This window comes from Panthera onca, chromosome B1, assembly GCF_046562875.1.
Source record: "Panthera onca isolate mPanOnc1 chromosome B1, mPanOnc1 haplotype 2, whole genome shotgun sequence".
Taxonomy (NCBI): Eukaryota; Metazoa; Chordata; class Mammalia; order Carnivora; family Felidae; genus Panthera; species Panthera onca.
In genome coordinates, this window is record NC_138342.1 from 145,871,815 (window position 1) to 146,448,530 (window position 576,716).

A 576,716-nucleotide genomic window follows, 5' to 3' on the forward strand; every position below is an offset into this window, starting at 1 on the left:
AGATTTCAAGGTTAAAAGGAGCTACAGGTCAAATGTAGTTTTGAAATTCAGGTGGGTAAATTCCACCTGATATTCCCCGCTTAGACTACAAAGACTAGGAATAATCTTCCATGTTGCTCAGCCCTGCCATCTGAGCTCTCAGCTCCCACCTCTGCACTCTTGGTCCCACTTTGAGTCTTTTTTTTATTCGCCAGATGAGTAGTTTTACAAGCCTGCTTTCCACCTGTAGAATTTTCAGGATCTACAGCCTTCTTTCATTTTGTACACATCTGCCTTTCAGTACAAGCTGAAAGTGTTTCTGCTGATACAAAATTCTTTTTTTATTATTATTAATTTTTAGTCTTTATTGTTGAGAGAGAGAGAGAGAGAGAGAGAGAGCAAGCAGAGGAGCAACAGAGAGAGAAGGAAACACAGGATCCGAGGCAGGCTCCAGGCTCTGAGCTGTTAGCACAGAGCCCAATGTAGGGCTCGAACTCACCATCCATGAGTTCATGACCTGAGCCGAAGTCAGATGCTCTACCAACTGAGCCACCCAGGGGCCCCTGCTGATACAAAATTCTTAAGAACCCTGTGGATCTTGAGTAGATTCACAACACTGACAGAACTACATTCACAGATTTTTTTTGAGATAATGCCTTCTCTGAAATTGGTTTCTATTAAGATGACTGAGAGACAATGCTCTTAAGCTTCCAAGAGGTACTCTGGCTTCACGGAGAAGACCTAGGAAGCACATCCTTAATCTCTTGTGAGTTAGTGCTCTGTACCTTTGATCATAATTTTTGTTGTTGTTGTTGTTGTTGTTGTTATGCCATGCTTTCAGTAGCCATCTCTGAATTTTAGCATCCTTTGCCATCTAGATAGGATGAAAACTTCCTAAGCCAAGTCCTATACCCTTTTTCGCTCAATGATTTTTACCTAATTTGGTCTCTTTTTTCTGACATTTTACTATAAGCAGAAAGAAGAAGCCAGGAAACACCTTCAACACTTTGCTTGGAAATCTTCTCAGCTAAATACCCAAGTTCATTTCTCACGAGTTCTGTTTTTCACATCACTGTAAGACACAATTTTGCCAAATTTCGCTACTATGTTACATGGGCCTTTCTTCATCCAATTTCCAATAATATATACCTGGCCTTTTTGTCTGAACTGACACCAACAACATTCTTAACGTCCATATTTCTATTGTTTGCTCATGGTGATTTAGGCTCTTTCTCTAAAGCAATTTAGGATTTCTCTGTAAAGCTCCTCATTTCCTTCTGAATTCTCAGCAGTAGCATCTTTAACATCAATATTTCCATAAACAGTCTTTTCAAAGCATTGTAGCCTTTGCCACCATGCCCCTCAAAATTCTTTCAGCCTCTGTTCACTGCCTGATTTCAAATCACTCTCACATTTTTAGATATTTATTACGGTAGCACCCAACTTCCAGGTACTAAAATCTATACTAGGATTTTGGATTTTTTGGTTTTTGTTTGTTTGTTTGTTTGTTTTACGATGTAAAAGATTACCACAAAATTAGTGGCCCAAAACAACACTCATTTCATATCTCACAGTCATGCAGGTGAGAGATCTGAAATGGACTGGTCAGGGTGGGGGGCACCTAGGTGGCTCAGTAATTTCAGGTCTTGATTTCAGGGTTGTGAGTTCAAGCCCTGCATTAGGTTCCACACTGGACATGAAGCCTACTTAAAAAAAAAATGGACTAGTAGGTCTGCACATAGGGGCCCTTTTATTGCCTTTTTCAGCTTCTGGAAGTTGCCACATTCCTTAGCTTTTGGCTCTGAATTGAATTAGATAATCATCTGGCAAAAAAACACCTTACTATAATAGACTTGTATATAGAAATGCAAATAAATATATAATATCTACAATAAAATAAAACAAAATCTTTAAAAAGTAAAATTAAGATAATCATCTGGCTTTTCTTTTCTTTATTGCTTTAAATTTTTTTATGTTTATTTATTTTTGAGAGAGAGAGAGGGAGAGACAGCATGAACAGGGGAGGGGCAAAGAGAGAGGGAGACACAGAATTAGAAGCAGGCTCCAGGCTCTGAGCTGTCAGCACAGGGCCTGACGGCAGGGCTCAAACTCATGAACTGGGAGATCATAACCTGAGTAGACGTCAGATGCTTAACTGACTGAGCCACCCAGGTGCCCCCCCCTTTTTTTTGATTAAGATGGTTTATTATCATTTTTATATATTGCTGGATTTGATTTACAAAATAATATAAAAATAAAGTTTGTATTTCTATGGTGTCAGTTGTTACTTCTCTTTGATTTCTGATCCTGTTTATTTGAATTCTCTCTTTTTTCTTCATGAGGTCAGCTACATGTTTATCAATTTTATCTTTTCAAAGAAATAGCCTTTGGTTTCATTGATCTTTCCTATTGTTTGTCCATCTCTATTTCATTTATTCCCACTCTGATCTTTCTTATTTCCTACTTTCTGCTAACTTTGGGCTGTTTTTCTTTTCTAGTTGCTTTAAGTGTAAGATTAGATTGTTTATTTGAGATTTTTTTTGTTTCTTGACACAGGTCTGTATTGCTATAAACTTCCCTCATAGAACTGCTTTTGCTGCATCTCAAAGATTTTGGAGCATTGTGTTTTCATTTTTATTTGTCTCTGTGTATTTTTTATTTTCTCTTTGATTTCTTCATTGACCCATTGGTTGTTTAGGAGCATGTGGTTTTTGTGTTTTTTCCAGTTTTCTTCCTGTAGTTGGTTTCTAGTTTCATATTGTTGCGTTCATAAAAGATGCTTGAGATGATTTCAATCTTTTTAAATGTTCTGAGACTTATTTTGTGGCCTATTGCGATCTGTCCTGGAAAATGTTATATGTGTACTTGAAAATATGTGTATTCTACTGTTTTTGGATGGAATGTCTGAATATATTTAAGTCCATCTGGTCTAATGTATTATCCAAAGTCACTGTTTCCTTAGTGATTTTCTGTTGATGCCCTATTCATTGATATAAGTGAACTGTTAAAATCCCGTACTATCATTCTATTACTGTCAATTTTTCTCTTTATGTCTATTAATATTTATGTATGTAGGTGGCCCTATGTTGGTTGCATAGATATTTACAATTGTTGTATTCTCTTGTTGGATTGATCCCTTTATTATTATGTAATACCACTCTTTGTCTCTTGTTACCGTCTTTGTTTTATTCTTTTAAAGTTTTTATTTATTGGGGCGCCTGGGTGGCTTAGTCAGTTAAGCATCCAACTTTGGTTCAGGTCATGATCTCACAGTTCGTGGGTTCAAGACCCGCATTGGGCTCTGTGCTGACAGCTCAGAGCCTGGAGCCTGTTTCAGATTCCTGTGTCTCCCTCTCTCTCTGCCCCTCCCCTGCTCATGCTCTGTCTCTGTCTCAAAAATAAATAAACATTTAAAAAATTATTTTTAAGTTTTTATTTATTTATTTTAAGAGACAGAAAGAGAGAGAGAGCAAGCGGGAGAGGGGCAGAGAGAGTGAGAGAGAGAATCCCAAACAGGATCCACACTGTCAGCACAAAGTCCAACATGGGGCTCAATCTCATGAACTATGAGATCATGACCTGAGCCCAAATCAGGAGTTGGACATTTAACTGACTGAGCCACACAGTCTCTCCACAGTCTTTGTTTCAAAGTCTATTTTGCTTGATATAAGTATTGCTACCCTGGATTTTTTTCCACTTCCATTTGCTTGGAATATCTTTTTCCAATCTTTCACTCTCAATTTGTAGTTGTCTTTATAGTCTTTATAGTCTTTTGTAGGCAGCATATGGATGGGTCTTATTTTTCTTGATCCATTCAACCACTTTCTTTTGATTGGGGCATTTAGACCACTTACATTTGGAAATTATTGATAGTTATGTGTTTATTGCCATTTTGTTAATTGTTTTCTGGGGTTTGTTGTTGTGTTTTTTGTTTTTGTTTGTTTTTGTAGTTCTCTTCTGTTCCTTTCTTCTTCTCTTGCTCTCTTCCCTTGTGATTGGTGACACTCTTCAGTGCTTGGATTACTTTCTCTTTATTTTTTGTGTATCTATTATAGGTTTTGGGTTTGCATTTGCCATGAGGTTCATATATAAAATCCTAAATACAGTTTATATTAAGTTGATGGTTGCTTAAGTTTGAACACATTATAAAAGCACTACATTTTTACTCCTCCTTCATGTTTCATGTATATGTCATGTTTTACATTTTTTATTTTGTAAGTCCCTTAATTAGTCCCTTAATTTTTTTAGATATAATTGATTATACTACTTTTGTCTTTTAACTTTCATAATAATTTTATACGTTATCGATATACTATCTGTATTATATGTTTGCTTTTACTTGTGAAATTTTTTCCTTTCATATTTTTCTTTCTTGTAATATGACCTTTTCTTCTCTAAGAAGTCTTTTTAATATTTCTTGTTTAGTGGTGATAAACTTTTTAATCTTTTGTCTGGAAAACTCTTTGTCTCTCCTTCAATGCTGAAATATATCCTTGCTGGGTAGATATTTTTGATTGTATGGGTTTTTTTCCTTTTTGATACTCTGATTATATCCTGCCACTCTCTTCTGGCCTGCACAGTTGCTGCTGAAAAATTAGCTGACAGCCTTAATAAGCTTCCCTGGCACCTTATTGGTTGCTTTTCTCTTGATGCCTTTAGGATTTTCTCTTTCTCTTAATCTTTGACATTTTAATTGTTATGTCTCTTGGTGTAGACATTTTTTGGATCAACTTGTTTGGAACTATCTGTGCTTCCTGGACCTAGAGGTCTGTTTGCTTACCCAGGATAGGGAAATTTTCAGGTATTTCTTTAAATAAGTTGTCTGTAACTTTATTTCTCTCTTCTCCTCCTGGGACTCCCATAATGCAAATGTTAGTAATCTTGATGTTATCCTAGATCCCTTAACCTATCCTCATATTTTTTAAATTCTTTTTCTTTTTTTGTATTCACTTTGAGTGCTTTCTATTACCCTGTCTTCCAGATCATTTTTCTATTCTTCTGCATCGTTTATCCTGCTATTGATTTCCTCTAGTTGTATTTTTCATTTATGTTATTGTGTTCTTCAACTATGATTGGTTCTTTTTAAAATTCTCTTTGTTAAAGTTCTCACCGAGTTCATCTACTCTTCTTGTGAGTATGGTCAGTATCTTTATGGTTTACTCGAACTCTTTATTGTATAGATTGCTTGTGTTTCTTTCATTTAGTTCTTTTATTATTCTTTCATTTAGAGACTATTACTCTGTCTCATTTTATTTCATTTTCTGTGTTTGTTTTTTTGAGTTAGATAGAACTGCTATCTGTCCCAGTCTTGGAGACTAGGAAAGTTCCATGTGTTCCATTGCATGTGCCTAACAGCTTTGGTTGGCTTGCTGGAGCTGTGGCAGGCATGAGAGTCCCAGAAAGACAGGATATGGCAGGGAAAAAAGTGGTAGAAAAAAGAAACAATGGCCAAAAATTTCAGACTGGGTAGACTGACAATAGTATTGATCATGTGGTGCAATAGGAAGTCATACCACTGGTAAATGTATGAATTCATATGAACACTTTGGAATGCAATGTAAACATTACCTTGTAAGTGTGAGTCATTCTGGGAACTCAGTAACTCTATTCCTATGGAACAGGAATTCTTGATACATGTATGTATCAGGAGACATGCATAAGAGCACCATTGCTTGTAATAGAAGGAAAAACTGGAAATATTCCAAATATCCATTGATAGAAAACTGAAAAATAAAATTGATATATTACATTTGGATACTTTTTAGCAGGTAAAATGGATCAACTTCAACCACTTTCATCAACATGGATGAATCTCATGAATACAATGTTAAAATTTAAAAGTAAATTATAGGGTAATATTACAATATGACATTGTTTATATAACATTCAAAATAAGCAAAATTATACAATATATATTTTAGGTATTAGCATATAAGCAGCAAATCTGAAAGATGATAACACTCAGGAGGACGGTTATCTCTGGAGGAGAGATAGGCAATGTGAGGAGGGAAGGACAAAGTGGGTTTAATTATAATGACATAATTTGTTTCTGAAGCTGAGTATATAGGTGTTTATTTCATCTTTATGCTTTACAAATTATGTAAATTATATTTAGTCCATATTTTTGAGTTATTTCATAAATTTTTAAAAGTTGAAGAAGGAAGGAAGAAAAAGAAATTGAAGGAGGAAGGAGGAGAAAGAAGGCAATCACAAGAAAAGAGAGAAGAAAATTGGGACCAATCAAAACATGAAATTAGGTCAAGAGTTGATCAGAGGAAATATATGTACCCTAAAAATCCCAGAAAGTGCATATTGGATTTCCCACAGTGCTTGGAATGAGGATTCAACCCATTTTTATTTAAGTATGAAAAGACAGGATTTATTGAGTACCTGTATATCTAAGTCCTATTCTCAATGTTAGCCTTTAAAAAAGTTTTTTTAGGGGAGCCTGGGTGGCTCAGTCGGTTAAGCATCCGACTTCAGCTCAGGTCATGATGTCATGGCTTATGAGTTCAAGCCCCGCATCAGGCTCTGTGCTGACAGCTCGGAGCCTGGAGGCTGGAGACTGGAGGCTGGAGCCTGCTTCTGATTCTGTCTATCTCTCTGCTCCTCCCCTGTTCATGATCTGTCTCTCCCTCTCTCTCAGAAATAAACTTTAAAAAAAATTAAAAAAAATTTTTTAAATGTTTATTTGAGAGAGACAGACAGAGTGTGGGTGGGAAGGGGGACAGAAAGAGAGACCGACAGGGAGACACAGAATCTGAAACAGCCTCCAGGCTCTGAGCTGTCAGCACAGAGCCCGAGGGGTGCTGGAACTCGGGAATGGCAAGATCATGACCTAGGCCAAAGACGGATGCTTAACTGACTGAGCCACCCAGGTGCCCCTGTTTGCCTTTTTAAATATCAGTTCTACTTCAAAAATTATGTTACTGATTCCTATTAACTTATACATCCCTATTAATCTGTTTCTGATTTCACTTTAAAGACATGGTAATGATGAGAAGAGCAGAAACTTATCCTCTTGAAATACTGTGCCAGTGTGCAAATAAATAGATGATGATACCATTCTGTGTAAAACCATTTTGGATAGTACAGATCGGTAAAACACCAAATAGGAGAATTAACATCCATGAGAAGGTCCACATGTAACCTTAGAAAACAGGTTGTCCATCTCAGTTCTCTCCTGCCTGACATAAGTAAGAATGATAGGTAGGTTTATATTTACAGTTCACATCTCTTAAATGTGGAGTTCTACAAGTCTAATTTATTTGATATTGGTCTGGAGCCACAGATACCAGATATGTCCATATTAGCAAGAAAATGCAATTATTTATCTGAAAGTAATATTGGTAATGGTTGTGAAATTTGAATGTTTAAAGCCATCTGGAAAATGGAAGATGATCTCCCTTCTAAATGAAATAAACTATTCCATGAGGGTCCTGCATTCCTTTCAAATGAGAAAAAAAATTCTAGTGCTAATTGTGAGGCTTTGATAAATGAAAGACTGTGTTGCTTGCTCTGCCTCTGTACATATTCAAGTTTAGAATTTCTACAAGAAACCAAGTGCGAAAGCAAATTTACCTTGAAAGCTAAGATATTCCATAATCTTGCCTAGAGTCATGATTCAGCACACAAAATCAACATTTTTTTGTTAATTCCCTAAAATGATTTCTTTTGAATAATTTACAAAATTACTATAATTATCAGAAAAAGCAACCCCATTATGCTAGATTTCCTTTCTAATTACTGGGGACCCTGATTTAAGTATAATTAAATAATTATAACTGAGTGTTTTTGACCCATTAAATATACATTTCAAAATCTTGATAGAATATCAGACACAATTTTAAGAAACTGTGTTTTGCACTAAATTTATTTTTACCAGGGAAATATAATCTATAATTTTTTCTTCTGGAGATAGAATCGTACATTTTTAAAACTCAGCACTTAAAAGGTGCAGTAAATGCTTCAATGTGTATGTCTTACCGTGTAACACTAATTTCTAACAGAATGTTTTTTGAAAGACAGTATTCCTCATCGCTCCTGGCTGACGGTAATGTTTCTCTAACTCCTCAAAATCTTGGTTTTATACTTAGAAAACAAAAGTTCAAATGGGAACAAAGCAAAGGTCTTTAGTGAATTTAAACATTTTTTTAATTTTTTAATGTTTATTTTGAGACAGAGTGCGTGCGCGCGCACACACACACACACGCACACACACGTGTAAGTGGGGAAGGGGCAGAGAGAGGGAGAGAGAAAATCCCAAGCAGGCTTCACCCTGTCAGCCAGAGTCTGACACAGGGCTGTCTCATGAACTGTGAGATCATGACCCGAGGTGAAATCAAGAGCTGGATGCTTAACTGACTGAGCCACCCAGGCGCCCCTAAACAATTTTTTTTAAGAGAGAGAAATTTGTTTGCTAACATTTTCACTGAGCTATAGCTTATGAAACATTCCACAGTTATTTTCTCTTTTGATAAAATCATCCTGGGACTCATTTGGCAGTTGAGAACTCTGAATCCTAACCACTGGACCACCAGGGAGCATCTCAATTGGCACTTGAATAACAGAGTTAGGTCAACTGAGTTAATCAAGTGGCTGAAACAAGCCTGGGATTCAGGTCTTCTCACTACATGCCCAGCAAGAAAACATAATTAGCATATACAACCATTCATTTTCCATTTTGGTACATTATATTCCCAAGCATAAATATGTATACCCAAATCTGGTAGCCTGAACATGATTAATACTGTTGATTAAAGCAAGTTTTTAGTCCTAATTCTGTAATTTGCTTCTCTAGAGTCAGTTTATGTGATCATACACTTACATGTGACTGTCCCTGTAATCCTTTGAAAAAACCCAAGACCTAGGCTCACATTCAAGGCAGATTCCTATATATCTAACCACCAATATGACAATTTCACCTGGCTTTTTCAAATTTAATAAGCCAAAAATTGAACTTATGAGCTTGTTTATTTGGGTTTTTTTTTTTTTTTTGAAAACCTGCTTTTACTAAAAATGTCTTTGTGAATCTGCTTTATCTCTTCTCTACTCACCCCTCTCCCCCAACCCTGTAATCCAACTGTCCCTGGCCATTGCCTCTGCAAATTATGTATGGCCATGTTATATTCCATATAATATAGCATTTCCTCATCATAGTTGCTTAGACAGGGATGGATACTATATCTAGGGCCACAGGATAGTATTCAACATCTTATACTTCTAGGCTCAAGGCCAATCTGATTCTTCCTGAGACAGAGTGAGTAGCAGTTGTTTGTGGGAAATAAAACTGAAGATCATGTAAAATTAGTCTAAGACAGCCTTTTTAGGGCCTATGGATTACATTTGATGCCAGGGTCTCAGAAGCACCCAGATCCATCTAGGAAAGTTCTCAATGACATTGGAAGTGAGGTGCTACATATCAGGAGATGCCAAGAGACCACAAGAAGATCACTAGATAAGACTTCTGAGGCCAGATATCTCTGAAATTGGCATGTTTACTTTTCTTGTTTTTCTGACACAAGAATGTGACTTTATTGTTTTTCAAGGGAAATGGGTTGTTACAACAATAGTTAGGCCTATGGGCAGAGAGTATGTAACATTTTAATGAAATGGAATTATAAAAATACTGCAAAATGAGGTATTTTTAAACTAGTATAAAATAGGGTCAAAAGTCCTTTTCAGAGTAGAGTTTAGGATATTGCATTGCTTGCAGGAAGTCAATCAAGTTTCCCTACTATTTTGCAAACCAAACTTCTCTACAGGACTCTGGCAGGCCCATGGAAAATATATCTGGCAGGGACTATCGTCCTGGAAATGATAAGAAGTGTATAAAACTGCACTAATGTTGATAGGTACTGGCTTTTGTTAACACTCATGTAAACATCAGAATATTTATTTCAAGTTATCTTGAATTCTTTAGATATCTACTTATGTATACTAATTATCTAGGAGGATCATCTCAACAATCTTTATTGGTTAACAGTTTTTACCTTGTTTGGTTAATGGGATATACTTGGGTCCAAGACATTTTCTAAAGGTCTTATTATGACTCTCCCACTGTGAATGAATAATATTATAATATAAAATTGAGTAGAATTCTCTTTATAAAAAGCTTTCTTCCAAAAAGTGCAGAAAACATATCTGTAAAACCGTATCTAATGGTTTTGAAGGAAATATCTGTCATCACCTCCTAGGCCACTTGCTTAGAACAGTTGAGGCAAGCAGGAACTATCACTCCATCACCGGCTCTGTGTCTCCTAATTGTAACACCTCTCCCCTTTTATGATAATTTATTTTCTTATTTTTCTCTATGATTTTACCCTTTATGATTGCATCCTTAAGCCTGTTTAAAACTTTATTTTTTCAAGTTTTATTTATTTATTTTGAAAGAAAGAGAGAGAGAGCATGAGCCAGGGAGTGGCAAACAGAGGGAGAGAGAGAGAAAGAATCCCAAGCAGGCTCTGCACTGTCAGTGCAGAGCCCAATGTGGGGCTCGAACTCACGAACTGTGTGTGAGATCATGACCTGAGCCGAAATCAGTAGTCGGCCAACTGAGCCACCCAGGCACCCCTAAAACTTTAAAGAAATTAAATCCTATTGGGTACATTCTTTGTTACTTTGCTTAATTCACTCAAAGCTCTTGACATAAGATTCATTCACATTTTTTACTGTTGTGTAATATTGCTTCATATGAACACAGTATAATTGAGCCATCCATTTTAATGTTGATGGATATTTGGGCTGCTTCCAACTTGGGGCTCCTAAGAACAATGATGAAATGAACATCCTTGGGCATGAATCCCAGTAAAAGTGTGCACACATTTCTGTGGTTATATTACCTAGGACTGGAATACTGGTCATAAGATATGCGTATCCTCAACATTCTTCAAGATAATGTCAAATTGTTTTTCAAAATGATTGTACCAATTTACATTCCTATCACAACATATAAGAATTTATTTTCCCCCCCAATATTGCCAAGAATTGTATTTATCTAATTTTTGCTAATCTTATGGGTGATAGCTTTGCAATGTGGTTAATTTGCATTTCTTTGTTTACCATGAGATTGACCATCTTCATATCTCTATTGGCTATAAAGGAGCTTTTTATGTATTCTAAATACCAGTCAAAAATCATTATGGCTTGTTTTTTCACTTCCATTGTGGTATCTTTTGAAAAATGAAAATTCTCAATTTTGATATACTTGAATTTATCAATCTTTTCTTTATGATTAATGGTTTTGGACTTAAGAAATTCTGTACCCTGAGGTCCAGAAGATATTCACTTCTAAAAGCTTTAGTTTTAATCTAAATTAAGTCTAAATTAAATTAAATCTAAATTAAATTTAAATTCTATACCTAAAACTAAAGAAAAATTTTTTAATTAAAAAAATATAATCTTTATTTTTATTTGTTACATTAATTTTTACCTGGAATTGATCTTTGCATGGAGTCTAGTGTTTCCTTCCTTCCTTCCCTCTCACTTTTCCTCTTCTTTTCTTTCTTTTGTCTTTATAGATACTCCATTGTCCCAGCACCATTTAAGAGCCTGTACTTCTCCACAGTCCAGAAGTGCTACTTCTGAGCCATATCAAGTATCTGTATATAGATTGAATCTGTTACTGGGCTCTCTGCACTGTTCTATTGGTTGACTCATTTTCCTCTGCACTAATATCTCATATCTTTATCACTATAGTTTTATAATAATTCTTAATATCTGATACAGCAAACCCATCTACCCTTTTATTTCCAAAAGTGTCTTTGCTATATCTGGCCTTTTCTATTTTCATATAAATTTAAGAATGAGCTTAAGATTTAGATTGTGATTGCACTGAATCAATGTATCAATTTGGTAGAAACTGACATTTTTATAATGTTGAATCTTCTAATTCATGAATATGGTACTCCATTAACTTATGGTTTCTTTAATGGCTCAATAATATTTTACAATTTTCCTTTGTAGGTTTGAGCATATTTTGTTCCTTGATATTTTTGATGCTATTATAAATGGGACCATTCATTTTCTATGATCCGTGTTGATATACAAAAATACACTTGTTTATGCACTTGTGATGAGCACCAGGTATTGTATGGAAGTGTTGAATCACTATAAGGTACACCTGAAACTAATCTTACACTATATTTTGTTTGTTTGTTTGTTTGTTTGTTCGTTTGTTTTTAGGTAAGCTTCACACCCAGCATGAAGCCCAACACAGAGCTTGAACTCAAGACCCTGAGATCAAGATCTGAGCTGAGATCAAGAATCGGATCCTCCACCAACTGAGCCACCCAGGTGCTCCTACACTGTATTTTAAATAAGGAATTTGAATAAAAACTTTATATGTAATTTGTTCTTGTATCCAGGAAACTGACTAAAATAATGTATTTATTCTAAAAATATATTTGAGATGTTTTGGGTTTTCTGTGCATAAGATGATTTTATCTGTGAATAATAATGATTTTATTCCTTTCCAAACATAATTTTCTTATATTATTTCATCAAGACCTCCAGTACGATGTTGAGTAGAAATGAGAATAGTCTTCAGTGACAGTTTATATATTTGTTTAGGTCTTTTGAAATTTCTTTCAGCAACACTTTTTACTTTTCAGTGTATATTGTTGTTTCATATATCTTGTCAGACGTATCCTAAGTACTTCAAATAATTTATGCAATTTAAGTGGAAATTTAAAAAAATTCATTTCTGATTGTTGCTATAATGTAGGAATAGAGTTGATTTTTATATATTACCTTTTATCCTGCAACCTTTTTAAATTCATTTATTAATTCTAGGAACTATTCTGTATGTTCTGTCATGTTTTTTACATAGATAATCACGTTATCTTTTTTAAAAATTTTTTAACATTTATTTATTTTTGAGAGAGAGAGAGAGAGACAGAGTGCAAGCAGGGGAGGGGCAGAGAGAGAGAGGGAGACAAAGAATCTGAAGCAGGCTCCAGGCTCTGAGCTGTCAGCATGGAGCCTGACGTGGGGCTTGAACCCATGAACCACGAGATCATGACCTGAGCTGAAGTCAGACACAACCGGCTGAGCCACCCAGGCACCCTGATAATCATGTTATCTTAAATAAAGACAGTTTTAGTTCTTCCTTCCAAACGGGATGAGTTCTATTTTCTTTCCTTTCTTAATTGTACTAAGTAGAACCTCCAGTACAATGTCAAAAGGGAAGAAATATTGAAATTTTCATCAAATATGGTATTAGCTGTCGGGTTTTTCATAGATGTCTTTTATCAAGTTGAGAAAATTCCCTTGTATTCTTATTTGCTTAGAGTTTTTATTAGGAATTGGTGATGTATTTTCTCAAATGCTTTTTCTGTGATTATTCAATCATTTAATATTTCTTTTTAGATTTTTGCCTTTATATGTGAGGAGCTTTCTTACAGGCAGCATATAGTTGTTATTACTTTTTTATCCAATCTGACAATCTCTGCTTTTAAATGGGGTATTTAGCTAATTTACCTTTAATTTTTTTTTAGTTTATTTCTTTATTTTGAGAGACAGAGAGAGAGAGAACAAGCAGGGGAGGTGCAGAGAGAGAGGGAGAGAGAAAATCCCAAGCAGGCTCCCTGTGACAGGGCAGAGCCAAATACAGCGCTTGAACTCACAAATTGTGCAATCATGACCTGAACTGAAATCAAGAGTGAGATGCTTAACTGACTGAGTCACCCATGTGCCCCTTAGGTAATTTACATTTACTTTATTATTAGTATAGTTAGATTTAAAAATATCATCTTGTTATTAATTTTTATTTCTCTTATGTGTTCTTTGGTCCCTTTATTTCTTTTAAAAATTTTTTCTAACTTCTTGTGGATTGAGTGCTTTTATGATTCCATTTACTGGCTGAGCAGCTAGAAATTACTTTTGTTATTTTAGTGGCTTCTCTAGAGTTTATATGTATATATTTAAATGTTTATTTACTTATTTTGAGAGAGAGAAAGAGAAAGAACAGGGGAGGAGCAGAGAGAGAGGGAGAGAATCCCAAGCAGGCTCCATGCTGTCAGCAAAGAGACAGATGCATGGCTCCATCTCAGCACCCATGAAATCATGGCCTGAGCTGAAATCAAGAATCACTTAACCAACTGAGCCACCCTGGTGTCCCTAGAGTTTATATTACATACCATTAATTTATCATTGTCTACTTCAAGTGATATTCTCCCACTTGACATACAAGATGCTTACAGATCCTTATAATAGTTTACTTCCATTTTCCCCCTTCCAAACATTTGTGTTATTGTGGGGTTTTTTTTTTTTTGCAGTTTCGTTTTTATTTAAATTTCAGTTAGTTAACATGCAGTGTAATATTAGTTTCAGACTAGATTTGAGTGATTCATCACTTACAAAAACCTAGTGCTCATCATAAGTGTCCTCCCTAATACCCATTACCCATTTAACTCATTCCCTCACCCTCCTCCCTGCCATCAACCCTCAGTTTCTTCTCTATAGTTAAGAGTGTGTTTCATGGTTTGCCTCTTTCTTTTTTTCCCCTATGTTCATCTGTTAAATTTCTTAAATTATACATATGAGTAAAATCATAAGGTATTTGTCTTTCTCTGACTTATTTCACTTAGCATAATACTCTCTAGCTCCATGTTGTTGCAAATGGCAAGATTTCATTCTTTTTCATCACTAACCAATATCACATTATATAAATATACCTTCTCTTTGTTACCCATTCATCAGTTGATGAACATTTGGGCTCTTTCCATAATTTGGCTATTGTTGATAATGCTGCTTTGATAGCATCAGGGTGCATGTATACTTTTGAATCAGTATTTTTGTACCCTTTGGGTAAATACCTAGTAGTACAATTGCTGGATCATGGGGTTGTTTTATTTTTAACTTTCTAGGGAACCTCCATAATGCTTTCCAGAGTGGCTGCACCAATTTGCATTCCCATCACCAGTATATGAGTGTTCCCTTTCTCCACATCCTTGTCAACATCCATTGTTTCCTGTACTGTTAATTTTAGCCATTCTGAAAATTGTGAGGTGATATCTCATTATAATTATGATTTGAATTTCCCTGATGATGAGTGATGTTGAGCATCTTTTCATGTGTCAGTTAGCCATCTGAATGTCTTCTTTGGAAAAACATCTATTCATGTCTTCTGCCCATTTCTTAATTGGATTATTTTGGTTTTTTGGTGTTGAGTTGTATAAAGTCTTTTTTTAAATTTTTTAAAAATGTTTATTTATTTTTGAGAGAGAGATAGAGTGAGCAGAGGAGGGGCATAGAGAGAAGGACACACAGAATCTGAAGGAGGCTTTAGGCTCTGAGCTGTCAGCACAGATCCCTATGTGGGGCTCCAACTCACAAATCGTGAGATCATGACCTGAGCTGAAGTCATATGTTTAACTGACTGAGCCACCCAGGTGCCCCTTTCTTTTCTTTTTGATAAGTCTGACTAGGAGTTTACCAATTTTATTAATTTTTTCAAAGAAACATCTCCTAGTTTCATTGATCTGTTCTACTGCAGGGTTTTTTTCTGTATCATTTATTTCTGCCCTAATTGTTACTATTTCCCTTCTTCTGCTGGCTTTAGCTTCATTGGTTGTTCTTTTTCTAGCTCCTTTAGGTGTAAGGTCAGGTTGCATATTTGAGATTTTTCTTGCTTCTTGAGTAGGCCTGTATTGCTTTATACTTCCTATGTATGATTTCTTTTGCTGCATCCCAAGGGTTTTGGACTGTTGTATTTTCATTTTCATTTGTCTCCATGTATTTTTTATTGCTTCTTTAATTTCTTGGTTGACCCAATCATTCTTTAGAAGGATATTCTTTAACCTCTATGTATTTGTGGTTTTGCCAAATTTTTTCTTGTGGTCGACGTCAAGTTTCATAGTGTTATGATCTGAAAATATGCATGGTATGATCTCAGTCTTTTTGTACTGGTTGAGGGCTGATTTGTGACCCAGTATGTGATCTATTCTGGAGAATGTCACATGTGCAATTGAGAAGAATGTATACTCTACTGCTTTAGGATGAAACGTTCTGAATGTATCTGTTAAGTCCATCTGGTCCAGTGTGTCATTCAAAGCCATTGTTTCCTTGTTGATTTTCTGCTTAGATGATGTGTCCATTGTTGTAAGTGGGGTGTTAAGTCCTGTACGATTATTGTATTATTATCAATGGGTTCACGTTTGTGATTCATTGTTTTATGTATTTGGATGCTTTCAAGTTGGGGGCATAAATATTTATAATCGTTCAATTTTCTGGTTGGATAAACCCCTTTATTATGATATAGTGTCCTTCTTCATAACTTTTGTTACAATCTTTGGTTTTAAATCTAGTTTGTCTTGGGTTCCTGGGTGGTTCAGTCAGTTAAGCATCTGACTCTTGATTTCAGCTGTGATCCCAGGGTTGTGATCCCAGGGTCATGGAATTGAACTCTCTCTCCCCCTGCTCTTCTCCCCCACTGGCACATGCTCTCTTGCTCTCACACTCTCTCCTCTCTCTCTAAAAGCAAACAAAAATCAACCAGGCAGATTTTAAAAAATAAAATAAAATCTAGTTTGTCTGATATAAGTATTGCTACTCTGGCTTTCTTTTGATGTCCATTTGCATGAACCCCTCACGTTCAATGCAGGTGTCTTTAGGTCTAAAATGAGTCTCTTGTAGGGAACATATAGATGGGTCTTGATTTTTTAATCCATTCTGACACTTTATGTGTTTGATTGGAGCACTTAGTCCTTTTACATTCAGAGTACTTATTGATAGATATGAATTTAGTGCTATTTTGTTACTTGTCATTGTTTCTCGAGATTTTCTCCATTCCTTTCTAGGAATGTTGCATTTGTTGCTTTTGGTCTTTATCTCCGATTCAAAGAATACCCTTTAATATTTCTTGCAAGGCTGGTTTAGTGGTCACGAACTCCTTTAGTTGTTTTTTTTTTTCTGGAAAACTCTATGTCTATTCTAAATGATAGCCTTGCTGGATAGAGTATTCTTAGCTGCAGATTTTTGCCATTCAGCAAGTTGAATATATCTGACCCAGCAAATTTCTGTGGAGTGATTTGCTACTAACCTTATTGGTTTTCCCTTCTAAGTTAGGGACTTCTTTTGTCTTGCTTTTTAGGATTTTTTTCTTTATCTCCATATTTTGAAAATTTAACTACAATATGTCTTAGTGTTGGCCTGCTTTGTTTGGTTTTGATGGGAGTTCCCTGTGCTTCCTGGATTTGGATGACTGCTTCCTCCCAAATTAAGGAAGTTTTCAGCTATAATATTCTTGTAAACCTTCTGCCCTCTTTGCCCTCTCTTCTTCTTCTGGGACCCCTATGATAGGAATGTCATTATGCCTTATGGAATAACTGAGTTCCCTAAGTCTACTTTCATGATCTAAGATTTTTCCTTCCCTCTTTTGTTCAGCTTCATTATTTTCCATAATTTTATCTTCTGTATCACTTATTCATTCCTCTGCTTGTTCCATCCTTGTGGTCACTACACCCAGTTAGTTTCAAATCTTGATTATTGCATTTTTCATTTCAGCCTGATTTTTAGCTCTTTTATCTCTATGGTAAGGGACTCCCTCATGTCTTCTATGCTTTTCTCAAGCCCAGCTAGTATCCTTATGAGTTTTACTTTAAATTCTGGATCAGGCATATTACTTATATCTGTTTTGATGAGATGCCTGGTTGTGACGTTTTCTTATTCTTTCTTTTGGGATGAATACCTCTGTCGTGTCATTTTGTCTAGGTCTCTAACTTCTGTGTGTTAGGAAATCCAGTTATGTTTCCTGCTCCTGAGAGTAATAGCTTTATGCAGAAGAGGTCATATACTGTCCAGGGCTTAGTGCTTCAGGAAGTATCTCTGGCATATTCTGAGTGCATTCTGCTGCTGTGTTATGGCTGCTCTATCCTTCAGATTAGGCCTCTTCAGAGTTTCTCCTTGCCTGTAGTGGAGAGTGTTTGGACTTTGCCCAGAGTGTGGGGAGTTTCAACTAGGTGTGCTCTGGCATGCTTGTTAAGAGACTTGATACTATTTCCACTAGAGCTGAAGTGTTGCAGAATTCTGTGGCCAGAAGTGGCGTGTGCAGGATTTTATGCTGGTCTTCTTGGGGAGGGGCCCACTGCTCTGGTTCTCAGGCCTACTTGCCTGAGAAAAGCAGTACCAGCAAAGCACAGGGTGGTGGGACTTGGTGTAAGCAGTTTAGGTAGCCAGTGTTGGCACTGTGCTCTTTGGAGTTAGATTATGCTGAAGAGTAAGGGAGGAAAATGGTACCGGCCAGCTCCTTTGTGCCTAGAGAGGGGAGTTTGTATCTGCTGTCAGGGAAGCCCTCCCAGAAGAGCAAATCATTTCCCCTTGTGTGTCCTAGGTGATTTTCAGGTTGCTATTTTCTTTTTTTTTTTTTTTTTTTTTTTTTTTTTTTAACATTTATTTATTTTTTTGAGACAGAGAGAGACAGAGCATGAATGGGGGAGGGTCAGAGAGAGGGAGACACAGAATCCGAAACAGGCTCCAGGCTCTGAGCTGTCAGCACAGAGCCCGACGTGGGGCTTGAACTCACGGACCGCGAGATCATGACCTGAGCCGAAGTCGGCCGCTTAACCGACTGAGCCACCCAGGCGCCCCTCAGGTTGCTATTTTCACAGTCTGTGTCTGGGTTGCTTGCTTGGAGCTGTGCAGTGCACTTTAGGTTCTATCCCAGCTAGGTCAGCTGAGTTTTAAAACCCCAAACTTTAGGGACATGGTGTAGCAGGGACTGCACTGGTCTTCTGGGAAGGGTCTTGCTGCACTGGGATTGAGTCAGGTTTGACCTAGAAAGGCAGTTACACCAGAGTGCAGAAGTATGAGATTTGGGGCAAAGCACACTAAATGGCCAGTGTCTGGGTTAGCCATCCTCAGCAGGTGAATATGTGTCTATGCTGGAGGGGTAGAGGAGGGAAATTGTGCCTACTGGCTCCTTTGTGCCCAGAGAAACAATGCCACCTCTCTCAGATGTGCTCCAAGAAAAGGGAGCCATCTCTCCCAGTGTTTCGCAGGCGATCCACAGATCGCACTGTCTGCCTCTGGGTTACCTACTTGTCTTCTCTACAGGATCACTGCAGTGCCCTCTGGACTCCACACCTGCCATGCCACAAACCTTTAAAACCCTAGTCTTTGAGCCCCGAGGGTTACAAAACTAACAAAAATCAGCCCCTCTCATTTTGTCAGTGGATTTGGGGAAAGTGTTTTATTTGTGTGATCCCGTATGCATTCTTCTCTCTCTTGCCTCTCTCTATGACCAGAGCTCCCTCCCCTCCACAGCACTCATGATCCATTTCTTCCCCAAAATGTCTCTGCACTCCCTACCTTCCATGGTGTGATCTCTTCTCTCCCTCTAGTTGTGCAGTTTGTTCTGTCAGTGTTCAGATTTTCTTGGGTATTCAGAATGATTTGATATTTATCTAGCTGTGTTCAAGGGATGAGGCAAACCTAGGGTCCTCCTACTACACCACATCTTAACTACTCCCTGCTGTGTTATTTTTTTAATGTATTTTCCTTTTACATGTGTTACAAACACAACAGAACATTGCTATTATTTTTGTGTAAATAATGTCTTTTATATGTGTGTGTGTGTGTGTGTGTGTGTGTGTATATATATATATATATATATACACACACACACACATCACTATATATATATGTAGCAATGAATTTACCATATGTGGTGCTTTTTATTAATTTGTGCAGACCAATATTTCAATTTAGTATCCTTTTCCTTCTTCCTAATGGAATTCCTTTAACGCTTCTTTTAATATGTCTTCTAGTGATGAATTCTTTTAGCTTTTGTGTGTCTTAAATATTTTCATTTCACTTTTGCTTTGAGTATATTTTCATTACATAGAGAATCTTGGTTGATAGTTTGTTTTTTCAGTACTTCAAAAATGTTGCTTTACTATCTTCTTGCTAATTTATTTCCAATAAGAACTCCCCAGTTACCATTATCTTTGTTTCTTTAGGCTCTTTACAGCTTTTGGCTACTACAAATAAAGCTGCTATCAACATTTCCGTACAGGTTTTTGTAACAATCTAAGTTTTGGGGGCATATGGATGGCTCAGTTGGTGAAGTGGGCCACACTGGGCTCTACCCTGCTGGCATGGACCCTGCTTGGGACTCTCTCTCTCCCTCTCTCTCTCTGCCTTTTCCCCACTCATGTGCCCTATCTTTCTCAAAAAATAAACTTTTGAAAATGTAAGTTTTAATGGCTTTCTTGATAAATACATGAGATATTTGGGTAATAAGTTTTATAAGAATCTGACAAACTGTTTTCCAAAGTGTCTAACATTCTACATTCCCATCAACAATGTATGAGCAATCTAGTTTCTCTGAACCCTCATTAGTATTTGGTGTTCTTTTTTTAAATTTTGCTATTCTGAAAGGTGTGTAGGGATATCTCATTACGGTTTTAATTTGCATTTCCCTGATGGCTAAAGATTTTAAACACATTTTAATGTGCATATTTGCTATCTGTACATTCTCTCTGGTGAAATATCTGTTCAGGTTTTTCACAATTTCTAATTAGATTGACTTAATTTTTTTTAATGTTTATTTATTTTTGAGAAAGAGAGACACAGCATGAGTGGGGAAGGGGCAGAGAGAGAGGGAGACAGAATTTGAAGCATGCACCAGGCTCTGAGCTGTCAGCACAGAGCCTGATGTAGGTTTTGAACTCATGAACCCTGAGACCATGACCTAAGCCAGTCAGCCGCTTAACCGACTGAGCCACCCAGGCGCTTCACATTGACTTTTTTTTAATGTTTGTTTTGAGAGAGAGAGAGAGAACACCACACAGGAGTGAGAAGGGGCAGACAGAGAGGGAGACAGAGGATCCAAAGCAGGTTGCGTGCTGATGGCAGACAGCCCAATGCAGGGCTCAAACCCATGAGCCGTGAGATGATGATCTGAGCTGAAGTTGGATGCTTAACCCACTGAGCTACCCAGGTGTCCCCAGTTTGACTTTTATGTTGAGTTTGAGAGTTCTTTATATATTATAGGTATTAATCCATTGTTGGATATATGGTTTGTAAATATTTTCCCCAGTCCCTGTCTTTTCATCCACTTCACATGGTATTTACAAAGCAAGATCAGTTTCAAGTCATTACATTTTTCTTTTATGGATCATTCTTTTGGAGTCAAGGCTAAGAACTATTTGCTTACACCTAAATTCCAAAGATTTTCTTTTGTTTTGTTCTAAAAGTTCTATAGTTTCATATTTTACATTTAAGTCCACAGTCCGTTTAATTTTTTTTATAAGTTGTCAAATTTAGGTTAAGTTTCATTATTTTCCCCTATAGATTTCCATTTTCTCCAGCATTTGTTGAAAGGCTATCCTTCCCCTATTGAATTGCTGTTGCATCTTTGTCAAAAATCAGTTGGACATTTACATGTGGCTCCAATCCTGGCTTCTCTGTTCTGTTTCATTGATCTATGTGTCTATCCCTTCATCAATACTACATTGTCTTAATTACTGTAGCTATATAGTAAACCTTCACTTGGGTAGACTTAATCCTCCCACTTTATTCTTGTCAAGATTGTATTAGCTATTCTAGGGCTGTGCTTTTCTATATAAACTTTATAATGAGCTCATCTGTCTCCAAAAATCCTTAGAGAGATTTTGATAAAAATCTCATTAAGCCTATAGATCCACTTAAGGAAAAATGACATAATCACCATTATATCTTTAAATCCACAAGATCAGTATGATTCTCCATTTATCCAAGTTTTCTTTGATTTCTATCATACACATTTTATAATTTTCATTATAGAAATGTCAATCCTGTATGTGGTTTGGGAAGTATTTAATTCACATTGGAGTGATCATAAATGGAATTGTGCTTCTTCTACCTTTAGTTTCTGCAGGTTCACTGATCTATAGAAATGAGATTAATTTTTGTGTATTGATAGTGTATACTGCTTGTGTGCCAAACTCACTTATTAGTTACGGGAGTTTTGTTTCTGCATTTCTTCCTTTCCAATATTCATGCCTTTATTTTTTATTGTCTTATTCTAGTGGCTAGAATTTTCAGTTCTATGTTAAATAAGATTACTGAGAGCCTTATTCCAGATCTTAGAATAAAACCTGTAGTGGCTCACCATTAAGCATGATGTTAGTTGTAGGATTTTTGTAGATGTAGATTTTTGTAGGTGTAGGATTTTTTTTAGATTTTATCAAGATGAGGTAACTTGCTAAGAGGTTTTGTCATGAATGGGTAGTTTTCTTAGCCTGTTGACACTGATTTTTGAATTGTTGAACCAGCTTTGCATACCTGGAATAAATCCCATCTGGTCATGGTGTATAACTTTTTATACAGTGTTGGATTTGATATGCTAAAATCTTGTTAAGGATTTTTGCATCTAAGCTCATGAGACACATTGGTCTGTTGTTTTGTTTTCCTTTCTCCCTCCCTCCCTTCTTTTCAGTCTTTTTCTTTCTTCCTTTCCTCTCCAACTCTTTCCCACCCCACTGTTTGTCCGACTTTGGTGTCAGGGTAATATAGTCATAAAATAAGTTGGAAACCTATGTCTGTAAAAATTTTATGCTTTTTCACTAGTTCCAATTGAATTTTCCTTCAAACCCTTGAACATATGTGTAATAACTGCTTTAGAGCCCTTGTTTCCCAATTGCATTTATCTAAAAAAATTGTTTACTATGGCCTTTTAAGCATAAGTTGCATTTTTGTGTTTTTTAGCATGTCAAATATATTTTCAAAAATCAACTTTTTTAAATTTTTAAGTAGGCTCCATGCCCAATGCAGAGTCCAATGCAGAGCTTGAACTCATGACCCTGAAACCAAGACCTGAACTGAGATCAAGAGATGGACACTTAACTGACTGAGCCACCCAGGCACCCAACTTGGCAGAGGTTTATTTACATATAAGGGAATAAGCCCATATAAGAATATAGGATAATAAATTTTGACAAATGTAAACATTTGTGTAACCAAATTCACAACAAAAACGAACACACCCAATACCCCCAAAAGTTCTATTTTATCTCTTCTCATTTATTCCTTACCCTACTTAGTCCCATGCAACCATTGGTCTGCTTCCTATCACTGAAGATCAGTCTATTCTAATTTCAAATCAATGGAATCATACAGTATGTGCTGTTTTTATTCTTTTATGCAGCCCATTTTTGTGATTCAAATATACTGTATCCATAGCTTATTCACTTTCATTGCCAAGTAGTATTCCATTTTGTAGACATGTCACAGTTTATACATTTATTGACTGTTGATTGGTATCTGGGTTTTTTACAGTTATTGTTATGAATAAATTTGGTATGAACATTCACATACTTGGTTTTTCCAAACTGATTATATTTTATATACCCACAGCAGTGTATGAATTCTGCTGCATGACATTCTCAACAATCTAATTTTAATCATTTTAGAGCATAGAGTGGCATCACATTGTGGTTTTCATTTGTATTTCCCTAATGAATAATGGTAACATCTCTTCATGAGCTTGTCATCTATTTGTCTTCTTTGATTGTGTCCAACTGGATTGTCTGTCTTATTGTTGAGTTATATGTGTCCTTTATATATTATAGATAGGATATTTTCAATAGATGTGCTTGGCAAACATCTCTGTGGCTAGCCTTTTCGTTTTCTTTTAATTTTTTTTAATATGAAATTTATTGTCAAATTGGTTTCCATACAACACCCAGTGCTCATCCCAACAGATGCCCTGCTCAATACCCACCTTCCCCTCCCTCCCACCCCCCATCAACCCTCAGTTTGTTCTCAGATTTTAAGAGTCTCCTATGGTTTGGCTCCCTCCCTAACCTTTTTTTTTTTTTTCCTTCCCCTCCTCCATGGTCTTCTGTTAAGTTTCTCAGGATCCACATAAGAGTGAAAACATACAGTATCTGTCTTCCTCTATATGACTTATTTCACTTAGTGTAACACTCTCCAGTTCCATCCACGTTGCTACAAAAGGCCATATTTCATTCTTTCTCACTGCCACGTAGTATTCCATTGTGTATATAAACCACAATTTCTGCCTTTTCATTTTCTTAACAATGTCCTTTGAAAAGTAAAAGTTCATAATTTTAATGAAGTCAAATTTATTTTTTATTTTATAGTTAATATTTTAAAAGTCTGTTTAATGAACTTTTGCTAAACCCAAAGTAACTAAGGTTTCTGTTTTCCTCTCCTCAATAATATTGCATTTTTTGATCCATGAACATGTTATATTTGCCCACTTAGGCCATCTTTAATTTTTCTCAGCAATGTTTTGTAGTTTCAGTGCACAGATCTTGCACATTTTTTAGTCCAATTTATCCTAAGTACTTCATAATTTTTAATGCTATTAAAAATGGTATCTTAAAATTTTCTATTTCTGATTGTTCGTTAGTAAAAATAATTGATTTTTAACATTGACCCTTGTAGCTTGCAATCTTGCTTAACCTTTTAGTTCCTGTAGCATTTGTGTGGCTTTCTTAGGATTTTACAATCACATCATTTGTGAACAAAGGCAGTTTTTACTTCTTTCTTTTCAATCTGTAGACATGTTTTGACTGCATTACTGCAATGGCTAGAACCTCCAGCACAAAATAAAATAGAAGTGATGACAGCAGAAATACTTGCTCTTTTTCCATTTAGGGAGAAAATTTTGTTTTCACAAGTTTGTTTAAGATAACCTTGATCAGATTGAGGCATTTCCCTTTTATTTCTAGTTTGTTGAGAACTTTTATGACAAATGGATGTTGAATTTTCTCAAATATTTTTTCTGCATCTACTGAGGTGAACATATAATTATTCTTTTTTAGTGTGATAATAAAATGAGTTAACACTGAGTTTTCAATGTTAAACCAGTCTTGCATTTCTGGCATATACTCCTCTGGTTATGATGCATTGTCCTTTTTAGATATTGTTTGGTTTGACTTGATAAAAATTTTAAGAATTTTTTCACCCATGTTCTCGAGGTTTAGGAGTATGTAGTTTTCATGTAATTCCTTTCCTATTTTGTTTTGAGATAAGGTAATGCTGTGCTCTTAGAATAAGTGGGATGTTATTCTACTCTATTGCTACATTTTGCAACAGCTTGTGTAGAACAAGTACTATTTCTTCCAGAAATGTTAGGTAGAATTCACCAATAAAGCCACCTAGGCCCGAAGTTCTGTTTGTGGGAAAATTTCAAGCTAAAATTAAATTTTATCATTAGATATAGTGCTATTCAGATTTTCATCTCTGCTTTCGCCTCTCTAAATTCTCTCTCCTCAATTTAAGAATACTGGGTTTTGTATGGGTTTCCTGGCTCACATGTTATTTCTATGCAGTAAGTTTGGGCAATCACAGGGCTTACCTCATTGTTTCTCTTCTTTCATGGACCTTTGTTGTCTGTTGCCCGCTCTCTGAAAAGTACTGGTCATTGTATGTTACCCAGTGTTTGAGTTGTTAAAAGTTGGAAGGCAAATCTCCTCTACTTCTTCATGGCCAGTGTGGGAGTCAGAATTCATTTTTATTCATTCATGAAACATGTTTTTTGCTACATATATAATTCTGAATGATTATTATTTTCTCTGGCCAATGAAGATACTATCCCACTGTTCCATTACCTCTGTTGAAAAGACACTTGTTAAACTTTAACATTCCTTTGAAAGTAGTATGTTTTTAACTTCCAATTCTTTTAAGATTTTCTTTTTCTTTGATTTCTATAGTTTTACTCTGAAGACACTAAAATAATTTCTTTTACTTTACCTTGCTTGAAATTCACTGGGCTTCTTCAATCTGTGGATTGGTATCTTCCAATAGGTCAGAAAAATTCTCACCCTTTATCTCTCCAATTAACTTTAGCCCATTCTTCCTTTTTCTCTAGGACTCCAATCAAAGATATATCAGACATTCTCATTGAATCTTACCTTCTTCTGTATTTTCCACAATTTTTTTCTCTGTGCTATATCATGGAAAATTTATTTTTTATTTCTTCCAAATTTTTATTTAAATTCTAGTTAGTTAACATATAGTACAATATTGGTTTCAGGAGTCGAATTTAGTGATTCATCACTTACATATAACACTCAGTGCTCATCATGACAAATGCCCATTTTATCCCCATCAGCCATTCCCCCTCCCCACTACCTCTCCTCCCATAACCCTCAGTTTGTTCTCTATAGTTAAGAGTTTCTTATGGTTTGCTTCTCTTTTTCCCCCTTCCCAAATGTTCATCTGTTTTCTTTCCTAAATTCCACACAGGAGTGAAATCGCTTATCAAAGATAATTTCTTCCACTTCTTTCTCTTTTCTGCTATGCATAGTTAACTGCCAAACATGTCCACTGAGTTTTAAAACTTTGCTTACTGTATTTTTCATGTAACTCTATTTAGTTCTTCAAATCTGTACCACTTTTTAGCTTTTCTTTCCCTGCAGGTATTTTCCAGTTTGTTGATCATTTTTTAAACCCCGTAAGTAAGTAGAGTGGTTTTTTTGAGTAATCTCTACACTCAATGTGGGACTAGAACTCACAACCTGAGATCAAGAGCCACATGCTCCACCAACTGAGCCAGCCAGGCACCCCCCAAACCCCAGTGTTTTCCTTTTTTTTTTAAAGTAGGCTCCACACTCAATGTGGGGCTTGAATGCATGACCCTGAGATAAAAAATCATATGCTCTACTGATTGAGCCAGCAAGGTGAACCTCTTAAACCCAGTAAGTATAAAAACACATCTCTGATAATTTTTTTAAGTTTATATATTTTGAGGGGGCAGAGGGCAGAGCGAGAGGGAGAGAAAGAATCCCAAGCAGGCTCCATGCTGGACACAGGGCCTGACCTCACAACCATGAGATAGGACCTGAGCTAAAATCAAGAGCTGGACACCTAACTGACTGAGCCACGCAGACACCCCTGATAAATCCAAATCTAAAGTCTGTGCAAATTTTGTCCCTATCCCCCAACTTGTATTACCTTGTGTACTTTTTATCTTTGACTCTGTGTCCATGATTGCGCTTCAAAATTTACTTTTGGTGCTTTTCAAGACCCAAAATAAATGTCTTCCTTCAGAGAAGTATTGGGATGGCTTCTGCATGGTTCATGGGGGAACTTCCAGTTGGGAACCACCTCAAATTATATTTGAGTGTAAAGTTACCTGGCTCACTCAGATTCTGGTGCTTTAGGTACAAAATCAGTTTAAGTCCTGTTTGAGGTCACAACTTCCTAAAAATTTTTTTGTCCTTTTCTTTTTCTATAGTCCCTGAATTTGGGGCTGGGTTTAGTTCTAGTTCTCTGTTATCGTGAAGATGTAAACTTTTGGAGTCCACCTTAATGTAGGATTTCCTATAAGATTCTCCAACCTGAATGGGCACTTGTCTTTGCCTTTTACCTCCTTTGCTCCATGAGCCACTGTATCAAAGTGGGAGGTGTCAGACACTTTCAGGTCAAAACTGCCTGTTTCTCTCCATGTTCGCTCAGCTCTGGGTTAAGGTTTTCCACAAAAGTTTGGCCTTGCAATTCATCTTCTGTATTTTCAGATGTATATTAAAGACATGCACATGTAATCTTTCAAGATCCATCGGCAATGCAGTGATAAAAGGTAGAGTATTTTTTAACTTATGAGAAAAAAAACCCTTTATTTAGCAGTAAAAAATTTTCAGCAGGGAGGTTAATTATAATGGTGTGTGATATTCCTAAGAACAGGAAATCTCTGCCAAATTCTTAATGCATTAATGCTAAATATACTTTTCCTAATTGAATCTGTTCTTTTTCACTCTCCGGAGGAAATAAATTTTTAAAAGCCCAATGTGCTGCTAATAGCACAGTTTTAGGCCTGGAACTAATTTGACCCTGGCCTTTTATGCAAGTGACTTCATTCATGTTACAACTCAATGTCTTTGCCTGTTAAATGGAGATAATACTAAATTATCTTCATTGCTCTTTCTAGTTCTAAAATTTTTATGAATCTATAGATGCTTCCACATTTCACCTCAACACCTATAATAGACCTTATGAAACAATAATAGTCCTCTTCCCACTGGCACAATCCTTCCATAATAACAACCCAGAGCCACTTGCTACCAATTGACTGGAGATGGCACAAATCCTATTTGTCATCTCTGTTCTTATCTTCTGAAATATGGTTAGACAACATTTCTACTGTGTTATATCCTTAGTAGCTTTTCTAATAGTTCTAATAGGCAAAGAATTAGAAAACAACTCCCTAAAAGATCATTCTCATTTTTTGGGATTGTAGAAAATTCAAGTGTAGAATTCAAATTCTTCTTTGGAAAAAAAAAATAATGGAAATCATCAGGTAAACCAACACACAGAAGTATTCTCAGGTCATTATAAAAGCATTCTATTAAGTGCAAATAAGCATAAGACAACTGATAGTGTACTTCAGGTAGAGAATATAAATTTTAATAGTAATATCATAAAATAAACAAACATATAAAAATCAAGTATTTAGTTTTGGATGTTAGAAATAATATACATAATAAACTCAGCACAGTCCTGATAGTGCTGCAAGATAAGATTTTACTGTTCAAATTACAGATTATGCCAATCGGGCTGCTCTGTACTCTGGGTTTCAAAAATTATGCTTTTATTACTAAAAGCATTTGGACTTAAGACATCTCTAATGAAACCTGGCATATTGCAGTCGAAACTGTGTGACCATCATTTTAATGACCATAATGGAAATAAAATAGGCAAACATTTCCCCCCTTTGGAATATTAGTTACCCAAACTGTCACAGTATCAAAATAAAAATGATTCTTTTCTCCTTTTTCTGTACTGCCTTGGAAGCATATACACGAGAGGAAGTTAAAGCAAAAAGGGCAACTTTATGATATATGCTATGTCGATGTTAAAATTCACAGACTGATTTTTAGATATAATATTCCTGATTCTGGTCCTTAAAAAGAAACAAGTAATTAACCAACTTTTTTCAATATCAGGAAATAAAATTTTGCTATTTTTCCATAATCAAATTTTTCAATGATTTCTAAGACCATTTCTATAGCCTGTTCCACTGAACTAGTTCAGGAGACACACTGGTTGAAAAAGGACTGAGAATATAAACTTTAAGGCTAAAAATTCCATCTTTAAAATGTAAAAATTTAAATAGAGCCCTTGACAAGGTTATTATAATAACACCAAATTGCTGGCTATGAAAACATGTAGACAGAAAAAAAGGTCATGCTTAAATATTTAAATGAAAAACCAGAGGCAAGTCTTTCATAACTTAAGTAATTCTTTCAACCTAAACACACTTGCTGAAATTGAAAGTTACCTTACTGCACTGGTAAATCTTTTTCAAAACCATTAAGTCCAGTTCTGGATCAATGTCTCTTATGCTTTGGTTGGATAATTTAATAAATATTCTGTAAGAGGTAACTATAGAACTTAATGAACAAAATAAAATAGATAAAATACTAGAATCTTAATTGAAAAATGGCATGTTTCTCCATCTTTTTCATGCAGTCAGCATGCCCACCTTAAATCTGATATTTGTATAAAATTGCTATATTTCCCACTGCAGCTTGTTTTCCTGATAAGCCAAATGTAAATGCTTTCATACAGTTGAGGATTAAAGAATTTTCCAATAATTATTCATCATTATCTGTAGAAAAGAAAAAAAAACTAGTTCACTTCATTGCAAATCAAACAGTATAAATCTTCTTAGCAAAAAACTCATTCTTTTTCATGTTAAAAGAGCTTTAATGTTTAAATGTAGCTTTTATTTAATATCACTTCATATTATTTAATATCACATACTCAGTGTAAAATACGCAAACAATACAATGAAGAATAAAGTGGGAAATAAAAATCACCTATAAGACAGATAACCAATGTTAGTAATTCTATGTAAATTTTGTTATATTTCCTCCTTAAAGCACATAATGGATGGATGAATGGATAAGTAAGTGCTAAAGCAAGATTATAAAATGTTAATGGCAGAATTTAGGTGTTAGATATGTGGGTGATAAATGTAAACTTTCAACTTTTATATATGATGAAAATTTAAAATATGTTGAGAAGGAATAAATCATGGATATACTCCATGTCAGTTTCAGTGTGTGCATATTATTTTATTTTATGGATAAGGCATAATTAAATTAGCCATTTCTACTTATAAACACTTTGGTTGCTTCCAATTTTTCTTTATTCTAAAAAAACACTGTTGAATGAATTAAACAGACTGCTTGGTTTAATCCTACACAATAATCACTATGTTCCACACTCTAGCAAAGGTGATCTTTTGTTAAAATCCAAGCATCAACTCAAATCACTGCACTGCTTAAATCCCTTCACCAACTCCCCACCACCCCAGCATAGAACCCATGTTCCTTATGTGGATTGCAAAACCCTTCATGATATGACCTTTTAAATATTTCCAGCCTTATCTACTTTCATCACCCATCTTCTCCAATTGTCCATAGAATATATACTTCAGTAACACTGACTTGGTAATAGTTCCCCTAATAAATTTTGCATGGCTCTATGTGTAAGTACACATACTGATTTGGGGGTAAATTCCCATTCATATTTCAAAATCCAAATCTGATATCCTCTCCTCTAGGAGAACATTTATTCCAATGTTGCTGGATCATTACTTCAGGCAACACATGTTATTGCTTCCAATGGTATACTTATCACTCTGTACTATAACTTACTTTTTACCCTTTCAAAAGGTTTCAAATAGAAAATTACAGAGAGAAAATTAAGGAACACACATGTACATAATACCTAGAATTAATAAAATTTAATTTGGGGCCATATTGGTTTGGATTATTTATTAAGAAAAACAAATTACATACAGATAGAGAGTACCCTTTTCCAATCTTCTTGACCTTTCTTCTTGGCCAAGGTCATTATCAGTATCCCCAAAGTGATGTGTATCTTTTCCTCCCATGGTTTTTTACTTTTATTGCATATATGCACAGCTAAATAAAATTGCTTTTAAACATTATATAAATGGTACCCTTTCCTACGTATTTCATTCATCACATTTGTGGGGTTTACCCATACTGATAAAAACTTATTTCATTTGTTTTAACTGATATATAGAGCTTCATTACATCAACACAGCACAATATTCTAGCTAAAATGAATGTGGAAGAAAGGTATGTGTTTCCTTTTTAAGAAACTATATGCTCTGACTGCCAAGATTGATATTCTACATGAGGAGCTGGTGGCCTCTGCCCTTCTACGGCTGGCCACAGTTATACTCCCTTCCTTCTTACAGGAATTTTTTAGGAATACTATAAAATAGTTAACACATTTTACTAGTTCTATTAGACTTCTGACTCTGGATAGTACTTAGCTATGGCCTAAACAGCATTGATTTTACCAATAGTGGCAGATGTAGATGTTTACCAAACCTATACTCTAATAGTTTCAGGCAGCTGAAGACAGGCCATCTTTTGAGGACTCAGATCATTTCCGATGAAATAAAACAGAAATGTTTCAGACAATCTTCTTTTTAACTTATTTCTTAATGACACTGATACCACTTTTGGGTGAACTAGATATAATTTACCTATCCTCTCCCTTCATTAATCTCCCTCTCTCCTAAAACAGAAAATAAAAGTGTGTAAGCACCATATGCAGATGACACAATTTAATTACTATTTTCAAACTTTTTTTTAATGTTTATTTATTTTTGAGACAGAAAGACAGAGCTTGAGTGGGGGAGGGGCAGAGAGAGAGAGGGAGACACAGAATCTGAAGCAGGCTCCAGGCTCTGAGCTGTCAGCACAGAGCCTGACACGGGGCTCAAACACACGAACTGTGAGATCATGACCGGAGCCGAAGTCGGACGCTTAACTGACTGAGCCACCCAGGCGCCCCTAATTATTGTTTTCTAATGTGGCCTAAAAGAACAACTACATCGAGGGTCTAAGTATTTCCAATAAGAATGACTCTGAAATAGTTATTCTAAATCCATTTACTGCCTTTTAACTGTTTAATGATTAACAAAACAAAATAGCAAGTTAATTTATTCATATAGTTCCATATAATTTTATAACCAGCTTAGTGAGTTCATATATTAATAAGTTGTAATATTTTAGGGGCTTCAGTAAGATATTTTTAGAAAGGTTTCCAGGGTAGGCATCTGACTTTATCTGCTTTATACTTTTTCTAAGCTAAAGGAATTACTGACAGGCTTTATGATACAGAACTTCAGGGTCCTCATTCCCTTTTCAACTGTGTAATACAGAAATTCTGAAATTGTTTCTTTTTCTTTTTTTAGATTGAAGACTAACTGATACACAACACTGTATTAATAGCAAGTGTACGACATACTGATTTGGTATTTATATATGCTGCAAAATGGTCACCACAATAAGTCTAGTTACCATCTGTCACCATATAAAGATGCTATAGTATTATTAACTATATTCCCTATGCTGTACATTATATCCCTTGTCATCTTTAATAACCGGAAGACTGTCCCTCTTAATCTGTTCACTTATTCCATCCATCCTCGCATCTTCCCACTCCTCCGGCAACCATATGTTTGTTCTCTGTATCTATGAGTCTGTTTTTGCTAGGATTTGTTTCTTTTGTTTCTCAGATTCCACAGGTAAATAAAGTCATATGGTATTTGTCTTTCTCTGATTTATTTCATACAGCACAATATGCACCCGTGTTGTTGCAAATGGCAATAATTCACTCTTTCTATGGCTGAGCAGTATTCTACTGTGTACACCTGCCACATCTTCTTTATCCATTTATCTATGGACATTTACATTGCTTCCATATTTGGGCTCCTGTAAATATCACTGCAAAAACATATGAATGCATGTCTTATTAAATTAGCATTTTCCTTTTCTTTGGATAAATACCTGGAAATGGAATTGCTGGATTGTATGGTAGTTCAATTTTTAAAAAAATATTTTGAGGAATGTCCTGATTTCCATAATGGCTGAACCAATTTATTCACACCAACAGTGCATGAAAGTTCCCTTTTCACTACTTCCTTGTCAACACTTGGTATTTCCTATCTTTTTGATAACACCCATTCTGACAGGCATGAGGTGGTATCTTATTGTGGTTTTGATTTGTATTTTGCTGATGATTAGTGATGTGGAGCATCTTTATGGGTGCCTGTTGGCTATCTTTACATCTTCTTTGGAAAAGTGGCCGTACAGTTTCTCAGTCTTGTTTTAATCTATTTTTTTCCATACTGATTTTATGAAGAAAATATATAATTTAAAAAATATATAATTCTTTATATGTTTCAGATATTAATCCCTTATTGCATACATCCTTTGTGACTATCTTCTCCCATTCAGTAAGCTGCCTTTTCATTTTGTTGATTCATTTTGTTTTCTTCACTGTGCAAAAGCTTTTTAGTTTATGTGAAGCCACTTGTACATTTTTGCTTTTGTTGTCCTTGCCAGAGGAGACAGATCCAAAAACTACCTATGTTTTATTATTGCAGTTTTATGGTTTGAGGTATTATTTTGTCTTTAATCCATTTCTTAAAATTAAAAAAAAAAATTAATGCCCATGTGGGAGGGGCAGAGAGAGAGAGGGAGACACAGCATCCAAAGCAGTCTCTGCACTGACAGCAGAGAGCCTGATGTGGGGCTTGAACTCATGAACCGCAAGATCATTAATGACATAGCCAAAGTTGGGGCTTAACCAAATGAGCCACCCAGGTGCCCCAGTCTTTAATCCATTTTAAGTATATTTTTATATATGGTATAAGAAAGTGGTCCATTCTCATTCTTTTACATGTACCTGTCCAGCTTTCCCAATTTCACTTATTTTTAAAAATTTTTAAAAAATGTTTATTTATTTTTGAGAGAGAGAGGATACAAGCAGGGGAGGAGCAGAGAAAGAGAGGGAGACACAGAATCCGAAGCAGTCTCCAGGCTCTGAGCTGTAGTACAGAGCCTGTCATGGTGCTTGAACCAATGCATCGTGAGATCATGACCTGAGCTGAAGTCAGATGCTCAACTGACTGAACCACCCAGGTGCCCTACCCAATTTCACTTATTGAAGAGATGGTCTTTGCCCTGTTAATTTCTTGCCTCTTTTGTTGTATGTTAATTGAAGATACAAGCATATAAGCATGGGTTCATTTCTGGGCTCTCTATTCTGTTCCACTGATATTTGTGTCTGTTTTTGTGCGAGTTTTGGTTACTACTGCTCTGTAAAATAGTTTAACATCAGGCAGTTTGATATTTTCAGGTCTGTTCTTCCCCCCCCCCCCCCCCCCATTTGCAAGCAATATCTTTTATATCCCTTAACTTTCAGCCTGTGTGCATTTTAAGATCTGAAGTGAGTTTCTGGACTTTTTCCTCTTTTTATTTTGTTTATTTATTTATTGAGAGACAGAGCATGAACAGAGAAAGGGGAGAGAGAGAAAAATTCCAAGCAGGCTCTGCACTGCCCCAATATGAGGCTCAAACTCATGAACCTGTGAGATCATGACCTCAGCTGAAATCAAGAGCTGGATGCTTAATTGAATGAGCCACCCAGGCATCCCACTTTTTCTTCTTTTTATATACATACCTATATATACATAGCCTATATATACATTATATATACATAGCCTACCTATGCCTTCTGATTGGAGCATTTAGGCTACTTACACTTAAAGCAATTATACGTAAGTATATATTTATTGTCATTCTGTTGTTTTCTGGCTGTTTCTGTAGTTCTTCTCTGTTCCTTTTTCTCTTGCTCTCTTCTTCATGATTTGATAATTTTCTTTAGAGTTAAGTTTGGATGCCTTTCTCTTTATTTTTTTGTGCATGCACCATTGGTTTTTGGTTTGTGGTTACTGTGAGGTTCATATATAACAACTCATTTTTACTTCCCCCACGTCATGTTGAAGTTTTTGATGTCATATTTTATTTTACATCTTTTTCTTTACTATCTCATAAGTAATTATTGTAAATTTAGTTGAGTGTTTTTGTCTTTAACCCTCATATTAGCTTTATAAGTCACTGATTCACTACCTTTTCTATATGTTTGCCTCAACTATTAAGATTTTTTTCTTTTACATAATTTTTTATTCCTAGTTATGGCCCTTTTTTTCCTGTTTAAATAAAGCCCTTTAATATTTCTCTTTGTAAAGCTGATTTAGTAGTGATGAATCCTTGTAGTTTTTGTCTGGGAAACTGTATCACCCCTTCAATTCTGAATGCTAACCTTGGCAGGGAGACTATTCCTGTTTGTTTGTTTGTTTGTTTTTTACAACTCTTTTCTGGCCTTCGGAATTTCTGCTGAAAAATCAGCTGATAGTCTATAAGGGTTCCCTTACATGTAACTTTTTCTCTTGATGCTTTTAAGATTTTATCTTTAATTTTTGACATTTTAGTTATTATGTGTCTTGCCGTGGATCTCTCTGGGTTCATCTTGTTTGGGACTCTCTGTGCTTCCTAGATCTGGATGTGTCTCCTTCTCTAGGCTACGGGAAGTTTTCAGCTATTATTTCTTCAAATAAATTTTTGACCCTTTCTCTCTCTCTTCTCCTATTGAGTCACCTATAATGGCCAATGTTAGTACGCTTGATGTTATTGTAGAGGTTCCTTAAAGGATCCTACTTTTCTTATTTCGTTCTGTTGTTCAGTTTGGGTGATTTCTAATATCTGTTTACAGTTCATTGATCTATTCTTCTGCATCATCTAATCTATTTATTCTCTCTAGTGTGTTTAACATTTCTGTTAAAGTATTCTTCCTCTCTGATTGGTATTTTATTTTCTATCTCTGTTGAAATTCTCATTGTGTTCATCCATTCTCCTGAGTTTGGTCAGCATTTTCATGACCATTATGCTGTACTCTTTATCAGGTAGATTGCTTTTCTTCATTTTCTTTAGTTCTTTTTCTATGGTTTTGCCTTGTTCTTTTGTTGGCACATATCCCTCCAACTTCTCATTTTGCCTAACTCTCTGTATCTGTTTCTATGTATTAAGTGGATCAGATACATCTCTTGGTCTTGAAGTAGGGCCTATGTAGATGTCCTGTGGGGCCCAGAAGCATGATCTCACCCCCACCCCCGGCCACTAGAGCCAGGTGCTTCAGGGAGCACCTTTGAGGGCTGCATATGTCCTCCTGTTGTGGGATCTTCACTGCTGTGGATACACTGGTGGGTGGGGCTTGTCTCTGGTCCAGATGGCAGTGAAGCCCAGCCAAGAAACAGGGTTCTACAGAACTCTGAGTGGTGCATGGCCCCTGGCATTAGCTGTCCACAGGAAGGATTCCATAATGGCTCCTGCCAGTGCTGGCATTAGCATGGCAGAATAAGTAAAAATGGCTGCTGTGCGTGTCTGTTCCTGGAGAGAATCCAGCAATTGCTCTGAGATTAGTTAAGTATTCTCCTTCAATTGTGGTCTATGGGCTTTTTTATCTGGTGTGTTGTGTTGGTTTCCAGGTCTAATGAGTCTGCACTCAACACCTGTAAGACTGGGTTTTCCTTTCTGTATAGCTTTACGTTGATTTCCAAAGGCAGATGTTTTGGGGGCTTGCCTCTCTTATGCAGAATCTAAGGGCTGAGGTGCCTGATGTTGAGAATCACTCCTCATGAAAAAGTTCTTTACCTGTGAGATCCCTCCTGACCATGGAGTCCTGCAACTAGAGTGTGGGTTTTTTTCTGTAGTGAGACCCTATCTCTCCCTCTTCTATACATCTCAGTGCTGTCCCTTGTTGTGGAGGCTCCATTCTTCCACTTTCTAAGTCCCCTTCATCAGAGGGAATTATTTCAGAGTTGTGGATTTGTTGTGCCTGTGGGAGGAGGTGAGTTCAGGATCCTCATATGCTGCCACGTTGAACTCTCTCCCTGATAATCACTTCTTGAAAAGAGTATAAGCCTATCCTGATTTCTGGTGTTTTGCAGGAGAGACAGCCTTCTGTGTAGGCATATATCCTTTTGAAGCCACTCAATTATCCAACAGCAACAAAAAAAGTGTCAATTTTACCTTGTGGCTTAGTCCACAGTTATAGTTCTCCACTTAAGGAGCAATACAAATAGGGGTGCCTGAGTGGCTTAGTCGGTTGGGTTTCCGACACTTAATTTCAGCTCAGGTCATGATCCCATGGGATTGGGATTCTCTTTCTCCCTTTCCCTCTGCCCCTCTTGTGCACACACTGTCTCTCAAGATAAATACTAAAACAAACAAACAAACAAAAAAAAAAACAAAGAAAAATTTTCCAAATATTTATCAAGCAAAGTTGAACCCCAAGTACATTGTTGATTACCTAAAAAAAGCAGTACTGAAATAATACCTATAGAGAACTGACCAAAGGATAAACAGTCTGAATATAACTAGTTTGGTACTATTCACAGATTTGCATAAATGGAGTCATTCTCTGGCTTATACCATGTCCCACTAAGAGAAAGAGGCCCATGAAATCCAAACATTGTAAAAATTACTGAAGATAACTTTTAGTTTATTATAGTACTATTTTATAAAATAGGGTCCAAGATCTCAATAAAATCAGAAATCTTCAAGTTCCAGATGTTTAATTTTTATATGTTAATTTTGATAGCAAAAATATTATTTCACTATTTAGAGGAAAATCATATTTTACAGTAATAACTATCAACTGACACATATTTGAAAGACTAACACTTGAGTTTTTCACTGAGGTCTATGGACTTAGATTCTTGAAGAAATTTTCCCCTTTAAAGGAATTCACAAGTTATTAAACTTTGAGGAACACTACTGTTGTGCCTTTTTTTCAAGAATCATGGGAAAATTGTTACTTTAATACCAAAAATAGTTGTCCTCTGAGTGACATGTTTTGTCTCAAGAATACTGTGACTCATGTAATTAACTAGGTTTCCTGCTTTGTGAGAAAGATAAGCACCAAATTTATGACATAGTCTCCACTAAATGTGGAGAACCTCTGAACATTAAGTTTGTATTCTCACCTCATTCTTGGCTTAATATTCATTGCTTATGCTAATTTGCCTGATAGGCTTTCCCAAGCATTTTTTAAAATTAATTTTATCTTGTACTGTATATATTTTTAAGTGGAGTGTTAAATTTTTTGAGACAAGATAGAATACAAATAAAACTTAGGAAAATCTATATTGTTAAAAATTAAGCATGAACATTTTAAACATTCTTTAAATCCTCATATCATTTTAGCATATAAAAATATCTTTAAAATAACAGGATTAACAGTAACAGATATTCTAGAATGGAATTCTTATTCAGAATACTCAGAATCAGTTAACAAATTCACTTAAAATATTAGGCTCGTTACTTCCTGATGAGATACCTAAAAACCAAAGACCACAAATTATTTATCTTGATCACCCACTTCAGTCACTAAACTTGGTTTCAGAAACTTTAAACTTTTTACAAAAAAAAAAATGTGCCCAGAATAAAGATTCCTACAAAAAAGTCAAAAGAACCCAGTAGATAAGCTGTCAGTGAAATTCCAGAACTATCAAGATATTTTGTGTCATAGAGCATCTTCATTAGATAAGTCTATAATACCTCTACTTTGAAGAAACTATTATTTATTTGGCTATCTAAATTTGGACACCCTCCCCCCCCAAACACACACACTCAAGGAGGAGAAAAGAATCAACAGTAGATTAGCAGATGCAAAACCCAGTGGCAATCTGGAAGACAGGGTAATGGAAAGCACCCAGGCTAAATAGCAAAAAGAGAAAAGGATTTTTAAAAATGAGGACAGGTTAAGGGATCTCTTGGACAACATCAAGTGAATAAACATTCATATTGTAGGGGTCCAAGAAGAAGAAGACAAAGGGGTAGAGAATTTATTTGAGGACATAACAGCTGAAAAATTCCCTAACCTGGGGAAGGAAGTAGAGATCCAGGTCCAAGAAGCACAGGGAACTCCATGGAGGTCTACACCAGGACACATAATAATTAAAATGTCAAACGTTAAGGATGAAGAGAGAATATTAAAGGCAACAAGAGAGAAACAATAAGTTACCTATATGGGAAAACCAATAAGGCTACTAGCTAATTTATCAGCAGAAAATTTGCAAGCCAGAAGGGAGTAGCATAATATATTCAAAGTTCTGAATGGAAAAAAAAACCTATGAAAAAGAATACTCTACTTGGCAATATTATCGTTTATATTTGAAGGAAAGAGTTTCCCAGACAAACAAAAAATAAAGGAATTTATTACTACTAAACCAGCCTTACAAGAAATGTTAAGGGGAATTCATTAAGCTGAAAAGAAATAGCTATAATTAGACATAAGAAAATCATGAGGGAGAAAAAAATAAGTTTTTTAAGAATGTATTTGGGGGCTTTTGGGTTGGTTAAGCATCCGACTCTTGCTTTTGGCTCAGGTCATGACCTCATAGTTTATGAGATCAAGCCACATATTGACAGCACAGAGCCTGCTTGGGATTCTCTCTCTCACCTCTCTCTCTGCCTCTACTCTCACATGCACATTGTCTTTAAACAAACAAACAAACAAACAAACATTAAAAAAAAATACTGGCTCTGCTCCAATCGCTTTTTAAAAAATAGGTAGACTAGTATGTGGACCCTGAGTTTGTCTTGTCCCTGAACTGCAGCTAGATCAGCATCAAACCATTTCAGACACCCAGGAAATTGATCTGAGGATTAACACAACAATCTGCATCATTAGAGCCAGAGAACTTAGCAGGTATGCAGAGAGATGAACTGAGGGAGAGAAAAGCCACAGGGGTAGGGAGCTGTTTTGAGAGAGAGAGGACAGAGAGAGAAAGAGAAAGGGGGAGAGTGCAGCACATTGGGATTGTGCAGAAAAGCACTCCCCCCGAAAGTACCTGGAGAGAAAGAGTGAAAACACTTGCAGGGGACTACACAAGAAATCTGTTTCCCAAAACCATTGATGGGGAGAAAGGAGAGTTTTCAGTACCACCAGGATTCTATAAACGGTGGAGCAGAGTCTGAAGTTCCGGAGTTCAGTGTCTGGTGGTGTTCCAGTGAAGAAGCAGAGTGAATCCCTAGGAGCAGGCAGCAGGGTCTGAGGGATCCATGTGCCACATGGGGAGAAGCGGTTTCTCTGCTTGGAATGCATTTGGTAGAGGTCATATAGCTCCCTGCAGGCAAAAGTCCTGGCAGAATCCAGAGAGCTGCCATGTTCAGGGATACTGGAACAAAGATGCCAGAATGCAGCAAAATCTGGTACTGGCTATGTGCTGTGATTTACCATAAACTCTGAGCCTCTGCTGCTGCATGATCACATAAACGTTTTCTGGGACAAGCTGGCACCTGGCCATTACTCGGGGACAGCAAACCCTCCCCCAGAGAAACAGTGTGTGTCCAAGCCAAGGGGGTCTCTAAAGTGTTGGGTTTTAAAACACAGTCCCTCCTGAGATAAAACTCTAGAGGCACCACCTGGAAGGCAGCTTGGAGACATACAGGATAAAGGCAAGAAGCAGACAGAAGCCAGAGACAAAGAAGGGGTGCTTGACTGCATGTCAGTGAGAGAATATAATTACTGGGCCAGAAACTAGAGAGCCAGGTGAAGCCATGTTCACTTTCAGAGCAGGCCAACACGGATCAACACCAGTGAACTAAACAGTGCCACCAAGTAGAGAACAGAGCTGTTACACCAAGCCCCACCCACCTGCACCCCTGGAAGACCAGCACAAATCCCTTCCATCCGCTTAGTCATTGACTACAGTGTGCTACAAAGTTTCAGTTATAGGGGAAACTGAATGTAACTTCATTCAAGTTTCATTCTGTTTGCTGGTGTATTTGTTCATTTTCTTTGCTTCTGCTTTTGTTTGTGTTTTCTTCTTTTTCTCTTTGATACAAAAGAACAAATTTTTTTATTCTATTATATTTTATTTTATTCAATTTCATTATTTAAAAAATTTTTAAAAAATTTTAACGTTTATTTATTTTTGAGACAGAGAGAGACTGTGAGTGGGGAATCGGAAGAAAGAGAGGGAGGCACAGAATCGGAAGCAGGCTCCAGGCTCTGAGCTGTCAGCACAGAGGCTGACATGGGGCTCAAACTCACAAACCATGAGATCATGACCTGAGCCAAATTTGGACGCTTAACCAACTGAGCCACCCAGTTGCCCCTATTTAAACTTTTTTTAACTTTTTTTTTCCTTTCTCTTTTTTCTCTTTTATATCAAGCTTCTCCCAACAAGAAGACTGAAAAACACCTAGGATCTAGCTTCCTTTATCTGATATTTTTTGTTTTGTTTTTATGTTTTTAATTTAATTATTTTATTAATTTTTTTCTTCCCCCAAAATTACAAGATGGAGGAATTCACCCCAAAAGAAAGAATAGGAAGAAATGATGGCCAGGGATTTAATCAACACATTTATAAGTAGGATATCTGAACTAGAATTTAAACCATTATTAATCAGGGCCCCTGGGTGGCTCAGTCACAGTTAAGCATCTGACTATTGGTTTCAGCTCAGGTCATGATCTCATGGTTCGTGGGTTTGAGCTCCACACCAGGCTCCATGCTGTCAGTTAGGAGCCTGCTTGGGATTTGCTCTCTCTCCTTCTCTCTCGGGTCCTCCCCTGCTTGTACTTTCTCTCTCAAAATAAGTAAATAAACTTTAAAACCATGATTACAGGGGCGCCTGGGTGGCTCAGTCGGTTGAGCGGCCGACTTCGGCTCAGGTCATGATCTCGCGGTCCGTGAGTTCGAGCCCCGCGTCGGGCTCTGTGCTGACAGCTCAGAGCCTGGAGCCTGTTTCAGATTCTGTGTCTCCCTCTCTCTGACCTTCCCCCGTTCATGCTCTGTCTCTCTCTCTGTCTCAAAAATAAATAAACATTAAAAAAAATTTTTTTAAAAAAAACATGATTACTAGAATACTAGCTGGGGTTGAAAAAAGCATAGAAGACACCAGAGAATCCCTTTGTACAGAAATAAAAGAATCTAGTCAGGATGAAATTAAAAATGCTATAACTGAGATGCAATTGTGAATGCAGGCCGTGACAGCAAGGATAGATGAAGCAGAGCAGTGAATCAGTCAAATAGAAGATAAAATTATGGAAAATAATGTAGCACAAAAAAAGAGGGAAAGAAAGACAAAAGAGCATGATACAAGACTTAGAGGACTCAGCGACTTATTAAAGAGGAATAACGTTTATATCATAGGAGTCCCAGAAGATAAAGAGAGAGAAAAAGGCACAGAAGGTTTATGTGAACAAAGTATAGCTGAAAACTTTCCTAACCTAGGGAAGGACACAGACATCAAAATCCAAGAAGCACAGAGAACTACCATTAGATTCAACAAAACCAACTATCATCAAGGTATATTATAGTCAAATTCACAAAATACACAGACAAGGAAACAATTATGAAAGCAGCAAGGGGGAAAAAAAAAGTCCTTAACCTATAAGGGAAAACAGATCAGGTTTGCAGCAGATCTGTTCACAGAAACTTGGCAGGTCACAAAGAAGTGGCAGGACATATTCAACGTGATGAATTGGAAAAATATGCAGCCAAGAATGTTTTATCCAGCAAGACCATCATTCAGAATAAAAAGAGAGATAAAGAGTTTCCTAGACAAACAAAAACTAAAGGAATTCATGACCACTAAACCAGCCCTGCAAGAAATTTTAAGGGGGACTCTTCAAGTGAAGAAAACAAAACAAAACAAAACAAAACAAAACAAAACAGAAAAGACCCACAGCAACAAAGACTAGAAAGGACCAGAGAACATCACCAGAAATATCAACTCTACAGGAAACACAATGGCACTAAATTCCTATCTTTCAATAATCATTCTAAATGTAAGTGGACTAAATGCTCTAATCAAAAGACATATGTATGGATTAAAAAACAAGACCCACCTATATGCTGCCTACAAGAGACTCATTAAGACCAAAAGACACCTGAAGAATGAAAATAAGGGGATGGAGAACCATCGATCATGCTAATGAATGTCAAAAGAAAGCCAGAGGCACCTGGTGGCTTAGTCTTTGAGCGTCTGACTTTGGCTCAGTTCATGACCTTGCGGTTCCCGAGTTAGAGCTCCACATCGGGCTTGCTGCTGTGAGCCTGTCAGCACAGAGCCCACTTTCCTTTCTCTGTCTCTCTCTCTGCTCCACCCCCACTTGTGCTCTCCTCCCCAAAAAGAGAAAGCCAGAATAGCCATACTTATATCAGACAAATTAGACTTTAAAACAAAGACTGTAACAGGAGATGAAGGGAATTATATCATAATTAAGGGGTCTATCTACCAAGAAGACCTAACAATTATAAATATTTATGCCCCCATCTTGAAAGCACCCAAATATATAAAACAATTAATTACAAACATAAAGAAACTCATTCATAATAATACAATAATAGTAGGGGACTTTAACACCCCACTTACAACAATGGACAGATCTAAGCAGAAAATCAACAAGAAAACAATGGCTTTGAATAACACGCTGGACTGGATGGACTTAACAGATATAATCAGAACATTTCATCCTAAAGCAGCAGACTATACATCTGTCTTGAGTGCGCATGGGACATTCTCCAGAATAGATCGTAGTCTGGGTTACAAATCAGCTCTCAACATGTACAAAAAGATTAAGATCATACCATGCACATTTTCAGACCACAATGCTATGAAACATGAAATCAACCACAAGAAAAAAATTTGGAAAGACCACAAATACTTGGAGATTAAAAAACATCCTACTAAAGAATGAATGGGTGAACCAAGAAATTAAAGAGGAAATTTAAAAGTACATGGAAATGAAAACAAGACAGTCCAAAATCTCTGGGATCCAGCAAAGGTGGTCATAAGAGGGAAGTATATCCAGGCCTTCTTAGAGAAGGAAGAAAGCTCTCAAATATACAACCCAACCTTACAACTAAAGAAGCTGGGAAAAGAACATCAAATGAAGCCCAAAACCAGCAGAGAAAGGGAAATAATAAAGATTAGAGCAGAAATCGGTAGAAACAGTAGAAACAGATCAATAAGACCAGGAGCTAGTTCTTTGAAAGAATTAACAAAATGGATAAACGCATAGCCAACGTTATTTAAAAGGAAAGGACTGAAATACATAAAATCACAAATGAGAAAGGAGAGATGACAACCAACACTGCAGAAACACCAATAATAATAAGAGGATATTATGAGCAATTATATACTAACAAATTGGGCAATCTGGAAGAAATGGGCAAATTCCTAGAAACATATAAACTATCCAAAATGAAACAGGAGGAAATAGAAAATTTGAATAGACACAAAACCAGTAAAGAAATTGTATCAGTAATAAAAAAAATGTCCCAACAAGAGTCCAGGATCAGATGGCTTCCCAGGGGAATTCTACCAAACATTTAAAGAAGAGTTAATACCTGTTCTTTTGAAGATGTTAATTAAAAAAAAACCAAAAAACAAAAAACAAAAAACAGAAATGGAAGGAAAACTTCCAAACTCACTCTGTGAAGCCAGCATTACCTTGATTCCAAAACCAGATAAAGAATTCACTAAAAAGGAGAATTACAGACCAATTTACCTGATGAACATGGATGCAAAAATTCTCAACAAGATACTAGAAAATTGAATCCAACAATACACTAAAAGAATTATTCCCCACAATCAAGTGTGATTTTTTTTCTGGGCTGCAGGAGTGGTTCAATGTCTGCAAATCAATCAACATGATACATCACATTAATAAAAGAAAGGATAAGAACCAAGATCCTCTCAACAAATGCAGAAAAAGCATTTGATGAAATACAGCATTCTTTCTTGACAAAAGCCCTCAAGAAAATAGGGATACAAGGATCACACCTCAAGATGATAAAGGTCATATACAAAAGACCCACAGCTAATATCACCCTGAATGGGGAAAAACTGAGAGCTTTCCCCCTAAGGTCAGGAACACAACAGGGATGTGTACTTTTATTATTGTTGTTCAACACAGTACTGGAAGTCCAAGCCTCAACAATCAAACAACAAAAAGAAATAAAAGGCATCCAAATTGGCAAGGAAAAAGTCAAACTTTCGCTCTTCGCAAATGCAACGATACTGTATGTGGAAAACCTGAAAGACTCCACCAAAAACTGCTAGAACTGGTACATGAATTCAGCAAAGTTGCAGGATATACAATCATGTACAGAAATCTGTGTCATTTCTATACACCAATAATGAAGCAGCAGAAAGAGAAATCAATGAAGTGATCCCATTTACAATTGCACCCAAAACCATAAAACACCTAGAAATAAACCCAACCAAAGAGGCAAAAGATCTGTATGCTGAAAACTATAGAAAGCTTATTGAAGAAGATGCAAGGAAATGGAAAAACACTCCATGCTCATGGACTGAAAGAACAAATCCTGTTAAAATGTCCACAGTACCTTTGGGGCACCTGGGTCGCTCAGTTAAGCATCTGACTTCAGCTCAGGTCATGATCTCACGGTTTGTGAGTTTGAGCCCCGCCTCGGGCTCTGTGCTACAGCTCAGAGACTGGAGCCTGCTTAGGATTCTGTGCTTCCCCTTCTCTCTGCCCCTCCCCCGCTCATGCTCTGTCTCTTTCTCTCAAAAAAAAAAAAAAAAAAAAAAAAAAACTTTAACAAAAGTAAAAAGAAATGTCTACACTACCCAAAACAGTCTACAAATTCAATGCAATCCCTATCAAAATAACACCAGCATTCTTCACAGAGCTAGAACAAACAATTCTAGAATTCATATGGAACCAGAAAAGACCCAGAATAGCCAAAATAATCTTGAAAAAGCAAAGCAAAGCTGGAGGCATCACAATTCTGGATTTAAGCTGTATTACAAAGCTGTAATCAACAAGACAGACTGGTACTGAAACAAAAATAGACACAGACCAATGGAACAGAATAGAGAACCCAGAAATAAATCCACAAATGTATAGACAACTAACCTTTGACAAAGCAAGAAAGAACATTCAATAGGATATTCTTCAGCAAGTGGTGTTGGGAAAACTGGACAGCGACATGCACAAGAATGAACCTGGACCACTTTCTTACTCCATACACAAAAATAAATTCAAAAGGGATGAAAGACCTAAATGTAAGACAGGAAACCATCAAAATCCTAGAGGAGAACACAGGCAGCAACCTCTTTGACCTCAGCCACAGCAACTTCTTACTAGATGTGTCTCCTGAGGCAAGGGAAACAAAACAAAAACGAAGCACCAGGATCTCATGAAGACAAGAAGCTTCTGCACAGAGAAAGTAACTGTCAACAAAACTAAAAGGTAACCAATGGAATGGGAGAAGATATTTACAAATGACATATCAGACAGAAGGTTAGTATTCAAAATCTATAAAAAACTTATCAAACTGAATACCCAAAAAACAAATAATGCAATGAAAAAATGGGCAGAAGACAAGAACAGACACTTTTCCATGCCTCATAGACACATGAAAAGATGCTCAGCATCACTCATTATCAGGGTAATACATATTGAACATAACAGACACCACCTCACAGCTGTTGGAATGGTTAAAATTAACAGCTCAGGAAACAACAAATGTTGGCAAGGATGTAGAGAAAGGGAAACATTTTTGCATTGTTGGTGGGAATGCAAACTGTTGCAGCCACTCTGGAAAACAGTATGGAGTTTCCTCCAAAAGTTAAAATAGAGTTACCCTATGACCCATCAATTACACTACTAAGTATTTACCCAAAGGATACAAAAATACAGATTCAAAGGGGTACATGCACCGCAATGTTTATAGTAATATTATTAACACTAGCCATACTAAGGAAAGAACCCAGATGTCCATCAACTGAAGAATGGACAAAGAAGATATGGTATACATATACAATGGAATATTACTCAGCAATCCAAAAGAATGAAAAATCTTGCCATTTGCAACAACATGGAAGGAACTAGAATGTATTATGCTAAGTGGAGTCAGTCATAGAAAGAGAAATATCATATAATTTCACTCATATATGGAATTTAAGAAATACAACAGACGAACATATGGGAAAAGAAAGAAAAATAAGATAAAAACAGAGTGAGGGAAACCAAAATGCACTCTTAAATACAGAGAAGAAACTGACGGTTGCTGGAGGAATGTTGGGTTGGGGGACAGGCTAAATGGGTGATGGGCAAATGGAGGGCACTTATTGAGATGAGCACTGAGTGTGACATGTCAGTGATTAATCACTAAATTCTACTCCTAAAACCATTATTACACTATATGTTAACTAACTTGGATTTAAATAAAAATAAAAAATAAAAGATGTAGTACCTTAAAAAAATAAAAATAAAAGAATGTGTTTGAATTTAAATGATCATCAAATTAGTATAGACTGCTATACATTTAGATGTTATATATGATCCTCATATAACTACAAGCCCAAAACCTGTAACAGATTTACAAAAAATAAAGACAAAAAAAAAAGCCAAACATAATACTACAGAAACTCATCAATCACAAAGAAAGAGAGCAGGGGCACCTGGGTGGTTCAGTTGGTTAAGTGTCCAACTTTGGCTCAGGTCATGCTCACAGTTGGTGAGTTCCAGCCCCACATGGGGCTTGCTGCTATCAGCACAGAGCCTGCTTCAAATCCTCTGTCCCCATCTCTCTGCCCTCTCCTGCTCACATTCTCTCTCAAAAATAAACATTAAAAAAATAAAAATAAAATAAAAAACAAAGAGAGCAAGAGAAGAAGAAAGTAACAGAGAACTACAAAAATAATCAGAAAACAACAGAATGGCAATAAGTACGTATCTGTCAAATGATTACTTTAAATGGTCCAATCAAAGACATAAGGTGATGGAATGGATAAAAAACCAACGACCCATCTACATGCTGCTGACAAGAGATTCACTGCAGACCTAAAGACACATATAGACTAAAATTGAAGGGATGGAAAATCACTTACCAAGCAAATGGAAGTGGAAAAAAAAAAAAAAGGCCATGGTAGCAATACTTATATTAGACAAAACACACTTTAAAACAAAGACTGTTAACAAGAAACAAAAAGGGGATTACATAACGATAAAGGGATAAATCCAACAAGAGGCTATAACAATAGTAAACATCCATGCACCGAACACTGGAGCACCCTAAATACATAAAGCAAACATTAATGGAGAAATTAATGGTAATATAACAATGGTAAGAGACTTTAACACTCCACTTACATCAATAGCTAGATCACCCAGGCAGGAAACCAAAAGGAAAGAGCATCTTTGAAGGGCATTAAACCAGATGGACATAAAGATATATATAGAACATTTCATCCTAAAACAACAGAATACACATTCTTTTCAAATGCACATGGAACATTCTCCAGAATAGATTACATGTTTGGCCACAAAACAACCCTTAATAAATTTAAGAAAACTGAAATTATACCATGCATTTTTTCTGACCACAACAGTATGAAACTAGAAATAAATCAAAGATAAAAACTGGAAAAAAACCCAAACATGTGAAGGCTAATCACCATGATAGTAAAGAAACCAACGGGTTAAGGAAACAAAGAAACAAAAAAATACATGGAGACAAATGAAATGAAATGAAAATGAAAACACAATGGCCCAAAATCTCTGGGACACACAACCAAAGCAGTTCAAAGAAGAAAATAAACCAACAGAGGCCTACATCAAGAAACAAGAAAAAGCTTAAATAAACAATGTAACCTTGCCCCTAAAGGAATCAGAAAAAGAACAAATCCCAAGGTGAGCAGACAGAATGAAGATAATAAATTCAGAGCAGAAATAAATGACATGGAGACTAAAAAAACAATAGAAAAAAAATCAATAAAACCAAGAGCTGGTTCTTTGAAAAGATAAAGGAAATTGATCAACCCTTAACAAGACTCCTCAAGAAAAAAAAAGAGAAAAGACCCAAATTCATAAAATCAGGTATGAGAGAGAAGTAACCCATGACACCATAGAAACACAAAGGATTATAAGAAAGCTACAAAAAATTATATGCCAACAAATTGGACAACTAGAACAAATGGATACATTCCTAGAAACATACCATCTTCCAAAATTGAATAAGAAATAGAAAATCTGAAGACAGATCACTGTTAATAAACTGAATTGATAATCAAAAAAATAGAAGTCCAGAATTAGATGGAGTCACAGATGAATTCTACCAAACATTTAAAGAAGAATTAATACCTATTCTCCTCAAACTATTCCAAAAATAGAAGGAGGAAAGCTCCCAAGTACATTCTGCAAAGCCAGCATTACTCTGACACCAAAACCAGACAAACACACCACAAAAAGAGAAAAGTACAGGTCAATATCCCTGATGAACACAGATGCAAAAATCATCAATAAAATATTAACAAACTGCATTCATCAATACATTGAAAGGATCATTTACCACAATCAAGTGGGATTTATCCTGGGGATGTAAGGATGGTTTGATATTCACAAGTCAATCAGTGTGATATGCTACATTAACAAAACAAAGGATAAAAGTCATATGATCATCAATAGATGGAGAAAATCATTTGATAAAATTCAATACCCATTTAAGATAAAAACTCCTAACAAAGTAGGTTTAGATGGAATATACCTCAACATAATAAAGAACATATATTAAAAACCCATAGCTACTATCATACTCAATGGTGAAAAACTGAGAGCCTTCTAATATCAGGAACAAGACAAGTTATGTCCATTCTTGCCTCTACTATTCAACATAATACTCAAAGTCCTAGCCACAACAATCAGATGAGAAAAAGAAGTAACAGGCATCCAAACTGGTGAAGAAGTTAGACTGTCACTATTTGCAGATGACATGATAGTATACACGGAAAATACACCAAACAACTACTAGATGAAATAAATAATTCAGTAAAGTTTCAGGATACAAAATTAATACCCAGAAATCAGTAGCATTTCTATACACCAAAAATGAGGTAGTAGAAAGGGAATTTAAGAAAATAATTTTCATTTACAATTGCACCAAAAATAATAAAATATCTAGGAATAAACCAAAGAAGTGAAAACTATAAAACACCAATGAAATAAATTGAAGATGACACAAATGGAAAGATATTCCATGCTCATGGATTAGAAGAATTAATAATGCCAAAAGCTCTGTATTACCCAAAGCAATCTACATATTCAATGTAATCAATCCCTATCAAAATACCAACAGCATTTTCCGTAAAACTAGAATACTCAAATATGCAAACACAAAAGACCCCTTATAGCCAAAACAATCTTAAGAAAGAAAAGCAGAGCTGCAGGTATCATAATTCCAGATTTTAAGATATACTATAAAGTTGTAGTAATCAGAACAGTATGGTATTGGCACAAAAATAGACATAAAGATTAATAGAAGAATATAGAAAGTCTACAAATAAACCTATAATTATATGGTCAATTAATCTATGACAAAGGAGGCAAGAATATACAGTGGGAAAAAGACAGTTTCTTCAATAAATGGTGGAAAAATTAGAGAGCTACATATATGTAAATGAATGAAACTGGACCCATTCTAACATCATACACAAAAATAAATTCAAAATAGATTAAAGCCCTAACATGAGACCAGAAACCATAAAAATCCTTGAAGAGAACACCGAAAGGAATTACCCTGACATCAGCCACAGTAACATTTTTCTAGATGTGTCTCCTCAGGCAAGGGAAACAGAAGCAAAAATAAACTATTAGGACCACATCAAAATAACAAACTTTTGCATAGTAAACAACACAATCACCTAAACAAAAAGGCAACCTAATGAATAGAAGATATTTGCAAATGACATTTCTGTCATATGTTAACAACATATACGACCCCACATGAAAAAATCAAACAATCCAATTAAAAAATAGGCAAAGGACCTGAATGGACATTTTCTGAGGAAGACATACAGATGGCTGACAGGCACATGAAAAGATGCTCACCATCACTAGTCATCAGAGAAATGCAAATGAGAACCACAATGAGATATTACTTTACATACATCAGAATAGCTAGTATCAAAAAGAGAGGAAATAATAAGTGTTGGTGAGGGTATGGAGCAAAAGGAACCCTCATACATTGTTGGTGGAAAGTAAACTGGCATAGCTACTGTGGAAAACCATAATGGAGATTCCTCAAAAACTCACAAATAGAAATACCACACGATCCAGTAACTCCACTAATAGGTTTTATCCAAAGAAAAAGAATACACTAATTTGAAAATATATATGCACCCCTATGTTTATTGCAGTATTATTACCAATAGCCAAGATACGGAAGCAACCTAAGTGTCTTTTGACATATGAATAGATAAGGAAGATGTGTGTATGCACGAGTGCACACACATACACACACACTGGAATATCACATTGTCATAAAAAAGGATGAGATTGTACCCTCTGTGACAACATAGATGGACCTACAGGTATTCTGCTAAGTAAAATAAGTTAGACTGAGAAAAAGGAATACCATATGATTTCACTCATATGTAGAATCTAAAAAAAATGAATAAACAAAAAGCAGAAGCAGATTTATAAATATAGACAACTTATCATTGCCAGAGAAGGGGGTGGGGTTGGGAGGATAGGCAAAAGGGTTAACGAGGAGTGGGAAATACAGGCTTCCAGTCATTAAATGAATAAATCATAGGAAGAAGGCACAGTATAAGGAATACAATCAATGATATTGCAGTAGTGTTGCCTGGTGACCAACGGTAGCTATACTTGAGGTAAGCACAGCATAAAGTATAAACTTGTCAAATAGTTACGTTGTACACCTGAAACTAATATGACCATGTGTGTGAACTATACTCAAGTAAAAAAAAATTTGAAAAGAAAGGAGCTCCTTTAAGTTTCTATTGATAGATTTCATTGCACCACCATAAATAGGACGCATTGCTTTGTTTTTGCCTGTTTGTGATTATTAAGGGGGCTAAAGAAAATCATATTGAAGAATATATGCAGCACTATCTACTGGCTTATATTCAATCCATTACTTGTTGCTAATGGCCCTAACATTTTCTTGACAGTTATTATTTTGTTAAGAATACTAATGAAGACACAGTGGTTTCTGAAGCTATATGGTAAGAGTACTCACTGTACCTTAAGATTTGCTAGTTTTGATTTAATGATAACTATTATAATTTTTAAAAGATTTTTATTTAAAAAAATTTTTTTTAATGTTTATTTATTTTTGAGACAGAGAGAGATAGAGCATGGACGGGGGAGGGTCAGAGAGAGAGGGAGACACAGAATCGGAAGCAGGCTCCAGGCTCTGAGCTGTCAGCACAGAGCCCGATGTGGGGCTCTAAATCACAGACCGTGAGATCATGACCTGAGCTGAAGTCGGACGCTTAACTGACTGAGCCACCCTGGCGCCCCTAAAAGATTTTTATTTTTATTAACAAATTTAAAAAAACATTTTTTTTTTTGGCTGAGCTTTTTGGTCAATGTAAATAAGTTTATACCTTAAATAAGTGAAGCTGCTCCCAAAATAAAAAAAAAATTCTTGAATTTGATTTTAGGAAACTTGATTAATAAAAATATGAAATATTTTTATTAAAAGCCTGATTCTGAAATATCTGAGCTGAATATTGATGCTCTATTCCTATGAACACTAAATCCAGGTATTCACCCTCCCATGCCCAAACACATCTACAGTTTCAAAAAAGATCTTATTTGCAATCTCAGTACTCTCCAAGATATCCAGAATACTGCTGCTAGATTGAACTTTACAAAACATCTTCACTTTGTCAGTTTACAAATCTTCACTGATTTCCTCTATGTATTTTAAATATTTCATAGTATCTAATCACAAAGACTACTTTGGGTTTTTTTTAGTTTTTATTTAAATTTTAGTTAATATGCAGTGTAATATTAGTTTCAGATGTACAATATAGTGATTCAACACTTCCCTACAACAAAGACTATTTACAACAAGAAGCTTCTGATAGGGTGATTTCAACTCTAATACACATCAATTAGTTTTCACTCTGTTTTTTGACAAGTATGGCTCTACATTTCTTTCCATTTTTCACAATCCAAGCTTCCCTTCTCTAATTCCTACTGCACTGAAAAGTACTTTAGAATATGCATTTTTTACATATAGCCTTACACTTTCATATACTTAGGTTTCATCTCCCAAGGGAACTGTAAACAACATGTAAATAAAACACTATGCCGTTTAATGTCAATTAGTAATAAAGTGCTAGGTTACAAGAAGCACTTAATAAGTATTTTGAAAACAGTTCACAGTACATTAGAATAGTGATCATCTTTTTATAGCAATGGAAACTGAAATTTCAAAGAAATTACTTAATGTCACATTACTAGCTTGTCACAGAGTTAGGACTATACTACTGGTCTTGTTCCATGTCTAAATTGACTAAATTTAAGGGGCAACACCATTTTTAACTTTAATAATTTTCCATAAAATTCAAATATATTTTGTGTCATTCTGTAGGTAAATATTTTCCAAACAGAAAAATGGTTTACATATAAACCACTATAAATGAACTCCACTTACTGTGCATGGAAGAGATTACATTTGGTATTAGGAGAAACTGTACATACTGCTGAAGCATGTATGTCTAAAACTTTACTAAAGCATTCTGATTTCTAGAACTGACCAATAAGGAGTCTTTCTAAAAAATCTCATTCAAATGTTACTTACAAATTAAGTAAAAATATGGACCTAAAGGACTTAAGTCAATGAAAATATGGTAGAATCAGTAACAGTATATGACATGGTTAATTTTATAATTGCTCATAAGTACTGGATATGATTCCAATATAGATTTCACCAAAATGCATGTGATAAAAGCTCAGTAATTTACATCCTGTTTTTTGCACATTTACTTAAAATAGACTGAGGAAATCTTACCTTCTTGATAGGCTCCATCTGCCATGACTAAATGAAGAATCTTGGCATAAAGATGTTCATGTTCATTTCCTAAAATATTCTGAACTATTGTTGAACAAATCTCAATATTTTCATCTTCATCTTCATGAATAGCCTATACCAAATTTCCAAATATAAATTAATGCTTGAATATTAACTTTCTCTAATTGGAAACTTTATTATTTATGATAAATCTATTGACCTATAAATATCACTGACATTTCACTAGTAATCCAAAAAGAGCATATTTCAAAGTTAAATTTTTTCTTAAATAGGCTCCATGCCCAACATGGGGCTTGCACTCATGACCCTGAGGTCAAGAGTCAGATGCTCTATCAACTGAGCCAGCCAGGTGACCCAAAGTTAAATGTTTTAATTGACATTTTACTTACCTTTATCTTCTCATAAACCTCAAAGAATTTTTCAAAGCCTATTTCCTGCTCCAGGTGAAGTCTCAGTTCCTCTAAATGATTAAAGACGCTATCATATTCACATTCACTAGTAATCTCACCATCACTGTTATCTAAAATACAGAAATAAAAAGAAGATATTTTAAGACTAAAAAGAATGAATAAAATAATTCTTACCCTAACAGACTAAAATTCTTTTTCACAACTGAGTGAGGTCACTGAAACAGACTACTTGTACTTTCACTATAAAGATTTTATCATTATAATTATTGCCATTTATATAGGAAATCAGTGTATTTGTAAATCTGTCTTAACAAGAATGTTACTTTGGGTTGGGGCACCTGGGTGGCTCAGTCAGTCAGAGGTCCACTCTTGATCTCGACTCAGGTCATGATCTCACAGTTGGTACAATTGAGCCCTGCATCGAGCCTTGCACTGGGCTCTGTGCTGACAGCGTGGAGACTACTAGAGATTCCTTCTCTCCTTCTCTATCTGCCCCCTCCCCTGCTGGTGTGCACACATGGTCTCTCTCTCTCTCTCAAAAATAAATAAAAACAAACTTTAAAAAAAAAAAAAAGGAATGTTACTTTGGGAATCTTTTATAGACATAAACAGTAAACTAGAATAAAAGCATTCTAATTGAGTAAAAAATGAAAAAAGCATACCCATATGTTCTGTACTGAGGCAACCAACCCTAACTACTGTTTTTAAAAAGTTGATATTAAACATGGGCCAAAGCATGAAAAAGCACGCAGGAGGCAGATGACTTATGCTACATATCATAAAACTTTAGTAAAGCACTTAGAAAATACAAATGCTATCTATGTTTTATGTCATGTATATGTCCAAGACACTTGGAAATAGTCTAGTAAAAGACAAAATTACTGAAGAATTGTTCCTTTTCACATTAGCTCTTCTTCCCAAATAAACATAATATAGTTCTTGATTACACAGATTTTCTATGTATCTTGGGGGTAATGCTATCAACAAACAACAATTTAAAAAAAAAGTGTCAACGTTTTAAAAACTGTTTTTAGTATTAACATTGCTGGTTAACCACTGTATGTGGAAGCTTTTTGTAAAATATAAAGTGCTAGGAAAACTAGGCTATTATCTTTAGTACTAGAAAAATAAGGAAGATAAGAAAACAATGAAAATCCTTCAAAAGCATTTCTTCTCTTTTAAAATTTATTTATTTTGAGAGAGACAAGAGAGTGCAAGCTGGGAAGAGGCAGAGAGAGGGAGAGACAAAATCCCAAGCAGGCTCTGCACCGTAAGCACAGAGCCCAATGTGGGGCTCGAACTCACGAACCCATGAGATCATGACCTGAGCCTAGATCAAGAGTCACACACTTAACCAACTGAGCCACCCAGGCACCCTGCTTCAAAAGCATTTCTAAAATTTAACGGGAAAGAAATGGAACAAATGTATATGGACATTTGTGTGAGAAGAAAAGGCATGAATAAAGTCAGAGACACAAAAGCATACTTCAGTTTTATTCAAAGTTGGAAATGGTTCGTATCAGATAACAGAAAAATATATTCTACTTGAAATAATTGTATACAATGAAAAAAGAAAGGTCCATGATCATGACCACGTACCTGAATGCCATTCTTCATTTAGGGCACTTTCACTGCTGGGATTGTCATCCTCATCTGCTACATCTGTCCCATTTGCAGTCTGCTCTATGTCACTGTTTTTTAAGATGGATTCTTCCTCCTCACTGTATTCTTCTCCAGGTTGTTCCCTAAGTAACTGTTCCATAGAGGCCTGAAGCTCTTGTAAATCTGTGTCAGTTTCTTCAAATACACTAAAATTTTGAAAGATTAAAGTAAACGTTACCAAAATGTTACCTTATTTTGAAATTTTACTTCAATATACATGTGCTCCTTTCTACTTAAAAGTACTAATAGTGGAAAAAAAGAAATCTGAAAAAACCTACATAGGTAAAAGTAAATGAGGACTGATACAATTATAAAATACAGCACATGATACATATTCTGGAATACATATGCCCGAAGATGACTTGTGTGATCTTGAGTGCCGAAAGAGAATTATAAAACTATCAATGCTATTCACTGCTTAAATTTTGAAAGAATGTTTCAGTGTTTTAAAAGGCCAGACTAAAGAGATTTTTCACTTGCTTTCAAAAAAAAATACTTAATATTCAAATATTTTTCTTCTATGTAATTTTGAAAATTCAGCAGAATATTCACGTGGATGTATAATGGTAGTATCCTATATGAAAGGCTTTTCATATAAACATTCATTGGGCATTTGAACTTTTAGAAATGAAAATACTTATGGAATTTTACATTCAGGTTCACAGGATGATCTAGTGAATAAAAATAGTCACCAGAAATCTTATCTTTACATGTTTATCCTTGAAAACATTTCTAAAATACATAGCAAGTAAACTTTACCACATAATTAGAATATATTAACCATAATAATCTTTGCTAGATTATCTTATTTCCAAGGCATTGCTCAGGATATTAATTTTATTTTCATGGGATTAAAGATGCTGGAACTAATTAATTTAGGCCAATAATACCTTACATTTATATAGTACTTTAGTTTATTCTATTTAGTTTATTTATTCATTTTTATTCAATTACTAAAATTTTACCTACATATAACTCCCTTTAGAGACATGGAAACTGAATCAAAGTGTTTATATGTCTTGCACAAGGCTATACACTCAATTGCACAGTCAATAAATAGCACAGAAAGGATTGAAATCTCACCACTTCTATAATACCCCCAAAACATACTCAATGACTTTATTTCTCTTATGATTTGCCTCTTAGATATATGAGATCTTCTGAAAGAGGTTATGTACCCACGCTGAGGATTTCATCCACTAGAAAAGCTGATTTAAGTTTAGATTCCAATCAAATAAACAAGTATTTACTGAAGAGCTAAAATATAAATGGTATTATGCAAGATCTTAAATAAATTTTCCATTAATGGAAAAAGAAAATAATCTTTTAATGTAGAAATATCTTTAGTTTTTATTTATGTGTACAAACTTCTACACTTTGTAGCAGGTATAGAAAAGCATAGCACCTCATTAGAACGAGAAAGAGAGTATATCTAATCTTTTGGTTCATCCTACTATTAGCATTTAACTTAGTATTTAATTAAAAGACTAACATAGCATGCACATCCACTATGTACCATTGTAACAATGAGTAAACATTAATCTGTTGATTAAATCTTCTAGTGGCCAGCCTGGAGGAATTAGTGCCCTCCACAGATGGTATTAAAAGTCAGTGGGGCTGCTAAGTCTGCCATTATAAGAAAAGTATAAGACTAACATCTTTTTTGGAAGAAGCATTCAAAAATTTGTCTTATACATATTTTTAAATGTGGCCCTGAATTCACTTTTTAGATTTTCTTATTATATGATCCTTGAGTGAAGTTTGAATAACAACAAAAAGAAATGTTTTTTTCCCAAGGAAAACAGTAAGTGAAATTTCCTGGTATGCACTAACCTACTTTTAAAAATAGCTTAGTTCAGCACTCTCAACAATAGTCAAATTATGGAAACAGCCTAAATGTCCATCAACTGATGAATGGATAAAGAAATTGTGGTTTATATACACAATGGAGTACTACGTGGCAATGAGAAAGAATGAAATATGGCCCTTTGTAGCAACATGGATGGAACTGGAGAGTGTTACACTAAGTGAAATAATCCATACAGAGAAAGACAGATACCAGATGGTTTCACTCTTATGTGGATCCTGAGAAACTTAACAGAAACCCATGGGGGAGGGGAAGGGAAAAAAAAAAAAGAGGTTAGAGTGGAAGCGAGCCAAAGCATAAGAGACTCTTAAAAACTGAGAACTGAGGGTTGATGGGGGGTGGGAGGGTGGGTGATGGGTATTGAGGAGGGCACCTTTTGGGATGAGCACTGGGTGTTGTATGGAAACCAATTTGACAATAAACTTCATATATTTAAAATAAATAAATAAATAAATAAATAAATAAATAAATATCTTAAAAAATAAAAATAGCTTAGTTTTCAATTTTTTATTTTATTTTTTTAACTTGGTTTTCAAAATTTTAAATTAATATTAAAAGCTTCTAACTTAAATTTTAAAATTCTGTCATCAACTAGTAGTTAAAAGAACACAAGTCACAAACAAGCCATTGTGGCAGTCAGATTAAAACAATGGTGATTTTAGAGACACCTAGGTGGTTCAGTTGGTTGGGCAACCGACTCTTGGTTTCTGCTCAGGTCATGATATCATTCATGGTTTTTGAGATCAAGTCCTGCATCAAGCTCTGCGCTGACAGTGCAGAGTAACATAGGAGGGCTTACTTGTTGCAAAGAAGGTGGAAAAAGATTACTGTCTAAGGGGCTATCACTTCCCATAGTTCTCAGAAGTGTTGGTTAAATTTCTCTCGGATTCTAGATTCCCTGTGGATCATGAAGAAAGGAATTTTGGGAAAGCAATTAAATGTATGTGCACATACATATGCAAATAAAACAACTAGTCTACCTGCTAACTCTCCACTGCCATAGTTTTGCAATCATACATGGCAGGAGAGAGATATAGAGGCTTTCTGGTCTTTTCCCTGGTGAACTGTAGAATAGTACATATTTCACAATTTCCCACTTCAATCCCTGTATCATGTGGCATTAAACTGTTAAATAATCATCACCCTAATATTCATTCATTTAAGCAAAATTTATTACACATGTACCCCATGGCCAAGTCAAGGTCCTACATGTTCAGTAGTGAATAAGACAGAAAGCACACATAGAAATCATTTTCTTATATTCTTCAAAGTGAGAGTAAGTCATTATATTACTCAGAGGCAACTATACATGTCAAAACTTGCATGACTGTACTTTAAAAATGCTGTATAAAGGTAAAGAAGTAGTGAAAAAATCAGTTATAGATCATTTTTTAAAACTGCCTAGGTGAGTCACATCTCTAGAACTCCTATAAACTCAAAAATTCTGTTAGTGCTAGTATTTGTTAATGACATCATGCTCACATGTCTTCAGAATCAGAAGGTCCTTCTTTAATATGCTCATCTTCAATTTCATCTATTTCAAGATTGTCTTGACATACATCTCCTACAGTGGGAACATCCATCAGTGTTCTGAACAATTTTGAGAGATCTGGAAGTGAACATGTCCTCAACATCTAAAAAAGTTAACAGACTTCTTAGTAGGAGTGAGATCATTAGAAAATAAAAACGAGATAAAAAAAATTAGAAAGTTAGAGCTAATACTAATTTTTTATTTTTATATCATATATTTAGAGCTAGAAGCTCCAGAGGTGACTTGTCCAAGGTTAGAACCTAATTCTCTTGAATTTCAGCTCTGTATTTTTTGCAGTGAGGAAACTAAATTTTCAAGTTATGCCTGGGTTTCAACACACAAGGATTCACTTAAGTCATCGTTCAAAGGCAGGGAGAGGTGCTTACTTGGGGTATGCCCAGGGAATGGAATTAGAAATCTGTCAGAAATCAGGCAGTGCCAGAAACTGCTAATTTGCTCCTTCTCATTCAGGACCTATACTGTCACTCTTTTACTGTATCTCTGCTAACTCTTCCCCTCACACTTTCCTATGGCCAATCCTCCCCGTATATCTTTCCCAAATCCTGGACTGAGTTAGTCTGAAGCTTGGCAAAGCACCATCACACATAAATTGGTGGCCCTTTGTATCATTTATCCTAGGAGCTGTTGTCTGGGTCACATTGGTTAAACAAGGAACTTCATATTAGTGCAAAACAAACAAACAAACAAAAAACAAAACAAACAAAAACCTAATATGGCTTCCCTGAACAATGCACTGTAAATAGAGCCTTTCCTACAAGAAGGCAAGGCTAGAAAGACAGGTACTTGATGTTCATACTGAAAATCATGTGAGATCAGGTGAGAAGAAACTGACTTAAGAAAAAATGCACAGTTGAGGTATTTAAAATTTGAACTTGTTTGCATAAGACCAGAAATAACAGAAATAGCCTCTGGCCACTAACCTAACAGCAGTTAGAATATGATGGATAGACAGAGCAATGAAACAAATATCTAAATATATAAGTCTCAGAGTTGGGTTAATAACCCTAAAGGAGTCTGTGAGATTTGAAACATAACTCCTAAGGCCCTGGTAAGAATCTACACCAGATTGGAAGCTGTGAAGAAAACACAATGTTTAGCATATTAATGAAAATTTATATTCGTCGCCAATTTTATTGGTACAATCTGTTTTTGCGAATAAAAAAAGGATAGATTTCCATTACTTGAACATAATTTACATATTACAGCACTTGAAAAAAATGGTTATGAACTACAAGATGGTAAGATACGTTGCTTGTCAAAGCACTTAATAATGGTACTGAAAGTATTTCTTTTTCTGAATCTCTCACTGCCAGCAGAATTTATGCTTGACTTGTTTATTATTTTAATGGTTTGAACCCTGTATATTATAAACCAGCGGTATGCAAAATATGCATACAGTAACAGTTTCTCTAGATAGATACAGCATATATGCATTATATACCTAAATTCAAGGGACTCGACATAAAGATGCAGTATTTTTTAGGCTGAGATAAATTTTAACTCTGGTAAAATAGTCTCAATTCTAGTTTATTCCTTTCACTAGTTAAAATAATTTTCCTAATATGGGAGCCTGGGCGACTCAATTGTTTAAGCATCTGACTTCAGCTCAGGTCATGATCTCCTGGTTCACAGGTTTGAGCCCCGCATCCAGCATTGTGCTGAAAGTTAAGAGCCCAGGGGCGCCTGGGTGGCTCAGTCGGTTAAGCCTCCGACTTCAGCTCAGGTCACGCTCTCACGGTCCGTGAGTTCGAGACCCGTGTCAGGCTCTGGGCTGATGGCTCAGAGCCTGGAGCCTGCTTCCGATTCTGTGTCTCCCTCTCTCTGCCCCTCCCCCGTTCATGCTCTGTCTCTCTCTGTCTCAAAAATAAATAAACGTTAAAAAATTAAAAAAAAAAAAAAAAAAGAAAGAAAGTTCAGAGACTGAAGCCTGCTTCAGATTCTGTGTCTCCCTCTCTCTGCCCCTCCCCCGTTCACACTGTCTCTCTCTCTCTCTCTCTCTCAAAAATAAACATTAAAAAAATAATTTTCCTAACTTAATGTAACATAGTACAGTTAGAAATTTTAAGAGGTATGTAATTTCACAACTTTCCTCCTGGAATAGATCTATGTACCCTCAATCCAACAGCTTATCTATCCTATATTGAAAACCCTTTATGTTCACAGTCTTCTTTGACAGATTTTTTTAGATGTTTTTGTTTGTTGGTTAAGTTCTTTTTCTCAAAAATGAAGAGAACCACATAAGATAGTGAATAAATTAAGCAGTAAGTATACTAATAATAGAACTCCACATATAATTCTACTTAAAAGAATTCTGTCAACTCACAGTTTCATCTGTAGTATTTTTCAAATAAAATTATGAATTAGCAATACTCTGGTTATAGTACAGAATGGATTATAATGAACATATTTAACTTCTGCTTACTAAAATTAAACTGTAACACTGTTTCTTAAAAATAGCTTCTACAAATATATCCTCACTTCAACCCATAAACCAGGTGAAAAGTGGATCTAAAACATTAAAAAAATTATGAACATTTAGCAAAGGCAAAAATTATAGACATTATATAATAATTGATATTTTAGCAAATTAAAACAAGACATTTAAGACATATATGCTATTGGTGAATTACACATCAATATCCCCCCCCCCAACTCTCCATTTGCTATAATGAGTAAAGAAATTCTTAATATTTTTATAGAGATTAGTTTTCCACTCTACTCCGCAGATCAGAAAACTATTGGTGGAATACATCTGGTCTCTCTCCGCCCTGTATTTGCCATCCTCTAAAATGAGGGAGGTCTAAAGGGAAGGACAAGTAACTATTCTGTTTGGTAACCTAGACTGTGTTCTTATATAAGTGATAGCATGAGAAGATCACATCTTGAGATGATTTCATTTTGAACTATTACAAATTTACCTTACCTTATTTAATAAATCAAGTCACTCTATTACTACTACCTTATGAAAGCTACATAATTTACAGTGTTTGTTGTCAGAAATAATACAACCCAGATGATAATATAATTCTAGACCTACTAGAAATAGCTTTTCAAAATGAAAGTGTAACAAAAAGGTTTTTAAATAAACAAAAAGGAAAAAAAAGTCATCACCAACAGGGCTGCACAAGAATGTTAAAGGAAGTTCTTAAAAGGTGCAGAAGTGATAGATACCAGATAGAAACCTGAATTCTACACAAAGTAACGAAGAATGTCCGAAATGGTAAATATATAGACTCTCAATTTTTACTTTCTGTAAAAGATAATGTTTAAAGCAAAAATGATAAAAATTTATTGTGGTGTTTATAACATATGGACATAATATATATGACAACAATGCCAAAAGGACAGACAAGAGAGTGGAAATGGAAGTATATTGTTAAATATGTTAAATAAATACTGTGGTATATTAAATATGTTAAATATGTTAAATAAATATAGTGGTATATTAAAGAAAGATTGTAAAAAGCTAAAACTGTATGTTGAAAACTGAGAATTACATCTAAATATTTGAAAAGGTCTATCTTTAAAAGAAAACAGTAGAGATTAAATAAAATGCTAAAAATACTCAATCCAAAAGAAGGGAGAATTAAAGTAAATACAAGAAGAAAAAGTGATGAGACAAATAGAAAACAAATAGCAAAATGGTAGGTTTAAAATTAATCATATCAATAATATATAAAAAATTACATAACAAGTAAATTGTCTAATCACTTTGAATAAAAGAGATTGTCAGGCTGGTTAAAAAGACTTGACTAGATGATAGCTACAAAAAATCCACTTTACATATAAAATCAGTGTGATTAAAAGTAAAGGATGTAAAATATATATACCTCATAGACATTAATCATCAGAAAGCTGGAATGGCTGTATTAAAATTGGACAAAACAGATTTCAAAACAAAGTGATATGACCAAGAATAAAGAGAGTCATTTCATAACAATTAAAGAGGTCAATTTTTTAAGACTATATAAAGATTATTAACATGCATTAAATTGACTGGAAATTTTAACACTCCTTTCTCAGTAATTGATAAATAAGTAGAAAGACAATTAGCAAGGACACCACTATCAAACAAAAAGGGACACTTCATAACAATAAACCTATCAATTCAATATCCAGAAGTCAGCAATACTGAATTTTTATTCACTCAAGAGCAAAGTTTCAAAATACATGGAACAAAAATAGACACAAATGAAAAGACAATTATGCAAGTATAGTTTTTTCAATCTTTTCTCATCAAATGATACAACTAGACAAAATAGAAGATAAAGAAGACTTGAACAACACTAGCAACCGATTTGACTTAATTCTTGACATTTACAAAACATTCCACACAATGATAGAATACACATTCTTTTAAGGAGATCTGTTAGAGTAGAAGCCACCAGTAAAGGAGACTAAAGGGTGATTCATGAGCACCGAGGAAAATGTGATATAAAGCAAGCCAAGATATAAAAATGATTTTACAAATAAAGTGTATATCAACTCTGTTGGAAGAAAAAAATCAAGAAAGATGAGAAAAGGTACACGGAATTTGGCAATGTATTAGTAACTAATTTGACAAGAGCAGTTTTAATGGAGGAGTGGGATGAAAGTCATATTGGAACGTATTTGGAAGTGGAGACCGCAAAGATACAACATATTGAAGATGTTTGGTTGTAAAGGGAACAGAGAAAAGGGGTGGTAGCTGGAGAAGGACATGTTGTCAAGAGAAGAGAAGTTTGCTAATTACGATGGGACTTACAAGAACATGTATGTTGAGGAAATGATCTACTATAGAAAAGTTGATACAAGTGTGACCAAAGTAAAGGAGTTAATCCTTGAGGTGAGAGAGGTTAGGATTCAAAGTACAAGGAGAATTTCCTTTAATAATAATAAAAAAACCCCACAGGGTTGCCTGGGTAGCTCAGTCGGTTAAGCATCCAACTTGATCTTGGTTCAGGTCATAATCTCGTGATCATCAGACTGAACCCAGGGTCAGGCTCTTTGCTGAGTGTGGAGCCTGCTTGGGACTCTCTCTCTCTCTCTCTCTCTCTCTCTCTGTGTCTCTCTCTCTCTCTCTCTCCTCTCTCTCTCGCTCTGTCTCTCCCTGCCTTGTACACACTCGTGCACGCACTCTCTCTCCCTCTCAAAAATAAACATTAAAAAAAAGGTAAGTAGCACAATTAACATTTTTAAAAAAGACCTTTAACAAAAATCCTTGTTAAGAGCTCAAATTATTCCACTTAGTAGACAAATTATCTATATGTTTCAAAATAAATTTTACTTTTTCTCCACATTTCAAGGTGACCATTATGAACATCAAGTATTTACTATTTGGGCCCAGTGATGAACTTTCATGACCTCAAAGATTTAAGGAATAGGGAGGTATGGCCTTCTGTCCTTGCCTTAAATGGCTACAAACTGCTTTGGCTTTCTAGGGTTCTTTCTTGCCCTTCCTCTTACAGTCATTCCCCTACATGAAATCTATTTTGTTGTGCTTCCTTCCGAAGCAAGTACTTCTATAGAACTACTAAGGCTGAACTAAGGTCATGAAAGAAAATAAAAAATTAAAATGTATTATGCAAGGAATGTTAACATTTTTTCTTAAGTTTATTTCTTTATTTTGAGAGAGAGGCAGAGCATGTGAGTTGGGGAAAGGCAGAGAGATAAGGAAAGAGACAGAATCCCAAGCAGGTTCTGCACTGTCAGCATAGAGCCCGACATGGGGCTTGAAACTACGAACCATGAGATCATTACCTGAGCCAAAGTCAAGAGTCAGATGCTTAACTGACTGAGCACCCAAGCTCTCCAGGAATGTTAACTTTATACACAGAATAAATTATTAAAAATCTCTAGGCTAAAGACAATTAGCTACACACCTTTACTAGAAAGGAAAGTATACGAATTACATGATAATCCTTCTCTGTTCCACAAGTAGGCCTTATTCTCTAACTCTGAAGATCATAACATTTGTTTTCATAGTTTACATCTTTGAAAGTTTGAATGCTATTAGACAAGTAAGAGAATTTAGCAATCTCTACATTTAAAATAAGATTAAGATAACACTCCATAAAGTAAAAACATATCCAACTGGAAAACTAAATTGAAAATCAAAATGACATATTTAAAAAATAGCCAAGGATGAAAGAATTCAGGTAATTCATTCCTATACAGACCTAAACATATAAAAATGTCCAACATCAGTGGCAAACACAGAAACACAAATTTTAAAAATACCATCATCACTCATTCATTAAATACACAATTTTTAAGTGAATGATAACAGTTAGTGCTCTTTAGAGTACAGACTCTCATATACTATTGAGGTATTATTAGCTACTTTTTAATCTTTATTTTATTTGTGTGTGTGTGTGTGTGTGTGTGTGTGTGAGAGAGAGAGAGAGAGAGAGAGAGAGAGAGAGAGAGAGAGAGAGAAAGTGAGCGAGCACAAGCGGCAGAGGGGTAGAAAGAAGAAGACAGAGGATCCCATGCAGGCTCTGCACTGGCAGCAGAAAGCCCAATGTGGGGCTCAAACTCACGAACTGTGAGATCATGACCTGAGTCAAAGTCAGAGGCTTAACCAACTGAGCCACCCAGGCGACCCCATAATAAGCTATTTCTTAAAGGGGAAACAGGCAGTATACAACATAACCTTTTGAACTCTACTTACAGAAATTTACTTTATGAAAATAACTGTGGCTATTGTCAAAGATACACATGTAGGTAGTTAAGGCCCAGCAATAAAAATATATTAGTTTAAAAAATTATATATAGCATAGCAGCACAATGGAATTTATGGTCATTATAGATGATATGAGAGATTATTTGACAATATGGCAAAATGTTATTTTTTAAAAATGCTTATTTATTTATTTTGAGAAAGAGAAAGAGCACACATGAGTGGTGAAGGGACAGAGAGACAGGGAGAGGGAGAACCCCAACCAGGCTTTGCACTGTCAGTAAAGAGCCCAACATGGGGCTCAATCTCATGAACCTTGAGATCATGACCTGAGCCAAAATTAAGGGTTGGTCACTCAACAGACTGAGCAATTCAGGTGCCCATGACAAAATGCAATTTTTATAATAATATAGTTTTCAATAGTAACATTTGTAATAATTTTATAATTATTATTAAACAGAAAAGCGGGTTACAAAAAATATGCCTAATAATCCATTTTGGCAAAAAGTTTTATAAATGTAAAAATTACACATATAAAACGTAGTATAACAAAATATGTGACTCCTTTATATTTTAAAATGTTCTATAGAGATACTATTGTAATTTCAAAATAAGAAAAAGATAGCAAGTGAGAAAAGATAAGATGTTTGAAAATCTTCCGCCAGAAAGTGCATATGAATATCTTATCTATTAGTCTTTCTACATACAAATTAGGCAAATAGTACTTCTGTCCATTTAAGATATATTGCTTGGGATTCCTGGATGGCTTGGTCGGTTAAGTATCAACTCTTGATTATGGCTCAGGTCATGATCTCACTATCCAGCCCCACGTTGGGCTCTGGGCTGACAGCGTGGAGCCTGCTCAGGATTCTCTCTCTTCCTCTCTCTTCCCCTCCCCCATGTGTACACTTGCTCTCTCTCTCTCTCAAAATAAATAAACTTGAAAAAAGAAAGGATATATTACTTAAGTTTAGTCTCAGACTAAAAATGGAGGTAGGGTTGAGTAGTGAAGAGAGGAGATAATGTAAGAGGGTGTAAGAGAGATCTTCTGCTTAAATAAAAGTAGACCCTATAAAAAGAATCCTGAACAAGGAGCCAATGAAATAGGTTTTGTCCTAGTTGTACTCTCAATAGCAATTTCTTTTTAGAATCCCAGAAGAGAAGATGGAGGCTTTCTGTTGCGTGTGTGTGTGTAAGAGATTAAAACTCAACATTATGGTTTACCAAAGAAAATAAATAAGAAATGTTATTAAAATAGATATTTTCTATTTGAGGTGCATACTTGCCTTTGGGTTGTTTGCATCAAATAGACCAGTTGAAAGTCCAATCAGCAAGGAATTCTTGTTTTTATTTTTTGGTGGTGAATCAGAGCGAGATCGAAGTGGAAAGGATTCTTCTGGTGAACACAGAATTGATTGAATTTGAGAGACTACGTTGAAGTGTTTTGAAAGAACCACTCTTTGGAAAACTGGTTCTGGTTGCACAGATTTATCTACATCACATTTGGAGTGCTGAGAATCATCTATTTCAGTTCCTGTGGTATAAAGGAAAGATTTTGTGATAAGTCTATATAGTACTTAAATAGTTTTATGTGATATTGAAAAAGGCACAGTATTCAACATGGATTCTAGCAAAAACCTCCATGTCTATCAAGAAAACAAAACCAAAGTATTTATGTGATTATATTACCTTACAAATAATCTTTGGATATTAGGTTTTATTTTCAGAAAGCAGATTAATTGGCTATATACTTCCATTAAATGCAAAATATGTAGACACAAATGTAAGGAAATGTGAAAACACACTGTTTAGACACTCATATTTACCTCCAGTTTATCTTTGTTCCTATAGGTTAGATAGGAAAAATTCTATTTCTCATATTTTAATTAATACTATTAAAAACAAGACAATTTACTTAATGTTCTTAGTATACTGGCTTAATTTTAGCAAGCAGTTCTTTTTGTTTTGAACATTCAATAAAATAATCAGCCAAAAAGTTATTTATTTATTTATTTATTTATTTATTTATTTATTTATTTTTGAGACAGAGAGAGACAGAGCACGAGCAGTGGCAGGGCAGAGAAAGAGGGAGACACAAAATCCAAAGTAGACTCCAGGTTCTGAGCTGTCATCAGCACAGAGACTGATGTGGGGCTCGAACTCACGAGTGGTGAGATCATGACCTAAGTTGAAGTTGGATGCTTAACCAACTGAGCCATTCAGACTCCCCTTGGCCAAAAAGTTTTACTGCCCATGTTGCCAAACAATCCAGGTTTATTAATGAGAACCTAATGCTCTATGACTACTACATTTTTTTAAATGAATGAGGTAACTGACAAGAAATGCTGGCTATTAATATGTTGTCCAAATAAAAGATTCACATTAACAACCTTCCAGAAAGTATTTAGTCTAACACAACAAGGCTTACTTATATCAACTTCACTAAGGTGGTCCACATTCCTTGGGATTCCATCTTCAGTAACTTCATCTTGCTGAACAATGATCCTATCTTCCAACCTGCCCAGATGGATACATCAGTAAAAATACAATTTACTAGAAATAAAAGCACTCGTAAATTAAAAAAGAAAAAAGAGTACAAGTTCACCAGAATTCTATGATCCCTCTTCCAAATATTTTCCTCATGTGTGTACAGATATACATATTTTTCTCTCATAAGCACATTGTATTTTTTACCCTATTAAAACCTTCACCAATCACAGTCAGTCACAAAAGCCAGCCTCACCACTTCTTGTAACAGTGGTTCCCAAAATGTGGCCTCTAGACATTAGGAACACACAGAAACTTGTTCAAAATGCAATTTCTCAGGGCCTACACTGGACCTATAAATCAAACCTTTGGAGACAGGCCCACCAATTGATTTTTTTTATTTTTTATTTTTTTTTTATTTTTTTAATATATGAAATTTACTGTCAAATTGGTTTCCATACAACACCCAGTGCTCATCCCAAAAGGTGCCCTCCTCAATACCCATCACCCACCCTGCCCTCCCTCCCACCCCCCATCAACCCTCAATTTGTTGTCAGTTTTTAACAGTCTCTTATGCTTTGGCTCTCTCCCACTCTAACCTTTTTTTTTTTTTTTTTTTTTTTTTTTTTTCCTTCCCCTCCCCCATGGGTTTCTGTTATGTTTCTCAGGATCCACATAAGAGTGAAACCATATGGTATCTGTCTTTCTCTGTATGGCTTATTTCACTTAGCATCACACTCTCCAGTTCCATCCATGTTGCTACAAAAGGCCATATTTCATTTTTTCTCATTGCCACGTAGTATTCCATTGTGTATATAAACCACAATTTCTTTATCCATTCATCAGTTGATGGACATTTAGGCTCTTTCCATAATTTGGCTATTGTTGAGAGTGCCGCTATAAGCATTGGGGTACAGGTGCCCCTATGCATCAGTACTCCTGTATCCCTTGGATAAATTCCTAGCAGTGCTATTGCTGGGTCATAGGGTAGGTCTATTTTTAATTTTCTGAGGAACCTCCACACTGCTTTCCAGAGCGGCTGCACCAATTTGCATTCCCACCAACAGTGCAAGAGGGTTCCTGTTTCTCCACATCCTCTCCAGCATCTATAGTCTCCTGATTTCTTCATTTTGGCCACTCTGACTGGCGTGAGGTGATATCTGAGTGTGGTTTTGATTTGTATTTCCCTGATAAGGAGCGACGTTGAACATCTTTTCATGTGCCTGTTGGCCATCCGGATGTCTTCTTTAGAGAAGTGTCTATTCATGTTTTCTGCCCATTTCTTCACTGGGTTATTTGTTTTTCGGGTGTGGAGTTTGATGAGCTCTTTATAGATTTTGGATACTAGCCCTTTGTCCGATGTGTCATTTGCAAATATCTTTTCCCATTCCGTTGGTTGCCTTTTAGTTTTGTTGGTTGTTTCCTTTGCTGTGCAGAAGCTTTTTATCTTCATAAGGTCCCAGTAATTCACTTTTGCTTTTAATTCCCTTGCCTTTGGGGATGTGCCGAGTAAGAGATTGCTATGGCTGAGGTCAGAGAGGTCTTTTCCTGCTTTCTCCTCTAAGGTTTTGATGGTTTCCTGTCTCACATTCAGGTCCTTTATCCATTTTGCCACCAATTGATTTTAATGAATACCAAAATAATTCTAATACTTGCTAATGTCTGAGAACCACTACTTTAAGCAATCAAAATGCCCCTTAAGAGTGGAGAATATAAAACAATCATGCTATACTAATACTGTAAAATATCATGCAGCTGTTAAAAAAAATGAAACAGAAATCTATGTGAAATTCTATATAGAATGATAGTTAATGTATTATTAACTAAGCAAAGTAATCTGCAGATCAGTTAGTATTAAATGGTGTTAAGGTTCAAAAATGGTGTGTAGCACAGTACAAAAAAAATAGAATGATATGCACAGAAATGTTTTAGTTCTTGAAGAGAGTGAATTAATTAAGGGAAAAAAGGTAAAGAAGAACTAACAATTTTTATTTCAATAGAGCTGGGAATTAAATTCATGTATTTTTTTTAACAAAAATTTAAAGATTGGAATAATACAGTCCAAAGATTTGAAACAAATCCAGAAAAAGATGCTCGATATCACTAACCATCAGACAATGCAAATCAAAACCAAATAAGATATCATCTCATAACAAAGATAGATATTAGCTGCATCTATTATAATCCTTTTACAATATATACAAATTAAACCATCATGCTGTATGCATTAAACTTACAGTGATACAAGTCAATTATTTCTCAATAAAAATGGAAAAAAGGAATCATTTCAATAAATATGAACTGGTAACCACCTCCAAAAAAGATGTCATCTTATACCTGTTACAACGTCTATTATCAAAAAGAACTAAGTGTTGGTAAGGATGTGGAAGAAAAGGAATCCTTGTGCACTGTTGGTAAGGATGCAAATGGTGCAGCCACTATGAAAAAGAGTATGGAGATTCCTCAAAAAATTAAAACCAGAAATATAATACAATCCAGTAATTCCACTACTGAGTATCCAAAGAAAACAAAAACACTAATTCAAAAAGATCTATGCTTCCCTATGTTTATTGTAGCATTATTAATTAACAACAGCCAAGATTTGGAAGCAACCCAAGTGTCCTTTGACAGATGAATGTGTACACGCATGCACATACTGGAATATTACTTGGCCATAAAAAGGAGTGAAATCTTGCCACCTGCATAACACAGGTAGACATGGAGGGTATTTATGCTCAGTGAAATAAGTAAGACAGAGAAACACAAGTACCATATGATTTCACTTATATGTGAAACCAAAAAAAAAAAAAAAAAAAAAAACAAAAAAGAACACAGAAAGAAACATAAACCAGGAACAGACCTATAAATACAGAGAATAAACTGGTAGTTACCAGAGGGAAGGAAGGTGAGAAGATGGGAAAAAGGGATGAGGGTTAGTGGGAGGTCCAGCACTATTTACAACTGACAAAAGGCAGCAACAATCCTGGAAACGACCCACCATCATCTGCTGAATGCCCACCAATTGCTGAACGGATTAAAATATATGGTATATTCCACATAATGGATTTTCAGCCATAAAAAGGAATGAAGAAGTGTATATCCTACAAAATAAACTTTGAAAACATTATGTATGGTTAAGTGAAAGAAGCCAAATACAAAAAGCCACGTACTAAATGATTCCATATGAAATATCCAGAATAGGCAAATCCATAGACAGAAAGGAAATTAGCAGTTGACAAAGGCTGGGGGAAGGGGAAAATTGAAAGTGGCTGCTTAATGGGAGTCAGGGTTTCCTTTTGGGGAAATGAAAATGTTCTGGAACCACACAGTGGTAATGGCTACACAACACTGTGAATGTACTAAATACTACTGAATTATACACGTTAAAATGGCTAAAATGGTAATTTTATGTTATATGAATTTCACCTCAACCAAAAAAAAAGTAATATTCCTTTTAGAATTCCCCTAACTGCTCAAATCCTAGTTGACTTTACTGTTATCAGTTTGGTATATATCTTACCATATTTTTCCTTTAAATTTACATAAATATAATATAGTGTTAATATACAGAAATGCTTTTTTACCCAATATCATTTTATTTCATTAATTATTTGATATTTGGGGCATGTTTACATATTAATACATGAAGTAACATTTTACTATTTAAAGTGCTGTATACAATACATAATGCAGCATACAGAAACTATTTTTGGCAACTTCCTTATTGATTATTTAGACTCTTTCAGATTATTTGTCGACTTTCCTACAATAAACATTCTTGCATATGCCTCTTTGTACCCATGTGTGAGTAATCTTAGAGTAGATACCAAAAAATAAAAGATATATTTTATACAAAATGTACATTTTAAACTAACAAAACTGGGAAATGGATCTCCAAATTGGCTCTCCCAATTAATATTCATATTCATAATGTTTCAAAGCACCTAATTCCCAATCCCTCACCAATATTTGATGCTATTACTTCCCTTCCTCCTGGCTTCATATTATTTTATGAAGAAACTTTCACTGGATACACCTGAACTCTGGCCTGCCTTTTATTTACTTCTCTCCTTTGAGGGAGAACAAGTATCTGACATTCATACATCCATAGTTCTTCACTGAGTAAAGTTAGTCAGAACTTAGGAGTGTGATGTCTTTTTTTCCTCAGTAGTATTGACTCTCTATAATCCATAAAATACCATACAATTGTATTTACTAACCATATAATATGGTTTTCTCCTTTGATAACAACTATATTCATATTATTTTCCCATTTTTTTCTCTTGGACTTTTTTCTTATTAATTTACATGAATTCTTTATGAATTCTGGATATTAATTATTAGGTTGCCTCCCATTTTTTGACATTTAGGTCTTTAATAAATTTGATATTGTTGTGTTGAATGGTGTTAGAAACAAAACTAACATTTTTTTTTTCCAAATCGTGTTATTTTAAGTGCTGCATATGCTGTGTAGTATACAGAAACCCAGTATTTTTAACAATTTCCTTATTAATGATTATTTAGACTATTTCATATTATTTGCTATGATAAGCATTCTTGCATACATTCCTTTTTGCCCATCTTCAAATCCAGCTCATCTCCTGTTTTTATATATAAAGTTGTCTTGAAACAGCCACACTCATTTGTTTATGTATCATCTATGGCTGCTTTTGCAATACCTAGGCAGAGCTGAATAGCTGCATCACAGACCAAATTGTGTATCTGAGGCTAAAATATTTACTAACTGGTTCTTCTTCTTTTTTTTTTAATTTTTTATTTATTTTTGAGACAGAGAGAGACAGAGCATGAGCAGGGGAGGGGCAGACAGAGAGGGAGACACAGAATCCGAAGCAGGCTGCAGGCTCCAGGCTCTGAGTTGTTAGCACAGAGTCCGACGTGGGGCTCGAACTCACAAACGGAGATCATGACCTGAGTTGAAGTCGGATGCTTAACCGACTGAGCCACCCAGGCGCCCCCTAACAGGTTCTTATAGAAAAAGATCGACTGTCCCTGCTATAGATCATGACAAAGGAAGAAACTTCTAATTACTTTTTATGAAGGAAGCATAACAAGAATAACAAAATCTAACAAAGATTTCTCATAACAAAAGGAACTGCAGATGATTCTTTGCAAATATTAATATAAAAATCATAAAATACATAAGTGCATTAAATAATATGTCATGACCAAGAAGAGTTTACTTAAGGTATGCAGAATGGTTTATATTAATATATTAATATAATTAATTATACAGTTAACCCTTAAACAACATGGGGGATGGGGTACTGATTCCCCCATGCAATCAAAAATGTGCATATAAAATTTGACTTCCCCCCTGGGGCGCCTGGGTGGCTCAGTTGGTTAAGCGTCTGACTTCAGCTCAGGTCATGATCTCACAGCTCTTGAGTTCGAGCCCCGCGTTGGGCTCTGTGCTGACAGCTCAGAGCCTGGAGCCTGCTTCTGATTCTGTGATTCCCTCTCTATCTCTCTCTCTCGCTCTCTCTCTCCCCCTCCCCTGCTTATGCTCTCTCTCAGTCTCTCAAAAAATAAACGTTAAAAAATTTTTTTTTAAAATTTGACTTCCCCAAAACTGAATTATTAATAGACTACTGTTGACCACAGTGTTAATGATAACATAAACAGTTGATAAATACATATTTTACATGTATTATATGTCATATTTTTAAAATAATACCTAACTTTTAATTATTTTTTCAGTGTTTCAAGCTACACAGTTCACCTACAACTTCTTTCAAATTAGCATGAGTCTTCAAAAATTTTCCAATATATTTATTGAAAAAAATGTATATGAAGACCATGTATAAAAAGATCAATGCAGTTCAAAACAGTGTTGTTCAAAGGCTAACTGTACTAATAAATAAAGGAAAACATTTATATGAACGGTTCTATAGAAGCTGAAAAGTCATTCAATAAAATTCATTCCTGACTTTTTAAAAAATCAGTAAAATAGGGAGCCTGGGTGGCTCAGTCGGTTGAGCGTCCGACTTCAGGTCAGGTCATGATCTCACAGTCCGTGAGTTCGAGCCCCACATCAGGCTCTGTGCTGACAGCTCAGAGCCTGGAGCCTGCTTCTGATTCTGTGTCTCCCTCTCTCTCTGCCCCTCCCCTGCTCATGCTCTGTCTCTCTCTGTCTCAAAAATAAATAAAAACATTAAAAAAATTTTTTTAAATCAATAAAATATTGATACCTATCTCAGTTAAAAAGTATAGTTATGCCTAATGAGGATTCACAACAGAATCATCTTCACTAAAGTCAAGAAAACACACAGATACCCCCTATTTCCAATATTTAACATTGTATAAAAGATACAAAGACAATTACAGAAAAAAAAATAGTGTTAAAAAAATTGGAAAGACATAAAATCATCACTTTTTTCATATGATTATATATCTGAGAAAAGCAAAAGATTCAACTGAAAATCTATCATGAACAATAATGGGGTACAAAATCAATGTAAAGAAATCTACAACTTTCTGGTTACAAGATCTCATAGAAGAATAGGGACCATTTATAACACCAAACAAAAGATAATTTATCTAGTAACAAGCTTGCCAATAAAAGTGTAAAACCTAGATGAAGGAAACTATAAAAATACTCAAAACTTCTATCATGTTCTTCATGGACAGGAAGAAAACAACAGTTGATTTTCCCTACATTAATTTATGAATTTAACACCCCACTAAAATACCAAGTGGTATTTTTTCCTAGGGGAAAGTGGGTGAAATTTAGTAAATTCTAAATTCAAATGAAATATTACACAAGCAAGAATAGCCAAGAAAACCAAAAAAGAAAAACAATGGAAGGGAATTAGCCTTAAAGGATCTTAAAATATATTTTACATTTTAACTGAAATAGTGTGTACCAGCACACTGTATAAAGACCAATGGAGAAAAAATAAAGACAGATCAATGGAATAGGGGGAAAAAGCATAAGAACAGCTCAAATAATTAAGATAGTTTAGTACATATTAAAAGTGGCATTTTTAATCTGTGCAGGAAAGATGGACTTTTTAATAAATGGAATTGGACAACTGGGTAGCCATCTGGAAGAAAAACTAAATCCATACACCAGGATAAATTCCAAATAGATTAAAGATTTAAATGTAAAAAGTGCCCATGTAAAAGTACTAGAAAAAAAGATTGAAAAATTTCTTGAGAACCTTAGAAAGAACAAAGTATTTCTGAATGATTATTAAAATCCAGGTAAACATGACAACTAAAACAAACAAACAAACAAACAACAAACTTCTGCATGGCAAAAAAATATATACATAAATGGTCAACAGGGGGAAAAGTGTTGCAACTCATAATAACCACAGCAAATATTTCTGATATTTAATGAGTTCTTACTAGTTTATAAAAGACCAACAACCAAATGTTTAAAATGGGTTAAAGATATATACAGAGAACTCACGGAAAAGGAAATACACATGAAATTTAAACATTTGAAAAAATGTGCTCACTTTACCAATAATAAGAGATAAACCAAGATATTATTTCTTAACCTATTGGGTTGGCAAAAATAAAAAACTTTGATACTAAGTTTGGCAAGGCTAGGGGAAATGGGAAATGGGAGGTTTCATACATTCTTTCTGAGAATGTAAATTGGTACAAACCCTGGGAAAAACAATAAATGAATTACAAATGCAATTTATAAAAACACAATTGACCCAGCAATTATACTTCTATGTATCTATCCTACATGATATATACACACAAAATGACCTATGTAAAAGGTTATTCATTGCAACATCATTTGCAATATCAATTAGTGTAGAATAACAATTAATGTAGAAGACTTATTGAGTTGTGGTATATCCATACAAGGGAATACTAAGTAGCCATAAAATAAGAAAAAAAGATGAAGTTCTCTACGCATTAATATGAAAAAATGCCCAGGTTACTGACTAAAAGTAAAAAAGGTGAAAGTACTGTATCCATTATACTAGCAACTTTATTTAAAAGGGAGGGAGACTATACACTTTTGCTTTGTATAGATTAAAAATATCTGGAAGGAGGAGACAATGGGAATTTGCTGGATGAGGACAGAGTAGAAAAACAGACTTTTTTCTCTATAACTTTATATACTTGATTTCTGAACCACTTGAGTGTAATACTTTTCCAAAAATTAAATTATTTATAAGGTATTATAATAATAGGATACAAGGCAGTATTAGGTTATTACAGTATTTTAGATAAAGGTATTACAAAAGGGACCCACATTTTGAAATGTAAGGAAAAAGAGGTAACATACTCAGTTTCCTTTGTATCTTTTATCTCACTAATCCATACATCAATAATCGTGCATGGCAAGCTACCATTTTTGTTTGCTCCATCTGGCTCTTGTAGAACTTCTGTTTCCAAGCCATCAGGTTCTGAAAAGCAAAAACATAACAATAAACATGTCTCAAAGCAAAATCCATATATAGAAATTTGAATAAATTTTCTACAAATGATCACTACCTAATTTTAGGCTAACATACTAATTATAACAAAAAATTAAATATTTTATCTGTAGATCTTTAATCTTGTTAACTCCTGGTTGATATTTTCTTACAGTAAATACTAATGAGAAAAGTTACTGTCTTCATTTGTTGATTTCTCTTTTTCCTCTCCAATTCAGATTCTCAATGCTCTTGTTTAAGCCACCATCACCCTCTTTTTTCCTGGAATCCCGGTAATCTTTCATTCTCTATTTTTAAAGTTTCCAAATAGCTTGTCCTAAAAGATAATTGATACTGTGCCAATCCTTAAAGTTTTTATCCTTTATTCAAATGATTTTTTTTTTTTTTTTTTTTTTTTTTTGCTTACTTGTACGAGGTAAGCACTTGGGGAAAAAATCTTTTATTTTTCAGTGAATAATTATTTATTAGTACCTTAAGTCATACCAATATGACTTATTCTACAAACTAGATTTGTGATTGTATTGCCCTCAAAGTCTAAGGCTCTTTGTAGACAATGTTTGCCAACTTGCACTAAGCTGTATAGCCTCTATTATACGCCTAACAGGGTTTTGGTTGTTGTTTTTGTTTTTAATAAAAGGCATAAGGTACCTACTAACTATACTTCTATTAAGTAAAACTATTTAAGTTACTGTGGTGAGTTAAAGATGGTTACACATCTAGCAAGGTCTAACATTCCTCTCATCTAGAAGGGGCCTCTACCTCCCCTCCCCTTGAATTTGGTCTGGCACTGTGATTGTCTTAACCAATTGAGTATAGTTGAAATGTTGCTATGCCAGTTTCAGCTCTAGTCTTCAAGAAAACTGGCGGCTTCTGCACTGGACTCTGCAAGCCACCATGAAAGAAGTTTATTCTGGGAAGACCACATGGCAAGTTCCTGAGACTAAAATAAGGAGAGGGAACCACCTAAACAGGCCCAGGTGAGCTCTGCCAAGACACCATGCATGGGAATGACACCATCTTGCCCCTTCCTGCATAAGTCCAGCTGACAGGTGAATAGCATTGAGTGGTAATGATGCCACGTGGGAAAGAACTTTCCCAATTCCTAACCCACTAAAGCATGAGATAAAATTAGTTATTTTAAGCCATTAAGTCTGGGGAATAATTTGTTTTGCAGGAACAGATAACTGAAACAGAATTTCATATCTGACAATAGGGTGCTAACACAACAAAAGCTTAAAACATGTGCACTGGTTTTGGGACTTGGCAGCAGGCAGAAGTTAAAACTGCTTCAAGAGGAGACTGTTGATGAGAGACTGGACAGTGAAAAAAATTTCTGGATGCTAGAGAAAAGGAGATTCTTGTTATACAGTGGCAGAAAATTTGGTACTTATAATAACAATGATGATAGAAAATATACCAAAGAGATTTAATGATCTAGCTATGGTGCTATCTAAGCAGAATATTAAAAATGTCAACTAGCTTCTTTAGTAGCCTCTGATAAAGCTCAAGAAGACAGAGATTAATTGAAGAAAGAACTATTTAGTTTATGGCAACAATTTAGAAGAGAAAGCCTAAGTTAATTCCTTCCAGGCAACAGGAGCTTACGGGAAAACATGGCCTCAAAACAAATACTGAATTCAGGGCAGTAAAATGCGGTCTCAGGGCAAAGATGAAGTCAAGTGTATAGACATAAGACCTTCTGTTATGGCACAGAAAGATTTAAAGGCATGCTTCCCAGACTGTCTTTGTTAGACAAAAGGATTTTTAAGAATCTCAACAGCACTGTCTCATAGCTTCCTATGGACAACTTAAAGAAGAAAGGGGCCAAAGAAAAAGGAAAGAAGAAAAGAAAGGAAGGAAGAAGAAAATAAGGAAAGAAGGAGGAAAAAAAAAGAAGAGTGGTCAAATATAGTGAATGTCGATATCATTCATACAAAACCCACAAAATTACTAATTTTCAACTTGCAGAAACACCATCAGCTTGGATTGCAAAGGAAAGAAAGATAGTTTAGAAAAGCCCTTGAGGGCACCAACTTTGGTGCAAAGAAAGCAAGCTAAATTGCTATGCCTGGCTGCCTTTCAGAATTTCTATGGACCAATGATTGATATGTGTCCCCCATTTTCCTCGTTTGTGAAAGGTAGTCCCTATTTTTCTTTCAATACTGAATGTTAGATATATAGAAGGCAAGTAACTTCTCTTTTTTGCTTATAGGTCTTCAGATTAAGAGTAACTATACTCAAAGACTTATACCCAAGAAAACTCATCTCTATATAGGCCTGACTTGGATAACATCTTTAGGCTTTGAGCTCCCAACCTTTTTTTACAGTTTATTTCTTTATTTTGAGAAAAAGTGAGAGAGCATGGGGTGGGAGGAGAGAGAGAGAGAGAGAGAAAGAGAGAGAGAGAGAAAGAGAGAGAGAGAGAAAGAGAGAGAGAGAGAGAGAGAGAGAATCGCAAACAGGCTCTGCAGCATGGAGAATGACATCAGGCTCGATCTCACAAACTATGAGATCATGACCTGAGCCAAAATCCAGAGTTGGATGCTTAGTTGACTGAGCCACCCAGATGCCCCCTAGGCTTTAAGCCCTTTAAATAATAAGATGAGGCTTTAAGAAGGGGTGAGTGCATTGTGCATGTGAGGGAAAATGTAAACAATTTTTGGCTAGTGGCAGACTGTGGGATATTAACAGCTGCAAATTATTTAACACTCTTAATTTGGAGAGTGCTTCATCTCCGTGTGGCTTTAGGCTGGACTTGTGACTGCTCTGACCAATGAAGTGGCAGAAGTGATACTGTGCCAGTTGAGATTAGCTTTTAAAAGTTCAAACAGCTTTTGCCTAGGATCCGTGAGCCCTGGCCCACCATATAAAAAGTCAGACTACCTTGCTGGAAAGAGCATATGGAAAAGGTATGGAGACTACATGAAGAGCAGAGGGGGGGCAGTCTTAACACAGCCTTCCAGCCATATCTGCAAAGACACAGTGAAGCCATCTTGAACCCATCAGACCATGTTGCCGACTTAATACCACTAAGTGATACCAGAGATAAAAGTACATGAATTACAAAAATTAGGTTAGTCAAGCCTTGACTCAACTCCTAATACACAAAATAATGAGATATAATAAAATCATTGTTGTTTTAACACTAAGTTTTGGGGTGATTTATTATGCAGCATTTAAAAATCCAGACCAGTTATTAAACATAGAAAAACATGAACCTAATTTGGGATGAATCACCCAAACATATACACGTTTTGATGATTTGTTTATAAAGGCCTGTTTATATAGAAGAAATTAAGGTATTATTAAATTGAATACAGCTCATTTTGACCTATTAAAATACCATCCACATTTCCTTCTGGTTTCAGTGACGTCTGTGGAGATGCCTCATTAAACTCTGGACTGTTTGTTTCAACAGAAGAATCGACAGTAGCTGACGGATTCATTTCAAGTGAAATATATTTTACTTTTTCTTCTCCAGTAATTAAAGGTTTGTACTTCTCCATTTCAGGAGAAATCTCTGAAACAACAACAAAAAAGAAAAATCATGCTACATTCTCAAAATAACTTGAATTTTACCTGTAACAGCATTTACAGCAAAATTCAAAAATCTCATTCTTACAACAATTACTGAGTAAACGGTTATGTATAAAAATTGATAAATGATTAGGCATGTGATAGCTAAATTTCATTTTAATTATACCTAATGATGTTTAGGGTGAGTAACATATAGTTTACTTTCTTTCTCCTTTTGGTGAAACTAATATTTATGGGCCAAAATGTTGTATTTTAAATCATTAACGAATTGCTTTTATTTGTTTCTGGTAATTGCTAACTACTTCCAATTGCTCAGAAATTCCCCATACTTTTTTTTAAAACTTTTTTTAATGTTTTTATGTATTTTTGAGAAACAGTGCATAAGAGGGGGAGGAGCACAGAGAGAGGGAGATAAAGAATCTGAAGCAGGCTAAAGGCTCTGAGCTGTCAGCACAGAGCCAAATGTGGGGCTCGGACTTGTAAACCGCAAGATCATGACCTGAGCTGAAGTCGAATACTTAAATGACTGAGCCACACAGGCGCCCCACCCCCCCCCCATACTTTTAATTGATGCCAGGAGAGAATGGATTTACCTCAGAACAACTTATTGCAATTATCTATAAGACAAACAAGTCACTCTCATTCATTCCTTGAAGACGTTGCTTTCTAGCTCATAGTCAGGAGATCTCCCCAACACTAATTCTTTCTTAACTAATTTAGTTGATTGCTGGAGTTCCATCAATAATCCTTCCAATCTGGGCCTCTCAATTCCTCTCTAATGAGGAATTTTCAGTGTTAAATATTCTACCTTCTAACATCCTATTTTTCCATTTATCTCCTCAAAATTTTCAGTGTTAAATATTCCACCCTCTAACATCCTATTTTTCCATTTATCTCCCTCTACTACCCCAACTTTAAAAATGTTACCCAACCGTACCTACAATGCCCTGATACTATAGAAACATATAGAAATGTTTATATATATATATATGTATATGTGTGTATATATATATATATATATATATATATATATATTAGCATTTTAAGTTCTTTTTTTTTTTAATATGCAATTTATTGTCAAACTGGTTTCCATACAACACCCAGGGCTCATCCCAACAGATGCCCTCCTCAATACCTATCACTCACCCTCCTCTCCCTCCCACCACGCCCCCTCCCCCCATCAACCCTCAGTTTGTGCTCAGGTTTTAAGAGTCTCTTATGGTAAAACCCACTTTCTGACATATATCTTCAACTCATTTTACCCACATGGAGAAATCTCAACCCCTTATATATTCAATTTTCTGTGTATTATGTTTGCACATACATGGCTGAAATAAGTGGGGGGAAAAAGAGTCTGGCTTACTGTTCTCAATTTCAAATCATTATCACTAAAGTTAAGTGGACACTTTGCGTTGCTGGTAGTCCTACCATAACACCAGAATACCAGGAACTGTGCCTATTTCGGTTAACTTCCTTAGGAAAACAAGTTGTGTATGAGTGTATTTTAGTTATTTTACCTTGTATTTCTTCCTAGTCAATCAAGAACAAAACGATAGTGTTGCTCATGTTTTGAATATCTTCCCTATACCAATGCCTCATCAACAAACTGTGATAGAGGTCACATCTGTGTTTTTGCTCATTCAGCTACTGTTCTGCTATAAAATCATGTCTATTAAAATCAGGAACAAGGATGCCAGTTAGCACCATTATTAAAGATTGCTTTAGAATGCCTAATGAATGTAGTAAGAAGGAAAAGAAATAGAATATTGGATAAAAAACACTAGTTCTTATCAATGATGATATTACCCACACATTTGGAAGATCTAAAATGTCAAAGGAAATAACTTAATGTATTTAAAAAAATAATTCAGTGAGGTGTCTGCATATAAAATTTTACATTGATAGACACACAGAAAGAAAGAATCGCTTTATTTAAAATAGGGGCTCCTGGGTGGCTCAGTCGGTTAAGCATCTGACTTTGGCTCAGGTCATAATCTCATAGTTCATGGGTTTGAGTCCCCCTACCTCGGGCTCTGTGCTGACAGCTCAGAGCCTGGAGTCTGCTTTGGATTCTGTATCTCCCTCACTATTGGCCCCTCCCCAGTTCACACTCTGTCTCTGTCTCTCTCTCTCTCTCTCTCAAAAATAAATAAACATTTAAAAATTTTAAAAAGATAAATTAGAAATAAAAACTTAGAAAGGGAAATAGGAAAAATGTCATCCATAATAAAGACAAAAATACACACATTGCACAAGAATCAATTTACTGAAAAAGCTGTAAGAACTTAAATGAAGAAAACAAAATGTTACTGACAAACACAAAACAAGATGGTGCAAAGATTCAGACATACTTAAATTCTTGAATAGCATAAAAATAACATTCCAAAAATCAATATATAGATTTAATATGATTCTTTTTTTTAAATGTTTATTTATTTATTTTGAAAGGGAGCACAAGCAGGGGAGGGGCAGAGAGAGAGAGAGAGGGAGAGAGAATCCTAAGCAGGCTCCGTGCTGTCAGCACAGAGCCTGACATGGTGCTTGAACTCACGAACCATGAAGTCATGACCAGAGCCAAAACCAACAGTCAGAGGCTCAACTGACTGAGCCACCGAGGTGCCCCAAATTTAATTCTAATCAAAATACCCAATAAAATGAAATTCGTTTGAATAGTAACTATCAAAAAAATAATCCAGAAAAATGTTAGATTTCCAATTAAGATTAAATGTCATGCATGTGTGTGAGTGCCAAGGCATACTCACATGCATGTGTTGTCTATCTAAAGGATTTAAAAATTTGGAAACCTTTTGACCCATTAAAGAAAATTCAGATGATATAAAGAAAAAGACATATTTGCATGAAAATTAAAAAAGAAATCCTTATGGCCAAAAAAAGCATAAGTTAATTAGCAGCATGTGGGAAAAACCTGTGTTGATATACTAGATATAGATTATCTATCCCAGATAAAAATTCACACACAAAAAAAGGGCAATGCCATATAAAAAGGGCAAAGAATATAAATATAATTTATAAAGAAGCAAATCAAAATGGCCAGAAGAATATGACAAGGGAATTAACTACAATCAGAAAATTACAATGAAATCCATTTATAAGACTGGTAACAATAAAAAAAGTGATTAATACTGACAAAACCTGTTTAATATTTGACAATCAATCAACGGTGTTTTCCACGTTAATAAAGAAGAAAAATCATACAATCATCTCAATTGATTCAGAAAAAGAGTTTAAGTTTAATGCTCTTCATAAAACAAGACTAGAAGAGAATTCCTTAATCTTATAATGGATTTTTTTTTTTTTAATGTTTATTCATTTTTTGAGAGAGAGACAGAGAATGAGTGGGGGAAGAGCAGAGAGAGAGGGAGACACAGAGTCTGAAGCAGGCTCCAGGCTCTGAGCTGTCAGCACAGAGCCTGACGTGGGGCTCGAACTCACGAACCACAAGATCATGACCTCGCCAAAGTCAGACGCTCAACCAACTGAGCTACCCAGGCACCCCAATACAATGGATATTTAAATAAAAGACTTGAGCTAATATGATATATTTACCTCCTTGAGTCAAGAACATGGCACTTCTCTATTCAGCATTCTATTGGAAGTCTTAGCATAAGAAGTATAAGAATTGTAAAATATAAAATAACTGTTTTTTAAAATGTTTATTTACTTTTCAGAGAGAGAGACATGAGCAGGGGAGGGGCAGAGAGAGAGGGAGACACAGAATCTGAAGCAGACTCCCGGCTCCAAGCTGTCAGCACAGAGCCCAATGTGGGGCTCAAACTCAAGAGGTCATACAAGATCATGACCTGAGACCAAGTTGGGACACTTGACCGACTGATCCACCTAGGTGCCCCAAATAAAACATAATATTATGGGTTTACAAAAATAACAAGAGAATCTACCAATACATTATTAGAATTAATGAAGGAACTTAAGCAAAGTTGCTGAATATAAAGTCATATACAAAAGTAAATTATATTTCCGCTTTTATACATGAGCCACAGTTATAAAGTAAAATTTCAAAACAGATGAATAAAACAATGGCATCAAAAATTATATAATTTTTGGAATTATCTAACAAGATATATAAAATACCTCTATGGAGAAAACTATAACCTACTGTTGAGAGAAATAAAAGATTTAGATATATAGGAGGATATAAATAGTCATGGACTAGAAAAGTGAATATAGTAAAGATATCAATTTCCTCCAATGTGTATATTCAATATAATCCTAAAGAAACCAACATGATAAGCCTATGCATATGTTCAAGAAAACAGAGGAAGAGATGGGCCAAATAGCTAAATCTATGGGTATTTTCAACAGAGAACTGAAATCTATAAAAGAATATTAAATGGACATTCTAACATTGAAAAATGCAATATATGGGGCACTGGGTGGCTCAGTCGGTTAAACGTCTGACTTCAGCTCAGGTCATGCATGATTTTGTGGTTCGTGGCTTCAAGTCCCACACCGGCTCTGTGCTGACAGCTCAGAGCCCGGAGCCTGCTTCGGATTCTGTGTCTCTCTCTCTGCCCCTCCCCTGCTCAGGATTGGTCTCTCTCTCAATCTCTCAAAAATAAACAAACATTAAAAAATTTAAAAAAAGAAAGAAAAATGCAATATCTGATATTACAAACTCACTGGATTTACTGAGAAGACAGCAGAAGATTAGAGAACACAGAAGACAGATTTAGTGAAATGACAGATCAGTAGAAATACTGGCATAGCTTGTTTTACTGCACTTTGCAGATAACTGTATTTTCTTATAAACGGAAGGTTTATGGCAACCCTGCATGAGCAAGTCTGTCGGTGCCATTTTTCCAATAGCATGTGCTCACTTTGTGTCTTTGCTGCATTTTGGTAATGGCAATATTTCAAACTTTTTCATTATTATTATATTTGTTACAGTGATCTGTGATCAGTGATACCTCACTGAAAGCTCAGATGATAGCATTTTTTAGCAATAAAACACTTTTATTTTTATTTTTTTTTTTTTTTTAATTTTTTTTTTCAATGTTTTTTATTTATTTTTTTGGGACAGAGAGAGACAGAGCATGAATGGGGGAGGGGCAGAGAGAGAGGGAGACACAGAATCGGAAACAGGCTCCAGGCTCCGAGCCATCAGCCCAGAGCCTGACGCGGGGCTCGAACTCACGGACCGCGAGATCGTGACCTGGCTGAAGTCGGACTCTTAACCGACTGCGCCACCCAGGCGCCCCAGCAATAAAACACTTTTAAATTAAGGTATATACATTGCTTTTCTAGAATATGCTATTATGCACTTAATGGACCATAGTATAGTGTAAACATAATTTCTAGATGCATCAGGAAACCAAAAAACTCATCAGACTCGCTTTATTGTGTTATTTGCTTTTACTGTGGTTGTCTTGAATTGAACCCACGATATCTCAGAGGTATACCTGTATTCATACTAAAGCAAAAAGGAAGAAAATGTGTAAAATCAGAACAGAGCAATAACAAACATGATGAATTCAAAAGGTCTAATATTTGTGTAACTAAAGTCCAAAAAGGAAAAGAAAAAGAATTGGGAAGAAGCAATATAGAAAGATCTAATGCATACAGGCTCCCCCAAATTGAAATAACCCAAAGCATGTTAAAAACAAAGGACACTACATCTACACATATCATGGTAAAACTGTTGAAAATCAAAGACATAATATTTAAAAAGCTTGAAGAAAAACATAGGAACAAAAATAAGACACACAAATGACATATATTTATGGATGCCAAAAGAAAATATACTAACATCTTTAAAATGCAAAAAACAAAATAAAGCAAAAGCAATCCCCTTGCCCACCCTCCCCCTCCCCACAAAAAAACCAAAACCAACCAACGAAACAAAAAAAACCTTACCTACTTAGCATTTAGTATACACTGAAAATGATCCTTAAAGATAGAGGTGAAATAAAGATCTTTTCAGATAAACAAAAGCTGAGAGAATTTATACAGGGCATATCTGCACTACAGGAAATACTAAAGGCAGTTCAAAGGAAAAAGATATCAAATGGAAGTGTGTAACTTCAGGAAGGAATAAAGAACCCTGTAAAGAATAAAATATGGGTAAATGTAAATGAATATTGATTTCTTAGCATAATAATATTGCATTATGAGTTATATAAGATTATTAAAATATATGATGACAATAAGCAAAAGAGTTAGAAGGAATAAATAGAGTAATATTGTTAAAAGGCTCATACATGGTTTGAGAAACAATATAAATGCTAAATTAAGGTACATGTGAATTAGCATTACGGTAGAATTAAGGATAGAATTTGTCATCTAGGATCACAACAAAAGAGTAAATGAAAAATATATAATTAAAAACAGAAGAGAAAAATGAAATGCTTGGTTAGTCCAAAAAGGGGAATAAAAAATGAAATACAAGAATAAAGAAACAAAGTACAAATGAGACATATAAAAAACATTGTGAGACTGCTACACAGACTAAAAAGCAAACCATATCAGTAATTACATTACGCATGAATAAGTTAAACAATCAAGATTAAAAGACAAAGATGGGCAGCCTGGATTTGAGATACAAGACACAGAAAAACATAAGGAATCAGAGAAATTAGAAGAAGATACAGAAAAAACATAATGAGCAAACATTAACCAAAAAAATGCTGTAGCTATATAATGTGAGGTAGACTTTAAAAGAAGTAATGTTACTAGAGATAAAAAGAGAAGTCATAATAATAAAAATGGTCAATACAACAGAAGATGTATAAAAGAGTCAATGCAATCACCTAAACAATATAATGCAACAACCTAAACAATCACTGCAACAATTTAAATTGATATGCACTAAATAACAAGTAGCAAAAATGTATAGAATTAAAAGGAGAAAACAACAAATCCACAAATACACTTGGAGATTTTCACATTCTTCTCTAAGTAGCTGATACAACAACCAGATGAAAATAATCAGTAAAAATATAGAAGACTTTCATATAACAAACAACTTGACAAAGAACATACATACATACAACTATACTGAATAACTTTTCAAGTATATATGAAACATCAAAACAGATTGTCATTGGGTGATAAAGCAAGTCTCAAAAATTTCAAGATGAAAATTATGCACAGTATGATGTTCTGTAATCACAATACAATGAAACTAGAAAGCAATAACAAAAAGATAACTAGAAAGACTCCAAAATGTCAGCAAATTAAATGCAAAATATTTGCAAATAAACTAAATATTCAAAAGAAATTACAACACAAATTAAATCCATAATTGAAATCTTTTCAGAGATAACTCCACAGTCTTATGGCTTCATAGTTGAATTCTTCCAAATACTCAAGGAAAAAGTAATAATTTTTTACAAAGTTTTCCAGAAAACAGGGAAAAAGGGAATATTCCCCAACTTGTTTTGTAAGGTCAGAAAAAACCTTGATACCCAAACACTACAAGCACCTTACCAAAAAGGGAAAATCATAAGTGAGGATCTCTTATGAATTATTTTCCCTGGCAGTGGTTGTAGGAAGGAACAGTCAAATGGGAGAAAAAGTTTTACAGCAACATCATACATGGATCAAGTATTTAAAGACAAATGCAGAAATCTGGGAAGAGAGAAAAGAATGCTGTTTTGTTTTATTTCCCTGAATTCCTGCACAAAACAGAAAAAATCAGGATAGCAAAACCATATATCCATGAATAACATCTAAACCAAATCTAGGCGACAAGGTATCCTCACAAACCCCCAAGTACATATGAATGGGGACAAATCATTGACAGCCTCCAGAATCAGTAAAAGCATCTGTTCAAAAGAGGAAAACAGTAGGGCACTTAACAGGCCCCAAGTCAGAAGAACCCCCAAAAGAGACAGCAGGTATTTACAAGCAAGCATGATGGGTCAATTTAAGAAAAGCAGCTGAAATGGGAATAATTTTTACACATTTTAATTTGCAAGTAAATGGAAAGGGTCAATGGGAAGGTCAGAAAGGGTGGGAGAAGTCTGGGTCCTAAGAATTCTGAAAACTAACCAACTAAAGCTCCCTCCTAGAACAAAGCCTCAGACTCTGAAGAAATTGCTGGAAGGAGAATCCAAATTGATCTGTGCAGGTATAAGAGAAACAAAGGAAAGAGAAAAGTGGGGGAAAGGAACAAAGACAGAAGAGCTCAGAAACTGCAAGGCAACAATTTTATTTTAATTTTTTAAATTTATTTATTTATTCTGAGAGAGAGAGAGCATGCAGAAGGGGCAAAGGAAGGGAGAGAAAGAGAGAGAGAGAGAGAGAGAGAGAAAGAGAGAGAGAATCCCAAGCAGGCTCCAAACTGTAAGCACAGAGTCCAATGTGGGGCTCAAACTCATAAAATGTGAGATCATGACTTGAGCTGAAACCAAGAGTCAGAACACTTACCCAACTGAGCCACCCAGGGACCCCTACCTAGGCTTTAATTTTTAAACACTACATGAAAATAACCGAAAAGGAAGCCCTAACAGGCTATGAAGTTAGAAAAGCTATTTTGACTTCATGCGCCTAAAAGTTTAATAAATCTAATTTCACATAAAAATAAGTAACAGAGGATCATTGTTGAATTCTGTACAAGTTATCAGAAAAAAAAAAGAGTATGAAGTAGAATAATGTCCTCAAAGACTGGTGTTTCCCAACTTTGGCATTACTGGATCAGATAATTATTTGTTTTGGAGAGCACCTGTTATAGTATGCACTGTAGAAGATTTACCAGCTTCCTTGGCCTCTACCCACTAGATATATAGTGCCCTTCCCAGTTAACAACCAAAAATGTCTCCCAACAATGCAAAATGTCTTCTGTGTGCAGAATCACCCTCATTTGAGAACCACTGCTATAGAAAATTAAAACCTACCAAAAAACTAAAATTATAACGTACTAAAAAATTTGTTAGTAAAATTAAGAACATCATGGAAGACATTAGAGAATATAAATTATAATGAGAAAGTAATCAGAAATGAGGCAGTTGATAGAGTTAGAGAAAAACTAGGGGAAAAAAAAATCTTAAAAATAAATAGAATAAACACAAAATCATATAAACAAAACACATAATGTCGTTAAGAGATATAAAAGGTGGGGCGCCTGGGTGGCTCAGTCGGTTGAGCGTCCGACTTCGGCTCAGGTCACGATCTCACGGTCCGTGAGTTCGAGCCCCGCGTCGGGCTCTGGGCTGATGGCTCAGAGCCTGGAGCTTGCTTCCGGTTCTGTGTCTCCCTCTCTCTCTGCCCCTCCCCCGTTCATGCTCTGTCTCTCTCTATCTCAAAAATAAATAAACGTTAAAAAAAAAAAAAAAATTAAAGAGATATAAAAGGAGAACAGGAGAGAAAAATTTCAATTGAAAAAAGTGATAGAAAGGATTTAAGAGAAAGTGGCAGATATTAGAGAAAGATGAAAAATATCAAAAATACAAACAGAAGTTCCTGAAATAGACTTAAGGAAGAGAAAACTAGAAAAACTATAATTCAATAACACTTTCCTAAAATTGGGGTGGGGGAAGGATTGGAAACCACATATTATAAAGATACACTACAATGAAAAAAACTATAAAACTCTCATTAAAAAAATCAAAGAAAAATTAAGTAAAGGGATATTCCATGTTCATGAATAGGAAGACTGAATATTGTCACAACGTCAGTCCTTCCCATTTTGATCTATAGATTCAATGCAATCCCAGTCAAAATCCTAGAAAGTTATTTTGCGGATATCAACACTGATATCTAAAAGTTGATTCAACATGATTCTAAAAGTTTATGTAGAGAGGCAAAAGATCCAGAGAAGCCAACATGATATTGAAGGAGAACATAGTTCAAGGAATGATACTACCCAGCTCCAAGACTCAGTATAAAGCTATAGTAATCAAGACAGTATGGTAATGGATAGATAAATGAAACAGAACATAGCTCAGAAATAGACTCATATAAATACAGTCAACTGATCTTCAATGAAAAAGCAAAGGCAATTCAATGGAGAAGGGATAGACTCTATAATAAATGGCACGGGAACATCTGGAGATCCCATTTCCCCTCTCCCCCAAAAAGTATCTAGATACAGACCTTACACTATTCACAAAAATGAACTCAAAACTGATCACAGTCCTAAATGTAAAATGCAAAATTATAAAACCCTTAGAAGATAACACAGAAGAAAATCCAGATGACTTCAAGTTTGGCAATGACATTTTAGATATACTACCAAAGGCACGATCCATGAAAAAGAGAATTAATAAGGTGGACTTCACTAAAATTTATTTTTCTTCTAAATGTTTATTTATTTATTTAGAGAGAAAAAGCATGTGCAAGTGTGTCAGGGGGGTGGCAAAGGGGGGGGGGGGGAAGAATCCTAAGCAGGCTCAGTGCTGTCAGCACAGAGCCCAGTGCAAGGCTCAATCCCATGAATGGTAAGATCATTACTTGAGCTGAAATCATGAGTTGGATATTCAACTGACTGAGCCACTCAGGCGACTCTGGACTTCACTAAAATTTAAAACTTTTGCTCTACAAAAGACACTGTCAAGAAAATGAGAAGACAAGCCACAGAGTGGATGAAAATATTCGCACAAGACATAAAGACTTAAAAAGCCCTGTTAACCAAAACATACAAGGAACTCTTAAAACTCAACAATTAAAAAAAAACAACACTAAACAGCCCAACTTAAAAATGGACTAAAGATCTGAACAGACACCTCAGCAAAGACATACATAGATGGCAAACAGGCATCTGAAAAAATGCTCCACATCACATGCCATTTGGGAATTGCAAATCAAAACAATGTGATACCGCTACACGTCTACTACAATGGCTACAATCCAAATCACCGACCACACTAAATGCTGCCGAGGAGGTGGAGCAATAAGAGCTCTCATTCGTTTCTCATGGGGGTGCAAGATGGTACAGCCACTTTGGAAGACAGCTTGGCAGAGTGTTGTAAAACTAAACAAACTGTTAACACACAAACCAGCATTCACATTGCTTGGTATTTACTCAAGAAGTAAAATCTTTTGTCTTAACAGAAACATGCACATAGATATTTATAGCAGTTTTATTCATAATTGCCAAAACTTGCAATCAATCAAAATGTCTTTCAATAGGTGAATAACCTACTGAATAACCTATATAAACAAACTGTGGCATATCCCTACAATGCAATATTATTTAGCACTAAAAAGAAATAAGGTATCATACCATGAAAAAACAGGGAGAAAACTTCAATGCCTATTACTAAAGAAGCCAGTATGAAAAGGCTACATATGGTATGATTCCAGCCATGACATTCTAGAAAAGGCAAAACTAATGAGACACTATAAAGACCAGTGGTTGCTAGGAGTTTGAGAGGAGGGAGGAATAAATAGGTAGAACACAGGGATTTTTTAGAGCAATAAAATATTTTGTATATTATAGTGTATGTGTATCACTTTATATTTGTCAAAATCCATGAATGGTATAAAACCAAGAGTGGGCTTTATACTATGGATTTGGGGTGATCATAATGTGTCAATGCTGGTTTGTCAATTTTAACAAATGCACCACTCTGGAGAGAGGATGTTGTTGGTTGGAAAGGCCATGCATAGGTCAAAGAAGGGGATACACTGAAACTGTACTTTCTATTCAATATTGCCATGAACCTCAAATTACTCTAAAACAAAAGTAACTATTAAAAAAACACAGAACCTACTGGAAAATAATGATAACACCAAATGTATTTTTTAAAAACTACTGGACTTTAAGGAAAAAGAAAGACATCCTTTGAGTATCCAAGCAAAATGACCAAATCATTTATAAGAGAAAATAAGACTGTCATCAGATTCTTGATAGCTTTGCTTTATGGCAGAAAACAATGGAGTTTCATATAGTAAAGAAATTCAAGGAATGGAAATATAAACCAAAGATTTACATTCAGCCAAACTGACTTTCAAGAATAAAATCTTAAGACAAACTGCTATGAACATACAAAATCTCTCATATTGTTCACATGCCTTCTATCACAAAAAGGGCTTAAGACAATCAAATTGATGAGACACTTACATAAAGATTGGGAGACTAGAGAACACTGCAGGTCCTTTATGTTTGTCATTAAATCCACAAAACAATCCTTAATAACAGTGTTTCCATTCTACACGTAGAGAAATTGAATGTCAAAGTCAGAGCAACTTGCCCATGGCTGCTGGGCAAGTGATCGGAACTAGAATTGGAACCAAAGCCCATTATCCTTCCACTGCATGAAGCTGCTCCCACACACATATTAAATAAACTTTTTTTGTCTTTGCATATACTGGGATTGTGTATTGCCTGGAACTTCATTCTCCCCCCCTTATTTACCCAATGAGCTCTTTTTTATTTTTGGCCTAGCTCAAGATCACTTCCTCTCTCTGTGGCTTTCTCTAACCCAAAAGGGCCTTACCATACTTAATGAAACTAGACGATATTGACAACATAAAGCCTCCTAATCTGTGGCTCCATACCATTACACACACACTTCCAACACAGATTTTGCCACATGGGATTTCCTAATGGTAAGAAACTGTGACTTCTTTGTGTTAAAATCCTAGCACAGAGCATTAGAGAAAAATTAAAAAGAGGGCAGAGGACAACTCTGAGAAGTCTTTTTTTTAACTATCCAAGATATGGTTAGTTACTTAAACATGTCTGCACTACCTCTTAACTTTGTGCCTACTTTTATCCTTGCCCTTTTCATGCAATATTATCATGTGTTTTTTTTCATTTGTGTCTGTCCTCTGAGAGTAAGGATGATCTTTTTACTCTTTGTAGCTTTCCTGCCTAACACGTAGTAGTAGGAACAGCTAATTAGTGTTCCATAAATAGTTGGTAAATTGAAGTTAAAAAAAAGGAAGACAAATCATAAATGACTTTTCAGTTCCAGTTCTCTGAAGATGGATTATATGAATATGGAGAAGGCCTGCTTCCACATTACGTAAGTATTATTGTACACCAAATTGTACATATTTAAGCAATAATGATCTTACATAAAAAGAATCTGAATCTGATGTTTTTAAAGTAATGGTTCTAATATAAACACATAAAGGATTTTTAGATTACAAAATAATATAAAATTTTTATCGTTATTTTTGAAAAGATTTTGGCCTGGAGACTTTTTTTTCCTTAATAAAGCCTGAGGTATTCTGACAACAGGATCAGACTAAGATGTAAGAATACTAAATGACTAGCATTTTGTTTCTGATTAGTGTCTGGCATAAAATTATACAATTTTCAGATACAAGAATGGGAACAAATTAATTACAAATACATGCAGTTTGTATACCCTTTTTTCAAACAAGTAATTGTATATACTTCTCTCTTGAAATTGCTCTTTCTTTTAATATTAAAGAAAATGCTAGAATGATTAATGGCTAGGAGATTCACCCTTAAAAAGAAAATAATCTACTTTTTACACTTTAATAACGTGTATAGGTTCATCTCACTGGCAAAATAGCATCTGGCTAATTTCTTTATACACACTTCGAATAACTTTACCACCTATGTTGTGGGTTTTTTGTTTTTTTTTTTGTCAGTTTCAAATATGAGCATCACTCTAATTCAAATAATTCTCTAAATTCAATATTCTCCATATTCAAATAATCCATCTTCAGAGAACTGGAACTGAAAAGTCATTTATGATTTGTCTTCCTTTTTTTTAACTTCAATTTACCAACTATTTATGGAACACTAATTAGCTGTTCCTACTACTACGTGTTAGGCAGGAAAGCTACAAAGAGTAAAAAGATCATCCTTGCTCTCAGAGGACAGACACAAATGAAAAAAAGTAAATGATGATACTGCATGAAAAAGGCAAGGATAAAAGTATGCACAAAGTTGTCAGAGACAAACTTAAGGAGAGACAGGGAAAAAAGAGATAGATTGAGAGAGAACACAATAGTGACATACATTCATGTCTAGACACAGATTCTGAAAAAAGAAAAACCATATTCAGCCTCTCATTTGAATAAGCTTTTAAATGTGAAAACACCTGTTTTATACATGGACACTCTTCATATGCATAGCTGTAATACCAAGATGCACAATACTCATGGAACGTAAGTGTTTTCCTCTTGCCTCACAATTCACCCTCCCCAGTCCTAAAATAATGTTGTCATAACTACTACAGATATCTTTATTCAACCTAATTCCAGAATCCACATGCATTGTTCCTATCTCTCTCTTCATGTAAAACAACATTTTGACTGTTCTACTTTTCTGGCTCACCCTATGAACATTTCCTTTTCCTTTTCTTTTAAGATTCCATCCAGGTTATGTCAGGTTAAAATTCAAGACTACAATGTTGAGACAACTCTTCAGAAAATACGACTAATGTCCATCTAACTAGAACAAAAAGATAACCTATTATAAACAATTCACTTAAAATAGACAGATCTTTAAAAATACAATTTAATTCTTAATAACGTTACTACTAGTATGGAAAAACAATCTGTTTCTGCTTACCACGTCTAACGGTTGTGTTTTCTAGTGGTCCTGTCTGAAGCTGTAGTTCAGCTTCTCCAAGTATCTTCAGAACTGAATCTGTAGGGCTTCTCCCCCAGACTTTTCTTGGAGACCCACCAGGATCTAATTTGATAACCTCTCCCACTGTATGTTCTATAAGAAAAAGACACAAAAAAACAAATCTCACTGATAGAACGTAACACTATTACTGTTTTATAAGGCACATTTAAGATCTATCCAACTGAACACATCAAAGGGAAAAAAGGTTGTATCACAAGGAACGTAAGCTGATGCTTTAAAAGACTTTCAGAGAATGAATGATGAACAGAAAGAATGGATGATGAGTGATATTACTAACAGTAGTAATAAAACTATAGATCTACTAAAATACTTTTAAAATACTTAAGGGGGGCAGGATCAAGATGGCAGAATGGGAAGATCAAGAACTCATCTCCTCTTAGGGACACACCAAAATCTATAACTACATGTAGAACAACTATCTCTGAGAACGAACTGAAGACTAGCTGAACAGATCACAAAGAACTAAAAATACAAAGAAAAAGACACATTGAGATGGGCAGAGGGGTGGAGATGCAATTTAGTCAGGACTCGCATCCCTGGCACGGTGACCCACAGTGAGTGATATCACAGCTGCAGAGGCCCTCCCTGGGGACTGAGGGGTCTGAGTTCCACATGAGGTTCCAGAGCCCAGGGGATCTGTACCAGAAAGACAAGCACCCATAATGTATGGCTTTGAAAACCAAGGCGGCTTGCTTATGTTTGGGAGAGCTAGAGAGCAGCAGGAAACTGCAACTCCACTCTTAAAGGGAGTATGCACAATGCCACTGACTCCAAGTCCCAGGCCAGTGTAGCACTAACTTCAGATATGTGCCCAAAGGGCAGGGATCTGTTGGAAAGTTTTCCAGGGATGAAAGTGCTGGGGTATAGTTTTTCTTATCCTCTTTCTACCTAGCTGACCCAGCTCCGGTGGGTGCCATTTCTGACACTTTCCACCTACTGTGCTAGCACCACTAGCTCCACCCTGGCATTCCCCTGTGGACTTGCCCTACCCAACATGCCCACCCGGGCCCAGAGTCCCTTCCTTAGTATACCCTGCAAGCAGCGTAGGTTGGTCAGGAGCCCTTTCCAAGCAATTCTCTGTTCCACCATTCCTGGATGGGACCCTCAGCCAGCACCAGAGCCCTTCCTAAGTTAACCTGGTTGGAGGGGGGGCTAGTCCCAAATACTAAAGTTGCAGCCAGCTATCACAACAAGCCACACTGAGGGCCAGCGTCATTCAACAGTACACCTGTATTAGTGAAAGTCAGACCTCACAGGCAGCTGTGTACACCAGCAAGTCTGCAAAATGTTGACCCAGCCACAACAGGAGGGTTCAGGCAGCCCACTCATGAGAACCTGGCTTAGGTGACTAGTAGGCCCCTTCGGCATAAAGCCACTCCTTCAAGACTTGAAGACATAATGATCTACCTAATACACAGAAACACAGTGAGGCAAAATGAGAAGACAGAGAAATATGTTCCAAGTAAAAGAATAAGACAAAACCTTAGAAAAAGAACTAAACAAAATGGAGAAAAGCAGTCCACCAGATAAAGAGTCCAAAGTAGTAATGGTCATAAAGATGCTTACTAAACTCAGAAGAAGAGAACAGAATGAGAACTTCAACAAAGAGATAGAACATATAAAACAATAACCAATCAGAGCTAAAGAATACAATAACTGATATGAAAAATACACTAGAGGGAATCAACAGCAGATCAGATGATGCAAAAGAAAGAATCAATAATCTGGAAGGCAGGGTAGTGGAAATTACTCAATCAAAACAATAATCAGAAAAAAGAAGTTTTAAAAATGAGAATCGTTTAAGGGACCTTTGGGACAACATTAAGTGTACTAACATTAGCATTATAGGGTCCAAGAAGGAAAAGAGAGAGAGGGACAGAAAACTTATTTGAAGAAACAACAGCTGAATACATCCTAACCTGGTAAAGGTAGTATACATCTAAGTCCAGTAAGCACAGAGTCCCAAATAAGATGAACTCAAAGAGACCCACACCAAAACATTACAATCAAAGTATCAGCAGTTAAAGATAGAGAGTCTTGGGGTGCCTGGGTGGCTTAGCCAGTTGAGTGTCTGACTCTTGATTTCGGCTCAGGTCATGACCTCACAGTTCACGGGATTGAGCCCTGCATCAGCCTCTGGACTGCTTGGGGTTCTCTCTCTGCCCCTCCCCCACTTGCACTCACTCTGTCTTCAAAATAAATAACTAAAACAAAAGAAAAAGAAAGAAGAAAAAGAAAAATAAAACAAAAGAAAAAGAAAGAAGAGTCTTAAAAGCGGCAAGAGAAAAACAACTAGTTACTTACAAGGAACCCCCAAAACCTATCAGCTAATTTTTCAGCAGAACCTTGACAGGCCAGAAGGGTGTGGCATGATATATTCCAAGTAATGAAAGGAAAAAAAACAACAACTTATAAACAAGAATACTCTATCTGGCAAAGTTATCACTCAGAGTTGTTCCACCCACTCCTGGAGGGCACCCTCAGCAGGCACCACAGCCCCTCCAAAGTTAACCGGGACTGGGGTGGGAGGGCTAGTCCCAAAAACTAAAACACCTACAACAGTTGCAGCCAGATATCACAACAAGCCACACTGAGGGCCAGGCATAACCAAGTTTCCCAGACAAGCAAAAACTAAAGGAGTTCATCAATACCAAACTGGCCCTCCAAGAAATGTTGAAAGGATTTCATTAAACAAAAAAAGAAAAGATCAAAACCAAAAATTAGAAAATTAAGAACGAAAAAATCTTACTGGTAAAAGTAAGCATAAAACCAAAGCTGTGGATCAACTGCCCTCACATCTAACATGATGGTTAAAAGATAAAAATATTAAAATCATCTAGGCCTGCAATAATTAGTCAAGAGATACACAAAATAGTAAGATGTAAAACATGATATCAAAAACATAAAATGTTTGGGGGATGGTAAAAATGTAGTGCTTTTAGAAAGTGCTTGAACTTAGGGGCGCCTGGGTGGCTCAGTCGGTTGGGCACCTGACTTCGGCTCAGGTCATGACCTCACAGCTCATGAGTTCGAGCCTCGCATTGGGCTCTGTGCTGACAGCTTGGAGCTCGGAGCCTGGAGCCTGCTTTGGATTCTGTGTCTCCCTCTTTCTCTGCCCCTCCCCCACTCTCATTCTGTCTCAGTCTCTCTCAAAAATAAATAAACATTAAAAAAAAATTTTTTTAAATAAAAAGAAAGTGCTTGAACTTAAATGGCCTTCAACTTAAAACAGACCACTAGATTCACAGGATGTTATATGTGAACCTATGGTAACCACATACCAAATACCTTTATTTACATGTATAAGTGAAGGTTTATGTAAATAAACTAAATGCTTCAATCAAAAGACATAGGGTCATGGAATAGATTTAAAAAAAAAGGCCATATATATGCTGCCTACAAGAGACTCACTTCAGATCTAAAGACACACAGACTAAAAGTGAAGGGTTAGAATAAGCTATTCTATGCAAATGGAAACATAAAGAAAGTTGAGGTAGCAATACTTACAGCAGGAAAAATATATTTAAGTTTATTTATTTTTGAGACAGAGAGAGATAGAGCATGAGTGGGGGAGGGGCAGAGAGCGAGGGAGACACAGAATCGGAAGCAGGCTCCAGGCTCTGAGCTGTCAGCACAGAGCCCCATGTGGGGCCCATACTCAAAGACTGCAAGAACATGACCTGAGCTGAAGTCAGACACTCAACCAACTGAGCCACCCAGGTGTCCCAGAAAAAATAGATTTTAAAAGAAAGACTGTAACAAGAGACAATAAAGGGCACTACACAATGAATACATACATCAAACAAGAGGACAGAACATCTATAAATATCAATGCATCCAACATAGGGGCACCTAAATACATAAAGCAAATATTAACAAACATAAAGAGAGAAACTGATGGTAATACAATAATAGTAGAGGACTTTAATATTCCATTCACATCGATGAATAGATCATGATGGATTTAATAGGTATATACAAAACATTACACCCCAAAATAGCAGAACAGACATTCTTTTCAAGTGTACGTGGGACATTCGCCATGACAGATTACATATTAAGTCACAAAACAAATCTCAATTAATTTAAGAAAACTGAGATATCAAGCATCTTTTACAAATACAACAAAAGAGTATGAAACTAAAACTGAAGAAAACTGTAAAACACAAATACGTGAAGGCTAACAAAACCAATGGGTCAAAGAATAAATCAAAGAGGAAATCAAAAAATACCTTGAGACAAAAGAAAATAAAAATACAATGCTCCAAAATCTATGGGACACAGCAAAGACAATTCTAAGAAGGAAGTTTATAGTGATGCAAGCCCATCTCAAGAAACAAGAAAAATCTCACATAAACAATCTAATCCTACACCTAAAGGAGCTACTAAGAACAAAAAAGCCCAAAATTAATATTATGCATCCTTATGTTCACTGGAACATTATTTACAATAGCCAAGATATGGAGGAAATCTAAGTGTCCACCAATAGATGAATGGGTAAAGAGGATGTGGTATACATTTGACCCTTGAACAACACAGGTTTGAACAGCCTTGGGTCCACTTATGTGTTGATTTTTTTTTCAATAAATGCAGTACAGTACTGTAGGTATATTTTCCATTCTTTATGATTTTTCAAATAACATTTTCTTTTCTCTAGCTTACTTTACTATAAGAGTTCATTACCTAAAACATATAAACACAAAATATGTGTTAATCAACTACTTATGCTATTGGTAAGGCTTCCAGTCAACAGTAGGCTATTAGCAGTTAAATGTCTGGGGAATCAAAAGTAATATGCAGATTTCAGACCACACAGGGGTGGTCAGGGCGCTAACACCTGAATTGTTCAGGATCAACTATATATATATATACACACATACATACACACACACACACACACACACACACACACACACACACAAAGGAAATTACTCAGCCACAAAAAAAGAATGAAATCTTGCCATTTCCAACAACATGGATGCACACAGAGGGTATTATGCTAAATGAAGTAAGTCAGAGAAAGAAAAACAAATACTGTATGACTTCATTTATATGTGGAATCCAAAAAACTAAACAAATGAATAAAGCAAAACAGAAACAGGCTCATGGATACAGAGAATAATCTGCTGGTTGCTAGAGTGGAGGGAGTAGGGAAGATAGGGAAAATAGGGGAAGGGGATTGAAAGGTACAAACTTTTGGTTATAAAATAAATAAAACAAGGGGATACAATGTATAGCAAAGAAAACATAGTCAATTATATGTAACAACTTTGTATGGTGACAGATGGTAAGCTAGATAGATCTTGGTGGTTACTTCGTAATTTATATAAATGTTGAATCACCATGCTGCACACCTGAAAGTAATCTATTTCATGTCAACTATGTTTCAATAAAAAGTAAGTAAATAAAATAGTTACAAATTAAACTCTATAGTTTGAAGGAAAATAAAAACAGGGGCACCTGGGTGGCTCAGTTGGTTAAGCATCCAACTTCCGCTCAGGTCATGATCTGATGGTTCATAGGTTTGAACCCCCCTTCAAGCTCTGTGCTGACAGCTCAGAGCCTAGAGCCTGCTTCAGATTCTGTCTCCCTCTCTCTCTGCTCCTCCCCTGCTTGTGCTCTGTCTCTCTCTCTCTCAAAAATAAATAAACATTAAAAATTTTTTAAATAAAATTTAGCAGAGCAAAAAAATGGGAAATTAGCTATTGATGTTTGAGTCTTAGAAGCCTTTTGTAAGAATGCTCAAAGCATTAATAGACAAGATGCAATCTCACATATTACAGTATATATAAGTCATTTAAATTTTAATGGTAACCAAATACAAAATGTTGATACAAATTTGTATGTACTAGTTCCTTGAAAGAATCTACAAATTAGCAGGTAATAATCAGTTTTAGAAAGCAAAAATGATTCCCAGTAGGGGACTAACTTTTAAAAGGATAGTTATAAAGTAGAAAACCCATAAATAGGCCCATTACTTACAGCCATGTGCTATTTGACAGAGGTGCCAAAACAATATGGAGAAAGTAATAAACAAAATTGGACAAACTAAATGTCCATATGAAACAATATGAACTTTGTTCCCTTTGATGCAGGAAGGGAAAACCAGGTGGAGTTGATGGTCTGAGCTGAGGTAACAGAATTGTAAGTCTAGGAGGCAAAAGTGGCTCATGTTGGAAGGATAGAGTACTAAGGAATAGAAAGCTACACAAAGAGAACTCAGAACTTGAGCTCCCTGGAATTAGCACACACATGGTAAATTACTGTAGTCTAGGGAAAAGATCATCCAAATGGAGTATAGGGAATAATACTTGCAGTTCAAACAGGGTCAAAAATAGTCCCTCTTCTCACCAGCCAGAAAAAAATGTCTTCTTAATTCACAAGTCATCAGGTAGATTATTCACAAAGGTTTCAGACTTAGTAAAAGGAGATAGATTAGCCATAGATATTGCTCTAGTTCTACCTAATAAATACTAAAACCACAACCTAAAATGGTCAAGCTATTTATACATAACTGAACTGTATCCCAGAACAAAAGCCAAGAATATTTATAGGAATATAAAAATATACAGCCACCCATCTAGGTAAAATTCATGCTTTAGCTACCAAACGAAAAATGACCAAGCCATGCACAGAAGCAAAAGAATTCAACCTTCAATAAAGAAAAAATTTCAACCAATTAATATCAACCTAAAAATTATAGATGACCTAATTAGTAGAGAGGATGTTTACAATTTTCATAAATAAATTCTGTATGTTCATTAAGCTACAGAGACAAATGATGAAAACTAGAGAAAAAGAAAACATTAACAAGCTCCATATGAACTTCTAGAAAAGACAAAAAAACGCTAGAAAAAATAATGGCCAAAATTATCCAAATTTGATGAAAACCACTCACAAATCCAAGAAGCTCAACAAAACCCAAGCAAAAGAAACATGAAGAAAATGACATCAAGGCACATAATTATCAAATTTACTAAAACCAAGGCTTAGGGAAAAAAGCTAAAAACATCAAGGAGAAAAAAGACATATTACATACAGAGGAATAACAAGGATGATAGAAGATTCTCATCACAAGAAATGCAAACTGGAAGACATTGGAGCAATATCATGAAGTACTAAAAGAAAAAAATATCAAGGTAGAATTCTATCCCCCCAAAAAAATCTTTGCAAAAGAAAGGCAAAATAAACGCTTTTACAGACATACAAGAGCTGAAAGAACTCATCATCACCAGCAGGACTACACAACAAGAAAGTAAAGTCCTTCAGGCAGAAGAAAAATGGTAACACATGGAAATCTCATTTATACAAATATTATGAAGACTGTTGGAAACAGTAACTACATGGGTAGATACAAAAGACTGTTTCTATTATTATTTAAAATTCCTTCAAGGATAAATGACCATAATGTATTGTGGGTTTATCACATAAGGTAAACAAACAAACAAAAACACAGCATAAAGACTAGGAGGAAACAAATCTAAGTATACTGCTGGAAGGTTCTTACGCTATATGAGAAATGTAATCAATCTCTGGAAGATAGACTGTAACTTAAAGATGTGTGCTATAATGTCTAAAGCAAACACTAAAATAACAGTAAACTGAACAATAACAGAGATAAAATGAAATCATAAAAATACTCAATCCAAAAGAAAAACAAAAGGGCAAAGGAAACAAAGAATGGATAAGACAAACAAAAAACAAATGGCAAAATGTCATTTTTAGATCCAACCATCTTAACATCCACATTGAGTATAAATGGTCTAAACAACCGAGTTAAAGATTTTAAGAATGGATTTAAAAAGCAAACCTAACAACATGCTGGCTGCAAGAAACCTACTTTAGATATATAGACACAAAAAGACTAAAAGGGGAAGGGGGGACTGGATAAAGATATACCAGCTAATATTGAGTAAAAAAAAGTAAAAGTGACTTTATTAATAACAAAGTAAATTTAAAAAAAAGAATTTTCTAAAAACTGAACTATTGATAATCACAATGCAGATTAATCTCAAAAAGCATTATGCTGAATTTAACAAGCTAAACACAAAAGAATACAAACCGTTACAGTGTTTAAATGAAACTCTAGAATAGAGAAAGTTAGGGGCCCCTGAGTGGCTCAGTTGGTTGAGTGTCTGATTTTGGTTCAGGTCATGAACTCACATTTTATGGGTTCAAGCGCTGCATCAGGCTCTGTGCTGACAGCTCAGAGCCTGGAGCCTGCTTCAGATTCTGTGTCTCCCTCTGTCTCTGCCCCTCCCCTGCTAACACTCTGTCTCTTTATAAATAAATAAATAAATAAATAAATTAATTAATTAATATATATATATTTTTTTAGAATAAAGAAAATTAATCTAAGAAAAAATTCAGAAAAATTCTCCTCTGGGACTTCTGCTAGAAGCAGAAACTGACCAGGAAGAGGTATGAAACTTTTTGTTTGGGAAGATGGTGATGTTCTAGAGGTTTGGGTTACATAGATATAGGCTTGTGTTAAAACTCAGCAAATGTTCATTTAAAATATTTGCATTTCACTGTATGTAAATTTGACATTAAAAAGAAACAAACTTCTAAAAAAATATTGAACTCTGCTTAATGATATGTATGTTATGAAGTACTTGGGACAAAGTGTACCAATATCTGCAATGAACTTCAAATTGCATCAAAAAATAGGGGTGCCTGGGTGGCTCAGTCAGTTAAGCATCCGATTCCTTCTGGCTCAGGTCATGATCTCATGGTTGTGAGATTGAGCCCTACAGCGGGTTCCACATGGAGCCTGCTTAAGATTCTCTATCACTGCTGATGGCAATGCAAACTGGTATAGTCACTCTGGAAAACAATATGGAATTTCCTCAAAAAATTACAAATAGAACTGCCCTACAACCCAGCAATAGCACTACTACTTTATCCAAAGGAAACAAAAATGCTGATTTGAAGGGGCACATGCCCCCCAATGTTTATAGCAGCACTATCAACAAGAGCCAAATTATGGAAAGAGCCCAAATGTCCATCGACTGATGAACAGGCAAAGAAGATATAGTATGTATGTATGTATGTGTCTACACACACACACACACACACACACACACACACACACACACCACTCACCCACACACATGCACATATGAAGGAGCTCAGAGGGATAAACAATAAACTGTATCTGTGGTTACCTGGTAACAGGGATGGAAATGGAGTATATGTTGAGGTGAAGAATAATTTTATACACTGTTTATACTATGTAAAAACTTACCACATGAAATACTTTGCCTACTCAAGTTAAACATGATTTTTGAACTCATGAGACAAAGTATTATTTATGTTACAGTATTCTCAATCTCATGCTATTTTCCATATAAAAGTGCTTTTAATAAGGTAATAAGGTATCTCATATGTCCTCATATATTTTTCTGAGATAGGGCTATCTGATCATTCAAGATTACCCAATTGTTGTATGGTCTGCATATGACCTTTTTTCCTACTTTTTAAGAAAACATGGCAGAGATTTCTTTTATCTTGTATAAGACTTGCTTGCATTCCTCTACCTTTGCCTCTATCCCAACCTGTCATACTGGTGATAGTTTATTGCCTCAGAAGTGCTCTAAATTATTTACAGCCTCATCACCTGAGAGATCTCACAACATCAGTTGCGTTTAACATCATATATATGTAATTAATGACTACTCTTCATTCATAAAGTCTGTGCTACATGATAGGAAACATAAAATATGCAATACAAGTCAGGCAAACGTATTTTAAAAGTTTATATTACAAAAAGGAACATAGGTAAAATATATTAAACAAATGAAGAAAATAATTACAGCATGTAATTAGTTCCTTAAAAATAATAATATTCTATGATTTAGAAAATAATCTTAGAAGAGGTCTACTTTTAATAGAGTGCTGAAAATTGAACAAAGGGTTTCAAGAAAAATGGGATAGAGAGAGTGGACAATAATCCAGTACATCAAATGCTACAGGTACATAAAATAAGGATAGCTAACTACCGACATGAGCATCTTTGGAAACACTTAGAAGGGTTTTGATGCATGCAGTAGAGAGGGAAAGTTCAGGGAGAATGGAAAGAAAGGAACTGGAGTTGTAAAAAGGTAATGCTTTGAAGAGCTCTGCTATAAAGAGGACTTCAGAAATGGGGTGAAAGTTGAACAACAGGGACAGAAAAAAAAAGAAAAAGAAAAAGAAAAAGAAAGAGGCAGCCACGCAAAGAACTTAGAAGAGAGACAAGGGGAAGAGGATTGTGAAAAAGAGTTTGGCGTGTTTTAAGAAGTGAAAAGAAGTGAGTATAGGTAGAAAAAAATGGACAGAGTGAGGATACAGAGGGAACCACAGGAGAGCCTTGTAAATTATGAAAAGGGCTTCAGATTTTTATTCTAAGTGCAACAAAATCAATTAGATTTAAAAATTTTGCCCTTCTAATTAGCATAATTTTCAGGTCTCTTAGGTTACCGTGATTCTATATCCCAAGTAATAACACTTTACATCTTTCTTCTCCTTTACAGCTCCATAAATGCAGGTTTATTAATTGATAAACCTGTGCTGAGCTGTCAGCACAGAGCCTGATGTGGGGCTCAAACCCAGAAGCCATGAGATCATGACCTGAGCTGAAGTGAAACGCTCAACCAACTAAGCCACCCTAGTGCCCCCAAATCCTTGCTATTTGTAAGGTTGAATAGTTTTCTCCATTTTTCACATACAAAGAAATTTTCCAGCCTCTCTCAATCCAAGTGTTTGTTCTTTCAGAGTATTCAAGTTTACATGTGTGCAAAACCAAAACAGATTATTAAGATTTTATACATACTTTCAGTTGCAGAGAAGGATGTGTCCAATGTTAACTCATCCAGGGGAATCACAAGTTGCCCTCCCGCCTCCCATTTCTTGCGATCAGATGAAACCGATTTTTCCTTTTCGTGCTCTTTGGCATCTTCACTAACGACTACTTCACATGTATCAGAGTGACATTGCTTTCCTTTTTCATCTTCTTGAGCTTTAAGATTTTGATTTAATCTACGGAGTATTTCTCGCTTACTCTGAAACAGTTAAAATGTTATACTTTAATATGTATACAATTAAGTAAAATGACTGAGAAAGTTTGAAAATTGTACCTACTGAAATAGCATTGTTAGTCTTCTGCATGTCTTCTGAGGTTTCCTGGATATCAGTTAAACTACTGTCCTATAAACACAGACAGTTACAGAGTAAGAAATAATGTTATTTAAAATGCCTACCTTAAAAACTTTCATATTTTTGTTACTTTTTGTTTTTTATTAAATTGTTCCTTGTGAATTGTTTATTCCTGTAAAATGTTAACACAGATTCCTTCATTATACTTAATAGCAGAAGGGACAATTCTCAATTATTTGTCTTATTTTTAGATTACTGATCACATATCTAACTAAATCCTCTTCCTTTTTGGCATCTGATTTTTGGTAATTTTATGTCAATGGTAGAAATAAAAAGAAAATTAACTGATGTACTCTCTTAATTGGAGCTAGGGAGTTTAGTGGATAGAGTAACTCAGGATAGGCTGTATTATTTTGAAATTGTCTTCATGTTTCATGTACATATATTCCTGCTCAGCCATACTACTAAACATAATTGAGAATTGGTTTTTCTCAGTAAACAAAGAGAGTAACAGTAATGAGTTCTGAGTCCTTTATACTAACAGTAATATAAATTCTGTCTTTGATTAGTATAATCATAGTGATCTAGACCAACTCGAATTTTTAAACACTCGCAAAGACGAAATTAGTAGTTATGAATGCTACGAGAGCAAAAATAATCTGAAAAATGCGGAGTAAGAAACAGCAGTTTTCAAAGTTTTAAGTAGCAATATTTACCAAGACAACACATAAAGAAAAACCATTTCATTACATAGATTACCTCAAATTTTGAAAGATTTGAGGAAAATACAAAAGAGTATAGTGGTCAGTTTTAAAGTAATACATGTAAATGAGACAAAGAGCATTTTACCCCATAAAGTAGTCAGGAATTAGCAGTTGCTATAACCAGAGAGATGAACAGCTACTTGAGATGTGAGACTGGGTACCAGGAAGGAAACCACACAGTGGTATCTAAAGTTGAAGTGAACAACGCAGCACACGCAAAGTCGTTATCAGAAAGCAAGAGACTAAACCTACTTAACAGTAATTTCTTACACGAAGTTCTTGAGAGTTACCAAGAAACTTGTATTTTCCTACTCAGTCTTATTTTCAAGATAAACACAAAGGCTATAAAAAAAAATGGTGTATCAGTAACATTAGTGTTGTCTGCAAAAACTTAATGAAATTCAGCCAGAAATTAAAAGGCAGAGACATTAATTAATGAGATAGGAGAGAATCAGGTTAATGTGTTACATGATTCAGTAGACTTCTCCCTTCTCTGTGTTGAATTCTGGGCTGAAATCCCATACCATGAGCCTATTTCCTTTACTCCAGAACAGAGTTTTCACATTTTAGATGAATACCTGACACATACTTCCAAGTTTAAGCTTTTTATTTGCCCATATTTCTTTGTTTCATTATCCATTTGGCATGACAGAGATTTATAAGTAGAAAGGAAAAGAAATAATTGATGGAGTAAGTGTAATTATAATGAATCTTCCAACATTTGTTATGCTAAAAATTTCCAAATAAATGTAAACATGCCTTGGATTTTATTCTTAGAGTTAATTTAAGTACCAAAGAGACATTATTTTTAAAAAAAATGAACCTTTCTTAAAAAAAATGAAACTGTTAATTGTGAGAGTGTTTGTTTGTTAATGTTTGTTCCATCACAAATGTTTGTTGCACTATTTTCTGTACATTTTTATATATAATTTATTTGTTCAATATTCTCTTAAAGTAAAAATGAGAGACAATCACTTAAATCTATTTTTATGTATTAAGTGGTCCTAGATATAAACCTATCAGCAATGAGGCTCCAATACTCAGAGTAAACTATACGCAAAAATCTTAACAAGTAATTCTTTTTAGAAAAAATTTAATGAAACACTAGGAATTAATGTAGTTTCATTAAATTTAATCCTTCTAATAACTTTTTGCTTTGAGGAGTTCTAAATTTTAGGGAACTTACCATGCCCACTTCTTTCAAAGCTGAAGTCACAGAAATAACAGATTTCATCTGTTGCTTTGATGGAGAGCCACCTGCTTCAGGGTGTCCCAGTGGCGGAGACATATCAGAACTCTTTACTCCTTTAGCCACCAACTATAATAAAAAATTTAAATATATTTGCAACTTTATATTTGTATGAAGAATAAAATGGTATTTATCAAATCACTGTTTATCTACTCTATCCAAAGTTACAGTTTTTTCATTTCTCAATTTTTATTGTGTAAGACAATGTGCTAGGTCTGAGGAAAGATCAGAAAAGACAGAAACATCTCTGGCCTGAGATGTAAACATAATCAAGTCTCATGTAGTACTAAATAACTCCTTTCCATTGCATTAACAATGTTTAATAAATTTTTTTTAAAAACCTGATTTCTAAAAGATTATGACATCAGTCCCTCCACTTTAATTTTAATTCATTACAACATCTGATGGGAAGAAAAAATATTTTACTTATTAATCTTAAACTTGAAAAAGAAATGCTTGCGTAATCTCTAAAAGTTTGAACATCAATCACCCAACATAAGAGCCCTCATTATAAAAATGTCAACAGAATGAAAGAATGGGGGAATGGAAGAAATGAAGGTACAGGTAATAAGATTTAATGTCATTAAAAATATCACAAGTTATATTCAAACATGTGTCTTTTTTTATCTTGCTGTTTAGACTTTAAACAATATGAAATAAGACATGTTGAACCATTGAACCATTCATCAATATAAGGAAATGGCATTTACAGGTATGCTCATGGTAACATGGCAGCAAGCCTGTTCTCTACTTTGTTCTCCTTCAAACCAGTAAACAAATATTTCTGGTGAGTATACGTTTCAAATGCAACACTTACTGAGCACTTGGAAATATAAGGTAGCAATTCAATTATATTATCTAGTCTTCTGAACTCTCATTTAACATAATACCTATGTTATTCAAAAGAAGATGGAAACAGCCATCACAATACTGAAGAACAAAGTTCAAGGAATGATAATACGTAATTTCTTCAAGTCTTACTATAAAACCACAGTAATTAAGACAGTGTAATACTGGTGAAAGAATAGACAAACAAATCAATGGAATAGAACATAACTCAGACCCAAACGAATAGAGCCAAATGAACTTTAACAAAGGAGCAAAGGCAACTCAATGGACAGGAGTTGCCAGGAGAAAGGACAAATGATACTACAACATCTGGACAACCCAGATGTTACCCCTGCCCCCAGAAAAAGGATCTAAACAAACATCGACGATACACCCTTCACAAAAATTCACTCATTACAGACCCAAACATAAAATGCAAAGTTATAAAACTCCTGGAAGGTAACATAGGAGAAAATCCATATGATTTGGGGTTTGACAAGACTTTTTAGATACAACACCAAAGGCAAAGCCGGGAAAGACAGAATTGATAAGCTGGACACTTCACTAAAATTTAAACCTTTTGCTCCATGAAAGACACTGTCAAGAGAATAAGATAAACCACAGACTTAGATAAAGCATGTGCAAAAGACATGAAGACTTAAATCACTGTTAATTAAAATATACAAAGAGCTCTTAAAACTCAACAATAAAAAAAAAAAAACCCACCCAATTAAAAAAATGTACTAAAGATCTGAACAGACACCTCACCAAAGAACATATACAGATGGCAAACAGGCAAATGAAAAAAATGCTCCACATCCTAGGTCATTTGGGATTTGCAAATCAAAATTTTTTTAAATCTTTTAATTTATTTTTGAGAGACAGAGTGTGAGCAGGGGAGGAGCAGAGACAGAGGGAGACACAGAATCGGAAGCAGGCTCCAGGCCATGAGCTGTCAGCATAGAGCCTGACGTGGGGCCCAAACTCACGAACCATGAGATAATGACCTGAGCCGAAGTCAGATGCTCAACCGACTGAACCACCCAGGCACCCCTGGGAATTGCAAATTAAAACAATAATGTGATACCACTACACATCTACAACATTGGTTAAAATCCAAACCACTGACCACACAAAATGCTGCTGAGGAGGTGGATCAACAGTTCTCATTCATTTCTGATGGGAATTCAAAATGGTACAATGGTTTGGAAAACACTTTGGCAATTTCCAACAAAACTAAACATACTCTTACCATGTGACCCAATAATCACAATCCTTGGTATTTACCTAAAGGGGTTTAAGACAGATGTCCACACAAAAACCTGTATACAGATGTTTACAGCAGTTTTATTCATAATTGCCAAAACTTGAAAGCAACCAAGATGTCCTTTAGTAAGTAGATTTTTTTTTAAAAAGCAAAAAACTGGTACATAATGGATTATTATTTAGTGCTAAAAAGAAATGAGCTATCAAGCCATGCAAAGTCACAGAGGAAACTTAAATGCATATTATTAAATGAAAGAAGTCAATCTGAAAGGCTACATACTGTATGATTCCAACCATATGACATTCTGGAAAAGGCAAGACCATGGAGACAATACAAAGATGCATGGTCACCAGAGGTTCGCAGGGGAGTGGTAGGAGGAATGAATAGGCAGAGCACAGAGAACTTTTAGGGCAGTGAAAATACTCTGTATGATACTGTAATGATGGTTATATGTCATTATACATTTGTCCAAACCCACAGAATGTACACTACCAAGAGGGAACTGTAATATAAACCACAGACCTTGGGTGATGATACATAAATGCAGGTTTATCAATTGTAACAATGTACAACTCTGGAGGAGGATGTTAATTAATGGGAGAGGCTATACATGTGAGGGGACAGGGGATACACTGGAAATATGTATCTTCCTATCAATTTTCCTGTGAACCTAAAACTACTCTAAAAAACCTAAGTCTTTATTAAAAAAGGGCAGAAACATTGCTCTAATCCATAGTTCAGCACCGTTGAAAAGTATACTGATATTTAAGATGTTATAAATAATTTTAAAAATCTAAAGCTAACACAGCTGGGTATTATCTGGGTGTCATCTTGAAAGATGACATAGAAATATTTTGAAACTTTACCATGGTCTTCCTTCCATATGGTATATTCAAAAAAGGTAACAAATTCTGAGGAAATAGAAACAAGTTCCAATTGGTTCTGAAACACTAGCAGCATTTTTAGAGAAGTATATTATTTCTCTAGATGATTATTTTGAAGGAAACACATTAATCTGGATGTACAAATTCTATCATATTTATTTAAATCAGTAATTACTTCTCTAATCACATATCATATTTATCCACTGTATAATCTTGTGAATGTTTAAATTCACTTAAAGAAATGATTTCTGCTATTTTAATAAATAAACTTGATGTGATTTTTGTGAGAAAACAAATATATAATATTTTATAAAATTTAATCAACATATTCAAAAATGTATTAAGTGTCAGGGTGCCTTGGTGGCCCAGTCCGTTAAGCATCCGACTCTTGATTTTAGCTCAGGTCATGATCTCACAGTTCAGTGGATTGAGCCCTGCACTGTGGGACTCTGCACTGACAACATGGAGCCTACTTGGGATTCTCTCCCCCACTCTCTCTCTGCCCCTCCCTCACGTGCATGTGCATGTGCACACTCTCTCTCTCAAAATAAACAAAACAAAAAAATAATTTTAAAAAAGATGTATTAAGTGCCAAGCACAGTGCCAGATAACGGCTATCCAAACTGAAAGACACATGGTAACTATGTGAAGTGATTTGTTAACTAACCTTATTGTAGTAATCATTTCATAGTATATACCTATGTCAAATCATCACATTGTATATTGCATACTTAACACAATGTCACACAACTATACCTCAGAAAGTTGGGAAAAAAACCCAGTATGTTGTAGACCAGAACTAGCCGCAATAATTTTCAAACAAAAGACAAAAACAAAACAAAATTGATCATTTCTCTCAAAGGATTATAAACTATAAAAGAAAGGGAAACACATAAATCTATCAGTATGTTACAGAGAAATAAAATAAGAGAGATGTGTGCTAAATGGTCTGGGAGAAAAACAAACAAAATAAAACCAGAGAAGGAACTAACTAACTCCTGGGAGGGGAGAAGGTGAGAGTGACCTTCGTAGAGTAGCCAGTTTGAACAGCTATTCATTGTTTAAGAAGGTCATAAAATACAGTTCAGGTAGGACAGTTCTACACTCAAATCCCCAAATCTCACTGACTAGGGACCTGTGATTTCTCATTGTTTCTAATCCTCTCTCAACTTCAAACTTTTTCTCACTAAAATGGGAATGGTGTGTACTCATTGTCTCCTTACTGCAGGGATTAAATGTGATAATTTATGTAAAGTGCACAGTTGTGTGCCTAATAAATGGTAGTAACTATAGTTCAGCAAACATTAGTTTCTACTAAGTAACGTTATTTGGCTTAAACACTGAAACTATGATTTTAGACCCTAACAAAATGAAGAAACTGGCTTTGCCCAGAGCTAGTTTTTAATCTCCAGAATGCAGAATAAAAACAATAACTGCCCATCTATGCATAATCAGAGTTTAAAATTTTTGCATTGCATAAGGTTTTTTTTTTTTTTAATTTACTGGTTTTGAGAGACAGAGAGAGCACACGTGAGAGAGTGTGCATGCACATGTGTGCACAATCAGGGGAGGGACAGAGAGAGAGAGAGAGTCATAAGCAGGCTCTGCGCTGAGCACAGAGCCCATCGTGGGGCTCTATCTTACACTGGTGAGATCATTACCTGAGTAGAAATCAAGAGTCAGATGCTTAACCAACTGAGCTACCCAAGTGCTCCAACACTGCATAAAGTTTTATGACACAGAAGTTGGTAAGAAGCAAAACCTGAGGGGTGCCTGTGTGGCTCAGTTGGTTAAGCCTCTGACTCCTGGTTTCAGCTCAGATCATGATCTCATGGTTTGTGAGCTCGAGCCCCACATCAGGCTCTGCACTGATGGTGCAAAGCCTGCTTGGGATTCCTTCTCTCTCTGCCTTGTCCCCACTCATATTCATTCTCTCTCATTCTCTCTCACTCTCAAAAATAAGTAAACTTTTAAAAATGCTTTAAAAAAAGCAGAAATCTGAAAGACAAATAGTTGCCATCATAAATTCAAAAAAGCCTAAGATTTTTAAAGAATGATCGAAAGAGAATTTAATTGTATAAATAAACAGGAGAAATAACATGTATTTAACTAATTTTGCTAAAGAATAAAACCAACTGCCTTTCTCAGCCTATGACATAATTTTCATTTATGCTTTTAAAGATTATTGCAAAGTTATTTCCAAAATTACTATGCAGATGCTTAGACCTTAAGGAAACTCATAATAAAATTAAAAAGTCACCCATACCCTATAGCTCCAACTTACTGTATTTCATTTTTTATACTTTTTTAATGCTTATGCACATACACACATGATTCATATACAATTTAAACAGGGTACTGGCATAACTCTCTAAAACTGTAGACATATGGCCAAAGAAAAATTTTACAACCTCTAGGGAATACTTAGCAGATTTATCTTTAGTTAAGAATGGCAAAAGTCACATAAGGGAATTGAAACCCCTTTATCTTGACTTTCTATTCTTAAATTGTGAATATTCTTAAATATATTCTTAAATTTTTTATATGAAATAGAGATATTTCTGTATTAATCTCAACCTTAAGAGAAATCTAAAGTAACAGAGACAAAAGTGTTTACTGATAAAGTGCTATGAGTTAAACTGGTATGAGACCAAAAATAATCAAATTCAGTATAGTAGGGATTATGCTAAAACATGGAAAATCTCTACTAAATTCTCTTCACACTGTTCATTTTTGTACCTGCATAAGCACATCTTTTAACCAAGAGAATATATTTTTAATGAAGAGAATGACACATATTACTATTAAAAATGTGTTTTGTATTATATTAAAATTTGGGGGCGCCTGGGTGGCGCAGTCGGTTAAGCGTCCAACTTCAGCCAGGTCACGATCTTGCGGTCCGTGAGTTCGAGACCCGCGTCAGGCTCTGGGCTGATGGCTCGGAGCCTGGAGCCTGTTTCCGATTCTGTGTCTCCCTCTCTCTCTGCCCCTCCCCCGTTCATGCTCTGTCTCTCTCTGTCCCAAAAATAAATAAAAAACGTTGAAAAAAAAAATTTAAAATTTGTTTGGCTGCCATATATATGGTTAATGACTGGTATACAGTCTATTACCTAAGATACCTGATTCAATGTGTAAGACAAACTTATTGGCACCTTTATAATAATGATCTTCACCAGCCTTCAGTAAATGCTTATTTTTCATAACCAAATATATACTAATCTCTCCCCTGGGTCAACTAAACTAAACAGATCATAAGATCTTGAAATAAAAAACACACAAAGAAACTCAGACATTATGAAATCTAAACCAAAGAATACAGACAAAAAGACTGCCCTACTAACTCATCCAATTACTTAGTAACAAAACTATATCAGTTAACAAAAATGTAAAGGTAATTCTAGTAACTAGTGAGATGTCATTATAAGCCCAGGTAACACACACCACTAACTGATCAGTACAACAGGAGCTGGACCTTCTATGTAAGTAAACATCATGAATATATTTTTTTATAACCTGGATGTTAAGGCTTTCAATGTGAACCAGATCCCGAGATTTTAAAAAAATAACATATTTTTAAATTGTTAAAAGAGAAAACACTAGACTGAGTTAATTCAGAAAGTTGATCCAATATGATAAACAACACTAAAATTAAAAAGAAAACAAAACAAAGTTTTACATAAGATAAAAAATTAAAACCTAAAAAAAAAATCCAAACAATTTTGTTAAAATTGGTCACCCAGTTACATGTAGTATATATATTTCATTCTAAACAGTTTTTCAAAATCCAAACTTAAAAAAATACTGCAACAGAAATAGAACAATGAGCTGAAAGTTTCATTGTGAAGTTAAAAAAATAAACTGCTTTAGGAGCTATTTTTCCTAGCCATTTTCTCACTAAGTTCATAAATTCAAGACTTTTCTACATTGCTTATATCTCCAAAAAATGTTTTTAACTATCACTGTAAAATTGCTTCTATTATATCTGCTAATTGTATCTGTTTAATTTTGCTAAAAAATTAATCAGCAGTGCCACCAAATGACAAAATGCAAAATTTTACCAAATAGTGAGGCCAGGTTTATAAACACATGAAACTGTTTACCTGTTCTTGAAACACATATAAATACAAATACTATTTCATCTCTATATGCTGAATGATTTAAGGATTTAACATATGTTAGGAAAATATTAAAAGGCCTGACTACATACATATTTTGACTATAGAGCAATTTCATACATAATTCTATATAGCTTGAAAATACATGGTCAAATTTTATCAAATTTACATTTAAGTTCTCAAAATATTACCTTTGAAGAACTAAAAATATATTTTTATCTGAATAATTTTTCTGAGCTAGTACTGCTATACTCTATTTATAGGAATGTCTAAGAATAAGAACATTCCAATGTGGCCACCAGGAGGAAGTATGTCTCCACCCTTAAAGTAGCTATATAGAACTGTATGGCAGGTCCAAAGAAAAGAGCAAAGACATAAACAGAAATGAAATACACAAGAGCTAAACACAATGAAAAAGGAATTCCTCACACTCAAAAATAGTCTCTCACCAAGACAGACTTTCCCTAATTCTACTTTTCATTTAATTTTAATTATTAAATGCACTGCTACTCTTAAAAAACTCTATCTTTTTTATGTTTCACTCGCAATATGAGTCTATATGGTTGACTGAAAAAGGCAATACTGTATTATTTGGGGGAAAAAAACCCTATTACCACACATGAAAATTATTCTTCATATTAAAGTACTATGTTTTATTATAATTTTTACAATGAAATGTGTCAAAGACAAAATTTTTAAAAATGGGTCTTACATACTGAAGAATCAGAATAATTAAGGCAGTGATTTTTACCATTTGTTAGATCAAAGATACTTTGATAATCCGATGAAAGACATTTGGTCTTACTTTAGAAAAATGCATCAACATATATGCAATCAAACTAAATTAACATTTCAGGAAGTTAATAATGCTAATTCTAACTGTGAATAACATATTAACCACTCCTGAGTTAGAGTAACACTCAATAGGGAGGCCTGGGTGGCTCAGTCAGTTAAGCATTTGACTCTTAATTTTGGCTCAGGTCATGATCTCACGTTTGGTGAGTTCGAGCCCTGCACTGGACTCTCTGCTGATCTGTGCGCAGACCACATGGAGCCTGCTTGGGATTCTCTCTCTCTCTCTCTCTCTCTCTCTCTCTCTCCTTCTCTGCCCATCCCTGCTTGCACTCTCTCTCAAAATAAATAAAACAAACATTAAGAGTAACAGTCAATAAATAAATACAGATATATGAAGTCCCCATACTGCATCTAGATTATGTTAAATTAGAACTTATTTTAAAATAATTACTGGGTAAAATAACTTTAACTCATTTTCTAGAGATTAAACTGAAATTAAGTACTTATATTATGAAGACTTTTTCTAAGCAATTTAGATAGAACAATATTAGAGATCATGCCTTTTATTTAGGAGATAAGGAAATAAAGGCCCACAAACAGAAGTCAGCTCCCCGAGAAGGCAAATTCATTGGCAGAGTTGAGACTAAAAATCAAGTATTTGGATTCCCAGACTCATTTTTTTTTCTCACTACACAATGATGCATTCAGTAAACCAATATTTGAACATTCCTCCATACATAATTCTGAAATGTCATGAGCCACAGATTTCCCAATGCATTTATTTGTGTTACTATTCGCCAGATACCATGCTAGCATTTTACAAGGTGAATCATGGTTCTTTGGTTGAAAGCAACAGAAACTAATTCTGGAGGAAAGGAGGAGGTGGGTAGGGGAAAGGAGAAAAGAGAAAAGAATGGTAAGTAAGATTATAAAAGCAAAGGGAAGCCCTCTAAAAAGAACAGGAACCAGAGTAGCTGCATGGATCTAGGTAGCAGAAATGAATTCATTGTTTCATCAGGTTCTCTTATTGGATTAAGTAAACTTCAAATCCTGCGATATTCTGCTCAAGCTTCAAGCTCTGGGAGATAATTCAATTGATCTACATTCGATGACGTGCCTATCCTTCAGCTAGAAGAAGCCAGAATACCTTGTTTGACAGTCTTACTGAAACAGCAAACAATAAAATAATTCCCCCAAATGAAAATGGGTTGCTTGCCTATTGGACCTCAAAAGTCAGACTCACTACCACAGTTTAATGCTGCCACCATAAAAATACTTCTGAAAGAACCTGAGGAAATACAAATTTGTGCAATACTAGAAACTAGTATTGTCTATCATTAATAGAATCATAAAAGCTGTCATTTGTGTACACTTTAGAACTAAGACAGATCTACCATTAAAAAACAAAATACAGAGAAAAAACTGGGTATTTGTACTGGTTTACATGCCTTAAAAGAACAAGGACTCTTTGGGTTTTCTGGGACTGTATTTTAATTATATGAGTGCTACTGAAAGTGTGTTGGATGGGTTTATGAGGTCTAATCAGCCTTCTGGAAGTAGAGAAACCTGGCTCCAGTTGGTTATCTGTGGAAACAGAACTATGCTATTATACAGCTGCCTAGTAATAAAAGCATTATATGAGAATGTAGAGCTCAAAGCTGAATCACTGTTGGGCATAATTTGTAAAATGTACTTGTTAACATATAAAACCTAACATGCTTCCAGAGATGCTCCCTGCTCCCCTCCCTCTGCCTCTTCTACCACCATTACCACTACCACCTGTGAAACTTCTGCTCCTTCTGCTTAGGGAAAGTTAGCTTAATGCTAGGAAGGTCATCAGAGGAGCAGCTTTGAAATAGGGGCTCTCAACCTAAGAGGCATCCTGATTCTCTTTGAATCATATCCTGCAGACCACTCTGAAACACTGTTTCAGTGTCTGGGACACTTCCAACAGGGAGCATGATTCCACATTGATCTCATGATGTGTCTATTTAAATGGATGAGATTGTGTGGCAAGACTAAGGATAACAACATTCTGAGGTAGGCAGAGATGGCAAGTGTGTTCACCAGAAGACATATAGGTCTATATGGCAGGTCCAAAGAATGGGACAATGATAGAAATGAAATACACAACAAAGAGTGAAATGCAAAGCAGGAGGAACACATGATATGCAAACTATAGTCTCTTACCTAATCAAAGAACAGACTTCCACAGGTACGATGCCTGAATTGATGCTAAGAAATATGCAGATTGAGGACCCTGCTATGATAATTTAGATAAAAAATAAGGTAAAACAGCTCCATTTACAACTGTAGGACTGTAATCCAGAGACGTCAATGAAGTATTGAGCACCAATGAGAATAAGAAGGCAAAGAAATAAATGAAACAGTCAACCCAATAGGTAGATTTTATACACTGATGCTGAGTGATCAAGCAAATATTTATATTGACTCTTGGACAGTGGTTATGACCTTGATGAATGAGCAGGACATTTAAGAAATAATGCTATAAAGAGAAACTGGGCTTTTGAAAAACATTATACAAGATGTACTTAAGACCACATTAAAATTTTTTCAAATTTACTTGTTTTGAGACAGAGACAGCATGAGTGGCAAAGAGGCAGAGAGGGAGAGGGAAAGAGAGAATCCCAAGCAGGCCCTGTGCTGCCTGTGCAGAGACCGATGCAGGGCTTCAGCTCTCGAAACATGCGATCATGACCTGAGCTGAAATCAACAGACACTTAACTGACTGAGCCACCCAGATGCCCCAAGACCACATTTTAAAGGTGTTTGTGGGCCGTTTTCAGCCCACCAAAAGCAGATTTCAGGAAAGAAATGTAATTACAAAGCTCATGCTATGTTTTCTCTGAGATATACTAACTTGAGCTGTTGGAAGTATAATATTCTGAATCACTAAAATGAGCAGTCCCTACATGACTGGGAGAAAAAGAAACATTTCCCATTGATAAATGTACTACTCGTATATCCCACATGCCAATCACAACATGAGTTAAGACACAGACATTCACTTTACCTTGGGGGAAAAACACAAGGTTATACATAGTTGGTACAGTGGCAGGTGGCTATATAAGCCTGCTGCCAAGATAGGCCTATGCATGCATACTGACAGCAGTGGATATGGAGTAGCTGACTCATCTCTAAGACTAAAGGGAAATCACATAATCAAAGCCATGCAGACTGCTATTATAAAATACTCTGATGCCCCCATGTAATTTTGCATAGTGGATCACATTTTAAAAATAAGGCTGATTTGCACTAAGCATAAGCTTATCATATTTAATGGATATATTACTATGCCAATCACCTTCGGGTGCTATGTAGACTGCTAGAATAGACTATTAAAGACTAAACTAAAAACTCTTAAGGTCAATTGCAACTGTGGTATCGTAGCTGAACACAAGGATGATAGCAGTAGGTGCATCATGAGGAAAGCTGACTGAAAAAAGAACACACAGGGAGTTTCATACCAATTCATCTTGATATAATCTCCGCCCTACTGTGCAAATCAGCACAGGATGAAACATCCCTGTTTCTTGTGTTGAAGATACAAACCCAAGAGAAGAAAAGCAGATTGTTCCCAATTGCTATATATGTATGTCACCAAAAGTAGGCTCGTACTATTTTCCAGATGAGGGTAAGCTTGAAAGAGATTTGGGTAATAGAAGAAATCATTGGCTCTGACTATGAAGATGAGTTATTTCTACTTCTGACAAATTTGGCTGCCAATAAGTTAGCATGGTAATTATTTCATACTCTTGCCCTATTAATTCTATATCTATAATAAAGGAAAGAAAAGAGGGAATTAAGGAACACCAGACATAAAACATTTAAAAAGCACTGCAATCTAAAGCCAGGTAAATTTTGTCAATGGTCCAGGAGATAATTACTAGATACTCTTGAGGAAGATGGAATACATTACCACAGTTACTGTTTCACACTCAAGCCTTGTCCAGGCTATGTCTATAGTCAGGGAAAAAAAGGGGGAATAAGATAAGATTTCCTGACTGGTGGACTTTTAAAACACATTTCTGATAAAAACTGTACAACCTAGAGATACAATTATATTCCTTATTATTTTTCCACACATAACAGAGAAATGATTAAACTATTTCCATTAAAAACAGGAATAAAATATTATCCACATTGTTATTTAATGTTGTCCTAGAAGATCTGGCCAATTTAATTAAAGTAAATAATAATATAAGGTACAATTTAAAGAAAGCAGGGGAAATTAAGGTGTAGTGCATAAGAATAATGACTTCAACACTGGGCGGACCCAGGTTCAAATCCCTGTTCCATACTTACTGGAATTATGACCTCATCTAATTGTTTTATCCTTTCTACATCTGCTTCAGAAAGTTGTAAAGATTAAGCAAAGCAAAACATGTGCAGTGCTTATAATGTGCATGGCATACAATAAACTGTAAAGGGGCACGTGGATGGCTCAGTCAGTTAAGCATCCAACTTTGGCTCAGGTCATGATCTTGAGGTTCGTGAGTTTGAGACTGGCATTGGGCTCTGTACTGACAGCTCAGAGCCTGGAGCCTGCTTTGAATTCTGTGTCTCCCTCTCTCTCTGCCCCTCCCCCAATCATGCACATGCATGTGCTTTGTCCCTCTCTCTCTCAAAAACAGACATTAAAAAAAATAATAAAATGTAGGAATAATTGTTATGATGTATATATCATGACTACCTGCAAATGACACAGCTGCATACTAAAAACCCAGAAAACTAAATGAGAATTGACGGAACAGGTAAACTCATTCTATAGCAAAAACCAATGATTTCTCCAAATATCAGCAATATTGTTAGAAAAAAAATAAAACCCTGTAAAACAGAAATTTAGAATTATGTACTATCAAGAAATCACCTTTACAAGAAATGTAACAAGTTTGAGCTTAAAATGATCAAAATCGTGTAAGAGATATAAAAGAAGAAAATGAGTAAATGTAGAAAATGAGTAAATGTAGATGCCCCGGGATAAGTTAATTTGTAGGTTTAAGGTAATATTGATAAATGGGAATGCAAGCTGGTGCAGCCACTCTGGAACACAGTATGGAGGTTCCTCAAAAAAACTAAAAATAGAACTACCCTACGACCCAGCAATTGCACTACTAGGCATTTATCCAAGGGATACAGGTGTGCTGCTTCGAAGGGACACATGCACCCCCATGTTTACAGCAGCACTATCAACAATAGCCAAAGTATGGAAAGAGCCCAAATGTCCATCGATGGATGAATGGAAAAGAAGATGTGGTGTGTGTGTATATATATATATATATACACACACACACATACATACATACACAATAGAGTATTACTCGGCAATCAAAAAGAATGAAATCTTGCCATTTGCAACTACGTGGATGGAACTAGAGGGTATTGTGCTAAGTGAAATTACTCAGAGAAAGACAAAAATCATATGACTTCACTCAAATGAGGACTTTAAGAGACAAAACAGATGAACATAAGGGAAGGAAAACAAAAATAATATAAAAACAGGGAGGGGGACAAAACAGAAGAGACTCATAAATATGGAGAACAAACTGAGGGTTACTGGAGGGATTGTGGGAGGGGGGATGGGCTAAATGGGCAAGGGGCACTAAGGAATCTACTCCTGAAATCACTGTTGCACTATATGCTAACTAACTTGGATGCAAATTTTAAAAAATTAAAAATAAAATTTTAAAAAATGTAATATTGATAAAAATTCCAAAAGAATTTAAAAAGAAAGAAAAAAGAACAAAAATTACCCAAAAATGTGTCTGGTAAGGAAAAAGAGAGCACGTAACTAAGGCAAACACTGTAAAAAGAAGAGTAAAAAGGAAATGAGGAAAGAACTCTATCAGAAATTTAAATATATTCTAAATCCATAATTATTAATACAATGAGGTGCTGGCAGACAGAGTAATGGAGCAGAAGAGAGAGCTTGATGCATGTATACTATAGATTCATTCTCTAGCATATATAAGAATTTAATATATATAGGTATTTATATTAATATATAAAAGTAGCTTTATAAATCAGTGGCAGAAGGAAAGTGTAGCCATTAAATGATGCTGGGTCTTTGATTAGGTACTTGGCAATAATAAAAACTAAAATGAATAAGTAAATTAGGTTTTCACCACAAATCAAATCCCAAAATAACTTCCATACTGATCATCCATAAATATGAGAGAGAGAGCAATAGTGAGGGAAAGTGGGGGAGGAGAGAAGAGAGGGAGAACGAATGAGAATAAAAAATGGGAAAAAATAGAATTACCAAGTTATAATGGTGATATACTATCCAGTAAGAGATATAAGAACATTAACATGAGTAGGATCAAGAATATGAGTTAAATCTTACATGCTCTTCCCATACTTTCTTTTCTCTCTCATATGCTTCCTTTCTCTTTCGTTCTAATTGTTCTTTTAGTACAGCAGCACGTGCACTTGCTTGGGCCTGAAAATAAAACCAATCAACAAAGTTAATTACCAGAAAGAAGGGCATAGGTTTTTGTTTTTGTTTCCCCCCACCAAGTCTATAAAGATACTTATTAGCCAAAAAAGAAAAGTTTGGTGGGAGGGAGAATTTCCAGAGTAAAAATATAAGCTCACTTTATATCCCCAGCACCTAAACCAGGGCTCAACACACAGCAGCTCAATGAAAATAAATGCAGGCACATTCTAATGGAAATACAAATGTAAAAGTTTTAAACTATGGTTATTATGTACAGACTTTATTTACCTTCAGAGAAATGGACAATTATATTTTTCATTTTTAAGATTATCATTTATTCTTTTTAAAGTTACTTGTGTAATAGCTTCATACACTTATGTTATGATTTCATCAAATTGTTCTCCATAAATATAAGATATGAAGAGAAGACGACACTATTTTTCAGAAACCAAAGAGTGAGGGATAAATAGGAATGTAAAATTAAGGCAAGAGAATAACTATTCAAGATTTAACACAATTGTCTACCCCAGGTTCCAATTTTCTCAAAGAAAATCTGTTTATTTCTAGTCTATACCTTAAGTGCTTCAACTTTTTTACGCCTCACGTCAGCCTCCTCACTTCCTTCTTGTCCTTCAGAACAATCAGCTTCTTTCTACAAAGCAAGTAGATAAGCAAACCACTTAGGACAGAGCCTCGAATTGAGGGCAGAGCTCAGAAGATAATATGAACAGACTAACACCTAAAAATATAAAATGGTAAATTGTTCAACACTATTAATTTTCTCTCACAGCTGCAAGTGAACTCTCTACAACTATCAACTCTTATGAACAATGAATGGGGAAAAAAAGACAAAAATAGAATGATATAAAATGTCCATGGGTACTACCTATGTTTTCCTCTCAGAATTCCTCTGGAACAAATGGTCTTATCGATTGTAAATCCAACATATAAAATTTATTTTTTCTCTATGTATAGTTTTCTGATCTTTGACTTTCACTCTCTTCATCAGACTTTGTGTTAGTGTCATAGCATTTTTAATCTTCCTCTATTATAATGTCATTCAATTACTTTTTTTTCCATTCAATTACTTTTTAAAAAGTTATTTTTCAACCTGCCTTTTCACCACGAAGTTTGGCTCTAATCTGCTGGCGCTCATTGAAATTCTGCAGTCTTATTTGTCTCAATCTTGCCAGATAAACCTAAAAGGAGAGAAAAAGAACACACAATATTTTAATTAAAAAAAAAACATTTTTATTGCTAAAAATTTTTTTTGTAATTTAAAGAAAAGTGTTAATCTGAATACAAGAAATAAAAGTTTTGAAATCTGGTTAATGGAAATGTAATATTAGCTTTCAAGTGTTTAATTTAGATCAACTTATTTCTGAAAAGAAATACATTATAAATTCTTAATTTTATCAAAAGAAAAGAAATTGAACTCAATACTGAATATCAGTTATGGGACAAAATTATGACACAGCAGGTCAGTCAAATTATATTAACAGGTCCCTCTAGACCTACAAAATCCTTAAATAATTGTTAAGAATTTAAACCATGCAAGAAAGGAAGGCAATAAACTCAAAAATGGCTATGTGACGGAGGTAGCGAACATGCGGGAAGCATACCTCTTCCTCTTTGTTTCTTGGCTTCCCTCCTCTTGAAGAGCTGGACCTGCCTCCATACATAGCTGCCAGGTTTTGCAGGATTCCCTGTTCATCATTTAATGTACTAAGTTTAAAGAATGACTAAGGCTACATCAGCATCTTACCTAGGAATATCCAGGTGCCACTTTATTTCTTTTGGCAAATACTGATCATTTCTAGCTGATAAACTTAGATAAACCCTGGCATTTTCCTCTATCGATTTAACCAATACATTCAGTGAGAACATTGAAGGAATCAATTAAACCCCAAACATAATTATTCAAAACAGAGATCAGGTATGTTTTTATTAGCCATTTAAGTGATCAGGTTTTTAAAGCTACTTTGGAGGTTAGCTAAACCCCAAATCAAAGTTTTGTTCTGTAAAAGTCCAATCATTTCTACAAATTTGTTTACATACTAAATATATAGTATTTACATAATATTAAATATTTGAACTCAAACTCTATACTCAGGAATGTCCTATTACTATACTGCAAATGATTATACTCAATCACAAACTGACATCATTTTTAAACATAGTTTATCATAAACATGGAATTATGTTCTTATCAGAAATTATTAGTATCCTTTAAAAAAGTATCAGATTGCCAAACTATCCATGTTCTCTTCCTTCAGCACACAACCACGCTATAAGATTTTTCCTTAAAAAAAAATCCTCAGTGTCTCACTTCCCTATCTAATGTCTTTTTATCAGCTTGCTGAAAGCATACTTTCTACATACATGACCATTCATGACTTCTATTTTCCTGCTTCCTACTTACTTTTTTTTTTTTCCTATTTACTTTTTAACACACTACAATCTGGTTTCCAATCCCACCATGACTCTGAAAATTTTCTAGGGTTACCACTGACTTCCTAGTTAACATTGCAAATGGACTCTTTTGAGCAAATTTTGCAATTAACATTTCCACTGGAAATTAGTTTGAATCCACAGAAGTATTTTTTGTCTCATAAAAACATATATGTTCGCTGTAGAAAACTTATAAAATATAAATCACAGTTCTACCATCTGAAACACCTAAAGTCTGTTATTCCCTTCCAAATTTCTGTGCATATGTACAAATACTTAAGCATCTTATCTTTATAACACTTGAATCTTACTATAGTTTTTCTGATTTTACCTTAATATTAATTAGCATATTAATTTTAATATTCTGAGTCTCTCCTCATGTTCAATATCCTTAAAAACATTACTAACTGACTATATGATATTCATAATACACCACCAAATAGTGTTCTCTAAATAACACTTTAAAAAAAAAATCTCTCTTCTCTTTCATATTTATATTAGCACTCTCTCTTGGGTTCTTCCAATCAATCTTCACTATTTTTCACAGGCTTTTCTTTTCCTTGGCTCATCACTAATGTCAATATTTTGTCAAGACGCATTCTCTGGTCTTCTTTTCTACTCATTCCCAGGCTGTAACATATGTTGCCAATTCCCGAATCTAAATCAATGTCGTCGCAGCCCTCTTCTCTTGAACTACTTGAACTGACGTCTGGACAACTCCACCCTTTATGTAGCAAAGCTACTTCAAACAATTTACAAACTTGACCTCATCATTCTTTTTACTATATGATCTTATTCCCATTTCAGTTACTGATCACAGTCAACCACCCAAGTCAGTGAGATGGGAGTTATCATTACTTCTTTCTCTTCTCTGCCAAATACAAATGACTGTCAAATTACCAATCTACCTCCTCCTAATTCTCTAATTATCCCCTTAGTTTCTGCCTTAGCTCATGCTCTTTTCTCTTGACTCCTGGATTTCCAAGACGTTTCTAATTTACCATTATGCCTCTTAATCTATTCTATACCCCAGTCTACTCGCTACACTGCAGAGTAACCTTTTTAACAGTCTCTTTCACATCAAAGCCCACCTAAATCTTTCAATTATTCCCATTATCTTCATAATATAATCCACATTCTGTTCTGATGCATAACAGATAAGGCTGTTTGTGACCTAACCATATCTATTCTCATCTCTGCCATGACCTAATCATAAAGCCTACATTCTAGCCACGACAACTATTTGTGGTTTGCAGACTATGCCATGATTTCACTCATCTTCTGAAAATGGCTAACTCTACTCCTCTTCCGAAATGCAAATCAAATATCTCACCCATGGAAAGCCTTGCTCATACCTCTTCCAGTCAGTTAAGTGTGACGTGCCATGCCATTTTTATATATATCTTCTGCAGCAGTACTCATCAGTGTATTATAATACAATATAATGGAGGATAGGCAGTCTCAATATAATGGTGGACAGGCAGTATACTCTGATGGTTAAGAATATGGACTATGGTAGACTCCAAATTCTGTCAGTTCACACATTTGTCAATGTCACCTACCATCGCTGACCTTCACCAAAATTACTTGCTGTAAATTCGGACATAATAATACTGCCGACTCTGTGCATGTACTAGAACAAAAAGTATTATTATATGAATGTGCTCTTTCTCCTCTTCCAGTCTGACAAAAGACTACTGCCCCTCTTCAAAGCAATCTTGGCATTAGCTTATCAGATACTTGAGCTTTTGAGATAGAAGTAAGAGACTAGGAAGGTGAAAGAAAACAAGAAATAGGCAGGGCTGGGCAAATATGTGAAGTGAACTCTGAAAAGATGAATGAAATATCTACAGAGTTACAGGAGAGTGGGTGGAGAACTGAGTACTGCTATAGACTCTTATCTTCCTTTCATGGTATTTAAGAACTTTAAGTAAAAAAACCTGAGTTACTTTGAAGCAATTTTTTTTAACATTTTACTTTGAAATATTATAGATTCACAGAAAGGTAAAATATACAGGGAGCTTTCATGGACCCTTCATCCAGCCTCTCCCAATTTTATCATCTTGATAAGGACAGTACACTATCAAAGCCAGGAAATCGATTTCAGTAGTTATACATGCATAATTGTGTATCTGTGTCAATGTAATTTTATTATACATATAGATTTATGTAATCATCACCATAATCAAGATACTCAATTGTACCATTACTTTAACACTTCACAGACACATTCACTATTCCCATACCTAACACCCATTAACTAATACAAACAAAATTTACATATTAGAATCATACAGTACATATCTGTTTGAGATTCACTGTTTATAACAGTATTATTTTCTTGCAGTCCATTCAAGGTATTGGATGCATAAATCAATAGTTTGTTACATTTTACTGCTAAGTAGAATTCGATAGTATGAATATACCATAATTTGTTCATTCATTCACCCACTGAAGGACATTTGGGTAGTTTCAAGTTTTGGACTATTAGGAGTTAAAGTTGCTGAGAACATTCATGTACAAGTTTCTGAGTGAAAATATGTTCTTTTCTCTGAGACATACATGCAAGAATAGAATTACTTGTTCTTGGTATGGTAAATCCATTTTTAGTTTTAAAGGGCACTACCAAGCTATTTTGCAGAGTGGCTTTAAGTTCTTACTAAGAATGATTGATCCAGTTTCTCCACATCATCACTGGCACTTGGTTTTGACCACTTTTTAAAAAAAATATTTATTTATATTTGAGAGAGAAGGGGTGAGAGAGAGATAGTGCAGGAGCAAGGGAAGGGAGAAGGAGAGAGACAGAGACAGAATCTGAAGCAGGCTTCAGGCTCTGAGCTGTCAGTACAGAGCCTGACGTGGGGCTCAAACTTACGAGCCATGAGATCATGCCCAGAGACGAAGTCAGATGCTCAACTGACTGAGCCACCCAGGCGCCCCTGGTTTTTATCACCTTTTAATTTTAGTCATTCTGATAGGTGGGTAGTGATACATTAATGTGGTTTTAATTTGCATTTCTCACATAGCTAATGATGATGAACTGTCTTTCAACAGTTTATATGCTATCTGTATACTCTCTTCAACCAAATCTTTGGCTACTCTTTTGCAGGTTTTCTAATTGGATGCTCTGTGTTTTTAATGTTGAGTTTTGGTGATTCTTCATGTGTTCTAGATACAAGTCCTTTGTTGAATATGGGGTTTACACATATTTCCTCCCAATCTGTAATTTGTATTTTCTTCCTCTCAACAAGGTCTTTTGCAGAACCAAAGTTTTTAATTCTGATGAAGTCCAGTTTATCAAGTTTTCTTTTTATGGACTGTGCTTTTGATGCCAAGTCTAAGAATTCTTTGTCTAGTCTGAGGTCTGAAATTTTCTCCTTCTTCTAAAAGCTTTATAATTGTATGTTTTCCCTCAGAGTGCACGATCTCTTTTAATAAGAGGTGAGGTTTAGGTCAAGGTTCATTTTTTGCCTAGGGGTGGAAGTCCAATTTCTCCAGCACTAATACTAAAAAGGCAAACCCTCCTCCATGAATTGCTTTTGCTTCATTTTCAAGAATCAGTTGGGCATATTTGTATGGGTCTATTAGGGTGTTCTCCACACCGTTCCATGAATCTACCTATGTGTCTATCCCTCCACTAGTACTATACTGTTTTGATCCCCATAGTTAAGCCTTTTTAAAAAAAAAATTTTTTTTAATGTTTGTTTATTTTTGAGAGAGCGAGAGACAGAGAGAGAGAGCAAGCATAAGCATGAGCAGGGGAGGAGTACAGAGAGGGAGACACAGAATCTGAAGCGGGCTCCAGGCTCCAAGCTGTCAGCACAAATCCTGTGCAGGGCTCCAACTCACAAACAGTGAGATCATGACCTAAGCCGAAGCCCAATGCTTAACTGACTGCGCCACCCAGGCGCCCCAGTAAGCCTTTTTTTTTTAAGGTTATTATTTTTTTTTTTTTTTTGAGAGACAGCACACGTATGAGCAGGGGAGGGGCAGAGAGAGAGAATCCACACCGGCAGTGTGGAGTCCAAAGCGGGGGGCTCAAACTCACAAACCTCTAGATCATGACATAAGCTGAAATCAAGAGCCGCTGCTCAACCAACTGAGCCAGCCAGGAGCCCCTGTAAGTAAGCCTTAATAAATGGAAGAGTATTTCTTCCCACTTAATTCTTCTCAAAACTGTTTTGGCTATTTTGGGGTGCCTGACTGCTTCATTGGGAAGAGCATGTGACTCCTGATCTCAGGGTCATAAGTTCAAGCACCATGTTGGGTGTAGAAATCACTTAGATAAAACAAACAAAAAACTATTTTGGCTGTTTTAAAATCCTTTTCTTTCCATATACATTTTATTTTTTAAATTTTTTATTAAAACAATTTGTTTAATGTTTATTTATTTTTGAAGGAGAGAGATGTAGAGTGTGAGTGGGTGAGGGGCAGAAGAGAGGGAGACACAGAATCTGAAGCAGGCTCCAGGTTCTTAGCTGTCAGCACAGAGGCTGAGGCGGGGCTAAACTCACGAGCTGGGAGATCAGGACCTGAGCCAAAATCAGATGCCTAACTGACTGAGCCACCCAAATGCCCCTTTCCATACACATTTTAAAACAAGTCTGTCTACATCTATAAAAAAAAAAATATTCCTGAGATTTTACTAGTAATTGCACTAAACATAGATCAATTTAGAACAACTTGCCATTTTTATTACATTGAGTCTTCCGATTCATGAACATGGTATGATTCTCCAAGTATTTAGGTCTTCTTTAATTTCAACAACATTTTGTCATTTTAAACACATAAATTAGACTGCATATTTTATTAATTTTTTTCATTTTTATGGAGCAATTGTAAATGGTATTATATTTTTTTGTATTGGTTTCTACTTTTTCACTGTCAATTTATAGAAATTCAGGGGCACCTCAGTGGCTCAGTTGGTTAAGCATCCAATTCTTGATCTGACTCTTGATCTTGGCTCAGGTCACGATCTCACAGTTCAAGCCCCATGTTCGGCTCTACACTGATGGCACAGAGACTGCTTGGGATTCTCTCTCCCTGTCTCTTCCCCTCCCCTGCTTGTGATCTGTCTCTCTCTCTTTCTCTCTCTCTCTCAAAATAAATAAACTTTAAAAAACTTCAGTTGAGGGGCACCTGGGTGGCTCAGTTTCAGTTTCTGTTTCAGTTCAGGTCATGGTCTCACAGTTTGTGGGATCGAGCCCTGCATTGGGCTCCATGCTGATAGTGCAGAGCTTGTTTAGGATTCTCTCTCCCTCTCTCTGCTCCTCCCCTGCTCTCTTTCAATAAACAAACGTTAGAAAAAATTCAGTTGATTTTTATGTATTGAATCTTGTATCCTGTTAACTATAATGAACTCATTTTTTTTAGTTTGAGGAGAGTTTTTGTAGAGTCCTTGGGATTTTCTAAGCAAATTAATCATGTCAACTGGAAATAGCAATCATTTTACTCCTTCCTTCTTTTCAAATCTATATACCTTTTCTTTTTCTTGCCTTACTGCAGTAACTGGAACATCCCGTACTATGTTGATTAGACTGGTGAGAGCAAACATTCTTCCCTTTTTTCCAACTGTAGAGGGAGAGCATTTAGTCTTCTATCCCATATGAAGTTAGATGTAGACTTTTTGGAGCTGAGGATGTTCCCCTCTATTTCTAGTATACTGATATTTCTTATTGTGCATGTTGAACTTAGTCAAAAGACTTTCTGCATCAATTGATATGATTATATTATTTTTCTTCTTTAACCTATTGATATGGTAGATCACACTCATTTTCTAATACTGAAACAAGACTAAATTCCATTTGGTCATGGTTGGGTTAGATTTCCTAAAATTTTGTTTTCCGTCTAGGTTCATGAGATACATTAGTCTGTACTTTTCTTCTTTTGTGCTTTTCTAGCTTGACTATCAAGGTAATACAGGCCTCAAAATGAGTTGGGAAATATTCCTTCTGTTACTAATTCCTGCAAGAGATTGTATCATTGTATCAAACTGATGTTAATTCTTTGAATGTCTGGTAAAATTCTCCAGTGAAACAATCCAGGCCTAGAGATTTCTTTTTTTGACAGCTTTTAAATCACAAATTCCATTTTTAAAAGTTGTTGAATTTATGAGTGTTAAGTTGCTTATTATCTTTCTACTCACTATAAGATCTGTAGTGATATCCCTTGTTTCATTCCTGACACTCGTGATTTGTGTTATTCTTTTTATTCTTGTCAATCTAGAGATTATCAATTTCATTCATTATTTTCTAAGAACCAGCTTTTCACTTCATTAACTTTCTCAACAGTTTTCCCTTTTTCAATTTCATTGATTTCTGCTTTAATGATTTCCCTCATTCTGTTTGCTTTGGGTCTATTTTGCTCTTCTTCTTTTTCTTTTTCTTTTTTTTTTGTTTTAGGATTGAGATAGGAACTTAGAGTGCTGATTTGAGACCTTTTTCTTTTCCAATTTATAAGCATCTAGTACTATAAATTTCCTTTATAGGAATAAATACAAATATATGTGCTTTAGTTGCATCTCACAAATGTTAATATGTTGTATGTCTATTTTCATTCAGTTCTATAATTTTTTTAAGTTTATTTATTTATTTTGAGAAACAGAGGGAGAATCTGAGCAAGCATGAGTACAGAAGGGCAGAGAAGAAGGAGAGAGAGGATCCCAAGCAGGCTCAGCAACGTGGGGCTCAAACTCACAAAACCGTGAGACTGTGACTTGAGGCAAAATCAAGTCAGACACTTAACCAACTAAACCTCTCAGGTGCCCCTGGTTCTATGTATTTTTAAGTTTTCTTTTATATTTCCTATTTGATACCATATTAGTTAGAAGTGTTTTAATTTTCAATTGTTTGTAGATTTTCTTGTATCTTTCTATTATAGATTTCTAGTTTCATTCCATGATGTTCAAAAATTATACTCTGTAATTCCGAGTCTTCTGAATATAAGGTTTGTTTTATGATCTAGCATATAGTCTTTCTTGGTGAATGTATTATTGCATGTTAACTCATTTCCACTTGAAAAAAAAAGTGTATTGTGCTATTGTTGGGTAGAATGCTCTGTAAGTGTAAATTAGAACTTGTTAGCTTGTGATGGTGTTTAGCTATTCTGTATCATTGCTAATTTCTGTCTAGCAGTTCTATCAATCACTGAGAATGGGGTGCTAAAGTCCCTAACTATACTTGTGAATTTATCCTTTTAGCTGTTAGTTTCTGCTTTATATATTTTGAAACTCCACTGTTTGTTGTACAGCCATTTACAACTGCAATAGTATTTTTAAAATATATATATTTTTTTTAATTTTGAGAGAGAGTGCACTCATATGTATGAGCAAGGTAAGGGCAGAAAGAGAGGGGGAGAGAGAAAATCCCAAGCAGGCTCCATGCTGTCAGTATGGAGCTCAACGAGGAGCTCAAACTCACAACTGTGAGATCATGACCTGAGCCAAAATCAAGAGTTGGCCACTTAACTGACTGAGCCACCCAGGTGTTCCTGAAATGACTTATTGAACTGATCTTATTATATAATGTCTCTCTTTATCTCTCTCTTTGTCCTAAGCAATCTTATTTGCTCTGTTAACAGATTCTTTTAGCTTACTTTAAGAATATTTTTATTTCCCCTTCATTCCTGAAGGACAGTTTCATCAGATAAAGGATTCCGCATCGAGAGTTCTTTTCCTTTAGCACTTGAAAAATGTTATGTCGTTTCCTCCTATACTCCACAGTTTCAGATGAAAGATCTGATGTCATTCAATTTGGTACTGCTTTATAGGTAATATAATATGTCATCTCTTTGTGTATATTTAAAGATTTGTTTCATCTTTTAATTCCAGAAATTTAATAATACTGCTTGATGAAGATTTGTTTATCCTAGCTGGGGATTTGCTCAGCTTCTTACATCTGTAGGTTATGTCCTTTGCCAAATGTAGAAAGTTTTCAAATACTTTTTTCAATCTCACATTCTTTCTCTTGTCCTTTGGGCTCCAATGATAAAAATGTTAAATCTTTTCTTATTGTTCCACAGATACTTAAGACTGAAATACTTTTTTCAGTCTTTTCTCTCTCTGTTGTACAAACTGAGTAAATTAAGTTGATCTTCAAGTTTAGTAATTCTATCTTCCGTCATTTCCACACTATCACTGGATCTATCCAGTGAATTTTCAACTTTGGTTATTATATTTTCCAATTATATAATTTCTATTTGCTTATTTTTTATAACTTCTCTTTCTTCACTGAGATTTTCCTTTTTTATTCACTCAAGAGAGTTTTATCTCATTGAAGCATTTGTTTGAAGCAGCTTTAAAATCTTTGTCTGAGAATTCCAGTATGTAATTCATCTTGATATGAGTGGCACCTCAGTGGCCTTACTCATTCAGGTTGTGGTTTTCCTGGTTCTTGGTATGACAAGTGATTTTTTTATTATGTTCTGAATATTTTAGTTATTATATTAGAAGACTCTTAATGTCTTCAATTTTAGCAGGCAGTAGACCCATTTAGGATTAGCATTTAGGTTCTGGCCTACTTTCGTGGGCTTTAGTACTGATAACAGTTTGCCTCTCTGAATCCTTGTAATATTATTCTAACCAGCTTCATTGTTCTGGTGCTGATGGCTCTCCTGCTCAATCCCTCCGGGTGCTATCTTGTGATGATGAAAGTTGTCTCCCTGATCCATGTGCTGTTACTGGAAGATCTCCTGAGGGTGGGAGGCAGGTGACACTGGGTCTGGGTCTTCTTACATCACTAGACAGAGGGTATGGAGACACAGGTCTTCACGGCTACTACTGTTGTGGTCAGATAAAATCACCTGCTAGTGCCCTAGATGTTGAGTAGAACCGGGAAGGTGCAAGGCTTTGCTGCCAATGTGGGTCAAAATGCTCTCCAAGTTACCTGCCCATGCTCTAGTTGTGGAATGAGGTTGGGGCAGCCTGAAACTTCATTGCTGCCCACAGCTTACAACAGGATCCTGCTGATATTCCTCTTTTCCATTAATTTGGCAAGTGAGATCAGGCTTTTGGTTTTTGTTTTTGCTTTTTTTCATCTACAGTGGATCTGGGATGCAGGCCCAGCCCACAAAAATGGGAAATAAAAAGAAACACCAGGGAGGATTGCCTGGGTGGCTCAGTTGGTTACATGTCCGACTCTTGATTTTGGCTCAAGTCATGATCTCATGGCTCTTAGGATTCTCTCTCTCCCTCTCTGTCCCTTGCCTGCTTGTGTGTGCATGTGTACGCTCTCTGTCTCTCTCTCTCTCAAATAAACTTAAAAAAAAAAAAAAAAAGACAACAAAAAACGAAACAGGGAACCACATACCACACTGTTATTCCTAAGTCCTGAAGTCCCTAGTTAGCTCATCTTCTTCCTTCCACCATATAGAATTCTACCATAATTGTATGTTAACTAGTTTCCAGAGTATTTAACTATATTTAGAAGGGAGGAGCCAGGAAAAGTGGGTTTATGCCATCTTGTTCTGGAACTGTGTTTTAAGTTACTTTTTAGTATCTAGGGTTTTTATAATGCAATATACTTTGTGATGGGACTACTATCATTAAGGTTCTAAAGAGTTACCTGGGACTGTTGTAAAGTTTAAAAGAGACTGTTATGGGCTGAACTTTGATCTTCCAAAATCTGTATGCTGAAGTACCAATGCCTACTACCCTACTATTTGGAAATAGCATCTTCATCAAGTTAAAATGAGATTGTTAGAGTAGGCCCTAATCCAATATGACTGATGACCTTATAAAAAGGGAATTTGGAGCAGATGCACATACAGGGAGAAAACTATATGAAGTGAAGGCAGAGATTAGGGTGAGGATTCTAATGTCAAGGAAGGCTAAAGACTGCCAGCCAACCAGCACAAGATAGGGAAGAGGCATGGGTGATTCTTCCTCACAGTCCTCAGAAGGAACCTACCCTGTAGACGTGTGGGTCCTGGACTTTTACCCTCCAGGACTGTGAGATAATAAATTCCTGTTGGTAAGCCACTTATTTTGTGACATTCTGTTACAGCAGCCCTAGTGGCCTAACACAGAGGTGGTGCATATAAAAGATCTAACATAAGGCCTGAAAGTAAGCTTTCGATAAACACCCACTGTTATTATTAAACTGCTGGTTTAACTATTTATCTACTCTATTGCTTATCTTACATTCTCTTGCTGGCACAAAACCTAACATACTATAGTCAATAAATGTTTATGTAATACTAAATAAATGAATGAAAGAATAAATGAAATGTTTAACACTTAACTGAACATTTTCAAGGCAGTTTTCCATTAGTATAAATAAATACAGAATTATTTAAGATCAGTTAATAAGAAAGTAACATTTCTCAAGGGAAATAATTCAGAAGTTTTTCTAAGTAATTCAACAGAAGAAAATTGATAACCAAGAAAAATTTTGCACATGTCTACCAGGAAACATGTTCAAGAATGTTCAAAGCAGAAATCAAACCAAACTAAATAAATACTGACTGTCAGGAGAATAATTGTGCTATATACACACTACTATCCAGTTATACTCAACTACTGAATGAATTTTAAAAAATAATGTTGAATGAAAAAAACAAGTCCTAGTCTATATATAATTTTCATAATGCTCAAAAACAAAAAAGAATAATATATTGTGTAATACACATACATAAGTGGAAAAAATTATTTTAAAACAACCACAGTAATGATAAATCCACAATTCAGGATAATGGCAACCTCTAGGAGAAGGCAGAAAAAAAAAGGTTAGGACAGAGGATGACAAACAACGGCTCACAGGCTAAATCCAACCTACTACCTATTTCTGTATGGTCCATAACCTAAGAATGGTTTTTCATATTATTAAATGGTGGAAAAAAATGAAAAGAAGAATATTTCATGACCACACATAAATTACAAGAAATTCAAATTTCACTGTTCATAAATAAAGTTTTACTGGAGTTCAGCCACACTCATTCATTTACACAATGTTGACGGTTACTTTTGTGCTACAATGAAGAGTTTGTAGTTATGACAGAGACCTTATGGCTAATAAAGCCTGAAATATTTATTATCTGGCCCTTTATAGAAAAACATTTGCCAATACCTAGATTAGAAAGCAGCATACGGACTGAAATTAGTGGTGCTGTACCTCCTAAGCATAGTATTTTGCTTCATAATTTACACACCTATTCTTTCCTATGTACCAAACATTATATTTTAGAAGGATAAAAAGAGAATAATTTTTAAAGAACTGAAAAAAATATTTTAAAATCAACAACTTAGTACTGAAGAACTAACCTGCTATTAGGATAGTGTTTAACAAGAATCAGCAAACTCTAATACCCAGGTTACATCTAAGTTGCTGCCTGATTTTGTAAATATAGTTTTACTGAAATAGCACCACACTCGTTTGTTTTGTAGGACACCATATGCACTGCAAAGCCCGAAGTATCTACTACCTGCCCTTTTACAGAAAACGTTTGCCTACCCTTGTTCTACAAAATTACCATGTCTAAAAGTTTACCTAAATTAAAGCAAATATTAATATGAGATTTTAAAAAGGAGCAAAAAGCATAGTAAAAGAGCTGAAAGCACAATCTCCAAAGTCACAAGCACTGGGCTTATATCCTGCCTCTGAACATACTACATGATGTTAGGCAGAGTACTAAGGACTGTGAGCTGGTTTCAAAACCTGTAACTTGGTAGTGATAATTCCTACTCCAAAGAATTATTGTTCAGAATTAGATTCTCAGTTACTTTACTTTTTATTCATACTGTTTACATACAAGAAAACAAACCATTTGGCTGAAAGTCTTCCTTGTTAGTTTCCCTAACCTTTGAAAATTTCAGTTTTTGAAAATTTCAGTGACCTAAACAGGGAAAACTTTGAATACATACACAAGCATATAAAATTATTTTTAAATCCAGTTTCTTTAAATTTCAATTCAACCTAAAACTAATTTGTGTTCCAAAGGTTTATTCATAAGTCAGGAGACTTTAATTTCATTTTGCCATAGAAACAATGTTATAATTCATTATGATTTCCCAAAGCACTTAATGAAATATACTCAGCAAATAATTTACAGTTTCCCAATTACAAAAGATTAATTTTTAAGACTCAGAACTTAATCCTGTTTAGATTTGTCTATTTATAATGTGATTTGTAAATGTATTACCTAATACATATCAGGTCTGAGACCTAAATCTGTTACAACCTCTTTAAAATTGCTTCTCTTCATCAGCAAAATGGAGACTTTTATGAGTGATTTTAAGGATAAACCACAATGTAAATGTATATACATTTTCAAACTATACAAATAATGAGCATTAATACTCATTAATAAATAATACTGCCTTAAATCACTGGTTAATTTTTTTTCCTGAAGAGTCAGTGATTATAAATATTCATTTTTGTACTATGTTCTAGGTATAGTTATATAAAGATCTCAGCAGTTACAATGTTGAATTGAGAAACAAAATGTTTCACCGTCCCCAAATATGCATTAATGACCACTATAAAGTTAGTCCCCACGTATTATTCCATCCTCACTTAACACCAGTTTCTATTCACATTCATCACATTAAGGTCCTTGCTGATCAATCTCTCCCTGACTGTTGGATGGTATACAAAGTGAATGACAAAGGAAATTGCAAATTTTGCCAAATATAAAGGATTTCATAAAGATGATGATAGTAATATTATAAAATTATTCAAATCAGATGCAAAATCATCTATAAATATGACAGGATTAGATAAGTTAAGTGAATAAAAGAAAACTGCAAAGAATTATAATGTTGATTCCTCAAAATATTTTGGGTATTAAAAAATTAAGAAATCATCTTTAGAAAACTGCCAGTCTCTGCCATTTCTGAAAAAATGGTTCTTTTTTATATTACAGTTATAAAAGTAGAACATGTAAAATTATGAAGTGAAGGTGTACCATCTTTCATCAATTCTAATAGGAATATTTTTAACATTCTAACATTTTTTAAATGGGGGTCATCTTACAGTCCATGGCATCTTACAATCTGTTATAAACTTACCAACTTTCGGCCAGACATCAGTTGTAACATAAATGTTATATCTGAGTGATGTCTAAATTTTGTTAGTTCTTTCTTGGCGTCATAATCGGACAACTATAATTCCTTGAAGTTTAGATATATCGCTTATGAGCTTGCTCAAGAGGAAACATGACCCCCACTAGTTGTTGAAAACCTCTCATTGATTCCTTTCGATAAGAGCAAGAAAATGCTAGCAATAAAACTGGTAGACTGGTGTTGACTTCTTGAGAGAAAATCCAAGAGATAAAACTGAAGTACTCTTTTAAGAAATGCTGAAGTTTCAATGCACTTGGTGTTACAGAGAATAATATTATTTGAGAAAATATGAACATCAATGGCCCTGATTTAAGAAAGTAATGACTGGAAAGGCAAATTATGAATGTGAAGTAGATTTAGGAATGAATGTCTTTATCAATTTATTTCACTCATATTTTCCTTTTTATGGATTCACAAGAATGATATAATAAAAAATATAAATTCAAAAGTTAATTCAGCAAACATAAAATAAAAAATGAAGTGACAAAAAAGCAATGTATCGGTTAAATTGGCAACAGTTTTTCTCTTTGAGTCAGATGTAAAATAACAATATGACTTACAGTTGTATCTTGGATTTGATAAAATGCATACTGTATTCATTACACAATTCTGTCAAATATTATAATCCTCCTCAGATTAATTACTTTCAAATTAATACAGACTTGCAAATATAACCAAAATTCTGATAAAAATATAAAACAAAATAATTTTTAAACTGCATTTTTCAAGGTAAAACCCCCATCAAACCTCTTTTTCACTCTTTACTACAAAATGTGGATCTCTATTTTAGTTAGGTCTACTTTAAAGTGATCTTTTTCAATACCAACAATGCTGGGCTAAGGAGAGTCTCCTACAGGAGACAGGGTTGCTCAGAGACAGCACGTAACATTATGAATGAGTGTTCCCAAAGACTTTTGGTTGTGTTTTCAGAGTAGACTCTGAACTCCTTGGGTTATCTACCATACTCCTCTCCCACTCTTCTTCTCAATCCTAATTATTAGAGCTGATAAACTCTTCCCTATGGTGACAATACAAGGTCTGTACTCTGAAGTTCCTAGGAAGATAAACGAAGGTCAAAAAATCAGCAAGTTTTTTGTAAGCTACATAACACGCTGTATATAATAATTATTATGTCTATAGTTAATCACCATTCCCCTCACAGTAGGAAACCAATTTACTCTTCCCCACTGAATCTCTCCCTCATCCTCTGCAGTAGTGCCCAAGCAAACAAGGCCAAAAAAAAAAAAAAAAAAAGTACCATGAACTCTCTTGTCAAGAAGATAAGGGAAATGCGATTTCAGGCAAAAACTAGAGACAGCACTTTCTGAGAACTGCAAATAGTGCAGTATTGCTGAAGTTTAAGAGATGAAGAAAGTAACAGAGAGAGGAAAATCAAGAACAGTAAGAAAGCCTAAGGATGGAGGCTTTCAGCTAAGCTAAAGAGGTTTTAATCTACCCTCCAAGCCATAAAGAACCACTGAATAACTTCAAGCAAATGAGCAATGCATTCAGTTTTGCTTTAGAAAGATTACTGGCAGCTCAAGTAAAAGATGCATTAGAAAGATCCAAGATTAGAAGTAAAGAGATGGAAAGAATAGCAAGTGACAAGAATTTCAACAAAGGCAGAAATAAAAATAGAAAAGAAGAGGACACAAGATATTCAGAAGGTAGAAAACATGGGATTTGGTCACTGATCGGATATGAGCTAGATGGGCAGTGACAGAGAGAAGATTCTGAAAGAGCACTTGAATTCCCAGCAATTCAAATCAAAACCTCAAAGTCAAACCCATCTTTGATGGTGATTCTTTACAGTAAGACGGGTAATACAGAAAGGGAAGTACATGTGAAGATAATTAAACAAGTTTAGTTTTGAAAATGTTAAGAAAGAGGGAATGGAAAGCCCAGTTCTGGGTAAGATGTTATAAACACATGCTACCCCTCTTCTCCCACTGAAAAGAACTATAAAATCTGGACACAACATTTGAGGACTCTGAAAAGTAAATAGAAGGAGGTAAATTAGAGAACACCAGAACTCAAAGTACCACCAAGCACATGGTGAGTTATCATTTTTTTAAAACAATCTTTCTTCTGGCTTAAATCTAACTTGGCCAAAAACCTGGAATTAAGCACTCTGGTAATGACAGGTAGAGAAGAAAATTTCTAGGTCTAGCTTACGAACTGCAGAGGGAACTCTTTGGAAAACTTGAGAAGGGAGGAAATCTCCCACTTTTTTTTTCTTTCTCTCTCCTTTTTTAAACTTTCTCATGTGCTGTAGCTCTCAGGAAAGCTCACCACTGTGGTGGCAGCTGAGACAGCAAAAGGAGCTTACAAGAAGCAAAACTCTAAGGGAGGGGAACCTTTGTCTCCTAAGACACTGACGTGCCAAAAAGGTAGAGCCTAGATAGGAAGGCTATACCAGGAAGACTGAAAAGTGGAGCCCCAGGGAAAGGAAAACATCAAGTTGATGGCAAACTGGGTGGAACTCAGGAAAATGACCTCATAAGTTGTTTATAAAATCCTGGGCTCACTGGTAACCTGTGTATGTATGGATATAATCCTGTTCTATACACCAAAGACTCTGAAAATAGAGCTAACAGCTAGACCTCTACGCAGATCTCAGACAGACCACACTGGGCAGTATACATGCAGGACACATCTGAAGGGCACTATAAGACATTGAGAAAAAAAGTCTAACTAGAACTGCAGAAAAGTAGGTACTTGTAGCCTGGGCCTTATAGGTCAACTGTCTGCTAAAACAAAAGCAATCAACAATCTCTGTATGATTTAAACAAAATTCAAAATCTAATACTATGACATCCCAAATGTTCAGATATAGTCCAAAATTAATCAGCGCATGAAGAACCACAAAAAAAAAATTTCAATTTACTTGGGAATATGCAGTTAACATATTATTTAAATGACATTAAACATTAATTATTATTATAATTATATCACTACTATGTTACATAATATAATTATATTATAATATTAATATAATTATCTGACAAAAACTTTAAAGACACTATTATAAAAGTGCTTGAAAAATAATCATGAACAGTGGTGAAAAAAGATTAAAATAGGAAGTGTTAGCGAAGAATAAAATGATATAAAGAAATAAAGGAAACCAGGGGTGCCTGGGTGGCTCAGTCGGTTGAGCATCTGACTTTGGTTCAGGTCATGATCTTACAGTTCATGGGTTCAAGTCCCACATCGGGCTTGCTGCTGTCACAGAGCCCACTTCGGATCCTTGTCTCCCTCTTTCTCTGCTCCTTCCCCGCTCATTTTCTCTCTCTCTCTCTCTCTCTCTCTCTCAAAAATAAACATTAAATCAAATGTTTAACATTTGTTAACATTTAACATTAAATCAAATGGAAACACAAGAAATGAAACATACAATCACCAAAATAAAACATTCAGTAGATGGATCAAATAAGCGTAATGATGATGAAAGGGGCAATAGTAAGAAAACCTGAAAAGGGAATAGAAATTATTCAATCTAAATAAAAGAAAAGAAACTGGAGGGGCCCCTGGGTAGCTCAGCTGGTTGAGGGCCCAAGTCTTGATTTCAGCTGAAGTCATGATCTCACAGTCATGATATCAAGCCCCATAAAGGGCTCTCTGCTGAGCAAAGAGCCTGCTTGGGATTCGCGCTCTCCTTCTCCCTCTACTCCCCCCTCTCTGAAAAGAAAAAAAAAAAAAGGAAAGAAACTGGCAAAAATTGAACAGAGCTTCACAAACCCATGGAACTAGAACAAAGATCTAACATTCATGTGATCAGAGAACCAGAGAAGAGAAAGATTCAGTACTAAAAAAAATATCTGAAGAAATAATGGCTCCAAAATGGCATAAGGCATGAATCTACAAGTCCAAGAAACCAAGCAAACTAACAACAGAATAAACCTAAAGAAATCCATGCCAGAGACAACTTAACTACACTGCTAAAACTAAAGACAAGCAAAAACAAAACAAAACAAAAACAAAAACCACAAAATTTTGAAGCATCCAGAGAAAAATAAGACATTACTTACAGGAGAAAAATAATTTGAGTAGGTGAAGATTTCTCATTAAATACTATGGAGGACCAAAAGAAGACAGGTGACATTTTTTTAAATGATAAAAGAAATGAAATGTCAACCCAAAATACTACATCCAGTGAAAATATTGCTTCCAAATAAAGATGAAATAGAAATGAGGATTTATAGCTAACAGGCCTGATCTAAAAGAACTGCTAAAGGAATTTCTAGAGACAAATGACTTAAGAAAAGCTGGAACATTACGAATGAAGGAACAGCAAAAGAAACAGTAAATATTTGTGTAAATGTAACAAAGTATTCCTGTCTGCTTGAGTTCTGAAATATATTTAAAGTTGCAAGCAAATGTTGCTTGGTAGGGATGTAAATGCACCTAAATATAACACATAAGACAACTATAGCATAAAACGCAAGAGGGTAAAGGGACCTTTATGGTGGAAGGATCTCTACATTCCAAGTAGTAGTAAAATGCTGTTTATTATGAAAAGTAAAGTATGATTTTAATTCCCTTTAGCAACCACTGAAAGGATAAATGAAAAATACAGCCGAAATCAGAAGAGATTAACTGAAATGAAGTAATAAAAAGTGTTCAAATAACCTAAAGTTGGCAAGAATTTGGAAAGAGAAACAAAAAGAGAGAGCAAACAGAAAATTAATAAAGTGTGGGGCACCTGGCTGGCTCAGTCAGATGAATGTCCGACTTTGGCTCAGGTGATGATCTCGCAGTTCGTGAATTCAAGTCCACTGGGCTTGCTCTTCTCAGCACATAGCCTACTTTGGATCTTCTGTCCCCCTCCCTCTGTCCCTTCCCCACTTGTGCTCTCTGTCTCAAAAATCAATAAAACATTTTTTAAAATTACAAAAAAAATGTCATGCATAAATCTAAACATATCAATAATTATATTAAATGCCATTAAACATAATAATATAATTCAATTACATTAAACACACTGATTAAAAATAGGAATTGTTAGAATGGACTTAAAAAAGTTCACAAACCAACTACAGATTCACTACAAAAATCTTACCAAATCAGTCATTACAGGTAGTTTAAAAAGATGAAACTAGATGTACGATGCAAACGCTAATCAAAAGAAACTAGAATGGTTATACTAATATCAAAGAAAGTAAACTTCAGAGCAAAAATAATTAACAAGAATGTGGCACATGGACTCTAAGGTAGCCTCCATAAACCTTGCTTCATGAGGTTGACACCCCTGTGTAATCCCCTCCCTCTGAGCGTGGGGAGAATCTGTGATTTGCTTCCAACCAATAAAATATGACAAAAATATTCATAATTACCAAAAACTAGAAATGACCCAAATGCTCAATGGGTGAATAGACAAACAAATGTAGCACATCCATATGATGGAATATTACTTACCAACAAAAAAGATAAAGCTAGATATAGGCAAAAACTTGGATGAATATCATTAAAATAAATGAAGCCAACTGCAAAGGCTATATGCTGTTATATATGTGTGTACACATCCATACAAAATAACATATTCTTAAAAAGACAAAACTATAGTAATGGAGAATAGATCAGTGGCTGCCAAGATGGGGGGTGCAGACTATATTAAGAAATAACACAAGAGAATTTCTGGGGTGAAAGAGTTGTTCTATGTTCTGACTGTGGTGGTAGTTACATGAATTTATACATGTAACATACATATTTATACATGTGTTATATATATATATATATAATATATAATATATATAAAATATATATATAAAACATACATATTTATACATGTAACACATATATTTATACAGGTGTTAAATTTCAAACTAGTGGAAAAGAAAAATAAAGTTAATCTTACTGTAAGATAATTTTTAAAATAAAATAGTTCTTAAAAACAGGATGCTGATGCAACACCGAGGAAATGATTCCAGAAGCAGCTAGAGAGAAGTTAGGAGAGGTATCTGAATAACTGGTACAGATATTGAAATCATCAACCCCTGATTAAATAATATGTGGGAGCACCCCAGGATATTATTTACAGAAAGAAAATAACCAAGGAGAGAACCCCAGAGAATATCAGCATTTAAAGATTGAGAAGAATCCTATGGAAGACATTTAGAAATAGTAATCAGAGAAGTAACGGATAAATAAAGAGAATATGGTATCACAGAAGCCAAGGAGCAAATACCGAAGTAGTCATGAGATCAAACATCACAGAATGGTCAAGTTTCAAGATGATTTTGTCATAATAAGCTGTGGACTTGAATGGAAAATTGAATAGTAGGTAAGCAGTAAGAGACAACAGGTTCTTCATTAATTTGAAGTGCCTGGCTATAAAGAGGAAGAGGAGGACAGGATGATGACTACGTAGAAATGTGAGGAACACAAATATATTTGTAGGCTAGGGAGGGTTACCAGTAAAGAAGGAACATTCAGAAAAGAGAGTCTGAAATAACTGATGGTTAGATAAGGAAGGTCCTTAAGTAAACAGATGAAAGTGTGAGCTCTAAAGTCAGACTACAGAAATTTAAATACTTATTCTATCATTTAGTAGCTATAAAACCTGAGCTAGTTAATTTTTCTTTATGCCTCAATAGGATATAAACTGGCAATGTAACAGGATCTACCCCAGAGCACTGTTGTGAGATTAGAGTTAATATAAGAACGTAGAACCACACCTAACATAAAGTACCCAATAAATGAGATATTAATAATTATTAGAATTAAAATTATCAAATAGGATGGAATGGGAAAGATGACTTTTGAACAGAAGAAATTCTATCCTTTCCTGAGACTAGAGAAAACAAAGAAAGATTTGGTACAATTACAAATAAATTTATAAGTTTGGAGGCAGAAAATATGAGGAAATGTGGGACTCTTAAGCCTAATTTTCTCTATGAAATAATGATTATCCTCATAGAAAGATAGATAAGGGACAAAAATATAGAGGAAAATTTCCACTGTGGACAATGGGAGAGGCTGCTGACCATGAAGATATAAAAGGATTGCTAGCAGGATTCAGCAGCTTGGCTGAAACCAGAGACCAAAAATTGACCTGACATTAATCACTGTAGCTTTAATTTCCTCCAGCAACGTTCAGAAGCTTGAATGTAAAATAGTCACTAGCTAAGTAACACATAATAAGGAGGGATATGTCAACTCAGAAAGGAGGGCTCCCTAAGGACAGGCCAGTCAATTATACAGGTATGCATATAAGTCTGTGAACTTAATTTTCACATTATTCCAACAAGTTTAAAGGCATCTCTTTTGGAAACTACACAAATGTCCATCAACTGAGGTATAAATAAACAAATTATGGTACATCCACACAATGGAATATGACTCAACATGGAATAAAAAAAGAACAAGCTACCGATACACATCAGCCTCAAAAAAAAACATATATAACTGATAATTTTGGATACAAGTTTTATTTTTAAAACTTTTTATTTAAGTAATCTCTACACCCAATGTGGAGCTCGAACTCCTGACCCTGAGATTGAGAGTGACATACTCTTGCCACTGAGCTAGCCAAGTGCCCCCTACATAAAATTTTTAAAAAGACAAAAGTATAGTGACAGGAGGTACATCAGTGGTTTCCTATAGCTTCTGGTAGATTGACTGCAAAGGGACACAAGAAAACCCTCCCCCAAGTTTTATTGAGATATAAGTGCCAATTAATATTGTACTAATTTAAGGTGTACAACATAATGACTTCATATATATACATACATATGAAAAATAATTATTACAGTAAGTTTAGTTAACGTGAATCATCTTACACAGTTACAAATTTTGTTTTTCTTATGGTGAGGTGATAAAACTTAAGTGATGCTGGAATACTGCTATACCATGCTTGTGGCAGTAGTAATATGACTATATGCATTTCTCAATACTCACTGTGATATACATTCAACAGTGGTGAATTTCATTGTATTTAAATTATATCTTAATAAAACCTATCTTTAAAAAGTTCTTTATTTGAAGACCTGGGTATAAAGTTCTATCAAGCATGTTGATAAAGACAGCTTTTAAAAGGAGCTTCCTTCACCTAGCCTAGTCTACTGTCCCAAGACGTAATCTCTAAAATAACAGGCAAAGAAGAGTATGGTAGGCAGAATTTTAAAAGCTCTAAAGTTTTTCTTTTCTTTTTTTTTTTTAATTAAGCTTTTATTATTTTTCAGGAAGGAAGGCAGGGAGGGAGGCAGAGAGAGAGAGAGAAGCTCCAAGGTTTCTTATTAATTCCTTGCTGCTCCACCAGACTCACAAATGCTACATAATCCCCAGGACTTTATATAGGATGGGTTCTATCTCCATGATTGGGTTATGTTAAATGAGATGACTGACATTAAAATAGAGACATTATGTTAAAAAAAAAATTTTTTTTTAAAGTGGGGCGCCTGGGTGGCTGAGTCGGTTAAGCTCAGGTCATGACCTCACAGTCAGTGAGTTCGAGCCCTTCACTGGGCTCTGTACTGACAGCTCAGAGTCAGGAGCCTACTTCAGATTTTGTGCCTCCTCCTCTCTCTGCCTGTCCCTCACTCATGCTTTGTCTCTCAAAAATGAATAAACGTTATAAATAAATGAATAAATAAATAAATAAATGACATTATGCAGTGAGCCTGACCAAATCACATGAGTCATTTATTTATTTGTTTGTTTACATATTTATTCACTGACGGGAGATACTCGTGAGCTATTTATTTCTTTAAAATTCAACTATGGTTGACACACAATATTATATTAGTTTCAGGTGTATACAGAGTGACTCAGCATTTATGTGCATTACAAAATGATCCCACAGTAAGTCTAGTTATCATCTGTCACTATACAACTTATTACAACATAACTGACTATATTCCCTATGCTATACTTTACATCCCCATCACTTCTTATTTTATAACTGGAAGTCTATACCACTTAATCCCCTTCACCTATTTTGCCCATTCTCTCACTCTTTGCCCCTCTGGCAATCACCAATTTGTTTTCTGTATTTATGAGTCTGTTTCTATTTTGTTTTGTTTGTTCATGTATTTTGTTTTTTAGATTTCATAAGTGAAATCATACAGTATATTGTCGTTCTCTGACTTATTTCACTTAGCATAACATCTTCTAGGTTCACCCATGTTGTCCCATATGGGAAGATTCATTCTTTTTCATGGCTGAGTAATATTCTTGTGTGTGTGTGTGTGTGTGTGTGTGTGTGTGTGTATCAATGGACACTTAGGTTGCTTCAATATCTTGGGTATTGTAAATAATGCTGCAATGAACATAGGGGCATATATCTTCTTGAATTACTCTTTTTGTTTATTTTGGGTAAATAACTAGAAATGGAATTGCTAAGCCAGCTGGTATTTCTGTTTTTAATTTTATGAGGAACTTCCATACTATTTTCCACAGTGGCTGCACCAATTCACATTACAACAGTGCACAAGGGGCCCCTTTCCTCCACATCCTCACCAACACTTGCTATTTCATATCTTTTTGGTACTAGGCATTTTTCTTGACAGGTGTGAGGTGATATCACATGAACTCTTTAAAATCAAAATGTTCTCAAGCTGGCTGCAAAAGGGGCAGTCAGGAATTTGAAACATGAGAGGGGTTTGATGCACAAGAAGTCATCTGTTGCTGAGATGAAGGGGGCCACATGGCAAAGACCTGACAGTGATCTCTTAGAATTATTGATCCCTTGTCAAAAGCTAGTCAAACAATGAAGATCTCAGTACTACAGCAGCAAGAAAGTGAATTCCACCAACACTCTAAGCAGTGAAGAAGGTCTTACCCTACTTGAGCCTCAGATGAGGACACAGCTGGCTGACACCATGATTTTAGCTTTACGAGACCATAAGCAGAGGATCCAGTTAAAACATGCCAGATTTTTTACCCACAGAAACTGTAATAAATCTGTGTTGCTTTAAGCCACTAAGTTTATGTTAATTTCTTACACAGCAACAGAAAACACAGAGAGACCAATTTTAAATAGTATCTCTATCTCATCATAAAAAAGTTCTAATTTCAAACTTAACATCTATGAAGACTCCCCACAGTTAATTTCAGCTCTCACTTCTACTCACTGCCTCACATTACTTAGTGTATGTATTCTTATTCAATATTAAGATTATAAATTACTCTAGAGACAAACTATGTCTGATGAAGCTTTAATTAAGCAACGTTTAATTAATTAACCTACTACCTCCAAAGTGTTTAACAAACTGCCTTGTTGTTAAATTAGCAGATAGAAAAAAAACTTAATATATACTGCACACACCCAACTAAAAAAAATTTTTTTTTACTCTTATCTGCATCTTTCTAAGGTAAAGTTTTATGTATACATTTAGCCATCAAGGGAATGAAGAAATTCTATATAGAGTAACAAAGTGAATCTTGAAAGATCATATAAAAATCCCTGTCAAAATGCACTGCTGATCTCTAAGTTTTTTTTAAGCTTTTTAAAAATTAAAACAAAAATACTAAATTCTGATTGCAAGATGGCAAAATGACTCTATAGCTTCCCTTCTTGCAAAATACTACAATAAAGTTGTTGTTTTAAGTGAATAGACATCAGTGCTCAAAAACCAGCAAAACTCTTAGTAGTCCCAAGAACAGAAGGAATCCAGAGATAAAGAAAAGTCCAGAAAATCAGTTTTAAGTGAGAAACTTCATTAGCAAAAGCATGTCAGAAAGAATACTACCACAGAAGGTATGAGCAACATGAAGCATGCCCTAAGACTTTCTGGAAGCTAAGAATATGAAAAGGTCTAGGAAAAGACAGTGGTTACAGTAAGAGTATTACTTCCATCGTATTATTCATCTCCAAAAGCCAGAAAGCACAGTTAGTTACCTTCAGATAGGAGTGATCAGAGAGGGCTTAGAGGTAAAGGTCAGGCCAATCCTCTGGGTGACTGGTTATAACGAAGAAGAATGAGAGTCTCCTAAGCCCAGAAAATAAACTGCCAAGGTATTTGTCTGCAGAATATCAATATGTCCCATCCATTCTCTACTCTCACTGAAAACTGCACAGAAGACAGTAGCACTCTCCCATCTCACCAGGGGGCCACTCAAAGGTTAGGAGCAATAAGAGATACTCCCAAATATGAACACAGTGTCGTGAACACCAAACATCTGATAAATGCTGACACTGTGAAATAGAGAAGTTAAAAACAGAAGAAACCAAGGTAAGAAGGCCAATAGCACACTAAGAAAAAAAAAAAAAAGACTAATCAATGACTATAGTATTATCAGAAAAATGAGAATATAATTAACGAGATTTAGGGGAAAACAAATTAGAATTCATGGACATGAAAACATAAATTTCTAAATGAAAAGAAATTCATTAGATGGGCTGAACAGCAGAGTAGACAAAACAAAAGAATATGTTAGTGAGCTGAAATTTAAGCCTAGGAATACTTCTAAAACACAATAATAAGAGAGAAAGGGATAAAAAGGATAAAAAAGAAACACAGAAAAAGGGACCTTTGATGAAACTTCCAAGCTAACCATCTAATATGAGTTCTCTTAAAGAGAAAAAGGAGAAGCAGCAGTATTTGAAGAAATGGGGCCAAATTAGTTCTAGACTTAAGGCTGTTCTGGACCTGCCTAGTAGATTTTAAAAGCAAGCCTTGAAAGACTCAAATCGTTTCTAAGTAGCTTAACTGCATCCTAGAATAAAGCCCCAACATATTTAAATACAAAGAAATCCAAGATAAAATACACAATGCTGGGCATCCAATCACAAATTACCGGGTGTATGAAAAAGCAGGAAAAGAAGATTCCAGTGAGGATAAAAATCAACCAAAAATGACAAAAATAACAGAATTATTACAAAAGGTCATTAAAACATCTATTATAACTATGTTCAAATTTTTATTTTTAATGTTTATTTTGAGAGAGAGAGCACAAGAGGGGAAGGGACAGAGAGAGAGGGAGATGCAGAATCCAAAGCAGGCTCCAGGCTCCAAGCTGTCGTGAACTCGTGAACTGTCGTGAACAGGTTCATGAACTCATGAACCTCAAGATCATGACTTGAGCCAAACTCGGACGCTCAACCAACTGAGTCACCCAGGTGCCTCTAACTATGTTCAAATTTAAGAATGTAGAGAAAAGCATAAATACTATAGGGAGAGACGCAGAAAGTATAGAAATGACCCAAATAAACTGTAAATTAAAAAATACAAGATGAAAAAAATTTCTGAGATGAAAAAAATACAATGTCTGGATGAGATTAATAGATTAGACAAAGCAGAAGAAAATATTAATGAACCTGAAGGCTGAAGGTATAGAAAGAAAAACTATCCAAAATGAAAAGTAGAAAAAAGAGCGAAAAAAAATGAACAGAGGGATGTGGAGAGAACATCACACAGTCTAGTGGATGGGTAATGAGAATCCTGGAATCAAAGAGAGAGAACAGAAGAAAAGTTTTCAATAAATAATACATAAAATTTTTCCAAATTTGATGAAAATTATAAATTCGCAGATCCAAGAAGCTCAAAGAATCCCAACAAAATAAACATGAAGAAAACTACACCAAACTACATTGTAATCAAAGTGCTTCTAGTGGGGATGCCTGGGTGGCTCAGTCGGTTAAGGGTCCTACTTTAGCTCAGGTCATGATCTTGTAGTTCATTGAGTTCGAGTCCCGCATTGGGCTCTCTGCTCTGAGCACAGAGCCCACTTCAGATCCTCTGTCCCTCTCCTTCTGCCCTTTCCCCACTCATGCTGTGTCTCTCAAAAATAAAAAAATAAACATTAAAAAAAATTGCTTCCAGTGATAAAATGTTAAAAGTCAGTGGAGAAAAAAGATACATTACATATACAGGAAAAAGATAAGAATGACAGCAAACTTCTTGTCAGAAACAGGCATGCCAGAAGATAACTGGAGAATCATCTTTAAAGTTCTGAAAGAAAAAATTTTCAACCTATATTATACTCACCAAAAATATTTCTCAAAAATGAAGGCAAAATATTTTTTTCAGACATACAAATGGTAATCAAATTCACCAAATAACCACCACTACAAATTATTCAAGCAAAAGGACAAAATAAAGACATTTCCCAAGAAATCTTGGGAAGTTTCTGTCCAAGAGAATTGCCAGAGAATATTCTCTACCATAAAGACAAAGTGAGAGCAGAATAGAATATAAGGAACAGTGATAAGGAAAGAAATATATAAATCTTGATAAGTCTAATAATTGTTTTAAAATATTTCAAATTAAAATCTGTAACTAAAATTCCAGATGCTATTAACTTTGGAGATATGGGGTAAGAGAAAACACAGGAGGTTCTCTTCTACTATCTATAGGAGGGATACAAGCACAAATTAATTCCAAAATCAAAAAACAAACTCATGTGTTAAAAATATAAAGGGTAACCATTAAAACATCTAAGTATCTTTCAATGACATTGCAAAGAAAAAAACTGCTAAAATTTGAAATAACTACATTAATTAACTCACATCGATACCAGTTAGGATCTACTCTAAGTTATAAATCTAATCAAAATATACTACCATATCACTGACTTATTTCCTAGGTTAGCAGGATGCCTCATGGTGTGGTGAGCTGATAGAAACAATCATCAGTTATTCTGTGGACAAAAGGTCAAAAGGCATTTGTATACCTCTACAAGTCAAAACTATTAAGTTTTAAGTACTAAAATAATTATCTAAAAACCATTAATATCTTCTTGGATATGTGACTTAATTTAGTTAGCTGGAATAATTGGAGGTTTTAATATACTTTTGCTTCTAATGTGCTTTTGAAAAGATATGTAGTTATATTTATCTGAAGGTTTCCCATTTTTCTTTTACAATTCTTTGCTACCTAAAAGTATTTAAAACCAAAAGCATGTATGAAAAACAAAGGCAGCAATGTAAAAACTCATTTGTTTTAATATAAATATCTGGGTTGCTATGTCTACTTCTACCCTTTTTAAACAAAGATAGAGCTGTAAACTTACTCCTAATTAAGCAAACCATCAACAGAATTTCACCTTGGTATAAAAGACAAGGCAGAAGAGAAGATATGTCACAACTTTTTATTCAGTAAATGTTTAAATGTTTGTAAAGAAACATAATTCATTTATACCTACCTTTTCCCAGAACTTCACTCTGAATATTAATATGCTCAAAATCTCAAAAAAAAAGAAAAATCATACCATATGCCCTTCGGCTCGAGCTTTATTTTGCCGTGCTTCCCGTTTTCGCTGTAGGAACTCTTCCACTTGTTTAGCTCTTTCCACAGCTAGTTGCCCTTTTTGCCTAAGTAATTCAGACAAATAACAAAATCAGAAATTCTGAACATTAAATATTTCAAAAAGTTAAAAATTAGACTTATTCAAAATGTTCTTTGTTGCAGAATATGAAGACTGATATGAAATAAAACCTTCTTAATGAAGAAATAGCTACATATATATTAGTATTCACTACCTAAATCACGTTCTTTACTATTCTTTTATTTGTTTTGTTTTTGAGTGCACGCATAACTGCGAATAAGTAAGGGGCAGAGAGAGAGGCAAAGAGAATCTTAAGTAGACTCCATGCCCACACAGAGCCTGACACGGGGCTCCATCTCACAACTGTAAGATCATGACCTGAGCGGAAATCAAGAGTGGGATACTAAACCAACGGAGCAACCCAGGTGCCCCTTTCTTTACTACTTATTTTAAAATTGTTTTTTAAGATCATTTGAGAGAGAGTGAAAGTTGGGGAGGGGCAGAGAGGCAGGGAAGAGAGAATCCCAAAGAGGCTCCGTGCTGCCAACACAGAGTCCAATGTGGGACTCGAACTCACAAAACTGTGAAATCATGACCTGAGCAGAAACCAGGAGCAGCCAACTGAATAAGCCACCCAGGTGCCCCGTTCTTTACTATTTTAAATAAAAGTAAAATCTATTCTACTACTCCAAAGAGAAACCAAGGTTTCTCTTATATTTATTTATTCTACATATAAAATTATTTTAGATTATACTTCATTATAGAAGAATCTCAATATTTTCCAGTAGTTAAGTTTTTTCAGAATTCTGTATCAAATATACCTAAAAACCTTCTTTCAACAATATTGAAGTAAAATTAAAGCAGCATAGCAGCAATTTCAAAAATGAAAGGAATAAAAGTTTGTGTGAGCTTTCAAAGACAAAAAGCAATGTCTGAATTCCTTGAATATTAAAAAGTAAAATGGATAGGTTATATTACTGTACCTTTCTCTGACAATTATTAAAGAATGTAAACGTGTTAAGCTTAGGCTACAAATAAAAACTACAAGTAACAACCATTTATTGAACATCTAATATACGTTGTGCCTGTTATTCTGTACCTAATATATACAGTGCCTTTTACATATTATGCCTGTTGTATATTTTGAGAGATAGAAAAATGAATAAAACCCAGCTCCAATAATCAGAGAACTCATAGCATAGTATCAATTGCAGTTAATTTTGGAGGTGAGTCAGAAAGATGAGCAAGTGGACTGGTTGTGCCTCTACTCAAATTTTGGCTACTAAGGCACACAAACTTCCTACAGCCTTTCTTCAAGACCATAACTAAGTTATGCTCTGAAAAATACAGGAAATAATGCACTTTCTGTCTTCCAATAGGTTTAAACACTTTCTGATTCCCATCACTGGAATTTTATAGGATTAGATAATCTCCATAGCTGGTTAAGAGCCTTTTATTATGACTGTCAGGTATGTGTAGGTAGCTAACTCTTAATCTAGTGTCACATCATCAAATTCAGAAATGTACTTTACATAACCCCTGGTAGATTGAGTAGATTAAGAATAATCAATGAGAGAAGGGGGCCAAGATGGTGGAACAAAATGGAAGGTTTTTTTTGCATCTCTCTTCCCTGAAATGCAGCCAGACCAACACTAAACTATCCTGCACACCTAGAAAACTGATTGAGGATTAACACAACAAGCTGCACAACTTGAACCACAGAACTCAGCAGGTATGCAGCATGGAGAGGTGAACTGGGGGAGAGAGAAGCTGTGGAGGGCAGGGAGCTGTCTTTGCTTGTGGAGAGAGGACAGAGACGGGGGGAAGAGTACGGGAAAAGCATCCCCCCAACAAAAGCAGTTGGAGAGAAAGAGGAAGAGTGGAAATAGCTGCAAGGGACTGAACAAAACAGGGAGAAAGGAGAAAGGAGAAAGGAGAAAGGAGAAAGGAGAAAGGAGAGAGGAGAGGGTTTAAATTCCATTAACACTCTCTAAACAGGGGAGCAGAGAGTCTAAAACACCACAGCTTGATACCTGGCAGTGCTCTGGTAGGAAGGGTGAATCCCCAGGAGCAAAGAGAGAAGTCCCAGGGGTCCTCAGGTAACACGGGGAGAGGTGGTTCCCCTGATGAAACATTTGGTAGAGGCTATGTGGACATCCGACAGGAAAGAGTCCCAACAGACCCCAGAGATCAGCCACATTCACTGATTTTGGAACAAGGACGTTGGGGGTGAAGCCTGGCACCAGATGTGTGTTGTGATTTGCCATAATCCCTGAAATGCTGCTGCCACATGATCACAGGAACTTTTTCTGGGGCAGGCTAGTGCCCGGCTTCAGTCTCTGAATATTGGCAGTAGCACTGTTGCACGAATGTTGCTTGGTGCAGCTGGCATCTGGCCATTGCTGGGCAAGACCCACCCCCAGAGGGTCTGAGTAGGTCAAGGCCGCAGTCCCTCAGAAGTAAAGTGTTGGTAAACACAGCCCCATCTGAGATAAAACTCAGGAGGGAGGTGCCACCTGGCAGCCTGATGGTTTGGTCACGGACCGTGTAGAAATGGGGAGTGGACAGAAGCCAGAGACAAAGGAGGGATGCTGGTTGAGGGCAGCACAGACTTCTGAAACTAGAGACTGGGTACCTGGGTGACACCATTTTCACTCCTCCCACGCATGAACATACACACCTACATGTGCCACAACAATCCACCCCAGTAAGCTAAGCAGTGCCATCTAGTGGAGAATGGAGCCATTAAACTAAGCCTCCCCCCACCCCGAACTGGGCCAACCACAAGTCTTGAAGAACACCATAAGTCTCTCCACCTGCTTAGTTTATGGACTGTAAAGTGCTTCATAGTTTGACTCCTAGGGGAAACTGTATGTAATTTCAATCATATCTCATTCTGTTCACCGGTCCATCTATTCAATTTTTGTTTCCTTTTTCTTTCTTTATTCTTGAATAAAGACAGAAAAAAAATTAATTCTTTTTTCCATTTTTACATAAAAAGATTGTTCTTTAAATATTTTCTGCTGTATTTTTCACTTTTTTGTAAATTTTTAAAACTATTTTATTGTCATCATCTCCTTTTATTCTATTTTACTGTATTCGTTTTCTCAAATTTTCTAATGTTTTCCCTTTTTCTTTTTTTTTCTTTTCATTCCCTTTTTTCTCTATTCTATCAAGCTTCTTTCAACAACCAGACCAAAACACACCTAGGATTTGGCATCCTTTATTTGATTTTTTGTGTGGTTTTTAATTTTTTAATTTTTATTTTTTTTACTCTATTAATTCCTTTTCTTCCTTCAAAACGACAAAACAAAGGAATTCACCCCAAAAGAAAGAAGAGGAAGAAATAACAGCCAGGTACTTAGTCAACACAGACACAAGCAAGATAGAATTTAGAATTTAGAATCTGAACAAGAATTTAGAATCACAATCGTAAGAATACTAGCTGGGGTTGAAAATAGATTAGAATCCCTTTCTGTGGAGGTAAAAGAAGTAAAAGCTAGTCGGGATGAAATCAAAAATGCTATAACTGAGCTGTTCTCGAATGTATGCAGTGGCGGCAATAACGGATGAAGCAGAGCAGCAAATCAGCAATATAGAGGACAAACTTATGGAGAATAATGAAGCAGAAAAAAAGAGGGAGACTAAGGCAAAAGAGCAGGATATAAGAATTAGATAACTTAGTGACTCACTAAAAAGGAATTAACATCAGAATCATAGGGGTCTCAAAGCTTATGTGAGCAAATCAGAGCAGAAAATTTTCCTAACCTGGGAAAAGACACAGACATCAAAATCCAAGAAGCACAGAGGATTCCCAATAGATTCAACAAAAACCAACCATCAACAAGGCGTATCATAGTCAAATTCACCAAATACTCACTCAGGCAAGGAAAGATTCATGAAAGCAGCAAGGGAAAAAAAAAGTCCTTAACCTACAAGGGAAGACAGATCAGGTTTGCTGTGAACCTAAAATTGCTCTAAAATAAAGTCTTTTTTAAAAAATCTAATTGAAGAGGTATGTTAAGACATAAGACACAGATATAAGCAAAGTCAGACTGGCCAGAGTTGCTGATAAGAAGGGAAGAGGAAAGATAAGTGAAGTCATAAAGGAGCAGGCAAATGTGGGCATTGCAAAATATAAGAAAAAGAATGTGAAAGAGTTAGTTGTGTATAAATTTCAGTTTGCTGATTCAGTTTGAATTAGGGAAAAGAACTGACCAGGAACAACAATGACATACAAATTTTAATAAAACCAGATGCTTTGACAATGTTCTTTAATGCCAATGACCACTAAAAAGTACAAGGCAAAAGAATCATAATATTTAAATTGGAGGATACCTTAAGTATTAATTAGTCTAACTTCTTGCTGAATAAACCATTCCTCTAGTCCCACCTGGATATACCTGGCACATGGCCATTCAAAGCTCTAGTTTAATAGTTTCAGCTTGAGGACATTCACTAAATCGCATGATGGTCCACCCATTGAACAGCCCTCATAATTAGCTAAAGTCTGTTTCTCTACTTCTCCTAGTCATAGTAATTCTACACTGTGGAAATATATAAATAAGTCTGATTCTTCTTCTACGTGAAAAGCCATCCAATTCTTCCAAGCTTCCTCCTTTAAGTATATTTTCTTTAATGGTGGCTGGATTCTCCCAGCTCCTTTAATTTTCCTAATAAATAATCCTCACTAAAGTCAACATGGCACAACAGTTAAATGAGTGAACTCTGGAAACAAACTGTCCACTTTCAAATGCTACTTTTACTAATAAACAGTTATGTGGCCTCCAACATATTATTTGTTTATGCAGTGCCTCAATTTCTCCATCTGTAAAATAGGGAGAATAATAATACCTGCTCCATAGCATTGGTGATAAATAAATAAGTAAATACCATAGGCACTTGCCATTATTCATAGTAGTTATGTTCTAAAAAGTCACCATGAGTACTGAAGTAGAGAATACTGAATCATTATCCCCTAGGAGAAACACAGGGTTATGTTCCTGCTAGCCTCTTATTACAACATCTTTGACAATGGATTGATATATAACATTGTTTTATGTGTGTTTCTATTTAAAGATACTTTATTCAATGTATATAGCCTGAATTCTCAGCCAATAACACTATAACTCACATTGGAGCAAAGCTCATTTGACACAAATAATTCCTCCACAAGGCACATCATAACCTTTCTGGACGTAGGAACACCAGACAACACTTCAACACTGTGTTTGAGGGCCATTTTAAACAGTGAAATCATCAAGAATATGCACACAAGTGTAAAAAAAAATGTGAATACAACACAAAAAACACATTTGTGTATGAGTGCTGAAACAAGAAAGCATTGTCTTTTCAACCTCAGCTTGGAATACGTGCATTGGGTGCCTCAAAATTTTTGCTGCTCTGTGCATGTCCATGAATGACCATGAAAGCACTGGGAGTATTGATTGTGGGGTTATGCATAAATTTTAGCAAGTAGTCTAATTCACAAACACGCAATCAATAAGTAATAAGAATTCACTATATATGTAAATTACTTGAAAGTGGTCCTGGAAGGAAGTGTCCAATTAAATATTAGCTCCTATTTTTATTATCGTTATCCTTACAAATCACTATTTTTATAGGTATCTAGTGTGTCAATACCCTTTTGTGTAACCAGTATAGAATACAGTGAAAACTTCAACTCCTCTACTACTTTAATTTTATATATTTTAAAAACTTCTTGGCGTGCCTGGGTGGCTCAGTCAGTTGAGCGTCTGACTTCGTCTCAGGTCATGATCTCACAATTTGTGAGTTTGAGCCCAGCGTCAGGCTCTCTGCTGTCAGCACAGAGCATGCTTCTGATCCTCTTTCCCTCTATCTCTCTGTCCCTCCTCTCTTTGTGCTCTCTCTCTCTCAAAAGTAAACATTTAAAAAAGAAAACTTCTTGGGGCACCTGGGTGGCTCAGTTGGTTAAGCATCTGACTCTTGGTTTCGGCTCAGGTCATAATCTCACAGTTCTTGAGTTCGAGTCCTGTGTTGGGCTCTGTGCTGCCAGCACAGAACCTGCTTGGGATTCTCTCTCTCCCTCTCGCTCTCTGCCCTCCCCCCCCACTGGCTCACTGGCGCTCCTCTTTCTCTCTTCCTCTCTCTAAAATAAATAAATAAACATTAAAAAACAAAACAAAAAAACACTTCAGCTCTTAAAAAGCTACTGGTACTGGAAGGGGCACTGTCATATACTGTTAGAATGAACATAAATTGGTAGTTTTTCCAGCCAGAAATTTAATAATATTTAGTTAATAAATGCATCTAGTTAAATAAATTTGATAAATGTATTAATGTTTATTTCTAGGATCTTTACCAAGAACATAACTGACCAACTCCTTTAACCCACTAACTGCCCTTCTAAGATTCCATTATACAGAAATGAGAAACATAAAGTTTGGCAAAAAATATTCCAAAAAAGTGAAAAATTACAAACGATGGATAAATTATGGTAATTCAGGCACTGGAATCTTACAGACATCAAAATTCCCTTGCAAATGATTTCAGCATGGGAAAATGTTATAGTAAAAAATGTTAGATTAAAAAAAAACCCCACCAGATACAAATTTGTATACATGACTTGATCTCCAGTGACTAAGGAAAAATATATGAAGAAAAAGTGCAAGAAAAAAAGATCAAAGTCTTTACAGTAACTGCCTCTGTAGACAGGAGTAGTGATTTCCATTCCTGCTTCCTAAAACCCTCCTATACTTCAGTTTTTCCAAAACACCTGTATCACTTCGGCAAGCAGAAAGGCAAGACAAAAAAGCCACTTGTGACTTTCCTTTTCCCATGAGCAAACAGGGGAGAAAAGAGGGATGAATGTTTGGTTAAGAATCCTATAAAAGGGATGTGACAAGATGGTTAGCTTCTAGTATTTTTAATACAGGAAATATGTGAGCAGCTCTGAACTAAGCAAAGGAAGCAGTATTAAAGGGGGACTTGAGGATAACAAGGACAAAAAGGAGTAAATGCCTTTGAGTAAAGCAAAACATTGAGGGGCAAAGACAACAGCTTAAGTATGAGGGAGGAGTAAAAGTTGTTGATCCATGTAATAGGATATATATGTAAATATGAGACACTGGGTATTAGTAAGCATGGAATTAGGAGAATATCACACACACAGTAGTTAAATCTTCTCCTTACCAATGATGACTAGCTATAAAAGATAAGGGCAAAGACAAGAAAAGAAAAGAAAAAAGAAAGAAAGAAAAAGAAAAAGAAAAAGAAAAAGAAAAAGAAAAAGAAAAAGAAAAAGAAAAAGAAAAAAGATAACGGCCTTTGTTTTTTTAAGTTTATTTATTTTGAAAGAGAGGGCACATGAGCAGGGGAGGGGAGAGAGAAAGGGAGAATCCCTAGTTCGATGCAAGCCTTGATCTCACAGACTGCAAGATCATGACCTGAGCTGAAATCAAGAGCCAGACACTCAACCAACTGAGCCACCCAGATGTCCCCAAAAATAAGGGCATTTAAATTCTTATAGCACAATTATACCAGCTTGAAGGCTTTTCTATTATTTTTCTTTTTCATTTACAAGGAGTTTGCAAGAGAGAAGCAAATCTTTGAAACATGTTTAAACTTGCTTCTTTTCCCCTAATTTAACCTATTGTGAATATATCCTCTACAGGATCTGAAATTAAAAGAAATAAATTGGACAACTCAGTATTAAACTGTAAAATCAACACACTAAAAAAAGGGGGGGGAGCTGTAAAGCTACCCTATTGTGAGACAAAGGCAAGGTTTTGTTGAGACCCGATTGCATTAATATGTACAAATAAAAAAAAACTTGAGATGATAGTATTAGATGCAAAAGTAATGGTGAGAGAGATGAAGGATGCCCAAAAAGCTCCCCCTGCAACCATCCAAGCAATGACCAAGGGAGGAGATGCTCAACTCAGGCTCGAGACCTCTTCATACAGGCCTATTCTACTATACAGACGCATATGTCAAGATGTGAGAGCACCCCAAAGGACCAAGTAATTCAGGCTCAGAACAGCAGTTGTGACTAGCGAGTGTTCATTCTCTGAGCAGTGGTATTCTATCACTAATTTTTAATAGTTGTCAACAATATAAAGAAATGACTACATATTTTCTACAAATCCAAATTTATTTAATCCAAAAGGATAATCTATATTCTAAGATGGCATCAATCTACATTTTTCACATCAAAATGTCCATTCTTTTATCAAAGGATGGAATTAGGGCTGATAAATTTTTTAAAATGAACTTGGCAAAATTAAAAGGTAGTAGAATTCCTCAAGCAGGTCCTCTATTTATTTTATTTTATTTTATTTTATTTTATTTTATTTAGCTAGTAAATAAATGCCAATCTAAACGAAAGCCAGAATAATGAATAGGCATTAACCAGGCAAAATGGGCAGAGGCAAAGTCATGCTAGGCAGAGGAAGCAGGATATGCAAAGGAACAAGGATGAGAAAACACATGTCTTTTACTTCTCCACCCCCAGAAGTACAGAAAGAGGGAGCACAAAAATAAGGAGTACACAGGCCTCTATGAGACCTTGTAGGCCATTTAAAGGCTATTATTTGATCCAGGGGCCAAGGAAGGGTCACTAGCTCAATTTCTCTCAATGTGTGCTATTTATAAACCTTTTCTAGGTATAAATTTTTTTTTCTAGGTATAAATTTTTTGATCAGATAATTTTTCAGACTCAAAAGTTCATCAAATTTATTCCTGTTAAATTATATCTAATTCAGGTTCATAGTAGCTATGGTCTACTGAGATTATTTTGTTTCCTGATCAATCGTACCACACATTTACTATTTCTTTCCACTTTACATCTTCTGGAAATGTGATGACTGTATCCTTTAAATGTTTTTTAATGCACCCCTTAAAAATGAAGATTAGTTTGAGGAGGACAAGCTTCTACATATTTTTATTTGGATGACATGAAAATACCAACCGGCAGCCTCTGCATATAATTCTTTAACCAGTTACTAATCCACCTAACAATCTTTATTTCTATTTCTTCACCTTATCTACATTGAGACACCCTGGCAACAATAAATTGCTTTGGTTTATCTACTCTACGAGGTATCTAATTTTTTCACAATGCTTCTAGACCAACAGAAATACCTAGTAGTTCTATTTACTAATTAATTACTACCAAACTGTTTGAGTAGTGGTCTGTGCTTTGTCCAACAGATGTAGTTGTGTTTCCCTTCAAAATTATAAAATATCCATGGCACTATGATGCTCCAGTTTGCCTCACCACACAGTTTGAGAACTAAAGTTCTAGCCTATAATTCTAAAAAACAAAACAAAACAAAAAAATTTGACATAATATATTCTGTGTGAATTTATACTTTTCCAAGTGATTGCCACTTCCTCCTAAGATGTTTGCAGGCATCACTTTTAACCTTGCCAGGGATCAACACGAAGAAAACTGGTCTAGTATATAGACTATGTTTTTTGAAAATTATATGATACTTGATGATCTTTGGTTGTCTGCCAATTCTTCTGTTTTCCATATCTTCAAACACAACCAAAATAAATTCACTGAGTATATATGAAACTTCATGCAATCCTTGGCATCATCTTTAATGTTAACCCAATATTTTAAAACTTTATAACCAACCAAAGCAATAACTTTTTACCTTATTCACTAGTAGTATCTTGAGTAGTATCTTCATAACAAAGTGTTTAAGAAGAATTCTACAGTCAGATGGATTTAGTTTAAATCCGAACTCTACCACTTACTAGCTGCCTGACCATGCATAAGTTTTAAATCTCTATAAATTCTAATTTCTTCATTTTTACTAAAAGAATAATAACTAATCCATAGGGTTGCTGTAATGAATAAATACAAGTTGATATACAATAAGAGTTCAATAATACCTACCATCAATAATAACAATAAATTCATGCAACATAAGAAAATGCATACTATTTATTTGAATACCACTAAGCCAACAGAGTTGACACAAATGAAATAAAAATGATCTTATAACCACAAATTATTTAAAAACTGAAAATTAAAATAGTGAAAATATATCTAATGCAAAACAAAGATTGAATGGAAGATGTGGTATATTGGAAAAGGCAACTGAGAAACAGAGCCATTTAAGACAATTTGAAACTCAAATATATGCAAACATTTCAAGGTTATAATAGGAATTTGATGCAAATGGCCCAATATAGTGCAATTTGTCATTCCAAGTATGCAGAATCAAGAAACATTGTGGAAGATGAACAGTGTGAAGAAACATAACATAGTTTTCTCTATTTTCTTTATACTATCATGTGGGAAACAAAGGCAAATGAAAAATTAAATTTCCTTACAGCTTATAGTCCATTGACAAGTCCTTGAAACAGGCAGAGTAACATTCCTCTAGGAACTCAGCTGCCTTGATGATGACACTTTGCTAAGGGTGAAAGGCAATCTTAGCTTAACATTATCCTGACCTCCAGGATCCTGTAAGTCTACTTTAACATATAAAAATTCCTTTGGAAACTTTTTATCTCAACCACCCTCCCAACATATATGTTGGCAATCATACTCTAAGCTTATGGCCCCCTGATATAAATCTGAAAGGTCTCATGACTGAGTTTTTACTAAACACTAATAAATGACCTTTTCCTAACATCAGCTACCCCCCTCAAGGTGCTAGAAACCTTGTTTCCAAAATACCTTAGATTTACACTATTCCTAATCCCACTTGTCACAACCCCAGTGCAGATCTTTCTGCTCACAGGTCCTATTTCCGTATTTTAATAAAACCACCTTTTTACACTGAAGATGTCTCAAGAATTCTTTCTTAGCCATCAGCTCAGAACCCCAACATTTTCTATATCATACTATACATATTTATTTTAGATTTGATTGATATAAAACTAAATAAAGCCAAATTTTATACTATAAAGATAAATAACACCACAGGATAAAAGCCATGAACAAAATTTGCTTTCTCATTTCATAAAAAAAAAAAAATGCATATTTGTGAGTCGGTAAGTAGCCTTCCTCTCTCAAAAACAGAATCTACAATTAGCTTAATACTTCAGGCTAGTGTATATAATTCATAAAATTAATTTATATTCACCTCAATTATTTACCTCTGCTCACCTACATTTAAATCATCTTCTATAATGGGGGGGGGGATCATAAAGGTTTTTATTACATTCGAAAGGATTCTCCTTAAGATGACAAGAAGAAGGCAATATAACTAAATTTTCACAAAATGGTATCTGCTCTTTTTTATATACGTGTTCTACTTTTTTTTTTTACATTTTTTAAAGTTTATTTATTTATTTTGAGAGACAGAGCAAGCACAAGCTGGGGAGGGGCACAGAGAGGGAGAGACAAAATCACAAGCAGGCTCCACAGCATTAGCACAAAGCCTGATGCAGCGCTCGAGCTCACAAACCGTGAGATCATGACCTGAGTCGAGCCGAAGAGCTGATGCTTAACTGACTATGCCACCCAAGTGCCCCAGTATCTGCTCCTTTTTAACCAGACATTTTATAGAAGAAATGGGAATATCTAAGGAAACACATATGCATCTTTTTAAGTTTATTTATTTGTTTATTTATTTTGGGAGGGAGAGAGAGTGAGAGAGAGAGAGAGAGAGATCCTTTGTGTATAAGCATGTGTAGGGGAAAAGCAGAGAGAGAGAGAGAGAGAGAGAGAGAGAGAGAGAGAATCCCAAACAGGCTCCATGCTGTCAGCACAGAGCCCAATATGGGGCTTGAACTCACAAACTGCGAGATCATGACCTGACCCGAAACCAAGGGCCAGATGCTTAACTGAGTGAACCACCAAGATGCCCCATAAACATGTGTGCATTCTTAAGGCAAAAGGAATCATGCAAATTAAAATTACTGACTGCTATCATATTAAGTTAATTCAATGGATGAAAAAGAAAAATCTGATGAACAGGATCACAGAGAGCCATAAATCAGAGATGAATATAAAGAGAAAACAAGCACAAACAACAAAGAGAAAAAAGTGGGATTCTAAGTGATATGGGAAAAAAAAGACAAAAAAAAGCATACTTTGGAATTTTGCATAAAGTGTGATTCCATTTAAATATATTCAGATTTATTTAAAGCAAGTGGGTGAAATTATTACAACCATATGTTGGCTCAAAGTTATCACATGTTCTTTTACATATGCTCAGACTATAACATATAAATAAGCTACAAAAATTAGGCTGAAATGAAAAAGCTGCATGTTTGCCACATGCAGTCAAAGGCCAAATTTGTACCTAAGAAAATTACTGCATCTAAAAGGCAAAGACATATTCTGTGTAATCAATACAGAAAACATGTGAAAAGTATAAGTACTAAGCTATACATGACATAAAACAAAATTACACATGAGGATGAATTTATGGATCATCATAGTTCAGCCTGTTTGTATTGGCATGTTTAGATACAATCTTCAATCTTTTCAAAGATTTTCTAATAGCATCAGGATTTGGGAAATGGTGATGACCTATAGCCCCATTAGGAAATCCTAGATGTAGTCCAGGTGAAATTCCTCTGTAGATAAACATGCACAGTTGGTGTGGGAAACATAGGCAGAAGGAAATGATAGATAAAATTAAATTTCCTTATAACCTGCAGCCCACTGACAAATACTTGAGACAGGCAGAGTAGGACATTCCTCCATGAACTCCCAACTGACTTTTTTTTTTATATGAAATTTATTGTCAAATTGGTTTCCATACAACACCCAGTGCTCATCCCAACAAGTGCCCTCCTCAATGCCCATCACTCACTTTCCCCTCTCTCCCACCCCCCATTAATGTTAATGCTTTGCTAGAGGGGAAAACAACTTTAGCTTCACAATAGCTAGGGCTTCAGTATTCTATAAGTCTTCCTTAACGTATGAAAATCCTTTTGGAAACCTCCCCTTGCCTTTACCTCCTCCAACTTCCAGGTATGTAATCAATCTCTCCTCACAATCCCAAGGGAGCTTTTTCTGCCCAGGGGTCCTATTCCCGTGCTTTAATAAAACCAACTCTTCTTACCGAAGACTTCTCAAGAATTCTTTCTTGGCCTTTGGCTCCAAACCCCAACAATTTTCCACATCACAATGACTTTTATTTTTTCTCTGAAGCAAAGCATAAGCAACTTCTGCAGAACATAGCCATACCTTTCTGGATGTCTTCGGCCATATATTTCTCCTTTCCATTTAGTTTGATTATCTTCTGCTCTTTGCTGTTGCATTTGATCAAAAATAGCATGATAATGTTCATACTGTCCTCTAGAAGAAAAAGGTGATGGAGCCACAGCCCCTCCACTGCCAAAAAAGGGAGCCTAGGAATTAAACAAACAGCTCTCACACGTTTATCTCATAAGACCCAAAAGATCTGTACTACCTTCAAAAGAAAAAAAATTATTTCAACACTTGACTTTTAAAAAGCAATTACCTAATTTGAACATATTAGTAAACATACAGCTTAAAGCAAAATGTTTTCCTACTGTGTTATAACCATTGACAATCAAAAAGTAGCATACCTTGTTACTAAGAATAAAGCATAATTTAACAAACAAAAATATAAAAAGCCATTAAAGTTACATAAATATTGAAAAGTCTGGTCTTAATAAGTTTTGAAACAAGTTTCTAGTACACATTTTATGGTACCATTCTATTAAGTTTAAAATATGTATAGCTTATATGTAAGGTAGAGCCCACTTTTATAACACTCAAAAGTATACTTAACAAAAACATTTACATATGGCATTTAATAGATCTCAAATCCCTCAACAAACAGTAAAGACATAAACACCACTGAAACATAGTCTAGATGTAAAATACAGCAAAACATTTTATCTATCCTTAATCAGTTTATAAACACGTTGGGAAACAAAGCACAAAACTAGAAAACGATTTCCTGCCTGTGGTAAATCAATGGTAGCAGGCACACTTTAAAGTAGTTAAGCACTGAAACTGACTTTCACAAAATAGAAAAAGCTTAGCAGAAGTAAAAATTCCTCAAAAAAAAAAAAAAAAAAAATGGCACTGGAGAAAGATACTGTTCAATCCAGCCTTGAAAGCAATACAACAGAGAGATTAAATGATTCAATATGAGCCAGAGTACTAAAGTAAAAATGAGCTATGTATGTATAATATTTGAGTGTTGACAGCAGGAGGAGGAAGGAAGTATGCAAACAAATAGGATTAGAAGGCAGGCATCAGTCACAAGAGGCTGGTATCTCTAACTGCTATCAAGCCTGGGTGTTTGAGTTCATATAATAAACAACAACAGAAAGCATTTATAAATTTTCTGACAGGTGTAGAATACCAAAACTGTTTTTAAGAAGGTGAGTCATATTATGCATGATAAAGAGGAATGGGAGAGAGAAGAAGGTAGAGGAACTAATCAGAAGGCTTACTACACTGACACCAAGCCACAAACCTAGGAGCAAAGAAAGGCAATTAGTGAAAAAGGGGAGGGACTTGTGGATTCTCTACAGGAATAACACAGGGTAAGGGCAGATTTATAAGGCCACAACCACTGAGACATAAGAACTTAAGCATGTGGAAAACTCAGAAAACAGATGTCAGACAAGGATAAGAGTTAAAATTAATGTGTAATGCTGCATAAGTCATCGTGAAAAAATTTCACTACCAAGAGGAAATGCAGAGGTCAATACTGAAAATAAAACTCAAAGGACTAAAGCTGAGTGGTAGCATTTAAAAACCCATTTTGGGGGTGCCTCGGTGGCTCAGTCAGTTGAGCGTCAGACTTCAGCTCAGGTCATGATCTGATGGCTTGTGAGTTCGGGCCCCACGTCGGGCTCTGTGCTGACAGCTCAGAGCCTGGAGCCTGCTTCGGATTCTGTGTCTCCCTCTCTCTGCCCTGACCCACTCGCATTCTGTCTCTCTCAAAAATAAATAAACATTAAAAAAATTTTTTTTTAATAAATAAAAACCTGTTTTGGGGGCGCCTGGATGGCTCAGTCGGTTGAGTGACCGACTCTTGATTTAAGCTCAGGTCATGATCCCAGGGTCATGGGATGGAGCCGCCCCACACTGGTTAAGATTAAGATTCTCTCTCCGTCTCACCCTTCCCCGCTCAGGTGTGAGTGTGAGTGTACACATTCTCTCGCATTGAAAAAAAAAAAAAAAAAAAAAAAAAAAAAAACAGTTAAAAAAATAAAAACCTTTCTTGTGTGTGAAGTGATGAGAATAGAAGTCAGAACACTGACAAGTAAAGTAAAAGAAGAACTTCTAAGCGATAATTTCTGAAGGAAGAAATCTGGCAAAGAAATGATGCAAAGAAAACTACTGGAATCAAATAACAAAAAATTTCAGTGTACCCACTGACATAAAACTTGTGTCAACATTTTGACACGGTAAGTTGCATACATTATAAGAAAGCATGATTTTTTTAAAAACCAGCTTAAGATGACTACAGATAAGATGTTTGAGTAGCAAGAGATGAAAGTTGTCAGAAATAGGAAGATAACTAATTAGGCAGGAAACTCCATTAAAGCAGTCCTTACACATATCTTCAAAAGTGCATCCCAAGGCAAGAATCAGAATCAGAATTCTGATAAAAGGCAGTTGTATCTCCTATGAGATTGGCTACTCTCTGAGTTTAGTCTAGTGCTAATATCACCTTGACCTGAATTTGAGTCTTCTAATGTTTCTCTTTAGCAAAAATGAAAAGTATGCTAACATCTCTGAAGATGTTTATATTGAAAACAATGCTGAAAATACTGTACTAGAATACTGATGCAATATTGTCTTTCAAAAATCACCTTCTTCCCTAATTATAAGCATATGTTAATGAGTTTTCACAAATATATACACTTGTATAACCACTACCACAATCAAAAGCATATCCGTCACCCTAAATGATCTTTGTTCCTTTGCAGTCAATGTCCCCTCATTCTAACAACCACTGATCTGCTCTCTGTTATAGACTAGACTGCCTTTTCTATAATTTCATATAAATGAAATCCTATAATATGTACTCTTCTGTCTGGCTTCTTTAACTCATTATAATGTTTTTGATTGATCCATGTTGTTGCGTGTATTAACAGGCTATTCATTTTTATTGCTGAGTAATATTCCAATGTGTTTTTCCTGCAATATATTTTCAAACCACTGATATGCCTCTTACACATTATGATTACCATATGATGAAACTATGTATGTGGAACATTTCCTAATTAAAAAAAAAACACATTCATAAGAGATAAATCAGATATGGATGAAGCAGTAAGTCCCAGATTTTACAGATAGTAAATAATCAAAGACAACTGATTATTTATACTGTGAATAATGTCTTATTATTTAGCAGTTTATAATAATAGTATTAATTTTGAAATATACCCTTTAGTTTCTGTTTTATCTTTATTTAAGGGATCTCTTTAAGTTGACTGACATTATACTGAGCCTCCAGGTCCTTATCACCTGCGCAGGAATCAAACAGCCTAAGAAGTTAAATATTTAAAACCCCATGGGAAATAAGTACAGAAACTAACAGAATTTGCTTTAAGTCATGGGAAATAATTTTATTAATCCTTAATGAAAGCATCATAGAAATTTACAAAGTAAAGCAGAAACCTATTAAATACATACTATCTAATACTGTTGAAAAACTGTCTCAATCAGTTATCAAACAACATTGATAGGACTTTAGGATTAAATATTAAACATCACAGGAAAAAAGATATTTTATTGCATATCAGAAGATATATTCAAAAGGAAAAGAGAAAATAATCAAATTCTCAACACTAGTCATGGACTTGATATAAAATGCTTGACAAAATGTGAGGGCCCACACTTCAACTGTTAAGTTTTGCTTTCCAACTGGGTAAGATACAGAGTTAGTCATTTTAGAATGGGCTGAATTCTGAGTCATTCCTTATCATTCAGAAATTCTACTTCAGAGTAAAGTAGATAGTGCAGTACAAAAATGGTAAAGTATAATTTTAAAGATAAAATTATATTACTACAACCTGTAATATATTAATACAGAATTAGAAAAACTTATTGAATTAATACGTAATATGAAAAATCAAGAAAACCAGGACAGAACACACATATCTACATAAAACTTTTATTCAAATCATAACTTTTGGAGAAAAGAAGTAAAAATGGTAATCAAGTCAATTTGATAACTCTATTGGGCACCTAAATAACATCGTTAACTAAAAGTTGACTGGGTAACATATGTTAAAATTATAATACTGAGGAAAAAAAGTTTATCCGTTTTTCATTGCTGTGTAACAAATCACTACAAACTTAGTAGTTTCAGACAATACCCATTTATTATCTCACTGTTTCCCTGGCTCACGAGTCTGGACTTAGTTAGCTGGGTCCCCTGCTCAGGATCTCACAAGAAAGCAATCAAGGTGTCAGCCAGGACAATTCTCATCTGAAGCTCAGGATCCTCTTCCAAGTTCACTAGTTCCTGGCAGAATTCGCTTCCTTGTGGCTGTAATAGCTAAGGTCACCACTTTCTTGCTAGCTGTTAGCCAGAGGCCACTATCAACTCCTAAAGGCCACCTATACTTCCCTGCCATGTGAATGCTTTTTTTTCCAGGCCAGCAGAAGCATGTCTCTCAGACTTTCTTCTCCTCTCTAGTCTTCTATGAAGGAATCTCATCAAATGTCAATTTGATAGTCAAGGAGTGACTATCCTATTACCGTTTACCATGTAACATAACCTAATCAATGGAGCTATAACACCACAATATTCACAGGTTCCACCCACACGTAAGGGGAGGGAATACAAGGTATCTACACTAGGAATCAGAAATTTGGAGGGCCATCTTAGAATTTGGCCTATCATAGATATGTAAAGAATGCTACAAGAGCAAAAGAGGAAATATAGGATTCAGATAAGCACAACAAAGAAAGAAACAAGAAGTTAACCTATGAATCCTTGCTAATCACACTCCAGGCATTATTCTTGAATTTTTTCTTTATTTTTAAATGAAGAAGTCTCAGAAAAGTAGCTTGCCATTTGTTATATAGTATGGATCTACCCAAAAGAAATGTTTGAATTAACATACTTAGGTAACTGGCTAGCTAGGTAATTTGTTACCTAGGTAAATGGTTGGATGTTGGAGTGAGAGTGAGGAGGCAGGGAGGCATGCTATCAAGTAAAAAGAAACACAGTACAAAGACAGAAATCAGGCAGACTACACAGAATAAGGAAACTACAAAATATGGTCTTTAGTTCAGCCTCACTTGAGCACACAGTGTGTGGTAGGGAAGGGATGGAGATGAGCTTGGAAAGACTGGCAGGGGCCAGAGTAACAAGGATCTTATGAAAACTTAATCCTTAAGGCTAGATGAAGCAACAGAAGGATTTAAGGCAGAGGTGTGACAAACTTTATTTGATTTAAAAAAGATTCTTCTGGAAAAAAAGGTATATCATAGTCTCCACACCAAACTTTTTAAGCAATTTTAACTGTGCCAGATATTAGTTATCAATACTAGTTATATATGAAGTACATGCAGGAAAACTAAGAATTCATAATAGAAGAAGAATTTTAGGTATGAAGTTAATCCTTTCCCCACCAAAAAAGCCGATTATATACATTTCAAAGAGCATGGTGAAACTGGAGAAAACACTGCAATAGTGTAACCATACTGATATCAAATGCCTACCTTTACTTCACCACTTCCACCAGCACTTAGCACGTTTCTCCATCCTTGCTCCCTGGCCCTATTTATTCTCTCCAACTTTTGGGGAAAAGAAACAAACAAAACACAATTTCAAGTATTTAATATAAAGTACATGAAATACATTTACTAATACAATGGAAATCAGTGTATTCCTTTGGAAAAAAAAGTAAGTGTGTGAGGAGGAGGTGGAACGTACCAAGAAAAATGGATTATTCTTACCCTTTCCTTTTCCTGTCTTTTCATCTGTTCAGCCTTCATTAAACTAATCTGTAACAATTTTAAAGACAAACGTCTTAGAGCTTTTAAAACTATTATCATCTACAACTTGGCAAGGGAAGAAAAATAAAAGCAAAAAAACTACCTGATCCTTTTGTTTCTTTTCTTTTTCAATAAATTCCAACCTTCTCTTTCTTGCTGCTTCCTTAAATAAAAAAAGAACAGTTTCATCAAAAATAATTGCTACTTTTTTCTGGTTTCATAAGGAAAGTTAGTGCACCAATAGTAGAGGTATGCCCAGAGAGGTTAGGGAGAAAAAAAAAAAAAGAATTAAAGTTAAAGGTTTCTGTTTGAAAGAAATAAGGAGGAAAGGTTTGGAGGTTTTATAAGATTTTGTTTCTTTTCTTATAATTGTTTTTGCAAAGCTTTAAAATAAGCAGACAGATGTCTTTATACCTCAAACATTTTCCTCCTTTCTTCTCCAGGATTCATTTTCTTCACTGGAATTTGATGGGCCTGGACAAAAAGTAAAACTACAAATTAGATAAGGATTTTGAGGTACTCATTTGAAAAAATTCAAATTTAAGGAAATTCAAAATAAGAAAAAGGTAGTCAATACTGCCATGACTCTGTTTCAAAATATATTATCCCTATAGTAATACAACAGTAGGGAACTTCAACACTCATTTACATCAATGGATAGATAGATCATCCAGACAGAAAATCAACAAGGAAACAGCAGCTTTGAAAATCACATTAGACCAGATGGACCTAACAGATACACATAAAACATTCCAACCAAAAACTTCAGAATACACATACTTTTCAAGTGCACATGGAACATTCTCCAGAATGTTAGGCAACAAAACAAGTTTCAATAAATTCAAAAAGATTAAAACCATGTCATGCATCCTTTCCAACCATAATGATATGAAATTAAAAATCAATCACAAGAAAAAATCTGGAAAGAACACAAACACATGGAGGCTAAGTAATAAGCTACTAAATAATGAAGGATCAACCAAGAATTCAAAGAGAAATTTAAAAATACATGGAAACAAATGAAAATGAAAACACAACAATCCAAAATCTTTGGGATAAAGCAAAAACTGTTCTAAAAGGGAAGTTTACAGCAATACAGGCCTACCTCAAGAAACAAGAAAAATCTCAAATAAACAACCTAACTTTATAAAGATGCCCTGTTGATTTTATTTTTATTTATTTATTTATTTATTTATTTATTTATTTAAATGTTTATTTATTTTTGAGAGAGAAGGCTAGCAAGCAGGGGAGGGGCAGAGAGAGAGGGAGAGAGAGAATCTCAAGCAGGCTCCACATTGTCAGCACGGAGCGCGATGTGGGGATCGATCTCACAAACTGCGACATCATGACCTGAGCTGAAAGCAAGAGCCAGGCACTCAACTGACTGCGCCACCCAAGGCACCCCACCTAAAGATGCCCTGTTGATTTTAATTATAAAGGAAAGAAAATGTTATTTTAAAAAATTACTTCAAAAAAAATTACTTCAATGATCATTTACATTATCAAAATAATATTAAATTTTATTAATTTAACTTATTAAATCATGAAAAGTGTCTTTGGGTGGGGGCGCCTGGGTGGTGCAGTCATTTAAGTATCCAACTCTTGATTTTGGCTCAGGTCATGATCTCAGTTTGTGGGATCAAGCCTTATGTCAGGCTCTGTGCTGACATCAAGGAGCCTGCTTGAGATTCTCTCTCTCTCTCTCTCTCTCTCTCTCTCCTTCTCTCTCTCTCTCTCTCTTTCCCTGCTCCTCCCCCCTCCCCTGCTCACACATGTGCTCTCACTCTCAAAAATAAATAAATAAACTTTTTTTTAAAAAGTGCTTTTGGTAACAATTCCATATCAATAGCAGCTGTCTTTTAGCAAAAGCCAATGTTATGAAATTACTTTTATATACCAATCATTATTTGTTTTCTAAATTTTATAAAATTATCTGGAGATAAGCACTAAAATTCTAAAAGGCAACTCAGAAGAAATAAAATAAATGATTGTGAATTAATATGAAGTTAATAAAATTAATAAAAAAGAACCAGGAAGACACAAACTTTATTTATAGTAAGATTTCAGAAGATATTTGATTTCTTCTTCAGAAAGCAACATGATATAGAATTTCTCCTTATGAAATGCAACTAATTTATTTTAATGGATACGTTATTTAACATGAGCACAATAAAATAATGCTATTTAGTATATTACACTACCCAGGATATTGATAACCTGATAAAATATGAATGGTTCTTTTTATAATGTGCTTTGCCAGTTTAATTCATGACCATCATAAACCAAATCCATTTTAATTTCTTCTTTTAAGCAAGCTCTATGCCCAATGTGGGGCATGAACTCACAACCCTGAGATCAAGAGTCACATGCTTACATACCATTGAGTCAGCTAGGTGCCCCTAAGCCAAATCCATTTTATTGATACAGTCTAAGTTAGCTTAAAGCTGCAAAACAGTGCAGTAAGTGGTACTAAATCTCACACCATAAGTAACCAAACAGTGAGTTTACTACTTGAGAAGACCCAAGTGGTAGATTCCCAGAATCATCCCACCCCCTCACCATATTATTAGGTCCTAACTCCTAACTGCCAATTTTGGCTAGTTACTTCAAGTTTCACTTAAGTTAACCATGTATCTCAGCACTTAACTCCAGAAATGGCACTAGGGTCAATGAAATGACAATAATAGTGAAATATTTAAAGAAAAGTAACTTTTGAATTTTTTCTGAAAGTAACCAAGAGTAAGAAATACAGTTCACATTCAGACCCTGTAAAGATACACAGTATGTATAGTTGGTTTTATTTCCATCTATTACTAAAAAAAGGACCCATTTTTTACCTCCAAAACAGACTTTTCCATCACTAAAAGCAACCCAAAATTTTAAAATAGTCAAGGGAGGGCACTGGGGCCACTGCTATTAACGTGTAAGAAAAAAATACAATTGGAGATAATGCTCTTCATAGTATTATAAACACGCAGTTAATATTTCAAAGCATGTTATGTATATAAAATTTAAACTAGCGGGGAATGTTACACAGAATTTTTGTAAAAATACATACTCCTTCCATTCCTTCCATAAGAAGGAATATTATTGGGCAATAAAGAGGAATGCAGTACTGATACATGCTACAACGTGTATACATGCTACAACCTTGAAAACGTTACGCTAAGTTAAAGAAGCCAGTAACAAAAGACCATGTGTTATATGATTTCATTTACATGAAATTTCCAGAATAAGAAAATCTACAGAGACAGAAGTAGATTAGTGGTTGCCTAGGGCAATGGGGTTAAGGGGAAGAATGGGCAGCGAAAGCTAATGGGAAAAGAATTTTTTTGATGATGAAAATGTTCTAAAACTGATTGTGGTGACAGCTGCACAACTCTGATCTCACTAAAACTATTTAATTCTAAACTTTAAATGTATGGATTGTACAGTATGTGAAATAAATCTCAGTAAAGCTATTTTAAAAATATACATAACCCTAAGAGTTGCAGAATCATAATTTCTGGACATAGAGCTCTGCATTATATATTTTGAAAGGTTACACAGATTAACTCAATCTATCAGGTCTAGCACTGGTTTCAACATCTGTGAACCACAACACCAAACAATTTAAAAATATTAACAAAGGGGACACCTGGGTGGATTAGCCGGGTAAGCATCTGACTCTTGATTTCAGTTCAGGTCATGATCTTATGGTGGTGAGATAGAGCCCTGCGTCGGGCTCTCTGCTGAGAATGAAATCCGCTTGGGATTCACTCTCTCCCTCTCTCTCTGCCCCTCCCCCGCTCATGGTCTGTCTCTCTCTCTCAAAATTAAAAAAGAAAACAACAACAACAACAAAACATTAAATGTATTAACACAAGTAACACAGATCTCACAAACAGCTTTTAAACAGATTACCCAATAGTGAGCAGTAAGAAGAGAATGTTTAATTAACACACCTACATACTCTTAGGTAAGTTAAATGAAGACACCGATTATATTCATCTTTTAATGCTCCATTACCACATATACAAGATACTCAAATATTTGTGAAATAAAAATATCAAGCTGGGGTCCCTAGGTGGCTCAGTCGGTTAAGTTTCTGACTCTGGGTTTCGGCTCAGGTCATGATCTCACAGTTTGTGAATTTGAACCCCGATTCAGGTTCTGTGCTAGCAGAGCCTGCTTGGGATTCTCTCTCTCCCTCTCTCTCTGCCCCTCCCCTGCTCTCATTCAAAATAAATAAGTAAACTTAAAAATATATATATCAAGCTGTTTCTTTGTCACACAGGTATTTTCAACTGTATCTATACAGAAGAGAAAAATATGGTAACATAAAACATCCATATTAAGACAAATGTTTTGTTCTGCGTTTCTTTTTAAAAATCTGAACCAAAACACTAAAACATATTCATAGAGCTCCCTCTGGTGGCACAATAACAGAATCTTTAAAAAAAAAAATAACATTATTACAGGAACTGGAGCAAAGAAAGTTTCTATGAAAATATTCCCAAAATGTGTTGGGTAGTAATAACTTAATACATTATTAGCTTAAATTTTTACAACTGCAAATGATAGACAATATCATTAAGTGTTTATGGTTTTTCTTATAAACTTCTCGTTATGAAGCTTTCACCTCCTCCATGAACGCACCAAATGTATACCTATTATGGAGCAATTCCTCCTGAAGAACTGAGGGCTGACTGAACAGCTTCTGCACAGCAAAAGACAGAACAGCAAAAGAGACAAAGACATGGTAAAAAACAAAAACAAAAACAGGGAATCCCCACCCCAATGCTGAGAACTACAGTGGGGACGGATAGTACTGAGGAGCTAGGAGCAAATCGGTCTGCCCTGGAGTACACACAAAAAGCCACAGTTGCCTACTTGCCTCAGCATGCCCTGGGTCCCTACTCCACACCATCCCCCAGAGGCTCTGGGGCTTCAAAACAGCAACTAGCACATAGAAGAGCCAGCCCTAAAACTCTACCAAGGGCAGGAGAGCTGCTTGTATCCTTTCTGGGCCAAGACAGAGGGGCTAGTGAGCAACACAGTTTACACTCCCTCTCCACTTAAGTAAGCTGGCTTGCCGCCTGAGTGGGTCCTGGACCTCTAACCCACATCAACGCAGTCACCAAGCCGTGAACACGACACCCTTGGTCAGCACTTACTACAGCTCCAGCTTTTGTGTCAAGATGACATAGGTGTGCAAAGCACCCTGGAACACTCCAGGCCCAGATCACTCTGGCTTCAGACAGCTTACTAGGGCACCCCTGGTGTACGGTATTATGGGGCCTCCCAGCTGATGCCTATTTCAACTCCAGCTGCCCCAAAATACCCCCGAGTGTACTGGTGCTGATGTGGCAAAAGGCAGAAGAAAATGTAGATAAAATTAAATTTACTGCCCGATGGCAAAAACTTGAGGCAGGGAGAGTAAAACATTCCTCTAGGAACTCCCTACAGTCTTAATGTTAATGTTTTGCTAGAGGGAAAAACAACCTTAGCTTGACAATAGCTAGGCCTCCAATATCTTAAGAGTCTTCTTTAGCATATGAAATTCCTTTTAGAAACCTCCCTTTTGGCTTTTCCTCCCCAACTCCACAGTATATAACCAGTCACTCCTTATAACCCCAGAGCAGTTCTTTCTGGCCATGGGTCCTGTCCCCGTGTTTTAATAAAGGGATTTCTTTCAATTGAAATGGCAATAATTAATAACATGAAGGCATAAAAAGTAAAAATCTCACTAGAAATGGCAAAGATAGGATTAATCACTTATAAAGATACTAAAAAGCTTGAAAGAAAAAAGTAAAATTAACTACAATAATTAGTTAAGGGATACATAAAATAAGAAAAACATAAGAGTGACTTAAAAATATAACATGTGGAGGGGAAAGAAAAATGTAGAGTTTTGGAAGGTGTTCAAATTTAAGTTGCTATCGACTTAAGCTCTCATACATATAAAGATGATATAATGTGAATCTCACAATACCACAATGCAAGAGCTTATAGTAAATGCACAAAAGAAAATGAGAAAAAAACTACACATGACATTAAAGAAACTCATCAAATAATAGGCACATGAAAAGATGCTTAACATCACTATCATCAGGGAAATACAAATCAAAACCACAATGAGCTATCACTTCACACTAATCAGAAAGGACAGTATCGAAAAGACAAGAAATAAGTGTTGACAAGGATGTGGAAAAAAGGGAACCAACTCTCAGAGCACTACTGGTGGAAATGTAAATTTGTGCAGCCACTACAGAAAACAGAATGGAGGTTCCTCAAAAAAAACGGAACTAGAGCTACCATATGATCCCAATAATTCTACTAGTAGGTATCTATCCAAAAGAAATGCAAACATTAATTGGAAACAATATATGTACTTCTATGTTCACTGCAGCATTATTTACAATGGTGAAGATATAGATATGACCCAAGTGTCCATGAGTAAATGAATGGATAAAGAAGAGGTGGTGTATATATACAATGGCATACTACTCAGCCATAAAAAAGGAATAAAATCTTACCATATATGACAACACAGATGGACCTAGAGGGTATGATGCTAAGTTAAAAAGTCAGAGAAAGACAAATACTGCATGGTTTTACTTATATGTGGAATCTAAAAAACAAAAAACAAAACTCAGATTCATAGCTAGAGAGAACAAGCTGATGGTTACCAGAACGGAAGGGGGGGGGGGGGTGGTGGTAGGGGACAAACTAGGTGAAGAGAATTAAGAAGTACAAACTTCCAGTTATAAAATAATTAAATCATGGGTTGGTAATGTGAACAAGGGGAATACAGTCAATAAACACTGCATGAACTTAGTAAGGTGACAGACTAACTTATTATGGTAACCATTTCACAATGTACACAAATGTCAAATCAGTCTATGGTATACCTGACACCAATATAGTATTATATGTCAATTATATCTCATTAAATCAAAACAAAGGAGACGTTTATAAGAATGTAATCAATCTGACTGACTTCATATCAGTGAATTATAATACAACCACTGATGGTAATAATAAAAATTTACATTAAGTATTATAATATTAAATTAAAACATAACAAGTTATCTATAAACTATCAGATACACATGAAAAATACAGGCAATGTATATTTGAATACAAATGTGGAGGGGCCCACCACAAAATTAAGTTAAATTAAATGCAGTGTTTGGATAATGGGAATGTTACTTTCCTTAACTCTCAAAACTATTCTAAAAGACTATAGCAAATTTATTAGAATACATACTTTGTAGGAAAAAAACTGCAGATCAAAGTTATACTACTTAAATTACTTTGAAGAACCAAAAACTGTAACAGAAATGAAGTTTCGATCTCAAGAATTACACATGTATATAAAAAAATTGATTTCAGGGCGCCTGGGTGGCTCAGTCAGTTAAGCGTCCGACTTCGGCTCAGGTCGTGATGTCGCAGCCCGTGAGTTCGAGCCCCGTGTCGGGCTCTGTGCTGACAGCTCAGAGCCTGGAGCCTGTTTCAGATTCTGTGTCTCCCTCTCTCTGACCCTCCCCCATTAATGCTCTGTCTCTCTCTGTCTCAAAAATAAACGTTAAAAAATAAATAAATAAATAAATAAACAAGCAAATAAATAAATAAATAAATTGATTTCAATGCTCTAAAGCTTTCTCTTCATGACCTTACACTGAAGTAGTCACCTTTAAGCACCGAGAATAAAAACTCAACAACACTGGCCTTATTTGTACCTAAAAGCAGACTTGTTATCTGGCCTTTAACCCTATTAAGTACTGTTAAATTTTAAAGAATATTACTTTCCTGATTTGGAATTCATTTTTTTTTTCCTTTTCAGTACAAACTCATTTCCCTTTTATTAAAGTTCTAGTTACCATGACATCGTTTGGTACTCAATAGAGGAAAACTTGTTCAAATAAAGTAATATGTTATTATCAGTATTTTCTATAATCAGGCAGCATTATGAATAAATCCTTGAGAAGCCATCCATGGGGTTTACACTTTGTCAAGGCCCAGCTCCTCTGGAATGCAGATTTCCAGTTCATTTAAAGCTGGTCTAAGTTCCTGGATGACACAGAGGTAGATTTCCTTATGAGGTTCTGCTTTGTCCTAACCTCTAGGATGTGATATGCACAGCAAAATCCTTTAGCTGTCTGCATGCTTGCAAAGCAGCATCAATGATTTTGGGTTCTGGAACCAGGTCATAGCCCATAAGCATGTTCATCCCTTTACTCAATTCGCAAGCATCAGTATCTGGCTTGTTGAAGTAGGTTATCCAGTGGGCATCAAACTCCTCATTTGTCTCATGTGACTCAGGGGAGTAGCAGTGAACTGACTGCACAGTGGCCCGTGACAGTGCAGCTGGGAACCAGGGCCCAGATCCAGGTACAGGAGGCCTCAAGGGCTGGCATAGGAGACTGTGGCTGTTGCAACAGAGTGGCCCTCAGCATGACAGCAACGGTGGCACACAGCCTAAGCTGGAATTCATTTCATTTACTCATTTATTCACTGATTTTTTAAAAAGTCTTATTAAACACTCACTTTGTGCAAAATGTAAAACACAGCCCCTAATTTCAGAGAGATGACAGTCTAATAAAACAGCATTAAGAAGATACATATGAGGTACTAAAGGAGTTACTGTCCTGTTTCCTGTTTTTGAGAGGGTAAAAGGGACAACTGGGGAAGAAACAAGAGAAGCCTCTGGAAAAAAATTTATCCTAGTGTTCCTTACGTCCCTTAGAACAATCGAGAACTATAAACATCAATTCACACTGCCAGCATAGCAGTGTTCCAGGAAATAATGCCAATATTACATTCTTTAACCTACAAGCTAACAATGTGAACAGTTACCATACAAATTGCTCCTTTTGCCTTTTCTCAGGCCTACAACTCTAGTTAAACTGTAACATGTGAGGGCAAAAGAAATATAGTCTTTACTTTGTATTCTCCAAGTGCTCACATAATAATACAGTATCGATATCACATGTACCTACACAGGAAAGAGAGTCAAAGAAAAAAGAACATTTAAAAAGGAAGAAGGGGTATGTAATGAATAACGAAAAGAAAGAAAAAAGTACATACTAGTCATTAACTAATGCCAAGTCCAATTTAGATCAAACTTGCAATTTTGGAGCATTATTGACATTGGTGGATTGAATATAGGTTCTGGAAAGTGTTCAATACACAAACGTGAATATAACATTTATTTGGTAGGGCAGTACTTTGCCACTGAATGTTTGCTACATGAATATATTTTGGGTTTTTTTATGTCAATAAGCCTGGGTCTAATGATGCTTAGATTTGAATTCTTGGGTAGGACAGGTAAAGGAATTATATTAATTGTTAGTATCCTTAGTGCTATTATTGATAATAATCTTAGCAGACTATTTATATAACTAAAGAAAATAGTTATTAAAACTTTTTTTTTTCCAGTCTTCACCTCATGGAATAAAGACAAACTCCAGTGTTCTCAAGAAAGTTGACCATTGTTTTCGTCTCTAGGTTTTATTTTTTTATTATTTATCAATTTGCTAAAAACAGTAACAAAAAGGCTTTTGTAAATAGTTTTACTACAATTTTTTGTTGTTACTCATTCTTTTAAAGAATTAACATTTGACTGACTTGACAAAATCTAAGTTCCTATTCATTAATCTATTCACTTATGCAGTAAGTATTTATTGAGTGCCTACTCCTTGCCAAGAATCATTTGCCAGGAACCAGTACACATAACAACAAGCAAGAAATTCCTGCTTTCACGGAGCTTACACTGAAATAAAAAAAGAGTAGTGATAAACAAGTAAGAAATACACAGTGCATTAGATAGTTATAATGTGAAGAAAAATAAAGCACAATAAAGTAGATAAAACTGTGGGGGTAGGGTTGAGGGACAGTTAAATGACATAGAGTGATCAAGGATGAAAGCTCTATTCATAAATTGAGTTCTGAATACAAATCTGAAGGAAGTTAAGGAGAAAACTACGCAGTCTTCTTAAGGCACAGTCCTTTAGGAAAGGAGAATAGGAAGTAAAAACACATTTTCAGATAAGTGCTTGAAATGTTTGAAGGCAACAAAGTTAATTAGAATGCAGGCTGGGGTTGGGGGTAGGTAGGTAGCAAATGGGGGAGTAGAAAACAAGGCTTGGAGCGGTAATAAGGGCATCAGAGGGCTCTGTAGACCACTATAAGGACTCTGGCTTTTATTGAATAAAATGAAAAGCCAATGCAAAGTTTCAAGCAGTAAAGTGCAATGATCTGACCTTCATGGTAAAAGAAGTATTAGGCTGCTCAAGTGAGAACAGACTGAAGTAATTTTAGAAGGTGTGAGATCAGCCAAAACATTATAACCAAGGTGAAAGGTGAGGGTGGCTAGGACTAATTTGGTGACAGAATAATGAGGAATAGTCAAGACCACTGCATATATTTTGAAGGCAGAGTCAACAGAACGTGATGTTGGAAGGGTAGTCAACGATAACTCCAGAAGTCTTTGACGAGAACAAATGGAAGGATGAAGTTAGCATTTACTAAATTCAGAAGGGATGTGTGGAGGATGTGCAATCAGCAGTTCAGTTTTACACATGTGAATTTTGAGATGCCTATTAGAAATTCAATTAAAGATGATAAGACAGATGTAAGTCTCAAGTTCAGGAAAGAAGTATTGGCTGCAGATAAAAATCTGGGTGTCAGTTTTCAGATGCTGTCAATTAGAAAGTGAGCATGGCACAAGAGGAAAGATACCCAAGGACTGAGTATTTAAGCATTTCAGCATGTAGAGAGGTCAGAAACATGAGGAGGAACTTACCAAGGAGGCTGAGAAAAGCAGTCAATCAGGTAGGAGGGGAATCAGAAAAGTGCAATACTTTGAACTCAAGTGAAGAAATATTTAAAGAAGGAGGGGGTAATCAAGTGAGTCAAAAACTGAGGCCGAGGAAGAAGAGAACTGACCCCTAGACTTAATAATACAAAGCTCACCGATGTCCTTGCCAAGAGCGGTTTTATAACAGCCATGACAAAGCCCTGAGTGGATGGGTTCAAGACAAAATGAGAAGAGAAGAACTGGAGACAGCATAAACAATGTTCTGGAAAAGTTATGCTGTTAAAGGAAGCAGAGATATAGGGAAGTAGCTGGAAAGAGATATGAGAGATAAGGAAAGGGTCTGGGGTTTTTTTTTGTTGTTGTTGTTGCTTTAAAGAAGGAAGACACAACATATTGATTGCTAACAGAAATGATTCAGTAACAGGAAAAATATGATGCAGAAAAGAGTATGAGTTCTTTAGTAGGCAAAGAAATAATAAAAAATAGTATACAAATGGCAAGGATGAATTTAAGAAACAAAACAAATGAGCAAAGGGAAAGAGAGACAAACAGATTCTCTCTCTTTTATTTTAGAAACAGACTTCACTTTTAGAGAACTGATGGTTACTAGAGAGGAGGTGGGTGGAGGGATGAGTTAAATAGGTAATGGGGATTAAGGAGTATACTTGCTGTGATGAACACTGGGTGTTGTATGGAAGTGTTGAATCACTATATTGTACACCTGAAACTAATATGCATGTTAACTAACTGGAATTTAAAAACCTTAAAAAAACGGAAGGTTTTGATGGGGGGTGGGAGGGAGGGGAGGGTGGGTGATGGGTATTGAGGTGGGAACCTTTTGGGATGAGCACTGGGTGTTGTATGGAAACCAATTTGACAATAAATTTCATATATTTAAAAAAAAAAAAAAGGAAGGTTTGACTCAGATCATACCAGAGACAGATCACTCAAAGTAACAGATGAAAAGCAGATATTTATAAACAGATATGACTGACTGCAAGTAGTGGTAGTGAGAGCCTGGGAAAATTTTCTTCCAATTGCTTCTATTTTCTCAGTAAAAGAGGAAGCAAGGTCATTTGCTTGAAGTGGAAAACAAGAAGGTAAGAAATAACCATCTAGAAAGTGGGAGAGTAATTAGACTGAGGAAATAGAATAGGATGGCCAGAAGGTGCTCACGTGACATTATTAGTTATAAGTGTAAAGTGAGACCAGTCAGAATAGTTGTATGCTTTCTCCAACCACATTCCACTGCCCAAGTTCAGGCACAAAAGAGATGGAGAGTTGGATTTCACAAAGTTAGTTTTTGCTAGGTAATTTGTCATAGTGAAAGACGAGGGCAAGAGAGGTGAGGCTTTGTAAATTATAATGAAAGAATATGGATTTTAAGCCAAAACAGGAAAATAAAAATGAAGAGAGGGACACTGAAAAAAAAACAACTAGTAAAACCCATATATCCAAATAGGACAAAGAAGTTGTGGAGGTAGAGTCCTTGAGGAATAAGCTGGAAAGACAGGAAGTAATGGTAAGTCATGGGATGCTTATAATTGAGACTATGGAAGAGTTGCTATTATCAACAATGATAAACGTGATGGTATGACTACAGGTGAGAGTTCTAAGGGTGGTGGACAAAATCACTGAAAGAGAACAAATAAAAGACTGTGTACTATTGGAAGGATCATTGTTTTGGATACTGAAATCACCAAGAATTAAGACAGTGTTGGGAAGAGTGACAGGGAGTCAAGTGTTAAACTTTTCAAAAAATGAGGGTCTACAGATGAACCTAACACAGAGGGTTAACAGGTGTATAGTCTGGCAGGAAAAGCCTCAGAAACCTTTGGGGGGTAGTTAGGGAGCAGGGGAGACTCTTGCAGTGAGAAGCAAGGAAAACACTTCCCTCATCCTAGTTCTAGACCCAGCGGTATTAAGGGATTAGAGAGAAAATAGTCACTATGTAAGAAAGTTGTACAATAGTGTGTGCAGGGACAAGCCAGGTTTTAGAGCAAAAAAGGTGAAGAGGTGTAGAACACAGGGATTTTGCTGATAATGTGCAACAGGAGGGCTTTCTGGAAGAGTTTAGGGAGGTATGCAGAGGGTGGGGGTCAGATTAGGTTATGACCAGAGGGAAAAGTCTGGAGTCCAGGGCTTCTGGTGATTATAGAAGAGGAATAAAAGATATGATGGAAATGGTCCATTAGGCCTAGATAAATGTTATACTGAAGGGCAGAAAGGAGGGAGGAAAGGAAGGAAGAGGGAAGGAAGAAAAAAAAACTGGTATGCCACTTATATTGCCCCCCAGCCACAAATTCGCCCTCCATTGTCCTCCTTGTGAGAAGAAAGTGGACAATATAAACACGTCTTCTCTGCTTGCTATCATGATGTTAAGCTTTGTCAGCAGACAATGTTGGAAGGACAATGCAGAAGAAAACAGCCTCTATTCCTGATTAGCATGCTTCCTTTCTTCTTGTTCCTGCTGCATGTGGGACACACAGTGACATTTACCCTGTGGGCAGCTGCCAGGATCATTCTGCTGGTGCCCCTGCCAGCTTCCCTGTGAACTTTAGCAGCAACCCCAAGGCCAGCTTCCCACCAAATTCTGCTGGTGACCCAACTGGCACCCCAGCCTACTACCCAAAGAGTTCAGCAACCTCTGGCAACTCCCACCCGCACTCCAAAAGGCTTCCCAGAAGATTCAACGATCCTTCAAGCAGCTCCCCAGTACATTCCACTGGCACTCTAGGCAGGTTCCCAGGAGCTTCATCAGCTCTACAGTGGACAGTTTCATGTCTGCCAGCCTCGGCCTGTGGCACGTCAGTGAACTCCACCATCCAGTGGTTTACAGCCATACCACAACCAATAAAATTTGAATCTCAGCCTTAAGGATGGGACTGGGGAGATCTTCCAAAGTCTATTCCTTCTTTGGGTACTCTGTCTCAGCCCTAGGAAGAGTGGCTGCTTCCTATGATCTCCTATTCCTATATTCTTTAGAGTTCTTTATCCCTTAAAGTTCATTCCCTAAAAATAGTTACTGATTATTTACATTAAACTTCCCTTGATAAAATTATTACGTTTTTTCTCCTGACTGGATGCTGATTTACACAAGTTATTTGAAGACTAACTTACAATAATCATTTGAACTACCTTATGACAGATTTTAACCAAAGTGACTGATGATTCCTACCATGAAGTTTATCTTACAGCAATGTGTTCACATGTGCCTAAACACATATATATGTATGTATGCATACAGGTGCATATGTAGTCCAAAACAAAACAGGTTTCATATGCCAAAGCATGCAGCTATTGACATGAAGAAAAATGACAAATTCCTGCAACTAACACTGTGTTCTTAGGCATGTCACCTAAATGCTATACGCCTTAATTTTTTCAGATGAAATATTACCAAGTAGGGGTGCCTGGTGGCTCAGTTGGTTAAGTGCCAACTCTTGATTTTGGTTCAGGTCATGATCTTACAGTCATGAAATCGAGCCTGCTTAAGATTCTCTTTCCCTTTCCCTCTGCCTCTCTCCCATGCACGTGGCGGGGGGGGGGGGGGGGGGGGGTGGGGAGGGGGCAACATGTGCTCTCTCTTGCTCTCTCCCCCAGAAAAAAATGTATATTTATAATTAAATACTACAAAGCAGACTATACAGTAACATTCCTTCCAGCTCTATGATTTTGATTTATTTATCTGATTGTGAATTCTCAAATACAAATTTTTCCCACATTTTCAACAAGTGTATTACATGTACTTGTTTTAGGCACAAAAACAAATGCTCTGCTCAGGTTGTTCAAAAGTGATTTCACAGATAACATCACTTTCTCTTTATTGCACCAACTACTTAATATATCTACTTCATGTTTCCTTGTGATTTTGGTAAGTCTTCCTAGTTTTAGAAGACTGATGAAGCAGGGAATAGCAATGTTCTTTAGTAACTTAATGAAAACAATCCTCTAAGTATCAAGATAACTGAATTGAGCTGCAATAAAAAAAAAGATCAAATTTAATTTGTTACTAACACAGTTTGTAATATGAGCATACCTGTTTATGTTTTTGAAGTGGTTTCTTTTCATGTAATTTTTTATCTCCAAATTTCTTATATGTTAAAGGTACTCCGTATTTAGCGGCAGGCTTTGTAATTTTCTGAGCAGACACAACAGAAGCCAAGCTTTGTCCTGAAGCTGGTCTTTTAGCTACATGGAAAGATACAAAGAGTTTTTTCTAGAGTTCTTTATATCAAATCTTTACTTTCAAAATTATTCAAGATAGCACTTTTTCATTTTTACCATCATTGACAACATTTGAGACTTTTCGTTAAACATCTTATTCACGCCTTAGCACATGTCAATGCCTTCATTATAAACTAGTTGATTCTAAAGCCACTTTTTGGAAAAAAAAAATCAAAAGGCCACACATCTCTAAGATATTAAAAATTTCATATTAAAAAAAAAGCATATCCCTAAAATTGACTGTGAGTGATGACTGTATAAATCTGTGAATATACTAAAAAACACTGAATTATATACTGTAAATAGGTAATTGAAAGGTACAGAATAATTAACAAAGCTGTTAAAAATGTTTTTAAAAGAACACTTACTGGTTTAGAAATTACTTTCAAAATTAGCACATAAACTTTAAGAGTAACTATTAAACACTAACACCATCATTTTGAGCAACATTAACACTTTCTTCATCTATATAATCTGAACAATACAGACCTACAGAAGAACAAAGACTTTAAAACAATTATTATAGCTCAGGGTCTAGTGGAATGGGTACCTTTATACACTAATGGTGGGAATATAAAATGGTGAAACTTTCTGGAGGGGAATCTGTATCAAGAATAAGGTTTATGGACTGCTTTTAAAGAAATAATCAGAAGAGATATATAAAAAGGGTAAGTACTACAGCAATAATGAATTCAATTACTACTGAAACCTAGACAAGGTGAAGTCAATCTTAGAACAATAATAAATTCAAGAAAAATGTTTAAATTGAAGAAATTTAGAGGAAAGTCTACTATTTATGTCTCTCAGAGACATTAGGAACTAAGAAAAGTGAAAGAAACAATTTCCCTCTGAGAGTTCAACGGTAAGATCAAATCAGAACACATATATACAACATCACAACACTGTAACTTGGCTAAATGTATTAACATAACCAAAGAAATACTATGTATACCAGTACACATACTCGCATACATACTGGAAAAGGAGATAAAGTCACAAAAGTGTAAAAATGAAGATTCCCAAGAGAAAAATATTGAATAGTTCCCATTCACACCCAGAAAAGAGGGAGAATTACATCACTGATTTGGTGGTACTTTTCAGGCTCAGTGACAAGGCTACCAGCAGGATAAAGCTTAATATGGGGAGTTGGAGCCCACAAAGTATCTACAGGCCCATCAGCAATACAACTCCTGTTTGAGCCTCATGATATTAAACATTTCATTCATCCAACTGCTCTTACAACAAATTAACTTTCTAATTCCTATGTAGGCTTATCTACATGGAAAGAATGTGCTGACATGGAATATTTTGGTCTTTGTGACAATGAGGCTTTTTGATCAAGATGTGACTTCTCATGAGGCGTGACCTCCAGGAGAGACATGCTGATTCTGCTGTTTGTCTGTCTCTTGTGAATTTCGTTTAGAGTGAATTGATTTCCCAGGGACTGACAGTCTCTGCACCCTGAGAAGATGAGTCTAAGTGTCTTTAGTTAGAGGTAAATATTGCTGGCCTTCCTAAGAACACACTGCCATCCCACTTCCAGCTTCCATGGGCTCAGTTTTATAATACAGTATTTTTTTCTAGTAACTGACTCAAACTCAAAATGGAGACACACAAAGCATTATGTTTGAAAAACAATATCCTCTTCAAATCTTACATAACTTCCACTGACTTTAGAAATCCATTCTGGTATCATTCTATGAAGAAGAAATACAGTGTCCTTTGCATACAAATATACGTACACATAGTACATAACCATACCCACAATCTTATAAATATTCTGCTGCTGTTGGCCACATTTAAAAGAAAATTATCCTTGGTAAGGTACCCAACTTCATATTAACTTACTTTTTAAAAATTTTAGAATATGAAGTATTTCTCAAAGAAACATATATTACATAAAGATGTACACCTAAGACATTTTACAACCTTCTACAACAATCTTAGAACAGCAGCTAAGAAGGACAATTTCAAGATAGATTTCATTAAATAAGGCAGACAAGAAATGGAAATTTTGTTATTAATTCATCAGGAAGTGTTATATATTGTCATCTCTCAAAAATAATTTAAAGATGCATTTCCCCTGAATTAAAGTTATCTACAATTATCCCAACTTATTATACCTACATATATCTCTAATACAATTAGAGAGAATTACTAATTAGCATTAGTGTATTAATTACTGCAAACATACCTGTTTGGACTCACATTAATTTCACTTACCTGGTATAGGGTGCACTCCAAACTTGGAAAATGTTTTTAGACAAAATTCTTCTGCTATAAGCTTAGATTGAAAGAGGACAAAGAAAAAGTTAGAAAAGATGTTAAGTTGCCAAAACAAGAAACCTATCCATTAATCAGATTACATTTTCTCCCTTTTTCAGTCACAAATATGCTATCAGATAAACTATACTTACTAAACCTAAGTAACCCATTCACCAAATTCATCTCATGCTAATTCCCTTCCACTCTTACAAAATTCTTACATAATTCAACATATATCTCTTTTTACTATTACTAAAATACTCTAATACTTATTCCCTAGCATTCATGAGCATATTTTGAGAACCAAAAACCACATTTCCTGAAGTCATTTTCTCTCACTAAATTTTTTTCCCTCTTTAAGTGGAAAACGATGATGTCAACAAAGATTTAACTCAATTTTCAGTCTGTTTTGTTTCTTACTGGGTGGGGTAGGGGAGAGCAAGTGAATAATTTTCTCTTTAAGAGAAATGAGGCCTCCTGGAGAAAACAGTCCCACAGTAGCAGTGGAACAGAAGCTCCAACAGGCAAAAAAAACATGACTGAGATGGTCATCTGTCCCATTAAGGATTCCCATATAGCAGTTTTCAATCTCATACTGGCAGAAATGGCACCACTGGGGACGTAGTCAATAGTGGAAATCCTCAGGCTCTCCCACCTCAGAATCACTAAAATAGAAATTGTAGCAATGGGACCTACCAATGTCTTCCAAATGATTTTTTATGTATGCTGAACCTTGAGAACCACTTCACCAAAAGATAAATTAAATTAAGTGAAGGTCTGGTTCATAGGCAATTCAGAGCAACTGTGTAAATATATATTCTCTTCTGAACATTTGCATTTTTTCCCTTCCTTTTTCATAGAAAAAAATGGGTGACTTACGAACTCCAACTTGCCCCAAACTGGGCAAGTTTCTTTCACTGCTTGAATGTGGGTTTTACTTTTTTGTGTGAATGCAATATGAACTAAGAGATGTGGCATACATAATCTGAGAAGATTCTGAAATCTCTATGCTGTGCTATCCAACATAGTTGCCACCCATATGTAGTTATTTAGATTAACAATTTAAATAAATACATCTTAAAATTCAACCCATTGGTCACACTAGGCACATCTTAACTCTTTAATAACCACATATGGCTGGTGGCTACAATAATGGACAATGTATATATAAAATACTCCATCACAGAAAGCACTGTTGGACAGCACCTATACTCCTAATGAAGTAGAGTTTAACCATGATTTGTCAAGCTTCTTCCAGGGTGTGCAAGATTGAGAATTAAGTCCTATTAAACCTTGGCTGATGGTAGATAGAGAAGAAGAGATTAAAAAAAAAAAAAACCCTACAGAATATTATTGTAGTTCATATAAAAAAAGCTCATAAATTGTTTCAAAGTTTAAGCCATAAAACATGTATCATAAACTTTCTCACTAGAATACTGAACTAGTGATATATAGCAGAAAAGAGACCTTAGGAATCAAAGAGCTTTCATGAAAAATGAAATCTAAGTGATATCTAAATAGCAACAAGAAGCTATACATATACTAAACACATACTATCCAATATTCTACTTGTTAATAATCATAATCTGCTTTTTTTTTTCTTTCCATATTATAAATCTTGACATACTAGGCTTGAATATTTTCTTTCATTGCTGGCTAGTTGAATTCTAGTGCTTGACACTGTATGTCCTAACCACTGGTTTTGGGATAGGGTGGGGTGGGGGTGGGGGGAAACTGCAGCAAGAGTCAATGAAGTAGTTGCAAAAAGCAATAGTATATTGCATCATAAATCATCCTTGAAATGTTATTTATAACAAAGGAGTATTATAAGACACCTACATTTCAGAGATTCTTGCTATATCCTATATAAGTAACCTTCAATCTACACATTTTAACTGGCTTTCTTGATTAGTAATGTATTCTCCTTGTAGGAATAGTTAAATCCACACCTGTTTTCTGAAAATTATTTGTTCACACAGATGCTCTATTAAGCCAGAGAATATGGATAGTTATCTCATGAGTACATAAAAGTAATAAAACTAGGGGTGCCTGGGTGGCTCAGTCGGTTAAGCATCCGACTCTTGGTTTTGGCTGGGGTCATAATCTCATGGTTTGTGAGTTTGAGCCCCACCATCAGCCTCGTGTTCACAGTGTGGAGGCTGCTTGGGATTCTCTCTCTCCCTCTTTCTCTGCCCCTCTCTTGCTCTGTCTCAAAATAAATAAATAAACTTATTTAAAAAAAAGGCAATAAGGGGTGCCTGGGTGGTTCAGTTGGTTGAGCATCTGACTTCTGCTCAGGTCATGATCTCACAGCTTATGGGTTCAAGCCCCACATCAGGCCTTGCGCTAACAATGCAGGGCCTGCTTCAGATTCTCTGTCTCCCTCTCTCTCTTCTCCTCCCTTTCTCAGGCACACACATACTCTCTCTCTAAAATAAACTTAAAAAATTTTTTTAATTAAGAAAAATGTAATAAAACTATGACTTTGCTAGATATGTGATTTACAGAAGATTTTAACAGGCACCTGGGTGGCTCAGTCAGTTAAGCATCTCACTCAATTCAGCTCAGGTCATCTCACAGTTCATGATATCAAGCCCCACCATCTGGTTCTGCACTGAAAGTGTGGAGCCTGCTTGGGATTCTCTCTGCCACTCCCCCAGTTATGCACCCCCCCAAACAAATAAATAAGCATTAAAAAAAAAAAAGAGTTTAACAGTGGTCATTTATAACATAGGCCATACGAATACTTAATATAAAATAATTGCAGTTTCAGGAAATTATATCAATAACCTGTGCTAATTGATTTGATATAAATATTTAACAAATCCCATCAAATTAAAATTTTAGTTCAACTCAGAAAGTATTTATTACGCATCTATATGTGAGTAATAGAGAAAAAAATCATGAGTCCACAATCTATTATACATACAAATGCCCACAGAACGGTTTCCAAGAATTATTAAATAGAATATAATCATATAATTTGATACTAATATATTTATATTAGTATAATAAAACAATATATTGATGTTTTATATTGAATATATTGAGCACTTACTACATGCTAGACAAAGCAGTTTACATACATTATCATTTTTTTAATTCTTTAAAAAAATTAAAATTTTTTAAAATAACCACCTCATGATGCAGATATGTTTATAATCCCATTGTTTACAGGTCAGTAAAGTAAGGCACAGAAAGGTTTAATAATTTTACAGTTAGAGACGGTTACCACAAGGGAGGTAGGTGGGGGTGGGTGAAATAGGTGAAGTGATTAAGAGTACACCCATCTTGATGAGCACTATTGTACAGAATCATTGAATCGCTGTATCATACACATAAAATTAATAACAACACTGTGTGTGTAACTATACTGGATTTAAATTTTTTTTTAATAATAAGTTTACAGCTAGAAACCCAAGAAGACAGAGAGTAGAAAGGCAGCTGCCAGGAGTTGTGGAAGAGGGGAACAGGAATTATTGGGCAATGAGTTTGTTCTACAAGGTGAAGAGCTGTGAAGATGAATGGTGGCACTAAATCAAAGTGAAATTCTATTTAATACCACTAAACAGGGCACTCAATGATGCATTTTATGTTATGCACATTGTACCATGATAAAATAATTGGAAAATACAATAACAGAAACCTGAGACAGAGGGATGGTTTTGTGATATGGTGATTTATATTAAGAAATAAATATTCGGTGTCCGGTTCCTGGCACACAGCTCCTAAAACTCTTAAAGTACCTAAGTGGTTAAGAATAAAGGTATCAAAATCCAAAAAGGATAAAGGTGTCTTTTGTTATGCCTAACAAGCCCCTTTCTCTTATTTTTAATATTGTACTGCATTTTTTAAAATTTTTTTTAAATTTACTAAATCCAAATTAGTTAGCATATAATGCAACAATCATTTCAGGAGTAGATTCCTTAGTGCCCCTTACCCATTTAGCCCATCCCCCTTCCCACAACCTCTCCAGTAGCCCTCAGTTTGGTCTCCATATTTATGAGTCTCTTCTGTTTTGTCCCCCTCCCTGTTTTTATATTATTTTTGTTTCCCTTCCCTTATGTTCACCTATTTTGTCTCTTAAAGTCCTCATACGAGTGAAGTCATATGATTTTTGTCTTTCTCTAATTTCACTTAGCATAATACCCTCCAGTTCCATCCACGTAGTTGTAAATGGCAAGATTTCATTCTTTTTGATTGCCGAGTAATACTCCATTGTATATATATACCACATCTTCTTTATCCATTCATCCATCGATGGACATTTGGGCTCTGTCCATACTTTGGCTATTGTTGATAGTGCTGCTATAAACATGGGGGTGCATGTGTCCCTTTGAAACAGCACACCTTGGATAAATGCCTAGTAGTGCAATTGCTAGGTCATAGGGTAGTTCTTTTTTTTTTTTTTTCCCCTCATCACACTGTGCCACAAACACAAGAGACATTTATTTTATGCCACACTGGGGATTTTATGTTAACAAGGCATGTAGGATCCTACAGGGCAAACAGCATTGTAGAACATCATGAATGTGAAAGTACATGGAATGTTCACAGAACTTAAACATTGAATGGCTCATGAGTTTAATATAATACAGTTTCCTTTTTTTTTTTTTGCTGAAGCATAGGCTTCTGGTTTACAAATATAAATGTCACTGATCATATTACTTCAAGAAAATATCCTAAGTTTTCAATGAGGAGAAAGGGTAGTTCTATTTTTAGTCTATTTTAGTCTATTTTTAGTCTATTTTTTGAGGAACCTCCATACTGTTTTCCAGAGTGGCTGCACCAGCTTGCATTCCCACTAACAAGCCCCCCTTTTTTTTTTAAATGTATGAAATTTATTGTCAAATTGGTTTCCATACAATACCCAGTGCTCATCCCAAAAGATGCCCTCCTCAAAACCCATCACCACCCTTCCCTCCCTCCCACCCCCCATCAACCCTCAGTGTGTTCTCATTTTTTAAGAATCTCTTATGCTTTGGGGCGCCTGGGTGGCTCAGTCGGTTAAGCGGCCGACTTCAGCTCAGGTCACGATCTCGCAGTCCGTGAGTTCGAGCCCCGCGTTGGGCTCTGGGCTGATGGCTCAGAGCCTGGAGCCTGCTTCCGATTCTGTGTTTCCCTCTCTCTCTGCCCCTCCCCCGTTCATGCTCTGTCTCTCTCTGTCTCAAAAATAAATAAAACGTTAAAAAAAAAAAAAAAAAAGAATCTCTTATGCTTTGGCTCTGTCCCACTCTAACCTCTCTTTTTTCTTTTTTTTTCCTTCCCCTCCCCCATGGGTTCCTGTTAAGTTTCTCAGGATCCACATAAGAGTGAAACCATATGGTATCTGTCTTTCTCTGTATGGCTTATTTCACTTAGCATAACACTCTCCAGTTCCGTCCACGTTGCTACAAAGGGCCATATTTCATTCTTTCTCATTGCCACATAGTACTCCATTGTGTATATAAACCACAATTTCTTTATCCATTCATCAGTTGATGGACATTTAGGCACTTTCCATAATTTGGCTATTGTTGAGAGTGCTGCTATAAACATTGGGGTACAAGTGCCCCTATGCATCAGTACTCCTATATCCCTTAACAAGCCCCTTTCAAGTATACTTCAGAATTTATGTTAATGAGGTGACATCTAGAAAGCCCCTAAGAATGGAAGCTGATTGCCAGGGAAATCTGCCTCGTGATTAGAGTGTTGGAACTCTCATTTCTACTCCTCTCCGGGGGAGGAAAGGGACTAGAGGTTGAATCAAACACTAAGGGGCAATGATTTAATCAATCATGTCTACATAATAAAGCCTCCATAAAAAATGTGAACGACAGGATTCAGATAGCTTCTGTGTTGGTGACCATGCCAGCAGGGTGACACATCTGTTTCACTGAACAGAAGCCCCTGCACTCAGGACACTTTCAGACCTTTCCCTATGTATCCCTTCACCTGGCTGTTCATCTGTATCCTTTATAGTTAGTATTCCTTTACAATAAACTGGTAAACTTAAGTAAATATTTCTCTGAATTCTGTGAACCACTCTAGTAACCAAACCAGAGGAGGGGGTTGTGGGAACCTCTGATTTATAGCTGGTCAGTCAAAAGCACAGGTGACAACGTGAACTTGCCATTGGCTTCAGAAGTGGGGCAGTCTTGGGGAACTGAGCCCTTAATCTGTGGGATATGATGATATACATCTCCAGGTAGACAGTACCAGACTGAACTAAATTGCAGGACACCCAGCTATGTTGCAGAATTGCTTGGTGTGGGAGAAACAACCACACATTTGGTGACTGGAAGTGTAAAAATTAACTGGTAAGAGGAACACAAGAGGAATGTTTTCTCTACCACAGATTCAAAACTAGAAAACAAATACAAAGGGGAAGAACTGTATGAAAATGGAAAGAAAGGTGACTCCAGTATAATTTGAAAAAGCTACTTCGATCTTCCAGAATTGTGCTGTGCTCTCCACAAAACATAGGCCATGTCCTAATTAAGCACCATAATCTTACTATTTTAAAGTAAAAACAAAAACAAAAAACACATACCTGAGGTGAGAGAAACTTTTCAATGCGTTTGGCTATAAAACCTTTCTCCAATATGGAGTTGACTGATGGTCTATCCCTAGGATTTCTTTTAAATAACTGAGAGAGTAAATTGCGGAGATCATAAGAATAATGTAAAGACACAGGTGGAAAAGATCCAGATATTATCTTCAGTACCAGGTTTTTCATACTGCCAGCTTCAAACTAAAATCCAGAAAATAAATAAACATGTATGAAACATACTAAATTGAAAATAGGAATAAACAATGAGAAATAGTTCTTTTCCTAAAGAACAGAACTATAATCCTCTTAAAAATATTTTAATCAGAATACATATATGTATACATATATATATTAGCATATGTTATTCAGAACAAAGTTTACTTGGTTATTTATAAACATACTTAAAAGAGACTAATAGTCCTCATAAAACATCATAACTTGTTAAAAGATTAATTTTTACTTATTCAACACACTGAAAGTTGGAATAAAGGTATTAAAGATTTTATAAAAACATAAGAATAATAATAAAGACAAAAACAAACAAACCTTGTAGTCTTCATTTAAGACCTGCCTATCTGTGCCTTGTTGCAGTAACTGGGAAAGGAAATTAACTACAAAACGACAAGTATCTGAGAAAAATATAATAAATAAAAATACTAATTACTTTCCTTTTAAACACTGCTCATTATTATGAACTGTGTGATACTTCCAAAAGCCATGTAAGGAGCAATGTGGCAAATATTCCAAAGAGGAATATAAGCCATATCAATGGGAATAGTATATATCTTAAGAGTAAACACAATAGGGGCCCCTGGGTGAGTCAGTCAGTTAAGCATCTGACTCTTGGTTTTGGGTCAGGTCATGATCTGGTAGTTTCGTGGGTTCAGGCCCCACATCAGGTTCTGCACTGGCAGCATGCTTGGGACTGTCTCTCTCCATCTCTCTGCCCTTCCCCATCTGCACTGTCTCTGTCTCTCTCTAAATAAATAACTAAACTAAAAAAAAAGAGTAAACAGGGTTGCCTGGGTGGCTCAGTCAGTTAAGCATCTGACTTCAGCTCAGGTCATGATCTCACAGTTTGTGAGTTCGAGCCCCACGTCAGCCTCTTGTGCTGACAGCTCAGAGCCTGGAGCCTGTGTCGGATTCTGTGTCTTCTCCTGTCTCTGTCCCTCCCATGCTCTATCTCTCAATAATAAACATTAAAAACAAAAAATTTAAAAAAAAGAGTAAACACACTATAAACCCTAACTGAAATTTAAAAAAAAAAAGGGGGGGGCAGTTTAAAATCTAAAGATTTAATTTTCATTTTCAAAGTAAAATTAAGCTTTTGATATCTCTGCTAAAATAGTATAGAATAGTTACACACTGTAACATGTTCTTAACATACACATTAACAAAACAAAACTTGCTATAAATTAGGTATTGATAATTATACCAAGTATAAAAACGTTCTGTTAAATGTTGAATTCTCCTAGACAATTACAATATGATACTCAGGTTATTAAAATTTGAGTACAATTCAAATAGAAATTTAGAAATATCTATGTACCTAAGAAGGAATTCTAAATGCAGAATGATAAATTATTCCTTCCCTACAATCAATTTTCATTTATCTCTTAACTGACAAGCTTTTTTCATAAAGGTGAGTGAATTACTTAACTTCATGTGTCTACTTAAGTGTAAATAGCTCCAAAATACAGAAGCAACGGTGACAGAACAATGTAGATGAAAAATGAAAGAAAATGCACTGAGTTAGACCTAAAATGACTGTTATGTCAGAAAAACTGACCAATTCTTTGAAATACAGATCTGATAACTACCATTCCACATCACTTTGGCAGCCTATGCTTTTTTACCTTGAGAAAGAAAAATAACAGCTAAGACAATACAGTAGAAGAGTGTGCAATCATTAAAAAACACAACAACAACAAAAAATCCCCCAAATAATATCAGGAAATACAAACAAGGCTATAAAACTGCTTATACAATATAATCACACTTTAGACAGAGAGAAAAAAATCCTTTTAAAAATTAATGTAGAAGAAAGCCTGAAAGGAAACAACAAAATATTACAAGTACTTATTACCAATTACAGGAACTACTTTTGATATTCATTCACTTCTTTCTATTTTTATCTATTTTCTTAAGTTTTCTGTAATGAAAATACATTACTGTTTAATGGGGGGAGCATTTTTAAAGAGCAAAATTTTCAAATGGAAAGTGGCTAAAATTCAACTTATTTAAGACAAAAACTCCCCCTTTTGGGAGTATTATGTGCCATCTCAACAAAGTCTAAAAAATAAAAATTTTAATTAAAGAGCATTTGAATTGATAAAATCCCTCAATGAATATGGTAAAAAATTGTTCTTCAATTTCAATTCCAAACTCAAATAATTCGGGTGTTTTGAGAGAAATCACCAAGATGAAATAAATAAGCTAAAATACCAAATTCATATATGAATGTAACATTAAAAAGACAGCAAATTTGTTTTTCTCATTAGGAATAATTTCCTGTAAAAAAGTATGATATACTTATTATAACAATAAATATATAACATACATATGTAATATATGTATATATTAAAGGAAAATCTATTTAAATTTACACTTGAAAGATGAGAAACTTAAAAACTGACAGAGAAGAATTTCCAGTACAAGTGGGCCCCCTGAAAGATGGCATATGATTTTTAAAACATAGAAATATTATAGGTACATCAGGACATAATTTTTAAAATATTTCAGAAAGTTCTACTTACTGCATGTTTAAGTGTGCACATTTCATACAGGACACACCCCAGAGCCCAAATGTCACTAGAAAAGGGAAAAATGAGAAATTTTCTCTAAGTATCAGAGTTTACTTAAATTTTTTTTTTATTTAAAGGAAACGAAAGCAAAATGAAAATGCTTTCCAAAAATATATGTTCCATAAAATATATCCTTTAAAACTCAAAATTTCAACCATATCCAAATGATAAAAGTAGCTCTCCCAGATTAGAAGAAGCAGTTGCCCAAGCAATTATTTTAAAGTTTTATTAAAGAAATGTAATATTTAAAAGAACAAAATCAGTAAATTTCATGAATATTCTAGTTATTTTATTCAATTATTTATGAAATACCATGATTTAAAAAAAATATAAGGGGCACCTGGGAGGCTCAGTTGGGCATCCAACTCTTGATTTCATCCCAAGTCATGATTTCGAGGTTCATGGGATCGGGCCCCACCCCACATCAGGATAACGCTGACAATACAGGACCTACTCGGGATTCTCTTTCTCCCTCTCTCCTGCCCTACCTCCAGATGCACGTGTGTGCTCTCTCTCAAAATAAACATCTTTTAAAAGTAATACAATTAAAAATCTATATATTATAAAAGCAAAATACTGTTTTCATGATAAACAAGAAAATATTAATTTACTCAAATTTATCTGAAACATAGGACAGCCAACTGAAATATTATATAAGGTAAATATATTTATTTAATCTTAACTTAAGGACTTAGTTATAATGTCTCCTTTATAGTTTCTTCCTCTCTTTTACACATATTTTTATAATTAAATGCTATCTTCCATTTTTAAAAAGAAAAAATAAAAATCTCATAGTTCAGAGCAACAGTCGCCCTTAGTAGTCAATAAAAACAAAAACCACTACTCCTGAAAGCTGAACTTATTGGAAAAAAAGAAAATCCAATACTGAAATCCCAAAGTTACCTTTAAACTCACAAAAAGCTACAAATATAAATCTATAACCCCCAAAATTTATTTAGTTTCAAGATCAACTAGCAAAAAAATGTGAATAGTAATTAAGCCATTTAGTAACTTGTACATGTTAGTACATGTAACATGTATAATCAAAACCATTACACTAATGATCCTATTTTAAAAAATACTTTAAAACATATTTAGAAAAATATGAATTTTAAAGTATACTGACAATGCTCATCCATGACATTTTTAAACTATTTTCCCCACAAAATTAGTTTTATAGAAAATACTCAGGGGTGCCTGGGTGGCTTAGTCGGTTAAGTGTCCAACTTCAGCTCAAGTCATGATCTCACGGTTCCCTGAGTTGGAGCCTGTGTCGGGCTCTGTGCTGCAGCTGGGAGTCTAAAGCCTGCTTCAGATTCTCCCTCTTGCCCCTCCCCTGCTCACACTCTGTCACTCTCTCTCTCTCAAAAATAAAAATAAACATTACAATAAAAAATTCTCAGGCACCTGGGTGGCTCAGTCGGTTAAGCATCCGACTTCAGCTCAGGTCATGATCTCACACTCTGTGAGTTCAAGCCCCGCGGCACGCTCTGTGCTGACAGCTCAGAGCCTGAAGTCTGCTTTGGATTCTGTGTCTCCCTCTCCCTCTGCCCCTCCCCTGCTCATGCTCTGCCTCTCTCTGTCTCAAAAATAAATAAAATAAAAAATTCTCAGGGCGCCCGGGTGGCTCAGTCGGTTAAGCCTCTGACTTCAGCTCAGGTCATGATCTCATGGTTGGTGGGTTCAAGCTCAGTGTCGGGCTCTGTGCTGACAGTGTTCTGTGCTCAGAGCCTAGAGCCTGGAGCCTGCTTCAGATTCTGTGTCTCTGTCTCTCTCTCTCCCATTCCCATGCTCACACTCTGTCTCTCAAAAATAAATAAAGTGCTTAAAAAAAAATTTTTTTTTAATTCACCAAAGGATTAAATACATTTCTAATTTAAAGATAAAGACTGAGGGGCGCCTGGGTGGCTCAGTCGGTTGAGCGTCCGACTTCGGCTCAGGTCATGATCTCACGGTCCGTGGGTTCGAGCCCCACGTCGGGCTCTGTGCTGACAGCTCAGAGCCTGGAGCCTGTTTCGGATTCTGTGTCTCCTTCTCTCTGTGACCCTCCCCCGTTCATGCTCTGTCTCTCTCTGTCTCAAAAATAAATAAACGTTAAAAAAAAAAAATTAAAAAAAAAAGATAAAGACTGATATTTTTCACAGTTGACTTATTCATAAGATACAGAAATAGCATTAAAGTCTAAAATCACTTCAGTTCAGGGCACATGCGTGGGTCAGCTGGTTAAGTATCCAGCTTCTGATTTTGGCTCAGGTCATGATGTCACAGTTCATGAGTTCAAGCCCTGCTTTGGGCTCCATGCTGAGAGCAGAGGAGCCTGCTTGAGATTCTCTCTCTCCCCTACTCTCTGCCCCTCCCTCACTCTCTCTCTCTCAAAATAAATACATAAACTTTAAAAAATTACTTTAGCTCAAAGAAATGCTAGTATCATTAAGAATATACACTAAATAATACTTTCCATGAACTAGACTGATTATTGTAATTTAAATTCATTTAAAAAATACATTAATGTTCTCAGTCTCAAGCGCTCAGGTTTCAAACATAGCTTCCTTCCCACTCAAAAAAAGGAGCTATCGCTTTCTTCCTTTTAACTTCTGTGAGTGCTTTCAAAGTTTTTTTTAGTTTATTTACTTATTATTTTGAGAGAGAAAGAGCACGCATGCACACAAACAAGCATGGAGCTCAAAGCAGGACCTGAACTCACGAACTGTGACATCGTGACCTGAGCCAAAATCAGAAGTTGGATGCTTAACCAACTGAGCCGTGCCCTAAGCTCAAGTAATTTTAGATTTTAATGCTATTTCTGTCAGCGCAGAGCCCGAAGCCAGGCTCAAACTCATGAACCACGAAATCATGTCCTGAGCCAAAGTCAGTCACTTAAGTGACTGAGCCACCCAAGTACCCCTGCTTTCAAATTTAAGACCAATATTTCTTGGCTAGTATATTTCAGTTAGAAAGAAAATAAATGGTAAATAGAATTCAGCAGCAGCATTCTTCATCCCAGTCACATGTTCTATAATCTGTTAGCCACAGTACAACTCAATGATTAGGGATTTGGGCTTGGGAGCCAGATGCCTGGGACTTGCAAGTTGCTTTCCCTCTCTCCCTGCATTTGGCTTCCTTACAAGGAAAAGGAGGAATAATTAATGCTTACAACTCATTAGATTATTGTGAAGAGTAAAGGAGTCAATACATAGAAAGCATTCAAACCAGTGCCGGGCATATAATTTGTTCAATAAATATTAACTATTAGATATTTCAATAGGAAGTGCTATGACAAAGACCAAAGTAAATACTCTATTTCCAATTATACAAACTTAAACAATAAGGTGATACTTTCTATAGTTCCTTTAGAAAGACAGTGAAATAACTTATTTGCAATCCCCCCTCATTGTATAGTAAAAAAATGGGTGTACGTATGTGTGTGTATGTATATATATATATTTACATATATATTTTTATGAGCATTAATGATTTTGCAATAATATCCTGAGGTCAGTAAATACAGCACAAGAGAAAGATTTAAAGGGAATATGTCATGTAATGAATATCATTTTAAATACCTTTTATTATTGTAAGGTTTGTTTTCACAGATTTCAGGTGACAAGTAGTATGGGGTCCCTATGCAAGTTCGAGCCAGTTCCACAGTACTAGGACAAAAAAAGAATTATTGGAGAAGCTTAAGATACTAAAATATATTATAAATTAAAACATATACACCACCATGGACATTTTATCAAAACAAAGTTTAAAATTAGTATGTTACCTATTAAGTACTCTAGCGATTCCAAAATCTCCAAGTTGTATTGTCCCATCTTTGGTTAAAAATATGTTCTGTTTAAGAGATATAAAAAGCCAGAAATATTGTTACAGTCCAGTCCTGACAACTCTTTTCACAACAACAAATCTAGTTTAAAAAAAAGCTGGGAGGGGCGCCTGGGTGGCGCAGTCGGTTAAGCGTCCGACTTCAGCCAGGTCACGATCTCGCGGTCCGTGAGTTCGAGCCCCGCGTCAGGCTCTGGGCTGATGGCTCGGAGCCTGGAGCCTGTTTCCGATTCTGTGTCTCCCTCTCTCTCTGCCCCTCCCCCGTTCATGCTCTGTCTCTCTCTGTCCCAAAAATAAAAATAAAAAATGTTGAAAAAAAAATTAAAAAAAAAAAAAAAAAAAAAAAAAGCTGGGAGGTGCCTGGGTGGCTCAGTCGGTTAAGCATCCAAATTCAGCTCACGTCATGATCTCATGGTTTGTGAGTCTGAGCCCCACAATGGGCTCTCTGCTGTCAGCATGGAAGCCCACTCAGATCCTCTATCTCCCTCTCTCTGCCCCTCCCCTGCGCGCACATGCTCGCTCTCTCTCTCTCACAAAAATAAACATTTTTAAAAATTTTTTTAATGTTTACTTTTGAAGGAGAGAGAGACAGAGCGTGGGGGTGGGGGGGCAGAGAGAGAGACGCACACAGAATCCGAAACAGGCTCCAGGCTCTGAGCTGTCAGCACAAAGCCCAACGCAGGGCTCGAACTCATGAACAGTGAGATCATGATCTGAGCCAAAGTCGGACACAACCAACTGAGCCACCAATCAGGCGCCCCATAAACAAACATTTTTTAAAAGCTGGAATAACTGGATATCCACATACAAAAGAATGAATGTAGGTCCTTATACCATACACAAAAATTAACTCAAAATGGATTCCTAAATATAAGAACTGAAACTATACGACTGCTAGAGGAATATATGGGAGTACATCTTTGTGTTATTGGGTTGGGCAATGGTTTCTTAAATATAACACCAAAAGCACAAGCAAAGAAGAGAATATAAAGTGGACTTCACCAAAATTAAAAACTTTTGTTCAAAGAACACTGTATCAAAAGTGAACAGACAACCCACAGAACTGGAGAAAATATTTGCAAATCATGTATCCAGAATAAAGAACTCTTACAATTCATTAGCAACAAAAGACAACCCACTTAAAATACACAAAGTCACATATTATGATTCCATTTACATAAAATGTCCAGAAACAGGCAATTCCATTGAGAAAGAAAGTAAATTAGTGGTTTCCAGAGTCTAAGTAGAGAGGGAATGGAAAGTGATTGCTAATGGTACAGGGTTTCTTTTTGGAGTTATAAAAAAATGTTCTAGAATTAGAGAATGGTAATGGTTTCAAAACTCTGTGAATATACTAAAAATCACTGAACAATACATTTCCAGTGGGTGAATATTAAGGTATTTGAAATATATCTCAATATAACTTCAAATAAATGAACTCAGACTCCCCCATTAAAAAAAAAATGCTTAAAAATTCCAATTAGCCTAAATATAACAAAAGAATCTTAAAATTTTCCAATAATTTACCCAATTAATTTGCATTCATAAATATATAACCCCAATGCTCTATCAAACAGTAAAGGCAGAAGTTTGTGGCACATAAATTAAACCCCACATCATTCAGGAGACTTGATTCAGACACATGTTCACACGCAAAGATGACACAAAGCAGGGATGATGGGGATGGAGCAAAATGGGGTGAAATTGGGATTAGGTGGCAGAGTTGGGGGACAGGAAGGATGAGGTATGAAGCTCCCATCACAGATCCTTCTCTTCCTACTACACATCCGGAGGCAATCAGGCTATACGAGAGGTTACAGGTGTAGGAAAGTAAGACAAACACATGGCCTTGACACCAGGAGACAAATACCCTCTGATCTACCTAGTTTGAGGACTGAGAAAGCCCAGTGGGGCATCCATGAAAGAAACTCTACGCACAGATGAGTGAGCTATGGGGACAAAACATCTCCCACAAAGAGTTTCCAAAAAAAAAAGCCAATAAAATAATCAGAACAAGAATTCACTCCAGACAGAATTAATTCTATAAAACAGAGACAAAAACTTTAAAATAAGTATGTTTAGCTAAGAGAGGGGTGCCTGGATGGCTCAGTCATTAGGGCACGTGACTCTTGATCTCAGGGTTGTAAGTTTGAGCCCCATGTTGGGTGTAGAGATTACTTAAAAATAAAATCTTTAAAAAACAAAAAGAAAGGAAATTGCAAAGAGATAAATGAAAGAAATCCGTTTAAAAAGAACAAGACATTATGAAATAAAAACCAATCAGATTAAGAACAGAGGTATATGAAAAACCATTTAGAAATCTTGGAGAAAAAACTAGTCATTATAAAAAACAAGTAAATAGATATGTATCAGTTTAGACAAAAGGATTAAAAAAGGATTTGGGTAACTTGAAAGTAGGCTGAGAAATTCACCTAGAAGGCAACTGAGAGACAAAGAAATAAAATGTGAAAGAACAAATAAGGTACTTGGAAGAGTTAGATTAAGAAGCTACAACACAGGTCTAGAAACATAATTCAGAAGACCATGAAGGTAATGATAGAGAAATAATATCTGAAAAAATACTGCTAAACATTTTCCAGAACATTTCTAGGTGAATATACATTCTCAGATCAAAAGTACACAACATAGGGGCGCCTGGGTGGCTCAGTCGGTTGAGCGGCCAACTTCGGCTCAGGTCATGATCTCGCGGTCCATGAATTCGAGCCCCGCGTCGGGCTCTGTGCTGACAGCTCAGAGCCTGGAGCCTGTTTCAGATTCTGTGTCTCCCTCTCTCTGACCCTCCCCTGTTCATGCTCTGTCTCTCCCTGTCTCAAAAAATAAATAAAACGTTAAAAAAAAATTTTTTTTAAAAAGTACACAACATAATAGGGGCGCCGGGGTGGCTCAGTCGGTTAAGCGGCCGACTTCAGCTCGGGTCATGATCTCGCGGTCCGTGAGTTCGAGCCCCGCGTCGGGCTCTGTGCGGACAGCTCGGAGCCTGGAGCCTGTTTCAGATTCTGTGTCTCCCTCTCTCTGACCCTCCCCCGTTCATGCTCTGTCTCTCTCTGTCTCAAAAATAAATAAACGTTAAAAAAAAATTAAAAAAAAAAAAAAAGTACACAACATAATAATAACTGAACTTCACCAATGCACAACCCTATGAAATTTCAGAACAATGGAGACATACAGAATATCGTATAGTCATCCAAAGAGAACAAACCGGATAAGAAACCACTGACTAAATTCCTAAATAGCAACACTAGAGGCCAAGAGACAAATGAGCAATATCTTCAAAATTCTTTAGGAAAACAAATTTCCAGCCTAGAAGTTCATATCCAAATTATCATTAAAGTAAGAGAATGGAAAAAAGTCATCTTCAGACATAAAATATCCCCCCAAAATATACCTTCCACGTATTTATTTTTTGGGTTTTTTCCCATCATTATGAGAGTAAACCCAGAAGGAGGATATAGGAAGGAGGCAGGAGCTATTAACACACAAGGCATATAAGAAGGATATCTAGTATTATAGTGAAGGGAGAACAGTGAAGAGAGAACTGATAATCCAATGCAGACTGGATCAGGTTCAAAAATTTTAGCCTAAGACAACACTGGCTCCATATCCATTTAGAAGTTATTAGTGACAGAATAATCATACCTGTGACTTTATGTCTCGATGAAGAATTTTTTGATCATGTACATGTTTCAAGGCCAAACAGATCTGCACAAACCAATCCAAAATCTAAGAGGGAAAATCAGATTTGTCATTTCTTTTAAAATTTACATCTCACAGTATTCTTTTCTTAACCAAAAAAAAAAAAAAAAACATTCAGGAATATCTGGGGTTGAAGGGAACTAAGCCCTTAAAAAAAGAAATTTAGTCTACAATTTTTAACTTTACTGTAATTAATGTCACTAACATTAAGTAGATATTCAAGCTGATATATTATGTGCAAGGGTCCACACTGACTTTAAAATGTAAGAGACTGCTACTAAAGCATCTCTTATAAATCAGAATATAGAAACTTCCTGAAAAGAGTGAAAAATGAAAATACTATGAGGGTAAATGACTTTATATTTAAATACATCTTTTTTCTCCATAAATAAAAATAACGAGGGGAAAAATATCAGGCTGAAATTTGGAAGACATAGCTGAGTTTTATCTCTTTCCACATTCACCATATATAAACATACTCTCTGAAGTTGGCTACTTAAAAGTACAAGGGCTTATTTTCTATCTCGTTCCTAACACCAAAAGAATTCCAAGTAGATGGCTTTTTTAAACAGGCAAAAATTAAACTATAAGATGGTAAAAGAAAATAGAGGTTGATTTTCTATAATCTCTGATTGAAGGACTTTCAAAACTGACTTAAAACCCATAAGTTACAAGAATAAAGACTGACCATGTTCACTATATAAAATTTAAAACATCTGCAGGGCAAAATATATAATCGAGTATAATAATTATTTAAGAAAATACTTGCAACATAATTGATAGATTGCTAATTCTGTAATATGCAAAAGTTCATCCAAATCACTAAGAAAAATACTGGCAGTCAAAATAAGAAGTGGAGAAAAGACTAGAAAAGCAAATGATGGAGAAAAAATAAGCCAATAAATGTACACACAAAATACTAATAAAAATTTTTTTTAATAATAACACTAAATAAAACAAGGCACTTTTGTAACTTGAGAAAAATAAAATAACACACAAGGTTGGCCAGAATGTGAGGAAATAAGTCTTTGCATACCTTGTTTGTGAGAAAGTTAATTATAGTCATTTGGAAAAGTATGTAAAAATTTTAAATTCACATACCATTTGAAAGAACAATTGGAATTTCAAATTTGTCCTACAGATACAGTATCACAAATACAAAAGGATGTGTAAAAGGATGTTTATGCCAGCAACGTTCATCAAAGCAAAAAAATATAAACACCTAAATACACATTTAAATATATTGTGATATCACTGTACTAGATACACAGCCATTGAAAAGAATTAAGTACTTCCATGTTTCCTTAAAGGGAAAAAAAGAGAAATGAAGATGGGAAAAAGGGGGTGGGGACACTGGCCCTTTAAATACTATGGAAGTCACCTCAGCATGAAAGAGTGGGGCTTTCAATCAGGGGGGAGGTACAATAATGGCTGTCCACCTCCTTGTCTGCACCTCCAAGATCAGAAATTGCAATTAACAATCAGAGAACAGGGGTGCCTGGGTAGCTCAGTCAGCTGAGTGTCCAACTTTTGATTTAGGCTCTGGTCATGATCCAGGGTCATGGGACTGAACCCCACGTCAGGCTATGCACTGAGTATGGAACCTGCTTAAGATTCTTTCTCTCTCTCCCTCCGCCTCTTTCCCCGCTTGTGCACTCTCTCTCTCTCTCTCTCTCTCTCATTAAAATAAAATAATAATGATAATAATAATAAATAATCAGAGCACAGATCCCTGACATTTGGAGGACATGGACCTTTTTGCTCACCCTGGTTCCCACAACGTGCATTTACACTGCTTCTGGGAAGTATGCAGGGCTGAATGCCTGAGTGCTGGGAGGTGCAAAATGGGTGGCAGCCACTGTTACCTAGCTAAGACCTAAAATTGACTGAAAATAAACACATTTATTATTTAAGCTTTCACCTATAAGTTGCATGCCTACAATAGACTCCAGAGATCCAAAATAGTTTCACAGGATAGATTCTGCCACTGTAATTGTTGTGTAGATGGGGAGAGAGATTCTTCCTGCTTCCGACTCCACCATCTTCCCATAATCCTCCCCATCTATATTTACTTTAAAATATTTTGTCCTTTGATTAAATAGGTAACCATATATTATTTTTCAGGTGCATACACTACTATTAGTAAATACACTATCAATATATTAATTAGCTCAACATTGTTGTAAGAGCAGCATGGTAAGACTTGCCAAATCAAAAAGAAGCTCAGCCTTTCCTGGGTTAAATTTGTACAGGAAATTATTATTAAACAAATATTTCAGAAAATGGGAAAGTTCTAGACATTTGCCAATGACTTTGCTATCCAGATTTACACTTTAGGAAAATATTCATCAAGCCCTTATTAAATATCCCTATAGAAAATTTTACTCTAGTATTGGTTACTATAATTAATTAACCAGACTTCCAGTCTAAATCATTTTGTTACACAGGCCTTTCTTTTCCTACTTCCAATCTAGAAATGAACAAAACCATCTCAGACTCAAGCCACCCTGCAGTCTAAAACAAAACATGGACTCTGGCCCCTATGTTTTTATGCTTCAAGGCCCAGAGCATGGCAGGATGTAGTAGGAATAAGATGTTTCTGTTTAACTAATTCCCATTTCAAAAAGGCTAAAATATATAATGTTCTTATTTGTGCTAACAAAACGTCATTCTGAAGGATAGAAAAATGCTATTAATTAAAAAAAAAAGACTTGCAAAATTCTTATTGTTTATTATGGAATAACTTCAGAGATGGACAAAAATACATAGAGTAGACCTCCATAATAATTTCTAGGATGACAAGATGCATAATATATAGTACACACACATACATCATTATGTACTAAGAACATTTATCCAAGTCCAGAACCAAATCCACAGACTATCAATGTATTTTATAGAATATTACAAAACATAATAGCAAGCATTTTAAAGTTCAGTAAAGACAAATTAATAAAAATGAGCACAAGCAATGGAATGTATTAGGTACAATTCTAATAAAAAAAAATAGCACTCTATATATTAACATACATTACTATTTGACTTCACCACAACAGTGAAGTTGGCTATGTGGAATGAACATCCCTATTAATGAATGAGGAAATAAACTCAAAATAGTTAAGTCATTTGTTAACATAACAATTACCAAGCTGATAAGTAGAACAATGACTGAAACCCAAGTTTTCTTACTCCAAGTTCTGTGCCCTATTTAATACACTTAACTGTGGAAACAGGCGATAAGTAAGAAACAGGACATTACCTTATTTAATAGTACTTAACTAAAATACAACCCAAGATCTCACCTGATCATATTTTCAAGTTACTGCCAACAAACCATAAGTCCCCATCTACATGGTATTATCAAACAAATGATTAGTTGTGCCAATTTATAGACACAGCTTTCCTAAGTACCCTGAGAGGACATTAGTGAAAACTGTGATCTCTGTTTTACAGTAAATTACAACCTTGTTGAAGAAATAATTCTAATATGAAATTATTCCGACTACATTAATTAAGGGTGCATGATGCAGTAAAAATAAGTGTAGAGTTGAGCGAATACCATGGAGCATTACATAGCAGGTAGAAGCAACAAATGCACAGATAGCAAAACAAATGGATCAGAAACAGTACTAGGGGAAAAACAGAACTAAATGAGGTATCACACAACAGGTATGCATTTAAAAATACAAGACAACGTGCAGAGAAAGCATTTGACAAAATACAGCATCCTTTCTTGATAAAAACCCTCAAGAAAGTAGGGATAGAAGGATCATACCTCAAGATCATAAAAGCCATGTATGAAAGACCCACTACTAATATCATCCTCAATGGGGAAAAACTGAGAGCTTACCCGCCAAGGTCAGGAACATGACAGGGATGTCCACTCTCACCACTGTTATTCAACATGGTATTGGAAGCCTTAGCCTCAGCAATCAGACAACACAAAGGAATAAAAGGCATCCAAATTGGCCAGGAAGAAGTCAAAATTTCACTCTCTGCAGATGAAATGATACTCTATATGGAAAACCCCAAATATTCTACCAAAAATCTGTTAGAACTGATCCATGAATTCAGCAAAGTCGCAGGATATAAAATCAATTCAAAGAAATTAGTTGCATTCTTATACACCAATAATGAAGCAACAGAAAGAGAAATCAAGAAATCAATCCCATTTACAATTGCACCAAAAACCATAAAATACCTAGGAATAAACATAACCAAAGAGGTGAAAAATCTATACACTGAAAACTACAGAAAGCTAATGAAAGAAACTGAAAAAGACACACACACACACAAAAAAAATGGGAAAACATTCCATGCTCCTAGATTGGAAGAACAAATATTGTTAAAATGTCGACACTAACCAAAGCAATCTATTAATTCAATGCAATCCCTATCAAAATAACACTAGCATTTTTCACAGAGCTAGAACAAACAATCCTAAATTTGTATGGAACCAGAAAAGATCCTGAATAGCCAAAGCAATCTTGAAAAAGAAAACCAAAGCAGGAGGCATCACAATCCCAGACTTCAAGACATATTACAAAACTGTAATCATCAAGACATTATGGTACTGGCACAAGAACAGACACTCGGATCAATGGAACAGAATACAGAACCCAGAAATGGACCCACAAACATAAGGCCAACTAATCTTTGACAAAGCAGGAAAGAATATCCAATGGAATAAGGACAGTCTCTTCAGCAAATGGTGCTGGGAAAACTGGACAGCAACATGCAGAAGAATGAACCTGGACCACTTCCTCACACCATACACAAAAAGACACTCAAAATGGATGAAAGACCTCAATGTAAGACAGGAAGCCATAAAAATTCTCGATGAGAAAAAAGGCAAAAACTTCTTTGATCTTGGCCGCAGCAACATCTTACTCAACACATATCCGGAGGCAAGGGAAACAGAAGCAAAAATGAACCATTGGGACCTCATCAAAATAAAAAGCTTCTGCATAGTGAAGGAAACAGTCAGCAAAACTAAAAGGCAACCAACAGAATGGGAGAAGATATCGGCAAATGACATATGAGATAATGGGTTAGTACCCAAAATGTAAAAGAACTTATCAAACTCAACACCCAAAAAACAAATAATTCAGTGTAGATATGGGCAAAGGATATGAATAGACACTTCTCTAAAGAAGACATCTAGGTGGCCAACAGACGCATGAAAAAATGCTCAGCATCATTCATCATCAGGAAAATACTAATCAAAACCACAATGAGATCCCACCTTACACCTGTCAGAATGGCTAACATTAACAACTCAGGCAACAACAGATGTTGGTGAGGATGCAGAGAAAGAGGATCTCTTTTGCACTGCTGGTGAGAATGCAAACTGGTGCAGTCACTCTGGAAAACAGTATGGAGGCTCCTCAAAAAACTAAAAATAGAACCACCCTACGACCCAGAAACTACACTACTAGGTATTAACCCAAGGGATACAGGTGTGTTGTTTCAAAGGGGCACATGCACCCCAATGTTTATAGCAGCACTATCAACAATAGCCAAAGTATGGAAAGAGCCCAAATGTCCATCGGCAGATGAATGGATAAAGATTATGTGATACACACACACACACACAATGGAGTATTACACAGCAATCAAAAAGAATGAAATCTTGCCACTTCCAACTACGTGGATGGAACTAGAGGGTACTAGGATGGAACTAGGGGCTAAGTGAAGGCAAAGAAAGACAAATAAATGACTTCAGTCATACGAGGAATTTAAGATACTAAACAGATGAACATAAGGGAATGGAAGTAAAAATAATACAGAAACATGGAGGGGGACAAAACATAAGAGACTCTTAAATATACAGAACAGAGGGTTGCTGGAGGGCTTGTGGGAGGGAGAGATGGGCTAAATGGATAAGGGGCTTAAGGAATCTACTCCTGAAATCATTGTTGCACTATATGCAAACTAATGTGGATGTAAAATAAACAATAAATAAATTTTAAAAAATTAAAATTAAAAAATTAAAAATATAAGACCATGATATCCACTTTGAAAAAATACAGGGAGACATTCATTACAGATACTGAAAAAGCTGCCTAAAGAAACAAAAAAGCATAGGCTTTGCTGGAATGGGATATAACGTAGCTATTAAAACAAATATAATTGATCAACATGGACAAACATGTGACAATAATCAAGATAATTTTTTAACACAGCCTGTATTTTTTCCCTTGTATTATAAATAACATTTCCCTTGCTTTCTAAATATTTTTTTAATTTGAGTATAGTTGATACACACTGTTGCATTAGCTTCAGGTGTACAACATAGTGATTTGATAAGTTTGTATGTTTACAAACGTAGCTATCATCTATCTCCATACATTGCTATTACAATATCACTGACTATTCCTCATGCTGTGCCTTTTATTGCAGTAACTTATTCATTCTACAACTGGAAGCCCCTATCACCCACTGCTCTTTACCCATCTTGCCAAACATCCCTCCCCTTGCCACTGGTGCCACTGCTGGCAACCAGCAGTTTGTTCTATTTATAAGTTTGGGTTCTCAAGGTAATTGTTAAGTGACAAAAGCAAGATAGAGTATGCAATGTATAATATTCCATGTCTGAATATCTGTGTCTTGATGTATATATGTACATGTGCAAGTATGAAAAAGAAAATTTGGAAAAAGACACCTAAAAACGTAGTAATCTTCAGGGATGGAAGTGTGGGCAAAGAATTATTTCCATTTCTGAACCTTTTAATAATTTTACAATTTAAGCCTGTAAACAAATATTTAATAAACTCTGGAGTTAGATACTAGTAAGTTCAAACACTATACAATTTGGGACAAGCTACTTAACATGTTAGATTTCTTATCTATTAAATAAACCACACTAATTCATGGGGGATTATAAAGTTTAAAAGAGACAAAAAATATAACAGTCCTAGCACGTGGCTCTCCCCATTCCCTTTTGTAAAAGCACATAATAAAAATTAAGAATGGGTGATAATGAGAACTGCAATAGAAATTTAGAGAAAGAAAAGATCACAGATTAGAGTGCTTGTGGAAAATCAAAGGAAAGGCTGGGACTTGAGCTGAACTGTAATTAAAAAAAAAAAGGTAGAATATTAATAATAGAGAGTTGGCAAGAAAGTATTACCAAAATAAAAGAAATAATAAATACACAGGAAAAATGAGATATATAAACGTGTCCTTAACACAAATAGTGCCAAACAGGGAATAAATGATCAATAAATATTTGTTAAATGAGAAGGGGTGCATATTAGAGAATACTAGAAAAAAAAATAAGATGGGGTGTCTGGATGGCTCAGTCAGTTAAGCGTCTGATTTCCCCTCAGGTCATGATCTCACAGTTTGTGGATTCGAGTCCCACGTCAGGCTCTGTGCTGACAACTCAGAACCTGGAGCCTGCTTCCGATTCTATGTCTCCCTCTCTCTCTCCTCCTTACCCACTTACGCTTTGTCTCTCAAAAATGAATAAACATTAGGAAAAAAAAAAAAGACTGCTCAGGTAGGATAGGGTCATATTTTAGAGATGTCTGAGGTCAAAACAGATATTAGATTGAATGTAGTTGCCAATGCAAGGCCTCCAGAGCTACAATTACTTAGGAAAGCCACATTGTAGGAAAATATGGTCTGGCAGCAGTAAGCCAAATTGACAGAATATAAAATAATTAGTCATAATGAATAATTAAGTTATATACATAAATATATGCATTTATACACACACACGTAAAGGATATAAATATATTACAAATATAATAATAATATTATAGACAAGAAATGAGATGGGGAACTAATAGAAACTAATTAGAACAGACAGGGAACTAATAGAAACTAGAACAGAAATGTGACTGAAATATTAGAATTTCGATACAAAACTGCCCTAATAATTACAATTAAGCATTTGTACTTACAAATAAACACACATATAAATAAACTTCGAATTGCTTCTCAATAATCAGGAGTAAGAGTCAATCTCCTACATGCTAACTCACCTGATCCTCTTGAAACAAAATGCCTTTCTGAGCATTAATTCGTTTAAACAGATCGCCTCCTTCACAGTAATCCATCACTATGTAGAGAGAACCATTTTCTACAAAATATAAACATTACATTTCATTTTTTAAAATGTATGTCAAAAGTATAGCTAAAGGTACTCAAGGGTTTACTAAAATGCAGCAATTAATTATGTTCTACTAAAAACCAGAACCATCTTCAAAAGAACTGGAGTGCAAAATCCGGTTATACAGATTGTATAATAACCTGGGTTAACAGGCAGCTCCATCATTAAAGATTTTCTACTAAGAATACAGCATCTTACTGAACAGCAGTATCCACGTTGGTCTAAACATCTCTGGAACACAGACAAAATGCAGACAAACATACTTGCTTTCATTTAATAGATATATTTTCTTAAGCATCTATAAAAACATGTTTTTCTACCAATTTGTCAAAGACGGATTATAACTTAGTTTCTAATTGACCATTACTTTTCAGCTTTGTTTCATCCACTTAATCAATTACTTACTAAATATCAGATGTTGCAATGAATTCTGAGGACGCAACAGTGAGTAAGATTGTACACTCTTGGAGCTTTCTTTGATTTTATTGCTCTTTTTAAAAATTGTATATAATGTGTCAACATGAAAATAGGGCATTATCTTATTCCCCTTTATGACTCAGTCCACAGGAAAAGAAATTTCTGTGATTCTACCTACGTCTAGTCTAGACAGGACTAGAAGAACACTTCTCATCCTTCCCTCCATCTTTAGTCTTATGTAAGAGTATCACTATGCTTATTCTGTCCAGATTAGAGAGTAGCTGATATCACTTGTAACATTTACTAAGCTACTACTTACTAGTGAGACTACTGCAACTCAAAGAACAGTTTTCATTTCTTTTACTCTTCTGTGCTTATAGCCTTATTTCCATCAGTACTTGCATCTTGCACCTTGTGGTAGTGTTCTTGTTACCATACCTCCTTTTGATAAACTGTTTTTAACGTGCCATGGATTGGGAACCTATATGACTGAGCTAATTAAGAATCTGTAGGGGTGCCTGGGTGGCTCAGTCGGTTAAGCGTCCGACTTCAGCTCAGGTCACCATCTCGCGGTCCATGAGTTCGAGCCCCGCATCGGCCTCTGTACTGACTGCTCAGAGCCTGGAGCCTGTTTCAGATTCTGTGTTTCCCTCTCTCTCTGACCCTCCCCCGTTCATGCTCTGTCTCAAAAATAAATAAATGTTAAAAAAAATAATTTAAAAAAAAAGAATCTGTATAATTCATGGGGACTTCTAAGAAATCCTGGCCTCACCTCTTCTCACGGATAGAAGTAGGTAACAGCCACATCAATGTAAATAATACAGAAAATGACTGGAAGACTGGCAGGACAGACTCTCCACAGCTAAATGTAGGGAAGAGGCCACATAGGAAGGTGAAGACGTGGTCAGGAGCTAAAAGGACCTGTGGGACTGACTAATGTGGGGAGTGGTGGGGGGACACCCATGGTTTGGAGAGGGGGAAGAAACGGACCCTTACACCAGGCACAGGGAACCCTCACGGGGAAGATGAATCCCCCATAACATTTGGCATTGAAAACAATAGGGGCATAATTTCACACAATCTTACAATCAGTGGGGCTTAACACCGGAACAGCATGCTGGGCTCCAGGAAAGCAAGACAGCAATAGGATACTGTCACCACCCTTAAACAGAGACCACAACAAATAGCCCAGCAGAGATGAAAAACAGATGCAGCACTTTTAAAAATGTCTGGGGCATAAAGAAAAGTGGTTTATTAATCTCAGAGCTGTGCAAGCAGGGCAAGGATGTTGGGAGACTTCTCCAGGAGCAGAAGAATTGGCAGGCACCACAATACTGCCCTGTCCAGCAGTGTAGGCACATGGATACTTATAAGAAACCAGTATAGTGCCAATACTCTCCACCTAGCCTGCTAATGGTGCAACCTGCCCCACATTCCACAGGCATATCCTCTCCAGCCAGGCATTATTCCAGTTATCCTCCAACAGCAGACCCATGCTAACACCCTACACCCTGTACCCACATTCTCCTGTGGACCTTTACCTTTCAATATGCCTCTGGGAGAGCCCATCCAAAGAGATGCCATAAGACTGGCAGGCTGAAAGGACCCCCAAAAGGGGCTAGCACCCCTCCAAAGTGACTCATGCTTGAGGGGCAGACAGCCAGTCCAACTGCACCCCAGCAGTGGGCTGGGAGCAGACACCTGGTCTGACTATAGGCCCTGCCCACCAATGAAAGCTTCTCAGGAGAAAACAAAGGGACAGCGCCTTGCATTTTGGTGTTACTGCATTGCTAGTAACAGCCTGGTCTGACTCAACCCAAGCCCAAGACAGCCCCAGACCAGCCCACCAACAACACAGAGTCCAAACTCTGCCTACGAGAGGCAAAGCGAGCCACTGCAGACAACTGAATTAAAGGTAAATGCCACTCAGCCACAATAGCAGAGCATACATATCACACATAGGAGACACCCCTGAAGTGCCATGTTCTGGAGAACAGGGGACATTGAATTACAGGGCACTATAAGACCTCTTTTTCATAAAGCCACTACTTTCAAGAGCCAAAAATGCAGCTGACTTTCCTAAAAAAGAAATAGACACAGAATTAGAACATATGAGGAGACAGAGGAATATGTCTCAAATGAAAGAACAGGATGAAAATCATAGCAAGAGAACTAAGAGGCATGGAAATAAGTAATATACCTAACAGAGAATTTAAAGTAATGATCATAAGGATGGGGGCGCCTGGGTGGCTCAATTGGTTGAGCATCTGACTCTTGATTTCAGATCAGGTCATGATCCCAGGGTTGTAGGATCGAGCCCTGCATCGGGCTCCACACAGAGCGTACAGCGTGCTTAAGATTCTCTCTCTCTCAATGCCCCTCTCCCCAACTTGCACATGCATGCTCTCTAAAATATAAATTAACAAGTAAATAATAACCATAAGGATATTATTCACTGGACTTGAGAAAACAGTGGACCTCAGTGAGACTCCTAACATCGAGATAAAAAACATAAAAAAAGAATGAATCAGAGATTAAGGACTCTATAACTGAAATAAAAAATGTACTCAATGTTATAAATAGTAGACTAAAGGAAGCAGAGGAATGGATCAGCAACCAGGACAGAGGAATGGAAAGCAATCAAGCCGAAGGGGAGAGAGGAAAAATAATAAAAAATTGACTTCAGGGCACCTGGGTGGCTCAGCTGGTTAAGCATCCAACTTCAGCTCAGGTAATGATCTCATGGCTTGTGGGTTCAATGCCATGGTCAGGTTCTGTGACAACAGCTCAGACCTGAAGCCCAGTTCAGATTCTTAACTCTGTCTCCCTCTGCCCCTCCCCCTGCTCACACTCCCCCTCAAAAATAAATAAACATAAAAAAAAATTTTTTTAAATAGACTTGGGAACTCAGTGACACCATCAAGGATAATTAATAATTCACATCATAGTGATCCCAGAAGAGAGAGAAAAGGAGTCAGAAAATGTATTTGAAGATAAAATAGCTGCAAACTTCCCTAATCTGGGAAAGGAAACAGAAATCCACATCCAGGAGACACAGCCCCCAACAAAATCAATGTAAGAAGGTCCACACCAAGGGGTGCCTGGGTGGCTCAGTCAGTTAAGCATCTGACTTCAGCTCAGGTCATGATCTCGCAGTTTGTGAGTTCGAGCTCCACGTCAGGCTCTGTGCTGACAGCTCGGAGCCTGGAGCCTGGAGCCTGCTTTGGATTCTGTTTCCCCCTCTTCCTGCCCTTCTCTTGCTGATGCTTGCGCTCTCTCCCTCTCTCTCAAAAATAAATAAACATTAAAAAAAAAGGTCCACACCAAGACAGATAGTAATTAAAATGGCAAAAAGTAGTGATAAGAAGAGAATTTTAAAAACAGTAAGAGAAGATACTTAAGTACATAAGAAACCTCATAAGGCTATCAGTGCATTTTTTCAACAGAAACTTTACAGGCCAAAGGGAGTGGCATAATATATTCAAAGTGCTGAAAGAAAAATACCCGCAGCCAAGAATACTCCATGCAGTAAGGCTATCATCAGAATAGAAGGACAGGTGAAGAGCTTCTGAGACAAACAAAAATTAAAGAAAGTCTTAACCACTAAACCAGCTCTACAAAAAATGTTAGAAGGGACTCTTTGAGTAGAAAGAAAAGACCTTAACTGTGAGTAAGAAAAATGGGACACAAAAAAGCAGCAAAATAAGTATATGTGTGAAAATCAGTGAAAGGTTTCACAGAATGAAAGGATGTAAAATATGACACCATATACCTAAAACGTGGGGGAGAGGGAGAGTAAAGAATGTGTTCAAACTGAAGCAACCATCAAGTTAATATAGACTGCTATATGAACAGGATTTTATATACAAACATAATAGTAACCACAAATCAAAACCCAGTAGCAGATAAGCAAAATATAAAGAGAAAGGAATCCAAGTATATTACTAAGAAAGCCAACAAACCATGAGAGAAGAGAGCAAAAGAAGCAAGAAACACAGAAGAACTACAAAAACTATCATAAAACAAGTAACAAGATGGCAATAATTATATACCTATCAATAATTATTCTGATTGTAAATGGGCTAAACACTCCAATCAAAAGACACAGAGTCATGGAATGGATAAAAAAGTAAGAACCATCTATATGGTGTCTACCAGAGACTCATTTAAGACCTAAATGCACAAGCAGATTGAAAGCGAAAGGATGGAAAGCATTTATCATGCAAATGGAACTGAACAGAAAGCTGGGGTAGCAATATTTCTAATCAGACAAACTACATTTTTAAAACAAAGAGTATAACAAGAGACAAAGGACACTACATAATCATAAAGGAAATAATCCAACAAGAAAATATAACAATTGTAAATATTTATGCACTCAACATGAAAGCAACCAAATACAAAAGCAGCTATAAAATATAAAACATAAAGGAAGTAATCAATAGTAATATAAGAATAGTAGGGGACTTTAACACTGCACTTAAATCAATGGACAGATCATCCAAAGAGAAAATAAAAATGGAAACAGTGGCTTTGAATGACACACTGGACCAGATGGATCTAATAGATATATTCAAAATATCCCATCCAAACAGCAGAATACACGTTCAAGTGCACATAGAACACACTCCAGAAAAGATCACATATTAGGCCACAAAACATGTCTCAACAAATTCAGAAAAATCAAAATCATACGATTTATATATTCTGACTACAAACCTAAGAAACAAGAAATCAACCACAAAGAAAATATCTGGCAAGAACACAACTACATGGAGATTAAATAACAAGCTACTAAACAACGAATGGGTTAACCAAGAAATCAAAGAGGAAATCAAAAAATACACAAAGACAAATGAAATTTAGTACACAATGGTCCAATATCTTTGGGATGCAGCAAAACACTGCTCTAAGAGAGAAGTTCAAACCAATATAGACCTACATCAAAAAGCAAAAATAATCTCAAATAAGCAACCTCACCCTATACCCAAAGGAGCTAGAAAAAAAGGAACAAAACCTAAATACAGTAGAATGAAAGAAATAATAAAGATTAGAGCAGAAATAAATGAAATAGAAACTAAAAAAACAGAACAGACTAATGAAACCAGATGTTGGTATTTTGAAAGTACCAACAAAATTGATAAACCTTTAGCCAGATTCATCGAAAAGAGAGAGGGCTCAAGTAGGCAAAATCAGAAATGAAAGAAGAGAAATTAACAACCAACACCACAGAAATACAAAGGATTGTAAAAGAATATTATGAAAAATTACATGCCAACATATGGACAATCCAGAAGAAACAGAAAAATTCCTAAAACCATATAACCTCCCAAAACTGAATCAGGAAGAAACAGAAAGTTTGAACAGACCAATTACCAGTAATGAAATTGAATCAGCAATATAAAAAAAAAAAAAAAAAAAAACTCCCAACAAACAAAAGTCCAGGACCAGACAGCTTCACAGGTGAATTCTACCAAACATTTAAGGAAGAGGGAATACCTATGCTTCCAAACTATTCCAAAATAGAAGAGGAAGGAAAATCCAGATTCATTCTATGAGGCCAGCTGACACCAAAACCAGATAAAGACACTACAGAGGAACCTGCATGGCTCAACTGGTTGAGCTTAGGCCATGACCCCATGCTTTGGGGGTTCGAGCCCTGCATTGGGCTTTCTGACGTCAGGGTGAAGCCTGCTTCAGATCCTCTGCCTGCCCCCCGCCCCTCCGCACCTCCCCTGCTCACTCTCTCAAAAATAAACCTCTTTTAAAAAAAAGACACTACAAAAAGAGAAAACTACAGGCCACTATCTCTGATGAACAAAGATACAAAAGTCCTCAACAAATATTAGCAAACTGAATCTAACAATACACTGAAAAATTATTCACCATGATCAAGTGGAATTTATCCCTAGGATGCAAGAGTGGTTCAACATTTGCAAATCAAGTAATGTGATATATCAACAAAGGAAAGTATAAAAACCATACGATTATTTCAATAGGTGCAAAAAAAGCATTTCATAAAGTACATCATCAATTTATGATAAAAACCCTCAACAAAGCAGGTCTAGAGGGAATATACTGCAACGTAGTAAAGGCCATATATGAAAGACCCACAGCTAATATAATACTCAGTGGTGAAAAATAGAGCTTTTCCTCCAAGGTCAAGAAGAAGACAAGGATGTCTACTCTCACCACTTTTATTCAACATAGTACTGGAAGTCCTAGCCACAGCAATCACACAAAATAAAGGAATAAAAGGCATCCAAATTGGTAAGGAAAAAGTAAAACTCACTATTTGTAGATAGCAGGATCCTATACATAGAAAACCTAAAAGACCACCAAAAAACTACTAGAACTAATAAATGAATTCAAGAAGGTCATGGGATACAAAATCAATGTAGAGAAATCCATTGCATTTCTATACACTGATAATGAAATAGCAGAAAGAGAACTTAAGAAAACCATTCCACTTACAAATGCACCCAAAACAATAAAGTACCTAGGAATAAACTTAACCAAGAGGGTGAAAAACCTATACTCTGATAATTATAAAGCACTGATGAAAAAAACTTGAAGACACAAAAAAATGGAAAGATATTCCATGTTCACAGACTGGAAGAACAAAAATTGTTAAAATGTACATACTACCCAAAACAATCTACTGATTTAATGCAATCCCTATCAAAATACCAACAGCATTTTTCACAGAATTAGAACAATCCTAAAATTTTGTATGAAACCTCAAAACATGCCAAAGGGCAAAAGCAATCTTGAAAAAGAACAAAACTGGAAGTATCACAATCTCAGATTTCGAGATACTACAAAGATGTAGCAATCAAAACAGTATGGTACTGGCACAAAAACAGACACATACATTAGTAGAAAAGAAGAGAGGGGCGCCTGGGTGGCTCAGTCGGTTAAGCGTCCGACTTCAGCTCAGGTCATGATCTCACGGTCCGTGAGTTCGAGCCCCGCGTCGGGCTCTGGGCTGATGGCTCAGAGCCTGGAGCCTGCTTCCGGTTCTGTGTCTCCCTCTCTCTCTGCCCCTCCCCCATTCATGCTCTGTCTCTCTCTGTCTCATAAATAAATAAACGTTAAAAAAAATTAAAAAAAAAAAAAAAGAAAAGAAGAGAGAGCCCAGGAATAAATCCATCATTATACGGTCAATTTATCTTTGACAAAAGAGGCAAGAATATGCAATTGGCAAAAGTCTCTTCAACAAAAGATGATGGGAAAACTGGACAGCTACATGAAAATGAATAAAACTGAACCACTTTCTTACATCATACACAAAAATACACTCAAAATGGCTTAAGGAACTAAATGTGAGACCTGAAACCATAAAAACCTTACAAGAGAGCACAGACAGTAATTTCTCTGATACCAGCTGTAGCAACATATTTCCAGATCTGTGTCCTGATCCAAGGGAAACAAAAGCAAAAATTAATGACTGGGACTACATCAAAATTGTATTTAATGCTGCAATAAACATAGGGGTGCACAGCAAAGGAAACAATCAACAAAACTAAAAGGCAACCTTCAGAATGGGAGAGGATATTTGCAAATGACATATCTGATAAACATTATCCAAAATATATAAAGAACTTACATAACTCACCACCAAAAAAAACAAATAATCCAATTCAAATGGCAGAAGACATGAACAGGCCTTTCTTCAAAGAAGACATACAGATTGCCAACAGACACATGAAAAGATGCTCAACATCACTCATCATCAGAGAAATGAAAATCAAAACCACAATGAGATACCGCCTCACACCTGTCAGAATGGCTAGAATCAAAAACACAGGAACATCTGGGTGTCTCAGTCGGTTGAGCATCCGACTTCGGCTCAGGTCACAATCTCATGGCTCATGAGTTTGAGCCCCACATTGGGCTCTGTGCTGACTGCTCAGAGCCAGGAGCCTGCTTCAGATTCAGTGTCTCCTTCTCTCTCTGCCCCTCCTCTGCTCACGCTCTCTCTCTCCTTGAAAAATATTTAAAAAAATTTTTAAACACAATAAACAAGTGTTGGTGAGGATATAGAGAAAAGGGAACCCTCATGCACTGTTGGTGGGAATGAAAACTGGTACAGCCACTCAGGAAAACAGTATAGAAGTGCCTCAAAAAATTAAAATAGAACTACCATATGATTCAGTAAGTCCCCTACTGATTATTTACCCAAAAAATCAAAAACACTAATTTAAAAAGATGCATACACCCCTATGTTTATTGCAGCATTAAGTACAATAGGCCAAATTATGGAAGCAGCCCAAGTGTCCATCAATAGATGAATGGATAAAAAAGATGTGTGTATAAATAAATATATATATAGACACACACACATATATACACACATATACACATATACATACATCTATACACATATGTATGTATATCTGTATACACACATATACATATATATACATACACAAACATATATACATACACAAACATATAAACCTCTATATACACATACATACATAAATGTATATACATACACACACACACACACACATATTCCATGTGATGGAATATTACTTAGGCATAAAAAAGAATAAGATTTTTGGGACGCCTGGGTGGTTCAGTCAGTTAAGCATCCAACTCTTGATTTCAGCTCAGGTGTGATCTCAGGGTTCATGAGATCGAGCCCTGCATTGGGCTCTGCAATGGCAGCATGGAATCTGTTTGGGATTCTCTCTCTCCTTCTCTCTCTGCCCCTTCCCTACTTGCACACGTGAACTCTTTCTCTCAAAATAAATAAACTTAAAAAAAAAAAAACAATAAGACCTTGCAATTCGCAACAATGTGGATGGATCTAGAGAGTATAATGCTAGTGAAATAAGTCACAGAAAAACAAATACCATATTTTCACTCATATGTGAAATTTAAGAAACAAAACAAAGAAGGAAACAAACCAAAATACAGACTCTTAACTAGAGAACAAATTGATGGTTACCAGAAGGGAGGTGGGTGGGGTGATGGGTGAAACAGGTGAAGGGGAGCAAGAGTACATTTATCTTGATGAGCACTGAGTAATGTAGAGAATTGTTGAATCACTATACTGCACTCCTGAAACTAATATAACACTATATTAAACACTATATATACAGCAATTAAAATTAAAACTAAATAAATAAAAGAATCTGTATAACTCTTTATGAATGATATCAAATAAACATATAAGATACCACAATGTGAATAAAAAAACAAAATCCCCAAAAAATGTGCAATCCATTATTTGTAAAAAGATATGTATAGGATGTTAACATTTATATAGCATAAAAAAAGCAAAAAATCATGTACAGTATGCTATCACTTGTATATGCTTTATATTAATATTTCAAATATTTCTGAAATACAAGATAGTGGTAACAATGGTTAAACCCAGAGAAGTAAAACAGGTGGCTCAAAGATAGGAATAGAGGGCAAACTTTTTATTGTTACAGAACATGGGAATTTTGTGCCAGATGCATGTATCAAAAACCAAACTATCAAAAGAAAAAAAAAGGTGTAAATGTGTATGTATATATGTGTGTGAGAGACAGAGAAGGTTAAACAGGCCCTGAGAAAGGGATGGAGGAGAAGCGATTCTAAAATAAAATGTTTAGGGTGACCTGCGTGGCTCAGTCAGTTAAGCTTCTGACTTCGGCTCAGGTGGTGATCTCAGTTTGTGAGCTTGAGCCCTGCATCGGGCTCTGCACCGTCCAGAGCCTGCCTAGGATTCTCTCTCGCCCCCTCTCTGCCCCTCCTCCACTTTCCTTCTCTGTCTCTCTCTCTCTCTCCCCTCCACTTCAAATAAATAAATAAACTTAAAAGATACTTGCGAAGTAAAATGTTTAAGCTCTAGGACATAAACTGTAATATTTTCTGCTGCTTATAATACATCTATTGTTAATTTTGGGATAAATACTACTTAAAATGTAAGGTCAACAGAAAAGCCTTTTTTCGACAAGGGACGTACTGATCTGTTCTGTATTTCTTCAAACATTCAAACATCCAAGTGTCCACTATGTGCCAGGCACTTCGCACAAGATGCTAGGGATACAGAAATATAATTCCCACCATTATCGCCAATGGGCTCACACAACAATGGAGAAACATACTCTGAAACTCACAAAAACCACCAACACATAAAATGCTTGAAGTTGGGGCAAAAAGACTGTAAGACAAGTGACTAAGCCTCAATGCATGTTAGAAACTGACTAAGAGTTTAACAAAAACATAGTAATGAGGATATGAACCACAACCAACGAGCAAAGCATGCACTTAGCTGACTAACTCAATAGCTAAGTATAACCCTCTTCTCCTTCATTACTCCTCAACTGAGAAGCTGAAAAAAAAATCCCAGATTTTCTCATTTCGAGTATCCCCTACAGCCAGAGTGGTCACTGACCCAGTTTTGGCCAATAAGATGTAAGAGGAAATCTGAACAATGGCTTCTAAAAAAGCATTTGTTTACCTTACTAAATGAACAGATTTAAGAAGACCTGCTGGTAATGCCTCCTTCTTTCAGCCTTAGATGAAAACATCTGCCTAAATTCCAAGAGCCATCTTGGGGCAAGGTGAAAAGCATTAGGCTGAAAAACTTAGACTAAGAATGCAGAAGAGAAGAGCCTGAATCTTGGTAACACTCCTAAACTACCAGACATGCCCTGTTATAGGACTGCTTATGTTTGAGACTTCGTGTTAGGTGAGTTAATTAAATATCTTTTCCACTTAAGCCAATACTGGTTAGATTCTCTATTACCTGCAGCAAAAAGTAATCCAAATTTAGCCTCAAAGAAAAGCTTTTTTCAAGTAGACACAGAAGTTAGATTTTGGCAGCACCAATGAGGAACAAACTGAATGCTAACACCTATACCCAAGTATGATATTGAAAAGCTGCCATTAAAGATATAAAAATTACTTTCGAAACAGTAAGACATAAAACTTAAGAGGATAAAAATCACAGAATGTAGGAAAATAAAAATAACAAAATTAAAAGGTGATAGCTACAGACAAGCAAAAACACAGAGCAGTATATAAATACCTGAGTAAAATGTATAATCCAGATACCCAAATATACAGTAATACAAAATAATCCCGCACTTTCTCAATGATTAAAATTTTACTTTATAAATTTAGGGATGTAAAGTGTATACTTATGATATGTAGTATTATAATCCAGTTATATATTTATACGCCTGGAAATACTATTTTCTCCCCACTCACATGTCTTATAGAATAACTTTATCCAAACATTCCACATCTGTCTTCAATATAGGCGTCTTTTATTGATTCTTCTATAAGTTTTTCCAATACACATGGCCTTCATTTTTCCTTTTAAGTTAAATTGAAGACAGCACTTTTTTTAAAGTTTATTTATTTTGAGAGAAAGAGAGAGCAGGGGAGGGGCAGAGAGGGAGGGAGAGAGAGAATCTCAAGCAGGCTCCACATTCTCAGCACAGAATCTGACTCCGGGCTAGATCTCAAGAACCATGAGATCATAACCTGAGCCAAAATCAAAGGTCAGACGCTTAACTGACTGAGCCACGCAGGCACCCCAAAGACAGCAATTTTTAAAATCTGTTTATGTTGTCAATGCAATTTTTTCTGTGCCCTAAATTCCCATATGCATAATGTTGGGACTTAAAAAAAAAATCACACTGGTGGTCTTATTTGTATGATTGTCACAACAGAACCATACTGCCTTTTAAGTGACTTTATAAGATTTACTTACAATGGTATCTAACAATGACATCAATATTTCATTTCTTTGATGCCTCTTTTGTTTTTAACATTTTTTATTTATTTTTGAGACAGAGAGAGAGAGAGAGAGAGAGCGAGAGCGCAAGTGAGGGAGGGGCAGAGAGAGAGGGAGACACAGAATCCAAAGCAGACTCCAGGCTCTGAGCTGTCAGCACAGAGCCCGATGCAGGGCCCAAACCCACAAACTGAGATAACCTGAGCCAAAGTCGGACGCTTAACCGACTGAGACACCCAGGCGCCCCTAAAATTGACGGATTTTAAATGTTTGCATATATAAGTTATTTTTAATCATTTTAGAGAGCATTTGTATTTCAGAGCTTCTAAAAGCTCTTACTGAAACTACAGAGGTTCAAAGAACTACATGGATTACAATGAGATCATTCAGGTAAGGTAGAAATATATATGAATCACCAGATAAAACTGTATCATATAAATTATAGAATGAATTATAAGCCAAGGTTGGAAAGTGAGAGAGACACAGGAACTCTTACTTCCTTTAGTCTAACAATTCCACTCCTACAGAAATACTATGATAGTACACAGACACCTGTACAAGGATATTCAGTGCAACATTATCTGCAATAGTGAAAAACTAAAAACAACCTAAGTGTCCCTAACAGAAAACTAGCTAAATAAACTGTGATAGAACCATACAATGCACACAATGGGATATGCTGCAGTTGTTATAAGCAAGTTATAAAGAATGTGGTGCATCAATACATAATGACATGGAAAGAAATCCATGAGATATAAAGTGAAAAGAGCAAGATGCAGAAATAGATAATATCATCCCACTTGTTTTTAAATGTTAAAAACTGTATGTATATGTTTGTTCCAGAAACTACAATAAAGAAACACTGAATTCGTAACACTGACTATTTACCCCTAGGGGAACGGGAAAGAAGACGGAGTGAGAGGAACAGAGAATTTAGGCTCGTGCCAGCTGTACTTTTTGAATGTTTACCATGAGCATGTATTCCTTTAAAATTAAATAGCAGTATTAGGGATGCGTGGATGGCTCAGTCAGTAGAGCATCTGACTTCGGCTCAAGTCATGAATTCGCAGATGGTGAGTTCGAGCCCCACGTCAGGCTCTGTACTAACAGCTCAGAGCCTGGAGCCTGCCTCAGATCCTGTGTTTCCTTCTCTCTCTGTTGCTCCTTTGCTTGCTCTCTCTCTCTCAAAAATAAATAAAGATTAAAAAATAATAATAAATAAAATTAAATAGCATTAAAAGAAAACAACCTTATTTAAAGAATGTGCTACCTCTTGACTCATTCAGATGTTTCTATGTGAAGCATTCTATACAACTACAAAACACCTGCTAGAATATTTGTTGACATATATTCAAACATTGTATTTGAAATATTAAAATTTTGGTAATGAAAGAGAAATTAAACTAAAGGAGAAGCAAGGATAAAGATAAAGGAAATTCAGGGTCATGGGAAGGAGAAGATGGTTAACACTGTACGCTTTCACTTGTATAAACCCTCACTTCACTGCCATCATAAATAAATGAACTGAGTACCTTATGATATGTGTCAATTGATCCCTATCTTTTTAAGTATGTTCTCCTTTAGTACGTACCATGTTAATTTGGGAACAAGGATACTTTTGCTCTAATTCAGACTCTGAAACTGGTATGCGATTTGACCCTGAAACAAACATTTAAACTATCTACTACTTTCAATCTAAATTATTTTTCTGTTAAGAATCACTGTGCTGGCTGAAGTGCTGAATTGTGATTAGGGGAAACTGTGTTTCTGAAACACAATAAAGGCAAGGAAGGCTATTACTGGAACCCAATACATTTGTTAAGGTTCCTCTTTTCCTCTCTTGCCAAATAGCCATATTTAATGAAAAACTGCAAAAAATATAGGACTTTCAAACACTTAGATCCTGCAGTGATCATGGTTTGAGTTATTCCACTTGGCAAAACAGACCACACCCAGCCAAAATGCTGCAGAGGGCAAAGAAGGACAAGTAATTGGTTGAGGAAGGAGAAAAAAACTATGATTATAAATTTAGGACTCAAGCAACAGAAAATCAGGAGCTGAAGTAGCTTTGTTTGGTTTCTTTTTTTTTTCTTCTTTTTAACCCATTTCCTTAAATAAACAGTAGTGTTGTTAACTAAAAAACAAATACATACATATATACACAAATAATCTGTTTTATAATTTATAGGGATTTATGATAACAATGGGAAAGACTTCCAAAGGACTTCAACAAACCATCTTCACCTGCCTTTAGAGAAGCTTTGCTTTATCTTAGCTCCTGCACTACCAAATATATATTTCCAAAAACAGCATTATAGCTATGACATTTCAAGAACCTGAGAATACAGTCAACATACCTCAGTATCACAATAATGAGGTATACTAGAACACAAGTGATTAGGATACTTTCTAAAGACCACATTTTCTTAGTGGCAGTAGTGGTAGTGGTTAAAGGAAGCTTTGTTTAAAATGACATGTTACTGGGGCGCCTGGGTGGCTCAGTTGGTTAAGCGGCCAACTTCGGCTCAGGTCATGATTTCGCAGTCTGTGAGTTCGAGCCCCACGTCGGGCTCTGTGCTGACAGCTCAGAGCCTGGAGCCTGTTTCAGATTCTGTGTCTCCCTCTCTCTGACCCTCCCCCGTTCATGCTCTGTCTCTCTCTGTCTCAAAAATAAATAAACGTTAAAAAAAATTTTTTTTAATAAAAAATAAAATGACATGTTACTGTTTTTGCTTTGTCCAAATTCTTAAATTTAACCACATTGCTTCTTTTTAAGCAATCACAGTACCAGTGAGGCAATATAAAATTACACACAGACAATGTGGTGTTAGTGTTAGGTAGAAGAGACAGCAGCAGTGGAAGTAATGCCCTGAGACAGAGTCCCAAGTCCTTAAAGGAGAAAGACAAGGACAAGAGCTAGAGGCAAGGACAGTGACAGATAAGCCACACATTAAAAGCCCTGGGGCACAACAACCTCACCTTCAGGCTTCCAAGACCTTGGGGTGTTCTCCTCCTTTCCTCTACCACCTCTGCCCAGGGTAACCCCTAGAGTTATTACAATGCATTTGCATTGATGTACTGCCCTGCCCTGGAGAAGGGCTGCCTTGAGTTTCAGGTACAAATCCCAGTGGGGTCAAAAACTACCCCTCTCAATCCGTGGGAGGAGTTTCCTATTAAAGACCACCCCACTGTAAGTCACTGCGCCTCCCAAACCAGAGAGACCCAATAACATCCAATCCCAAAACAACCTATGGTAGATTCTACCAGCTCTCCCACCTGGTAGAGTGTACTTTTGCTTTAATAAACTGCTTTGTGCTTGTTACTTCCCTCCTGGCTGTCTTTATTCCAGCGAGTATCGCACGTGAATCTCCTTGTGGGGAATCCAAGGACCAAGACCTCCATTCACACAATGCAGACTCTCCCACTGGTAACATTAGTATTATCCTAGAATCAAGCTGATACTCATATACATATGTATGGAAGCAAAAATTATATGCTTTTCTTCCTGAAAATACGTTAGAAGGAAAATATCCAAAAGTTGTCACATGGCTTAGTTCTTTTGAACTCTTGCAAAATTTATCTGACCTTCAAATGATTCTCTATACTGGACAATATTTGGATGCTTCATGTTTGCCAACACTGCAACTTCTCTCCTTGACTCTTCCCTTTCTTTATTGGACATCTTAAATGGGAGAGAAAAAGAAAACATTAAATTAAACCATCAATAAACAATCTAAAAGTCCATCAGTAAGAGAGTGGTTAAAATATAACAGTACCAATAAAGCACAGTCCAAATAACAAAATAAAGACAGAAGTTAAAGAGAATGAGTTGAATCCACAAGTAAAAACATTTTAAGATGTTCAAACTAGATTAAGTTACACAACAGCAGGTGTTGTATTTTTTTAAACACTTAAACACATAAACACAAGCACACATCACAGAAAAAAATATGAAAGGATATACAGACTATTCTGAAATTAATGGTTCTCTTTGGGATTATGGCAGCCTTTCACTTTGGGTTATGCATTGTCATGTTTGTTTTTGTTCTCTAAGGGTGAGCCCTACTGAAACCAGACTATTAGTTGAATAACCAAAGAAAAAAGATACTTACTCTTGAGATGTTAATTTCCTTGATAACATATTGTCTGTCATCTTCTGTAGATTTAACAAGAATAGCTTTTCCAAATGAACCTTCTCCAATCTTCTGTAGTCTAATATACTTCTCCATGGTTCTTCTTCTAAGGCATCTTAACAGATATACTAGACATTAAAGAAAAGTAACAGTTAACAGAGATAAAGCATGTCTTCCATAACAATTATGTCAAATTCAATTCTAATTCCTTAGTGACTTGCTTACTTTAAAAAAAATACTTAAAATCTTAAAATTAGATTAACTTTATCTCAATTTTACTCATACAACCTAGTTATAGTTCAAAAGAGAAAAACAGTGACATTTCAATGTTATAAGAATGCTTTGCTACAACAGATAGGGGCACCTGGGTGGCTCAGTCAGTTAAGCGTCCGACTTCGGCTCAGGTCACGATCTCACGGTCTGTGAGTTCGAGCCCCGCGTCAGGCTCTGGGCTGACGGCTCAGAGCCTGGAGCCTGCTTCTGATTCTGTGTCTCCCTCTCTCTCTGCCCCTCCCCCGTTCATGCTCTGTCTCTCTCTGTCTCAAAAATAAATAAACGTTAAAAAAAAAAAAAAAAAAGAATGCTTTGCAAAGTCAAATACTGTATATACTTAACGTACAGAGACAAAATTTTTCCTATGTGAGTTAATTAGCAGCATTATTTTATTATCTCCAATAAGAATGCATTTCCCAAAATTATTTCATTCTCTCTTATTAGACATTAAATTATTTACATTGTTTGTTATTATAGAAAAACTTTAAAATTTCTGTACATACATTTTTATGTACTTATTATAAGGATTTCTTTGGGATAAATTATTAGTTCAAAGAATACGCACATGTTAAAATTTTGAAACATAGAGCTTAAATGTTTTACAGACATGTTATTTTTTTTCCCTAAGAAATAGAGAGCACACAAGTGCAGGAGATGGGTGGAAAGGGAGAGAGAATCTCAAGCAAGCTCCATGCCCAGCAGAGAGTATGACAGGGAACTTGATACCACAATCCTGAAGGCATGACTGGAGCCAAAACCAACAGCCGGATGTTCAAGACTGAGCCACTCAGGCACCCCTACTAATATTCTAACCAGCAGTGTACAAAAGTACCTCTTCCTAGATACCCTTTTAACACCGGTTATTATTTATTAAAATCTCTGAGAAGCCATAAAGGATAGTAGTTAATGAGCACTAAAACTTTAAGTTGGGGAGCCTGAATTTAAATCCTGACTTTATCACTTTTTTATTATGTGACATTGGACAAGTTACTCAGCTTTATGTGTCTCAGTTTGCTCATCCGTAAAATGTGGATAACAATTGTACATACTTACAGAACTACTGGGAGGATTAGTTAATTTCAGTATTCTATTGTAGAATAATGCCTGACACATAGTGAGCACTGTCACTGTTGTTACTGTTACTCATTACATTCAACAGGGAAATGGTGTCTCATTTTTATTTGAATTTCTGCTGCTTATCAGTTAATTTGAAAAATTCTTCCACATTTATTGAACATTTGTATTTCTTCTTTTTTGAACTACTCATTCATGTTCTTTGTTCGTTTTCTACTGGAATAGTCTTTTTATTAATTTGTAAAAGTCCCTTTTTAATGAAGATGTTAGCCCTCTCCATCATAAATATTTTTTCCTTATATGCTATCTGCCTTTCTATTTTATTTACATATAAAAATTTATTTTGATATTATTTTGATATTAATTAAACATGTTATTAATCTTCATATTTCTGCCTTTGGTATCATAATTAGACCCTTACCATACCAAGGTACTTGACTAGGGTCATTAGTAACTTTAGTAATAGTAATTTCAGGAAAGTGATGGGTGGGATAGAAGCCAGAGTCCAATCCTAGTTGGCGAAAGCTTAAAAAAAGTCAAAGGGAAGGAAGAGGGAAAGAGAGTGAAATGGTCACAATCATTAGCACAGTCTATTGGCAAGATTACCCCAAATTATAGTAAATTAATTCACTGTATTAATTTAAAACTAATAAATACTTAATTTATCTAACTTGTTCTTTTCTATGTCTATTCACATCAAGCAGGCCTTCAATGTAGGATTCCCTTCTAGGAGAAAATGGCCTTGTCATGAAGACCGCATAAATATTTCTGTGACAGTTTACCATATTTCTCATGATAAATTAACAAATCCATGTTCTCATTTCATCCATCAATACTAAATTTGTTTAATTTTACTTTGCCTCTAAAATATGATCCAATCTCCTTAAATGACAAAATTTATATTCAGGACCTGTAAGACTAAAGTCCAGAACCCAGCTTCTGGTAAAATCAATGGGATAATTATGCCTGAGGAACTTCCGTGGGAAAGAGCCTTCTTCTATCGTAGAAAACATTACAACCACATTACATTTCAAAATTTCTGTAAGATATGACAAGGCTTTTAGCAACTTTAAGAAAAATAGGAAATTAACTATTACAATAACTATATAGTATCATCAGTGAGTTAAAGAAGTCACTCCAAACATACTCTCAAGTCCAAGATGGCCAACTGGCATAATATAATGGCTATCTGGGCACCAGCCAGAATGTAATGATTTCTCCCAGACATGAATATATTATATTACCATGCTATTTAGGAAAAAATAGCAAGATAAACTCATCTTAGGAAACTAAATTTCACAAATCAAATTACATTAAATAATAACCATATAATAAGATTATTTCACAACCATCATTATTCTGTGACTGCTGCCAAGAAAGAGAAACAAAATTAGTCAATTTGGCTCTGCCTCAAAATTCAGTTGCCAATTCCTTTCCAGGGACCACACTGATGAGACAGAAGTTCCAAGAGTCCCTAGTACCACACCCTACTGCCTACCACATTCCTGAGCACTGTGGTTCTGACAACTCAGTGTAGGAGAATCTGCTGCTCCTGGTAGTGAAGAACGATGATTCTAATTGCCAGCAAATATTGTCAAGTGCAGAAAGCTTTCTGAACAATAAAAGGCTTGTGGTCAATGGATTTCAGAGCAACTCACAAGTCCTTCTTTTCTGCAGAGTCTACACTAAACTACTGTTGTACACTGGAGGAAGGGGAAAACATGAAAAGATAGAGTACTTTCGGTGCCTTACAACATATTTAACCAAGCTACTTATTTCCTAGTCATGAGACTTCTCGGCTGCATTAAAATCCTAAAAGATTTTTCAAACTAAATGAAAAATAATAAAAAAATGTACAATAGGCTTACACATCCAAAATCATCATAATGTATAACTGAAAGACCATCATAATCCTGTTCTAATTTCATATTCGTAATAAACCAAAATTACAAACGTTTGTCCTTTCTGTGCTTCAGCTTCCAACATCAAATGAAAATCACAATACCAACTTGACACTATTCTTAAAGTCTCTAACAATTATATCAATGTAATCTCTATAATATATACCTGATATTAAAGATATTCAAAGCATAAAATCAAAGATGTTTTTGATATTTAAGCTTTCCAAAGAGTTATGTGATATAACAAATAAAATGATGGATTTGGAAAAACTATGTGACCAAAAGCAAACCACCTGATTTCTCTGCAACTTGTTTCCTTCATCTAAAAACACTAACAATTTAGGGCACCTGGTGTGGCTCAGTCAGTTGCATGTCTGAGTTTGGTTCAGGTCATGATCTCACGGCTCATGAGTTCAAGCCCTGCGTCAGGCTCTGTGCTGACACCTCAGAGCCTGGAGCCTGTTTCAGATTCTGTGCCTCCCTCTCTCTCTGCCCCTCCCCATCTCTGTCTATCTCTCTCTCAAAAATAAATAAACATTTTTAAAAACTAAAAAAAGATAAATAAAAACACTAACATTTTAAAGATAATACTACCTTAAGGGCCCTACCAACTTTACTAGTCTATAATTCAAAGAAAATTAAAAAGTTAGGTCACAAAACAGTACACTTCAACATTGTTTAGAATTGTACCATTAGCCACAAACAGTAGGAATGACAGAGAAATGCAGCCAAAGTCTTTCCTTCAGAGAAATCAAAAAACACAAGAGTAATTTCTTCAGCCTGTATCTTTAAAAAGTCAAAAAATAAATTGCAATTTGGAGTTAAACATATCAAACTGAACATACATATTTACCTCTACTTCTTTCCCAGACCTAACACAACTTTAAAGGGATCAAAATGGCAGAACAGGAGAGAAAATAACAGCAATAAATTTCTGGAAGCTGACAAACACATGAACAAGCAGCAACCAACTTAGGAAACTAGAAAAAGTTGTACTGTAACCCAGCAGGGGAAAATAAGTCAATTTCCACTACAAATTAGCTCAGTAACAGGAAGAAAAAGGTGCCTCTGTGAGGGAGGATAATACCAGAACTAAAACAGGATTGGTTGAAAGGCTGTGTAATAGCATGAGACACACAGTTTGCCTCCTCCACCTCACCTAATCAGGTGGCCACCCCTCTCTCATGCCGGCAAAAGACTATAGATGTCTCTAGATTAGGGATACCAACACAGCTGAGAATGGTACCATCCATGATGTGGGAGATTAAGTGAAGGTCTACATAATAAATGGTACCAGCCATGATTCTGTAGCTTGTATCAGACCATCCTACCTCCAAAAACAACCAAAATACTGAGTAAAATAAATAAAACAACAGACAGGAATTGAGGGGCTATAATCATTGAGAGGTGGGAATATGCTAATAAGTTCCACATTCACCCCAGCCTTCTCCCTAGAGACATTTTCCAAACTGTGACGTAGCACCATGGAGCTTAAGTAGAAAGCACCAATCCTATTGAGCTAAGGAGAAGAGAGGTCAGAGTTTAAGGCTGCCAAAATCCTGGAGAGAAGGAAAAAGAACAGAAAAAGCCCCAAATTCTGCACATAAATTCCTCTACTGTCAGTTAGCCCATTCCCAAGTTGTGCATACTCAGAGCAAGACTAAAACAGACTAGTCCTAACAAAGCCTAACACCAATTTTGATAGGATAAAAGAGTAATCTGCTAATACTCCCATCAGCCTGTCAGAAAACATAACAAATTTTTTGGAAGATACATGTTCCAGAGCCTCTATGACTTTCATTCACAACATCCAGTATCCAGTCAAAAATCATGAGGCGTGGGGCACCTATGTGGCTTAGTGGGTTGAACAGCTGACTCTTGATTTCAGTTCAGCTCATGATCCCAGGGTTGTGGGATGGAGCTCCGCATCAGGCTCCATGCTTATGCAGAGCATGGAGCCTGCTTACGATTCTCTCTCTCTCTCTACCCCCCTCCCTCTCCTCCACTTGTGTTCTAGAAAGAAAGAAAGAAAGAAAGAAAGAAAGAAAGAAAGAAAGATAATTAGGGGAGCCTGGGTGGCTCAGTTGGGTTAAGTATCCAACTCTTGATTTCGGCTCAGGCCATGATTTCACACTCTTGGTATACAGTCCTGAGTTGGGCTCTGCGCTGACAGTGTGGAGCCTGCTTGGGATTCTCTCTCTCCCTCTCTCTCTCCGTACCCCCTCCCCACTCTCACTCCTGTTCTCTCCCTCTCAAACAAATATTTTTAAAAACTTATGAGGCCTATAAAAAAAAAAAAAAAAGAACCAAATAACCAAAACCAAAAGAAATAAACAATAGAAATAGAATTACAAATGACTCAAATATGGACATATCATAGAGGATTTTAAATAACCATGAATAGTATGTTCAAGAAAATAAGAGGAAAAGATGAACAAAAGTGATTTTTTTTAAAGATGGAGAATTTCAACAAAGAACTAAAACTTATTTTTTAAAAGTAAATGAACATTCCAGAACTAAAATAGAAGATATCTGAAATTAAGAAGGCATCACATGGTTTTTACACAGGATAGGATATAGAAGACAGGTTTTTAACCTGGAAAATGAATCAACAGAAAATATTCAAGGGGCACCTGGGTAGCTCAGTTGATTAAGTGTCTGACTCTTTATTTCGGCTCAGGTCATGAACTCACAGTTTGTGATTTCTGAGCCCCACGTCGGGCTCCGTGCTAACTGCAAGGAGCATGCTTGGAATCCTCTCTCTCCCTTTTTCTCCCTCTCAGCGCTGCACCCCCCTCCCCACTTACTGGATCTCTCTCCCTCAAAATAAATGAATAAAACTAAAAAAAAAAAAAGGAAAATAGAAAGAAAACACAAGCACACAAAAGAAAAATAGGGGGGAAGACTTAATATTAAAAAAGATTTGTTTTTTAATTTTTAAAGTTTGAGAGAGAGAGAGAATATGAATGGGGGGGCAGAGAGAGAGGGGGGACAGAGGATCCAAAGCAAGCTCTGCATTAACAGGAGAGAGCCTCATGCAGGGCTTGAACTCATGAAATGTGAGATCATGACCTGAGCTGAAGTTGGATGTTTAACCAACTGAGCTACTCAGGCACCCCAAATCAGAAAACTTTTAATTCTTAGTCTCTACATTTAATTCTGCCCTAATAAAAACACAAGCTTTATGGGTCACAGTGATTAGACAAGCTGATTTGAAGTCAATATGAGAAAAAAGCAAGAATAGCCAGAGAAATACTGAAAACAAAACAAAACAAAAAACACCAATGAAGGAAGACTTATCTACTTGATATCAAGACACATTTTTAGGGGCATCTGAGTCGCTCAGTAGGTTAAGCGTCCAACTCTTGATTTCAGCTCAGGTCATGATCTCACAGTTAATGAGATCAAGCCCTGGGTGAGATTATGCACTGACAGTGCATATCCTGCTTGGGATTCTCTCTCCCTCACCTCTCTCTCTGCTCTTCACCTCTCTCTCTCTCTCTCTCTCTCTCTCTCTCTCTCAAAAAAAAACAAAACTTTTTTTAAAAAAAGGACACATTATATTACAATAACATACACATATATTACAGTAACTATGAAATTGACAGGCAAATCATAGAAAGTCCAGAAACCTATCAAAAACATTTTTTTTTTTAACTTGGTGGATGAGCATGACATTTCAACTCGGTGGTGAAAAATTAAATTTTGAAATAAATAATATTTAGACAATTAGGTAGTAATGTGTGGAAAACACAAAGCTTACACTCATTTTCTTCACTTTACATCAATGCAAATTCCAGATGATAAACTACTCAAATGTTAAAAAAAAAAATAGGATGACTTTTGATTGTTTTTTTAATTTTTTTAACCTTTATTTATTTTTGAGAGAGAGAGACAGAGCATGAGTAGGGGAGGAACAGAGAGAGAAGGAGACACAGAATCTGAAGCAGGCTCCAGGCTCTGAGCTGTCAGCAGAGAGCCTGATGCGGGGCTTGAACTCACGAACTGCGAGATCGTGACCTGAGCCAAAGTCGGACGCTTCTGTTTCCGATTCTGTGTCTCCCTCTCTCTCTGCCCCTCCCCTGTTCATGCTCTGTCTCTCTCTGTCCCAAAAATAAAAATAAAAAAACGTTGAAAAAAAAAAAGTCGGACGCTTAACCGACTGAGTCACCCAGGCACCCCTTTGTTTGTTTTTAAAGAGAGAACATGCAAGTACACACGGTGAGGAGCAGAGGAAGAAGGAGAAACAGAATCTTAAGCAGCTCCAAACCCAGCATGGGAGCCTGAGGGGAGGCTCTATCCCAGGTAGGGTGAGATCATGACCTGAGGTGACTGAGCCACCCAGGTTCCCCACGTATCTGACTCTTGATCTCAGGTTAGGTCTAGATCTCAGGGTCATGAGTACAAGCCCCACCCTGGGCTCCATGCCCAGTGTGGAGCCTACCTAAAATAATAATAATAATAATAATAATAATAATAATAATAATAGAGATAAATTTTGTTATGTATATTTTACTTTAATTTTAAAAAGTATAAGACTTAGCATTTTTCATCCATCAGAATGGCAAAATTCAGGAAGTTTATTACCGTACTATGTTGGAGGGGAATATAAAAAAACAGAATATGGTGTGAATACAAATCGATACAAATACTAAGGAATATAAAATTCCACAATATCGCAGTGCCTGGGTGGCTCAGTCGGTTAAGTGTCCGACTTTGGCTCAGGTCATGATCTCACGGTTTGTGAGTTTGAGCCCGGCATCGGGCTCTGGGCTGACAGCTCACAGCCTGGAGCCTGCTTGGGATGTCTCCCTCTCTCTCTGCCTCTCCCCTGCTCATGCTCTCTCTCTCTCAAAAATAAATAAAACATTAAAAAAATTAATAAAGAAAAATAAAATCCCACAATATCTACCAAAATTATTATCAGTGTTCACTTTGATCCAGAAATTCCATTTTTAGGAATCTACCCTACAAGTATTTCCAAATGTATGAGAATGACACATACACAAACTTATCCTCTGCAACACTGTTTGAAATGATAAAATGTAGATATCCACAAGCAAATCAAAAAGAAGCAAGGGGGCTCAATCTCAGGACCATGAGATCATGACCTGAGCCGAAATCAAGAGTCGGACATTTAACTGACTCAGCCACCCACATGCCCTGATAAGAATTAATTTCTAGGTACCAGAATTATAAATATGGCATACTACCATTTGTGTATTAAAAGGAAATATATGTATGTTTATACTTACTTACTTATATATGTGAGTATACATATATATATAAAATCCTTACATGTATACACACACATAATTCCTTGCATGTGTAATACCTCTGAAGGGATACACAATGAACTGGTATACTATTGGCTGCCTTTAGGGAAAGGAACTGAGTAATTAAGAGGAAGATTTTTTTCAGTCTTTTGTACCTTCTAAATTTTAACCATATGAATATATTATTTATTCAAAACAATAAATAAAATTTAAAAACAATAAATGCCGACAGAAAGAAGAATGCTAGCTAAATCAATTTCTCCAGTTAAAATCCTTAAACAGTACCCATTTCCAAACATTTAACGTTGACATTCAAAGTTCTCCTACATGGCATACTTCTCAAGTATGTCAACTATGTTCCAAAAAAACATCTTAGCCTCTAGTCAAATTAGACACCTTTTCTCACATTTAACTAAGACTTTTTTAAGCCACAATAGGGAGTGTTTAACAAAATAAAATTTGTGCACCAAATATGAAAAATGCCAGAGTACATGAACGAAAACTGTATCTTCACCAATCTGGAACTTTTAAATCTCTTCAGCTCTTTTTTAGCTATCTGATGGACAAATTTTCACTAAAAGAAACACTGGTAGAGGAATGTCAACAGAGTTCACGAAGTCCTTATGGTTCTGTCTGCAGCTACAATCCATACATATGGTTTTCCAAATATTAAATAACATTTTGAACGGTGGGAGAAGGACAATTTACCTTCTCAGTGAGTCAAGTCCCTGATCTATTTCCTATTAGTCAAAAAAGCAGACAGAAAAAATGGGATTCCATTAGACTTCTTTCAAAACATTTTTCTTCTCTGTAAGTCTATACAGACAACAATTACTGGCTTCCCTAATGGAAACCACCAACACGTAAGTAAAGAATTTATATTCATGAAATGGTGTCATGTCCACAACTTAGAGGGTAGAGATTGGAGTAAAATGTACTAGGAATACAATGTCACCGTATTAAAATTACCTCAACAGAATTTCTGTGGCCAAGTTCCATAACCCTTACTAAACTCCTAATGCTGACTCTTATTGTGCAAAAACCTGTTTTCCCACAAAAGATGCTCCTTACCTTTCACCTAGAACAAAGAGCAATCTGAAATGAAATAGATCTGTGGACTCTCTAATACCAAACAAATCTAAACTAGAAACAAAACACTACTTCTCTCCATATTTGGCTCCCCTCCATCATCCCTACAATACTGCTGCATCACATGAAAAGACTATTATTATATTGGATATTACTTTTAATCCTTCATAAATATTTCTATTACTCACCATGGCAAAAAAAAAATTTCTGCTTCTTGTGGGTGGAGCTTAGAGAATAAAAATTAGGTCTGTATAAAAAAAAGTTATGATGAACTCCGAAAGTAGTATAACTTTTAATGCCTTACATAGGAGATTGTTTCAAATTACATAAATTGAAATAGAAAACTATAAGCTACCAGTTAATTCTCACTCATTTTTTATTAAAATATATAGATGCTTTAAAATCGGAGGCAACATATACGCAATGTAAATGACTGTTTATCCATACCAAGATTTCTATTATTATTTTAACTCCGTTATCACTATAACTTTTTAACTAATGTCTGAGGACTGCTTTGTATTACATACTGTTCTTGAGAGAATTAAAATTTTAATGAAATGAATATATTATTTTCCATGTACTTAGAGTTAGTATCCCTGCAAGCTCTACATAAGCAAGTCGAAGCAAGATCTCCTCATTCCCAGTACCATTTTACTATTTTGCATATCATTGCTTCCCCCAAGTGCAACTCACCTCAATGACACAGGGCGTTAGTCGAAATAACGGTGATGATCGACAAGCATCGGTCTAGGTGTAGCAACCTTCCTTTGGCAATTAATGAGGCAGAGGCATCATCCCGCATTTTGAAAATGACATCCTGAAAGAGAAACCAAGTCTGTCTAACCTGCAGCAGCTCACAGACCACTTGAAGGGGTGCACTGAGACTCCTACACCCGACACCAGACTTTGGCTGACCCCTCAGGCTTGCCTCCTTGCCGCCTCCGGCAACGCCCCATGAGACAGGTCCACACTACTCAGAGCAAACGGATTGGTTTCTGAGCCCCCTTGGAAACGGCGGGCGGCGGCAAGGGGAGTGCCCGGGTTACCGCCCCTGCAACTTCACAGAGGTGGTTGCTAGTGGCCTCGGCGGGATGGGGGTGGGGGGATGGCATCTGGGACAGGGAGGCTACCTGCCTGCCACGTCCTTCTGTTTCGCGACGCTTGTTCTGTACTCGGGGATACGCGGACAACTGCTTAGGACTCCAAGCGGACGACTATGCACCCTAGCGCCCCCAACCCCTAGCGCGAATGCAGAGGAAGGGGGAGCGGCCAGCGCGTCACTGGCGCTGGCGTGTGACGTCAGCACGCGGAAGCTGGCGCGCATTGGGGGTGGGGGGGAAGGAGTGGCGCGGCGTGGCGGGGCGGGGCAAAGGCACAGCAGGTGAGAGAGGATGAGAAAAGGAGGCAAAGGAGATGAAAGGGAAAGAGTGAGCCAGAGATGAGGGCTAGAACTCACAAATAGAAGCTGATTTTGATTAAAGCACATTATAAATTTTTCCCACAAATACTACACAGAGAATGGCACTTCTTTTTGTTGTTAACGTGAAGGTTGTTCCTTAGGGATACCGCATGTTTTAAAGTAATTTTGCTTTAGAAAGCAAGCTTGTTTCTAGTATATCTTGGATGATTACAGCAAGAAAGTATTTTTAAGCCTTGACTTTGTTTTTTAAAGGCTATAATGTAGTTTTCTACACATTTACATCTAATGTGTGTATAAATTACTTGCCGGTGTATTCAAAGGTGGTTGAAGCACCATTCTTTATGGCAGGACTTTCAAAGACAGGAAGAGATTTTCTTGTAATAAGGGATCAAGTCTATCGTCGTCATGAGTAGCTCTATGGCTAAGTTGCCTTATCTAGAGTATTCCTGAGATGCTGGAGAATCCAAACTTGAAGCCGAAGGAGGACGGTGGCTTGTCTACTACGTAAGCTACATTCCAGGTTGTATCTGTTGGACATGTGATGTATGTAGCCTGGTGGAAAGTTTACAGATTTTACCAGAGACCTCAGAGGTCAAAGATTCGGGTCAGTGCTTCAAAGAAATAGCCTTCCTTCTCTCTCATACTCTAATACATCAACACCCAAGACCCCTGTGAGTTTTCCCAATCTGTGGTTTAGCCAGGCTTATAAGAAATACTAAAAGGAAGAAAAGACAAGACAAGACTATTACTGGCAAGGAAATTGAAAGTTTTTGGCTTCTTTGCCAGAAGATGGCACTGCAAGTCATCCAAACTGGCAAATTGGAGAGAATCTGCTTTGGTTTATCTCCTCTTCAATCTCCATCCATTCAAAAGACTTGTTTTCCTCATTTTCTCATTTCTAGGCTAACCTCCTTTGGCCCCTCCCACCCTCAATTAGCAGGAATTTTGGTGTCTGAATGCACAATAACGACAGTTCTACCCACGTACCTTTATACAGCAAAGCAGCATAAGAATGTTGCCAATTGCTAATCTAAGTAAATTCTCTTTTGCTGCATTCATGAAGAATGGCTAGTCGGATACCTCCTTAGGTAACTCTTCAGGCTCTTATCATAAACTGTTGGAATATAAACTGCTACTGTCTTTGTAGAAGCCATGCTAGCAATATGCATATCCTTTTGACTTATTTTGTCAAGTCTGTAAAATAACACCATACAACATGCCCCCCCCCCCCCCCCATGGTAGAATTGCTGGCAGAAAGAAATGGTTTACACAACCTCCACTCGCTGATAAGCTCTACAATTTGTTTCTCTGTATCTGCCAGGGTAGCAGTTCTAGATCTGCTTTGAATAGATAAACTCTTACCACTGTGAATAATTATATTTTCCCCTTTCCTGAGGGCTTAAAGATTTTATTGGCTGCTTACTGAGGAGGGAATAAAGCTAATGTGAGTATTGGTAGAGTTTTTGTTACTAATGCATCAACTCAGTTTTAATCAAAAGAAAATATGATTTCCAGTACAAGAAACTGATTTTACTCACATAACTTATTCTGCTATACCTCCTAATATTTCCTATATACTGAGGGCTTCTTATTAATTTTTGTTTGGGTTTTTTTTTCCAGTTTTATTAAGATATAAGTGACATACAGTACTATATAAATTTAAGGTGTACAGTCTAAACATTTAACTTATATATTATAAACTGATTATCATTAATAATTATTAGTTTAGCTGATACTCATTATCTCATATAAAGAAGAAAGAAAAAGTTGTTTTTCTCTTGTGAGAACTTTTATGGAAAAAATAAAAAATAACAAGAACTTCTAAGATTTATTCTTTTACCAACTTTCAAATATACTATATAGCACTGTTAATATAGACATCATGTTGTACATTACATCCTCAGTCCTTAATTATAACTGAAAGTTTGTAGCTTTTGACACCTTATCAAATCCACCCCCCCCCCATAGGCAGAATAAAGGCCACCCAGTGATTTCCCTGCCCCCCAATCCCTGGAATCTGTGAATATATTAGGTTACATGGCAAGGGGGAATTAAAGGTGCAGATGGAATTAAAATTACTAATCAGCTGACCTTAAAATAGGGAGATGAGCCTGGATTATCCACGTGGACCCAATGTAATCACAAGAGTCCTTAAAAGTGAAAGAGGAAGGCAAGAGAGTCAGAATCAGAAGGAAATGTTACTTTAGAGGAAGTTCAGAATGAGAACTTCTCTTTAGAGGAAGAACAGAATGAGAAAGATTCAAACCACTGCTGCTGGATTTGAACATGGAGGAGGGGGCAATTCAAGTGGTCTCTAGAAGCTGCAAAAGGCACAGAAATGGATTCTCCCCTAGAGCTTCTAGAAGCAAACACAACACTGCTACCATCTTAATTTTAACCAGTGAGATTTGTATCGGACTTCTAAGCTACAGAACTCTAAGATAATAAACCTGTGTTGTTTCAAGACACTAAATCTGTGGGAATCTGTTGTAATAGCATACTAATACAAACTCGTATTCTTTTAAGGTTCCAGGAGCAGAGTAGATCAGGCTGACTGGTAAATTCTTTTTATTGTGTACGAAAAGCCCACAGCTTCATAAAGTATCTGGTAAGAACTCCAACCAGACAGAATCCCTTCTGGAACACTTGCTGAGAAGGAATAAGATCAAGCTGGAAGTATTTACATTAGAACACATAAAGAAAATGTTCAAGGGATCTGGTTATAGTCCTTACCATGTAAAACACCCAAGTCTGTTGAAGAGGAGGTTTAACACCACTAGATTCTTCTAACACAAATACTAGAGGAATTACAGAAAAGGTTCTTCCCTGGATAGAATCTATCGTTCTATCACTAAAATATCACATAGCATATTGTTTAGATAGATTGCCCATGTCTAATGTAGTTCTTCTAACTTAATGCTGCTTATTAACAGAATAATTATGAATATGGATACTGAGGCCCAAACTTGGAATAATTAAAACAATTTCTGAGAGTGGATTCCAAGCAAGAGTATTTTTTTGAAGCTCCCTAGGTGGCTCTGATGCAGAGTGAAGGTTGAAAACTACTGACAAGATGGTTGTATGTCAGAAATGGATTTTAAAATAAACATGTTCTTGCAAAAAAGTAAGGTAGTGTGTAGTATAAACAATATTACAGAAAACCAAATGTGCAAATAGACTCATTGTTGCCCACTTACAAGAGATCCTTGGGATAATCCCCCATGTAGAAACTAATACACTACCATAAAAGGATTTAGGATTTATTTATAAAAGGATCATAGAAAGCAGATATGATTGATTAATAGCCTCTGACTATTCTCTACTATTCTCAGAGTCTATGTGCTTCTTCCCAAAATTAGGCTACATATCTCCATTGACAGAAGAAAACATCTAATGTCTGTAAATCTCTTGTAAGACTTGTCCAACAGTGTTCCAAGTTACATAAAAGTGTTCTTGGATATTATCACGGTGCCATGAATTTGACCTTGATAAAAGAAATGAAAGAGTCATGAGAAGTTTGACTGTATTGTGAGCACTCCCACTATCACCATGGGCACAATACCAATTGTAGCCATGAAATTGTGTAGCCCAGAATTGTATTATTTGAGAATATTCAATTCTGCCCTGGTAGAAAAAAAAAAGAAATGGTATAAGAAATAACACTCACGTGTTAAGCAGATAAGTTACTAACCTGTGTTATATGGTGGACAGGTAAAGTTAACAGGACATATACTTTTGAACATAGGTAGAAAAGTCTGGAAAGACCAAGAGATGCCTAATATTAATGAGGCACTAAACATATGAGAGGCATCTAATCATTAAGCACTAATATATTCATGACGTACTCAATATACACGAAACACTCAACATTCACAGGTCTTAATTCTGTGGCCCTGTGTGACATTCACACTGTGTCCCACATGACCTGCTCCAAAAGTGCAAAACCTGTACCTGCTCAACGGGTTAACTGGCAAGCTACAGAGGTGCCCAGGTACTCTTGCCCCTGCATCTCTTTAAAATATCCAGAGTGTCATTGGCTTAGGCACCTTCCATCTCTGAACCCTTGCTCAAATATCAACTCTGGTCCTAATTACCTAACCATGAACAGAAAGGTTAATATGCCAAAAAGAGAGATAAGACATATTAGCATTGCATAACCACATGTTTCAAATCATGTGTCTTTCCTCTCGACTTGTACCTTATCTGAAGTGTGTTAATTTTTCCCTCTTGCTTCTCATGGTATGTTAGCCTTTCTGTGACCTCTGAGATAGCTTATCTGGTAGTATATTTGGGGGGTATCATTGTATGAGTGTAATTTCCCACACAACACCAAGCAGGTACTATCTGGATATTACTTGGGATTGTATGTTATAAAGAATTTCAAAAAAGTGCAACTCTTTTGCCTAATATCCTATAATTTTTAACTCTGCACTCAAAAAAATTCCAGACTTTGCTGGCAACAAGGGAAGAATCCTTAATTTTGGTAGGTCCTAAGATATGTCCTTAGAATAATTTTTAATCTTTTAAATTTTCCAAATAAACCAGATTAACAATTTTTGGAATATTTATTTTAGTAGAGTTTATTTTAATTGGAGGAAGCTAAATTTCTTGATCCTACAAAGGTCACTCGAGTGGCCCACTGATTACTGCATATGCTGGGTGACTAGACCTCACTGTTCCAGGATTAGATAGCAAGAACTTTTGGAATTTTTTGCCTGTTTGTTTAAGTGGTATAGTCTGAAATTCAGACTTGTGGAAATATGTGTAATCTTTTAGCTATAACTTCATGTGAGACCTAGAGACAAGGGAAGGGCAAAGGGGGGTTTGAAAAAAAGTTACACTGAGAGAAATGTGATTTGTGGGTTGATGCCCACACTGAATCAGGAAGTCAATGTAAATAGTGATTTGAGTCTGTGAGGTTGTCAGCTGGTGCAAACATATATGAGCCAAAAAAGCTGGTGCTTAAGCCTATTAAGGCATAAAACCCTTTTGGGTGAGGGTTACACAAAGAGGATTTCCTTTTCTCAAAACAACAACAAAAAAATCAAACACAAGCAAAACAAACAAACAAAAACCCCAAACCTACTAGTGTATCAGGAAAGGAAGGAGCACTCTTTCACCACTTTTGGGTAGGTGGCTGTGCATTTGAAAATAGTGACTCCTATCTCTCTTTTTTGTTTTTGAACTGGAATGCCTACAACTGTTACCTTATGCCCATCACACCACAGTATTTTGGGAGTGTTGGGAGTGGATAACTTGCCTCTTTAGTTTCACAGGTCCACAGATGAAGAATTAATAGATTACAGGCAGGAACATCATCTTCATTTGATTTGGAAGAAATTTTGGACTTTGAGCTGATGATATTTAGATTAAGAGGAAGTTTTGAACTTTAAGTTGATGCTATATTGGGATGAGCCCTTTCAGAACCTTGGAAAAGGGTGAATGTATTATATTTTATCTATAAATCATCAGGGGCTAGAGGGCAGACTGTGGGAGGTAAATTCTGAGATGGCCCCAAGATTCCCATGCCCTGAAGTACATGCAAAAATATCATTGCCTCTCCTTCACTGTGGGCCAGACTGTGAATATAGGGATTTCACTTCCATTATAAGGTTATTAATCAATTGACTGTGAATTAATTAAAAAATGAGATTATGATGGATGGGCTTGACTTAATTAAGTGACCCCTAAAAAAGAAGTCAGAGAAATTCTCCTGCTGGTTTTTTTTTTTTGTTTTGTTTTGTTTTTTTTTTAATTTTTTTTTTTTTTTTTTATTTTTGGGACAGAGAGAGACAGAGCATGAACGGGGGAGGGGCAGAGAGAGAGGGAGACACAGAATCGGAAACAGGCTCCAGGCTCCGAGCCATCAGCCCAGAGCCTGACGCGGGGCTCGAACTCACGGACCGCGAGATTGTGACCTGGCTGAAGTCGGACGCTTAACCGACTGCGCCACCCAGGCGCCCCTCTCCTGCTGGTTTTGAAGAGGTAAATTACTATGTGGTGAGAAGGCCATGGAGTTAGGACTTGAGGATGGTCTCTAGGAGCAGAGAGCAATTCTGGTCAATAGTAAGAAAACAGAGACGTCTTGCAATAAAACAGGGACCTCAGTCCTATAACCAGAAATGTACTGTCAAAGGACCCTGATTAAAACGCTTTTCTGTTATATACAACTATCAAAAAGGTGTTGAAACTAGAATATTGGTGATATTAATGTTTATAGAGTGCTATGTACCTTGAAAATACAAAATATATATGTAAGTCAGATATTCATTACTCTCTTGTACTGGAGGGCCCAAGAAGTGTACAGTCAAAAGCTCTGGTATACAATTTACAGTTTAATAAAAATTTGGTAGGGAAGCAAAGAAGGTTATCTAGCATATCCCACTTTTTTATATATGTATAATATCTTTGTATATGCCTAGAAAGTTCCTGGAAAGTTCCCCAAGACACTTAATTGTATTTTTTTTGTGGACAGTGACACTAAGATTGGTCAGGTTGTACAGGACACCAACTTTCAATTTGTATTTTCTGTATTCTTTCAAAATATTTTAACTCATTGTATTAGCTTCCTAAGGCTGCTGTAACAAAGCAACACAAACTGAGGAGCTTAAAAAAAAAAAAAAACCCAGAAATTTATTTTCTCAGTTCTGGAGTCTGGAAATTAGGGTGTCAGTAAGGTTATGCTCTCTTTAAGGGCTCCAGGGAAGAATCCCTTCCTTGTTTCTTCCAGTTTCTGGTAGCCCCAATTGTTCTTTAGCTTTTAACAGCATAACTCCAGTCTCTGCCTCCATCTTCACAGAGTCATCTTCCTGTCTTTGTGTCTCTTCTCTTCTTATAAGGTCACTAATAATACTGAATTAGCCCATCCTGATGACCTTACCTTGATCACATTTGTAAAGAACGTATTTCCAAATGAAGATGTATTTAAGGGGGAGGGGAGGAATCTTTTGAGAGGACATGGTCAGCCTATAATAGCCATGGCTCGCTCTTAATTGAAAACAACTAATGTGCGACATACTACAAGAGGTCCTTCGTCTCTTTAAAACATCAATATAATGAAAAATTGGGGGAGGAGCTCTTAGAGATTAAAAGAGATTTAAGAAACAACTGAAATGCAATGCTTGAAACTTGATAGGACACTGGTTTGAAAAAATAAACTGCAAAAGAATTTTTTGCTTAACAACTGGCAAAATTTAAATATGGACTGGTTATTAGATATCAGGGACTTATTGCTAATTTTCCTAGTTGTGATAATGGTATTGTTCTTGTGTTGGGGAAGTTGTTATTCTTAGGAGATGCATTTTTTTAAAACTTGTTTAATGTTTATTTATTTTTGAGACAGAGAGAAAGAGAGAGGGAGAGGAAGGGGGGAGCGGCAGAGAGGGAGACACAGAATCCTAAACAGTCTCCAGGCTCTGAGGTGTCAGCACAGAGCCCAACAAGGGGCTCGAACTCAGGAGCTGCAGATCATGACCTGAGTTTAACCCAATGCCTTAACTGACTGAACCACCCAGGTGCCCCGCAATTGCACGTTGAAGTATCTAAGGGTAAAGTATAATGTCTGCATCCTAATTTTCACATGCTTCAGGGAAAAAAAAAATCCAAATATAAATGAAGCAACTATAGCAGAATTTTTGAATGTGACTGATCCTGTCATGCCCATGATTAAAAAGTCTTCAACTATTAAGTTGAATTTTTTCTTCACAAACGTTAAGTTTTTAGTATTTATCAAAGATGTTAAATGAACAACCATTGCGTATGAATGTGCAATGTACTATTCTATTAAGTTTTCTGGATGTTTGGACACTTATTTATTTTTGAGAGAGAGAGAACGTGAGCAGGGGAGGGGCAGTGAGAGAGGGAGACACAGGATTTGAAGTGGGATTGGCGCTGACAACAGAGAGCCAGATGGGGGACTCAAACTCACCAATCCTGAGATCTTGACCTGAGCTTAAGTCAGACACTTAACCAACTGAGCCACCCAGGCGCCCCTGGACATTTTCCGAACAACTTGGAGAAAAAAACTACTTACAAACAAAACTTTCCAACCGTCCCTGATTATCTAAGATAAGGCATAAACTCTTTGGCGTAACTGCTGACTTCTGCATCATCGTCTCAAGTCATCTCTCCATTTTACATCTCGCACACTATATTCAACGCCAGGATAACACAGAACTTCCATTTCTTCCTCCCTTACGTGAAATTTCTACCAGATACTGTTTGTTTTCCCCACCCCAACTCCTGTCCCTCAACTTTTTTTTTTTTTCAAAATCCAGGTATCAACTCTTCTGTAAAGATTTCTTTCCACATTACTCTCTCAGAAGGGTGCTCCTTTTCCTGAGCAGTCATTCTTTATTGCACCGGAATATAAACCCCTTGAGCCCAGGTGTCAGGTTTACTGAATTTTGGCTGGTACACGTTACTTTAATAAACACTTACCAAACTAAAATACATTCAATTCGACCATGTAGAAATTGAAATCGGATTACCCATTTTCTCCAAAATACTTTATTTCCAAGCATTATTTTTGAAACTGCGTAACGGCTAAATTTGGGTTATCAGTTTTCTCTGCATGTTTATCAGGCATATAACCCTCCCCCCCGCCCCGTCCCTCCACCACGACATATAAGGCGAGGTAAGGCCGCCGCTTTCCCTGCTTCCGACCTAGAAACACAGGCAACATTTGGTGCTTAAGGCCATTTCCCTCGTTCTGTTTTAGAAGTAGAGCTCGCGGACGGCTGCTTTTGCCTTTCGCTTTTGGCGCCGAAGCTTGCCGGGATTTCACGCGCTGCTCCGGGTCTTCTGCCGGCGTGGAATTGGGAGCTTCCGAGGATGCTGGGTACAGCGCGCGCCTGCGGCCTTCTGAGAATGCTTCCCCCAAGGCGGCCACCTCCTGTCCTTTCGCGAGGTCACCAGAGGGGCAAATAGCAAAGCGTGAGTGACGTGAGCTAATCGCCAGGAAAGGGTTTCACACCCAGCGCGGCCCCTCAGGGCTGGCTAGCTCGCTTTGCTCCTCCTCCTGCCGCCCCTGCTTCGGCCCGCCCACCGTTTCCACATTGCCCAATGGGTGCCGACGCGCCTCCAACCGCGGCCGGTGGAGGAGGTATTCGGCGGCCGGACGCTGAGCGGCCGTTCACGTCAACGCGGTGACGTCACGCGTAGACGCACCTGTCGGGCTCCAGACTCCTGCTGTTTCCCTTCCCCTTCCGTGGCTTGGGGCCGGTGTGGTCCGGAACCCCAGCTCCTTTTTACAGTGCCAGTTCGCCTGCGGCCGGGGAGTTGGGCTGCGTAATGAGGCAGGAGGGTGTGGTGGGCTGAAAGGCATTCTACTTCATTTGCGAGTTGGAACATGGATTCAGTTTTAGTCTTTTAAGAGGGAAGTGAGGTTGGAGATTTTTATTTTTAATTTTAGGTGGAAGCAATTGACTTTAGGGCCCTCCAAAGGAAGCGGATTTAACTTAATGCTGCTCCCGTGTTTGGAGAGGACAAAAAAAAGGTCCTACCCGGCAAAATTTTCGTAACCTCTTCGGTAGAAAACCCAAGGTATCTTTTAAATCGCAATAGTTTTCGTTGTGTGTGAAGCTTTCTTCAGGTGGAGCTCCCAGGGTAGCTAGGTTTTTAGGTTTGAAACAGATGCAGAATCCAAAGGCAGCGCAAAAAACAGCCACCGATTTTGCTATGCCTCTGAGCTGCAAGGTGAGTTGCATTGTATGAGTGAAGATTTGTTAGCTGTTATGTTCACGGATTTTGGGTCAACTGTGATGCCAGGGCTCTCATCTTGGTTTATCTTATAACCGAACCCTACATGATGTTAAACCTTCCCTGATTAGGTATATTCCCTCGAACATTCTATAAGATTTCGCCGGTTTCCTTTGGGAACCGTCGAAGGACCTTTGAATAGAGTGGAAGTAGGTTCCAGGAAAAGATTAATATTGAACTCAGAGATTGCGTTTTGCTTGCTCTAAAATTGCCCAAATTTAAAGTTAATACTCAGTTTTTCTATCTTTGGTCTAAATTTATGTGTATATCAAGACATAGTTTGTGTGTATATATAACATTTGTGTTTTGATATTAAACTTGGATCAGAAACTACCTTAGAATCTCAATTTTGCATATAATATACACTTTATTTGTATAGCACGTTAAACTAGAGCACATAGAAAATTACCTATACATTATGCTTACGTTTAAGATTTGTGAGATTTCTGTTTCTTTTGGATAAAAAAAAAAGCCCTTGTTTTTGAGAATTGAATCACCCTTTTCTTTTTTTGGTAATTCAAAACTTCAGTTCTGCAGACTATACTATAAACTTTTTTGAGCCATGCGATTTAGTTATTGCAGCATCATTGTGGCTTTTGTCATTGATTGTTGAATCTTTTCAGAAATGCTTTGCTTTTCATCTCTAAACAGTTTAATTTACAAGATTCTTTTCTTGAGGTCGGTATGAAAATAATCTAACTGATGTCAGTCAATTTTACATGCCTTTGTGAGTCACTAGAAAATACTGTGTAGCTCGAGAGTACACATAGGAGTTAAAATGCTAGTGTATGTATTGTTGATTTTCGTCTTAAAAGGTGCTGCTGCTGACTGTTGCTACATAGTATGACTTAAAAACCAGGTGTGTGACCTACAGATATTTGGCAGACCGAGTATGTTTTAATGACCTCTGGTTGATACGAGCAGTCACTGTTGGCAGAATCCATGGCATCCCCCTCCCACACCCTACTTCCCATACTCTTCGAAGACTGATTGTTTGCTTGGAAATTGGGTCAAATTATTTTAAGAGATCAATAGAAATGTATAGTACTTACATCTTGGAAATTGTGTTTTAAGCATGTGATTTCAGTCATACAAAGTTCATTACAAATGAAAAAATCCAACTTGGTAATGGGTATATACAGTTCAGGGGAACAGAATTGCTGAGGTTATGGTTTTATATTAATAAATTGGCTGTTTTCCAGGTCATGTTGGCGATAGGCTTTCAGTTTCCTGTCGTGTGACATGTTGGTAATAATTTTCAGACCACTCACGAAGCCAGATTTGATCTCTGTGGTGGGTCAGATATCAAAGCAGTATCCTGTGGCATTTGGCCACTCTCACTGCTTTGTAGAACCTTCATCTAAGTTTCTAGTCAGACTTGACAGCAGTGATCTAAAACATATAATATGATATAACAAGTGTTAATATTTATTGAGTGAATTCTGTGGTTCAGATTCATTCCTAAGTGTTTTTTTGTGGATTATCTCAATTATGACACCAACCCCATGAAGTAGGTACTTTGTTTTTCCATTATACAGATAATGGAAACTGAGGAATAGAACAGTTATTTAACTTGCCCAAGGTCTCAGTTAAGTGTCACAACTGGCATGATTTCAGAGCTCTTGCTCTCAATGGCTGTACTGTATTTCAGGTAAGACTAGTCAAAATGCCAGAAGAAAAGTTAGGATGAGAGATACGGCACTATAGGTTCATTTATTTTTCAATTATAAAAGTAATGTGAGGGGCGCCTGGGTGGCTCAGTCGGTTAAGCGTCCGACTTCGGCTCAGGTCATGATCTCGCGGTCCGTGAGTTCGAGCCACGCGTCAGGCTCTGTGCTGACAGCTCAGAGCCTGGAGCCTGTTTCAGATTCTGTGTCTCCCTCTCTCTCTGACCCTCCCCCATTCATGCGCTCTCTCTCTCTCTCTCTCTCTCTCTCTCTCTCAAAAATAAATAAACGTTAAAAAAAAAAAAAGTAATGTGAAATTACAGAAACTCTGGGAAATAAATTTTTGAAACTTTCATTCTATTATAATGAACTTTTTGTGTGTTTTTCATATGCACATTCACATGTGTATATATATTGTAGCTATGATTTATTTTGATTTTTAAAAATGAATGTTCTTCAGTTAAAGTACAAAATGTAGGACCAACACATGTTGAGAAACTGCCCATTTGTATTGCTGAAATACAGAGAGATTTGATCTGCAACTTTGACTGCAGCCAGTTAATATTTTTTGCCCTTTTGAGTAGTTGAACAGTTTCTGTCCTGTAAAATCATGAAAATTATTTAGTCTTCCACAGCATCTTTTTGTTGGATTATTGTTTACCTTTCTTTTTTTCTTATAGTCTAAGCCTTATATTTGTGTTTTTACTTTTAAAATCATCTAGTATTTAACTTTTGAATGACTAAAAATTTTTATGAATCTAGGAAACTTCAGAGTGTCTACTTCCTTTAGCAGGTTATTCATTTAATACTTCTTTTGAAGAAAAATGCAAGCACAGCAGTTTGGACATGCAGCTAACTTAATAGTAGAGAAAATAGCAAGTAATATTGCTTTGGGGAGAAATCAGTTTCATTGTTGTCATATCTTGTATGTGGTAACAATACGTATCAGAATAAATTCTGTGATGTTCTGACCTAAGTTTTATGATGTTATATGGGGCGGAGGGGTCATTCTTTGGTAAAATAAATTTGAGAAGCTTTTCACAGATTTAGTGTTTACTCCAGGTTTTCTCAAGAGCCATATGCTGTTAGCCATTACAATTCTAGAATGGGGTATGCTTTATTACCCAAACTTATTTGACCATGAAATCTTTTACTGGACTTGTATTCTGTATACATACTCATCTTCAAATATTTTAGTTGCCTTTTTGGCTCCATAGCATGATTCATGTCAGTAGTTTTGCTTCAGTTAACTTCTTCTCCCATCTCTGCCCCATAAAATCCCACTTATCTTTTAAGGTTGAACTCAGTTGTGTCTCTTCCAAAGGAGGCTTCTCACCTCAGTTACACTGAGATGAGCTCTTTTTTCCAAGCTCTTATAACACTACCGCTGTTTTCTGTGATATCTGTCATATATTGCCTTTTATTGTATATATTACTTTATAGGAAAGTATTTCAGCATTGCTTTCAAGGACAGTGTATAATGCAATTTATGCTGAACTTTACTGAAAGCTGTAAGGCCTATACAAATATGCCATTAATCAATAAAAATTGTCTATTTTTTTTTTACAATGTCTGATACATTAGTAGGTATTCTGTAAACATTAGTAAATGAATGAGTGATTATATTGAAATTCATTGTCACATTTTGATTTTTGACCAGTACTTAAAAATACAGTTAAAATATTTATACAGTTATGATATTTATATGAGATGCTTAAAGTATTTATATGAAAATGCTCCTTACACACAAATGGCTACATCAGTCAGCGTTTTACCTCTGCTATTATGCTTGTGAAACTTTTGCCCATCTCTCTAGTTGCTAATATTTGGGATTTTCATTTCTTTTTTCAGTGATAGTGTACCTACTTTTCTATTTAGCTTACTAGCCAGCCAGGTAGCTGACTGATACACCTTTGAAACTTAGCCATGATCCTTAGCTCTACCCAGTCTCCTTTCTGAGAGAGGTAAAACTTGACTGGGAGCTATGGAAAATTGGTGTAACTACTTCAGGCTGTGGGTCCCTTAGCCACGAATTTGCAGTCTTCCTAGTTCTTCTTCCCACCCCCCAATTCAGGTGGCATACTACTTAGTGTTTGCAGTTTGGGTGCTAGATTGATGCACTGAATGAAGGGAGCCACTCCCCTCATTGTAGTCTGGCCTTGTATAGGACTTAAAGCTTACATATCTAATTCTATAGTTGGAAAGAACACTCTGATCTTGAGTCCCATAAGATGTAGAAGAATGAAATTTGTTCTTCCAGCTGTTTTGAATCAATTAGTCAAGTCAGAAACCTAGCAGATCTCTTAGATTTCTTCACTGTTCCCCACAGTTTATTGTTTACCGCATCCTCTTAAATATTTTTCAGAATTCTTTTCACTCCATATTGTGATGTCTTAGGTTAATTATGCCTTCAGTATCTCATATTTAGGATTATTCAGGGTTCTACTGGAATTAGGGTTACCTAACTCCTCTTTCAGCCTTTTGCTCTTCTAATCTGTCTTCCATACTGCTGCTACTGTTGCCTTGCTAAAATTCGTATTTGGTCATGTGGTTTATCTTTTAAAACTCTTAATGGTTTCTCTTGTGTATAAATGAGTAATTAAGTTCCTTAGCACAGCATATGAACTCCTCCCTTTCTGATCTGGCCTATGTCCACCTCTCCAGCTACTCTCCAGTCCCTTACCTCTTATTTAAGCTACCTAAGCAGGTTTTATTATTATGGTGCTGTGTTTTTGCATGTATTTTTTTTGTTTTTTTTGTTTTTTGTTGTTTGTTTTGCTTGTATTGACTTTCATCTCATAGTTAGCCCAGTTCACTCATCCTAATCCTTCAAGTACTCAGCTCAAACATTCCCTTTATTAAATGTTCACTTTTAAGGATGCCTGGGTGGCTCAGTCGGTGAAGCATCCGACTTCAGCTCAGGTCATGATCTCACAGTTTGTGGGTTTGAGCACCACGTCAGGCTCTGTGCTGACAGCTCAGAGCCTGGAGCCTGGTTTGGATTCTGTATCTCCCTCTCTCTCTGCCCCTCCCCCACATATGCTCTGTCTCTCTCTGTCTCTTAAAAAATAAGTAAACGTTAAAAAATTCTTTTAAATAATTTAAAAAATGTTCACTTTTAAGACTTTTCCAGGTAGCATGCTTATTCCTTTTCAGTGTTATCAAATACCTCCTATATACCTTTCCTGTGATATTTATCATACCATACTGTAGTTATTTGTATGTCTTTTGCCTTCACTGCTTTGGGAATAGGGACCATATTTTACTCATTACCCCAGCACCTGTCTTGTGCCTGGTACATGATGGGTACTGAGTAAATGGTTGTCAGATACATTCACAAGTGACTCTGAAAACTAATTTTGGCTACAAGGGAGATGACAACTGAGATAGGGAATGTAGGAGAACAAGCAAGTTTGGGACAAATACTCAGTTTCGTTGAATTAGAGTTTGCATAATATCCAAATAGAGATGTACCATCCAAATAGAGAAGTATTTGTTATTTACTCATAAGTATTAATTGACCCATCAAGATTTTGTAGATATAGATAAGATTATAAAATTTATATGGAAAGGTAGGGGCACCTGGGTGGCTCAGTGGGTTGAGCGTCCGACTTTGGCTCAGGTCATGATCTCACAGTTCATGGGTTCGAGCCCCGCATCAGGCTCTGTGCTGACCGCTTGCTCAGAGCCTGGAGCCTGTTTCAGATTCTGTGTCTCCTTCTCTCTCTGCCCCTTCCCCGCTCATGCTTTGTCTCACTCTGTTTCTCAAAAAGAAATAAATGTAAAAAAATTTTTAAAAAATTTATATGGAAGGTAAAGTAACTAGAATAGCTAAAGTAATTTTGAAAAATAAGAATAAAGTGTGAGAAATTAATCTATCCAATTTCCAGCTTATTTCAGAGCTAGAGTAAGCAAGACTGTGTAGTATTGCTGAAGGTATAGACATATAGATCAGTGGAACAGAACACAGAACTCTGAAATAGATGCACACGAATATACCCGACTAATTTTTGACAAAGGCAAAAGAAAATAAAAACAAATCAGTGAAAGATAGCTTTTTTCAGCAAATACTGCTGGAACAAGTAGGCATGCAAACATCCACAAAAAAAAAAAAAAAAAAAGAAAAAAGAAAAGAATACCCAAAAAACGAGGAACTTCAACCTATGTCTTAACACCTTATACAAAAAGTCACGCAAAATGGATCATGGACTTACATGTAAAATGTTAAACTTTAAAAATATAGGGATGCCTGGGTGGCACAGTCAGTTAAGCATCTGATTCTTGATTTTGGCTCAGGTCATGAACTTACTGTCATGAGATTGAGCCCCAAGTCAGGCTCTGTGTCGGGTGTGGAGCCTGCTTAAAATTCTCTCTCCCTCTCCCCCTGTCCCTCCCCTGCTTTCATGCTCTCTCTTTCTCAGAAAAAAAAAAAGAAAAAGAAAAAATTTGGAAGAAAATCTTTGGGGGGTAGATTTCTTAGATGACACCAAAAGCATAATCAATAAAGGAAAAATTTATGAATTCAACTTCATCAAAATTAAATATTTTGCTCAGTGATAGACCCTGTTAAAAGGAAGAAAATCACAGGCACCCAGCTAGCTTAGTCAGTGGAGTATGTGACTCTTGGTTTCAGGGTTGTGAGTTTGAGCCCCACATCGGCGTAGAGAGTACTTAAAAAGTACTTAAAAAAGTCAAGCTATAGAATGTGAGAAAATGTTTGCAAACGACATATCTGACAAAGGACTGGTATCTAGAATATACTAAAGTATAAAACTCAGCAGTAGAAAAGCAATCCAATAAGAATATGGGCAAAATATATGAACTGTCATTCCACTAAAGAGGATAGGCAGATAGCAAAGAAGTACAAAAAAGATGTTCAACATGATTAGCTACCAGGGAAATGCAAACAAACTGCAGTGAGATATCACTACACACCTATCGGAATGGGTAAAATTAAAATTGGTGACAACGGGAAGTTCGGGTAAGGATGTGAAGAAACTGGATCACCCATGTATTTATTGTTGGTGGGAATGTAAAACTGACAGTTCCTTAAAAAACTAAACATGCAATTACCATATGACCCAATTAATGCACTCCTTGAGTTTTATCCCAGAGAAATGAAGACTTGACTGCATACAAAAACCTGTACATGGATATTTATAGCAGCTTTATTCATAATACCCAAAACCTAGAAAACCAGATATTCTTCAATGGGTGAATGGTTAGGTTATGGTACATCCATACCATGGACTACTACTCAGCAATCAAAAGGAAAGAACTATTGATAAATAGAGCAACCTAGATGAATCTCTAGAGAATTATACTGAGATCATGACCTGATCCAAAATCAAGAGTTGGGCGCCCATCTGATTAAGCCATCTAGGTGCCTCAACATGTTCTGTATCTTGATTGTACCATCAATGTCAGTATTTGGGTTGTGATTTTCTGTAGTTTTGCAAGATGTTACCATTAGCAGAAGCTGAGTAAAGGGTACACAAGATATCTCTGTATGATATTTTACAACTGCATGTGAAATCAGAATTATTTCAAAAAGTTGAATAAAAAAATACTGAACACTTAATATGTGTTAGGTACTATGCTAATGACCATCGATTATGGAATATTGAACAGAAATGGACACTGTGCCAGATCTCACGATATATTCTAGTTGGGAAGACAGACATTAAATAATCATGTAAATAAGTATAATATTACAACTGTAGTAAATGATATAAAGGAGAGAATTAAGAGCTAACAGTGAAAATTTGACCTAGTTTAGGGAGATTTGCCCAGGTAGTAAGTAGGTCAGAGAGGCTTTCCTTATTAGTTGCATGACTTTGGGTAAGTTATTTAAACTCTGTGCCTCAGTTTCCTCATCTGTTAAATGAGGAAAATAATAGTACCTAACCTTTAGGATGATTATATTTAATACAAGTATAAACAAGTTAATTTTTGTCATGTTAAGGTTAATGCTGAACATCTAATAAACTGTTTAAGAGGTTTTTTTGAGGGGTGGGGGGAGGGTGCCTGGGTGACTCAGCTGGTTAAGCATGTGGCTCTTGGTTTCAGCTTAGGTCATGATCTCATGGTTTTGTGGGTTTGAGCCGTATGTCAGGCTCTGTGCTGGCAGCACGGAGCCTGCTTGGGATTCTTTTTCTCCCTTTCCCTCTGCCCCTCCCCTACTAGCACTGTCTCTTTCTCTCTCAAGATAAATAAACTTTAAAAAAAGTTGTTTTTTTTAATGTTTATTTGTGAGAAAGTGTGCTCACATGCACAGGTGAGGGAGGTGATATGTAGCCTCTAACTAACATTCATTGATGTGTGTTATCACATGTCTTAAGCCCTTCTAGTCTGATCATGAGGTAAAGTGATGAACAGAATGTTTGTATTCATTCCAAAATCTTAGCATACAGGCTTTGATACATCAAAATTAAAATGATTCATGCTTATTTTTTTAAAAGGCTTTTGGCTATTTACTCAAGAGCCACAATATTTAATTTGATTGCCTTATGGACCCTGCAAAGTTCTTCGCATGAATAGTTATTTTCAAACTATTCTAACATTTACCTTAGATATAAAACTCTTGCTTTAATTAGTACACACAAATCTCAGTAAGTTATAACAGGCTGTCTTTGGTAGAGGTAACTATAAAACATTAATGAAGTTGCAAAGCGATAACTATGCAAGTTTTCTTTGTAATCCATGTGCTAAATCTTTGGTTATTCTCCCAGGGCCAGATTAGTACTGTTGTAGAGAGCATTTGTTTATTGAAAACTGAATACATTTCAGTTTTTTACCTTTTTTACCTCATTGACTGAATAAACAATTTGACATTTTATATTTATTATTTATATATTATGTACCAATGATTATGCCAGATGCTGAGAATAGAGACATGCTCTTGAGTTCTCAAAACTTCACCTTCTCTAAAGTAGTCTTGAAGTTAGGAAACTTATAAATCTGTTAAAAATAGTTTTTTAGCAATGTTTTATTTTTCTCAAAAGAAGTGTACAATCTCTACAAATAATTTTAATTGTTATAACTCTGAGTTTATTTTTCCCTGTGCAGAAGGACGGTTTACTGAGGACAAGAGATTGTCTTAAAACACTTCAAGTCTTCAGTATTAAAATTCAACACTAAAGGGGCACCTGGCTGGCTCATTTAGTAGAGCATGTGACTCTTGGAGCCTACCTAAAAAAAGAAAGAATTCGGCACTAGGATTGGAGTATGCTCAGTGCCATTATCTTTTATTTTCATATGTACTTATTATGACATACCTATTAAATTCTTGTTTTACAAGGCTTACTGGTTTGACTGCTTTTATGACTGTATCATTCAAGTCCCACACATGATCCTTTCAAGTTTATTGGTGATGTTTTGCACTCTCCATTTAGATATTGAGCAAGTAAGTAGATGTATTTTAAAAATCAAACAATTTAAGAGCAATACTGTTTTTAGAGTAAGAACAATGAAAACATAAGTATGTTTAGTATTATCTGCTTTGAAAAAATGAAAATTGTGATTTAAATTTGAAAATGATGAAAGGAGGGGGTGCCTGGATGGCTCAGTTGGTTGAGTGGATGACTTCAGCTAAGGTCATGATCTTGCAGTTCACGAGTTGAAGCCCCACATTGGGCTCTGGCTGACGGCTCAGAGCCTTGAACGGGCTTCAGATTCCGTATTTCCTCTGTCTGCCCCTAACCCACTTACACTGTGTGTCTCTCTCTCCCGAAAACTAAAAATAAAAACATTAAAAAATAAAATAATGAAAGGAGAATGAAATTCATATTAAAATTTAAATTACAGCATTTTAGGGGCACCTGGGTGGCTCAGTCAGTTAAGCATCGGACTTTGGCTCAGGTTGTGATCTCATGGTTCATGAGTTCGAGCCCTGCATTGGTCTCTGTGCTGACAGCTCAGAGCCTGGAGCCTGTTTCAGATTCTGTATTTCCCTCTCTCTCTGTCCCTTCCCCACTCACACTCTGTCTATCTGTCTCTCTCAAAATAAACATTAAAAACAATTACAGCATTTTTTTTAATTTTAATTTTAATTTTTATTTATTTATTTTTGAGAGCAAGAGAGTGCACAGGTATTCATCAGCATGAGCGGGAAAGGGGCAGAGAGCAAGGGGGACAGAGGATCCAAACAGGGCTTTGTGCTGACAGCAGAGAGCCTGATGCAGGGCTCAGACTCATGAACCATGAGATCGTGACCTGAGCCAAGGTCAGACGCTTAACTGACTGAGCCACCCAGGTGCCCCAAATTACACCATTTTAAAATTAGTATTTGGATTTAGTAAAATACTCAAAAGAGACAAAGAATTTGCCTTTTAGACCTGGTACTTTAGCCATTTTGTTCCTTTCTCCTGTAGGCAACTTTTCTTGGAAATCGCTCCAGTGATCATCTGTATTTACACAAGCCATTATGTACTGTTTTTCTTCCTCTTCCCCATACCCTCTCCCCTGCTTTTTTTGGATAACTGCCCCCCCCCCCCCCCATATATATTGTGGTATACCTAAAACACTTCTTTGTAATTTTTTAACTTAACAACTGATCTTGCGGTTTGTTTTGTATCACTACATGAAGAAATTCTTTGTTCTTTTTTGTAGCTGCATAGTGAGAATAGAATTAATAAATCATCCCAAAAGACTTAGTAGAGTGAGCTATTGTTACAGTGAATGAACTTAGTATTTTTTTAATACAGAGTTCAGAAGTTTCTTTTTGTTATGTTAAACTAGGTGATTTTTATAATACGCTGGGAAAATGTTACAACTACTTTTTCCTCTTTTTTCAGATAATCAGAGAGCTAAATGGAGTCTGAGCAGCTGTTCCATAGAGGATACTATAGAAACAGCTACAACAGTATAACAAGTGCAAGTAGTGATGAGGAGCTTTTAGATGGAGTAGGTGTTATTATGGACTTTCAAACTTCTGAAGATGACAATTTGTTAGATGGTGACACAGCAGTTGGTAAGTTTGTCATTGTAACTTTTAATGTTTGTAGTAATGTCCACTAATAAATATATACATTATTTTATTGAGGTTGAGTTTTTGGGTAGCTTTTTTTATTTTTTAATTGAGTTCGTTCATATAACGTAACCATTTTAAAGCTTTCAGAGGCAGATGGATGGCTCATTTAAGTGTCCGATGCTTGGTTTCAGCTCATGTCATGATCTCAGTTTGTGAGTTCAAGCACTATGTCTGGCTCCAAGCTGAGAGTGTGGAGCCTGCGTGGGATTCTTTCTCTCCTCTCTCTCTGTCCTTCCCCTGCTTGCACACTCTCTCTCTCTCTCTTTCAAATAAATAAACTTAAAAAAAGTATTCAGTTCATTGGCATTTAACACATTTACAGTGTTGTGCAATTACCACTTTTATCTAGTTCCAAAACATTTTCATTATCCCCAAAAGAAAACCTTGTATATGGGTAAACTTAAAAATTTAAATGTAACATAATATGGAGATGTATACAACTGTAATTGGAATCCTCAGACAAATAGAACGTAATAGGATAGATACCCAGAAAGCGATTTATTATGAAGGATTGCCTCTCATGTTTGTGGAGGCTGAGTTCTACAATCTGTCATCTGCAAATTGGGAGCCCAGGAAAGCTGGTGTATTTCTAGTCTAAACCCAGAGGCCTGAGAACCAGGGTAGCCAATGGTGTGTGCCAAGGCCCCACATCCAGAAGTGTTAATGTCCAAAGGCGGAAGATAGATGTCCCATGTCAAGCAATGAGCAATATCACCTTTCCTCTGCCTTTTTGTTCTATTCACATTCTCAACTGATTGCATGATGCCCACTTGGATTGTAGGGTACCTTTTTTAAGTCTACTGAATCAAACACTAATCTCTTCTGGAAAGACTCTCACAGGCGCACATAAAAATAATGTTTTACCAGCTATCTAGGCATCCCTTAGCTCTGTGAAGTTGACATATAAAATTAACCATTACAACAATCATCAGATTATAAGCGTGGAGATTTTACAAAGTGAATACACATATAACTATCCCTCATTAAAAAATAAAACATAACTGAGGCCTGGGTGGCTCAGTCTGTTAAGTGGCTGACTCTTAATTTCGGCTCAGGTCATGATCCCAGGGTTGTGGGATTGAGCCCTGGGTCGGGCTCTGTGCTGAGCACAGAGTCTGCTTGAGATATTCTCTCTCCCTCTGTTCCTCTCCTCTGCTTGCATTCTCTCTCTCTCTCTCTCAAACAAAATAAATAAAATAAATAAAACATTACCACTTCAGAATTCTCCCTTGTTCCTCCTTCCAGTTTCATAGGTGACTATTATTTTGACTTGTATCTATTAGTTTTACAGGTATTTAAATTTATATAAATGGAATTATACTGTTTATACTCTTTTGTGTCTGGTGTCATTAATTTATGTTTTGAGATTCATCTATGTTGCTGAATATAGCAGTAATTGATTATTTTCAGTGCCACATAGTATCATTGTGTACACATGCTGCAATTTGTTCTGTTCATCATATATTGTTGGTGGACATTTAAGGGTTTTTTTTCTTACAGATTTTGGCTCTCAGTAATAATGCTTTTATGAATGTTCATATACCTGTATTTTAGTGCACATTATATACACAGTTCTCTGGGATTTATACCTTGGAATGGAACTCTTAGTTGACAGAGTATGTGGATTTCAGTATTACTAGATACTGTGAAAGGTGGTTCCGAAGTAGTTGTAGCATATTCATTCTACCAGCAGTGTGTGAAAGTTCTAGTTGTTCCACATTTTCACCAATACTTGATATTCTCAGTTAAAAAAGAAAATTGGCTATTCTAGTGTGGGTGCAGTATTCTCACATTTTGGTCTTATTTTACATTTATCTGAAGGCTTTTGAGTTTGTTTATTTTTTTATTTTTTTATTTAAAAAAATTAAAAAAAAATTTTTAATGTTATTTATTTATTTATGTATTTAACATTTATTTAGTTTTGAGACAGAGAGAGACAGAGCATGAACGGGGGAGGGTCAGAGAGAGGGGGACACAGAATCCGAAACAGGCTCCAGGCTCTGAGTGGTCAGCACAGAGCCCGATGCGGGGCTGGACTCACGGACCGCGAGATCATGACCTGAGCTGAAGTCGGACGCTTAACCGACTGAGCCACCCAGGCGCCCCTATTTATTTATTTTTGAGAGAGAAAGAGAGCACGAGCAGGGGAGGGGCAGAGAGAGAGAGAGAGAGATGCAGAATCCAAAGCAGGCTCCAGGCTCCAGGCTCCAGGCTCCAGGCTCCAGGCTCCAGGCTCCAAGCTGTCAGCAGAGAGCCCGACACAGGGCTCGAGCTCACCAACTGTGAGACCATGACCTGAGCCAAAGTCGGATGCTCAACCGACTGAGCCACCCAGGTGCCCCTGAAGGCTTATGAGTTAAATACATTTTTGCATGTTTATTGGTTTTTTAGACTGCCTCTTTTAAAGTGCCAGTTTGATATTTTTGCCCATTTTATGAATGCTTTATGCATTCTGATTAAAAGTCCTTTATCAGCGGGGCGCCTGGGTGGCTCAGTTGGTTGGGCATCCGACTTCGGCTCAGGTCATGATCTCGCGGTCCGTGAGTTCGAGCCCCGCGTCGGGCTCTGTGCTGACAGCTCAGAGCCTGGAGTCTGTTTCGGATTCTGTGTCTCCCTCTCTCTCTGACCCTCCCCCACTCATGCTGTCTCTCCCTGTCTCAAAAATAAATAAACGTTAAAAAAAAATTTTTTTTAAAAAAAGTCCTTTGTCAGATATATATCTTGCAAATGTCCTCTCATTCTGGTATGCCTTTTCACATTTTTTTTTTTTAACGTTTATTTATTTTTGAGACAGAGAGAGACAGAGCATTAGCAGGGGAGGGGCAGAGAAAGAGGGAGACACAGAATCTGAAACAGGGTCCAGGCTCTGAGCTGTCAGCACAGAGTCCGACGCAGGGCTCGAAATCACGGACCGCGAGATCAGGACCTGAGCTGAAGTCGGATGCTTAACCGACCAAGCCACCCAGGCGCCCCTGCCTTTTCACATTCTTAATGGAATATTTTGATGAAGATGCCATCAATTCTAAAGAAATCCAGTTAATCTTTTCCTTTATTCTTTGTCCTTTTTGTAATCTATTTTGTAATCTCTTCCCATACCTCAAGATCATGAATATATTCTCTGATATTCTTCTAGAAGTTTTATTTTTTTTCTGTCTTTCACATTTAGATTTATAATGTACCTTGCAACTAACTTTTATGTATGATGTAAGTTAAAGGTTTAGGTTCATTTTTTCCATATGGATGAGTAGTTGATCCAGCACCATTTATTGAAAAAACCTTCCATTCTCCTGTATACTGCAGTGACATCTTTATCAAGTGGGTATGTTTCTGTAGGTCTGTTTTTGAACTTTATACTCCGTTACATTGAAATTCTTGTCTCTTCTTATGCCAAAACTCAGCTTATATATGAGTTTTGTTTTTCATATTGGTCTTTTATTGACTTGTGGTCCATATAGTTTACTCAAATTTAATGTAATCACTGATATATTTGAGTTCAAATCTGTTGTCTTTATTGTTTTCTGTTTGTCATAGTTGTTCTTTTTTCTCTATTTCTTTCTGTTCCTCCCAGTACTTTGTTAGTTACATGCTGTCTTATTATTGTTTGGTGCATTACTGTAGAGATTATAACATGCACTCTTGACTTTTTAGTTCTATAAATTAGTACTTTTATCACTTTGTGGAAAATGCAAGGACCTTAGGGTATTTTACCTCATTTTATCCTCCTCCCACTTTTTGTTCTGTTGTTGTCTATTTTAATTCTTCATATATTTTATTTATTTGTTTTCTGTTTACTTATTTTTGAGAGAACAAGCAGGGAAGGGGCAGAGAGAGAGAGAGACAGAGAATCCCAAGCAGGCTGTGTGCTGTCAGTGCAGAGCCGGCATGGGGTTCAAACCCAGTAACTGAACTGCGAGATCGTGACAGAGCCGAAATCAAGAGTCAGACATTCAACCGACTGAGCCACCCAGGCACCCCTCTTCATATATTTTGTTTTATTTAAAACAATTTTTTTAATGTTTATTTATTTTCGAGAGAGACAGACAGAGTATGAGAGGGGGAGGGGCAGAAAGAGAGGGAGACACAGAAGCCGAAGCAGGCTCCAGGCTCTGAGCTGTCAGCACAGAGCCCAACGCGGGGCTGGAACTCACAGACCACGAGATCATGACCTGGGCCTCAGTTGGATGCTTAACCGAGTGAGCCACCCAGGCGCCCCCACTTCGTATATTTTAAACTTCACAAGACGTTATTATTGTTTTATGTCAGTATCTACTTAGATTTAGCTACGTCTTCACTTTTTCTATTGCTCTTCATTTTATACTGTATTTTCATATATCTGTCTGGGTTAGTTATCTTTCTTCCTGAAAAACTCTCATTGATATTTCCTTTCATTACTAACCTAGCGATAAATTTACTCAGTGTTTCAAAAGTTTTTGTTTCCTCTTTATTTTTGTAAGATATATTTGTGGTTCGGGGCTCCTGGGTGGCTCAGTCGGTTAAGCGTCCGACTTCAGCTCAGGTCATGATCTTGCGGTTTGTGAGTTCGAGCCCTGCATTGGACTCTGTGCTGACGGCTCAGAGCCTGGAGCCTGTTTCAGATTCTGTGTCTCCCCGTCTCTCTGCCCCTCCCATGCTCATGCTCTGTCTCCCTCTGTCTCTCAATAATAAAATAAAACGTTAAAAATTTTTTTAAAAAGATATATTTGTAGTTATATATTTCCAGATGTATAGTCATTTTCTTTGAACACTTAAAATGCTTAAGTGTTAAGTGAACACTTAAAATGCTTAAATGTTAATGTTAAGTTGAACACTTAAAATGTTTAATGTTTATTTATTTTTGAGAGACAGGGAGACAGAGCGTGAGTGACGGAAGGGCAGGGAGAGAGGGAGACACAGAATCTGAAGGAGACTCCAGATTCTGAGCTGTCAGCACAGAGCCCAATGCAGGGCTCCAACTCACGAACCATGAGATCATGACCTGAGCCGAAGTTGGAAGCTTAACTGACTGAGCCTCTTTGAACACTTTAGAGATATAATTCTGGTATCATTTGCCTTCTTTTATTTCTCTTGAAAGGTCAGCTATCAGTTTTATTCTTTACCCCTTTTGGTTGCTTTTCTTCTTGTCTTTCAGAAGCTTAACCAAAGTTGCTTAAGTGTGGTTTTCTTTGTATTTATCCTGGCTGGGGTTATTAGAGCCTCCTGAATTGTGACTTGATTTTTCTTTTTCCCTTTTTTTTTTTTTTTTTTTTAATCTGGATAATTTTGACCAGTGTGTCCTCAAATGTAACTGCCATTCTCTCTCTCCTCTCCTTTCAGGACTCCAATTTAATGTGTTAGATCTTTTCTCTGAGATCCTTGCATCTGTTTATACTCTTCGCTTTACATCTTCTTTTTCTTTTTCATTTGGATATTTCAGCTCTTTTAAATACAAGCAAAACAATAACTAGATCATATGGTAAGAGTATATTTAGTTTTGTAAGAAACTGCCAAACTGTCTTTTAAAGTGGCTGTACTGGGGCGCCTGAGTGGCTCAGTCAATTAAGCATCTGACTTTGACTCAGATCGTGACCTTGCGGTTCGTGGGTTTAAGCCCCGTGTCAGGCTCTGTGCTGACAGCTCGGAGCCTGGAGCTGCTTTGGATTCTGTGTCTCCTTCTCTCTCTGCCCCTCCACTGCTCATGCTCTGTCTCTGTCTCTGTCTCTCTCTCTCTCTCAAAAATAAAAACATTAACAAATATAAATTAAAAACAAATAAAGTGGCTATACCATTTGTATTCCCACCAGGAGTGAATGAGAGAGTTCCTGTTGCTCCACATACATGTCACCATTTGGTGTTGTCAATAGTTTAGATTTTAGCTGTTGTAACAGGTGTGTGTTGGTATCTCATTGTTTTCTATCAAGTTTTGAATATCAGTTACTTCTTAATCACTGCATTTCCATTAGATTAGTTTTTATAGATTTCTGTACTCTGGGAAAAATTCTCTTCTCTTTTGGAACATATTAATCATTTGTTTAAAGTCTATATCTGAATATTCTACACAGACCTTTGGGTCTGTTTATATTGCCAGTTTTTTCCCTTGTTTTTCTAGTCTTTTGGCTCTAGCTTCAGGTGTGCTTTGTAATTTTTGATTGAATGCTAGATATTGTATACATAAAATTATAGATGCTGGTGATATCTTCACCATAGTGTAATTAATTTTTTTCTGGGCACACAGGTAGACTAGGAGCAAATTACATTGATCTCATCAGAGATCAAGAGAATTAGCAGTGTGGTTTCAGACTTTTTGTGAGTTAGTCTGTATTTTGACTTACTTTATTTTTAGGGCATAGCCCTTGAGGATTTTAGTGGAAAGCTTGGTGTGTTTACAAGACTCCTTCTCTTTGGTGGGTGCTGAAATTTAGTTTTTATCTCCCTGGCATTTTAAGACTACTGACAGCTTGGCTAATTGTTTTAGTTTCTTAACCACTTTTTATTTAGATTCTCAGCCTCTTGCTTACAAAATCTAGGAACAAAAATATTTTTGGAGAAAAGTATTATAGAATGATCTGTTCTGACTCTTTTCTCCAGGATATTGGAACGTTCAAGGCCATGTTGGTGAATCTGAACTTCAAATTTTGTCTATTTTGTCTACTTGACCCCATAAGACTGGCAAGAGCTCCTCACTTTCATTTTCTGTTGGAGTTCTGAGTCTCTATACTTATAAATCAGGAAATGGCTCAAGAGCAAAAAGTGGTTGAGACTGTTGGGTTTACCTTTTTCACTTTTTTTCCCAGAATTTTGCCACCTGTATGCTTTCTGGCTGTTTTGGGTGTTCTTTGATTTTTTTTTTTTTTTAAGTAAATACAGTATTTTGTTATTATTTATCATTTGCTGTCTTCATCACTAATGCGTTTTTTCCTAATTTTAATTATGGAGTTATAGGCCAGATAAACACCTATATTTGTAATTTGGAAAATCAGGTAAAATTTAATAGCATACCCATTTTTCTACGTTTAAGTAGCTTTTTGGCCCCTTTATGTGGGATAGAAGATTAACTCAGGGAAGTAAAATGACCTAGGAGGACCTAACTCTTTCCATCTTTCCACATTATCATCAAGTATTGATGGTGTCTTTATTTGTAGTTTTCAATAGAAGAGAGTACCAAGTAAGAAGGAAGGGGTGAGGGTATAAAAAAAGATTTAAAAAAAAAATTTTTTTAATGTTTATTATTTGAGAGAAAGAGAGAGGGAGGGAAGGAGGGTAGAGGGGGGTAGGTGCAGAGAGAGAGGGAGACACAGAATCTGAAGTACGCACCAGGCTCTGAACTGTCAGCACAGAGCCCTATGCGGGGCTCGAACCCACGAACTGTGAGATCATGACCTGAGCCAAAGTCAGACGCTTAACTGACTGAGCCACCCAGACGCCCCATGTTCTCTTTTTTATTAGAGAAGATAACGTTCCTAGAACTCTATCAGTAGACTTCTTATATTACTGGCTACAATTGGCTCATATGCCAATACATATAGACCGATCACTGATGAAGAGGAATGGGATTACTGACTGGTGTGAGCAATCATAATTTGTTCCTTGGAAGTAGACACATTGCCAACCAAACAAAATAAAAATTTTGTTAGCAAGGAAGAAACTGGGGCGCCTGGGTGGCTCAGTCGGTTAAGCCTCCGACTTCAGCTCAGGTCATGATCTCACGGTCCGTGGGTTTGAGCCCCGCGTCAGGCTCTGTGCTGACAGCTCAGAGCCTGGAGCCCGCTTCGGATTCTGTGTCTCCCTCTCTCTCTGCCCCTCCCCTGCTCATACTCTGTCTCTCTGTCTCAAAAAAATAATAAATAAATAAAAACATTGAAATTGGAGTATTCTAGGGTAAGCAGTCATTGTTGTTTTCCATGTAGATTCTGCCCTCGAGGTTAGTCTAGTTGAAGGTACCAGATATGGAACAACAGTTGATAGCAACTAAGTGTTAAATTGGGTGGTACAGATTTTAGATGTTACACTTCAAAGAAAAAGGATATTATTTTGACACCCCTTTAGAATTGCATAGAGTGTTCTAGAAGGAGAGATAATACATGAAGTCTCAGCATTAAGAAAAGGTATTATGTTCTGAGACAGTGAATGTCCTTTGGTAAGGTAGTGATATCCTTTCTTTCAGCATAGCTAGCATGGTCCTGTTAACAGTGGTTGGAGGGGGAACATCCTACAAGAGGTGGAAGCCATGATCTATTCTCAGGGGCTAGGGCAGATGTCAGAGGGAAGAGCTTATTTCTGTGTCTGCTCAGTATCTGGGCAGCATGGAAGTTGACAAGCAGTTGGTTATTAAATATTCTTTCATGACTTTTTAGTATACCAAAAAAATACTTAATCACTGGAGAGTACTGATGTTCTGGCATACGTGTTGAATAAAAATCTGTTATGTTCAGTGACTTTTAAGTTGTAGACCTGAATTTACATCCTGGCTCTGCCAGTTACTGTCTCTGCAAGTCACTTAGCCTCTCTATGCCTTTGTTTTTCCCTCTTTGAAGAACAGTAGTACTCACTAAATGATTGCTCTGAGAACTAAGTGTATGTGGAAACCTTAGCACATAAATAATGTATATAGGATCGTTAGCATAGTAAGTAGCTCATGGTAAGAACTCAGCGTATGGTAGCTATTTCTGTTTTCTTCTGTTTTCTTTTCCTTTGGATATATTGTATATTGGGCTTAATCTTCTGGGGCAGTACAAAATATTTTCAGAAAAGATGCCCAACCTCCACTTTTCATTAAGAGGCATTCTAGTGCTTTCTGTTCAGTCTTAGGCTTTGTTTAGGTCCTTCAGTTTCTGAAGGAAGACTAGCTGAATGTAAATAAATAAATAGCTCTGTTACAATTCCAAAAGATAATTCTAAAATCATTGTTATCTAATGTATACGAAACCCTCAACAAAATAAATAATTAAAAGTAAATACACACACAGGTGCACACACACGCACACATGTTGATGACTTCTGGAACCTTCTATACAACCCATCTACCCAGGATACTCTAAAATTCCAGAATATCATAAATAATTGTCTATACTAATGGTGCCTCCAGAAGCTACATAGCTCAGCAGATCCTTGATTTTAGACTTCTGACTTTCAGACCTATAACAGAATAAAGTATTGCTTTAAACCACAAAGTTTGTGGTAATTTGTTACATTAGCAGTAGGAAAATGATACAAATGTTTCATTTAAATATTAATACATGTATTATTAGGAAAATGTTTCAACCTTATAAACCGCCTGAAAAAGATCTTGGGGATCTTCCTGGGTCTATAGAACACACTTGACTACACATTGAGAACTTTTAAGATAAGCCAGCTGTAAAACACACATTGAGTAACTGAATAAGGTAATTTGTTGTATTATATAAGCTATAAGAGTGGAAGGGCTTATATTAAAAGGGCAGAATCTATGTATATAATGTGATGTCTTTTCTCTTAAAATATTATATACACATGTAGACACAAACTTTGGAGGGAAATACATCAAAATAATGAATTTTCCCTTGGTGATGGAATTTGGGTGCTTTTAATTTTTCTTCACGCTTTGCAGTGTTTTCCAATTGTCACTAGTTTGGCTGCAGATTTATAAAACTGAGCTGAAGTTTCCAGGTCATTATAAAGTGTACTTGTCTATGTAGGAGGATAGAACATACTTCTTTAATAGTTTGTTAGCTTGGTTTATGACTTTTAAATATTTAGTCATACAGCAAATGAGTCTTCCTTTGTACTCTTGCTCTGGGCCTTGTAAATGTTAGGGTTGGTCTTGTGCCTGGCTCTCATATCTCTAGGTCTTTGTAGATGTTTCCTTTACCCATTTACCAATTATTACTTGTACTTTGGTTCTCACATTAGAACTCACTCCCTCTGGAAAGCCTTACCAGACTTCTCAGGTTTGGGCTAGGGGCCCCACCTATGTAGTAAATTGTATTGCTTATACTGTGTTTGCTTTCTTGACTTTCCTTGTCTTTTTCTTTATAGTCTCCTTTCCTCCTAGGTTAAGCTGTACTTTTTTCCAGTATAATTGTCCTAGTAAATCTTGTTGATTTTATCGTTTATTTTTCTGTCTGCATGGTTTTGTTTAGAGATGATTCATTATGTATTGATTACATATTTTAAGTTAAAAAAATTTTTTTTTGGAGGGAGAGAGAAAGAGCGTGTGTGTGCAGAACATGTCATGGGGCTCTATCTCATGACCATGGGATCATGACCTGAGCCAAAATTAAGAGTTGGCTGCTCAACCACCTGAGCCACCCAGGTGCCCCTACATATTTTAACTCTTGATGAGCAATCATATTTTCCTTATTTCTAAATTTTTGTGAGGAGGGGATATTAGTATATCATGGGCAGCCACAGGTGCTGTTTATCTTATCCTCTCTTCTTTTTAAAAAAATATTTTTAATGCTTATTTTTGAGAGAGAGCGAGCATGAAGTGGGGAGGTGCAGAGAGAGAAGGGGGAGAGAGAGGATCTCAAGCAGACTCTGTGCTGCCAGAGAACCTGATGCAAGGCTTAAACTGCTGAACTGTGAGATCATGACCTGAGCAGAAGTTGGACGCTCAACCAGGTGCCCTATTTTATCCTCTCTTCTTTTTTTTTTTTTCAACTTTTTTTTTTTTTTTTAATTTTTGGGACAGAGAGAGACAGAGCATGAACTGGGGAGGGTCAGAGAGAGAGGGAGACACAGAATCGGAAACAGGCTCCAGGCTCTGAGCAGTCAGCACAGAGCCTGACGCGGGGCTCGACCTCACGGACCGCGAGATCGTGACCTGGCTGAAGTCGGACGCTTAACCGACTGTGCCCCCCAGGTGCCCCTATCCTCTCTTCTTACAACACCTAATATATTGGCATGCACACAGCAGAAGCTCATTAAAAGGTTGCTGTTTTGGTTTTATTTTGTTTTTTAATGTTTATTTTTGAGAGAGAGAACAAGTGAGAATGGAGAGAAAGGGGAAGGTGGGGGGGCACAGAGGATTGGAAGCGGGTTCTGCACTGTCAGTGTGGAGCCTGATGTGCGGCTAGAACCCGTGAACTATGAGACAATGACCTCAGCTGAAATCAAGAGTCAGATGGTTAACTGACAAAGCCACCCAGGCACCTCTGTCATCACTTCTGTTTCTCAGTTTTCTTACTTGAAAAATGAATGTAAGACATTCTACCTACCCAACTCAGCTCAGTTTTGGAAACAAAAGAATATAGTAAAAGAAATGGCAGAAGTGTTGCTATTATGTATGAGAGTCCTTTGTGGCGATTTTGGCTTGGGTACTCAAAGTTTACACTTGCTTATACTTTGTCAGCTATCAGATTGCATCATGACATACAGATAGATTAGTCTGGGTTCATAAAAATCGTAAATGATTAACTTCAGGACTTAGTAATGGATTGCCTTGGAGAGATCCTGACCTAGAACTGAGCAGGGAATATACAAGATGAGCCCAGATCATGTGTAGTACCAGAAGTAAGGAAGTGCTCAAAAAACAAAGGGATGAGGGATTGTCCAGAGAACACAGGAACTAATTTGAAAGAACTCTAAATGGTTGAAACTGGAACAATTTGGGCAAGAAAATAATGTACAATTGGAATATAACCAAAGTGTAAAATAAATATAAATGAGCACATACATATGACACAAATGATGTAAACTGATATAAATGATAAATAAATGGAGGAAAAGAGACAAGTCTCCCTTGTAGAAGAATTCCAAATAGGGGCTCCTGGGTGGCTCAGTCAGTTGAGCATCGGACTCTTGGTTTTGGCTCAGGTCACGATCTCACGGTTTTGTGAGTGTAAGTCCTGCATCGGGCTCTGTGCTGACGGTGCAGAGCCTGCTTGGGATTCTCCATCTCCCTCTCTCTCTGCCCTCCCTCAACTTGCACGGTCTCTGTCTCTCTCCAAACAAATGAAAATAAACTTAAAAAAAAAAAGAATTTTAAATAATTTATGTAAATATTCTACCCTCATGGAGGAGGAGTTTATTTCCTACCTCCTTCTCCCTTAAGGGTGGGCTAGACTTAGTGACTTACTAAGAATAGAATAGGAAAGAAGGGAAAAATAGTAACTTCACAGTGGAGAAACGTGGCAAACACTATTGTAACCAAGTGATGAAGGTTAATATCACTGATGATGTCATATGGATATTACATACCCCTAATATGTGATAGGAAGAGCACTTCACCTTTGTGATAATTCTTTTCAAAGACCTATAACTCTAACTACAAGAGAAACAATAGACAAACCTGGACTGAGGGGATATTTTGCAGGATACTTAACCAGTCAAGGTCATGAAAAATGAGGAAAGCCTGAGAAATAGTCATATACCAATTTAGAAAGATAAGTTAACATTAGGAAGATATGTTAACATACATTGTGGTATCCTGGTTTGAAACCTGGAATAGAAAGAGGACATTAATAGAAAAACTGGTAAAATTTAAATAAGGTCTGGAGTTCACTTAATAGTGATGTATCATTGTCAGTTTCTTAGTTTAGATAAATGTATCATGAAAATAAGTATAAGATGTTAACAGTTGAGGAAGCTGAGTGGGAGGTATTTGGGACCTCTTGGTACTGATTTTTTGTAAATCTGAAATTAGTCCAAAAGAAGGTTTATTTTAAAAAGTGAATTGGGAAGAGTTAACTTTTAAATAATAAAAGCAAAATGTGATTATTATAGAAAATGTGAATGATGAAGATATAAGGTTGTAAATGAAATTCATTCATAATCCTACTACCCATAGATAACTGGTAATTTTAGTATTTTTTTTTCTGGACTCAATTCTGTGCATATTGCATTCGACAATAATTATTAGGTTCCTTTTGGGCCAGATACCATTCTAGGTGCTTGGGACAGAGCAGTGAACAAGAATGATGTGAGACTTTCATTTAAGGGGTTTGTACTCCAATGAGAGTACCATTGAAATAAACAATAATTGCAGAAGAAACAATTACAGTTGTGTTATGGTAAGTGCTGTAAAGAGGAGGTGTAGGTGTGAGAACACGTAAGTGAGGAAATCTAAGATGTACCACTTAAGGTAAGAACTGAAAAATGAGAAGTCTGACAGGTGAAGGGGAAGAGGTGATTTGTGGGTGCTGGCAGGTTGGCTACAGGGGACTGTTACAGGTAGAGGGAACTGCTTGTGAGAAAACCTTCAGGGAAGAAGGAGCCTGAGCTTGAGAATGCATGATGGTTGGAGTATGGAGAATAAGATCTGGAAAATAGCGGGATGTGCCTGATGGCGTAGTTAAGCAAGGTTGAAATCACGCATTTAAAGTTTTGGGACTTTTTCCTGAGAGTGATATGAAACCATTGAAGGGTTTTGAAGCAGAGGAGTAATATGATCTTTGTAATTTATTTTATTTTATTTTTTAAGTTTATTTATTTATTTTGAGAAGGAGAGAGAGGGTGCACAAGCAGGGGAGGGGCAGAGAGAGAGGGGAGAACTTTAAGCAGGCTCCGTGCTGTCAGTGCAGAGCCCAATATGGGGCATGGAGCTCAGTCTCATGAAACGGGAGATCATGACCTGAGCCGAAATCAAGAGTAGGGTGCTCAGTCGACGGAGCCACCAAGGCACCCCGATCTTTGTATTTTTAAAATATCATTCAACAGCTGTGTGAGCAAATGGATTGGTAGGTATTGAGAGTAGGGAGGTAGAAGAGGGATCCCTCGGAAGAGGGATGACGGTGTCTGACTGGCATAGTGACAGATGGAGAGACTGATTCAAAGTAGATTTAGAAGTAAAATCAACAGACATACTGATTGTTGGGTGGTGGTTGGAGGTGGGTAAAAGGGAGGATTAGAAATTTCTAGCATATGAAGCTAGTAATGTCATCTACTAGGTGGGAAGTTTTTCAGTTAATATTAAGTGCATTGCCTTATGGTGCAAAAGTTTATCTTAGTGATTTTTAACCATTGAATGATATTTGAATACACAAATGTATTCTAAATTCCTAGAAAAAAGTTACTGGGAGGAAGGTATTTATTTTATCTGTCAATGTGTAGTGAATACAAAGTTTTGAAAATTCGTGGGTACATTGTTCCTAAGATAAAAAGTCTGAATGCTGCTAAGCTAGAGTTGGTTGCTTTCTGTGAATAAGAATAATGAAATTCTTTGATGTCAACTGCAGGTAGAAAACATTATTAATAAAATAATCCAAGAGTAGTTTTTTAGTAAATATTGTATCCTTGTATGTGGATTTATAGGCAAAAAGAAATTACTGAGTGTAAAGTTGTGGTAGAACTCAGAAATCCAAGAAATGTGTGCTGAATTAGGATGATGTGACTTTGCTACAACGTTTCAAAGATTATGTTTGTGCATGTTGTCTTTAGTAGATACGTTGATTTTAGTCTTATTGTTTTCTCTGGCATGTACCTACTGATAACGTTGATGGCATTGTTCTAATAGTGAGGCACTTGGCTCTAAATTTGATTTGGCAACATTTAACTATTAAGCCTTTAAAAAGCGGGGCGCCTGGGTTGCGCAGTCGGTTAAGTGTCCGACTTCAGCCAGGTCACGATCTCGCGGTCCGTGAGGTCGAGCCCCGCGTCAGGCTCTGTGCTGACTGCTCAGAGCCTGGAGCCTGTTTCGGATTCTGTGTCTCCCTCTCTCTGCCCCTCCCCCGTTCATGCTCTGTCTTTCTCTGTCCCAAAAATAAATTAAAAACGTTGAAAAAAAATAAAATAAAATAAAAAGCATGAAATGGTTACATCGTGAATCTTCTTGGTAAAGATGTTTTAGAAATTCTTAAAATTAAGTTAATAAAATGCTACCACTACCATTTAATAGCTGTCTATTGGAAAAAGGTAAAAAACTCTTTCAAATGGTCTACTGAGAATTAATTTCAGAAATAAATAATTCTGAGGTTCATATGATGCCTATTCAAGTAGTGTCATATTCTTAATAAATTTGACACTATGTTCTGTTGCCAACTACCTTGTAAACATTTTCTTCACCTCTATCTCCAGGTCACTTCAGTTAGAACCGTCTATTTCACCTAATGTGTGTGGACTAAGGGACTTCCCTAGTTTGTGTATTTGTGTAAAAGCAAGGTAGTGCATTTGGGGAAAACTAACCCATACTAAGTTTATGAAGTGCTATAATTCAAGATGTTACTAACGAACAGGGAAAAATAACTTGGTACTATAAAGTGATATTTTGATAAAAATAGTCTAAAATACCAATGGAAAGCTAGTCAAGCACTGACTTATCCCAAAGATCATTGGAAAGAAGTGAGCTTAGTTTTGATGATAATATAGAACCTGATGATATACCCCAGAAATCCCCTGCAATTACTGTCATTGCTCTGCAAAAACAAACAACATCAAAAAACAACAACCCCCCCCCAAAACCACAAAACTATTTTTTTAAGAAGTTCACAGAAAGTTAACTGAAATTAAGTCAGTGAATAATTTTTTTTTTAATTCTTTTTTAATGTTTATTTTTGAGAGAGACACAGAGTGTGAGTGGGGGAGGGGCAGAGAGAACGGGACACACAGAATCCGAGGCAGGCTCCAGGCTCCGAGCTGTCAGCACAGAGCCCAACGCGGGGCTCGAACTCACAGACCGTGAGATCATGACCTGAGCTGAAGTCGGACACTCAACTGACTGAGCCACCCAGGCGCCCCGAATAATTTTTTTAAATGTTCATTTATTTTGAAAGAGAGAGCACGCACACACATGGGGGAGGGGCAGAGAGAGAGGGAGAGAGGATCCCAAGCAGGCTCTGTGCTGTCAGCGGAGAGCCAGACATGGGGCTCCGCTCATAATCTCTCAAATGGTGAGATCATGGCCTGAGCCAAAATCAGGAGTCAGACGCTTAACTGACTGAGCCACCCAGGCTCCCCAAGTCAGTAAATAGTTTTTGTGTGTGTATTCTACCTCTCTCACAATGACATGATGTAATAAATTAACATTTCTCCTGTGCATGTAGAACGTTACCTACAAAGTGTTTTGGGGAGAATTGAGAAAATAGTTGGTTAAATCATATTTTGTGTCGTGGTTCCAATTAAGAATTCTATCTGAAAAAGCTTTCAGAAGTTATGAGCTAAGCCTGTAAGATCATACACAGAAGTAAATACATAAAATCATGGGGAGTCTATGGATCTGTTTAAACAGTTCCAAACTACTGTCATTTAGAGGAAATTCCTTGGGAGAACCTGTGCTTAGAACAAATAAAAGTCAGTGTTAGACACTTCCAAACTTGTTTTCTGTAACTAATCGAGACTGTAAATAAGATTAGAGTAGAGTGGCTTAGGGTAGGGAAGGAAAAAAGAATAATAAATCCATGTTAGATCATAATAGAATTAAAGGTAGGGTAAATTTCTAACTCAAAGACTTTTGAATTGTGAAATGTAACACATATAGGAACAATGCATAAAGGCATAATTACACAGCTTAATGAGTTATCACAAAGCAGGCACTTTTACAGCACAACCAGGTTAAGAAAATAAAGCATTACTATACTTCAGAAGCCTCCTGTGGGTACCTTCCCAATCACAACTCTTTTCCTTTCCTTAGAGATAAATGCCATTTTCTCTTTGCCTAGTCACTTTTTTTTTTTTTTTTTTTTGCTTTACTTTATGGCTTGATAATTTAAGTATGCATCCTTAAAATGACAATTTAGCATTGCCTGTTTTATTTTTTTTATTTTTTAATTTTTTATTAAAAATTTTTTTTTTACATGTATTTATTTTTGAGAAACGGAGTGAGACAAAGCATGAGCGGGGGAGGGGCAGAGAGAGAAGGAGACACAGAATCTGAAGCAGGCTCCAGGCTCTGAGCAAGCGGTCAGCACAGAGCCTGATGCGGGGCTTGAACCCACAAACTGTGAGATCATGACCTGAGCCGAAGTCGGACGCTCAACCGACTGAGCCACCCAGGTGCCCCTAGCGTTGTCTGTTTTAGAAAATTATAGATTATTTAAATTAATAAAATAAATCATACAGTACGTATTTCTTGCTTGTGTTTATTCAATGTGCTTTTCAAGATTCTTTTGTATTATATGCAGTAGGTGTTTGTGGCAGTGTTGCTCTAGACTATCTTTTATGAATATACCAGTTTACCTGTGTATTTTAATATTGATGGGTCTTTGAATTATCAGCAGTTTTTGGCAGGTGTAAGCAGTGCTACATTGAATATTTTGCATTCATCCTGGTGAATATGTGCATAAATTTCATTTGGAGTGAACCTTTTGGGGCATAGGTTATGCTTTCCATAGTGAAGTTCCAGTTTACACTCAAGTTAAATGTGTATGAAAGCTTCCTTTGCTCCACATTCCTCAACCTCTTGATATTGTCACACTTTTAATTCTGTCCATCTGTTGGCTGTGTAATAGGTTCTGATTGTGTGTGTGTTTTTTTTATGTTTATTTATTTTGAGAGACAGAGTGCATGTGAGTAGGGGAGGGGCAGAGAGAAGGGGAGAGAGAGAATCCCAAGCAGGCTCCATGCCATCAGTGCAGAGCCTGATACGGGGCTCAAACTCACAAACCGTGAGATCATGATCTGAGCTGAAATCAAGAGTTGGGCACTCAACCCACTGAGCCACCCAGGTGTCCCTCTGATTGTGGTTTTAATTTGCACTTCCTTGGTTGCCAAGGAGGTTGAGCAATTTTTCATGCTAATTGGCTATTTAAAATTTTGTTTGAAGACCCATTTAAGTCATTTGCCTGTTTTTCTATTGATGTGGCTGAGAGATTGTAAAAGTTATTTATTTTCTATATATAAGCTTTTTGTTGGTCATATTCTTATAAATATCTCATATTCTGTGGGTCCTGTTGCATTTTCTGTTATAGTCTATTTGGGCTGCTATAACAAAAGTACAATAGATTGGGTGGCTTGAGCAACAAACGTGGTTTTCAGTTCTGTGTATTGCTCACAGTTTTGGAGGCTGGAAAGTCCAAGAGCAAGGACAGATAGACTGGATGTCTGTTGAGGAGGGGCTGCTTCTGGTTCACGGTCTGCCATCTTTTTGTTGTGTCCTTGAGGGAACTCTCTGGAGTCTCTTTGTGAGGGCACTAATTCCATTCCTGAATACCTTCATGATCTAATCACCTCCCAAAGGAGCTACCTCCAAATAACATCAACTGGGGATTAACCATCAACGTATAAATGTTGGTGGGATACAGACATTCAGTCTGTAGCATTATGATGGACAAATTAAGAGCAAATGTTCTTATAATGTCTTCTGTGTTGATCTTTTGCTTTATGGCTGATGCTTTTTGTGTCTTAAGAAAAATTTCCCTCCACTGAGGTCATGAATATATTTTCTTATATCATTTTGTAAGAGTTTTATTTGCCTTTCTCACTTGAGTCTATAATCACCTGAGTGGTGTGTGTGTGTGTGTGTGTGTGTGTGTGTGTGTGTGTGTGTGAATGAATGGATTAGGGTGTATTTAATTTTTTTTGTCCATATACACAACCAGTTGTCCTAATGCCAGTTACTAAGAAAATCATTTTTTATCTATTCTTCTGTAGGGCCACCCCTAAGAATATATTAAGGTTCATATATAGGAGGATCTATTTCTTGACTCTTTGTTCCGTGTGAGTGGCTTTGTTTTATTTTAGCTTTATGCCAAAAGCATTCTGTTTATAATGTTACTGTGATTAAAATGGTCTCAGTATCTGGTAAAGCATATACTCTCACTTTATTGTTAAGTTTGTCTTGATTATTCTTGGGCCTTTTTATTTCCAGGTACATTTTAGCATGATTTGTCATTTAAAAAAAAGCCTGTTGGTGCGCCTGGGTGGCGCAGTCGGTTAAGCGTCCGACTTCAGCCAGGTCACGATCTCGCGGTCCGTGAGTTCGAGCCCCGTGTCAGGCTCTGGGCTGATGGCTCGGAGCCTGGAGCCTGGAGCCTGTTTCCGATTCTGTGTCTCCCTCTCTCTCTGCCCCTCCCCCGTTCATGCTCTGTCTCTCTCTGTCCCAAAAATAAATAAACAACGTTGAAAAAAAAAAAAAAAAAAAAAAAGCCTGTTGGGTTTGTAACAGGGTGCAAGAGCACCTGGCTCCAGAGTTTCCAAACAGACCAGGTTTGGCCACTCACTGCTGAGATAATTCAGAGACAGACCAGTGATGGTGAAACAAGAAAGGAGTTTATTTCAGCGAGGCAACACTGGGAAGACAACGGACTAGCATTTCAAAGACTGTCTCCAAAGTGCTGAAAATACTTCTAGGTTTATATAAGGAAAATGTGGGGACAAAGGTTGGTGGGTATAAGCAGGTGGGCAGTAAAGGTCAGATCAGTCATTGCCTTCATGTCAATTATGAGGGGTCTTGCTGGTGTCAGGGCAGTTGTTATTCCTTGAGGGGTAGTTTCAGTTCCTATCACAGGATGGTTTGCCCTTTGGGTCTTTTGTCTGAGTTGAAAGGTAAGCTAGAAAGAAGAACTTGCTAGAAAGTATAGACTAAGGTAAAATGGAGGTAAATCCTCAGGTTTTTGATTGGCATTTAATTGAGTCTATAGATCAGTTTGAATCTAACTCATGAACCTGGTATACTTCTCTGTATACTTGAGTCTTTTTAAATGTTTTCCAATGAGGTTTTAGTCATTCCTAGTAACTTTTGTCTTTATTTGTTACACTCGTTCCTGGATTTTCTTTTTTAATATTACTGCTATTTAATGCTGTTTTTATTTTAATATTCTATTTGCTGGGGGCACCTGGCTGGCTCAGTCGGTTGAGCGTCCAACTTCGGCTTAAGTCATGATCTCACAGTTTGAGTTTGAACCCCTCCCCACCTCAGTTGGGCTCAATGCTGTCAGCACAGAGCCTGCTTTGGATCCTCTGTCTCCTTTTCTCTCTGCCCCTCCCTTGCTCATGCTCTCTCAAAAATAAACATTTTAAAAAATATATTCTGTCTGCTGGTATATTTTGAAATTTAGTTTTTTGAATATTGATTTTTAACTCTAATTGTAATGATTTATTTGTCCAGCCTTCTTTTTAAGAGAGAGAGAGAGAATGAATCGAGGGGCAAAGAGAGGGAGAGAGAGAATCCCATGCAGGCTCCTTGCTGTCAGTGCAGAACCCAACATGGGACCTGATCTCACAAACTGTGAGATCATGACCTGAGCCAAAATTAAGAGTCAGACACTTAACCAGCCAAACCATCCAGGCACCCCTGTGATGTCTTTTAAGATTATAGTCATACCATTGGCAAATAATGACCATGTTGTTTCTTGCTAATCTTTATAGTGTTCTCCTTTCCTTTCCCCTTGCTTGACTGCACTGGCTAGGACCTCTAGTCTCTAGTAAACTGTTGTATGGAAATAGTGATTGCCAGTGTCTTTTGTCTTGTTTTGATCCTGAAGTTTCACCATTAAGTATTCACCTCCAAATTTAAGTATGATGCTAATTTGGATTTTTGTGTTATCTCTCATTAGATTAAACAGGTTAACATCTATTCCTAGTTGATTTAAGAGTACACAATGTAGGGGCGCCTGGGTGGCTCAGTCAGTTGAATGTCCGACTTTGGCTCAGGTCATGATCTTGCAGTTCGTGAGTTCAAGCCCCACGTCGGGCTCTGTGCTGACAGCTGAGTGCCTGGAGCCAGCTTCGGATTCTGTGTCTCCCTCTCTCTCCGCCCCTTCCCCACTCATGCTCTGTCTCTCAAAAATGAATAAACGTCAAAAACAAATTTTTTTAAAGAGTACACAATGTAAAATCATGATTGGTTGTTGAATTTGTCATTTTCCTTCCGTTTTTTGAGATGATCATTTGATTTATATCTCCTATTTATCTATTATAAACAGTTGATTTTCAGATGCTTAAATCAACTTGCATTCCTTGTATGGACTCAATTAGATCATTGATACTTTAGTGTATTCTTTTGGGTTTTTTTTTTAATGTACAAATTGCTGGATTTGGTTTACTTTTGTTTAGGATTTTTGCATCTGTTCATAACAGATTGCTGGTAGCTTTCCTTTCTCATACTGTTCTCATTTTGGTATTAAGATTCTATTTCCCTTACAAAGTGAGTTGTAGATGATGGCCCCTTCTTCCAGTCTCTGAAGTGTTTATATAAGGCGGGCATTATTTCTTCCTAAATATTGGTAGATTTTGCCAAAGAAACTCTAGGCTTAGAATTTTCTTTATAGGAAGGTTTTAAATTAATGTTTCAAATTCTTTAATAGTTAATAGCACTATTCTGATTTTGTTTCTTTCTAGATTAGTTTGGTAAGTTGTATTTTTTTTTCAAAATTTACCTTCTTTTTAAAAAATTTAAAAAGGCATAAAGTCATTTGATTGCCTGCAGTTTCCATAGTCTTGTCTTCTTTTTCTTCCTGATCATGGTTATTTGTGCTCTCATCGAGAGAGTTCTCCTTCCCTCCTTTCCCCTTCCTTATCCTCTTTCCCATTTCACCTTATTAATCATTGTCACTGCAGATTCATCAGTCATTAGTCTTTCCAATGAACTAGCTTTGCCTTTGTTGTGTTTTTCTATTTGTATTTTTCTGCTTTATTAATTTCTGATCATATTTTGTTCTGCTTTCTTTGGGTTTATTTTGCTGTATTTTTTCCCCCTAGCTTCTTGAAATAAGGTTACCTTCTTAATTTTAAGCTTCCATTCAGGTGAATCATTTAAAGCTCTAAATGTCTCTCCCAGTACAGTTTTTATCACCATGTCATATGCCTTCATTATCATCACAAATTAAATTTTTTTTTTTAACGTTTATTTATTTTTGAGATGGAGAGAGACAGAGCATGAACAGGGGAGGGGCAGAGAGAGAGGGAGACACAGAATCCGAAACAGGCTCCAGGCTCTGAGCTGTCAGCACAGAGCCTGACGCGGGGCTCGAACTCACGGAGTGTGAGATCATGACCTGAGCTGAAGTCAGACGCTTAACCGACCAAGCCACCCAGGCGCCCCTCATTATCACAAATTAAAAATCATTTTTAACTTCCACAGTGATACCTATTTTGATTTACAGGTTATTTAGAAATATAGTTCATGATTTCCAAACATAGGAATTTCTGGTTGTTTCAAATTGACTTAGAACATTGTTGTCAAAGAATATACATTGTCAAACAATATACAAAGATATACATTGTTGTCTTATCAGTGTATTGAAATTTTTTGAGACTTGCATTGTGGCCTGGTAAAAAGTCTATTTTTGTCAGTGTTCCACCCATGCTATAGAAGAGTGTATAATGTGAAGTGTTTGGTTAATGTTTTTCTCTATGCGTCCATCAGGTAAAATTTGGTACTCTACCTTTGAAGTCTCTAGTTTCCCTATTGATTTTTCTCCTTGTTTATTTCTATAGGTATTTGTCAGTGATGTATTAAAAATTTTCACTGTGTTTGTAGACTAATCTACCACTTGTCATTCTGTAAATTTTTGCTTTATATACTTTGATTTCATGTTAGTAAGTTACATCTTCCTGGTGAATTGAACCACCTTACTTTGAAGTGCCTCTATCTATTTCCAAATTTCTTTAAAATGTCCTTTGATATAATATAGCTCCCCGGATTTCTTTGGATTAGGGATCACATGCTCTATTCTTTTAATCCTTTTACTTTCAGCCTTTCTGCATTGGTATGTTTTAGCTGATACTCTCATAATTATATACTTGGCTTTAAAAAATCCAATTAGATAGTGTTTATCTTTTTTTTTTAAGTTTATTTATTTTTTTATTTATTTTTTAATTTTTTTTTTTAATGTTTATTTATTTTTGAGACAGAGAGAGACAGAGCATGAATGGGGGAGGGGCAGAGAGAGAAGGAGACACAGAATCGGAAGCAGGCTCCAGGCTCTGAGCCATCAGCCCAGAGCCTGACGCGGGGCTCGAACTCACGAACCGTGAGATCGTGACCTGAGCTGAAGTCGGACGCTCAACCGACTGAGCCACCCAGGCGCCCCTAAGTTTATTTATTTTGAGAGAGAGAGAGAGAGAGAGAGAGCGAGCATGCACGAGTTGGGGAGGGGCAGAGAGAGAGGATCCCAAGCAGGCACTCCCAATGTAAGGTGTGGAGCCCAACTAGGGGTTTAAAATCGAGTTAGATGCTTAACTGACTGAGCCATCCAAGTGGCCCATGTTTATGTTTTAATTGGAGCATTTTAGTATATTTACACTTAATATAATATTGTTACATTTGCATTTCAGTATTTCTAAAACTTAGAACTCTTAAAATAGTCTTTTATTCAGTCTTTGTACCAGTTTGTGTACATGCATGAAAATATTTGACACATTTCTTGAAAAGGAATTGCTTAGGCATTAAAATTATTGGCTGTTTTTGGTTCCGATTTTGAAAAAGTGATCATTGTATGATGTTTTCATGTTTTTAATCTTATGATACATTATTTGAGTAATCAGACAGCCATGTTGAGAACTGAAACGTTTATGTTTGTGAGGTTGAATATTGCAAAACCATTTTGTGTTTTTTGTTTATTTTCTGGTGTGTCATTTCTGAAGAATTTCCAGGTCCTCTTTCTTTTGTGTTGCAGTAACTTTGCAGCTATCTGTATAGCTTGAATTGATTGTCTTTCTTCTTGAAAGCTTTGCTATCTCTCTCTCTCTTTTTTTTTTCCCCCTTTGATATTTTTGCTCAGGGAGGACAATTGACAATACAAGTTAAAGTTGAATGCCAATAGTGTGTCAAATGTAAATGTATAGCAGCTATACGTAATAGAATATAAACTAAAGTTAATCTGACACTTCTGATAATAATAATTTAGTTTGAGGATTCAAGGAGGTAATTTTTTGTTAACGTTTATCTCATAAGTGATTTATAAGCATTTCATTAAAAAGCATCTTATAGAAAATTTAGAACATATACAAAGGTACAGGGAAGAGATTATGTGCTTTTTGTTCTCAAGACTTAAATAATTATCAATTCATGGCTAATTTTGTTTTTTTACTACTTTCTATAATTTTGAAATAAATTGGAAACCTTATATTATTTTAGATAGATACACTGTGATAGAGTCTCACCCTGATCAAACTTTAGTCAGGCTCATTTGAATTCTCTTCCCAACCAAGTCTCAACTGTTGGTCTTATGTTGTCTTGTTTTTGTATTGCTCAGTTTGGGCAGTAATCCTGTCAAGTTGGCTTAGTCAGAATCCTGTACCCTCAACACCCTGGAGTTCCACATCCCTCACTATCTTCCAGGTGATGTCCTATCACCCAGGGCTGCCTTCAGCCAGAATCCTGTTAGGTCTGCTTAGTGAGAATCTCTCTTACCCTAGGTGTTTCCTCTTAATAATTATTTTTCTATCCACTGAAAACCCCACCCCTTCTCCTTGGTTGTGAATTCCCGCTTTTTCTTGTTATATTGGGAATTGAGCCAAATTCTGTATTGAGATCTCTTTTCCCCTTTTGCAGTAGTCTTGAATAAAATTTGTTTTTACCTGTTTTAACTATTACACAGTTAATGTATTTCCTTATGTATCTCTAAAAGATAAGAATTCTTTTACAGGCTATTATTGATGAGGTTTTGAGGGGATCTGTAGCTGACGGACAAGAAAGTATTCTTGAGATGTCTTAGGTGCAAAGAGGTTATTAAAGCATGAGGACAGGACCCTTGGGCAGGAAGAGCTGCACTGGGGTTGTGAGGAATGACTGATTATATATCTGGGAGTTGGGGCATTGGTAAAGGCCCCAAATCCCAAAAGGACTTTCATATGCTAAAGACACTGGAGGCTTTGCTATTGTTGAGCTCAAGTTATTTTTCCTTCTAGCAAAGCATTAACATAAGGACAATAGGAAGTTCCTGGAGGAAAGGTTTACTCTGCTTATCTCAAGTATTTGTCAATGGGCTACAGGTTATAAAGAATTTATTTTACCTACATTTTCTTCTTGCCTTTGTTCCCCACATCACTGTGGAGGGGAGGGTGATGTTAGGGCTGCAGGAAACTGAGTCTGTAGGCTTCTGGAGATTGCCTTTTTTTCTTTTAAAAAAAAATTTTTTTTTTTTAACATTTATTTATTTTTGAGACAGAGAGAGACAGAGCATGAACGGGGGAGGGGCAGAGAGAGAGGGAGACACAGAATCGGAAGCAGGCTCCAGGCTCTGAGCCATCGGCCCGACGTGGGGCTCGAACTCACGGACCATGAGATCGTGACCTGAGCTGAAGTCAGACGCTTAACCGACTGAGCCACCCAGGCGCCCCTGCCTTTTTTTCTTGTAAATCATTAAAATCATTGCAAACTGATGGAAACTTCTGTCCTGCTTGACTGTAATCTCTATCAGTTAACCATTTATTTTTCCTTTTCCTTTGTTCTTGGGCAGCCTGGAGTGCCTGAGGAATATCACATATATCCTACCTGGGGGTTGGGGCCAGGGTGGAAGGGTGGGGGGAAGGTGGTTAACTTGTGCTTTGCCCTCAGCTTCTTTGGCTCCCTCATCATTATTACGTCTAAAATATAGTTGCTTAAAATCACATATCTTGCTTATTTCTCATTTCTTCTGTTTCATAAAAATTTGTACTTTGAAATTGATTTATCTTTTAATACTTGTTTTTTTATTATTTAATTTTATTTTTAAAAAAATGTTTATTTCGAGGTGGGGGGGAGCGTTCAGGGGAGGGCCACAGAGAGAGAGGAGAGAGAATCCCAAGCAGACTCCATGCCATCAGTGCAGAGCCCTACATGGGGTCAGTCTCATAAGCCGTAGACCATGACCTGAGCCAAAATCAAGAGTTGGATGCTCAACTGACTGAGCCACCCACGCACCTGTATTTTTTTTTTTTTTTTTAATTTTAGAGAAAGAAAAAGAGAAAGAGAAGCATGCAAGGGAGGAGAGGCGCAGAGGGAGAGAGAGGAAGAGAATTTTAAGCAGTTCCACACTCAACGTGGAGTCCGCTGCAGGGCTTGATCTCAGAACCCTGGGATCGTGACCTGAGCCAAAATCAAGTGTTGGCTTTTCAACCAACTGAGCCACCCAGGCACCTATTGTTTTAATTCTGTATAGGTCTCCCCACTTCCCTTTTTTTTTTTTTTTTCCTGACTATATTTTTCCTGACTATAAATCTAATGTTGAAGATTTCTTGGATCATATATGTTAGAAGGGACTTAAAGATTGAACATTGTAGTACTATAGTCAAATATATATGTAGTTATATATGTATGGTTAGAATACCATAGTCATCTATTCTGCCTCCCTGATTTACACATCTCAGAGAGGTTGTGGTTTATCTAGAATCCCACATCAAGGCTGAGGTTAGAATTGAGGGTGCATTTGGGAGTAGAAATATCTTCCCCTTCTGAATTTTTAAGTTCATTTTTGTGCTACCATTTTAGTGTGTTTATTCTTCAGAGGTTCCATCTGGAGCATTGTCCCCTTATGGACCTCCCCCCCCCCCCCCCCCAGTTGTGCCTTCGAATTCTTAAATGTGTCTTTTCTTCTCTTTCCACTTGAGCTCCATGCTAACTGTAATTCAGTTTCTTAAACTGACAATAACCGACTCTGTGTCAAAGTCCTCTTTTGCCACACCTTCCCATCTACTTTGTCCTTTTCTAAAGTACAGTTGAAAAGCACTTTAGCTTGAGTAGTCATTCTTTTAAGCAAAAGTGGCAGCCATGGGTCTCTTAAGCATGAGATTTGATTACTTTTGAAAATTTTTTCAGCTTTCAGATTTATTATTACAAAAGTAGTATAATTATTAAAAATTTCAGTAATAAGTAATATATTTGTCTAAAAAGTAAAACCGTGTGGAACTATACATAGTAAAAACCAAATGTACCATTAACCTCCCCCACTTCTGTCTCTTTCCTTCCTCAGTAATAACAATTACTAAGAGTTTGGCGTGTCTCATTCTAGACTTAACGCTATACAAATACAATTTCTCATTCTAGACTTCACTCTATACAAATACAGTTATGTGTTAGATATACATAAGTTTTGTTCTTTAAAAACAGTTGAGATTATATTTATGCTACAAAACTTTTACTTATGCAACATGGTCAATATATTTTATAGGGAAGGTATTCTTCCTCCTCTAGTTATTGCTAGCTAGTTATAATTTTCACTTTTCCTTTTAGACCAAGTTGTCAATCAGGAAAAACAAGTTAAGAGAGTGCCTACAAATACCAGGAAAACTTACAGATAAATTTTCATTTTCTCTGAAAGGTGTAGAAGAATATCATAAAAACTAAGTTATTCATAAATGCTGTATAGCATATATATATATATTTTTTAAAGTCTTATAATAGTAGAATATACATACCAAAAGACCATGGAGGAAGAAACTTACATTGGTTAATTTAGTAAAGTCAGCTCTTTGTCAAAGCTTTCCTTGCTTAAAAAAAAAAATCTAGGAGAATTTGAAAAATACACAAAACAAAAAAAGACCCACAGTCTTATGATAAATGTTAATAGTTGTAATCAGAATTAGATAGATATTCCTAGTGTAGTCTTTATTCTAGACTATATGCCTTTCCCATAACCCTTTTTCCTAAATCTCAGGTAAGCTTTTATAAGAAGAGCTAGCTTTCTGAGGTTCACACTTTTTGAAATATAAAACTTTAACCTAATTTTAAAAAGGATCTTGAATAACTTAATGTACTGGACAAATAGAATTAGTCCCTTCTCTTTACTGCCATCTGAGTCGTTTCTTTCCTTCTCTAAACCCATTTCTCATATAAATGTCTTGACTAGGAGTGGACCTTAAAGGTTGGCTCATTCAATACTTAGGAAAATAAATTTTACAGAACCTCTTCGTCGTGTGGAATTGTTCTCATCAACAGCACATGTTTATTTAGGGGCACTGCAGCAACATAGCTACTTCAGGAGAATCTTAGTCTAGAGGAATCACCTCAGAGAGAGCTGTAAAAATGTAAACTCATATTAAACGAGCATCAGCTTTTTTATTTTGGAATGACAGTTTGAAACGAAGAGTTACTTTTATTTCTGAATCCCATGAAAATTTTTAGCAAAGAGACAATCGGAATACATTTTGGAGACACATTTTACTAAGCCTTTTTTTGAAGCACAAATCTTTGTGAGGTAGGAAAAGTAGGAAGAAAGAGAAAAATTCCTATCTAGTAAATCTTTTTGCGTAGTTTCCACAAATAATAGCTAAGTTATTTGGTATGTTTTCTACTCAAAAGCTAGAATGTCTTATTAGCTAGTTCCTTGAAGGAAGGAAACAAGAGGCTGCTGGAGGGGATTAGTGAGATAAAACACTTCAGCTGTTCAGTTACTAAATTTTTAATCCACAATAGAGGTCTGTAGTACAGTTTAGGTAATTAAGAATAGACTTTTAAAACAAAGTTTCTTGAAGGCTTTGGTATGTACATAAAAATTAATACATTTATATTATAAAGTATTGCAATCTTACTAGTGTGTTTCTCTCATTTTTCTACATTAGAATTGAAAAGAGGCATTGTCTACATCCAGTATTTCCCTTTCACATCTCTATATTAAATATTTGGTTTCCCTTATATTTATTTTAAGATGAAAACGAAATAATGTTTCTATTGTTTTACTATAGTTGCCACTGATGTTCTAGAAGCTGCATGGTGAGAGCTTTAAAATTCTCAAACCAGTTTTGTCTGTTACACTTGGAGCTTAGTCATCATCATACGTAGCAGGACCTGATTAAGAAGGCTGTTCCGCCTCTAAGCCTTGCTAGATTGTAGCCACTAGCAACCAGGCTGCAATAATTTCCCTTTGATGACATCATCCACTGTGGAAGAACCCAGTTGCTTCAGCGAGTCGAACTACATACAGTTCTAACCCTCATCAAATATGGCATCTCCCTCGCCCGCTGGTGCAGGGGTGGAAAAAATGCCAGTGTTTTCTTAAGCTAGCGAGCTTTTCTTTTTCTTTTTCTTTTTCTTTTTCTTCTTCTTTATAAAAATTCTAATCATGGATGCTTCTTCCGATCCCTATTTGCCTTATGACGGGGGAGGAGACTGTATTCCCTTGAGGGAATTACATAAAAGAGGTAATACCATCCCCTTGCTGTGAATCCTCTGTTGGTATGTTTTGCATGTGGCTGGGTGGTTCTGTAGTTTAAACAGGTTTTGGAATGTCCTTTATATATTGTAGTGTGTTGTTTAGTTGCCCTGGAATGTTAGTGAGGAGCAAATGCAGCCTTCTGAATGGCTCTGTAGTCGTCCCTGATTGTTTTCTCTGTGCAGATTAGTACTGCTTCAGAGCACATCGGACTGGGACTCCGACTCCATCTTCTGTGTGAAAATCCTCTCTCTATTTAACTGCGAAAATGCATTAATCCGCTTTTATAGCTAACTGGAGTCATGTTAGCACCTAAAAAGTAATGTTTTTCTTCCCTTTGGAAAACTTATGTGTTTCCTTTAATTTACACAGAGAAATCGAGTGTGTGTCTGTGCACCTGTATGTTTCAGCTGCTGCCAGTTACCATGTAGATTTTGCCACAACAAAGTAAATTTATAGTAAAAGCTCTCTCTGCATTTTAGAACACCTTAAGATGGCAATAAAGATGAACAAATTTTTATATATTAATATTTTTCATTTAATATATATTTCAGCTGATTAACATTAACTGCATTGTCTCCTACGGGTATTTTATAAATATTGATATTATAAAAACATTTAGGGTATTGTTACACATCAGAAAATATAATAGTCACTAGTTTATAAAAACCAGAAAAGCACCCAGCATTCATGTAAATCTTTTGGCAGGCACTGCCTGGGTCTTCGTAAAACTGATTACATGTTAATAAAACTGTCCTTTTAAATTTTTTCTTAAACTATTCTAAAATTAGACTGGTTGGTAGTAGTTCTAGAAAAGAATTGAACCTTAATAAAAATCTCTTAGCTAGATGATTTCATTTATGAGTCACATTAATTGGAATTACTGTATGAGATATTATAAGCTCATTATGGGTTAACCCAAACTTTTATTTATGAAGCAAATAAGGAAGTTATGATTTTCCTGAGCTTATTTCATCTGTTTTAGTTAAAATACAGTTTGTATTCTGGTAATACTTTCTTTTTTTTAGTAAGAAGTTCCATTAGGATTAGAAAATGTTAAGATATTCAACAAATATTTATTGGTTGTATTGTGTCAACTAGACACTATTTTAGGCTCTGAACAGTTGTAACATTGAATATATTGTTGTATTCTGTTAGTAAAAGCTAACTTTTTAGATTTTGAGAAAAACTATATGAAGATCATGTTAACATATGGTATGCTTTCTCTTACAAAGTTGTTTTCCATAAAATTGTATACATATATATGTATACATATTTTAATTTGGGGGGGAATATCTGAAAGCATAAAAAAGAAAATAAGAATTTCTCAATCCTACCACCCAGAAGTTCCCCCCCCCCCCCCCCCCCCCAATTTTTAATGTGTTCATAAACTCTCCTTTTTCCTATGTTTTTGTCATCCCTCTTCTGGTAAGGATTTCTTTAAACAGGAAGCAATGTGAATGAATGGTGACTGTTCAAATGTCATGGTATTTGCTAATCAGTAATTAAACTGTACAACAAGACAAACTGTGTTTTCTCTGAGCTATTACAACATCTGTTTGCTGATGATGATAAACCAGAAAACCTGGGCTTGGGAAATTTAAATTCCCAGTGTTAAGCTTGACAGTCTTTGACTGAACTTATGATGGACTTCATCTCTGTGTGAGATATGCAAATAATAAGAAATTAGCCAAAGCTTATGTGAGAGTAAAGCATGGTTATTGATGTGGTTATTGCTAAAAACATAAGCTTTTTGTTTCTCTTCTATTTTCATATATAGTCTTTTAGGAATCTTGCTTAAGGTCTAAATCAGGCACCCTCTTGTCAGCCCAGATAGGTTCCTTATCCCTTGATGAGACTTGCTCTAATAAGCCAGTGTTGTTTGAAAGTAACATTGTTCAGTCAGTTATTAGGCTCACTTGACTATACTGTGGCATCCTGATATTTATGGATAAGAGGTTATTTGTTTTCCTATAATTTATGACCTATTGTAGCCATGGGTCAACACAAAGGAACTGGAGATTGTAGAAACAGGCAACTAGCATAAATGAAGAAAACTGAATTAGCTTTCCTGTGAAGACAAAATTACAATGACTAGAAATATCTCTTGGGGCGCCTGGGTGGCTCAGTCGGCTAAGCGTCCGACTTTATTCAGCTCAGGTCACGATCTCGCGCCCCGTGAGTTCGCGCCCCGTGAGTTCGAGCCCCGCTTCGGGCTCTGGGCTGATGGCTCAGAGCCTGGAGCCTGCTTCCGATTCTGTGTCTCCCTCTCTCTCTGCCCCTCCCCCGTTCATGCTCTGTCTCTGTCTCAAAAATAAATAAAACGTTAAAAAAAATTTTTTTTAAATAAAAAAAAATATCTCTTTAGGCTGATAAAGAATGAAGAGGCAGATAATCAAAATATAACATTGTGAAGGATATTAATAAAGTAAACATGAATCTGTAACTGAATCTGAGTGCTAGAGTTAGGGATTACCTTTGTGGAGTAAATAAAATTCAGTTCTACTTTTCAAGGTGAGATGGTAACTGATGAAGCTTCCTACTTAAGTTGGTAATATAGAGACTGGAAATGTAAGTAGATTAAACATAGAATTAACATATTGTTGATAGATTAGAAATTAAGATGGCATTTTAGAAATAGCCATTTTTAAGATAAATTTCCTATACAGAAAATTTCCTATACAGAAACTATCAAGTTTTTTCATAAAATGTCTCTTCTATTTTTATCAGGAAAAAAAAAAATAAAAAACTTGGTTCATTTGAATTGTTAGTTTTTCAATACTTTGACCTTTTCTTTTTCTTTTTAAAAAATATTTATTTTTGAGAGGGGGGGTGAGAGGGTACAAGAGGGGAGGGGCAGAGAGAGAGAGAAAATCAAAAGCAGGCTCCCAGCTGTCAGCACAGAGCCCGTCGGGGGTGGGAGGGGGGCGGGCTCAAACTCATGAACTGTGAGATCATGACCTGAGCCTGTCGGATGCTTCACTGTCTGAGCCCCCAGGCGCCCCAATACTTTGACTTTTTCTTAATTTGTTCATGAAGTCTAAGTAGTTTGGTGAGTTGAATTCTTCTCTGAAATCTACCAGGCCTTTCTTTTGGATTTTATCTTTTGGGCCTTGAGCCTCCTTTTACTCTATGAGGGACCTTTAAAACTTATTTGAATATTAATTGTTTCATTCAATTATTTATTGAGTTCTTGCGTATATATATAGCACTACCAGGTGCTGTGGAGAATGATGGTGGTAGTAATAGTAATATTAATAATAGCTAATACTTAGTATAGAATTTACTGTTTGCCAGATACTTTTGTAGGTGCTTTAGGTATATCAGTTCATTCACATGTAACAAATTCTTTAATCCTCATCACAGGCTTGTCACTTGGGTACTGTTATAATCCCCATTTTCCTGTTGACAAGACTGAGGTAAAGAAATAAGAAAGAGAAGTCAGGATTCAATCCAGATAATTTGGTTCGTACTCTCAAATATGAGGAAATATTGCTTCTCACTATGTATATCTCTGTAATACTTGCCATTTGGAGCCTGGCATGGTCATAAGAAAACTTCCCAAGTTTAAAAACAAAGAAACAAACCCCAAGGAAATTAATGCATTTCTAGTGAATGGAATAAAGTGCATCGTTTGTGGGATTTTAGGGGAGGAAGAGATCAGTCTGTTTTGACAAGTGCTATCAAAGTAGGCCAAGTTTTCAAGTACCCATGAGAATTTGATACGACATTCCTAGTAGAGAGGATAGAATGAATAAATGCTCTAATGGGTGTAAATTGCCTAGTATGTTGTTCCCTGATAAGTTTTGTTTTATCAGTGGGTCAGTAAAGGGGGTAGTATAGCTAGGCAGAAGAGTGCCAGAGCCTCGGAGAGCTTGAATGCCAGACTAATAATAATCTTAAAGCTCAAAGAGTGGGGCCTAAAATAAAAATTGGGGGTCTTAGTTTCTACCTGAAATTATTTCTTGATATTCATTAGCTCAGAAATGTATTTGAGTAAGGCTTTTTGTTACTTTTATATATACTATTATAATATATGAGTTTGATCATTTTTATTTCCTCCAAAAAGCATGATTAGTTAGCTGTTTTTACACATGATTTGGAATTCCAGGTGTTAGATGGTATTTTTACTGCCCTGGGGCTCTTTGTAAAATGATTTTAGGATCCAGATCCTTACTATACTTCCATTACTTCTTTTAGCCAGCTAGAAAATTAAATCTCTTCCTACAAATTAATTCATCTAATAAGTGTAAATTAAAAGAACAAATATTCTTTATTTGATGTCAGAAACTCTTTGTATTCTAAAACAACAGTATAAAAACAAAGCCCATCTTTTTTTTTTCTTTTAAAGTCTATTTACTTATTTTGAGAGTGAGCACCCGAGCAGGGGAGAGGGGGAGGGGCAGAGAGAGAAGGGGAGAGAGAATGCCAAGCACTTTCCGCGGGCTCAAACTCTTGAACTCCCCGAACCAGGAGATCATGACCTAAGCCAAAATCAAGAGTCAGATGCTTAACCAACTGAGCCACCCAGGTGCCCCAAAACAAAGCCTAATCTTTAAATTTATTTTGCTTACAGTATCTGAATTTAAAACCTTCAATAAAATCTGGTTCATATTACTATCTTTAGCTCTATTTTCTAAAAATAACTGACACTTTAATATCTCATGGCTTGTCATTAAGTCAGAAATGCTTTGTGTGTCAAGATTTCAAAATGTGAGCAGATCTCCTGCCACATAGATTAGGTTTATAATTTTGGCTATTTTCCTGGCATTGAGGTCTCTGCTTTGTGCCTACACAAAGCCACAGGAGACTGGTGGTTTAAGTTATATTAAAAAAATTTTTTTAAATAAACATGTTTAATTTGTAAGTTTTTGTAGTCCATTACAACCTTAATTAAATCAAAAAGATTAATTTTCTGTTTACTCGTCTTGCCATTTAAGAAAGCAGATTTCATAAATCTTTTTATTTATGTAATGTACAAATTATCTTACATTCATAGATAATAAATGAACATGGAATTTGTTTCCAATTATACATTTGTCTTAATATCCACTTTATCATCTCTACGTAAGGATGTGACTTTTTACTTTGGGATGACAATGGAACAGAGGAGAAAACAGTGAATTGGGTAATGGATTCAGCATTGCTGCTTACTCTGTTCAGCTTTAGAATTTTTTTTTAATTTTTTTTTTTAATGTTTATTTATTTTTGAGACAGAGAGAGACAGAGCATGAACGGGGGAGGATCAGAGAGAGAGAGGGAGACACAGAATCCGAAACAGGCTCCAGGCTCTGAGCTGTCAGCACAGAGCCCGACACGGGCTCGAACTCACTGACCGCGAGATCATGACCTGAGCCGAAGTTGGACGCCTAACCGACTAAGTCACCCAGGCACCCCTAGAATTTGGTTTTAATTACCAAATCTTTGTAGTTTAAATAGATCACAAATATGACCGTGGATGGCAGAACAAATATCAAGAGCATATACTTTATTCATTTATCTAGCAGGCATTTAATTGACCAACTACTAAGAACTTAGTACTGTGCTTGCCATTACCTTTTTAATCTTTCATGTGGGAGTCTGCTAACATTCTGGAACTTCCACTATCAACTTACATTTACTTTCCCCTCCCTCACCAGGATGACCATTTCTTATCAGTAGGGTCACAGAGGGAAGGAAAAAAAAGTCACAATGAGGACTAGACTTCCTGTATTTAATATACAGAAGAAACTGGATAGTCAGAATATGTAGAATTTTGGATTTCTGCTGCCTTCTTTCATAATTAATAAAAAGTGTGTATGTTTTGTTTGTATGATAGGACAGTAGTCTGCATTATGACTACAAATGCCAGGGATGACAGCTCCCACATCTTTGAGATTGACTCTAGAGATAATGATAATCTTAGTAAATAAATATATGCCTACTTTTTCATCCAAAACTATTATTTGGCTATTCCCCTTTGAGAAGAGACTTTAGGCTGCTGACCATGTGTGACTGAAATTTACAATTAAGCTCAGTTTCAGGTGTAATTTTATTAACGTCTGTATTTTAGTTCAGTGTTTGTCAAATTGCACATTTTAATATGTGGTCATGAAATCAACTGCGTTGTGACCAGTAAAAGAAAAGGAAAATAGAAAGTAAAGTATGATTGTATTTGTTTTCCACAACAAAGTAAGTATACTAAACTTTGGTTTTACTTGGGAACACTTCTCATTATGTCAGTGAGAGATGTTTCTTGCTGTGGGCCACAGTCAAAAAAGTTTGAAGACCAGTTTCTAAGTATATACCGGGAGAGGCAGTTAGCTCTCCCTGGGGTAAAGGTAGGCTTCCTAAGGCCTTAAAATGAATCTGGAGCAACCTGACAATGAGAATGGGATGTGTTATTGTCGTAGACCCCTGCTAAAGCATAGGGACATGAGTGGTGGTAGCAGAGAAGTGCCCATGATTGCTATTGCAACAGTTTTTCATTTCAGCATTTTAAGTAATACAGGACAAGTTGTCTGTAACCAGAGACAAAGAGGGATAAAAATGGTGAAGGGTAGGATTGTATTGTCTGAAAGCAAAGTGCAACGTGCATAAGTGTTTTGGGAGAAGGCACTACCTAAGAGTCCTTAACCTCCTCAGAAGTGTGTCCACATTATCTTATACATATGCAGCCAAACTAACCATACAACTATTTTTAGGCAGTGTTACATAGTGGTAAGAAATGCCTTTGGAATCAAACTGCTTAAATTTGAATCCCTGTTAACTACTTAGTATGTGTTTGACCTTAGGTATATCCTTTAACTTTCTGTTTTGTTTTTTAATTTATGAAATGGAGTATTACCTATTTCATGGGGTTGTTGTGAGGATTAAATGAGCTAATATGTGTGAAGTGCCAAGAACAATGTCCAATGTGCCAAGAACAATGTAAATATTGTTTTGTTGTTGTTAGATACCAGATATATAACAGCGTCTCGCTTCTAGGTGGGAAGGATTTTTTTTAATTCTGATGTAGTCTAGTTTATCTGTTACTTCTTCTGTCACTTGGGCTTGGGTGTTTTATTTGCAAAGCCACTGATTGCCTAACCCGAGGTTACAAGCATTTACTTCTATGTTTTCTTTTAAGAGTTTTATAGTTTTAGCTCTTACATTTAGGCCTATGATCTGTTTTGAGTTAATTTTTATATATGGTGTGAGGGAACAGGTCCAGCTTTATTATTCTTTTGTATGTGGATAGCCAGTTGTCCTAGCATCATTTATTGAAAAAAGGCTAGTAACTTTTTTACTTAGATTTCAGATATTAGTTAATGAATTTTTGTTTACATAGGTATGTATGAATTTTTTTTATATAACTGTTTATAGAAGCATGTTTCATAATAACCAAAAGGAAGAAACAATCTAAAGGTCCATCAGTGGATTAATGGATAAATAAAATGAGGTATATCCATACGATGCAACACTAATAATAAGTAATGAAGTACAGATACATGCTGCAACATGGATGAACCTTGAAAACATTATGCTAAATGAAAGAACCCAAGTACAAAAGACTACATATTGTACGATTCCATTTATATGAAATGCCAAATAGGCAAATCCATGTAGACAAAGTATATTAGTGGTTGCTAGGGGCTTAGGGGTAGAAAAGATTGGAGAGGGACTGCTAATGGGGTATACAGAGGGATGTATGGATTTTAAAAAGTTCTGCATCTGGGGAAAAAATAAACAAGACAAGGAACTTCTCTTATCAATAAAGTTATTTTTGCAAGAAAACTGCAACCCAGTTAACAGTTTATCGATTGGAGAATCTTTCCTGTTTACTGAGGTGTTTAGTGCTGACCCATGAAATATTGTTGGTGATATTTGAATAACAAAATGCCCATTTCATGGAAAGATTGTTATTGACCATAGATTGATTTTAGAAATTTGTTTCTGTGTCCATACCAGCTGGGCATGGTGAATTAAGTTACCTATTAAATCTACAGGATTTTTGCCCAATATATAATTGTAGAAGAGCTTATTGTTGAAGTTTGTAAGACATTTTCCCCCCTTCTTTGTCATTTTGTCAATCTTTGGGTTAAGAATATCGCCACATGAGTAATACAAATGAGTAATATAATGCAGCATGATGAAGTTTTAAATGCCAGAATATTTGAGCAGAAACAATAGCTCATGTTTATTGATTTTTTGTTTGTCAGATATATTATTAGCTATTTTACATGATTTATCTCCAGTTTACACATAGTACCCTAAAAGTGGGTGAAAAAACCCACCTCTAAGAGGTTAGTAAGCAAGTTGTGCAAGGTTATACAGCTAATAGGTGACGGAGCTAGACTATGACTGTAGGTCTTTGTGATCTACAAGTGCATTAAAGTCACAGTGCGTAAAGGTCATGGAATTTCTCTACTGGGTCACTCTGAAAAGCAGGCAGTCTTTTCTCCAGTCTTTTTGCTGTTGTTTTTCAGCCATTATGTAGTAGAAGGGTAATCATTGGTATCTGGTAGCCAGACCTCCAGAAAAGTTTCAATTTTTTTCTCAAATTTGGGAGCTACCACTTTCAGATTATACTTTCTTACAATACAAGTACCAGGAACTATCCTATATCCTTCTGAAGTTAAGTCATTGAAATTAATAGACTCCCAATGTTTTTGTAGCACTCTGCTCAAGATTTACATTTCCAGGAGATAGAGTTGATTAGTCTAACTTAGATCTAGGGAGGGGAAGACACCTTGACTGATGCTGTCACCAAGACTGCATGCAATGAGGAATAGAAGTTTCCTAAAAATAATTGGGTTCTGTTACAGAAAGAAAGGAAAGGGGTTTCTAGGTCAATAAGGGACCATTATACAGATAATAATCCTAATCTGAGGACAGCTACTGGTTAATGTGGTTATTTTAAGTTTGGAGACACAGCTGGTCATTGATTTGAATATCTGGGCATGCAGCTAGGGAAAAATGTTAAGAACAAGAAAAAAGTTAAAAATTTAAAAATTAATTGGGAAAGAGGATGACTGATTAGGCTCACATGTTTACTGTATGTTCTGTTTGTAATGCAAACTAACCTGGAGGTTTAAATTACACTATGTCACAAGTATAGTAATTTGAAGTATATTAAAAATGATGTGCATATGCATTTAATGATATGAGATAGTTTTTGGTAAGTATGGTAAGTAATAAAGAGCTTATAACTAAGTGTGGCTAGTATGATGTCATCTCTATTTTTTCTTTATAGGAAAATGTTAAAAGGTTAAGAAAGTGGCCAGTTTAACTATTACAACTCTTGTTTACTCGACTTCCTCTCCTTGCTTCCCCAGCAAACCTCTGTAGTCATGTAGGATTGGTTCTTCATCTATTCTTTTCTCAGGCCATGTCTTATTGCAGAAACTCTAAGCCTTTAGAAACCCAGAAACCTATCATAACTCAAAGATACTTTAAAATTTTTTCCTTTTCTCTGGATTTTAAAAGCCTAAATTTGAAACTGAGAAGCCACAGTAGTGACTCTTGTTTTCTAAGCCCTGTTGTGTATTTCTTTTCCTGTGTATTTCTTTCCCTGTTGTGTATTTCTTTTCTTTTTCATTCTTTTCCAAATGTCTCGCTGAGTTGGTAGAAGAAAAATATGTGGAGACGACAAGGAAATAGTGTTGGGTAAGGAACCTTGATTAGTGTTTTCAAAAGGTATTCTGGTGCACCCCTACTACAGTCTTCACAGGCAAGTAAATGCAAGCAGTCTATGCTTTGAGAAATGGGAAATCCAGGGTAAATGATGTCATTTTGTGTTAATAAAATGCAACTCTAAGAAGAGCTTTTACTGAGTTCAAAGAAAGGCATTATCAGGGTAATGTGGCCTGACCACCTTTATTTCATCCCATAAATCTCTTTGTCTTATAGATTCCTTTTGAGATACCACTTTAGGAAAGCCATATAGTAATTTCCTAATTAGCCAACCCTGTAAGTATTATTTTAGGAAAGGGAGAGATGTAATTTATACACACACGCACACACACACACACACACACACATTATATTCATGTAATATGTACTTTAATTTGCACAAGATACATGCTTCATTCATGTGTAAGATGAAATTGAGAGGTAAAGCTGGGTCACATAAGCTGTTGCTTATAAAAATTTTATTAGCATACATAATTTATTTGTATTTGTCTCATTTTAATATATGTAAGTTAAACTTTATAAACAAATCTAGGTTGCAGTGAACTGTATAAAAAGAAATGCTGTGTTAGGAATATTTAGGAGCGTCTGGGTGGCTCAGTAAGTTAAGTGTCCACTCTTGATTTTGGCTCAGTGCTCTCACGGTTTGTAAGTTCAAGCCCCATCATATTGGGCTCTGTGATGACAGCATGGAACCTGCTGGGGTTCATTCTTTCTCTCCCTCTCTCCCTCCCTCCCTCCCTCCCTCCCCCCACCTTTCCCTCCCCCCCCCCAACCTGGTTAAAACAGGCATGTGCACTCTCTCTCTCAAAATAAACAAACTTGGGGCCCCCCTAGTGGTGCAGTTGGTTAAGCATACAATTTCGGCTCAGGTCATGATCTCACATTTATGAGTTTGAGCCCCACATTGGGCTCCATGCTGACCATGCAGAGCCTGCTTGAGATTCATTCATTCATTCATTTTCTCTCCCTCCCTCTTTCTCTCTCTCTCTCTCTGTCTTTCTCTCTCTCCCTCTCCCCCTGCCCCTCCCTCACTCATGCTTTCTCTCCCGAAATAAATTATAAATAAATAAATAAATAAATAAACAAACAAACAAACTTAAAAAAAAGAGAAAGCAATCCCATTCACAAATACATCTTAAAAACAAAAAAACCCCAGGAATAAATTTAACCAAGGAGGTAAAAGACCTGTATTCTGAAAACTATAAGACACTAAAGAAAGAAATTGAAGAAACTCAAATACATGGAAAGATATGCAGTGCTCATGGATTCATGTGTTCATGGAAGACTTAATATTGTCAAAATGTCTATACTACCCAAAGCAATCTACAGATCCAATGCAATCCCTATCAAAATAACAATAGTATTTTTCACAGAAGTAGGACAAATAACCCTGAAATTAGTATGGAACCACAAAAGACCACTAATAAATAGCCAAAGCAATCTTGAGAAAGAACAACAAAGCTAGAGGTTTGAAATCCCAGATTTCAAATTATCGTACAAAGCTTATTCTTGATCTTGGTGGAAAAGCTTTCAGCTTTTCATCATTGAGTATGATGTTAGCTTTGGTTTTGTCCTATCTAGTCTTTATTAGATTGTAATGTGTTCCCTCTGTACCCACTTTGTTGAGAGTTTTTATCATAAACGAATGTTGAATTTTGTGAAATGCTTTTTCTGCATTTGTTGAGATGATCATATCATTTTTATCAGTTTTGTTATTGTGGTATATTACTTTGATTTGTGGATATTGAACCATCTTTGCATCCCTGGAGTAAGGTCTACTTAATCATGGTGTGTCATGCTTTTAATATATGTTTGAATTTGGTTTGGTAATATTTTGTTGATTTTATGCATCTATGTTCACCAGGGACGTTGGTCTGTAATTTTCTTGCTTTGTAGTGTTTTTGCCTGGCTTTGATACCAGGATAATGCAGGCCTAACAGAATGGAAACACTGAAAGCTTTCCTTCCTTTTCTGTGTTTCAGAATAGTTTGAGAGGGATAGGCATTAACTCTTCTTTAAACTCTTATTTAACTTTTCTTGGATTTTATTTAGTAATCCTTTTGCAATTATAAACCTTTTTTTTTTAGTATTTAAAATATATTTTAATAAACACTTTCACACTATCTTTAAAAATAATTTTTTTTAATTTTTTTTTTTTTTTTTTTTTTTTTTTTTTGAGAGAGAGTGTGAGCAGGGAAGGGACAAAGAGAGAGAGGGAGAAACAGAATCTGAAACAGGTTCCAGGCTCTGAGCTGTCAGCACAGAATCCGATGTAGGGCTCAAACTCACAAACCATGAGATCATGACAAACCATAAGTCAGACCCTTAACCAATGGAGCCACCCAGGCGCCCCTTACACTTTCTTTAAGTAAAAATAATTTATGTTTTTAAAAATGAAATTGCTCTGGCATTAGGACTTGACTGCTTCCTGATCTATAGGGTTTAGATGCCACCACATTACTAATTCCCCAGTGTTCTTGAGGCATGTGTCATACATGTCCTCCTCTGCTGGAAGTCCTTGTGGCAACCTCGGGGACTTGATTCTTATCAAATGTTTAACCACTTTCAGTTTTGCATTACCTGAAGGGCTAGTGTTATGAACTTGAGGAATATGTGCTTTTTCTAACCCAAGCATCTTTATTATATCTTTTTCCCAATATGGACATCTTTTTCTACTTTTTAGTCTGGTAACAATATTTAGCTTATGAGGGTGCTATAGATTCCCGCCATATTTTTCATTATCTGAAGGTGAAGGCTGAAACACTTTATCTGGAATTCTTGACTTGGTACATGTGTGACGAATCCAGTCTGTACAAATGAGAGACTCCACACCCTTCGTCACAGTTTGTAGCTTGTCTGGGGGCCTCTGAACTATTGAGCTCAAAATCCCTGCCATGAATGTGATGACTGCTCTCCTCAGAGATATGAGAAATAGGGGACAGATCTGTGGGGCAAATGTGTCTTGGAAATGGAGACGACCCCACCTCTGTAGTTAAAAAATGAAGGGAAGCAGAGCAGAGGACAGACCACCAAGTGCAACACTCCACAATTACAAACTTTAAATTGAAAAAAAAAAAATGCTGATTTCACATTCAGTGTGATGTCTTTCAATTTTCGGTAATAGCCCTGTGTAATGAGTAAGAGGACAAAAGGAGAGAAATTAAAGCCAGATTGAAATGTCTGCCTTTCTTTTCCTGGGGATTCCATTTAATTAACTTGACCAGAGCCAAAGAAATATTCTAGTCATTGCTGTCTGAGCAAAAAGTTTTTATTTTACTTTCATACCAAAATCTATCTTTGTTACCATCTAAGCCAATTTGATAGCAGGAGTCACAAGAATGACCCAGACTTTTTTTAGAAATAATTCAGAGGGGAAACAGTGACTCTGTTTCTGTGGGCTCCCCCAAAACCAAAATACCAATCAGTACTTCTGCCTATAATCTGCTTTTTTCCAAACACCATTGCTCTGTTATGTAGAAGCAAATAGAGGTGAAGGGACAGACTGACCTACAAACAGCCTGTTGGGCACACAAACTGCTCTGGCTAATTCTCATGCTAACATGTTCTGTAGCAGCCTCAGTTCTAAGGGGCACTACCTAAAAACCCCAAAGCACAAAACTTTGGTTCACAAGGTCCCCTGGTTTAAAGTTTTATTTCTGGTTTTCAGACATTTTGAATTGCTACATAGTTTTGTAAATTAGATGTCAGAGTAGTTTCTGCAGATTGACTGTTTGAAAATCATTAAAGACAAGACCCAGAGAGTTAATGTAAATCTTTTTTATTGTGTTGCTGTACCTTTTGCTACCTCATAAAAAACGGGTGTCTGCTTTTCTACTTCCTGGCTTATGTCTGTTAGAGTACTACATGCTTCATTTGCTTATCATCTTTGTGGTACAAACAGCTTGACAATTCTTATCTTGCGGCTGGTGATGTATTGTGTGGATGTATGTTAAGTGATACAGAAATTTTGCCTTTTAGTTTTTGAATAGAAGAATACTAATTAAGATCAGCAGTCCGTGTTCTGGAACTCTATGCATATAAGGGCAACATGGGGTGGGGGAGTTGGAAGTTTGCAAAATATTACATAGTAGAATTAAGAAAAAACATTTTCTTTTCATTTCAGAGATGTTGAAAAATAGTAAAAAGAGGGGCACCTGCGTAGCTCAGTCAGTTGCCATCAAGAACATCCAGCTCTTGATTGTGGCATAGGTCATAATCCCAGTATTGTGGGATTGAGCTCCGTGTTGGGCTGTGCACTGAGCCAAGATTCATTCTCTCTCTCTCTCTCTCTCTCTCTCTCTCTGCCCCTTTCCTCAGCTTGCACTCGCTCGCTCTCTAAAAAAAAAACAAAAAACAAAACAAAACACAGCATTTTTCTTGGTCTACATTCTACTAATCCAGCAGCACGTGTTCTGTTCAGGTGTCATGTCTTTTGAGTCTCCTTTAGTCTAGAACAGTTCCTTAGTCATTCTTTGTCTTTCATTACTGACATTTTTAAAGAATGTAACCCATTATTTTGTAGGATTTCGCTCAAATGGGGCTTATTTTATTTTTCCTTTGGCCGGAAATGATGTTGTCATATCAGAAGGCCACAGAGTCTTTTGACATGTCCCTCCAAAACCATCTTTTTAAATAACCAGTTATAATATTATATGGAAAGCAGAGTCAGAGATTCTCAAATTAGTCAAGGCATTATAAATATTCATTATATTCTCCAGTAGTTATTTCCCTAAGAAAATTTGTGGCCTTTCAGCCAGCTTTTACCAAGTGGAAACTGCGAGTAAAATCAGGGCAGAGAGAAGAAAGAGCTAGTGTACAAAAGTATAAGGTTGTTTTATGTAAATCAACATGGGCTCTTGCAGAGATTGGGTTTTTAAACCCTTAGCCAAGAATGATAAATTATTTATTCCCGGAGTACTTCTGCCAAAACACTGAAATCAATATACTATTATTTTTTTTAGAAGTTTTACACATTCCAAGGCAAATATTCAAATATATTAAATAGGGAGGTAAGAGAGAACCCTCTTCTACTTGGTAGAAGTAAATAGACATTAAGTTTATTAGTTCAATATTCAGTATTACATTGAAGTCAGGGACAATATTTTTATTATCTTTGTATCTTCTATCTAGAAGAGTGCCATTAAGGAGAAGATTCTTTTTAATTTTTTTTTAGATTTCATTTTTTTTTTAAATTAAAAAAAATTTTTTTTGACGTTTATTTATTTTTGAGACAGAGAGAGCATGAACGGGGGAGGATCAGAGAGAGAGAGGGAGACACAGAATCCAAAACAGGCTCCAGGCTCCGAGCTGTCAGCACAGAGCCCGACGCGGGGCTTGAACTCACGAACCACGAGATCATGACCTGAGCCAAAGTCGGACGCTCAACCGACTGAGCCACCCAGGAGCCCCTAGATTTCATTTTTAAGTAATCTCTACACCTAACGTGGGGCTCGCATTTACAATCCCAAGATCAAGATCTACCGACTGAGCCAGATAGGTGCCCCAAGTAGAAAATTCTTTTTTTTTTTTTTAACTTTTTTTTTTAGTGTTTATTTATTATTGAGAGACAGAGAGAGCATGAGCATGGGAGGGGCAGAGAGAGGAGGAGACACAGAATCCCAAGGAGGCTTCAGGCTCTGAGCTGTCAGCACAGAGCCCGATGTGGGGCTCAAACTCACAAACCACGAGATCATGACCTGAGCCAAAGTTGGATGCTTAACCGACTGAGCCACCCAGGCGCCCCTGAAAATTCTTTTTTTTAAATTTTTTTAACGTTTATTTATTTTTGAGACAGAGAGAGACAGAGCATGAACGGGGGAGGGTGAGAGAGAGGGAGACACAGAATCCGAAACAGGCTCCAGGCTCTGAGCAGTCAGCACAGAGCCCGACACGGGGCTCGAACTCCCATACCGCGAGATCGTGACCTGAGCCGAAGTCGGACGCTTAACCGACTGAGCCACCCAGGCGCCCCTGAAAATTCTTAATAAATGTCTTCAGTTGACTTTTGTTTGTAGTGTAGAGACTTTAGATTAAGGGTTGAGCCAAATGCTGCTCTTCACCTGTTTCATAAATAAAGTATTATTGAAACACAACCATACCCATTTATTCTAGATTGTCTGTGATTTCTTTTGTGCTACGATGGCAGAGTTGCATTGCTGTGACTATATGGCCTCCAAAGCCTAAAGTATTCACTCTCTGGCTCTTTTGCTGACCCTCCTTTTAGATTATGAGCACTTGTGCATTAATTTTTGTTTGTTTGTTTTCCTTCTAGAGCACACAGTAAGATGTTTTACCACACTGTGCATAACTTACGGATTTATGCAAGTGTAACTGCAAGAAGAATTTTTGGAAGTGGATAAGCTGGGTTTGAGAGTGTCTGTGTATTTTAAATCTCGGTAGCTTTGCCTTTCCAGAGGGGTTATACTAGTTTATACTTTAATAATTTTCTGGCAAGCCCTCTTTCCCCATAACTTTGCAACTCAGTGCATTAGCCAGCTTCTTCATCTTTACCAATCTGATAGAGGAAAATGATATTGTAGGTTTGATTTGCATTTCTCTTTTTTGGGTTGGATTGAACTTTTTAAATTTAAGAGCCATCTGTATTTCTTTTTTTTGTGTGTGTGAATTGTCGTTCACTGTCCTTCCTGGTACCTTTAAGTCTCTTACATTTATAAATATATAGTGAGCACATGTCAAAGATTTATTTAATACTAATGAGGAAACTAGCTTGGTGACAGATGACTTAGAGGAGGATATGTGAGACAAAATATCAGTGAGTGAAATTTTCTTACAGGGAAAAAACAAAATACCCCAACACTACAACTCTAAGTATTATCTTTTCTACTAGATGAAATTCAGTTATGTTTTTTGCCAGACGAAAGCAGATGTTTTCAATTTATCAATCTTCTTTAAGTCATTATTCAACTTTACAGAGTCTGTGCCCTAATCAATAGAAAATAAAGTCCTTTTCCTCAGGCTTATTTTGATACTCTAGTATGGGTTTAAAGAGACCTGCTACGGTCTTTTTGCCTTATTTCTAAGTTTTGGATAACTTTTTTTGATGTTTTCCTTTTTCCGTTTTATTGCCTTTCAAGTGATCCTGTTTCTTTATGAATTACTAATGAATTTCTAAGAAGCTTATGTAGTTCATCATTGTCTCTCATAAAGCATATTCATTTTTCTTTTTTGCTTTGTAGGAACTCATTATACAATGACAAATGGAGGCAGCATTAACAGTTCTACACACTTGTTGGATCTTTTGGATGAACCAATTCCAGGTGTTGGTACATATGATGATTTCCATACTATTGATTGGGTGCGAGAGAAATGTAAAGACAGAGAAAGGCATAGACGGGTAAGTGTTTTCACTAATTGTTAATATAGTGCATAACTACATCATTTAATAATATTTTTGCCAGTGATCTCAAGCTGCCAAAATATATATTATGCATTAAAGTACATTTCGTTAAATTTCTACATTTTATAAGTATTATATATTTTTTCTCTATATATGTAATTAAAAACATTTTTTTAATGGTTATTTTTGACAGAGGGAGAGAGAGACAGAGCATGAGTGAGGGAGGGGCAGAGAGAGAGGGAGACACAGAATCTGAATCAGGCTCCAGGCTCTGAGAAGCTGTCAGCACAGAGCCCGACATGGGGCTCAAACCCACCAACTGTGAGATCATGACCTGAGCTGAAGTTGGATGCTTAACTGACTGAGCCACACAGGTGCCCCTCTGTATATGTTTTTTGTTTTTTTTTTTTTAATTTACTTCTGGGATCAATCCAGAAAGGATTTGAGGTAGCTTAAAATCAAGGAAGTGTAAGTACTTATTATAAGACAAAAAAAAAAAGACAAAAAAAAAAAAAAAAGCAAGGACTGGGAAAATACAGCATGTGAGTTGGGGAGGAAGATCAAGGTATAGAAGTAAGCATAATTTTTCATTTTTGGTAGCACAGCAGCTACAGCAAAAGAGGAAACTTGTTGGGGCGCCTGGGTGGCTCAGTTGGTTGAGCATCCGACTTCGGCTCAGGTCATGATCTCATGGCTCGTGAGTTCGAGCCCTGCGTCAGGCTCTGTGCTGACAGCTTGGAGCCTGTAGCCTGCTTCAGATTCTGTGCCTCCCTCTCTCTCTCTGCCCCAACACACTCACAGTCTGTCTCTGTCTCTCTCAAAAGTAAATAAACATAAAAAAAAAAAAATTAAAAAAAAAAAAAGAGGAAACTTGTTATATAATTCTTATTATTGCAAAAGAAGAAACATATTGGGAGATAATTTCATGGGATTTTGCTATTTTCTTTTATCCCCTTTCTCGGTTTCAAATTCTGAGATTCTCAAATTGAGTCCTGTAAAGGAAATATTAAGTATTGTGATGAATACTAATCAAAAAAATACTATATTGCAATAATATTTCCAATGGTTTTTATAGCAAGTGTATATTTCAGTTACATCTTGGGTAAAGAGTTTGGCTAAAATTTCTTTAGAAAAAACTATTCCAAAGGTGCCTGGGTGGCTCAGTTGGTTAAGCATCTGACTTCTGCTCAGGTCATGATCTCACAGTTCATGGGTTCAAGTCCCACATCGGGCTCTGTGCTGACAGCTCAGAGCCTGGAGCCTGCTTTGGATTCTGTCTCCCTCGCTCTCTGCTCCTTCCCTACTCACACTCTGTCTCCTTCTTTCTCCCTTTCTAAAAAATAAATAAACATTAAAAAAAAAAAGAAGTAAACTATTCCATTTGTAACATCAAAAAATAAATAGGGGCACCTGACTGGCTCTATCAGAAGAACATGTGACTCTTGATCTCAGAGTCATGAGTTTGAGCCCCATGTTGGGTATAGAGATTAATTAAATAAATAAATAAATACACTTAAGAAGATTTTTTTTTAGGGGCGGGGTGCCGGGGTGGCTCAATCAGTTGAGCCTCAGACTTTGGCTCAGGTCATGATGTCACGATTCATGGGTTTGAGCCCTGCATCAGGCTCTGTGCTGACAGGTCATAGCCTGGAGCCTGCTTCTCATTCTGTGTCTCCCTCTCTCTCTGCCCCTCCCCCGCTTGCACTCTGTCTCTCTCTCAAAAATGAATAAACATTAAAAAATAAATTTTTTTAAATACCTAAATTTCTTCTAAATTAGAAAAAATTTATGAAGTTGTATCACTTAAAAAAATTTTTTTTAATGTTTATTTCTGAGACAGAGAAAGAGCATGAGTGGGGGAGGGGCAGAGAGAGAGGGAGACACAGAATCAGAAGCAGGCTCCTGCTCTGAGCTGTCAGCACAGAGCCCGACGTGGGGCTCGAACTCACAAACCGTGAGATCATGACCTAAGCCGAAGTTGGTCTCTCAACCAACTGAGCCACCCAGGTGCCCCTCACTGTTTTTATTCATTAAATAAAAAACATTCATAAAAAAAAGAATGCTGTTTACTAAAAAGTACAACTTGTGGATGGTAACTTATTGATACAATGTAGTCCAAAAATTAATTTAAAAAGGAAAATCTCTTTGAAAAGTAAAATTCGAAATTCTAACAGGCCCACTATAACTTTGAGGTCTGAAATTTACTTGTAAATGAAAATAACTGCTTGTACAAATTAGTTATAATCTTTCATATTAATGTATATTTGTATATTAAAGTTGAAATTAAAATTAGATTATATTGTTCATGACAAGTATAACCTCTGAGATTCATCACTCATTATTAATCTTTTCTGGAAGACCCAATACATTCCAGTGGTGATTTTCAAGGTTTTTCATCTCAGAACACTTTTCTTTTCTTTTCTTTTCTTTTCTTTTCTTTTCTTTTCTTTTCTTTTCTCTTTTCTTTTCTTTTCCTTTCTTTTCTTTTCTTTTACTTTATTTTATTTTATTATTTTATTTTATCATCTCAGAACACTAGATTTTATTTTATTATTCTAATTTTTTTGAGAGCGAGAGAGAGGAGAGGGCACAAATGAGCAAGGGGCAGAGAGAAAAAGAATCCCCACAGGAGGAGCAGAGGGAGAGAGAGAGAGAGAGAGGCGGGCTCATTTGAAGTGGGCTCAGGCTCAAGCTTACCACAAGTGGGGCTTGAACTCACGAACTGTGAGATCATGACCTGAGCTGAAGTCAGATGCTTAACAACTGAGCTACCCAGGCATACCTCATCTTGGAACACTGTTAAACTCTAAACTCTAAACACTTACTGAGGATAGTGAAGGAACTTAGTTTATGTTGTTATATTAATTGATATTTACCATGTTAGATACAAAAACTAAGAATTTTTTAAAATGCTAATTTATTTAAAAGTAGCCAAACCCCTGTTATACATTAACATCAAAGCATATATTTCTGAAAACACAACATTTTTATGAAAAATAACTGTATTTTCCAAAATAAAAATATTTAGTGAAGGAGTGACATTATATTTTCATAAGTCTCATTATTGTCTTATTTATTAAAGGCTGCTGGATTCTAATATCTGCTTCTGAATTCAGTCTGTTGTGATATTATTTGGGTTGAAATATATGAAGAAAGTCCAAACTCATATAGGTAGGTAGTTAGAAAAGCTAGGAGTATTTTAATAACCTTTTTGTATCATTGTGGATATTCTTTGATACTGTACCAAAGTGACAGGTGGTAGTTTCTTAAAGATTAGTTGCCAGTGTAATCTGAAACTATATCAGTGGACCCTTTGTCTTTGTTACATTGAAATCTGTTAGTTCACCTTCAATTCTAATGAATAATTTTGTAACATCATGTAGCGATCATTTGGAAAATATTCACTGATCTATGCTGTTATTTCTAGTGTTGACACTTTTCAGTTTCATTATACAATATCAAAAAAATACATTTGTTGTATCAACCCTGATCTCTTTAGAAAAGTCTTTAAGTATTGGGAATCTGTCATGCTTATAGTGATAGATAACAAATTTCCCAAAATTCTCATTTTTACTTGAAAGTTCAAATTCTATCATTAGAAACAAATACACTCTTATTTCACTTGAAATGACAGGCTTACTTGATTTGTTTTTGAGAAAATGCCTGTCAGATTCTCAAGTCTGAAAAACCATTCTTTGGTGTCCTTGTTTCAAGTAAAAATGGTGTTCCATGTGTAGGTGTCAAGTTTATTTTGCAACTCAAATAAGTCACTTAAATGCTTTTCCTCAAGACATAATTTCATACTTCAGTATGTATCAGAAGGCTTTATATATACTTAAGTCATCACACATACTATAAAAAAGACTCAATGATTGAGGCATAATAACTTTTACTACTTCATCAAAGGCATTCTTAAGTGAGACTGGTGTTTACTTACTTTTTTTTTTTTTTTTTCCTTTTTTGCTGGGATACGTGGCAGTGAAGAATGTAATGACTACCAGTACATTTGGATGCCACTGCCTTGATTTGTGCTGAGGAGCAGCTGTTTTGCATTTGCTTTTGCATTATCAGTGAAAATGTCAAAACAGTGAAAAGGGCACATCAGTTTTAATATTATGATGAAAACAGTTTTGACCTTGAAGCCCTCTTGAGAAGGTCTCAGGGACCCTCAGAGTGTCCGTGGCAACATTATAAGATCCAGTGTTTTAATCCAGTATGCCTAATGCAGGCACACTATAACTCCTGCATCTCATATGATTGTTAGGTAAATCAGTTGTACTTAGAATTACGTATATTTACAAAGTCATTAACATACTGCAGTTGCAGTTAAAATGTGTTTTAAAGTGAGGTAGTATGAAAGTATCCTGAAGACATCATGTTCATAAGATTTTAAAGCAAATTAAGACTAAAAGAAACCACAATACAGTTTTTTCCCTCTGATTTTGAAGGTAGTCCATAGTTCTTGAAAACATTTAAAATAATATGACATTTAAAAAATAATATGAAGGGGCGTCTGGGTGGCCCAGTTGGTTAAGCGTCCTACTTTGGCTCAGGTCATGATCTCACAGTTCGTGAGTTCGAGCCCCGTGTTGGGCTCTGTGCTGACAGCTCAGAGCTGGAGCCTGCTTCAGATTCTGTGTCTCGCTCTCTCTCTGCCCCTTCCCCACTAGTGCTTGCCCCCCTCTCTCTCTCAAGGATGAATAAACATTAAAAAATAGTAATAATAATAATAATATGAAGTAGTCAGTGTCCTAGCTAATCTTACCAATCATTTCTTTCTAGATAGGTCAAGTATCATTTTCTGTGCTTTTGATCTATGGTTGTATAAACAACATTTTTTTAACCTGGGAAATTCTACACATAAATGTTCTCACTGTTGTTTTTAAAACATTACATTAAAAAAAACACCAACTTTCTGTGTCAGTGCATATATACCTACCCAATTCTCTTTTCCCCCTGAACTTTTTAAAAAAATTTGTTTTAAAGTTTATTTATTTGAGAGAGAAAGAGAGAGGGTGAGGAGGGGAGGGGCAGAGGGGGAGAGAGAGAGAGAGAGAGAGGGAGAGAGAGGGAGAGAATAGCCCTAGCTCTGCACTGTCAGCATGAAGCCCAATGTGGGGCTCGAACCACATTGAAACTGTGAGACCATGACCTGTGCCGAAATCAAGAGTCAGATGCTTAACCAACTGAGCCACCTATGTGTGCCTCCCCCTAAACTTTTTATACTTGTATAGCCCCCTACCTCAGATTTTGAAGCAAATCAACATTATATCATTTCAAATATTACTATTTCAGTATTTTGTAAAATGTCACTAATTGTCATTCTTTTTTTATTTATTAGCTTGAAATTTTCTATAAGGAGAACCTTCTTCATACCAATTATTTGGGTTCCCTGAAGTTCAGATTGTACAGAAAAGGGAGAAGGTTTGAAATTAAATGGTTCCCTAGAATCCTCAAAGTTGACCAATGAGATTTTTGTTCGCTTGTTTGGTTTTTGTTTCTGTATCTTCATGCACTCACAGATTTAAACATATTAGATGTGTTTTAATCATCACTGTTATTATCCTTATCGATGCATATGTTATTCCATTTTTGGCCAGTGGGAACTTCTTTAGGTTGATGCCTGTCTCCTCTGACACATGCTTAGTAGATTTTGGCATATTCTGGGAAAAGAAGATGATCCCACTTCATCTTACATATTTCCTGCCTGGAGTCAGCCGTTTTCCCCAGGGACCCTGCTTCCTTTGAAGGAAAATGGCTTATAGGCAGTGCAGGCACCAGAGGTACTTCGAGTGTCTGGGCTGGCCATTGTTTTCTTTTTTTTTTTTTTTTTTTTTAATTTTTTTTTAACGTTTATTTATTTTGGAGACAGAGAGAGACAGAGCATGAACGGGGGAGGGTCAGAGAGAGAGGGAGACACAGAATCTGAAACAGGCTCCGGGGCTCTGAGCTGTCAGCACAGAGCCCGACGCGGGGCTCGAACTCACGGACCGCGAGATCATGACCTGAGCCGAAGTCAGCCGCCTAACTGACTGAGCCACCCAGGCGCCCCTGGCCATTGTTTTCTACCAGCTTCATAAGCTTATAGGAACCTTCTGATTTAAATTCAGTACTATTGAGCTTTTGTTTAACCTCCAGTTCTTAAATCTGTATCATCTTTCAGCCATTTCAAAAATCTCAATACCACATATATAAGCATATGGTTTACTTCACAATACACACACGCTAGGTTAAGAATATTACCAGCACTGTCACCAGCGATGTGCTTATTGAAAAGTTACAGTGTTTTCTTTCTTTTTTTTATAATATTTTTTGTTCTTAGTGTTTATCCCACTAGGGTTACACATACAAATTATTTGTTTTAAAGTCCCTGTCCCATTTAACCTGTTGCCTCCCTTCTGTTAAAATAATGATTTACTTTTAACATTTTATGGTTTGTCCCTTTATTTTTAAAAATACAGCATATATGGGGCACCTGGGTGGCTCAGTCGGTTAAAGCATCCAACCGGCTCAAGTCATGATCTCGCGGTTCATGATTTCAAGCCCTGTGTCACACTCTGTGTTGACAGCTCAGAGCCTGAGCCTGCTTCTGATTCTGTGTCTCTCTCTCTCCCTGCCCTGTCCCCACTCATGCTCTCTCTCTCTCTCTCTCTCAAAAATAAACATTAAAAAAAATTTTTTAATGCAAGCATATGTATTTATGTACTTATTTTTCTTAGGTAAATGGAAGCCTTCTGTACCCACATGTATCCACTTTGCTTTTCTCCCCTGCACAACACTGCATCTATCTCATTCTTTTTCAGTGAGTGCAGAATTTTCCATTACACAGATAAACTGCAATACCCTTAACCAATACTGTATTGATGAGCATTTAGATGATTTCCAAGGTTTTACCTCATATTGTATAAAACATTATAGTTACTCTCATTGAGAAAAAGCAACATGGGGTTTAATGGTTATTTTTGAAAGAGGGGAACCTAACTTCCACCTCTAAAGAATGCTTAGTATCTGTGATTAGTTGCTTATGGTATAGAAGGTGGAAAATTGCGCCTTATTCAACCCAGAACTTAACTGGAATCTTTTTAGTGAGGCCTTATGGCTTAAAGTAGACCAGAGGTTTAAAATAGACCAGATCATTGAATTCCAGCTGTTGCCATTCTGTGGGACAGTTTGAGTACTGAAGCCCTAGACTGAGAATATGGCTTTTTAAAGCAACAATCCTAGTAGAATAGAAGAGGTTTGGGCCAGTTAGGGATAATTCTTAAAAAGAGAAGGAAGACTTGCCTTCTTGTGTCTTAGTAGAGTGAGATCTGAAAATCAAATCTATTCCTATCCTGCTAATCTCCCTTCCTCTGCTATATTCAGTAGAGGACTCTTTTACCTTACACAGTGATAGAAGAGAGCCTCTGGACCCCACAGCTGGGATTAAAACTCTACATACCTGCATATTTACAGGCCTGCAACTTTTGGTAAACCTCTTTACTCACATGACTATTGTATACTATATTTATGGGTATGGTACTATTATTCACTGACCTTACCTTTTAAAGAATATTATAATCTTGCTAGGATTATTATTTAATTGTTAGGACCAAAAAATGGCCAAGGAATGACGGACATTTCAATCTATAATGTCTTATTTCTGTTAATATAAAAGATGTATATCTGCTAAATTTGATTCAATTTTAAACAGCCTAGGCAAGACTCTTTCTGGTTTGTGGATCCCTTGCTCTCATATCCTGAGGTTTTTGTTAAAAATGCAGATCTCTGGGTAAATGTTTAGCATCTGGTTTATGGGTATAACAACTGTCTGACATAGTGATTCTGCCCCAAACTCACCTTTCCCATTATTTAGTTTATCAACTACTGTCTCATGTAAAATAAGTGAGAAAAACTTTTGGATTCTAGAATTGTGTCTTCTATTCATAGTTTGAAAAATGAAACATAAACATTTCTAATTTCAGATCAACAGCAAAAAGAAAGAATCAGCATGGGAAATGACAAAAAGCTTATATGATGCATGGTCAGGATGGTTAGTAGTAACACTTACAGGATTGGCATCAGGTAAAGAAAAATTTTAATGCAATCTTTTTTCGTTAACAGAAAAAATAAATAGTTCTCCCCTCCTTCCTGCAGTTTTTTTTTTTTTTTTTTTCAGGTCCTGTTGGATTTTTAAAAGCATTTGTTTTGTTTCTTTCAAGAAACCTTAAGTATAAGACTAGGATGCAGGAAGCTTCAGAGTCTAGTCTTGGTTCTGTCACTTTAAGTGTTTATCCAGTTTGGTTGATCTTTCTGGGTTCAGTTTCTATATCTGTAAAATATGTGGTTTGGTCCAGATATACAATAAAGTATCTTTTAATGTTAAATCATTATAAGTAGCTAATATTTATTAAGTGCTTCCTGTAAGTGTCATGCACTGCCTTAAAATCTTTACATGTATGTAAACGACATGGCAGTCCTATGGAATAAGTGCTGTTATTGTCACCATTTTACATAAAGCACGAGAGGTTAAGTAACTTGACTAGGGTGATGTAGCCAGTAAGTGGCCAAGCAAAGATTTAAATTTAGGCAGTTTAGCTGAAGAGCCCACATTTTAACTACCATGCTATAGAGTGCCCACAGAGTCCCTCTGTGTGAGATTTTAAGAAATAGCAGTTGCAGATCTGGAAACAAACATTAAGGACTGTTTTAATGACTTTCAGTTTCCATCATGGAAGATTATGTCCAGAAGAACATGAGGCAAATTAAAATTTATGTGGAGAATAGAAGGAAGTACTGCTATCTCTAATTGGCATGCACAGGAATTTTGTGGCCACTGTGTTTGTGACCTGTTGATCTTTTCATACAATAAGAAGGATCTAGACTTTGACCATAAATTTGCATATTTTGTATTTTATCAGTAACATGATCTTGGTACATTTGATGTTCTATTATTTAAGAAAAAAGTGAAAATCTGTCAGGGTAATTCATTAATGCTATGAGTTTCACTACTAATGGACATTAAATTTTAATGATATTGAGATCATTCGTAATTTTATTAAGTTTCAGATTGAAACATTAAAAACTCTGATTTTAATAACCTGATTTGTGAACCTCCTGCCAGATAGCTGTCTTTTAAAGATCTTTTTAGTGTGTTTTAAACACCTTTATTACAAATCACAGTGAATTTTAATGATGTAACTACTTTTAATTTCAAACAAAGAATAGCCATTTTATTTTAAAGAGTGGCTATTTACAGTTAAAAATGTTAATTATATAATATTTCCTATGTGACCCTTTATTTATAGGGAGTCCCCAGTTTTCTTGGACTCTTTTAACTTGATAGTTCTAAATGCCTCCCAAAAATTCACTTTTTTTGTTCTTTTTTTTTTTTTTGCCACCTCCAACATGTTTTTACAGGGGCATTGGCTGGATTAATAGACATTGCTGCTGACTGGATGACTGACCTAAAGGAGGGCATTTGCCTTAGTGCATTGTGGTACAACCATGAACAGTGTTGTTGGGGATCTAATGAAACAACATTTGAAGAGAGGGATAAATGTCCACAGTGGAAAACATGGGCAGAATTAATCATAGGTCAAGCAGAAGTAAGTCTTGCTGTGTCTAAAGATGAATTAAAAATTGATACAGTGAAATGAGTCTCTAATTCACTTAATTAACAGAATTATTCACAGATTCTTGCAGCTGCATTAAAAGAAAAAAAAATGTAATAGGATAGATTGGAAAATATGAGAATACATTGCAGCAAGTAAAATGTAAAGCTTCAAGAAGCTTTTGTATTAGTTAACTACATAGTCACATTCAAGTCTATTCCATTATGACATTGAATGTCTTATTGTAGAAAAGAAGTGTGATGGGATCTGTTTAATCACAGAAAGTTAATATGAAGTCAAGTTATTAAAACTGCTTAACATATCACAATTGTCAGGAAGTATGAATTATCAAAAAATTTAGTAAAATAAGCCTTGTAACTGGAGATATCTCGAAGAAATCTATAGAGTTTTCTTTGTGATATTATAGTATTTAAATGATTATTTTACTGTTCTTGATGTTCTATATTGAAGAACATTGTAGAAGTTAGAATGTTATATAATATATGTAGTTGTGTGGTCATATGCGGATATATTTTTAAAGTTTTGTTATAGCTGAATTTTCAAGCTATAAAAAGAGAATATATTTGCTGGTAACATGGGCAGTATGCTGTTTCTCATTTGATCCTCAGGAAAATTGCAGCAGAATGAGATCTAAGTGGGAATGCAATTTTGTCTTCACAACTGTTTCCAAAATGTGGTTTGTGGGTAGGCAGAGATTAAAGTGTAGCAGATTTTTGACATTTAGACTTTAGGGATCAAGAAAAAGCTAGGAAAAACATTCAATAGATTAAGGCCCCATATATATATATATATATATATATATATATATATATATATATATATATATATGAGTATGTCTTTTTGATTGTACTTAAATATTTTGTTCATATAAAGCTTTTACTAATGTGGAAGTAAATCCAGGAAACTTTCGAGTTTTACCCAAATTTCTTATGTGGCAAGCACTTGCATTAGGGGTACACTGTAAATTAAATTTATACTATTAAATGCTTTGCCTTTTAGGGCCCTGGTTCTTACATCATGAATTACATAATGTACATCTTCTGGGCCTTGAGTTTTGCCTTTCTTGCCGTTTCCCTGGTAAAGGTATTTGCTCCATATGCCTGTGGCTCTGGAATTCCAGAGGTAAGCCATGCAATATTTAATATCATTAATCATTAAGTGATTGTTACAGTGTTTATCTTTTGCCTTTGGGGGAAAAAGTAGTCTTTCTGGGGAAATGGTTTGTAACATGAGAAAGAAAATTAGAAAAAGAGAATCTTAAAAATGTAAGCTGATTATAGATATCACTGAAAGAAATTCTTCCCCATAGACATTTTATCATTAACTGTGAGGGTTGATTTTTCTTTTTCCACCACTAATTTAGCACGTGACTAAACAAATATCAGAAGACTCAGTTATAAACCTGGAAAATTATTATGTGGCCTAAAGTTCTGTGATAGATTAGTTGATGTTTTGGCTGCTATGAACCTGACTTGAATACGTTAATTCTCTTTTTATGACTATCTTTTTTTTAAAATTTGTTTTTAATGTTTATTTTTGAGAGAGAAAGAGAGTAGGGGAGGGGCAAAGAGAGAAGGACACACAGGATCTGAACCAGGCTCCAGGCTCTGATCTATAAGCACAGGGCCCAGTGTGGGGCTCGAACTCAACAAACCACAGCATCATGACCTGAGCTTAACCGACTAAGCCACCCAGGCGCCCCTATGACTGTCTTTTAACTAGATAAGTTAATAATTCTTGAATTTGGTAGATAATATTTATAACCATTTTATACTTGAAAATAAACATTTGATCATAGTGGGTCAGTAGTACAAACTTTTGGATTTTTTAAGTCAACATTAATTAATTAACTAATTTAAGGTTTGTTTTGAGAGAGACAGAGAGCATGAGTGGGGGAGGGGCAGAGAGAGGATCCCAAGCAGGCCCCATGCGGTCAGCACAGAGCCTGACATGGAGTTCAAACTAATGAACCGTGAGATCATGACCTTGGCCGAAATCAAGATTTGGATGCTCACCTGACTGTGACCCACCCAGGCGCCCCTATCAACAGTATTTAAAGAATATATTGAATAATGTGATGGGAACTCATTTCTTTCCCTTTTTAATTTTTATGTCTTAAGTAAGTTATCAGCTTTTTCTAGCACATTTCCTTTTGAAATGTAGTGATTTTTAAAATTTTGTTAGTTAAGAATGTCTTGGGGTGCCTGGGTGGCTCAGTTGGTTGAATGTCTACCTTTGGGTTTCAGCAGTGGTCGTGGTCCCAGGGTTGTGGGATCAAACTCCGCATCGGGCTCCACGCTCAGCATGGAGCCTGCTTGGGGTTCTCTCTCTCTCCCTCTGCCCTCTCCCCTGCTGGTGTGGGCACGATCTCTCTTTCTCTCTCTAAAAAAGGAAGGAAGGAAGGAAGGAAGGAAGGAAGGAAGGAAGGAGAATAAAAGTCTTTAATAAGGGGCAGTATCATGCAGCATTTAGCTGTTGCCACTTACCGTTATTAATATACAGGAAAATAACATACGTGATGACAGTACTATGAGAAGACATAATTCCTTATTTCTGACAGAATGTCTGAAATGTATCTATGTTTCTACAACAGAAATACTCATATTTGCCTTTTCCTGGTTATGTAATTACAACCCTTGTATTAAGGTATGTATTTCCTTTAACATGGCCTTGTATTTTAGTTTTGTTCATGAGATAAGGTTGCCTTCAATCCTTGCTTGAGAAGATAATTAGCATATGATACAGATTTATTATATGTAGCATAACAGTTAAGGCTTTTGAAAAATTGTGAATTGTTCCTTGGTCCACCTAAAAATTTTTGCAAGATGGTTTTGTGAGTAAAACAAGAGAGTAACTTAAGTTCTCCTGTTTCTTAAAGAAAATTAAACTGTCTTATTCTTTCCTTTGTAGATTAAAACTATTTTAAGTGGATTCATCATCAGAGGTTACTTGGGAAAATGGACTTTAATGATCAAAACCATCACATTAGTATTGGCTGTGGCATCAGGTTTGAGTTTAGGAAAAGAAGGTCCTCTGGTACATGTTGCCTGTTGCTGTGGAAATATTTTTTCCTACCTCTTTCCAAAGTATAGCACAAATGAAGCTAAAAAAAGGGAGGTAAGTGTCTTTTGTAGTTTATTTGACAGATACATATCTATGACGTAGACTTACATCAGTGAGAATTTCCTAGTATAAAGATCACGTTTTTACTCTACTCTTTGGATAAGTTCTGTGTTCAAATTCAAGTGTGAGAATTGTTTGCTTCTTTTTCCCTTTGTGAGTACCTCTGATGTGTTTTAGACCCCATCCCCAGTGCTGCTCAGTTACCCCTATATTTTAGAGAGGTTTTGATGGACTACCATTGGTTTCAGTTGAATTTCACACAAGTCTTTCCATTTGTTTTTGCTTTGCCTTACACCTTTCTTCCTCGGAAGTTTTCCCCAAATGTAACATTATTTTCTCCTCTGGAGAAAGTGTCTAATGCCCTCGAGATGTGTGTCATCTGCAGAGAGCTATGTGGCATCGTGAAGATGTTCTGAGGGCTTTTAGGACCCCTCAAGATTTAAATCAGGGATTCACACTAGAGGGAGTATAGGAATTCCTCTTTATTGAGCTGCTCAGGCGCATTTTTTTCCTTTATCATTTATTTTAGGCCAGCCTGAGATCTCCTAGGAGGTCTTTAAACTTTATAGAGTTTCCTAATGATTCTAGATTGCTGTGGATATTTTCTAGAAGGAAAATGGGCCCCTGAGACCTTTTGTATTGGCTCTATACTTTGGGGGCCCAATCCTTCCTGTTTTCCCAATCTAATCTGTAGGCCAAGATGGTATGGTGCATCTTGGGGGTTTTTAAGGTATGATATTTTTATATGGTTAAATAGAGAACTCAGAGGTCTGTGGCCCTAGCACAAGCCTTTCATCCTGTTGTTTTTAATAATATAAGAAAAGAGTAGAATATTTTTATCAAACGATTTAATTCTTGAGTTGATACAATTCTAGTTCAGTTTAGTACTAACACATTGTTCATGCATTGGCAGCAGGTAGTCTAAAAGTGGAACACTTCAGATCATTATAGTTCCGTCTCTGAATAATAATTGTGATTCCAATATTACCCTCTAACAATAATAGCTGACATTACTGATTGGTTACTATGTATCTGCCTCTAAGTCCTTTACTTGTATTTTAAAATTTAAATCCACAATAATCCTATTAACTTGGCACTGGTATCCCCATTTATAGATAGGAAATTAGGCGTAAAGCTGCTAAACTTGCCCAAGATTGTATAGCAGAATGTCAGACTATGGATTAAAATTTATTTTTCTGACTCAAGTCTATACTCCTTACCACTACTACTACTATGACTGTGTGGATCTGTATGTATGTTCAAAACAAAACATAACCTAAAACTATTATAACAAATCAGTGGCTAAAATGAAGCTATAGCATTTGTCCCTCCAGTGCAGTTCCTTTACTTGCTATTGTACCTTGATATTTTGGGGGGTAAATTTTATTTTTATTTATTCATTTTAAGTGCAAAATGTAATTTGTTAGGAAAATGTTACAGAAATTAAAATCACTTAAAATTTTAAGATACACACTGTAGATGGTTAGTAATGTACATGACATTAACTTGGTTCACCCTTAGCATATAAATGCCTAGAGTTTGTTAGTTGTGAAAGCATTAAGGTCTCATATTGGCTTTCTTCCTAGTTCACTTCCTTGACATTTTTAAATTAAATGATTCCTTTATACTTACAATAAAATGTGAGTTATGACTACTTGGGTGTTTTGCCAGACAGCAGCTTGACAATGGAGATCATGTTCTTAACTGTATATAATTTAATTTTTATTATTTCCAGTTTCTTTTTCAGAAATGTAAAACTTGACCATTTGTGAAAATGTTTTGATAGCCTCAGATATTTACTGGAATGAAATAGTGAAAGGAATAATTAGACTCTTAGGAAAATAATTACAACATGAAATGTTTAGTGAACTTATTTGTGTAGTTGACTTCGTACTGGTGGAAAGTGGGCAATGTCCAAGTGATAGTCTGGGGGAGCTGAAGAGAGGATCTGTAAGAGCTTTTGTGGATATTTTTGTCTTCTTTAACTTTATTGTTAGGCTTCTAGTTGGAAAGACTGTGTCATAAAGGGTAGCCATTGTGCTTTAGATGATGTTTTCCATATTGGCAGTTGTAGTATTGTCACAGGATTTAGAGTAGTGAAAATAAGGAAACTCAATAGGTTTTAAGTTCTCTGGATATTTTAGTAGGATTTAGAAAACAGTAGTTATCTCACATCAATGTTTTTTGACTGAATATTGAATATATGAATGACCTTTCAACTAAAGCAGAAGAGAAAAAAATACCTTTTTAGAGGAAATAAATATTTGCCTCTGTTTGGGGCGGTGGGTGGACATGCAAGTTAAATTCAGAAGAGGCATTTCAAAAATTCAAGCAACATAAAGAATTTTTATTTGATATGTTTGAGTTTATAAGACTATATGAAATAAGCCAAATCCTCTTTTTAGGTGCTATCAGCTGCCTCAGCTGCAGGTGTTTCTGTAGCTTTTGGTGCACCAATTGGAGGAGTTCTTTTTAGCCTGGAAGAGGTAGGTAAAAAAATACAGCAATTAAAATTATGTATAATTACCATTACAAATGTATTTTGGCACACATTTCAGTTTTGTAACTAGTGTAAGAGATGCAGACTTTGTTTTAAAAACAAAGATTTAATTTCATAAAGTTATTTTTCACGTATTCTTACATAAAGAGTAATACATTACACATGTTCTTTACCTTGAGAAAAGTCTTAAAAATATTATTCTTGTATAAATATTAGTGGTCATTTAAAATTTAACTTTGTTGACATATTTAAAAGTAAGCAGAAGTGAATTTGACTTAACAGAAAATATTTAACCACTATTTGTTAAATTATAGCCCATGTTTTTATTTTAAAAATACTTAATCAATTCCTAATGTGTTTTTGTGAGTTTTTGTTGTATGATTATTTCTGTGGCAGTGATTGATATTTAAGAAGATGATTTTAGTTGTGTCACTGGTGTAGTTTGTTTTTGTTCTCTCAAGACTTTTTACATGTTTACACAAAAATGTGACTGGGAATGTTTTAAAATTTACTTTTCCCATTGTTTGCATTCTTTCATTTTTAATATAGAAGAGGCAAATACTTCTTTTTGAGCTCATAGGAATTGGTGGTGATGTATTTATTCACTCTACATGATTGAATTGGAGGTGAAACTCATTTTGAAAATAAAAAAAATGATGTGTCTGAAGTAATTATTAGACATTTTTTGACCAGTTGATATTGTGAATTTATAATGATGTGATAGCCAAAGTTATTAAACATCAATCTTTTTCTTACCACAGTAAAATCTATTATATGTAAATTCTAGCTGCAACAAAAATTAGACTATGATATTCGCCATTCAAGTTATACCATATTGGAAACATCTTAAAATTCTAGCATTAATTTTTCTTTTCCTTTTTTTTTTTTTTTTTTTTTTAGGTTAGCTATTATTTTCCTCTTAAAACTTTATGGAGATCCTTTTTTGCTGCTTTAGTGGCTGCATTTGTTTTAAGATCCATCAATCCATTTGGTAATAGCCGTCTGGTCCTTTTTTATGTGGAGTATCATACACCGTGGTACCTTTTTGAACTGTTTCCTTTTATTCTCCTCGGGGTATTTGGCGGGCTTTGGGGAGCCTTCTTCATTAGGGCAAATATTGCCTGGTGTCGTCGACGCAAATCCACCAAATTTGGAAAGTATCCTGTTCTTGAAGTCATTGTTGTTGCTGCCATTACTGCGGTGATAGCCTTCCCTAATCCATATACCAGGCTCAACACCAGTGAGCTGATCAAAGAGCTTTTTACAGACTGTGGTCCTCTGGAATCCTCTTCTCTTTGTGACTACAGAAATGACATGAATGCCAGTAAAATTGTTGATGATATTCCTGATCGTCCAGCAGGCCTGGGAGTATATTCAGCTATATGGCAGTTATGCTTAGCACTCATATTTAAAATTATAATGACAGTATTCACTTTTGGTATCAAGGTAAGTACTGATGTGAGGTGCTATTTAAGTAATCTTGGCATGTTCAAAACTTTTATGTGAAATGAGCAGTGAATGTTTATCTAAAAGTGGTTATTTCATAAATGTAGGCTGAAAAAAGTTCTTATCTTTTGGGTTTCATTTTAAATAATGGGAAAAAAAAGAATTCCTTTGGTTATATTGCTGAGCATGGTTATTTGTTGCTGTGTAACACATCACCCCAAAACCTGGCAATTTAAGAGAACTATTTTGCTCTTGATATTAGGTCAGCAATTTGGGAAGGACTCAACTTGAGCATGTTTTGTTTGTGGCCTATCATACATGTCATCAGACATGGCTAACACCCAAGCTAGGAAGATTCAGAACGTCTGGCTCTTGAAACATTTCTCTCTCTCTCTCTCTCTCTCTCTCTCTCTCTCTCTGGTTTTTCCAGCATGGTGCCTTCAGAGCATTTGGATTTGTTACATGGTTGCTCAAGATTCTAAAAGCAAGTGTCCCAAGGGGACCATTTCTTACCTAGCCAAAGAAGTCATGCAGCATGCCTCTGTTGCATTCTGTTTGTCCAGACTGTCACAGAGGCCTACCTACCTCTTAATTGGAGCAGTGTTAGGGAATTTATGATCATGTTTTATTTTTTTATTGTTTAATGTGTGCCTTTTTTGTTTTGTTTTGCTTTTGTTTTTTTGAGAGAGAGACAGAGTGTGAGCACGGGGGAGGGACAGAGAGAGAGAGGGAGACACAGAATCCGACACAGGCTCCAGGCTCTGAGCTGTCAGCACGGAGCCTGACATGGGGCTTGAACCCATGAACTGTGAAATCATGACCAAGCCGAAGTCAGGTGCCTAACCGATTGAGCCATTTAGGTGCTCCCATGATTGTTTTAAACTACCACAAACTTAATGGCTTAAAATTACACAAGTTTATTTTAGTTTTGGAGATCAGAAGTGCAAAATGGGTCTCACTGGGCTAAAATCAAGGTGTTCACATGGATTTATGGAGTCTAGCTTTTTTTTTTTTTTTTTGCCTTTTCCAGCCTTCTAGAGGCTTCCCACATTCCCTGGTTCATGGCCCCCTTCTCCCATCTTCAAAGCCAGCAATGGGTAGTCAAGTCTTTTTTTATCTTCATTTTTCTGACGCTATTCTAAATCTTTCTTCCACATTTAAAAAAACATTTGTAATTACTTTGAGCCCACTTAAGTAATCCAGGATAATCTCCTGTTTAAAAAAATTTTTTTAAGTTTATTTATTTATTTTGAGAGAGAGGCAGTATGAGTAGGGGAGGGGCAGAGAGAATCCCAAGCAAGCCCTGCACCGTCATTGCAAAGACCCATGTGGAGCTTGAACTCACAAAACTGTGAGGTCATGACCTGAGCCAAAACTGAGAGTCAGACACTTAACCAACTGAGCTACTCAGGCACCCATGATAATTTCCTGTTTTAAGGTCAGCTGATTAACAACCTTAATTTTACCGGCACCCTTAATTCTTCCTTACTGTATAACATGACACATTCACAGGAATTAGGATAGGGATATCTTTGGGGAGCCATTATTCCACCTATCATATTACTATAGGGTGTTAGCTTGAAAGGACACTGCAGACTCAGAGTTAAATTACTAGCCTATGAATACCATGTCTTTTTCCATCAAGGATTTAAGGGAGCTAGGCCTAATGCCCTGGGATGTTGCTTCATTTGAATTTATAAAAGAATAATATTTATTAATTAGTGATTTGCCAGTAAATATAATTCTCTTATATGGCTGTCAGTGCTGTATGTAGGGAATCCGATGTCAGCTAATCCTTGTTCCTTAAGTTAACATTCACTAGTGATTATATGCTTTCACAGATGTAGATTATGTGGAATAACAGCTTAATTTCAACAAAATTGTAATGATGGTTTTTGAAATGTGGTCTCTGTCTCTTCTGTTGTTCTCTATTTAGTCCACTGGTTATAACAGTTAAATAATAGAAAAACCTTGAAGTTTAAAATGTTTAATCATAGTGAATCAAGTTAAAGCAGCTGTTAAAGCTCCTGTTTCTACAGTAAGTTGATTTTCTGCAAATCCCAACTTTCTCATCTTTAGTTGAGCTACAGGAAGCTGGAGACAGTTGTCAGGTCTTTGTTAAGTCCCACCTCGCTCTGTGCTCTGGCTGAAGGATCCTAATCAACAGGAGAGTGTAAAACATATTTTGATCTCTTCTATTTGGATAACCTTTTAATGATCCTAATGCAGTGTTCACATGCCATTATTTTGTGCTCAGCTTATTTCATTTCTGTAACATTTTAGAGCTATTAGTATTTTAATCCTTAAATGATCTCGCTTAAGGTATCTACTATTCCTATTTTTTTCATTACATTTAATTGATACATACTCTTTGCCATATATATATGTGTGTGTGTATATATATATATGTATATATATATATACATATATATATGTATGTACGTATATATCGTTAAACAAATATTGAAGGACCTGATAAGCTTGTCCTCTTTACATTGTACTACTTGAGGAATAGCATCTAATATTTTTTTCATTTGGTAAACAACAAATATGTAGGGAGGATAGAATCATGGAGTAAAGGACAGTACTTCACACTAAATTGATTCAGTTTAATGAAAAATGCTTCATATTGTCCTTTTTTTTCCTTTCCCCGTTTCACCATGAATTAATGAAAATCGTGTTAGGGACTGGCATTAAGGAGCTAAAGGATGAATAACCCTTAGGTTGGTTTAGAGAATGTTATCTGTTACTTTGTAACTGAAATCACAGAATTACGAAGGTACCATTAGAACAGTATTTTGCTGTAGTTTTATTTGTACTAGGATTTTGCTATATAAATAAAACGTGAAAAGAATCTAAAGTGTTAGTTAGAAATCCATAATTTAGGTTCCGAGCATATAAGCAGAGGATCTCTGTCCCCTTAAGCACTGTGGTTTTGTTACAGGTTCCGTCTGGCTTGTTCATTCCCAGCATGGCCATTGGTGCGATTGCCGGAAGGATTGTGGGGATTGCAGTGGAACAGCTTGCGTATTTTCACCATGACTGGTTTATCTTTAAGGAATGGTGTGAGGTTGGAGCTGATTGCATTACACCTGGCCTTTATGCCATGGTTGGTGCTGCTGCGTGCTTAGGTAACGTAACTGTGTCTGTGTATGGATGTTTGTGAATCTGAGAGAGAAGAGAGCGAGTGTGGGAGCACATTTATGCTTAATTGGTGAGGGGGGTGAGGGCGGTCGGTACAGGATGGAGGAAGAGAATGTTTTAACAGAAATGAAACCACTATTATATAGTTTTTATGTAGTAATAGTTTTCATTTTGCCTGCTCTAAATATTTGTTAATACAAAAACTTAATGGTAGTTAGCATCTTTTAAACATCATGTAATGCTTTGTGACAGAAAACATCTCAGTACAACATAGGCTTAGTTTGAATCCTGTCAGGGAGATTTTTGGTTTTTTCATTGTCAGGGATCTTGGCTTACCTATAACAACTATAGCATGGTTCCTGAGATTAACATTTTAGCAAAGCTGAACATTTGGTTCTGCAGTGATTTATAGTTAGCTGTAAAGAAAGAGTTCTTTACCAGCCCTCTTTGATTTAAGGTGCATTTATAGGAAAATTAAAAACTGTTTTAACGAAAAGCAAAACAAAGTAACTGCATTAAATACTTAAGAGTCTGTTGTCCTCTTGGATATGAAAAATTGTTATTTTAAAATTTAAATGTCGAATTTTGGTTATGATATTAAATAGTTGGTATTTTGACTTACTTTTGTTCAGTGAATCACAAATCTGTAATTATTGATCTCCAAAAGAATGCTATCAAGTTAAAGTGAAGGACAGGACATTTTCACCACAGTAGCGGTGATTTATTAGTTGTCCACTTTCTGTAAAGTGCTGTGCTAGGTGCAGTGAGTGATACACAAAGAAGTGTAAAACATGGGCCCACACTTCAACTACAGTCAGATTGGGAAGGGAAGATAAGACCAAAACTGAGAAACAGTAGTAAGAAATATACAATAATTATATATAGTACTGAGTCTATGACAGTGTAGGAAACTAGAGGAAAAGAGAGCTGAAGTAGTTCAGGTAAGGGTAGAACAGGAGCTTTATTTCAGAAAACTAGTAGGATTTAAAGAAGAGGATTTTGTTGAGGAATATAATCGTGTGAAATTGAAGGAATTGGAATAAATTTAAGGATACTGATACTATTGAAGCAGAGAGTGCATTTTGGATACTTTTGGGAAATGAAGTTGGATTAGTGAGAAAGAGCCAGGTTATGAAAAGGCAATCATCTGTGTCAGGATGAATTTGTATTTGGAATAGGTCGTATCTGTGGCAGAATCGTGGCTTTGGCAGTTGTAACTTGACAACTTTGGGAATGTTCCTTTACTTTGATTTTTTATTTTCATATCTTTAAAATAGAAATAATAACCACTAATCTCCTACAGTTGTTTTGAGCATTATATGAGATAAAATGCATGTAAAGCTGTTAGCACAGTGCCAGGTAAAATAAGTTACTTGAGTTCAAAACAAAATTCTCTGTGAACTGATTAGGACATGCCTGGCATAGTGTAGATGTGTAATACGTAGTAGGTTCTTTCTCCCTTCTATTTTTAGGTTAAAAAGCAAAAAGGAAGAGTTTAAGCTTAATTATACAGTATGAACTGGCGAATCCTGGTAGGTTTTTGAGCAAAGGAGCAACATGATGAAAGTAGTACTTAGGAAAGATTAACCTGGGAACATGGCTTATAAAGTAGATTAAAGGTAATGGGGCTTGGAGTCAAGGAGGTAAGATAAAATAGTATTAAAATTAAGGAACAAAGTCTTGAGAGTCTGGACTAGTTTGGTAATAGTGACAATATTGAGAAGGGACCAATAGATGGATATTTTGCAAAGCAAATCAGATAAGACTAGGTGAGAGTCTAGGTATTGGATTCAAGTAAAGGATGAACCCGGAATAACTATCTAGGTTGTCAAGAAGAACATGGTGCTGTGCTGGCTGGAATGGGTAGCTCTTTGGGGAAGAAGAGGACTTTGGTTTTAAATGTGTGGTATTTTTTGTGACAGTGGGTCATCCCAAGTCTTTTTACAGTTGGAAAACAAGACAAGCACAGCAATAAGGTATGCATAGTTGGAGACATGGGACAATGGCAACAGGAAGGAGAAAGATGTGGATTAGGAGACATGAGCATAGAGGTGATAGTTCAAAATGATGATTTGGGAGGCACCTGGGTGGCTCAGTCGGTTAAGCATCCAACTTCGGCTCAGGTCATGATTTTGCAGTTCGTGAGTTTGAGCCCCTTGTGGGGCTCTGTGCTAACAACTCAGCACCTGGAGCCTGCTTCAGATTCTGTGTCTCCCTCTCTCTCTGCTCCTCCCTTGCTCACTCTCTGTCTCTCAAAAATAAACATGAAAAAAATTAAAAAAAAAAAAAAAAAAAAAGAATGATGGTTTGGGTAAATGAATAGATGAGTTTTCTAAGGGAGAGGATATTACACTGTTAACATAAATCACAAAGCACCAAAATATTTTACTCATTTTGAAAAGATTTAGGGGAGAGAAATGTATTAATATTCTACCCACATAGGAGCTTTATTTGTAATGTGGTAGTAAGCAAGATAGCTATGATAAGCTTCACCAAATTCTTTAATTAATAATCAGCTTTTATAAGAGTGGAATTATATCTTTGCTATAGCAATAAACCAAAATGGCAAATTCGTTTCAGTTGGCTGTTTACTGTGAAGTAAACAGGTTTTGAAATGTTATTTTAATAGTCTTGTGTTTAACAAAGAAAATTGATGTTTCTCTAGATCTTATTAAAACAGTGATAATTGTCCTAAAAGAGGAGGAGTAGTTTTCGATGATTATCTTTTTCACTGAGTTCTTTTTACAATTTGTGTTCAACTGCCTAGTAGAACAGTTCCACTGACCTGTCCTGTCCTCCTTGACCCGTGGTGCTTATTGTTTTTCAGGTGGCGTGACAAGGATGACTGTCTCCCTGGTGGTTATTGTTTTTGAGCTCACTGGAGGCTTGGAATATATTGTTCCCCTTATGGCTGCAGTAATGACCAGTAAATGGGTTGGTGATGCTTTTGGTAGGGAAGGCATTTATGAAGCACACATCCGGTTAAATGGATACCCTTTCTTGGATGCAAAAGAAGAATTCACTCATACCACCCTGGCTGCTGACGTCATGAGACCTCGAAGGAACGATCCTCCCTTAGCTGTCCTGACACAGGACAATATGACAGTGGATGATATAGAAAACATGATTAATGAAACCAGCTACAATGGCTTTCCTGTCATAATGTCAAAAGAATCTCAACGATTAGTGGGATTTGCCCTCAGAAGAGACCTGACAATTGCAATAGGTACCCTTTTTTAAGAATACAGACACACATATACATCTGTCTGTATCTATATCGTGTATCTATGGAATCTATATATCTAGATAGATAAAGACATATAATGGATTTCTGGAGGAAAGGAAAACAATAATATTTAATTGGTTGGGTGTGTTGGGGTAAAGAGTATATTTTATTTATGTCCCTGAAAGTCTTATGTTCTTTAGGAAAGGAATTTGTGAATTGTTTTCTCACTAAATACAGTTTTATCTTTTGATTTGGCATTGTTATCAGAGATTGGAGTCAGATTCTTTTCCCACTCAGATAAGCCTTGTTAATATTGTTTGTAGTAGCATGTAATATATGGCCTAGCAAGTGCCAGGGCATCCCAGTAAATACATTCTTATATTAACTTAATATTGGCTTATTTGAATGCAAACTTTGAAAAATTTCATCTTTGGTCTGTTTCATATCAGATTCACAATATTTTCCTTTTTCAGTTTTTGGATTTAAGTTTACAATAGTAACATGTAATGTAGCAACTTTGTTATTTTTTTAGTCTTTAAAAAAAATTTTTTTTAAACGTATTTACTTTGAGAGAGAGAAAGAGAGAGCGACAGGGGAAAGGGCAGAGAGAGGGAGAGAGAATCCCAAGCAGACTCCTCGCTGCCAGCACAGAACCCAATACGGGGCTTGAACTGATGAACCATGAGATCATGACTTGAGCCGGAACCAAGTGTCTGATGCTTAACCAACTGAGCCACACAGGCTCCCCTATTTGTTTATTTTATTTTTTTAATTTTTTTTTTAATGTTTATTTATTTTTGAGACAAAGAGAGACAGATCATGAATGGGGGAGGGTCAGAGAGAGAGAGACACAGAATCCGAAGCAGGCTCCAGGCTCTGAGCTGTCAGCAGAGCCCGATGCAGGGCTCGAACTCAGGGACCGCGAGATCATGACCTGAGCTGAAGTTGGGCGCTTAACTGACTGAGCCACCCAGGCGCCCCTGTTTTTTTATTTTAAATATTTATTTTTGAGAGAGAGAGCAAGAGTGAGGGGGGTAGGGGCAGAGAGATTGGGGGACAGAGGATCCAAAGCAGGCTCTGCACTGCCAGCAGCAAGCCCAGTATGGGGCTTGAACCTAGGGACTGCCAGATCATGACCTGAGCCGAAGTCAGACTCTCAATCTACTGAGCCACCTAGGCGCCTCTGTAATACCTACGTTAAAGTGAAAAATCATTGAGATTTTATTTTTTGGTGAAATACTGTGTTGAAAAGTATATAAGTCCTATTGTATTATGTGCTGATATTCCTACAAATAATGTTTAAAGGCATTAGCCATAGTATGCTATTTCTTGGGGATAAAGTAAACTGTTGTTTTGGTTTGTTTTGTTTTTACTTATTTTTTAAATTTTATTTAAATCCAAATTAGTTAACATATAGTGTAGTGTTTTCAGTAGAATGTAGTGATTCATCACTTATGTATAACACCCAGTGCTCATCCCAACAAATGTCTTCCTTAATGCCCATCACCCACTTAGCCCATCCCCCCACTTACCTCCCCTCCAACAACCCTGTTTGTTTTCTGTATTCAAGAGTCTCTTATGGTTTGCCTCCCTCTCTCTTTTTGTCTTATTTCTTCTTCTCTTCTCCTATGTTCATCTGTTTTGTTTCTTAAATTCCACATATGGAGATAAACTTTTTATGAGGAGTAAACAATTGTTTTCCTCCAAAATTTATTTTTCTCCTTATCTTGTAGTCCTGCAGTATTGATGAGGAGGGTAGTAAGACCATTTCTATTCAATCCGATTCCTTTCCCTCTCTTCTCCCAACCCCCAAAGGTGATAAATGATATTTTCATGAAGCTGTTGCTTTCATACTCCCCAGTTTTTAGTAAAGGACCCTAAGCTGCAAATGTCATGCCTTTGTTCCTTTGAGTCCTCTACAGCTTATCTCTTGGCCACTGCAAAAGGATTGTGAAAGATTTTAATTCTTGTGCCATTTGAAGAGGGAAGATATCTAGTCTAGGATTATTTCTTAAATCAGAATGGAAATGCAAATACTCAGTTTATAAGAGTTATCAAAACAAAGGAGCCTACAGAAAATATCCTTACAGTTAAGGAAAAGCCTACAGCTTTGTAAGAGTTTTTTAAAGAGTAGCAATCTCATCATTCCAAGTTTTGCTGTAGGCAATAGAATATTTGCCAGAATGGGCGAAGTATGTGGTCACACTTGGCTCTTGTATTTAAGTGTTTCAGCTTCTAATCTAGTACCATGGCCAAACCTACAATCACAGAAGAATTTCATTGTTCAGATTTCTATTCTTTAGGTTTTAATGGTAGCCAGCCAAAGAAAAGAAAAAGGTCAGAATTCTGGAATTTATATAGAAATTTAAAGGAAAACAAGGTTTTTAAAAGATAAAGTGGTCAAAGTTAAGAATTACTCATATTCCCACTGATTCTGTGGATATGTTTTTCAAAGTATTGTTACTGTCTTGAAACAGAATATTGTGATAGTAGATAATGTCAGTTTAAGGGAATAGATGTACTTTAGACATGCCATCAGAAACGTTTCACATGATGACTTTTAAAACATACCTTACATGTTTACCCATGTACATTTTCATAGAGTTTACAGTTTTGAATGAGAAAAATAGACCTGTCCGTGAGGCTTTGTATATATGTATAATACATAAGATAAGGGGTGCCTGGGTGGCTCAGTCAGTTGAGTGTCTGACTTTGGCTCAGGTCATGATCTCACAGTTCATGAGTTCAGGCTCCACATCGGGGTCTATGCTGATAGCTCAGAGCCTGGAGCCTGCTTCAGATTCTGTGTCTCCCAATCTCTCTGCCCCTGCTACGCTCATGCTGTCTCTCTCAAATAAATAAACATAAAAAAACTAAAAAATTATAATATACTATAATATACTATAATATACTATAATATAATATAATATAATATAATATAATATAATATAATATAACATAATGTGGAGACTTGGTTAAGTTTCTGACTCTTGATTTCAGATCAGGTCATGATCTCACTGTTTGTGGGATCAAGCCCCGCATTAGGCTCTGCGCTGACAGCACAGAGCCTGCCTTGGGATTCTCTCTGCCTCTCCCTGTCTCTCTCTCCCTGTCTCTCTCTCTCTCTCAAAATAAATGAACATTTAAATATATACATATATTAAATTTAATTAATCAAATATATATATAAATTAATTAAATATATATAATATGTAATTTATATGTATTTATATGACATACTTTATGAAAGACAAAAAAAGAATGCTTGAGTAAGTGGTAAGCTATATACTATATCCAGGATTGGGAAAGACCAAGTTTGTTTTTTTTTATGTTTATTTATTTTTGAGAGAGAGGGCAAGTGGGGGAAGGGTGACAGAAGGGGACAGAGAGCCTGAAGCAGGCTCAGCCCAATGTGGAGCTTGGAACTCATGAACCGTGAGATCATGACCTGAGCCAAAGTTGAACAGTTAACCAGTTGAGCCACCCAGCACCCCAGGAAAACTCAAGATTTTGAAAGAACAATTTTCCCATAATTTATTTATAAACTATACTTTTGTGTCATTTCATCATTTTAAAATGTTTATTTATAGGTAGTATATTCACATAGTTCAAATTCAAGAAGATTAAAAAGTATACAGTGAAAAATCTCACTCACCCTTGACCTCATAGTTATCCATTTAACTCTCTGTAGGCAGCCATCTCTTTGGTTTCTTATGTACTCTGTAGATATTATTCTATACTTATATATATATCTTTTTAAACGAACTGTGTCATGCTATCCAATACATGTGTACTTTGTTTTTTTGTTTTTTGTTTTCACTAAGCAATGTTTTCTTAGACATCTACCCAAATGAGTATGTAAAGTTTCTTCATTCTATTCTTTTAAGCTACATAGTATTTCTTGAAGTAGATGTACCATGGGATACATCATGATTTCTAAAATCAGTTCCTCATTGATGGACATTTAAGACGTTTACAATTTTCTGCTATGATAGAAATTGCTCCCTCATATATTTGATAATCTCCTATTTTTGACTCTGTGCCTATGTGCAAATGGACAAAAATTACTAGAAGTAGAAAGTTGGATCAGAGAGTTAGGTGCATTTGTAATGTCGTAAGATATTTTCCTATTGCACCAAGTAGTGATTATGCCATGTACTCGCACAAGCAGTGAATGACAGTTTGCTGTGTTAAAGTTTAGTTCAAATGGAGAGATTTCTTCCTGCATTTTTGTGTCAAGATTAAGTGAGGCTGGATGTTTTATAGATTTGTTTAAAATGAAGCATATTTAACATTTATGGTGTGAATAGTCTTTCCTATTTTCCAACTTGAGTCATAAAAATACACTTTTTCATTTCTATTTATGTAATAGGAGCTGTAAGTTTTACAGGGAGATTCTCAGTGTATGAAAGCCTAAATATCATTGACATCTTGAACACAGTAGTATGGTACGTGACACAGTGACAGACTCTTCCCTTAATTATACTCTCCTGTCCCCTCAAGATTTTTTCTGCGGAATAAAGCTTTGGCTTGCATACCTAGGAGAACTAATTCATTAAAGGTTTCCCCTTCCATAGCAATATTATCAACCTTAGAAACCTTAAAATACAGTTTACTCAACAATGTGCATTGCAAGCAAGCTTTTTGTTTATCTCTTTATAGTAGTTAAAATAAACTTTATACCTGCTTGGTTAGTTGAAATACCATTTTGTAGATTTAGAGACCTTTTTGCTTTCTACAGTCAATACAATACAAGTCAATACAGTCAATACAAAAGTCAATTCTTTTTTGAGAAGTTTTGAGAAGTCAAGCCCTTGAGAGTATATTAACATGAATGGGAAAAATAAGACATAAAATTTGTGGGGAAAAAGGTAATTACTTACATTTGGACATTTTGTTAGAAAAGAACCATTTCCATTCTCCTGGAAGTGTAACTCTTTCCTGCATGCACACTTTAAGAAACTGTCTGAATCATATCAGAAAATGAAAACTATGATGATATTTTCTGCTTCAAAAGCCTTTGGATGGCATTCAAAAAATTGTTTTTTTCAAACAAAGGAAAACAAACCTAGCAGATGTCCTGACACTTTGTAAGTATTCAGTAAATGATGCTTGTTAAAATAGTTACTGTATTCACTTAAATGACAAATTTAAGTCAGGCTGAATGTTCACTAGCCTGTGCCTTGTTATTTCAAAGGAACATTCCAATAAATTAAAAAATAAATTAGGTTAATGACTTTTTCTAAAATTTTCTGAAACTTTTGTCATTAAATGATTTATTTAAACAGTCTATAGCATATTTTCATGCTATATTCATGATAGAATATTTGTTATTTTAAGGTATTTAAGTTTGATGAGTGGGCTTGGTTTTAACTCAGAATATCTGTCATATATGATAATAGTATTTATACTCCACCATTAACAGGTCATTAGTCAGAGGCTTCTATGGGTTAAGAGCAACCTAAAGAGCATTTTTCAAAAATCATTTACATCATTTGCAAATGGGATTTCTTCTTTTCCATGCCTTTATCATGTTTTTAAGGTGGGTTAGTAAGTATTAGCCATTAGAACTTCAGTTAGCGCCTTCCTACCTGAATGTGTCACAACACAGTTAAATAAGGCTTTAGAGGTCAGAAGGAGTAAAAAGAATTGTAGTATTTGTTTATGAATTCTGTATCTGCTTCTTAACTTGGGACTGATGCTTCTTATTTTGGCTTAAGTATTTTTGTAGCAAAATTCATGTTCAAAATATGTTTAGTATAGCAAATAGCATATTTGTGAACGTTTTGAATACATACTAACTCCAAATAGAAACATAAAGCTCTTTATTTTTGTATTCTCTCCATTTCATGAGTTTCCTTTTTCCTCCTGTGATCTCTGTTGTGCAGTTTTCTGTATCTTTACCCCTTCTTGTCTGGCACTTTCAAAAGTAGGAGTGGAAGTGGCAGCAAACAGAAGCACTTGAAGCAGAGCCACACTAGAGAGAGAAATGAGCAGAGCCCTTATAAATAAAACCAAAAAAAAATAAATAAATAAGTGCGTCCATTATGTGCATAATTGTAGTTTAAACCCACCTATTGATGTTCATACTCACCCAGAAAATGAAACTTTAACATTAGAAAAGAGAAAGAACTAGCTGATTCACAGAGGTTGGAGTATATGCAACATAGTCAGAATTAAGAGTGAAACTCACGTTAGCCCCACTTCTGCAGGATGAGTGACATTTTAACACAGGCAGGTGTTATTTGATGATGGCTTCCTTTTTTTTTTCCTTTTTTTTTTTATATATGAAATTTATTGTCAAATTGGTTTCCATACAATACCCAGTGCTTGATGATGGCTTCCTATGATAAACTATGCTCTCATAATTTGTGCAGGTTTTAAAAACCATATTTCAAACATGCTTCCTTGTCCCCCAAAGTTAGAAAACGGCTTCAGCCCCAGTGAAGAAAATTGATGTACTAAAAATATTTTTTATTTACATGAAGATGATTTGTTATTGGTGTATTCTAATTCTGTCAAATATAAGAAATTACTAAATCAGTTTTCAGCTGATTCCTTTCTTGGGGTAGAAGATAGGAAAAAATGAAGGGACCAAAAGTCATGGGATACATTTATTTATTCTTTAAAGTCTCCCAGAAAGATTACCCCTAAACAAATTAAGTTTTGGTCTTCTCTATCTCTTTTCAGAAAGTGCTAGAAAAAAACAAGAAGGCATTGTGGGCAGTTCTCGTGTGTGTTTTGCGCAGCACACCCCATCTCTTCCGGCAGAAAGTCCTCGGCCATTGAAGCTTCGGAGCATTCTTGACATGAGCCCTTTCACAGTGACAGATCACACCCCAATGGAGATAGTGGTGGATATTTTCCGAAAGCTGGGTCTGAGGCAATGCCTTGTAACTCACAATGGGTAAGTTTGGTGAAAGAAATCAGTTCGCTTACTGGAATTTATGATACTGTTTAGTGGAATTCAAATTCAGTTATTAGGAAGGACTGTAAGTCAGCTTCCGAGTGGGAAGGTCTATTTTTTTAGTGTGGTTATTATAATTACAGGATCAGTATTGATCAAATTGACACTTACCAAGAATAAAAACATTGTCAACTGCCAGATCTTTGCCAAAACATAAAGTAGTATTTGTCAGGAACACTTCAGAGTTGGCAAAGAGGTTCTGAAACACCTCCAACATGCACACTGAGCTTAGAGTATTTCCTCTATTAGAGGAGGAGTGGACCTAACCTGTACGGAGTAGAGAAAAACCTGTTTTCTTTTTGTAAGTATTTCATTTTTTAATATAACTTTCTAGTTCAATAGAAACTTTCTAGATATTTTGCTGCTCGCTATTTTAGCCATTATTTTACTTATCATATAATGAGGGAAATAATATATAATTAAATTTGTAAATTAGCTTAAATCCTCCTTTGGCAAATATTTGTTTCCTCTTCTCTACCTTTTCCGTCCAGAAATCTTTTATATAAACTGCTAATGACAAACACTCATGTATTTAAAATGTGTAAGTTGATTAATTTATTTGTCCTTTCCACATGAACTACCAGTGTTTCTCCAGGGTAGGATATTGACAAGTTTTGCTTGGCAGATATCAAAGGGACACAGTGGGGATGGTATCTACGGGCTGCTCAGCGGACGCACTCCTGCTTCACTGCCTCTGCTCCCCTCTCCCCCTGCACCTGGGGTCTCTTTCCCCGCCTGCTCCCTCTCTCTAGTCCCCTTTGCTTCCATCACATTACTGTTCCTAGTTAAATACTTAAGAACATTGTTTTATCTGAAGGCTGATAACGGGAAGGCTAGAAGTGAGAAACAAAGGTACTCTTGATTATGCATAAGCCTGCACAGCCTGAAACTGGTTGAAATAGTAAACACTTTAGAGAATCACAGCAGGTTTTTTTAAAAAGAAAAATGGTTTGTACAAAATATGTGAGTGGCAAAACACATGACCCCTTTCTAAAGAAAGGAGGAAAAAAGAAAAAAAGGGAAGGAAATTTGTGTATCGAGCACCTTCTTTGTGTTTCTCATTTAACTTTGTATATCTCTGCAAAGTGGGCGGCAGCCTCCCTGACTTACAGTGTAGTCACTGAAGCTCAGAGGTTTCATAATATGCCCAGTCATGTGGGTGGTAAGTCATGGTTCAGGGAATCGAGTATCTTTCCAATTTTAGAACCCGATCTCTTGCTGCTGCTTTTACACTGTTAATGACCAGTAGAGTGTATCTTCTTTCTTTGTGATTTCTTAAACTACTACAATTTTCTTGAACAATACATTAGGCCATACTAGGTTAGGAATAGAAATATAAAGGTAGAGAATTAGATCCAAGTTCAGTGTTTTCACTATGCTAACCAATTAAAATCACTCTAAATAGTGGCTCAGTCGGCTAAGCATTTGACTCTTGATTTCAGCTCCGGTCACGATCTCACAGCTGTGAGATTGAGCCCCACATTGGGCTCTGCGCTGGGTGTGGCGCCTGCTTGGGATTCTCTCTCTCCTTCTCCCTCTGCCTCTTCCCTGCTTGTGCTCTCTCTCTCCCTCCCTCAAAAAAATCAAATCAAATCAAATCAAATCAAATCACTCTAAATAGTGTGAAATAAATTATATTGAAGGTTCAAAACTCTTGATTAAAGGCAGGAAGTTTCAAATTATTAAATATCACAGATACTGATTGGAGAAGAGATATATGATAACTTTTAATGTTTAATAAAAAAATAATAGTACCAGGGCACCTGGGTGGCTCAGTCGGTTGGCTGTCCGACTTTGGCTCAGGTCATGATCTCACAGTTTGTGAGTTCGAGCCCCGCATCGGGCTCTGTGCTAACAGCTCAGAGCCTGGAGCCTGCTTTGAATTCTGTGTCTCATTCTCTCTCTGCCCCTACCCCACTTGTGCTGTCTCTCTGTGTCTCTCAAAAATAAATACAAAAATATAAAATAATAATAATAATAGTAGTACCAAACTTCATTGTTTAAAAACTTAATAAATACATGTTAAATGGGGTAGCTGTTTATGAATTTGTACTGCTTTGGGGACCCTTTTAATTATAAATGGCTCAGTTAGAAACTAAGCTGAGTTGTTACAATTTTTACTTGCTTCCAGTTATTCTCTTTGCCTGGCATGGTGTGTCCTTTTATGTGCTAACACATATAAATGTCATTCTCTAGTCATGATTACCTGTGATCACCAAGCTGGATGGGTCAGTTACCATATTTCACTTTGCTGCTTAATTTCCAGATTTTTGGCAGCACAAATATTACAAAGGAAAATACTTACAGTGTAAAACTTAAAAAATAATGGGGTTGGGGGAGGACAGCTAATTAAAATCTTACCTGATATTGCCTGTTTATAAGAAAGCTTTGGTGAGGGAATAGCTTTTTCTAAAAGAATATGTTTAATTACCTTGATTATAATTCCTTATTTCTGTACTTCAAGGAAAATAAGTCGATATATAGAGAGGGAAAGAAAGAGATCATTAGGAGTGGTAGCTCTTGGGTCTTTATTTTCTTTGCAATATGTAAGGAAGGTAGAGCATTTTATTCTCACTTGAAGTTAAATGATTTAAACCTAGAAAAGAAACCATACCTTCTGTATTTTAGTGGATAGTGTGAAGATCCGGATAACTGTCTGCATCTTATAGTTCATATTGGGTCCACAGAGGTAGAAAGTAACTGTTTGGGGAAAGAGGTGCAACAAGTCCAGACTCGTAGATGCAAGTAGAAAATGAGAATAGAGAGATGAGGGGGAAGTGTGTCTGTGAATTTTAAAGATGTCAGTTACATATTTCCCGTATTTTATATTTTAATTAGCAGAATTTCTCAAAATCTTTTTAGTGTTGGTGGAACTAGCAGGATGTTAAATAAGCATTGCTTAGAAAGAGTTTTGTGACCATATAGGTTTGGAAGTTACTGGATTAAATACAGTTGAGGTTTCTTTATTGTGGAATACCTCAAAACTTATAATGTTGATATTATTTGAATCTCAGGGATGATAGGAAATATAGTTTTCCAAACTTGTTTGAACATGCAGTTTTTTTTTGTTTTTTGTTTTTTTTTCTTTTTTAATGGAGGAAAGAGGGCCAAACTCCTTGGACTGGTGCTTTTTGGAACATATTTTGGGAAAATGTTGGGTCATGCTCTGTTATACTTACGTCATTGCTTATTAGCCCCACAGGGAAATAGCAAATTATGTAAGTTATATTTTGCATTGAGTTTCTTTATACTTCCGGAAATTAATAAAGTAGCAGTGAACCTGGCCTTATTCTCAAATCACTCTTCTTCATTGGAAAGGAAATACACGTTTGTCCTCCTTTTTTAGGGCCGTTACTTTGTAATATAGAGGTTACTTTGTAAATCTCTAAATTTGCCATTTGGTCCTTCATAAATTTGTAACTTTCCTCATTTTGTATCTTGTGATTTGGTGGAGCTTACTAATATACTAACTGAAATTAATCACTGTATATAATTGGATAGAAAAGAATGAGTAAGAATTAAACTGAAACCATTTAATTGTCAACTATTTATTTCCTGACTCCAGCTATAAATTAAAATGAATTGATGTGTTTTTTGGTTTTTTATTTTCCCTCACACACTTAGAGAAGAACATCTATTGAGTGATTAAGTGCTTCTTTTATGTATCCATTTTTTATTTCATGAGTGCATTTTCTAAGCCTTTTTGGAGGGAGAATTTGTTCCCATGCTCGGAGAACTTTGCAATTTATCTTTGTTCTTAAGTCAGTACATTATTTTAAATAATGAGAAAGCATTAGCAGAAACTCTATTTCTGCCTTTCCCAATCTCTGCTCTTCCTGCTTACCCACCCCCACACCCAGGCATCATCTTTAATAACTGTTTCATAACTGACACATCTCTAGTCCCAGACTACTTTGACTAAGTGAAATACCCTGGTGACATTCTTGAAGAAGTCAGAATGTTCAAGGGCAGTTGAATAGTAAAGTTGACTTAACTAGATCCTCAGGGAAATGTCTAGTTACCCTGAAGGGCATTCTGGATGGGCTTCCAGAATTTCATGACTAAAGCTTTCTAAGGTTTTTGACATTCATTATCTATGTTGCCATATATTGTAGTAGAATTCATTGGCTTCCACTCTAAAACCAGTAACCAGGATTTTGTTCTAATAAATTGAATTATTTACAAGTATCCTTGTGAGAATTTATGTCCATCATTTTGCTTGTAGGTTAACTGAGAAATAATCATTTAGAAAATGAAGTGCATAATGTAAAAGTCATCTTGACCCCTAATCATAAACACATCTTACTAGTTTATTTTAGGAAGTGGCTTTCAGCAGGTCCTGAAAATTGTTTTTTTTTTAATATTGGTTGGCATTTTTTAAGTGCACAATGCCATCAATTTTAATATGAAATAATAGTAAGATCCAAGCGATTTCTTAGTTCTTCATAGACAATTAAGGCTAAGCCTCTACCTTTTCACTGCTGAGGTAGATCCAAATCATAGCTGCCGCATTGTTAACTTTTTAGCAATTAGAAAAATACTTTCCTCTAAAGAAGGAACACTGAAAATGAAACTAAATTTTAGAGGTTTATAGCTGTGTATTATTACTGTTTCTTTTTTGCTTTTCTTTATAGTCGTCTTCATTGTGAACTTTTATAGGGTTGCTTTTTAATTTAAAAAGGAAAACAACCCACCAATATTTAAAAATAGTATCATGTCTCTTATGAAAGTCAGAATTTGTGCAAATGGGACCTGGGATTTCAAATCATTTTTGTTTTTATTTTTCTAAAGTTCATTAAAAGCATTCTTATGGTTCATGTTTTTATTTTTTCTCTCATTCTTTATCATTATGATTGGAACCTTTTTTACTTTGATTTCTCACAGTTATTAGCATAACATGATCTGTTTCAGGATTGTCTTGGGGATCATCACAAAGAAGAACATATTAGAGCATCTCGAGCAACTAAAGCAACACGTCGAACCCTTGGTGATTAGATATATCAGATCTCCTCATTAGATACCTTAGAAGTCAGGAAGCATGAAACTTGTGAACTGTTCAGTTCTCTCTTTCCCAGATAACCTGCTGAACTAAAAAAATCCTACATGCTGCCAGTTAACATTTCTATCTCGTAAACTATGTCTGTAAGATAAATTTAGATATTTGTAAAATTCCACTCACAGGAAGTAAGCAAAAGTTACCATCTCTCATCAAAATCATTGGTTGCAATTTAAGAACTGTAAACAGTTTGGTAGTTAAATGAGTAAATGTCATTGGACATTCTTAAACACAAGTCTGTCTACCTTAGTGGATACACCGGTCTCAGAAGATGCCTGACTGGTTAAAAATGTCTGCCCCACCAAACCCACCGAACCCTTTTTCTTTTTTTATGTTTCCTAATCTTGTGGTAGTCTTGTGGTAAATCTAAGCTCGTAAATGATTGCTAATGGAGCTTAGCAATGTTACAATTGCTGAATGTTAAACAGATTTTTTTTATGGGCACACTAACTAGAGTGTAATGTTGTATATATTTGTGATCTTGGCATTAATTCTTCTTCTGCTACACCTTGCATACCCTCACAATCAAGAATGTGTGTCCTGCCATTTCATTAGTAACCTGTACCTAGTTTATGTGTGTGCCCCTTTTGTATGATGTTTCCAGAATGCTGTGAGCAGCTCTTGGGGTCAAATGCATTTGTTTTAACCGGGTTTATGTCCTAGTGGTTTCATGACTAAAGATAAAGTTTGAATTATCTTAATCATATAACCTAAAAAATCGTCTGGCTTTAGCTATTAATGCCTGAAATTATTTTGCCCTGCAATTGTCATACCTATATAAAACCTGTCCCAGTTTGCTTAAGTACACAACTGATTATGTATTCCTGTTGTATGCTAATATTTCACAAGTGTTTCATGCATCCTTTTTTAAAAAACTACTAACCAGAATAATAAATAGCTACTCATTCATTCTGCTTTCTGCTTCACCTATAATAATCTTTTAGGACTGCTTCTTGATTTTTCACCTATATTTTAATGTGAGCATTAACAACCAAGACTTTCATAAAAGCACTGTATCTTAACTTTTTTGGCCAAAATCAAAAGAGGAAAACATTGATGTGTGTACTAGAAACTTGGGTTGTCTTATAGATTTATTCTTGGGGCTCTGAAGTTTGGGATTAGAGTTCTTTGTTGACCATTTTATATGCATTTTATCTCAATTGTATGTGCTTTCATGAAGATTCTGCATACAACTGGGCAATCTTTACATTATTTTTTAAAGTTGATTAAGTTTGGTTTTAAAACCGTGGAATATTGAGATTTGGTCATCAGACATTTTACTGCTTTCTTGATGTCATGGGAATTAATTTTCCTTCTCAAATGGGATCAGTGTCATCTCTTATTTTATACGTCCTCCCATTTTTTTGTTACTTTTTTTGTTGGCATACATTAATCAGAATACCTCTACTTCAGTGAGGCATGCAGTCCTCAGAGTCTCAGTGGAAAGGACATTGTCTTATTAGTGACCATAATACTTTTATATCAAAGGATGGTTGCTGGCTAATTTAATTATCTTTACCAGTAAAACACTTTCTGAAAATTCAAAATCACGATGCTTGCTTTGCTCTGTTCCTGTCAACAAAAAGTGTTAGCTATAGATTTAGCTCTTCTTTTCTTTTCCCTTTTATTTAAATAGCACTCTTCTGCTTATTCCTTTCAGGCGCCTCCTTGGCATTATAACAAAAAAAGATATCCTCCGTCATATGGCCCAGACGGCAAACCAAGACCCCGCTTCAATAATGTTCAACTGAATTCTATAGATGAGGAGAGAGAGGAAACAGAAGAGGAAGTTCATTTGTTGAATAGCACAACTCTTTAACCTGAAGGAGTCGTCTACTTTTTTTTCCTCCTTTAAAAAAAAAAAAAAAAAAAGGAAAATGTAAAACCCAGGCTTTTGCAACATGGTTTGCAAATAATGCTGGTGGCATGGAGGAGTTGTTTGGGGAGGGAAAGGAGAGAGAGAAGGAGACGAGTGAGGTATTTCCCCATCTAACCAAGAGCAGCAAATCATCTCCTGTGGTTCTGCACTGGATGCATTCAGCTGAGGACGTGCCGTGATAGTGCAGGCTTGAGCCTCAACGGAGAGGACGCCGCAGTCCTGGAGCACCTGGCCGGTTACTCCAACATTTTGCAAAGACGCATTATCAGTCCCTATTCTGGAGGGATTATTTGAATTGAGCCATCTATAAGACTGCAGGGTCTTGCCCTTTTGTATCAAAACTGTTCTGTTTAATTCATGACTTATATAGTTAAGCATTATCTTTCTACATTCCAGAAGAGCTTTTATTTCTCTCTCTGTCTCTCTCTCTCTCCCTCTCTCTTTCTCTCTCGAGCTGCAACAAAACCTCTTTAAATTGGTGTACCCTTTTGAAACAGTCCTTTCTCATATTGAGATGTACTGTGATTTTACTGAAGTTTCATCGCAAGAAGGGAGTGTTTCTTGTGCCATTAACCATGTAGTGTGTACCATCGCTGAATGCTTGGAGCTGTCTCATGTACCACAACAAAGGCTAATCAAACAGGTAAAATCTCGAATGAAGTGTGAACAAAAGCTCTCAGCTTGTGTGCATTGTGGTTCAGAATCAACAACAATGAAACTTGACTTGTTAAGGATAAACAGTTTTCTTTTTGTTTTTTTTCCTGCTCAGACTTTATGGATAATGTGACCTGGTCTTATGCAAATTTTCTATTCTAAAACTACTATAATATACAAGTACTGTTCAGCATAAAGAAACAAAATGCTGCTGCTTTGACAGTAAAGAGAAGGAAGTATTCTGTTTAGCTGTATCTGGAATTAATTGCATGTTTAAACACTGGAATTTTTTTTTTCCTTGAAATTAGATCATTTTTCTTTCCTCAAGATATTTTATTGCTGACACTGAAGAAGAAATGTAATTCATAACTTGCACTAAATGTATATTTCTTTTCTTAAAAATTTACCATTCTTATTTATATTTTTATGGATTAAAATTTATAAAATACAGATCAGTTAATATCGCGCTTAAATAATTTTACCTTTTTAATGTGATTTTTATAGACTAATTCAGACTTACAAATATGGAGTTATGAACAAAGTTTACAATGGGAACAAGGGTTTAAAAAGAGGTTTGGTTATTTGTCTATGATTCAATGTGTACATAAACCTTTTTCTGATCTTTCACTGCCATCCTCTGGATTATGTCTTCTGACCTGTATACATTTTGACTCATTAACTAGAAAGTTAAAATATGACAAATCACTTTGCAGATTAAAACCAAAAGTTAAATGGTATTAACCTTTTTTAAGAAAAAAAAATTGAAAACCACTGCAAAGGTAGCAGTTAAAATTTTAATATGAACATAACCTTTGAGTCTTTGGGTTTGTCACATCCATCAGTGAGTATTGTTTTGAATATCCACAGTGCAGAGTTTTGCAGGATGCGTTGAAAATGTCCTAGGGTGTGTCTGGGATTTTTGTTTTTGGAAATGTCTGTCTTGATCATGGTCTTAATTCACTATCAGCAAAGGAGGTTTACTTGTAGGACTGGCCTAAATATTCTGGGCTTACGCATTTTTGGTAGGAAATGAATTTTTGCAGACAGACATTTTCTGAAACATAACTGGCAATAAGCCGTTTTTACATTTTGGAAGTGATTCTTCACTTCCTAGTTCTTAAAAATAATGTATCTATAAGATCTTGAAGCTTTATTAGATCATGAAGCCATATTAGAATGACAGTTGAAAGTTGAGCAACATTTTAGGAATTTCATGGAATATTCTTAGTTTTGCTATCTGCCTAAAATCAGTATTTTGAATTTTAGTTTATTTCCTCCCTTTGGCAAACTTCAAGCTTTCTTAATGATCCCTTCATTTGGCCATCCAGAGTGAAATCTTTTCTAAACAATACTTCTGTGTATCTTACCCGTGTATCTTGTCCTAAGTGTATCTGCAGTGTGAACTCCTCAGCATTGGCTATTGAATAGGTTCTCTTGAGTTATAAGCCTTCAAAGGAGAAACTAGTTTCTTTGCAGATAGCTTCATAACATCAGACCTCACATGGATTTTATTTTCCATGAGTCCTTTTTGATTTCAGGTCCTTCTTTCATTGCCCATCCTGCTTCACAGACTGACATTTCAGGGTGGATATTCAAGGGGGATATTAATTTTCTTCTCGGTATATTTCTATCCCTTGATGTGTCTTACTGCTAAAATACAGGAAAAGTGTTATATCTTTAATGCATTCAGTGGTTTTCTTGGGTAATACTATCTATTCCACTTTTCTTTTTGATACGTTGAGGTGTGTCTGCTTTTCAACCAAATGATGGAATACTAGAGACCATGAAATATATGTGCCTGGCTAATTGGCAAATTAATTGACCAATATAATCAGTGGAGCGCCTTATTGGAGTACCCTTTTTCAGAAGGTATGATGAGAATGGGCAAGGGTGTCAGCATCTCTTATTAATAATTGTTTTCAGTTTTGGTTCATGAAGAATGCTTAGTTTGTTAATCTGTGATGTTGCCTAGAGCTGTATTTATCTGTTTTTATTTATACTAGTGTAGTAAAGCTGCATATCATTACAGTAAAAATGATTACTGTGATGAGTTAATCAGAAAAATCTATTAAAATCTATATGACAATGTGTGGTTTGGCCTTTAATTATATCTCTAACAGTCCTCGCACTTGACTGCTGCTCTATGCAGTGCAGGCCAATATGCCTGGGGCACGCAGCCTCCGAGGGGTGATAAATAAGATGTGTCTCTCAGGTTACAAAGCCACTTCTATACTTTGCAGGCAAGGAGCAACGAGAGAATAGATGTTGCCTTGAGTAACAGGATGTACATACTTCCAGCAATAGAATAGAGCCTCCGCTTGTCAGCGAGAAGTCACAGGTTTACCACAAGGTTTCACTTCAGTTTATTTTCAAAAAGAAAAATTATGCTGTTAGCATATAGATAAAACATGTAAATGATTTAAATGTTTTGAAAATATTACTCTGTAAATTTGCTAAGAGAACTGCCTGAAAGGAGGTGGTAACATTTGAATTCCTAAAAGATTTTAGTAGTCCAATATGAAACTCTTAGTAAAAAGTCAAACACTTGCTAAAAAGTCCAGGATAGATTTTTTTTATCATTCATTTTATTTGATCATTCGCTACTTTTTTTTTTAATGTTCATTTATTTTTGAGAGAGAGAGAATACGAGTTGGGGTGGGGGCAGAGAAAGAGGGAGACACGGAATCTGAAGCAGGCTCCAGGCTCTGAGCTGTCAGCACAGAGCGTGATGCAGAGCTCAAACTCAAGAGCCATGAGATCATGACCTGAGCTGAAATCAGACACTTAACCAACTGAGCCACACAGACACCCCCCTCCCCTGCCCACTGCTTTTTAAAAAAGTACTTACTGTATGATATATGCTGTGCTATCATTCATTGAAGCTTACATTCCATTAGGGGAAGAAACATATATGGTATGTCAGATGGTGATAAATATCACAAGTTAATTAGTTCAGCAATTTTTTTTTTTTTTTTTTTTTTGGTGTGCCCCTCACCATTATAGGCATACATAAATCAGGCAAAAATTCCCATTCTAATGGAGAAAAGTAATGGGGAAGATGCTATTTTTATAGAGGGCCTCAGGGATAAGGTGACATTTGAGCAGAATCCTAAAGAAAGTGAGGGAATGATACAGTTATCTGTAAGAAAAATGTTCCAAAAAGAAGAAATAGTATATGCAAACATCCTGAGGTAGGGTATGCCTGACAGTTATAGGGAATACCAAGTAGGTCGCTGGCTGGAGTGGGGAGTGGGGTGGGAAATGAGGAAAGAGGTTGGGGGTGTAGGAATTTGACTTAATTATGAATAAAATGGTAAGTCAGCGAGGCAGAAAAGTGACATGATCTGACTTAACATGATCTCTGGCTGCTTGTTGGGGATAGACTATATTGGGTAGGGGTGGGAGCAGGAAGACCAATTAGAAGGCTCTCGGAATAATCAAGGTAAGATATAGAGGCTTGAACCTGACTGGAACTGGTGAAGGTCATTGAAGTGGCTGGTTTCTAGACATTTTGGAGGTGGGCTAGACAGGATTTGCTAATGGATTGAGTGTGGAGTGATACATGAGGAGTAAAGGGTGTCTCCAAGGCTTTTGGCCTGAGTAACTACAGAAGAATGACCACTGACTGAATTGGTAAGGACGTTAGGAAGAATAGATTTGAGGGTGTAAGGAATTTTGGTTTTAGACATGAAATTTTAAGTCTTTTCGACTTCCAAGTGGGGATGTCAAATAGGCAGTTGTATATATGAGATTCAAGTTCTGGAAGAAAGGTCCAGCCTGAGAGACCTAAGAAAGTGTGGGAGGTATCATCATCCTGAGTCAGGATGAAATCACATGGGATTAAGTGGCCAGGGAGGGACTGAGCATTGACGTACGTGTATATTTAGATTTGAGGACATGAGGGGCCAGCAAAAGAGGGAGCAGCCAATGAGGTAGGGTGAAGAGGGGTGCCTTTAAGAGAAAGGTATTCCCCTCAAGGCAAGTGAGTAATAGTTTCAAGGAGAATCAAGTTTTTGGTTGTTGCTGATCAGTGAAGTAAATGGGGACTGATAGTTGCCCAGTGTGGAGATAATGGACAACTTTTACCAAAGCAGGTTCAGTGAGATCAGGCAATAGTCTGATGGGAATGGGTTTAACAGAATTGAAAGCAATTGAAGGCAGCTTCTCCCAACTCTTCTGGAGTTTTTGAAAAACAGGATGTGTGATAGAGTTTTTAAGATGCAGGGTATTATGACTTGTGTTGTTTATGGGAATGTTTGGGAGGGAAAATTGATTAAGGAGAGGTCCTTGAGTAGGCAGGAGGGGATGGCATCTTGTGCACATAGTGAGGACATTGAGCACCATTCGTAGCAATGTGGAAAAGGCAGAGTATATCAGGTAGTTGGTAGTGTGTGAGATTTTGTGGAAGTTTGTTTTTTCTCAAGTAAACCGAGGGCTGGGAAGTGGTGTGTGTTTGAGAGAAGATGCAAAAGTAGGGGTATCAATGGGCAGCAGCATGACCAACTTGAGGTTAAAAGGAGGCCCATTATCATGGTTGTATTTTTTCCCCTAACCCCCGGATACTGAGCAGAAGTAGGAGTAGGCGGCTTTTTATCAAGCTTAAGTTCAGAACATAAGTACAACTAAAGAGAGAGGGGGCAGTGGAGTAGATGTGGGAGTATGATAATGGAGAGTGGAATATAAGGGCTGGGTGAAGAGGGAAGCAAGAATGTGAAGTGAACAGTGAAAAAGGCTGTTAGATCGGTGAATTGTTGTAGGTTGTGGTGGGGTTGGAAAATGGTTGGAGCTGGGGACTGGAGGAAGAGATGAAAAGATGGGTGCTGATGTCTTGGACAGTAGGATGCTTGAGGTTGATTATGGGGGGTTTGTTGGTGCTGACAAGGGCTAGGGTGTGACTTTAGAGTTGATGGCTAAAGTGGGGCACTGTCTAGATCAGGGGTCAGCAAATTTTCTTATGTGAAGTGCCAGATAGTAAATATTTTAGGCTCTGGGTCTTACAGTCTCTCTGCTGCAACCACTCTGCCATTGTAGGCCCACATAATATGCAAATGAGCGGGTGTGGCTATTTCTCCATAAAATTTTATTTACAAAAATGAGTGGGCCAGATTTGGCCCTCAGCCCGGGTTTGTTGACCCCTGTTCTAGGTCACCGAATAAACTATGAGATTTAGGTTATCGGAAGGATCATCTGCATAGATATTGGGTATTTGTCATTGTGAGCACACGGTTTGTAGCACTACCTTGGATAAAGTTTTAGAGCTTTTATTGATTTCCTTGGGTGTATCTTTCTACATATATTTGAGAGGTCATCTACAAAGTTATTAATAAGCTCCAGGAGCGAACTTAGCTAAATTTGAATTGGATAGTGATTTTCTGTTAAATTCTTACTGGGTCAAGGGGCTTCATTCATGAGTAAAGGCACTTAGAATGTATGGGTTCTCAGAGAAAAGTAGGCAGCATTTAGAAGCTACCAGAGCTGTTGGATGGCCACATCCCAGGAGGATAAAAATATTTAGCAAACTAGGTTTCAGCAGACTGTGCTCCAGTGAGAGAAAAAGGTTCAGTATTGTAAGGAGCTTACTCTTCAATGAAAATTGTTCAATAGTTGGAAGGTCAGTACCTCCTGAAATGTTTCCAGCCCTCTGATACAAGTTGGGAATTTGAGACTATAAATCCACAACTATAGTATCCAAATTATAACGGCCATATTCTTGGCATTGGTTTCCAATTCAATCTTGGCTGTTGCACCCAGCTTTCTGAAAATACACATTCATGTTAGGTCTGTGTAAGGAATGGATGAAAAGCTGATCTTTTTTTTGTCCCCCTTCATTCTAATTTGTTCCTTGATAAGAAATCCTGTTTGAATCTGTATTGATCACAAGAACGCATATTTTTAAAAAGCTAAACTGTATGAAACTATAGGATCAAGAAATGGCAAAATTTAAGGAATCTAGTATTTCAAGCCAAGCAGATTGGTTTGATATAAGGTATTTGAATTTATTTGAATAATCGGTATTTAAAAGATTTAACTATTTTTAAATACTGTCCCCAATATTAAGTATCTTAGAAACTAAAGAAATCTGAAGGAAAAAGCTCAAGAGCTTCTAAAATGTTCGATTAAGACCAAATGTGATTCGGTCACCTTTTCTAATCAAAGTATGTGTAAGCTAATGTAATCTTTTTAATATAAACCAGCTAACAGTTCAGATGGGTCCAGGACCTACAGATTCTTATGAAGCTGAAATGTGGCAGTTCTTTAAAACCTCTTGATACTTCCCCATCAGAACTATAAAAGTTCTGGTACAGTAATGTAAGGGAAGATAAAAAGATCTTTCCAGTTTGGCGAAGTAAGCTGTTACATAAAATGTCTCTAAGAAAGCATCTTAATAGCCTACAAAGGCAGCATGTGGGCCATGGGAAGAGCAGATACTAGGTATAAGCTGTAGTAGAGATTTTTGACCGAAGACATTCTGTTGTCTGAGAATTCTTAAGGGCATCTCAAAGTAGTTTCCCAAGTCTTGCTAGTGTGATTTTTATCTGGCATCCAGCAGTATGGAATAAGGTCATTTTATTCAACAAATACATATATATTCAAAGGTTTGCGTTACTGAGGGAAATATATACTGATAAAATGTATGTTCTTAAAAAGCTTATAGCCTAAATGGGAAGATGAGACAAGCTACTCGTATTAAAAATCCTGGCTGAAAGTGTCTACTTATAATTATCTCATGCTTCAGATGAAAAAGTTAAGGATCTCAAGTTATTTTAAGGAGGCAGCTGACAGAGTAAGTGAATTTGGAGACTGGCTGTTCAACAAAAGTTCTTTGGGTAAGTCAAGTCAATCTTCTGCAAAATGTGGGGGTTATTTGAGGACCTAAGGGCTTTCTTACCTTTAACTTCATAAGAAGGGGGAAAAGTTTATGCTCTTCAGCTCAATCCCCAGTTTGCTATTTTACATTTCATGATTTGCTATTTTTAAGGTGAAGGACATTTTTTCAGGTTTAAAGAGGATGTGAATCTGATAAAACACAGTTGTATCCAGATTTGTACTAGAAATCCACTGACAGAATTTGTAGAAAACCTTAAAATCTAAATTAATGGTCTAGTGATTAGTATACTATACTGTATATCAATATTCTCTGCTATATTGATTAGTAAATACAGTGAGTCCAAGAACTGCTTTACAGAATATACCTAATAGGTACCCAGACTACATATGAATCACTTGGATGAATCACTGTTAAAATGCAGCTGTGGTACGTCTGGGGTCAGGTACCTTCCAAGTTTGCTTTTCCTGTGTCCTCCCCACCACCCCACCCTCCTTTTTTTTTAAGAAAGAGGGAGGAAGGGAGGAAGACAGAATCTTAAGCAGTGCTGAGCCTGATGCACGGCTTGATCCCACAATCCTGGGATCATGACCTGAGCTGAAATCAAGAGTTGGATGCTCGAGTGAGCCACCCAGGCACCCCCATAAATGCAGTACTTAAAGCTATGGCTATTAATTCTAGTCTGAGAAATAAATTTTTAGTGCCCACATGTTAAAGGCAGTAGACAGTGACTTCCTGTGACATGTCAGAGGACAACCTTGGTTGCCTTTCACATGTAATTAGGGCATCACCATTTAGATGACTGACCGTCTTACAGCACAAGAAAGAAACCAGCTAGAACTTTATACAAGTTTTTAGTAAATATTTCCATCAATTTATTTTCTGTATTCCTTAAAAACAAAAAATTCACAAGTTTAACACTTATGCTTTAAAATATTGTACACCAAAAGAAAGCCAATTCTCATTCATGCTGCAAGTTGGTCTATGTTCTCTTTACTTCTGTTTGCCAGATGATCTTCAATAATTTCTGCAAAGAGATTCCTCTTCAACAGATTATATGCAAGAGGTAAAAGCTGGCCAGCAACTTTATGAAAATACTGAAAAACAAAAGAACATAACATTAAGCAAGAATATAGCAGATGCCCTACTGAGTAGCAAAACAAGCCCTGCAAAAGCTCGTTTAACAAAGCATACTCTCCCGTCGTTTTAGCTACTTTCTCAGTTGACTAGGAACAGTAAAATGACACAGGCACTTAGCATTCTGTCCAAGAGGCAGTCTTGTAGTTCTAAAAGACTGATGGCACATCTTGAAGACAGTTCAGAAGAAATCTAAAAATTGTAAGTTTCCTTATTCCCTTAGATAAACCTTAGATAAGGTTTATCATCCTTTTTACTTGCCCCAAACTATATGCTCAAATGCTTTTCCCTGCTGTAGTGTATCCCGACCAGTTAAGATTTTAAGTCATTATTTTCCCTTAGTTGATACTATAAGAATAGGTATGCTGGATTTGAGTTTTCAAATCTCACTTATTCCCTCCCTTTTATCTTCAAATTCTCTCTCCTCCACACACCATGGAACCCTGCTCCACCCCTTAAGTCACTGCCTTAGGTTTATCAAGTGACTTGACTACTGCTATTACATATACACACACTTGAAGAGAAACTGGCACTGCTTTTGTTAAATTAACATTTAACACTTACTCTATGCTAAGTACTGTGCCAAACCTGTTCACATGTTCTTCAGTTCTCACAACCATTTTCAATTACAGTGATTCATGCTTATTGGGAGGCCTGGCATTATTGTGATTGGCCAATGACTATGATTCTGGCTGTTAAACATTTTATTTTTACTAATAACCATATGTAAGGTAGGCAGAGAAATACAGTAATATGGTTTAGAGCAGAGTTCTCAAAATAGACTCCCTTGCCCAGTGGATCAGCTTAACCTGGTAACTGGTCAGAAGTCCAAATTAGAAGACTCACCCAATAACTCAATCAAAACTGGTGGGGGAGGAGGAGGGCAGTACACCCATCTGTGTTTGAACAGGCCCTCCAGGTGGCTGTGATATGTGAAGTTACAGAGCTGCTCGTTTAGTCTTGGTCTTTACAGCTGTCTACAGAACAGCTTGGTAGGTGACACGGCAGGTTAAATGAGGAAGGTCTGTGCATGTGTGCAGGCATTTTATAGCTAAGGGACACAGATACGACAGTGTTGGAAAAACTGCCCAGTCTTACACAGCTACTAGGTGGGGAAGATGTGATTTAAAACCAAACAGTTTAGCCCCAGAAATAGGTTACAGCCTCTACACCTTTAGGCAGCTATGGCGAATAAACACTGTGTTAACTGTTAAGTAGGTTTTTCCTATTGAATAAGCAAAGTTCATGATTAAAAAAAAAAAAAAGCAAAAAACAAAAAACCCCTCCTGTTTTAAATAATTTCATTTAAAGCCTATTTGAAGACACAGTAGCCCCCCACCCTGCCCCCGTTATTCACAAGGGTTAGGTTTCAAGACCCCCAGTGGATGCCTAAAACTATAAACCCTATATATTCTATGTTTTTCCATAAATTAGGGATGGTAAGAGATTAACAAGAATAAAATAGCTTCTATTAGGATATATGGTTATAATTCTATATGAATCTGGTAACTTTCAAAATACTGTACTAATCCTCCTTATGATGATGTGACATGATAAAATGCCAACATAAGATGCAGTGAGGTGAATGATGTAGGCATTGTGATGTGATATGTATCACTATATAGTGATATAGTGTTAGGCTACTACTGCCCTTCTGATAATATCTCAGGAGGATCATCTGCTTCTGGTCCACAGTTGACTGTGGGTAACTGAAACTGCCAAAAGTGAAACCGGGGATAAGGCGGGGTGGGGGTTGGCGGGGGGGGGGGACTACTGCAGTATCTATTCTTCATCTAGGAATTCAAGTGTAGCAACAAGTACCCCCCCACCATGACGGAAAAACAAACGGAGCCCCAGGAAAGATGTGTGTACATAACCACACACATACCCAACTAAAGGGCATATATAAGTAAATACATATATAAGCATCTAATAAGTAAATTCACTTAAATGTAAATCTGAAGGCAAATAATCTTGGTATCCACCTTTGGCAGAATACAAGATGAATTTGAAATAAATGTTTTCAGACATGTGCTTATCCCAAAGTTCATTCTGAAACATAAGCTGTATTTACATCCTACCCATGCTCATGCTTGAGTATGCCCGTATGTGGGGCAGGGTGGGGAAAGGAAGGAAGGCCTGGTGATGGTTGGGAGGTAGAGTTTTTACTCACGTGTGAGCCATAACAAAAGAGATCCATTCCCAGCTCAAGCCCCATCCCATAATCACATTCATCGTTAGCGAACTGCACAAAAGTCATCATCTCCTGAATGGGAGCAAAAGCTTTTAGTCTGTCCTCATCACTTGGTGCCTCAACAATTGTCTTGCAAATTTTCTTGAGGTTGGCTGTAAGAAACCAAGGATATAAAAAGATGATCACCCATCATCAAAGGTAAAAAGATATTAAGTTGGGTTTTTCCTGATCAGTTTTTGTACAACAGATACCACTTTGGGTGGCACTATAATTTAGAATGGCAATCTTATAATTTCTCTTAAGATAAAAATGGCCTAACGAAAAAGATTTTTAGCAAACTGAGACTATTTTACCGTGGATCTAGTTGTGACCATGATATATAAGCTTTCAAAGATTTTCAGTAGCTTAGTCCATGGATCAGCAAACTGGACAAACCTGACCCACCCTGTTTTAACTGACCTCACACGAAGAATCTTTTTCCATCTTAACTTGTTGGAAAAAACCAAAATATATGGCACAAACAGAGACCTTATGTAGCCCACCTCCAGGCTAGTTCATATTAGGAATTGGATTAAAACAACAAAAAATCAAAACAGACCATAAAGTTTACTCCTTTTTGCCCTGTCCTATGTATTCTACTAAAAAGATACATGCATAGAAAAAGACAACAATATAAGAAATCCTTGCCAAGGGGCACCTGGTTGGCTCGGTCTGTTAAGCATCTGACTCTTGATTTGGCTCAGGTCATGATGATCTCACGGTTCATGGGTTTAAGCCCGATGCCAGGCTCAGCGCTGACAGTTCAGAGCCTTCTTGGGATTCTCTCTCTCTCCTCTCTGCCCCTCTCACAGACGAGTGCACACACACTCACTCTCAAAATAAACTTAAAAAAAATCATTGCCGAATTAAACCTTTACCAAACTGTAATTTGATATAAGAACATAGATAAACATTAGAAATTTTCTCTAAAAAGTCAGTGGTTTAACATTTTTGGGAGAGCTTTCAACTTTTTTTTTTTTTTTTTTTACCACTTTCTGGATGCCAGTGTGCATCAGATCTCAGGATACATATGAGAATGAAGGTACTGAACAGTATCTAATTAACTTCCTTCTTGACAGACTATACCTTTTTGATAAACTACTTCCATGAGGATAATCCAATAATGAAAATAATGGATGTTACTTAAACCAACAAAGACACATTTCTAAACCAAGTGGCTCCTATATTGGGGGGAGAGGAAAATTCGTTAGAACATGAACAGTCACACCTAAGCATGGTACATGATTTTAAGTTATATATATAAGGCACAATATTCTATTCACACTACCTATTATTAAGAGTGGTAAAGAAATACTAGGGTTTTTAACCTCTGAATATGAATATGTTTGACTCCGTTGCACCAACTGTACAGAACGTATGCTGTATGTGAGATCACAAAATGTACTTTTGTTCCTTTTCCCACATTTGGTAGATCCGTATCACACTGACCAAATTACACTCACCACCTATGTTCCCGGCTATAAATAGGTGACATATTTATTGGTTTGAAACTTTTAAAAAGATTTTATATAAACTTCATAAGCTTCCTTGAGAAAAAAATCAGTGCCAGTCATTTCCAGGAAACAGATTAGGTCTCCATCAAAAACCTTCTTAAGGATGGAAAACAAGGGGTTCCTTCCTGCACCCAGGGAAGATGTAGCTGAGACCTTAGAATCTCACCACAGTGCTCCAGGCAGCCACTACAACTCAATTAGAGTTGGCGTGGAAGCGAAGACCTTCATATTTAAAGTTTATCCCTTTTCTGATGTCTTCTACTTTCACTTCAGGCAAGTCATAAATGGACTACAAAAGAATAAGCAATTTATAACAATTACTGAGCTACTAAAATACTAAAGAACAGAGATGAAAATACTCAGCTCTCCACCAGTGTGAAGAAAAATATGTTCTTCCACCAATAAAAACTTCCACAAAATTTCACTTAACAGAAGCCCAAACTTAATACCTAAATGAAGTCTTAAATTAACTACTCAAAAATGTCTTAAATGTTACTATTCAAAACAATGATTTAGGAGCTTCAATACTTATTTTATCCTTTTTTATTTTTTATTTTTTTATAATTTTTTTTTTTCAACGTTTTTTATTTATTTTTGGGACAGAGAGAGACAGAGCATGAACGGGGGAGGGGCAGAGAGAGAGGGAGACACAGAATCGGAAACAGGCTCCAGGCTCCGAGCCATCAGCCCAGAGCCTGACGCGGGGCTCGAACTCACGGACCGCGAGATCGTGACCTGCCTGAAGTCGGACACTTAACCGACTGCGCCATCCAGGCGCCCCTATTTTATCCTTTTTTAAAAAAAAATTTTTTTAATGTTTATTTTTGAGAGACAAGAGATCAAGTGCGAGCGGGGGAGGGACAGAAAGAGAGGGAGGCACAGAATCCCAAGCAGGCTCCAGGCTCCGAGCTGTCAGCACAGAGCCGGATGCGGGGCTTGAACCCACAAACCGTGAGATCATGCCCTGAGCTGAAGTCAGATGTTTATCCGACTGAGCCACCCAGACGCCCCTTATTTTACCCTTCTATTACCACCAACTGGAATACCACCACTTGAGCCAAGCCACAGTGGCTGTGCCAAAGTAAAAGACAACTAGCTAAGCAGTTATTCTTTAATAATTTTTAAAATAAAAATTTTTGAGAGGGAGAGAGCACATGTGTGGGTGAGCAGGGGAAGAGCAGAGAGAGAGGGAGAGATTGAGAAAGAGATATTGAGAGAGAGCGAATCGTAAGCAGGCTGCACCCCAGTGCAGAGCCCAGTGCAGGACTAGATCCTACCACTATGAGATCAGGACCTGAGCGGAAACCAAGAGTTGGACGCTAAACTGGCTGAGCCACCCAGGTGCCCCTAGCTAAGTAATTATTCTTTAGTTAGCAGCAAGCACTTTACAGTCAGCAAGACCCAAGTCTGAAATCCAGTTTCCACGTGAAAATGGAAATAAGACCTACTTTAAAGAGTGGAGTGAGGGTTACTATATATACATCAATTGATACAGTCTATATTTATGAATTGCTCAATAAATGGTTATCTTTATTTTTTTAAATTTTTTTAATGTTTATTTTTGAGAGAAAGCACAAGCAGGGGAGGGGCAGAGAGAGAGGGAGACACAGAATCCGAAACAGGCTCCAGTCTCTGAGCTGTCAGCACAGAACCCGACGCAGGGCTTGAACTCAAACACTGTGAGATCATGACCTGAGCCGAAGTTGGATGCTTAACCAACTGAGCCACCCAGGCACCCCAATAAATGGTTATCTTAATTGTCAGGTTAGAATGTTATGTTTAAGCAGCTTCAAAAGGGAAACTGTTTGGAACAGACTACACTGTCATCTCCTGAACACTGTCACACATTAACATACTGCCAGTCAACTATACTTCCTGCCACGGTTACCTAGGCAAAAGCAAGATGATATTAGGTCCCTAAAAAAAAAAAAAAAAAAAAAAAAAAAAAAAAGAAGGAAAAAAATATGTATTAGGTCCCTAACTTTATGCCTTGCTGCACTTCTCAATCAAAAATCATTAAACCACAGAAGGATCTAATGTCTAGAATGGTAGAAAAAAGTAGAGATAAATAAAAATAATCTTGGACATAATATAGAACCACAACCAGGGGAGGGTAATAAGGTTTACTCCAGGGTACTACAATTTAATACTTACCACGCCTTAAGTTTTAGTGACTCCTGTATCTACAACATTCTCAGCCTTTCCCAAACAAGACCATGATTCTACTTTATAAAGCTGCAAATGCACTAGCACACAGGTAGGCAGAAGATTAGAGCATAAGCAGAAGACTGAACGGTAAGTAGCTAGAGCCTATATGCCTTCCCCATTACAGATGGATCACCTCTGACTTCAAAGAGGACAGGGACAGAGTAGCCTGTCCAACAAATAAAGCGTGGGCTACCTATGTAATTAAATTTTTTCTAGTATCCATATTAAAGAAATAAGTGAAACTAACATTAAGATATTTAACCCATCATATCCAAATAGTAGCATTTCAACATATAATCAGTATAAAAAATTTTCAGTTTTTAAAGTTAAATGAATTAAAATCAAGCAAAATTACAAATCTAGCTCCTCAACTGCGCTAGCCACATACAAAGTGCTCAGTAGCCATGGTGGCTGGTGCTTATCATATTTATTATACAGCTCAGCCATATTCATTTTCCCCACAGAAGTCCCTGAAAGTGGTAGGGGCATGGCAAAAACAGTTACACATGAATAGTTGTGATAGATGACATTCTAATCTTGGCTGGAGACTGCACAACAAGGTTTGAGAACAGCTGCTTTAGAGAACTGATTAAAAATGCAAATTTCCAAGTGCCAACCCCAGAGACTATAAACCAAGGTGCTTAGTTCTGTTCTGAGAAATGAATGACCAATATTATATGCGTTGGGCAGGAATACTTGGTTCTTTCTTGAGGAAGTGCTAATTCTGCTTTCTCTCTAAATATTATCCCTCTAAGAAAAGGATGGTAAATAAAGGAATGCCAACAAGGCTCTTCAAAGTAAGGGAATGGAGGAGAGGAGAAAGTTGAGAAGTGATTTTTTCCCCCTTTATTCAAAATAGCAATAAATAGATTTTGTGTATAAACAGTCCATTTTCAAAGAGTTTTTGTACTTATAAACAAAGTAGTTCAGGATCTCGGGCTTCTGAAAGCTAAACAGTCTTATATACAGATGAAAATTTTTTCAGACAGGACTAAATTTTGGGCAAGCACTATGCTAATAAGCACCTTACACACGCTTTACACTTCAAACATCCCTATACATGAATGGTATTCACCATTATTAACCATTTTACAGATGAAAAAGACAAGGTTTAGTGAGGTTAAATAATTTGCTTAAGGTTACACAGCTATAAACCCATTTTTAATTCAGACGTGACACTAAAACCTGAGCTTGTTCTTTATCCCTAAGATTTAGTGACTGTCCCACAAAAGGCATACTTACTTACCTACTTCTCAATAGAAGGAAAACCTTCCTCATATGTTTACATAAGAAATACATTACCATCTGTTTCAGGGAGTTCTCTGTACCCAACATCATTTTTATCTACTGGGACAACCAAGCCTGCACCGTGGAAGGTCTTTGTCACAACCTAAATTTAGAAAAACATAAAATCAATTGGTAAACAGACAAAATAGACATGGTAGATAACGACAAACTCGCCAAAATAAATGCATACATACAAACCCTCAACACTTTACAAAAATTTTTAATGTTTGTTTATATTTTGAGAGAGAGACAGAGCACAAGTGGGGGAGGGGCAGAGAGAGAGGGAGACTCAGGATCTGAAGCAGGCTCCAGCTTCTCAGCTGTCAGCACAGAGCCCTGAGCTGAAGTAGGATACTTAACCCAACTGAGCCACCCAGGCACCCCAAACCCTCAACACTTGTGTCCAAATGTAACACTGAATGACATTTTATTTCAGTAAATTTGGAGTCCACAGCAAAAATTTCTTCAAAATTAGCTAAAAGTCAAATCCACGAAGAAATGACAGAGCAATGAAACTGGCTTTTACTAATCGTGGCATCCACACAGAAGTCTGTAGCCTGATTTGATAAGGAGGAATGCCAATGCATCCTATCCAGAAGAGGCAAGCCAGAATATTAAGTTTCCTCTTAAGTCCATGTATTTTCTAGGTAAGAAGCATAAGGAACTGAGCCTAAGAGGACAAGGAATAGTTTCTCTTAGCAGGAAAATGTGGTGGAACAGAATTCCTCTTGTCCATCTTGCCAAGTTCAGGTCCCCCATTTTCACCTGGAAAATTCAAGCTTGTTTTTGCAAACTTCCCCCAAATAGAGCAGTTTCCAGTTTTGTGGTGCCCTTTCCAGAAGCACAATAACATAACTAGTGATCTTTTATTAAGCGGTAATCTTCAAAGACAATAACAGGCCCAACCACAACTACCACCATAACCCTTCCCATCGATATTCTTCTTTTTATTCACAACAGTGGCCTTATTAGGTCTTTCCTCAACAAAACAACCACTTCAAATGTTACACTTATTTGTGCAGGCCAGTGAAAATCCCCAAGGCAGAAGGACACAAGCCCAAAACTTGTTCATTTTAAAGTCTTCTCACCTAAGTCTCTATATCTTAAAACCTATTTCATATTTCACTCAGATGACCCCACTCTCTTGCACCTTTCATTATCTTTCTTGTTAAAATTTTTTTTTAATGTTTATTCATTTTTGAGAGAGAGAGAGAGAGAGAGAGAGAGAGAGAGAGCGCGCCTGCAAGTGGGGGAGGGGCAGAGAGAAAGGGAGACAGAACCTGAATTAGGCTCAGACTCTGAGCTATCAGCACAGAGCCTGACTCTGGGCTCAAATTCACGAACCATGAAATCACGACCTGAGCTGAAGTCGGACACTTAACCGACTGAGTCACCCAGGCACCCCTCATTATCTTTCTTAAGTAACAGAAGGTACAGATTATTCAAAAGAAGTTCTCAGGAAACAGCTCACCATTTGGAAAAAAAAGTCATATTTATATCTTACCCTTTATACCAAAATAATCTGCAGTTGGATTTCAGGATTAAATGTAAAAATAAAACCATAAATCTACTAGAAGAAAAGGCAAATATTTTTAATAATTTTAGAGAAGATTTATTTATAGATTTAACTACATAAAATTTAAAAAGTCATGTAAAAATCAAGAATAAAAGATACTCATAAAAAATACCTGCAATATATATAATAAAAATAAGATTAATGTGGGGTGCCTGGGTGACTCAGTTAAGCATCCGACTTCAGCTCATGTTATGATCTCATGGTTTATGAGTTCAAGCCCCACGTTGGGTTCTGTGCTTAGAGCTCAGAGCCTGGAGCCTGCTTTGGATTCTGTGTCTTCCTCTCTCTCTGCCCCTCCCTACTCATGCGCTTGCTTGCTCTTTCTCTCTCAAAAATAAACAAACATTACAACAAAATAAGAGTAATGTCTTCAAACTATAAAGGAGTCTTAAAAGGAAAAGACTAACATCCAAATTAAAACACAAGTAAGAAAATGTAAATTCTAACCCTGACAGAAAAATGGCCAAAGTTCAAGCAGTTCACCAAAGAAATACAAATGGCCAGTAGATAAGTGAAAAATATTTAATGTCCTTTATAATCAAAGAAATGCTTGTAAACGACATATCATTTTACGCTCATGCAAATGGAAAAGGCTAATAGGGACTGCTAACACACAGCAGTGGCAAAAGTATAGGGAGAACAGGCACTCCTACATTGCTGGTGGGAATGTATGTACCCTAGCTTAACTTGTAGTGGGTAGTTTCGCAAACAAAGAAAATAAAAACTCCACAAAATGAAAAGCCAGCAAAGAAAAACAATACACACGCAGCCACTTTAAACGACTATGGACCCGGCAATACTACATCTAGTAATTTCTGAGGAAATAACCAAATGAGTGTGCAAAGAAAGGTGTAATAGTTATATATGGCCAGGTGTGTCCTATTTGTGAAAAGTTTTAAGCAACCTAAACTATGAACATAGCACAGTGACCTACAGTCACTCAAATATTTATGAAATGGATCTTCAATTTAGCAATATGAAATGATAATCAATTTTAAGTATAAAAAAGGTCATAAAACAGTATTGATAATGAAAGAAAAAGAAAGCGATATAGCTACTAGCTTCATCTTCTACTCAGGCTAATGCAAAACAAAACCATGGGATGGATATATTTTCACATTTTTCATAGATGATTAACTACACTAATTCTCCATAAAGAGGTATCAATTATTAGCAAAGCACCAGAATCCCAATTTTATTATGAAGACTAGGGCTACAAATTTAGGAAAATCTTGGGCAAGGGTGGGGGATATTCTGAGGCATCAGAATCAGAGGATGGAATGACAGAATGATGTACTCTCATTTTACAGCAACATTAAATCAGTGTTCATTTTAAAAAATGAAATCTAGGTATACGGGTAAAATGGCATATGGCCAATCAGTAAGATGGTGTGGAAAGAAAGCTAAATATGAAAGATGTGAATTTGGGTCTCGGGTCACTTAAGATTTTCAACAGGGAATAAAGCCTCTGTAAACCTCGATTTACTGATCTATAACACAGGATGAGAATTCCTTTGCTGATTTGTTGCAGAGGTCGAATGAGGTAACTCCTAAAGGCTTTGTATTCCAAAGCACCATAAAGTACCATTAAGAATAAAAACAATGATTTCTAGTGTAGCATATAGTGCACTATTATGCCAGGATGGATATATTACTCTCATACAGAAGCACAAAATCACTAACTCACATATATGAGTGGAATTGAATTTTTTGAAACTAGAAATATATTAATTAAATGAATATCTGACAGAAGTTCTTTTTAATAGACAAGGAACCAAAAAGCAGAATCATCAACCTATTGTATTTGGGAGGATAAAATAATGGTTGTTTTTTAAGTTCTGTTTTTACCAGCTAATGTTATGGAAAGAAAAAACATGTACTAAAAAGAAACCTCATGGGGAAGGGAGCCAGGATAAACATACCTATGAAATTTAAACTCCAATTATATCTTATAGTTATGGAGAAGAATTAAATCTCATTTGAAATAAATTACAGTTGATGGTAGAAAAATAAAATAAGGCTCTGATGAAAGAATTTATTATAAGCTCTTCTGTCCACAAATATGCAGTATTTAGTCAAGCAGATTAGGAATACATAATTACAAGGCAAGAAATACTACCATTCCTGGGGTGCCTGGATGGCTTACTCAGTTAGGCGTGGGACTCTTGGCTTGGGCTCAGGTCATGATATCACAGTTTGTGAGTTTAAGCCCCCATCAGTCTCCTCTCTGATAGCGCAGAGCCAGCTTGGGATTCTATCTCTCCCCCCACCCTCTCTGCCCCTCCCTTGTTCACTCTCTCTCAAAATGAATAAAATTAAAAAATTTTAAGGAGTGCCTGGGTGGCTCAGTGGGTTAAGCGTCCGACTCTTGATTTCAGCTCAGGTCACGATCTTAACAGTTTGTGAGTCTGAGCCTGGCACTGGGCTCTGCACTGACAGTGGGGAGCCTGCTTGGGATTCTCTCTCACCCCCACTCCTCGTCTCTCTGCCCCTGCCCCGCTTGCTCTCTCAAAATAAATAAATAAACTTAAAAAAAAAATACTACTGCTCCTTTTACTCATCAGGTAGGAGAGGCTCCCTATGTAAACTAGGAAGGGAAAATGGCAACATAACATCTTGAAGTAATTTAAAAATACCTCCATTGCAATGACTTTCATTCAAATGTACATTTTTAGAAATTATTTCTGGTCTCTAGGATTAAAGGAAGAATTGCTGAGACTGCAGTTTAGTGAGTGTAACTTATCTGAGTATCACCCCTGCTGCAGAAGATTTTCAATGACCAAATAAATACATTTAACTACTTAGTTACCAGTACTAGTTTATCCAGAAATAACTAGAACTAAATTTGGCCTAGAACTTTCAGATGAACCGGCCACAGTAGATAATGCTGGGAGACGGGGGTGCCCTCATTCCACAGTGGTAAATGTCCTTCTTCACCCGAGGTTATAAGAACAAAATCCTACAGAATTCTCATTTACCCCAAAGCAGAATTCTTCTATCTTGTCCATTAACTTACTCTGAAATTTGTTAAGTGAAAAACCAAAAGGATTCAAAACCCAGAAATCTTTGCCATTTACAAAACACTCCACTCACACTGCAGGTGTTAGAAGTGATGCAAAAGGAAATGCTAATGGGGTCAGTAAGGAAAAAGGAGATAGGACTGCTTATACACACATTTGCTGCAGAAAATGAACAAATCTTAATACACATTGTCTCTCAAAAGGAAGTACCTTTGAACCCTTAACTAAACCACTCTAAGGCAGACCTTTACAAAACTACTCCCCAGAAACACCTTGTACTAAAGCAACCGCCATTAGCTATTAAAGAAATTTAAGTAAACACAGTACACAAAGCTGCTTTCACTCAACTGTATGAAATGAGTAACTGGTAAAACAAGATGAAAAGAGTGAGAGGTACTGGCATGAGCTGGTAACCAGAGCAGCACTAGCCCATCCTGGGAAACAACTTCTGAGAACCACCCAAGCAGCCCTGCTCACGGGCTGTCCTCTCTCTAATGACCCAGACAGGGCAGCCCCACAGGAGCCCCTGAGGGGGTATCCAGCTCTTCTTAGGGTGGGGCAGGAGAAGAGAAGGCTAATGTGCAGGTGGGAAGGAATCAGGACAGGAAAATCTCTATTAAAAAGAAAACAGTCTGAGACTGACAGATTTAAACCATACTTTCTTATCTCTCTGTTTCATCTTCATGGTTCTCTGTTCCAGTGAGTACCCCAGTTCTCTGGCTGCTTCTGTGAGTTTTTCATCTATGTTTTTCAAGAGACTAGTTTTCTTTTTATCTGTTACTTCCTTAAGTTTTTTCATCAGAAATAATCTGAAAAAGAAGTAAAAGCCCTCATTATTATTCAGGCCACTGTACTAAGTATACAGATCTTGGGAAGTTAAGGGAGTATGTTAGAGACATCCAATTCCATGCAAGAAAAAGACTGCAGATTACCAACAGTTCTCTCAAATGTCTAATAGATTTCTTCAAGAGAAAAACAATTATTAATAAAAAGCTACCAGTCACAGAAACAGCAAGCATGATTCAAGTCTGCATTGTCTCTATAATGTATTGTCTCTATAATAAAGATAAAGACTAGGGTGCCTGGGTGGCTCAGTCGGTTAAGTGTCTGATTCTCAATTTCAGCTCAAGTCATGATCTCACAGTTTGGGAGTCTGAGTCCCGCATCACTGCTTGAGTCAGTCTGTCTGTCTGTCTGTCTCTCTCTCTCTCTCTTGCTCTCTCTCTCTCTCTCCCCCCTTCCCCTGCTTGTGCTCTCTCTCAACAATAAATAAATATACATTTTAAAAAAGATATGAGGTATTTAAAAAATTGAGATTAGGGGGGCCTGGGTGGCTCAGTCGGTTAAGCGTCATACTACAGCTCAGGTCATGATCTCATGGTTCGTGAGTTCGAGCCCTGCGTCAGGCTCTGTGCTGACAGCTCAGAGCTTGGAGCCTGCTTCGGATTCTGTGTCTCCCTCTCTCTCTCTGCTCCTCCCCTGCTCATGCTCGCTTGCGCGCGCTCTCTCTCTCAAAAATAAATAAAAACATTAAAAATAAATAAATACATTAAAAGGTGAGATTAAACCAAATTTAAGCCGTTTTATTGATAATAACATACAGCATACTGCCTTGGAGAAGTGTGGTAGGACACAAGAAAATAGTATATGGATACCAAAAAGGATTTTTTAAAAGGAGCCAGAAGATACTTGCAATACTTAGGATCAGCAGACTTTTTCAAACTGTTATCTACAAATTTGTGTTAAGATAAATTTAGAAAAGGTAAAAGGAAATAAAAGCTATTTTATAAGCTTATACAAAAGCACAATTCAGAATAATTTTAAAGTATGTGAAAAATATCATACATCAATGCCAGTTAGGGAAATAGTTACATTTTATCATAAGCAGGTTAAGATTTTGCCAGCAGAGCAGAAGATTCAGGGTAAAATGCAGCAGGAAGCAGCACTCAGCTGGACACACAACTCAACCCCCTTCCTCTATAGCTACCTCCAGACTCTCAGAAGGAAACTTCATTCTGTTTACTACTAACATCTGACAGTTTGCTATGGCTGTAAAGAGTCTGGAACATTTAGAGTATTCTTATCCCCATTTTACAAATAAGGAAACAAGCACATAGGATAATCAACTTACCTAAATTCATAGAATTAGTATGAGTGGACTGAAGTGCAGAGAAGCCAAGACCACCAAAATCATTGTCTTCTGATTACAGCACACATATTACACCTAATGTTACCTTCAATCTTAACCAGCTGTGTATCAAGAGAATGTATTTACATTAACCATTATAAGCAAACTGATCATGTCAGTTCTAGGTAAATCAATCTTTATAGCCTTCCCTACCCTGTCTGGCATATGGGCATACAGACCTTCAAGTACTCTGTGCCACTTGCTTTCATACTTCCATGCACATACTGTCCCCTTGCCTAGAACACTCTTCTTCCTGTTCTTTGTAGTAAGTTCTTATGCATTCATCAAGGTCTAGGTAAAATATCCTCTCGATGAAGACTTCCACCACTACTTAAGGTACTTACTATCTGTCTTCTCATACTTAATCACATTATTATGACTATTTCTATATCAGTTTATTAGGCTTTGGTCTCTCAGCTTCAAACCTACTCTCCAATACTTTGCTTTGTGATGCCTAAAGTTGCAATATGCAAACAGAAACAATCACCATAAACATTTGTACTCTGTTACGTTAAATCCAATGGGATACCTTGAACCCTGAATGAATCCTTCAGTGGTCTTTGCAAAATACTGGTTCACTAAGTTATGCAGATCTTACAAATATTGAAATTTTTCATTTTATCAAATTCTCTCCATTACAGAAATTGAAGACGACACAAACAAATGGAAAGATATTCTATGCTCATGGATTGTAAGAACAAATATTGTTAAAATGTCCATACTACCCAAAGCAATCTACAGATTTAATGCAATCCCTATCAAAATATGAACAGTGTTTTTCACAGAATTAGAACAATCCTAAAATTTGTATATAACCACAAAAGACCATAAATAGCCAAAGCGATCTTGAAAAAGAAAAACGAGGCTGGAGGTATCCCAATTCCAAATTTCAAGTTGTATTACAAAGCTGTAGTGATCAAAACAGCACAGTACTGGCACAAAAACAGACAAAAATCAATGGAACAGAACGGAAATCCCAGAAATAAACCAATTATGTGGTCAATTATCTTCAACAAAGGAAGCAAAAATATGCAGTGGGAAAAAGACAGTCTCCCAACAAATTCTTTTACATGCAAAAGAATGATACTGGACCATTTTCTTAGGCCATATACAAAAATAAACTCAAAATGCTTAAGGACCCAAACATGAGACCCTGAACCATAAAATTCCTAGAAAACAGGACAGGCAGTAATTTTTCAGACATCAGCTATAACAGCAGCTTTCGAGAGGTCTTCTGAGGACAAGGAGAAACAAAAGCAAAAATGAACTATTGGAACTCCAACAAAATAAAAAGCTTCAGCACAGCAAAAGAAACAACCAACAAAACTAAAAGACAACCTACAGAATGAGAGAAGGTATTTGCAAATGACATATCCGATACAGGGTTGGTATCCAAAATACATAAAGAACTTATAGAACTCAACACCGAAAACACAAATAATCCAATTAAAAAATAGGCAGAAGACATGAACAGTCCTTTCCCCAAGGAAGACACAGAGATGACCAACAGACACATGAAAAGATGCTCAACATCACTCGCCGTCAGGGAAATACAAATCAAAACTACAAGGAAGGGTGCCTGGCTGGCTCATTCGAAAGGGCATGTACCTCCTGATGCCAGGGTCTTGAGTTTGAGCCCCATGTCGGGTGTAGAGAATACTTAAATAATTTTTAAAAACCTACAATGAGATATCGCTGCACGCTGCACAGAATGGCTAAAATAATACAAGAAACAGTGTTGGTGAGGATGTGGATAAACAAGAACTCTCATGCACTGTTGGTGGGTATGCAAACTGGTGTGGCCACTGTGGAAAACAGTATGGAGGTTCCTCAAAAAAATTAAAAATAGAATTACCACATGATCCAGTAATTGCACTGCTTGGTATTTACCCAAAGAATACTAATTTGAAGGGATATATGCACCCATATGTTTGTTGCAGCATTATTTACAACAGCCAAATTATGGAACCAGCCCAAGTCTCCACTGATAGATGAATAAAGATGTGGTGTGTGTGTGTGTGTGTGTGTGTGTGTGTGTGTGTATACATATATATAATAAAATACTATTTGGCCATAAAAAAGAATGAAATCCTACCATTTATAACAACAACATGGATGGATCTAGTGGGTATAATGCTAAGCGAAATAAGCCAGGCAAAGAAAGATAAATACCATATGATTCCACTCATATGTGGAATTTAAGAAACAAATGAACAAAGCGGGGAGGGGGAAGCCAAAAAAACCTCCAGACTCAACTATAGAGAATAAACAGATGGTCACTGCAGGGGAGGTGTGGGGGAGGAGGGGAATATGCGAAGGGGATTAAGAATATACTTATCTTGATGAAACTGAGTAATATATGGAATTGCCAAATCACTGTTGTACACCTGAAACTAATATAACGCTGTATGTTAACTACACTGGAATTAAAATTTAAAAAAATTAAAAATTCTCTCCATTACATCACAATGTGAAAAAAATCACGTTCATTAATATTACCACCATCTCACTAAAAAGTCTTCAGGTAGTGAGAAGCAATTAAGCTCACAACGGTGGTTACGAGCTTCCTTAATTCTAATTTTTGCTTTTGAAATCTCAAATTTTATCACTGACAACAAATACAGTCAGTTGTTTTCTTTGGCTCATTTGAGAAAATGTCTGCCAAATACCCACGTCAGACTATCCAGACTTTGTCAGTCACTCTCTCAAATAAACGAGAAAAGTTCAGCTCCCAACTGTATCTCTTAAGACCGTTTTCCTGGAGATAAACGTTAACATTTGAGGATGCAGAAGTGCTTTCCACGTGCTTCCCATCACATTACACAAAATGTTAAACAGATTGTGTACTCGATGGTAGAGATCTAATACCTTTACTGCTTCATCACTGACATTCTTAGATGACATTCGCATTATATTACTGCTGTGAATGACAACTGTAAATCTGGTGTCATTACCTTGATTCCTGTCAAGGTATCATCAGTATTACCCACCATTACCTTTGTGCCACTGATGCAAAAATTACGTATTATCACAAATAGTTTTGACCTCAGAGTCCTCCTAAAAAAGCGTCAGGCACCCCTGGGAGTCTACATACCACTGTTTGATAACTGCTTTTCAGGTTCAAACCTGAATATACATCAGAACCTCCTGGGTTAAGGGTTAAAAGTACTTGGAGCTAGTGTTTGAAAAATCATTGCCTACAGTAACAAATCCATATGACCCTGTATAGAAAGGCAGGGTGGCAGAGACCATGGGGGCAGCAGGCAAGAAGAAAAAAGATTATTTAACAAGTTGACCCATGATCTATTGGCCACATTTATTCTTTTACTAAGTACCAAATGTTTTACATAGTATTTGTGCCTGCACAAAGTAAGCATTCATCAAATGAATGTTCATTCATTTCTAATGCCCATTTACACTTAATTAAAATTACAGAAGTATAATTACAGATTACATTTAGATATACTTATAACATGTATAAAAAAACATGTTACTTATAACATGTTTAAAAAAAAATATTCCTGGAGTGCCTGGGTAGCTTAGTTCGTTGTGCGTCCAACTCTTGGTTCTGGCTCAAGATATGATCCCACAGTTTCCTGGGTTTGAGCCCCACATCGGGCTCCATGCTGACAGTGTGGAATCTGCTTGGGATTCTTTTTCTCTCCCTCTCTTTCTGCTCCCCACCCCCCTACACTGTCTCTGTCTCTCTCAAATACATAAACTTAAAAAAAAAAAAAGTTAAAAAAAATTTCCTGAATGTTATTCGAGATGTACTGAAGTGGCATCTCTAGAAGTAAGACCTACAGAGCTTAAGGTGAAGTACTCTTAACCATAACTCATGAGGTCCTGATATGCAGTCAGGTTTAAAACCATTAACTAGCAGTTATCAAAGAATGGTCTGAGGACACTATGGGGTCCCTGAAACCTTGCAGGAGGTCTTTGAGGTCAAAACTATTGCTATAATTATTTTAGAGGAAAACAAAAAAGAGAGAGACAGAGAAAAAAAATCATTCTTTTTTTTAAGTTTGAGAGAGACAGAGAGAGACAGAGAGAGACAGAGAGAGAGGAGAGAGCACATGCATGGAGGGCAGGGGCAGAGAGAGGGAGAGAGAGAATCTCAAGCAGGCTCCTTGCTGTCTGCACAAAGCCCAGTGTGGGGCTCCAACTCATGAACAGTGAGATCATGATCTGAGCCAAGATCAAGAGTCAGTCGCTTAACCAACTGAGCCACCCAGGCACCCCAGTATTAAAATTCTTTAATCTTTACTAATGTTTGGTGGCTGAATTTGCATCTCTTTGGTATTAAATTCTGCACAAAGAGAACTAGTTTCCCTGAGCATAAAAATAATGTTTATTACAAATAGTCTTCCTTAAAAAGATCTTACTCAGGCTGATAAAGAAATAAACTAAGTGCACTGATCGATTAGTTGATTTAAGTAAAGGAAGGTGCCAAAAAACTAAAACAGTTATAATACCTGAAAAGTATTCTAACCTTTTACTTCTAAACTGAGATAAATTATTGAAGGTAGAAAACATTCTTTGTGTGAAATAACATTAGGTACTCAAAGAGTTCCTGGTCTTCACCTAAATTATACAATTGTCACCAATTTTTGTTTCCTTTTTGGTGTTCTCCAATAAGCTAAAACAAAACAAAACAAAAAACAAAACAAAAAACCCCACAAAAACCAGAACAGTCTTGGATTATTTTACCACTGTATCTTTCTTTTTTAAAAAAGAATTTTAGGTGATGGGGCACCTGGAGGGCTCAGTTGGTTAATGTCCAACTCTTGATTTTGGCTCAGGTCTTGCTCTCATAATTTGTGAGTCCGAGCCCCGCATTAGGATGTGTGCTGACAGCACAGAGCCTGCTTGGGACTCTTTCTCTCCCTCTCTCTCTGCCCCTACCCCATTCACACCATCTCTCAAAATAAACAGACTTTAAAAAAAGATTTTTACTAAGACTAATGAAAAGTCCTGCATTTTTGCATGCCGAATTATTTGTAGAATGAATAAATTATTTATGCAGCATCTACGGTGGGGCAGGTACTGTGCATAAGGAAAAGCCTCCACCCTCATGGAACTTGTATGTTAATGCAAGAGACAGGTAATAAGTAAATGGCTACAGTTTCTAATAAAGATACCACCAATTTAAATTGAATAATCTGAAGAGTTTAAAAGAATATATAAATTGTAAACAACAAGAAACACTGTGGAAAAAACTGGGAGGTATCAGAAAGACAAACAGCTTTTTTCTGACATCCACCATATAGTTGCTCTTTCAGATATACCAGTATGCACGCAGCAGTCTAGAGAGGGCACCTGTTGACTTAGTTTGAATTGTTATTCAATTGTTACTGGAAATTTGCACTACTGAGTCACAGGGAATAGAAGTCTTTTCAAGTAGGGTATGAAAAGAGGTCACACAAAACATGACCTATTTATATGGAAGGTGACAAAGATTGCTTTCTTCATTTTATTACAATGTAAACTGCACAGCTGCTGCCAGACAGCTTCAAATCGAGTCTGTGGCTGGCACAGTATATGGACTGGCTCACGCAGCTCCATTCAAAGCCCCTTTCCCACAACAGCTTGCTACATTTCCCACACTACTCTTCAGCTCGGGCTCCACAGGAGGCCTAGCTCCTCTCAAACAGATACAATTCCTTGAAATCTGAAAGGCAGAACAGATACCAGGTGGAGGCTGTGCGTCTGTTTCCAGCAGTGACTCGTTAGAGGCATCAGACTATTCAGGAGCAGCTACAGCTGAGATGTCGGTGCCTGGTCTTCAGCTTCTATCTGGGCTGAGAGGCGGAGGCAAGGCAGCCCTTTTACTCCCACAGGTTCAATCACAGACAGTGACTGACGAGAACGACCTGTGGCAGCAGTTCTTGACCGCTCCCCAACAGCGGCACAGCTATAAACTCCACTGCTGAGCCAGCTCTGCCACACAACTGGCACGTCTGGAGGCTCCACTGGCCCTTCCAAAAATTTTATGAGCGCCCGACTTTCTTTTAATTCCAGTATAGTTAACGTATGGCGTTATATTAGTTTCAGGTGTACAATATAGTGAGTCAGCAATTTATGAGCACCTGCTTTTACTGTATTAAATCTTTGAACTGTACACAACGGGTTCTTTTAATGGACTCTTAGTGATGGTGTTTAAAATAAAATGCCTAAAAATCTTTTGATTTTGCCATGGGACTAATGAAGTCAAGATTAGATAATATTTTTCTTAAAGTAATTTGTTTTATAAGATGGGTACTTTTTTGGTGAAAAGTAGCCAAATAGAAGTGTGGATACATGTCTGACTTCGGCTCAGGTCGTGATCTCATGGTTCGTGGGTTTAAGCCCCACATTGGACTCTGTGCTGACAGCTCAGAGCCTGAAGCCTGCTTGGGATTCTGTGTCTCCCACTCTCTGCCCCTCCACTGCTCACACTCTGTCTCTCAAAAATAAACATAAAAAAAAAAAAAAAAAAAAAAAAAGTGTGGATAAGAATATCTGCAAACATCATGGAAGTGACCTCTTGAAATCTAAAATTTTGTAGTTACCTCAATGTGCCTCAGTGATGGACTGAGACAGTACAAAAAGTATAAACAAGTATTATAAATAGGAGAAGGATTAAAAAATTTTCTTACTTGACCGCAGCAAACACATTATCTCCACTTTGAACAATTATGCAGTTTTTCTTTGCTTCATTTGTACCAACATATACAGGAAGTTCATCAGGAGAATCCCTGTGTAAGCAAAAGATATTAAAAATTTAGTTGCCCATCATTTATCAGGCAAATAGAATTTTAGACCTATAGACAATTTATGTCTGCAGGTCTTTAAGAAATTGGGACAAATTTGCCACATTTAAGCTCTAAGTTTCTTAGGAATATCTCCAATAAATCTTGCTTATATAACAGATCTAAAATTAAAATTCTTAGGACCTAGTTACTTTTATATCTAAATACAAAGAAAGGGGGAATAAGGCCTGCCTGTCAAAAGTAGGGGAAATTACACACAATCCTCTCTACCTTAGTTTTATAGTCTGTGAAAAAAGGTAGAGAAACAAAAAGAAACAGGACAAGCAGAATTACAAAACATGAGAAGGAAAGAGATACAATTCATATATATAATCAAATCATTTTACTTTACAATAAAGGATACCAATACACAGCAGTGAAGTGACTCAGCCAAGGTCCTAGTAAATTAATGGCAAAGCCAGAAGCAGCATCTATGTAACCCAATTCCCAGCCCTTTGTGCATTCTACAGTACCACACTTCTCACTAGGCAGGTTTCCTCTACTTCCTGTATTATCCCACAGTCGATCTTCAAACAGCATCTCTACTGATAGAAGTGGCCAAGGTATTTTTTCTCCCTCAAGGTACTTCTATTTCTTAATAGTCTAAGCATTTTGCATATCCATTTAATCCTGTTAACATCCCATTAAGTATGTACAATTATTATCCTCATCTTACTAGAGGAAACTGGGTAAACAGAAACTGAGTCATAGAAAATCACAATCATTAAAGGTGGCTGGCACATGGTCACTCAGATAATAGAACCAGTCTGACTCCATAGCACATTCTTATTTCTATGGCCCCTGGAAGCACAGGGCTAATTTAAGCCATGGCAGCTGCTCTAAATTAACTTTCTTGGGCCACAAGAGTGTTTCTGAACCCAAAAGGTAAAAAAGTTTATAACCACAAAGGAAAAACCAGTGAGGTTCAACCCTGAAGAATTCACTCATCTTAGGGTAGGCTACAATGATATTATCAAGAACATTAAATGCCTATGTATCCACCAAAAAGAGGAAAACATGCCCTTCACCTTGAGTCCAGTGAATGTCTACTTATATTCTTATACTATGTATACAACCCAGTAGCTGTATTTTACAGAAGAAAAGATCCTTTACCTGAAATACCCCATGTGGAACTGAGTTTTATTATCTCCAATAATAATGGTCTGGAACTCAGGAGGATCATAGTAAAATCTCCAGTGAAGGTTAAAATTCAGGTTTGCTGACTTTTTCTTCATTTTATGTTTTCCGGCAAGGATATCATAAGGACCCACTAATCGAAGTCCAAGGCTTGTGGAAAGTGAATCTATTAAAGTAAGTTTATTGAGACAATAACTTTCTGAAGGCAGACAGGAAAGGCCTTTCATTCATAAACTATTTCTAAGAAATTTTCTTAAAAAAAAAAAGAGCTTCTAAAATCAAAGAGCTTCAGTTACATTTGAAGACATACATAATGAAAAATCAGAGCAATGAAAATGTGGCACTCACATTTAAGATTCTCTCTTAAATTTACAACTGATTACATTTCAAACATTTCTGCTGTCTCTTATTTTAGACAAAGCCAGACTGTTTTGTATTCTCATGGGCATATTAGAGCTTCAAGTACTTACATTGTCTCATTACTATGTTGTTATTAGCCTCAAATGTTTGTAGCACACCCATATTAAGGAAGAAATAAGATGGACAGTAAGTGAATGTGCATGGAGGGTAAATAATTTACTTAATAAAAAATATAGTTAATGAAAACATTTCCTTTCCCTTCCTCCTACACCTCAGCCAACTATCACTCTCAATTCCCTTGCCTTTGGCCAACCCTAATTCTGGATGATTGCATCTCTTCTCCAACCACAGATCACAAAGGGAGAATGCTAAATAAAACCAGTCAGTGTGCATGTCAAACATATCTTTTTGTATCAGATGGGTCCTTGTTGCTTCTTTACGAGAGAATAAGCACTCCAGGCAGGACCTGGATATGTAAGGAGATGGGGATTGAGAGAGGAAGAAAATTCTTGGAAGAGGTGACAATACAAATAAAGGCATAGAAACAGTTTATTCAGGGGAAAAATAGTTCAGCTTATTTGGAACTTAGGGTAGCATACACTGATTTTTTTTTAAGTTTATTTATTTTGAGAGGGGAAGAGGAGGGGCAGAGAGAAAGAGATGGAGAGAGAGACAGAATCCCAAGCAGGTTCCATGCTGACAGCTCAGAGTCCAATGCGGGGCTCGAACTCAAACTGCAAGATCATGACCTAAGCTGAAATCAAGAATGGGACACTTAACCAACTGAGCCACCCAGGTGTCCCTACGCTAATTTTTAAAGTAACAAAAAACTAAAGTCATCCATCTTATTAGCCAGTTATAACAAGGTTAATAGTCTGATATACAATAACAAGGTTTTCCTCCTTCTATGAACATATAGATATTTTAAAGACAATCATGCTGTTTTATAATGGTTGTTTTCCATTCTGTCCTCAAACTTTCTGAATATTTTTCCATGCTATCAAAAATTTTTTCCTAATCTTTAATAGCTGTATGATATTCCATTATTGAGACATTAACCATTTCTAATTTTTTTTACTCCTCTAAACAATGCTTCAGTGAACATCTTTGCTAATACACGTTGTACAATCATATTTTTAGAAAAGTTGCTGCACACTTTAAGTGTTTTGCTATATTGCCAAAATTGTTATCTACCAATACACATTTCCATCAGTAGTATACGGGAGTGCTTCTCTCCCACCTGTTAAAACATGTAAACAGCACAAAATGGTGAAAAGTAACTCTGTCACGATTACCAGTTTTTTGTGCATTCTTTCACAGACAGTACATAAGCACAGAGAAAGTACATAGGAATACGTGTGTCTTTGACTTCTAAAAAATATATATAAGCGGGATGGGGGGGGTCACCTGGGTGGCTCAATAGGTTAAACGTCTGACTGTTGATCATGATATCACGTCATGATCTCACAATTTGTGAGTTTGAGCCCTGTGTCTGGCTCTGTGCTGGCTGTGTGGAGCCCGCTTGGAATTCCCCCTCTTTCTGCCCTTTCCCTGCTTGTGCTCTCTCAACATAAACTTAAAAAAAAAAAAAAAAAAAAAATACAAACGGTAGCATACTCTACACATTTTTTTTTTCACTTGACATATTTTAGGCACAATACTTTATTATATAAAATCTACCTTGTTCTTTTAAAACTATGAATATCCACCGATAGATGTGTTACTGTTTAAGCCATTTCCCACTTTTGTTTCAATAAATTTGATTGAAATGAACATTTTTAGTTCATCTAACCGCCAAGTTCCTAGAACTGCTAAGTCATACTAAAACTCCTGCAACAAATCAAAGTACTTGTTTTCCTTTAAACCCTCATCAAAGCATGTTGTGAAATTGTTTACCTTTGCCAGTATAACAGGGGATAGTCACATATTATAGCATTATTTTTCTATTTCTCTTAGAAATATCTTTGAAAAAGTTCCTTTTCAATGAACTGTTTAGATCCTTGCTCCAGTTTCCTACTGTCTTTTCCACTCGGAGAAGCAGAATGATTCTGGAGCAACTCACCAGCTGGCTTTTCAGGATCAAGCTCTTCACAGAACTTCCAGAAGTGATAGAAATCTTCAGGCAGAGAAAGCTTATAATGATTTTCTACTTCTTGTCGAAGGTCACTGGAGACATCAGCTTCACAGGATTTACTCTTCTTCACATCAACTGTGTTTTCACACTGAAAGTCAGTATACAAAACTTTGTTTCTCCAAAAGTAATTTTGGCAGCTTTCCTTGCATAACAATATTGCTCATTTCTGTTCACCCAACTCTGAGATATACATTTTCCTTAAAACTCTACAAATGGTATTTCTGAATAAAATCTAGAGATTCTTTTGGGCAAAGAAAAAAGGAAAACAGTTTATAATATACAGCGGTCAAGAAGGATACACACAGTAAGTCTTTAAGTATATTTCTCTAAGATAATGGAAATACAGAAAATGAAAAAAAAAAAGTATAAAAGGTAAAGAATAGGAAGGGGAATAAGGAATAGGAAGGTTTTGCCTTCTTTGGGTAAATAGGTCATCATGCCCTTTAAGTAGATTCAGTGATCACACCGGAAGCCAACTGCAGAAATAATTAGATAAAAGGGGATTTACTAGTTAAAACATTTCAGAAAAAGGTCTTTAATACCAGGACTAAGTTATGACACTCATCTTTTAATATCCCTGCAATATGGTCATTATGTAAGTATGGTAGGTTTTATAATGTCTACTTGATGAATTTCCATAAAGGTTATGGTTAGTTGGAGGTTATGCTTAGTTGAAGGTTACGTATCTTTAGTTTTCTCAGTAGCAGTTTTTTTCTTTCTAGGAACCTCGATCCTTTCTTTTTGGATTAAGTTTCTTTTTATTCTTCCTTTCCACCTGTATCAGTGCTTTTCAATTAGGAGCGATTTTGCCTCCCAGGGGACACACTTAGTCATAAATTTAGGATAGGGTGCCACTGACATTCAGTGGAATAGAGGCCAGGGATGCTGTTAAGCATTCTACAATGCACAGGGTCAGCTCCCTTAACAAACACTTACCAGGTTCAAAATGTTCATAGTGCAAGGCTGAGAAATTCTAACCTAGACATTTCTCAGATTTTATTTTCCCAGTAGGCTCAAGTTTATTGATGTTATTTTATGTATCAAAGTCTATAAAATTTATTTATGAATCAGTTGACACACACAAGAATGTTCTTGGGCCGGCTCAGTCGGTTACATGTCCAACTCTTGATTTCAACTCAGGTCATGATCTTACAGTTTGTGAGTTCCAGTCCTGATGGGGCTGCGTGCAGCCTGCTTGGAATTCTCCCTCTCTCTCCCTCCCTCCCTCCCTCCCTCTCTCTCTCTCTCCCTCCCCTGCTCATGCACAGACACGTACTTGCTCTCTCAAAATAAACATTTAAAAAAAAGTTCTTGATAGCGCTGTTTCTAAGAGTAGGAAACGCAACAAATGAAAATGCCTATTGACATGAGGATGTAAGGTTATAGGACTTCAAACAGTGGAATATTCTGCTTAGTGAAAAGAAAAATATAGTCACACAGAATATAGATCAGTCTTAATGTTGAATGAAAGAAAAAAGTCCTTGAAGTTTATATGCAGCATGATAGCCTTTTTATGACACTCAAAAACAATAAATAAGTTTGAGATAAAGCTATAAAAAGAAGGCAAGACAAAACATAAAATTGAGGATGGTAGCTACATAAATAGGGGTGACAGGAAGCCAGGCAGAAAAGATAGATGATGAACACAAGTATAGCTATTGTGTTTTAGTTCTTGGGTAGGGCAAAGGGTTCACAGATATTTTTTATATTATTATTAAATAAGGTAAAGAGGACCATGCATTGACAAATAATTTTTTTTTAACGTTTATTTATTTTTGAGACAGGGAGAGACAGCATGAACGGGGGAGAGTCAGAGAGAGAGGGAGACACAGAATCTGCAACAGGCTCTGAGCTGTCAGCACAGAGCCTGATGTGGGGCTCGAACTCACGGACCGCGAGATCATGACCTGAGCTGAAGTCGGATGCTTAACCGACTGAGCCACCCAGGGGCCCCGGTCATAAAACAATTTAAATTGAAGAAAAAGGCTATTGAAATATGCATCAAGGAGCACCTGGGTGGCTCAGCTGGTTAAGCATCTGATTTCAGCTCAGGTCATTATCTCATGGTTCATGAGTTCTAACCCCACACTTGGCCTCTCTGCTGTCAGTGCAGAGCTCGATTTGGATCCTTTGTCCCCCCTGTCGGCTCCTCCCTTGCTCCTGCACTCTCTCAAAAATGAATAAACGTTTAGGGGTGCCTGGGTGACTCAGTCGATTAAGAGTCTGTCTGACTCTTGATCTCGGCTTAGGTCATGATCTCATGGTTCATGAGCTGGAGCTCCACACTGGGCTCTGCACTGGTCAGCGTGTAGCCTGCTTGGAACTCTGTCTCCTTTTCTCTGCCCCTCCCCCGCAAGTGCATGCTCTCTCAAAAGCAAAATTTTTTTTTAACGAGTAAACATTAAAAAAGAAAAGAAGGGGTGCCTGGGTGGCCCAGTTGGTTGAATGTTCGACTCTTGATTTTGGCTTGGGTCATGGTCTTGCAGTTCCTGAGTTCGGGCCCCACATCGGGCTCCATGCTGACAGTGTGGAGCCTGCTTGGGAATCTCTCCTCCTCTCTCTGCCCCTCCCCTGCTTGCTATATCTCTACATAAATAAACATTTAAATACGTTAAAAAAGAAATATGGATGCAGAAATGAATGTTGATAATAATAGTAAAGATAACAGTAAAAATAATAAATAATAAACGAAACTTATCATGCACTTACCATGTGCCAAGTCACTGTTCTAAGCACTTTCTATAAAGTAACTCATTCAATCCTCACAATTGCCTTATGAGCTAGATACTATTATCCACATTTTACAAATGAGAAAAATGAAGTAACTTCCCTTACATCCCTAACTGAAAGTAGAACGGTTAAACCCAGATCAGCTGGCTCCAGAGCACAGATTCATCCACTTTATGCTGCTTCTCCAATTACATACAAAAGAGTAAGAACATATGGGCACCTAGGTGGCTCAGTCAGTTAAGCGTTGGACTCTGGCTCAGGTCATGATCTGGCAGTTCATGAGTTCAAGCCCTGCCTGGTCTTTGTGCTGACAGCTCAGAACCTGGAGCCTGCTTCAGATTCTGTGTCTGCTTCTCCCTCTGCTCCTCCCTTGCTCAAGCTCTGTCTCTCTCTCACTTAATAAATAAATAAATAAATAAATAAGGAACATATCAAGTCCTGACCTATCCTCCCTTATGTTTTCACAGCAGTCTTTGGTTATGCTTTCAAAGACTGGCTCAAACTTAAGATGTTAGAAAGAAAAGCCCTAATCTACCTTGCTGAAAGACAGTTTTGCCTAATGGTTAGGTTGCCTGGGTTGACTCTGGACTCTTCTGCTTTCCAGCTCTGTCACCTTAGGGAAGTCATTTAACCTGTGCCTTATTTTCTTATCTACAAAAAGGGCATGTAATACCTATATCACAGGTTTGTTAGGAGGAATAAGCTGTTTGTGAAAATACACAGTAGTTGTAGCAGATAATAAATACTAGCTATTACTGTTAATTATGGTCTCTATAAATTCATTTTCATCTTTGTTTTATTTCTAATACTATCACTCAAAGCAGTTTATAGCACCTTCAATGGGAGATAAAGATTTTTTCAGCTTTGTCTTACCTCACACACTAATTTAGTAACCTCAAATCCCCAATAACTAGAATTTAGTGCAGCTGTCGTCTTCATTGGCTACACTCATCCTTTACCCCTGTGTTCCTAGAAAGCATGACCCAATATAAATAATGCTCAGGCCCTCTAACAATTAAGCGAACACTGTCCTGCTTTATCCAGTTTATAATCCAGAGGGAGTCATTTTTCTGAAAACTTTCCTTATCACAATGACATTTCTTTCCTGCCTGAGTCTCCTAATTGCTACAGCAGTAAGGAACTTCTGAAATCGTAGAACAGGATGAGAATTTGCATTTAATTTATGCCCCGCCCCCATTAGTGCCTTTATAATCAGGTCCCTCTTTCCCATCTACCAGACTCCAGTCAGGCAAAATTCCGCTGTGCCCAAACATCCTCTACACTTATTTCTCTTTTATTTCTTATCCCTTTTTTCTCTCTCTGCCTTAAAAAGCCATTTCCAGCTTAAGTTGCCCTAAAAGATTTCCTTAACAACCTCCTGGGACTCAGATCCTCCTTCAATGTTTCCCCAGCACTTTCTACGCAGCAGCGTTACAATACCAAACAACAAAAAAAGTTAAAGTAAAATGTTCATTTGTGCCAAGTTGGGGGCCATACATGGGGGCAGTGGCAGCATGATTCATCCTGAAACCGCGGCGCCCGGGCAGAGCCTGGCATATAATCAGTTTCCAATCAACATGTTGCTGACTGAACGACTGAACCACTGGTTGTCTTACGCGGCTTCCCCAGGAACCGCAGCACCGGGAGGAGCGCACAAGAGGAGAAAGGACTACTTCTCTGGTCCAAACCCCAGCAGAGCGGGAAATAGCAGCCAGGGGCAGACAGTCGTTCCCAGGCACACAGCAACCACTCAATGACCACTGGATAAATGCAATGTGCTGCCCCTTGGTGCCCTAGCTATTACCCAGAGAGCTCGGCAGAGCTCACACACCCACTGTGGCAGTACCTGCTGCCCCTCCCCGCCGGCTCTGCGTTTCCCGCCGCCGCCGGCCATTCTGTAGTCGCAGTGCCTGTGGGGTCCCGCGTCCCGCCGTTGCTTCCGAGCGCCGCCAACTGCTTCCGGTTCAAGAGACACCAATCAGAAACCCTGCACTGCCAGGGCCACGCCAGAGGGAAAAGCCTCAGCCGTTGCCCCGCCCCGCCCCGCGAGGCCCCAGAGGAGGATGGCAGAGGCCCCGCCCACTTTCCCACCGGGCGCGGGGGGCGGTGCCGCTTATATCCACCCTTATTGCCTCACCGCGCAAGCTGCTGTCGCGCAGACTAGCTGCAGGGATGCTCCTGAGACTCCAGTGTACCGAATTTGGATCCGTTAAGGTGATCCGGACTTCCTCTTTAGGTGTTTACTAGTGTCAAGGCTGGATGTATGGCACTGCCATCACCCAAACCCTCGTTTTTCCTTGATTTATATTTATTTAAAGCATTAAATGTTGTCTTCCTCTTTTCCATCTCTCTACCTTCTCCACTATACTATTGCTACCTAACAGTAACTCTTATTCTCAATTATCTCTCAGAAGGAAATCAGTTTCTCTCATTCTTTCTTACAATTTGGATTGTGTTCTCTACACCCTGCTATGCAAAGTGTACCCCCAGGAGCATCAACAGCATTTTGAGGAGAGCTTGTTAAAAATTCGGGACCTAGGGTGCCTGAGTGGCTGAGTCAATTAAGCCTTTGACTCTTGGTTTTGGCTCAGGTCATAATCTCACGGTTTGTGGGATCCAGGTCCATGCTGACAGGCCACAGCCTGCTTGAGATTCTCTCCCACTCTCTCTGCTCCTCCCCTGCTCCCAGGTGTGCATTTCCTCTCTCTCTCTCTCTCTCTCTCTCTCTCTCTCTCAAAAATAAATGAACTTTAAAAAAATTCAGAATCGCACACTTACTTTCTCTAAAAGATAAATGAACTTAAATTCAGAATCCCACACTTACCGAATCAGAATCCGCATTTCATCAAGATCCCCCATTGATGCGTGTGCACATCAAAGTTTGAGAGGCACTGCATGCAAATGATCTCCTGGTGCCTCCTCCAGTGCTGCCATTCTGGCAGGTCTTCTGCCTCATTCCTGAAAGGATTCTCTATTTCCTGAATGTCTATCTTCCCTTTTCTTGATTTTATACCATAGCTTTGTGGAACCTATCCTCCGTGAGTGATTCCCTCCCCCTTTTCATTAGACCTCGCATGTCTGTACTGTCTTTATTCTGGCTGAGTCTAGAATTCTCTGTTGAAAATAATTTTTAGTCAGAATATTAGAGGCCTTGCTTCACGATGTTTGTCATTACCTGATGATTCCTATTCTTTATAGGTAACTTTCTTTCATTTTTTAAAAACACAAATTTATTATCTTATAATTCTGGAAGTCACAGTGTAAAAATCAGTCTCACTGTGCTAAAATCAAAGAATAGGGAGACATTTACCTACTTCATCCTCAAGTAATTTCTTTATGTGTAACCTGTTTCTGTTTTGTTTCATCTCAAGTTTTAGGATTTTCTCTTTATTCCCACTGTTCTCAGACACCATCACGTATCTTGGTTATAGGTGTTTCCTCATTTTTATGGAGCTGGTATTTGGTAGGTTGTATTTGATCTTGAGACATATGTCTCGGTTCTGGAGATTTTTCTGGTGTTATCTATGGCTAATTTTCTCTATCGTCCCCCTCCCTCATTGTATGTCTTCTTTTTCGGAAATTCGTTATTCAGATGTTTGACCTTCTTGAATGATGTTTTTTCTTATTTGTCTGTTCTATTTTCTATCTCCTTTTTCTTCTTGTTCTACTTTCCGGATAATTTTCTGGATTTAATTAGACAAATATATCAAATTATTATTTTGGGTTTTTTTAATGTTTATTTTTGAGAGAGAGAGAAAGTGTGTGTGTGCAATTGTGGGAGGGAGACAGAGCATCCAAAGCAAGCTCTATGCTGAGAACAGAGAGCCCAATGCAGGCCTCAAACTCACGAACCCAGGAGATCATGACCTGAGCTGAAGTCAGACTCTTAACTGAGCCACCCAGAAACCCTGATATCAAATTATTATTATTCTTTTATTATATAGGCATGCCTTGGAGATACTTTGGGTTTGGTTCCAGACCATGGCAATAAAGCAAATATCACAATAAAGTGAGTCAAATGAATTTTCCGGTTTTCCAGTGCATATAAAGTTAGGTTTATACCATACTATAGTCTACTAAATATGGAATAGTATGATGTCAAAAAAATGTACACCCCTTCATTTAAAATATTTTATTACTAAAAAATGCTAACTATCATCTGAGCTTTGAGTGGAATCTTTTTGCTGGTGGAGGGTCTTGCCTCAATGTTGATGGCTGCTGATGGATCAGGGTAGTGGCTGTTGAAGGTCGGGGTGGCTGTGGCAATTCCTTAAAATAAGACAACAATGAAGTTTGCTGCATCAATATGTTGCTGGGTGAACTGGGGAGATCTCTGGGCCCTGAGGCCTCTGCCTAGCCCATGCCCAGGATGTTGCTGGAAGCTCTTGGTCTCATTGCAGGAAAAGAATTCAAGGATGGACCAGACACATTGGTTGAGTGGCACAAGTGAAGAGTCTATAAAAGAGACAGTACACTCTGGAGATGTGAGGGTGGGCAGCCTCAGGGAGAGCTGCCTCCCCAGGACTGGTCTCTATCCTTTATTGACAGTTGTTAACTAAGGCGTGGAATATTTATTACCTGGGTAGGGGATTTTTGGGGAGCAAGGTTTCATGTCTTTTCTCCCTTACTTGGTCAGGGTCTCAGGCCTTCTTTATCTTGGGTCTGTCTGGTTTGATCTAGCTCCTTGTGGCTTTGTTTGTGGAATGCTACCAGGACAGGTTGCTAACTTTTCTGATAAAGGGCCTTGACTTCTCCTTTGCTGGCCTCCAGGCATCCTGGGAAAGTCTAACTACCTGCCTACTCTGGAATTCCCCCCTCAAGGGCCCTCTGGGCCCTCAAAATCTTTCAAGGGAAAATGGGTGACAATCCATCTTATGTAACTACTTCATGCTGGTATGGGGCATTGACCCTGCCAGAGGGCTCCAGAAGTCCTTGCTATCTAGGTTTTAGGAAACCTGGAAGGACAGTGGAGTAGAAGGAAGCTATAGATTGTTCAAGGGGGTGTTGGTAGGCTTCATCTTCATGGGGAATATAGGTTGGAATGCCTGGTACATCATCATCTGGAGATGAGATTGTTGGAGTCTGGAAAAGACAAATATGACAAGAAAGTTAAACAAACAAGGTCCAAGAAATAAAAGTGACAATATAGCCACTAGTGGACCTAAAAAGAGCAAGAACCAGGGTATAGATGGAAGCACCTCACATACAGCATTCCAAATACCACTAGAAGTATCAGCTGCTTTGGTCATTTGATGGAGCCTTTTGGCTTGGTCATATAATTTTCAGATGTTGTCTTCCATCTGTCCAGTGCTGTTGGCGTAAGTGCGACATATTCTGTTAATGACAACACATACCACGCCTTGTTCAGCCGGTAAGTAATCCAAAACCAGCCTGTTGTCCAGAACCACACTGGCCAAAGATTGGTGTGGCTTGGAGAGATCTGAGCAAGTGGATGCAGTGGTGAAAGTGAGTTTATCTAACATTGCTGTCAGATTTCGAAGAGTGGTTTCATGGTATACAAATCTCCCGCAAGGGGGGCGCCTGGGTGGCTCAGTCAGTTAAGCAGCCGACTTCGGCTCAGGTCATGATCTCACGGTCCGTGAGTTCGAGCCCCGTGTCGGGCTCTGTGCTGACAGCTCAGAGCCTGGAGCCTGTTTCGGATTCTGTGTCTCCCTCTCTCTGACCCTCCCCCGTTCATGCTCTGTCTCTCTCTGTCTCAAAAATAAATAAACGTTAAAAAAAAAAATTAAAAAATTAAAAAAAAAAAACAAAACAAAAACAAAAAAAACCCCAAATCTCCCGCAAGGGGCTAGCACCAAGGGTACCTGCTATTCCAGCCAATACAAGGGCTGTTGCCCTTCAGGCTTTAATGTGGGATCAGGTAGAATTACAGACTCCTGGGGGAACCACATACCCCGGTGTGTAACTGCCCCAATGTTTGAGGTTATCAATACAAAGAAATCCTCAGGCCAATACGGGTTGGGTAAAGATTGGCTCCTGTGGGTTGTGAGAAGGATGTCCACAGATAAGGAGATAATTGGGAGGGGCATGTAAGGTTATTGGATAACTCACTATTTCCAGATTCTGGAGCTGCAGGACCCACCTGGAATAGTTATTGTGTATGCAGTGGGGGGTGGAGAAGTTCTCCTTTTATTCCAGGGAACATATAAACGTAATTGAGAAGGGTAAAATTGGAATCGTCGTCAATGTGGAATGGTGTCCACGTGGGCCATGATCTAAAACATGGGTATAATATTGGGGTTTCATGTGGATAGCCGGATCTGGCACAAGTCCACTGGGTGGTATCACAATCTGCATTATTTTAATTTTCTTAGCAAGCATACTACGTTTTGTACTCAGCACATTAAACTGAGATATTGGAAATGATTTGATGGTCCAAGAATCTTGAGTTATCCTGTGAAGAGGTGGTGTTATTTGCAGGTGACCTATCTTTTGGATTTGTCTGTGATGTTATTTGGCAGCATGGACTCAGAACTTAAGTAAAATCAGGGACTAATTCCTGAGATGTCTCAAGTAATGAGAGTGGATAAGTCCACACATGTTCCAATTTGGGTCAACAAGCATCTCTTCTAGGGGAAGAGAACTAGGCCCAGTATAGTTTTTTTTGGAGGAGAGTTATACTGGGAGAATGAATGAGATAAAACAAGGTGTAAGAAGTGTCTTCTCGAGAATGTAAATGGCAGATCTAAGAGCTGGGAAGGTTATTCCCCTGGGAGATGATAATGTTGGAAAGATTTATGAGAGAGTTTTCCCTCTACCCCTGTGAACCTGTGCAAGTTAGAGCGGTGGTGAGAATAAGATAAAATGTGATTTTTAGGACTATGTCTGAGGATTAACAAGGAAATCAATTTAAAGGTCCATGTAGGCAAAGGTTTGCAATGAGGAGAAGCAGTAAAAGAAAAATCAAGGCAATAGCTAACAATACAAAACAAATATTCATAGTTAAGATGTCAACCACTTACCTTTTTGAAGATGTCCTGTAGATCTTCCACAGGCTTAGGAATAGGATGGAATTTCTTTAGTCTTGGGTTGTGGGGAGCCTGGAGCCACTGGTTTTATTCTATACAAACTAACCCAGCTAGTTACACCTTGAAGCTTCACTGCTGTTAGCGTGTGAAAAAGTCCTTAGCATTGGGACCTGGCAGAGCCCCTTTCATTTGGGGTCTAATTGATCTGAAAGTGAGCACTTCCACCAAGTTTTTAATAAAATCATGTCCCTTGTCCCCTGGCCTGGTCTGGGCAAGGACAGGCTCTTTCTTAGGCATGAGCAAAACTTTGTTGCTATAGTTTATGATACCCTGCTGTATCTGTCCTAGATCGATTAAATGTTTTATAAGTCCATGCGTTTCTGAATCAAGCAGCAGATCTGCTGTAAAGAAAGCTCTCCCATACAGCATTTCAAAGGCGTTAAGTTGGAGGACTCTTTTTGAGGCCATTCTCATTCTCAAGAAGGCTATGGGCATGAGTTTTGTCCAGGATTCTGAGGTTTCCTGGCAGTTTGGCCAAGATTGTTTTAAGGGGTTTGATTAAATCAGCCAACCTTTCCTGAGGATTGGAATCTCCAGGCAGCATGGAGGTGGTAATGAATTCTCAAAGCAAAAAACTGTTGAGTAAGCTTTGCAATAAAGGATGGGCTATTATCACTCTATGGAGACTTTGGAAGCCCAAAGCACAGGATAATTTCCTTTAATAGGACTTTTAATACCTCTTGGACTTTTTCTGTTCTAGTAGGATAAGCCTTTATCCAACCAGTGAGGGTGTCCACAAAGACCAGGAGGTATTTATATCCCTGAGATGGGAGCATTTGTGTGAAGTCTATCTTCCAGCCCTCTTTGGGGTGTGTGCCTCGCCTTTGGATGGGCTGGAGAAGTGGGAGGCGGTCTAAGCCCTCCTCCAGAGGTGTTCTTATAACATAGATCACAGGCCCTGGTGATAACTCTTCCTTGATAACCTGTGACATGCCAATTCCTAAAAAGACTCTATCAAGTAAGGAGGTTAATGCATCTCTTCCCAAATGAAAGAAGTTGTGTGTTCCCTTGATAATTTTCCATTGTGATGCCTAGGGAAGCATTACCTTTTGGCCTTGTGTCCACCATCCCTTAGGATCTAGTTGGTAGCTTTTCTGCTGAGCCCAGTTATTTTCCTTTCTGTACATTGGGGCCTTTGTTGGAGGATTGGCCCGTGAGGGAGTAAGGCTGCCTGTATTGGGAGTGCTGCCAGGACTCCATTTTTAGCCTCATTGTCTGCTCAATTGTTTCCTGCAGTAATATCAGTGTTTCCCTTTTGATGACCCCTGCATTGGATTATGGCCACTTCTGGAGGCTCCTGTACTGCTTAAGAGATCAAGGATCACTTGGTGATGTTGTACGGGGGGAGTATTTGGCAGTTAAAAGCCCCTTTTCTTTCCAAATGGTAACACAAACATGGAGAACAAGAAAGGCATACTTACAGTCAGTGTAGATGTTAGCTCTTTTGTCCTTTTCTAGTTGTAAGGCTCTAGTGAAGGCAGTAAGTTCAGCCTTTTGTGCCAATGTATTGGGGACAGATCTCCTGCTTCTATGACCTGGTGAAAATCTACCTGGTAAAGGTCTGGCTCCTTTAATCCCTTTTAAAAAACTGCTGCCATCAATAAATCATATATTGTCTACGTTATCAAAGGTTGGTGTTTTAAATCTGGCTTACTGGAGTAGACCTGTTCTGTGGTTTCCACACAGGAGTAAGTTTTCATCTCCTTTGCATGGCAGGAGAGTAGCCAGGTTAAGAATTTGACATAGTTTAAAGGTCACCTCTCGAGTAAAGCCAGATACTAAAGTAAGGTGCCCTCCTGTTAGCCAATATTTCTTTTAATATCTAGGGCTCCCTGTAACTGGTGTGGAGTTTATACTTCCAGAGACTGACCTAAGGTTAACTGGGTGGCTTCCTCTACCAGAAGTGCAGTGGGCAGTGACTGCCCTCAGGTACCCCGGCCATCTGGCTGCCACTGTGTCCAGTTGTTAGAAAAATAGGCCACTGGTTGTGGGGTTGGTCCTAAGTTTTGAATAAGTACACCCAGGGCCACCCCTTGCCTTTCAGCCACAAACAATGTGAAGGGCTTTTTAAGGTTAGGAATTTTCTGTGCAAGGGCTGTTGTGAGCAGGCTTTTATTTTTTGAAAAGCCTCTTGTGTTTTCTTGTACATTTAAGCAGGTCAGCGTCTGGCCCCTTTAAACCCTTATACAAGGGCTTGGCTATCCGTCCAAACCTTGGAATCCAGATTTGGCACAAGCCTGCCATCCCCAGAAACATTCTAAGCTGCTTTTTTGTTTGTGGTGGGCCTACATGCAATATAATTTCATTGTACTTCACAGAAAGTACCCACCTTCCCAGCGTCAGAACATCCCCCAAATAAGATACTCCTCTTTGGAAATAATGGGCCTTTGTCGGGGCAACTTTATACCCTCGTTCTCCTAGGAAGTTTGGAACTTAGATGGTATTTTATCTGATTCTTCCTTAGAGGGGCTACAAATGAGTTCATCATCTGTGTATTGCAAGAGAGCTCAGTGGCTAGAGTGAGCTGACTGCTCTGACAAGAGCATTGTCAAATGGGTGGGGACTGTCCCTAAAGCCCTGTTGCCGGACTGTCTGGGTATATTTCTGAGTTACATGGGTAGATAGAGTAGTCTATTTAAAAGCAAACAAATACTGAGATTTCAATGTAAATGTATGCAAAAGAAAGCATCTTTAAGATCCAGGACTGTGAACCAAGTGGTGTCTTTAGATATCTGGGTTAAGAGTGTAGGGATTAGGCCCAATAGGGTGGAGAGGAAAGACAGGCTTATTTATTGCCTAGAGGTCCTGGACCATCCAGTATTCCCTGTTTGGTTTTAAAATTGGGAGAATTGCAGGGAGACTGGCAAGGGACTAGAAGGCCATGTTTTAGGAACTTGTTTATTAAGGGCTAGAGGTCTCACTGGGCTTTAGGTTTAATGGGGTACTGGCATTTGCAGGGGTAAGTATTTTTGTCCTTTAAGGTGATTTTTGCAGGTATTGTAAATATTGTTTTCTTGGAATTTCTTTGTTCCACATCTGGGGATTAACTTGGTCCCAGATTTGTGGGTAATATTATCAGGAGGATCTTCCTTGAGTGGGAGCAGAGGGGGATGCAAGCTAACTGGGAAGAGGGCCCTTGTTTCTGGGAGGTTGAGAGTAGCTCCAAGGGTGAATAAGAAATCCCTTCCCAGATACATGCACCCCGATGTTTATAGCAGCACTATCAACAATGGCCAAATTATGAAAGAGCCCAAAGCCCAAATGTCCATTGACTGATGAATGGGTAAAGAAGATATGATACACACACACACACACACACACACACACACACACACACACAATGGAAGGTTAGTCATTAAAAAGAATGAAATCTTGCCATTTACAACAACGTGGACTGACAATAAGTCAGTCAGAGAAAGACAAATAACATACGATTTCATTCATATGTGGAATTTAAGAAACAAAATAAATATAGTGGGGGAAAATGAGAGGCAAACCAAGAAATGGATTCTTAACTGTAGAGAACAAACTGATTGCTACAGTGGGGGGTGGGGATGGGTTGACTAGGTGATGGGAATTAAGGAGTGCAATTATTGTGATGAGCACCCGGTGTTGTATATAAGCGTTGAGTCATTAATTTCTACACCTGAAACTAATAGTACATTGTATGTTAACTATTTGGAATTTAAATAAAACTTGAAAAAGAAAGAAAGAATTAAATACTTTCCCAATAGAGCTTGAGCATTCTGGCATGACCAGGAACTTATTATGAGTTACCAGATAATTTCCCCATGAACAAAGTAGGGGTTGGGTGAGGTATTTTGATTTTGCTTTCCCTCTAACCCAATAATAGACTGTGCTTTGGAGGTCAGGGGTCCTGAATGGGAAATGACTGAATATGTGGTTCCTGAGTACATCAGAAATCTGACAGGCTTACCTGCCACTTCAAGAGTTACCCATGGTTCTTCCCTTGGAATATTGATGGTCTTTGTTGGGACCTCTAGGAAACTTGGGCCTCATCAGTCACTTAGAGCCATAACTGGTGAGGGATCAGATCTTGGCTCCCTTCGGACCCCAGGGCAGTCCCTCTTTCAGTGCCCTTTGCATCCATATAGGGGGTAGAACACCTTTGGGGGCATTCTTGTTTCCACTAGTCCAGGCACCCACAGGAGAAACAAGCTTCTTTATCTTGTGGTCCTTTTGGGGGTTGGTTTGGGTGGCCCTGAGGTGTATCAGGTCCCCTAATGGCGACAGCTAAAAGCCTAGCCTGCTTTTGTCCTTGTTGTTTCTTCCTTTCCTTCTCAGCCTGATTTCAATTGTTGAAGACAGAGAAGGCCACATCTATAAGCTGGTTAAAGGGAATTTGGGGCCTAAAGTGATCTTTTGGAGCTTTCTGTGATTATCTGCGGCTGATTGGCTTATGAAGTGGGTGCCCAGGATTAATTGCCCTTCTAGAGTGTCTGGGTCTACATTAGTGAATTTTCTCAGCCCTTCCACTAAGCGAGATTGGAAGAGGGCAGGATTTCTGCCTGGCATTTGGGTCATTTCCCTGATATTGTCATAATTCACTGGCTTGATGATACATCTTTTCATGTCCCCCAAAAGACATGGTACCATGTGGTCCCTAAAGGCTAGTCCGTGCTGCCTTAGCTGAAAATTCCAACAGGGGTCTATCTGAGGTACTACTGTCATTCCTACCAGATATCTCTTAGGCTGGACAGCATGAAGGGCATCTGCATGAGTTTGCACTTCCGCCCAGATGCAGAATGTCTCCTTCATGGTGCAGCAGAGAGAGAAGGACCTTAAGGTCCTAACAGGTTAGGTCAAAAGACGGAGTCAGGCTACAGAAGTCCTCAGTAAATCTGCTGGTATCCTCAGAAAACTGACCTAAGTGCTTAGGGCACTACCTGAGATCTGACATTGAAAAGGAAACATGTACTCTTGTGGTCCCCTGAGGCCCACCTTCACTTCCTGAAGGGGGCACAGCTGCTCATTCTCTTGACCTGACTCTGGTAAAGGAGGATAGATTGGTTGGTAGGGGGTGGGTGGTGGAAGTGGGGTTGGGGGGGTTGATGGATAGTTGCTCAGATAGAGCTGACAGCATTAGGGTGTTACTCTCCTGTCTTGAGTTGTTGCCCAAAGGGAGCTACTGTGAGAGTTTTTTCCTTAGAGTCAAGTCTAAAAGGCCCTTCCTCACTGTGCATGTTCTATATTTGTTCAGGTCATCCCTGAGGGCTGTAAAGGCCTGGACATATAGGATCTCTGCCCATTTTTTCTGGCCTCTTACAGAAGAAATTAAGTAGAAATATAGTGTTATAGTTAAGACTTCCATTTTCTGGTCAGTCTTCCCCATCCTTTAGCCTATACTGAGGCCAAATACTGTTACAAAAGAGGATAAGCCTTTTCCTCTTTCTGGTTTTTTAACGGAGGTTGATCCCAGTGTCTCAGAATACATCTCAGAGGGGAGTCTTTGGGGATGGAGGTGGAACATCTTATTGCCTTCAGGGAGAAGGCTGACTCCTGTGATGAAATAAGGAGCAACAAAGTAAGGGCTCCCATTATTAGAAACCTAGAGTCCTATTTTCCTGGGGAAGGTTAGCTCCCTCCTTCTTGGGAACCTGATAGGATCTCAGATGTGAACTCTCCTGGAGAGTTCTGATGGCAAATGGACCAACCTGCTACTTCCTTTTTTTTTTTTAAAATTCTTTACAGAGCACAAGCAGGGGTGGGGCAGAGAGAGAGGGGGACACAGAATCTGAAGCAGGCCCCAGGCTCCAAGCTGTCAGCACAGAGCCAGATGTGGGGCTTGAACTTACGAACTGCGAGATCATGACCTGAGCCTAAGTCGGACACTCAACCGACCGAGCCACCCAGGCACCCCTCAACCTGCTACTTTTGATGGCATCCCCAACCTGCTGTCTGCTTGTCATTCTGTCATCACAGCTGTGGCCAGCATGTTGTGTGGCAACTGTGCTGGCCCTGGCATCCCAGAGCCCATGCTTGGTGCTGGCATCTGCAGTCCTTGAAGCGGAAGCCTTCCCAAAGACCCGATAATTTAGCTCTGATGTCCCAGGGTGGATACTTTGGGAATAGGCATCATCATCATGACTCCAAGTTCTCTGAATATCCCACTGTCTTTGTTCTGATAGGCCTCTCAAACAGTTGGTGACCAAAAATGGCTACCAGGGTTGGAAGTCCCTTTCATTGAATATTTCTTGTCTGACCCATAGATATCTGTTGATCTGTCCCACTTTGCTGTCAGTTCCTGTGAAACTAACCTTTTTTCCCCCCAAATCTCTGTATTCCTGAATTATTTGGGTTGAGTCACATTTAATTAAGTGGTGAATAAGGCAGACTCACAGGGGGAAATCTCAATAGCTGGGGTCCTTTGCCAGGGAGTAAACTGGTTTATAGCCTATTTTATGGTATCTTGCACAGATACAACAGTCTGAGCGGGCGGGCAATCGTCCAGGACCTTTGCAATAGCCGGCAAAACTTCTCACGGGACCTAGCGCCCCCTCTAGGGGCAACATCTCAACAAAGAATATTTCGGAAATAAGAATGAGAGGAAGCAGCTGAAGCTAGACAGAGGTGAAGGTCAGGTCAGAGTGTCCCATGCCTAAGAAACAGATTTTGCAGAGCTAGAGACAGCTTGGGAATATTAGTCACCTAGGGATTGATGTAATGGATCTTGGTGTACTGTTGGTGAGTTGGTGGCCATGAATCACTCTTCTATGTATCTCAGTTTCTCCCAGCAGCTGTGTGAAACTGCCACAGGGGCTCAGATCCCTGGATGATCGATCAATCCTTATGTGTGCATCCCTGGGTGAGCCAGAAATTAATTACCATGAGAGGGGGTTCCCCATAGGACTGCTCCACATCTCCAGGAATGACCTCAGACACTTCCCCTAGGTTCTTAGTTGCCTAAGAACACCTTTCTATGGGATGGAGCAAGTGTGCCTTTCTTCTTTGGAGCTGAAAATCAGTCTCTCATAAATGCTCCCAGACTGTCTCCTTCCCAGGTAGATTGGAAAGAAAGAGTAGAACAAAGGAGGTATGGTTCCTTCTTCTTTTTAAAAAATGTTTATTGGGGCGCCTGGGTGGCGCAGTCGGTTAAGCGTCCGACTTCAGCCAGGTTACGATCTCACGGTCCGTGAGTTCAAGCCCCGCGTCAGGCTCTGAGCCCCGCGTCAGGCACTGGGCTGATGGCTCGGAGCCTGGAGCCTGTTTCCGATTCTGTGTCTCCCTCTCTCTCTCTGCCCCTCCCCCGTTCATGCTCTGTCTCTCTCTGTCCCAAAAATAAATAAAAAACGTTGGAAAAAAAAAAAATTTAAAAAATGTTTATTTATTTTGGAGAGAGAGAGAGGGCACACAAGTGCGTGCTGGGGGTGGGGCTGTGGGGGGAGGGTGGGAGGGTGAAGGGAGGGGCAGAAGGAGAGGGGGACAGAGGATCCAAATTGGGGTTTGTGCTGACAACAGAGAGCCTAATGCGGGGCTCAAACCCATGAACCATGAGATCATGACATGAGCTAAAGTTAGAGGCTTAACCAACTGAGCCACCCAGGTGCCCCAAGGAAGTATGGTTCTTGACCAACTTTCCAGCACAAGGGAGGTAAGAGTTGGAAACTCACTGATGAAGAGTGTCACTCAACATGTCTTTTTGTGGTCACAAAAATATGTTGCTGGGTGAACTGGGGAGATCTCTGGGCCCTGAGGCCTTTGCCCAGCCCATGCCCGGGATGTTGCTGGAGGCTCTTGGTGTCATCGCAAGAAAAGAAATCAAGGATGGACCAGACACATTGGTTGAGTGGCACAAGTGAAGAGTCTATAAAAGAGAGAGTACACTCTGTAGATGTGAGGGTGGGCAACCTCTAGGGAGAGCTGCCTCCAGGATTGGTCTCTATCCTGTATTGACTGTTGTTAACTAAGGTGTGGAATATTTATTACTCAGGTAGGGAATTTTTGGGAGAACAAGGTTTCATGTCTTTTCTCCCCTACTTGGTCAGGGTCTCTGGCCTTCTTTATCTTGGGTCTGTCTGGTTTGATCTGGCTCCTGTGGCCTTGTTTATGGAATGCTACCAGGACAGGTTGCTAACTTTTCTGATAAAGGGCCTTGACTTCCCCTTTGCTGACCTCCAGGCATCATGGGAAAGCCTAACTACCTGCCTACCCTAACAGATAGACTCTCCCTTTCATTTGAACTCTTAGAGACCATTGTAGGGTTATTAACTGACTTGATTTCAATATTGTGTCTCAGGAAATAGGGAGGCTTGAGGAGAGGGAGAGAGATGGGAACAACAAGTCAGTGGGACAATCACAACACACACAACATTGGTTAAGTTTGCTGTCATATGGGTTTGGTTCCTGGCACCTCAAAACAATTACAATAGTAACATCAAAGATCACTGATCAGGGGCGCCTGGGTGGCTCAGTCGGTTGAGCGTCCGACTTCAGCTCAGGTCATGATCTCACAGTCTGTGGGTTCGAGCCCCGCATCAGGCTCTGTGCTGACCACTTGCTCAGAGCCTGGAGCCTGCTTCAGATTCTGTGTGTCCTCTCTCTGCCCCTCCCCCGCTCATGCTTTGTCTCACTCTGTTTCTCAAAAATAAATAAATGTAAAAAAAAAAGTTAAAAAAAAAAAAGATCACTGATCACAGATCACCATAGCACATATAATAATAACAACAAAGTTTTAGATGTTCTGAGAATTACTAAAATGTGACACAGAAACACAAAGTGAGCAAATGCTGTAGGGAAAATGGCGCAGATGGCCTTGCTAAATGCTGGGCTGTCACAAACTTTCAATTTGTTAAAAAAAAAAAATGCAGTATCTGCAAGTGCAATAAAGCAAAGGGCAATAAAATGAGGTAAGCTTGTACTTTAATTTCTAAGTGCTCTTTTTATTTTCTGTTCTTTTTATAGCATCATGTTCTTTTTTTTTTTTAATGGATGTAGTGCCTCTTAAGTCTGAAGACATAAATTATAGAGTTTTTAAAATGTTTTCTACATAACCCTGCATTGATGTTGATTCTTTTCAGTCTTTTTTCGGTTGGTTGTTTATATGTGGCTTCTCTGTCCTTTATGCAAGAGACGTTTCTCAGCTGTGTGGTGGTCCTTGGTGTCAATTCATATATAAAGGCCCTGCTCTACAAAGGTGCTTTGGGGACACGGGCAAGGGCTTGTCATCTGCTGAGCAAATTGTAAGATGATGGGGCAAGGGCTTATTTGTCTTCTTCCTGAGAGTAACCTTCTCATTACTTGCTTGGGGGATTTACCAGTTTTCTTGGAGCCCAAAGGGGAAAGGAGGCTGGAAATCTTGATAATTTCTGTATATATACCTTCACCTAAACCTCTATTCCATATGGTATCTTTGTTTTCAGCTGTGGCTGGTATCCCTGAATCATGGTCCTTCAGGTTTGATATCTCAGAAAAGAAATAATTCTGCAGGTTCCAGGTTGGGAATGCGCAAGTGGAGAATGTTTCCCTGACCTTGTCTGGTGTGGTGGGGAATCTAGGAATCTAATTGCCTCCAGGACTTTTAACCTTCTCTTTTCAGCTCACACCATCTGGGATATCTGCTGCTTTCAATTCCTGAGCCTTTGTGAGGTTATGCAGTGTCAATTAGGTTGCTTCCAGGCCTTGCCTCTGAAAACACTTGGGTTTCATTTTCCTCTGGGCTGTATGAGTCTTCATCAGTCCATCTGTTTAGTGCTGTATTAATTTCCTAGGGCTGTCATAATAAATTACCACAAACTGGGTGGCTTAAACCAATGGAAATTTATTCTCTCACAGTTTTGGATGCTAGAGATCTGAAATCAAGGTACCAGAAGGGCACCTGGAGGGCTCAGTCGGTTAAGCCTCCAACTTTGGCTCAGGTCATGATCTCATGGTTTGTGAGTTCAAGCCCACCTTGGGCACTGTGCTGACAGCTCAGAGCCTGGAGCCTGCTTCAGATTATGTGTCTCCCTCTCTCTTTGCCCCTCTCCTGCTCATATTCTGTCTGTCTGTCTGTCTGTCTGTCTCTCTCTCTCTCTCAAAAATAAAAAAACATTAAAAAAAGGGGGGGTATCAGAAGGTTGGTTTCTCCTGGGGACTCTGTGGGCTCCATGACTCCCTCTCAGCTTCTGGTGGTTGCTGCCAGTACTGGGCATTCCTTGGCTTGTACATGCATCACCCCAGTCTCTGCCTCCATCAGCACATGGTGTTCTCCCAGGGCCCAAATATCCCTCTTTTTAATAAGGACACGTTATTACATTAGGGTCCACTCTAATGGGTGCCTAAATGGGATGTCTCCCTATCAGATGGGTGCCCCAAATGTAGGGCAGAAGCCAGTGGTGGGGGAGGTGAAAGAATTCACCCAAGGCAGAACAAAGGAGGAGGTAGAAGTTTATTTGAATATACCACAAGGGAGTGACAGGCAGGACAGCAGGGGAGAGACTGTTGCAACAACAGCAGGGGAGAGACAACAGTGGGAGGGGGCTACTTTAAAACACACACACACCTTTTTTTTTTTTTTTTTTTTTTTTTCAGAGAGAGAGAGAGAGCACGAGAGTAACATGGGTCAATCCCATGACCCTGGGATCATGACCTGAGCTGAAATCAAGAGTTGGATGCTCAACCGACTGAGACACCCAAGAGCCCTTTAAGGAGAGAGGGTGAGGAGGTATGGCCATGTATGGAATAGTCCCTTTTTTGGTAACTGTGCCTAGTTGTCAATAGCCCATTGGTCAGTTGGGACCTATGGATATTTCAGGTTGGGTCCCCTGATGGGCCTGTCTGTATTTAGCCAGGTGGTCACCATAGCCCTTTCTGTATTCCATTGCTCAAGTCTGTTTGCCTAAAAGTGTCTCCCACAATTATAACTTCATTCTATCTTGATCGTATCCGCACAGACCCTATTTCCAAATAAGGTCACCTTCAATGTATGTTTTGTGGGGACAAAACTGACACATGTCATTCAGTTTCTAGATTAAAAAAATTTTTTTTAATGTTTATTTTTCTCAACGTTTTTTTTTTATTTATTTTTGGGACAGAGAGAGACAGAGCATGAACGGGGGAGGGGCAGAGAGAGAGGGAGACACAGAATCAGAAACAGGCTCCAGGCTCCGAGCCATCAGCCCAGAGCCTGACGCGGGGCTCGAACTCACGGACCGCGAGATCGTGACCTGGCTGAAGTCGGACGCTTAACCGACTGCGCCACCCAGGCGCCCCTAATGTTTATTTTTGAGAGAGACACAGCACAAGTGGGGGAGGGGCAGAGAGCGAGGGAGACAGAATCCGAAGCAGGCTCCAGGCTCTGAGCTGTCAGCACACAGCCTGACATAGAGCTTGAACCCACAAACTGCAAGGTCATGACCTGAGCCAAAGTCAGACGCTTGACCGACTGAGCCACACAGGCATCCCCAGTTTCTAGATGTTTGTGGGCATTTTTCTGTTGTCTCTTTTCCTCTTATCTTTGTTCTTGTGGGTCTATACCTCCTAACTTTTGTTTTCTTTACCTCCTCAGTTTTTTAAGTTTATTTATTTATTTTGGGAGAGACAGAGACAGCATGAGTGGTGGAGGAGTAGAGAGAGAGTGGGAAAGAGACAGAATCCCAAGCCGGCTCCGCACTGTCAGCACAGGGACTGACATGGGGCTCAAACTCACAAACTGAAATCATGACCTGAGCTGAAATCAAGAGTTAGACACTTAACTGAGTGAGCCACTCAGGTACCCTAGTTAATTTATTTATTTTGAGAGAGAGAGCACACATGAGCAGGAGAGAGGCAGAGAGAGAAGAGGGATAGAATCACAAGCTCATAGTGCAGAGCCTGACATGGGGTTTGAACCCAAGAACCTCTAGATCATGACCTGAGCTGAAATCAAGAGTTGGAGGCCGAACCCACTGAGCCACCCTGGCGCCCCTCCTCAGTTTTTGTTTTAGTGAGGTATCATACAAAGAGGAGGAAAGTGGATATTTTTACTATGCTGTGTTAACTGGAGGGTTTATTACTGCTATTTTTAGTTGAATCCTACCAGATTGGCAACTGAAACCCATAAAAATCCACTTACTATGCATACTTTCAAGTTCACAACCAAAACTTTGCCCTGAATAATAGTTCATGTAGGGGCGCCTGGGTGGCTCAGTCGGTTAAGCGTCCGACTTCAGCTCAGGTCGCGATCTCGCGGTCCGTGAGTTCGAGCCCCGCGTCGGGCTCTGGGGTGATGGCTTGGAGCCTGCTTCCGATTCTGTGTCTCCCTCTCTCTGTGCCCCTCCCCTGTTCATGCTCTGTCTCTCTCTGTCTCAAAAATAAATAAAAACGTTAAAAAAAATAGTTCATGTAATTTTGGGTTTTTTTTTTTAATGGTTAAGATAATTTTGCAACCATTTTTGATAGAATGTAAATGAAGTTTCTATTTTAATTCAACGTTTGAAATTTAGTGTCTTTCATTCAGTTTGCACATTTATTCCACAATAATTTTGTGGAACTGATTTTACCAAATTTGGTGTACTTCTTTAAAGTATCAGTGTCCACCATCCTGAAACAAAGCAATTATTGATAAAAGTTTTCAATTATCAAGTATTTTATTTATACAGGCACAGATATAGCAATTTTTGACTTTTTGACAGAATTCAGTGAGATTTAGCGTATCAAATTGTTATATAATAATGTAGTATTTACCATACACTGGTACTTTTCTTTATGCTTTACATGTATTGACTGATTTAATCTTCATGTCAATCCTTGCTAGGACAGCTAAGACTCAGAGAGGTCAAATGGGTTGTTCAAGTTCACACAGCAAGCATGGAGGTGGAATTCAAAGCCAAGTAGTTTGACAGTCCAGAGTACTCTCAACACTATGTAATATTGGCTCTGTAGCAATCAGTGGGATTTAGACAGCTACGTAATTGCACTGAATGAGATCTATAGTTCAGAGAAACACTTGTGTTTTTAAAAATTCTATATGAATTAACATAGGAAATTCATATGTAAAGGATGCATCTTTTTGGATATAGCCTTTGAACATCCCCTTATCAGGAAGGTGAACAGAGCTTTGGGTCCCTTTTTTTCCAAAAAAGAGGAAATGAGGCTATACAACAATTAATTATTTTCAGCTGCCTTCTTTAAGTTGGTTGACAGATTTCTTTGTCACTACTTGGGGGAAAATAACTTTCTTGCTTCCCAGGATGTGGGAGGAGGTCCTGCAAGGACGTGACCTCTGTTTGACTCTCAGGCTAGAGCTGGGCAATCAGAGGCTCCTCATCCTTTCCTCTGTCCTTGGAGTGTGCATTATGCTTGCCTTTCCACACTAGCAGCTGCACCAAGGACATAGCCTTAAGATAGTAATGTGGTGTTGAGACCATCTGGATGTGTATGTGACTAAGCCCGTATAAGGTTTCTCTATAAACTTCAAGATTCTGGCAAGCAGTTGCAGAGATCTGCTTGTCTTGCAGCCATCCAAGACAAGCCTCATGTGTGAGTTCCCTTGCTTATTAAACCTGCCACCTACCAATTGAGTTGTTGTGGTGCACTCTGACTGGATGGGGGCTCGGGGCATGGGTGGTGAAAAGATCTGCCTGAGGCAGAACAAAAGAGACAGAAGTTTATCGAATACACGGCAAGGGAGCAGTGGGCAGGACAGCAAAGGAGAGACTGCCATGAGGCGATGGTGAGGGTCTATAGTTATAGGGTGGAGTGAGGAAGTATGGGAAGCTATGGAATTTTCCCTTCTTTTGGTAATCTTGGGAACTGTGCCTGGGTGTAAGTAGCCCATTGGTTAGAGCCTATGGACATTTCCAGGTGGGTCACTTACTAAGCCTGTTTGCATTCAGCTTGGTGGTCACTGTGGGTCCTTTTGCCTGGCTCAAGTTTCCATTGCTCAAGCCTGTTGCCTAAAAGCAGCCTCTACAGTAGTCTGTCTCTTATTATTTTTAAAAATGTTTTTAAATTTATTTGGGGGGAGGGGCAGGGAGAGAGAGGGAGAGAGAGAATCCCAAGAAGGCACCATGCTGTCAGCACAGAGCCTGACATAGGGCTGTATCTCACAACTGTGAGATCATGACCTGAGCCGAAATCAAGAATCGGATGCTCAACCGACTAAGCCTTCCAGGTGCCCCTGCCTCTTATTTTTAAGAAATAAAAGTGTGTTAGTGAGACAAAGCCAAGTTTCCCTCAAATTAAGCTACAATATGTCCATAGATTTGTATAAGATTGCTGACCTTGCTGGGGGAGAAAATTATATCTATTTGGATTATTTTTCTTTTTTTGCCAAATCGGGGTGATGTAATTATCATCACCATACTTTAAAACAGATGTTTTATTGTTGGTGTTGGTGCTGGTGGCCTTCTGTAGAAAAATCCTCTATATGAAGAAAGAAGTGATTGGTGATTGCTAGTGATGTGGAAAATGCTGGGGTTTGGAGCCTATGCCCAGGAAAGAATTCTTGAGACATATTTGGTGCAAAAAGATGGTTTTATTAAAGCATGGGGACAGGACCTGTGGGCAGAAAGAGCTGCCCTGAGATTGTGAGATTGCAAGGAGTGACTGATTACTCACTTGGGAGTTGGGGAGGTAAAGGCCAGGGGGGAAGTTTCAAAAAGGACTTTCATATGCTGAAGAAGATTCACAGGAACCTGGAGGCTTAGCTATTGTCAAGCTAAGGTTGTTTTTCCTTCTAGCAAAAAACATTAACATTAAGACAGTAGGGAGTTTCTGGAGGAATGAATATATATATTTACATAAACTCTGCCAGCCTCAAGTATTTGTCATTGGGCTGCAGGTTATAAGTAAATTTAATTTTATGTACATTTCCTTCTGCCTTTGTTTCCCACATCAGGCAGGACCTTTGATTTTCCCTTAAATAACTCATACACACACACACACACACACACACACACACACACACACACACACATATATTTAGTGAGAAATGTTTGTAAAAGAAGGTACATGGACATGGCTCTGTAGAACTCTAAAGAATGACAATTCAGATACGGGCTACCAGAATTATAGAGTGACAAGTAAAATAAATGTCAAGATGGCATAGTTCCAGGTTCTAAAACCAAATAAAATGATAAAAAAAAGACAAGGATCCTAACTACAATACAGTTTGAGAAAACACACACACACTGCTGCAGTAGTCACAATGAAATGTAGAACTCTTTTACAGCCAGAAGTTGCTGCGTTTAGGTTGTAGGCTATTAGTGATGAGGTTTTGGGGTGATGGTGGGGGTTCATGAGGTTTGGGGCTGATGGCCAAGAAAGAATTCTTGAAGATGTCTTTGATGCAAAAAAGGTGATTTTATTAAAGCACAGGGACAGGACCAGTGGGCAGAAAGAGCTGTGCTGGGGTTGTGAAGAATGACTGGTTATATAACATGGAGTTGGGGAGGTAAAGACAAAAGAAAGGCCTCCAAAAGGACTTTGATATGCCAAAGATGACTCCTAGGATACCTGAGGCCTTGCTGTTGTCAAGCTAAGGTTGTTTTCCCTCTAGTAGGGAATTAACATTAGGACAGTAGGGGTTTCCTGAAGAAATGTTATACTCTACATTTGCCTCAAGTATTTGTCTATGGGATGCAGGTTATAAGGAAATTTATTTCTACCTGCCATTTCCTTCTTGCCTTTGGTCACTATGGAGGGGTGATGATGTTGGGGCTCTAGGAAACTGAATCTACAGGTTTCTGAAGATTAGGCTATTGATAAGATTGCCTTTTCTTGTAACTTACTAAGATATTTGTAAACTGATGGATATTCGTGTACTGTAGGACTGTGATCTGTATCACTTAACCATTTGTTTTCTTTCCTTTCCTTTGTTCTTGGGCAGCCAGGAGGGCCTGAGGGATATCACACACATCCCACAAGGGAGTGGGGTGGTGTGAGGTGCGGGGGCGTGGGGGGGAGGGGTGGTAATACTAGCTTGTATTTTGCGCTCAGCCTGCCTTATGGTCCCTCGTCATTAGTGAAACATGGATTAATAAAAGAATATGTAATCAAGCCTTCCCATGTATTCTTTAAAAGAGTGACTGATGCTATTATTCAGCTAACTTTAAGCTCCTGATGAAAGAAATCTTTAAAAAGTATTAAATAATAAATTTTTACATGCTTTCAAGACCACAGATGTCATCTAGCTTCTTAAATAAACACTTCTTGCTGCATTTGTTATGAGAGCTGCTGCAAATTAAAGACAAGACAGGATGCCACTTGGATCACAGGTCTTGGGACACAGCCATAGTCGGCACTGAAGCAGTATTCAGGGCATGACAACCACATAAAGTGGCACAGGTGTAAGAATTACATCCTTAGACAAATCAATTCATAGGGCTCCGAATGGGGGAAATCATTCATCCTAGCAATCAAGGATGAGATGAATCCTGGTGACTAAGGCCATTGCCCACCTCTGGAGAATGACACCAGCTTTGAGAAGGCCCGGAGCCCATAGGGCATTCAGATACCCAGCCTATCCTATAAAAAGGACTCCTTTCAGGAACTATTGATCATTGAAGACCCAGTTAGGGACATCCAGATCTGGAGGAAATGGAGAGATGGGAAAGGATAATTTTTGTCTAAATTGCCAGATTACAACGCAGCAGAAGCTTCAGGCAGAGCTGATCCCAGGCGGCTGCTACACTGATGGGCTGCAGATGAGCTGTTACATTAACCTTTGACACCACACACAATCCTCTCTGTGACCACTTGACCCTGGCAAACTACCTGACTAATCAGTAACCAAACTCTGGTCTGCCTGACTATGCTTAATGGACATCAGTAGCCCTGAGACTGTGTAGCCTTTAGTTAGCACTAGGTGGATGATCCAAACACATCTTAAAAAGCCTTCAAAGGGTCCCAGATCTTCACATATACACTGGATGAAACTGATTCACCAATCCAATTTTTATATCTTGGAATCTAGTTCCTAGAACAAACAAGCACTCAATATTTGCTCACTAAATATTAGTTGAGTGGCTGATCTGCATTAGTGTTCAGAATAGCAATCACCATTATTAAATAGTTACTCATCCTTCCTTTCCTCCTTTCCTCATTTATTTGTTTGAAACATTTATTAAGCAGCAGTTATGTGTCAGGGCTATGTTAGGCACTGGGGAAACCAAGATAATGCAATTGCTCTGTTCCAGGAGCTCACAGTCTACTGAAGAGTCCTGTAGACATCATGTAGTCAGCATTCCTGATATTCACATCAAAGAGGTATAAAAAATATGTAAGTCATTATCATACCCCAGTCTTCCAGACACCCTGCTCCAGATCAGTCTCCTTAAAATAATGACTCTAACCATTTTATTCTTTGAGTGTCACAGAGTTGATCAGACCTAAAATTCTGAGCAACTATTGTTACCGTCAGGAAATAGTAAATGACACAACAACAAAGGGCAGTGTTGGAAAAAACAACCTCAGTTGATACCAGTTTACTAGTTGATGTTACAGGGAACTTCACAAGCAGCGGCCAAGATCAAGAATAGGGAAAACAGCCTGGAAATAGGAGGTGGAGCAGTTACTAGAAGGATCCAATCAAATTCTGCCAATAATATCTATCTTGTATAAGGCTGTTCTCTCCTCACCCTCTAAGTTAGTTTTTTCTGAATATAAATTTATAATATACATTAGTTTTAGAAAATTTGAATAGTGTGAAAAAATAAAAAGATAATTACTATATCCCACCTCTTAGGAGCAAACTCAGCAAACATTTAGTATATTCAGTGTTTTCCTACATGTTTCTTATATTTTTTTACATAATTAAGATATACTACACATACAATTTTGTAACTGCTTAAAAAATTAAGCTTTATAACAAATACTGTTAAAATGATTCATAAATATTTCAAGGACTGCATAAATATGCCATTTGACAACATAACTATTCTCTTAGTAGTATGTTTTCACTATTCTAATTTTTCATTACTCTAAATAACTATGGTCAACATCTCAATACATAAAGCTTTAAAATATTTTGGAATATTATCTTTTAAAAATTATTTTCTTTTTAAAAATTTTTTAAAAATTTATTTATTTATTTTGAGAGAGAGAGAAAAAACACGAGTGGGGGAGGGGCAGAAAGAGATGGGGACAGAGGATCCGAAGCAGGCTCTGTGCTGACAGAAGCAGTATATGAGAGTGCTCTTTTGAAAATAGCATTGAATATTTTCATTAAAAATAATTTTTGCTAGGGGTGCCTGGGTAGCTCGGTTCGTTGAGCATCCAATTCTTGATTTCAGCTCAGCTCAGGATCTCACCATTGTGGGATTGAGCCCTGTGTCGGGCTCAGCACTGAGTTTTGAGCCTGCTGGGGATTCTCTTCCCACCCCCACCCCCTGCCCTTCCCCTGCTTTCACTCACTGTCTCTCTCTCAAAATAAATAAATAAACATTAAAAAAAATCTTTGTTAATAGTTTTGTATTTCTTTTGAAGTTGAACAGAGATAGGTAGGTATTCACCAAAAGTTTGTGCCCACATTTCCTTACCATTAATGTGTCCTAGGTAGGCGGCAGATATCCAGGCAGGCACTTTACTAACGCTGCATCTGGGTATGGCCAGGTGTTTAACCGTTGCTGATCGAATGTGAATAAAAGAGATGTATGTCATCCAGGCCAGATTTTCTCATGAAGTGTGTGTGCTTTCTCCACTTTTTCTTCCCCCTCGGATAACTGGATAATGAGGCCCTCGGGGATATAACAGAGCCACGATGTAGAAGAAACCTGGATCTGTCAATCATTGCGGGGAGGAAAACCACCTGACGGGGACAGCTAACTTGACTGAACTGCTTCATGAGCAAGAAATAAACTTTTATAATATTGACCCATTAAAATGTCAGCATTGGGGTGACTGGGTGGCTCAGTTGGTTAGGCGACCGACTTTGGCTCAGGTCATGATCTCGCAGTTTGTGAGTTCGAGCCCCGCGTCAGGCTCTGTGCTGACAGCTCAGAGCCTGGAGCCTGCTTTAGATTCTGTGTCTCCCCCTCTCTCTACCCCTCCCCTTCTCACACTTTGTGTCTGTCTCTCAATAATAAATAAACATTAAAAAAATTAAAATGTCTGCATTAATTTGTTATGATAGCTAGCATTGTCCTCTCTTATATGGGTATCCACATAAAAGATTATCAGATATAGAAGGCACCAAGCTCTCCTTTTTATTATTTATTTATTTATTTTTAAATGTTTATTTATTTTGAGTGGGGGAGGCTAGTGGTGGAGGAGCAGAGAGAGAGGGACAGAGAGAATCTGAAGCAGACTCTGCACTGTCAGCACAGAGCCTGACACAGGGCTTGAACTCACAACATGTGAGATCATGACCTGAGCCAAAACCAAGAGTTGGACACTTAACCAGCTGAGCCACACAGGCACCCCTCTTCTTTTTTATTTTTTTTAACTGTAGAAGCCATATATATATATATATATGTATATATGTATATATGTATATGTATATATACATACACATATATGTATATGTATATACATATGTACATATATATATATGTCATAATGAACATAATGTTTTACTTAAAAATTAAGAATAAAGGGGTGCCTGGGTGGTTCAGTCAGTTAAGCATCCGACTCTTGATCTCAGCTCAGGTCTTAATTTTGGGGTCGCAAGTTCAGGCCCTGTGTTGAGCTCCACACTGGGCATGAAACCTACTTAAAAAAAAATGAAGAATAAAATTGATGTTGAGGCACCTCAGTGGCTCATTTGGTTAAGTGTTGGACTCTTGGTTTCCACTCAGGTCATGATCTCACGGTTCACGGATTTGAGCTCTGCGTCAGGTTCAGGGCTGAGTGTGGAGCCTGCTTAGGCTTCTTTCTCTCCCTCTCTCTCTGCCTCTCCCCTGCTAGTGCTCTCTCTCTCTCTCTCTCAAAATAAGTAAATAAACTTTAAAAAAATTGAATAAGAGGGGCGGCTGGGTGGCTCAGTCAAACTTCCGACTTCAGTCCAGGTCATGATGTTTCAATTTGTGGGTTCAGGCCCCACAAAGAGAGTTCTGTGTCTCCCTCTCTCTGCCCCTCCCCAGCTCGCACTCTGTCTCTCTGTCTCTCTCTCTCTTAAAAGTAAATAAACATTAAAAAAAAATTTTTAATAAAAAAGTAAAAAAAATTTGAAAAAGAATAAAATTGATGTCTCACACCCATTGCATTTTTGTATACCCATCTATCCACCCATCAGTCTGTTAAAATATCATTTAACAGATATTCACTGGGTGTGAGATACTGTGTGAGATACTGTGAATTGGTCTCTGTAAGTTCCTAGACATATCCACAAAACCCCAAAATGATTTAGTCACTGTATACCACCCTACCTAGAATCAGTGGAAGTTCACCCAAGCAGACTTACCAGGAGCTCTTTCCTCAGGAAGGAAGTGAATTTTCATAATTATTCAGTTCATGCACTTTGGTATAGGTTACATCAGGGTTGGAAAGAGGGCGGCCATTGCACATGAGGGAAGTTTATGGGAAGAGGGTTCCACAGGCCGGAATGAACCAGTAATGTACCGGTTATCAGAGTGGTCCATGGAAGCTTTGAGGCAAGAGAGATAAGAAAGCATCATTAGAGAGGTAGCCAAGACTGTGAGATGTGTGCGGAAATTAGATGAGAAGTAGGTCTTGCAGTTGTGTTTCAGGTCCTCAGATACTCAACAGGCAACATAAAAGAAACCTTCTCTGGTCCGTAACAAGGAACACCAATAAATAAGTCAAGTTTAGAACAATATGTTTGTTTTCTATTACTTTCTGGTTTTGAGTTTGTATCTTAATAAATTGAGGTCTGCTGTCTTAGTCTGTTTGGGTTGCTATAACAGAATTTTGCCCTTACCCTGCACCCCCCCTTCCCCCCTACCAACTTATGTCTTTATCATGTGTCATCAACTCAGAAGTCTAAGTCCAAAGTCTCATCTAAATATCTAAATCAGATATGGGTGACACTCAAGATATGACTGATTCATCTTGAGGCAAATTCCTCTCCAGCTGTGAAGTCAAATGTGTTATGCGCTTCCAAAATACAATTAATTACAGGACAGGAATAGGATAAACACATTCCAAAAGGGAGAAATAGGAAAGAAAAGGCTTGAGCAAGTCCAAACTTCAAATGTGAAATTGTTATAACTTAAGGTTTGAAAATAATCTTTGACTCGATGTTCAGCCCTATAGGACCTTTGGGTTGGAGGTTCTGCCTTCCAGACACACAGGAGTGTGGAATTTGCCATGTGGAATTTGAGTCCCCAAAGCTCTGGGTGACCCTGCCTCTACAGTTTGCTTGGCACAGCTTATGTTGTGGTTCTTGTGGATTGGTGCTGTGTGCCTGTGGCTCTCTTGATTGGGACCGCACAGTGGTGACTACCAGTCTGGGGTAATGAGGTAGTATTCACCCTCATGGTTCTGCTGGGCATTGCCCTAGTTTGGGCTCTCTGTGGTGTCTCCGCTTCCATTGTGGTTCTTTGCCTGGACCCTGAGGTTCTTGGAGGCATCCTTAGACATCTAGGAGGAGGCAACCATGTCCCCTAGGCTTTGCTGAGCCCAGCTTATGCTTCACCAGGGCCTGCTGGACCCCAGCCTGGGGTGCAGAGGAATAGGGTGTTGGAGTGGGGGGAAGCAGAGCCTATGCTGTAAGACGGCACCTGGCGGTGGTGGCCCCTCTTTTGAAAATGTTCTGCCCCGTTGTACTCTGAGTCTGTACAGGAGGGGCAGTTCTGATGACCTCTAATGCCTTTCCATTATCTTGGATATTGGTCTTGGCCTAAAAGAATAACAGAAGATAACAGATAACAGAAGTAACAGAAAATATAAATATTAGGTCTTTGACCCTGGTTCCTGCACAGGGCTCCTGAAACCCTTGTAAATTGCTAAGTAATAAGAGCACCATGAGCATTTTTTGTTCTAATGTGGTGACTCTGGGTGGGCTCCTAGATGTGAGCTGATCACCAGAAAGACCAAGCCATGGTTAGAAGCTTGGAACTTTCAGCTGAGCTGGAAAAAGAGTTAATAACTGATCATGCCTAATGTTAAAGAACAGAAATTCAAGTGAGTAAATTTGAATATCTAATTGGCTTTATTAAGTGATTTATGAATCATGGTAGCATCCCTTCTAGCAAGTAGAGGGGAGCTCTGAGGAGTTGAACAAAATGGAAAGTTTTTATGGGAAGTAGGATAGGGCACTAAAGTCATTAATAAAAGAAAAGGAAGGATTGTTCCAAGCAAGATCATCTTTCCTTAGGGGGAAGTCTTATGCAGATTACTTTATATTCCTTAGGGAATTGAGAGGGCCCTGGCGACAGATTACTTCATTGGTGCTTATCAGAAAATTCCCGACTGACCACTTAAGATTTACTTTTCTGGGAGAGGTTGAAACTGCAGTTAGGTTAGGTATTAAGCTCTGGTTTAGTGACATGGCCTGAGTGATGCCATTTTGGGCCTGTGGTTTTATTTTTAACATTATGTAAGGAGACCTCCATAAAATTCTAGTAGTAGGGGCTTCGGAGAGCTTCCAGGTTGGTGAATGCGTACATACTGGGAGGGTGGCACACCCCAACTCCACAGGGACAGAAGCTTCTGTACTCAGGACCCTCTCAGACCTCACCCAATTCATCTCTTTGTCTGGCAGTTCTTCTGTATCTTTTATCATATCTTTTAATAAACAGGTAAATGGTAAATAAGTGTTTCCCTGAGTTCTGTGAGTTGTCAAATTAATTGAATCTGAGGAGAGGATTGTGGGAACCTCAGGTTTATAGCCTGTTAGTCAAAAGCAAGGGTGACAGTGGGGACTTGTGATTGACATCTGAAGTGGGGTGGGAACAGTCTTGTGGGAATGAGCCTTTAATCTGTGGGATCATATGCTATCTCTGGGTAGTGTCAGAATTGAGTTAAGTTATAGGACACCCAGCTGGTGTCTAGAGAACTGCTTGGTAGGAGAAATCCCCCCCACATTTGGTGTCACAAGTGTTGTGAGTGTGGCAGTAGTGTTAGAGTAAGGTAGACACACAGGAAGGAAGACTGGGTGTTTTCCCATACAACTTGTGTTTAGATGGCTGACTAATCTCCCCATTATCTGGAAGAATAGCTCCAAGCCTCTGTGGAGATAGCTGATTCATATTAATCTCTTTATCAAATTTGGCCATGCATTATGTGTTTTCTCCTGAATAGGCTTTTTCCCATTTTTTCCAATATAGATGGGGTGATCATTTTCCAAATCTTTAAGTTCTGCTCCTCTTTTAATTAATAATTCCATTTTTAAGTCATTTCTCTCTTCTTGCATTTTACTATAAAGCAGTCCAAGAGGGATCAGGCCATTCCTTCTATACTTTGCTTAGATATTTCCTTAGCCAAATACCCAATTTTATCATCACTTTCCAGTCTACCTTCCATAAAACATATGAACACAATTCAGCCAAGTCCTTTGCCACTTTATAACAAGGATGGTCTTTGTTCCACTAATATGTTCCTCATTTCCATTTGTAATCTCATCAGAATGGCTTTTCTTGTCCATATTTCTACCAATGTTTGTTCAGGATTGTGTAGGTATTCTCTTAAAAGACTGTGGCTTTCTCTTCTTTTCTTTCTGGATTCATACCAGAATCAACCTTAATGGTCTGTTCTTGGCAAGGTAGACTTTTTCTAGCATGCACCCCAAAATTCTTCCAGCTTCTACCCAATACTTGGTCCCAAAGCTGCTTCCACATTTTTTATGTGTTTGTTAAGGACATTACACTCTTGTTGTCAATTTCTGTCTTACTCTGTTTGGGCTGCTATAATAAAATATCACAAGTTGATGACTTATAAACAGTGTAAATTAATTTCTTTTAGTTCTGGAGGCTGGGAAGTCCAAGATCAGGGTGCTGATAGATTTGATGCCTGGTGAGAATATACTTCCTCATTGATAGCCATCTCTCATTATAATCTCACATGGGAGAAGAGGCAAGGGAGCTTTCTTATGCTTCTTTTATAAGGGCACTAATTCCTAATCACCATCCAAATACCCCCCTCCCACCTCTAATACCATCACACTGGGCATTTAGATTTGCAACATATGAATTTTAGGAGGACACTGATACTCAGTCTACAGTATCTGCCAGATAAATTGTTTCTGGATAAATGGAAACTTCTTTTCTCATTTAACATTTGGGAAATTTGAGTCATGGAAATAGGTGGTTTTCCTTTTTTAAGGTACACATATTTTCTCACTGCTGCAATAGCTCCTAAATTCCAGGCCTTTCCTTCTGGTAAACTACAGCCATGAAATTGATAAAAATGACTTCAGACACTGTCTGCCAAATAAAGAGGTGAATTCTTTTCCTTCTATCCTTAGGCTTTATTTTCTCTTTCTAAGGGAATATATATTTGTCATAGAGCTGTTTATTCCCAGGGCTCTTAGACTCAAAGCACATTGCCATGGCTATAGCTGCAGTAAAACTGCTTCTTTATATGCTTTTCTGCTTAGATCAGGGAAATTTTGTTGGATTAAATTAGCCACAGGAGGGCTCTATTGCAGTTTCTGGGAAAAAAAAAAATCTACAGTTGTATTTTTCTGGCACATAATTGTATCTCTGTAGTTTTCAGTGGGTCAGACCTATTTATAAAGGTGGAATAAGAAGCCAGGCTATGTAGCCCAGGTACATTTAGAATGTTCATTAAAAATTTCAAGGAAATTTCTAGAAAATGAGAGTATACTTCTGTTGGAAATAGCATAAAAATGAGACTTGAAATGATAAACTCTGACTTATTTATTTTATTTTTATCTTGGGCATTTAAAATTCCATCATAATAGTTCATATTTAGGATATGTAATTTATAGATGTTTGATGCATGAAAAATACACTTGCAGTTACGCATTTTTCTTTCTGTCAACCCAAAAGACTTTTATTATAATCCAGTCTGACAGGCCAGATGTTGCATGTCTTTATTTTCATCTATAACAGTGCTTCCTAACATGTGTCTACAGGACGATAATAGCTATTACAAGAAGAAAAGTATGGGGACTTCCAGGTGAAATAAAACTGAAGGCAATTCCTTACTGCAGAACTTACTAGTACCTCTGAATCTCCTAAGGAGGCATTTCATGTATATTTGCTGCTCTTCTTTAGTGACTGAAAGCAAGGTTTCAAACATTACTATATCAGAAAAAAAATGCCTGAAAAGAGAACCCCAAATCTGAGACCATACCTAGAGAAATGGGGAGAACCCCATGGGAAATATAAATTATTCTATGCCGATGCTTTTGGAATTTCCTCCTGTACTTCAGTCACAGGAAAAGACCTACCAACCCCTATAGGAGTTACAGTATAGGGCCAGACCCAGTAACAATCTAGACACTCCGAGTTTTGAAGTTCTAACTCATTCTGCAGCTGTTAATGGCTGCACTTACCATTTCATTTCTTTCCTTAAAATTAAAAAAAAAATTTAATGTTTATTTATTTTTGAGAGAGAGAGAGACAGACAGACAGACAGACAGAACAGGAGTGGGAGAGGAGCAAAGAGAGAGGGAGACACAGAATCCAAAATAGGCTCCAGGCTCTGAGCTGTCTGTACAGAGCCCAATGGCGAGCTTGAACTCATGAACCGCAAGATCATGACCTGAACCGAAGTTTCACATTTAACCAACTGAGCCACCTAGGCGCTGCACCCCCCCTATTTTTTAATGTTTATTTATTTTTGAGAGAGAGAGAGAGAGAGAGAGAGAGCGAGAGCAAATGGGGGATGGGCAGAGAGGGAGACACAGAATCCGAAACACGCTCCAGGCTCTGAGCTATCAGTACAGAGCCCAATGCAGAGCTTCAACTCATGAACCCCAAGATCATAACCTGAGCCAAAGTCGGACGCTTAACCAACTGAGCCACCTAGGTGCATCTCATTTGTTTCTTTTTAATTTGGAAAAAGAAAAAAAGATAGTAGCTAGGTAGTCTAGTAAATGCAAAATCTCAGTGATATGACTATGAGGATTAAAAGTACATTAGGTCTAGGGCAAAAATGGCCATGTAGGAAAGAGTTGAAGGAGCAGCACAATTAATTGTTGTGTTTTGAAGAAAACTCACTAGACCCCCTCATTTCACAAGTATATCACTCTCTATAAGTCAAACATAACGATAGATAATATACACCTAAAAAAAAATAAAAAGACTTTTTTATTGGTTAAATGGCAGCTTATATCACACTTCCTAAGACCTCACTGAAAATCATAATTGACTGTTTTTCTCTGAGCAGATAAATGAGTTTTTCTTAGTTGTGATAGATCTTTCCTCTAGGTCACCTCACTGTTATTCTCTAGTATTTCCCCTCTCTCACATGTCTCCCTGCTCACACTCTTACCCTCTAAACACACTACAAGATTAAAAAAGCAGCCTGCCCTACCGAAGACTTTTGATTGGCATTTTTATTTATTTGGGTTGTGGAAAAGGAGAGTCATGTCCTGAGGATGAGCTGTCCAGACACCTGAATGCAGGACTGTGTAAATAGAAACTCTCCTCATATAGGAGTTGTCAGATCAATTCCTAGGGGCATAAGAAAGAAAGAGGTGAAATAAACACAGGCTTGAATTCAAGACAAACTTGTTGTGGTCAGCACTAGGGGAGATGGTAGACACAAATGGGACAAATAGCTGCCAGACGTGCTCTTCTGTTAGAGGTTCTTCCTAAAAGCTACTCACATTTGGAGATAATTGAGTCCACTGTTCCACCAAACATTTCTGTCATCTTCCAATACCTCATGCTGAGCTTATTCCCTCCTGTCAAAATGGGATGTCCTGTTAGCCCATTCTTTGACCACCCTTTACCTTTCCTCACTTTGTTTTCTTATTTGTATTGTTCTCCACCTCCACCTCCCATTTTGGAAAGTACTCTCCAAGGTTCTAAAGTAGACAATGTTTGAGTCCCTGATCTTCTCTTCTCAGCTATGGGAACTTGAATGAAATTACTTGATATCACTAGCTTTTAGGTTTCTCATATGTAACTACAGATAATAATAGTACCTATTTTGTAAGGTTGTTGTAGGGTTTAATAGAAATATGTGCATAAAACACCATATTGAGCTATTATTATTATATGGCCTTCAAGTTTCAAATTTACATTCTATGTCCTCATGAAGTCTTCTCCAATCCATGTTGGAAAAGATAGTTTCCTTTACTAATTTCCTGCAGCATTTACTATTCTCATGACCATAGGGCCGTAGTATACACGGTGTTGTGGTCTACTTATTTGTGTGCATGTTTTCTCATCTGAACTAGATGGAAAATTTCTGAATGGCAGAGAGCCGTCTTTTGCAGTATCCTTAGCACAGTGCTCTGTAAATAGAAGACATACCATAAATTGTAATTAAATCAAAAGACCAAATGGATATTTTATTTTATTTTTATTTATTTTAAAAATTTATTTATTGTTTAATTTACATCCAAGTTAGTTAGCATATGGTGCAACACTGATTTCAGGAGTAGATTCCTTAATGCCCCTTGCCCATTTAGACCATCCCCCCTCCCACAACCTCTCCAGCAACTCTCTGTTTGTTCTCTATATTTAAGAGTCATTTATGTTTTGTCCCCCTCCCTGTTTTTATATTATTTTTGCTTTCCTTCCCTTATGTTCATCTGTTTAGTATCTTAAATTCCTCATATGAGTGAAGTCATATGATATTTGTCTTTCTCTGACTGACTAATTGCACTTAGGATAATACCCTCAAGTTCTAGCCACGTAGTTGCAATTGGCAAGATTTCATTCTTTTTGATTGCAGAGTAATACTCTGTTGTATGTATGTATATATATATATACCACATCTTCTTTATCCATTCATCCATCAATGGACATTTGGGCTCTTTCCATATTTTGGCTATTGTCAACAGTGCTGCTATAAACATTGGGGTACTTGTGCCCCTTCAAAACAGCACACCTGAATCCCTTGGATAAATACCTAGTAGTGCAATTGCTAGGTTATAGGGTACTTCTATTTTTAATTTTTTGAGGAACCTCCATACTGTTTTCCAGAGTGTCTGCACCAGTTTGCATTCCCACCAACAATGCAAAAGAGATCCTCTTTCTCCTCATCCTCACCAACATCTGTTGTTGCCTGAGTTGTTAATGTTAGCCATTCTGACAGGTGTGAGGTGATATTGTGGTTTTGATTTGTATTTCCCTGAGGATGAGTGATACAGAGCTTTTTTTCATGTGTCAGTTGGCCATCTGGATGTCTTCTTTGGAGAAGTGTCTATTGATATCTTTTGCCCATTCTTCACTGGATTATTTGTCTTTTGGATGTTGAGTTTGATAAGTTCTTTATAGATTTTGGATACTAACCCTTTATCTGATATGTCATTTGCAAATATCTTCTCCCATTCCATTGGTTGCCTTTTAGTTTTGTTCATTGTTTCCTCCACTGTTCAGAAGCTTTTTATTTTGATGAAGTCCCAATAGTTTATTTTTGTTTTTGTTTCCCTTGCCTCTGGAGACGTGTTGAGTAAGAAGTTGCTGCAGCCGAGGTCAAAGAGGTTTTTTCCTGCTCTCTCCTCTAGGATTTTGATGACTTCCTGTCTTACATTTAGGTCTTTCATCCATTTTTGAGTTTATTTTTGTGTATGGTGTAAGAAAGTGGCCCAGGTTCATTTTTCTGAATGTCACTGTCCAGTTTTCCCAGCACCATTTTCTGAAGAGACTGTCTTTATTCCATTGGATATTCTTTCCTGCTTTGTCAAAGATTAGTTAGCCATATGTTTGTGGGTCCATTTCTTGGTTCTCTATTCTGTTCCATTGATCTGAGTGTCTGTATTTATGCCAGTACCATACTGTCTTGATGATTACAGCTTTGTAATACATCTGGAAGTCCAGGAGTGTGATGCCTCTGGCTTTGTTTTTGTTTTTTTTCTCTCAAGATTGCTTTGGCTATTTGGGGTCTTTTCTGGTTCCATACAAATTTTAGGATTGTTTGTTCTAGCTCTGCGAAGAATGCTGGTGTTATTTTGATATTGCATATTCATATTGCATTGAATATGTTAATTGCTTTGGGTGGTATCAACATTTTAACAATGTTTGTCCTTCCAATCCAGGAGCATGGAATATTTTTCTATTTCTTTTGTGTATTCTTCAACTTCTTTCATAGCCTTTCTATAGTTTTCAGTGTAAAGATTTTTCACCTCTTTGGTTATGTTTATTCCTAGGTATGTCATGGTTTTTGGTGCAATTGTAAATGGAATCAATTTCTTGATTTCTCTTTCTGTTGCTTCATTATTGGTGTATAGGAATGCAACTGATTTCTGTGCATTGATTTTATATCCTGTGACTTTGCTGGATTCCTGGATCAGATATAGTAGTTTTTTTGGTGGAATCTTTTGGGTTTTCTACATAGAGTATCATGTCACTGCAAAGAGTGAAAGATTGACTTTCTCCTGGCTGATTTGGATGCCTTTTATTCCTTTGTATTGTCTGATTGCTGAGTCTAAGATTTCTAATACTATGTTGAATAACAGTGGTGAGAATGGACATCCCTGTCATGTTCCTGATCTTAGGGGGTAAGCTCTCAGTTTTTCCCCATTGAGGATGATATTAGCAGTGGGTCTTTCATATATGGCTTTTATGATCTTGAGGTATGATCCTTCTACCCCTACTTTCTTGAGGGTTTTTATCAAGAAAGGATGCTGTAGTTTGTCAAATGATTTCTCTGCATCTATTGAGAGGATCATGTGGTTCTTGTCCTTTCTTTTATTGATGTGATGTACTATATTGATTATTTTGCAGATATTGAATGAGCTCTGCATCTCAGGTGTAAATTCCACTTGGTCGTGGCGAATAATTCTTTTAATGTGTTGTTGGATCTGGTTGGATCTGGCTAGTATCTTGTTGAGGATTTTTGCATCTATGTTCATTAGGGAAATTGGTCTGTAGTTCTCCTTTTTAATGGGGTCTTTGTCTGATTTTGGAATCAAGGTAATGCTGGCTTCATAGAAAGAGTTTGGAAGTTTTCCTTCCATTTCTATTTTTTGGAACATATTCTAGAGAATAGGTGTTAACTCTTCCTTAAATGTTTGGTAGAATTCCCCTGGAAAGCCATCTGGCCCTGGACTCTTGTTTTTTGGGAGATTTTTGATTACTAATTCGATTTCTTTACTAGTTATGGGCCTGTTCAATTTTTCTATTCTGTTCAAATTTTCTATTTCTTCCTGTTCAGTTTTGGTAGTTTATATGTTTCTAGGAATTTGTCCATTTCATCCAGATTGCCCATTTTATTGGTGTATAATTGCTCATAATATTCTCTTATTATTGTTTGTATTTCTGTAGTGTTGGTTGTAATCTCCCCTCTTTCACTCTGAATTTTATTTATTTGGGTCCTTTCCTTTTCCTTTTTGAACAAACTGGCTAGGGGTTTATCAATTTTGTTAATTCTTTCAAAGAACCAGCTTCTGGTTTCATTGATCTGTTCTACTGTTTTTTGGGTTTTGATAGCATTGATTTCTGCTCTAATCTTTAATTATTTCCTGTCTTCTGCTGGTTTTGGGTTTTGTTTGCTGTTCTTTTTCTAGATCTTTAAGTGTAAAGTAAGGTTGAGGTATCTGAGACCTATCTTCCTTTAGGAAGGCCTGGATTGCTATATACTTTCCTCTCATGACTGCCTTTGCTGCATCCCAGAGGCTTTGGGCTGTGGTGTTATCATTTTCATTGGCTTCCATGTACTTTTTAATTTCCTCTTTAATTTCTTGGTTAGCCCATTCATTCTTTAGTAGGATGGTCTTCAGTCTCCAAGTATTTGTTACCTTTCCGTACAATAGCCAGTGTTCATCTCAACAAGTGCCCTCCTCAATGCCCACCACCCACTTTCCCCTCTCCCTCAACCCCCAAAATGGTTTAGTGTTGATCTGGCTACATTTCAGGGATGAGAGATGCAAAAAAATCTTCCATGTTGTTCCACCATCTTGGCCCCTGCCAAATGGATATTTTATTTTTTAAAATTTTTTTTTTTTCAACGTTTTTTATTTATTTTTGGGACAGAGAGAGACAGAGCATGAACGGGGGAGGGGCAGAGAGAGAGGGAGACACAGAATCGGAAACAGGCTCCAGGCTCCGAGCTGTCAGCCCAGAGCCCGACGCGGGGCTCGAACTCACGGACCGCGAGATCGTGACCTGGCTGAAGTCGGACGCTTAACCGACTGCGCCACCCAGGCGCCCCCCAAATGGATATTTTAATGAATTGGTTGAATGGATCATGATTTAGGTAGTCAAAAACCAGTTTGGCTGCTCTTAATCCATCACTCACGTGGAAGAATAAAAGTGTTGGAGCAGTAAAAAGGATTTTTGGAGAATTCAGCTCCTGGGGACCCAAAGATATCTAATGAGTGAATGCTTAGGTGTGGTAGTGGGTGTCCAGAAAGGAGAGAGCAGCAACAAGCCCAGCATGCCTTATCCAAGATGCAAGACTGTAACCTTTTAATTAAGATTGAAATTTTAACTTATTGCACCATCCTGTACATATTCATTACTGAATAAAGAATAATTTTTAATGACTTGACATTGCTGGACGACTTTTTTAATTTGAGAGTGATTAAAAGAGTTTTTATCCAAATGCAAGGGGAAGAGCTTGCCCCAAGAGTGAATTTGAATGGTCATGTAGGAAAACAAAGTTGTTTTCTGATTTTACTCCAGGGGTCCCACTGCTAACGTAATGGTTTTGAGAAGTGGACTTAGTGTCAACCTTGGTTTGTAGAACAGCAACTAGAGGTAGAAGAACTTGCAGAGAAAGGTACAAAAGCTGTTAGAGGGAAGTAGAGGTCATGAAAGGGTGACCTACTCGTTGCAGAAAGGGAAAGAAATGCTGTTGCACGGCCATCAACTCAATTCCATCCAATGGCCTTGATTGATGTAGAGGATGTGGATGGTTACATATATGCGTATCTTTTACTTCTCTCTCTTCACCCCACACTGAGGGATAGATCTCGCTCATCTCCTCCTACAGTTGCCACCTTGAGTCACTGCCCAGCTTTTGCTTCTTGGGCCCTATGGCACAAAGCAGGAGCAAGCACTCTAATTTACCAGACCAATTTATCAGGAAAGTTCTGATTCTCCCAAATCTTGATTAGACTGCTTAAAGAAAAAAAAGTTTCTATTGAGATGTAATTGTCAGTTGCTATGGTATTCTGTGCAAATACAAGTTCTTTTATTCTGTGGAAAGCTTTCAGAGAAGTCATCACACAGTGTCTGTCACAGAATGAATTGCTATTAAAACCAGTTTATTTATAGGTTACACCTCCAGCTGGCAAGCCCTTGAGATTTTATCATTTATATTAGCTGCACCTGAGATCCATTTGAGACCAGCACTCACAAATTATCACATGTGAAATTGTCAACTCTCAGTTAAGTGTTTATTGGGATGGGCTTGGGGAGGAAAAGATGCATTTTTGGGAACTGGCAAAGATAGGAACTAGGTAAACTTGTTTTCTTTCCATGCCAAGGGATTTGAGTTATAATTACAGGAACAAGGTTTGATTATAGCATCTGAATAAGTGGCCAAAGGTAGTAACTAAGTTGATATGTTTTTTTTCATCTCTTTGACTTCCTTTTTTTTTTTTTGGTTCCTTATTATTGCCTCTCCAGTCCCCACTGGCTCCTATTATTTCCTATTTTAGAGCCTTGGCAGAGTTTGTAATTTCTGGGTTGTGGCCCCTATTCCAGATTTTCTGTCCTTCTATGGTAATTTACCATTGCCAAAAGAACAGCTAGGGAAGATATAAATCCAGCTCAGGCTATTGAAGAGTGTTAATGGCCAAATGCATGACATTTGGGGCTTGAGAGAACTGTTTTTTAATTGTGATGGGAAAAATAAACTTTGGAAGATAGTAGTGTGGCATAGGTCTGTCTCAGCTTGAGCCAGCGCCTACGGCATTAATTCTCACTAGGGATTTGGCTTGGGGGAGAGTGGTATCTGTGGTGAGGGAAAGATAGGAATGCCAAAGACAGCCTGATATTTGTTAAGCAGTAACATTTCAGAGCACAGATTCTATAGACAGAAGGCACGGGGTCAGGTCCCAGTTTTAGCATTTAGTGCTTAATCTCCTATACTCCATTTGCAAAATGTGGGTGGTAGTAGTAAGTCTCTTTCAGGGGTGTTTCGAGTTAAGCTGCATAAAAGACTTCAAGTGGTGCGTGATACATTATGTCCTTTGTAAGTGCCAGCTAATAATATTTTTATGTTTCTTTAGTCCTCTGCAGTGGACTCCTTTCTGAGCCAGGTAGGGAGAGGGACTGCAGGAGGGATTCTGGGAGACCCAGGGACTCTGGCAGCACTGTGTTTATTTTCAATAAAAAAAAATGTACCCCAGAGAGGGAAAAAGAACTCTTTGCCTGACACTTTGAGGAACATGCCAAACATGCTTCTTTTTTTTTTTTTTTTTTTTTTTTAATGGAATGCTTCACGAATTTGCATGTGATCCTTGCACAGGGGCCATGCTAATCTTCTCTGTATCATTCCAGTTTTAGTATATGTGCTGCTGAAGCGAGCACCCAAACATGATTTTTGATTCAGTGACAACCCTGGGCTTTAGAACCTTCAGGGTTTCCTTTGGGAACATCAGGAGACAGTACAGCTTTCATGGAGGGACCAGCACCAATGTCCTTTTTGGTAAGGCAACCAGTGCTGGTGAGGGCAGTTGAAAGGGAAGAACTGGAGAGGCCTGTTTGTGCACACAGAAGTCAAGCCCTAATGCTCTCAGAGATCCAATAAGGGGCACTTTCAGGTGGTGAAAGTCCTGTATGCAAAAGCTGGCAAAGTCTTGGGAAACTCCAGTTACACAAATAAAAGAGATCTCACCAAATACACTGATTCTCAGGAAGAGTGTCTGGAAGACTTTTACATCTTTTCTTGCTATCTTATGTTTTTTTTTTTTTAATTACAAGGAAAAATTGATTAGAAAATTGTCTTCTTTTTAATGGTTCAGGTGAAGTGTCATATGAAAATAGCATTTTTTTTCTATCAAATGTGATCTCTTGATATTTTATCTTTACCTGCTACCTAAACCACATGATTGTTTCCACAATATCTGGGATTTAAACATATTATTAGTTCTGCCTATGGGAACTGGAAAACACGCTGAGAAGGTATTTACTTACTGCCTCTACTCAGGGTTTCGAGCTCATTCTTGTGGATGCTGCCTCAAATTTACCATCCTTGCTCTCCATCTTTAAAATTTTTTTTTAATGTTTATTTATTTTTGAAGGAGAGAGAGACAGAGCATGAGCAGAGGAGGGGCAGAGAGAGAGGGAGACACAGAATCCCAAGCAGCTTCCGGGTTCTGAGCTGTCAGCACAGAGCCGGACATGGGGCTCAAACTCACGAACCGTGCCTGAGCCGAAGTTAGTTGCTTCACTGACAGAGCCCCCCAGGCGCCCCTTGCCCTCCATCTTTAATATTACTCAATTAATAGTGTCATTGGAAATGCTGACACAAATATTGTTAGCAAAGCCAAGATAATCATTGGAGCAATGATTGATACCTCTGTGCTTGCTGATGATATAATTTACTTAGCAGGTTTCATCTCAGTGCTAGGTAAACATAAAGCTGGTATGAACATGAGCCTGGCTACGCGTCTGTCATGTGTTCCTTGTTGAATGAATGAACTGGCTGTTGGTGCTTGAGGATTGATCTTGTCTTTGCTGTCCTAGTCAGGCAAGATCTGTGATCAGTGTCTTAGAGTTTAACATGTAATTGCTCTCTAAACAATTGCTTCATACATTCTAGTATTCTCTTTCCAGATAGACGATCATTTCTTGGAAGCAAGAGTCTTTTTACACTTCATAGTTATTTCTGCAGTATTTAGCAGAGTCCAGAACATATAAAGGCTTAATAAACATTTAATTGCTTCTGAAAAAAAAAAAAGTGCAGCAAAGGAAAAAAAAGAGTGCAACCAAGCAAACATTTTCTCCTTTCAGTTCAGGTAGCATTTATATTCCTCTTGCTCATATGCTATTTCTGCTGTAAGAAGGGATTAGCCTTATCTATTTTCCCTTACTTCTCCACACCTGCCATCAGAATGTGGCTGATGTGGACTTTTTCCACACTAGAGAAGATACTGCTGCCATGTCGATAATATTGAAAGAAGGAGTGAGGATTTATAGGAAAGTTGGTTGTAAGAAAGAAACACCCTTTGCATTGTGAAACTCAGATCTATTGTGAGTCAGCAGTGATGGTGAAAATACACAGAATGCAATGGTAGTCTAATGGGTCTGAATAACATCAGACTGATGCGTAAAATGAACATGTGGTGGAACAGAATGCAGAAATGAGAAACAAGTTTCTACAGATGGATCCTTATTAATTTATACAATAAGTGTACCTCTTTGTGTCCCCATTTCGTTGGAGCAAAGTTTTGCTAACCATGCAAATATTAGACATTTACTTGCATAATTTCCCTTGTGTATTTTTACATACACTACATTTTGAAAATGCAATTGAGAATTGGATTTTTCTCACAATTGCTCTCTTTTACTGTTTTGACACAGAAATTATTGTTAATAGACTTCTCCATGAGGATTATGCCTTTCTTTCCAAATGTTGAACACAATGTTAAATGAAATGAGCAGGCCACGCAATTCCTTAAACACAAAAGCTATTCAGCCCTCCTACTCTTCTACTTCTGTGCAAGTGCTCCCTCTCAATCCTTTTCTTTTTCCTTCTGACTTTTACCAGTTCTGGGCAGGAGATCTAGGTCTGTTGATACCTCTCAACTCCCATCTGGGGGTGTGTTTTAGTTTCTGTCTGCCATAATAAAATACCACAGACTGAGTGACTTAAACAACAGAAATTTATTTTCTCACTGTTTTGGAGGCTGCAAGTCCAAGATCAGGTGCCCACAGTGTTAGTTTCTCCTGAGGCCTCTCTTGTTGGCTTGCATTTGGCTGCCTTTTCACTATTTCCTCATATGGTTGTCCTGCCTGTGTTTTCTGTGTCATGATCTTCTCTTCTTCTTTTTTTTAATGGTTACTTATTTTTTGGGTGCCTGGGTGGTTCAGTCAGTTAAGCGTCTGACTTCAGCTCAGGTCATGATCTCACAGTTTGTGAGTTCGAGCCCCACGTTGGGCTCTGTGCTAACAGCTCAGACCCTGGAGCCTGCTTCAGATTCTGTGTCTTCCTCTCTCTCTCTCCCCCTCTCCCATTCATGCTCTGTCTCTCTCTCAGAAATAAATAAACATTAAAAAAATTATTAATGTTTACTTATTTTTGAGAGAGAGAAAGAGGGGCGGGGGGCGGGGAGGATCCAAAGGGGGCTCTACCCTGACAGCAGAGAGCCTGAGTAAGGGGCTCAAACTCATGAACCATGAGATCATGACCTGAGCCAAAGTCAGACACAACCAACTGAGCCACCCAGGCCTCCCATGATCTTCTTTTCTTATAAGGACGCTAGTTATATTGGATTATGGCCCACCATTATGACCTCACTTTAACTTAATTATCTTTTTAGAGGCACTATCTCCAAATGCAGTCACAATCTAAGGTACAGGAGTTAGGGCTTCAACATTTGAATTTTTCGGGGACACATTCAGCTCATAACATGGTATTACTCGAAAATGTTGTGCCTGTCTAGTCTTGTTCTATTTAGAATAAAGATACATAAGGTCCATGCCTTATTTTTGAAGTATTAGAATTAGATGCCATCTTTCAAATACATAGAAATTATTTTGTTCTCTTAAATGATTAAACTAGTAATTTTCAGTGAAGGCAGGACAGCTCCTGGTAGCATTTTAGAAATTTTTTGGAAGTTTTTGGTTGTCACAATGATTGAGGGTGCTACTATGTAAGGCATAGCATCTGATTATTTTTGTAGCAGCTGTGTATCAAACTACATTTTAAAAATTACAACTTTCGGCACACCTGGGTGGCTCAGTCGGTTAAGCGTCTGACTTGTCTCAGGTCATGATCTTGCAGTTGATGAGTTCAAGGCACACGTTGAGCTTTGTGCTGTCGGCTTGGAGCCTGGAGCCTGCTTCAGATTCTGTCTCTCCCTCTCTCTCTGCCCCTCCCTTGCTCTCACTCTGTCTTTCTCTCTCTCTCAAAAAGAAATAAACATTAAAAAAAAGACTTTAAAAAATTACAGTTTGCTTTCTTTTTGTTTATATTTTGTCATTGTAAAATAAATTACATTTTATAATTTATATTATAATTAGGGCATTATATTAATTCGTAGGTAAGTTACCTATGAATTTTATATCAATATCATAATGGTGGTATTATAAAATATTTGTTTTAAAAAAGAGGTGTTGGATGGGGTGCCTGGGTGGCTTAGTGGGTTGACCATCAGACTTCGGCTCAGGTCATGATCTCACAGTTTGTGAGATCGAGCCCCATGTTGGGCTTTGCACTGATAGAGTGGAGCCTGCTTGGGATTCTCTTTCTCTCTCTCTCTCTCTCGCTTGCTCTCTCTCTCTCTCTCTCTCTCTCTCTGTCATTCTCCTGCTCTCTCCCTGTCTCTCAAAAATAAATAAACATTAAAAAAAATTTAAAAAAGAGGTGTTGGGTTTGATAGGGTTGAGACTCTCTAACTAGATGTTAACTTTCTTAAGGGCAGGGATATCTCTTACTCATTTTTGTTTCCCAAATTCTAAACCATCTATGGTACACAGAAAGTGTTCAATATATAGTTGTTAACTAAGTGAATGCTTTATTCAGATATTCTTTTATTGTTACCATTGTGGAAATGTTGAAAAAGGAGACATTTTAATATCTATCACAATTAATGTTTTCACTGATTTTTGAATACCTCTGGGTAATTTACTATTCATTAATAAATGAGAATAAAAGGCACACGAGATTGGTCATAGTGGTAGAAGGGGAGGCAGAAACTTACATGTCTTAGTGGCCAGAGGACAAGAGAATTTCCAGAAGGAGGGCAGTATTATACAACTCAATTCGTTGTTTTTGTGGAGATTAATTTATAGACTGAGAATTGCCTTGGTTTGCAATCAAATGAAGTTGATTTTGAATGTTTCCCTAAGTGGAACTTCTTGTAATCCCCATCCTTTGAATTCTCCAAAGAAAGGAAAGAGGAAAGATGATTAGGAGTCAGGCTTAAGAACCTCCTATTCCTTACTCCTTAGTAGGAAAAGAAGCAAACAAATAAAAAAACACCAGTTTCGTAATTCCAGTGTCACAGTTGTGTTCCCTGGTTAGTCGACTTTGAGTTCAGCAGGTAGAAAGTTGATCAGGGAGTACTCTCAAGATTTACACCTGTAGATGAGAAGGAAGGGTAGCAGGATTGTGCAAAGGAAGAAGCTGAACTGTAATGGAATCTTGACAAAAGTCTCAGTTGACCCCGGAGGGAGCACTGAAACCAAAGCTGTTTTGTTTTTTATTTTTTTTTAAATTTTTAAATTTTTAAATTTTTTACTTTTTATTTTTGTTTTGAAATTTATTGTCAAATTGGTTTCCATACAACACCCAGTGCTCATCCCAAAAGGTGCCCTCCTCAATACCCATCACCCACCCTCCCTCCCACCCCCCATCAGCCCTCAGTTTGTTCTCAGTTTTTAAGAGTCTCTTATGCTTTGGCTCTCTCTCACTCTAACCTCTTTTTTTTTTTTTTTTTCTGTTTTTCTGTTTTTTTGTTTTTATTTTTATTTATTTATTTATTTTTTTGAAATTTATTGAACCAAAGCTGTTTTGAATTTTTCTAGGTTTCAGGGTAGAGGTTGGAGTTTTATTATTTTTTTTTATTTTTAGTTTTTTAATATTTATTTATTTTTGAGAGAGAGACAGAGACAGAATGCGAGCAGGGAGGGGTAGAGAGAGAGGGAGACATAGAATCCAAAGCAGGCTCCAGGCTCCGAGGTGTCAGGACAGAGCCTGATGTGGGGCTCGAACCCACAAGCTGTGAGATCGTGACCTAAGCTGAAGTCAGATGCTTAACTGACTGAGCCACCCAGGTGCCCTGAGGTTGGACTTTTAGATGCCATACTGACTGGTCACTGGGAGCAGGCTGCCCCAGGAGGAGAGTGTGACCTTGAGTGAGCTGACTTTTCTCAGTTGAGAGTGATCTGCAGAGAGGGACTCAAATGAGATCAGTGAGCCGCCAGCCCTCCCAGCAGTCGGGGGTCTGGGGACTGCAGTCCTGAAGGAGCATCAGGCAGGCTCATCACAGTGTCCACTTCACCTCAGATCTGCTTTCCCAGAATTCTGCTTAAAACTGGCAAGTGCACAAGAGATTCAAGCTTGCAATGTTCAATGTTATAAGTAAAATGGGGTCGTGATACGGTTAGTCTCTCTCTGACTTGTGAAATCTTCCTATCTTCTCTACGGTCTTGGTCTTTCTTTCTTTCTTTCTTTCTTTCTTTCTTTCTTTCCTCCTTCCTTCCTTCCTTCCTTCCTTCCTTCCTTCCTTCCTTTGTCCATTTCTTTCTTTCTTTCTTTCTTTCTTTCTTCAAGACCAATATGAAGAATGAGACATATACTAACATCTAAAATGGTCAGTTTAATGCCCCATCTAAAGCAGATGGAAGAACATTTCTTTCCTGTCCTAACAAAGGTAATTTCTTTCCTTTATAGAATTGAGGTGATAACGATGTATGATTCAGTGTGGGAATTGTCAGGACAATGAAACAATTTTGCTTAAACACTTTCCTCCAATCTGAGTTTGAAATGAATTACCAAGTTAAGCCACCAAACTGCATACTCAACTCCTTGTTCTCTTCATATTTTGTTTTCTGTTTCAACCGGAAGTTTTGTTTTCTCCTCTCTTCTTGTCAGATACTGTTAGGGAAATCCTCATGTAATGTCCTTAGATGATCTCCCACATTCAAATATGTTTTCCTCAGCTGAAAGACTTAGGCTCCTCATTCAAACTAATTCCAGCTCTCAGACAATTTAGAAGGCTGGTGTTTGTTTTCCTGACTAGAAGCTTTCTGCTTTGGGGCCAGAAAATCTATTTTGATTTCAATCCCAGCAGCTGAACAATTTGTGATACAATGGGCATAAAATAAGCAGGAAATTCAAAGTAATATTTCTCATGGTTTCGTTTGGCATAGGGGGCTTTCATTCTCTCTTCACACTAAGCATTTCTATCTATACAGAAAAACATATGAATTCTCTTTTCACTTCCCTTCATTTGTAGACCAGAATTATGGTCTACAGATTATGTTATATTGAAGATAATGTTCAAAAAGACATGTCCCATTTGTGTCCTGCTCAGGGCTTAAGCTGTTTCTTGAACATCCAATGTGTTAAACATAAATGTCTTTATTGGTTGGTTGTCTCTATCTATTCAAACCTTAGGCTTTGGTTTTTCCATGTCAGTTCTCTTGGTGTGACTTTGGAAGGCAGACAACCTTAGGGTCGTAAAATGACACAAAATAGGACCTGGCAGGGCACCCAGCAGCTTCAGAGAGAGGAGGTGGCGGAAGCTGCAGATAGGTATTTTTCTGTTTGGCTGTTTCTCTGACTCTTTTTTTTTTTTTTTTTTTTTTTTTTTTTTTTCAACGTTTTTTTTTTATTTATTTTTGGGACAGAGAGAGACAGAGCATGAACGGGGGAGGGGCAGAGAGAGAGGGAGACACAGAATCGGAAACAGGCTCCAGGCTCCGAGCCATCAGCCCAGAGCCTGACGCGGGGCTCGAACTCACGGACCGCGAGATCGTGACCTGGCCGAAGTCGGACGCTTAACCGACTGCGCCACCCAGGCGCCCCTCTGACTCTTTAATTCAGCAGCATTTGTGAGATTCACCCAGAGTTTTGCATATAGGTGTAGATTTTTCACTGTCTTTGCCATGTTGGGGGTCCTTTTAAGCCTTCTTTTCCCCTACCTCTAGCTTCTGTTTCATTAGCAAATGCTGGTCAATGTAATCTTCCAGTATATTTCTAAAATCTTTCTCCCTCCAGCCATCTCCTCAGACCCCACCCAGGCTCTAGCCAACAGTACTTGCTGGACTGCGACAGTTGTATTTTGATGAGTATCCTCACTTCCTCTCTTGCTTCCCTCCAATCCTGTCTACACATGCAGCCAGTAGGACCCCCCCCCCCCCAAAAAAAAAGCAGATTGTAGCGTGTCATGTTAGTCATGAACTTGAAACTTGAAACATTTCATGGATTCCCGGTGTGTATCCCAGTGGGGATAACGCTCAAAGCCCGTAAGTATGTAGTCTGCGAGGCCCTGCAGGACTGGCTTCTGCCTAATACTGCCCCTCTACCGTCTCCTGCCACTTTCTCCAGCCCCATTATGTGTGTCCAGTTCCTCAAAAGTAAAACACTTCCCTGTTCTCAACTTTGATGTATGCTATTTGGGGCGGAGGGGGGGATGTTATCTTTTCCTACTTGAAATAGTTTCCCACCCTTCCTTAATCTGGCCAATTTCTACTCAGTCATTTCTCAGAGAGGCTGCCTTCCCTGATGTACCTGGTTCCATTAAGTCTCCTTGTCATTTTCACTGACAGTGGTTGCCACATCCGACATATTACCGTATGATTGCTTAATGCTTCTCTTCCCAACGAGGCTGTGGCATTTATGGGGGCAACTGTTTTGGTTTTGTATCTGCAGTGTCTAGCACAGTGCCCAGTACGTAATGGCAGCCCCCAAATATTTTTGGAATGAACAACTAGTTAAAATGGAGTTTCAGGGAGTATGACAAAGTTTACCAGAAAATGTGTTAAGAGGGACTTTTCATTCACACCCTTTGATCTGAGACTTCTTTATCTGAAAATAGATAAATTTGGTATCAGGATTTCTGAGCACATTGTACCACAACAAGTCAATGTACGCAATCATTTGCTTAATGAGCTGCTTGGCCAAAGCTCAACCTTTCATTTTAGAGAAATATAGCCCTTAAATTAGAAGCAGCATGGACACTAAGCCAGAGTTCCAGTCTGAAACTTTAAAGCTGACTACATCCGTATGAATCACATCTATAGGCAACAACACTCATCTCAGCCCCCTGTTTATGCTCTCCTTCTCCACCACTATAGCAGATAGACAATCTATAATTTAGTAAGTAAATGTGCAGCGAATAAAATGACAGGTTAAGAAGCTGACCAAACTCTGGATTGCCGATGGCTTCTTAGGCCACAAGAGGGAGCTGTTTAAATTCTTGTTAAACACGAACAATTGAAAGAAGGGATTTGGCAATCACGAGGTTGGCCAGATGGACACCTATTTATATGATATTGACTCTGGAATTCCACTTATTTTTAAACTATAAAAATTTCAATTCTTTTTATCTGCAATCTAATTTGCATTTTAAATGGTGTTGTTAAAGGCAGAGAATTGTTTTTGCTTTAAAATCTAAGTTTAATTTAACTAGTGTGGAAAGTATAAGTATTCAACTAAGTGACCAAGAGATGAAAATACCTTTCAAAGTTAATCTTATTTTCTAAATACTTAATAAACAGCCTTAGGAAGGAAATAAGCTTTTCTTTAAAAAGTTGTGGTTTGTTTCAGGAATTAGTCTAGAGTCTATTTAAATATGTAAATATCTGTGCAAATTATCAGATTTTTAAAGAAAATTTTTTTATGTTTGTTTATTTTTGAGAGAGAGAGACAGAGAATGAGCAGGGGAGGGGCCGAGAGAGAAGCAAGCTCCAGGTTCTGAGCTGTCAGGGGCTTAAACTCACGGTGAGATCATGACCTGAACTGAAGTCAGATGCTTAATTGACTGAGCCACCCAGGTGCCCCAGTCATCACATTTTTAAAAGAAATGTACAAATTGTGGCTTGAGAACTTATTTCTTAAGAACACTAGAGTCTAATTATAGACATATTTACATACCATGGATTCAATTATACCGTAGCTATAGACGTGCCAACATCCTGTTCACCCAGAGAATGCAGTTGAACTGCCAAAAGGGACAGGACCCATGGGCAGAAGTATCTTTTTCTAGTGAGAAGCTAGTCAGGGGGCCATACGTGCATTGTTCGGCATCAAATGATGAATCGTAATAGTAACACCACCAGTAACATTCACTGGGTGTTTACATAGGCTGCCAGGCACTCTGCTATAGCCTAGTTCATTAATTCCTCACAACCTTGTGAAGTAACCACTAATACTATTTTTATTTTAGAAATGAGAAAACTTGAGGCTTAGAGAAACAGTGACATCACAAAGCTATTGAGTGGAGGAGCCATGACCTGAATCCCCTTTCAGGGTTAGTTTCCCTAAATGAATTCTACTCAGTTGGCAAATCTGACTGTGGGTCAAATCATTGGTCCTTTGGGTAGAATGCTTCTCACCCCATAATGGGTTAAACCTGTAAGTCATTATCCTTATTTTGAACACCAAGATTCTGCCAAGATTCTCTTCTTCCCCTAAAATGTTTTGTCCTAGGATGGGAGAGGAAAGCTTTTATAGTTCTATAAAGGACAGCTCTATCTGCAATGATTGTCAGTAAATAGAAAATGTGTTGAAGATGCTGGTTTTCTGCTGATTCACGCATGTGATTGTCAAGCTACGTGGAAACACAAACTTACCTGAATCATGAAGAACACACACCATTTAATGCTAAAAAAGAAGTCATCAAAAATACTCTAAGCACATGACTTTTTAAAAAAATTCCTATATTTTCCTGTAGTTGTCGAGAGCCTGAGTGTGTGTTTTGAGTAAATATTCAAGCATGTCTGTTAGCAGAAATCTAAATATCATCTTTCTAGCTCAAGGTGGGGCTGTGGCTCATAAAGTACAGGGGGAGTAGGAAGGTCTGAATCCTTTTGTTAATGATTGTCTGTCATCTGCCTGATTTTCTCTTTACTCCTACTCTCAACCCTATTCCTAGCTGGGCTCTTTAAACACTTGAAAAGTACTGCTGATTTTTCTTATGAGAGTATGAGAAAATGGCATTCCTGAATATAAAAATAAATGATCCATTCTCATTCCTTAATTTTTTGGTAATGTCTCCTTAGGTCTCTATTTAAGTTTTCCTTAAGAACTAGGCACGGAATTTGAATGAGTTTTTAAGAAGGTCTGAAAATCATAGTGCCTAAAGATCTCTGTATTTTCTATTGTTAATATAGGGTCAAGCTTGCTTGCTTTTTAATTTCAGTGGTTGACCAAAAGTCGGCACCAGGAATGAGACTGGGACATAATTTAGACCTCAGAAACGTGTTCAAATATGGTAGCAGATATGAGAAAGCTCTCTGGAAACAGGCTGAGGGTCACATTTTAGGCATCTATTCCACACAGGATTGCCAGTTTAAAAACAGGCTGGTTAATTAAATTTGAATTTCGGATATGCAATGAATAGGGTTTTTTTCAGTATAAGTATGTCCCAAGTACTACATGGAAGATATTTTTGTTCAAAATTATTCATTATTTAGGGGCGCCTGGGCGGCTCAGTCAGTTAAGTGTCTGACTCTTGATTTCGGCTCAGGTCATGATCTCACAGTTTGTGGGTTTGAGCCTTGTGTTGGGCTCTGTGCTGACAGTGTGGAGCCTGGTTGGGATTCTCTGTCTTCCTCTCTCACTGCAATCTCTCTCCCTCAAAATAAATAAATAAACTTAAAAAATTATTCATTATCTTAAATTCATATTTAACTGGGCATCTTATATTTTTATTTGCCAAATCTGGCAGTTCTGCTTTTCCTCTCCCTGCCGCAATAATTAGTGGAGCTTAGTGGTTCAGAGCATAGGCCTTGGAACCAGAGTGCTGGGATGACTTGCTAGCTGTGTGACCTTCAACAGATTACTTAGCTTCTCTGTGCTGAGTTTTTCTTATCTGTGAAATGGGGATAAGAATAGAATGCCTCCCCTCTCCCACCTCAGAGTTCTGTCAGCAGCATTTGGCACAGAGCACAACTTCCTTTACCAAAATAGTTACACTTCTTTTATGAAGGTTTCTATGTCATCAGAACTCTTTCATTCACCTATTTTAAAGGATTGTAGATGATTGAAGATACAGCATTTTGTCCTATAACTGCTGAGGAGAGGTCTTTGAAGGGTCCTCAGAAACGGGGTGGGAATGTTTATCTTTCTTCTTAATACTCTGATCACATACACTTTTGGTTGAGCTTATAAATTTATTCAAAGATCCTGAGCCTAGAGAAAGTGAGTGACTTGGTCAAGGTCAAGCCTCAGCGGTATATCAAAATGAAGGACCTATTCCTTGGGTAGGTGGGGCTTGAAAGCTGGAGGTAAGGATGTATGTGATGTATGGAGGTAAGAAGCCTCTTGTCATCTGTGTGCATGTGGTTGCACCACTCTCTAGGAGGCCAGAAGCTCTCACTTACCCACAGGTAATGGCAGGGAAGGCATAAAGAACTCCCTCACTGGGGTGTGAGTATGGCAGCAGGCCCAACAGCCCCCCAGAGGCACCTGCAGGAGTTAATGAATCTTCCCAAGAGTTCTCGTTCACCCCCAGGGGAGAGATTTGAGTACCAGGGAGAATAGTTATTCATGTAGAGCCCCAAATATGTCAGAGGGACTGTTGAATATAAATTCAAGGTCTAATAATTTTTATTGTCTATTAATGGCTGATATATTGAAGGTTTGTGAACACTGAATATTGAGAGCTATGTGTCTCCAATATTGATGAGGCTTTCATGCTGTCATCAGTTTTCAACTTGGAAATCATTGAAAACAGAACAACAAGAAATAGAACTTTTCTTTCCATCCTGTTATTTACACTAAAGATTGCTCTGTGGGGCCATCAGAATAGCATGCTACAATTCTGTTTCAAGCAAAGCCTAGAAAAGAGAAAGGAAAGCTCAGCTTATTCTTTGGGCTTAGCTTTGTCCAGAGAGGAAGAGGAGGATGAAGACCAAGGCCAGATGTGAAAGTCTGTCTGCCCTTTAGACATGGAAGAGTCTAGAACAAAGGCTAGAACCAGAAGATATTAGAAGTGGAGTGAGGCAGAGCTGTAATATTCTACCACCACCTGTCAGCTCACAGGCAAGGAAACCCAAGCCCAGGACAGTCTGGAGACTTCCACAAGGTCATATATCTGATTAGTGGAACCTTATTCTCTTCTTTCTCTGGTTGGTGTTGATTTGTGACTGTGGCTACTCTCCACAAATGCCAAGCTGATATTCGCTGAGCACTTTGAACCTGCTAGAGGAGAGGAGCTGGAGGAAGGATGCAGCACCCTCACAGGGCTGTGTGTACCTTCAGAAAATGGGGAAATGGGTGGGATTGTTAGAGTCCGGGTGGTTTTACAATCAATTTATCTCTTCTATGAACTGTGCATGAGTGGGTGATGGGCATAGTAGGAGGAAGTTGGGACAGGGAGAGTTTCAGTGGACACCATACAAGAGAACAAACTGGTGGTTATCAGAGAGCAGGTGGGTAGGGGATGGGTTAAAATAGGTGATGGGGATTAAGGAGGGCACTTGTGATGAACATGGGGTGTTGTATGGAAGTGTTGAATCCCTATATTGTACACCTGAAACTAATATTACACTGAATGTTAACTAACCGGAATTTAAATACAAACAAAAAAAAGAAGAAGCCTAAGATGGTATTCTTGCCCATGCAGTCTTTATAACTGCTTGAGGGAGGCAGAACAATCACACGTGGAACCATGAGAGGGTGATGACTCACTGTGTTACAGGCAACCAACTCTTAAGTGATGTTTAGAAGCTAAAATGTAGCCCATTTTCTGATCCTCAGGTGAAACAGCTTCTGTGAGTCACTCCAGTGAGGAGAGCTGTTTTGTCTCAGTAAAATGGCATGATGTGGCTTGTAAGGAGACTAGGAGTCTTAAATACACAGGACTCCTATTTAACTGTAGTCCACAAATTTTTATAAGCTTAAACGTTTTGTTTGTAAATTGCTTTCCTACGGTTATATGAGGAATATGCTGTAAAATATTTTTCCAGTGGAATTATCATCATGCTTACCATTTTTTTTCTTTTTCATTTTTTTTCTTTTTCAATCAGTTTTTAGATGTCTACTCTTTCCTCTCTTGTGTCTTCTAGGGCCAGACATTTGTTTGTAATAGGGTCCTTTAGTATCACTTAAATGCTAGTTGAAGATCCTGTGCTGGATGCTGAAGGTTTTACAAAGATGAGAAAGACATGCCTTTCCCTGATGGCACAAGATGCCATGGGGGAGGAGAGGGCAGCAGAGAGGAAGGAAGAAGGAGGGGATAAGACAGGTATATAGATTCCTTTACCTCAAGGCAGGGCGTCAATAATGCCATAAGAAAGGTATCCAAATATGCCATGTGAACCAGAGATTAAATCCACTTTGGGGCAACCTCAAGATAGAAAGAGAGGAATTAGGAAAGACCGTGTGTCAAAGGTGGCGTTTGAAGAATGAGTAAGCACAATGTTGTGAAGTGATGAATGGATTAGGAGTGAATGAATAGCCCAGTCTGGCTGGAAAGTGGGTTATTTGAGGGGGTTGGTGGAGATAAGACTGAAAAAATGCTCTGAGAGTACTTTGGTTGAGGAAGCGTTTGGACTTAAGCTGATAGGCAACAGCAAAGCCTTGAAAATCCCTGAGTAAAGGAGTGATATGCAGTAAATTAACTACCACTGCTTTTCTGCATAATGCTTTTATTAGAAGTAAACAAATGGCAAACAAGCTAGCTGATATGGAGATCTTACTCACCTAAAGAAAGGCTAAGTTGTGTTATAGAACTAAGTGTATCTCTTATACTTTCTACATGTTTGTAACTTTATATATAAATGTTCATATTAATGGCATGAGGGCTATAAAATACTATTTATGGAATCATTGAAGGAAGATGCATCAAGGTAGATGAATCAAGAATTGTGCTAAGTGAAAGATGTCAGATTCAAAAGATTATACACTGCATTAATCCATTTATATGGCATTTCTTTTTAAAAGTCTATTTATTTATTTTGAGAGAGAGAGAAAGCAGGAGTGGGGAAGGGGTGGGGGGGTGAGAGAGAGAGAGAGAGAGAGAGAATCCCAAGCAGGCTGTCAGCACAGAGCCTGATGTGGGGCTCAATCTCATGAACCATAAGATCATGACCTGAGCCAAAATCAAGAGTCAGATGCTTAATCAACTGAACCACCCAGGTACCCCCATTTATAATGACATTCTGAAAAAGGCAAGACTATAGAGATGTAGAACAGATCAGTGGTTACCAGGAGTTAAAAGTGGGCAGAGGGTATGAGATCATGACCCGAACTAAAGTCAGCTGCCCAACTGACTGAGCCACCCAGGTGCCCCTATGTTAATTCATATTTAATTAATGAGAATATTAATTATCTAACTATGGTTGTAAGAAAAAACTTGCTACATATTCTCAAACACTCAGGAATTTTATTAGAGATCACATTAGCCCCATTATGTAAATAGATGACACTCATGAATAGCATATTAATTGCTTTTACAGTGATTGCTCTTGAACTCTTGCATTTTGATATTTTTAACACATTCTTCTTCCAATCTTGTTTATGTTAGAAATTTGCTTAGTAAACTTTTTCATTATAATCATATTAAATATAAGCCTCAGATCAGATTGGATGTCACAGAGTTTGATTTAGTGGTATTCAAATTAGTGAAGTGTGTTTTTGAAATCTGGTTGTTTTAAGTACTTTTCTATCACTAGGGAATCTCAATGATAGTTGACCATTTTTTCAAGGTATAATGACTACAGCATGTAATTGAAATCAAAATTTGAAGTCACATTATCAGTGTGCTGAGGACGGAAAGTAAAGGGCTTTGTTGTTTATTATAGACCAGGATAAAAAGGACTGACCTATTATAGTTTAGAAGTTCCAAAATGATTTCATTCTGTTTCCTTCGAAACTCCTTCCTAGTTACTCTCACTGTTTTTGACTAAAATAGTGGTTGATGACTCTTTTAAAATAACACATTGCCTTTTGACTTAAACCTGCATTTACTTTGTAGAATCATAGGTTTTAGAATCTGAAATCTGAGGTGCTGTGCTCTTCAAGTCCATCATGATTACAGTTTGCATGTTAATAGGGGTGGTACTCCCAGTCAGACAGGGGCCCCCAACCAAATCTAACTTCTTTGAGGGTCAAAGGGTGGTAGCCACAAAACACATAACGTCCCATGGCCTGGGATGGAATGACCAGTTTGGATGTCCATTGATGTTTTCACTTTTGTTCTCGTGAATGACTGTCACTGTTATAAAGGGCAAATATATGTTAGAGCTATTTTAAAATTAGTAAAATTAGGTTGTGGAGATTTTAAGGTCCTTATAATGTTCCAGGACACTGTCTTCATCAGACATAATTTGAACACCTTCACTTGTAAGCTTGGTTTCCTATGTCATAGTTTCTATGTCTGCCCCATTGTCATTGGGAAAAACCCTGCTTGAGCCTTCATTGTATTCTGGCTGCCCCAGCCCCCCACTCTGTGTTCATTCCTTCATTTACAGGCTGCAGAGCTCACTGAAAACACATGTGTATTTAAAACTCTCCAATGGATTCTTACTGTTTTCAGGATAAAATCCAAAATCCTCAACAGGACTCAGAAGGCTGGAATGATCTGGCCCTTGGCTGCTCTAACAGGTGCATTCTTACTGCTTTAATTCTTCACTGCGTTAGTTCTTCCTTCTGCAGAGCGTTGGCACAAGTTGCCTCCATCTGGAATGTGCTTTCTAGACTGCTCTTTATATCCTTGATTGAGTGTGCCTTCCCAAAGGCAACCTCCCTGAACTCCCAGGCTGAGTCAGTTTCCTTTGGTATTAGTATCTTTTATTTCTCCTTATCAGCACCTGTCAAAATTGCAATTGAGCAATTATGAAATTATTTGTTGATTGTCTTCCCTGATAGAATTAGCCCCACACTCCTAGGGAACATTTCTGTCTTGTGTACTGGTGTTTCTCCAGAGCCCAATCAAGTGCCTTGCTTATAATGTTTGTGCAATGAATATTTGTTGAGCAAATAACTGAAAAACCAAGGCAACTGTAACTTTAAGTAAAATTAATTTTTTTTAAGTTGGTGCTATTGAATGAGTCTGGTGATTAAATGAGAAGTGGCACAAGTTGATTTCAGCCTGTATGTCTGTGGGTCTCAAATATATTGTGTACATGCATCACCTGGGAACCTTTATAGACATGTAGCTTCTTAGACACCATTCTCAGAAACACCAATTTCTATATTTGGTACAGTGGCCAGGAATCTGCATGTGTAATGAGAATCCTGGGTGATTTTGATGCAGGTGTTTGAGAACCACTTTTTGAGAAGCACTGCTGTGAGGCAATGCTTTTCACATAAAACCATTCCAAGGGTTTGGATATGGTGATCAAATCCACTATGGCCACATTAGAAACAGGTTTGCAATCTTAAAGAAAATCTAAAAATAAACCTCTTATAATTGAGCAGTAATTAAGAAGTGGAGATAATTGAAAGTCATTCATCATAAAGTTGGGTTAGAATGCTGAATCTAAGTAATGAATCAAAGGGCCTGTTACTGTTAAAATTAGTAAACCAATGAATGTTGATATATGTAATAAATATGTAAATCATTTATGATGACAAAATACTAATCTTTCCAAATTGATCCTTTACAGAAAACCCAAGTCTTTCTCCCACTTGCCCATAACAGCACCGGCAACAGGGATACATAGCTCTCCTCGACAACTATCAGTCCACTGTCTCTACTCTCATCTCTGGCACATACACCAGTGTGTGTGTTTTAGGCAGGGTGGCGATGGTTTTATCCATCTTCTAGTATTATCACCCATTTCCACGCCGGGTGATGGTGATTCAAGTATCAATGGCAAGAGAAAAAAATCCAGAGGAAAAGATTATGGTTTTTACTCTTTATTTAAGGTTGTTCCGCCTAGGGCAAATACCAGGGCTGATTGGATCTTCTGGGCTTTTGTTTTAAAGGGATAATGGAAGAGGAATAATACGAAGGGTACAATTAAAGGAACGTGCTGCTTCTGATGGGTCTGTTTCTTCATTACATGTTTTGTTAGAGGTCCCATAAATACATTGTCTCTCATGTGTTTTCAAGGACTTTTAACATGGTAATTATCTGGGCAAATTACCATCCTATTTAAATTAAGCATTCTTAAAGAGATCAATTCACTGTCTCCAAGTTAAATTCCATGTAACAATTATCGCCTGAGAGATTTCATGAGAGCTCCCAGGTTTGTCAGTGCTTTGTACTAATGATCTGATTCCAGGACTCGGCATCCAATTTGTATCACATAGCCTGCTGGTTGCAGTTTGAGTTAAAAGAAGAAAGATGACATCAAAGGTCGTGTTTGAACCGTCACTGTGAATATCTCTGTTCTACGATGCATTTGTATTTAAGCCTTTGGATCCTGAGATAACACATTTGTTGAGAAAACCATTGTTTATTCTTGGACTTCTCTATCAATGCCTCTCTAAAACAGTAATTGTGTGTGTGTGTGTGTGTGTGTGTGTGTGTGTGTGAGAGAGAGAGAGAGAGAGAGAGAGAGAGAGAGAGAGAGAGAGAATATAGTGAAATAGCCTTTATATTTCATTAAGTCTTTTCAATGAGATGATCTCTTTCATTTAGTTGGAGGCCTGCCTCTGAAATGAAGATGTCATTGGACATGATTCATCATTATCCTTAAATTTATCCATAATAATCTTTCAGTTAGCTGGTGTTTTCAGACTATTAAATGTCATGGGGTGCTTGGATGGCTCAGTTGGTTAAGCGTCCAGTTTTGGCTCGGATCATGACCTCACAGTTCGTGATTTCAGGCCCTGCATTGGGCTCTGCTGACAGCTCGGAGCCTGGAGCCTGCTTCAGATTCTGTGTCTCCCTCTCTCTCTGCCCCTCCCTTGCTCTCCCTCTCTCTCTCAAAAATAAATAAACATTAAAAAAAGAAAAGTCATTGGAGGGACAATATGGCAGGATCTGGTGTTCAGCTAGGAAAGATACAACCCTGGGAAAATAAATTTCCCATGTACTTTTCCATTCAAACTAACCTCTTTAATCTTCGAGGGGCAGGATTCCCTGCTGGAATCCTAAGTCCTTTCTATTTGATAGAGATCAAAAGCTGGGGCAGTGATAATGGTGGTGGGAATAAGCATATAATAACTATAGCATAGGTGTGAACAGGCCTTTTACAAGCAAACAGGCCTCCTGTGGGTTAGAGAGCCTATTTCATAAATTTGGGTTTCTGAGGAAAAAAGATCTCAGGCTTGCTTGTAGCAGTTTTGCCAATGAGGAGCTATCCAAGGTGCTAGACTCTTCCATGGGAGCTTGCTGACCATTTAGATCTGACCCTCTACAGCTGTTTTGCTGCTCTGCTTGCCCTGACACTTGCCATTTTGTCAAAAAGGAGTCAATGCCTACTGCCTGAACCAAATTCTTTCCTGCTTGACCTGGTTTGACCTATGCCTGACCTGGCCTTACTTAACCTCTGCCTCACCTGACCTGTGCCTGTTATAGCTGTGACACTATCTGCTGTGACAAACACCCTTGTTATACCCTAAGTCAATGGTTCCCAAACCTGGCTGTGCATCAGGGTCATGAGTAACATGAATCAGAATCTCTGGGAGTGGGTTCTGGGAATTTGAGGATCACTATGCTAGATTAATTTCTTGGTTTTCTTACCATGTTTCCTTTAAAAAAATTTTTTTAAGTTTATTTATTTATTTTTAGAGAGACAGAGACAACGTGAGTGAGGGAGGGGCAGAGAGAGAGGGAGACAGAGAATCCCAAGCAGGCTCTGCACTGTCAGCACGGAGCCCATTGTGGGACTCAAAGTCATGAAACTGTGAGATCATGACTTGAGCAGAAACCAAGAGTTGGGTGCTTCACCAGCTGAGCCACCCAGGCACCCCACCATGTTTCCTTTTTTTTAATGTTTACTTATTTTTGAGAGAGAGAGAGACAGAATGAGAACGGGGGCAGGGCAGAGATAGAGGAGGGCATAGAATCCCAAGCAGGCTTCAGCCTCTGAGCTGTCAGCACAGAGCCCGACTGGGGGCTCGAACCCATGAACCACAAGATCATGACCTGAGCTGAAGTCGGGGGCTTAACTGACTGAGCCATACAGGCATACCCTGCCCCCTGCCACCATGTTTCCTTTTAAAGATGAGTCTAATTTGTCTGATTTTTCTCTTTCATTGAATGGAAAATATAGTATCTAAATTTTTTCAGAGGAAACAGGTTTGCAACGTTAAAGAACATTTGTTTCTTCCCAATACCATTTGTTCCTACTGTTATTTATATTACAAATATTGGCATAGTAAATGGCCATGGTCATAAATTATTATCTCCATCCCTTATTATTTATTTGCCTAGCATAAATTCCTAGGCATGTGCTAAATGGAACAAAGAATATTGATGTCAAGATAGCTGTAGATAGTACCTACTTGCTCTTAAAAATGGTATCAATTTAAACAAAAATTTCACCATAACCTCAACTGCACTGAAGATTGTTATTAAAATTTCCAGAAATTTTTAAGTAAAAATCATTTTATTTTAATTAATTCATCTTTGATTATTAGGGAGGTTTGATTTTCTTGATCCAAGCCTTCAAGTAAAGCTAGGCTCTGCCCCTATGTGCATATGACTTGGTTCCACTTGCTGGCTTTCCTTCTGACCAGGATTATGCAGAACTCTCCCCTTGTCAATAGAGTAGTTCACCTGGTTTCCCTCACAGCCTACCCCTCTTGGATGATTCTCTTTCAGTCTCTTCCCATAACCATACTTTTCCTGTTCATTGACCTCAGTCTTTGCAAGATTATACCCTTTGGTGTATTGAAATTCTTTCCTTCAGTCAATAGATTTTTACTGCATGCTTCTGTGCCATATATTGTTCTAGACTGAGAGAAAACAGCAAACAAAGCAACAAAAATCTCTGCTTTATGGAGGGGGGGCAATAAAAAAATTAACATAGTAGCTTAGATGGCTGTAGGAAAGGGGTGATAGGAAAGTTAAGGTGGAGGGTACACTGTGTTAAATACAGCAATCAGGGAAATCTTTCCTGAGAAGATAATGTTTGAGTAGATTTCAAGCTTTCTTTATGTTTAGAAGGAGCAAATTGTGTAATTGTCTGGGGAAATGATCTTCTAAAGTGATGGAACACCAAGTACAAAGGCCCTGGGGCAAAAATGTGCTGGTATCTTCAAGCAAAAGGAAGTAAGACAGCATTTATACTTGAAAGTCCTGTTTTGGAAAGATTTGCCTGGCTTGGGGTGGAGGACAGATTAGAAAAGAGGATAAGACAGAAATTTCTAGTGGTCGCCAATGTCTGTTATTTACTCCAAAGAATACAGATAAATTTCATTTCCCTGGCTCCTTTGAAGTTAGGTGCAGCCATGTGGCTGAGTTCAGGTCAATGGAATGCTAGTGCAAATGATAGGATTCACTCCAGGCCTGGCCTACAGAGACCATGTGCACTCCTCTGTCTCTCTTCCTTTCTGCAGCAACTCTAGGGATGGTACACTGATGATAGGCAGAGCTGCAAGGTGAAGGATATGTTGGGTCCCTGACACTCCATGTGGAAGGTCACCTGTAGAAAACTTTCCTTAGACAGTTGGTATGTGATTGAAAAATACACTTTTTTTTCTTTTTATTAACTATAGTCATCATGCTATATATTATATTTCTGGGAGTTATTTATTTTATGACTGGAAGTTTATGCCTTTTGACCTCCTTCACTCATTTCTCCACTCTACACTCTCTATCTCGGGCAAACACCAATCTTTTCTCCATAGCCATGAATTTTTGTTTGTTTGTTTGTTTGTTTTGAGATCATATGGTATCTTTCTCTATCTGAATTATTTCACTTAGCATAATGTCTTCAAGATCCATCCATATTGTCTCCAATGGTAAGATCTTATTTTTTATGATGGAATAATATTCCATTGTATATGTATACACCGTATTTTTTTTATCCATTCATCCTCCAATGGATATTTAAGTTGCTTCCATGTCTTGGCTATTATAATAATGCTGCAGTGAACATGGGGTACATATAGCTTTCTGAGTTATTGTTTTCATTTCCTTCAGATAAATTCCCAGAAGTAGAATTGCTGGAACATATGGTATTCCTATTTTTAACTTTTTGATGAACCTTCATACAGTTTTCCATAATTTCTGCACCAATGTACATTCCCACCAACAGTGCCCCATGGTTTCCTTTTCTACATGTCTTTGCCAACACCTGTTATTTCTTGTGTTTTTGATAATAGCCATTTTGGCAGGTATGAGGTGATATCTCATTGTGGTTTTAATTTGCATTTCCCTGATGCCTAATGATGTTGAGCACCTTTTCATGTACTCGTTGGTTATTTGTCTTCTTTGGAAAAAGTCTATTCAGATTCTCTGCCCATTTTTTAATTTGATTTTTTTTACTACTGAGTTTATGAGTTCTTAATATATTTTGGATATTATCCCCTTCTCAGATACATGATTTGCAAATATTTTCTTTCTCAGTAGGTTGCCTTTTTTATTTTGTTGATGGTTTCCTTTCCTGTGCAGAAGCTTTTTAGTTTGATGTAGTCCCAGTTGTTTATTTTTGCTTTTGGTCAAATCCAAGAAATCGCTACCAAGCCAGATATCAAAGAGTTTACCTCTTATTTCTTCTAGGAGTTTATGGTCAGGTCTTACAGTCAGGTCTTAATCCTTTTGAGTTAATTTTTGTGTATAGTATAAGATAGCGCATCAGTTTCTTTCTTTTACTTGTGTCTCTGTTCAGTTTTTTCAGCACCATTTATTGAGGAGACTCTTCTTTCCCCATTGAATATTATTGGGTTCTTGTTCATAAATTAATTGACCATATATATGGGTTTATTTCTTGGCTTTCTAGTCTATTCTATTGATCTGTGTGTCTATATGCCTATACCATATTCCCAATTACTATAGCTTTGTAATATAGTTTGAAATCAGGGAACCTTATGCCCCCAGCTTTGTTCTTCTTTCTCAAGATTGCTTTGGCTATTCGAAGTCTTTTGTGGTTTCCTACAAATTCTAGGATAATTTGTTCTATTTCTGTGAAAAATGCCATTGGAATTTTGACAGGGATTGCATTGAATCTGTGGTTGTTTTGCAGTACGGATATATTAACAATATTAGTTCTTTCTATCCATGAGCATGTAATGTCTTTCTATTTATTTGTGTCTTCTTTGATTTCTTTTATTAATACATTCTAGTTTTCACTGTACAGGCCTTTCACCTCCTTGGTTAAATGTTTTTATAGCTATTTTATTCTTTTTGATGTAATTGTAAGTTTTCTTAGTTTCTCTTTCTGATAGTTTGTTATTACTGTAAAGAGATCCAACAGATTTTTGTATATTGGTTTTGTATCCTGAAATTTTACTGGATTTTTTTTTTGTTCTAACAGTTTTTTTGGTGGAGTCTTTAGGGTTTTCTGGATATAATATCATGTCATTTGCAAACAGTGACAGTTTTACTTCTTCCTTCCCAATTTGGATGGCTTTTATTTCTTTTTCTTGCCTAACTGCTCTGGCTAGGATTTCTGATGCTACACTGAATAAAAGTGGTAAGAGTGGGCATCCTTATCTTGTCCCTGATCTTAGAGAAAAAGCTTTTGGTTTTTCACCATTAAGTATGATGTTAGCTATGGGCTTGTCAAAGGTGGCCTATATTATGTGGAGGTACATTCCCTCCATACCACTTTGTTGAGAATTTTTATGACAAATGGATGTTGAATTTTGTCAAATGCATTTTCTGCATCTATTGAGATGATCATTTGATTTTTATCCTTTATTTGGTTAATTTGGTTTATCACATTGGTTAGTTTTGTGGATGTTGAACCATTTTTGCATCTCTGGTATAACTCCCACTTGATCATGGTGTATTATCATTTAATGTAGTGTTGGATTTGATTTGCTAATATTTTCTTAAGCATTTTTGCACCTATGTTCATTAGGGATATTGGCCTGTTTTCTTTTCCTGTGGTATTTTTGTCTGGTTTTGTTATTAGGGTAATGCTGGCTGAAAAACAAACTTCTATTGTGTTAAATCATGAAAATATGTTTTTTTCCTAACAATTTTTGCAAATAAAGTAGGAAACCACAGACAAGATGATTAGCTAGAAGTTTCTTAAGGGAGAATTATCCCTCTTTCTTTGAAGAAACTCACAAAGACTTAAGGGATGTAGTAAGATAAAATCACTTAAAAATAAGTAAGAAAGAGTAGAGAAAAAAACAAGGTAGGAAAGTAAGATAGAATAAATGTAGTATCCAAAAGATTAGGTAATAGGGGCAGATAGAGTGGTTGCAGTAGGAACGGAGAAGAAAGAAATGGAGTGAATTCATGGCTGTTCATAAGAAAGAATGGAAGAATGAGTGGTGTCTTATATACGTAAGTCAAAGATGACACCATGGTTCTAGGTTGGAGTGTGAGCAGTTTTAGTGGGATATATGCAGTGAAATAGATGTTTTTAGCATATACTCCACTCAGACTGCTTTGGTGGAGTGAATCAAGTTCTCTTTTTGGTTAAATCCTATTTAAACTATTGGACACTATTTAAAATCTTTCGGCAAAATTTACATGCTGTTTCTATCTTAATTCTCTCTTGATACCACTTTTTTCCGTTTTGATTTTTAATCCTACCCTGCTCAGCATCTTTCAGAGGTTCCTCTTTCTCTACTGCTACTTAACTGTGGGTGTTTTCCCAGATTTGGACTTTGGTCCATTTCTTATTATTCCATCCCACAAGGGGTTGTGTGCGTGTATGTGTATATGTATATATATGTGTGTGTGTGTATATATATATATATATATATATATATATTTTTTTTTTTTTTTTTTGTAAAGGACCAGATGGTAAATATCTTAGGCTTTGTGGGCCATATGGTCTCTGTTTCAGTAACTCAACTTTGCTGTTGTAGTGTGAAAGCAGCCATAGATACTATGTAAACAAATGATCATGACTATATTTTTATAAAAATGTATTTACAAAATAGGCAGTGGGCCAGATTTGATCCAAGAATCCAAATTTGATAACCCCAAATTTATACTGTCTTGTTGGTAAGATGTCAACTCCTATAACTTCAAATACCATCCATGTGATAATGGCTCCCATATATATTTCCTTAGCACAAATTTATCTCCTAAACCCCAGAATACTATGTTCTACTTCTTACTAGACACCTGAATCTGGAAACCCTTATTTTTAGTTTGGAACACATACCTGTTTCCCTCACACTCCTCAATGAAGCAATATGTATTCTTTTTCCTGAATTCAGAATCACACTGAATCATTCCCTCACCAGCTAGTCCAAACAGAGACCTGTGATTTATCCATCATTTCTTCTCAGTCTAATTCAACAACTTCCTCTTTTTTTTTTTTTTTTTTTTTTTTTACTTGAGAGCGAGAGAGAGCAGGGGAGAGGGGCAGAGGGAGAGAGAGAGAGAGAGAGAGAGAGAGAGAGAGAGAATCTTAAGCAGGCTCCACAACCAGCATGGAGCCCAACTCTGGGATCATGACATGAGCCGAAATCAAGCGTTGGATGCTCAACTGATTGAGCCAAATTCCCTCAACAACTTCCTCTTTGACCTCAACCCTGCTCTCCATTCTTGCTCCTTGAAACCTATTCTTTAGTCTGCTTCCAGAGTCATCTTTCTAACACATAATATGATTAAGTTCCTCCAATATGTAAAATTTTCAGTGAAGCGGGGCACCTGGTTGGCTCAGTTGGTTGAGTGTTCAACTTCTGCTCAGGTCATAATCTCATGCTCTGTGGGTTTGAGCCCCGTGTTAGGCTCTGTGCTGACAGCTTGGAGCCTGGAGTCTGCTTCAGATTTTGTTTCTTCCTCTCTCTCTGCCCCTCCCCTACTCTCTCCCTGTCAAAAATAAATAAACATTAAAAAAAATTTTTCAGTGAAACCTTAGAATAAACTCCAAACTCCTTAGCATGGCTTTCAAGACCCTCCATCATCCAGCCCCTGCTTACTTTTGTAGCCTTACTTCAAGTTGTCATCTTGCAGCCCACACTATAGCCACAGTGAAATATGGGGAAGATCTCAAATCTTTCAACTATACGTTGTGCTATCATGTTTAGGCCTTTGCACATGCTGCCTTCTGTGCCAGGAACACCTACCTTCATATGCCAATGACCCAGACTAATTTTCCTGTAACCACTCCCACTCCTTTCTCTGGTATCCATTCTCATCAATATCCAGCCTTGAGTTTTCTTCTGGAAGATTTCCATGGACCCTTAAGGGCAGATCCAGGTTTTATGGGGCATGAAACTTACACAATGTCAGGATTCCTCTTTATGATCAAGAATACAAAAACATCTTTTTTTTTTTTTTTTCAAAATTTACAAAAATGTATGACCATATGAATATATTAGCATGTGAGTATATTGCCTTTACCTCTCCTGCTATGGGCTTCACCTATATGTTCTCATCAATTCCCTGGACATGTCACCTTCACAACTCCTGTCAGACAGCACTGAATACACGGTCTGTTCATTTCTCTGTGCTCCATGCTAAACTATAAACTCCTCAAGAACTAGTATGATGTGCCCAGCACATAATAGATTTTTAATAATTGTTAGTATAGTAAGTGAAAGTGTCAATGAATGCATGCAGGGTATACAAAGATAGGTGGAATCCTGCCTTGACTTCCAAGTTGTTTATAATGCAGTAGTGAAGAGAAGGTCATTATCAAGGAGATGAGTTGTAGAATACATAGTTGTTCAGAGTTTAATGTAAAATCCTTTGCCTATTAAAAAATACTCAAAGTGTATTGAATTCACATTCTAAGTTTCCTTTTGATTACCACAGACATTCAAGAAAATGCTCTAGTTACTGTAAGTCTGATTTATTTTATTGCATCAATATACTCAAAATATCATTATGCTTTTTCATGATTACATCTGAATATGGAGAAAGAGGTGAGAAGTGCTAACATCTGGCCAGGAGACCTAGTCACAAAATGTAAATATAGCATATATTAAAAGACAAAGACAATATGTTTGACGGATTATAAACTGACGGGCTTGAAAAGGGAAAGTGAAGAGAAAAACTTTCAGCTATGAGTCTTACTTTTTCGCAACCAATATGACATTATAAAATAAATGATTTAAATGTGAAATGCTGATAACACTGAAGCATTGCAACTATAATTAAATTATGTACTGTATATTATTGGATCAGGAAATGTCTCTAATGTCAAATGACAAATGGCATGCTCTGTGGCTTTCAGATATGAAGTGCATTTTATAAATCAGGAATTATTAGAAATTCTTTGGGTAAGTTAGTAAACCTAATAAAACCTGGGATTCTTGAGCTGAATCTCTCATCTCTTCCCTATATACATACTCTCAAGAAAGCTTATGGTTTTAAAACCTATTAATATGCTAACAACTCACATACTAATACTTCTTGGCCTGACTTCTTTACTGGATTCCCAATTGTCTTTAGACTGTGGATACCCTTTAGACTACTTAACATGTCCACTTGCATAGCTAAGAGGCATTTCAAACTTAATATATCCTATACAGAACCTCTGATTTCCCCCCACTCTACCCCTTTTCAGGAGATGGCGCCACTTCCATCGATTACACTAGCACCAAACCAAGGAAGAGATCCTTTGTTTCTTTCATTCTCTCATTCCCCAAAGTCAATCCATCATAAAATCCTATTAGTTCTGTCTTCAAAATATACCTCATATCTTCATGCAATCAACTCCTGATTAGATTTTTGCAACAACTTACTAACTGATGTTTTCACTCTTGTTCCTATAATTCATTCTCTATATAACAGAGTAATCTATTTTAAAAATTAAAGTATAGTTGACACACAATGTGACATTATTTTCAGGTGTACAACATAATGATTCAATATGTTATGTATTATGCTATGTTCTCCACAAGTGTAGCTACCATGTGCCACCATACAACACTATTAAAATACCATTGACTATATTCGCTATGCTGTACCTTTAATCCCTACAATTTATCCATTCGATAACTGGAAGCCTGTACCTCCCACTCCCCTTTACCCATTTTGTCTATCTCCCTATTCCCCTCCCCTCTGGAAACCATCAGTTTTTTCAGAGTAATCTTTTTGTTTAACTTTATTTAGCTTTTAAAAAACATTTCAAATATTTATTTATTTACTTATTTATATTTAAATCCAAGTTATTTAACATACAGTGTAGTTTTGGTTTCAGGAGTAGAACTCAGGGACTCATTACTTAGATATAACACCCACTGCTCATCCCAAGTGCCCTCCTTACTGGCCATCACTCATTTAGCCTATCTCCCCATGCACCTCCCCTCCAGTAACCCTCAGTTTGTTCTCTGTATTGAAGAGTCTCTTATGGTTTGCCTCCCTCTCTGTTTTTATCTTATTTTTCCTTCCCTTCCCCTATGTTCTTCTGTTTTGTTTCTTAAATTCCATATCTGAGTGAAATCATATGGTATTCATCTTTCTCTGAATGATGTAGTTGGCTTAGTATAATACACTGTAGCTCCATCCATTGCAAATGGCAAGATTTCATTCTTTTTGATGGATGAGTAATATTCCATTGTATATATATACCACTTCTTTGTGCATTCATTAGTCGATGGACATTTGGGCTCTCTACATAATTTGGCTATTGTTGATAATGCTGCTATAAACATTGGGGTGCATGTGCCCCTTTAAATCAGTATTTTGATATCCTTTGGGTAAAAATGCCTAGTAGTGCAATTGCTGGATCGTAGGGTAATTCTATTTTTAATTTTTTGAGGAGGCTCCATACTGTTTTCCATAGTGGCTGCACTCACCACAGTTCCACAGTTTGCATTCCCACCAGCAGCATAAGAGGGTTCCCCTTTTTCCACATCCTCACCAACATCTGTTGGTTCCTGTGTTAATTTTAGCCATTCTGACAGGTGTGAGGTGGTATCTCACTGTGGTTTTGATATGTATTTCCCTGATGATAAGTGATATCGAGTATCTTTTCATGTGTCTGTTAGCTATCTGTATGTCATCTTTAGAAAAATGTCTATTCATGTCTTCTGCCCATTTCTTCACTGGATTATCTGGTTTTTTTGGGGGGGGGTTGAGCTTGATAAATTCTTTATGTATATTGGATATTAACCTTTTATCAGATATGTCATTGGCATATATCTTCTCCCATTCCATAGGTTGCCTTTTGGTTTGGTGATTATTTTCTCTGCTGTGCAGAAGATTTTTATCTTGATGAGGTCCCAATAGTTCATTTTTGCTTTTTGTTTCCCTTGCCTCTGGAGACGTGTCTGATAAGAAGTTGCTATGGCTGGTGTCAAAGGGGTTACTGCCTGTGTTCTCTAGGATTTTGATAGTTTCCTGTCTCACATTTAGGTCTTTCATCCATTTTGAGTTTGTTTTTGTGTATGATGTAAGAAACTGGTCCAGTTTCATTCTTCTACACACTGCTTTCCAGTTTTCCCAATACCATTTGTTGAAGACACCGTCTTTTTTCCACATTGGATATTCTTTCCTACTTTGTTGAAGATCAATTGACCACAGAGTAATCTTTTAAAAGTTTAAATCATATCATGTCCCTTCTCTCCTGATAAAAATTTTCCAATGGCTTCCCATCACAAACTTCCTACATGAGCTGGCTCTCGCCCACCTCTCTGACTACATCTCCTTCCTCTCTCCCCTGCCCTTTTTCACTACATTCCCACCACATGAGTCACACCAAGCCATCTCAGCCTTAAGGCTTTTGCTTTTGCAGTGTTCTATTCTCCATATCTTCACATTTTTGGCTCTTATTCTTTAATAAATAATAAGAACAAAATGAATGTCACCATGTCGGAAAGGTCTTTCCTTGTTATCCTAAGTAATTTCAACCATATCATCTCTTTTTGTTTTTTGCAAGTATTTACCACTAATTGAAATTATTATGTTCATTTATTTGTTTCCTAGTTTAATGCCTAACAATCCCCACTGAACTGTAAGCTCCAGAGGATAAGATCTTTGCCTATAGCCAATGCCTGAAATAGTGCTTGGCTTGCAGTAGGCTCTCATTAAAATTATTTGTTGAGTGAATAAATGAATGCCTGAAGAACAAATGAATGAATGAATGAAGTGCCTAGCCTATGCATAATCTTTGTACCAGGGTTTGGCTTTTTATTCAAATGGATAGAATGATCATTTATGCCATCTGTGTGTCTGTGGGAGGAGCAGCTTGGTAGAGTGGGGAAGAAAGGAGCTCTGGAAGACAGACCTGGGTTCTGAGATTTGGTTCTGTCTCTCTCTCTCTCTCTATCTCTATCTCTATCTTATCTATCTCCGTGTGTGTGTGTGTGTGTGTGTGTGTGTACACATTGTGCAGAATAATGATTAATTCCTTAAAGGATAACTTTCTAGCATGAAACAGAGTCCTTAACAGTTTTATTTTATTGATATTAATTAGTATTAATAGGGTAGATTTATAGAGCTCACATAAAAAAATGATCTCCTCTTAGAGATTTAACCCTGGGGGATAAGAACCAACAAGCTTGCCATTCAAGAAGTCCCTGAAGTTTGTGATTAACAAATAGGTCAAGGAGGAAGGCATCGAGGGACACTTTCAAAGCACTCTTAAATCCCTCAAATGTCAATCAATAAATGGAATCCTCCAAATGAGGCCATTTCCACTTAGAAGCCTGTTGTACATTTGCAATATTTTTCTTTCCCTTTTCTCCCAGAAGAGCTAATGAGATGTATTTCTTCAGCAGCAGCTCTCAGGCAAGCCTGTTAGTGACTTTTAATTAAGATCAGTTTATTCTGCTCCATATTTTGAGAGTTTTTCTTTTGGCATTTGATAGGTAGGCTAAATTACAAAATTAGAATTTTACTTTGTAAGGTATCTTGATATTATTTAGTTCAAGCTCCCTTGTGCATCTTTCTCATAGATATGAAAATTATACTGTCAATTTTTAATACCATTTTCAAGTCTTAGAAGGATTATATAATTTGCATACTTACATGCCTTGCCTACCAACATTGTAGACTGTGAGCTCTTTGAGGGCAGGGACTGTCTCATTTATTTTATATGCTCAGTATCTGGCATGGCACTCACAATAAATGTTTGAAAAATGAATCATTCCTGGGGCACCTGGGTGGCGCAGTCGGTTAAGCGTCCGACTTCAGCCAGGTCACGATCTCGCGGTCCGTGAGTTCGAGCCCCGCGTCAGGCTCTGGGCTGATGGCTCAGAGCCTGGAGCCTGTTTCTGATTCTGTGTCTCCCTCTCTCTCTGACCCTCCCCCGTTCATGCTCTGTCTCTCTCTGTCCCAAAAATAAATAAAAAACGTTGAAAAAAAAATTAAAAAAAAAAAAAGAAAAATGAATCATTCCTAATATAGTAACTTTGGTAATTAGACAAGTTATTGAACACATAATTGTTTACAATAAAAAATGTATAAACTCATAGATAACCAAAAATAACAGGCAACTAAAAATGGTTTTATCAGGTTTGGGGAATTAATAGAGGCCAATGTAAGTATAATGCTTTTTCACAGAACTTCAGGTTTCCTATACTATATTACTAACTTAATATTTCTATTGGTGACCCCTGTTTAATTGCACAGTAAGAATATTTCTAAATTTCCTCAGCTAATACACAGAGCAGAAAATCAATTTTATGACTAACATTTGACTGAAAAGAGAAATCAGAGTATAAATAATTATTACCATATAATTCACTTCACCTTCTAAAGAATTCAGTTTGGAAGATATTGTTATATCTCCTTATTCTATACCTGGAGACTTCCATTATATATTTCCATATTATGTATAATATGGTTATGTACCACCATATTATTTGTGATGAAACTAATGGTACAGAGAGGTTTAATAACTTGCACAAAGCCACACAACTAGGTAATTGGCAAAGGCAGAACTCCAAACTAGATCTGACTTTCTGCACTAAACTTTGGTGGTTCTGCCCAGTCAGAGAGCTGAAAGGGATTTGAAGATGACTTAGTCATATGACTTCATGAGGACCCTGGGGCTAGAGAGACTGTGACATAGCTCTCAGTCACACACAGCTGGTTGGTGGCAGAATTGGAGCCAGAGCTGGCCGTCTTCTGACCATGGAGTGTTAATGCCTCATGAGGTTGAATGAGGCCAGAACTAAGGAAATGGGAATGTAGGACCCAGAAATGATGTGGGAAAATCATCCATACTTTATTAGCAGTATTAGCAGCAAAGGAGATGCAATCAGATTTGCATTTTATTTTATTTTAGTTTTTAGATTTGCATTTTGGAAACATCTCTCTAGCATGGCATAAAGAATGGATTGAAAGGAGCAAACAGGTGAGAAATGATAGGGCATATCCTAAGACAGTGTCATGGGGGCAAAGCTAAAAGGGATGGAGTAATGAGGTATTTTAATATATTCTTTCAACGAGTGGAGAACAGAATTGGTGGCTTAAGGCAGACCTGGGATTAAAAATTGGATTTTCCTAGCCTGTGAATAGCAGCAATTTCAGTGGCACTTTTTTACACTTTACTGCTGTGTTTTATTTAATTTTGTCTTCTCAGATGGATGGGAAGCTCCATCCGTCTTGCTCATGATTATAGCTTTTGTGCTTAACACAATCCTTGACACACAGTAAGCACTTAAATACTGTTCAGTGAATTAAACGAATATTTCAGCCTTCTGAGATGTTTCAGGAATGAGGCAGTGTCTTAATGGATATTTAACAATTTAGTGGTAAAGCTTTATCCTTCAGCTTGATGGTACCTAAAAATATAATATTCAAGTTCAGTGTCACAAACAGTAAAGTGAGTATAAATTTTCTTTTTCCATGATGATTCTTACATATTCAGTTGCTCGGTCACTTTCATTTTCATGGGTTATTAGATCCTTGAGAGTAGCAAAATGCTGTATTTGTCAGATAACAAGGTAATGCCACTCCACCAAGACTATTCCCAACCTCCCAGTTAAGAATGGGAAATCATGGGGGAACCTGGGTGGCTCAGTCATTTAGGCATCTAACTTCGGCTCAGGTCATGATCACATGGTTCATGAGTTTGAGCCCCAGGTGGGGCTCTGTGCTAACAGCTCAGAGCCTGGAACCTGCTTTGGATTCTGTGTCTCCCTCGCTTTCTGCCCCTCCCCCACTCAAGCTCTGTCTGTCTGTCTCTCTCTCAAAAATAAACATTAAAAAAATAAAAAAAAACCACATTTAAATAATAAAAAAAGAATTGGAGGTCCTATAATCCCACTAGTCATGAAAGATGTAAAGAAATGTTTTTGCAGCCTGCAGACTTAAGCCTTATTTTTAGAATAATTCTAAGGAGCAGAGAGTTAAACCTTTAGGTTTCATAGAAAGTATTCAGCAATTCTGGGCAATGCAAAAGAAGTATAGAGGAAGAAATGGTCCTTGTTCTCAGGTACAATATTAATAGGTTCTTATCTGGAATATATTTTTTGCTATTAGGAGATCTGTGTTCTGAAAACAGATCAAATGATGCTGGCAAGAATAATTTAGTAGATGAAAATAAGGGAAAGAGCAAGAAGTATTGATCAAAGAGAAAGTGTTACAAATAAAAGGCTTTTTCCCTGAACGATAATAATAAAAAAAGATGGCATTTGACTGCGCAACTAACTGATAATCTGGACTACTAGCAAACCTCTGATTTTTCCAGCGCATTAGATACTTAAATTGATCGTGGGAAAACGTTGTTATTTGCACACTTATGATAACTGTTCTTTATTACATGCTCAAAAATATTTTAGACATTGCAGCTATTACAGAAAATTTATTATACCTCTTTGATTCAAGGCAAGAACAGGCATATTTTATTTTTTGAGACATTACAAAGAGCAGTAAAAGTAATATAAATATACTGCAGTGAATCAGAAGAATGGAAGTAAGTATAGAATTAGGGAATCTACTTTGTGTCCCTAACATTAATTAGGACTGACTGCATCCATACTGTCTCAGATTGAAGAGCACCAGTATTATGTTTAAAGACTTTAAAGGGAAAAGACTGCCCTGTTTCCACAGTGTTTTCAGTTTAAATAAAATTGAGGGAATTATATGAACCAGTTAGAGCTCACATGGCTAAAGTATGAGGTATCCTCAGGCTTTATCATGGTACCTCCCTGTCTTAGTCCAGTTGGGCTGCTGTAACATTTTCATACACTGGGTGGTTTATAAACAATAGAAATTAATTTCTCACAATTCTGGAGGCTGGGAAGTTCAAGATCAAAGTGCCAGTAGATTCAGTGTCTGGTGAGAGCTCGCTGTGTTCTAACATGGTAGAGAGAGGTGGAAAGCTCTCTGGGGCCTCTTCTACAACGGCACTAATCTCATTCATGAGGGCTCTGCTTCGTGACTCAGTCACCTCCTGAAGGTTCTACTTCCAAATACCATTATACTGGGAATTAGGTTTTAACATATGAAATTTGAGGGGACTCAAACGTTCAGTTTGTGGCAGTCCCGTAATGAAGAAGGATGTGTGTGACTCTGCATGTGTGCGTGTATGTGTGTGTCTGAAGAGTATGCGTGTGTGTTTAACTGAGACCAATGCTCCTGTACAGGAACATGAGTAACTGAGAGCTGACTATATTATGATTACTAGCATTACATCATTACATTATGATTACCATTAACAAAGGCTGAAATCATAACAAGGACTTGGGATTCTCTAAAGTGACTAAATTCAAATTGCCCATATGGTGAGGATGCATAAATATCTTTTATAGGCAGAATAGCTGTCTGTCTCTATGGGTTTGATACCATTCGGTGCAGTTAACGTGTGGTGTCCCATGCAGATCTTACAAGAGCCCTAATGAAGTTGCTATCACCTGCCTATTGCAAATTAAAAAAAAGAAAACTGAGGGAAGGGTAAGTTAAATCCCTTGCCTGAAACACACTATTTGTTAGAGTCAAGCCAGGTTTGAACCAGGATGGACTTGCCTTAGAGTTTTAAGGTTTTGAAACACTATTATTCTCTACCTCCTAGGAACTTTTTGATGAATTACACCAAAGAACGTTTGTGTAACAATGGTGTGTAGAGCACTGGAAAGGCGTCATGATAATTTGGTTAGTGTCCTAGGATCCAGCAATAACTCTTGAAGGCTAGCTAGGGGGGTACTTCACTGATTTTGAGCACATTTCTAGAACTGACAGCACATGAGGAAGACGTCAGCCATGAGGAAGCCTATAGAGTTTGAGGAGAGGCATAGAGCCACTTTCAGTGTCTTTATTGGTAATGAGATACAATATGTTTTTTAAAAATTTTTTTTAACATTTATTTATTTTTGAGACAGAGAGAGAGAGAGCATGAACAGGGGAGGGTCAGAGAAAGAGGGAGACACAGAATCTGAAACAGGCTCCTGGCTCTGCACAGAGCCTGATGTGGGGCCCGAACCCACAGACTGTGAGATCATGACCTGAGCCGAAGTCGGACACTTAACCGACTGAGACACCCAGGCACTCCAACAATATGTTTTAATAATCATGAGCACGGTAGGGGAACAAGACTTCACCAAAACAACTGTTTATATTTTTTTTCTTAGTTTAGAAAATGTATTTTATAACATGAAAGATTTAGTTGACTTTGCTAATTTAGCTGTAAATTTTCTCCTTTTTAATTTTATTTTTAATTTTTTAAAATTTACATCCAAATTAGTTAGCATATAGTGCAACAATGATTTCAGGAGTAGATTCCTTAGTGTCCCTTACCCATTTAGCCCATCCCCCCCTCCCACAGCCCCTCCCATAACCCTCAAAACGTTTGTTCTCCATATTTATGAGTCTCTTCTGTTTTGTCCCCCTTTCTGTTTTTATATTATTTTTGTTTCCCTCCCCTTATGTTCATCTGTTTTGTCTCTTAAAGTCCTCATATGAGTGAAGTCATATGATTTTTGTCTTTCTCTAACTTCACTTAGCATAATACCCTCCAGTTCCATCCACATAGTTGCAAATGGCAAGATTTCATTCTTTTTGATTGCCGAGTAATACTCCATGGTATGTATATATACACCACATCTTCTTTATCCATTCATCCATCGATGGACATTTGGGCTCTTTCCATACTTGGCTATTGATGATAGTGCTGCTATAAACATGGGGGTGCATGTGTCCCTTCGAAACAGCACACCTGTATCCCGTGGATAAATGCCTAGTAGTGCCATTGCTGGGTCGTAGGGTAGTTCTATTATTAGTTTTTTGAGGCACCTCCATACTGTTTTCCAGAGTGGCTGCACCAGCTTGCATTCCCATAGCTGTAAATTTTCAATATGATCACTATGTCATTTATGTTGTATCTCGACTAAGGAAGGTGTTTTTCTAGTTTTTAGTTTTGTAAAAACAACATATTTCATTCATCATTTTAGATACTTTGGCATTTTTACTCCTCTTTTCTGTTCTTTAAACTTTTTGAGATTGGTCTTAAAGAAAGGTAATTTATGTCTTAAAATTATCATTTGAATAATCAGTATCTCAGTTGTGAAGTAATAGCCAAGCTAGAGTTCTCCATTTACCTAGCCACCAGGTTTCCACAGGTGTAGTTGAGCCCTACAACTCCAACCCCACTACCCACACCATCCTGGAGCACTCTGATTGTGCCTTCACAGTAGACAATGAGGCCATCTATGACATCTGTTGTAGAAATATTGACCACTCAACCTATACTAACCTGAATAGGTTGATAGGTCAAATTGTGCCCTCTATCACTGCTTCCCTCAGATTTGATGGAGCCCTGAATGTTGATCTGACAGGATTTCAGATCAATCTGGTACCCTATCCTCACATCCAGTTTCCTCTGGCCACATATGCCCTACTATCTCTGCTGAGAAAGCCTACCATGAACAACTTTCTGTAATAGAGATCATCAATGCATTCTTTGAGCCAGCCAACTGGATGGTGAAGTATGACCCTCACCATGGTAAATACTTGGTTTGCTCCCTGTTGTACTGTGGTGATGTGGTTCCTAAATATGTCAATGCTGGCATTGCCACCATCAAGACCAAGTGTACCCTCCAGTTCGTGGACTGGTGCCCCACTGGCTTCAGTGTTGGCATTAATTACCAGCCTCCCACTGTGGTACCTGGTGGAGACCTTGCCACAGTACAGTGAGCTGTGTGCGTTGCTGAGCAACACCACAGCCATTTCTGAGGTCTGGGCTCTCATGGACCACAAGTTTGACCTGATATATGCCAAGCGTGGCTTCGTTCACTGGTATGTGGGTGAGGGCATGGAGGAAGGAGAGTTTTCTGAGGCCTGTGAGGACATGGCTGCCCTTGCGAAGGATTATGAGGACGTTGGTGTGGATTCTGTTGAAGGAGAGGGCAAGGAAGAAGGAGAGGAATACTAAAGTTAATAAAAGGACAAAGGTGTTACTTTTACAGAGAAGCTTATTCTGTTTTAAACATTGAAAAGTTGTGATCTGACCAGTTAATTTGTATGTAGCAATGTATATTCTCACATACAATTACTGACCTGTGCTTTAAACACAGTGCTTTGTTATAGACCCAAGCTGTCCGTTTCTCTGATGAGTTTGAATACAATATTCCCTGTCATAAATGAGAAAAAAAAAAGAGAGAGATGCCCTTTTTGTAAGCTATCTTCTGGGTCTGACATCTAAAGCACTTTGCAAAAATAACAAACATCTTACCATTTATGGTCCCTGAAAATGGTTTTCAATTAGTTAACAACATATTCTGGCTAATATTTACTCCATGTTTTAAGTATGGTATAATATTTCTAACTGTAACAATACTAATAGAGTATTAGCTAATATTTTATTGATAGTTTATATTTCTGTTCAAGGAATCTTACCTTTTCTGATGTTTCCTTCTATGTGGAGGAAACTCCACTCATTATAAAACTTCTAGCTCTTTCCATCCTCTCATTAGTGTCTCCCCAGGGAAGAAGAATGATTTAATCTGTTTGGTGAGTTTAGAAGGAGAAATTGGGCACATGTAACTCAGCTTCTTCCTCTCCCCCTTCCTCAGGGGAGAAAGCTGCCTGCTGGGAGCCAACATTCTCCTCAGCTTTTCCATGCCATCAGGACAGGCTTGAGGTGATGTAGTTTTGTCTGTGATTGGACTGGTGAGTGTCTCACTCTAGGATTTGGTATTAGGAAGTCTGTCTGCCTGCAGATGTAATCTTTGTCCATCAACCTAGGCTCTGTCAGTAAAACATGGAATATTTTGACAAAAGCTGACTCTTTGCCTCATTTCTCAATTGGTTCAGAACTCAGGGTGATAGAGAGGTCCCAGTTGTCGGACCACCTCACAGCCCCAAACATCTCTGTGTCAGTGGGCCAAATCTTAGGACATTAACAAGAAGTGCAGTTTGTGAGAACAAACTATATGTGAGGATTGAGGTTTCTAGCTTGGTGTGTGCTTTTAGCCTTGGTGACTCTGTAGGTGCTGAACATGTTTGATTTTCACCATGGTGAGTCGCTGAAACTTGACGCAGCTTTGTCCCCCGTCAAGAGGCCGCTTATACAGGTGATCATGTTTCTGTAGAGGTAGTGGTGTAGGCGCCAGGGTTTACGCTGAGGCATGGGCCTTTGGCAAATGTGTGAAGATCTTCGAAGACAGACTGCTGAGGGTGCAGATTTTATTTTAAGCAGGCAAGGCTGAGGCAAGCATTTGATTACAATGAAGAGTCTTTCCCCTGGGCTTTTAGCTGTTAGGGAGCAGGATGATATTTACCATTTGAAAAATGCAATGCAGCTGACATTTGCATGAGCCAAAGAACAATAGTGAGGGTCTACCTTGGCGCTAACGTGCCAGATCTCAGTAGGCAGTGTGTATCAGCTGCCCTAATTTCTGTTCTTGTGTTGTTTTGACTAACTTCACAGCCAAGGAAGGGAACGACTGATCTTGAATTCATGTGGTTTTTTCACAGCAAAGGAAGCCAGCCATAAAAGACTATAGACTGGTTCTACTGGTATGATGTTCAAAAGCCAGGCGTAACTGATTGATAATGACAGATACCAGAATACCTGGTTTCTTTAGGGGGCTATCAACTGAATGGGAGCTCAGAGGAGCCTTCTGGGTTGTTGGAAATGTTCAATACCTTGATCTAGATATTGGCTACTCAGTTATATATATATGGATAAAAATTGATTGAAGTGTGTACTTAAGGGGCGCCTGTGTGGCTCCATCAGTTAAGCATCTGACTTTGGCTCAGGTCATGATCTCACGGTTCATGAGTTTGAGCCTTGTATTGGGCTCTGCACTGACAGTGCGGAGCCTGCCTGGGATTCTGTCTCTCTCCCTGTCTCTCTCTGTCCCTCCCCAACGTGCACTTGCACGCACACTTACTCTCTCTCTCTCTCTCTCTCAAAATAAATAAACTTTAAAAAAGGTGTACTTAAAAGTTGTGTACTTTATTATTTTTCAATTTTAAAAGAAAGAATTTATCTGGATATAGATGCGCACGGAGGACTTCTCAGTGAAAACTTATCAGCATGTCCCCAGTCTAAACTATGTGCCTCTTTTGGTCCCTTAGGTTCCATAGACTATACAGCCTACTGGGGGAAAGATCTTATCAGATTCTATAATTTCTTACCATTTCCAAGTTTACTTTTAAATTTAAATTTATTTATATTTGATGCCTTCTTGGTTCCTTTGGCTATTCTGGAGACTCAGCTGGTGTAAGTGGTGTAAGAGACTCATCAGGTGTAGGGTGCTGACCCTAACATATCCGTGAGTGTTTCCCCATGAGTAGGTCATGTGTATGGTGTAGGGTGCTGACCCTAATATGTTACTGAGTGTTTCCCACATGATTAGGTCAATCCAAGGTTGGTGTTTTAAGTGTCCCATCTTCTAGTAGGTTGAATCCTCTGCCCCTGGGTCTGCACCAAACAAAATATATACGCTACATTGCAAATTCCTGCACGTATCAACACTCATCTAAACCAGAGGCTGGCAAACTTTTTTATAGCACCAGATAGTCAATATTTTATGCTTTGTGGGCCATATGGTCTTAACTTTTCATGAAAGCAGCCATAGACAACACATAAATAGATGAATGTGGCTGTGTTCCAATAAAACTGTATTTCCAAAATCAGGTGATGGGCTAGATTTGGCCCATGGGCCAGATTAGGTGGACTAATGCCTGGTCTAAACCATGAAATCATCCTGAAAAATTGACAGGGAAGAAATTATTCCGTATTTTTTGTTTTGTTTTTGCAAATAAGGAGACTGAGGCTTGGCAGACTGCATGAGCTTCCTGGTTTATTCATAGACTAGTGAGTGATTTCCAATGAGAGCTCAGATGAAGAATTATATTCGTGGCACTGACATGGGCTGTGTTTAAAGCCCTGTAGGGTGAGGGGCATGTCAGATAGTGCTTAACATTCAGTTATTAATATTCAATAACTATTTTATTATTTGAACAATTTTGTGTGATTTTGGGTCTTGAAATGGCTTCCTAATCAGGCTTCTTCATGAGGTTATAATCAGGCAATAGGCAGTGTGTTGATAAATAGCAAATCAGAAATCAAAGCTAAGATTCTGGGCTTTTCCAAGCTAGCTGTGTAACTCTAAGCCACTTAACCACTCCGGATGAAGCTTCATGTAGAACTCATTCCTAGGTATCTAAATTTTAAAAGAGGTCACCCAAAGAAGGCAGCATTCTAACTTCAGTGGAGCCAAATGATACACAGATGAAGGAGGTGATTCAGGAAAGCATCTCAGATCAAACCATATCACTATCTTTACCTTGTTAATTAAGAGGTCCATGTAATGTAAAAGTCCCTGTCAATTACATCCCATCCTTCTGAAGCCAATAACAAGGCAGAGAGAGTTTTTTTCAGATCAAGAAATAAGATTAGAGGAGACTGGGTGGCTCAGTTGGTTGAATGTCAGGCTCTTGATTTTGGCTCAGGTCGTGATCTCATGGTTCATGGGATCAAGCCCTGAGCTGGGTTTTGCACTGACAATGTGGAGCCTGCCTGGGATTCTTTCTCTCTCTCTCTCTCCTTCTCTCTCTGCCCCTCATCCACTTGTGCTCACATACTCTCTCAAAATAAATAAATGAAATTCAAAATAAAAGAAATAAGATTTGTCATTGTTAAATACTCTCCTCATCAAAGGATGTAAATATACATTTCCTTCTCCTTAGTGCTTCTGAGCTCGGCCCAAGAATTAATAGACACTCATTTGTTCCATAGTTATGTAAAGGAACTGACAGGAAATTGTTTGAACTGTTGCTTTATTGTCTTTGCTTAGATTTTATCCATTAAACCAGAATTCACAAAAAATGTATGCTATACCATGGTGACCCCAGGGGCTGCATGTGAACTGTTCATGGTTATTACTTTGTTCTTGGGATGCCTCTTAACTTTCAGAGGATGTTAAATGTAGCAAAGATACTTAGGAAAAAGGAAGGAGAAAATTATGTTTTTGTTGTCTAAATTATCTGTTTCCTTGCTGCAAAAAATATTTCAAGGGGGAAATATTTGCTATTACATTATTCTTCATTATAAAAGAAATGCAATGCCATGTTTTTTCAAAGAAGCTCAGCCAGTCTGAACATCACAGTGTCACTGGGGACCTCCATGGGGAAGTGAGATATAAGGAAAGAGAATGACAAAGGGGTGATGAAAATTCACTTCTTCCTTCATGAGTTCTTTTAGGGCCTTGTAACTCACTTAGGGCCAGCCCTGCAAGACATAAATACTCTTCATTTGCCTACTCTAAGGGCATCTAGATGGAAACATATTCACTATTTTTGTTCTCCTCCAAACTATTCTTTATCTGAGGAATCTTGCTCATGTATTAATCTGATTATGTCCCTCAGTTACTTTAAAATCCTTCAAGTGTTCCTCATTGCCTAGAGGAAAAGGTATATACTCCTTAGCTTGGAACATAGTCCTTTCATGATCTGGCTCTCATCAATGTTTTAAATATTCTATTTCCACATGCATCTTGAACTGCAGCCATTCAAAATGGACTGTAGCTCAACCTGCCAAACTATTTCCAGACTCAGTGCCTCTGCCCATGCTCTGACTTCTTAGAATACCATTTCTCTAAGTATCTCCCTAAATCCACAACCATTCTGGCTCAGATATCACTATTGGGAGAGCTTTTTGACTTTCATAGCCAGAGATAGGAATTTTCCCCCTATGTCTGCAAAAGGATAGATTTTCCTTGAGTGTCAACCTCTCTCACGAGAGTTAGTGTCCTCTAGCAAGGTCTATTCACTTTTGTATACTTAGTGCCTTACATAGTGTAGAACTTTTTAAATTAAGTTTATTTATTTATTTTAAGAGATAGAGGGAGAGAGAGAGAGAGAGAGAGAGAGAGCACAAGTCGGGTAGAGGCAGAGAGAGAAGGAAAGACAGAATTCCAAGCAGGCTCCGCACTGTCAGCGTAGAGCTCAACTCAGGGCTCGAACTCATGAACCATGAGATCATAGTTACAAAAATTTTTTCTTGTGATGAGAACTTTTAAGATCTACTCTTTTAGCAACTTTCAAATATGCAGAGCAGTATTGTTAACTACAGTCGCTATTCTGCCCATTACATCACATGACATTTATTTTACAACTGGAAGTTTTTACCTTTGACTCCCTTCACCCATTTTGGTCCCCCACCCCCACTTCTGGCAACCACCAATCTGTTCTCTGTATACACATAGGAGTTTTTAGAGTATAGAGACTAGTCTCATTCATCTTTGTGTTTCTTTTTTTTTAAATTTTTTTAACGTTTATTTTTGAGACAGAGAGAGACAGAGCATGAACAGGGGAGGGGCAGAGAGAGAGAGAGGGAGACACAGAATCTGAAACAGGCTCCAGGCTCTGAGCAGTCAGCACAGAGCCCGACGTGGGGCTCGAACTCACGGACCGTGAGATTATGACCTGAGCCAAAGTCGGACGCTTAACCCACCGAGCCACCCAGGCGCCCCCATCTTTGTGTTTCTTATACTAGCCTAGTGTCTGGTGGTAACACTTAATAAATATTTGGTGGATGAATGGAAGAAAGAGTGGTTAAATGGATGATGTGGTAAAACGATCCAATGGATACCCAGGGCTCAACCTCCATTCATCACTGTATATGACAAAAGAAGTCTTGAAGCCTGTCTGCAATGCCAAAGTCTCAGAGCTCCTCTCTCTTTGGGTGAACGTCTAATGAGATGACAAAGGAGATCAGAGCTATTGCTTAAAAGCTGGCCTGGGGTTAACATAGTAAAACATGCACTTGTGAAGGTCTTAGTTCATTTATTTATTTAACAAATATTTGTGGAACCATGAATTCTAATCTGAAGCTTATGAGGCCAGATGTATATCACAATTCAGATTTTTTCAGATTTTAGAATAGTAATGTATCACGTAGCATGTAAAATGGGGTGTAGGGCAGCACCGTGTAATAAAGTCCATTAATATTTCTGCAGAAAAGTGTATTTACTTTCGCAGTACATTGTAGGATAACTGAAAACTGTAAATAGGCTTATGCCAGCTCAGGTCAGGTTTTGACTTCAAATGAGTTTGGGTCAAATCCATTTTTGCTGCCAACTGTGTTATGAAACACTTTCCAATTTCAGAGCTTTTTGGGTTTTGGAATTGTGGGTAAGGGATTGTAGAGCTGTAACAATGTTCCTTTGAAAAAAAATTTCCTTCAGAAGAAGAAATTTAGAAAAGTATCCAACAAATATCTACTCCATCAGCGATTCCCAGTATGGTTTATTAAATAAAAGTCATCTCAAGAAATATTATTAACATCCAAAGAAACAATGAATTTAAGTGTATTTTTTATTAAAAGATAAACCTTGATATCTCATGTGTTATTCTTAAGCAGTAGGAAAGTAGATTAGTGGGATAGAGGGTTTCTAATTCCAGAACAGCTGTTTCTTGCAGTATTTACTATGGGAAAATAAAATCATTGAAGGGCAGGGCCAGGGGGCAGCAGTCAAGGAACAAAAGGAAATAGCTGCAATTAGAGGTTGTGCTGTTCCAGGGTCTGGTAATTAAATTTTCACTGCACCTGTGAATGCTCCAGAATTATAACATTTTCCTGTCATTTAACACTGGACACTCATTTATCTATGCAGGGTCCATTCCTTCACAGCCTAAATAAATAAATAAGCAAGTAAGTAAGTAAGTAAATAGAAGCAGATACAAGGAACAACTATATTGTGTAAATGACAGAGAACAATATTTTCTCAAAAAATTTAAGCCTCATTGTCCCTCTCCAGGTAGTGTCTAGAATCTTACCACTAGGTGAAGCCCTCATTAAAAGCTGTTAAGAAAGGGACGCCTGGGTGGCTCAGTTGGTTAAGAGTTCAATTTTGCTTCAGGTCATGATCTTACGGTTTGTGAGTTTGAGCCCCTAGTCAGGCTCTCTGCCATCAGTGCAGAGCCTGCTTGGGATCCTCTGTTCACCCCCCCCCCCCCCGGCTCTCTGCCCCTCCCCCTCTCACACTCTCCCTCTCTCACAAAAATAAATAAACATTGAAAAAAAAATTTTTTAAAGCTGTTAAGAAAAATACCCAATATTTCCTTCAATTGTTTTGGTTCCTAAAACTCTTTAAACTGTTCATCTCTAGTCTCCAATTCTCTTGGCTTTTGTGGGGAAATGAAGACTCTGTAGCTGAGCTCCTTTTTCAAGGAGCTTCTTCAGACCTTACCAAGGCGTCCTGTTTCACAGAGAGGAGCTTGACGCACATGTAAATCGTGCGTCCTCACATGGATTGGGATTTTGTGACAGTTGAATGGTGCAGAGATCATTGGATCTCAGCAGTCTCTCCCTCCTGTTTCTTCTTGTCCTTGTTTCCTCTGTCCCTGCTCACCCCACCCTGCCTGGCCTGCCTGGCCTGCTCACTCCATCCTGTCAGCCTCACGCTCTTTCTTCATTTAGCCTCTGCTTTGATCAATGACGGTTCATTAACTGAAATCGTCAGGGTTGACCTGGAGAATATCTTGAGTCTTTTACCAAAACAATATTTTTCTCCTTGCACCATCTTCATGGAATTGTCAGTCAGTCTCTGTTCTGAGTTTTCACATAAGACCAGACACAGCTGATTCTCCTTGTTTATGTTGATAGGAGGTTAACCATGACAAAGGGAAGAGAAGGAACTTTTCCCACCATACTTACACTTAGAAGGGGCAACAGGGAAGATAGATGCAACCATTTTTGTCTAAATATTCAGACAAATAAGAATGCACAGCATACAATCTGCCCCTCCCCCATCCTGCCTTGGGCTTCTATCTCTTCATTTGCAATGATGATACTGAGACTACTTTTAGGAGGAAAGAAAGGATCATCTGTGTTCAGGGCATGTATAGAAAGGGAATTTTTTAGAATTTAAACATTGTCTCCAGTAAGAGATGAAGGGCTTTGCCCTCGTATACAGATTTCAGGGGTCAAAATAGGTGGAAGACTGACTTTCACAGAGTTGGGTGATCTTGATAGAACTAAAGACATTCATCTATGTGTGAGGCTGGCCCTCACAGAGAGCATATCTCTCTGGGCTCCCAGCAAGAGCTGGTAGTAGAAAGTGTCAATTGCACTGGAAACAAGCTTGTACTCAAACTGTTTCATAGAAGGTGTCACTTATTATTGAGCATTTGTTAAAATTTGAGCACGACTCCCAGGTACTGAGCTAAGCAGTTCACATGGATTCTTTAATCTCATTCTCACGATGCTTCTATGAGAGGGAGACTGTTAATATTTCCCATTGGGCAGACGGGGCCCCTGCGGCCTAGAAGAGTTCAATAGCTCCTACAAGGTCACATGGCTGCTCAGTAGAGACCAGGCAGGCTGTCCACAGAGCCCCACACTCAGCCCTGTCATGTGTGTGGTGCAGGAAAGCTCTGAATCATAACCTTTTGCTGATCCTGTGCCAGTTGGAAGACAGAAGAGGGCAGAGGATAGTGGCAGCTGAAAGAGAAGATGACCTTGGTCTTTTGACACATTGAGCTGGAAAGGCAGTGTCTGTGTTCTTAGTCTGTGTAAACAACTGTCTGATAATAAAAATGCACAGATCAGTGAAAGCAAACATTTTAAATAACCCTGCAGAGTGGAAAGAGAAGCAAAGCGAATGGATGACTCTTTAGGCTTTGTCAATCACTGTGGGCTGAGTTACTTGTTTTCTAGACAATACAGAAAACTGGTGCCAGGGTGGGGCCTGAAGTCTGCCACCTAAACTTTGACCTCATTTTCTTTCCACATCTTAACAAGTTTGACAATGTAAATAGTTGAACAAGAAAAACAGGATCCAGGTCCAGGTGGAGGGTAGGAAGCAGCAAGTGAAGGAAGTGGAGCAGAGATGAGAGTGCGGCCCTCCCAGGAAGGAGGTCTGGGGGCTCTTAACCTTCCTTGCGGGTACAGGCAATTATGCTTTTTCTGTTTTATTTAAAGTGCTATAATACTAGAGGTTCAGTTGTCTCTTTCAGTTAAGATTGCTGCTCCTAAGCCCTTTAAGAATGGAAATTCTGCCCCAGACATGGGTTGAGAAAATTCTGGAGAGAATGAGGTCTAGCAGAAGCTGAGTGGAATGGGTTCTATGAAGGCAGCTGGTCAACCTGAATTGGAGACTTTTCTGCGGCCAGAGGGGAGGAAGGGATGGAAGAGGACTGGGAAGGAAATCAAGTTATTGTCCCGATTCTGCTAGAGAAAGAACAGCACAAGAAAACCAGTTCCTTGGTTCCCATTCTTTCCAAGTTTTATGTATTTCACAAATGCAGTCTATTTAGGATTTTCTTGTACGATTTATAATTTAAGACTGAAATCTCTTTTGAGGGGGAGTCTGTGTGTAGCTGATAGTCACTAATATGTTGCATGTGTCCTGTCAGGAAGTCAGCGTCACTCTGTTGCCGTAAAGCAATACCGAGAAACATTTCGGTGGCTTATGGCTGCGTTGAAAGTGGGTACACTTTGGCATCAACAGCCTGGGGCTTGAATCTTGGCTCTACAAGTTACTACTTTTTTGTGTCCAGTCACTTTCCAAATCTCTCAGAGGAAAATGATTTCCTCATTTGTAATTGAATTGAATTGAATTGAATTTAGTTTAATTTAATATTTAATTTAATTTTTTATTTAAAATTTTTCCTGATTAAAGAATTTTTTTTTTAAGTTCATTTTTTTATTTTGAGAGAGAGATACACACATATACTTCTGGGAAGGGGCAGAGAGAGAGGAAGAGAGAATCCCAAGCAGGCTCCATGCTGTCAGCATGGGGGGTAATGTGGAGCTGATCCCACAAACCGTGAGATCATGACCTCAGCTGAAACCAAGAGCTGGACACTTAACCAACTGATCCACCCAGGTGCCCCATAATTTTTTCCTCATTTTAAATGGACATAAAACCCACCTTGAGTGATTGGGATGGAGATGAAATGAGGTGAATAAAAGTGCCAAGGTGTTCAAGCACTAGTAGGTATTAGTATCGGTGAGCAGATCTCTGACAAAAACAATATTTAGATCCAAATTGTAAGCTCCAACTTAAAGCTAGCAAAAGGAAACAGAGCACGAATATTGTAAAAATCATTTATGTTTGATGTAGAATGCATTGTATATCTTTCCTCAAGCTGATTTAGCTTGCTCATTACCTGCCACTCTGGCTAGTATGGGACTAGCTTCTTTCTCAGCCACTGCTGATAGCTTGTTTGGTAGGGACCGTGGCCTGGAAAGTATTTTGAATAGTTTGGGAATAAATGTGTTCAGAGAATTCAGCTACAGTGAGAGTGAGCCCCAAATTGATTATCTATAAAGAAGAAATCTTCTGGAAGTTTTTTTTTTTTTTCTTCTTTAGATGTTCATTGCTTACTCTTAGTCTTTTTCTCACTTGTCTTGTGCTCTGTAATCTTGTCAGGACTAAAACAAGTTTTCTTCCCCTGACTGCTCACAAATTGCAATACAATTGTGTCTCTTTGATGTTATACAGCATGTTGTATCCTCTCCCATAGGCACCGGGAGATTCTGTTTTCTCAAATTTCACTTTATCTCTTCTATAATATCCAGGAGAAAAATGAAACCACAGCAAAGTGTTCTCATTGATCAAGAATCCTTTTAATGACTACCCTTTTGCTTCTTGACAGTGTGATCTCTTGGCTCTGTGACCCTTAGGGTTTAGATCATCATTGTCCAAACCAAAGTAACACTCTGCAGTGCTTTAGAAATTGAAAGCGCCTCATTTGTTTTGGTTCTACAAAATGCCCTTTCATATTAATAAGCAACAAACAAACAAATAGAACCTGGAAGGTTGCCTTCAGCACCCATTGCTTGCTTCCTACCCTATAATCCTGGGGTTGTAAATTCTGTACAATACACTTGAGACACCCTATAAACCGCAGTGATTACGATAGAACACCTCTCCTCTATCACTGGATTGGTAAACAGCTACACCCCCAAATAAATTAGTTTTAAGTCTGTGTAGCCTTTCAAGCTCATGTTGAATAATTCACACAAAAATGGCAAGCAGTGGCTGTTACATCATCTTAGAATGCAAATAAGTGGCTTGTGTGAATGTGAACGGGAACAATTACTGCCACCTTATGTGGTAACATACTTCCAGCTGAAGGGAGCCAGGGAACTTGTGCTGCCACCTCCCTGTGACCAGATACTGATACCCTTTTTCAAGCATCATCCTCAAGAGAGCCTTGTGGAGAAAAATGTAAGGCCTTTCATCGATCGAGTCTTTGAATTCTCTCTGTGATGAGGCCACTATCTTCTATTTTATAGTAGTTATTTAGAAAGAAAAGTCTTGTTTTTAAAATAGATCTAGAAAATGAGCATCCTGTTTAAAATTCAGATGCCCTGTTTGTAAACTATCTTGTCTACACCAGAGTGTGGAGAGAATGGCTTTCCCCCCTTAGGCCTGCCAGGCAAAGCCTTGTTAATGGCTCATAGTTGGGCCTGGATCTCACATAGATAGGATTTTGACCTGGAGTCGGACTCATCAGTTACTACGTGGTTTACAAAGAAGTCATCTGCTGTAATGGATATGTCTTTAGCCCTTTACAGGAAAAATTAAATGCCTTAGTTCTTACAGAAGGTATATTATTTCTATTACATGTCATTTCATTCTCCTATGAAGTAGGTATCATCTCTGTTTTCACAGATGAAGAAATGGAGGCCAAAAGTCAATAACCTGTCCAGTTTCACACAGCTGATCAGTGGAAAGACTGGGGTTTGAATTCTGATCTGTTTGACAGGTAAAAGCCCACGTTCTTTCCTCTGGGAAAGGTTGTTTGTGTGAAGTTCAGGGCGAATAGGAAATTAATAAATTATTGTCTCCATCATCAAAAAAAACTTACACTCTCGTTGGTGAAATAAGACGTACAAACAAGTTACAGAGAGAAGAGATTAAATAAGTTTAATTGCATGCAGAAATGTCAGTCAACCGCTTTAAACTATGTACTTCACTTGGCAGGCCATCCTGTCCTGCCATGCAATATAGTTTGTCCTGTAGAGCAGAGAACTGGCAAACTACAGCCTGGGGCCAAATCTAGCCATGCCCATTTGTTTATGTACCATCCATGGCTGCTTTCTTGTTACACTGGAGGGGTGCGTCACTGCACCCAAGATCGTATGGCTCATAAAGTGGAAAATATTTACTATCTGGCCCTTTACAGAAAACATTTACCAATCTCTGGTGTAAAGTACAAAAATGCACAAATAGCAGTAATGAACATATAACAAATGAATATAGCAGAATAAGCCATCTGCTAGAATGAATGTCTTCAGTTTACACCTTTACAGGAAGAATTAAATGCCTTAGTTTTTACAAAAGATATATTATTTACATTACATGTTATTAAAATGATAAATAAATAGATATTTTAAGACTGGCAAAAATATATGGGTTCTGGATTGGTTTACTGATTGATTGATTCATTCATTTATAGCTATTTCAAGTAGTAAGTTTTGTTGAAAAACTAAAACCAAAAATGAACAGGAGAAATGATAGCATGCCTCACTCAAAACATGTGTAATTTTGATGAAACTAGTAGCCAAGTGCAAAATGAAGCAGGATGTTAACCCTGATGACTGGAGTTCACATCTATTTATTTTACATATGGGGAAATATTTTACATATACATTGCATTCTCTTGGCTCTATAAACAACATCCTTAATTACCTGAAGGCTTTGCATTCTTCAGCCTGGTGACTGTTTTTCAAATTTCATGTAATGATTAGTCAGAGTGGAAAAACAGGAAATAAGGCAACAGTCTGACACAGAGGAAGTGGCTCAGGGAGCCTGGAGTTCTAATATTGGCTATGCAACTCACTGGCTAAACCAGACATTTAATCTCTCTCTGCCCTTATTTCCTAAAACCTGCACATGGAGACACACAGCTTGTGTGTATGGGAGTAAGGCCTCCAAACTTTATTCCTACCCACCTTCTGTCTGAAAACCTATTGTACCCCTCCCCATATCCTTGGGATCCTTAACAGCACAATGAACCCAAATGAGTTATTAATTTCAGTATCTGTTTAGAGACTGTTCTAAAAGCATTCCAGCTTCTTCCTGGCTGTAAAGGGAGGTATTTTAAGGGGTTGGTTGGGATGAACCAAGAAAGAGGGAGGCCATGGGGTGTTAAGAACTAAACTCTTCACTGTGTGAACATCTGTTGTTCCCTGTAAGCCTGGTTAGGGAAGAAATGGGAAGGGAACCTTCACTCTGATCTAGAGAACTTCTAAACTCTCCATTTCCAGAAGTGTCTGCTCCATTCAGATGACCAATCAGGGCCTGGCTTGAGTATCCAAATCACTCAGTATGGCCTAATCCAACTTCTACCAGATATGATTGGTCAACCTGAGGCCCTTGGCCTTCACCTGTAAGCTGCCTGCTCCAATGAGTTTGGAAACTTAGTTCCTTGGAATCTGTGAATACCTAGCTCGAGAACTCCCTTCTTAAGTACCATGGTCACTGTTCTTTGTCTCTAGTGTTGAGCTGGGCTCTTAGATTTCCTTTTAGGGTTGTTTTCTAAACCCCCAACAGGGTTTTTGGTCCTGACTTTTTCTTAGCACTAGAGGAAACTGGCCTCATTTGGCTAGTCCTTGTGAAGTCTGGTGGGCTTTCAGTTCTCTTTCAGGACAATTCTTCATATGAGAGAGAGAAAACCTAGTGTATTTTCCATAAGGGGTTATTTGGGAGTTGTTAGTTTAATGTTTTTCAGTTCGTATATATCATAGACTTTATTAACTGCTTATATTATCTGTTGCTGAGGGAGGTATATAAAATCTCTATGAGACTGTAGATATGTCAATTTCTCTTTGTAATTCTGTCAACATTTTGCTTTGAAAAAATTGAAGGTACAATTTGGATGCACACAGGTTCGGGATTGTTATATCTCCTTGGTGAAACTTTCCTTTTTATTAATCTTTTGTTTCCTACCATTTGTTTTGGCCCCAAAGTCTATGTTGCTTAACACTTGCCTGGTATATCTACTTTTTACCCCCCACTTAGTCGTGATTCACTTTATTTTGCTGGTATAAAAAACAGGGGCTTTGCCACAGCAAAATTTGGAGTTCTCTGCAATGACACTAAGTGTGGATTTTAATTTAATTTTAAATTTAATTTTAATTTTTTTTAACATTTATTTATTATTGAGAAACAGAGCATGGGAGGGGCAGAGAGAAGGGGAGACACAGAATCCGAGGCAGGCTCCAGGCTCTGAGCTGTCAGCACAGAGCCCAATGCAGGGCTCGAACCCACAGACCGTGAGATCATGACCTAAGCCGAAGTTGGACACCCAATCTACTGAGCTACCCAGGTGCCCCAACACTAAGTGTAGGTTTTAAAGATGATCAGGGAACTGATCAGAAGGCTGATCTTCCAGAGGTCAGAGTGAGAAAGCTGTGTCTTGGAGATGGCATTAAATGTGGCTTCACCCAAGCTACCCAGGGTGGTGGCAAAATACCTTTGATTAGTAGCAGCCTGGTGGGCAAAGGAACAGAGACATTGTCATAATGGGAAGAAATGATCAGATGCACAAGCACAGAGTTACAGTGCCTAGCCACCTTGCAAGGAGAGAATAGGATTTGCTGATTTGTTTCCCTAGTGGTCTTGTCTCAGGTAATGGATGCCTTGTCCAGATGATGACACTGTGTAAAGCAGTTGCTACCTCCTTGGAGCATTTGACATCTATATCAATGAGTCATTATGGTTCCCAGTAGCCAAGGATACCTTGGAATTGGGCTTACGTGTCACCCTTTATGTCTCTGAAAGAGTGCTATCTTTAGTATCTCATTCTCCAGAAATGACCCCAGAAGGAAGTCAAGGAAGGAAAAGAAAGAGATCTGCTCCAAGAACTTCATCATGTCCTCAACCAGATGGCCCAGTTTGTTGTCCAAGACCAGTTCCTGTCCCTATCCTTTTCCTCTCTGCCCATCCTAAGCACCAGTATCATCTGCAGTCTTTAGCCTTTAGTCATTTCTCAGAGAAGCCATAGTGTACCTTTTCCATTCATTTATTTCCATTTTTCTGTATTCATATGTTTCCAATGTGTTTTAGCTTATAGCTGATTTTAAAAGTGTGATATAAAAATATCCTCTTCTGAACTATCAAACTTATCCATTCATATTGATTATGACTATTAATACACATGATTTTATTTATTCTACCTCCTGTTTGTTTTTATTTTACCATTCCTTTCTTTTTGGCTGCTTTTTATTTCTCCTTCCTTACTTCTCTTTATCACTTCTTTTCCCTATTACAGTTTTGATATATGTTTTATCTCTATTTTTGTGTTAAACTTTAGAAGTTTAACATGTGTGTGATTGACTTAACAAAGGCCAAAATGATATCTCTACCTTTTATGAGAACTTTAATTCTACTTTCCCCACTTCATTTTCAATATTATTACCCGCCCCCCTCCCCCCCCCCCCCCCCCCCCCAGTATTTTAGGTCTACCTTACTTGTAACCCGTCTTTAATGTTGTTTTTCTGTTTTTTGTTTTTTGTTTGTTTGTTTTTAAAGAATATACTTATCTAAATTTACCTTATGTTTACCAGTGACATGGCTCACTTTTCCTTCAGCTTATTCCTTCCTTCTTGGTCCAATTTTCTTTATCTTTTAATTCTTTCCATAAAGATCTGTAAATGATAATTTTTTTGAAATTTGTTTTTCGGAGTTGCACTCTAATTCTTCAATCATAGCTTAGCTGGGACTAGAACTTTAGGACTTTGAAGACATTAGGAATGTTGCTATTGGGAAGTAAATGTCATAGATTTGCGGGTAATTTGTCTTTCACTCTGTTTTTGTTACTTTTATGGTTTGCTCTATCTGTGATATACTGTGGTGTCACTACCATTTTTCCAAGTGTGGGTTTACTTCTATTTATCCTGTTCTGTGCTCCGAGAGCCCTTTAAATCTGAGGATTTAACATCTTTCTTCCATCTTGAGTCCTGTTTCTTCTGAAACTCAAAGTTAAAAATCTCTCTCTCCCTGTCTCTCTTTGTATACGTGGGTGGGTGTGCCTTTCAGTTGTATAGTCTACAGTTATTAAACTCTTTTCATACTTTTTATAATTTCATTTTTCGTGTTGAATTCTAGTGTTTCTTCAGATCTGTCTGAGCTGCTTAACCTCTCCATTAATGTCAGCGATTATATTTTTGCAAATCAAGCACTAAATAAATGTTAGCTATTTTTATCCTTCCTTTATTAACTTCTAACATACTTATTGTGTAGTGTGTCAGTTGTTCTAATGTCTTGGGTTCTTGGATGTGTTCATTTTCCTGTGGTTGCATTGGCTGACTTTCCCGTAGGGTGAATTGTTTCTTTGTGAAGTTTGTAATTTTTTAATGATTGGCTCATTTTTAGCTGTTTGTTTTTAAAGTGGGAAACTCATGTCTATTGGTTCTGCTCAGGTTATCACTGGTTTGAGGTAGATTTTTACATTAAATTCTCAACTCTGGAATTTAGACCTGCCAATGGTGCAAGGCTGAAGTTTTTTCCAGGACGCTTTTTTGTATGTATGTATGTATGTATGTATGTATGTATGTATGTGTTTATTTCGCATGTGTGTGTGTACCCAGAATTAAAGATTTTGTGGGATTTGGAGTCCTTTACTCTCTATGTCTGCATGGTAAACTTCCAGTTTGCGGCCAACTGTTCATTTGGCCTTTTCTCACAATTCAAACAAACAAAACTCGTTCCTTATCTTATTTATCCTGAGGATGGTAATGAATTGGCCCAGGAGCTATTAAAAAAATAAAAGCCAAACCAAACCAAAGCAAAACACAAACTGACTGCTATAGGACTGATGTAAATAATAGACTTTCTTGTATGAGATACTTAGCTAAGCCTTATATTCATTAACAGTGAAAATGGAGTTAAATTTTTATTTATATAAATTTGGAGCTTTGAGGTAGTGAGAATAATCTGAAATGATAGGCTTGCTAAAAATACCTGGCATTGTGATTTATTTAGATTTTTTTTTCTTACTGCTGTCAATAATTAGGTGGCTGTTTCTTAACCTTTCTTAGCGACAGAAAAGTACACTTACATGCAAAGATTTCTATAAATTTTCAGGGAATCCATGGACCTCTTGGAGCCCATACAGAGACAACAGGTAAAGACTCTTTGAATCATGTAGCATTTGAGTTAGAGTTAAAATAAATTCATCATATTTGAACACCCTTAGAGTTTCTGAGGGGCTTCCATTCAGGGCACCCATCTTCTCCACCCAGTTTCCCAACGATTTCATAATAAAAAAATAATGTGTAAAGTCTAGGGGAACCTGGGTGGCTCAGTCAGTTAAGCATCTAACTTTGGCTCAGATCATGATCTCATGGTTTGTGGGTTTGAGCCCTGCATTGGGCTCTGCACTGACAGCTTGGAGTCTGAAGCCTGCTTCAGATTCTCTCTCTCTCTGCCCCTCCCCTGCTTGTGCTGTCTTCTCTATCTCTCTCAAGAATGAGTTATCAATAAAAAAATGTGTAAAGTCTAAAATAATCCTCCTTATTTTGAATAAAGGTTAGGTTGGAAGATATGGACTAATAGGGTGCCGAGTGTTTGTCCTAATGGAACACCAGGATTAGCCTGATTTACCCACCTGTACCCGTCTGGACAGGGCTGATGTCTCTGCCTGGGAAGTACTAAGTACCAAGTACTTAGGATAAGTATTAAGGCAGGGAAGCACTAATAAGTAGGAAGGCAGGGAAGATCAGAAGAATAGTCCTGTTTTCAGAGAAGGAAAGGAGTGGAGCTCAGCTATAGATCAGGTATATTTTCCGAATTTACCAATGGCAGAGAAAATAAATGATAGAACCTTGGGGAGAATCCTTCCAGGTAGAGACCAGGAGAGGGCATATTATTTCCCCTCAGCAGCGCTGACTGTAGATGACAGGTGCTAAAGTATATGTAAGGGGGACTAGACAGCTTAAAAATCTGCTATGAAAAATCCTCAACAGGAGTGATTTATACTCCATTTTGCCTCCCCAAAATGGATGGTGCTGGCTGTGCAGCTCTACAGGCCAACAGGCACATGGGGAGGCTGATTATGAAAGGCATGTCCCTGAAGTCACTTTGTCTCCTTGGCAATACGTTCTGCGGCCACAGCTCAGAACACAAACTTCCCAGGTCCGTTGTCCTTATGATGAGAAATTGCGTGCAATTTACCGAATACCTTGAAGGGATACTCTTCTTTATTCCCCAAGTTTACATTTTTAAAGAGTTTACAGTAGGATTCCAGGGGCTGATAAAAATCACAGAAAGGTCAAATCTGTCTATCTTAGCGCATTATCCTTTTAGTTGGATGCTAATGAGGTGAATCCATTGCTTTCTAAATTTTATTTTATTTTAGATTTTTTCAAGTTTATTTATTTTTTGAGGCGGGTGGGGGGGGAGAAGGGGAGGGACAGAAAGAGAGGGAGAGGGAGAGAATCCCAAGAGTCTCTGCATGGTCAGCACAGAGCCCGATGTGGGGCTTGAACTCACCAACTGTGAGATCATGACCTGAGCCAAAATCAAGAGTCGAACACTTAACCAAGTGAGCCTCCCAGGTGGCCCATAAAAATTTATTAATTAAAAAAAACTTCTTCTTATTCACTTTCCTGAAATTTTAATTTTTTCCTCATCATATTTGGCTTATACTCCTTTAAGCCACAAACCTGTGACCACTTTACACTACTTCTCACTGTCCCCTGCCTTAGGTCCTTTATAAACTTCAGTCCCTTTCTCCTCTTTGATCCTCTCTCTTTCTCATTTAGTGACTCATTTCATTATGTCCCTAAAGCCCTGTGAAAGAGGTCATGTATCTATTAAGAACCCTTTGACACATGGTGTGGCTGGTGTGGATCTGAAATCTTTGGCTCTGATGTCACTTAGGTTAGCATTACTGGGGCCCAAACAGCTCCGCTACCTTTGGAAGGACTCAGTGCTTTTACAAACCAGGACCACAGAGCACAGCCTTGAGTCCCTCTGTCAGGACCCCTTCCACTTATGGTCAGTAGTAAGCACTGAGTTGTTAGGGTTAATACTTGTTTAGAAGGAAACTGAAATGGCGTTTCCTGGATTCCAAGTCCCTCTTTTGGTTTCATTCCTGACAGAACTCCAATTTTTTCAGACTTCTAGCTTGCTCCCTAAAGCAATATAGGAACTTGGTACAAGAGGCAAATGTGAAGTGTAAGTTTTTAGGTATTTCACTCTATAGTTTTCAGTTGAGTCTTAACTTTATTTTATAGATGAGGAACCTGAGGCCTAAGAAAAGTGGAGGAGCCTGGATTTGAATCTAGAATTTTCCAACACTGAAGCCAGTTCTTTGCACTGTTCTATGCTGCCCTCTTATTTTAATCTTTCATGATTTTTTGAGGTTGGGTCTCTGTTTATCTTCACATCATGTCAGTCAAGACAGGTTGTAAGAACTGCACTACATCATACCCATATATATATTTTTAAGTTTACTTATTTTGACAGAGAGAGGGAGAAAGAGAGAGAGAGTGCACATAAGTGGGGGAGGGGCAGAGAGAGAGGGAGAGAGACCATCCCAAGCAGTCTCTGCACTGCTGGCATGGAGCCCCTGATGCAGATCTCGAACCCACAAACTGCGAGATCATGACCTGAGCCAAAGTCAAGAGTTGGATGCTCAACCAACTGAACCACCGAGGCCCCCCTGTACCCATATTTTTATCTAAATAAACCACGCGGGAACTATTTCCTACCTAATTTCAAGTCTGTTCAACCCATCTCACAAAGACTTGTTCACTGGCTTTCAGAATCTGGAGAGGAAGCACCATTTTTGGTTTTGATTTTGTAGAAAGGACAGATTTATGTTTATTTACTTTCCATAATCCTATTTGGGCAATTACAATATAAAAATTATATATATATATATATATATATATATATATATATATGTATAATGATTTATCATATATTCTCAATGTAAAGAATTGAAACAGCATGAGACATTTAGAGTAAAATATCAGTGTCCATTTATCATCAGTGCGTTAGGTTTTATACCTATTTCCAGATGTAACCACTGAAAGCAGTAAGGTATTTATTGTTCCATAGGGCACCTGGGTGGCTCAGTCGGTTAAACTCTGACTTTGGCTCAGGTCATAAACTCCGGGTTCATGAGTTTGAGCCACACGTCTGGCTCTGTGCTGATAGCTCGGAGCCTGGAGCCTGCTTCAGATTCTGTGTCTTTCTCTCTCTCTGCCCCTCCCCTGCTTGTACTCTCTCTCTCTCTCTCTCAAAAGTAAATAAACAACAACAACAAAAAGGTATTTACTGTTCAGCACTTTATATTAGCTTTATGTGCATATACACACATATACACTGTATTTATTCATTGTTTAAGGTGAAGTTAGATTATGCTTATTGTTTTGGATTTGCTTTTTTCACTTAATAATAAGTCTTGAAGATGTTTACATGTCAATTCAAATAGATCTACCTCATTCTTTAAAAAAAATTTTGTTTTAAGTTTATTTATGTATTTTGAAAGAGACAGAGACAGTGTGAGCGGGGGAGGGGTAGAGAGAGAGGGAGAGAGAGAGAATCCCAAGCAGACTCTTCACTTGCAGTGAGTTCGATATGGGGCTCAAACTCATGAAACTGGGAGATCATGACCTGAGCTGAAGCTGAGAGTCAGATGTTTAACAGATTGAGCCAAACAGGCACCCCTACCTCATTCTTCTTAATGGCAAAATAGTATCCCATTCCTTATTAATACTAAAATTTCCTAAGGTGTGTTCTATGGTAAAAAATAATTGGGAAATACAAGATCAAATGCAGTTAACTAGAGTTCTTTACTATAGGCTACCAGAACCTTAAGTATGGTAATGTGCATGGTAAATCTCCAAGAGGGTTTATCTGGATGGAGTGTTTATCAAACTTAATTTGTTTGTCAAACTTTAATTTATTTGCTTTAAAAGCTTCTTCAGGGTAGATACTGCTTGCATGGATGAGGCAAATCTAGGAGGTTAGGCTAATACTTAAGATGCCAGATTTTAGCTGACTGGACCCCAGGGGTGCAGTCAACAGGATATAATTTAACAGGAATTAAATGTTGCACACTAGTTTCAAATATCAGCAGCATAAGTATAAAATGAGGATTAATGATTTTTAGAAAAAGGAAAGCCTTTACAATTGTATATGAATGCAAGTTCAATATGAACTATCGAGGTGATGTGACTGCTTAAAAAGCTAATGAAAATTTAAGGTGCATAACTGGAATTATGGTGTTCAGATCAGCCAACGTAATTATTTCACCATACTCCTGTTGGTCCAGCTTTGACACCTCAGCTTCTCCTAGGGAAAGCTCCACCTCTTAGCACCAAGAGCCAATAAAATACCCTTGCCCTTAACTATGAATCATCCTTGGAGAAGGAAAGAAGAGGGCAGAAAGAACAGATAGGAGCCTGCAGATAACTTAGAAGCCCAAAACCATACTTTACATAGACATTTTAGTTTGAAAGCGTTTTCTCTTCTCTTAATTCAATGCTGTAGATATTATTTCCTTCGTTTTACAGATGAAGAAATGAGCTTCAGCCACAGCTAAGTCTTTTTTTTTTTAAGTTTATTTATTTATTTTGAAAGAGAGAGAGAGAAGGGGAGGGGCAGAGAGAGAGGGAGAAAGAATCCCAAACAGGCTCCCATTGCTGTCAGCTCAGAGCCCAACATGGGGTTGGATCCCACAAATGGTGAGATCATGACCTGAGCGGAAATTGAGAGTCTGATGTTCAACCGACTGAGCCCCCCCAGGTGCCCCAGCCAGAGCAAGCTCTTGACCTTACTTCCTTTGATGCCAAGTTTAGGTTTTTTTCAACTATACCCCCATCATGTTTGTATATGTGTATCTTTAAGCTTTCCTTCCTGATTATCAAATGCTTCCCAATTTCACTGTCTGAATTTTTGCCACTCTCCCAGAATACTCTGGATAACAATTATGTTCATTCAAACAGAGCTAATCTGATTTCTGACTACTCACCCGCTCTACACACTTTTTTTTAATGTAAATGATGAACTGGTCACTGACAACTGGATTTGAATCTACTTTTCTAATTTATTCTTCCACTTCAACTTGGTCTCAGCTCTTTGCCCCTCAGATGGGGATTTGTTGCTGTCCATTATTTCCAGACCTTGCCTTCAGAAATCATCCTTATCACTTAACAAAAAGTCACTCAATTACTTAGTTGAGGTGGCTGAATGCTTATTTTTCTGTATCTTGCTAGCTAAGAGTAGTCAACATTAAATTTTCTGGAGTGGTCTTTGGTGGTATCCACTAAATCATTAATGGCATAAACAAAAAAAATAATAACACTAAAAATTAAATATCAAAGTAATGATGAGTAAATTTGAAAACATTCTACTGCCAGTAGATAAAACCTGTTTCTCCACAAGATACTGCTGTTTTATGATTATTAAAATGTTGGTACAATCCCAAGATTGTTCTTCTTCCCTTTTTGAAATCAGTTTAATGGAAAACACACAAATTTATGGTTCATAAAAATTTCAAAAAAAATAATTTCTGAAAGTAGATAAAAAATTTTCTTTTATTTTCCTGCATCAACAATTTACATTTTTTAAAGCAAAGTTTACAATATATGTTCTAAATAGATATACTGGTTCTTCAACTGTGCAAAAACATTTTATTCCACATATCACCTGAAAGAAGTGTTAATAATTGAACTTTTTTGTAAACTTCATGGAACTGAAGTTTAAACCTCAGAAACATATAGAAGATTTTTTTGAGAAACATTTAATTATATTGAAAAAAAAGAATATTTGAAGATCATGGAAACAGATTGAAAACTGACTTCTTTCTTCTTTTACAAAGTGTCCATATAGCTCTAGTGCTTGTGACTGGCATTGACATAACTGATGTACCAAATCACCTTTAAAATATTTACCCAAACATTTTGGGTACCTTACATAAAATCTCTCAGTCAAACAATGTAAGCCCATAATTTGCTATTAAATGTAACTGTATGCTAGGTGCTGTGGGGGAAGCAGGAAGCTTAAGGTGATGTCCCAGAGCATGAGAAACTTCTAATCTAGTTGAAGAGATAAGGCCATGCCTGGCAACAAAGTTGGAACTCATTACATAATTGTTAATCAAACCAAAGAATTTTTCCCCATCCATCAAGGAAGCGACTCATGTAGTGCAGACATTAAATGAGAAGGAAAAGTAAGTTTGTGTAGAAGGTGAATTTTGAGCAGGGCTTTGAAGAATGGGGAGGGTGGCAACAGCTAGAGAAGATTATGGAAGTCCTAACAAGGAAGTGAGAATGGCCAGAAGAAGAAAAGGGAAAGAAAGAGATACTACATATTTGTAATATCCTGGACTCTGTTTATTGTCTCATTTAATCCATACAGCAGCCTATGAAAGGAATAGTGTTTTGCCCATTTTTCATTTTCAAAATGAAAGAGCCATTTTGGGTCACCATCAGTTTGTCCTATTTGCTAAGCAGCACACCTTCCTCATCTATATAAATCTTTTTCATATTTCATAAATGTCATTGAGTTTGGCCCTTTGTTAACTTGACTTATGAGGTCTTGGTTTCCTCATGGCAATTATTTCCAAATTTATGAATGAACAGTCTTGTCAATGTGGACCTGTGCCTAAGTAATTACAAAAATGTGGTTTTTTGGCCTCTGCTGGAAACCCTTGCCTTCCTATGACTTGGCACATGCCCTCTTCCTGAAAAGAGAGATATTTCACCAGTCCTCAAATCAGCTCTGGCATTAATGGAAGTGCAGAATAGCTTTCAGTAATTAGTTAGAACCATAAATTTTGTTTAGCTCACATAGGTAACTCTGAATTGGCTATATTATATAGAGATGGATGCCACAGAAATTTGCACGATATAGGTAGACTTCATTGAGAGAGTAGAGTCCTAATGTTGCTTCTTTACTGTCTATCTTAACCACCTTCATTTTGTTTCAAGCTTACTTAATGACTCCTGCTATGGGAACCAAAGGCCTCTAATGGGAATTCAGGTTATACTCTGCTCTAAATTTCTTTTCTTTTAATGACTTCTCTATGAGCCTTTCAAAAATTCATCTTCATTATTACCAGGAGGGGCATTCTCCATTAGTTGATGATTATTTGTCTATCTTCAGAGTTCATACACTTTTAGCTACATTTTAAAAAATTACCTAATTTTATGCTGTGGCATAAAAATCTGTGCTGTCAAATAATTCTTTGAAGTGATATTTTTATAAATTTATTTTAGAAAATTTTAATGTTTATTTATTTATTTTTTCCAATATATGAAATTTATTGTCAAATTGGTTTCCATACAACACCCAGTGCTCATCCCAAAAGGTGCCCTCCTCAATACCCATCTCCCACCCTCCCCTCCCTCCCACCCCCCATCAACCCTCAGTTTGTTCTCAGTTTTTTAACAGTCTCTTATGCTTTGGCTCTCTCCCACTCTAACCTCTTTTTTTTTTCCTTCCCCTCCCCCATGGGTTTCTGTTAAGTTTCTCAGGATCCACATAAGAGTGAAACCATATGGTATCTGTCTTTCTCTGTATGGCTCATTTCACTTAGCATCACAGTCTCCAGTTCCATCCACGTTGCTACAAAAGGCCATATTTCATTCTTTCTCATTGCCACGTAGTATTCCATTGTGTATATAAACCACAATTTCTTTATCCATTCATCAGTTGATGGACATTTCGGCTCTTTCCATAATTTGGCGATTGTTGAGAGTGCTGCTATATAATGTTTATTTATTTTTGAAAGGGAGGGTAGGTGCAGAGAAAGGGAGACACAGAATCTAAAGCAGGCTCCAAGCTGTCAGCACCGAGCCTGACATGGGGCTTGAACCCACGAAACATGGGATCATGACCTGACCCGAAGTCGGACACTTAACCGAAGTGATTCTTTTAAACGATAATAATATAATTAATTTCATTTCAGAAAAAAACTTCTGTTGACAATTTATTACTATAAAAATATTGTGGATAGAACAGAGAAAGTAAAAAAGACCCTGAAATCTGGTGCATATTCTTTCATAATTTTTCATGCAAATAACAAAAATGTACACATAAATGGGATTATATTTTCTGTAATTTGCATGTGGTCTCTCAATAAGCCATCATAGACATATTTCTGTAACAATACATAATGATTTATTTTATGCATTTGAATGCTGCATAATATTTTATTGTATGTATCACAATTTAATCCTATTGACAGAAAAGTTGGTTGTTTCTAAGTTTTCACTTTTTAAAAAAATTTTTAATGTTTTGTTTATTTTTGAGAGAGAAACAGTGCGAGTTGGGGAGGGGCAGAGAGAGAGGCGGACACAGAATCCTAAGCAGGATTCTCTCTGAGTTGTCAGCACAGAGCCCAAAGTGGGCCTCGAACCCACAGACCATGAGATCATGACCTGAGCTGAAGTTGGACACTTAACCGACTGAGCCACCCAGGTCCCCCTAAGTTTTCACTTTTTTAAAAAAAGGTGTCATAAATATTATTTTATATACACATGTTTCATCTATTTCTTTACACTTATCTTTCAGATAAATTCCCAGAAATTGAGTTTATGGATTTAAGGATATTCAAATTAACATTTTGATAGTGCTAATTTGCTCTCTAGAAATTTTATGCCAATTTATATTCTAACATTATGTAAGTGTATCTATTTCCAAACACTCTTTAGCACTTGACATTAAAGTTTGTCAAAATAATTGGCAAAAACTTATACCTTGGTTTTGTTTTCATTTGTATTTGGTTCTTATTGATGTTGGGCATATTTTTGTTTGATTGATGTCCATTTGTATTTCTTTTATGAATTGTATATCTACATTTCCCCCCACTGCTTTAACAGAAGTGTTTACCGTTTTCTTATTTTTAAGACCTCATTGTATATTATGTCTCTTAAGTCATTGCCATAATGTTGCAAATATTTTCTTTACATTTTCATTTGTCAATTTTGTTATTAAAATATGGCAATTTTTACATTTAATTTTCAATATATGTGGGATTTATTTTGATGCAATAAAAGAATCTAACCTATTCCCCCCCCCCCCCCAATGGCTCAGTTTCCCAGTATCATTTATTGAATGATTCATTATGGTGGATTGATTGCAATAATGGCCCCAATTTTTTCACTCCTCCTTGATTCAAGCATTTTTTAAAAGTTTATTTATTTTGAGAGCAAGAGAGAAAGTGTGTGCAAGTAGGAGAGGGGAAGAGAGAGAGGGAGAGAGACAATCCCAAGCAGGCTCCATGCTATCAGGGCAGAGCCTGACATGGAGCTTGACCTCATGAACCATGAGATCATGACCTGAGCCAAAATCAAGAGTCTGTTGCTTAATGGACTGAGCCACCCAGGCACCCCTCCCTGTATCCAAGCCCTCCTCTACTGACTTCGAGCTTAGACATATGACTTGCTTTGCCCAATGAAACAATAGCAATGCAAGCTGAGATTTGAAAAATGCTTGTGTATTGAGGCTTACTTGTTTGCTGTTCTTAGAACTCTTATGTTATATAAAGCAGCCCAGGTTAGCTTGCTGGATGATAAGAGATATGTGGCCTGATCTCCCCTGTCACTCTCATCGAATCATAAGATATATGAATGAGACCAGTCAAAACCAGTCATCTCCATCTAGCCCATCAGCTGACCACAGACCCAGGAGCAAGCTCAGCTAAGATCAGCCAAGCCTGGCCTAGACCTAAAGAACCACTTAGCTTACTGTAGCACAAACTGCCAAACTACAAAATTATGAAGTAAATAAATGGTTCCTATTTTAATCTGTTGCACTTTTGGGTGATGTGTTTCTCAGTGAAAGGTAACTGGTTCATACATCCATCTTCCCCATACTGATTTAAATACCACACCTTTCATGCTCTAAATTCCCATTTCCATACGTGTTTGTTTCTGAGCTCCTATTCTGTTTCTTTGATCTATTTGCTTCTTCCCCTGGTAATTTCACACTTTAAAACTTATTGTAGCTTTGGGGCACCTGGGTGGCTCAGTTGGTTAAGCGTCCGACTTCGGCTCAGGTCATGATCTCGCTGTCCATGAGTTCGGGACTCACATCGGGCTCTGTGCTGACAGTTCAGAGCCTGGAGCCTGTTTCAGATTCTGTGTCTCCCTCTCTCTCTGCCCCTACCCTGCTCATGCTCTGTCTCTCTGTCTCTGAAAAATGAATAAACCTTAAAAAAATTTTTTTTAATTATTGTAGCTTTATGGCATATTTTACTATTTGGTGGGTTTATTTATCACCCACTACCATGATTATTCCTTTTTATTTAGAGGAAACTTGTCAAATTATAAAAAAAAAAAAGTCTTGTTAGGATTTTATTTTAATTGCTTTAATTTTTTTGGAATATTTTGAATTTTAGTGCAGAAATTTGTGAAGTTTCTTACCCACTTTTATGTTCTTTAGCAACATTTAACATTTTTCTTCATAATACTGTATCAGTCAGGGTTTAACCTGAGTAGTAGAGCCAGGAGGAAGTATATATTAAAAGATTTATTGCAAAAAGTTGGTTTATGCAATTGTGAAGCCTAGCTAGTCCAGTCCAAATCTGTCAGGCCGTCAAGAGGGGCAGGACAGGCTGGGACTCCGGGGCCTAGGCTGAAACAGCTATCCACAGATAGAGTTCCTTCTTTGGCAAGACTCAGCTCTGCCTTTTAAGGCCTTAAATGGATTAAATGAACCCACTCGGGTTATCTAAAATAATCTCCTTTACTTAAAAGTCAGCTGAATATGGACTTTTAGTCATGTTTACAAATGCCTTCAAAGTAACACCTAGATTAGTGTTTGATTCAATACTAGGGATATTAATTTAGTCAGGATGACACATAAGAAACACCATAACATTTATATTTTGTGTTTTCTCATTTTAGGCTTTTCATTATATTTTCTGTTCATTTTCAACAGAAAGACAAGTTATTTAAAAAATGTTTTTCTTCTGCCTTGTACCCATAAGATTTTTATTGTGTTTACTAGTTTTTTTTCTGTTTTCAAACACAAATATTTTCACTTGCAATATTTTTGTTTTTACAATATTTTCCTGCTTTACTTCATTGGTTAGAACTTTGAGAAAAGTCTTTTTTTTAAGTTTATTTATTTATTTTGAGAGATAGAAGAGAGAGAGAGAGAGTCAGCAGTGGAGGAGCAGAGAGAGAGGGAGAAAGAATCCCTCCCTAAGGTAAATGTTCTGAGCATGTCCAAGGTAATCTAGGTTAACCTATGATGTTCAGTAGGTTAGGTGTATTAAATGCATTTTGATTTAAGATTGTTTTCAATTTACGATAAGTTCATTGGGATGTAACCCCATCATAAGTCGAGAAAGGTTTTATCTCAATAATACTGGGGGAAAAAAAGAAAAATGACTAGTGACCACTGTTCCTGATAGAATGACCCAAGGGACAGTACTATCAAGTAAATTTGAATTTTTTAGTTCAATAAAAGGCTCTGACCGTAGAATAAGGGTGGGGTGGGGGAAGACTCTGCTTTTAGGAGTTTCAGACTAGGTCATTTAGATTAATCCTTTTTTTTGGAGCCAGATAACAAAATTTGTGTAAAATGTAAAAAACTTTTTAAAAGACTCGAACAGCTAAGAAGATGGTAAGGAATTACAGGAAAAGAAGCTAGAATTTGAGCCAGGTGTTCAGGTCCACTTTTGCCCAGAGAGTGTTTCCTGCTCAGGAAGAGACAGCAGAGATGAGCTGTTTTTCAGGAGCTCCATAGGGCTACAGTTGTAATCCAGGGCCTCCCAAGAGTAGATGCCTTGGTAATGCATTCTTCAGTTGGGGCTGGCCTCTCAAATACTGGCCTGTTGGAGTAAAGAGAATCAGAATCTAGTTCTTGCATAGACATCGACCCAGATATCAGCAATCTTAGTGGCCACTAAAATTCCAAGCCCTTATTTGGGTTGAAGTGACCCAGATTGCTGGTGCCCCAGGTGCTTGGAAAAAGCAATGCTTTAAAAATTCTCTTTGGAGGAAGAGAGTATATCATTTTAGTCTCTAATTATTTGTACAAATAATTTTTTCAAATAAAATAACCAGGAGGAGAACCACAAGTGATAAGACTCCATTAGCAAGAGCCAAAGGTATAACCAACACAGAAACAAAATTACAAAGACTCCAGGTAATAAAATGATCAGGCAGAGAGTGATAGAGAAACTCCTTGTTTTGTTCCTGCTTTGGAAGAAAGTTATTTTGGTGTCTTGCTATTAATTATGACATTTGTTCCTGATTTCCTTTATAGGAAACCGTTACAAAGACAGACTACTTACCACGATTAATTTATTGAGACTAAAAAAAATCAGTAATGCATATTAAATCATAAAATCTTTTTTCAGCATATATGGTTTATGGCTTTTGTCATGAAATTTGTCGATTTCCTTACATTAAACCATTATTGAATTTCTAAAATAATTGGTGTTAATGTGTTTTAAAATATATATTTCTGATTTTATTTATTAATATTCTTATATCTATACTCATAAGTGGGATTGGTATATGCCTTTAAAATTTTTTAGTCATCTGTTAGATTTTTAGTATTAAGATCATAAAGGAAATTGAAAAACTTTGATGGTATGTATTTGTGATTTAGATGGTCAGAATTATTAAGGATTATCTATTTTATTATTTACTTAATTTTAGATTTTGCTCTTTGGTTTTAATTGCAGGTGATTTTGAACATCTTTGCAATAGTATTTTTTTGTGTGTGAACTGATTACATCCTTAATGCTTTTGCTTAGTCTATTGGTCATAATCATAATTTTTAAGAGCATTCCACATATTAAGAACATTAACTCCTTCCCATTATAATTGTTACAAATATTTCCCCCAGTTTTTAGATTTTAGTTTGATTTGTTTATTGCATTTTTTTCTATAGAAATTTATGTTTTATATCAATTGTATCAATTTATCTTTTGTCTTTTATGCTTTCCTTAAGGTCTTCCTCATTTTAAGATTTTTTTTATGTTTCAAGTTTTTATTTAAATTCTAGTTACCTAACGTATAGTGTAATATCACCACTTCCATATAATACCTAGTGCCCATCACAATAAGTGACCTCCTTCATATCCATCACCCATTTAACCTATCATCCACCTCCCCACTAGCAACCCTCAGTTTGTTCTCTATAGTTAAGAGTCTCTTATGGTTTGCGTTCCTCTCTCTTTTTTTTCCCTTTCCCTATGTTCATCTGTTTTGTTTCTTAAATTCCACATCTGAGTGAATTCATACGGTGTTTGTATTTTTCTGGCTGACTTATTTCACTTAGCATAATACACACTAGCTCCATCCATGTTGTTGCAGATGGCAAGATTTTATTCTTTTTGAAGTGTATGTGTCTGTATATATGTATGTATATACATATATATACATATTGGTACACACACATATATATACACACATATATATGTATATATATGTGTGTGTATATATAGGAATTTCAGACTAGGTCATTTAGATTAATCCTTTTTTTTGGAGCCAGATAACAAAATTTTTATAAAATGTAAAAAACTTCTTAAAAGACTCGAACAGCTAAGAAGATGGTAAGGAATTACAGGAAAAGAATCTAGAATTTGAGCCAGGTGTTCAGGTCCACTTTTGCCCAGAGAGTGTTTCCTGCTCAGGAAGAGACAGCAGAGATGAGCTGTTTTTCAGGAGCTCCATAGGGCTGCAGTTGTAATCCAGGGCCTCCCAAGAGTAGATGCCTTGGTAATGCATTCTTCAGTTGGGGCTGGCCTCTCAAATACTGGCCTGTTGGAGTAAAGAGAATCAGAATCTAGTTCTTGCATAGACATCGACCCAGATATCAGCAATCTTAGTGGCCACTAAAATTCCAAGCCTATATATATATATACATATATATACACATATATATATCTCACATCTTCCTTATCCATTAAACAGTTGATGGACAGTTAGGTTCTTTCCATAATTTGGCTATTGTTGGTAATTCTGCTATAAACATGGGGGTACATGTGCTCCTTTGAATCTGTATTTTGATATCCTTTGGGTAAATACCTAGTAGCGCAATTGCTGGGTTATAGGGTAGTTCTATTTTTAACTTTTTGAGGAACCTCCATACTGTTTTCCACAGTGGTTGCACCAGTTTGCGTTCTCACCAACAGCATAAGAGGGTTCCCCTTTCTCCATATCCTCACCAACATCTGTTGTTTCCTGCATTGTTAATTTTAGCCATTCTGACAGGTGTGGGGTGGTACCTCATCATGGTTTTGATTTGTATTTCCCTGCTGATGAGTAATGTTGAGCATCTTTTCATATGTCTGTTAGCTATCTGTATGTCTTCTTTGGAAAAATGTTTATTCATGTCTTCTGCCCATTTCTTAACTGGATTGTTTATTTTAGGGTGCTGAATTTGAGAAGTTCTTTATAGATTTTGTGTACTAATCCTTTCTTAGGTATGCCATTTAGAAATATCTTCTCCCATTCCATAGGTTGCCTTTTAGTTTTGTTGATTATTTCCTTCACTGTGCAGAAGGTTTTTTATCTTGGCAAAGTTCTAATTGTTCATTTTTGCTTTTGTTTCCCTTGCCTCTGGAGACACGTCTAGTAAAAGTTGCTGATGGCCAATGTCAAGAGGTTGCTGCCTGTGTTCTCCTCTGGGATTTTGATGGTTTTCTGTCTCACCCTTAGGTCTTTTGTCTGTTTTGAATTTATTTTTGTGTATGGTGTAAGAAAATGGTCCAATTTCATTCTTCTGCATGTTGCTTTCCAGTTTTCCCATTATCATTTGTTGAAGAGACTGTCTTTTTCCCATTGAATATTCTTTCCTGCTTTGTTGAAGATTACTTGACTATATAGTTGTGGGTCCATTTCTGGGTTTTCTGCTCTGTTCCGTTGATCTATGTGTCTGTTTTTGTGCCAGTACTGTACTGTCTTGATGATTACAACTTTGTAATACAGCTTAAAGTCAGGAATTGTGATGCCTCCAGCTTTGCTTTTCTTTTTTTCAAGATTGCTTTGGCTGGTTGAGGTCTTTTGTGGTTCCATACACATTTGGGGATGGTTTGTTCTAACACTGTGAAAAAGGCTGTTAGTATTTTGATAAGGATTGCATTTAAATGTGTAGATTGCTTTGGTTAGTAGAGACACTTTAGCAATATTTGTTCTTCCAATCCATGAGCATGGAATGTTTCCATTTCTTTGTATCATCTTCAATTTCTTTCATAAGTTTTCTACAAGTTTCAGAGTACAGATCTTTTACCACTTTGGTTAGTGTCATTCCTAGGTATCATGGTTTTGGTATAATTGTAAATGGGATTGATTCCTTGATTTTTTTCTTCTGCTGCTTCATGATTGGTATTAGAAATGCAACAGATTTCTATACATTGATTTTATATCCTGCAACTTGCTGAATTCATGTATTAGATCTAGCAACTTTTTGGTGGAGTTTTGGGTTTTCTGTATAGAGTATCATGTCATCTGTGAATAGTGAAAATTTGACTTCTTCCTTGCTGATTTGGATGATTTTATTTCTTTTTGTTGTATGATTGCTGAAGCTAGGACTGCCAATATTATGTGAAGCTAGGACTTCCAGTGGTGAGAGTGGACATCCCTGTTCCTGACCATAGAGGAAAAACTCTCAGTTTTTCCTCATTGAGGAGGCTATTAGCTATGGGTCTTTCATATACAGCCTTTATGATATTGAGGTATGTTCCATTAATCCCTACTTTGTTGAAGGTTTTTATCAAGAATGGATACTGCATTTTGACAAATACTTTTTCTGCAACTATTGAGAGGATATGATTCTTATTCTTTCTTTTATTAATGTGGTGTATCATGTTGATTGATTTGCCAATATTGAACCAGCCCTGTAGCTCAGGAATAAATCCCATTTGATTATGGTGAATAATTCTTTTATTGTAGTGCTGAATTTGATTTGCTACTATCTTGTTGAGAATTTTGCATCCATGTTCATCAGGAATATTGGCCTATAATTCTTCTTTTTAGTGGAGTCTTTGGTTTTAAATCAAGGTAATTCTGTCCTCATAGAATGAGTTTGGAAGTTTTCCTTCAATTTCTATTTTTTGGAACAGTTTAAGAAGAAGAGGTATTAACTCTTCTTTAAAGGTTTGGTAGAATTTCCTTGGGAAGCCATCTGGTCCTGGACTTTAGTTTGTTGGGAGATTTGTGACTACTGATTCAATTTCTTTTTTTTTAATTAATTAAGTTTTTAATTTACATCCATGTTAGTTAGCATATGGTGCAACAATGATTTCAGGAGTAGGTTCCTAATGCCCCTTACCCATTTAGCCCATCCCCCCTCCCACAATCCCTCCAGCAACCCTCTCTCTGTTTATTCTTTATATTTAAGAGTCTCTTATGTTTTGTCCCCCTCCCTGTTTTTATATTATTTTTGCTTCCCTTCCCTTATGTTCATCTGTTTTGTATCTTAACATCCTCATATGGGTGAAGTTTTATGATATTTGTCTTTCTCTGACTGACTGATTTTGCTTAGCATAATATGCTCTAGTTCCATCCACGTAATGGCAAATGGCAAGATTTCATTCTTTTTGGTTGCTGAGTAATACTTCATTGTATATATATACCACATCTTCTTTACCCATTCATCCATTGATGGACATTTGGGCTCTTTCCATACTTTGACTATTGTTGATAGTGCCTCTATAAACATTGGGGTGCACCAATCTATCCCTTGGATAAATACCTAGTAGTGCAATTGCTGGGTCATAGGGTAGTTATATTTTTAATTTTTTGAGGAACCATCATACTGTTTTCCAGAGTGGCTGCACCAGTTTGCATTCCCACCAGCAGTGCAAAAGAGATCCTCTTTCTCTACATCCTCACAAACATCTGTTGTTGCCTGAGTTGTTAATGTTAGCCATTGTGACAGGTGTGAGGTGGTATCTCATTGTGGTTTTGATTTGTATTTCCCTGATGAGTGATGTGGAGCGTTTTTTCATGTGTCGGTTGGCCATCTGGATGTCCACTGGAGATGGAGAAGTGTCTATTCTTGTCTTTTGCTCATTTCTTCACTGGATGATTTGTTTTTTGGGTGTTGAGTTTAATAAGTTCTCTATAGATTTTGGATACTAACCCTTTGTATTTGGATATAACCCTTTATCGTTATACTAATGATATGTCGTTTGCAAATGTCTTCCTTCACTGTGTAGAAGGTTTATATTTTGATGAGGGACAATATTTTTGCTTTTGTTTCCCTTGCCTCTGGAGACATGTTGAGTAATAAGTTGGTGTGGCTGAGGTCAAAGAGGTTTTTGCCTGCTTTCTCCTCTAGGATTTTGATGGCTTCTCATCTTATGTCTTTGATCTATATTGAGTTTATTTTTGTGTATGGTGTAAGAAAGTGGTCCATGTTCATTTTTCTGCATGTTGCTGTCCAGTTTTCCCAACACCATTTGCTGAAGAGACTGTCTTTATTCCATTGGATATTCTTTCCTTCTTTGTCAAAGATTAGTTGGCCATACATTTGTGAGTCCATTTCTGGGTTCTCTATTCTATTCTATTGATATGAATGTCTGTTTTTATCACAGTACCATACTGTCTTGATGATTAGAGCTTTGTGGTACAGCTTGAAGTCCGACTGATTCGATTTCTTTGCAGGTTATTGTTCTATGTCCTTGTTGATTTTCTACTTAGATGATCTGTCAATTGATGTAAGTGGGATGTGAAAGTCCCCTACTATTATTGTATTGTTATCAATGAGTTTCTTTGTGTTCATTATTAATGGATTTATATATTTGGGTGTTTCAAGTTGGGTGCATAAATATTTCAATTGTTAGATCTTCTTTTGGATAGACTCCTTTATTATTATAGTACCCTTTTTCATCTGTTGTTACAGTCTTTGGTTTAAAATCTAGTTTGTCTGATATAAGAATGGCTACTCCAGCTTCCTTTTGATGTTCATCAGCATGATAGGTAGTTCTCCATCTCCTCACTTTCAATCTGCAGGTGTCTTTAGGTCTAAAATGAGTCTCCTGTAAGCAGCATATAGATGGATCTTGTTCTTTTTATCCATTCTGATACCTCTGTATTTTGATTGGAGCATTTAGTCCATTTACATTCAGAGTGGGTTATTCATAAATATTAATTTAGTGCCATTGTATTACCTATACAGCCATTGTTTCTGGAGATTTTCTCTGTTCCATTCTAGTCTTTGTTGTTTTAGATCTTTCTTTTCGACAAAAAGAGTCCCCTTTAATGTTTCTTTCAAGACTGACTTAATGGCCATGAACTCCTTTAGTTTTTACTTGTCTGGGAAACTACTTCTATTCTGGATGAAAGCCATGCTGGATAAAGTATTCTTGGCATATTTTTCTCATTTAGCACATTGAATATATCTTGCCACTCCCTTCTGGCCTGCCCAGTTTCTGTGACGAGGTCTACTGCTAACCTTATTTGTCTTTTCTTGTAAGTTAGGGATTTTTTCCCCCTTACTGCATTCAGAATTCTTTTCTTATGTCTGTATTTTGCAAATTTTACTACGATATGTCTTTGTATTGGCCTGGTTTTGTTGATTTTTATTTATTTATTTATTTATTTATTTATTTATTTATTTATTTTTAGAGATTTTTTAAAATGTTATTTATTTATTTATTTATTTATTTATTTATTTAGAGAGGGAGAGAAGGAGAGAGAGAAAGCAGGGGAAGGGTAAAGAGAGAGGGGGAGAGAGAGAATCCTAAGCAGGCTTCACGCTGTCAACACAGAGCCTGATGTGGAGCTTGAACCCACAAACTATGAGATGATGACCTAAGCTGAAATCAAGAGTCAGACCCTTAACCGACTAAGCCACCCAGGCACCCCTGTTTGTTGATTTTGATGAGAGTTCTCTGTGCCTCCTGGACTTGGATGTCTGTCCCCAGATTAGGGAAGTTTTCAACTATAATTTGGTCAAATAAACCTTCTGTCCCCCTTTCCCTCACTTCTTCTGGGGCTCCTATGATACAAACGTTATTATGCTTTATGGAATTTCTGATTTCCCTAAGTCTACATTCATGATCCAATTATTTTTCCTGGTTTCTTCTTTTCAGCTTCATTATTTTCCAGAATTATGTCTTCTATATCACTGATTCATTCCACTACTTCTTCCATCCTTGTGGTCATTACATCTAGTTGATCTCACATCTCAGTTATAGCATTTTTTAGTTCAGACTGATTAATTCTGAGGTCTTTTATCTCTGCATTAAGGAACTCCCTGGTGTCTTCTATGCTTTTCTCAAGCCCATCTAGTATACTTAATATTGTTGTTTTAAGTTCTGGATCAGGCATATTACTTATATCTGTTTCAGTTGGATCTCTGGCTGTGACCTTTTCTTGTTCTTTCTTTTGGGATGAATTCCTCCTTGGCATTTTTTCTAGGTCTCTGTCTTCTGTGTGTTAGGAAAGCCTGTTATATTTCCTGCTCCTGGGTGGAATGGCTTTATTAATAAGAGGTCATACACTGTTCAGAGCCTGGCACCACAGGAACTGCTTCTGGTATATGCTGTGTGCACTCTGCTCTTATGTTTTGGCTGCCCTTTCCCTCAGGTCAGTACTGTGCAGAGTTTCTCCTTGCCTGCAGTGGGGAGTGTTTGGACCTAGTCCAGTGCATGTGCACTGGTCTGCTTGTTAAAATAAGCCTGATCCAATTTCCCCTAAGCTGAAGCTTTGCAGCACTCTATGGTCTATATATTTGGTGCATGTGGGGGATTGTGCTGGTCTTCTGAGGGAGAGATCCTCTGCTCTTGTTCTCAGGCACACTTGCCGTAGTTCAGAAGCACCTGTAGAGTGCAGGGGGGCAGGGCTTGATGTAAGCAGCTCAAGCGTCCCCTGTGGGTGCTGTGTTGTTCACTGAAATCTATTGGTACCAATGGGCAGGGGAGAAAAATGATGCCATCCCACTCCCTCATTCCCAGAGAAGGGAGTTTGTGCCCACCACTGTCCAGTAATCCCTCAAAGAAGAGCGAGAAATTTTCCCTCATTTGTACCAGGCATCCATCAGATCCCTGCCTTCACTGTCAGGCTGTCTGCCTGCTCGGCAGTGCAGTGCCCTTGTGTTTTATATCAGTTACACTGGCTAAATTTCAAAACTCCAAATTTTAGGGACCTGGCATGGCATGGACCTTCACTAATCCTCTGGGGGAGGGTCTCACTGCATGTGGTTCATGCCAGTTTTTTCCAGAAGGGCAGTTGCACAAATGTGCACAGCTGCTTGGAATTTATAGTAGAGCACAGCAAGAAGTTGGCATCCAGGTTAGCTGCCTTCAGCATGTGTCTGCCCTTTGCTAAGGAAATGGGTATTGCATGGTTCCCTCTGGCTCTTTTGTTCCCTGAGTTACAGTGCCACCGCTCCCAAGTGCATTCCAAGAAGGGGAACTGCCTTTCCCAGTGCAACCCAGAGGGTCCTCAAACCACACTTTCACTCCCATGCATCTGCTCTACTCCACAGGAGCACCACTACACCTGCCAGGCTCCACACCTGCCACAGTGCAGACATCTACAACTTTAGTCTGTGAGCTCCACTGGTTGTAAAAACTCATGATAATCAGCCCCTTTTGTTTTGCCAGTCAAGTGTTTTTCTTGTGCAATCCCCTGTATACTGCCTGCTCTCTCCCTCTCACTCTCCTCCAGCTCCCCTCTATAGCACCCACCATTCTTTTTTCCCCTAGATCACGTCTCCACACCTTCTACCTTCTACCTTCCATGATGTGGCCTCTTTTCTGCCTCTAGTTATGTAGTTTGTTCTCTCAGACCTCAGATGGATTTCTTGGGTGTTCAGGATGATTTGATATTTATCCAGCTGTGTTAGAGGCACAAGACTCCACACCTTCCTTCCTCCCTTCCTATCCTAAGATTATTTTTTAAAATCCCTGTTATCCTCTTTTGTCATTTCATTTTTTGATGTTTTAAGTTGATAGTCTGTTTAGAATTTATTTTGAAGTAAAGAGGAAGTAATCTAATTATTTCCCCAAGATCGCTATAATAACTTGTAAAACATGACTTAATGAATCTTTTATCTCAACTGATTTGAAATACTGCTTTTTATTCCCATTTTTATTTTGATCTATGTCTTGACTTTCTGATGTATTCTGTTGATCTATCTTTTCATTGCCAAAATCAAACACTTTGGATTTCTCTAGATTTATAACACATTTGAATATCTATATTTTCTATTAGTTTATGATCCTGACATTATTATTAAGTTTATTTCTACTTCATTTCATTATGGTTTCATACTGTTTTTCTTTCAGAATTACTGTGATTATCTTTGCTTAGTGCACAGTAAACTTTTATAAATGTTACATGTGTAGTTGCAATAGAAAGCATGTTTGCTGATGAAAATTTTCATGTACAGCTTTGAGGTCAAGAATGAGAACTGGATTGTTTCTATCTTCTGAATTCTTATTTGTGTGTTTATTTTCTGAAAGCTCATTCATATTCTGAGAGAGGTATGTTAAAATCTCAGAATATGATTCTGGATATATCACACTTCAGCATTTTTCCAGCTTTTCAATTTTTTAAAAAGTTTATTTATTTATTTATTTTGCGAGAGACAGAGACAGTGAGAACTGGGGTGGCGGGATGGAGGGGTGGGTGCAAAGAGAGAGGAAGAGAGAGGGAATCCCAATCAGGCTCTGCACTATCACTGAAGAGCCCATTGTGGGGCTCAGACCCACAAACCGCAAGATCACGACTTGAGCCGAATCCAAGTGTCGGACGCTTAACCAACTGAGCCACCCAGGCGTCCCACCAGCTTTTCAATTTAATGCAATGTCACTTGGTGCAAAAATATTTCTGATCATTATGCTACTTTGGTGGGTTGTAACTATTATCAATAACTGTCCTTTCAATCCAATTAAATTCTTTTTTGCTTCAGGTCACTTCTGTTTTCTTCCTTCTTGCCTTAGTTTGGTTATATTCTAATCTATTCCCTTATGTTAATGTATTTATGTCATTTGACTTAGGTGTCTTTTATAAACATATAGCTGGACTTTGTTGCTTCTATTAATATAGGCCTTTAACTGATCCTTATTTGTTTTGACTACTGGAATGATTGGTCTTACTTCTGCCATCATATTTTAGGCTTTTTGTTTTGTGTTTATAATGCTTTCTTGAATTTTTCCCTCGACTCTTCCTGGATTTATTACATCTTCTTTCTTTCTTTTGTAGTAGACTTTACTTTTTAGAACACTCTTAAAGTTCATAGAAAATTGAGCAGAAAGCACAGAGAACTTCCGTATACTCCTTCTCCTCCACCCCTCCACCCCTTCCCCAATGTTAACACCTTGTACTGGTGTGGTACATTTGTTATAATTCGTGAGTGAATATCAATACACTATTATTAACTAAGGTCCATAGTTTACATCAGAGTTCACTCAGTGTTGTATACTTCTATGGACTTTGGCCAGTGCATGATGGCCTATATTCTCCATTATAGTACCCTACAGAATGGTTTTGCTGACCTGAAAATCTACTGTGCTCCATCTGTTCTTCTCTCCCCCCTTCCCCCCATCTCAAGACCCCAACAACCACTGATCTTTTTATTATCCTTATAGTTCGCCTTTTCCACATTGTTATATAATTGGAATCATACATTGTGCTTTCTTTTTATTTTTCTTTTTAAATTTTTTTTTAACGTTTATTTATTTTTGAGACAGAGAGAGACAGAGCATGAACAGGGGAGGGGCAGAGAGAGAGGGAGACACAGAATCTGAAACAGGCTTCACGCTCTGAGCTGTCAGCACAGAGCCCGACATGGGGCTTGAACTCACGGACCGTGAGATCATGACCTGAGCCAAAGTCGGACACTTAACCGATCAAGCCACCCAGGCACCCCTGTACTTTCTTTTTAAAAGATTTATTTTTTCTTCCATTAAAAAATTAAGACTATATATTTTTAGAGCAATTTTAAGTTTACAGCAAAATTGAAGGGAAGGTACAGAGATTTCCCATATACCTGCTGCTCCCACACATGCCTGGCATCCCCTTTCTATTATGCTTTCTTTATTCCTCTTTTCCCTACTCTAGAGGTCTGGAAATTATATATCCTGAATCTATTCTACTAGTAGATGTGCCAACATTTTATTAATCATTTTGTAACTATGCTTCTCAAGCAAAATAAAAATTTAAACTACATCTGAAAACTCCCCCATAACTGGATGAAAAGTTAAACATCCCTTACTTATTCCTTCTTTTTCTCTTTTCTCAATGTCCAAATTTAGTTAAAATAATCTGAATTTTTACTTCCAGTTTGAAATACAAATGTTTAAATATAGTCTGTTCTAGTCAAGAATCCTTTCTTAACAATTGCTTTAAATATTACAAGTACTTTATCACATCTACTTAACAGTAAGTTTTACTGGGTTCGCAGCTCACTGCTTTTTCTTTTATACCACATCTTTCTATTTCTTGAGGTTTTTATTCTGATTCATTGTTATTTCATCAGACTACTTCTTTGAGTAATTTTTTTAAATAAAGGAGGTATAAAAGAGAAGCTTTCTGGGTCTCCCTGTGCTGAAACTGACTTTCCTTTGTCTTCATGGAGGAGTGATCCTTTTACTTCAGAGTGCTGTCAATGTCACCCCACTATCTCTTAGCATTTATGTAGCAAATGAGAACTTCGGTGTCAGCCCTAGTGTCTTTCCTATGAGATAATTGTTTATTCTGAAGCTTATAAGATTTTCTATTTATCCTTTGAATTTCACATTTTTCATCAGGATATAACTAGGTATGAGTTTTCTTCCATCAGAATTTACTTTAATATGCCAAACTCATCCCCGCCTTAGAGGCTTTACACCAGCTCTTCCTTCTCATTGGAATGATCTTCTTCCACTCATTGCAAAATTGCCTCCTTCCCATCATTAGGCCTCAATTTAAACCCCTCAAATCCTTCACTGATCACCATATCTAAAACATCTTCTAATCATAGTCATTCTTGGCCATATTTATTATTCTGTTTTATTTCTTCATAGTAGTTATCATGGTCTGATATTCTTGTATTTATTTATATGTGCTGATCCTGCACCCTCCCCCCCCCTCCCCCAAGAAAACTGGAATATAAATTCCATGAGAGCAGAGACCTTTCCTATTTTATTTACTGTGTAGCTTTGGCTCTTATAATAATAGTGCCTTGTACACAGGAAGTGCTGGATGAATGACAGAGAAAAATATGAAATAGCAGAAGTTGATTTTCCTCTTTCTAGGATTTTCCACAAGATTTTCCATGTAATCAATTCTCTTTCCTCTATTTAATTCTCCAGTCTCCTAAAACTTCATCCATTCTTCTGGTCTACTTCAAGGCTTTTGGTGAGAAGTAACTACACACACACACACACACACACACACACACACACACACACACCTGCAAGAGGGCAAATATATATACACAGAATGAAACTTCAGGGGAGAACTGAATTATTCAGTTGATTTAATAAAGTTCACAAAATCTCTGGAGTGTGTGGTAGAACTCCCATCCTCTGTTACGCATTATTTAAATTATCTGAAATATGATCCAGTTTTTATTCTTGTTTACTGCCTAGTCACAGTCAAAGAGTATTGAATGGTGCTTTTGTTGTGTCTTGCAACTATGATTCAACAGATATCAGGGTTATATTGTAAACTGATCTGCTTTGTTAGAGATTTAGTTTAATATGGTTTGGTTCGACCAATGTAATTAGACTTTGGCAATGGAAATTACTCTCAGAAATCTAATGTTAATATTAGAGCCATTTTCCTCAGCTATTATATCTGGAACAAGTGGTTATGACTAAAAATTTGTATTTCTTACACTAGTGTTTTTTGTTTACCACATCACTATCTTGTTGAAAGGACCAGAGTTGAAGTTAAAGCTGTTTTGGGTAAAGTTTTGCAATGAGAAAGTTCTATTCTATTGGTAGATACTAGGTGTGCTATAAATATGTTGAAAGTATGAATATAGGTAAATAGTAAAAAGGGTTCAAACAAATGATTAGTTATTCTTTACTTTTTGTTATTAAATCTTTCTGGGATGATTAGGGATCTCACTGAGGACACAGAAGGAAGAAAGGTGAACATGATGGGAAGAGAAGAAAGTGCTTATGCTTGGATAAATATGAGCAATGACTTTATGTTGAATTTCTGCAAAATTCTCAAGATTTGTTGTTACTCTATAAAGCCAATTTGTTATAGGGATTGCTGAACAGGAAATGTAATAACTGTATCAAAACTAGTAGTCATTAGAACTATTCACTAAATATACCAGTTCTCTGTCTGCCAGGCATGTGGTAGAATCATATTTCCTGGTGCCCTTGTGATTGTGTGGGCTTTGAGACCACTTGTGGATGATGAATTCAAAGCAGAAATGATGATGAGAAATGTCATGGTTAAGTTAGAGCATTTCATTAGTGAGGTGAGACCTTCTAGAACTCTCTTTTCTTGGGGTGCCTAAGTAGCTCAGTTGGTTAAGTGGCTGACTTCAGCTCAGGTCATGGTCTTGCAGTTTGTGGGTTCAAGCCCCACATCGGGCTCTGTGCTGACAGCTCAGAGCCTGGAGCCTGCTTCAGATTCTGTTTTTCCATCTCTGCCCCTCCCCTGCTCACACTCTGTCTCTGTCAAAAATCAGTTGAAAAAAAAACATTAAAAAAAATTTTTTTAGAACATCTTTTCTTCTGGCATGGTTATTAGCAGGGGTCCTGATAATTCCTTCTCCATTAGTCTGGGTCCTGGAGTGAGGGTGATAGTGTTCTCAGCTGAGTACCAAGAATCACTGATCATATATTGACCATATATTGTGAATTAGAAATAAATATTTCTTGTTTAAGACACTGTGTATTGGGGTAGTTTGTTAGTGCAGCATAGCCAGCCTAGCCCATCTGACCAATACACAGAACATAAATAACCTACTCCAAGGGAAAGTTTTACTTAATCTCTTATTTTAAATTCTATTTCTGAACCCCACTCTCTTACTCCCAATTCTCTGTTTTATTTCTTATGACCTTCCAACAGCTTTTGGATTTTACTTCAGCATTCAATCTTGAATTTTACTGACTTGCCCAACCTGATGGACACAGATAAAACACATATAACTTTCTTATAACTTTAACAGTTGAGGCATGTATTCTGTCTTCATCTTACATTTCTATCATTTATTCATTTCTTCATTCATAAAACAAAATACTGAGCATTTTCTATGAGCCAGTTTTAACCACCAGGATAAATGGCAAACAAAAAGTCAGAAATTACATTCTATTTGGAATGCTAACAATTAATCAAATAATTATACAAATAAATGTAAAATTACAACAGTGCTAAGTGCTATGAAAAAGCGATATACACATTATCTGCCATCTGTCTATTGATAATAATGAAACAAATGAGACAAAATGTTTATAATTAGATCATGTCCATATATAGGAATGATGGTATACAGAAAATTTTGTACTATTTCCACAACTTTTCTGGAAGTGTGAAATTCTGTCAAAATTAAAAAGGCTTTTTTCAGGGTACTAATTGGTGTGATAGGATGTACCTTTACTGGCCACAATCATCTGGGTTGGTAATCTCAGTTTAGTATTTGATTCAAACTCTTGACCAAATTGTATTGTTTGGAATTGCAGTCCCTATTTCTATATCTGTGCTAATCATTGTCCCTGCAAAACCTGTAGCACACACATGATAATAAAATGAAAGAAAATCCATTTTAAATTGCACTTTGTGTTAAAGTCAAAAGCTTTTCCCTTTTTATTGTTTTTAAAAAAGTGATAAAAATAAATGTAGGCAATCAGGCAAATATACAGGAGACCTAATAAAAAATGAAAATTACTCATCAGTAATCAGTCACTGACAATTACTATTAACATTTTGGTCAATTTCCTATCATATACTTTGGTTTTCATTGAGCAGTATTAACTATTTGTTGTATCACAAACCCTGAAACTTAGTTGCTTAAAACGATAAACACTGGGGTGCCTGGGTGGTTTAGTTGGGTAAGCATCTGACTTGATTTTGGCTCAGGTCATCTCACAGTTCATAAGTTCAAACCCAGTGCAGGGCTCTGTGCTGACGGCACATAGCCTACTTGGGATTCTTTATCTCTCTGCCCCGCCCCCCACATGGTGCTCTCTCTCAAAAATAATCTTTAAAAAATAAACAAACAAAAAATAATAAACACTATTTCACAATAATCTTAGCTGAGTGGTTGTGGATCAGAGTTTCTAATGAGATTGTAGTCCAGTTGTCAACTGGGATTGTAGTCATTTATAGGGCTGGAGAATCCATTGGCTCCCAACCACGTTCATGTGGTTATTGGCAAGAAGGCTCCCATTTCTCACCAGGTAGGCTTCTCCATAGAGCTAGTGACATGGCATGGAAGCTGGCCACCCACAGTGAGTTCTAAGAAAGAGAGAGAGAGAACAAAACAGAAGCTATAGTACTTTATAACCTAATCTGGAGAGTGACATATCATTTCTGCTGTATTCTACTGGTCATACAGGCTAACCCTAGTACAGTGTGGGAGACAAGGGTGTGAACATAGTACAAGGGTGTGAATACCAGTGGGTGGGAAACAGTGATGGACCGTCTTGGAGACTGGCTACCATATCACATTGTATCCCAAGCATTTTTACCACATTATAGAATATTTCCTATGCCCTTGTTTTAATGAAAATAATATTTAATTTATCAATAATTCAATCTAATTACTGTATTAATAATAATTGATAATATTTAATTGTATTATATTGCTGTAGGCCTTCAAAATCATATATAAAGGGACATTACAAGCTATGAGGCTGTTATTTTTTTTAAATTACATGAGGGGCACCTGGGTGGCTCAGTTGGTTAAGTGATTCTTGAATTTGGCTCTGGTCATGATCTCACAGTCATGAGATCAAGCCCTGTGCTGGACTCTATGATGAGTGTGGAGCCTGCCTGAGATTCTCTCTCTCCATCTCCCTCTGCCCCTCCTCCACTTGCTTGGATGCACACAGTCTTTCTCTCAAAATGAAATGAAATGAAATGAAATAAAACAAAATAAAATAAAAATGACACGGAATTTATTCACTGAATCCAATCAGTGCTGGCCTTTAAAGAGCTCACCTTGGGGAGTTTTGAACTTACTTCAGTGGTGTTAGGTTATTGTCACAAACATGCTTGGGATTCTTTTGAAATTACAGTTGGATTCTTGCAGCATATTACCTTCAATCAACTCAAAGGTGATATGAGACAGTTATGTTAACAAGCAGAACATATGTTGAATTTATTCTTGTTCTTCTGCTGTTCAGTTGCAATACTGAACCAGATGTATTAGTAAAAAAAATGTGTTTCTAACACTTAACTACAGCTTAACAAGATGATATTTCTTTGCAAAATAAATCACATTTGAATGAATTATGTATGGGAAGCACATGCTGATTCAGAGACTTCAGCTCTGTGGGCTCTGAATGTGCCCTACCCTCTGACCTTAACGTTCATGTACACCCACCTGCCCAGTGAGTATCCTGAACTTTTTTCCCTTTAAGTATAGTTCTTGGAGGGGCACCTAAGTGGCTCAGTCAGTTAAGCGTCCGACTTCGGCTCAGGTCATGATCTCGTGGTCCGAGAGTTTGAGCCACGCGTCGGTGCTCTGTGCTGACAGCTCAGAGCCTGGAGCCTGTTTCAGATTCTGTGTCTCCCTGTCTCTCTGACCCTCCCCCATTCATGCTCTGTCTCTCTCTCTCTGTCTCAAGAAAATAAATAAACCTTAAGTATAGTTATTGGAATAAGTACTATATTTACAGAATTTGTATTTATATAAACTTACATCTTCCAAAGTGTAATATTGTATTCACATTAGCCATCAATTTTTTTTTTTGCCAAAAGGAAATCATGGATTATGAAAGCAACATTAGGACAGAATCAAATCTTATTTGACTTTGTTTCCACATGGTGCCTAGCACACAGTAGGTACTTAGTACATGTTTGTTGAATTAATGACACATTAAATCTTGTGCCATAAAAAAATGATGCTTAAGTTAATGATGCTAAGCTAGCAATCTAAATCTTAAAAGCAATCATGCTGATACTTGGTGCCACTGTTTCCTTTTTTTCAATTCTATGTTGTAACATTATAGAATTTATTAATTTTTTAAAGACTTTTTAAAAACTTTTTAAGGCATTATTTGGGCTAAACGTTTATTCATTTTTCAGAGACAGAGACAGGGTGCAAGTGGGGGAGGGGCAGAGAGAGAGAGACAGAATCCAAAGCAGGCCCCAGGCTCTGAGCTGTAAGCACAGAGCCTGACGTGGTGCTCAAACTCACAAACCGTGAGATCATGACCTGAGCCAAAGTCGGATGCCCAACCAATTGAGCCACCCAGGTACTCCAAAAGCTGGAATCATATTGTAACTTTCCCTGAATTTGTATAGCTTTAGTTGTGCCTTTCCCACCCTAAAAACTATTGCAGTTATTGGTTTTCTCCACAACACCCAGAAAGATGCATGTGTGTACCGTATATGTAATCATAGTCTTTCAAACAACTACTCAGGGGGTAGGATGAGGCAGTGGGGAAATAAGCAAATTGCTACCATTCTCCAAGAAAGCCAATGTTATATTAGCAGTTCTATTTTGGAGGAGGAAAATAATCCAATTTCAAGGCTGGCATAAGTATTAGGCTCATCACTCACTCACTTCCTTACATAGGTGGCAGAAAATTCTGTGATTTCATGCCAAGCCCTCCAACAAAGACACAGCATGGCTTTTTGCCTTACTTGGTTTCTTCCTATTTTAAAGTGAAAATTTATACTTCCAAAAAGAATTACAGGCAGCCTCCAATACTGAAACATTGAAACCAGACCATTAAAAATAAAAACAGTTCAAATCCTAATGAAAGGAATGGAAATTCCCTATAGAAGTTCTATAATGAGAAAAGTCATTGGTGCCCAGAAACATTCTGAGTATTATGCATTTAATGAGGCTCTACTGAAACCTTGGGGAACTAGCCATTCTCTCAATGTAAATGAGCAGTTCTGTGAGCATCATCCTCAATCATTGGTTACCTCTCTCTCTTTCTTTTAAAATTTAACTTTGCACTTATAGAAAAGTTGGCAGAGTAGAACAAGAACTCTTGAATACCCTTTACCAAAATCTATCAAATTGTTTACATGCTCCCCTATTTCCTTGCTTGATCATTCTCTCTCTCTCTCTCTCCTTCCCCCCGCCCTAACTCTACACACACACACACACACACACACACACACACACACACACACCTTTTGGGGGAACTATTTGAGTGTAAGTTTGAGACATCATGCCCTTTAACATGAAATACTTTAGTGCTAAGAAAAGGACATTATCTTATGTAGTCAGTACAATTATCAAAATCAGAAAAAATTCACAATGATATTATACTTACCTAGCTTATGGCTCTTACTCAAATTTTGTCAATTTTTTTGCTTATGTCCTTTAGAGTAAAAGAAAATAAAAGTTTTCTGGCCCAGGATTCAATCCATGAAGACATGTTGCATGTTGTTTTAATATCTCTTTAGTCTCTTTGAATGTGGTACACTTTCTCTGTCATTCTTTGTGTCTTTCATGACCTTAAAAATTTTGAAGAATATTTTGTATAATGCCCCTCAAGTTGAGTCTGTGTGGTCAGATTTAGGTTATGATTTTTGGCGAGGATATCAGAGATGTGATGCTGTGTCCTCCTTCATGCAGCATGTCAGGAGGCACGTGATGTTGGTTTGTTCCAATGTCAACTACTTTTTTGAAAGTCTACCTTCTATTCTGTGATGTGAGGCAAAATGGTAACTTCTGAGACTTTTGGACTCAAGTTAAAAGTGGCCCTGTACTAGTTATTCTCCATTTGTCTCCATCCTCAATCCATTCTCTCCCCTTCATTGCTTTACTCCATACCCTGGAGGCTGATTCCTGGGAATTGTATCACCTGGGCTTGTCTGCTTCTGGCTTCTTAACAGACTCAACCAATGGAGAATGCTAACAGGAGATCAAAGTATGAGGTCAAGGAATTTACTGCCCTGGAATCTTCACTGCTTTGCTTTTGCTGCATATCTTTGGCAGTGGCTACCCCCTTCCATAGTTTCTGCTCTACTTCAACTCCACTTGTCCTGTCAGCCCAACAGTGGTAGTGGCTTCCTGCTGATATTAGTCTCTAGGTGCCTCAACATGCCTCGCTGGCTCTCTTAACTGCCTATAGGTCTAAAAGTAGTCCTTTGATGAAGATTCTTCATTTTTTTAAGATCGGAGTTGAATTCTGTTTTCTGCTCGTTGATGAAAATATCCTGAATAAAATGATCTGCCATTTTTGCAGCATTTAATTAGAACAATAAAAGCTTAGAAGAGAAATAGTTAAATGTTTTATCAGCACATATCCCAAGTTGATAACAGATTAAAATTTAGTCCAAAGGTTATGTCCAATAATTATTTATTTGATTATAGAAACCATAAGTATTTAGATTTACATGGCATCTTTCCTCCAAAGAGTTAAAGGCTGGCAACCAAAGACAGGTAAGATAATTCTAAGTGACAGAGCAAGGGCCAGTCGTAGAATCAAATACAATTAAACCAATACAGATATAGCATTTTGCAATTCAAAATGCTTAAAATACTCATTATCACATTGCTTCTTCACAGGGATTCTGTAAGACAAGTGTTGTTAATATTGTCACCAGTTTATAGTTGTCCAGCTCTGAGTTACTACTACTCATCAAATGGGCAGAATGTGTCTCCCATGCCCTGTGTTAGGGCCTGTTGTCTCCTCTAGGAGCCTTCACTCTCCTCCAAGTTACTTTCTCCACTTTCTAACACCTTTTACTTTGTCATAGTCTCTTACTTTTAGTTATCTTTCCCTGCTGATGTGTTAACTGATATTTAAGGTAATAGCTGATAATAATTTAAGATGTTACCTATCTTAGGGGGGCTCTAAGTTTTAATGGAAAACTCTGAAAGAGTTCTCTACTCAAAGGAAGGAAGATTTAATGGTGCAATCACATTTGGTAATTTGATATCACATTCTGGAATAATGAAATCCTACATACCACCTATTTATAAAGAGAGTCTGGGCGTGGCCACCAGAAGTACAGGGAATATGGTGTATACCTACCATGAGGTACAGCAGATAGAGAGGAAGTACTTTGGGTTTGCTTCTTTCTTTTTTCCTGAAGACCTATTTGCTTTCTTGTGAGGAGGTAAGGGATTTGGAGATGAGGTCCCTAAGGCATCTGAGCCTGGTTGTATGATAGTCTAAGCTCTAGCATTGTATATTCTTTTATTTTCTTAAGGGAACAACAGGAAGGGTGACAAATGGATGGCTCCCATCATCAGAACATTAGAATGGAGAACCATTACTCTACTTACTGTTCTCAAAGAGTGATGTATAAATGAAAACTTGGAAAGCCACCTCCAAAATCCTGCTGGCATCTTACTCTCCCACAAAACTGTCATAAAGAAGACAAATTTGGGTTTTGTAAAGCATTCCTTTTATAATGTGTAGCTGTCTTCTTGGTTACAATAGGTAATTTCTCCTAGGTTAGGAGTATAATGTTTATTGGGTTTAGCGTAAAATTCCTGGAATGGATAGAGAAAAATTTGAAATGTTAGGTTTTCTTTTCTTCCTTATTTGTTAGGAACAGCACCCAGAGGGCTTAGGAATAATGATGGTATTTCTTCTATCCTGTTTTTTGCAGACCCAAACAAATGGAGGCAGTGCAGAACCAATCTCTGTCCTTAGCTCCCAAGAACCTTAAACTATGTGTCATTCCCGAACAGTGCATGAGGCAAAAAGCCATGTCTGTGGAAGGAAAGCAGGTCATAACAGAAGGGAGATCTACGTTGTGCCTGGGGAGAGTGGGAAAGACTAGTTATCAATGAGCAACTCCTTGTACTCCTACCCTGGACCCGATCAGAATATTCGAAACTGATACCTTGCCAGATGATCTGAGCCATATCATCCCAGCACTTTCGAGAAATATCTCTTTTTCACATAAGGGAGAATTAGCTACCTTTCTTTCACCCAATGGTGGTAAATGCATAAATAACTTCCCTTGGGATTTGCAGATAGGATCAATAGTTTGTTTCTTTTCCCCTTACTTGACATGAAGGTAAGTTTCTAAAACAATTTTATTCCTTACTGCTGACATCTTAGTATATGTTGCTTTCATCCTTCATTTTTCAGCATCATGAGTGAACACTCATTCTTTTGACATTGGTCAATCCAGTCTCAATTCCAACCCTAAGCAGTCTGCATTCCCAATCAATGTTTCTACATCATTTATTCAGCAGTGACCCAGAAACTGCTGTATTCTAAATTCAGCCTGTGCAAAGTTTTAGTCGTTTCTTTCCATGTAAAAGTTAAAATTTAAAAAACAGTGAATGGTAAGAAAAGATTAATTTAATATAAACCTAACACAGAGACAATACTGCTCATAGCTTTGCCATCTGGGGTTTTCGTAAATTAGATTTAGATTATCTTTTACAAACTGTAGTTCACCTTCAAAGAGGCCAAATGCTATTTCCTGTCAGTTTTCTTAATTACCTGTCAAGCATAATTCCCCCTTTCTGAGCCTAGAACTGATTACAGTGAGGGAGGCATAAGCCACAACTGATCCTGCCATCATTTACTAGCAAAATAAAGTGGCTAAAATCAATGTATTGCTGCTCTCAGCCAAATTTTAGAATAAAATATTTAAGGGGCAACTGTTCTCTTCTTCAGAAAACTATACAGATGTAGAGGTTCCTTATTGTCTGGGGTTTCCAGATTCCCCCCCCCCCCCCCCCCCCCGCTTAAGAAATCCCTTACATATGAAAAAAACTCCCCCTGTCCGGATGCAAGGACTGGTGAGTCATGGAGCCCAGAGAAGCACAATAGTCCATTATTAGAGTTAGAAGATGTAGGTGTTAAAAAGGATTGCAAAAAAACCCCAGTCCTCACTTTCAGCCAGCCTACACATATCCTGGCTGTGAATCTCCATGGCACATTCAAGTTCTCGGAATGGTGCTCATTTTAGTCTTATGATTCAGAGTTTATGCATATTCTTTGAAATCCTATAGGGGTAGATGGTATACAAAAGCAGAAAGCAAGAGCTGAAAGAGCAAACATCTCCAGTGAAGGTAGGGGAAAGAGAGGAGAGAAGAAGAAATAATAGCATCTTGAGATTTTCCTCTTGTTGCTTTGTGGGTGGAGTGACATCTACTTCTGGTTCCATTTATTTCTCACTTTGAGGAGTGTCTGATTTTTCTCTGGGGGAGTGATAATATTGATTTGGGATATCTCCCTATATTGAATTATGCCAGCTTCTCCTTGAGAAGTTATGAATCATTCCGTATTGTGTGCTTCCATTCACCTACCCTTGAGAGAGAGGAGGAAAGAAGAAGAATATGCAGGTATTACAAATCGGACATATCCACACATGAATGTTCATGCTGTTACCTCTGATGGAATCCGACAGGTCTGTTCACTGACCTTCCCACTCCTCTTGTGCATGCCCCACTCTTGCCTCACTGGGAATGGTCCGTGAGCCACTCCTGTGTACAAATGCCATTCACCCTTCCAAGTTCAGCTTAGGTCTCTATCGTCCACAGTGCCTTCCACCGACACTTCTGGACTCTTTTAAGTCATTATTGCACAGCTTCTGTATATGTTTCTTTCTTGTTTTTATTTTCCACCTGGAATGTAAGCAATTCCAGGACCATATTGTTGATAAATGTCTTTTATAGTCACACAGCAGCAAGCACAGAGCACATTGTGGGCTCCTCAGTAAATACTGGTAGAAAGTGTGAGTTGTAAAGAACACTTAGGGCTAGGAATTTACTGCCAGAAAGAAGAGAAGGGACAAGAAGGGATGCAGAAGGGGTGGGAAACTCAGCCTAAAGCCACCCAGCTGACCATTTGCTTATGAAATACCTTCACCTGTTCTTGGAGAGAGTGGAATGTGTATTTGTTTTCCATATCCAACAGCTGAAGGATAAAAATGTCCCAGTTTAAATCTCTTTCTCAGGCATCAATCTGGTCTCTAACTGGGTTGCTTTTCTCTCGGGTTTAGTTCTCCAGGGAGTAGGCTGGGGGACACTTGTGCTCCAGGGAGTCCTGGTGGGGGAAGCATTGAGAAGGCAGTGTCTGTGTCAGCAGGGGGAGGGTGGGGTCAGAGGCTCCCCCTTCACCTTCTCCACCTCAACTCCCTCCAGGGATTTTAGAGACTGGGAAATTTTCCTTGATAATGTTTAGTTTCTGAAAGGATGTAAGAAAGAAACATTGGGGACCAATGTCCAGAAAATACTTTGCCCATCCTAGACAAACTCTGGAAGGTGCTTGCCCTGGAAGGTGTAGCTATGACTGTGATTCTGAGTTAATCTTGCTCCATGAGGAAAAAAAAAAAATCAAGGCCCAAAATCTGTTGGGATAATGGCCATGAGCAATGTTATAAGCTAAAAGATATATTGATATAGATGTACACACACAAATATAATATGTACATATTCACATATACATGTATAATTGATATATTATATGATACATCACACATATAGGCCTACAGGCAGTTGACAAGTAGGAGATGAGGAAATGAATTGACCAATAACTTTGAGGTCTCTGGTATGTGACCTGCACTGTGCTGTGTGCTCTGAAGGATAAGTATAACAAAGCAAGCTGTCTAGATTGCCCTGCCCTTAAAATTAGTTTTTTAATAAAGAAAAAAGGCAAAATATAGCTTCATGGGAATATCTAATGATTTTGGCCAGAGAAGTACCTCAAAGCAGCACCAGTAAGAACAGAAGATGTAAACCACTGAGTCAGGGATGCACAAAGTCCTATGTTTGAATGGGGTCAGACCCTGTGCATGAGGAGGAATTAGTGGGTGATCTGAGAAGATTCTTCTTGCCCTCAAGTCGTCTCCCTAGTGGGTTTCATGACAGTTCCCCTGTTTTATCATTTGAAATTCCTGCTTTAGTTACTATCTCAGTTTCCATAACAAAAATAAAGCACTTACTACTGAAGCTCTCCATTCCACTGTTTTCAGCCTTTTAAAGCCTGTTTTCTCCTGGCGTGCACAAAGCATGCTCTCCTTTAAAGTTATTTCATATCTTAAAATAAACAAAATAGGGGCGCCTGGGTGGCTCTGTTGGTTAAGCGTCCAACTTCACCTTACGTCGTGATCTCATGGTTTGTGAGTTCAAGCTCCACATCAGGCTCTGTGCTGACAGCTCACAGCCTGGAGCCTGCTTTGGATTCTGTGTCTCCCTCTTTCTCTGCCCCTCCCCTGCTTGCTCTCTCTCTCTCTCTCTCTCTCTCTCTCTCTCTCAAAAATAAACACTAAAAAAATAAAGTAGTGTGACTAAAAACAAAGCAAATATTTTATTTCAATCACTTTTTCAAGCTGCAAGGCCTTCTCACGCTTTCCTGATTGAGAATCACTACATAGATGCACATAGACTGTAAACTCGGTGTGGAGATGGACTTTTATCTTTTTCCCTGCTGTTTCCCCAGCTCCTAGGTGTATCCAGAGCACTATAGGGGCTCCATGATGAAGAAGATCAAGGCACAAAATTGGTGGGGATGTTGTATTTACAGAGTAGCGGCAGCCATGGGGATGTGTCCTGGAAAGTCTGTTCTAGTCTTCTTTAGTCAACTTGGGGTGGTGATTTCCAGGGAAGACTCAGAAAGCTGCCCTTAGCAGAGGAGGTACAGGCTTATAAATTTCCATAGGGGAGAAGGAAGGACAGCAGTAAAAAGCCACCGATGGCTATGTAGCTATAAGATTGTCATCAGGGAAACAGACTGTGAGTCCTAGGGCAGAGGCAGGTTCTGAGCAAGTGAGAGGGGAAATTGCCTCCTCTGGGGACGGAGGTGAAGCAGGGACTGGTAGGTGGCTTTGGAGTGAAACAGATGATCTCATCCACTGCTCCCAACTCCTCAGCTTCTTCTCATGTATTTACAGTAGGATCCAGGGTTCTTTCCATCAGCTGTACCTCCAGCCTCATCTCCTGTCCTGCTCCCTCTTGCTGATTGTTTAACCCCACATCTCTGCGATTGTTAACTCCGGCATGCTACACCCACCGCCACCCCCTCAGCCTTCAGTCACACTCTTCCCTCTGCTTGGAAGTCTGCTTCCCCTGAAAGAGGAAGGGGCCTTCATTCTGGCCTGCTTGGGCGTTATCTTCCCTGAGAAGCCTTCCCAGGGCACCTCATCCAAAATGGCGCCCCTTGTTCTGTCACTGTCCTCTCAATCTGCTTCATTTACCTTTGTGATAATCCTCATTCCCTGACTACACAACTGGATCTAGATCTATTTGTATATACACACATACACATATATTTGTCTATTGTCTTTTTCCCCTACCCGAATGTAAGCTTCCTGCTATATTACCAGGTCCTAGAACAGTGCCTGGGTCATAGAAGGCATTTATCAAATATTTGTGGATTAAAGGGCTGAAGAGATAGGACTTTGAATCTAGGTCTGGTTATTTATTGGTTGTGTTATCTTGGGAAAATTACTTGACTTCTTTAGCCTGGCTTTTGTGTTCTGTAAACCATGTGGATTACACCCATTTTACTAGATTATTGTCCAATTATAACATATATAAGCCCCTAGTACAAAGCCTGGTACATAGCAAATGCCCAGTAAATGATGAATATGATTGTCAGCTTGGTTTAGGATTTTAAATAATCTGTGCTTTCCCATTTACAACTCAGAAGTGCTTTCTAGCTTGCATCCTGTTCTGTGACTTTTCTTGAACTAAGAGTGCAAAGTGGTGCTGAAGCTCCTGTTAAGAAGTTTAATGGAAATGCCAATTTTAGTGAGATGCTCAAAGGGGAAAAAAATCACAAACTTTAGTTTTTCTTAAAAATGACATACCATCTTTTCCCAGTGGAGGAGAGATGTTTTGACCTTCTTCTTTATTGTTTCAGTTTATGGGAAGAACATATGAGTGAGCGTATGTGTATGTGTCTTGTAAGCTCATTTCTAATCAGCCCCCTGGGAATGCTGGATCTGAGAAACACTTTGTCCTTCTGAGGAACAAAACCCTTCCCAGGTAAACGCCCTTGGAACATGTGTTTATTTGTTTTGATTCTTCGGTATATTGAGGGATGGCAACAGTCAGGAAGTATAAAAAAAAAAAAAAAAGAAATCTAACAATAGAACCAGCTCAGTCTTTGTCAGCGCATTTTTTCTAAAGAGACAGATGATACTTGAAAGTGTGGATGTGAAGACCTGGTTTATTTATTTAAGCCACTATGTATCTATTTAAACAAAAAGACCCATGAAGAAAATCTAATGGATGAGAAAAGCAGAATTTATTGCCAAAAATATATTAGGATGTGCCAGATAAGATTAATATTTTCTTTCCAGAAAAATGTTTTCTATCATGCAGTGTTGCGTAGTTTGTGTTTGTTTATTTGAGAGTTTGTATCTTGGGACATTAGTCACAAGAGTTACTACTTTCTTTTACCATGAAAGATAAAAAGAAAATATTGGAGATATGGTCATGGGAAAAATAAGGTAAAGAGGGGCTTGCTTGCTGTAGAAAACATTGCTTTATAAATAATTGATGTACAAAATTTCTTGAAACTGGAAAAATATTGTAAATGGAATTTCTCGTTTTATGAAAAATCAGTGAGAACATTATTTGCTAAAAGGGAGCATAAAACTATAATGGTTTTCTGGCTTTGATGATTAAAATTTTTACTTATTTCACATAATTCTCACTTCTCCGATTATTTAATTTAACATTTATTGTCTTTTTTCCTCTACTTTCCTATCTCCCAAAAGATGGGATTGGCTTATCTTTTGTTTATGAAAACAATATCTGATGGAGTCCTGGATTGAAACTCAAGGTCTCACTGAATATCTACCAATTAATTGTACTAGCTGTCATGTTGGTATATGGTCAATGGGGATGCTGATTAACTGAGTGACACTGGTACGCTTCTGTTCTTCTCCATGCTTCTCTTATTTATTCTATAGGAATAAGATTTTAGCTAATGAAATTATTCATTAAAAAGAATTTAAGTAGCCAAAAAAGAAGTAATGTTTATGCAGCATATTTCTGAAGAGATAATTCCTTGATTCTGTACTTGCTTTATGGAAAGAAGGACAAAAGAAAGACTTGGCAATTGGATTGTGTCCTGTAATATAAGGGCAGCTGTCAGGCTAATCCCTGGTGACCTCAGAAGATAAAAATGGGGTGCCAGCAACAATGGTTCTTTCTGACAGAGGGCTTTAGCCCCCTCTTGTCCCTCACTCTGCTGACCCTTTGGGGTTGTGTCTGATTCTCAGAACCTCAGGCCCAGGTCCTGGGAGTCGTGGGATAGAGGAAGGTGGTATGATGTAATAATTTTCAATTTTCTTTTTTTAAATTTATTTAAAAGTTTTATTTTATTTTATTTTTTAATTTAAATTCAAGTTAGTTAACATACAGTGTAATAATGGTTTCAGGAGTAGAATTTAGTGATTCATCACTTACATACAACACCCAGTGCTCATCCCAACAAGTGCCCTCCTTAATGCTCATCACCCATTTAGCCCATCCCCCCACCCACCTCCCCTCCAGCAACCCTCAGTTTATTCTCTGTGTTTTAAAGTCTCTTGTGGTTTGCCTCCCTCCCAGTTTTTATCTTATATTATTTTTCCTTCCCTTCCCCTATGTTCATCTGTTTTGCTTCTTAAATTCCACATATGAGTGAAATCATATGATATTTGTCTTTCTCTGACTTATTTCGCTTGGCATAATACACTCTAGGTCCGTTCACATTGTTGCAAATGGCAAGATTTCATTCTTTTTGATGGCTGAGTAATATTCCATTGTGTGTGTGTGTGTGTGTGTGTGTGTGTGTGTGTGTACTTACCCATTCATCAGTCGATGGACATTTGGGCTCTCTCCATAATAATTTTCAATTTTCAATACTGACTTTTGGTCTAGGGTAATCATTATTGTGGAAAGTAAAACAATTCTTGATTATGAAGTTCAAGATAAATTAATAGCTGACATTTGCTCATATGTTTCTGTCTGACATCTGGAAACCAAGTGTTTATGCCCATGCAATGAACATCACTTAAAAAAATTTTTTTTAAACGTTTATTTATTTTTGAGAGACAGAGAACGAGCAAGGGAGGGGCAGAGAGAGAGGGAGACACAGAATCCGGAAGCAGGCTCCAGGCTCTGAGCTGTCAGCACAGAGCCCAACGTGGGGCTTCAACTCACAAGGTCTGAGACCATGACCTGAGCCGAAGTTGGACGCATAACCAACTGAGCCACCCAGGCACTCCACTTTTGATGCACACAAGTCACATGTTATGAGAATAAAATAAAAAGCAGGTAATTACTGAATGTATTTTGGAAGTTTGATGACCATGGAAGATCATTTGGCACAATTTCTACAGTCGTTGCTTTGGTTTTGTCATTTTTATTTCTTGTCTGGATAACTGAATTAGCTTTGCACTTGGACCTCTTCCTCAACAGCCACTCCCAGCTGTCCTCCATACTGCTGCTAGAGTGAACTTCTCAAAACACAAACTCGATCAAGTCACACTTTATTTAAAATTCTGCACTGGGTCCTTATCATTATTAGACTGAAGTCCAAAATTCCTTAACAAGGTGTTCAGTGAAATCAGGTTTTTAAAAATTGGTTTGAATTTGAAAATTCTATTGGGAGGGTTACCAGCAGACAGACAGAGAGAGAGAGAGAGAGAGAGTGTGTGTGTGTGCACGCATATGTTTATTTTTGCCTTCTGGGGATGGAGGTTGGAATTTATCTTTGGGAGATTCCCTTTGTTTAGAGATACCATTCTGATAGTCACTTTTGGTTATGCAGAATAACAGAAGTAGTAACGATGTAAATATTATTCTTGTGAATGGCTGAAACTGATGAGATATTCCAAGTGAAAGTGCTGCAGAGTGAGATATTATATGCCCTATTTAATAATATAATACTTACAATGAATATTTATGGAGCCATATCCTATGTGCCAGATACTCTTCTAGGCTTTTTCTGTATGTTGATTTAACATTCATACTAACTCTTTTACAATCCCTTACTATTGACAAAATAGATGCACAGAAAAGTTCAATAACATGCCCAAGGTCACATAGACAAGTAACTGGTAGAATTGGGATTTCAACCCAAGTAGTGTAATTCCAAAGCTCACATTCTAAAGCTCTATGCTCTATAGCTTCCATTATGTTAGCAGGGCTAGGCTCCTGCAGAGTTTAAGACATTCTTCCCACCAGCAAATCTGGATATATGGTGGATTATTTTTCTAAATATTTGCATATGGGAAGTAAGATCTTCAGCTAGATCATGAATGGAGAAATATGCTGTTTTAATCTCTTCAAGCCACTCTGGAGGAAAGACTATAAAAGTACAGTGCAGCCAGAACCAAGATGTCAATGTCCCATGTTGATATTACTTAAGAATGAATCACTCAGGGGCGCCTGAGTGGCTCAGTCGGGTAAACATGGGACTCATGATTTCAGCTCAGGTCATGGTCTCTTGGTTCACTGTCAGCATGTAGCCTGCTTGGGATTCTCTCTCTCCCTTTCCCCTCACTCTCTTTCCCCTCCCCCTCTGATGTGTATTCTCTCTCTCAAAATAAAGAAATAAATAAACATTAGAAAAGAAGAATGAATTGCTCAGATATTAGATATTGAGAACTATCCTGTGGATACTTCTTTTTATCTTATTTGATCCATCTTATTTTACACTTTTGAGAGTAAAAGGTGGTGTTTTATTTGGAGAGGTTGACTGTTCCTACTGTCAGTCATTCTGGGGAAGATAAACCAAAGATAGGCACTTGAGAAACTTTTTTTTGAAGGTGCTCACTGAATTGGACCTAGACTGATAATGTGGGGTTTTGGTGAAGCGGGGTATCCCTTAGGTAAAGATTGAACTATCCTGAGTACTCAGTAGGGATTTAAGGATTGGTTTGGGCCTCTGGGCTCTAAGATCAGTCCCTTCTATTAACAGTTGTAAATAAATCTGTTTGTTACACTTTCCCCTGAACATCCCAACCTTTTGTTAAAGTTTTGTTAAGGGTCATAATGAGGTATGGTGACTCTTTTCAAGACCACAGAAGAATTGGCAAGGGCCCCATCTGTCAATCCTACCCTTTTCTTGTTCTCCATGTGGAACAATTAGATTTCTACCCAACATTGCACATTCTTTTAGGCCTCCATGATTGTCCACATGCTAGACTTGGAGGCTGTAATGGCAAATTTTGTGTATCAGTTTGGCTAAGTCACAGTACCCAGGTATTTGGTCAAATGCCAGTCTAGATGTTGCTGTAATGGTATTTTTAAAAATGATATTAATATTTAAATGAGTATACTTTGAGTAAAGCAGATGATCTTCATACCTTGAGTAAAGGCGGTGGGCCTCATCTAATCAATTGAAGCCCTTAAGAGAAAAGACTAAGGTCCCAACAGGAAGAGGGAATTCTGCCTTCAGATTGCTTCCAGACTGGAGCTGCAATACCAACTCTTCCCTGGGTCTCTAGTCTGCCAGCCTTCTCTGCAAATTCTGACCTGTCAACTTCCACAATCACATGAGACAATTTCTTAAAATAAACCTCTCTATATGTGTATATAGGGAGAGTCTCTAGAGAATCCGGAGAACTCTGGAGAACTCTGAGTAACACAAAGGCCCTTTTGCCCATCTCCCAATCCAGTTCTCTTTCTATTACACCTTGCTTCCAATAGCTGAAGCTTACAAATTATTAAAAGTGTAAAGAATCATGGCAGTGTTCATTACAATAAAACTAACAACTCAAAGAAATTATATTTTCAGGTAGTCTTTCCTCATAAAGAGTACTTGGAGATGTGCCTCTAATGAAGTGATTTCAGAAGAATATTTAGGTTATCCTGCTAGCAACTCATTCCTAGGGGTTGTGGGGATGTGATTGTTTTGTTCTTTGGACATTTTTTAAATTAACATTCATTGATTACTTTTTATGTGCCAGGCATTGTTTAAGGTGATAGGGCTACAACAATGAACAAGACACAAAAATTCATGCCTTTACAAATATTGAACTTTATTGGGGGAACAGACAATAAACAATATAAGTAAATAAAAGTATAATATGCCAATAATCAAGGAATCTTGTACATTTATGCATGTTGAGTGCAGTACAAGCATGCCACGTCTAAGGGAGGGCCATGACATTGTACACATCATGGCTTTATATATTTATTTCTACAGTGTTCTGGCAGATGGAAATCCATGTCTTAGAGAAAGATATTTTTTTTTTCTAATTTACACAAAGGTACTGTATGGGCTAGCGATATCCCTGTTAGTAAGGGTGAGCGTGTTATGAGGCTCCTCCAGACATTCAGGTAAGATTTGATGGTGGCATGAATTAGGAAGGTGGTGGTAGATGTGGTGAAAATCCTGAGGTCAAATTCTGTAAATATTGAAAGTAAAGCCAAAAGGATTTGCTACACGTTGGATGTGGGGTGTGAAGGAGGGAGTAGAGTTAAGATTGCCACCAGGGTTTTTGGTCTAAGCCTCTCAAAGAATTGAGCTGTCCTTAACTGGGGTGGGGACAACTTCAGGAGGAGTTGGTGTGGGGACAAAGACCAGCAGCTGGTCTTTGGACCTGTAAGGTTGGAATGTCTATTAGACACCATATGGAATGTTATATAGACAGTTGAATAGAATAGATGGATACAAGATAGGGCTGGAGTACAAGAAAGAGGCCCAGACTAAAGATATAAATTACGTTTTTATGAGAGCTACTGTGAATCATTATTTGCCTTTTATTTTTATTTATTTTTTGTTTGTTTTTTCATTATTTGCCTTTTAATGGTTTATATGGTGTTAGTAAATATATGACTTCCACCGAACACGAGTAACAAGTTCCTTCCTACTTCACACTTCTCTACCTTTAAATATGAACTGAATAAATAACATTTGTTTTAGTTTGCAATTCTGCCCCTGAAAAGCTTGCAAAATACCTTGAACAAATTATTATTGGGAGTATCTGCTTTTATAAACTTGTGAAATTAAAACTGTTAACTTTAGAGAGAAGAGTAGATAGTCACTGAATTTTCCTATAGGGAATTTGAATTTGACCATATATGATAACTCATTTGGAAGTATTTTGTATGGCAAGAGTAAGAGTCACTGTGGTTAGTATGTGCTGTTATCAGTTACCACAAGAATCTCTCGAAGACTAATTTTAGGAGCTTATAAAATTGGCAAAACGAGACTATATAACGCAAAAAAGCTGGGATGTTTTACAACACAAAGGAAATTGGCCATCTATGTCAGTAAAACAATTTGTGAGGAATGGAGGGAAATTTATAGGAATCAGCTATCAATATGCATGCTGCCAAAACTCTTCACTATCCCCAAGTAGATTATCTATTTGCAGATTTTCTGCAGTTTCATGACCTGTGACTTGTGTTCGTGGGCAGAAGAGAATTGTAGTCCTGGCACACACAAGTTGAGTATCTGTATGTATCAAAGTGCTTCCTAGGGGCCATTTTTATTGATTTCAGGACTGTTTATGGTTTTGAAATGTTTTCACCTCTGGCCCACTACCTTGCACAATCAAGTGCAGTTCGGAGAGCAGATCACTGCAGGCAACTTGATGTGTTCCAGACTAACTAACTCCATGGAGGTCATACTTTCAGCTTAATAAGTAAGAAATCCAAACTAAATCTTTTGTAACAAAAGATATCCTGTTGGTTTTCATTTTGATAAATCCAAGTGTTCATACCTTGACATTATTAGCCTTTGATTTTTTAAAATATTTTTTTTAATGTTTATTTATTTTTGAGATAGAGAGAGTGACAGAGAGAGTGCAACCGGGGAGGGGCAGAGAGAGGGAGACACAAAATCCAAGGCAGATTCCAGAGACTGACGGGGTGGGGGTGGGGTGGGGGGCTCAAACTCACGAACTGTGAGATCATGACCTGAGCCAAAGTCCGACACCTAACCAACTGAGCCACCCAGGTGCCCCTATTAGTCTTTGATTTTAAATGTCAGTTAATCTAATTGAATTACAATACAATAGTTAAGTAGCCTTTTATAATTCCACAGTCTAAAAAATTCAATGGTTAAAGTGTAAAATTCAATGGTTTTTAATATATCAGAGGATTATGCAACTATCACAACTATTTAATCTTCAAACATTTTTATGCCTCCTAAAAGAAACTCAATACCCACTAGCATTCACTCCCCATCTGCCTTCCTTCAACCAGCCCTAGGCAACCACTAATCTCCTTTTTGTTTCTATGAATTTGTCTATTATGGGCATTTTATAGAAATGGAACCGTATTTTATGTGGTTTGTTGTCACTAGCTTTTATCAGTTAGTATAGTGCATTCAAGGTTCATCCATGTTGTAGCATTTCTCAGTACTTTATTTCATGTTAGTGACTAATTACAGTCCACTGCACGAATATACCACATTTTATTCATCTCTTCATCACTTGAGGGACAATTGGGTTGTTTTTTATTTTTGGCTACTATGAGTAATATTACTATAAACATTTGTGTACAAGTTTTATGTGGTTGTGTATTTTCATTTCTTTTTGGGTATATACCTAGGAGTAGAAGTGCTGGATTATATGCTAACTCTAACTTTTTGAGGAACTGCCAAATTGTTTTCAAAAGTATAACTTGACTTTCAAAATGCTGCCTGTACTTCCATTCTCTGTTAGACTAAATTGTTTCATTAATTTATACATTTTCTAGGTATTGCTGTTACATGTATACACATACTTTGCAAAGTTGTCACCGTACTTGTGTCTTGAAAATATTGGAATGGCAAACTGCCATGCTTTCCCAGTCAAATGAATTTTTAGGGAACTCTTTCATTTTTCTGGATCTGCACACAATGAATGCAGTTAAAAAATTTCCATTTGAGTTTAATTTTATTTACTTGCTTTTTGAATAGGTACTAGAGCCACATGGTTCAAAAACCTGGAGGTACAGTAAGATATGTGGCATATCATCTCCCTCCTACCTCTGTGCTACAGACCTCTAGTTTCCCTCCCTGGAGGCAACAGTGTTATTTATTTCTTATGTAGCCTTCCAAGGAAGGCATTTTAATGCAATTTTAATCTGAAAAGAAGAAACTTAAAAATGAGTACATGGGAATATAAGAATTTTGTTCTAAACTTAGTTTGGTTAATGAAAGAACAGCATATGCCTCAGTGATGACTTTATTTCAAGGTTGAATAGCAATAAAGAACTTACAAGTTTAATAATTGTCTTAAATAGCTTGAGGACATAATCAAAGCAGTCTACTTCTCCTTAACTTTGAGTTTTGCCCCAGGAACCAATCCTTGACCCATGACCTTCTGGTTATTATTTCACTTTGCCTACATTCCCAAGACTTACAGCCTGCTGATTTTATCAGCTCTAACTGCTCTAACTGCTTCAAATGCTTTACTTTATCAAAATCATTTTCAAAAATCTCCAAAGCTGACTCCTGCCAGACTCCCAAACCACATCTCATACCTTGCTCTTTTCTTGCTCACAAGTTCCAGGCACAAACTTCTTTCAGTCCTTGAACGAGTAGGCTCTTTCCACCTGAGACTTTCCACCATCTACTTACAAGCCTTTCTCTTTGCGGGGAAGGTTTTCCTTTGCTACTCTGTGACTGACTCCTTTCTGCTCTTCAGATCTCAGCTTAAACATGGCCTTCTCTGACCATCTTAGCCGAAATTGACCTCTTCTTTTTTACTGTCCATTGCATTTGACAATTGATTTCATTAATAGTAATCATAGTGCTTGTTTATTTTCTACTTAATTGTCTGGAATCATCTATTCTAGAATAGCCTGCGGTCTAAAACAGGGTAGGCAAACTATAGTCCAACTCCTGCTTTTGTATGGCCCTGGAGCTAATAATTGCTTTGTATTTTTAAAACACTGTCTAATATTTTAAACAATGCAACAGAGACTTTGCATGGTCTGCAAACCTTAAATATTTACTATCTGGACCTTTCCAGAAAAGTTTGCTGACTCTTGGTATAAAACAATGGGTTTCAAAATGACCTATGTACTTCCAAGAGTCTACAAGATAATCCAGTGGGTCTTAATTGTTTATTCTTTTGTTCTTTTGAAGTTATATATTATGTATATTTTATAAAGTGCATAATTTTTGGTATAGTAGTATGTGCATGTAATTTATAAAGTAATATATATCTTTATATATTGGGGCTGTTACTCAGAAATTTTTTCGTAATGAGCTTATGTTACAAATTATAGAGACAGTTTACTAAAGTATATTATTTATGAGGACAGGAATCACATTCTCTTTTCCAATATTCCCATCATCCAAAACACAATATATTTTTTGAAAGAATCATGGCGGCAGACTTACCATTTATTGAGCACATATTAAATTCTAGGCATTAACTAAGCTCTTGGTATACAATATCTTCTCTGATGATCACAACTACCCCATGACCCAAGGCCTGTTACCCATATTTTGCAAATAAGGAAATTGAAGCCCAGAGAGGTTGAACAACTTCCTGAAGATCTTAATTGCTAATAAAAGGTGGAAGTCAAGTTTAGCTGCCTGTCTGACTCTAAAGCCAGTGCTTTTCTCAAATTTCATCCCTTTGGATTCTTTGTCTTAGAATGTTGTCACATTTTCAAACCCTTGAGGCCTTGAATATTAGCCTAGAAGGATTAACCAAGTTTCCCACAACAGTCAGTAGACATGAAGGGGCGTGTATATTTCTAGTAGGATAATCACCTTCAATGGTGTGTTGTAAGCTCTTTAAGTGAGAATTGGGGTATCTGAATTTACGTATGATTCTGCAACTTACTAGATAATTCATTTAACTTCTATGAGCTGATTTTTCATCTATGAATTGGGGGCTTAATAATAATATTTACCCCAGAGGTAGTTTTAAGAATTAAATGCATGTGAAAATGGTTGCATATTAAGGTCTATAAAATAATTAGTCCTTCTTATTTAGTCATATAGGGGTATACTTTTTATACTATCATAGTTTTGACTATAAAATGTTTTCCTTAACAAACCACCAGGGTAGCTGTTCAAAGGAAGAGGCACCACTCTGGCATAGGAACGCATCAAAGTGCCGGTTAAGTTTGGCATTCCGTTTCTAGGCTTTTTATAAATCCAAATTTATTTGATCTAATCGAAAGTACACATGGCTGCTATCTGAGGTGCAAATTTAAAAGAGAAAACTGTAGTATTATTAATCAGCATCTCCTTTGCCCACATATTGGAACTTGGAAGAACATAAGGCTTTAATTGTCTCACTGATAAACATTAGAATTAAATTGGAAGTTATTTAATTTAGATTTTTTCCAGAGTGCTCCCATTTATCAGTTTTAAATTTAAAATTCTTCAAGATTTCTTTTTAAAAACCACAGCTCTTTCAGGTAATTTTATATTAACTTATAAAATAAAACCCAAAGAATATACCACGTTTTCACTTCAAATAATCTCTTTCACACATTTTAAATACTGAGCTCCCCAGGCCTTAAGCTAAATCTGAAATAAAAACTTTCAAAAGGAAAACGAATCACATCCAATCATTCTCACAGGGTTCTGAAAGTTTTGCCATGGACCCTTTATCTTCTGTGTCTTCTGGCTTTTCTTCCCCAAGGTCCTTTTGCAGTAGAAACAAGGACATATTTTTCTCTTAAATAACTGCTTTTGTCCTGCCTCTAGTTTTAGAGAATTGTGTAGAAACTCTCAATATGTGGATTATGTTTACCAAAGCTTGTAAATATTTATAGATCCCTCTTTCCTCTAAATGGTTGTACCAATTATTGCCTGATGGTCCGTTTAGCGATTAATCGTGTTCTGCTTGTGACAGATTTTCTTTTTTGACTTAAACCATTATTTCATTGCTATTTAATTTTACATGAATCTGTCTTATTTTCTCTAATTGCATTTCAGAGTCCTTAAAGACCAGATCCACTTGCTTATTTTTGAATTCCCATAATGTGGAGCAGAATGCCTAACAATAGCATGCCATTTGGTATCAGACCTGAACTGAGCTTTATTTATTTTTGGGGGAGAGGGGGGAAGGGAGGGAGGGAGGGAGAGAGAGAGAGAGAGAGAGAGAGAGAGAATGGAAACAGGATAGCAGGGGGAGGGGCAGAGGGAGAGAGAGAATCTTAAACAGGCTCCACACCCAATGTGGAGCCCCATCTCACTACCATGAGATCATGACCAGAGCCCAAACCAAGAGGTGGACACTTAACTGACTGAGCCGCCCAGGTGCTCCCTGCCACTCTTTTTTTTTTTTTTCTTTTTCTTGAACTGAGCTTTAAACCCAGCTCTTTCTTTATTACTTATGTGGCTCTGGTCAATTCTGTTACCTTGATGAGCCAGTGTTGTCATCTGTAAATGGGAACGATAATACTACCTTGTGTGGTTATTAATAGGATTGAATCGTATGATTGTGTGATGGGGTAGGCTGCAAGACTGGATGCTCCAGGGCAGCCATCCATGTGGACTGTGATGTGCATGGCACTGTCCGGTTAGAGGGCCTAATACATATTAGATACCCAACACATGCCAGTTATTATTGCTATCACTAAATCCCATCCACTAGATTTTTAAAGTATAAAGAAAACAATACCAGCAGACACAAAGTTGAGCTGTGTAAGTTGGCAGTGAAAGAGCAGCCTTTGTCTAGGCATTCAAGGCTTCATACAGATTTTAATTCTGTAGGGATAAATCAACCGTTTTGTGAGGCTGCACTTACTGTTTCAGTAAGTTCCCTATAAATAATCAGTTCTATCTCTCTTTCATATGATATGAGATTGGGAGGTGGACAAGAAAGGAACTACTGAGTCAACCTGATCCTCTGACCATGATCTCTTGTCTAGTCTGTCTTCATAGGTTTGGTGATATCAGCCTGTGCTACTGAGGAAAGATGGACAAAGGCTTACAGTGAGGTTTGGAAATTTTCAGACATTTGGAATGTGATGACACTCAGATTCTTGATCCAGTTTATATGGCCAGCAATTGATTTCGTTCATCACAGCAAAGAGAATAAAATTTGGATAGGATTTAAGACCTGGTGAATGAAATATCTGAAACTACAGGTAGATTTTTAGTAAGTATTGAGGATATAATAGATATTGGTGTAAAGTCCTAAGGATAGTCTTTGTTTAGTTGAGGAAAAGGAAAGAAGGTGTCCTTGAATAATTCTTCAGAGTTGCAGAGTAAGTGACTTTGGTGGCGCGGGCAGAGGGGTTACATAGTATTAGATTAATGTCACATCAGTGCATCGTATGAAAGAAACTGTAATGCTATTAAGCAGTTGCTAAGAGCAAATTACAGGAAAATATTAACTGGTTAATAGAATCATAGGGTAATGGAGCTAAAGGCACTTCAAAGATGATCTGGCCCAGCCTCTATCTTCAAGCCAGGGAATGTCTAAATCATACAAGACAAAAACGAAAACACAAACAAGCTCATCCTTATCCAACCTAAAATTTGGATGATTAATTTAGATTTGTATTTTCTTTGCCACAACCACAGACTGATGCTTGCAGTAATGGTGTCATGTAGGTGGATGACAAAAAGCAAGGCCAACTTCCCACCTCTCACTATGCATGTTCTTTGTCTAGGAGAAGCAGTGAGGTTCATTCATTCAAAAGATATTGAGCATGAAGCTCTGTGACAAGAGCTGAGGATGCAACAATGAGTAAAATGGAATCCCTGCTCTTATTCCATGTGCTGCCTACTGGGATGGGAGCAGACAAATAGAGAGGTGTTATTTACTAGGTGGTGTGGCAAGTGCAGTAATATTTATTAAAAACATGTGAGTATATCACATACTGGGAATTGTGCTAAATGCTGCAGGCACCTCGATTCATCCATTCTCACCACTACTGACTGCGTCATAAACTTACACTTGTAAAACAACACTTGAAGGGCAAACTTTTCTTTCTGGCTGCAACCTTCTTTATGGCAAATCCTAAGTTCTTCTGGCTGATGGCTTAGCGTAAATTTATGATCAGTCCTGCAGGTTTTATATCTTGTGAGATATAAAGGAGGTATTTCAGGCTTTTGAAATTTTTTTCCCCTCTCTCCTGCTTTTAGATTTTCAAGACTATTATGTTTCTGTGGGTTTCAAAAATCCTTTTCTGAGCTCTTTCTCTTTGCATTTTTACAGTAACAGTTCTAATTCTCCCTAAGGCAGATGGAACCTTCTGGTTGAAGAAGTGAAATGTCATATGCAAGAAAGTGGGGAAGAAAAAGGAATAAGAACATGTTTCAACATGTCATGTTTCTTTTACAGTATATATGGAAATACATGCCTACTTAGATAGTTATTGACTTCAGGATTCAATGAACATCCTCATCTAAAGATATTTATATTTTAACTGCAGATAATTTTTTTTTTCGAGAGAGGGTACAAGTGAGCAAAGGGTAAAGAGAGAGGGAGAGGGAGAGAGAGAATCCCATGAGGGACAGAAAAAGGGAGGGAAAGAGAGAGAGAGAGAGAGAGAGAGAGAAAGAGAGAAGCAGGGCTCACCGGAAGCAGGGTTTGTGCTCACTGGAAGCTGGGCTTGTGTTCACCCAACTTGGTACTTGAACTCACAAACCATGAGATCATGACCTGAGCCGAAGTCAGATACTTAACCGACTGAGCCACGCAGGTGCCCTAACTGCAGATAATTCTTAAACCTACATAACTCTTATACCATAGTTTAATTATAAGTATGGAATTTCAAGCATCAATGTACTAAGTAGATTTTTAAATTTTTTAAATCAGTTTTTCTCCTTTGCAGAATCCACTGAGCTAGTGATAGCCTATATAAAATTGTTCCTTTATGTAAATTAGTTAATTTTCAACATTTATTACAGCTTCTATAAAATGTTCACAGGCACTGCTTGCTCTTCTACATTTCTACATTTGACTCTCCGCATATCCTACTACACATATGTATGATTATGGTTCTCTAAAGTAATCATTATACTGATGATAATGATCCAGAATGGTCATAAAGATAGTCTCTGATTACATTTAACAGCAAATATAAAGACACACTTCTTCCTGCTTGAGCATATTTAATGGTAAATGGTATGGTAATGAAGTAGACAGCCATGATGGCCAATTTGGTCAGTCTGGTACCTGAGTAGAATAGAAATTGGCCAATGGGAAAAGAAACACCTTCCCATTGCCTTTATTGTATTACTGGTCCATCACATACTGCTCAGGCTCCTAAACTGAGCACTTATTAATCACAAGAATGAGTTTGGATCCTGAGGCTCACATTTGTTATAAATGCAAATGCATTTTCAGGTATCCTAATTAGCAAGATGTCTGTCTGGTGGGACCCCTGAATCCTGTGCTTTCTCCTCTCCTCTCACCATGGCTTTGAGTGGACTGCATTGTGCTGGTTGTTAAAATCCTTGATTGAATACATTCTGTTCCAGAACTTGGACAGACTGGGTGAAGAGGGCCTGAATGAAAGTATATTCTTATCTGTTCTTTGGATCTTTACTCATTGATCTCTCTCAGTCTTTGGTAGGATTGTCTTCCTTCCTGGATGAACAGGAACAAATTTGGGAACCACTTGAAGTGACACAATATAAAGATCATGGAAGCTGCATGTGTGGCTGGGCACTTTAGAGAATGTGCTAGGGAGAGCATGGTTAGGTAGTATCTGTCTTCTTCCTGAAGTCCAGGTTATATCTGTAAACACACATTGCTCTGCTTCTCTTCTCCTTTCTATCTTCCTGTTTGTGTTTCTTCCCCTCTCTCGTCCCCTTCTCCATCATCCCATAACCATGTTACAGGATGGAGTGAATTTGTGTTTGCTCTCCAGACAGCATGAGAAAGAGCAGATGTGCTGCAGGATCGGCGGGGAGAGGTATAGTGCTCACTGCACTGTACCAAGAATAAACAGGGAAATTTAATTACCATTATTACTATCATTTTATTTTAATTCCAGTTAGTTAACATACAGTGTTATAGTAGTTTCAGGTGTTCAATCCAGTGATTCAGTAATTCCATACATCACCTGATGTTGATCATGACAAGTGCACTCCTTCATCCCCATCACCTATTTCACCCACCCCCCACCCAATTCTGCTCTGGTGACCATCAGTTTGTTCTCTAGTTAAGAGTCTATTTCTTGCTTTCTCTCTCTCTTTTTCCCCCTTTGCTCATTTTCTTTCTTAAATTCCACATATGAGTGAAATCAAGTGGTATTTGTCTTTTTCTGACTGACTTATTTCGCTTAGCACAATACTCTCTAGGTCCATCCATGTCATTGCAAATGGCAAGATTTCATTTTTTATGGCTGAGTAATATTCCATTGTGAGTGAGTGTGTGTGTGTGTGTGTGTGTGTGTGTGTGTGTGTGTGTATACAGTACAATAATACTATAAGTAATGCTGCTATAAACATAGGGGTGCATGTATCTTTTTTGTTTTATTTTATTTTTTTAATTTTTAGAGAGCCTGCACATGTGTATGTGGGGAGGGACAGAGGGAGGGGGAAAGAGGAATCTTAAGCCAGCTTCACACCCAGCTTGGAGCCTGAGGTGGGGCTTAATCCCATGACCCTGGGATCATGACCTGAGTCAAAATCAAGAGTCGGATGTTCAACTGGCTGAGCCACCCAGGCGTCTCAAGGTAGCTCTATTTTTAGGTTTTTGAGGAACTTCCATTCTGTTTTCCACAGTGGCTGCACCAGTTTGAATTCCCTCCAACAGTGCACGAGGGCTCCCCTTTCTGTATATTCTCACCAACACCTGTTGTTTCTTGTGTTGTTGATTTTAGCCATTCTGACAGGTGTGAGGTGATATCTCTCGTTGTAGTTTTGATTTGCAATTCTGTGATGGGAAGTGATGATGAACATCTTTTCATATGTCTGTTGCCCATCTCTATGTCTTCTTTGGAGAGATGTCTATTCATGTCTTCTGCCCATTTTTTAATTGAATTGTTTTTTGGGTGTTCAGTTTTAGAAATTATTTATATATTTTGAGATACTAACCCTTTATCAGATATGTCATTTGCAAATCTCTTCTCCCATTCCTTAGGTTACCTTTTAGTTATATTGATTGTTTCCTTTGCTGTGCAGATTTTTATTTTGATTTAGTCCCGATAGTTTAGTTTTCTTTTGTTTCTCTTGCTTCATGAGACATATCTAGAAAAAAGTTGTTATGGCTGATGTCAAAGAGGTTACTGCTTGTGTTCTCTTCTAGGATTTGTAATGGTTTTAGGTCTGACATTAGGTCTTTGCTATTTTGAATTTATTTTTGTGTATCGTGTAAGAAAATGGTCCAGTTTCTTTCTTTTGCATGTTGCTGTCCAGTTTTCCCAACACTCTTTGTTGGAGAGACTGTCCTTATCCCATTGGATATTCCTTCCTGCTTTGTCAAAGATTAATTAACCATATAGTTGTGAGTTTATTTCTGGATTTTCCATTATGTTCCATTGAACTGTGTGTCTGTTTTTGTGCCAGTACCACATGGTTTTGATTACTACAGCTTTGTAATATAACTTGAAGCCTGGAATTGTGATGCCTCCAGCTTTGCTTTGCTTTTTCAAGGTCACTTTGGCTATTTGGGGACTATTGTGTCTCCATACAAATTTTAGGATTGTTTGTTCTAGCTCTGTGAGAAGTCCTCTTCATATTTTGATAGAGAATGCATTAAATGTATAGATTGCTTTGGTTAGTATAGACGTTTAACAATATTTGTTCTTCTAATCCATGAGCATGGAATGTTTTTCCATTTCTTTGCATGTCTTCAATTTCTTTCATCAGTGTTTTGTAGTTTTCAGAGTACAGGTGTTCCACCTCTTTGGTTAGGTTTATTTCAAGACACTTTACTTTGGGTGCAATTGTAAATGGGATTATTTTCTTAATTTCTCTTTCTGCTGCTTCACTATTGGTGTATAGAAATGCCTCAGACTTCTGTACATTGATTTTGCATCCTGCAACTTTACTGAATTTGTGTATCAGTTCTAGCAGTGTTTTGGTGGCGTCTTTTCCTGGTTTTCATATATAATATCATGTCATCTGCAAGTGCTGAAAGTTGCATTTCTTCCTTACCATTTGGATGTCTTCTCTTTCTTTTTGTTGTCTGATTTCTGTGACTATGACTTCCAATACTATGTAAAATAAAAGTGATGAGAGTGTACTCCTTGTCTTGTTCCTGACCTTAGGGGAAAAGCTCTGTTTTTCCCCATTGAGGATGATGTTAGCTCTAAGTTTTTCATATGTGGCCTTTATTATGTTGAGGAATGTATCCTCTAAGCCTACTTTGTTGAGGGTTTTTATAATGAATGGATGTTGTACTTTGTCAAATGCTTTTTCTGTGTCTACTGAAATGATCATATAGGTCTTATCCTTCCTCTTATAAATGTGATGTATCACGCTGATTGATTTGTGAATATTGAACCACCCTTGCAACCCAGGTGTAAATCATGGTGAATTTTTTAAATGTATTGTTGGATTTGATTTGCTAGCATTTTATTATGGATTTTTGCAACTATGGCTTTCAGGGTTATTGCCCTATAGTTCTCTTTTTTAATGGTGTCTTTATCTGTGTGTTTTTATCAGTTTTAGTATCAGGATAATGCTAGCCTCATACAATGAATTTTAAAGTTTTCCCTCCTATTCTGTTTTTTTTTTGGAATTATGTATAATAGGACATCAAAGCATGGGAGGCCAAAAACTGATAGAACTCCAAGGAGAAATAGGTGACTCCACAATTAGAGTTGGAAATTTCAACCTTTCTGTCAGTAATTGAGGCAGAAAATCAGTGAAGACATAACTGAATTGAACAGCACCATCAACCATCTGTATCTAATTAACATCTGTAGAACACTTCATCCAACAACAGCAGAATACACCTTATTTTCAAGCCCACACGGAACAAACACCATGATCAACCACATTCTGGGACATACAATACACCTGAATAAATTTACAAGAATAGGAATCATGAAAAGTATGCTGTCAGACCACAAATAAATTATACTAGAAATCAATAACAAAAAATAGCTGGAAACTGCCAAAATACTTAGAGACTAAACAGCACATTTATGAATGACACATGGGTCAAAGAGGAATTCTTATGAGAAGTTAAATAAATCTGATGAAATAAATTTGATAATAATAGGTATTAACTCAACTTTAAATGTTTGCTAGGGGTGCCTGAGTGGCTCAGTTGATTAAGTGGCTGACTCTTGATTTCAGCGCAGGTCATGATCTCACAGTTCATGAGTTGGAGCCCTGCATCAGGTTCTGTGTGGACAGTGTGGAGCCTGCTTGGGACTCTGTCTCTCCCTCTCTCTCTCTGCCCGCCCTGCTTGTGTTCTCTTGTCTCTCTCTCAAAAATAAATAAATAAACATTTAAATGTTTGGTAGAATTCACATGTGAAGCCATCTGGTCCTATAGTTTTGTTTGTTGGGAGTTTTTGGTTACTGATTCTATTTCTTTGCTGGTTATCAGTTTATTCCTAGGCATCAAATTTTCTATTTCTTCATCTTTCAGTTTTTGTAGTTTATATGTTTGTAGGAATTTATTATATTGTCCAATTGGTTGGCATATAGTTTTTCATAATAATCTCTGATAATTATTTATATTTCTGTGGTGTTTATTGTTATTTCTCATCTCTCATTTGTGATTTTATTTATTTGAGTCCTTTTATTTTCTTGGTAAGTCTGGCTAGCAGTTTATCAGTTTTATTGATTTTTTTATTACATATGATTATTTTATTATTTTATTTTTAATTATTTTTTAATATGGAATTTATTGTCAAATTGGTTTCCATATAACACCCAGTGCTCATCCCAACAGGTGCCCTCCTCAATGCCCATCACCCACTTTCCCCTCCCTCCCACCCCCCATCAACCTTGGTTCCCTCCCTCTCTTTTTTTTTCCCTTTCCCCTCCCCCATGGTCTTCTGTTAAGTTTCTCAGGATCCACATAAGAGTGAAAACATACGGTTTCTGTCTTTCTCTGTATGACTTATTTCATTTAGAAGAGCGTTATGCTAAGTTTTATTGATTTTTAAAAATAACCAGTCCTAGTTTCATTGATCTGTTCTATTGTTCTTTTAGTTTCTATTTCATTTATTTCTGCTCTAAACTATATTATTTCCTTCCTTCTGCTGGTTTTAGGTTTTGTTTTTTTTCTAGCTCCTTTAGTTATAAGGTGAGGTTGTTTCAGATACTTTTTGCTACTTGAGGTAGGTCTATATTGCTATAATCTTCCCTCTTAGAACTGCTTTTGCCACATCCCAGATTTTGGACCACTGTTCTCATTTTCATTTGTTTCCATTTACTTCTTTATTTCTTCTTTTATTTCCTGGTTGACCCATTCAGTGTTTAGTAGCATGTTATTTAACTGCCACGTATATGTGATCTTTCTGGATTTTTTCTTGTGGTTGACTTCTACTTTCATAGTGCTGTGGTCCGAAAAGATGAATGATATTATTTTGATCTTGAATTTGTTGAGGTTTGTTTTATGGGATAATATGTGATCTATTCTGGAAACTGTTCCATGTGCCCTTGAAAAGAAGGTGTATTCTGTTGTGTGCTGAAGTAACTGTTAAGTCCATCTGGTTCAGTGTTTCATTCAAAGCCATTGTTTCCTTGTTGATTTTCTGTTTAGATGATCTGTCCTTTGATATAACTGTGGTGTTAATGTCCCTTACTATTATTGTATTATTATTGATTACTTCATTTATATTATTATTAACTGTTTTATGTATTTGGGTGCTTTCATAGTGAGTGCATAAATATTTACAATTGTTATATCTTCTTGTTGGATTGTTCCCTTTATTATTGTATAGCCTTCCTTACTCATTATAGTTTTTGCTTTAAGGTCAATTTGTCCAATATAAGTATTGCTACTCTGGCTTTCTTTTTACATCCACTTGCATGATAGATATTTCTCCATACCCTCACTTTTAATCTACAGGTGTCTTTATGTCTAGAATGAGTCTCTTAGAGGCAGCATGTGGATGGGTCTTGTTTTCTTATCCATTCTATCACCCTATGGCTTTCTTTTTTTTTTTTTTTTCTCAACGTTTTTTTTTTTTTTTTCTCAACTTTTTTTTTTTTTTTTTTGGGACAGAGAGAGACAGAGCATGAACGGGGGAGGGGCAGAGAGAGAGGGAGACACAGAATCGGAAACAGGCTCCAGGCTCCCAGCCATCAGCCCAGAGCCTGACGCGGGGCTCGAACTCATGGACCGCGAGATTGTGACCTGGCTGAAGTCGGACGCTTAACCGACTGCGCCACCCAGGCGCCCCACACCCTATGGCTTTCAACTGGAGCATTTAGTCCATTGCATTCAAAGTACTTTTGATAGATACATATTTTTTTGTCATTTTATTTCTTGTTTTCTTGTTTTTTTGAAGATTTTCTCTCATCCTTTCTTGTCTTTCTCTCCTGCTTTGTTTGCTAAAATTCTTTAGTGATATATTTAGATTTCTTTTCTTTGCATGTTTATTGGTGGTTTTTGATATATGGTTATCATTAGGTTTGTATAGAACCTCTTCTGCATACGTTAGTCTATTCTAAGTTAATGGTCAGTTAAGGTTGAATGGGTTCAATCCGTTTCTCCTCAACTCCCCATGTTTTAGATATATGTCATTATATTTCATTTCTTTTTTTGTGAGTTTCTTGACTCATTTTTCACAGAAATATTCACTTTCACTGCTTTTGTGTTTCCTACCTTTATACTGTGATTTTTTGGTCTTTCCTTTCCACTCAAAGAGTCTCCTTTAATATTTCTTGCAGGGCTGATTTTGTTGTCACGAACTCCTTTAGTTTTTGTTTGTCTGTTTTTGTTTGTCTTGATCTCTTCTTGTATTCTAAATGATAGCTTTGCTAGATAGAATATTCTTGGCTGCAGGTTTTTCCCATCCGGTACTTTGTAAATTTTTTTTTAACAGTTATTCATTTTTTAGAGAGACAGAGTGGGAGCAGGGGAGGGGCAGACAGATAGGGAGGCGCAGAATCAGAAGCAGGCTCCAGGCTCTAAACTGTCAGCACAAAGCCCGATGTAGGGCTCGAACTCGTGAACCAAGAGATCATGACCTGAGTCCAAGTCAGATGCTTAACCAACTGAAACACCCGGGTGCCCCCACATCCAGTGCTTTGAATATATCATGCCACTCCCTTCTGGCTTGCAAAGTTTCTGTTGAAAAATCTGTTAGGCTTATGGGTTTTCCCTTGTAAATGACTGACTTCTTTTGTCTTGCTGCATTTTTCTGTAGCACCATATTTTGCAAATTTAATTACAACGTGGATCTGCTTTTGTTGATTTTTATGGGAGTTCTCTGTGCCTCCTGGATCTGGATATCTGTTTCCTTCCCCAGATTAGGGAAGTTTTCAGCTATTATTTCTTCAAATATATTATCTGCCCCCTGTTCTCTTTCTTCTTCTTCTGGGCCTCCTATAATATGAATGTCATTATATTTGATGGAGTCACTAAGTTCCCTAAGTCTTGTTTTGTGTAATTCTTTTTTTCCTCTCTTTTGTTCAGCTTGATCACTTTCCATTACTCTGTCTTCTTGGTCAGTAATTCATTCCTCTGTGTTTCTCATTTCACTTATTGAGCCCTCTATCTTTGCTATATTATTTCTTATCTCTGTATTAAGGATCTTACTCATGTCTTCCACTCTTTTCTCAAGTCCAGTGAGTAGCCTTATGATCACTGCTTTATATTCTCTATCATTCATGTTACTTATATCTGTTTGGCTTAAATCTCTGGTCATGGCCTTGTCCTATTTTTCATTTGGGACACATTTCTCTGTCTCCTCATTTTGTCTGCCTCTCTGTGTCTGTTTCTCTGTGTTTAGAAAGCTGCTGTGCTTTCTGCTCTTGAATATAGTGACTTTTTGAAGAGGGCGTCCTGTAGTGCCTTGCACTGCAGTGTCCCCTGTTCAACAGCACTTCAGGACAATATCCTCTGTGTGTTGCTTGTGTCCTGCTGTTGTGTCGGAATCACTTTTCATTTCAGTGCAGTCATCTGCACTGACTCTCAGCCCCTTGTGGGCTGTGCTTGGTCTCTGTGGTGTTAGTGGGACCCGGGCAGGCCACCTCTAAGGGGGCATGCCCTCCGGGCACTTGGGAGCAGAGCAGTAGTGTTAGCAAAATTTGTGTTGGGCCACTAGTCCTATTGCCAGATCCCCTGAAACGCTGCTGTGGCTGGGTGCCCTGGGGTGGCTGAGTGCTGTGCCCCAGCAGCTGTGCACTGAGTGGCTGGGCGCCTTGCACAATGGTGGCTGGGCTCTGCGATCTGGCTGGGCAGCACTCTCACGCAGCTTTAACAAAATTTGCCCTGAGGCTGAAGCTACAAGTGTCTGTGTAGCCCCACTTTCCACAGGTGGCTCTGTGTTTATACTGGGGTACTGGGCGGGGGGAGGAAAATGGTGCCTGCCAGCTCCCTCATTTTCAAAAATATCTCCCAACCCATCCCGAAATCAGTATGAACACATCTGTCTCCCATCTGCCTCCCTACCCTGCACTGTGTAAACTGCCATTTTTACCTTGCCTCTCCACAAGCTGCTGTCTCTTTAAGGGCGACAATGCAGCTATCCCTCTCCCTTTAGTCTCACCCAGTGCTGAGTCAGCTGACGTTTAAAGCTCCACATCCAAGTCCCACTGGTTTTACAAACTCACAGAATTTAGCCCCTCTGGATTTTAAGCCAAACATTTTGGGGATTAGTCTTCCCCATGTGAGTTCCCTGTTATGATGGCCCGCTTCCCTGCCCTCTCTGCCCATGCAGCTCCTTCGCTCCTGCCAGAGGCTCCCTCCACTTTCGGACCTTCCTAACCTTTCAGCTACAGTTTCTTCTTTATATTTAGTTGTGGAATTTATTCTGCCAGTCTTTGGCTTGCTCTCTGGTTTATTGACTTGGATGTGGATGATATCTGGTTGAAAACGTAGGACAGGGTGAGCTCAGGGTCCTCCTACTCTGCCACCCTCCCAAACTCAAAAAACACCACCTACCATCATTATTATTTATTACAGTGTGTCCTACCTATGTTGTCATTGGTCTAGTGACATTTCTTTTTTTTAAATTTTTTAAAATTTGTATTATTTTTTTAATATTTATTTTGAGAGAGAGAGAGAGAGAGAGAGAGAGAGAGAATGAGAAGCAGGCTCCAGGCTCTGAGCTGTCAGCTCAGAACCCAATGTGGGGCTCAAACTCACAGGCTGTGAGATCATGACCTGAGCTGAAGTCAGAGGCTTACCTGACTGAGCCACTCAGGCACCCCTCTGGTGACTTATTTCAATGGGACAGGCAAGACATCTTAGACCTAAAATATCAAGCACCCAAGATGGTTATGATTTAGATACTATTCAGAACCATAGGGTAAAAACAAAAACAAAAGCCTTTTAATTTCACCTCCAAATGTTCCTGAATGTCTTCTTTTTTCTTTGGTGAGAAATGGTGGTGCTGCATAAGTCTGGTTGACTCTAAGTGGTGCTTCAAGACTTTTAGCTATTTACTTGGATTCTTGAGGTCCAGGCAGTCTGCAGTCCTGTTGTGAATTGCATTAGGAAGAGAGAGGAGACAGAGATAGAGATGGAGAGAGATGGAGAGAGGGAGGGAGACAGGTGGAGAGAGGGAGAAAGGGAGAGAGAGGGGGAGGGAGGTACTGCAGAGCATAGGGTGATGGGAAGGAAAGTAGTGAAGGAACTGAAATCAGAGTCTGGAATCAGAATGTACGTCTTATCAGTCTATAGCATGATTCCACTTTGGCCAGGTGATCACCATGCTGATGCTTGCTATAATTTCTCTTTTAAAGCACAAAAAGAAATAAAGTCTTTAATAGCATTGTAAGGCTGTGAGTTAGAAAACAGGAAACAATCCGATTCTGTGTCTCCCTCTCTCTCTGCCCCTCCCCCGTTCATGCTCTGTCTCTCTCTGTCCCAAAAATAAATAAAAAACGTTGAAAAAAAAAAAAATTTTAAAAAAAAAGAAAACAGGAAACAAGATGCTCCTGCTGCTCTTGGGGCCTCAAGTTGTTCCTGCAATATAGTTGTGACATCCCTGAGGACATGGTGTGCTACAGAATACCACAGTCCAGGTGCTGGTATTTCAGTTGGCAAAGCTCCTGCCTCTGCCTCAGACTCTTTCTCCTGCCACCCAGGCTCCAGACGGTGACAACAAAACATTGCTCTGCATGGTCATTTGTTTGAAAAATATAGCTTTAGAACTGTACCTGCTTTATGGTTCAGCCATTGTCTAGCCATCAAGAGACCAACTAGAGTCTAGCTAGTCAAAAGTCTTAGCAAGATCAAATTTCAAGCCAGCATCATTCCCCATAAGGAAAACCACGAATTCGGCAAAAGGGAAGGCAAAGCGGAAATTCACCTTCAAAGCTAAATATTGTACCCTGGGCCAATTGTAACTCTAACTCATTGCGAGTTTAATAATCTCCTTTATGTCTCATTAAATCTGAAGTTAAGTGGTTAGCAAAAGATCTTGACTTGTTAGATTTTTCTTTCCTTACAGATTAAATTCTTTTTTTTTTTTTTTTTTTTTTTTTTTTTTTTTAGCGTTTATTTATTTTTGAGACAGAGAGAGACAGAGCATGAACGGGGGAGGGTCAGAGAGAGGGAGACACAGAATCCGAAACAGGCTCCAGGCTCTGAGCTGTCAGCACAGAGCCTGACGCGGGGCTCAAACTCACGGAGCGGGAGATCATGACCTGGGCCGAAGTCAGCCGCTTAACCAACTGAGCCACCCAGGCGCCCCTTTTTAAAAAAAATTTTTTTTAGCGTTTATTTATTTTTGAGACAGAGCAGGTTAAATTCTTATAAAGAGAGATGAGTTACTGCTTTAAATGTTTCCCGCAGTTGAATTCAGAAAGCCACTGTTTTATTAGTCCTAGACTGGGAAAACTAAGTTCTTGTGAGGGGGTGGAGGAAGCCAGCCTCACAGCGGGCGGGGAGAGGGTAAGTGGTAGAAGGGCGTGGCTCAGAGCGGGAGCAAAGCAGCCAGATTGCCTCAACCCCAATGCGGGGCCCAAGCGGAGGCGTGGGAAGGAAGAACCCAGCCAGACTTTGAATCTCCCTGATGGTTCCGCCTAACAATTTCATTTTGCCTCAGGGGGGTACAAACTTTCAGAAACAAATATTTGCTGAGCACTTCCTGGGTGCAAAATAGAGAGACAAAGAGAGGCAACAAAAATAAGAGAGAAAATATTTGTGTAATGACAGTGACCACTCAGAAGATCATGTTTGTCACAGGAATGGGACAGACCAAAGTGCTTCCCAACTTTTTTGAGCTCAGCCACTCTTTTTTATTTCGATTGAATTTAACTTCATTACATTGATAAATTAACTTTAGTTAATATAGTTAAACTCTCTATGTAAATGTGAATATTTAACAAGCCATTAATTTGAACATAGCTTTTATGTGATGTAATTTCATATATCGTAGAGTGCAGTTATTATCAAAATTAGTTCTGGAGTCAACTTCAAATTAATCCTTACTAAGCCATAGCCAGGTGTTGCTAAGAAAATCACATTTGTCAGGGTGCCCTTTGGGTCCCCTATTATTTTTGTCCAGCTGGCACCACAATATTTGCTGATCTTCTGTATTATTCACTGTCGTCTATATTATTCACTGTCTTCTATATTATTCACAGGCACACAACAGTAGTTCCTTTTCAATATTAAACACTTGGGAGGATCTCCACATGTAATACTTAATTGAATTATTTGTTGACTGAGGAAATATATATATTTATATAAAGCTATTGTGAAATCAGAATGCTTTTCTTGCGTCGCCTGGGTGGCGCAGTCGGTTAAGCGTCCGACTTCAGCCAGGTCACGATCTCGCGGTCCGTGAGTTCGAGCCCCGCGTCAGGCTCTGGGCTGATGGCTCGGAGCCTGGAGCCTGTTTCCGATTCTGTGTCTCCCTCTCTCTCTGCCCCTGCCCCGTTCATGCTCTGTCTCTCTCTGTCCCAGAAATAAATAAAAAACGTTGAAAAAAAAATTAAAAAAAAAAATGCTTTTCTTTTTTTTAACATTTATTTATTTATTTATTTATTTATTTATTTAGAGATACGAGAGAGAGAGTGGGCGTGAGCACGCACACACATGTGAGCAGGAGAGGGGCAGAGGCAGAGGGAGAGAGGAAATCCCAAGCTGGCTCCATGCTATCAGCACAGAGCCCAATTTGGGGCTTGATCTAATGATGGGGAGATCGTGACTTGAGCCAAAATCAAAAGTCTGGATGCTTAACTGACTGAGCCACCCAGGCTCCCTCAGAATGCTTTTCTTGATCACAATAATGACATATATTTGAAAGTGGTAGAAACTATACGGGTGAGACGTATTATTCATGTGGCTTAATGATAAGATTGGGGGGCATGTAGATTCACAGACCACTTTACAGTAATGTCAGGCCCCAGGGGCAACCACTGCAGGGTTTTGACATAGAGAGTACCTTTAGCTGGCTGCCTGGGGAACACGTCACTGGTGAGACTGCAATTGAACATTGTGCTGCCAGGCCTCCCTGTTCCTAAACTTTGCACCATAAGAATGTGGTGTCACATTGTCAGATTGCTGAGCATGATCTAGAAGCTGTTGCTACTCTCTCTATAATGGCATTTGGGGAAAGGATGGCTGTTCTACTGGCCAAATGTGACCTTAGCTGGCTTTGGAAGTTGAGTGACTTGAGCAGTTTCTCCCTCTGGAACCCTGGAATGCTTATAGTAATCTCTTTCTAAACAGAATTTGCACCTAATATTGGCTTCCTACTCTTTAAAGCAGGACCCCCCACCCCCATCATATTCAAAGTTAGCCTGCTAGAAAGGTCTAGTAAAAAGAATCCGGTATAAAACGTGTTGCTTAGGATATGATGGAGGTCTTTCCCTTGAGGCAGAAAGTAGTAGATACCTTGGGGTCATTGTCTAGCTCACACTGAGGACCTCCCAGCATCGGTGGAAGTTCCGTGTGACACTGTCCCCTGCCACAAGCTGGTTGGTACACGGTACATGCTTGACCCCAAGTGAACCTAAGTTTTTTACCTGGAAATTTAAAATTTGGACCTGAGAGACAGAGTCGGGGAGTTTTCAGAGCTGAGTCATGTCGATGACAGCTTTCTAAAGAGGAGGCCATGGACTTTAACTCATCCTTCAGTTCCATGGGCTACTCCAGTATCTTCCCAATAATTCCCTAACTTAAATTTTTTTTTTTCTTAAGCTAAGCAGAAGTGGGTTCTGTTATTTGCAACCTGAAAAACTTTAATTATGTAAGTGTTTTGGGTCAGGGAAGTGGATTATCCTGTTTGGGACTCTATGTTAAGTCAATTGAAAATGTTAAAGATTCTTAAAATTGAGAACTGCAGCCCACATATGCATCATGAAGTTGTGGGATTTAGCCTAACCCAGTGGGAATCTGAATAAATAATAATTTATGACCAATCTTGTGGTTTTTTTAAGAGGTGGATGGGGAATAGCTGTTTTTCCTTTTGACCATTCCCAGCTACATAAGACTTTCCCATGTGCAGAAAGTTTTTTTCACTGACCCCATGGAAAGCTCATCTAATGGTTTGGCATCATTAGACTTGACCACATTTGTCTGGCTTATACCACTTCTACTTGTTTATTAATTAAAAAAAATTATTTAGAGAGAGAGAGAGTGGGGGAGAGGCAGAGAGAAGGAGAGAGAGAGAATCCCAAGCAGGCTCCAAGCTATCAAACCAGAGCCTGAGGTAGGGCTCAAACCCACAAACCATGAGATCATTACCTGAGCCAAAGTTGGAGACTTAGCTGACTGAGCCACCTGAGCCCCTGGCTTAAAACCACTTTTAAAGGGGCAGTGCTTCTTATCTCCTTCCCTAGCAATCAGGACTGTTTTTAGAAGGAACAAGTAAAAAAGGTACCTTATTTAAAGCACTAATTTTATCTTGGTAAGTGTAAAAAATAGAAACGTTATTTTTTAAAAAGGAGTATACATTTATGTGCTGTAATTATACCAATAAGGTAAAAATAAAAACAAGTATTTATGTTAGAAGATTTAAGAGGAAATAGAGCAGGTGCTGGTAGCTATTTGAAGCAAAATTACTCCCTTCCCCATCATTTTCTCCAGTTCTCCAGACTTCCCATAATGTGGTGTCATTGCATCTGTAATAATATGTAATGTGTTTTGAAAACATAGAACATAGAATAAACAAACACACCTAGTCCACTTTAAGATTAAAAAACTAAAGGGAGAGAGGGAAGAAAAGAGGGAGGAAGGGAGGCAAGAAGACAGGGGGAGAGAAAGAGAAGGGGGGGGGGGAGAGGAAAGGAGTGAAATTGGACATTCCCAAGTATTGTCAGATTGTCAGAAAAAAAGAACCTGGTAAAAAAATAGTCTTGAAAAACTTTATTTTATTTATTTATTTTATAAAAATATTAAAAAATAAATATTTTTAAGTATTTATTTATTTATTTATTTATTTATTTATTTATTCATTTATTTAGAGAAAGCTGGGGAAGGCAGAGAGAGAGAAAGAGAGAGAATCCCAAGGAGGCTCCACACCATCAGCAGCTCACAGACAAACATGGGGCTTGAACTCAGGAACCGTGAGATAATGACCTGAGCCAAAACTGAGAGATGCTTAACTGACTGAGCTACCCAGGTGCCCCTGTCTTGAAAAACTTTAAACTTTGACTTTTGGTCTTGAAGTACTAGGGAATTTTTGTGTTTATTTTCAGTTTATGAATGACTGAGTTGTGTTTGTGTCAACATTAAAAAAAATGGAATAGAAACTAATGCACGTTTTTCTTCAATGTAACTGTTTGTAATGCTTGAATTTCCTGGGATTGAAGCAGCTGCTGTTCAGAGAACTGCCACAGGTTTTAGATTACAAGGTCATTTGAAGAGTTGTCCACTTTATCTATTTGTCTAAAATAGAATTACATTACATGAACAACAAAGATACACGAGAGAAACCCCTTCTAGATTAGGAAAAATGGTATTAATAAGGAACCTTTTTTAAAAAGTATAGTTGACACACAATGCTACGTTAGTTTCAGCACAGTTTACAACCTAGTAATTCAAGTTTATAGGTTATGCTATCCTTACCACAAGTGCAGCAATCATCTGTCACCATACAACACTATTACAATACCACTGGCTATATTCCCTATGCTGTACCTTTAATCCCTGTGACTTATTCATTTCATCACTGGAAGCCTGTATCTCCCACTCCCCTTCACCCATTTTGCCCTTCCCCGAGCCCCTCCAGCAACCATCCCTTTGTTGAAAACAGCAAAAGAAAAGTTATCATTCAAATCCATAGATTTCCTCCCTAATGGTCAGCCCTAGTATTGGAGAAGAATACCAAAATCATGTAGCTCTTACATATAAAATAGGGGAGAGTTGAAGACCAGTATTTAAAGTTAAAATGGAATGCACATGAACCTGTGGCTCTATCTGGTGAGAAGAAATGCATAACATTAGGAAACTATAAAAACACCATCCAGGGAGGTCAATCTCTGGTTTGTAATATGGGTGAGCATAAATCATCCCAATTCCATTAATTACCATCCTTTTAAGAGCACTCCAAGTCAGCACATCCTCTCCTGTGGATGATTCGAATGTGCAGGATGGTTGTAAAACACTTCTTTGGCTAATATGGATGATGACAAGAGGAGGGTGTAGTACCATTAGGGTCCTGATCTCTACAGAACATAACAAATACTTAATAAATACTGTGATCAGTGGAGTGCCATGTGTCTCCATGCTCATCAGAGCTCATGTTTGTTTTTGTTAAAAATTTATGTCATAGCAAGAGTGTGAAAGATACCTATAAAGCTCTTTTAGCAGTTGAAAAAAATATTCTGATTTAAGCATGGTGCTATTATAATCAAGATCACAATTTTGATCTCCACATAGTCCAATTAAATAAAACAATCTAGTTCACATTTATAAACTGAACCCCCAAGTGGGACTGGCCTTTTAAGCAGTGTGCATCACTAAACATAAGATGACTGGGCTATAGAATGTTTATGACATGTTTGCCTGTCACAATTACTGGAAAAAGCAACATGAAGACCTTGGTCTTATGTTTCAAGGACAGCACATTATTGACAATACAGTGAGAAAGTGCTAGACCTAGGTGCAATCCCAGGCCACTTACCAGCCATATAACCTTGGGCCCTCGAACTGTGGTTGTTCCATCTGGAAAATATATATAATAGCCTTATTCCTTTATCACAAGGGTGTTGTGGAGAATAAATGAAACAATGAATAAGAAATATCTTTGTAACCCTAAAGTGTTTATACAAGTGGAAGATACTATTAATATTTATAGCCTAAATGCTCAGAGATTTGTTAAGAGTTGCTGTTATATGTTTGTTTGGTTTTCCCCGGAGGTAGCTTTAAAAAATGTGGCCTGCATTTCTGTGATGATGGCATTTAGACCTCTGCTTCATCAAAGTCAGGGACAAACTTTCATAAATCCTTCTTTATTGAAACAGAAACCCCAGTGTCTCCAGTGGCACATTATCAATAACAAATACTCAGTTATTATGAATAAGCATGAGGCAAAGTTGATGGCCACTGCATAATTATCCTTCCACATAAATTACATTAAAAACAACATTGTGTAACACCTGCAAGACAATGCTGGCTTTTAGGGAAGTCATTTTTAGTTAAGAGGTTGGAGAGTAGAAGAGATGGGCAGGGCACATGCAACTGCCTTCCAATGAGCTGTAGAATACAAAGGAAAAGTAGGGGTGAGCATTGCCTTGATTTCCATTCTATACCCACCCCTTCATTCTGCACAGCGGTGTCATAAATATTAAAGCCACCAACAGAGAAGCTTTTAATTCTTTTCCTTCCACTGAAGTAGGCTTCATCTTGAAAGTCACACAAGATCTCTGAAATTATCTCTTTAAAAAATTAACTTGGTGCAGAGAGAAGCACTTCTGACCTGAAGGTGGGAGGGAGCAAGGTGTATCTTCTTATACCCACACTTTAAACTTTGACACTGTTGAATAAATTGCCTAACAATTTAAATACTGAGGGAGAAATGCCATGGTTAGTGAGAAATAAAGCATATAAAAGTTTGACTGAGGTGCCTGAGTGGCTCAGTTGGTTGAGCATCCAACTTCAGCTCAGGTCATAATCTCGCGGTTTGTGAGTTTGAGCCCCACATCCAGATCACTGCTGTCAGCGCAGAGCCTGCTTCAGATCCTCTGTCCCCCTCTCTCTCTGCCCCTCCCCCACTTGTGCTCACTCTCTCAAATAAGTAAACATAAAAAAAAAAGTTTGACCAATGACTGATAATATAAAAAGGAGAAAAATCTCCGTGAACTGGGAAAGGTAGTTCAAAATCAGGCTGGGTTAAGGCTAAGCCACAAAGGCCAGCCTTCAAAGCCCTTAAATCTTTGCAGAGCCTCTGGGTACTAGGTTGGAATATCAGCATCCAGATCACAAGAAAAGTGCTGCCTTGTGTTCTGAAATATGTCAGGAGGAGGGGAAGCAGATAAGCTCCGCCAGGCAGAAAGACAGCTTCTCATTCCTTTTTAAAATAATCAATTATTAATTAATTAATTAATTAATTAATTAATTAATTTTTAAATTTACATTCAATTAGTTAGCATATAGTGCAATAATGATTTCAGGAGTAGAATCCAGTGATTCATACCCTACATATAATATCCATTACTCATCCCAACCAGTGAGCTTCTCATTCCTATAAGGACTCATGCCAAGTATATTTTCCTCAGGCTTTTAAATAGAAAACTCTAGTTTCTTGAGATACAATGCAGAGTTGCTGCAACTGTTAATGTGAGGAAAAGAATGGGGTTCTTGCTGAGGGAGGCATTGGGCCTCCTTTGAGGATGGCTTCAATTTTGATGCATTTCTCATGAGAGGGAGAAGGGGATCCTTCCCTTTTTTTTTTTTTTCCTGGATACTATGCTCATTAAATCATCTTGTAGACTTGACTCAAATATAGCCTTAGCCCCTACAGTTGGGGAAAGATAAAGAGAGTTTCCATGTATTTTGAATAAGGTCTTTTGCTTGAAGTGGGTATTAACAATATTGATGTAGGTGCTTATTTAAGGGTATACATGTATGAGATCCATGAGAATGCTTGCCAACACCTAATGTCCATCAATAACCAAGAAAGTATGGCATATGCTTGCTTTGACATTTCTATTCTCAGTTTTTTATATTAATGAATTAATGGTTGATTTTTACAGATAGTTGTTAGGATATCTCACAATGATAATTATGCTTGTGGTTATTTTCCACAACCTAGATTAATTGCTAGGTCATTTAAAAAATCATAAAGCTCAGGGCGCCTGGGTGGCTCAGTCGGTTAAGCATCCACCTTCAGCCCAGGTCATGATCTCACGGTTTGTGGGTTTGGGCCCCATGTGGCACTCTGTGCTGACAGAGCTTGGAACCTACTTCAGATTCTGTGTCTCCCTCCCTCTCTCTCTCTCTGCCCCTCCCCTGCTAATGCGCTCGCTCTCTCTCTCTCTCTCTCTCTCAAAAATAAATAAATATTTAAAAACAATTTTTTTAAATCATAAAGCTTCTGGGGATGCCTGGGTGGCTCATTTGGCTGAACGTCCAACAAGGCTCAGGTCATGATCTCATGGTTTGTGCGTTCAAGCCCCACGTTGGGCTCTACGCTGACAGCACAGAACTTACTTCAGATCCTCTGTCCCCATCTCTCTCTGCGCCTGTCCCACTCATGCTGTCTCTCTCTCTCAAAAATAAGCATTAAAATTTTTTTAAAAATTCATAAAGCTCCTTTAAGACTATTTTGCAAATAATTCCACTATAAGTTCAATTTAATACCTCATTTTCTGATGACTTTTGGCTATGATATATACTATGAAAATAGTGCAATTTTATATGAAAGCAGTATCAGCTTTTTTCTAGGATGAGGTTAGGAACTGGATATTATTTGATGGTATTTAGCTAGAGGAAGCCTCCTCCTGTGTGGTTTTCAAGGGAATCATTCACACAAAGGATAATGTTAAATAAGAAATGGTGTATTTGCCTTTTAAAAATGTTTTTGAGTCTGATCTAAGCATGATACTAGCACCTACTCTCGACATGAATAGTTTCAGGGAAAAGAGGTTTAGCAGTGCATTATAAAGGATGCAGGTAACTTCAGAGATTCTAATAAAAGAAACAGTTTATTACTGGCAGCTCCCAAGGTCATGGTCTCAGAGAGTTCAATATTAAAACAAGCCTTGAGAGAGAGAGTTGTGTGACCAATGGGTACTCTCTAGCTTCTTCCTATGTATATTGTATACAGGTAGGGACACAAAAATACATGCAACAATTTGTATAGGGGTAAAATCCTGGACTCTAGGATCATATGCTTTTGGTCCTAATCAAAGTAACATTCCTTGTTATGTGATGTCCATGCTATTAAGATGGTGTATGTGGCTTACACCAGAGGCCAATGTGGAGCTTTTACATCTTCAGAATCCTAAAAATTGAACTTCTGCCCCCTTCACCTTGGGATAGCTATGTGATACAGGAACCTCTGACTGCATCATTGAAGCAATGATTAGCCAGCCTGCATGCAAAAATAAAGAAATGGCCATGGTGACTTAATTGATCCTTCTATGTGGGCCTAACTGAATGTCTAAAAGTTACCTTAAAATTAACGTGTTCAAAACAGGAGTCTCCATATCCAACCTCTATTTTATTTTCTTAATAAAAAAAACCTGTTTATTTTTGAGAGAGATACTGAGTGGGGGACGGCTAGAGGAAGGGGGACAGAGGATCTGAAGCAGGCTCTGTGCTGATTGCAGAGAGCCTGATGCAGGGCTTGAACTCATGAGCTGTGAGATCATGACCTAAGTGCCTCCTAAGCTCTATTTTAAACCTGCATATTGGGGCGCCTGGGTAGCTCAGTTGGTTAAGTGTCCAACTCCTGCTCAGGTCATGATCTCACAGTTTGTGGGTTCGAGCCCCACATCAGGCGCTGTCTGACAGCTCAGAGCCTGGAGCCTGTTTTGGATTCTGTGTCTCCCTCTTTCTCTGCCCTTCTCCAGCTAGTGGTCTGTCTCTTTCTCTCAAAGATTAAAAACAAAAAAAAAGTTAAACCTGCATACCCTCAAGTTTTTCCTGTATAGTTAATAGTACCCAGTTGCTTCGGCTAAAAATCTGATTCACCCTAATTTCCTCCTTTTTCCTACTTGCATCCACAGTGCCTGGTACATCAAGAAGTCCTCTCGATTTTACCACCAAAATGTCTTCTGAATCCATACCCTTCTCACTGTTTTTACACTACTATACGATTCCAAGCCTCTATAATTTCTGCCTGGATTATTGGGACAGTGTTGTAACTTTGGCCCTGCTTCCATTCTTGCCTTCTTGCAGTCATTCCCAGCACCAGAACCAGAGCTGGGGTTTGAAATGTAAGTCAATTCATATCCTTTCTTGTGTAAAATCTTCTTGGGGCTTCCCACTGCATTTAGAATAAAATCTCAACCTCTTAGCCAACCTGGCCATCATGGTCCTTATGGTTCTTCATGGTCTAGTGTCTGTCTGCTTCTTGCACCTCCTCTTGACCATTCTCCATGCCACCCCCAAGTCTCTGTGGCCTTGCTTCATCTGATCTTTGATTCGTTTTTATTTAGGCTAAATTAATGCCTCCTTAAAGAGGCCTTCTCTGACACCTTAAACTAAATAAGCCACCTGTACCCCAGGACTATTACTTAATTCTATTTTATTCTTAGTATTCTTTAATATAAGATGATCCCATCTGTTGATGTACATATTGTTATCTCCTCTTGCAATGGAAGTTCCAAGTCTATTCATTGCCACATCCCCAGGGACTAAAACGGTGTTTGGCTTGCTCTATAAAACAAGCATTATTTATTGAGGTTTTCAGTAAATAATGGTTTAATAAGTGAGTAATCTTAAAAAGTCATCCCACCAAAGTAAATGTTGCCCACTCAGTGTTCTGCAGTACATTGGACCAGTGGATTTGGCATTCTTGCCTTTTGGGAAGAATCAAGACAGAAAGTGAGAGAGATGTGAGCACACGGGTGAATATTTTCCTATCACTTTAGACAAAGTAGTTAATAAGGAAGCACTGAGTTCCTGTTGTGTATTAAATAGCATGTGTTAGGTGCTGTTAAAGACATATATAAGTTATGGAACATGTTGGGTAGTGGGATGTGTGTGTGAGCAACACAAATGAACAAAACGAGCATTATTTGCTAATAAGTACAATAGGAATTTAGAGGGAAAGATCACTGTGAGATGCAATAGTTGGACTAGGCTTGACTGGAAAAAAGGAGGATCATTCTGTGGCACATGTGCACAAAGAATCTGAAAAGGCAGAGAAGAGGAGAAGGTCTTCCCAGGTAGAGTACGGGTCATAAAGGAAAGAAAGGAGAAGGAAACAAATATTGCTTTGGGCCAGATTTTGCTGTTAGAAAGCCAAGAAGAGACTGGATTAGCTTCTGCTCAAACTATGCATATTTAGAATGCTCAAATATTTAGAGTCCAAAAGGATTCAGACTGGGCCTATAGAAATAAGTCAGTGGGATGGAAGGTGATTTATTAGAGCATTCTTTTCCTCTCTAAGTCTCTGGTGGTATTTTTCTTGGGGACTGGATTTCATTCATTAAACAAATATTTATTACCTGCCTCCTCTGTAGCAGGCACTGTGCTTGTTACTGGGGTTCAACAGTAAACAAGAGATCACAGTCCTTGTGCCCAGGAGCTTAGAATCTCCCCAAGGAGATAAATAATATGTGAATAAATTCATAATAATGGTTTGAGCATAATTTAAAAATTGTACATTTCAGGAAAAGTCTTTTATACCAGTAATTTGGGAAGAGGTAGAGGAAGAGGATGGGTTAGAGAGGAGAGGATGCTATTAAGAGGTCATTTGCGAGGCTCTTTGCAGCAGTGTGTTACGAAGGATAGTAGCCTGGCTGCCCCCTTTGGTAGTCTCTGATAAAACAAAACTGCAGCTGCGGAAGGTGCAGTGACAGTGGTCCCAGGTGAAGGCTCTTCTCTCTCTTTTTGTCTTTCATTCCCTCCCTCTCACCTTTAGACATTGCTGTCAATTTAATCACAGTGGTGGAAAAAGTACAGAAGCAATGAACAATGCCTGATAAACATATGCCTGATAGCAATGTATGCTATTGGGAAGAAACTGGTGAACATGATTATAAACATTTGGAGGGCAAATGTCAGGTGGGAGCTCTTCATTCATGGTCTGGAGAGGTACGGAGAAGCTGTTCACTAATTTTCATTGTTAGAATAATGGAGCCCTCCTCACAGGAATATCCATAGCCTCCTCCAAGACATTGCCAATCATGGGCAGTTAATAAATGATCAATGATCTGGTTCTGACAGAAAGAGATTCCTCAGAGAATTGTGGAATGTTTCAGCTTTACCTTAGTCCTTTCTCTTGCATTTTGGATTAGAATTCAATAACAGTTGCTTCTGCAAAGAGAGTGATTCAAACACTCCGTGGTTATGTAGATTCATGTTTTATCCTGGAGTATTACCCTAACATTTTCATGGTAGGCTTTGAAGGTCTATTTTCATAATATACACAATATGTCAAAAAGGTAAGTTCTCAAATGTAAAACCAACTCTAAACAAAGCCAAATACACTTTGTCATGATTGAACAATTACCAATGATCAGATGTCTGTCACACCATTTTATTCTTCCTGTATTAGTCTGCTAGGATTGCCATTACAAAATACCATGACTGTGTGACTTAAACAACAGAATTGTATCTCTCACAGTTCTGGAGGCTAGAAATCCAAGATCAAGGTGTTGGCAGGTTTGCTGTCTTCTAAGACCTCTCTCCTTGCAGATGGTTGTCTTCTTTCTGTGAAGACATGGCCTCTTCTGTGCATGCTTCCTGATGTCTCTTTGTGTGTCTAAATTTCTTCTTCTTACAAGAACACCAGTCAGATTGGATTAGGGCCAACCCTAATGGCCTCATTTTACATATATTTTTAAAATGTTTTATTTATTTATTTTGAGACACACACACACACACACACACACACAGAGAGAGAGAGAGAGAGAGAGAGAGAGAGAGAGAGAGAGAGAAAGCAGGGGAAGAGCAGAGAGACGGAGAGAATCCCAAGCAGGCCCCACACTGTCAGTGCAGAGCCCAATGTGGGGATCGAATCCAATGAACTGTGAGATCATGACCTGAGCCTAAATCAAGAGTTGGATGCTTAACCAACAAGGTGCCACCAATAATGGCTTCTTCATTTTAATTAGTCATCACTTTATAGACCCTGTCTTCAAATGCAGCCCCATTCTGAGGTACTGGAGGTTAGGGATTTGACATTTGAATTTTGAGGGAACACAGTTCAGTCCATAACAATCCTTACCAATCCTAATAAGTACTTTTGGTCCTGCGAGACAAAGTGTGGGGTTCAGAGAATCTATAGAATACTTCCTCTGGGGCAGTGTGTGGCATCTCACCCATGCTCCTGGAGCTCAGTGATGAAATGAAAGAGTGCTAATGGGAACTTTTAAAGTTCTGCATTTCTTTTCTGTTATTTCCTGAGATTCTACAGAAAGAAGAGGCCCAAGCTCTAATTTTGTTCTGGTCTGAGAAATCAAGTTGGTATCCTGCAAGATTTAATTCAAGGAGAAGGATACTACTTATAGTTGATGGCTGATGAAAGCTTTGCATGACAGGTGAAATTCCAGCAGGGCCTTGGAGAATGGACAGCAGTTAGATGTGAAGAAATCAGAGTGTAAGAGGCAAAACAAAGGCCTTGTATTGTGGGAAAATGTGGCATGTGTAAGGATGTTATTTCTTGCAAATCTTGCAAATACGTGAGGCATTTTATGTGAGTTATTATTTTGAATTCCCCTCAGAACCTCTGGGAGCTAAGCTAAAGAAGAATTTACAGTCCTTTTCAATGATGAGGAAACAAAAGCTCAGAGATGTTGAATAATAAGTAAGAAAGATAGGATTGAACACACCTGTCTGACTTCAGGGTTCTTCCCACAAGGAGGCACATGTATTAATTTTCTACTGTTGCTGTAACAAATTACCACAAACTTTATTTTAAACAACCATAATTTATGATCTCACAGTTTTTTATGTCAGAAGTCTGGGTGTGCTCAATGGATTTTCAGCTCTGCGTCTCACAAGACTGAAATCAAGGTGCCTGCTGGTCTGGGTCCCCATCTGTAGGCTCTGGGGGAGAATCTGCTTTCAGCTTCATTCAGGTCATTGGGAGAATTTGACTCCATGGTGTCCTTTTATAGGCCCATGGGTATATGGGCTTTTGTTGAATCACTATTTTTCATATGTTATGCATATTTTATAAGTATTAGTTTTTATTTATTAACTACTTAATGAGTTAAAACTAATTGTAAGCAGGTTGGCCCTTTTTTATGGGGGAAATGGACAGTTCATTTCTGGGAGGAAATTTTAGATGTATTTCTAATTTACACATATCTACTACTCAGATGTGCAATGAAAATACAATAAAACCTTGAATGGTAATTTGTTCTGCGAGTGTTCTGAAAGACGAGCAACAATTTCTAATAAATTTTAACTTGATAAATGAGCGTTGTCTTGCAATATGAGTAGTATGCAACATCAGATGTCACGTGATCATAACTGACCCAACGGTTCTTGAAATTCGCTTTGATATACAAGTGCTTTGGATGACAAGCATGTTTTTGGAATGAATTATGCTCACAAACCAAGGTTTTACTGTACAGTTCTTTAGTCTCTATAATCTAATTTTCATCATCCACTCTCACACTGCTGGGTGGAGATAAGCAGGGAAAGCAGGGGGCACAGTCAGGCCTTTTAATAGGCTCTTCTGTGTCTATAGGTTTCAGTGGTCTTTTCCACATGGCTCATTCTCTTCGGCAATGTTCATTTTTTAAATGTCTTATTTATGTACGTATGTATGTATGTAAGTAAGTAAGTATGTATGTATGTATGTATGTATGTATTGAGAGCTAGCAAGTGAGCACGAGTAGGGGAGAGGCAGAGAGAGAGGGACAGAAGATCCAAAGCGGACTCTGTGCTGACAGGCTGATAGCAGTGAGCCCGATGTGGGGCTCGAACTCACAAGCCATGAGATCAGGGCTGAGCCGAAGTTGGAATCTCAACTGACCGAGCCATGCAGGTGCCTGGAAATGTTTAGTCTTTCAGATGTTTTCCTTCTTCCTTTGATTCTCCTGGAAATCTAGGGTCTCGGTGTGTGACATGGTGGCAAAGGGAAGGGGTTTCTAGCCTAGACCCTCTTGTCCTCTGGAGCCTTGCTGATGTTCACTGGGGGCTACTGGCCTTGCCTGCCCCAGGGCCTGTCTGCCAGTTCCCTGAGGCAAAGGGAGGAACTTCTGATTTCCTCTTGGCTCCATCAGGTCCTGGTGATCCTGCTGATCCCTCCCCTGCTGATTCTGTGACCACTAGAGGCTGCTCTGAGTCTCAGCTACGTCTCCAATAATGCCTCTGGAGCCTCTTCAGAGGCTTTCCCCTTGCCATGACAGCTTCCAGTTCAGGCCCACTGCTCTCAATTCACTTCATCTCACCCTGGGGTATGAAAGAACTTTCCCTCATTCCACCCAGAAGCTTAGGGCAGTTCAGGGGAGGTATCTCAGGTGCTGCTCCTCATCAAACCAGGTGACCTTGCCTCTTCCCCATTCGGCTGCAGCTCTCTGTGTTGCCTGGGACCACCCTGCACTTCTCTGGTTTTAGCTTTCCCCTCTGTTTGTGTGATATTGCTTCCCTTCAGGGGATGCGTCTAGAAGGGAGCAGTCATCCCACATTTGTCTGACCCTGGTCTCTCCAGTCCCTGCTTGCTCCTTTAAATATTCTCTCAGCGCAGAAGGAGTGGCCGGCCATTTTCTCTGATCTTGTAGTGACTTCTCCATGCCCTCCTTCATCCCACCTCCTTCCCTGGGCCTGGGAGAGAAACTGCCACAGGGAAAGGGAAAATGCACAAGTTTTAACTTCCTAACACCAATTTTTGAGCATTGAAGGATTTTCAAGCTTATTTGTCCAAGGACACTTCTGCCTTAGTTTCCAGTAAATAAACCCATTTTAAGCTACTAACAAGAAAAGAAGGCCCTTTAGGGAAAGTCAGTCAAATGTAGAAAGTGGGACAACCACTCACTTGTGAAATAGCAACCGCAGCACTTTACACATCTTGGTGATCTTCTTTGATCTTTATGCTTGGCCTGGAAGGGAATAAAATACAAGTGGCTAAGAACTTGAACTTGTAAATGAGGAGCCTTTCCCTTTTGTGCAGTAAGTGGGCAGGTAATTTGATCTTCACTTTACACCAAAAAGCAAAAGAACTCCAGACAATTCACGAGTTAAATGTAAGAAAATTAAAGTGTAGAAAAACTAGAAAAATAGAATTAGATATTTATCAAACATCGGGAGGGGCAAGGACACAGTAAACTTCTAAGTGGTGATAGAAGTCATGAAGAAAAGAATCAGCAGAATTGACTGTATGAAATTAATTTTTAATTAAATTAATTTAATTTTTACTTAATATTTTATCTATAATTTAAAATTTTCACATACAATTATCATTAATTATATTTTAGTTATATTTTATTATTCAATTAAATATTAATTTAATCTTAACTTAATTTTTCAGTGTTTATTTATTTATTTTGAGAGAGAGAGAGAGAGAATGATCAGTGGAGGGGCAGAGAGAGAGGGAGAGAGAAGATGTGAAGTAGGATCTGTGCTGACAGCAGAGAACCTGATGTAGGCTTGGTCTCACCAACCGGGATCATGACCTGAACTGAAGTCAGATGCTTAATGACAGAGCCACCCAGGTGCCCCTCTTAGTTTAATTTTTAAATTAAATTTGCTTTATCCTAACTGTCTGTTCATGAAATTGGTCACAGGCAAACTGGATTTTAAGCGAATTGGTTTGGGAGAAACTGACCAGCTCCACCTCAGGGGGCGTGGTGGTGGGAACAGAGAGAGAAAGAAAGAGATGTGAATAATGTTGCTGGAGGCAAAGACAGGATTGGTGACCAAGTAGTTACAGAATACAGGTAGGAGGGAGGAGTCAAGAATGAATCTGAGGTTTTGGACCCAGGTAGCTGGGAAGGTAGTGGAACTAATTAACCCAATTTGGGAACCAAAGGAGAGGACCAGTTTTGCTACTCCAAGTTGAAATTGCTACTAGTCATTGGTTCTCAAACTTTGATTTGTATTAGAATCACTATAGGATTTGTTAAAACACATTGCTGAGTCCATCCATCCTTAGAGTTGCTAGTTCAGTAGGTATGAGTTAGGGCTTTAGTATTTGCATTTCTAACAAGTTCCCAGGTGATGCTATGCTGCTGACCAGCGGCCATCACTTTGAGAATCACCATCTAGTTTTTGGGGTGGAGATGGTGGGAGGTATCCAGTAGAGAGGGCCTGGAGAGAGATCACAACCAGACAGAAGGATAATAATTGCTCCCATTTACTGTAAAGCTTCCCATTGGTATGTCAATAATGGATAAGTATTCATCATCCCCCAGGGGAAGCGCTACAGGGTGGGTAGGGGCTGGGGGGGGGGGGGGGAGATGGAGAGGCCAGAACCCTTGGGCCAATTGTCTTTGACCTGAACAGCCATCTCCATTTACCCCAGAGTGCATACAAACATTATCATTTTGCTTATGTAGGCAGTGATATGAAAAACTGTAAAACAGTGGAAAGCACTGATTTGCTGAGTGCTTATTCTGTGGCAGACTCTAGTGATATCCCTATGAGCAAGATGCTATTATTACCCAGATTTAAGAGAGGAGAAAATGTGGGGGTAGAGAGGTTAAACCACTTCAGTGGTTCACTTCAATGTCACATGGCTGGTAGTTGGCAGATTCAGGATTAAAGCCTTGTCTGGCCTATTTCCAAACCTGAGCTTCTAATCATTATGTCTTTTAAAGGATTTGAACATAATCTGCATAGAGGTGATATTTAAAACAATGATATTGGATGAGACTACCAGGGAAGAGGGTTTAGAGAGAAATGTTCAAGTATAGTACCTTGGGGAACATCTACGTTTAGGGCATGAGGGGAAGAAATTGAGTTCTAGAGTATAACACAGAAATGAAATAATCTAGAGAAAATTTCACTAGTGTCATATGCCTTGGAGCTGTCAAGAAAGAACAAGACAAAGCAAAGGCCACTGAACTTTGAGACTAAAGTCATTGTTAACCTTTAAAGGAACTGCTCCACCAGAGAAGTAAAGATGAAAAGCTCTGTGTTTATCTGTTGGTGATTAACAAACAACTTCAGACATAGTGTCTTAAATTAATAGCATCCTTTATGGTTTCTCACATTTCTGTGGGTTGATTTAGCTCAGCTGGGTGGTTCTTCAGCTCCACCTGGTGTTGACTGGGGCACTGGGAGGCTGAAGTTATCTGGAGGTCTGGCCAGAAACATCCAAAGTGGCTCACTCACATGACTCACAGTGAGTGCTGGCTTTTGGCCAAAGAGTATTGGTTATCCAATATTGATGTAGAGTTTATCCATGAGACCTGGATTTCTCCCAGCATAGCAGTAGGATTATAATAAGATATATTTCAAGTACATAAAAGTCAGAGCTGTAGATCTCTTAAGTCCTAGTCTCTGAATTTAACATTATTTCTACCATATTCTAATAGTAAAAGCAAGCCACAAGGCTAACCAAGATTAAAAATCCAGATTCAGGGATTGGAGAAATGGACTCTACTCAATGGGAGAATTGGCCAAGAATTTGAGCCCATTTTTAATTTACTGCAGGGTGGGTGATGACAAGGTAGATGTAGTTAATATATACTATTTACCTTTCTTTTTTTATGAATATAACTTATTGTCAAATTGGCTTATATACAATACCCAGTGTTCATCCCAACAAGTGCCCTGCTCAATGCCCATCACCCATTTTCCCTTCTCACCCCGCCCATCCACCCTCAGCTTGTTCTCTGTATTTAAGAGTCTCTTGTGGTTTGCCTCCCTCCCTCTCTGTTTGTAACTATTTTTTTCCCCTTCCCTTCCACCATGGTCTTTTGTTAAGTTTCTCAAGATCCACATATGAGTGAAAACATATGATATCTGTCCTTCTCTGACTGACTTATTTCACTCAGCATAATACCTTCCAGTTCCATCCATGTTGCTGCAAATGGCATGATTTCATTCTTTCTCATTTACCTTTCAAGAAATTTTATAATAAAGGGGAAAAGAGAACAATGGTGGTTGAGAGCACAGAGGTTTTAGGGAAGGGCTTTTTTAGGGTATAGGTTGAAATATAGATTATGTAGGGCTATGTGCCAATATGACCTCAGACTTGCAGCCTAAAACCACAATTATTATTTTATAGTTTCTATGTATCAGGAGTCTAGTCATGGCCAAGTTGGGTCCTCTGCATTAGAATCTCACAGAGCTTGTCATTTGGGGCTGCAGTCTCATCTAATACTCAACTGGGGAAGGACCCATTTCCAGGCTTTTGTAGCTTTTAGCAGCACTCAGTTCTTTGTGGGCTGTTGGATGAAGGACCACAGTTTTGGGCACTATTGGCTAGAGGCCACCCTCAGTTACTTGCCATATAAGATGTCCCAGCATGCACTTGCTTTCTCAAAGCCAGAAAGAAGGAATGAGTGTCCCTGAAAGACAGGCATTATGTATTTTGATCACATACATGTAATCAGGTACATTCTGTCATGTTTGCCATATTCTAATCGTTAGAAAGCAAATCACAAGTCCTGCCCACAGTCTAAGGACATAGAACACACAAGGTCATGAATACCAGGAGATGAGGATTATAGGGGCCATCTTAGAGTTGGTTTGTGACAGAAGACTTGAATTTATAGTCTGGAAAGCAATGGCCAGAGTACAGGAAAAATCAATCTTTAGAGATAGGGCAGGGATGACTGGTGGACAAGGGTTAAGGTCACATGTAAGTTAGATTTGGAAAGGAATATTTTTCATTTTGAGTATATAGAAAGAGGGAAGTAATTGGAAAAGGTAAGAGAAGTTTTAATGTGTGAAGAACGGAAGTTTCCAATAGAGTTCTCATCAGGAAGTTTCCAAGAGAGTGGACCCTCCTGGTAAATATGAGGTGATATTATTTACTGTCCTGAGTATTAAGGGGAGATTCGTACTTTGAGGAAAGTGGAAAATATTTGAAATAAGTACTATGGGGAATGTTATAGATGTTGATTAGAAGTGAAACTAGGGAGAGAAAAAGATAATAAACACCAGACAGGACTATATTATGTTGTTCATCATGAATTGATTTAGAACTATTGACCAACAATAGGAGAGATGTTAAAATGATTGATGGTGAGGTTTATGCTGTGGAAGGAGGCAAATGAGGTCACTTATTCTTATAAGTGAAAAATGCTAAGAACAAAGAGTTTGAAGGGTGTGAGATCTCCATGGAGGCAAATATTAGGTTCAATAAGACTAAGAAAGTGGCATAGCAAAGAGAATTTTTAAAAATCTTAATCTTATTGGAATTTCCAGCAAAATTGGAAACACTCTCTTCTTGAAATATTCTCCTCCATAGCTTCCATAACATGCACATTCTGGGTTGTTTCTCATTTCTCTGGAGTCTTGATTTTGTTCAGCAACTCTTGATCCTCTCTTCATCCTTAGGGTTTCCCCCCTAAGCCTGCTTCTCTTCTTGTCCTCTCAGGGTGATTTCATCCACTCCCATGGATTTAATTACTCTCTAAAGGCTGCCAACTTCCAAAAGTTATGTTTCCGGTCCAGATTTTCTCATTAGTTTTAGCCTATGCCCAGCTGCCTGCATGTCCCACGGGCACTGAAGCTGGACGTTTCAAAAATAGAAAGCATCATTTTTCCCTCTCTCCTTGCCCTCCCCTTCCTCCAGTGTTCCCTATTTTGGAGAATGGCACCAACACTCACTTATTTGCTGCACTAGGAAACTCAGTGTCATCCCTGACACTACTCTTTTCTTTACCCCATAGCCATCTGAAACACTTTACCACTCTCCCCTTCTATGTTGTCACTCTTCCACTCCAGCTACCATCATATTTTGTCGGCTTACTCCATCAGGCTCCTACAGTACCTCACTACTTCTAATGTTAATCCTCTACAATCTGTTTTCCTCCTTGAGTCAAAGGGAACTTGCAAAATGCAAATCTTATTATATCAATACACCCATGCTGACACACACACACACCACTTAAAATCCTTCATTGACTTCCTATTGCCCCTATAATAAATAATACAGGATAAGATTTGATGAGAACTTATGTACTGAGAACTTATCAGTACTAGGCACTAGGATTCACAGTATATATGTTAAAGAACAAATCCTTAGAATGAGCTTTTAGGACTTTAATTATCTGGACCTAGTGTAGCTCTTCAGCCACATCTCTGTCTATATTGCCCTCTTCACTTGGCTTATTCCAACTCATCCTTCAGGAAACAGCCTAGAGGTTACTAACTCCCTTATCCTGGGTTCAACTTGTCTTATGGAACAATGAACTTAGTACATTCTATAGTATTAACCTTCTTATTTTTCTTTCTCCAATACTATTCTGTCTTATTAGTTATTATACCTGAAATATCTTAAACAGTACCTAGCTCACAGTAGTTGCTCAATAATTATTTATTGAATGAATGAATGAATCTAAGAGTCAAAACAATTCTAAGCATTGATAGAATTTAAAGGAGTAGCTCTGTGTGTGGCTCCACAACTTCCCTTATCTTTTTCCATGTTGATAGCCATTTTTCATGCTTAAAAAAATAGATATCTAATATTCAAATGTGCGTTTATATTAGGAAGTTATGAAATCTCCTACTATCATCCACAAGTCTTCAGTAGGATCCATAATACAAGAGAGCTTAGAATAAAAAAGTGTTTGTGAAGAAATACAGGTTCAACTCTATTCCTCAACAGCTGTATTTCCCAGTTGAGTGATTAAACTGTGCAGATAAAGGCTCAAATTCAAGAAGTGAGGAATGAGTGAGTTCTAGAATTGAGTAGAAGAGAAAGTGGTAGTTAGAAGTGACTAGGCAAAAACTAATCCCATGAAATCCATGGAGACATTGGGAGGGTCAGAGGATTGCCCAGACTATATGAACTGGAGATTTGAGCCAATTTTACTTTAATCTCAAAACACAAAGTGACCCCAATTGATACTGAGTTGTGAAAATCAAATATACATCTATGATTCTATTTATCATTAATGTTATGACTGCAAACCATTTAGCATTGTCTTTACCTACATGGAACAATAGAAGGGAGGGGGAGGAAGGATTATCAATACACTTGGGAAAGACAGTGTATTTTTGAGAGGATTCAAAGAAAACTTTTGTGAATGAGATAGTTTTAAGTCCTTGTAGAGGGGCTCAAAATAACGCATGCCATACCCTTGACAGAGTGTAACGTTTGGTGTTGTAGAAGGCAAGGGATATCAGTTTTTTGTTTTCTTGCCAACTAAATGTATATCTTTCTTCACTTCCCTTTTTTCATAACTTCATCTCTTTGTTATTTTAGATATATGTATTTTAGATATATGTATTTATTTTAGCAATGTATGGGCATTGCTAATGATCACCACCTGGCATCCCATCCCATTAGACTGGAATGGTAGGAAGAGTTTTTGAGAAGGTATGCATATCCTGCCAGGGAGATCAGCATGGGAGATAAGTGAGGGCAGTGCTTCTCATAATGATGTCCCTAGTCAAGTAGCATTAGCATCACTTGGGATGATGTTTGCTAGAGATGTGAATTCTCTGGCCCCAACTAGGATCTACTAAGTCAGAATCTCTGGGGGTGGGGCAAGCAATCCATGCCTTCATAGACTCTTCAGGTGATCCTTTATGCGTGAAATTTTGAGAACCCAACTGGGCTGGAATTTTGCCATGAGTCATTTAGTAACCATATGTGATAGGTGCTTAAGGTTAATTTTCTGCTCTCCTCAAAAGGCTTACTACTGAGATGTCTTTGGAAGCTAGATTCTTTAGGTAATGATGATGAAAAACATATCTGTAGATCATTGAACAGTAGCCTGAGAAAACACAATGGCTGCCAACCAATCTGTTTATGTGGAACACCGTTCAGCTAACGAAATTCCAGAGTACTTGAAGCAAAGCGGGGGTGCCTACTACCTCTCTAACTTTCACCTTCACCATCCCATGTCTTGCGTTCCATCATTTTTCTAGTGTAAGCTATGAAAATCATCCCACTTCCTTTTTAACATTCACCACAATCACTCACAACATAAATGAACCTCAGTTTACTATTAAGTGTCTGGGTTTCCTCTAAGCTGCAGAACAACCTTTCTCCTGGCATTCTTGCCTCCACAGGACTACAGATTAAGAAATATCTATAAGCATGCTCCTCCTGGGCTTACATTTAGTTTCCCTGTTGATATTGGGTAGGAGGGAGTAATGGATAAAAAATGGTGATAGTTACTTTTGCTCTGAGAAACTGGAAGGCATGACTTCACCAAATATTAATCATTATAATTTTGTGTGCTATGTAATGAGAAAATAATATGTATAAATATACACATATAAATATACACATACACATATAAATATATACACACACACACACACACACACATATATATATACATACACACACTGTGTGTGTGTATGTATATATATGTGTGTGTATATATAGCTAATACATATATATAGCTAATACATATATATATATATATATCTAATACATACATATATATGTATATATAGCTAAAAATACAATATGCTTAGTGGTATAATATAGATGTGTATTAAATACAGATAAGTAGATGAGGGGCAATTAATAGGGTGTCTGGTCCTTGGCATGCATGATGTTTTACATGCTATTAAACTCTTCAGTAAAATCCTATGATATATAGTTTTACATTATTTTGCATATATTTTTATTTATATCACATGAATGCCACATTGAAGCACCCATATTTTAAGTAGATAAAATACAAGCTAATTCAATGCATGACAAATTGTGATAAAGTGTTAGTATATGTTTTCTTGCCTGTTACCTGAAACTGGACTTAAGGGGGTGCCTGGCTGGCTCAGTCGGTTGAGCGTCCAACTTCGGCTCAGGTCACCATCTCGCGGTCCATGGGTTCGGGCCCCGCGTCGGGCTCTGGGCTGATGGCTCAGAGCCTGGAGCCTGCTTCGGATTCTGTGTCTCCCTCTCTCTCTGCCCCTCCCCCATTCATGCTCTGTCTCTCTCTGTCTCAAAAATAAATAAAAATGTTACAATTTTTTTTTTTTAAAAACTGGATTTAGGCCTAAAGTCATAAACAACCAGGACATGTATTACTACTATTTTAGGAGAAATAAATAAATCTTAACCAATATCCAGAACACTATCTAATTCAATGCAGAAGCTTGGGTTCCCAGTACCTAATCACATAGATGAAGCTTCATCTATCCTAGAAGACATGATATCTGAGACTTGTCTGGCTATGTAAGAAAATAGAATTCTATGAAAGAAGAAACAAAAGGGTGCAGAGGACCACTTTATATAGGAAGGTCTGGGAAAGCCTCTGTGAGGATGGTTGCAATCCCAGTGTATATATGTGGTTCCACCTTACACTTGTATGGTTCACGGCCTGGCACTGCCCCATAAATCCCAATCTCAGAGTCTGTGATGTCACTTTGGAGTACAATTCACGTTTACTTCAATCTCGGCCCTTTTACATACTTGTTGACTCACATGGTTTTTTAAATTCCATTTATAGAATTAGACATTTGAGAAGTGGCAAGATTGGTTTGCCTGTAGACACTGAATCAAAGATTTTCCTCAAACCCAACAAAATAAATGAAGCCAGAATGAGGCTTCTGCTTGGCATTTAGCAGGGATGGCACAGATTTCCCCAGCACAGCACATGGCGGAGCAAGTGAACAGCATTCCCTGAAGTATTACCAGGAGCTCTAAGCTACAGAGTCGAGCCAAATCAGGCTGCTAACCCGATGGAAAAAACTTGGTGTGAATATACATATATATGTTACATGTCTACGTGAGCATATAATATCGTATCTATATATAGTTAGCTAAAGCTGGCAGTGAAAACAAAAACTCTGCACTTTCTTGGCTTACTTGAACTGAATAAAAATAGAGAACAATATGGAAGCCACCGCTAGTTAAAGGGTGTGTGCATATCCCATGAAAGAATCTGTTAAGAATTTTACGGTCTGACCGCCTCTTGGTTTGGAAGCCAGAGGCCAGCTTCCTGTCATGTTCTGTACTAATTTAACAAGGATGACTTCAAGGAGGGCTTTGTGCGCAGGCACAATTTAGGGCCAGGAAGAAAAAAGAGTTTTCTCTAAGCTAGTCCAAATTAGGTGATCCCTTGAAGTGAACAGCCCAGTAAATAGTAGGTCCTGGTGTGGTAGGGGCAGGGAGTCTGGGGTGAACAAATGCACAGAAAATGGGTGTGTACATTTGCATGTGTTAAACATATATACAGATACGTAAGCACTGCCATTTGTTCGGTGCTTATAAACTAAAATTATATCTTAACTCTATCATAATTTAAGTCACTCTATTTGACATCTGTGCTCTCTAAGAAATGATTTATTCAATAAACATACAGTGAGCATCTATTATATGCCAGGCACAATATTTGATGCTAGCATACAGAGGTGAATAAAGCCTTTGTGGAACTCACAATCCAGTGAGCAGGACAAATACAAATTATTATTCTTCACTGCTATTGAGTGCTATAATGTTGATCTATACAAAGTCACTTGGAATCATAGAAAATTGTTCCAGTTACTTTGCTGTGTAATAAATTAGCCCAGGATTTAATGGCTTGAGGCAGCCATATTTTCATTTCTCACAGATTCGGTGGGTTAGGAATTTGGAAAGGGCATAAAAAAGACAGGAAAGAAATGGCGTGTCTGTGTCCCACAATGTCTGGGACCCAACCGGGAAGGCATGATGGCTAGGACTACTGCCCAGAGTGTGTACACACGACCTCTCCACGTGGCCAGGTTTCCTCGAGGCATGGCAGTCTCAGGCTCCAAGTGCGTGTGTTCCAGCAAACAAGGTGGAAGCCCAGCTTCGTAAGATACTGGTTTCACTTCTGCCACATACTCTTTCAGATGAAGCAGCTACAAGTCCACCCAGAAGCAAGAGGAAGGAACATAGACCCTAACTCTCAGTGGGAGGAATGTCAAAGAATTTTGTGGCCATTTAAAAACTGCTGTGAAAAGAGAGTGCCTTACTAGCTGGGGGTGTCAGGAAAAGCTTCACAGAAGAGGTGGTATTGAAAGAGGAATGGAAATTTGCCAGGGGAAGTGGAGTGGGTAAGAATTAATTCTTCAGAGGGAACAAAATCTCTCATGCTTACACGTACACAGGGAACAAAGAAACATAAGAAGGAACATGAAGGGTGACTATGAAGTGGATCAAGCATCAGAGGAAAATCAGTCTCATTGCTTTCAGACACCTTGAACACATCAACGTGTCTGGGCTGCTAATGTAACTCAACAATTGTCCATTGATTCTGAAAGCATATACATTCATTTGGGAAAGCTTTGTGGAGCAGATGGGTTTAAAGTGGAAGTTGGGAGGAGACTCCTTTTTCTTTAACAAACACAGAGTACTTACTCTTTACCCGTACTGTACTAAGGACATGACAATCTCAACTCACTTAATTCTTAGCACAGCCCAACAAGGCAGCTATTATCTCTCATTTACAAATTAGGAAGTTGAGTCCCAGAGAGATTAAGTAATTTACCCAAGTTCACGTGGCCGGCCAGGGGTGGACTGAGGATTCCCAGCAGTCTGGACACCTCACCCCTACACAAGATCACCCATTAGACAGTTGGAGTAGAACAGTGGCTGAAATTGAAGGCCACACCGAGGGCTTGAATTTGGTCTGCGTGGTAACTGCGAGCCACTTAGAGCATATAGAATGGCAATAAAGGTGGTCTAAATTGTGTTCACATAGCTAGTTATTGGCTGAGCCAGGTAAGAAGACAACAGTCTTCTGTTTCTTGTTTCAGTGTTCTTTGCTATTCCCCAAAGTTCTTGTGCCTGGAGAGAATATTTCATGGTTCAACACTATTTCTCAATGTCTTAAATAACGATTTAAGAGCTTGGGCTCTTGAAGAACAAGCAAGCAATGGGTGGCGGGGGGAGGGGGGGCGGTGGATGGTAACTCACGCCCTGCCATGCAGGATTTATCTGCAAGATACTCTCCATGTTAAGTCAAATCAGTTGATTTACCTACAGGAGGCATTTTAAGGGTAATAATCTAGAATAATGCAAAACATATTTTGTAGTTTGACTCTCAAAGATAAAAAGCAATATATAATTAGAAGCAGTTTAATTTCTCCATCAATTCAGCACGTTTTTACTGCCATGAGCTATGGCTGACCTGATATTCTTCTGTGTGGTGTGGCACAATTTAAATATACATGCTGACATCAGGAAAGACAGCATTAATGTAGGCAATATGTCTGAACGAAAACACCATTATATTATTAAAATGAAAAATGGCTATATCAGCAGAGTATTAGGGATGGAGGCTGAGTAAAAGAACATTAACCTTGCACTCAATTTTAGTCTCACATCTCTGACTCCCTCAAGTAGTTATTAGAGAACCTAAGATGCATAATAGTTTAAAAAGTGGGGGGAGGAACATTATAATGGCTACCTTAGAAAAATGGTAGGAGCAGTTGGCAGCTTAATTTCAGGCTTTGTGGAAATGATTTTAAATGGACATTGTGCTAATCATTTTCTGTAAAAAACGTAGACATTTTACTTTTGGATGACTTTATCCTTTCACTGAGATATATTAAAAAGTGATAGGAAGGGGCACCTGGGTGGCTCAGTCGGTTAAGCGGCCAACTTCGGCTCAGGTCATGATCTCGCGGTCCGTGAGTTCAAGCCCCGCATCGGGCTCTGTGCTGACAGCCCAGAGCCTGGAGCCTGTTTCAGATTCTGTGTCTCCCTCTCTCTGACCCTCCCCCATTCATGCTCTGTCTCTCTCTGTCTCAAAAATAAAATAAATGTTAAAAAAAAAAAAGTGATAGGAATAATAAAAACAATGAAAACCATAACATCAAACCCATGTCTTAAAAATGTCCACCAAGGGAGGCAGGGGGGTTCCTGGGTGGCTTAGTCGGTTAAGCATCCGAATCTTGATTTTGGCTCAGGTCATGATCTCGTGGTTAGTGGGTTTGAGCCCCACATCGGACTCTGCACTGATGGTGAGGAGACTGCTTAGGATTCTCTCTCTCCTTCTCTCTCTGCCTTTCCCCTGCTTGCGTTCTTTCTTTCTCAAAATACATAAATGCACTTTAAAAAAATGTCCACCAAGGAAACTCGTGTAAAAACACTGGATTAGGTTAAGTTAGTTTTAAAATTGATGATGGCTTGAAAGAGCAAAGCAGTAGTTTTAGAATTTGTATTTGGAGTGTAGAAAGACATGGCATGGAGGAAAGTCAGGCACATTTTGGCAGGCGGTATGCAGTCCTTGGGCTGGAAGTTGGTGGGACCAAAGTATTGTGGCCTAATTGTATAAATCATCACACAATATATATTTTTGGTGAGGTTTTTCAGTGTGGTTAATCATCACATAACCCTAAAAACTATGGTTCCCTGAATGTATGTATATGTGTTTTTTACTAAACATCTTTTTTTCCACTGAAATGATCTGTACAGTTTCCTACCCTGACTCTATTTCTGCCTGTAGCTGGCAGCAGAAATGCAGAAATCAAAGTATCCAATACTGGTTTGTCAGTCAGACCAGTAGCCTGCACAGTGTTCTCCTTTTTTTCTTTCTTGAGCCCATTATACATGGTTGTTTTTTTTTTTTAAGTTAAAAAAATTTTTGTAATGTTTATTTATTTTTGGGAGAGATAAAGAGAGACAGTATGAATGGGGGAGGGGCAGAGAGAGAGAGGGAGACACAGAATCCGAAGCAGGCTCCAGGCTCTGAGCTGTCAGCACAGAGCCTGCCTGACAAGGGGCTCGAACCCACAAGCTGTGAGATCATGACCTGAGCCGAAGTCAGAGGCCCAACTGACTGAGCCACCCAGGCACCCCCCCCACCCTTTTTTTAATGCAGAGTAAAAGAGAGCCGAGAATAAACATTTGTATGCCACAGGCCTTCTCTACAAACTGTTATTTAGAAAGGACATTTACCCACACTGTACTCATCTCTTGAAAAAGCTAATGAGAATGTTTACTGATTCCTAAGCTGTAATTTCAAAGACACAGTGGTGAGAAAACTGATATACAAGTATTAAAATCATTCTTGGTCTTATGGCATTAAGGTGACAGGGAAAGATCACATATTCTCCTCTTGACTCGAATCTATTAAGACTCATCCTGGCTTATTACAGACATTTGAATTTCTGTAAATTCTTGCTGTAAATTTCTGTAAATTCTTTCTGTAAATTTCTTGCTGACAAAGCTAGGTGCCACTAGCAATGGGATTTAAAAAGTTCCACTTAGATGGACTTAGAACATATATACAAGAGAAATCAAGCATTCCTTTTTATTTGTGGTTATCTTGGTAACCAAGAGTTGAAGAAGGGTTCATCACATGGCCAGGGCATCGAAATCATTGCTGTTCCCCAGCACTTACTCCCCAAGTTTTTCATACATATTAAAAGTTGGCTACTATCATGGTTTTCCCATGCTGAGGCCAAACACAGGATGTTTGGAAAGAGATTATTATTCAGGAGGCTGTTTTGGAAAAGAGTTTGTTTTACCTTGCAGACTGAATTGCTTATAAGAAAATGAGGCTATTTTTGGATCCCTTTTCTTTCTATTAATGTCAGCTCTGTTGAAGCTCTTTGATTCTTCTACCCTGTTGCTTAGAAACATTTTATTAAATATTGTCAGTACTTCAATCTGATCTGATTTAAAATGTTGCTTTTATCTGTCAATGTGGAAGGAGCTTTTGGTTTGCCATTTCCCCCCAGTAATTGTATTCTAAGTTATTTATAGTTATTAATGTTTTATTGACAGAAAAATGATAGGTCAGGGTAAGCTAGTATCTCTGGTGTATCTATTTCAAGGGCGTTGGATGGGGGTTGGTCTGGCCAAAGTTTGTGATAGGCAAAAACAGTAATGATGGGGTGTTCTTAACATTCTTCATCTCTGACCTTTAGAACCTAAGAGGAGGCAGATAGGGGATTCAAAAACCTCCATTTCCAAGGCCTTCCAACCACCCCTACTGGATCCAATTACCATCGTAACCTGTCACCATCTACCTGAAATTCTACTGTTAGTGGTATTTCTTGGATCTTGTTTAACAAGTCATCAGGTTCACAAATGCTTGATTAGTTTGAAAATTGAGCTAAAATATACTTTGTTTTCTCAAATATAAATAAAAGCAATGACATGGCAAAAAAAAGCTATCAGGTTCAAACTTACTTGGAGATTTGTTGAATAGCTGGATGAAGAGGGGTGTAAGATAGGAAGCTAGTGAAAGCAGAGGCATCAGGAATGAGGAGGGAAAAATGAAAGGGAAGATGGAAAACTGACAAAACAAAGATTATGTATTTCACCTCCCCTCCCCCCGCCCCACATTTAATTTGGCTTGATTTCCTAAAATTGCTACTTTACGAAAGGGTTAATTAAGCCAGTAACTCATTTTAAATCTGAACTGCTAGTCTGGGAAAACTCCAAATGCTGTCTTTAAAAGTAACACCCAACTTATACCTTCTGAATGATGACACACCATTTGTTATTAACAGGTACATTTCAAATTAATATACTTAATTTGTATATTACAAATTGTACATCTAATATAATATCTACTATTTTTTTTTTTCAACATTTTTAATTTTTTTTTATTTTTGGGACAGAGAGAGACAGAGCATGAACGGGGGAGGGGCAGAGAGAGAGGGAGACACAGAATCGGAAACAGGCTCCAGGCTCCGAGCCATCGGCCCAGAGCCTGACGCGGGGCTCGAACTCACGGACCGCGAAATCGTGACCTGGCTGAAGTCGGACGCTTAACCGACTGCGCCACCCAGGCGCCCCTAATATCTACTATTAAAAAGGATTTTAGGTGGTGCAGAATTGTTATCTGAAGACTTGAAACTTAGTTAAAACCAAATGAAACAGAACTTTCCAAATGGCCACTACAATTAATACACGCACATTTCACATTTATGTAGTGACCCCTATACTTCATGCTCCCTGTTAGATAAAGGGCATTGCCATGTTATACCATGGGCTTGCCTGTTCTGATTCTAATACTGTGTGTAATATTTAATTCTCACTGTTTCAGAATCTCTTATCCTGCTGGGTGATTGGCTTCAACTTTAAAGCCCTTGACCTAAAATAGTAGTTAGTAGCTACATCTAAAATCAACGTTTTATACTTAAAAAGCTCATTACTATAACATATGCAGTAGGTCAGACTTCCTTAAAGAAGAATAAAATTTTATGGGTAAACTGATAATGCTTAAGGAACAATACTTTGTCCATTTATGAGAGGGTTTCTAACTGAGAGTTGCTAATGGGGGCACAAGCTAGGAAGAACATGTTCAAACTAATTGTAATTTGATTATGTCAATATCACTTCTAAAAACAAATAGATCTCAAGCCATGATTCAAGCAACAAAAGCTAATAATAACTTGGTATGGAATTACTATTTTTGTCCATATACATCTGGGTGGTTGAAGCAATCTGATTGTATGATTAGGCACAAGTCCAAGCTGTAGAAATACTATGGTCCAAAATAGTTATGTGGGAAACCATTGGAAATGTGTCTGAGTCTCTGAGAGATTTTAACCTGGTGAATCAGTACATTTCTTCCCCTGATAGTTGATGTTTATACTTCAGTGGCAAATAAACACACAAAGCAACCAAAAAAGCATGTTTTCTAGCATTTTATACTAATGGCCATAATCATGGCTGATAATATTATATAACTCTAATATTCTGGGAAGCTCATGATGTTTGACAGTTATGTTTGTCCACTGATCCTTAAGACAGGTAGGAAATACAAAGGTAATGGCTAGATATTTCTAGGCAAACATGAGGCATCTGAGTCGAAAGCTATTCATAAACATTAGTATGTAGATATGTGGGATTTAAAAACCTGAGTGTTTGTGTTAAATGTTTCACTCTATGTATTATAACTCTAGACTTTTAAGTTTCATGAATAGTCAAAATGTACAGCATGTACTCTTTGTTTCTTTTCTTCTTTTTCTTCTTTTTTTGTTGTTATTTCAACTGATTGCTTGTTTCAGTGCTCATAGATCTGGGAGTCTGAAAAAGAATTGTCCTTTGATAGCTTTAGTGAGGTACTGCTTATGTAGCCTGACATACTGAAGATAGATGGAGTTTTCACATCTGTTTGGGGCTTCTGGAAATTTCTTCCTCTCCAGCAGCAACTGAGGCAATCAAAATGCTGGATCAGAGAAAAGAAAAAAGTATGTATGAATGTAATTTTCATAGACCCAAGATTCTATAGTTGCAAAAACCATGAACTGATTTCAGGGATGATAACAGTAATAGGAATGCTTTAGGTTTAAAGAATTGAAGTCTTTTCCATGCGTATATGGTCAGTTGATTTACAACAAAAGAGCCAAGAATATGCAATTGTGAAAAGGATAGTCTTTTTAATAAATGGTGCTGGGAAAACTGGACAGCCATATGCATAAGAATGAAAGTGGATCCCTATCTTACACCATACACAAAAATCAACTCAAAATGGATTAAAGACTTGAACATAAGACCTGAAACCAGGAAACTCAGGAAAAAAACATAAAGAGTAAGCTCCTTAATATCAGTCTTTGCAATGAGTTTTTTTTGGTTTTGACACCAAAATGAAAGGCAAGAAAAGATAGAATATACAATTGGGACTACATCAAATTAATAAGCTTCTGTGCTACAAAGGAAACATCAACAAAATGAAAGGATGACTTATGGAATGGAAGAAAATATTTACAAATCATATCTCCAATAAGAGGTTAATATCCAAAATATGTAACAAACCCACACAACTCAATTAAAAAACAAACCCCAATCGATTTAAAAATAAGGCAGGGTGGCCAGTCAGTTAAGGATATGACTCTTGATTTTGGCTCAGGTCGTGATTTCATGGTTCATGGGTTTGAGCCCCTCATCGGGCTCCACGCTGGCAGTGTGGAGTCTGCTTAAGATCCTCTTTCTCTCTGCCCCGCCCCCTATCACTAGCTCTCTATAAATAAATAAATAAATAAATAAATAAATAATAGGCAGAGGACCTGAATAAACATTTTTCTACAGAAGACATACAAATGGCCGACATGTGTATGAAAGTATGTTCAAAATCACTAATCGTCAGGGAAATCCAAATCAAAACCACAATGAGATACCATGTTAAAATGGCTATCATTAAAAAACAAGAGATAACAAATGTTGGCAAGGATGTGGAGAAAGGGGAACACTTGTGCATTGTTGGTGGAAATGTAAATTGGTGCAACCATTATCAAAAACATTATGGAGTTTCCTCAAAAATTTAAAGATAGTGCTACCATATGATCCAGAAATTCTACTTCTGGATATTTATCCACAGGAAACAAAATCACTATTCAAAGAGATATCTACACCCTCATGTTTATTGCAGCATTTATAATAGTCAAGACATGGAAACAACCTAAGTGTTTATCAACAGATGAATGGATAAAGAAATGTGAGAAGTAGAAGAAGGGGAAAATGGTGGCAGAGTGGAAGAACCTAGGCTTGCCTCATCCCATGAATACAACCAGATAACTATCAAATCATCCTCAATACCCCAGAAATTGATCTGAAGACTGGCAGAACAAACTTCACAACTAAAGGTAGAGAAGAGGCCATATCCAAGAAAGCAGAAAGTACAGAAATGTGGTTTGGGAGAGAAACAGAGTGTGGCTGCTGGTAGGGAGGGAGCTGTAGTCACAGACAAGGGTGGGAGACAGACTGACACACAGGGGAACACATAGGGAAAACAAATACCCATAGCAATTGGCTTGGAAATCTAGAGAGCTAGAGTGCCCAAATTTTGTGAGTTCTTGAAACAAGCAGGGCTCAAAGCCTAAAGTTTTAAAGGCAAATGCTTGGCTCTGGGAAAGCTCAGAGGACATAGGGGCTGCTCTTGGAGAGAAGGAAGGGCAAACAGTCTGTGGACATACAACATGGAAACAGCAATCTAAAGAGTGCCTGGGGCACAGAGTGGGGAAATTATTTGCACATCTCAGAACATGTCCCAGAGAGGCAGCATTCATGAAGAAACCCCTCCAGGAACAAATGAACCGGTAGGCACCATTTCCTTGCCCTGCACACCAGAATAAACACAGGGCCACATATGGAAACGAGTGCAGCGCTGACACTCGCTACCTAACTTGCTTACACTAAACCCTGCCCTTCCATGCTCTGGTGGAAACTTCCTTCCCAGTAATGCTTGCCTCAGTCTCAGGTGGTGGGCCACTTCCCCCAGAAGACTGGCCCAAACCCCTGCCAACACTATGCCTCCTGACCTAGGAGTTTTGCAAAGCGATGGTTCCAGTGGTGGCAGCAACAGGTCTCATTCCACAGCAGGCCAGAGAACCCCTAATTAAAATGCCACATTCAGGCCGGGGACCAAACACTTCCCACAACAGGCAAAGATAGCATCTGCAGTTGACTGGCCTGAAGGATAAAGCAGTCAGGGCACAACGCAAGAGTGCAGGCAACACACATTAGATATACTCCTGGAAGCCCTAGGCCCTGGGAAACAGGGAACACTACACTGCAGGACACTACAAGACCTCCTCTGCATAAAGACATTACCCTCAAGAAGAGGAGACAGAGCTGGCTTTCCTAACACAGAGAAACAGGCACAGAAACTAAGACAAAATGAGAAGACAGAGGAATTTGTTGCAAATGAAAGAAAAAGACAAGGCTGTTGGCAGGAGATCTAAGTGAAACAGAAGTAATATGCTTGATGGAGAATTTAAAACAAGGATCATAACGATACTCATTGGACTTGAGGAAAGAGGGGAGGACATCAGTAAGACCATTAATATAGAGAAAAGTAATAACATAGCAGAGATAAAGGGCTCAATAAATGAAATGAGAAACACACTTGATGGAATGAACAGCAATATGGAATAAGCAGAGGAATGAATTAATGATCTAGAAGACAGAGTAATGGAAAGCAATCAAACTGAACGAAGAGAGGAAAAAAGAATTATGTAAAATGAGAATAGACTTAGGGAACTCAGTGACTCTTTCAAATGTAATAATATTTATATTCTAGGAGTCCAAGAAGAAGAAGAAGGCGGCTAGCTGGCTAGCTAAGGGGGCAGAGAATATATATGAAGAAATAATAGGTGAAAAATTCCCTAATCTGGGAAATAAAACGATGTAAAATATGACACTATATATCTAAAATGTGGGGAGGAGAGGAGTATAGAATGCGTTTAAACTTAAATGACCATCAACTTAATATAGACTATTATATGCAGAAGATGTAATATGCAAATCTAATAGTAACCACAAAGCAAAACCACTAAATAAATGCACAAAGAATAAAGAGAAAGAAATCCAAATATATAACTAAAGAAAATGAGCAAACCATGAAAGAGAGAAACAAGAAAGTATCAGAGAAAATCTTCAGAAGCAACCACATGAAAAGTAATAAAATGGCAATAAATATATATCAATAATTACTTTGAAAGCAAATGGATTGGGGAGCCTGGGTGGCTCAGTTGGTTAGGCATCTGACTTCGGCTCAGGTCATGATCTCAGAGTCTGTGAGTTCGAGCCTTGCATCGGGCTCTGTGCTCACAGCTCAGAGCCTGGAGCCTGCATCGGATTCTGTGTCTCCCTCTCTCTGCTCCTCCCCCGCTCATGCTCTGTCTCTCTCTCTCCTTCAAAAATAAATAAAAAACATTAAAAAAATAAAAAAAAAAGAAAATCATTAAAAAAAAAAAAGGAAAGCAAATGGATTAAATGCTCCAATTAAAAGTGACAGAATAGATAAAAACAAGAGCCATCTATATGCTGCCTATAAGAGACTCATTCTAGGCCTAAAGACACCTGCAGATTAAAAGTCAGGGGGTGGAATACACAAAAATAAATTCAGAATACATTAAAGACCTAAAAATCCTAGAAGAGAGCACAGGCAGTAACTTCTTTGACATCAGCCATAGCAACTTCTTTCTAGATATGTTTCCTGAGGCAAGGGTAGCAAAAGCAAAAATAAACTATGGGAAGGGACTACTTCAAAACAAAAAGCTTCTAAAAAAAAAAAGCTGCTGTACAGTGAAGGAAATAATCAACAATACTAAAAGGCGGCCTACAGAATGGTAGAAGATATTTGTAAACAATATATCCAATAAAGGGTTAGTATCAAAAATATATAAAGAACTTATAAAACTCAATACCCCAAAAATGAATAATCCCATTAAAAATGGGCAGGAGATATGAATAGATTTTCTCCAAAGAAGACATACAGATGGCCACAGGCATATGAAAAGATGCTCATCATCACGTACCATAAGGGAAACTCAAATCTAAACTCAAATCAAAACTACAATGAGATATTACTTTACACCTGTCAGAATGGCTAAAATCAACAACACAAGAAATAACAGGTGTTGGCGAGAATGTGGAGAAAGGGGAACACTTGTGCACTGTTGGTGGGAATGCAGCCCCTGTGGAAAACAGTATGGAGTCTCCTCAAAAAGTTAAAAATAGAACTACCCTGTAATCCAGCAATCACACTGCTAGGTATTTACACAAGGAATAAAAAAACACAAGTTCAAACGGATACATGCACCCCTATGTTTATAGCACCATTATCTACAATAGCCAAATTATGGAAACAGCCCAAGTATCCATTAATTGATGAATAGGTAAAGAAGATGTGGTGTGTGTGTGTGTGTGTGTGTGTGTGTATAACTGGAATTTAAATAAAAACATAAAAGAAAGGAGGTAGAGAAACATTTATCATGCAAATGGATGTCAAAAGAAAGCCAGAGTAGCAATACTTATATTGGACCAAACAGACTTTAAAACAAAGACTAATAAGAGCAAAGAAGGCTGTATAATAATAAAGGAGACAATCCTACAAGAAGATATAACAATTGTAAATATTTATGCACCCAACATAGAGGCACCCAAATTCATAAAATGGTTAATAACAAATATAAAGGAAGTAATCAATAATATAATAATAGTTATTATTATATGTGGGGATGTTAACACCCCACTTACATCAATGCACAGATCATCTAAACAGAAAATCAAAAGGAAAACATGGCTTTGAATGACACACTGGACCAGATGGACTTAACAGATATATTTGGAAGATTCCATCCTAAAACAGTGGAATACACATTCTTTTGAAGTGTACATGAACATTCTCCAGAATACATCATATATTATGCCACAGAACTAGCCTCAACAAATTCAAGAAGATCAAAGTAATATCATTCATCTTTTCTGACCACAATGCTATGAATGTAGAAGTCAACCACAAGAAAAAATCCAGAAAGACCACAAATACATGGAAGTTAAATAACATGCTACTAAACAATGAATGGACCAGCCAGGAAATGAAAGAAGAAATAAAAAAGTACATGGAAATAAATGAAAGTAAAACCAGGTCAGTCAGGAAATAAAAGAAGAAATAAAAAAGTATATAGAAAGAAATGAAAATGAAAACACAACAGTTTGAAACCTTTTGGCCGTAGCAAAATCAATTCTAAGAGGGAAGTTTATAGCAATACAGATCTACCTCAAGAAACAAACAAAAACCTGAAACAACCTAACTTTACACCTAAAGGATGTAGAAAAAAAGAGCAACAAACAAAGCCTAAAACCAGTAGAAGGAAGGAAATAATAAAGATTAGAGCAGAAATAAATGATATAGAAACTAAAAAAAACAAAAAAAACAAACAACAAAACAATAGAACAGATCAATGAACTAGGAGCTGGTTCTTCTAAAAAATCAATAACATTCATAAACCTCTAGCTAGACTTATCAGGAAAAAAAGAGAAAGGACCCAAATAAATAAAGTCACAACTAAGGAGAAGTAAAAACCAAGACCACAAAAATACAAACAATTATAAGAGAATATTATGAAAAGCTATATGCCAACAAATTGGACAACCTACAAAAATGGATAAATTCCTGGAAACATATAACGTACCAATACTGAAACATGAGGAAATAGAAAATTTGAACAGACCGATAACCAGCAAAATAAAGAATCGGTAATCAAAAACTCCCAACAAAAAAAAAAAAGGAATGGCTCCACAGGTGAATTCTACCACATATATATACACATGTATATACACATGTATACACACACACACACACACACACACACACACACACACATTTTTAAATGTATTTTTTTATTTTGAGAGAGAAAGAGAGAGAGAGAGTACATGAGTGGGGCGTGGCAGAGAGAAGGGGAGAGAAAGAATCCTAAGCAGGCTCCATGCCATCAGCATTGGGCCTGACATGGGGATTGATCTCAAGAACTGTGAGATCATTACCTAAGCCAAAATCAAGAGTCAGACACTTAACCCACTGAGCCACCCAGGTGCTCCTCTAACCAAACATTTGAAGAAGAGTTAAAATTTATTCTTCTCAAACTATTTCAAAAACTAAAAGAGGAAGGAAAGCTTCCAAATTCATTTTTTGATGGCAGCATTACCCTGATACCAAAACCAGATAAAGACACAACAACAAAAAAAGAGAACTACAGGCTAATACGTCTGTATTAGCTAATACTAATATTAGCTAATATTAGCTAAGGACAGGCTAATATCTCTGATGAACACAGATGCAAAAATCCTCAATAAAATGCTAGCAAACTGAATCCAACAATACATTAAAAAAATAATTCACCATGATAAAGTGGGATTTATTCTTGGGTTGCAAGAGTGGTTCAATATTTGCAAATTAAGCAATGTGATACATCGCATTTATAAAGAAAGGATAAAAACCATATGATCATTTCAATAGACACAGAAAAAGCATCTGACAAAGTACAACATTCATTTATGATAAAACCCTCAACAAAATAGGTTTAGAGGGAACATACCTCAACATAATTAAGGCTATATATATGTATATGTATATATATATATGTATATATATATTTTTTTCATATATATATATATGAAAAACCCATGGCTAACATCATCCTCAATGGGGAAAAACTGAGCCTTTTCCCTAAGGTTAGGAACAAGACAGGAATGTTCACTTTCACCACTTTTATTCAGCACAGTAGTAGAAGTCCTAGCCACAGCAATCAGACAACACAAAGACATAAAAGGAATCCAAATTGGTAGTAAAGAAACAAAACTTTAAGTATTTGCAGATGACATGGTACTATATATAGAAAATCTGAAAGACTCCACTAAAAAACTGCTAGAACTGATAAATGAATTCAGTAAAGTTGCAGGATACAAGATCAATGTATAGAAATCTGTTGTATTTTTATACACCAATAATGAAGCAGCAGAAAGAGAAATTAAGAAAACAATTCCATTTAGAATTGTAACCAGAATAGTAAGATACATGGGAATAAAGCTAACCAAAAAGGTGGAAGACTTGTACTCTGAAAACTGTAAAATACTGGTGACAGAAATTGACGATGACACAAAGAAATGGAAGGACATTCCATGCTCATGAACTGGAAGACAAATATGTTAAAATGTCTATACTACCCAAAGCAATCTACACAGTTAAGGCAAATCCCTATCAAAATACCAACAGTTTTCAAAGAACTACAACAAACAATCCTAACATGTGTATGGAACCACAAAAGACCCCAAATAGCCAAAGCGATCTTGAAAAAGCAAAGCAAAGCTAGAGGTATCAGAATTCTGGACTTGAATTTATATTACAGAGATGTAGTAATTAAAACAGTATGATACTGGCACAAAAATATACACACAGTTCAATGGAACAGAATAAAAAATCCAGAAATATACCCACGACTATATGGCTAATTAATCTCCAACAAAGGAGGCAAGAATATCCAATGGGAGGACAGTCTCTTCAACAAAGGGTATTGGAGGATAAAAATCCTAGAAAAGAGCACAGGCAGTAACCTTTTTTTTAAGTTCATTTATTTATTTTGAAGGGCACCTGGGTGGCTCAGTTGGTTTAAGTGTCTGACTTCAGCTCAGGTCATGATCTCATGGTGTGTGAGTTCGAGCCCTCGTCTGGCTCCGTGCTGACAGCTCAGAGCCTGGAGCCTGCTTCGGATTCTGTGTCTCCCTCTGTCTCTGCCCCTCCCCTGCTTGCACTCTGCCTCTTTCTGTCTCTCAAAACTGAATAAATTTTTAAAAAAATTATTTATTTATTTAGAGAGCATGAGCAGGGTAGGGGCAGAGGGAGAGGGGGAGAGAGAGAATCTCAAGCACTCTCTGCACTATCAGCATGGAGCCTGATGCAGAACTCAAACTCCCCTGAGCCAAAACCAAGAATCGGGTGTTTAACCGACTGAGCCACTCAGGTGCCCCAGGTAGTAACTTTTTTATATCAGCTGTCGCAACTTTTTTCTAGATAGGTTCCCTGAGGTAAGGGAAACAAAGCCAAAAATAAGCTATTGGAACTACATCAAAATAAAAAGCTTCTGTACAGTAAACAATCAACAATACTAAAAGGCAGCCTACAGAATGGGAGAAGATATCTGTAAACAACATATCCAATAAAGGGTTAGAATAAAAAAAATACATAAAAATCTTATAAAACTCAATACCTCCAAAATGAATAATCCAATTAAAAATGGGCAGAAGAGGGGCTCCTGGGTGGCTCAGTCTGGTTAAGCATCCAACTTCAGCTCAGGTCATGATCTTGTGGTTCACGGGTTCAAGCCCCACGTTGGGCTCTATGCTGACAGCTCAGAGCCTAGGGCCTGCTTTGGATTCTGTGTCTCCCTCTCTCTCTGCCCCTCCCCTCCTCATGCTCTGTCCCTCTCCCTCTCAAAAATAAATAAGCATTTAAAAAAATGGGCAGAAGACATAAATAGACATTTCTCTAAAGAAGACATATCGATGGCCAACAAGTATATGAAAAGATGATGATCATCACATACCATAAGGGAAATGCAAATCAAAATTACAATGAGGTATCACTTTACACCTGTCAGAATGGCTAAAATCAACAACACAAGAAACAACAGG

The 576,716-nt window shown here is 37.3% G+C and overlaps 3 protein-coding genes, 1 long non-coding RNA gene, 1 other non-coding gene and 1 pseudogene across 19 annotated transcripts in view; 2 read left to right on the top strand and 4 right to left on the bottom strand.

The window, feature by feature from the left end:
* Positions 1–28,305: 28,305 nt before the first annotated feature.
* On the bottom strand, positions 28,306–240,400 carry NEK1 (NIMA related kinase 1). Of its 10 annotated transcripts, XM_081795594.1 has the most exons (36): positions 240,254–240,400; positions 239,817–239,940; positions 229,490–229,638; positions 228,963–229,059; positions 213,087–213,184; positions 205,039–205,122; positions 201,323–201,390; positions 201,120–201,206; positions 197,509–197,563; positions 194,753–194,953; positions 188,179–188,239; positions 185,768–185,919; positions 171,339–171,398; positions 171,028–171,087; positions 170,886–170,933; positions 170,649–170,723; positions 165,168–165,331; positions 164,420–164,551; positions 151,967–152,069; positions 123,933–124,016; positions 123,426–123,509; positions 122,885–122,962; positions 122,218–122,313; positions 107,899–108,030; positions 105,934–105,999; positions 105,626–105,854; positions 94,732–94,884; positions 80,065–80,241; positions 76,571–76,691; positions 68,237–68,325; positions 67,095–67,342; positions 59,078–59,229; positions 55,666–55,874; positions 54,046–54,176; positions 53,636–53,768; positions 28,306–29,539 (listed from the first exon to the last, which is right to left on the bottom strand). In XM_081795594.1, the coding sequence occupies exons 3-36, from the start codon at positions 229,604–229,606 to the stop codon at positions 29,526–29,528; spliced, it is 3,858 nt and encodes a 1,285-aa protein (XP_081651720.1). In that variant the 5' UTR covers positions 229,607–229,638; positions 239,817–239,940; positions 240,254–240,400; the 3' UTR covers positions 28,306–29,525. The 10 variants fall into 10 exon arrangements, with proteins under 10 accessions (XP_081651720.1, XP_081651713.1, XP_081651712.1 ...); XM_081795587.1 differs by lacking the exon at positions 164,420–164,551 and having other exon boundaries at positions 80,053–80,241; positions 240,258–240,399; XM_081795586.1 differs by lacking the exon at positions 164,420–164,551 and having other exon boundaries at positions 80,053–80,241; positions 240,254–240,399.
* A 9,301-nt stretch (positions 240,401–249,701) lies between these two features.
* On the top strand, positions 249,702–346,606 carry CLCN3 (Cl-/H+ antiporter 3). Of its 4 annotated transcripts, XM_078445607.2 has the most exons (14): positions 249,702–250,239; positions 260,765–260,940; positions 306,749–306,906; positions 314,874–314,973; positions 316,309–316,496; positions 317,523–317,645; positions 319,434–319,640; positions 322,052–322,132; positions 323,047–323,592; positions 326,537–326,723; positions 329,564–329,962; positions 336,653–336,869; positions 341,841–341,916; positions 343,646–346,606. In XM_078445607.2, exons 2-14 carry the CDS (start codon positions 260,781–260,783, stop codon positions 343,802–343,804), a joined length of 2,601 nt encoding a protein of 866 aa, XP_078301733.1. In that variant the 5' UTR covers positions 249,702–250,239; positions 260,765–260,780; the 3' UTR covers positions 343,805–346,606. The 4 variants fall into 4 exon arrangements, with proteins under 4 accessions (XP_078301733.1, XP_078301735.1, XP_078301734.1 ...); XM_078445609.2 differs by lacking the exon at positions 341,841–341,916 and having other exon boundaries at positions 249,703–250,239; XM_078445608.2 differs by lacking the exons at positions 249,702–250,239; positions 260,765–260,940 and adding an exon at positions 289,624–289,887.
* On the bottom strand, positions 301,905–302,652 carry LOC132691929 (large ribosomal subunit protein uL30m pseudogene; annotated as a pseudogene).
* A 5,579-nt stretch (positions 346,607–352,185) lies between the features above and the next one.
* Positions 352,186–381,640, bottom strand: HPF1 (histone PARylation factor 1). Its single transcript, XM_060653798.2, has 8 exons — positions 381,506–381,640; positions 376,858–377,017; positions 374,412–374,601; positions 373,146–373,244; positions 364,978–365,128; positions 359,739–359,826; positions 354,655–354,827; positions 352,186–352,441 (listed from the first exon to the last, which is right to left on the bottom strand). The coding sequence occupies exons 1-8, from the start codon at positions 381,551–381,553 to the stop codon at positions 352,310–352,312; spliced, it is 1,041 nt and encodes a 346-aa protein (XP_060509781.1). The 5' UTR covers positions 381,554–381,640; the 3' UTR covers positions 352,186–352,309.
* A 38,401-nt stretch (positions 381,641–420,041) lies between these two features.
* LOC132675133 (U6 spliceosomal RNA) lies at positions 420,042–420,148 on the bottom strand. Its single transcript, XR_009608697.1, has one exon. It is a non-coding gene; the product is annotated as a U6 spliceosomal RNA (small nuclear RNA).
* Positions 420,149–451,448: 31,300 nt separating this feature from the next.
* LOC132691931 (uncharacterized) overlaps positions 451,449–576,716 on the top strand; it is a 148,758-nt gene continuing 23,490 nt past the window's right edge. Inside the window, exons 1-4 of one of the 3 annotated variants that reach the window (XR_013555102.2) lie at positions 451,449–451,738; positions 454,209–454,281; positions 468,459–468,552; positions 511,636–511,760. This is a non-coding gene — a long non-coding RNA (uncharacterized LOC132691931). The remainder of the gene's footprint in view (positions 451,739–454,208; positions 454,282–468,458; positions 468,553–511,635; positions 511,761–576,716) is intronic. The other 2 variants (XR_013555101.2, XR_013555103.2) reach the window with 2 other exon arrangements.

Bases quoted from the DNA above. Each gene is read 5' to 3' on its own strand.
- NEK1 (XM_081795594.1), bottom strand. From the start codon at position 229,606: ATGGAGAAGTATATTAGACTACAGAAGATTGGAGAAGGTTCATTTGGA. The intron at 185,920-188,178 runs GTAAGTGAAATT...CTTTCCATGTAG, and splicing joins TGGAGTGCACCCTATACCAG to CTAAAAGACCAGCTTCAGGA. The intron at 105,855-105,933 runs GTAGGTACAATT...TAACTGTTTCAG, and splicing joins AGACTAACAATGCTATTTCA to AGTAAGCGAGAAATACTCCG.
- CLCN3 (XM_078445607.2), top strand. From the start codon at position 260,781: ATGGAGTCTGAGCAGCTGTTCCATAGAGGATACTATAGAAACAGCTAC. The intron at 317,646-319,433 runs GTAAGCCATGCA...TTTCCTTTGTAG, and splicing joins GTGGCTCTGGAATTCCAGAG to ATTAAAACTATTTTAAGTGG. The intron at 329,963-336,652 runs GTACCCTTTTTT...ATCTCTTTTCAG, and splicing joins AGACCTGACAATTGCAATAG to AAAGTGCTAGAAAAAAACAA.
- HPF1 (XM_060653798.2), bottom strand. From the start codon at position 381,553: ATGGCCGGCGGCGGCGGGAAACGCAGAGCCGGCGGGGAGGGGCAGCAG. The intron at 359,827-364,977 runs GTATGGTTTAAA...TTCTAAATTTAG, and splicing joins TGAAACAGAGAGATAAGAAA to GTTGTGACAAAGACCTTCCA. The intron at 352,442-354,654 runs GTGAGTAAAAAC...TTTGTTTTTCAG, and splicing joins TCTTTTGTTATGGCTCACAC to TATTTTCATAAAGTTGCTGG.